The 554,265-nt window shown below is 36.3% G+C and overlaps 1 protein-coding gene and 1 non-coding gene across 2 annotated transcripts; one reads left to right on the forward strand and one right to left on the reverse strand.

Annotated features, from left to right (window-relative positions):
- Nucleotides 1–52,293: 52,293 nt before the first annotated feature.
- On the reverse strand, nt 52,294–483,254 carry brp (ELKS/RAB6-interacting/CAST family member bruchpilot). The gene is made up of 11 exons (XM_090402027.1): nt 482,361–483,254; nt 283,983–284,135; nt 221,542–221,638; nt 195,414–195,547; nt 188,769–188,936; nt 180,898–181,065; nt 160,365–163,802; nt 115,436–115,609; nt 88,728–88,948; nt 67,385–67,508; nt 52,294–52,410 (listed from the first exon to the last, which is right to left on the reverse strand). The coding sequence occupies exons 1-11, from the start codon at nt 483,252–483,254 to the stop codon at nt 52,372–52,374; spliced, it is 5,610 nt and encodes a 1,869-aa protein (XP_090258153.1). The 3' UTR covers nt 52,294–52,371.
- On the forward strand, nt 152,567–152,688 carry LOC150109281 (U6atac minor spliceosomal RNA). Its single transcript, XR_016550572.1, has one exon. It is a non-coding gene; the product is annotated as a U6atac minor spliceosomal RNA (small nuclear RNA).
- Nucleotides 483,255–554,265: the final 71,011 nt, after the last annotated feature.

The following is a 554,265-nucleotide window of genomic DNA, read 5'->3' on the forward strand; positions in this document are numbered from 1 at the left end:
AGGTTGTACTTTTGTAGTACTCTGTTTATTTTGTCTGATATTCCTTTAATGTAGGGAATGGTTATAGTTTTACTGTAGTCTGGTTTGTCTTTGTTTTTTATTGTGGTTTTGTAGAGAATTTTGTTAATAGTGTTTTAGCTGTATCCGTTTTATTGTAAGTTATTACTGATAATTTTAAATTCGTCTTTCAGTGCCTGTTCACTGGAACAGATTGTCTGAGCTCTGTTTTTTAGCATGTTGATGACACCTAGTTTTTGTGTTGGGTGGTGGTAGGAGTTTATGTGTATATATTGTCCCGTATGTGTCAGTTTTCAGTAAACAGTGAAGGAAAGATTGCCCGAGGGAAGACGTGTGACAAGTATATCTAGAAATGGAAGTGTGTTGTGTTTTTCAATTTCAATTGTGAACTGTATGCGTTTGTGTTGTTTGTTTAGGTGGCTAAGGAATGTGTCTAATGTCTGGCAGCCATGGGACCAGATTGCGAAAACATCGTCAACGTATCTAAGCCAGACTGGGTTTTAGAGGGGAGGAATCTAGGGCAAGTTGCTCAAAATGTTCCATGTAAGAGTTAGCAATGGGGGGAGGGAATATGGCGAGCCCATGGCTGTGCCTTCTTTTTGTAAGTAGAAGCTGTTTTGCCACATACAAAATAACCCGACCGTAATACATGCGCAAAAAGCGCTGTGATATCTGGAGGGAATTTGTTCTGTAGGAGAAGGATTGTGTCGTTGATTGGGACATTTGTAAAGAAGACAGAGATGTCAAAACTGACTAATAAATCATGTGTTTCTGGAAAAAAAAAAAAAAAGGAAACATGGTTTAGTGAAGGGTAGGTCTTGGCTTAGTAACTTGCTTATATTTTTTAATAAAATGACAGTTGAGTTGGATAATGGAAATGGCTATTCAGTGATGAGACGACTTTGCAAAGATATTTGACAGGATTCCACATTTATACCAGTCTTCTTTATTTAATCTACATGTCATCATGCTTTGACTGCTTCTTCACATATGATTACAGATTGCTGATGATGTAATTTTTGTGTTCTTCCAGATGAATATTTACTGATATACCAGTCTGTCCAAAGAAGGCTGAACTGCAGGCACAAGGACCTTTATGCACTCCATGATGTGCAAAAGGATGACGTTGATCTATAGGAGAATGGATGGATTCGGCTAGCTGAATAAATGGTTTGAAAGTGGCATGGAGATCATATTTAATCTCCATGCCTGGTACATCAGAAAAGATATTCTTTTCTGATGTACCAGGGATGGGAATCGTTTTGCTGTGATCTTGTATATCATTTGCAGAAGGAATGGAGTGCATGTAGCCATTTATTTAAAAAAGTGTTGTGAAGGTACCAAAGTAGTTCAGTTTCAAGAGTTATGTTATTTGAACATACAGCTCTGGCAGTGTGTAAGTTTTGAATATGCCACAATGCTGGTGTGATTGCTTATGTAAATATACTGTATTGAAAATTCCGATATTTAAATAGGCTGTGTTAACTGATCTACAAGAAATGAAGACTTTATTTGCAAATTAAAAATAATTAGCTTGAACTACATTTCTTATCAATTTAGGACTTTATTTTGCATAAAAACTATCTACTTTGGTTATTTCTTACAATTACAGTTGCTAATGCACACACAATGAGTGAGTTTTTGTTTTATTTATTTATGTTTTATTTTTTTGTATTTTTTATTTCTTAATATATATATTTCCCTATCCACTCATATATATATATATATATACTTATGTAATCTGATGGTGATATTCATGATACTAATTAAGCATAAGAAAGATTTTATGGGTTTATTTAAGTCAGCATGCAAAGGAACTTTTCAAAGCCTTTTTTTTTCCTTTTTTCAGTCAGGTGGTCACTAAATTATTTAATCTCTAGTATATAGGCAAATTTTTATGAGATTTTTGATTCCACAATCCAGTGAGGCAAGCGTAGCGGTGGTGTGTAGGAAGAGTTCCGGATTCAGATAAGTATTCTTGAAATAATTAATTGTATATGAGTGTTTGTTTGAGTAAGAACTGCTATAAAGGTTGTGCGCTACTATTATTAGCGTGTGGGATATTTTGCTTAAACTTAATTACAAATTCGTTGTTATTAGACCTTAGAGTAGTAACCGGCAGAGGAAAGATAGCGGCAACTTTGTCATTGCATCACTTTAATTTAGACTTCAGTAATTTCGTAAAGTGTGAAGTGTGCTACATGTATTTTTGATTACATAGATGATTTGTGGATATGTAGGGTGGATGGAAGGAGGGTGTGTGCGAAGTGTGAGCTAAACGAGGATTTGAGGAATGCTAATATGAATTTGAAGACAGAAAGCGTTAGTAGCGAGAATATCACAGGGAGAATGAGTGCTCGTTTGAAAGAAAAGGATGGTGTGAAAGAAAGGTGAAAAATTGTTAAAAAATCATTGAAAAAGAAATCAAGTGATTTGAAAACCATAATGGACGGTAAAAAGGACGAAAGTGAGGTGAATGTGGTGGAAGGCAATGAAATTGAGAAAATGAATGAAACCAAAAATAGTGTGATGCAAGGTTCGAAAGTTGGAAAAATTGAAAGAATGAATGAAACCAAAATAGCGTGATGCAAAGTTTGAAAGTGAGAAAAATCGAAAGAATGAATGATGGTGAAAGTTGGATGCATGGACAGAAAGTACGGAAACTCAAAAGAATGAATGAGTGTGAAGTGGGGGTCGAGAGTTTGAAAATTAGAAAGATTGAATGATAGAGAGAATGTGATACGAGATTCGAAAGTTGAATTGGGTTAGATGAGGCAAGAGATGAAATGGATGTGGAACGAAATTAAGAAAATTCAGGTGAAAATGATTAAAACAAATCATGTTGGAATGAGAGACGAGTGAGTGGCATTGTATGGCGACTACATTATCAAAGGTGTGCTGGATGAGAGGATGCACAAGGTATGTTTTCCAGGCAATAAAATGAGTAGAGTGATTGAGGCATTGATTGAGGAGGGAGCGAGCAAAGGAGTTGATGGTTTTAATAGGTACGAATGATTGACAGAGGCCAAAGAGTACAGAGCATGTCAGAATGGATATCAAGAGGCAGCTTAGATGGATAAAAGAGAATAGTGTGATAGGAAGGGTAGTAAGTATGTTGCCTAGGTATGACTGTGGTGAGATGAGGCAGAGAGCAAGAATTATTATTATTATTATTATGGGCGACTCCACGGAGTCCCTAAACTCATCGAGGGAGGCCCTAAACATCAATATATACGACATTCTCACAGTAACTATAATACCTTGCCTTCAACTCACTCACCGTCATAGCACCCACAACAGACTCTGGCAGCTTATTCCACTCATTTACCACTCTAAAAGTAAAGAACCCAGCTCTAACACCCTTGATAACCACACTCTCCCAGCTTCCACAGGTGTCCCCTAGTTCTCCCACCACCATTCCTGATATCAAAAATATCCTCTGAATTAATCCTATAGAAACCCTTTAGCAATTTGAATGTCTCAATCATATCTCCCCTTTTCCGCCTATCAACTAATTTCTGCAAACCACAAATCTTCAACCTGTTCTCATAAGGTTCATTCCATAGATCTGCTATCATCTTGGTCACTCGCCTCTGGATCCTCTCCACCTCCTCCCCATCAAGAAGAAACCTAGGTGATCAAATCTGGGCACAGTAGTCGAGATGAGGTCTTATCAAAGCTCGGTACAGAGGTACAATAACTTGCTTGTCTCTGCTCGTCAAAGTATTTTTCAATATCCAAGTGAGTTGATGAGCTGATTTAGCCACTTTTGTAATGTACCCCCTAAACTTCATCTCCCAATCCACCAACACTCCCAAGTCCCTGGCCTCATCAATCTCCTGGAGTACAGTTCCACCAATGTAGTATACTGCTGCTAATCTTTTTACCCCAAAATGCATAACCTTACATTTTGTCACATTAAATTGACATCCATTCTCCTTAGCCCAGAACTCCAATCTATCCAAGTCTTCCTGCAAGATTTTGACATCTTCTACATTCACTATTGCCCTACCTAACTTGGCATCATCAGTGAACAAACGAACTGTTCCTCTTAGATCCTTCCCTATATCGTTAATGAACAAATTAAACAGTAGTGGTCCAAGAACAGAACCCTGTGGCACACCACTATTCACAGGCCATCTTTTGGACTCTACTCCTGAATAAACTACTCTATGATATCTCTCCATCAACCACCCACCCACCTATCCATCCCACCAACCCTATATCCATTCCCATATGTTGTAGTTTATGGATTAGAATTCCATGTGGTATCCTGTCAAATGTCTTAGCCAGGTGCAGCAGTATCACTGTAAACCCATTACCCTTATCCAGTTCAGCTGTCACCGTGTTATAAAACTTGAGCAAGTTACTGAGGCATGATCTACCCTTCACAAAGCCATGCTGTCCCCAGCACAGTATCTCATTTTCATCAATCCATTCCTGTATTTTCCCCTTGACTACTTTCTCCAAGACCTTGACAATGACTCCTGATATGCTGATCGGTCGGTAATTTGCAACAGTAGTCTTGGATCCTCCTTTATGCAGTGGAATTTTTTCCCCTCTTTCAACACCTTCAGGACTAAACCAGACCCAAGACTCAGATTAAACAACATGGTCAAGGGCACTGATAATTCTTTAGCCGCTTCACATAAGACCTGTCCCGGTATACCATCCAATCCCACAGATGTATTCACATTAAGGTTCTGTAATTGACTATTCATCTCCACTTCATTCATCACAATTCCCGTATAAACTAATGGTTCCTTCATTGTAATAGGTTTCACGGTATAATAAGAACACAGATGGTTAAGAAAATAACCATCTTAGCTTTTAAGTTAATAAATAGTTATTTTCATAACCATCTGTGTTCTTTTTATACCGTGAAACCTATTACAACATGTCTGACGAACACATAAGCCTATCCACGCGTATAATGGTTCCTTCATTTTTTCAATGTCACCACCTGGATGATATACTTTTGCAAAGTGCTCGCTCAGTAATTCCACTATATCGACTGATTCAGGGACCTCCTTACCATCGTCATTCCTTAAAATCATTCTGCCATGTACAGTTTTTTTTTTGCTTGCAGTATATTGAAAGAACTGTTTGGGATTCTCTTTAGCTTGCATAGCTAGTTTCCTTTCATAATCCGCTTTTGCTTTTTTTACCACACTCGTTACCCTTCTGGCCTGCGGTTTATACTGTTCGTGTGCCTGCAGGTCACCTTTCTCTTGAAACTCCCTACACAGTTGTTTCTTTTTTTGCAGCTCAAGCTTAATGGTGTTATTCATCAATTTAACCCCTACTTGTTTTACTATTCGGACCTTAGGTATACAATCAGCCATAACCTGCCGGCAAAAGTTGGTCGATTGGTAGAGCCTCTGCTACTAATGGCTCGATTAAGTAAGTGTGAGCGAAGTTAGTAGTTGGAAGGAGACCAATCGTTCGATGCTGTTGGCACACTCTCCCTCGATGAGTCTTTGGACTCCCTGGAGGTGTCAAGTAATAATAATAAAAAAAAAACATCCTGTAAATGCTCCTTGACCATTTCCCATGCTCTATCGACATCCAGCCCTTGCAGTTTTATATGCCATGGCACTGATCCAAACAATCTCCTAAGCTTGTCATACTTGCCAGCACGGTAATTCCACATATACCCTGTCTTAATCGAAATTTCCACAACTTTAGTCACCTCCCAGGTCAAGACCTTATGATCACTCTCACCAATAGGTGGCAACATGGTCATATTCATTACAGTCAAATTCTCAGATGCTATTACCAGGTCAAGCACTCTCAAACCCCTAGTATTTTCAATTACATGCTGTCTTAGATAGTTATCCCGTAATAAATAAAATCCATTTCCTTCCTCACATGTGTCCTCTCCTCCTTCAAATCAATGTTACCATAGTTGAAATCTTCCATAATAATTACCCTCCTTCCAATCATTTCATCAATTTGTTTATGCATACTATCTCCAACATCTATTCCATCACCTGGTCTATAGCATCACCCAACTATATATTTTGTTCTGGCAGTCTCAATCTCACACCAAATAGCCTCAAATGAGCTCTTTTCACTATCCTTCAATACAACTTCAATTCTCCTTGGCTGCAGTTTATCAGCTATCATCAATAACACTCCTCCCCCCATTTTATTCTCTCTGTCCCTCCTAAACACACTATAACCTACACATTCTATCCCACTAACTATATCATCTTCTGTCAACCATGTTTTACTACTGCCAATAACCTGTGGCCAGGAAAAGCCAATCAAGGCCAAAAATTCTTCCTTCTTGTTCGTAATACTCCTGGCATTAGTATACATGAAATGCAGAGGTTCCCTTTGTCCCACCCCTATCTTGATGCATTATTCTAACTATCCCGTTCCGATTTCTTGTCCTTAGTACTGGCTTGGGTACATTATATGCATTCTTACACTCAACTGTCTCACTGATGTCCGCATATCCACTTCCCATCCTCCTTGGTAGTTCTAGTTTCCCTGGTTCTGCACATCCATTTTCACTTCATTCAGCAACACTTTTTCCAGTCTCTGCACACCAAATCCATTCAAATGCAGGCCATCCATCTTGTATAAATCCTTTCATCCATCAAACTCATTTCACACGTCCACGAATTCCACATCACACCGTCTGCATAACCTGTGCAAGTCATTTGCGATTATGACCCTCTTTCTAAACTCCTCTCTCTGTTGTACCGTGGCAACAGACTGACCATCCTAACTCTGTCACTCTTTTCTTTCGCTACCTTTAACAATACTTTAAAGTCCTCTCTCATAAACAATTTATCTCCTTTCAATTCATTCGTACCTGCCACAACTATCAATTCTTTCACCCTCTGTTTTTGCGCTCTAATAATCTCACTTACATCCTTAAATTTCGCACCTGGTAAGTACGATTTATTTAAACTCCCATCTATCACTCCTCTTAATAACGAGTCACCATACAATACTCTTTCCTTCATTTCAGAAACTCTCCCACTCTTACGCTTATTTTTCCTTTCAAACACTTGTTTATTTCCGTTAGTTGAGGCACTCTGGAAAGAGTTTTGCAGGTGCTCCAACTCTCGCTGTGCACTGTGTATCACTGCACGCAACCTAGCGATCTCATTCCCTACAAATAATTCCTCATTTTTTTTCATCATTTAAACCATTTTCTCTCTCTATATAGTTGCTTTCACTCTCTCTTTGATCACCGCTCTCATTGCCATCTTGTACAACATCACAATTCCCTATCAAGCCACTATTTTCACTCACATTCTGGCTTTCTTCAACCATAACTATCTGACGACCTGACATATACTTCAATTCCTCACTTTGCTTACACTTTCTGCACAGTCTCCCACCACTATCACTTTCCATCCAAACTCCAGCCTCCTTCGGGAATGCATACATCCCACACACACACATCACATTGGACAAACTCCCTCGCATTACAGTTTTAGAACAAAAGCGTCGTATTTTTGGACGCCATTATCTTACGTCGCATTGCCACCATTTGCTATTCTATGAAACGTATCGTTAAAATACTAAGCTAAATAAAACGGAATTCACACCAAAATCTCACAGAGACACAACAAGCTACCAAAAATGAACAATACTACGTTACAATTTAAACCAATATTCCAATTTTCACTCAAAATTATACTTAGATTTCGGGAGCTCTCTGAAAACACAAATTATGAATGATATTTTAGCAGAAATGTGTGAGGAGAAAGGAATACAGTTTGTTAATGTGTGTGGAATGAGTTTGAAAGAAGAAGTGAACTATATAAGAGAGAGAGAGAGAGATGGACTCCTTTGAGTGGTTATGGTGTGTCGCTTGGAGAGATTGCTACTGCTGAAAGGTAGAGAAGTGAGTGCAGAGAATGAATCAGATCAAGTGGGAAGTGATTTGGAAGAGAAGGAGAGTAAGACAGGAGAGAGATTGAAGAGGTGGTTATGAATGAGGAAATGAGTGGCATGAGTATGGAAAATGAGAGAATGGGTGTGCAAGAGGAACAGGGAAATGGGGAGGCTCAGGGTGGACAGGAGTACATAGCATGAGAAAGGTGGATGCTCCAAGAGGATGTGAGAGCATGTGTAGACAGGAAAGGAATGGGATGACCTGGGATGAAGAGGATACAGTTGGAATTGAAGAGTGTTCTAAAATGAATAAGCAGAAAGGGAAATGGCCCCAGTTGAGCATGGAGAGATCACATCGAATGAGTGGTATCAGTGGAACTAGCTGTAGATCCAAGAATGAGCTATTGTGTTTGTATACAAATTCTAGAAGTGTAAGAAACAAGGCAGATGAACTGGTTGCACTAATTGAGTCTGTTCATTAAAAAATTGTTAGATAAATGAGACATGGTTAGATGAGGATGACATCCTGACAGGAATAGAGATGAAAGGGTATGATATGTTTCATGAGGATAGAAGGGGTAAAAAAAAAAGGGAGGAGGAATGTTATTGATGACAGAGAAAGAGTAATGTTCATACAAAGTAGAGATGCAAGAGGGAAATATTGCCAGTGGTTTTGAGGCAGAGGTGAATGGAATGAAATACTTGGTTGGATGTTGTTATAGACCAGGTAATGTGGATGATAGTGATAATGAAATGTATGATCAAATTAGCCAAGCAAATAAGAAAAGAGTGATCATTATGGGTGATTTTAATTATGGCAATATAGTCTGGAATGATGACATAGCAACTGGAATAAAGAAAATGAGTTTCTTGAGTTTTTGAGGGATAACTATCTCAGACAGCATGTAGCACAGGGCACGTGAGGATTGAGGGTCTTGGATTTGGCCATCTCATCAGAGGATGTAATTATAAATGAGGTATCAAATCGCCCACCAATAGGTGAGAGTGACCATGAGGTGATTACCTGGGTGGTTGCCAGCAGTGTGAGGACCTCTATAAGAAATGGGTATATGTGGAACTACAAGGGGGGGGGGGTGATTATGAAGAGCTCAGGAGACAGCTTGCGGGTATAACATGGAGTGAGGCGTTAGCTGGAAAAGAGATCAATGCAACTTGGGGATATTCAAGAACTATCTAGTAGATGCAATGTCAAAATGTATTCCAAGGGTGAGAAGATTAAATAACATTAGTGTGAAATGAATGAATAAAGAGATTAACATGTGATACAGAGAAAAAGGGCATTATGGAGGCAGCATAAGACAAGTGGAAATAACCAATTCCATGAGGACTACAAAGACGAGGCAAGGCAGGTGACTTCGTTGGTGAGAGTAGCTAAAGTGAGGTATGAGCAGCACTTAGATAATGAAGCCAAAAAAGAATCCTAAGGAGTTCTTTGTTATGTAGCCAGCAAAAGAAAGAATGATCATGGAAGGATGACAGTGATTGGAAAATATGGTATAAACATTGCTGTTGTGGAAGGTGTGGTGGAGATACTTAACACGTTCGCTGCCAACTACGAGTATATTCGTAGTTCGTATATGAGCTTCACAAGCCAACTACGAGTATACTTGTATGTCGATTTGCTGACCTCCTATGCCAAACACGAGTTAACCCTTAGTATAATTACCTTAATTTGGACCCTTGGATTCTGAATAAAGTGGAGAGCACATCTGGGGGCTTGATTGAAGGGAAATAATTTCAACTAAAATATAGTATATTATGTATGTGCCTCAGAAGCCAACTACGAGTATACTCGTAGTTCGTATATGAGCTTCACGAGCCAACTACGAGTATACTCGTATGTCGATTACCAACCTTCTATGCCAAGAGCGAGCTAATCTGTAGTATAACACGTAATTTGTAAATCAATTTAAAACTGATAAAAATGAATGAAAATAATAAAATGAAATCAATAAAATAAAAACCAATTTAATCAAATTATGAATGATACACCTTTAAAACAGTTCTTCATGCACAATGGTGGTTTTTCCTGGCAAACAGGACAATAATAACGCATTTCGCGTCATTGTTTGTTTCGTGTACATACTTGGCATGGCTTTGTCGGCGAATATTTTTTTCTGTAGGTGGTAAAATTTCCAAATAATGAAGATCCCGAATCCTGATGATAATCTGTGATGCTGTAAGCTTATCCATTCCAACAAAAACTGTGATAAATTGATCTCAAAATTTTAACGCAGTCATTGCATTTCCAGTAATTATATTATAAAATTTATGCGCATTTTGAATGTATATATCAAGAATGCATATTGCCAATTTCTTTGGCCATCTAATTGTGTTTCGTAAGGGGGAATAGTAAGAAAGCATTTGATCAGAAAGATCGATGCCTGGCATACCCAAATTATAGTCCCTAATGATATTTGGTTTTAATTGAATTTTACCATTCCGATTTTTTGCTTGAACCATTTAAAATTTGTGCTTATTTGAAATGGAAGGAACTTTCCTCTTATCCTTCCATTTACAATGATGAATCCATTAAATTCAGCATCGCTCATATTAGCGTAAACTTTTAATTCTTTATCAGTAAGTTTTCTTTTACTGGTCATGGCGAAACTCAAGATTTTTTGAGACTAGACACAATAAACACATTCGTCAGCACATGTAATATATGGGTGGGGGTGATACGAGATTACTCGTAGTTGGCATATGAAACAAAATTCTGTCTGATACGCCGGCTACGAGATTACTCATAGTGACCTTGAAGACGTGAAAGGGCTTGGCATGTGGGAACAAACTATGCCCGAGGAATGTGGCAGCAAACGTGTTAATGAGCTTCATAAAGATCTTTCAATCTTGTGAATGTGACTTCATGGATATATTGAGAGCAGTTGATGATGGGGAGGAGAGACTGACTGTAAGTGAGCAAGAGGTGTATGGGGAGTTGAGCAAACTAGATGTTAATAAGGCTGTGGGACTTGATAATATATCACCATGTATTCTGAAGGAAATGTGCCAGGGGGTTGACGCTAGCCTTGACATATTTTTTTAATATGAGTCTTACACTGGGTAAAGTTTCTAAGTAGTGGGACGAGGGCAAGATTGTGCCACTTCATAAAGCAGGTGATTGAACTCCAGCATCAAACTATAGGCCTATTTGTATGTCAGATTTTGAGGTTAAGTTGGAGAAACTTGTGAGAACAAGGATTCAGAATTGGGTCGACAACAATGGTATTATCTTTGATGGACAGCATGGATTTGCTAAAGATAGGTCATGTTTTAGTAATCTTGGACAGAGGAGAAGGATACACAGTGATATACTTAGATTTCACAAAGGCTTCTGATAGATTACTGCATTATAAGTTGATAGTCAAACTAGAGCAGATGGAGTTGGATATTAGATTAGTGCATTGGATTGGAGACTGGCTAGCTGATAGGTATCAACCAGTTGTTTATGGGAGAGCAATATCCAGGAAAAGGAAAGTCACTAGTGGTGTGCCTCAGGGGTGTGTTTTGGGGCAATTACTGTTTAACTTGTATATTAATGACATTGGTGAAGATTTGGATGGAGATGATGCAAAGTTGGGACAAACCATGAAGAGTAGAGAAGATGTTGTGGTCTTACAAGAAGACTTGAATAAATTGAGTGATTGGGCATGGTTATGGGGATGTGAGTTCAATGTTGCAAAATATAAGGTTTTAAAATTTTGAAAACAAAGATGGGATGCAGAATTTATGCTTGGTGAGGATATATTGTCGGAGGTGGAGGAAATAAGAGATCTGGGGGTGATACTGGATAAGGATCTGAAATTTAGTTCACACATAGCAAAAATTCTGAGGACAACACAAAGGCCTCTGGGAATGATGGGGAGGACACTCACTTGTAGAAGTAGGGAGATTCTTGTTCCATTGTATAAGGCTTTGATTAGGCCACACATGGACTATTGTGTCCAGATTTGGTCACCTGGTTTTCAGAAGGACAAAGAGATGTTGGAAAGGGTACAGAAGGGACTGACTAAGGTTTACTCTGACCTCTTTACTCATACATTTTATTACGTATGAGGAAAGATTGAGAAAATGCAATTAGCAGGGTCTGGTGGACAGGAGGAAGAGGGGAGATATGGTAGAGACCTACAAGTTAGTAAGGGGTTGTTATAGGATCAATGCTGGAGAGGTTCTAGAGAAAATAGTGCTAGATCAGGGGAGAACCAGAGGTCATACCTGGAAACTGTATAAAGAGGGTGTGAGTAGGGGGGGGGTGAGAAGCAGGTTTTTTTCATGCAGAGTTGTGAATGATTGGAATGCCTTGCTTGAGAGTGTAGTGTTTGCACAGAGAATGTGAGTGTATTTAAAGTATGGTATGATGAGCTGTGTATGTGATAAAAGGACCTCCCAGATGAGTCTTTGACTCCATTGGTCTTGGGTAATAATAATAATAATAATAATATACTAGTTAGGATCAGGACCATAGCAGTTGTCTGCTTTGTTCTAGTGTCATGTCTTTAGCTAAACACAGACATGCTAGTGATAACAGAAGTGGACACTGACTGCTAACCAAAAAAAATTAACACTAAAGAGTGTTGCCTATTCTCCTTTTGGGGATGGAAAGACACAGGGAATTAATTTTATATATGTGTTTTTATATGTATATTGTTCCTTATTCATTTTTTTCCTGTTAATTAATGTAAGGAATCAGAAACCATAATCCCATCTTTAAGACTATAACATATTAAGGTTAATAGTGTTCTTGTCTATATAGTGATGCTAATAACTTGAGTTCAGCATTTTTTAATTTTTTAACACCTAATTGTGTCTCCTCAACATGAATAATAGAGTGTCAAGTGAAATTAATCTTGCTCAAGCATTATTAAGCTCCAAAAATTTAAGAAATAATTTGTCTGTTCATTGCAAGTGTATTCTTCAGAACAACTTGGAAACACCCGAGTTTCTATGAGGAAAAACTCTGCCACCTCTGTGTGAGACCAACAAATTCAGTGTCAAATGAACCATCTTTATAATTTAATGCTACTCATACCATAGATAGGATTCAAACCCAGATCATGTCTCATTCATCTATATCTATATTTGTAAAGGCATCTGAGCATGCATTAACATGAAATATAGAATGGCTGACCAACAGGCATCAAAGAGAAGGGCAATAAGCTTTCTGTTACCTGGAACAAAAAAGAATTCAGTACATTTTAATTGATTTTTTGTAATCTAGTATGTTTTTTAAATCTGAGCACAAGACCTGCTATGTCCTGCTTATTCAATACTAGTGCCATCCCAGTCAACAAGTAGAGCAAATCAGCATTTCCTGAGAGATAAAGCATGATGAAGTAGTGAAGGGCTAGAGATTTTGTTTTGAATGTTTCTGAATTTGGTAAGTTAAAGATACTATAAAAGGTTTGCAAGGGATATTTGCTATTCCTTGGTTGTTCACATGATCATTATTTGATTGTAGTTCAAATTATTGGTTGTTCACATTATTGCATGGGCAACTCCATGAAGTCTGTAAGCTCATCGATGGAGACCCTAAACATTATGCCAACATGAATAATAAAATGTCAAGTGAAATATTATTTTAATAATTATATTAATCTTGCTTGAGCATTATTAAGCTCCAAAATTCAAGAAATCTGTCTGTTCATTACAAAACCATGCTTAGAGAAAGCTACTACTGTTATGGATAAGGAAGATATATATATATATATATACACAGTAGACTCTCGACTATCCGGAGCCCGGATTTTATCACGGAGAATTATAATAATACACTAATTCTCTGTGATAAAATGAGGAATACGTACTGTAATTTACTTTGCCAAGGCATTGCGCGCCGTCTGCTACAATCCTCCTACATGCCGCGTGCATAACACAAGTTGAGACACGCAAAGTGCGGATTTCCCCACTTCGTCAGTTGTGTATCAGATGTCCACAAGTGCGGAATACGTTTGCCACTGTTCCTGGTTACGTTAGTAAATTGTTGTTTGGTGTGCTTCGTTCTTTTTTTTTATTAAAGATTCCGAAATGGCTGATAAACAAAACAAGGTTGTAGTGACTGTGAAGGAGAAACTATGCGCTATAAAGCGACTAGATTCTAGGGTAACGGCAAAATCTATTGCTTTGGAGGTAGGAGTCAGGAAAAGTACAGTTGGAGACTGGAAGAAAAATCGAGCAGAAATTGAAAAGTGGTGTGCTGCCCAAGCTAGTGGAAGTGGAATGAAAGTAAGAAAAACAATGCTGAAAGGTAAGCATAAAGAAGTTGAGTAAGCTTTATTTTTGTGGCATGAACACTTAAGAGGAAAAGGCTTGTCTGTTACTGGGCCGATATTGCAGGAAAAAGCATTGCAATTTAAGCGACAAATACAATTCTGAATCTTCTCCTTCTACAAATAGATGTAGAAGGAGAAGATTCAGAATTTAATGTCAGTGATGGATGGTTAGCTCGGTGGAAAGGCTTAGACATTGGTTATGCATTTCTTATTAATAATTTAAGGAAATTACAATGTAAACTAGGATATACATTAAAATAAATTTTAATATACTTCAATATTTCGGCAATGTCACGTTGCCATTTTCAAGGAACTTAAGAACAAGACACGTGCATGCAGGCACAACAAACAGTAAGTGAGGAAGAAGCAGGAAGCTATTATTTCTCCTAAAGTCCTGATGGTGCCCCCTAGTGGGCAATGTTGGTATTCTTGGGCGATTGGGTTGAAAGTCTTCTGATGTAGGTTTCCCAAATTTGAGGCAGTCTCATGCAGCCAAATTTGTTGAGGTTTGGATTGTTTTATAGGACTGAAGCTGATTCCATGAAAAGCCTTTCATATTTGAATTTACTATGGTGTATTATCGTGGCTTTCTTTCACCGTATTCTATGGCAGGTATCCAGCGCATGGTCAGCAAGACCAGAGTGGCTGTATTGGTGAAACTGGATGTAGTCCTTGTGTTCTGAAATTCTGATATCTGCTGTCCTGCCTGTTTGGCCAAAGTAGGACAGCTTACAGCTGCAAGGGACCTGGTATCACCAGGTAGGTCTAAGGGGGGGGGTCTTTAGTAGAGCGGATAAGGGATGCCAATTTTTTATATGGTCTGTAACAAGAAGTTATGTTTTTTTAGGATTTTTGTAATTTTTTCCGAGGTGCCTTGGATATAGGGTATGGTGATGGATTTAGAGTAATCCTTGTTGTGAGGGGGGGGGGGGAGTTTACTGGATTCAATATTTTTTGGATTTTTTTTTTTTTTTTGGGGGGGGGGTAGCCATTGGCTGAGAAAGTGTTGAGAATGTGGTTTAGTTCTGTGGTTAGGGCATTATCATTTGAACAGATAAGTTTTGCCCTGTTGTGTAGTGTCTTAATGACTCCATATTGTTGCGAGAAGGGGTTGTGGGATTGTTGGTGAATGTATCTGCTTGTATGGGTGGGTTTTCTATAGACTGAGAAAACCAAGGTTCCATCAGGCTGGCAGGCGACTAGTGTGTCTAAGAAAGGAAGGCAGTTGTTTTTTTCCTCTTCCAGGGTGAATTTGATTCTGGGTTGTTGGCTGTTTAAGTGTGTTAGGACGGAGAGGAGTGCATCGGAGCCATGTGGCCAAATAGCGAACACATCATCAACCTTGCAGCTGTAAGCTGTCCTACTTTGGCAAAACAGGCAGGACAGCAAATATCTGAATTTCAGAACACAAGGACTACATCCGGTTTCACCAATACAGCCACTCTGGTCTTGCTGACCATGCGCTGGATACCTGCCATAGAATACGATTGAAGAAAGCCACGATAATACACCATAGTAAATACAAATATGAAAGGCTTTTCATGGAATAAGCTTCAGCCCTAAGAAACAATCCAAACTTCAACAAATTTGGCTGCACGAGACTGCCTCAAATTTGGGAAACCTACATCAGAAGACCTTCAGCCCAATCGCCCAAGAATACCAATATTGCTTGCTAGGGGGCACCATCAGAACTTTAGGAGAAATAATAGCTCTGCTTCTTCCTCATTTACTGTTTGTTGTGCCTGCGTGCACGTGTCTTGTTCTTAAGTTCCTTGAAAATGGCAATGTGACATTGCCGAAATATTGAAGTATATTAAAATTTATTTTAATGTATACCTTAGTTGACGTTGTAATTTCCTTAAATTATTTAGTAAAGAATGCATAACCAACGTCTAAACTTTTCCACGAGAATCACGATAATCCACGGAGATGATATCGCATGTAAAGCACGCCATTACGGTAAAATGAAGTTAAAACTATCAAGACAACTGAATCGTCTCGCCTTCCTAAAATTCTGCTGGGATAACCAGGTAATTCCTAACTGTGTCAAATTCCAGCACCGTTTCTCTTCGCAAAAGGCTCTTCATATTTATAACCGCGCCAGCCAAGCCTTGCTCAGGGAACAAATCGCCACGACTCGCTGTTTCCTGAATGATGCTAACTTAGCTATCCAGGCAATCGAAGATGACCTTTCAAGCACCTTAAGCCACGAAATTTGATCTATTTTATACGACATCTTGTGCACTGCAGTGGAGAAAGAATTTAAAAAAGTACGAGATCAACACATCAAAAAATTTTAAAATTTTAAAAAAGAACTCGATCTCGAAACCACAACTTCCTACAGAAACGGTAGTCAACCTTTAGTCATTTAGTGTGAAACCTGAAGCACTCCATGCCCTTGCACATGGCCACAACTTCCCCATTGCGCCCAGAAGAATACCTGCCGAAGATATTATGATACGAATTGAACGCGGGATACGACATCTTCCAAACCACGTTGCCAACGATATTAGACTGGATGTGGCTTGTGTTCTGACCAAAGCTAAATCACCAAAAGCCAACATGCCAAGTAAGGAAATTAAATCTCTACTAGAATTAAAGAAAAACAAGAAAATAATAATCACCAAAGCTGATAAAGGGAACGCCACAGTATTGATTAACAAAAAGGATTACAAAGGTAAGCTAAAAGCTCTATTGTTAGATCGGGCTACTTACCTCCCTATCGAGTACAATCCCACGAACTCACAAATTAGAAAACTTCACAGCCTCCTTAAGAAGGTCACTTCTTGGCCTGTGGATATCACTAACAAATTAAAACCATTTAACTCCATACTCCGCTGTATTTATGGACTCCCAAATATACATAAGGAAAATGTGCCATTATGTCCCATAGTGGATGGCATTGAAATCCCCCCACATACAAACTTGCTAAACATTTGGCCAAAGCTCTCTCATACTATACTGGCAACACACCTTCACACATAAAAAACTCAGCCCACTTCAAAGCCAGCATAGAAAACCTTACACTCAAACACACTGACATAATGGTCAGTTTTGATGTCTCCTCCTTATTCACAAATGTCCCACTCAAAGAATCATTAGAGCTATTCAAGCTAAATTTCCTCCCGATATCAGAGCCCTATTTCAGTTCACAATGAACTCAGGCTATTTTGTTTGGCAAGGAAAATTCTACAAACAAATAGAGGGGACAGCCATGGGTTCTCCACTCTCCCTACCCTTGGCCAACTTTTATATGGAGACTTTTGAAGAGAAAGCCTTAAACTCTGCCCCAAAAAACCAACCATTTGGCTTCCCTATGTTGATGATGTGTTCGCTATTTGGCCACATGGCTCCGATGCACTGCTCTCCTTCCTAACACACTTAAACAATCAACACCCCAGGATCAAATTCACCCTGGAAGAGGAAAAAAACAACTGCCTTCCTTTCTTAGATACACTAGTCACCTGTCAGCTTGATGGAACCTTGGTTTTCTCAGTCTATAGAAAACCGACCCATACAGGCAGATACATTCACCAACAATTCCCACAACCCCTCCTCACAACAATATGGAGTCATTAAGACACTACATAACAGGGCTAAACTTATCTGTTCAATTGACGATGCCCTAACCACAGAACTAAACCACATTCTCAACACTTTCTCAGCCAATGGCCACCCCCCCCCAAAAAAAAAATCCAAAAAATATTGAAACCAGTATACCACAACCATCCCCCCCCCTCCTCACAACAAGGATTACTCTAAATCCATCACCATATCCTATATCCGAGGCACCTTGGAAAAAATTACAAAAATCCTAAAAAAAAAACAAATTAATTTCTTGTTATAGACCATATTAAAAATTGGCATCCCTTATCCACTCTACTAAAGACCAACCTCCCCCTCCCCCTAGACCTACCTGGTGTATACCAGGTCCCTTGCAGCTGTAAACGTCCTACTTTGGCCAAACAAGCAGCACAACAAATATCAGAATTTCAGAACACAAGGACTACATCTGGTTTCACCAATACAGCCACTCTGGTCTTGCTGACCATGCGCTGGATACCTGCCATAGAATACGGTGGAAGAAAGCCATGATAATACACCATAGTAAATACAAATATGAAAGGATTTTCATAGAATCAGCTTCAGCCCTATGAAACAATCCAAACCTCAACAAATTTGGCTCCATGAGACTGCCTCAAATTTGGGAAACCTACATCAGAAGACCTTCAGCCCAATCGCCCAAGAATACCAACATTGCCTGCTAGGGGGCACCATCAGGACTTTAGGAGAAATAATAGCTTCCTGCTTCTTTCTCATTTACTGTTTGTTGTGCCTGCGTGCATGTGTCTTGTTCTTAAGTTCCTTGAAAATTGCAACGTGACATTGCTGAAATATTGAAGTATATTAAAATTTATTTTAATGTATATCCTACTTTACGTTGTAATTTCTTAAATTATTTAGTAAAAAAATACCATATGTGGGGAGGCTTTATCCGCTGATAAAGAGGCTGTACCTTTGCTCAAAGACTATCTTTTTAAGCTTGTTGAAAAGGAGGGAATTTCTGGGGAACAGTTGTACAACTGCGATGAGACCGATTTAAATTATAAGATGCTCCGTACAAAAATACTTGCATCAAAAAAAGAAGCCACTGCACCATGATACAAGAAAAGCAAGGAACGAGTCATCATCTTGGCTTGCAGTAATGCAACTGGCAACCACAAGCTTAGTCTTACATTAGTAGGAAAATCAAAGAAACCTAGAGCTTTTAAAAAACTGAAAAATTAGGAATCACTACCCCTATATTACACACATCAAAAGAAAGCATGGATGAATTGAGAAATCTTTAAAACCTGGTTCCAAAATGAATTCGTAATGACTGTAGAAAAACATCTGAAAGACAACAATTTGCCGAGAAAAGCTGTGCTACTTCTTGACAATGCACCTTCGCATCCTGCCAATGACAAACTCACAGATGGAGACATCAATGCTTTATTTTTACCACCCAATGTGACTGCTGTTTGTCAGCCGTCACATTGGACCAGGGCATCCTTGAAATGCTAAAGAAAAAGTATCGTCAGCGTCTTCTCAGTTCGTTGATATCAGCGATTGATAATAATGAAGACTGCATAACCACTCTGAAAAAGATTGACTTGCTAGATGTCATAAGGTGGTTGGCCAAAGAATGGGAAGAGATTCGAAACATATCACTTGTAAAGTCTTGGAAAATTCTTTTGGACCATTAAGGTGGACATTTCAACCTTGAACCCGTGTGTGAAACAGAAGTGGAAGATGAAAATGATAAACTTGTTTCGTTGCTCAAAAATATACTGAACTGTGATGATGTCAATGCAGAGGACATTACAGAATGGATGTCAAATGACGAAGTTGATGAAATAACTGACAACGATATTGTGGAAATGGTGACACAGGGGGAAGAAGAAGAGGAGGCATCCTTAGATGACAGGAAAAATCTCATCCCACATTCGTAAGGGTTCAAGACGATTGAGACAGCGCTGCAGTACATTAGTGAGCAGGAGGATGCGATGCCAGCTGATATCATCTGGTTGCATAAGGAGGGACATTGCATCACGGAAGAGGGCTGAAAGGGTGAAGCAGTCATCTATCAAGGATTTTTTCAAAAACTAAAAACTGTAAGTTTTGACTCTTTCGTCTTAGGCCTACCTTTTCACATCTGTGTGAAAAGGTAGGCCTAGAACTCCGGCTTTTGTGTTATCCGGCCTGCCCTTCCACCACATTAGGCCAGATAGTCAAGAGTCTACTGTGTACATATATAGATATATATATATATATATATATTTTTATTTTTTTTTTGTTATTTATATATACAGGGTGTTCGGGATAAATTTGACAGTTTCGTAAGGAAAAAGAAAATCTTCTTTGTATCTATTAAATTTAATGAATTGACAAAAAAACATTACAGCCAGAGTTAATTACAATACTATCAACAAGATTTACTCAAAATAACCACCATTAGCATCGATCACAGCTTCAATTCTGCTTCGGAACCTCGAACAAGCTGATGCTACAGTCTCCCTGGGAAGGGCCGCAAAAACTGTTTTAATTTTATCCATTAACTGGGCTTTTGTATTACTGGAAGTGCGATTGGTGTCTTTTTCAACTGCGCCCCATACAAAATAATCCATGGGGTTAAGGTCTGGGGAGTTTGGAGGCCAAACATTTGGACTGGTGAAGTCGTAGAAATTTTCAGACAACCATTTTTGACTTTTCCCAGAGGTGTGGCAAGGGGCCGAATCCTGCTGCCATACATACGGCCTACCATTGGCTACCCTTGTTATCCAGGGCTTGACTACAGTTAGCAACTCCACGAACAAAGCCCGAATTCCAATGCCAGGGTTCTTCAACACCTGTTCCTGCAGATTTGCGAGGAATTCTGCTGTACGAACGCAATCAGATCGTCTGCTAGGGATCTTTCTTCTTGCTACATCCTCGTAGTCACCATTGCAAGTCTCTAGTTCATGCCTGATTGTTTTTACTGTATTCAGGGAGCATTGGGCAGCAGTCGTAATATCCTTATTTTGATGGCGGGCACGAATCATCATGATACAAGTTATTCTCTTCCATGATTCAGGTAGGTTCCAGCTATCCATCCTTTCTGACATCTTGTATGTGAATGAAGAAGGGTCCAAACTTTTAAATGAAGAGAAGTGTGTGTTAATACATGTAACTTACGGAAAAATATAATTAATTATAAATATGTCAAATTTATCCCGAACAACCTGTATATATGTATATATATATATATACCCTAACATTCTATATAAATACACCCTGATATACCCCGCTCTCCATTCACTATCATACTTTGCTTTGAGCTTATTCACAGTCATGGCATCCACAACAGACTCTGGCAACCTATTTCTCTCGTTCACCATTATCCAGCAAAAATCTAGTCTAACACTCTTGCTCAATTTCCAATGATGATTCCTAGTTCTTCTATTACTAGAATTGTTATGAAAAGTTTCTTCTGTATTGGCGGGGGGGGGGGGTTCTGTGCCACTATTATAATGAGAGTTGGTGGAATCACTGAAGCAAAGATAGGTTTTCGTTTTCGAATATGCTGTTTAATTTGTTCATTAACGATATACGGAAGGATCTAAGAGGAACAGTTCATTTGTTCGCTGGTGATGCAAAGTTGGGTAGGGCGATAGTGAATGTAGAAGATGTCAAAATCTTGCAGGACAACTTGGATAGATTGGAGTTCTGTGCTAAGGAGAATGGATGTCAATTTAATGTGACAAAATGTAAGGTTATGCATTTTGGGGTGAAAAGATTAGTAGTATACCACATTGGTGGAACAGTACTGCAGGAGATTGATAAGGCCAGGGACTTGGGAGTGTTGGTGGATAGGGAGATGAAGTTTAGGGGGCACATTGCAAAAGTAGCTAAATCAGCTCATCAACTCACTTGGTTGTTGAAAAATACCTTGACGAGCAGAGACAAGCAAGTTATTGTACCTCTGTACCGAGCCTTGATAAGACCTCATCTCGACTATTGTGCCCAGATTTGGTCACCTAGGTTCCTTTTGGATGGGGAGGAGGTGGAGAGGATCCAGAGGCGAGTGACTAAGATGATAGCGGGTCTATGGAATGAACCATATGAGAGCAGGTTGAAGATTTGTGGTTGCAGAAATTAGTTGATAGGCAGAAAAGGGGAGATATGATTGAGACATTCAAATTGCTAAAGGGTTTCTATAGGATTGATTCAGAGGATATTTTTGAGATCAGGACTGGTGGTGGGAGAACTAGGGGACACCTATGGAAGCTGGGCAAGAGTATGGTTAGCAGGGGTATTAGAGCTGGGTTCTTTACTTTTAGAGTGGTAAATGAGCGGAATAAGCTGCTAGATTCTGTTGTGGGTGCTATGACGGTGAGTGAGTTCAAGGCAAGGTATGATGGATACTGCGAGAATGTCATATAGTTGTGTGGACATGATGTTTAGGGCCTCCCTCGATGAGTCTAAGGACTCCCTGGAGTCGCCCATAATAATAATATTTTTGAAAAATTATATGCATTTCACCGAAAATTTATTTAATTAAACAATACTGATATGCATATTATTGAGGTTGTCAGTAAGTTTTGTAGTGTATTTTGTGTATAACAGTTTACAGTTGATGCAGATGTAAGAACTAGAACAACTGGATGGTGGCATAAAAATCGGGCATATCCACCATATGAATAGACCTATGGTGGATATGAGTGCAAAAGAATAAAATGCAATTTAGTGGAGCAAAAGAAATAGCAAATGACTCAAGAGTAGCAGTATACAGAGGATTCTATTATAAAAGGTGTGGTGGATGAATGGGTGCATAAGGTCTGTTTTCAAGAAGGAAGGATGAACAGGGTGATTGAGGTACTGATATGAGAAGTAAGCATTCAAGGCAGTAAGTGGTTGTAGTTGGAATAAATGATTTGGTTGAGCATAGTGAGAATGCGAGGCTGGATATCAGAAGATTATTGAGGAGAGTGAAAGACAACAATGTGGTAGGAAGAGTAATTTGTATGTTGCTCAGGTATGACCATGATAAATTGTGGTGGAGAGCAAAAACTTTGGGTGGAATTTTAGCAGAAATGTGTGAAGAGAAAAGAGTGCAGTTTGTGAATGTGTGTGATGAGTATGGAGAGACAAATGGAACTGCATAAGAGTGATGGAATGTATCTAAATGGTTTTGGAGTCATCTGGAAGGGCTGCTTTTGGAAGGAAGTGTAATGACTGATGCAAACAAGGTATCAGCAGAATTGAAATATGACGTAAAGGATCAGGAGAGTGGACCAGGTGAAACTGATGTGATTGTGAATACAGATGAGAATGTGAGAACAGGAATGCAGTTTGGACAGGAAAACAGGGTGAGTCAGGGACATACAGTATAAGGAGAGTGGATTCTGAAAGCAGTAATGAATGCATACATGGCAAGAAGGGAGACGGAGTGCCACTGATGATAGTGGGGGTATTATTTCCATATAAGGTTGAGATACAAGAAGAAAAAGTGGCAGTAGCTTTGAAGCAGTATGGTGTGAGGTAGAGGTTGATAGAATGATATATTTGGTTGGGTGCTGCAACAGGCTGAGAAATGTACAACTTGGCACATTTTTCAACCTGTAGTTGCATATAGGCTTAGTGAGCAAGTGAAGAATGATCATTATGGGTGATTTCAATTATGACAATATTGATTGGAATGAAGAGATACTAGAATCAGGGAATAACTATTACTATTATATGATACCTCCAAGGAGTTCAAAGATTCATCAAGGGAGGGCACCTACTCTACAACTCTTCGTCTCCACCACTTAATCAACAACACTGAACCGCTACTACCATGATCATCTATACCAATGCCATCTACTGCCCATCACCACTAGTATTTTTTGTCTGTAAATTGTGTGTGTGTCTGAAGGCCGATTTTGTCTGTATGCGAGATCAAACCCCCGAGTTTCTGGGAGAATAATCCCTGCTATCTCCGTATGAGATTGGCTAACTTACCTTCAATTGAAAAAAAACATATAAAATTCCTCTTGTCATGACAAGAATCGAACTTAAGGAGAATGAATTTCTTGAGTTCTTAAGAGATAACAATCTTAGGCAATATGAAAAGAAGAGCACATGGAGTCTTACATCTGGTTATATCGTAACCACATTCATAATCACATCAGAGGATGTGATTATGAATGGAGTGTCTAATCTTCCCCATGGCTGGCGAGAGTGACCATAAAGTGATCACCTGGATTGTAGCCAGTCATATGGGAACTTCTGTGAAGAAGGGATATATGTGGAACTACAAGGCTGATCATTATGAGAAGTTTTAGGAGATAGCAGGGGAGCTATAGTATAGAAAGAGGAGTTGAGTGAAAAGGAGACAGGTACTGCTTGAACATTGATCAAGAGCTATTTAACAGCAACAATGGCTGACTGTATACCAAAATGAAAAGGCTAAATAAGGTAGCAGTAAAATGAATGACTGAAGAGATTAAGTGTGCAATCAGAAGGAAGAAGAAGGCACTGTGGAGTTGCATGAAGAATACAAAGAGCATGCTAGGAAGGTGACTTGGTTTGTAAAGATAGCAAAAGTGAGTATGAGCAGAAATCAGCCAGTCAAGCTAAGAACATTCCTAGTGAGTTTTTTTTTATATGTGGCAAATAGAATCAAAAATGACTGTGGAAGAATGATGCTAGTTTATGACACTGGCTATATTGGTAACTGATGCAGAAAATATTGCTGAAGTATTCAATGAACAGTTTATCAGTGTATTTCCTCTTTATGAAGGCAACATCATGAGAAGTTGAGGAGGGAGTAATAGGGAATGAGCAGGAGGTATATGAGGAATTAAGTAAACTTGATATTAATAAGACAGTAGGACACTGGCTATATTATATATCACTACGTCTTTGAAGGAATGCTCATGGGAATTAATGCACCTCTGACACACCTGTTTAATACGAGTCTCATAAGTCTAGCAACAGGGCAAGTCCTAAAGGAGTGGAAGGTGGGAAAAAATTGTTCCACTTCACAAAGTGAGGAGGATAAGACTGAGGCTACAAATTATAGAACAAGGAGTTGGTGAGGAGTAGGATACATAAATGTGTTGTTCAGAGCAGTATACAGAAATGTGTTGTTAAGAGCAGTATACTTTATGATGGTCAGTATGAGTTTGTTACAGTGAGGTCATGCTTCAGCAATCTTCTTATGGATTACAACAAGATGACAAATTGACTGGATAAGGGAGATGCATATACAATGGTGACCTTGGATTTTTCAAAGTCTTTTGATACACTGCTGCAAGACAGGATAGTATCTAAATTGAATCAGAGAGGATCAGATTACAGATCTGATTGAGGTGGTTAACAGACTGACTGTCAGCTAGTTGCAAATGGAGATGTGGTATCCCAAAAGAGAAAAGTCACTAGTCGAACGTCACGTGGATCTGTTTTGAGATCCTTGTAGTTAATGACATTGAGACCAGCTTAACTGGAGATATGCTGTTTTCCCATGGTACAAAGCTGGGAAGAATTATGAGAAATAAAGCAGATGCTGTATCCTTGCAGGAGAATCTGTACAGACCATATGGGTGGGCAAGTGAGTGGAGCTATCAGTTGAATGTAGCAAACTACAAGGTCTTGAAATTTGGTAGACAAGGTTGAGATGCAGAGTATGCAATTTTGTAGGAATGGAAGAGATGAAAGAGCTGGGGATGATGGTGGAAAGAGACTTCAAGTTTAGGGTTTACATGGCTAAAATTGTAAGAATATTGCAATAGATTCTGGCAATAATGAGGGGAACACTTACATACAGAAGCAAAGAGATTAAGCCACATATAGACTACTGTGTATCAGATTTGGTAATGTGGTTTTCAAAGGGATGGGGATGTACTGGAAAGGGTCCAGAGAAGGTTCACTAAGTCAGTGTCCGGTCTATGGAAGATCAGATACAAGGAGAGATTCAGGGTGTGCAACTTGCAGAAAACCTTGTGAATAGAAAAGGAAAGGAGATATGATTAACATGTATAAGTTAGTGATAGGGTGTTACCAGATTAATGTGGAGGAAATTTTTCATTGGGTAGAGGGAGACAAGGATAGAACAAGAGACCATTCCTGGAAGCTGTATAAGAAAATATAAGAAAATGCATGAGCAGGGGAGTGAGAAGTGGGTTCTTTGCATGGAGAGTGATTGGTGAGTGAATTCAGAAGTTGTGAACGGGTTTAAGGCATCGTTGGATGATCTGTTTGGATAAGAGAGTGTGGCCATAATGGGTCCTTTTACTCCATTGAGGTCACATGTTAATAGTGATTAGTCTTTTAAAACCTTTCTGTAATTTTGTATGTCTTAATCATATCACTCCTTTACTGTTTATCAGCCAATTTCTCTAACTCACAAATCTTTAACCTATCCTTAAGGTTGATTCCATAGACCTGTCAAATTGCTGATCACTTGCATCTAAATCAGTTACACCTCTTCCAAATCTCCAAGAAACCCAGGCAACCAGATCTGTGTGTAATAATCCAGATTGGCTGTATCAAAGTCTTCTAAAGAGGCACAATGACTTATTTCTGCTTATCAGGGTGTTATTCAATAACCAGGTAAGCCTATGTACAGTTTTAGCCACTGTTGCAGCATGCCCTCTGAACTCCAACTTCCTATCGACCAGCAACCCCAAATCCTTGGCTTCATCAATTTCCTGGAGTACAGGTTCATCTATACTGCACACACTGGTAATCTTTTTGCCTCAAAATGTATAATCTTTCACCTGATCACATTCAAATGACATACATTCTCCCCTCGCCATAATGCCAGTCTGTTTATTCTGCAAAATGTTAAAATAATCTTTATTGACTAATGCACTCCCCAATTTTGTATCATTGGGAAACAACTCAAAATTCCCCTCAGATTATTTCTTATATCATAAGCACCTCCGTAGCGCAATTGGAAGAACGACGGTACATTGCGCCATTCGATTGGAAAAGGCCTAAGTTCGATTCTCGTCACGACGGGAGGAATCTTTATATGGACTTTTTCAATAGAAGGTGAGTTAGTCGATCTCATTTGGAGGTAGCAGGGCTTTTTCTCCTGGAAACTCAGGTTTTTCATCCCGTATACACACAAATCGACCCTTCAGAACACACACAATTTACAGACAAAAAATACTAGCTGTGGTGGTAGTGTGGGCAGTAGATGGCACTGATGTAGATGATTGGTAGTAGAGGATCGGTGTAGTTGTGGAGACGGATAGTTGTACAGTGGGTGGGTGTCCTCCAGTGATGAGTCTTCGAACTCCTCGGAGGTGTCACGAATAAAAATAATAATAATAATAAATGCACAAATTAAACAGTAGTGGCCCAAGTACTGGCAAATCCCAACTTATGAATGTAATGCATTCATGGAAATGTGTTTATAGAAAGATTTTTTTGCTTATAAATTATAACTTATATTTTATTTATAAGTTATAAATAAAATTAATCTTACCAAGAAATTATATTCTTGTTTAATCCTTTATTCAAGTTAAGCAAGTGAAATTAGCATGTGAAGTATCTTCATGACTAGGGTTACTCATATACAGTACAGAGGTGTCTTTTAATTGTAAGCAAACAAAGTTTGTTTACACTTGGATAAAGAATAAACAAGAATATAATTTTTTGGCAAGTTTAATGGAAATGTGTTTGTAAGTTGAATTTATTCTTTTCATAAGATATATTGTTAATTTTTTAAAATGTGTTCCCAGAATAAATTACCATAATGTATTACAATAAATTACTTTAATGTATTAATTATAGGATACTCTACAGTAGGCAGCATAACTTCTTGTAAAGGATAGGTCCTGTGTTAGTAATTTATTCACATTTTATAATAAAGTAACAGCAGAATTGGATAAAGGAAATGGCTATGATACTGCTGAACTTTGCAAAGGTATCTGATGGGATATCACATGGAAAACTATTACAAAAGTTGAAGCAAATGGGAATGGATATGAAGCTAGTTACATGGATGGGGAGGGAGGTGGCTGACAGACAGTCGCCAGAGGGTAGTAAATATATGATAGAGTGGAATGTCTGAGAATGAGGATAACTAGTGGAATACCTCAGGGTTCTGTACTAGGGCCACTACTCTATAATTTGTATGTAAATGATATAGGGAAAGATTTAAGGGGGGGGGGGTATTCAGTTGTTTGCTTATGATGCAAGACTGGCAGAGCAATGATCGATAAAGGTGATGTAGATATCCTGCAAGATGACTTAAATAAATTGGCATTTTGAGAGAAGGATGATGATTACTATTATTATTATACTGGTACCCAGTGGCGCACCCTGAGGGGAGGTCCAAGGGGCTCGGGCATCCCCAAAGAAAAGGAAAAAAAAACAAGAAAATTTTCCAAAAAAAACTTTTCCTAGTTAAAATTAATTTTTTTTTATTTATGTTGTGTCGTGTCTTCTATTTCTATATTACTTATGAATTAGCGATCACCGCAGATGTTCAGTCATAGGTCGTATGCGATGCATAGTGTGTATTCGTAAATCGTCTACTCAACTCCCCCCCCCCCAAGGTTAAATCCTAAGCGCTCGGCCCATTAAATCCTGAGTGCACCACTGCTGGTACCTCCATGGAATCCAAAGACTCATTGCAGTAGACCCAAACTATTCACACAATCTATCATACCTCTCCTTGAACCCATTAACAGACAAAGAATTCACAACTGATGCTGGCAACCTATTCCATTCATTTACCACTCTCGAAGCAAAAAATCTAGTCCTCATACCCTACTAACCTTTACTCATCTTGCCAGAAATATCTTCTGGGAAATCAATTCACCAACAGCCCACTACAAGAAACTCTTCAGTTTTTGCAATCTGATTTCCCATAAGGACATTGTTAGCTTATGTAAATTCACCATCATTGCAGGCTGTTTTACATGGCAGAATAAGTTATTCATCAAATCGAGGGAAAAGCAATGGATGGCCCTATCTCACCAGCTTTAGCTGAATAGTTTACGGAGCATCTGGAAAATAAATTGTTCACATTATTTTCCACTCAGAATCAGATTTACTTCAGTTCCTTGAAAAAATAAACTCTTTGTACTCCCATATCAAGTTCACTATTGAAAGTGAATCAACAACCATTTACCCTTTTTTGGACACTAATAATTCGAAATCCTTCAGGTCATGTTGAATTTTCATGGATATGAAAAGTTTATCGAAACTAAACCTTACTGGTAGATATATTCTCTCATCATCACACCATCATTTATCACAGAAGATAGCTATTATCAAGTCTTGTATATAGAGCTCATACAGTCTGGTCTTCTAATTCCCTTTTGTTAGACGAACTGAATAAAATTAAAAGTGATCTAATGTTTAATGGATACAACAAAACTACCATTCAAAAAAAAGTATTCCATCTGCCAGACTACAATCTGATGTGAAAAGAATTTCAATACCCTACCTTAACAGAACCTTTGAACAAATAGCATGAATTCTTTGCAAAGTTAATCTATACACTTCCATCATACCAGCTCAGAAACTGTCTTCCTTTTTACCATCTACAAAGGATACAATATCACTTCTCTTCTTACCAGGTGTCTATCAAGTACCCTTCTCATGTCATCTATTTTGGACAGACTGGCTATTCTTCTTTGATTTGGAATCCAAGTCTAGCTTTGCTTCTCATGATATTGAAAAGTGATCATGAATTTGATCACTTTTCCTTGCAACACTATGAACTCATTTGAACCTCAACCACTCTGTATGCCAAACTCTGCATTTTGGGAAGTGATTACTATTAATTGTTCATAATGTGTTTTTATTTTATTTTATTATTTTTATTTAGACTTTTACAACTGTTCCTTTGAACTCTAATGGTGTAATCCTATCAACTCAGCACTGAGACACAAGCTAGTAAGCACATGCTTCATGACTCATTCTTGAGTCATTTTGAATGTAGTTATCTGTCTCTTTCCCTGATGATGTCCTTGTTACATTGGATAAAATATACTGGAGTTTTTGTATAAAATTATATATTTTGTTTTACACATGCAAGCTGTGAAACTTTCTATAAATATGTCTAGCACACATGTTCTGTTAATCATATTTGTAAATTTAGGGACACAAAAACACACGTGTTGAACAGATTATTTTATTAATTACTAATAAAATAAAACTTGATGTTTCGACCCCTATATCGAGGTCATCATCGGAAGAATACAACTGCATAAGGAACCAAGCTACATGCTCATGTCCTGTATACCGGTAAACTAAATCTACATGGTAATAAATCCTATTTCCAAGCCTGACCTCTAGTGATAAAAAAAATAAAATAAAATAAAATAAATTAATTTAAAAAAAAAAAAATATATATATATATATATATATAAATAAATAAATACAACTACAATAAACTGCTAAAGTCCTCATGTATTAATATTCTTCTGGATAGTTCTGATTGTTATAAAATGATTTCTTTCAGTTGCTGTTGAATGTTACAAACACTTCACCAGGTTGTCTTCTTGTAGTGGGATTTTTTCTAAGGCTAGTTTAGGTTGTTATACAGGTTGCAGATGGGTCCTCCACATTCTTGAAATGGTCAGGCCATCATTTTTGTTGAGATTTGGGTTGTGTTTGAGCATTTCACGACTCTTTAAATTTTCTCTCATACCAGGTTTTGGTGCGGTGTAGGGACTTGGTATTTTTCCAGTCAATTCTGTGGTATGTTTGGAGTGCGTGGTCAGAAAGGCCGGTTTTACCAAAATGGAAGTATTTAATGTGTCGTTTGTGTTCGTCTTGTCTGATTGGGATAGTTCGCCCTGTTTCCCCTATGTATGGTATGTTACAGGTGCATTGTATTTTGTATACCCCTGGGTGTGCTAGGTGTGGAAGAGGATCTTTAGAAGAACTGAGTAGGTGTCTTAACTTATTTGGGGGTTTAAAGGTGGTTTTAATGTTGTATTTGCAAAGTGTTCTGTCTATTTTTTCAGAAATGCCTCTAACATAAGGAATGGCAATAGCATTCTTGAAATCTTTTTTGTTCTTACTGGTATCTTTATGGAGGATCTTGTGAATAGTTTTTTTACTGTATCCATTTTTGATAAATGTTTGGTTGATGATCTTGTATTCCTGGTTTAGAGCCTGTTCATTAGAACAAATAGTTAGGGCTCTGTGTTTAAGGGTGCTTATGACACCTAGTTTTTGTGTTGGGTGGTGGTAAGAATTTTTGTGTATGTTGCCTGTGTGTGTAGGTTTGCGGTAAATTGAGAGGGAGAGACAGCCAGAGGGAAGACATGTGACAAGTGTGTCTAGGAAAGGAAGAGAGTTGTTTTTTTCCATTTCAATGGTGAATTGGATACATTTGTGTTTGTTTAAGTGGCTAAGGAATGTATTTAGAGCTTCGCGGCTGTGGGGCCAAATGGCAAAAATATCATCGATGTATCTGAGCCAAATTTTGGGCTTTAGACGTGCTGTCTCTAGAGCACATTGCTCAAAGTCTTCCATATAAAAGTTAGCTATTGGGGGAGAAAGTGGCGAGCCCATGGCTGTACCTTCTTTTTGAAGGTAAAAATTGTTTTGCCACATGAAATATCCGGAGCGGAGTACGTGGGCAAAGAGGGCCGTGATGTCATGTGGAAATATGTTCTGTAGGAGCAAGATTGTGTCATTGATCGAGACATTGGTGAAAAGGGAAGTTATGTCAAAGCTGACTAATAAATCTTCGTCGTTGAGTGTAATGTTTTTAATTTTATTAATGAAATGTTGTGTATTTTTTATGTAGGAAGGGGACTGACCTTCCAATTCCTTGAGTGTGGCAGCTAATTTTTTGGCTAAGTGATAATTTGGGCTGTCAATTTCTTCAACAATCGGATGAAGCGGTGTGCCCGATTTGTGTATTTTTGGCAGGCCATAAATTCTCGGTGCACGGGCATACTGAGGTATTAATTTTTTTATTGTTTCTTCGGGCCATGTGTGGACGGATTTGATTAATTCAGTTGTTTTCTTTTTGTTACGTTTTGTGGGGTTGTAGTTTACCATTTGGTAGGTGTTGTGGTCCGATATTAAATGGTTCATTTTTTCAATGTATATTGTACAGTCTAAAAGGACAGTGGCATTGCCTTTATCTGCTCTCATGATTATAATGTCGTGGTTATTTTTTAAGGATTTAAGGGCTAGATTTTCGGTATTGTTTAAGTTGGTGCTTAGTTTTTTGTTTGAATTTAGTATACACGATGTTTCCATTCGTATTTTATCAGCCAGAATGGTGGGGAGGGATCTTAAACCTCTCTCGATATGATACACAATATCAAGTTTGTTTACTGATCTCGGAGCAATGGCGTAGTTCAAACCTTTCTTGAGCAGCGAGAGTTCACCTTGGGTGAGATTCTGGTTTGATTGGTTGATAACCAAGCAGTGATCCGATGGTGGTTGGTTGCTCCTAACATTGTTTGTGGGTGACTGGCTGCTCCTTATGATGTCGGTTTGTGATTGGCTGCTCCTTTCGTAATGGCGTCTTGATGGTCTTGTGCTTTTCTGTTGTTGTAGGGCTTGAAATTTCATTACTAATTTTTCTTTGTTTTTCAGTAATGAGTGCTTGGCCGAGTTGTCAGTGATCCTGTTATTAACTATGTAGATTTAGTTTACTGGTATACAGGGCATGAGCATGTAGCTTGGTTCCTTATACAGTTGTATTCTTCCGATGATGACCTCGATATAGGGGTTGAAAGGTCAAGTTTTATTTTATTAGTAATTAATAAAATAATCTGTTCAACACGTGTGTTTGTCCCTAAATTTACAAATATGAGTGCTGATCACCGTGTAACCTTAAAAGAAAGAATGTTCTATTAAAACTATTCATTACAAAGTTGATACTATTATAAGAATAATTTACCTGAGACTCATAAACCAGCAAGACCAAGTGCCATAAATTTAACTAAAATATCACATTCAGAAAAGGCATAGGAGATTCTGGTAACAAAAATGCAGTGGAAAATCACTTAAAAAAATAATAAAAGTGAAAATGTGAATATTTTGAAATAATTCAGTCATTCTTAAAATACTGTGAAAATGTTTACATATCAAATAGAAAATTTTTGCAAATATATTGATGGTACTATATTTAAAATTAACATCAACAAATGTTACTTAACATCTTAGGGACTACTTGTAATTATGCATGGAAGCTAATTGAACATTTGAAAAGACATGCCAAGTGACCTAACACACTCTTGACTATCACTGTCTGCAAGAAACCTATACACAGATACATAAGGCTATAATTTCACATTTTACTACCATGCACAGATTTAGTCACCTGGGTTTCTTGGGGAACAGGATGTTCAAAAAGATTCAGAGACAAGTGACCAAAATGGTGACAGGTCTGTGAAAAACTCCCTATGAGGACAGGTTGAAGGTTTGTGGGTTACAAAGTTTAGCTGATAAGAGGGGACATGATAGAAACTTTTAAGATATTAAAGAGGTTTTATAAAATAAATGTAAGTGAAAATTTTCAATATATGACAAATAGTCACAGAACTAGGAGCCATCTGTGGAAGTTGTGTAAGAGTGTGGTTAGTAGGGCTGTGCAGACCATATTTTTTGCATGGAGAGTGGAATGGATTGCCAGAATTGGTTGTGAGTTCCTTGACAGTGAATGGATTCAAGGAGAGGTATGATAGGATTTGTGTGTATGATGGTTGATTTGGGCCTTCCACAATGAGTTTTCGGACTCCATGGAGATGCCGTAAATAATAATAATAATAATAATAATAAAAGAAGATGTATCATTCATATCACCATCCATCATAACAAAATGGCATTTTAAAAACATTAGTGAACAAGATAAAAATTGTTTACTCTCATAATGATGTCCTCACTACTGAGCTGAACTGCACGCACAACATTTTTTTGGCAAATGACTGCAACTTTTATTACTCCCCCCCCCCCCCCTCCTTAAACAACAGAGAATCCAGAACTATTTCATATATCCAGAGATCTTTGGAAAAGGTAGCTAAAGATTTTTAAAAATACCTTATTACTACCTTTAGACAATGTAAAAAAATAGCATCCCTTGTGCACTCATTCAAAGATTAACTCCAACTCTTAGATCTTCCAAATGTTTAATACGTGCCCTGTGACTATAAAGTTGCTTGTTATAGGCAGACTAGTAGGAGTGCCAGCATCAGGATCTCAGAACATATGGATTACAACCAGTTTCACTACTGTGACTACTGAGACTTTGGACCATGCTGTGGGTATCTACAGCATTGCCTAAGTGTATTATTAACATCTGATCTCCATGGAGTCAGAGACTCATAGTGGAAGGTACTCACTATTGCATACAATGCTCATCCAACCGCATCTTAAACTGATTCAATGTGTCCACATCCACAACACACTTAGGCAATGCACTCCACTCACCAACCACCCTCAATGCAAAAAAAACTGCTTCTCACTCCTTTGCTCACACCCTCCTAATACAGTTTCCAGCAATGACCTCTTGTTCTACTCCCCTCTCCCGTTCTATGAAAAATCTCTTCTATGTCTACCTGATAACAACTTCTGACCAGCTTATATGTCTAAATCATATCTCCCCTCTTCCTCCTATTCACGAGGCTCTGCAACTTACATTCTCTCAATCTGGCCTCATACTCCACATTCCATAGACCACATTCCTGACTACCTTTGTGAATCTTCTCTGTACCCTTTCCAACATATCCTCGTCACCATGAAAACCCAGCAACCAAATCTGTGCACAATAATCTATATGAAGCCTGATCAAGGTCTTATACAATGGAATCATAACCTCTCTATTTCTGCATGTCAGGGCTCTCCACATCGTTGCCATTATTCGATGTAATGTCTTCACAACTTGTGGATGTCACCCCTGAATTTCAGGTCCTTGTCCACCATCACTCCTAGATCTCCCATCTTCTCTACTTCTGTTAAAGTTTCCCCACCAAGTATGTACTTGGTATCCCATCGTTGCTTACCAAATCTCAAAACCTTACACTTGGCAACATTGAACTGACAGTTCCACTTACCTGTCCATTTGTGCAATCTATTCAAGTCCTCTTGTAAGGCATTAACATTCTGTGAATGTTCTGTGAAGTCATTTTACTTTGTGAAATTATCACCTATCCTCAACAAATTTGGTTGAATGAAAGTGACACTGAAGAATCATTTTGAGACATCTGTTCAAAAAATAGATGAGCAGTAGGAGGCTTCTTCTTCTTTTCTTCCACTTTTTTATTTTTTTAACAGAGTGGCTATTATATACATAATACATTGTTCACTGACAATGCCTTAAACTCTAGCAAAATGATGAAAATTGTAATTAAAAGAAATTTAGTTGTTATATCTTATATGCTGTCATCTCTTTCCTAATGTAGCTTCTACCTATGAAACGCTGTAAATCTCTTGTACACTAGTAATGAGTGAAGTAGAGGTTAAATATACTCTGAAAATCTTGATCTGGTGACCAAAATAAAACTTCTTAAAGTCATTTCTGACCTCCAATAAGTTGGCAACCTAGCCTTAGTTGCTTCGGCTGTAATTCCAAACAATAGCCTCGAATAAGCAGTATAGTGGTCACTAGAGATATTCACCCCTAGTGATATTCAAACTTATGCCTTATAGTTTGGAAGAGTAGATACACCATTCATTCTGCCAAGAAGGCTACCAGTTTCTATTACACTCTCATGTCTTTGTGTAAGTCTTATAAAGTTTGTATGACTCAATGAATAATCAGGGAAAAGACTGATCTTTCTTTATTAACATCAGATCTTCATGGAGTCAAAAGACTCATTGCAGGAAGTTTCTCTCTCTCTCTCTCTCACTCACACACACACACACACACACACACACACACACACACACACACACACACACACACACACACACACACACACACACACACAGCTCATTATACCATGACTTAAATGTATTTACTTGTCTTCACACTCATCACACTTTTGGGCAATATATTCCAATCATCTAACACTCTACACACTAAACATCTACTCCTCATTCCCTTGCTCACAACTTCCTTATACAGCTTACAAGGATGACATCTTGTTTTTCTCCAGTCTACACTCATTCTATCAAAAATCTCATCCACATTAATCTGGTAATAACTCTAATAACTGCATACCAACTTATATGTCTTGATTATGCCTCTAGCCTTCTTCCTTCTATCCAGTAGACTCTGCAAATTTCATTCCCTCACTGTTTTCATACTCAACATTCCACAGACCAGAAGCCATCTTAGCCAATTGTCTCTGAACCTTTTTCAACACCTCCTCATCCTAATCAAAGCCTTATACAATGGAATCATAACATTCTTATTTCTACATGTCAGTTTCCAGAATTTACTATGCTGCCCTCACAGTTTTAGCAAAATGTCCCTGAATTTCAGACCTCTCTCCATCAACACCCCTCTCTAGATCACTCATCTCATCAACCTCCTCTAAGTCTTCACCATGCTCTGCCTCCCATCTTTGATTCACAAATTTCAAAGCCTTACACTTTGCTACATTAAACCGATAACCACACTCACTCACCCAGCCTATTCAAGTCTTCTTGCAAGGTAACATCAATTCTACTTCTCATAGTTCTTCACAACTTTGCACCGCCTGCAAGAACTGTAATCTGTAATTCACTAGTCAAGCTCTTTCCAATGTCATTTACATACAAATTAAATGGCAACATCCCTGAAACAGACACTTGGAGCATACCACTAGTGACTTCCCTCTTCTGGGATATCACTCACCCATATACAACTTGTTGATACCTATCAGACAGTCAATCTCCAATATAGTGCACTAATCTGTTAACCAATGACATCTGTTACAGCTTGTCATGTGGCAATCAAAAGCTTTTTCAAATTCTAAATATGCTACTATGTATGCATCATCCTTGTCCAATGAAATGTTAAAACACAATATTCCTTTAACAAACCCATGCTATCCATCAGAGAGAATGCTGCTATTGTTCTCAATCCAATTCTAAATCTTGGTCCTCACTACTCCTCTAGCATTTTGGCTACAGCTCTAGACAGACAGATTGAACTATTATTCAAAGCCTCAGTTTTTATCACTTTCCTTATGAATCAAGAACAATTCTGCCTTTTTTCCACTCCTTTAAAACATGGTACACTCATGTTAAAAAGGTACATTATAGCTGTAGCCTTACTGACATTAAGCTCACTCAATTCCTCGTATACCTCCTGCATTCATCCTCATGATGTTAGATCATGAGGATGAATATCTTTATGAATTGCCCATTTAACATCTCCTTTTTCAAATTCTAAATATGCTACTATGTATGTATCACCCTTGTCCAATACGTATCATGTTAACCACGCTACCGGCCAGGACGTATATATACGTCCAAGTTACCATGGATGCGAAGTGCATATCAAAACTGTAATACCATTGACATTACATTGAAATATATGATGGATACGAAGCATATGAGGATGCATATTTGATCCATAATAGCCGGTAAGGTGGTTAAAACACAATATTCCTTTAGCAAACCCATGCTACCCATCAGAGAGAATGCTGCTATTGTTCCAATCCAATTCTAAATCTTGGTCCTCACTACTGCTCTAGCATTTTGGCTACAGCTCTAAACAGACAGATTGAACTATTATTCAAAGCCTTCTACATTCTACTATTTTCACTAGACGACATCATTTATTCATACTCATTCTTTCTTCTTCTGGAGATGTATCAAAAGAACTCTAGGATTTCATTTGGCTTCATCAGCTGAATGCTGCTCATACTGTACTTTTGCTACACTTACCAAGTGAGTCATCTTTCTCGCCTGCTATTCTACTCCTCATGCAGCTGACTATTACCACTCATCTTGTGCTTCCTCCATAATGTCTTCTTCCAAATTGCATGCCTCACCTCTTCATTTATCCATTTCACACCTCCTTATTTGACCTCCTTATTCTGGAATGCATTCAGACATTGCCTCTGCCAAACAGTTCCTGAGCAGGGCCAAGCAGCATTAATCTCCTTCCATTCAATAGCTCATTTGAAATTGCTGAAAGCAATCTCCTGAGATTATCATAATCACTAGTCTTCTAGTTTCACATATATCCATTTCTTGCAGAAGTTCTGATATGGATGGTCACCACCAAAGTAATCACATCATGATCGTTTTTACCAGTTGGAAGAAGATTTGACACATTGTTTACAATAACATCCTCTAGCAAGATAATAAAATCCAAGACCTGTGATCGTTGTATACCCTGTGCTATGTACTGCCTAAGGAAACTATTCCGACATAGCAGTAATATTACAGTAGTGCAGGGTGATCAAAATTAAAGTATCCTGTATAAGGTCTTATGGAATGCCATTCCAGTGACCCAAATGCTGCAAAACTTTCCAGGAATACACTGTGTGTCATGCAGAATCATTATCTGAGAATACAAAAGAAGTTCCAAATTCACCACCAGGGGGTGATGCAAAGAGAAAATGCACGGAATTTGCATATCATACAACTCAGCAGCTACCAGGAGGATTTAAAAAGATGAACAGGATTTTTTTCCTTCATTCTGGTTGTTAATACCATTCACAGTAATGACACTAACCTTGCCCTAATATGTTTTGCTCGTAAAGCACTACATAAACAATTCTGACACTGTTGCTGCACTCCACGAACTTTGTTGTCTGAACAAATGTCAATGAGGTCCACTATTTCCATGTGCTCTGCAATGAATGATTAGTTGTTTTGAAGAAACGGAATTGTTGAGAGTTAGACCCAGAACTCGCAAACCAATCAGTTCACAACAAATGAATGAAGTTGCTACTGCTGTTATGGAGCAAGCCATGAATAACAGCATTGGTTTCTACAGTGCACATGCTGCACCACATGGATGTGCCTTACAGAACTGTCTGAAAAATTCTACGGAAAATTCTGCATTTCTACCCATTCAAGATAACTCTGACACAGGAATTATGGCTGCAAATGTCAGTCGAAAGTTGACTGACATTTGCTTTAACATTCCTTGCTGAAATGGAGTTGGACAGTATGCGGCCGTAAATGATTTTTGTGGAGAGATGAGGCTCGTTTTCAGTTGTGAATATCCACAATTGCCAGATATGGGATACATAAAACCAGCATGCAATCCAACAGATTCCTTTGCATTCACCCTAAGTTACTGGCTATGTTTATCATTCAACCATCTTCTTTGAGGATATTCACCAGTTGGATCCTGTGATCTGCTCAGTTACTGCTGAGAGGTATATCGTGATATGATAAAAATTTTGTTGCCATAGGTACAACAGTGCTTGTGCATGGATTCAGTCATTTTCATGCAAGACGGGGCCCCACCACACATCAGTCAATCTGTACATTAGGTTCTTTAAGAACATTTCATGGAAGCCAGAGTGAGCCATGCATTTCCCACTGCATGGCTGATTTGTTCATCTGATCTGACCCCTGTAACTTCTGGCTCTGGGGGATTTCTCAAAAATGGGATTTATTGGATCAATTGGATGATAAACCTTTATAAAGTGATCACTCAGCAACTCAACTATGTATGCATCACAGTTATTTCTGTTGTTTTTATAACCTGTCTACCACCAGTATTCATTAAGGTCATCCTTTCATAGACTCATTAAAGAAAGAAGCAGGTCATCTAAAGTAATTATAATGTCCAAGTGAACAAACAAGAAAAACAAGTTAAGGAGAAAATTATATATGGAGACTCAATGATCACGGCAGTACTTAATGAAAGTGTAACAAAATTGTGTTTCCTTGGTGCAAAAATTCATGATATTAGTCACGCCATCCAGATGTAAAAAGGTAAGGTGAAAGAACTGATTATCTTGGTTGGCACAAATCATTTGAAAGGTGAGAAGTAGTCTATGAGGGAGGATATAAACAATTTGTTAGAAGAAGCAAAACTGAAGAGCAAAAAGGTGAAGATTGTAAGTCTGATCTCATGCTGCAATAGAGGCAAACTGAGGAGGAGGAGGGCATTAGTAGCAAATGATTCAATACATAGGTTGTGCAGCAGGAATGATGTAAGATTTGTGGATCTGTAGTTTGATGGAAAGAAGGATTTGTATAATGCTGATTAATTGCACATAAATAGTTTTGGTATTAGGTATCTAGAGAGAGAGAGAGCTTTGTTCACCAAGCATTCTGAAGCACAAATTCAGATAAACTTAAGCAATTAGGGTGGAAGTGTGTGAAGGTATCCATGAGGTGAGCGAGTGTGAGAATGACCAGGTGCAGAATCTAGTCTCTCAAGCAAAAATATTGAATAGGTAGTCAATTCAGGAAGTAAAGGTGAGTAGGGACCTAAAGGGATGTTGCAGTTTCTATATACTAATGCCAGAAATACCAGGAACAAGAGGGAGGAGTTTTTGGCATTGGTTAGTGCAACCTCACCAAAAGTTATAGGCATTAGTCAGATGTGGCTAACAGTAGATGATGTAGTTATAGCAATAGAATGTGAAGGGTTTAGATTTTCTGGGAAGATAGAGAAGATAGGATGGAGAGGGATACTGCTGATGATAGCAGATGAATTGCAGCCAAAAATAATAGGAGATAGGGCAGAGGATAGTTGTTCATTTGAAGCAGTCTGGTGTGAGATCAAGGCCAGTAAGACACAGTACAGCAATTCCTCGATTAATGTGCCAAATGCGTTCTTTAAAACAGGCGCATTAATCGAAAATGCACTAATCAAATATAATAACCTATGGAAAAATGTATAATTCGTTCCTCAGATTTCTTTTTTGACCCTTAATTTTTTTTATAAAAGAATTAGGGTATGTCTCAGGGCCTAGTTAAAGAAAACCATGAAGCTGAAAGACAATAAAACATATTCAGAATATAAATTTTTTATTCTGCTTAACATAGAATTGAGCTAACGTAGTTTGGCAGGCATTCTGTTTCTTTTTTTCATACAACTGACGGTATGGCCCTATTGCCTCTTCTGCAAATTTTACTGGTTCTCTCTTCACCAGGGTCAGTCTCTAAGAATTGCTGCTTAAAAAACTTCGATTGTACGAAAACTATTTTCAAATTGTTTCTGTGAAACTTCTTTGGGCTTGTCAGTGATTAAATTTTCTTTATATTCTTCAGGATCTTCCCACTGTGCATCTAAATTTAGCAGATCGGAATCACTGAACTTCTCAGAATGAGATTTGATTAACTTACATTCATTTGAAAAGCCTCTAAAATCATTTGCACAATGTGGAGAATGTGCTTCCAAACAACTCGCAGATTGCTAGCAGTAATTTTATTCGACTTTGCGACTTTATAAACAGGCTGAGATTTCTCTGATTTGGCTAGAAAAGTCATGGAAGGCATTCACTTCCAAAAAAATCTGGTTTCATCGACATTAAATATTTGTTGATCACAACAGTCCCCTTCTTACACAATTGTCTTCAAAATCTCTGGATATCGCCTTATCTGCACTTACAGCTTCACCTGTGATTAGAACATTATGTAGACTATTTCTGTTTTTGAAACGCTCAAATCACCCAGCACTAACGTGAAAATCTTCTTCTTTTCCATCATTTTCAATGATGGAAGAAGAAGAAGAAAACAATGCTTTTGATTTAATAAGGCCAGTGTTTAGCAGGATCCGTTTTTGGTTACAATCTTTGATCCATGTAAAAAGAAGTCTCTAATTCAATCATTATAATACTTTGATTTCGAGTGCATGCATGATGAACTTGAAGCAGTCTTACCTTTCTCTTTGTATTCAGCTGCTTTGCTTAAAATTGCTCTTATAGCTGATTCACCCATTTTTGTGTTCTTGTTCTATCTTTGCTCTGGACTCACCTTGTTCATTTTTCTTTATTATTTCAAGTTTTTCTTCCAATAAGATTACTTTTTGAATCATTTTCACACTTCTATTTTTTGCTCACTAATTCTTTTACTCATGATTACAGGTTAGCAAAATAATTTAAAATAAAAAAGTAAGGAAAACAATTGCATGAGATATGATCAGCAAAATGCTATGTAAAGCAGATGACATAAATTTTGGGTAAATTTGGAACATAGTGTACATGGAAATAGTGTAGTATGCCATTAAAAAATAACTTTGTATAAATAAATAAAATAAATCAGCTAACGCCTTTTTATTCCCGTATACGGGGAGTAGGCGAGGCCATTTAGCCCTATCTAACTTTTGGAGACTTAATGGGCAGTTCAATCTCCACTGGTACCAATCAGAGATAGATGGCCCAAGGCTATCACTAATTAAGCGGTACACAGTGAAGATAGACGGCTCAAATGTGCCGCCATCTCGTGGTCCTTAACCCTAACACAATATATTTAATGTCTGAAATAATGTGGGTTCTACGGTCGATTTTCTTGAGTTTACAGGACGAAAAACCCGAGTTTCCGGGAGGAAAAACCTGCTTGCCCATGGCAGAGATCGACTAACTCAGGAACCGGTCGAAAAAAGACTTAGAAAAATTTCCTCTAGTAGCCGACTAGACTCGAAACCAAGTCTTCCTTCGTGCGGTCAAGTGCCGTGGTGTGCAAACGCTACATCCACTGAGCTACACAGGCTCTCTTTGTAAAATGTTTCAAATCAGTAACTAAATTATTTCATCCTGGTGAGTGATTTTTTAAAATAGTTGGCCATAAAAATGTACAGAGAGAAAAATGTTTAAAAACTGTGACATTTATTTTTAAGATGTATATAGGCGCAGTAATCGAATTTGGGTATCGAAAAAAAAATGATGCACTAATTGAAAACTCACTAATCGGGAGCGCATTAATCGAGGGATTGCTGTATATAGTTAGTTGTTGCTATAGGCCGGGTATTCCACGGATGATCTGGAAGACATTCATTGGCAAATTAGTACAATAAGTATACGTTGAGTGATTATTATGGAGGACTTCATCAGAGTACAGACTGAAAGGAAGAAAGATTGCATGGCAGGAAGGAAATGTAATTAATTCACCTACTGAGAGATAATTATTTGAGTCAACTTGCGATGGAATGGTGTACTGGTCAAAGGATCAGAAGAGCTAGAAGAGCCTTCACTTGGGAGACAGTAAAACATAAGGAATATTGTATCAAGAAGGGATGGATGTGGAACTACAAGGCCCGTGATTATGACAAGCTTAGGAGGAAGCTTAAATCTGTGCCATGGCAACACTTCAAGGGAAAAATGTTAGTAGTGAGATACTTAAGAGACATCTAGAGGAAACAAGTAAATTGTATACCTAAGGTAAGGAGCGGTTAATCAGGCAGGAGTTGGATGAGTAATATCATTAAGCATGAGCTGCAGAAAAGGAAAATGCTGTGGATAGTATATAAGTAGAAAGGTGACCAGCAAACTCATGAACAGTACAAGGCTCAGACAAAAAGGTGAACAGCATGGCAAGGAAGGCAAAATCAGATTATGAGAAAAATCTAGCCAAGTAGGCCAAAGGAAATCCCAAAGAGTTCATTTTATAATTACTAAGGGATAACTACTTAAAACAGCATGTGAAGGAGGGGGGGGGGACAGGAGTTTGATTGTGTTGGATCTAGCAATAGCGTCACAAGATCTATCCAAAACTACAATTGCTGCAACTCTACCTCTAATCAGCAAAGGTGACCATGTCTGCTCAACATGTGTGGAATTCTAAGTCAAGAAAGGGTTTAAGTGGAACCACAGAGTTGATGAATATGACAAACTTAGGTGTAAGTTTTTTGCAGTGCCATTGTATAAGAAGCTAGAAGTAAAGAATATCTGTAATAGTGGTCACGAGAAGAAGTGGTCAGTGATTGTTTGAGAGAGGCAGTATTGGAATGCATATTCCAGGGTCAGAAAGATAAAATGAGTAGGGATTAAATGGATCAGTTTTTCATTTAAATTTTATGTGCATCCTACACATGAAATTGTGTTAGCCTGTAACACAATACAAATAGTACTGGAAATGAGATGAAGGTTATATAATCTATATTTACTTGCCTCCAATAAACAGGATAACAATCTTACCTAAGGTGATGAAATTAATTGCCTTGTATGCCTCAACCAACTGGGTTGAGGTTTGAAATGGAGAGTGGATAAGCGAACCACGTAAACAACCATGGTAGCAAAAAACTTGTATGTAGTGGGATTTGTTCATGCACTACACTCTTGTGTTATGCTTTATGTTCTCTCATGTGCAGGGCTACACGCGCGCGCGCACACACACACACGCGCACACACACACACACACACACACACACACACACACACACACACACACACACACACACACACAGCAGGTTATGAAATAGATGTTGCATTGGTTGGAAGTTTTTTTATTTAGTTATACTATAAATTAAAGATACCAAGAAATCATATACTTGGTTTAATCCTTTATCCAAGTGTAAGCAAACAAAGTTTGTGCCTGACTGGGGCAACTCATGGTACGACTTCATATCACTTGCCTCAGCATCCCATAATGCAAAGCACATCTCCTTGCAGACATGTATAATGCTAAGCATTATGGGAAGAGTCACTACTCAGACTGGTTCGACCTTTATTGAGATCTCTTCAGTGGGAGCCAGACCCATAGGTCATACCAAGGTTGAAGTAATGCAGAAATCATATTTTCCTATACCAGTTGCCAAAAGGTGTCACACCTTATTATTAAATTACTCTGGATTAGAGAAAGGTTGTTGGAAGGCTTTGCATTATGGAATACTAAGGCAAGTGATGTGAAGTCATACCACCTTTACCAAGAGTTTCCCCAGTCCTGAAAATACATCAGGTGCAAACACTGATTGCTTACACTTGGATAAAGGATTAAACCAAGTATATAATTTCTTGGTATCTTTAATTTATAGTATAACCAGGTGAAAAAACTTCCCACAACCTTTCTCTAATCCAGAGTAATTTAAAAATAAGGTGTGACACCTTTTGGCAACTGGTATAGGAAAATATGACTTCTGCATTACTTCCACCTTGGTATCACCTCTGGGTCTGGCTCCCACTGAAGTGCTTTTGTGCAGAAGTGGTTGTGGCAAGGATGTAGTTTTAACTGAGCCTTGCTATTGCTGTTTCTACAAACCACAGATGTGCTTTGTGCAGAAGGGGGTGGTCCTTTCCCTGAGATATAAGCTGCTCTGCTTGGGGGTAGGGATCTGAGTTGTGTCACTGCTGAGATTATGGCTCTGGTTGGGGGAAGCCAACGCTGAGTTAACGATCGCTCATTGTTGGGTGATCTGGCTGGTCGCATGAGTTTTTGGAGAGGTAACCCCGTACTTAAACAGGAAAGCCGGTCTGGGTAGTGACCCTTCCCATAATGCATAGCATTATACATGTCTGCAAGGAGATGTGCTTTGCATTATGGGATGCTAAGGGAAGTGATGTGAAGTTATACCACCTTTACCATGAGTTTCCCCAGTGGATAATCTTTTATCCACTTGGATAAAAGATTAAACCAAGAAAATAATTTCTTGGTATCTTTAATTTAAATGTCACATTTATTGATGCTCTATTTCTTCTCCTTCCCCTCTATTTTTGTAAGACCTCCATGGGTCAGCAGACTCATTTTGGGAGTAATTCAACTGACAACATACTTATCATACTACATCTTAAAATCCTTAACACAATACATTTATTATGCATTAATAACATACAGTCATACCCCGAAGTTACGCTGGTGGGACCAACAAAAAGCGCGTAAGTCGAATTGGCGTAACTTGGGGTATAATTTTCCATGTAATTTATATATACAAACCTACAAAATATTAGTTAATTGGGACCAAAGGTTTACAAAAACACCTATATTTTTTAAGAAATATAATCATAATTGTAGTTTTTCGTACATAAAGAAAGAAAGTTATTTTGATGTCGGTAGTTTATAAAATCTAATAGATTCATCTGACGGCAGAATTTTTTTTTCTTCTCACGCAAAATTTCTTCATAGCAAGCTAATGATTTTTTTATTCCTTGCCTTGTGGCTACAATTCGTTCCTCGTTAGAATCTATGTCCTCCAAAATCTGTAAACCTTTCTTTTATGATTGTTCTTACTGTGGATTCCTGTAGATTGAACTTCTTTGCTAGCTCACAAATTTTCATTCTGCCTTCAAAATCCTTAATAATGTTGAGTTTTGTTTCCAAAGTCGATGTTTTTCTTTTCTTGCTAGCTGTAGAAGAATCGGACTTGCTTCTTTTTGGACGACATTGTTATTTTTTATGTGATAAAATTTTTATCAAGAACATAACATTAAACAATCGCAAGATTTGTAGACTATAAAAATCGTGTATGAATGGAGACCATGTGAAACACATCAGTGCTTGTTCACAGCGTGTGTGACACTGGCGAATGTGGCAGGCGCAGGAAAGATACGACTAGTGGTGAAGCAGGATGGGAATACGTACATATAAGAAACCACGTAACTCCGGATTTGCGTAAGTCGGGGTATGACTATTCTGGTATTGAGTTCCATTCACCCACAATTCTCCATGTAAAAACCTACTCTTCACACCCCTATTCACCACACTATTACATAACTTCCAAGGATAGCCTCAGAGTCTTTCCCTCTTGCCTTCTACTCTTTTTTATAATCTCCTCTGGATTAATCTCATAAAATTCCCTCATCAGCTTAAACATCCATGTCATATCACCTCTTTTTCTCCTCTACCAAATCAACATTTTTTTTAACCTCTCTCCATAACCAACATTCCAAATCCCTGGTATTGTCTTAGTCATTCATCTCTGGAACCTCTCCAATGCTTACACATCATAATGAAAACCTGGTAATCAAATCTGAGCACAATAGTCCAAGTGTGGTCCAACCAGTGCTAAACAGTGGTACAACCAGCTACATGTTACCTGCATGTTAGTGTACTTCCGATCATAGTGGCAATATGATGTTCAGTATTTGCAACACTTGCAACATGCCCACTAGACTTTAGTCTGCTGTCAACCATCACTCTCAGATATCAAATCTCATCCACTTTCTGCAGTACACTACCATCAATGTAGTACACAGCGTTACACCCCAAAATGCAACATCATGCATTTAATAATATTAAAACTGCCACCACAATCCTTTGTCTGAGCCAAAAGTCTATCCAAATCTTCCTGAAGGAAATTAACATAAGCAGAGCTACTTATAATTCTTTGCATTGTCACCAAACAACTGAAGTTCCCCAGTCAATCCACATAATATATCATTTACAAACAAGTTAAACAGTAAGGGGGGTCCAAGAACAAAACCCTGGGCATGCCACTGGTTACCCTCATTTTTGGGAAACTGCTTTATCATACACAACTTGTTGGTATCATTCAGAGAGCCAATCTCCAATCCATCTGACCAATATACTATCCATTCCCATTCTCTGCAATTTCTACACCAACTTATCATGCAGTAATCTATTAAACATTTTTTCAAACTCCAATATCACTGTATTTGATTCTCCTTTATCCAATATACTTGTTATGTTATCGTAAGATGCGAGTAAATTGTTAAAACAAGACACCTATCCTTTACAAATCCATGCAGACCATCATATCCTATGTCCATCAATCCAATCTTGTATTCTATTCTTAGGAATAAGTCCAACACCTAGACTACAACTGCAGTTATATGGTGGTCTATGACTCGAAACCTCCATCCAAAAATCATTCTTGTGGAGTGGTACTATTTTACCTTCTTTCTACTCCTTAGAACCTTACTCACTGCAAGAATTTTGTTAAATAATCAGAGCAAGGGCATAGCTAACTGTTTGCTGCAGATTCCTTAAAAATACTTGGTGATATGTCATTCATTCCCACAGCCATATTAACATCTAACCAAGTCAATGCCTGATTCACCTCTGATACTTTCACTTCCAATTCTCCAATACTTGCCTCCCTTCTGCATATTGCACAGCATCATTTACACCAGCATGATATACACTGATGTGCTCATTCATAATTCCACTATATCCTTTGCATTGGTCAATCTGCTGCCATGACTATCCACTAGTCTCGACCTGCCATAATTATTCTCACTTTTGTTTGCTATATAATGAAAGAATTCCCTTGAATTAAACTTGATCCTACTAGTCAATATCCTCCCATATTCTTTCTTTCTTTACCATTCTTTTCCATCATCTTCCTAGCCTGCATTTTATACTCCTCATGGATGTGATCAGTACCAACTGGCTTGTACCTGTTCCATAACATTTTTTTTCCACCACAGCTTGTTTGAATTCACTGCTTATCCATTTCACCTTCTAGTCTATTTACTTGCTTAACCCCTTGGCATGCAGTTATACATTGCTTGTGTCAGATACCACATTATGAATTCCCATGTAATGTCAACATCATTTTTGCACAGCTCATCTAACCAATGTATTGATGCTAGTTGACTATAGAGCTTCCTGTAATCACCCACCTTATAAAGTCACATATATCATTTTTTGGTAGTAACCTGTTCTTGTTTCACCACTTTCCACACAAGAACCTCATGATCAATCTCTCCAAATGGTTGCAGTGTTAATACTTCATTAACACTGTCACCAGTGTTAATGAGGTATTGCATCTTGTGAAGTTACCACCAATCCAACACACTAAAACCTCTAGTTGCTCCAGTCATGTGCTGCTTAAAATATTTATTGCTCAGAAAATCAACAAATTCATTCTCCTTGTTCCCTTACACTGTTTCATCCTTCCATTCTATATTCCTGTTAAAGTCTTCCATCAGGGTCACGAGGTTTTAGTTCTTTTACATGCCCAATCAATTTGCCTAAACATTTCATTATCAGCATTCACTATATTCCCTGATCTATGACAGAAACCTATCAGATATACTAGTCTGTCAATTTCACACTACACAGATTCAAAAATCAGCACATGTACTTATCAACTTCCACACTTTTCAGCACATCCCCTTCTCTCTTCACTGTCTTATCCTTCCAGAAAATGTATATCCTTCCATTTGTTTTCCTGACAATACATTATCCTCAAATAACCATTTGGCTGTGCTATCCTCCTTCACAAGTACCCTCTGATCATTAGCTACACTAACTTTTTGATTCTGTGCCTTCTCAGCAAATAATAGCTTTTCTATAAGGCTCAAACTATTCAAATGCAATCCTTTATATGCAAAACTTTAACCATTCCAACTTCACTTCAAATTCACAAACTGAACCCCTTTTGCCTGACATAACTCAGCCACTTGCTACTCATTACCTCTGCTCTCCTTCTCAATTCACTATTGTCATATCTGGCCAACATACTAATGCCCAATTCCAACACTTTTATCCTTTAACTCCAACAACAACTTCCTCAAGTTTCTACCACATTTCTTTTTTCACCAATTATGTCATTTGTCCCACAACTACCAATAATTCTTGACATATTCTTGACATTTTTAAACATGAGCCTTGCACTGGGTCAAGTTCCAAAGGAGTGGAAGACAAGATTGTGCCACTTCATAAGGGAGGTGATAGAATTCAAGCATCAAATTATAGGCCTATGTGTGTCAGATGTTGTGGTTAAGGTGGTGGAGATGCTGGCGAGAACTAGGATCCAGAATTCGGATGACAACAATGGTATTATCTTTGATTGACAGCATGGCTTTGCCAAAGGGAGGTAATGTTTTAGTAATCTACTTACTTATTACAATAAGGTGATGGCTTCCTTGGACAGAGAAGAGAGAGAGATACACAGTAACATACTTAGATTTTGCGAAGGCTTTTGATAGATTACCGCATGATAAGTTGACAGTCAAACTATAGCTGATGGGGTTGGATATTAAATTAGTGCATTGGATGGAAGACTGGCTATCTGATAGGTATCAGCAAGTCGTATATGGAGGAGCAATATACCAGAAGTGGAAAATCACTAGTAGTGTGCCTCAGAGGTCTGTTTTAGGGCCATTGCTGTTTAACTTGTATGGTAATAATTTGGATGGAGATATTCAGTTGTTTACAGATGATGCAAAATTGGGATGAACTATGAAGAGGATTACAAGGAGACTTGAATAGATTGAGTGAATGGGAATGGGATGCCAGCTCAATGTTGCAAAATGTAAGGTTTTAAAATTTGGGAAACAAAGATGGGATGTAGAATTTATGTTTGCTGGGGATATATTGTTGGAGGTGGAGGAAATAAGAGATCTTTGGGTGATAGTGGATAAGGATCTAAAATTTAGAGGACACATTGTCAAAATTGTTAGGACAACACAATGAATTCTGGGAATTTTGTGGAGGACACTAACTTGTAAGAAGTAAGGAGATTCTTGTTCCATTGTATAAGGCTCTGATTAGGCCACACATGGACTTCTGTGCACATATTTGGTCACCTGGTTTTCAAATGGATGAAAAGATGTTGGAAAGAGTCCAGAGGTGTCTGACTAAGGTAGTTTCTGATCTCTGGAATGTCAAATATGAGGAAAGGTTGAGATGATGTAATTTGCAGATTCTAGTGGATAGGAGGAAGAGGGGGTGATATGATAGAGATGTACAAGTTAGCAAGGGGTTGTTATAGGATCAATATTGAAGAATTTTTACAGAAAACAGTCGGAGATTAGTGGAGAACCAGAGGTCATCCCTGGAAGCTGTATAAGGAGGGTGTGAGCAGGGTAGTAAGAAGCAGATTTTTTGCATGCAGAGTTGTGGATGATTGGAATGCCTTGCCTGAGAGGATGGTGTCTGAAGAAAATTTGAGTGTATTTAAAGCACATGATGAGCTGCGTGTATGAAAAAACGACCTTCTAGATGAGTCTTTGATTCTATGGGGTCTTAGGGTAATAATAATAATAGTAATTCAGATGCCTGCTCTTTCCTTCTCTGCAAAGTGTCAGTTATTTGTTTCAATGTTCCATCAGGAAAGCATGTTTTGTGTACTTTATTTGTCATTGTACCTCTGATGATTGAGTCCCTATATAATGATATGTAATTATCTTTTGAATCTTTCTTCATAAAAAGTTTACTAAGTTAGTGTCAGTTTTATAGGATGCCAGATATGAGAAGAGATTGGGGAATGCAATTTTCAGTGGCTTGTGAATAGAAGAAGATGAGGGAGATATGATTGAGACATATAAGTTGGCGAAGGGTTGTTACCAGATTGATGTGGAGAAAATACTGTATAGAATAGAAGGACAGAAGGATAGAACTAGAGGTTATCCATGGAAGTTGTATAAGTAGGGTGTGAGCAAGGGAGTGAGAAGAAGGTTCTTTGCATGGAGAGTGTATATATACTGTATAGAATAGAAGGACAGAAGGATAGAACTAGAGGTTATCCATGGAAGTTGTATAAGTAGGGTGTGAGCAAGGGAGTGAGAAGAAGGTTCTTTGCATGGAGAGTGATTCTTGCTAGAGCTCTTCCACTCTGTTCCCTTTGTAACATTATTATTTTTATTACCCTAAGACCTCATGGAGTCACAGACTCATCTATGAGGTCCCTTTTATCACATAGCTCATCATGCCATGCCTTAAATGCATTCAAATTCTATGCAGACACTAAGCTCTCAGGCCAATCATTCACAACTCTTTATGCAAAAAACCAGCTTCTCCCTCCCCTGCTCACACCCTCCTTATACAGCTTCTGGGAATGACCTCTTGTTCTCACCCAATCTCCTACCATTTTATGAAAAACCACTTCAATGTTAATCCTATAACAACCCCTTGCTAACTTGTACATCTCTATCATATCACCCCCTCTTCCTCCTATCCACTAGAATCTGCAAATTACATCATCTCAACCCTTCTTCATATTCAACATTCCAGAGATCAGAAACTATTTTGGTCAACTCCTCTGGTTCTTCTTCAACATCTATTCATCCTTTTGAAAACCAGGTGACCAAATCTATGCACAGTATTCCATATGAAGCCTACATGACTAAACACTTCCATGCAATTTTGTGTACTACAAGCGAAGCTAGTTTCCATTTCGAAGTGCTTTAACCTAGCATTACACTTTTCACATACATTAATGTTTTCCTTCTTTTCATTTCCTCTAACAGTCCACAAATTTTTAACATTTTTCAGTGCATACATGAAACAATTCTTGCAATGCATCCATTGGGACAAATCCAAGGAAGATCTTAATTTTCATGCCAAAGTTTTCCTTGCTGCAGCCTGGTGGCTTGCAAAGCTTCGTCACAAAATTGATGTTATCATTTATCATAATAAAACTTCAATCAATGACGTTTCAGTACTAATAAAAATAACACTTACCAACCACACATTGTCTGAATCCAGCTACAACAGTCATCTACACTGATACTACAGCTATATAGCATTTCTGAAGATGAATGAATGTGTCCTCCATTCATCGTTGTACATGGTCCACTTCTTCACCTGCAGCAATTGGAAACAGGAGACATACGAGGAGAAAGGTGAAGTGTGCAGGAAGGAAGGGGGAAGTTAGGGAAAGAGAGGATTTTTGGCATAGTAAGCCAGTGAACAATAGTTCAGAGTAAAAAAAACAAAATGAACTTTAAAGGTTCATTCAAAAAATAAATACTATTCTATCAAAATAAAGTTGATGCTATGGTAGCAAGGAAAAGGAATGTTACTTGTAATATACTCATACAGAAGGCACAGAATTTATAATGTCAACATGCTTATTTATTTGATGTAAACATATGACAGAAAATATAAATTAGAACAAGGGGCATAGCTCATATGCTGCTTGCCTTCTTGGCAGTGTACAAAAGTTGATCATTGCTTTAAACAAACAAACATCCACCAAAACTAAATCTCCATCACATACACACAGAGCGGAACAGAAAGTTCAGAAAAAACTGGAAAAAAAGCTGGCAGGTCCAGTAGACTATAAAGGTAAGGAGGGAAAGCAGTTAGGAGGAGAAAAAGAGAGAAAAACAAAATTCCATTTAATATACTGGTTACAACAACAACTCAAACACTGATTGAATTTAATAAATGATATAACAAACTTTCTAAAAAGACTAAAACTAAATAAATTATTCATATGCTAATAAATATATTATTATTGCACTTAATTTTTATTTCTGAGTTATTTTTTATCTTTCAGAGAAATTATGTATACTGGAAAAGAAAATAATAAATAAATAAATAATAAAAGCAACATTACTGCATTTTGTTATGTTCAGTGTAGAAAGAATGCTAAATACATTTCATTAGAATAATTAGACCTGTTTTTTAAAAACATATTGTTTACATATTCACATAAAAAAAGAATAATAACCCTAATCATTCTCATATATCAAATTTTAAGTATTTTTATAAGTTTGTTAATATTATAAAATACAAACGTGCAAAATTATTTTCATCATCATCAGACCTTCATGGAGTCAAAAGACTCAGTGGAAGGTAATGTCTGTAGGTAATTGCATTCCACTCACCAATCTCCAAGTAAAAAACCTGTTGCTCACACTATCCTAATAAAACTTATAAGGATGGTGTTTTGTTCTGCATGTCTTTCTCCACTCTATGAAAAATCCTCTTCTGCATTAAGCTAGTTCAAACTTACATAACTTACTGATAGCAATCATATCAACTTTTCTGCACACTAATCTATTATTCAACCCAATCTTCTTTAGCTTTCTGAACCCCTAATATTCTTTGCTGCCAGTTATTGCCAACTAGAGCCTCCATAGCTCAGTTGGTATAGACGAAGCCCTATGGTCGTAAAGACCTGGGTTCGATTTCCATCCATGATGTGAGGAACCTTTATTGGTCTCTTTTAAGTAAAGGTGAGGTAGCCAGTTTGATATGGAGGTAGAGGATTTTTTCACTGGAAACTCAGGTTTTTCATCCCTCAGAACAGGCAAACTGGCCCTTGAACACACGCACGGATTTATAGTCACAAAAACATACTTCATCTCTCATTAGGAGGGCCCAACCAGTCATAACTGGATGGATGAGGGAATAGGGGGGAACCCCATATGAATAAATAAATAAAGTGCCAACTTTTTCCACTCTTTTCTGTTTTGAGCCCTTCCAGTCTGGTCCAGAATTCCCATCTCAGCTATGATTTTTTTTGGAACTTACTGCTGTAGTCATCCTCTAGGTCACTTTCCACCAGGCCTCATCTTCAATGCTTGTTTAGCCATTCTCTCCTAACCCATTTTTTACACAAGTCCATGCCATCTCAATCTGCAAGCAACAGAGTTCATATGTTCTTGATTATGTCTTCTTCTCCATTCAATTGTTATGCTATTTCTTACATGCTCAATGACCTTCTCACACCATAACCACTCAAATGCAGTCCATCTCTGTCTTATACAGTTCACTTCGTCCTTCAAATTCATTCCAGACATTAACAAATTGTACTCCCCTCTCCTCACTCATTTCAGCCAAAATGCCATTCACAATCCTTGCTCTCTGCCTCATCTCACCACAGTCATATCTAGGCAACACGCTTACTACCCTTCCTGTCACACAATTCACTTTTATCAGTCTATGCAGCCTCTTGATATCCATTCTGATGTGCTCTTTGTCTTCTGTCAAATCATTTGTACCTATTAAAACCATCAACTCCTTTGCTCGCTCCCTCCTCATATCCAATGCTTCAATCACTCTACTCATTTTACTGCCTGGAAAATATACCTTGTGCATCCTCTCATTCATCACACCCTTAATAATGGAGTTGCCATACAACGCTGCTCACTCGTCTTTCATCAACTCTTTTGTACCTACTTGATTTGTTTTAATCGTTTTCACCTGAATTTTCTTAATGTCACTCCATATCCATTTCATCTCTTGCTCATCCAACCCAATTCAACTATCAAATCTCACGTCACGTTCTCTCTATCATTCAATCTTTCTAATTTTCGAACTCTCGACTCCTGCTTCACACACTTTCACTCTTATTCACCCTTTTGAGTTTCTGTACTTTCAGTCCATGCCTCCAACTTTCGCTTTCATTCATTCTTCCATTTTTCCTACTTTCAATCTTTTCGGCACCCTATTTCTGGTTTCTTTCATTCTCTCAATTTTGTTTCCTTCTGCCACATTCGCCTCACTTTCATTCTTTTTACCATCCATTACAGTTTTCAAATCACTCGTTTTCTTTTTCAATGCTTTCTTAACAATTTTTCGCCTTTCTTTCACACCATGGTTCTCTTTCAAATGAGCACTCATTCTTCCCATGACATTCTCGATCAAATTCATATTAGCACTCATCAAATCCTCGTTTAGCTCACACTTCGCCTATACCCCTCCTTCCATCAGCCCCAAATGTCCATAAACCATCTATGTAATCAAAAGAATATATGTAGTACACCTCGCACTTCATGAAACGACCGAAGTCTAAGTTGAAGTCATGCACTGACAAAGCCACCGCAATCTTTCCTCTGCTGGTTACTAGTCTAAGGGCCAAAAACAATGAATTTGTAATTAAGTTTAAGCAAAATATCCCACACACTAATAATACTAGTAGTGCACAACTTTTGTAGCAGCTATTACTCAAACAATCACTCATATACAATTAATTATTTCAAGACTAACTTATCTGAATCCGTTGCTCTTCTTACACACCACCACTACAACCCTATCCTGCCACCACCACTGTCTTAATAGCAAAAGGTTCAGATCTAATTCCATTAGCCAATATCATGCTTTAGATATCAGTAGTGCAAATTTTGATGAAATTTATTGGCCATTATGGATCAAATACTCATCTTCATACGCTTCGTATCAGCCACTTGTTTTGATAACCTTTTATCTCTCATTCTGTTTAAGTACCGATACCAGCTGAAATTTGCCCTGCTCACACATTCCTGAATGCTAAGAATGTCAAGGTCCTTCTGAACTTATTCATTTCACCACTAATCTGTTTACTTCTCTAATTTTTCTCAGAATTCTCATATCTGTAGTCTCTAGTCTTTGGTCAGCTGTTTAATTTCTAATTGGTTGAATTAGAAAATTAAACTGATTTTAACTCTTGGATCCATAAGTTAAAAAGCACTTTAAATACCATCTTTTATGCTGCTAGTTTAGTGTTTTGGCTAGTTTCTCTCTTGTTCCATATAAATTCTTCATTTTGTTTTCTAATTATTTGCTATTTAGTATAGTTAAATATAGCTTGCAATAATGTAGGCAATGGGAGGAATTCAGTGAGTTAGATACTATGATATCCGACCTCATTGTGTCAGGAGCAGGAGACTTTTGAGAGACGAGTAGTGTGATAGGTGAGAATAATGAGCAGCAAAATCTGAATGAAGAAATAAGAGTGGGGAGTGTGGAAGGCTTGAACGATTGTGAAGTTTTCGGAGATGGTCATGATTGGGAGGATGAATGGTGAGTAAGAGTGGCTAACTTGCACAGAGAGAGAGAGAGATGAACTGAAAGAGATGGTGGAATATCTTGGGAAAGAGATGAGGTATGAAAGATGAGATTAGGCAAATGGAAGAGATGAATGCAAGGCGAATCAGAGTAAGAGTGAGAGAGAATTATGGGAATGATAGAAGAGGAGAGAATAGAAACAGTAGAAGAGAGCGAATAAGAGAGAGGTATGGGAATGATAGAAGAGGAGAGAATAGGAGCAGTAAAAGAGAGGGAATGAGAGAGTTATGGTAATGATAGAAGAGTAGAGATTGGAAACAGGCAGAGAAAGAGAGAAGGAATGGGAAGAATGCGAGGGAGTGTTGGAACCAGGGATGGAGTGATGCCAGGACAGCAGGTAAGTAGGGGAACACAGAGTGAAAGAGTTAGAGGAGAGAGATAGTGAGGGATACAGGCGAGCAATCAAGGGACAATGTGGTAAGAGCTGTGATGTATGGAGACTCGATGATGCCAGAAGAGCGTTTGCCCATAGGAATGATAGAGAGTGGCTATAGCAATTAAGTGAAGTGAAAGGGTGGATGAGATGATTGTGATGGTGGGCACAAATGACTTGAGGGGCATTGTAAATCGAGTGGTGAGAGATCTGAGATTCTTGCTTGAGGTTGTACGAAAGAAAACACAGAGAGGAAAGACTGTGTGTGTGTTGCCCAGGTATGATAGTGACAAGCTGAGCAGAAGAGCAGTAATAATGAATAGCATAATAGTCAGAATTTGTCAGAGGAGAGGATTGGAATATGTGGATGCCTGGAGGGCATTTGAGGACAGAAAGAAACTGTATGAAAGAGACCGCGCTTACATTTGAATGAGGAAGGACATAGGCCTCTGGAGAGATTGCTGTTTTCTGAATGAGTTAGTGTCAATGCAGGGAAACTAGAATGCCTAGGGTGGATGGTAGCAAGGATGGCCTCTTATGGGAATGGGTGCTTGGGGAAAGGGGGGGAACGACATCAGGTAACACTGAGTCCAGTGGGTTCCAGAGGAGATAATGATAGGTATAGAAGCAGTGACTTTTTATGCTTTATACTAATGCCAGGAGTATCCAGAAAAAAGGAGATGAATTGGTGGCACTGATAGCATCAGCCAGGCCAAAGGTTATTGGGATCTCTGAGATGTGGTGATGGAAAATGATATAATAACAGGAATAGAAGTAGCAGGGTACAGCATTTTTCGTCAGGATAGGAAGGGAAAACACAGTGGTGGAGTAGTGCTTATGATAAGTGACGATGTAGGTCCTCTTAGAGTAGAGGCTTTGGAAGGCAGGGACACTAATGGTTTTGAAAGCATATGGACAAGACAGGATATTTAGTGGGGTGTTGCTGCAAGCCAAGGAATATAGAGGGTGGGGAGCAGGAGATATTTAGGCAGCTGAGCTTGGCAAATGCAAAAAGAATGATTGTTATGGTAGATTTTAACTACAGCAGTATAAGCTGGGAAGAGGAAAATGCATGTAGTAATAATGGAATGGAATTTCTAGAATTCTTGAGGGACAAATGTCTTAGGCAACATGTAATAGAGGGAACAAGAGGTTCAACAGTTTTGGATTTGGTCAGAGCTGATAATAACTGAGATGCCATCTCTCCCTTCAGTTGGAGAGAGTGATCATGATGTTTTGACTTGGAAGATGAATAGACATGGGAGTATCAAAGAAAAGGGAATGTATGTGGAATTATAAGGCGGGTGATTATAATAGTCTTAGATATCAACTTGGGACAGTACCATGGAGATAGGAATTGGAAGTTGTTAAGATCTTGGAGAAATTAGTGAGGGACCATATACAGCATTGGGCAGATGATGGTAATGTTATATGTGAGAATCAACATGAATTTTTTTAAGGGGTGTTCTTGCTTTAGTAATATGATTATCTTTTATAATAAAGTGACAAGAGCAGTTGATGAGGGAAAGGCATATACTGCAATTTTTTTTGGATTTAGCAAAGGCATTTGATAGGGTTCCACATGATAAGCTGATAGTTAAGTTGCAGCACATGGGTTTAGATGTCGGTTTACTCAACTGGATTCAGGATTGGCTGTCTGATAGGTATCAGAGAGAGAGTTGTGTGTATTACATTGTCAATAGATTGCAAGGGGATATTCAGCTGTTTGCAGATGATGTGAAGCTGGGCAGGGTTATTAGTAATAGTGCAGATGTGGCAGCCCTTCAAGAGGATTTGAAGAAACTAAACAGATTGGCAAATGAATGGGGAGTATCGGTTTAATGCAGCAAAATGTAAAGTCTTGAAGTTTGGGATACATCGATGGGAAGTGGCATACTCAATTGGAGGAGCTGTACTGGAGGAAGTAGGGGAGATAAGAGATCTGGTGGTGATGATTGATAGAAAACTGAAATTCAGGAAGCATATTGAAAAGGTGGTGAAGGTAAACCAGAGGATTGCTGCAATACCGAGATGGACGCTGACCAGCAGAGATAAAAGAGTTATCATTCCGTTGTATAAGACTCTGATCAGACCCCACTCAGACTACTGTTCTCAGATTTGGTCCCCACGATTTGAAGGGGATAAATTAACTGAAAGATGGTTTCAGGACTATACAATGTTAGTTATGAGGATCGGCAAAAGGAATGTGGACTGCAGAGTTTGGTGGATAGAAGAGGAGAGGTGATATGATCGAGACTTTTAAACTGTTGAGAGGCAGTCACAGGGTTAACACTGGGGAGTTCTTTCACTTGGTGGAACAGCGGGAAGGAGCGATGACAACAGACCATCCCTGGAAGTTATGAAAGGAAACTGTGAACAAGAGGGGTGAGGAGTGGTTTCTTTGCGTGGAGGGTGGTTGAACCGTGGAATGCATTGCCTGATAGAGTGGTGAGAGCAAGAATGGTCAGAGGTATGAACTCTCAATGAGTTCAAGGAGAGGTATGATAGACTTTGTGTTTCCTAGGCAGGTCCTCCCACGATGAGTCTCTTGACTCCATGGAGGTCTGCATGATAATAAGAATTACTGTATTTGTTTAGTAACTAAATATTTTCCAACGTTTATACAATTTTTTAATTATTATTACACTGAACCACAGCCTTTCCTTTGTTTGGATGTTGTCAAAAGGATTAGTTATTCAACCAGCTCCCCATCATACTAGCTTTGTTTATTCTCTTATCCATTTCTAAATTTAATATTATCATCATCACTAAAAATTACAGCAGTTTATTTAATTTAGTTAAAAGTAGCTGATGACTTGTAATGGATTTATTTTGGAATACATCATCTGCAAAATGTACAGAGAAGTGAGTAATATTTTCAACATTGACATCAAGTTTAATTCCACCTTCTTAACAATATGATCCATATAAATTATGGATCACACCATAAAGGAAGTAGTGATAGCAAATCCTTCAATTCCAGTTGCTGATTTACTTCTTAAGCAGGAGCTATAGTTATATGTTTGAAGTGTTTAAAATTTTAAGTAAAGTTCCTGTTAATTGCATATCATACATAATTAAGGGAACATGCAGGAGAGCTGTGAACACTCTCAATTTGGTTATTCAACAAGGGTTTAGCATAGGGACAGTCTCGGAGGAGTTGAGTAAGGACAAAATAATTGTGCTGTTCTATAAGAGAGAATCCAAATCAGTGGTGTCAAACTCTACATAGTTTGTATATCAGGGGTAGGGATAAAGGTGATAGAGAAGCTGGTCAGAGATAAAATACAAACTTGGATTGATGAGAATGGCAATCTTCTAAGAAAGCAGCATAGGATTGTTAAGGGAGACCTTTCTTCAATAAGTTGGTTAAATTTTATTACAGAGCAACATGTGTATTGGACAGAGGAGATGATCATAAGGTTAACTTTCTGGCTTTTGCAAAGGCAACTGACAGAATACCACATGATAAACTACTGTTGAATTGAGCAGAGTGGGGGCAGATATTGGTAATCTGGTTATAGGAGTGTTAGGTGGAGAAAGCTAGCAAGTTTGTATGAGGTGAAATGTGTCTAAAGGAAAATAAGATAAGCTCTGTTATCACAGGATTCTGTTCTAGGACTGCTATTTTTTTTTATCTAGATCACAGTTTTTCACCTGGTCTGAAAATGGTGCTCTAGATACCAAACATGGAACTTGTTCAAGCCACTTCAGGCTTCCATTATGCAAGGCGATAGTTTCACACTAGGTGATGGAATTCATCTATGTCCATGGAAGGATCCAAATCCACAGCCTGTTTATTCTATATATCATTGATACAGTTCAAGGTTTGAGAGGAGATATGAAGTTGTTTGATCATGTTATTACACTGGAAAGAATAATTTCAAGAACTTCAGTTCTTTATCCTCCAACACACTTAGATCATTGCTGTCATAATAAGGACACTGTGAAGTAGGGACAATTCATGGTTTCACTGTATACAACATATAAGGCATTAATTAGGTTACATCTGAATTTCCATGCACAGTTTAGTTGATAATATATCAACATGTATTCTGAAGGAATGTGCCAGGGAGTTGGCAACTGTCTTGACATATTTCATTAACATGAATCTTGAACTGGGTTGGGTTCCAAACAAGTGGAAGGAGGGAAAGACTAGGCCACTCCATAAGGGAGGTGATAGAACTCAAGCATCAAATTATAGGCCTATCTGAGTGTCAAGTGTTGTGGTTAAGTTGTTGGAGAAGCTGGTGATAAATAGGATCCATAATTGGGTTGACAGCAACATTATCTTTGATGGACAGCATGGATTTCCTAAATGGCGGTCATGTTTTAGTAATCTACTTACTTATAACAATAAACTGACAGCTTCCTTGGACAGATGAGAGGGATACACAGTAGTATATCCCTTGATTTTGCAGAGGTTTTTGATAGATTACTGCATGATAAGTTGATAGTCAAACTAGACGGATGGGGTTGAATATTAGATTAGTGCATTGGATCAGAGACTGGCTATCTGATAGGTATCAGCAAGTTGTGTACGGGATAGCAATATCAAAGAAGCAGAAAGTCACTAGTGGTGTGCCGCAGAGGTCTGTTTTAGGGCCATTGCTGTTTAATCTTTATGCTAATGATATTGGCAAAGATTTGGATGGGAATATTCAGTTGTTTGCAGATGATGCAAAGCTGGGATGAACCATGAAGAACAGAGAAAATGTTGTGGCCTTACAAAAGACTTGAATAGATTGAGTGAATGGGAATGGGATGCCAGCTCAATGTTGCAAAATGTAAAGTTTTAAAATTTGATAAACAAAGATGGGAATTAGAATTTATGCTTGGTGGGGATATATTGTTGGAGGTGGAGGAAATAAGAGGTCTTGGGGTGCATAGTGGATAAGGATCAGAAATTTAGGGGATGCATTGCCAAAATTGTGAGGACAACAGAAAGAATTCTGAGAATGATATGGAGGGCACTGACTTGTAGAAGTAAGGAGGTTCGATTATATAAGGCTTTGATTAGGCCACACATGGACTTCTGTGCACAGATTTGGTCACCTGGTTTTCAAAAGGACAAAGAGATGTTGGAAAGGGTTCAGAGGCAGCTGACCAGTTTCTGATCTCTGGAATGTCGAATATGAGGAAAGGTTTAGAAGATGTAATTTAAAGAGTCTAGTGGATAGGAGAAAGAGGGGAATAAAATGATAGTGACCTACAAGTTAGTAAGGGGTTGTTATAGGATCAACGTTGGAGAGGTTAGGTTAGGAGGGTTAGATGAGGAGGGGAGTGAGAAGCAGGTTTTGTAAGCAGAGCTGCGAATAATTAAAATGCCTTATCTGAGAAGGCAATGTCTGCAGCGAATTTGAGTGTGTTTAAGGTGCAGTATAATGAGCTGTCTGTATGAAAATAGGATCTCCTAGATGAGTCTTTGACTCCATGGGGTCTTGGGATAATAATAATAATAATAATAATGAAATTTTAGTGGAGAGAGAGAGATTTTTATGCTTGTGGTTGTATAGTAGAAGAGTATGAGAGAGTAGATAGTAAGCATGTTACCTATATATGAAAATGCAGAAATAAGGAGAAGAGCATCAATAATGAGTGGCATGATGTCAAAAGAGAAGCATAGATTATTGGATGATTGGAGTGTATTTGCGGATAGAAGAGAGCTGTATGTGAGAGATAGACTGCTCTTAAATCAGGAAAGATATAGGTATTTCGAGAGAATGTTGTTCTTGAGTAAGTGGGAGTATTAATACAGGGAAACCAGAGTTGTCAGGGTGGATGAAAGCAGAGGTGGAAGTTATGGAAATAGACACTCAGCAGATGGGAGAACATATGGTGTTATGCAGATACAAATGGAGTAGGGAATAATAACAGTTATAGAAATATTGACAATTCATTGATGTTTCCTAATACAAATGCCAATAATCAACGATTTCGAAGTTCTATAAAGAGTACAAAAACCTATCCTAGTGCAGATATTGCTTCTGATCATAACCTACTGGTGGCAGAGTTACAACTTAGACTGAAAGCTATACTTACGAAACATCAACAAAAAAGTTTGATTTGGGAAAATTAAAAAACACAGAGATAAGAAGCAAATTGAGTCAAGATCTGAATCAAGAGCTAGCACTTATCAAGAATGATGACATCATGAGGGTTGATGAATCGTGGGACAAATTGAAATCTGTCTTCATAGAGAAATGTACCAATACCTTATGTCCTAATAGAGCACTAAAAAAGAAAGATTGGATGACTGATGAAATTCTTTCTCTCGTGGATCAACGCAGATCATATAAAAATCATAATCCAACAAAATATACAGAGGTTCAGAAAATTATTAAACACAACATCAAAGAAGCAAAAGAAATCTGGATGAATGAAAAATGTAAAGAAATGGAAATTCTACAGAAAAGCATGACAATTTTAATCTACACAAAAAGATGAAAGAGACCTCAGGTATATGTAAGAAAAAACAATTCTGTATCCTTCGAAACAAAAAGGGAGAAATTATATCCAAAAAGGATGACAAAATACAAGAATGGGTGAAATATATAGAAGAACTCTTTACTGATAACAGACAGAACCCAGAAAATACTTATGAACATATGGAAGGTCCATGCATTCTAAAACCAGAGGTAGAATGTGCACTAAACTCAGGTAAAAATGGTAAAGCCCTAGGACCAGATAGAATACCAGCAGAAATAGTAAAGTTAGAAGGTGACAACATTAACATATTAGTAAAGCTATTTAATAAGATCTACGATACAGGCATAATCCCTCAAGACTGGTTACAGTCGACCTTCATCATGCTACCTAAAAAAGTAAATGCGAAAACTTGTAATGACTATAGAATGATCAGCCTAATGAGTCACGTTCTCAAAATGTTTCTGAAAATAATTCAAAAAAGAATATACAGAAAATGTGAAGACACCATCAGTGATACCCAATTCGGCTTTAGAAACAGCTTGGGAGGACCTTTTCTGTTCTCAGATCTTATTTCAAAAATGTATTGACTAAAACAGGGTAATATTCATTTGCTTCATCGACTTCGAGAAAGCATTTGACAAAGTCCAACATGCTAAAATGATTGTACTATTAAAAAAGAATTGGATTAGATGGTAAAGACATCAGGATCATTGAAAACTTATATTGGAACCAAAAGGCATCTGTTCAAGTTGATGACATTATTACAGACTCCATTAACATCAAACGAGGAGTAAGGCAAGGATGTGTGCTGTCACCTCTTCTTTTTAACATCTACTCAGAAGCCATATTTCAAAAAGTCTTGGAAGGAAGAAAGGAAGGGATTAGTGTAAATGGTGAAATCATCAGTAACATCCGATATGCCGATGATACAGCTCTTCTGGCTGACAATATTCAGGATCTTCAAAATCTTTTGGAACTAATAAATGAAGAGAGTGAAAAAATGGGATTAAAAATAAATATCACCAAAACTAAATTCATGGTCATAAGTAAGAAACCAATTCTTAATTTAGCACTTTCTTTAAATAGGAAATGAATAGAAAGAGTGGCAAAGTTTAAATATCTCGGATGCTGGTTAAATGAAGATTGCAATCCAGAAATGGAAATAAAAGTTAGAATTGAAATGGCAAGAAAAAATTTTCTCTTGATGAAATCAACACTGTGTAACTGCAGTTTAAACTTAGAGCACACATGGTTAAATGCTATGTATGGTCTGTACTGCTGTACGGTGCAGAAACTTGGACCTTAAAAACAACATCAATAAAAAGACTTGAAGCCTTTGAGATGTGGTTATACAGACGAATGTTAAAAATCCCATGGACAGCAAAAATGTCCAATCAGGAAGTACTGGAACAAATGGGGAAATCACGTGAACTTTTAGATACCATAAAAAGAAGGAAAACTGCATATCTTGGTCACCTACTTCGTAATGAAAAATATAAGATACTTCAACTGATTATAAAAGGGAAGATAAATGGAAGAAGAGGACAAGGAAGACGAAGAAAATCTTGGCTGGCAGACATCAGACAGTGGACTGGTATGAACTCTGAGAGACTGCTCAGAGTAGCTGAGAATCGCTCAAAATTTGCCAAGGTGGTTGCCGACCTCCGATAGGAGATGGCACTCAAAGAAGAAGAATACAAATGCCAGGAGTATCAGGAATACAGAAGATGAATTAGTGGCATTGATAGCCTAGCGAGTTAAATGATTATTGGGATCAGTGAAACATGGTTGATGGAAGATGATATATTGACAGGAATAAAAAAATGGGTATAGCATATTTTGGTAGGATAGGAAGGGCAAATACAGTGGTGGAGTATTGCTTATGATAAATGATGGGCTATATCCTCTCAGAGTAGAGGATTTGGAGAGAAATGGCACTAATGGTTTATTAGTGCCATTTCTGCTGACCCCCACCTCACCTCACACCATGTGAGGTGGCGTGGGCAGGACAGGATAGTGGGATGTTGCTATAGGCTAGGAATACAGAGTTTGAGGAGCAAAAAATGTTTAAGTAGTTGAGATTGGCAAGTGCAAAACAAATGATCATTATGGGAGATTTTAACAAGAGCAGCATAAATTGGGAAGAGGAAACAGCCTGTAGTAGTAGTAAGAGAATAGAATTTCTGGATTTATTTCTTGAGGGACAAATGCCTCAGGCAACATTTAGTAGAAGAAACAAGATATTCAAGAGTTTTGGATTAGGTCATAGCTTTCATCAGAGGACCTGAATGTAACAAAAATGTCATCCCTACCCCCAGTTGGAGAGAGAGAGTGACCATGTGATCTTGACTTGGGGGATTAGTAGACAGGCAGAAGTTTTGAGAAGAATGGAATTTATGTGGAATTATAAGGCAGGTGATTTTAATAATCTTATAAATGAACTTGGGGTATTTCCATGGGATGTAGAATTGGAAGGGCAAGATATCACCAGTGCATGGAAACTAGTGAAATAATATTTATTTGCAGCAATGGCGAGTTGTATACCTCCATTAAAAGAGAGAACATGATTTGGTGCAAAGTGGACGACTAATGATATCAAATGGGAACTGCAGATGAAAAGCAGGTCATGGATAAAAGTAAAAGGAGAGGGGTGGAGAAAACGTTACATGAGAAATATAAGATTCCCTCTCAGAAAGTGACTGGCATAATGGTAAAGAACACAAAACTTGAATATAAGAAGAGAATAACCCTGAGATCTAAGGAGAATCAGAAGGAATTATTTCATTATGTGACCAGTGGGAGAAGAAATGATTGCAAAAGAATGGAATTGTTAGACAAAAATGGAAGTAGAGTGACTGATGCAGAAGACAGTGGAGTTGTTTAATGATGACTTTATTGAGGTATTTCATCCTAGAAAAGAAGATTTTATAACTAGAAGGATGGTGATGTTTTAAGGTTTGGAAGTGCAAGAAGAGAGTGTGCCACAAATACCAAGTTCTCTAGATATCAATAAGGCAGTGGCAATGAATGAGATTTCACCATGTGCTTTTAGAGAATGTGCTAGGAACTGACAGCTGTATTGACTTGGCTTTTCAGTGAGAGCTTGGCTATTGAAAAGGTGCTCATAAGTAGAAAGAGGGTAAGATAGTCCAATTGCATAAGAGTGATGGTAGAATTGAAGTGTCCAACTATAGGCCAGTTTTTATTTCTTCTCTAGTTGTTAAGATTTTGGAAAAATCAATGAGTGATTGTATACAGCATTGGGCAAATAAGAATAATATTATCTGTGAGGGTAAGGATGGATTTGTTAAGGGGTGGTTTTGTTTTAGTAATCTAATTGCCTTTTATAATAAAATGACAAGAGCAGATGATGAGGGGAAAAGCTTATACTGCCATTTTTTGATTTTGCAAAGGCATTTAAGAGGGTGCCACATAATAAGCTGATATTTAAGTTACAGCATATAGATATGGATATCAGGTTAGTGAATTGGACTGGGGATTGACTGATAGATAACAGAGAGTTGTGTATGAGGGAGCAGGATCAAGGAGGCAGAATGTTACAAGTAGGGTCCCTCAGGACTCATTATTGGGATCTCTATTATTTAACTTTATATCAATGATATAAGAAGCTTATACTGCCAATGGTATATGAAACTTATATAAGAAGCTTGTAGTCAAGGAATGCAGGAAGCTATTCAGTTGTTTGCAGATGATGTCAAGATGGGAATGGTTATTAATAATAGTACTGATGTGGTAGCCCTTCAGGAGGATATGAATAAGTTGCACAGGTGGGAAAATTAATGGAGGTATCAATTTATGTGACTTAATGTAAGGTCTTGGGGTTTGTGATCCCTTGATTGAAAGGAGCATATTCTGTTGGAGGAACTATAGTAGAGGAGGTTGAAGAGGCAAGGGACCTTTTAGTGATGATTGATAGAAACTTGAAGCTTAGGAGATATATCGCAAAGGTGATGAAGGTAACCCAGAGTTTATTGCAGTACTGAGAGGGATGCTGACCATTAGAAATAGAAAGTTGCAGTTTCATTGTATAATGCCTTGATCAGAACACATCTGGATTATTTGATCAAATTTGATTACTGTGAAGGGAATAAATTAACTCTGGAATGGATGTAAAGACAGATAACAAAAATGATATCAGGATTATATAATGTTAGCTATGAGGAAAACTAGTTCCAAGATTACATGATTAACCAATGTACAGGGTCTGCCACTTTCAGCTTAATGATTAGCAGCAAGAATCAGATAAAGAGAATACATTTTGTTTTATCTTATATTAATGTATAAATTCCATTAGATTTTTGTGAACAAGTAATATGGTTTTTATAAATCCAAGAGAAAAAAATGTGCCAGCTCTTTTTGAAAATGGCTAAAATCTTCAGCTGAAAAGTCCTCACAGAAGTTTCCTTGTGTTCTGGATAGGATTTGAATTCGTCTTTCCAAGCAATGAGTTTGGAAAATATTTTTGTTCTTACAACAGTTCTGCAGAGTTATTAATAAAAAATATATGTAATTTAAAGAATTTAAAACTATTTAATGATTTTTTCCACCCTTCCTTCCTTTGAAGTGTAATGTTTTGCTTTTCTCTTTTGAAAATATGGCTACTCTAGGAAATAACAGTATTCTTATAACAAACAGTAGTAGATAAAATATATACTTGAGCTTTGGGAGGCTCTTTGCTAGCTTCCTCTCTACGTACGGCTTGTGGTACCATTTGGGAAGTACCAGCTTGTTGACTTTTGCGAAGACTACCAAGTTGAGCTTCTTTTTCTTTCAGTGACCTAGAAAAAATCAGGACAGATGCAGGTTAATTCTGTACTATAAATTTATAAATATAAAATTCTGTACTGGAAGTTGTGTAAGAATGTGGTTAGTATGGGTATGCAGTTTAGAATTTTTGTTACTCTTTTTGTGAGTGTCTGCAGGGATAGGAAAGTGAAAATTTGCATGGGGATAGCTGTTGGCTTGCAACCACATGAAATTTCAAAATGGGAAATTTGTATTAATACCCTAAAATATTTATGAATTACAATAGGAGCATGAGATACCTTTATCATGAGTTTCTTCAATAAATCTTACTTTAATGCACAGTATGTTGAATCACTGTGGCAAATCTGGTTGAAGCCTCCCAATATAGCACTGTTTTGACAGATTGAAATACTATCCTTTATTCTCTCACCAAAAAAAAACGATATATATATATATATATATACATGCATGCTATCTACCAATAATTGTCCAGACACCCTTGTTATTTGATGTTATGGAACATTCCAGGTTTGTCAATAACATAAAAACCAGTATACAGATAGTAGGAAGCAGTATTTCATCATAGCGGTTGAATACAGGTAGTATGGCAATACGACGTGAACTTAGTGACTTTGAGAGAAGTGTCATTGTGGGCTGTCACATTGATGGCATGTTCATATGTGCCATTGCCACTCAACTGGAGCATCCAAAATCAACAGTTGGAGATGTGATCAAAAAATGGAGATGTTCTGGCATCACTATTGCAGAAAAACACCCAAGGCAGCTGGCAAAAATAACTGACAGGGACAGGAGGGTGTTAAAACAGGTGGCATGAAAAAACCGGTTACAATTGGCACAGACCATCCATGGTGAATTCCAGAGCACCAGTAATAATAATACCATGGTTAGCACTAATACTGTATGAAAAGAACTCCATTTACTGGGTTTCCAGGAAAGAGCTGTGGCAAACAAGCCAAACATCACAACAATGAATAGGGTGGTTCATCTGGCCTGGTGCAAAGGGTGTATGTGAACTGGACAATTGACTAGTGAAAAATGTGGTACTCTGGAGCAATGAATCAAACTTCACCTGTTTCCAGTCTGATGGCAGGGTGTGGAGGCAGCCTGGCAAACACTTATTACCACAGTGTGTTGTACCCACAGTAAAGTTTTGTGGTGGAGGAGTAATGATGTGGGGTGCATTCAGTTGGTTTGGAGTGGGACCACTGGTCATTGTCCATGGTTCCATGAAGAGAGCTCAGTACCTTGATATTCTGGATAATCAGGTGCTGCCTACACTGTGGAGTTTTCATGGAACAGACCTGTGTTACTATCAAGACAAAAATGCCCCATACCACAAAGCTGCAGCTGTTATGGAATGATATTAAGAGATGGGTGTTAAACAAATGCCCTGGCCTGTGCAGAGTCCTGACCTCAACCCCATCGAACACCTGTGGGATGAATTGGGACAATACCTATCATACCACTCTTCAAACTCATTCACATTGGTGCCCTCACAATTATTACTGGCAATCCATTCCGCTCATTTGCCACTCTCCAAGTAAAAGAATCCTGTTCACAAACCTTACTAACTACACTCTCTTAAAATTTCGGGGTGATACTCTGTCCTCTCCGTACTCATTACATATTGAAAATTTCTTTTGTCAGTCTTATAAAACTCCTTTAGTAAATTATAAGCTTCTATCATGTGTCCCCTCCTTTCAGTCTATCTAAAATCTGCAACCCACACATCATCACTCAACCTATCCTCAGAGTGAGCAACCTGTCACCAACTTGGTCACTCCTCTCTGAATCCTGTCCACCATCTGCTGATCCTCAATCAACCCAGGTGACCAAGTCTGCACAGTACTCATGATACAGCAGAATCATAGCCTTATAAAGAGGAATAATAACTCCCCTATCTTTACTGTTAGCATGTTTTTCAACATCCAAGTAATCCTTTGAGCTATTTTGACAACTTCTTCATGCCCTATGAACTTCAATTCTCTGTCCTCCATTATCTCCAAGTCCCTAGCCACAATATCATCATCCTCATGCTTTTTCAAGGATTTAGGTATAGAGTGGTCTGTTCTGGCCTTAGAATTCATTGTTAAATCTCTTTAGAGGATGTCCTGTTTTCCTTTTCCTAATAATTTGTAATTTAAGGCTTGTTTTGATAATCTTTCTGTTTTCATTCTTTCAACATGTTCCATTATTTATGTTTTTATTTTTTAATTTTTTCTATTACTGATTTACTGATTCTTGGTTTAATTCTTTTGTAATTTCTTTATTTCTTTTGTGATCAAATAGAGCATACTTTGCAGTTTTTCTCATAAACTTCATGCGATTAATCTTTGTTTGTCTTTTTGTTTTACTGTCCAGATTTCACTTCCATACAATAGGACTGGTAAGGCTAATATATTGTATACTATTAGTGTGGTTTGTTTTTGAACTAGGTTAGATTTAAATATAGAGTTAATTACACTTGTTATTTTTAAATATTTTACAATTTTTAGGTTTATATCTTTTTTCATTTTCATATGTAATCATACATTCTAGGTAGTTAAATAAATTCAGAACTAACCACATAAATTTCCTACAATCCAATACCATCAATGTGATACATAGTATTGCAACCTTTTCAACCCAAAGTGCATAACCTTATATTTTGCAACAATGAATTGATAACAATTATCCTTTGCCAACAATGTCAATTTATTTAAATCATCCTACATCTCTTTTATAAACTATTGTCCTCCCCAGTTTTGCATCATCAGTAAACAACTGAATATCCCCATATTTCCCTACATCATTAATAAACATATTAAACATAAGTGGCCCTAATACAGAACCCCAAGTCACTCTTCTAGTCACATCATTCTCCTAGATTCCACTCCACCATATACTACTCTCTGCCATTCATGCCATCAGCTTCATATCCATTTGCATTAAATCTTTCTCTATATCTTCTTCTTATGGTGCTATCTTCTATCAAAGATCAGCAACCATCTTGGCGAACAAGTTGCGTTCTTGCATTAATTAGAAGAGTTGTGCACTGCTCTTTCCTGTCCACGTCTTGATATTGTCAACCCATGATATTCTTTTTCTTCCTCTAGTTCCTTTTCCTACAAGTTAGCAAATACCAACTTGTAGAAGTTGGTATTTGCTGTTTCTCATGATGTGGCCAAGATATGATGTTTTTCGTTTCTTGATTATTTGTACAAGATCTTTAGCTTTGCCAATGGATTTTAAGACATCTTCATTGGGAATTTTTTCTGTCCATGATATCTTTAGCATTCTTCTGTATAGCCACATCTCAAAGACTTCAATTTTCTTGGTGGTTGTCGCCTTCAATGTCCATGTTTCAACTCTAGAGAGCAGAATAGACCACATGTAGCATTTCAGCATTTGGCATCTGACCTCCATGTTTAGGTCTTTATTGCAGAATAATCTTCTCATTTTCATGAAGGACTGTGTGCAACTTCAATCCTTGTCTTTATAAGCTGGCCTGGTTGGGAGAGTGGTTAGCATATCCACTTTCCAGCCAAAAGGCTGCGGGGTTTGAATCTCGCCGTGGGCATGGATGTTTGTGATTGTCTGTGAAAGCACTAGTGGTGGTAGTCAGCTGTAGATGGCATTGGGGTTAAATGATGAAGGTTGGTGGAGTAGTGAGATGAGGAGTTGTAGAGTTGATGCCCTCCCTCAATGAGTCTTTGGACACCTTGGAGATGTGATATAATAATGATAATAATAATATCTATTTCAGGATCCCACCTTTCATTAAGCCAGCAACCAAGATATTTATATCTTGACACTTGATCGATATTTTTCCCATTGAGTGTCAGTTTCATTGATGAGGTTGGATGTTTGCTGATGAATATGTATTTTGTCTTGTTGATGTTTATATTTATTTCCATTCTCTGGCTTTCTATGTATACTCTGTCAATGAGTTTTTGGAGATCCATAATGTTATCTGTAATTAGCACAGTGTCATCGCATATCGTAGGTTGTTAACAATCTTTCCATTTATTGTGATTCCCTGTGGACATTCTTCCAATGCCTTTTTAATGATTACCTCTGCGTATATGTTGAACAAGAGTGCTGAGAGCAAGCATCCTTGTCTCACTCCTCTTTTGATGTTAATATCACTAGTGGTAATGTTGTCTAATTGAATGGTAGCTGACTGATTCCAATACAGATTTCTTATTAGTCTTATGTCTTGTTCATCTAGCCCTATTTGTTGAAGGACTTCTATTAAGTTAGTGTGTGTGTGACTTTGTTGAATGCTTTTTCAAAATCTATGAAACACATAAAGACAGATTTCTGTTTATCTATGTATTTTTGTATAAATATTTGGGCATGGAAAAGGGCCTCTCTAGTACCGAAACCATTCCGAAAACCGAATTGCATTTCACTTAGAGTTTCTTCACTTTTCAATAAATACGATTCTGAATTACTTTCAAAAATATTTTTAGTGTTTGGCTCATTAGACCAATAAGCCAGAAATCGCCACTGGAATTCACTTTGGGTTTCTTTGGGATAGTGATAAATGTAGATTTGAGCTAATCTGATGGAAATTCATCACTTTCATATATTTTATTAAATAGTTTTTCAAGAAGCTTTGACCATCTGATCCACTGGCTTTTCCTCTTTTACTTGATCTTATAGCATTTTCTATTTTCCATTTCATAATATTGCTGGTCCTTGAACGTTATCTTTTATATTTCTAGGCTTCTGTCTAGTATCACTGAAAAATTCTGTTACATATTTTATCCAAATCTGTGCTTTATTCTCTTCTTCTAGAACTATTTTTCCACTTTCGTCTCGTACAGACACTGTTTGCTTTTTTCTGAGTTTTCTGGAAATTTCGTTGATTTTCTTATACAGATTGAAATTATCATGTTTCTTCTGAAGCAGTTCAATCTCAGTACATACATTTTTCATCCAATTTTCCTTCTTCTTCATGTAGCTTCCTCAGTGAGAGGGTGCAGCACCATGTCCTTCCAGTTCTCTCTGTTGATGGCTTTCCTTTTTGTTTCTGCATAGCCATGTGATCCTGTCCATGATCTTATATCTTCAAGCCATGTCCATCGTTTTTTGCCTCATGATCCTTTTCCCATAATTTTCCTTGGCTTCTTTTATTTTTTTCTTGATGATGTTATGTGTTTCTGTATATCTGACTAGGTCTTTGTTTTTGTACTTTCTTCTTGTATCAATAAGAGAAAGAATTTCATTTATCATCCATTCCTGTTGTTTTACATTATTTACATAACCTACTTCTTCAATACTTGTTATGATGGTATTCTTTAAGCTATTCCAAAGAGATTCCACTCTTTTATTTTCTTCTATGTTAATCTGTTGTAATCGCAGGTTAAGCTTTGTCTTGGCACTTTTATTTATCTTTGGGTCTTTTAGTTTTTCTACATCAATTTTCTTTTTCTTTTGTGATTTTTTAGCTGATTTTAATCTAAGACGTATTTCTGCAACTATGGAATTTTGGTCTGATGAGATATCTGCTCCAGGATAAGTCTTTGCACTCTTTATACTACTGTGGAATCTTTTATTTATCAGTATGTAATCAATTTGATTTCTGACAATGTTATGTCAGTTATCTTGAGGCAATTTCCAAGTGTACAGTCTTCTGGGTGGAAGTTTAAACCAGGTATTTGCTCTTGTTAGATCTTCTTCCTCCTGACAGAACTGAACAAGGCGATCTCTTCTATCATTTCTGGTACCTAAGCCATGTTCTCTAACAATTTCTCCATCACCCCTCTGCCCACTTTTGCATTGAAGTCACCCATCACTATGTTTATATCATGTTTCTTTGTTAGGTTTTTAATCTCTTTTAGGTGATCATAAAACTCTTCAACATCTTCTTCACTTTTGTCAGCTGTGGGTGCATAAGCTTGGATGATATTTATATTAACGGGGTTTCCCTTAAGTTGCAACAGCATTATCCTTTCAGAAAATGGGATCCAATTTATTACTAATTTATTGATTTCTTCATCTACTATTACAGCTACACCATGTCGATGTTTGTTCTCATCATTCCCAGAGTAATACATTGTCATATTATCATGTTGACACTTTCCAGATCCTGGCCATCTTGTCTCACAAATTCCCAAAATCCGGACGCCCAGCCTCTTCATTTCTCTTGTGGCATTTCTTAATTTGCCAATTTCATATAGAGTTCTGACATTCCGAGTTGCAATTTTAAAAGTGGACACCATTTTGAACCAGGAGATTCTTCACACCCCTGTCCCATTTAAGGGCTCTGGGAACTCGGGGACAATTGTAAGAGTTTGCTCGCCATGGTAGTTATTCTGGAGATAAGGTAGAGCAGTAGTTTCTCCATTTGCTTTCTGCTTCACAGTACTACAGATGTACACAACATAATCATATTGCATTTTCTGCAAATCTCTGATCACAAGCTTTTCCGTCATCATTCGGCTTCAACCACATATCAGTACTGATAATGCTGCTTCCCACTGTCAGGGGCAGTGGCCCCAGCAGGTGCTTATTTAATGGCGGCACTACTCGCCATGTCACCAAGTTGTCATTGGGCTTTATGAGGTTTTAAGTGAGACAGAGTTGCCACTTCTGCTCCCCCACACCCTGATAGCTCAGCCACAGTTGGTCCATGGCTGCTTATTTGCCAGATTGCTCTGCTTATATCGCAGCTAGCCTCCATATCTGAAGGCTATTCTCTGATCCGCCACCTGTGGACACACCCGGTGTAGTCAGCTCTACCCCAGGGCAGAACTGACTACTACGGGGTTGCATATATATCATTAGTAACATCTCTATATCATTAGTATGCAAATTAAAGATAAGTGGCCCTAATACAAAACCCTGAGGCACTGCACTAGTCATCTTCATTCTCCTAGACTTTAATATAAGAGACTTATCCATAAGCCACATGCAAAACCACTATTACTATGCTGTGTGGAAGTACCATCTCCACATAAAGAGAAAAAAAATCTAAGCATTGAGAAACTGAACAGCATAATCCTGCTTAAGCTTGATTTAAATTTGTCAACATCCTAAAGAGAACCTTTAGGATTACCATAACATTTTCCACATGCAGCATGCATGCTTTTGTCAATTTAAAACAGCATACTTTTAATAACAGCTAAAAATAGTTTTCTCTTATAATTTTACAAAGAAGCTACTACTATTATTACTATTCTTCTTCTTCTTCTTGTTCTTTTTTTTTTCATAGTAACCCTATCCATAAAAGGTTGTTCAATACATTGTGCATTAGTACTGGGGAAAGGTAGAAAGGTGAGAAAAAATTAAAACTTGTAGATTGTACTCTTCAGGAAATACATAAAAGAAAAGATTGTTCCAAAAGGGCAGCATCAACAGATATGCATCAACAGAATGCACAAAAGATGAAGAAAAATTTGTGTTGCAAGTTTGGAGTTTAACTGTGAAGAGGTGTTGAATAACTTTCATCTAAATCTCTTAAGATTAAGAACAGAGGCAGCTGGGGTTAATTATCAATGCTAATTATGATAAACAGAAGCCAAAGAAATAGCTTCAGAAAATGTATATATCAGAAACTGAATGCCTGTGTGAAAGAGAATGAAGTGAATGGGCAAGAGATGGGTCATTAATTAAACTTCTAAGAGGCATCATCCCAAATGTGAGAAATATACTTAAAGACTAGATGGATTTATTATTTATTTCAAAACAGCTGCTTTCTAAGATCGTGTAATGCTTTGAATGAAAGAAAAAAACCAAACTGTTTGGATGCTAAGGAGGTAGTATTTGTAATTTGTATTTGCAACATGTTAATTCCAAGAGAAAGAGAGAGAGAGAGAGAGAGAGGGGGGGTGAGTAAATATCCATGTGTTCCATTGCTGTTTCACTCCACTAACATGAGACAGATAGATAGAGAGAGTGATTGGAAGATAACATTATCCCAAGAAGAGAAACCTCATCTAGTGCAGAGATTTGGGTAGTCTCAAAAGTAAGTGTTGAAGAAAAGGGTTATTTTTTGTGAGAAATAAAAATAAAATTTTGTTTTGCTAGCACTGAAAATAACACAAGGTTATGCACTCATTGAAAACTGGTTTGGAGATCCAAATTAGGGTTATCAAAGAAATTTTGATGATTTGTGTAGTGCATAGCTGGTCAAATGAGAAAGAAGAGTGTATTGTAATGTGTTCAACAAAACTGTATATTGGATTTGCAAATAACTGGAGAAGATCATTGATATACAGACAGAAGAAGACATTAGATGAAAAAACATGTGGAACACCAGCATTAGTTTCAAAGTTTGAGGATAAAGGTTTCCACAATCACACATAATCTGCATCTTTTTTAGCTATGCGGCCAGTAGGAGGAGAAATGACTGTGGAAGAATGTGATTGTGGGATAAAAATGGGAATAGAGTGACTGATGCAGATGACATAGTGGAATTGTTCAATGAACACTTTATTGGAGTATTTCATCCTGGAGGAGTAAATTTTAATACTAGCGGGATAGGGCAGGTTTGAGGTTTAGAGGTGCAGGAGGAGAGTGTGTTCCAAATAGTGAGTACTCTGGATGTCAGTAAAGAAGTGGGACTGGATGGTATTTCAAAGTTTTAAGAGAATGTGCTAAAGAACTGACAGCGCCTCTGACCTGGCTTTTCAATGAAAATCTAGCTGCAGGAAAGCTGCCCACGGAATGGAAGGAAGGTAAGATAGTGCCATTGCATAAGGGTGGTAGCAGACTAGAAGTGTCTAATTATAGGCCAGTTTGTGTGTCATCAGTAGTTGTTAAGATCTTGGAGAAATTTGTGAAGGACTGTATACAGCAGTATGCAGATGAGGGTAAAGTTGTCTGTGAGAGTCAACATGGATTTGCGAAGGGGCACTCTTGTTTTAGCAATATGCTGGATTCAGGATTGGCTGTCCAATAGATATCAGAGAGTTGTGTAAGGTGGGGCAGTTTCAAGGAGGCAGAGGGTTACAAGTGGGGTCCCATAGGGTTCAGTACTGGGACCTATATTGTTTAACCTTTATATCAATCACATTGTCAGTGGATTGCAGGGGGATATTCAGTTGTTTGCAGATAATGCAAAGCTGGGATGGATTATTAGTAATAGTGCATGTGGTAGTCCTGCAAGAGGATTTGAATAAGCTAGACAGATGGGCAAATGAATGGAGATATTGGTTTAATGCAGCAAAATGTAAGGTCTAGAAGTTTGGGACACATCGATGGGACGCTGCATACTCTATGGGAGGAGCTATACTGGAGGAAGTAGGGGAGACAAGAGATCTGGGGTTGATGATTGACAGACACCTGAAATTTAGGGGACATATTGCAAAGGTGGTGAAGGTAACACAGAGGATTGCTGCAATAATGAGAAGGACACTGACATGCAGAGATAAAAGAGTTATCATTCCATTGTATAAGACCCGATCAGACCCCACTTAGACTACTGTTCTCAGATTTGGTCCCTAGGATTTGAAGGGGATAAATTAACTGCGGAAAGGGTACAAAGGCAGACAAAACAAAGATGGTTTCAGGACTGTACAATGTTAGTTATGAGGATCAGCTGAGGGAATGTGGACTGCAGAATTTGGTGAATAGAAGAAGGAGAGGTTATATGATTGAGACTTTTAAACTGTTGAGAGGTGGTTACAGGATTGACACTGTGGAGTTCTTTCACTTGTTGAACATTGGGAAGGAGTGATGACAAGGGGCCATCCCTGGAAGTTATGGAAAGAAACTGTGAGCAAGAGGGTATGAGTGGTTTCTTTGCATGGAGGGTGGTTGAACCATGGAATGCACTACCTGATAGAGTGGTGAGAGCGAGAACGGTCAATGAGTTTAAGGAGTGGTATGACAGACTTTGTGTTTCCTAGAAGGGACCTCCCCATGATGAGTCTTTTGACTCCATGGAGGCCTGAATAATAATAATACAACTCAGTTACAGAAGTCAGAAGACAGACCATATGTTGGGAGCTTACTTAATAGGCTTTGGCGTCAAACCCAATCAAATACCTTAGAAATATCCAGAGTAACAACTTGAGATTCTCAAGCGTTTTCATGGATTTTGTGCAAAGCTGGATAATGTAATCTAGAAGATCCTCAGATGATTGGCATTGGTGAAATCCATAGTGGTGATTGCTTATTAAGTGAGAGATGTCAAGGTAATATAGAAGTCGAGTGTGTTTATTTAATGGTTTCATCCATTATTAAAAAAAAATAATAAACAAAAGAAACTGAAGTTGGAGAGTAATTAGATGGTGAAAACTTGTTGCCCTTCTTAGAAATGGTTTGAATATGGAATAATTTCTGAGTTCTAGGAGAGATGTGCCGCTGGAAAGAGGGAAAATAAATAATAGAAATAGAAGGGGTCAATTCTAGAGCTACACCTTCAGAACAAGTCGAGAAAATCTATTAGGACAATGAAATATTTTGGCATCTAGCTTGGGCTGGATTCTTCTGATCTGAACAAAAAAAAACAAACAAACAGGATATTTAATATTGTGTTTGGAATAGGAGACATACCAATACTGTCTATGTGAAAATTAGAAGAAAAGTAAGGAGCCAGGAAATGGGCTCCTTACTTTTGAGCTAACAAGGCAAAAGGATTGTCTAAGTGCAGAAATAGAAATGAATGAAAGTTATGGTCAGTAACTCTGACAAGAGAGTAGAGAATGCCTGATATTTGGTCATAATGCAAATTTCCTGCTTTTAGCTCGATAAAATTAGCTTTGGAAGGATTGATAGTTTGTTTGCTACTGTTTCAGGTTTTGATATAAACAGAAAAGGAAGATGGAAATTTTGATGAAAGCCCATTGCAATATGCACATCTCTTCTTTTGTACAGCCTGACCACATTTCTTGTAAAACTAGGACTTAGGTATGAGAAGAATTTAAAAGGGAATATGAAATGAGTAGCAGCAGTGTGTAAGAAGTGCTCCAGATTCAGATAAGTTATTCTTGAAATAATTAATTGTATATGAGTGATTGTTTGAGTAAGAGCTGCTATAAAAGTTGAGCGCTACTACTATTATTAGTGGTTAGGATATTTTGCTTAAACTTAATTACAAATTTGTTGTTTTTAGCCCTTAGAGTAGTAACCGTTCGAGGAAAGATGGTAGCGACTTTGTCAGTGCATGACTTTAACTTGAACGTCAGTAGTTTCATGAAGTGCAAGGTGTGCTACATGTATTCTTTGATTACATAGATGGTTTGTGGACATTTAAGGCTGATGGAAGGAGGGTATGTGCGAAGTGTGAGCTAAACAAGGATTTGATGAGTGCTAATATGAATTTGATGACAGAAAGTGTTAGTAGCGAGAATGTCATGGGAAGAATGAGTGCTCATTCAAAAGAGAAGCATGGTGTGAAAGAAAAGCAAAAAATTGTTAAGAAAGTATTAAAAAAGAAAACGAGGATTTGAAAACCATAATGGATGGTAAAAAGAATGAAAGTGAGGCGAATGTGGCAGAAGGAAACAAAATTGAGAGAACAAAAGCGACCGGAAATAGCTTGACCGAAAGTGGAACAAATGGAAAGAATGAATGAAAGCAAAAGTTTGAGGCATGGACTGAATGTACAGAAACTCAAAAGGATGAATGAGAGTGAAAGTGTGAAGCGGGAGTCGAGAGTTCGAAAATTGGAAAGATTGAATGATGGAGAGAATGTGACACGAGATTCGATAGTTGAATTGGGTTGGATGAGGCAAGAGATGAAATGGGTGCAGAGTAAAATTAAGAAAATTCGGGTAAAAACGATTAAAACAAATCAATTAGGTACAAAAGAGTTAACGAAAGACGAGCAAGTGGCGTTGTATGGTGACTCCATTATTAAAGGTGTGAGGATGCACAAGGTATGTTTTCCAGGCAGTAAAACGAGTAGAGTGATTGAGGCATTGGATATGAGGAGCGAGCGATCAAAGGAGTCGAAGGTTTTAATAGGTACAAATGATTTGACAGAAGACAAAGAGCACGTCAGAATGGATATCAAGAGGCTGCTTAGGTGGATAAAAGAGATTAGTGTGACAGGAAGGGTAGTAAGTGTGTTGCCTAGGTATGACTGTGGTGAGATGAGGCGAAGAGCAAGGATTACAAATGATATGTTGGCTGAAATTAATGAGGACAGGGAAGTACAATTTGTTGATGTCTGGAATGAGTTTGAAGGAAGAAGTGAACTGGATGGGAGCAATGGGCTGCATTTGAGTGGTTATGGTGCAAGTCACTTGGAGAGACTGTTGCTGGAAGGTAGAGCAGTCAGTATAGAGAATGAATCAGATCAAGTGGCAAGTGATGTGGAAGAGCAGGAGAGTATGACAGGAGAGATTAAAGAGGTGGTTATGAATGAGGAAGTAAGTGGCATGAGTATAGAAAATGAGAGAATGGGCGTGCAAGATGAACAGGGAAATAGGGAGGCTCAGGGTGGACAGGAGTGCACAGCGTGAGAAAGGTGAATGCTCCAAGAGGATGTGAGAGCATGTGTAGACAGGAAAGGAATGGGATGACCTGGAATCAGGAGGAAACAGTTGGAATTGAAGATGGTTCTAAAATGAATAAGCAGAAAGAGAAATGGCCCCAATTGAGCATGGAGAGATCACATCAAATGAGTGGTATCAGTGGAACTAGCAGTAGATCCAGGAATGAGGTGCTGTGTTTATATACAAATGCTAGAAGTGTAAGAAAGACGGCAGATGAAATGGTTGCACTAATTGAGTCTGTTCACCCAAACTGTTGAAATAAATGAGACATGGTTAGATGAGGACGACATAGTGACAGGAATAGAGATGGAAGGATATGATGTGTTTTGTGAGGATAGAGGGGGTAAAAATGGAGGGGGGAGTGTTATTGATTATAGAGAAAGTGGTCCATACAAAGTAGAGATAAAAATAGTGCCAGTGGTTTTTAAGGCAGTATGGTGTGAGATAGAAGTGAATGAAATGAAATACTTGGTTGGATGTTGCAGGAAATGTGGATGGTAGTGACTATGAAATGTATAATCAAATTAGCCAAGCAAAAAAGAAAAGAGTGATCATTACGGGTGATTTTAATTAAGGTAATATAGACTGGAATAATGAGATAGCAACTGGAAGTAAAGAAAATGAGTTTCTTGAGTTTTTGAGGGATAACTACCTCAGACAGTATGTAACAGAGGGCACACAAGGATTGAGGGTCTTGGATTTGTTCACCTCATAAGATGATGTAATTATAAATGGTGTCAAATCAACGACCGATTGGTGAGAGTGAACATGAGGTGATTATCTGGATAGTTGCCAGCAGTGTGAGGACCTCTGTAAGAAAAGGATATATGTGGAACTACAAGTGGGGGGTGATTATGAAGAGCTCAGGAGACAGCTTGCAGGTGTAGCATGGAATGAGGAGTTAGCTGGAAAAGAGATCAATGCAGTTTGGGGGATTTTCAAAATTATCTAGTAGATGCAATGTCTAAATGTATTCCAAGGGTGAGAAGGTTAAATAAGGTAGGTGTGAAATGGATGAATAAAGAGATTAAGCATGTGATACAGAGAAAAAGGGCATTATGGAGGCAGCATAAGAGAAGTGGAAATAACCAATTCTGTGAGGACTACAAAGACCAGGCAATACAGGTGACTTGGTTGGTGAGGATAGCTAAAGAGAGGTATGAACAGCAGTTAGCTAATGAAGCTAAAAAGAATCCCTTAAGGAGTTCTTTTGTTATGTAGCCAGCAAAAGAAAGAATGACTATGGAAGGATGAAATCGATTGGAGAAAATGGTATAAAGACAGCTGTTGTGGAATGTGTGGTGGAGATACTTAATGAGCAATTCATAAAGATCTTTCAATCTTGTGAATGTGACTTCATGGAGAGATTGAGAGCTGTTGATGATGGGGAGGAGAGACTGACTGTAAGTGAGCAAGAGGTGTATGGGGAGTTGAGCAAACTAGATGTAAATAAGGTTGTGGGACTTGATAATATATCACCACATATTCTGAAGGAATGTGCCAGGGAGTTGACACCAGCCATGACATATTTTTTTAATATGAGTCTTGTTTTGGGTGAAGTTCCTAAGGAGTGGAAGGAGGGCAAGATTGTGCTACTTCATAAAGGAGGTGATAGATCTCAAGCATCAAACTATAGGCCTATCTGTGTGTCAGCTGTTGGAGAAGCTTGTGAGAACTAGAATCCAGAATTGGGTTGACAGCAATGGTATTATCTTTTATTAGATATGTGAAGAGCCAAAGGCTTCAATTCGGTGACATATAACTTGTTTAAGTTAAGGGATATTACATCCCATATAGTTTCTTAGTCGAATAAGAAACTCAAAGAGTTTCATGCCGAATATAGTAGAAACTATATAAAGTTCGGCGATTCCAAGCGTAAGCAAATACCTGGATACTGCAGCACTGATCCCAAAGGGTAGTGCAAGCTGGGGAAACTCGTGGTAGAAGTGGAGCGAGCTCCGATCACTATTCTTGATATTTGCCCATAATGTGAACTTAGCTCCTAGGAACTGTATTTTTGTTCACATTATGAGAGAAGGTCACTACCCAGACCGGTTTCGACCTTTATTGAGGTCTCATCAGTGAGTAGCCAGACCTAGTTAGTATCAAGTTTGTAGCGAACAGAACTTGTACCCCTTCTACGAGTATTGCCGTGAGGTGCTCTAATAAATTATTAGATATGTGAAGAGCCAAAGGCTTCAATTCGGCGACATATAACTTGTTTAAGTTAAGGGATATTACATCCCATATAGTTTCTTAGTCGAATAAGAAACTCAAAGAGTTTCATGCCGAATATAGTAGAAACTATATAAAGTTCGGCGAGATATAAAGATCCCAAAGGGTAGTGCAGCTTGCACTACCCTTTGGGATCAGTGCTGCAGTATCCATGTATTGCTTATGCTTGGAATCGCCGAACTTTATATAGTTTCTACTATATTCGGCATGAAACTCTTTGAGTTTCTTATTCGGCTAAGAAACTATATGGGATGTAATATCCCTTAACTTAAACAAGTTATATGTCGCCGAATTAAAGCCTTTGGCTCTTCACATATCTAATAATTTATTAGAGCACCTCACGGCAATACTCGTAGAAGGGGTACAAGTTCTGTTCGCTACAAACTTGATATTAACTAGGTCTGGCTACTCACTGATGAGACCTCAATAAAGGTCGAAACCGGTCTGGGTAGTGACCTTCTCTCATAATGTGAACAAAAATACAGTTCCTAGCAGCTAAGTTCACATTATGGGCAAATATCAAGAATAGTGATCGGAGCTCGCTCCACTTCTATCACGAGTTTCCCCAGCTTGCACTACCCTTTGGGATCAGTGCTGCAGTATCCAGGTATTTGCTTACGCTTGGAATCGCCAAACTTTATATAGTTTCTACTATATTCAGCATGAAACTCTTTGAGTTTCTTATTTGGCTAAGAAACTATATGGGATGTAATATCCCTTAACTTAAACATGGTATTATCTTTGATGGATTTGCTAAAGGGAGGTCATGTTTTAGTAATCTACTTACTTATTACAATAAGGTGACTGCTTTCATGGACAGAGGAGAAGGAGACACAGTAATATACTTAGATTTTGCAAAGGTTTTTGATAGAGTACCACATGATAAGTTGATAGTCAAACTGGAGTGGATGGGGTTGGATATTAGATTGGTGCATTGAATTGGAGACTGGCAATATGATAGGTATCATCAAGTTGTGTATGGGGTAGCGATATCCAGGAAAAGGAAAGTTACTAGTGGTGTGCCTCAGGGTCTGCATTAGAGCCATTGCTGTTTGTATATTAACTTGTATATTAATGATATTGGTGAAGATTTGGATGGAGATATTCAGTAGTTTGCAGATGATGCAAAGTTGGGATGAACCATGAAAAGCAGAGATGATGTTGTGGCATTACAAGAAGACTTGAATAAATTGAGTGATTGGGCATGGGAATAGGGATATGAGTTTAATGTTGCAAAATGTAAGGTTTTAAAATTTGGAAAACAAAAATGGGATGCAGAATTTATGTTTGGTGAGGATATATTGTTGGGGGTGGAGGAAATAAGAGATCTAGGGGTGATAGTGGATAAGGATCTGAAATTTAGGGGACACATAGCCAAAATTAGCGCCTCCATAGTGCAATTGAAAGAATGACGTTACATTGTGCCCTTCCAATGGAAAAGGCCTAAGTTCGAGTGTCGTTATGATGGGAGGAATATGAGCTTTTTTTAGTTGAAGGTGAGTTAGCTGATCTCATACGTAGGTATCAGGGTTTTTTCTCCCAGATACTTGGGTTTTTCATCCCATGTACAGACAAATCGGCCTTTCAGAACACACACAATTTACAGACAAAAAATATACTAGCTGTGGAGGTGGTCGGTGGATGGCGCTGATGTAGATGATTGGTAGTAGAGATTCAATGTAGTGGTGGAGACGGAGAGTTGTATAATAGGTGTCCTCCCACGATGAGTCTTCGGACTCCTTGGAGGTGTCATGAATAATAATAATAATAATAATAAATTGTGAAGACAACACAAAGGCTTCTGGGAATGATGCAGAGGACCCTGACTTGTAAAAATAGGGAGATTCTTGTTCCATTGTATAAGGCTTTGATTAGGCTACACATAGACTATTGTGGCCAGATTTGGTCACCTGGTTTTCAGAAGGATTAAGATATGTTGGAGAGGGTCCAGAGGTGACTGACTAAGGTAGTTTCTAACCTCTGGAATATCGAGTATGAGGAAAGATTGAGAAGATACAACTTGCAGAGTCTGGTTGACAGGAGGAAGAGGGGAGATATGATAGAGACCTACAAGTTATTAAGGGTTTGTTATAGGATCAATGCTGGAGAGGTTCTATAGAAAATAGTGGGAGATCAGGGGAGAACCAGAGGTCATCCCTGGAAGCTGTATAAGGAGGGTGTGAGTAGGGGAGTGAGAAGCAGGTTTTTTCATGCAGAGTTGCGAATGATTGGAATGCCTTGACTGAGGGGTGTGGTGTCTACAGAGAATTTGAGTGTGTTTAAAGCATGGTATAATGAGCTGTATGTTTGGTAATAGGACCTCCTAGGTGAATCTTTGACTCCATGGGGTCTTGGGTAATAATAATAATAATAATAATAATAATAATATAAATGTTTAAATATTAGGAATTGCTTCAATAATACAATATGTTCAGTGCAAATGTGTGGATCAGAAGGCTGAAAACTATTTTCTAATCAAGAGAATGAGGAATAATGATCATGAAGCTCATCTCACTTGGAATTCTTATAATGCCAGACAACGCATAGATGTGTGAATATGCTTCATGGGAGAAGAAATCAATACTAGACTGAAATCAGAAATGCTCTTATGCATTAGAAGAGTCAATATTGACGAAAAGATATAGTGTCTGGGGAGTGGTCAGGGTTATATAGTACTCTGGTAGGCATGGTAACAATTTATGTAAGATCACTAATGACAAAAAATCTACCTATTTGATTTCTGCTTTTTGGAAGAGGAAAGCCAGTTGGAGTTGCAAACATTTATTTCTAGTGCAGAAGACTTCAGCATTAGAAAAGCTGGATAGGAGAAAATCATTTAAAGAGAGAAAATCAAAACATTCAGAATGGTTTATGGCATTAGGAGAGTAATAGAAACAATGATTAAATTTGATAGAATGGGAAAAGATATTTTTATTCAAAGAAAGTAAAAAAAAGAGGAGATTCCAAGTTGGAAACTCTGGCCTGGTATATGAGAGTACATATACACAAATTCCACCTTCAAATGAGAAGAATCAGAGAGAGAGAGAGAGAGAGAGTAATTAGGAACATTAGGTGTGGTTTTGCAGATTGGAGATGGAAATTACCGTATATTATCGCGTATAATGCGATCCACGTATAATGCGAACTAGAAATTTTGTTTGAAAACTAACCCTAAAATACCATGTCCACGTATAATGCGATCTGTTAATCTTGTTCCATAACATTATAAATAATACAATAGGAATTAACGAAAGAAATATTTATTTAAAAACAAAATGTCAAAATACAAGACGAATTAACGAAAGAAATATTTATTTTAAAACAAAATGTCAAAATCCTTTAAATTCTTAATATTTTGAGTCGTCAAACATTTCATTTATAAATTCATCTGTAGGGATTGCATCATCAGTGTAGAAGTTGTTGTCATTGTCTTCATGCTCTCCAATTTGTTGTGCGTCATCCTCGCTTTCGTATATGACTTGATCTTCGGATCCATCCATTGAATTACTTATTCCACATTTAAGAAATGAGCGTTGAATCATTTCAGATGGTATCGAATCCCATGCTTCTTTAACCCAGCTGGTGACTAGGGTGATCTCAGGCTTCTGAAAATTCCCACCCTTTGTCATCTTCACCAAACCAGATGACATCCATTCTCCCCATTTTTCACGTAAGTGATCTTTAAATGGCTTATTCAAGCTGACATCAAGTGGCTGCAAAACGGAAGTTAGACCACCCAGTATGACTGCTAGGTCTGTACGTAGCTCACGTGCTTTCTCTTTGCTTGCCTCTGTTAAATGCGCCCGGAACATATCCCAGACTAGCATGCTTTATTGACGTAACAAGCTACCTGGACGTATGTTCCATACTTGATCCAGCCACAATTGTACACTTTCTTCATCCATCCAACCTTTCTGATTGGCACAAACAATTACACCTGGTGGAAATTTCACATGCTTTGGAATTTTCTTCCTTTTAAATATCACTGTTGGCTTTAATTTGGTTCCGTCTGCCATGCATGCTGGAACAACGGTAAAATGTGTTTTTTCATGTCCCACTGTTTTTATGAAGACACCTTTTTCACCAAATGAGTTTACTGTTCGATTCCCAGACATATCAAAGTACATGGGCGTCTCATCCATATTGCCAATTTGGGAAAGTTCATATCCATGACACTTCCGTAATTTTATGATAAATTTATGGAAGGACTGCACTTTTTCCTCAAGCTGCTTTGGTAACTTCTGCATAATTTTTCTTCGGTGTCGTAATGTTAATGCTTTGCCATAAATCTGTTGCACCACCCAGGCAAAGCAAGAAAAGATGAAATACCTGGTGTGTCCTTGAATTTACCATTCTTGAGTTATAGAGCTCGAAAAAGAATTGCATTTCTTGTTACTATAATGCCATCTTGTCGTTGCATCAAAATCCATTGATTTAGCTCTTCTTCGAGTTCTGGAAAGGATGCTACATCTCCATGACAGACACGTTTCGTTTTGGGGATTTTTTCAAGACTGTCTTTTTGCTTATGCCAAAGCCTAATATTACTCTCTGCTACACCAAATTCTCTCATAGCAACACTGTTATTATGTTCTTCTGCAAACTGCACGACACGCAATTTAAATCCTGCTTCAAAAGATGAACGTTTACGTTTCTGTTGGCTCATTTTCAGGCTAGGTTTGTTTAACGAATAATATTTAAAATGAACTGTGGTTAAACCGATATACCTAATTGTGCTCTATCTATCTCGCTGTGCTCTATCATTCGGCAACGGACAGCACATGCGCAGATACAATGCGCGCTCGGTCGCCGAATGCGAGTGGGTCAAGTAGATTTGGTTGCATAGGCATTAGGTAGTATATATTGTGTGTGCAAGTCTAATAAGATGTTATATTTTTTAGGATCTGCATATAATGCGAACCCCTAACTTTAAGGAGTATTTTTTACCATAAATTTTTTGCATTATACACGATAATATATGGTAATATCATTGAGGTTAGAACTAAGATTACAAATATGTATAGAATGATTTAGGTATTGGTAGTTATTCATGACACCAGAAGAAGAAACAATACTTAATTAATTTATTGAACTTGCTGGAACTTCACTGGTTTTCTAGCCAGCATCATTAGAGCTGGCTAGAAAACTTTTCATTTATTATAGCATCAATTTGTAATAACTGAAAAGTTTTAACAGAACACCCTCTAGTGGGGGGGCCTCTAGAGAATTTGTGATTTCTCATATATAGTGCCTGCTCAATCACTGTCCTTCAAAAAAACTTTCAATTATTTTGAACCTTGAATTGTTTCAAATGTGTCAGTTGATATTTCATATACAGCACCATGCAACCATGCATTGTTAACACTCACTGTTCAATTATCTATCAACAAACTGATTTCCTGCTGTAGTTGAATAACTCAGAGATATTACTGTATATGTGTTCTCCATTGTGATGTTCATCAACGAAAGGTTATGCACCTATGTACTCTCATTAATACACTTTGCTCACTTTCACACAGGTGTTCAGTTTCTGCTGCTTGCAACTTCTATGACATTGTTCAGCATTAGCATCAATATATCTCCACTCTCTATCAAATCCATTCAATCACATGCAGCAAACAAATCAATACTCACTCACAGAAGAAATTTCTCTTCCACTGCTGCCCTCTAGAACAGTCTACCATCTTGTGTTTCTCAAGGAATACAATCCACAACTCTTCAAGGTAAATGTAAACAAGTTTCTTCTTGCCCATTCACAGTGCAAGTGTACTATATAGGTTGATCAACCTCTCATGGATGGGTTATCATTAAAAAAAAATATTTTCATTGAATGGTTAAGGGTTAAATACCCTGGAAATCCTGCACTAGAAATTACTAGGAGAAGTTTTTATATACGGAACTTAGCCCTTCAAAAAGCAGGGTGGCAGTCACACACCAGATGATGAAATTCATCTCCCATATAAAGATATTCACAGACATCATTTCCTATAGCGAGATCTGAACCTGCAACCTATTGTTGGAGCAAAGCTGCTATCCATTTGGCTAACCAGACTAACTGCTGTATTCCTAAAACACCAATTTTCTCAATTAATCCTGATGGATTTCAAGATGATGTTGAGAATATTGACCCATATGGAAAAACTTTCTTGCAACTAAAATCTGTCCCATTTAACACTTCACTAGCAACCATTTGCATAAAAAAAAACTAAAAAAAAAAACTATACAAAGTCTCAAATGTGTAACATTTCAACTTTAGTTACTGATTTTTCCCCCCAAAAAAGTTACTGTTTTGTTTATCCTATAAGCAGGAGCAACAATATATTATTCAAAATTTGCAATGAACACTGTATAACAATCATTCAATTAAAAATATGCTACAGTGCTACCAAATTTTCAATTGTATCACTGCCAACCATCATGATATTCTGGTACAAGTGAAAAACTGTACAGTTGCTGAATTAAACAACATGCACGCACACACAATTGATATTATCCAGCTGAAGCTTATGCAGAACAAATAAGCAAACACAATTCTACAAAAACAAAGAAATAGCTTTTACTAACTCTTGTAAATCTCTGATTTGCTTATTTAAGGCAAATTTTTCTTCTTCAGATGTGGACATAATCTGTAGTAGTCTTTCCATCTCAGATTGAGCCCTGCTTGCATCTTCCTTTGCTTGTGATAATATTTTCTCTTTTGCAGTTCTTTCTTTTTCCATTTCGGAGAAGCGATGACGTAGTTCAGAAAGTTGACGTGCCACTGCATCACTCTGACCTCCTTCAACCTAAAATGAAATTTTTATCATAAATAAATAAATAAAAATCTGTTTGGGAATTTTTATCCAGATAAAATCTTTAATACCAGATATAAATCTTTAATATAAATGCATAACTATTTAATGATCATGTGTGTTCTTCCTTTGAAATCTTGAAGTGATGGATGAAAAAATACTGGGTGAACAGGCAGTGTTCTTTCAAAAATCACAGCAGCATCTGTGATGAAAGAAAATATACCCTGCTCAAGATTCATAATTATTTCTAATGACATATGGATTATCAAGTGAAGTTAATATCACTTCAAACTTGAAATATATTTCAATTATAATTTAAATCAAATATAATAAATTTTATGATAATTTAGTTATATATATATATATATATATTACTAAATAATGATCTCGCGGATCCACACATGCACAGGTGTACAACAACAGAACTTTAACACGGACTATAGCTCAAGTTCATAATAACTGTAATTTACAGTCGAATTCATAGCTTTAGAATTTTATAGCTTTAGAATGTCTCAATGTCTTTTAATAGCTTTCTATGTTCTTAACGCCTGATGAAGTTGATCCCGACGAAACATGTTGCATATCAAATATATCTCAATTTGTTATAATTCTCGGATTTTTACTCAGTTTATATAAAAAATGAACACACACACACACACATATATATATATATATTTAAATCAAGTAACTTCATCCAGATTTTTAATGGATGTCTAGAAAATCAAGAATATTCAGGTATGACTAACTAAGTGTGTAGAGAGATTGTATCGTAACAGTTATAAGAATGGTTGGTTAGTTGTAATGAATATATCTAAAGAGAGACAGAGAGAAGATTTAATTCAGGAACAAGAGTTATACACTGCTGAATGAGGCTCTGTTAGAGGGAATAATAAAAAGATAGTTAAGAAAAGAGTGAAAACAAATAAACATAGTTCATTTTTTCAGAGTGGGTGCATTTCTTCCAAGTTGCATAAATTCACCACTTACAGAAGTGGTAAATTTATGCAATTTGGATGAAAGAATTTTAAAGAATTGGATGGTTGTTGTGGCTGGAGGAGAGATAGATCAAAATTTGTTATAATGATTATTATTTAATTTTAGCAGTTATGTATTTAGGTTTGTATACTGGGTGAAGCACATGTTATTGTTTGATAGAATGAAGACAGAGAAGGAGTAAATTAACCAGAAGTTTAATGGTTGCACTATTTTGTCTTCATTGCAGAGACATCATCAGGGATACATTATAAGAATAGTCACACCCACACACCCACCCACCCACACACACACCACACCACATCACATCACATGAAGAATAAGGGAAAGATAGACTGATAGCATAAGAGAGGCATGTTCTATGTGTTGCTAATAGGCAGCCTTGTCATTTGGATTTAAAATTTACTGTCTTCCAAATCATGGAAAGTTTCATACAACCATATTTATTGAAGTTTAATTGATTTCTAAATCTACTTTTAAATCTATGGGGGAAAGCAACTAGAGAGAGAGGTCATTGATTAAGCAGATTGCTCTCTTCTGAATACAACCAAGTATTCTGAGGGAGGTCATAGGTGCACAACATCAAATGTGGGAACAATATTTTATGGTCAAGTGGATTTGAGCTTTGCAAGTGTCAGGAGTCAAGAGGTACTGTTTGGAACAAAAAAGAATACCAAGCTTTTTGGGAGGCAGAAAAGGATGTGGACCTGATGTGCTCGTGCCAGGAAAGGCCAGATGTGAAAGTCAATCCAAGAAGAGAAAACTGATCTTGGTTGGTAAGCAAGATATTGTCAAAAGTGAGGGAAAGTGAAATATGGTCTTCCTTCTGGGAAATGAGATGGGACTGTTCTTTGGTGCATTAAAATTCACAACATTTTGAGAATGTGGAGAATCATCATCCCACTTGAGAATGGCAAAGGAGATCAGTATTTAAGGCATTGGTTAAAGAAGATCTTGAAACATGAATTACCTGAGCACTACAAGGTTTTGAAAATGAGAAAGAAAGTGGAGAGTACTGTCATTGGCAAAGCTGTGAATAGGATTGGATGTGAGAGAGGAGATTGTTAATGTATAGGTGGAAGAGTGTAGGTGAAAGCACCAAACCCTGAGGTACACCAGCACTGACTTAAAAATCTGATGAAAGGAAACCATACACCATGAGCTGCAATGAACAACTGGTGAGGAATCTGGCAATCGATTCTCAAAGGGAAGAAGGAATACTATAATATGGTAGCTTGATAAGAAGAACACAATGCCAGACTTGATCAAATGCCTTAGAAATATCGGGCAACCACCTGAGTTTCTCCATACTTTTTCATGGCTTGTGTCCAAAGGTCATTGAGGTTGGCTAAGAGATTTGCCTGTGAATGAGAATGATGGAATCCATATTCATGATCACTAACTAATTGGTCTCCAAGTAGTGAAGTAGTTGGCTGTTGATGACTTTTTTCCAAATTTTTGAGAGTATTGAAGGAGAGCAATAGTTTGATGGTTGACTTTTATCTCCTTTTTTTGGGAACCAGCTGGATAAATGTTTGCTTCCAAGCTGTAGGACAGATGCCATTTGAGCATGAAACTTGAAGATATGGTACAATATGGGTGTAAATTCTGAAAGCACAGGGTTTTAATACAACTGAAAGAATACCATCAGAGCCAAGAGACTTATTGGTATGAAGGAAATTGAGTATTTTTCTAATGTCCTGGTGAAATTCAGAGGAGGCATACTATGAATAATTCTTGGAATCATGGGAGGAGATTTGCATTAGTCATTTATACAAGAGATGGAGGAAAGAAAAAGAAACTGATGCAGAGAGATCTGCTTTATCTTTCAGAGAGTTTACCATTGTGCAGGATGTAAGAGAAGTGGTAATATGGAAAGAAAGAAGTTGTTGTCCAGAGCCTTGGCAAGGACTTGACTGTCATATGAACAAGCTTAGTGAATTTGGTCCTTACAATGTCATTAGATTTTCTGATGGTTTTTTTTTTTTTTTGCAGATGTTAGGACCTGTACTGTAAACTGAGTAAAAGGTTGGAATTTTTGAGTGAGCCATTGGGTACATGCTGAATTTTTGCTTGGAGTGCTTTGGCCAATAGCTGGAGAACCATGGTTTGGATAAGGGTTGAGGGTTTTGAGTGGTGTGAGAGATAAAAGCACCCATCCATATGAAATGGGTGCTTTTATCTCTCACACCGAATAATTTCTGTTTTTGGCACCATTGTAGTACCACAGGATGCAAAGCTGAGAATGACTAGGAGAAAGACGAAGTAGAAAATGAAACATGAAACATCAACAGTATTGCAAGCTAATCATAACATTCAGAATGATGTAATTGTGAGAGTCATACATTTTGGTTAGATAGTCATACATGTTAGAGGATCCTTTGACACTGCATAAGAGGATTTACCACTAGGTGTTGTTGCTACTATTCTGATATATTTCTGCTTTATTTCCGGATATGGGATGTTCTGCTTGGTCTGAATTTTTTGAATATATTTTGAATATATTTTCATCCTTATACCTCTGACACAGTACAGAGCAGGTTAAATATCCATCCTCAAAATGTGGGCATTTTGATGTTTGTACCTACAGTTTTTGTTCTCATGCACTTTACTGCCAAATCAGGCAAAGCTAACAGAACTGCGACAAACAGTTTAAGAATTACCATATTTCTTACCTTGGTTAAATTCATTTTCTGCATACTTTATAAGTTCTGTTGAGATTTTATCTTCTCCTGGTAATTTTGCATTTTTCATTTCTTTTAATGTTTCATTTAATTCTTTTGATGTAAAGTTATTTGAGAAAATGTTATCAGTTAAATTTTGTAAAAGTCTTTTCAATAATAATGATGATGACTGTTTATTTCCTTGCCAGAATTTATAATAATAATAATTTATCTCTCCAATATCTATTTTGTTTCTTTTCTTTCTTTCTTTCTTTCTGTAAGAATTTTATTGCCTTATAGATTTTGGGTTGCAATTTAAGATTTCTTACTTTAATAAACAAAATGTATAACACTGGAAGAATACCCAATGATTAGAATCATGCAACTTTGATCCATCATTAAAAAAAAAAAAGGACGTAAGAATAACTGTGACAATTAGAGAGGAATTTTATTGAACACAGTTTATATGAGAAAATACTGAAGAAGAGAATCAATCCTATACTAAAAATATTATTATTTGGTAACCTTCATGGATGGATGTCAACAGATTCATCATGGGAGGCCCACTCAACCAGCAACATATCTATCATAATGAGCTTCGAAGTTATTTGCACATCTCTATACAACTTCCAGGGATATGACCTTTTGTTCTTCCCATCTTAACATCCACTCTTTTTATAATTTCTTCTGTATTAATCTAATAGAATCCCTTAACTAACTTGAAGGACTCTATCATATCTCCTCTTTTCCTCCTATTCTCCAACCTCTGGATTCCACATTCTCTCAAATGCTCTTCATAGCCAACACTCCAAAGTCCTGACATCACTTTGGAAATTCATCTTTGGACCCCTCTCTAGTGTTTCCATATCACATTGAAAACTAGGTGACCAAATCTGAGCACAATAGTCCATATGTGGTCTGACCTATGCCTTATATAGAGGCACCATCACCACTTCCTATCCCTACATGTCAATGTACTTTTTATCATAGCAGCTATATAATGTGCAGTCTTTGCAACATGTGCAATGTACCCTCGGAACTTCAGTCCACTGTCAATCACTCTAAGATGTTGAATCTCATCCACTTCCTGAAGCACAGTTCCACCAATACTATACATAGCCTCATATTTCTGTATCACAAAGTGTAACACCTTGCATTTATTAACATTAAAACTGCAACTCCACTCATTTGATTAAGCTAAAGTTCTATTAAATCTTCCTATAGACAATTAACATCAGCACTACTCCTGATAATTCAACCTAACTTTGCATCATCGGCAGCCATTTGAAGATCCCCAGTCAATCCAAATGACATAGCATTAACAACAAATTAAAGAGTAGGGGCTCAAGAACACAATGAGACCTGGCTCCATCATACAGAACTTGCTAGTATCGTTCAGAGAGCCAATCTCTGATCCATCTAACCAATATACTATCTATCCTAACCTCTGCAGCTTGTACCAACTTATCATGTGGTAATCTATCAAATGTTTTTTCATTTGACAACAAAGTTTAATAATATCACTGTATATGATTCTCCCTTATCCAACACATTAGTCACCTTATCATAAAACATATGCAGATTGCAAAAACAAGATCTGCTCTTCACAAATCCATGTTGACCATCAGAGAATCTTATGTTCATCAACCCAATCCTGTATTTTATTTTAACCAATTTTTCCAGCACTTTGACCACAAATGCAGATATACAGACCAGTCTGTAATTGGAAACCTCTGTTCTCGAACCATGCTTGTGGAAAGGTATTATTTTGACTTCTTTCCACTCGTTAGGAACCTTCACCACTGCAAGACTTTCATTCTTTTGCACATTCTTTAAAAATACATGGTAATATGTCATCCATTCCCACAGCCTTATTAACATTTAACTCAAGAAAAACTTGATACATCTCTGATTCTTTCACCTTTTCTTGCCTTCCTTCTAGATGTTGCACAATATCATTCACACTGCTATGATATACAGGAAAACCTCACTTAACGCAAATTCGATATGTGCGACTGAATGGAATGACACTATTTCCCACTTTAAGCAAGTGATTAATCAGTTAATGAGATATTTTTTTACGTTATGCAAAATTTTTGTCATTAATCTGCAGTGAGTGGAAAAGTTGAAAGTCATTAAGAGACATTGGCGCTAGTAACACAATTGTGTGAGACCTAAGATATAGCGAGTCTATAGTTTGGACTATATTAAATAAGAGCAAAGAATACAAAGAACAAAGAAAATTTGCTACTGCTTCTTTAAGCATGCAGATCACCCGAAATAGAAGCCATTTAGTGATCGAGTTGGAGTGTCTTCTGTCACTCTGGATTGTAATCAAAAAAGAATACCTCTTAGTACAGGGAATATTCAGGCAAAAGCTCTCAATATTTTTACTCATCAAAAGAGACCAAATTTCAAGAGGAATGTGAAAGCTTTACTGCGAGATTAGGATGGTTTGACCATTTTAAAAATCGAGCTGGACTGCATAACGTAAGAATAACTGGTGAATCTGTTAGTGCTGATAAAGATTCTGTGGCCAAGTTTCCTGAAGAATTGCAAAGGATAATTCAGGAGGATGATTATAATGCTCAGCGAATATGCAATGTCGATGAAACTGAGCTCTTTTGGAAGCATATGCCAACAAAAAATGAAGCATCTCAACCAGGATACAAAGTATTTAAAGATCGTCTTAAGCTTTTATTAGGAGGCAATACAGAAGGTGACTTTAAACTCAAGCCTATGTTAGTTTCCCATGTGCAAAAATCCAAGATCGAACATTATTGAAGAAATAAGCCCAATTGGAAAAGAACTTGGATTTAATGAACTGTATAATGAAGATGTGAGAAACTTGCTTGATTCCCATTCAGAACAGGTAAGCAAGAATGATTTCCTACAACTAGAAGAATAGCATGCATATGAAGAAGAAGAAGATAAGGAATGCGAACAAGAAGAGAATGTTCGAACTAAGAAGCTAGCTAACTGCAAAAGAACTTGAAGTAGTTTTCAATCACATTGAGTATGCTAAGGAAATTTTGTTTGATGCTGATCCTGATATGGAACGAAGCTTTGAAGTCCACAGAAATCTATCGCAAATTGCATCACAAGATGAAGTAGTTGAGAATGATTCAAACATCTTTACTTAATTTTTTTGTAAAAAATAGCTCATTCAAATAATTCAAAAATAGAGAGATTATGATTCCATTGTATAAGGCCTTGATCAGGCCTCATATGAATTATTGTGCACAGATTTGGTCGCCAGGTTTTCATGGTGACAAGGATATGTTGGAAAGGGTACAGAAAAGATTCACAAAGGTAGTCAGTGGTCTTTGGAATGTGGAGTACGAGGACAAATTGAGAGAATGTAAGTTGCAGAGCTTCACGAATAGGAGGAAGGGGGGAGATATGATTGAGACATAGAAGCTGGTCAGGGGTTGTTATCAGGTAGACATGGAAGAGATTTTTCATAGAATGGGAGAGGGGAGTAAAACAAGAGGACATTGTTGGAAACTGTATAAGGAGAGTGTGAGCAAAGGAGTGAGAAGATGATTTTTTGCATGGAGGGTGGTTGGTGAATGGAATGCATTGCCTGCGTGTGTTGTGGATGTGGACACATTGAATCAGTTTAAGATGCGGTTGGATGAGCATTGTATGAAATAGTGAGTACCTCCCACGATGAGTCTCTGACTCCATGGAGGTCAAATGTTGATAATAATAATAATAATAAAATGTTTAGACATTAAATAAAAATTTAAGCAATTGATTTTTATTAACTTTGATGATTTTATCCTCTAATATAGCTTACACTCTATTTTTTGTTCCAAATTAGACTAACTGGTGGATGAATTATAATTATTCCGATTATTTATTGTATCGCTTAACACGATTTTGCTTAGCACACATTAATTGATGGATTAATGAACTGTGTTCAGTGAGGTTTTCCTGTACTCTGATGAATTGTTCATTAAATAATTCCACTATGTCATTTGCTATGGTTACTCTGCTACCAGAACTATCCACCAGCCTCCGTAGCGCAACTGGAAGATCGACGGTACATTGCGCCCTTCGATTGGAATAGGCCTAAGTTCGATTCTTGTCATGATGGGAGGAATCTTTATGTGGACTCTTTCAATCGAAGGTGAGTTAGCCAATCTCATATGGAGGTAGCAGGGTTTTTCCCTACCGGAAACTCGGGTTTTTCATCCTGCATACAGACAAATCGGTCCTTCAGAACACACGCAATTTACAGACAAAAAATATTTGTTGTGGTGGTTGTGGGCAGTAGATGGCGTCGATGGAGATGATTGGTAGAGATCCGGTGTAGTGGTGGAAACAGTTGTATAGTAGGTGTCCTCCCGCGATGAGTCTTCGGACTCCTTGGAGGTGTCACGAATAATAATAATAATAATATTTTTTTTTTTTTGTCTTGCTTGCCACCACATGGCAGAAAAATTCCTTTGGATCTGATTGCCCAATCTCCTCTCATATTCTACTCTTTTTTTTTAAACCATACTTGTCACTTTTCTGGACTGAACTTTATGTTCTTCATGCATCTGTTTACTGAAAACTGTCTTGTAGTTCCTCCATAACAACTTCTTTTGTAACATTGCTTGATTTAACTGTTCATCCATCTCACTCCAACTCTATTTATTTGCTTAACACTTGGTATGCAGTCATGCATTGCTTGCATTAGATACTGCCTTATTATTTCCCATGCACTGTCAATGGGGAACAGGAAAGTAGAAAGGTAGTATCTCATGATGACTTTTACCAACAGGTTATCAGTGTTGATACTTTATTCACAACCACATCCTATGAGGTTATCACCAAATCTAACACTGATATATCTCGTGTTGCTTCAATCACATGTTGCTGCTTCAGATAGTTATCCCACAGAACCTCAACAAATTCACTCTCCTTGTTACTATACACATTCTCTTCTTTCCCATCCGCATTCCTATAATTAAAATCTCCCATTAAGATCACTTTCCTGTTACTTGCCAAACTAATTTGTCTAAACATTTCACAATCAATACTTTGCACATTTCCTGGTCTATCAGCATCCTATTAGATATACTATTCTACTGATCTCAACTTCACACTAAACAGCTTCAAAATCTTCACACACATGTACCACTATTTTCCACTTCGACTCTTGAAGGACACAATTCCTCTGCTACCATTAACAATACTGCTCTTCCTCTCTTCATCTTCCTATCCTTTTGGAAAATTCTATATCCCACCATTTCAAGTTCTGATAGTATATCATCCTCAGTCAACTAAGTTTCACTTATGCAAATTATCTTGTAATGTGTTAGTTAGTTAAGTTAGGGCATACTAATTCAATCAATGCTACATACTCAGTTCTTTTATTTCTGATACTTGGCACATCTCATCAACACAATCACTTTTTACTCTTTCTGCTATAGTGCACTTCTCTCTTTGTCCTGACTATCCCTGTTTCCCTGATCCTGACTCTAATTTTCATAATCTTATCATTCCCACCATTTTGCACTGCATCACATTGCTCTGCTATAATCACTTCCTCATCTTTGTAATCATTCTCTTCATGCCCCTTCTACAACTTGCTTCTCAACTCTTTCTCACTCTTAGTAGTGCTAATTTCATACGTTCCGAATTCAATTGCTCCAAACCCATTCAAATGCATTCTATCAGCTTTGAGCTATTCTAACTTCCCTTCAAATTCATTCCATACATTCACAAATTGAACAGTTTCTGGCTGACACAATTCAGCCATCCTGTATTCAGTATCATTGCTCTCATTCTCAGTTTACTACTGTCATATCTGGACAACAAACTAACTGCTTTCCCAATGACACCATTATCCTTCACTTCCTTCAACAATTTCTTCAAATTCTTTTTTGCATTCTTTGTCTCACTATTCAAGTCATTTGTGTCCACCACCACTAATTCAGATGCCTGTTCCTTCCTTCTATGAAGCATCTGATATTCGTTTCATTGTACCACTTTCTATTATTACAATCGCAGCAATTTCATCTGATTATTCCTGGTAACAGCATTCTCATTTTTGGAATGTCCTAGCCTTTCATTGCACTTCTCGCATACTATAATAAATTACCTTTTATTGTTCGATCTAACACTCCATAAATCTTTAATGTTTTTGGATGCATACATAAACCAATTGTCACATCTTATCCACTGTGAAAAGTCCAGGGGAAATTCATTCTCTGAGATGAGATCTTCCACACTGCTGGCATAAGCTTTTTTGCTGGCACTGCAACTATTTTTGTAATGTTAACTAACACTTTCATGTTAATCAAGATAACAGCCAAAGGGAAACACTTTTAAAATCACAGTACAATGATTATTTTCAGTCTGACTATCATGCAAAAGCACTATTATTATAATCTACACAACATAATTTAGGAAAATTTGAACACTTTTCATAACACTGTTCAAATATGCTGCTAATGGAATTAGCAGCATATTTGAACAGTGTTATGAAAAGTGTTCAAACATGCTGCTAATTCCATTCATAATATATAATACACATGTATAATAATAATAATCTATCTATCTAAAGTATAGTAATAATCTATCTTTCCAATATCTATTGTTTCTTTTTCTTTCTTTCTTTCTGTAAGAACTTTATTGTCATATAGATTTTGAGTTGCAATTTAAGATTTCTTACTTTAATAAACAAAATATACAACAGTGAAGAATATTCATCCATCATTGAAAAAAAAAGGATGAAAGGATGTATGAATAATTTTGGAAAATTATGGAGACAACTACCATGTTTGAGTAAAACTTTGATTTAATATAAACCAAAATCTACACTCGACATTTCAACCTTCATATCAAGGTCATCTTCTGGAGCATATAGACCATATACAGAGAAACAAGCTGCACTACAATCTACATGGTTTGTAGATTGTAGTGCTAACGTTACTGACTAACCGTTACAACACTTATTGGGCTGACTTCTGGTGAAAAAAAAAGAAAGGACGTAAGAATAACTGTGACAATTAGAGAGGAATTTACAATTAAACACAATTTATATGCCAAAATACTGAAGAAAACCCTATACTAAAAAATTATAAATGAAGAAAAGAATGGCTTTAGAAAAGGAAGATCTTGTACAGATCCTATATTAATCCTCAAACTATTAATTGAGAAAAGTAGGAATTCGACTCAGAAACTCATCTCGCATTCACAGATTATAAAAAAACTTTTTACAAGATAAACAAATATAAACTCTCTGATATATTAAAAATCCACTTTCCTATAAATGTATTAAAACCACTCAATGGCCTATATGAAAAATAAAGAGCAATAAGCATAAAAAGAGGCAAGAACAGACCAAAACATTTGAAATAACAGGAGGTCTTAAAAAGGATGACCATTTTTTCTAATATTATTTGGAATATATATATATAATGATAGGTATAAAAACAGTATCAGAGCCTTGATTCTTTATATTAATGCCAGGAGAATCTGGAATAAAGGAGATGAATAGGTTGCACTGATAGCATCAGCCTGTCCAAAGATTATTGTAATCTCTAAGACATGTTTAACAGAAGATGGTATACTTACAGGAATAGAAGTAGCAAGGTATAACATTTTTCGACAGATTAGTGGACAAACACAGTGGAGACGTACTATTTATGATAAGTGATGATTAATGTCCTCTCAGAGTGGAAGATTTGCAGGACAATGGCACAGGATTTTTAGTGGGGTGTTGCTATAACAGGGAGCATAGAGGATGAAGAGCAGGAGATGTTTAGGCAGCTGAGTTTGGTGAGTGCGTTATGGGAGATTTTAACTACAGCAGTATAAACTGTGAAGAGGAAACTGCAATAAGGGAATGGAATTTCTGGAATTCTTGAGGGACAAATGTCTTAGACAACATGTAGTAGAAGGAACACGAAGTTTAAGAGCTTTAGATTTGGGCATAGCATCAGAAGATCTGATTATAACTTATAGGGTATTTCTGTGCCCATTTTAGAGAGAGAGATTTTGACTTGGAAGATGAGTAGACATGGAGAAGTATCAAAGGGAAAGGAATGTATGTGGAATTATAAGGCAGGTAATTATAACAGTCTTAGATATCAGCTTGGAGCAGTTCTGTGGATGGAGGAATTGGAAGGGTAAGATATCATCAGTGCTTGGGAACTTGTGAAGGAATATATACTAGCATCAATAGCAAGTTCTATATACTGCAAGTGAAGAAGAGAACACAATTTTGTGTAAAGTAGATGACAAAGAATATAAAATGGGAACTGCAGGTAAAAAAGAGGTTATGGAAGAGATATAAGGAGAGGAGTGAAGAGCAGATGCATGAAGAATATAAGACACACAGGCCAGGGGCATGAGTAGTATGGTAAGGAAGACAAAACCAGAATATGAGAAGAGATTGTTCCTGAGATAAAAAGAAAATTCTAAAGAATTCTTTTGTTATTTTGCCAGTAGGAGGAGAAATGAGTGTGGAAGAATGACATTGTTGGACAAAAATGGGAATAGAGTGACTGATGCAAAGGATATACTGGAGTTGTTCGATGAACACTTTATTGAGGAATTTCATCCTGGAAAAGTAGCTTTTAATATTTGTTGAAAGTGTTTTCACTTGGTTATACTTTTTTCACTTTCATTGAAAAGCCAGGTCAATGGAGTTGTCAGTTCTTTAGCACATTCTCTCAAAACCTGTGGTGAAATCCCATCCAATACTAGAGGGATGAGGCAGGTTTGAGGTTTAGAAGTGTAAGAAGAGAATGTGTTTCATATACTGAGCACTCTGGATGTCAATAAAGCAATGAAATGGATGGGATTTCACCACAGGTTTTGATAGAGTGTGCTAGAGAACTGAATCTCCATTGACCTGGGTTTTCAGTGAAAGTCTGGCCATAAGAAAGGTTCCCAATGAGTGGAAGGAATTTTTTTATATGTCTAGTTTACTACCACTCATATGCAATAGCACACTGGACATATCAAACTATAGATTAGTTTGTATATCATCAGTAGTTGTAAGATTTTGGAGATTTTAGTGTGGGATCATTTACAGAATCAGGAAGATGAGGGTAATGCTGTTTATGAGAGTCAGCATGGATTTGTTAAAGGGTGCTCTTGTTTTAATAATCTGATTGCCTTTTATAATAAAGTGACAAGAGCAGTTGATAAGGGAAAGGCATATTCTGCCTTTTTTTTTTTTTTTTGGATTTTACAAAGGCATTTGACAGGGTACCACATAAGTTGATAATTAAGTTGTTGCAGCACATAAGTTTAGATGTCAGGTTAGTGTATCAAGGAAGCAGAAGATTAAAAATGGGATCTCACAGAGCTCACTGTATTGTTAAATCTTTTTTTAACTGTATTGTTAAACCTTCATATCAATGATATTATCAATGGATTGCAGGAGGATATTCAGTTATTTGCAGATGATGTGAAGCTGAAAAGAGTTACTAGCAATAGTGCAGATGTGGTAGTCCTGCAAGAGGATTTGAATAAACTGGACAGATGGGCAAATGAATGGGGATTTAGTTTAATTCAGCTAAATGTAAAAGTCCTGAAGTTTGAGATGCATTAATGGGAGGATGCATACTCTGTTGGAGGAACTCTACTTGAGGAATAGAGAATAAAATAATTAAACAGATAATAATTTTAATTATTTTGGCTATAAATTAAGTTACAATGAAGAATTAGAAGCATTGCCTACTTCCTGTATGGGAATAAATGCTTTTTTTTTTTTGAAGAATTAGACATTTCTTACAGAAAATTAACAAATTTTCCAAAGTAAATGGAATAATAAACAAAACATTGATACTTAAGGCAATTAATAGTCATAAAAAAAAGACTATAATAGTTTATCAAAACCAACATCATTATATGGCAGGGAAACATTTGCAATAAAAGAAAGAGATATGAAAAGAATTACTGTAGCAGAAATGAAGACATGCTGAAAGACAAGGAAGAAAATGAAGAACTTTATACCATTACTGAAATTAAAAAAATAGCCTAAATGAATTAACAGTAAATATGAGTTTTTTCAGTTCTGTAATATCCAAATGACAAAAATCAGTAGGCTAATGAAGCCAAAAAGAATCCTAGGGAGTTCTTTCGATATGTAGCCAGCAAAAGAAAGAATGATTATGGAAGGATGACATTGATTGGAGGAAATGGTATAAAGACAGCTGTTGCAGAATGTGTTGTGGAGATACTTAATGAGCAATTCATAAAGATCTTTCAGTCTTGTGAATGTGACTTCATGGAGAGATTAAGAGCAGTTGATGATGGGGAGGAGAGACTGACTGTAAGTGAGCAAGAGGTGTTTGGGGAGTTGAGTAAACTAGATGTAAATAAGGCTGTGGGACTTGATAATATATCACCACGTATTCTGAAGGAGTGTGCTAGAGAGTTGACACCTGCCTTGACATATTTTTTTAATACGAGTCTTGCACTTGGTTGAGTTCCTAAAGAGTGGAAGGAGGGCAAGATTGTGCCACTTTATAAAGGAGGTGATCGAACTCAAGCATCAAACTATAGGCCTATCTGTGTGTCAGGTGTTGTGGTTAAGTTGTTGGAGAAGCTTGTGAGAACTAGGATCCAGAGTTGGGTTGACAACAATGGTATAATTTTTGATGGACAGCATGGATTTGCTAAAGGGAGGTCATGTTTTAGTAATCTACTTACTTATTACAATAAAGTGACTGCTTCCTTGGACAGAGGAGAAGGATACACAGTAATATACTTGGATTTTGCAAAAGCTTTTGATAGAGTACCTCATGATAAGTTGACAGTCAAACTAGAGCAGATGGGGTTGGATATTAGATTAGTGCATTGGATTGGAGACTGGCTATCTGATAGGTATCAACAAGTTGTGTATCGGGGTGCAATATCCAGGAAAAGGAAAGTCACTAGTGGAGTGCCTCAGGGGTCTATTTTAGGGCCATTACTATTTAACTTATATATTAATGATATTGGTGAAGATTTGGATGGAGATATTCAGTTGTTTGCAGATGATGCAAAGTTGGGACGAACCATAAAGAGTAGTGAAGATGTTGTGGCCTTGCAAGAAGACTTGAATAAATTGAGTGATTGGGCAAGCAAATGGGGATGTGAGTTCAATGTTGCAAAATGTAAGGTTTTAAAATTTGGAAAACAAAGATGGGATGCAGAATTTATGCTTGGTGAGAATATATTGTTGGAAGTAGAGGAAATAAGAGATCTGGGGGTGATAGTGGATAAGGATCTAAAATTTAGGGGACACATCGCCAAAATTGTGAAGACAACACAAAGACTTCTGGGAATGATGCGGAGGACACTGACATGTAGAAGTAGGGAGATACTTGTTCCAATGTATAAGGCTTTGATTAGGCCACACTTGAACTATTGTGCCCAGATTTGGTCACCGGGTTTTCAGAAGGATGAAGAGATGTTGGAAAGGGTCCAAAGGCGAATGACTAAGGTAGTTTCTGACCTCTGGAATGTTGAGTATGAGGAAAGATTGAAAAGATGTAATTTGCAGAGTCTCGTGGAGAGAAGGAAGAGGGGAGATATGATAGAGACCTACAAGTTGGTAAGGGGTTGTTATAGGATCAATGGTGGAGAAGTTCTACAGAGAATAGTGGGAGATCAGGGGAGAACCAGAGGTCATCCCTGGAAACTGTATAAGGAGGGTGTGAGTAAGGGAGTGAGAGGCAGGTTTTTTTCGTGCAGAGTTGTGAGTGATTGGAATGCCCTGCCTGAGAGCGTGGTGTCTGCAAGTAGTTTGAATGTGTTTAAGACACGGTATGATGAGATGTGTGTATAAGATAAAAGGACCTCCTAGATGAGTCTTTGACTCCATGAGGTCTTGTTTTAATAATAATAATAATAATAATAATAATGTATGCATGTGTTTATGCCATAATTTGAACAATTACTGAAATTGTTTAAAAATATAAGGATAAAGATCCATAAAGAGTGTTAGAAAAGAGTTCTGTAAAAGATAAGTGCTATTCTGAGTAATAATTGGCAATATTGCTTGAATTTTAGTGTAGGACTGTACACTTTTGACACCTCAGTGTGTCTGTATTATTTTTGTTATAATTTATGTGTGATTTTTTAATTGAAATTGCCTTCTTTAAATGGAACATAACGGCAGTACTTGTGAGGTCAACCACATGGACAGTGACTGTTGCGGCACAAAAATTAATTAGCATTAGTGAAATAGACTTTTCAAAAATGGTTCGATGTCATGAGTATAATATATGCATGGCAGAATGTAAGAGATGTGACTGTGGAGAAATTGAATGGCAGATGAGAGAAAGTATAAATTTATAGGAAATGTGATATATTATTAGACCATGATTTAACAAATGTGAAACAGACTAAAGAAATAAAAGATGATGTAAATGAAAGAAAAAAAAATGGAATGAAAGCTAGTGAAACTGAAGGAATGAAAGAATGTAGAAGCATTAGTTAGTGAAAAGGGAGTGAAAGGAAATATGAAGGAGGAAACAGAAATAAGATGCTGCAGAACGAGAGGTGCAATTATTATGGAAGTAACAGAGAGTGAAATGGTCAGAATGCATGATTTGATGAAAAACAAAATGGGGAATATGCAGCATGATAACACACATTTAGTGGAAACAATGAAAGAAAAAAAGGATGAAAGAGGTGACGAGTGATTCCAGGATAGCAGTGTATGGAGATTCCATAGTTAGAGGATTAATTAATTTAGCTAATAAGAGAGTACATAAGGTCTGCTATCCAGGAGAGAGAATGAACAAGATAATTCATGCTTTGAACATGATGAGCAAGAGAATTAGTCATGGTTGTGGGGGTCAAATGATTTAAGTGGACATAAGGAGAATGTAAGGGCGAATATCAGGATGTTATACAGAAGAGTGAAAGATAACAGTATATTGGGAAAGTCAGTCTACTGCCGAGGTATAGCAGTGATGAGTTGAGACGGAGAGCTAGAATCATGAATGATATGCTAGCCGAGCTGTGAAAAAAAGAAGAAAAAAAAAAAAAAAGGAGTACACCTTGTGGATGTGTGGCATGTGTTTGAGGGAAGAATGGAATTATACAAGCATGATGGGTTACATTTGAATTGCTTTTGAGTTAATTCACCGGAGAAAGTGTTGCTAGATGGAAGTGCAGTGTGTGTGTGTGTGTGTGTGTGTGTGTGTGTGTGAGATGCAAGCATGGGATCAGAATTAAGAGATGAAGTGAAAGATCAGGAGAATTGTATTGAAGAGACGGAAGTGCTAGGCAGTGGAATCAATAGCAGTGTGAGAGAGTAACAGGCTGTATGGAGATGATTGGCATGAAAATGGAGTATATTGTGATGTAGGTGGGTAAGTTGAGTGCAAACAGATATATGTAGTAAGTGATATTAAAACTGATTGGGCAAAGGTATGTGTGGTAGAGAAATCACCACCAACAAGTGACTTGGATAGGACTGGTTATAGATCTAAAAATGAACTGCTATGCTTGTTTACAAATGCCAGAAGTATCAGAAATAAGGGGGATGAAATCTTTTCACTAACTGAGTTTATTTGCCCCAAAATCATTGGAATAAGTGAGACATGGTTAAATGAAGATGATATCCTAAAAGCAGGAATATGTGAAGACGTATACAAAAAACATGACTCCAAGACCATTTATGAGAGTTAAAGAGATAAAGATAGCATCCATAAAGAAAAGTACGTCAACAGCATGGAAGGCTTCTGTACGAAAGTCTGACTTTGCCTTGGACTTTATGCATTGGATGCATCGCGAAAACTGCTATATGTATGCACCAAAAAATGTGAACTATTTGGGTAAACAAGAAGAAGGAAAGCGTTAAGAAAAAGCAAACATCAGGACTGTAGTAAAAGAGCTTCGGCAGGAGTTAATGAAAATGAAAAGTGAAATGAAACATCCAGAAGAGGATATTAAACAGCTAAAGGAGAGATTGGCTGATGATAAGGAGAAGGAGGAAGTTAATGTTATAAAGAAAGAATCAAAGGACAGTCATATATCAGTGTATGGCAACTTGATCATTAGAGGTGTGACTACTAATAAAGTACACAAAATATGCTTTCCTGGTGGAACAATAAAGCAAATAACTGATGCGCTGAAGAAAAGGAAATACCGGACATCAAAATTAGTAGTAGTCGTGGGCACAAATGACTTAGTTGGGGAGAAGAAGAATGTTGATAGAAACTTGAGGAAGTTGTTGCAGCAGGTAAAGAAGAATAGTGTTGTTGGGAAAGTCATAGGCATGTTGCCCAGATATGATAACAGTGAACTGAGAAGGAGAGCAGAGATAATGAATAGTAAAATGGTTGAGCTGTGTGAGGCAAAGGGGATTCAATTTGTAAATCTGTGGAGTGAATTTAAAGGGAAGTTCAAATGGTATAAACCTGATGGATTACATTTAATGCGTTTGATGTTGGGCATTTGCCGGCCTGGTTGGCCGAGTGGTTAGCGTATCCGCTCTCCAGCCAAAAGGCTGCAGGTTCGAATCCCACTGTGGGCATGGATGTTTGTGATTGTCTGTGAAAATACTAATGGTGGTAGTCGGCCGTAGATGGCGTTGGTATGGATGATGAAGGTAGTTGCGGTTGGTGGAGATGGAGTTGTAGAGTAGGTGTCCTCCCTCGATGAGTCTTTAGACTCCCTGGAGGTGTTATGTAATAATAATAATAATAAGGATAGAAAAGACAAGAAGGAGGGGGTGCTGCTGATGATGGCAGGGGAATAATATCCACATAAGGTAGACATGAAAGAGAGAAATAGTGGCAAGGGTTATGAGACAGTGTGGTGTATAGTGGAGGTTGACAGAAAAACATATTTACTCGAATGTTGCTATAAGCCAAGGAATGTGGAAGGTAGTGATGAAGAAATATATAAACAACTTGGATTAGTGAACAAAGGAAGAATAATTATTATGAATGATTTTAATCATGGCAGTATAGATTGGAATAAAGAAATAGCATTTGGGAATAAGGAAAATGAGTTGCTCGAGTTTTGTGAGATAACTACCTGAGCAGCATGTAAAGGAGGGAACGTGATGATTGAGAGTTTTAGATCTGATTTTTTCATCAGAGAATTTAATTGTGAGAGTGGGGTTTTCCAGTTTCCTCCAATTGGAGTTTCCTCCAATAAGAGTGATCATGAATGATCACTTGGATTGTGGCTAGCCATATGCAGATTTCTGTGAGGAAAGGATATATGTGGAAGTACAAGGCTGGTGATAATGACAAGCTTAGGAGTCAGCTTGGAGCTACAGCATGGAATGAGGAGTTGAGCAGTAAGGGAATAAATTCTGCATGGGAAATTACAAAGAAATAAATAACAGCATCAATGTGGAAATGTATTCTGAAGGCCAAAGGGCTAAATAAAGTAGGTGAAAAAATGGATGAATAAGGGGCTTAAGCATGAAATCTGGAAGAAGAAGACAATAGAAGATGAATAATGGTAAATAATCAGTTACATGAAGAGTATAAACAGCTTTTACAACCATAGAGGACTTGAATAGATTGCATGAATGGGTAGGTAAGTGGAGCTATCAGTTTAATGTTGCAAAGTGTAAGGTTTTGAAATTTGGTAAGCAATGATGGGATGCAAAGTAAACTGATTCAGTGTGTCTACATTCACAACACACCCAGACAATGCATTCCACTCGGCAACCACTCTCCATGCAAAGAACCTCACTCCTCTGTTCATATCCTCCATATCCTCTGTTCATATCATACAGTTCCCAGCAATGATCTCTTGTTCTACTCCCCTCTCCCCATTCAATGAAAAATTTCTTCCATGTCAACCTGATAACAACCCCTGATTAGCTTATATGAAGGGGAGGGCTGAAAAGTTCTGTAAACACCTAGAACAAAAATGATATTAAAGCAACTGATATAACCACAAGAAAGAACATACAAGCATATAAGAATATAAGAAAATAAGTTACCTTCATAACTATACTACTAGTAACTCCACATTCCAAAGATCACTGACCACCTTTGTGAATCTTCTCTGGATTCTTTCTAACATATCCTCATCACCATGAAAATACGGTGACCAAATCTGTGCACAATAATCCATATGAGGCCTGATCAAGGCCTTATACAATGCCATCATAACCTCTCTATTTCTGCATGTTAGGGTCCTCTGCCTCATTGCCATTATTTGATGTGATGTCTTCACAACTTGTGCGATGTGGCCCCTGAATTTCAGGTCCTTCTCCACCCCCCCCCCCCAGATCTCTAATCTCCTCTACCTCCTTTAAAGTTTCCTTTCCCCCCACCAAGTATATCGTGGGAGGTACACGCTATTGCACACAATGCCCATCCAACCATGCTTTAAACTGCATTCACAACACACTCAGGCAATGTATACCACTCGCCAACCACTCTCCATGCAAAGAACCTGCTCCTCACTCCTCTGTTCACACCCTCTTTATACAGTTTCCAGCAATGGCCTCTTGTTCTACCCTCCCCTCCCATTCTATGAAAAATCTCTTCCATGTCAACCTGATAACAACCCCCAACTAGCTTATATATGTCTCAATCATATCCATCCCCTCTTCTTCCTATTCACGAGGCTCTGTAACTTACATTCTCTCAATCTGTCCTCATACACATTCCGAAGACCACTGTACATGTTTGTGAATCTTCTCTGGACCTTTCCAACTTATCCTCGTCACCATGAAAACCCAGGGACCAAATCTGTGCACAATAATCCATATGAGGCCTGATAGCAACTAGAGTGAGCAAATGATTCTTATGGGATGGCACAAAACTACAGTTCTAAGAAGATTGATGTCACGATGGATTGATGAGGCAGTGTAAGGAAATAATGATATGAGCATAACTTATAGGACTTCACATGAATTGTTATGTTTGTATACTAATTTAAGGAGTATCAGAAATAAGGCAGCTGAGTTGATGACATTGACTGAGTCATTGGGCCCAAAGATAATAGTTTAAGTGAAATTTGAGGATCCACACAAGAAGAACAGAAATTTGAGGTATATACAGAATATTTTGGACTGTGCCTATGAAAGGTAGGAGTGGAAATAGAAGTACATGTGATTGGTTTTGAGGGTATTTAGTGTGCGAGTAAAATGATAGAATAGGGCAGCGATTCTCAAACGTTTTGGTCTCAGGATGGACTCCAAAAGAGATTTTCTCCATGTGGATTATATCTATTGATATTTATGGCATTAGAAATTAAAATGGAGAAATATTTTAAATATATATTTATTTATTCATTTAAAAATAAGAATAATAAACTCATTACATGTTAACATAAATAATGTATTCTTTATGAAAAATAGCTATATTTTCTAAAAAAAAAAAGAAATTAGTGAGAAGAGTGGCTCTATGTTACATTTTGCAAACCTTTTTAATTTCTAGCTTAATAGAAGAGAGCTGGATTCTTATATCTGTTTCTGGATTCAATCTGTTGCAAACAATTGTGCCCTCAGATTGGAAAAGTCCTGGGTTCGATTCTCATCATGATGAGGGTAATCCTTATATGGGTTTTTTTTCAATTGAAGGTGAGTTAGCCAATCTCATACAGTGGTATCAGGGTTTTTTCTCCTGAAACTTGAGTTTTTCATCCTGCATTCAGACAGGTCGGCCTTCAGAACACACACAATTTACAGATAAAAAAAATACTGTTGATGGTGAGTAGTAGATGTTAGATGTTAATGGTAGTAGTAGTAGTAGTGTCATAGTAGGAGAATTAAATAGTAGTGGAGAGGGTGAGATGTATTCAGCAAGGCAGAGTAGAGTGCCCTCTTGTAATGAGTCCTCGGACTCCTTGGAGGAGTCACATAATAATAATAATAATCTGTTGTTTTGGTTGAAGTATATAAAGAAAACTTCACTATACACTTGTGAGAGTGAAAAAGGCAAAAAAGAATCTTGGTATTATTATAAAAATAGTTCTGACCTCACAGCCCCAGGTTTTGGGGACCCCCCATGAAACTTTAGACCACTATTTAAGAAATGCTGGAATAGGGTATTTAATCAGAAGTTATTATAGACATGGGAATGTAGAGGCCATTGACCTTGAAATGTTTAGGCAAATTACTTAGACATATAAAAGGAGAGTGATCCTAATGAAGGATTTTAATTACTGCAGTGTTTCCCAAAGTGTGGTTCGCATATCCCTAGAGATACGAGACATATTTTTTTTAATAATTTCAATTCCTTTTATATATATATATATATATATATATATATTTATAAAAATAAATTTAACTGACTAGAACCCGAGAAAGTATAACAAAAACCTTTAATACATCACAACTAGTTTCATCGGTGATCCGACTTCTTCAGGTGAGAAATAAAAACATAAGACATAAAATAACACGGTAAAAAATGAACTTTACAGCTTAATAAAAAGCAGAATAATAACAGTCATATTTGAATAGGTGACCGCGTGCTACCGTTGGCATGAGTAGAATGTGTGCGACAGCTAATTTTTGAGCGCCAGTACTGGATTACTGCGCTATGGGAATCGGGTAAATTGTAGCTAAGATTATTGTTTAAATGTGAAGGGTCCAGAACTATTTCTTTTGATTCGATGATTCTTCTTTCGAATTCATCCTTGCAAATATATAAATTAGTAGTGCGTTCCCAATCAACTTGATGTGGCTGTTCTTCAAGGTTAGAGTTTGCCGAGAAAAGGACATGACTGGAAAGGGCGCTCGCTCGTGCTCTACTGTAGGAGATGTCACGTCTATGTTCCTCAAGACGAAGTGAAACAGATTTGTCTGTCTGGCCAAAATAAGGTCGACCACAGTTGCACAAAACTTTATAAACACCAGGAAAATGCAGATGGTTGTGTTTTGGTTTTGGTCGACTCAGAAAAGAACGAAGTTTTGGCAGCGTAGTATAGTCGGTCTTTATGTTGAATTTTTTCAGAATCTTAGCTAGTTTTGGGGTAAGAGTGCTGATAAAAGGCAACTGTATATGAGTGATTGGGTTGGAGTCATCTTCTTGTCGAGGATGTTGGCGTGGTCTCAAGCGTTTAGTGATGTTACGAGACGAATATCCATTATTTAAGAAGGTGTTTTTCAGGAAGTTAAGCTCTGTTTGAAGGTCTTCTTCTGTGGAAATGAGACATCTTGCTCGATGGGCGAGGGTGGAGATGATGCCCAGTTTCTGAGGTGGGAAGTGATGAGAAGAACCATGTAAATATCTATCAGTGTGGGTGGTTTTTCGAAAAATTGAAAATTTAAGACAGTCAGGAAATCTACTGATCTTTAGATCCAAGAAGGGGAGAACGCCGTTAACCTCTAGTTCAGATGTGAATTTAATGTTTTGATGTTGGTTATTTAAATGGTTCAGGAAGTTTTGCAGTTCCTCTAAACTATGTCCCCAAATAAGGAAGACGTCATCGATGTAACGTAACCACAGTTTAGGTTTCAAAGTAGCTGAGGAAATAGCTTTCTCTTCAAAATCTTCTAGAAAAATACATACATATATATATATATATATATGTATGTATTTTTTTCCCCACTGTATTGTTGCAGATAAGTGCTGCTCTATTCTATAATTAACTTTTCAATAACTAAAAATTCTAAAGGAATTTTAAACAAAATGTGTCTCTTAGCATGCATTGATTAACCTCCATTACTGCCATCTCTGGTTGATGACACAATCGAATTACATCCACGTGGTTCGAACTGTTTGTATTAAAAGTTTAAATTCAAACATTTTGAACCATGTAGTTGGAACTCTTTGATAAATTTTGGAATCATTCATATCTTAAACTGTAACAGTCCCCAGTGATTGTTTCACCACCTGTGCATGCATTTACACTTGTTTAATCATGTTTAAATCAAAAGTTGTCTTCTTGATGTGGAGCCCCATCTATGGCTAAAAATAACAAGTATAGAACCATATTTCACCAAACTAAATTCTTTCCACAACAGAAACAAGTTCATTCCTTTCATAACTTTTTTTTTTATTATTGAAAATTTAAATTTCATAATCTTTGTTTCCATTGTGAGTATATTGGATTTGAATAACTAAAAAGATATTTAATAAAAAATGCTTCACATGTTTGTAATTTACTATAATTCAAATGTTAAAAAAAACAAATACTTTATAATTATTCATGTTTGAATGAAATATCATTATGACTTCTCCCAAATTGCCTTTGTTTGAGAGGGGGTAAGCTGGTATTACTCAAATTTTAAAAGGGATACATGAGTACTGAAAGTTTGGAAAACACTGAATTACAACGAAGTTGATTGAAAGGAAGGGATAGTATGTGGAAAGAAAGATGGTGAAGTTACAGTGTTGGATTAAAGTTAGAATTATTAAAATTGGATAAGGGTTGAAGTTATAGAGTGTTAGTCATATCTTCACAGGATAACTTCACCAGCTGACAATAGTGTTGAATCAGGTATCAATGCTACCTGCCAGCTGGTGACAGTGATCATGAGGTACACTTTGGGTGGCTCTAGCTCAGTATCGATAATGCCCTTTGTTGTCAAGTGTCGGGTTCAAATCTCATTTAAGATGTGAAAAACCTTACCTTCATAATGGCATTATTATTATTATTATTACCCCAAGACCTCATAGAGTCAAAGACTCATCTGGGAGATCCTTTTATCACACACACATCTCATCATACTGAGCCTTAAACACACTCAAACTCCTTGCAGACACCACACTCTCAGGCAAGACATTCCAATCATTCACAACTCTGCACGAATAAAACCTGCCTCTCACTCCCCTACTCACACCCTCTTTATACAGTTTCCAGGGATGACCTCTGGTTCTTCCCTGATCTCCCATTATTCTCTGTAGAACTTCTCCACCATTGATCTTATAACAACCCCTTACCAACTTGTAGGTCTCTATCATATCTCCCCCTCTTCCTCCTCTCCACCAGACTCTGCAAATTACATCTTCTCAATCTTTCCTCATACTCAACATTCCAGAGGTCAGAAACTATCTTAGTCAGTCGCTTTTGGACCTTTTCCAACATCTTCTGAAATTTATCCTTCTGAAAACCCTTTATTAATGATAGTAAGCTAAATGCTCACTATCATTCATAAAGTGAATGGTAGTGGAGGTGGCAGGGTTGTTCTTTCTGAAAATTCAGGTTTCTCATTCCACAAAAATAGGCAAATTGACCAGAAGAACACACACACACACACACACACACACACACACACACACACACACACACACACACACACACACACACACACACACACACACACACACACACACACACACACACACACAACAGAGTTAACTTTTCAATAGGGAGGTACCTAATGAAAGGAGAAGAAACAAAATAGTGCTGTTGCAAAACTAGTATCAGAAGAGATAATTCCAGTTATAGGGTGTAATTCCAATTCAAGGTAATAAAGTTGCTGGACAAAGAGAAAATACAGGAATGGGTTCACAGACATAGGATTCTGTACAGTGTTGTTCAGCATGACTTGGTACAATGCATGCTCTTGCTCTATCAATTAATTTGTATTTTACGATACAACGGCAAATGTGTTCGACAGTGGCTTGTAAATGGCAATATTTATGGGATCACAAAGGTATTTGACAGTTCACTGAATAGCAAGTTGATGAATGTATTGGGGGAGATCGGAATAGATAATAGATTGGTGAGATTGATAGGATCAGTTGTCTAAACGATACCAGTAAATAGTGTAGTGGGTGGAGGAGATGGCAGAATTACAAAAAAGGAAGGTAATCAGTGACTACTGCAAGATTCTGTTCTTGAGTGGTTGGGCTCAACTACTAATATCCTTAAATAAGGTTCAGTCTGAGGATATTTCATGTGTAGATTGGTAGAGGATATGTTTTTGGTAGAGAGTTGTTTACTCATGATGATGCTAAGCTGAGGAGAGTTAAAAAACTTGATTTAATAAAGGGTTGGATTTGATGACATATCACCACGTGTTTTGAGGAAATGTTAAGAGAGAGATTAGTTGCCTTGATGTACTATTTAACATGAGAATTACAAGGACCAAGTTTCAAATGAGTAAGTATAGAGAGTGCAAATGTCCTGCTTCATAAAGGAGGTGATAAGATTGAGGCATCAAATCATTTCAGTTTGTGTGTGTCTGGAGTTGTGGGTAAAGTGTTGGAGAGATTATTGAGAGCCAAGATTTAGAATTGAGTTAATAGCAGCTACATTCTCTTTGTTGACAAGGGTTATTACCAGATTAATATGGAAGAGGTTTTACCTATAAGTGAGGAGGAGACAGCAAATCAAAAAGTGGTCATCTGTGGAGGCTGAGTAATAGGAGAGTGAGTAAACGTTTTTATGCTAGGAGAGTGGTGGGTGATTGGACTGCACTGCCTCAGAGTGTGGTGAGTGCTGAGATGGTGAATGAGTTTAAGGAAGGGTTTGATGAGTTGTGTGTGACAGTAACCTCTCACAATGAGTCTTTTGACTTCATAGAGATGTGATAATAATGATAATAATAATAATAATAATTCTATGAATTACATAAATGATGAAGTGTACACATCAAAAGACAAAATTAGAGATGCTACAGATAGATTTACTCCAGAATGTAGACACATGTATGGCAAGATCTGATTTACAGGTTGGATAAATGCTCAGCTACACATAAAGCTGCCATTCACAATATCTGTTACTGCTGTATCTTAATTTAATGTGTTCAATAAATATTTGCATTTAAAACTTATCATTCTGTATTCCTGTCTTCTCAAAGTAATATTAAAAAAGCTTGCAAAAGATCTGGCTAATGTAGACAGCTTAAATATTACTATGAATATAAATTCTTAATCACTAAAAATATTATCACGAATAACAAATCCAAATCAAGTTAATGGAAGATATAAAAAATTTGCCTTTTAACCTGCTTCAGTTGGGACTCCATCTGATCTAGTCGTTCTTTCCTTTTCTTTAGCTTTTTCTCTAGATCCTCCAAAGAACGCTGCTTTTCTTCTAACTGTTTACGTAGCATTGACAGCTCTGCTTCTTGTTGTGATTCTCGTTTTCCTTTTTGTGTGTGAAGAGTCTGAATGTCTGCCTACAGTTTGTTACCAAGAAACAATTCTTAAGAGAAAAAATAAAGCAAAATTTTTGCTGCAGATTTCATTAAAACAGTATAGTAATTGTTACATATAAATATAAAATATTCATAAATTGCGTTTACAATGTCAAGCCACACTAAAACTGAATGACATGGGATAAATGATGTTTTCTGCATATAGAAACAACATTTTTGAAAGTTTCATTGAAGAAGTCAGTACAGTTTTGTGCCAGGGTTAGCAGGCACTTGAAGTCATAAGCTGCAGTTAACATTATTTGTCTCTGCAGTAGATGCCAGAATGCTAGCAACTGTAATACTTTTTTTTAATACTACATATAGTGACCAAACAATCACCTGCTAAATTAATCATGTAAAAAGATACTACTTGAAAAAATCACATTACTTTGGCCAAGTAGGAGATCTTTTTATAAATATACCTGGTTAAAGATCAGGATACAATATTTATTAAACTGTATTGTATAATGGAAATTATACAATACACTCAGACTGGTTTTGACCTTTGTCAAGATCTCATCAGTGGAAGCTAGACTTATAGGAGAGTTAGGAAGGAGTCACATTTCCATATGTAAGCTATATGGAATGATATACCACTTTAGTAATATGCTGTATCATCACATTATTAAAATCCTCTGATGAGAGATAGTTATAGTTGTTCACTTAGGTTACAAAGCAAATTATACTTAACACAAAATTATATTATTATTATTATGGGCTACTCCAAAGAGTCCTTAGACTCATTGAGGAAGGCCCCTAAGCATCATGTCAAGAACTATCCAACATTTGTGCAGTATCAATCAAATCATACTTTGCTTTGAACTCATTCACAGGCATGGCACCCACAACAGATTTTGGCAACCACTCATTCACTACTCTCCTAGCAAAAAAAAAAAAAAAAAAAAAAAAAAAAAAAAAAAAAAAAGTTTTAACACCCTTGATAACTACACTATAATAAATTTAGTTTAATCCTTAATCCAAGTGTGAGCAAACAAAGTTTGCAACTGAAAGTATTTTCAGTACTGGGGTAAGGTGGTACAACACTGGGAAACTCGTTGCAAAGGTGGAGCAAGCTAACATCACTCCTATCTCAGTATCTCCCATAATGCAAAACACATCTCCTTGCGGATATGTATAATGTTATGCATTAAGGGAAGGGCCACTACCCAGACTAGTTTTGACCTTTATTGAGGTCTCTTCAGTGGGAGCCAGGGCCCAAGTGGAGATATGAGGCAGAAGCATTAGCAAGGTCATCTCTACCTATCCCTGCCTCATATCTCCACTTGGGCCTGGCTCCCACTGAAGAGACCTCAATAAAGGTCGAAACTAGTCTGGGTAGTGGCCCTTCCCTTAATGCATAACATTATACATATCCGCAAGGAGATGTGTTTTGTATTATGGGAGATATTGAGATAGGAGTGATGTTAGCTTGCTCCACCTTTGCAACGAGTTGCCCGGTGTTGTACCACCTTACCCCAGTCCTGAAGATACTTTCAGGCGCAAACTTTGTTTGCTCACACTTGGATAAAGGATTAAACTAAATTTATTATAGCCTAACCAAGTGAAAAATAAACTGATAACTACACTCTTACTCAGTTTCCATGGATTGCCCCTAGCTCTCCCAAAACCAGACCTGTTCTGAAAAATTTCCTCTGAATTAATCTTATAAAAACTCCTCAGTAATTTGTATGTCTCAATCATATCACCTCCTTTCCATGTATTAACCAGTTTTTGTACCCTACAAATCTTCAACCTGTTCTCATAAGGTTCGTTCCATAGACCTGCTACCATTTTGGTCACTCGCCTCCACCTCCTAATCTGTGTGCAGTAGTCAAGATGGGCCTTATCAAGGCTCAATAAAGAGGAACAATAACCTGCTTGTCTCTGCTCATCAAAATATTCTTCAACCAAGTAACCAAGTAATCTGATGATCTGCTTTAACCACTTTTGCTCACTATCCACTAACACTCCCAAGTCTCAGGCTTTGTCAGTTTTCTGAAGTACAGTTCCACCAATGTGGTATACAGCTGGTAATTTTTGCACCCCAAAATGCATAACGTTACACTTTGTCATGTTAAACTGACATCCTTTGTCCACTCTGCTAATCTATCCAAATCATCCTGCAAATTTTCACACCATCTGTATTAACTATAGCTCTACCCAACTTTGCGTCATTGGAAAACAACTGAACAGTTCCTCTCAGATCCTTTCCTATATCATTAATGTACAAATTAAACAACAGTGGTCCAAGAACATAACCCTGTGGCATGCCACTAATCACCCGGCATCCTTTTTGACTCTACTCCTGAATAAACTACTCTCTGATATCTCTCCATTAACCACCTTCCTATCCACCTCACCAACCCTATATCCATCAACATGAGCTGCAGTTTACTGATTGGAATTCCATGTGGTATCCTGTCAGAGGCTTTTGCAAAGTCCAGAAGTATCACTGTAAACCCATTGTGTCATGAATAATCAAAAATTGGGACAAAAGAGTAATTCTATTCAGGAACAACTATCTTCAATTGTAGGCAGAGAATGTTGTGCTTTGGCAAGGAAATAAAAATGTACATTATAACTTTAAGGCAAAACTGAAGAAATGTTTAGCATAAGAAATGTGAGACTTAACCTGTTTGTACAGAGTCAAATAGAGGAATTTATATAAGATTATAATTTAATTAGAGTATCCCATTCTATATATTGTATGAAAGCAAGTTGAGTGTAAGCTAAAGTCCAAGGGTCACACTTTAGCCATCCAGTATAACGTATGGCCTAAGGGAAAGAGAAATGATAAGGAAAACGAAGTGAGAACGCATTCTCGGAAGAATGTCACACGTACGTGGATGAGTGCCGTGCAGTAAAAAACGTAGCTAAGCATGAGAATCTCCAAGAAAAAAGGGGAAGAATATAAGGGTCAAGCTCCCCCCACATGAGGCTTTTTGGTTTTCCTGTTTCCTGCGCTCGTGGATGTTGCCTCGCACTCTCCGCCAATGTGAAGATTCCGGGTTGGCCGTAGAAGTCGTGAGAGGCCTATCGATGTTTGCGAGGCAAGGTTAGCTACCTCTTCATAACAGAGTAGCTAAGCTGTATCAAGTGACCGGTAATACAGATGTGTGCCTGCAGTACCAGAGAAAGTCCAGAGCGGCATATCGCCTTATCGACTCGGGGAACCAGGCCGTGCTGTTATCGTAAGTGATCTGGAGAATCGCAGAATAACGGTGCCTTGATGTCCAGACAAGGCTGATGATAGAACAGAAAGTCATTCAATGGGACGGTAACGTAGAATGTTAAAGTATCTGATTTCCAATTAAAGATTTGAGTGAACTCTTAATTTGTGTATGGACATGCTGTAGAGAACTTTAGAGATTATCCCAAGTTGGCAGTGACCTGTCTCTGTTTTGAAAATTGTCTCCCTAGAAGGGATCTGTGTGTGAGATAACTGAGACATATTGTGAGATATGAGTAGTGATTGAGGATAATGTTAAATTAAGCCTGAAGTTTGTATGTTTATAGAAAACTCTGTGGATCTAGTTATTATGCATGTATTCTTGTGTTCGTAATGATATCAGAATTTTACTAAGAAAGTGATTATGTTAACCATGTACTTTAATTTTCTCATGTATATCTTTTAAACCTAAATAAATATGTTTTATAGCATTCGCCTGAATCTAGCCCATCTTATGAATTCAAATAGCCACTCATAAAATTATTATCAAATCTAGCGGGAGGGATATATGAACATAGTTTGATCCTCCAGACCACGACTGCATGCAAAGACAAAGATTAGTTGAATTAGTGTTAGAAAGTTCATCACTGTGTAATACTCTGAGAGAGCCACCTTGGATAAGAGTCTCATCTATCCTATGTATTGGCTGGCACAGCAAAATATAAATTCGTCAATATTTAACAGGCAGACTGTCTCAGAGGTTATATTTTAAGGCCTTGTCCTATACTTAGACAAAGCCCTTATGAATGAAAGAATTACATGTGACTAAACTTAAGAGTGGCCTGAATTTTAGTTTGTTTAAGGATAGAAAGGCGTTAGCTAATTTGCTAGATTTATTGGAAAAACTATTACAGAAGCTAGAAAGGAAATAACTGTGTATGAATGAGTAGTGAAGCATACAAATATACATAGATATAGCAAAGGTAATAAAAAAGGTATATAACACAACTCAATTGTCACTGGATTATAAAATGTGAGCAAGTTACTGAGGCATGATCTACCTTTCACAAAACCATGTTGCCTCCCATACAGTATTCCATTTCCATCTATCCAATTTTGTATTTTGCTCTTGACAAACTTCTCCAATACTTTGACAACAACTCCTGATATGCTGATCAGTCGGTAATTTGCTACATCAGTCTTGGAGCCTCCTTTATGCAATGAAACTATTTTCTCCTCTTTCATCCTCTTGGGGGTAACCTAGAGCCTAGCCTTAGATTAAACAATACGGTCAAAGGCACTGACAATTCCTTCACCAGCTTCACATAAAACTTGAGTTGGTATACCATCCAATCCCACAGCTGTATTCACATTAAGGTTCTGTAATGTGCTATGTGCCTCCATTTCATTTACCTCAGTTCCCATATAAGCCTTTGCCTCTCTTGTTCAAGATGATATACTCTTGCAAAGTGTTCACTTAGTAATTCTACTATTTCGACTGATTCGGTTACCTCCTGCCATTGGCATTCATTAAAATTATATTACGGGGGGGGGGGGGGTACTGAAAGTTCTGATAAACACATGTGATGATATAATTACAAGAAAGAACATACTAGTAGCAAAGTTAAGAAGATAACTTATGTTCTTATACTCTTATATCCTTGTGTGTTCTTTCTTACTTTCTTATGGTTATATCAGTTGCTTTAATATCATTTTTGTTCTAAGTGTTTATCAGAACTATCCAGCACAGGAATGAAGTTTCAGAAGAGGAGTGAAAGAAGTTTGGATGTTGTATTTTTTAAGAACTTTGGCTAATTTTGGTGAAATGGAAATGATATATGGTAGGGATATGTAGCCTTTTCACTACTTCAGTATGGTGAGGAGGTGAATTAAAAAGTAGCTTATTAAATGTTTGTTTTTATATTTTTATCCATTATCCAAGCATAAGCATGTGAATGCATAAGAAAATAATACTTATTTTGCTGATATTTCACTGGTATTCTATCCAGCATCTTCAGAGCAGTGTGTGTGTGGGGGGGGAGCATTTAGTATTTTGTCTATCTTATGGGGATTATAGCCATTGGCCAAGAAGGTGTGACATGAGTGAGTGAGTTCAGCAGCGAGAGCAATATCAATGGAACAATTCACTCCAGCTCTGTGGGTTAGTGTTTTTAGGATATCATATTGTTGAGATGGGTGATGGTGTGATTGTTTGTGTAAATATCTCCCTGTATGTGTGGGTTTTCTATAAACTGAGAATGATAAGGAACCATCTGGAAGATGTATGATTAGTGTACAGCCAGGAAGGGCAGGCAGTCATTAGCTTCCAGTTCCATTGTAAAGTGGATTTTTGGGTATTCGCTATTTAAATACACTAAGAATGTATCCAATGTCTGGGCCATGTGGCCAAATAGCAAGCACATGATCAACATAGCATAGCCAAAGCATTGGCTCAAAGCCCAAGCCATGCTCAAACCAAGGCTATGGCTACACTATTGATGATGTGCTTACTATTTGGCCATATGTCCCAGACACATTGGATACATTCTTGGTGCATTTAAATAACCAACACCCAAAAATCCACTTTACAATGGAACTGAAAGCTAATGACTGTCTGTTCTAGCTGGATAGGTCAAGGTAAAGATGCCAAACAAAGAGACCTTATTTGTTGATGATGGGGTAAAGCAAGAGGCTGGTAACCTCTTCTTGCAAAATATAGATAAATTCAGAATAATCTTAAGGATAAAGAGAGTGGATTCAAAGAAAATAAAGACAATGATGATGATGGTAAATGATGAGAATAATGGTGAATGATTTGGAATTACAGATATACAAAATGTTGCCACATGGAATATCAGAGATATAGCTAGGAAAGAAAGAAAGAATTAAAAAAGAAAAAAAAGAGAAAAATATAATAGTAGTAGTAACACAAACTAAGAAAAAAAATTAAAGGGAACAATAGAAATGGAAGATTATATAATGACTGATATACAGTGGTGCAGAGCAGCATAAAAGAGTAAGCTGTTGTGTAGCTGTAATGAGAGATCACAAATGGAAGACTAGAATTAATATTTTATTATTATAGAGGGCACTGTGTAGGCAGACGGATTCATGCATGCTGTTATCGCTGCTCCCGTTTTTTATCGGTTTAAAGTGGTTTTAACTCATATTTTTAATTTGAAAGTGCTGCTATTTAATTCTTCTAGTCACGCTGAAGACAGGGACGTTTAAATCATTAAATTCGACTAAGTAATATCCAAATTTTCAGTGCTGAAAGTCATAGAGTGAACTGCCGTCACCAACCAACAAAGGACGTTGCCATTTTAAAAGTCGCACTACAGTTGCTAATGGGAAGAAAGTCTAAAGGTCACAGAGACAGCGAAGGTCAAGCACAATGAACTGTAACAAGTGCAATAAGCCATTAAGCAATGAAGGGGACGGGCCACATTGTTCTGTATGTAGCAAAAGACAACACTACCAATGCTCTGGGATCTCAGAAAGCACGTGGAAAGCAAAAGGAGCCATGAAACAGCGAATGGCGCTGTCTACAATGCCATGAGAAAATGAAGAACAAAGAACAGACACCAAAGAAAAGCAACAATGCACAAACCTAAAATTACAGATAACTCTGATTCATTCAAACTCATGGTTAAATGAGTTTGAATGAATGAGTTAAATAAAGAGGAAAGAGGTAAACACACTCAAGTTTCAAATGGAGCACATGCTACAAAAAAGAAAGAAAAAAAAGAATTTCAAATTGAGGGAATAACAAAAGAAAAGACAGAAGATTTAAGCAACATAATGCAACTGATTGGCAGCAAAATTGGTATTCAAGTTGCAACCACAGACATCGCCTCTATTAACCGAGGCCCACAAAAAAAAAAAAAAAAGAGAGAGAGACTGCCATTAATCATTGCTCGTTTTACCAGCAGAAGTCTGAGAGACTCCATTCTTGCAGCAAGCAAGAAAACAAGGCCGACAACATCGATCCTAACTGACAAGAAACTCCCAACACCAATCCATATAACTGAACACTGGACTCCATACTTTAAAAATTTTTATACCAAGCAAGGAAGACAAAAACAGAGAAAAACTACACGTTCCTGTGGACTAAGGATTCACAGATATTTATGAGAAAGAATGAAAACACTCTGAGATGAAATGAAGGCTGAGAGACTCCATTCTTGCAGCAAGCAAGAAAACAAGGCTGACAACATCGATCCTAACTGACAAGAAACTCCCAACACCAATCTATATAACTGAACACTGGACACCATACTTTAAAAATTTTTATACCAAGCAAGGAAGACAAAAACAAAGAAAAACTACAAGTTCCTGTGGACTAAGGACTCACAGATATTTATGAGAAAGAATGAAAACACTCGCGTTTATATAATTGCAAGAGAATCTGACCTACACAGCCTACCAATATAAAACACTATCTCTTCACATCCTTAAGAACAAGAATAGAATTCACTTAAAACTATATAATGGAGATCTCAAATATACGCAAACATATCCAGTCAGACAATATAAACTTCAAGGTCTTTGACTCTTTGAAGAAATGGTCAGACGATATTTCCAGAATACTGACTTCACTATCGTACACACAAACATAAGAAGTATAAAAAAACACTGGGCCTGGTTGGTCGAGTGGTTTGCGTATCCGCTCTCTAGCCAAAGGGCTGTGGGTTTGAATCCCGACATAGGCATAGATGTTTGTGATCGTCTAGTGGTGATAGTCGGCAGTACATGGCGTTGATGTTAGATGATGATTGGTGGAGTAGTGAGACGAGGAGTTGTAGAGTTGATGCCCTCACTCGACGAGTCTCTAGACTCCCTAGAGGTGTGATATAATAATATTAACTACACCATGAAAAACATAGATGCGCTAATATTGACCGAAGTTGCAATAAACAACACAGAAATTTACGCATACAACATTAATAATTACCAAAATTACAACTTTGGTTTAACTTTTGGTTTAAACCTACTACAAAAAATGGGAATAGAGTGACTGATGCAGAGGACATAGTGGAATTGTTCAATGAACACTTTATTGGAGTATTTCATCCTGGATAAGTCAGTTTTAATACTAGAGGGATAGGGCAGGTTCGAGGTTTAGAGGTACAGGAGGAGAATGTGTTTCAAATACTGAGTACTCTGGGTGTCAGTAAAGCTGTGGGACTGGATGGTATTTTGCCACGAGTTGTGAGAGAACGTGCTAGGGAACTGACAGTGCCTTTGACCTGGCTTTTCAATGAAAATCTAGCTGCAGGAAAGGTGTCCAGGGAATGGAAGGAAGGAAGGTAAGATAGTGCCATTGCATAAGGGTGGTAGCAGACTGGAAGTGTCTAATTATAAGCCAGTTTGTGTGTCATCGGTAGTTGTTAAGATCTTAGAGAAAGTAGTGAGGGACAGTATACAGCATTGGGCAGATGAGGGTGGTATCATGCGTGCGAGTCAACATGGATTTGTGAAGGGGCGCTCTTGTTTTAGCAATATGCTAGCCTTTTATAATCAAGTTACAAGAGCATTAGATGAGGGAAAGGCATATACTGCCATTTTCTTAAACTTAGCGAAAGGATTTGACAGGGTGCCACATGATAAGCTGATATTTAAGTTGCAGCACATGGGTCTGGGTATCAGATTGGTCAACTGGATTCAGGATTGGCTGTCCGATAGATATCAGCGAGTTGTGTATGGTGAGACAGTTTCAAGGAGGCAGAGGGTTACAAGTGGGGTCACACAGGGCTCAGTACTGGGACCTATATTGTTTAACCTTTCCATCAATGACATTGTCAGTGGATTGCAAGGGGATATTCAGTTGTTTGCAGATGATGCGAAACTGGGACGGATTATTAGAAATAGTGCAGATGTGGTAGCCCTGCAAGAGGATTGGAATAACCTAAATAGATGAGCAAATGAATGGGGATGTCAGTTTAATGCAGCAAAATGTAACATCTTGATGTTTGGGAAACATCGATGGGACGCTGCATACTCTATGGGAGGAGTTATACTGGAGGAAGTAGGGGAGACAAGAGATCTGGGGTTGATGACTGAAATTTAGGGGACATATTGCAAAGGTGGTAAAGGTAACACAGTGGATTGCTGCAATAATGAGAAGGACACTGACCTGCAGAGATAGAAGGGTTATCATTCCATTGTATAAGACTCTGATTAAACCACACTTAGACTATTGTTCTCAGATTTGGTCCCCAGGATTTGAAGGGGATAAATTAACTGTGAAAAGGGTACAAAGGTGGATAACAAAGATGCTTTCAGGACTGTACCATGTTAGTTATGAGGATTGGCTGAGGGAATGTGGACTGCAGGGTTTGGTGGATAGAAGAAGGAGAGGTGATATGGTTGAGACTTTTAAACTGTTGAGAGGTGGTTACAGGGTTGACAGTGGGGAGTTCTTTCGCTTGGTTGAACAGCGGGAAGGGAAGGAGTGATGATAAGAGGCCATCCCTGGAAGTTACGAAAGGAAACTGTTTGCAAGAGGGTGAGGAGTGGCTTCTTTGCATGGAGGGCGGTTGAACCATTGAATGCATTGCCTGATGGAGTGGTGAGAGCGAGAATAGTCAATGAGTTTAAGGAGTGGTATGATAGGCTTTGTGTTTCTCAGGGGAGACCTCCCCTCGATGAGTCTTGATAGACTTTGTGTTTCTTAGGAAGGACCTTCCGCGATGAGTCTTTTGACTTCATGGAGGCCAGAATAATAATAACAATAAAAAAGAAACTTATGTAGACCAAACAAAAGAGAAGCTGGCATCGTGTCATTTATCAAAGAAAAATACAACTCATTTCGAACATGCAGAAACACTAATTTTGGAAATCACAAATAGCCACAAACATAGTATCAAATACACAATAAACATAATATACATACCACCGGATAATAATCCACTCAGCTTTCTTCATGAGTTAGAAGCATGGCTAAGTGGCATCAAACCCCATACAACACAAAGGCTCATCCTAATAGGAGGCATTAATATAAATACTCTTGGCTATGCTTCTTCAACCACTAACACATACCTTGATGTACTAAGTCAGTACAACATAAACCCTACCATTAATTTCCCAACAAGAAAAGAAACGCTCAATATTTCACTAACACAATCATGCATTGATCATCTCCACATATGGGCTCCCATCCATACATATACATCATCAGTAATTAACGTCAAAATTGCTGATCACTACTTTGTCTCAACTTCGTTTCATTACGTTACCCCCCCCCTCCCACCACCACCACCACCACCACAAAAGTCGACAAAACTCGATCATATTAAAGAGCTCGATAACCATGTAAACAATACAGACTGGAATTGTTTACTTAAAATAAATGATCCTGTAACATTATATGAGAATTTCCAACTAAAGTTCAAAGAAACATACAAAAAACAACAACAAAGCCTAGACAAACGAGGCAACAAACAGACAACAATCCATGGATAAATGGCGATATACTAAATAGTATTGCTGTAAAATGAAATCTATGGAAAAAACTAAAAAAGTCACCCAATAATACACATTTACAAACCTTATACAAAAACACAAGAAATCAACTAACAACAAAAATTCATAGGGCAAAAAGACACTACTACTACTTCCAAAAATTTATGGAATATAACGACAATATCAAGCAAACATGGGCTACACTCAATGAAGTAGTAACTCGAAAAAAGAAGTCTTCAGCACAAGATTTTATTGCAAAAAGTTTCGGTCAGGACACAAACCAAGAGGAATTAGCAGACTCATTCAATCATGCCTTCACAAACAATATCACACAACTCAAAAAAGACAATCTACCAATGATCAACAAAAAACTACTGACACAAAGTCAACAACAAACTATGTGTTTTCCACCCATAACAAAACAGGAACTGAAAGAAGCACTCTTACAACTAAAAACCAAAGACTACTCCAAGAATAGACAAAATAAGACTCACAGAATTTATAACACACTTTGAACAAATAAATCCAATACTTTTGAGACTCGTGAACATAATATTCGACACTGGCATTATTCCACAACAACTAAAAACTGCAATAATTATGCCATTTTACAAACATGGTAAAAGAAACGATACTCAGAACTACAGACCAATAGCTAACCTACCAGTCATTTCAAAAAATGCTAGAAAAAATAACACACACCAGACTACAAAACTATTTACAGACGTACACATCATCTCACAAAACCAAAATTCTCGTGGTGCAACCTGTTGGGTATACCATCAGATTTTTTTTTTTTATTTAGAGATTATTTTTGTGTCAGTAGTTTTCTGGACACTGAACAAATGAGGATGGGCTGGCAATTTGGGATTTAGCCGACCAAATTATATTCTTATTGGTTAAACCAAAATATAAAATGATGGTACAACATGACAAAATTTCATGCCGGCTGGGGTGTCGCCCGGTTAAATAAGGTCCCCGTTTACCCTTGGTTCGCCTTGGTCCCCCCACTGTTCACCAGGGAACCAAGGCGAACAGCAAAAAGTCAGCTACCGGAACAAATCTGAAAACACACCCCAACTCAACATCACCAGAGTTAAAAGATCGGTACTATCAACATAAGAAGCCTGAATGGCAAAGAAATGGAGCTAGCTGAAGAATTAGATAAGTACCAGATCGACATAATAAGGGTGACTGAAACAAAAAAGACAAAAACTGGTGGGATCTTTCTGAGCAATAAATACAAAATATTATATTCAAGCAATGACAATCAAGGAAAAGAAGGAGTAGCCATAGTATTCAACACAAAATATGAGGTTAATCTTCTTGAATGGCAGGCAGTCTCAAGTAGAGTATTATGGGCAAATATGAGAATGGGGAACTGGACAATGAGACGTATTTGTGCCTATGGTCCCACAGAAAGTTCTACTAAGGTAGAAGTGGAGGGATTTTTTGAGGCTTTAGAAAAAGCAACTGACACAATGAAAAAGAAAAAGTTGGTCCTTGTTGGGGATATAAATAGCAGAGTAGGAAATGATTGTGAGACATACAACAATATTTTAGGAAAATTCGGAGAAAAGAGCAAAGCTAATAATAATGGAAAATATCTGTTGGTTTTCTGCTCAGGACATGGACTGGTTATTACTAACACCATGTTCCAACATAAAAATGTGCACAAATTCACATGGAGAGAGAAGAGGCAAGGAATAAGAAAAGTCTCATTGACTATGTTATTGTTGATAGTGATGTTTTCTCCCTGGTGCAGGACACCAGAGTGTACAGAGGATTTGAAATTGGAAGTGATCACTATTTAGTCATGAGCAGGATAAAATTGAACTTCATATTCAAAAGAATAACATGTAAGAAAGTTTTAAAGCGAATGGAAGTTGAGCAGCCCTCAGATGTGAACTGTAGACTAAAATAGTACACAAATATTATTGAAGAAAAAATGAAAGGGTTTGAGAATAGGATCCAAACCTTGGAGATTCAGTTGCAAGCCTTGAAGAACACTCTGATTGATTCAGCTAGAGAGGGATGTGGTGAAGTTGTCTGCAAGGATAGAAAAATTAGAACTTCATGGTGGACACAGGAAGTTAAAGAGGCAGTGAAGGAAAAGAAGAAAGCATATCAAAAGTTCCTGGCAAATAAGTCAGCTTGTGCTGTTAGAGAATACAGAGACAAATGTAAGAAAGCTAAACACTGTGTAAAGCTAGCTAAACAAAAGTCATGGGAGGACTTTGGCAAGAACATAGAAAATAAATATATAGAGGACAAGAATAGTGGCAAAATATTCTGTAGGTTGTTGAAGAAGCTTAGGAATCGAGGAAAGAGTGCTGTAAAAGGAGTTAGAGATGATAAAGGTGACATGAAAAATGGGAGAAAAAGATATCCTTGAAGTATGGAGTAATTACTCTGAAAAACTGCTAAATGAAACAAGCAGTGATGACAGCACAGTGGTAAAAAACACTGACCAAGCATGAAGTCAGAAATACATATCCATACTTGAAGTAGAAAAAGCCATCAAAGGCTTGACATGTGGAAAGGCAGCAGGAATAGATGATATTCGACCAGAAATGATGAAGTATGATGGTATAAAAGTCTTACAGTGGCTGCACTGCATAGTTCAGAATGCCTGGACAGAGGAACAAATTCCCAATGATTGGAGTAGAGCTCTCATAGTCTATCTATCCCAATGGCTTTAACAGGCCTTTAAGGCCCACAACCTTCCAAGCATGCCTGGATTTCATAACCTAAATACGAGGATAGAATGGTCACTCCTATGCCTCAGGGTATTCTTGGCTGTATCCCTGTGTGTTCACGGGGCCGGTTTGGCTGCTTGCAGGATGAAAAACACCAGATAAACTGGCGGGAAAAAACCCTACTGCCCGCGCCGAAGACCGGCTAACTTGGCTATGGCTGAGGAAGATCCTTCAGCTCCTCACGTCTCCGACAGGAATCGAACCTAGGACTCTCCTTCCCCAGGCATATGGTTGCGAAGCGCAAAGCCACTAGGCTAACCGCGCGGACGCTCTCATAGTAGCCGTATATAAAAAAGGAAATAAAACGGAATGTGAGAATTACAGAGATATATCCCTAGTGAGTGTTCCTGGTATGATATATGCAAGTATACTTGAGAAACGGTTGAGAAGAATTGTGGAAGAAAAGCTTGGTGAAGAACAAGCTGGATTCAGGTCAAATAGAGGCTGTCAGGATCAGATCTTCACTTTACAACAAATAGTGGAGAAATCATGGGAATATAACAAAGATCTGTATTTAAGTTTTGTTGATTTGGAAAAGGCATATGACAAGGTGCCAAGAGAGAAGCTATTCAATACGCTACAGTTATATGGTGTCAATGGGGCATTATATCAAGCAATACTTAGTCTTTATTTGAGTTGTAAGTCAGTAGTTAATATTGAAGGAAGTACAGGAAGATGGTTTAATGCTAAATTTGGTGTGAGACAAGGATGTACATTATCCCCTCTGTTATTCATTATCTATATGGATCACATTATGAAGGAAAGAGGTATTAAACATGATATTAAAATTGGAGATGTTAATGCTTTATGCGGACAATGTTATACTTCTAAATAAATCCGCTACAAGTCTGCAAGATTCTCTGACTAAATTGAATAACTGTTGTAATAGATATGGTATGAAGGTCAGCAATAAAAAGACAAAGACAATGAAAATAGGCAGAATCATTGAAAATGTCAACTGTGTTGTGAATGGAGAACCTGTGGGACAAGTAAAACATTTCAGCTACTTAGGCACGATTTTTAGTGAAGATGGTAAATTAAATATAGAAATAGACAACAGAATCAGCAAAGCTGGTATGGTAGGAAGTCAATTGATTAAATTCATATGGAATAAGAAAGAAATTAGTCGGAACACTAAATTAGCTGTATACAAGACAGTGTTCAAACCAGTTTTAACTTAAGGATCTGAGAGCTGGGTCAGAAGTAAAACACTTGACCAAAGACTAAAGACTGCAGATATGAGAGTCCTGAGAAAGATTAGGGGCATGAACAGATGGCATTAATGGCAATATCATATTAAAAACGAGGATATTAGGAAAGAACTTGACATTGTCAGCATCCAGGAATGCGTTAGCAGAGCTAATCTTAGGTGGTATGGTCACTTAAACAGAATGGAAGAGGAAAGATTAGGAAAACAAGTGTTCTCTGCCAGGTTGGCAGCAAAACGACCCAGAGGAAGACCAAGATATAGTTGGAGTGATACGGTACAGAGTGCCTTAGATGATAGAAATATAAGATCTGATAATGTTGGAGTCTTGACAAGTAACAGACTGATTTGGAGGAAAATTGTAGATAGGATGTTAGTAATGATGTAAATTTTAATGTAGTACTATCATATCCAGTATACCCCTTGAGGGTACATGGCAGGAATTTGATGATGATGATGAGATAAATAGATAATTGTGTAATCTATCCTGTGTAACTGAACTATAACTGATTATAAACTATTACTAAAATTGTTATTATTACTAATAACACACGAATTGTTGAACTATATGACTTGCGCACTGTACAAAGTATGTGCTAAATTGGAATCTGAATTGAACCACAAGTGAAAAATAGTAGTATTATCTTTTAAATTGTATGTAATTATATTAAATTACATGTATTATATAAATATTTGTATTATATGTATTATATAAATTGTATGTATAATTTAAAAAATATTATTATTATTATTATAAAATAATTACAATTAATTATTAACTGATGAAGACATGCCAGTCTCTTCATTGGCTACCGCTTATAATAAGTGACAGTCTTGGGTCAGCTATGTCTGGTTGGCTACTGGTGGAGACTGAACTGCCCACTTAGTCTGCAAAAGTTAGATAAGGCTAAAATTGCCTCGCTTATTCACTATAAGGAATAATAATAATAATAATTATTATTATAATTATATTATTATTATTATTATTATATGACAGCAAAACAGTTATGTCACTATGCAGTTTTGCTAAAACATTATTCCAATGCCAACTACAGGACAGTCAGAAATACATACCGTATAACGAGACCTCAGAGAAATAATTATATCACATATAGATACAATAATCACTACGGAAAGGCTATGAAACTTCTACATCCCTGACATGATAAACAAATTACCTTATGAATACAGAAACCTTATAAACTACAATAGCCCAGCGATTTTTAACCATTGTGCTGCGAGTGGTCTTCAGGTGTACCGCGAGATTTATGAAAACAAATTATTGAAAGAAATAATGTCATAATTTGCACATTTATTTATTAGTGCCTGATCTTCCCTCTTCTTGTGTGTGTGTGTAAATCAATCAAAATTATGCCTATTTTTTGCCAGATCATCAAAAAAATTAAGACTATATTTTTAGTGTGCAGAATTTCAATAACTAGTCTAGGTGTGTCTTATTATGGAAAAGGTTGAAAATCACTGCAATAGCCTGAAAAGAGCTCTAAGGACATATGAACAAGAAACATGCACCCTAAATACCATACAAACTTAATGAAACACAATATATTCGTTCAGGCTTCCAGTTCGGCGACGCATCAAGACATTCCAAGTTATCGTGTATGTGAGTGCACGAATTTCTCAATCAACGGCTGCAGTGGAAATCAAACATATTAAAGATCAGTCTACTTCCCAACACAGCAAACAAACCAATAAATAATAACTAACTGGTGTCATCCTCATATAAGCTTAACAAATAAGCTTCGAGGATGAAAGCTGAGAAATTACATCTCATTGAAGATCAATAAAAAAAAAGGGGAAAAAATCCAAATCCATATTTCACATTTAAGCGCTGTAGTTACAGCGTTAGTTATAGCTTAAATATACCAAAAAAAATCAAAATTGTAAATATATATAACTCATAAATAAATGCTGTATTATTATTATTAATACAAAAAAAAGGAAAAGAAAGATAAAACATCTGTATGAATTTCATTGTTACAAAAAAACAAACAAACAATTAAACTTGTTGTAAATATGTAATCATAATTTTAATAATAAAAAAAAGGATTGAATTTTTAAAAGAAAAATATGTAATCAAGCAGTATGTATCATATGTAATCAAATGTATGTAATGCATGTATCATACGTAATCAAATGTATGTAATGTATGTATTGTATGCAATCAAATGAATGTTATATATGTATCATATGTAAAATGTAAGTAATGTATGTATCATATGAAATCAAATGTATGTAATGTATGTATCATATGTAATCAAATGCATGTAGTGTATGTAAACAAATGTAAACATCATATGTATCATATGTAAACAAATGTAAACATCATATGATGATGCATATGCAATGATATTCGCTTAATAGTGAATCTTCATCCAAGGCTGCTGTTGAAAATTACCGGCCAATCAGCATAACAGGAATCATTATCAAGGTCTTGGAGAAAATACAAGATTGGATAGATGAAAATGGGATACTATATTGGAGACAGCATGGTTTTGTGAAGGGTAGGTCATGCCTCAGTAACTTGCTCACGTATTATAACACAGCGACGGCTGAACTGGATAAGTGTAATGGGTCTACAGTGATTCTAAGGGACCTTACTAAGGTCTTTGACAGGATACCACATGGAATTCTAATCAGTAAATTGCAGCATATGGGGATGGATATAGGGTTGGTGAGATGGATAGGAGGGTGGTTGATGGAGAGATATCAGAGAGTAGTTTATTCAGGAGTAGAGTCCAAAAGACGGCCTTGACTAGTGGTGTGCCGCAGAGTTCTGATCTTTGACCACTACTGTTTAATTTGTTCATTAACGATATAGGAAAGGATCTGAGAGGTACTGTTCATTTGTTTGCTGATGATACAAAGTTGGGTAGAGCCATAGTGAATGCAGATGATGTCAAAATTTTGCAAGATGATTTGGATAGATTGGAGGTCTGGGCTAAGGGGAATGGATGTCAATTTAATGTGGCAAAATGTAAGGTTATACATTTTGGGGTGAAAAGATTAGCAGCAGTTTACTACACCGGTGGAACTGTACTCCAGGAAATTGATGAGGCATGAGATTTAGGAGTGTTGGTGGATAAGGAGTTGAAGTTTAGGGGGCACATTGCAAAAGTAGCCAAATCAGCTCATCAAATCACTTGGTTGCTGAAGAATACGTTGACAAGCAGAGACAAGCAGGTTATTGTTCCTCTGTATCGAGCCTTGATAAGACCCCCATCTCGACTACTGTGTCCAGATTTGGTCACCTGGGTTTCTTCTTGATGGGGAGGAGGTTGAGAGGATCCAGAGGCGAGTGACCAAGATGATAGCAGGTCTGTGGAATGAACCTTATGAGAACAGGTTGAGGATTTGTGGGTTGCAAAAATTGGTTGATAGGCGGAGGAGGGGAGATATGATTGAGACATTCAAATTACTGAAGGGTTTCTATAAAATTAATTCAGAAGATATTTTTGAGAACAGGGCTAGTTGTGGGAGGACTAGGGGACATCCATGGAAACTGGGCAAAAGTGTGGTTAGTAAGGGTGTTAGAGCTGGGTTCTTTACTTTTAGAGTGGTGAATGAGTGGAATCGGCTGCCAGAGTCTGTGGTGGATGCTGTGACAGTGAATGAGTTTAAGGCGAGGTATGATAGATACTGTATGAATGTCGAATAGTTGTGATGAACATGATTTGGGGCCTCCCTCGATGAGTCTAAGGACTCCCTGGAGTTGCCCGTAATAATAATAATAATAATATGCAAACAAAAAAAAATTAACATCTGACCTCCATGGAGTCAGAGATTCATTGTGGGAGGTACACACACTATTGTACACAATACTCATTCAACCATGCTTTAAACTTATTCAATGTGTCTACAACAACAACAACAACAACCCACTCAGGCAATGCAGTCCACTCACTAACCACTCTACATGCAAATAACCTTCTCCTTATTCCTCTGCTCGCACCCTCCTTATACAGTTTCCGGTGTTGGCCTCTTGTTATAGCCCCCCCCCCCCCCCTTTCTATGAAAAATCTCTTCCATGTCAACCTGATAGCAATCCCTGCCTTGCTTATATGTCTCAATCATATCCCCTCTCTTCCTCCTATTCACAAGGTTTTGCAACTTACATTCTCTCAATCTGTCCTTGTACTCCAAAGACCACAAAGACTGCATTCCAAAGATCATTGACCACCTTTGTGAATCTTCTCTGAAATCCTTTCCAACATATTCTCATCACCATGAAAACCCAGTGATCAAATCTATGCATAATCCATATGAGGTGGAGAAGGACCTGAATTTCAGGTCCTTCTCCACAACCCCCCCCCCAGATCTCTAATCTCCTCTATCTCCTTAGAGGAGATTAAAAACTGATTCAATGTGTCTAAAAGCGTGCTTTAAACTGATTCAATTTGGTCCCGGTGATCAAATCTGTGCACAATAATCCATATGAGACCTGATCCATATGAGGTGGAGAAGGACCTGAATTTCAGGTCCTTCTCCGCCACCACTCTCAGATCTCTCATTTCCTTTACCTCATTTAAAGTTTCCCCACCAAGAGTATATCCCATCGTTGCTTACCAAATATCAAACCTTATACTTTGCCACATTGAACTGATAGTTCCACTTACCTGTCCATTCATGCAATCTATTCAAGTCCTCTTGTAAGGCCATAACATCTGCTTGACTTTGCATTGCTCTTCCCAGTATTCTCCCCATCCTGATATCATTAATATACAAACTGAACAACAATGGTCCCAAAACTGATCCCTGCACTACACCACTAGTAACCTTTCCCTTTTGGGATACTGCCCCCCCATATACAACTTTTTGATACCTATCTGACAGCCAGTCACTGATCCAACTCAGAAGTCTGTTATCCAGTGCCATCTGTTTTAATTTATTTACCAGCTTGTTGTGTGACAGTCTATTAAAAGCTTTTGTAAAATTCACACCACTGTATATGCATCTCTCCTGTCCAAGGCATTTGTCACCTTGTTATATTCTGTTGCTGAGAATACTGATGTTATATACTGCAAAATAAATGGAGTTTGGTTTTGGTTTATAGTTTATTTGGCATAAAAACTACAAAGGTCATACTGTGCCATACTCAAGGTTACAACATTAGCATTTACAGAAAATTTAAAGACAATATGTCTGTACAAGAAGCTAGTTTGCAGAAGTAGGATGATTTTTATTATCATTATTATTATTTGGATATCTTCATGGAGTCAGAAGACTCATCATGGGAAACCCTTACTAACCACAATCTTCCATACCTTCTAGCAGTGACCCCTAGCTCTCTCTCTATTTGTCTTGTACCAAAAAATTTCCTCTGTGTCAATCTTATAGAACACCTTTAATAACTTGTAAGTTTCTATCATGTCCCCTCTTTTCTGACTATTAATTAAACTTTGCAACCCACACAACCTCAACCTGTCCTCACAGGAAGCATTCCACAGACTTGTAACCAACTTAATTACTTGTCTCTGAATCCTCTCCACACTTCCTGATCCTAAAGAAACCCAGGTGGCCAAATCTGTGGACAGAAGTCAAGTCAAGAGTTTGAGTTACATTTTTATTAATGAAAGAATAGCAACTGTAAGACTGAAATTTGAAAGAGGCCATCTAATAGTAATGGGAATATATGCTTCAGAAGAAGAAAAATTGGTGAAAGGGAAATGTTTTACAGTGATTTCGAGATTTCACATCGTTTTAATTTAAAAAAATGATGAGAAATCTCTCAGTTTTTTGCAAGACACATTTTTCTGGGAAAAACGCATCTCCATAAAATATATCTGGCATGTCAGAGGGCTATTATCAATAACTGACAATATAATTGATTAAAACAAAACAACAACAACAAAAAAACATCACAAGTAAGAGACACAGCAGTTTGTACACGTAATGCTATGTATCCATTTTCTGGTAATCTCAAAAACTGAAATACAAGCAACATGACAGTCACAATAATCATGAAAATACTAGTGAAAAGAAAAATGTTGAAACTACAAAACTTAACTCCAAGAAGACAGTATTAGAATTCTGCTCCTGTATTAAAACTGAAGCATATATTCCCATTACTATTAGATGGCCTCTTTCAAATTTCAATCTTACAGTTGCTATTCTTTCATTAATAAAAGTGTCTATAACAGCAAATGGTGTGATATCAGGGGAGAGCCAGAGAACATCCCTGGAAGCTGTATCAGGAGGGTATGAGCAGGGGAGTGAGAAGCAGGTTTTTCGCATGCAGAGTTGTGAATGATTGGAATGCCTTGATTGAGAGTGTGGTGTCTGCAGAGAATTGGAGTGTGTTTAAGGTGTGGTATGATGAGCTGTGTGTATGACGAAAGGACCTCCTAGATGAGTCTTTGACTCCATGGAGTCTTGGGATAGTAATAATAATAATAATAAAGAGGAAGTAGAAACTGAAAATATACTGCAATATAGGAATAGCTTTATTGGAGATGGTGGAAATGAAAGAAACTTTATTTAGAAAAGTAGCAGTAGCAGGAACAGATGGGCTGATGATGTGCAGTATAATAGCCTCTCCCAGTCTATGACCTGTTTCCACATACAGGGCTCCAGCAAGGCAAGTATTACTGCCTTATAAGCATATCTTCTCTAGCTGAAAGAAATAACAACTAGACCTACTGGTGGTATATATCTTCCATCACTCAGTATAACACCACCATTTGGCTTATTGGAGGGGAGAAGTGGTATCGCTAGAACCAGCACCTTTTGAGGGTATAGCAGTAACTCTCATGAGAGAGTTAGGTGAACATGTCCTTCATCTCAGCTGCATGCTCCTGCTCTAAATCTTTCCAGTACCAACTCTATCAAGGAAGATAACTAGTGTTACAGCAGGTAAGAAGGTGTAAAAAAATCTCTCGCAAAAAATAACAAAACACAAAAAACATATTAAACAATATTTTTTTCTTGACCACAGAAGTTATGTGAATTGTCTATTTGGGAAATGTTGATCAAGTATCTGAGAAAAAACTGTTTTAATACCAACTAGTTTCACCAACTAAATCTGCTGGCATCTTCAGGGTACAGGACTGATGATACGAACTAAAGCTAACAAAACATGTTACAGACATTAACAGAATTCTAATTATAAATTACAAAACAACACTGAACGTGTGCAATACACGTGTGGCACGTACATGATTTCACTTGTTGTTGTTGTTTAGGAACATTTTATAGTTGTTACTAAAGTTCATTTCTTGTGTGTTTATAGATCTAATTAGGGTCTTCCAGATCTCAGATAAAATTAAACCTTGGTTCCTATTAAGATTTTCTACAGAACGGGCGACTGTTGTGGCTTCTTTAAAAATACAAGCATGGTAATCCTCTTCTATGTAAGGAGTACAGTTTTTATCCCACTCAATGACATGGTTGGTTGTGGAGAAATGGGAAGATAAGCCTGATACATCTTGTCTGTTGTTTTTGACATATCCGATGTGTTCTCTCTGTCTTATCTCAAGGCTTCTTGAAGTTTGGCCGATGTAAAACTGCACGAGCATGGGGACAGCCTCTAACAAGGTTGCTAAACTCTTCAAACCACATAGAATAAGAGTGACCTTTAAACTTAAAGATAGAATTTGACAATTCTTAAGATCTCCAAAAGACTTTCATCCTTTAAATATGCTGGAGTCTATATCATCCCATGCACGTGCGGTTTAAGTTACATTGGCCAAACTTCAAGAAGCCTTGAGATAAGACAGAGAGAACAATTCCAATTCAACATGTGCGATGAACACATAAGCCTTTCCACACACATAACTGAAATATCTTACTAATATTCATTCCTCATTCCACTGCAGTCCCTTCACTTCTCTCAAATCCTAGGTTCTCTAAAAAATGTGTCTTTTCAGTCCACAATAGAAATAAAACCAAAATAGCCAATATCATATTATATTATTATTATTACACCCTCCAAGGAGCAGGGAGGCTCATCATGGGAGGTTCATTCAACTGGCAACAAATCTATCATACCAAATCTTAAAATCCTTAACACTCCCTGCATTAGCAACATATTTTGGTAATGCATTCCGTTCACTAACAATTCTCCATGAAAAAATCTGTTCCTCATACTCCTCTTCATATTACTCTTACACAACTTCCAGGAATGGCTTTTAGTTCTTCCCCTCCTGCCATCTACTCTTTTTTTTATAATCTCATCTGGATAAATCTCATAAAATCCCCTGACTAACTTAAACATCTCTATCATATAATCTCTTGTCCTCTATATATAAAACTCTGCAATCCACATTTCTTCAACCTCTCCCTAAGCCAGCATTCCAGAATCCTGATATTGTCTTAGTCACTCTTCTCTGGGCTCTCTCCAATGTTTACACATCGCACTGAAAACCAGGTGCCCAAATCTGAGCACAATAGTCCAAGCGTGGTCTAACTAGTGCTTGCTTTACTTGCTTTATACAGTGGCACAAACACCTCTTATCCCTACGTGCTACTTCTTATCATGGTGGCACTATGATGTGCAGTCTTAGTAACACTTGCAACGTGTCCTCTAAACTTCAGATCTGGGAGTGATGGTTGACAGTAGATCTTGAATCTCATCTACTTCCTGCAGTACACAGTCATATTTCTGCACTCCAAAATGCAAAATCTTGTTCTTATAAATATTAAAACTACAACCCCACTCCTTTGTCCAAATCAAAAGTCTATTCAAATCTTCCTGACGGGAATTAACATTAGCAGTGCCACTTATAATTCTTTGCATTATCAGCAAACAACTGATCTAGTCAATCCACATGATATATCATTTACAAACAAGTTAAACAGCAAGGACCCAAGATCAGAACATTGGAGAATGCCACTGGTTACCATCCTTTTTTGAGACACTGCTTCATCATACACAACTTGCTGGTATTGGTCAGAGAGTCAATCTCCAATCCTTCTATCTATTCCCATCATCAGCAGCTTGTACACCAACTTATCATGTGGCTTTTGGAAAGTCCAAGAACATCACCGTATATGATTCTTTCTTATCTAACACACTCGTCACTGTATCATAAAATGCAGCAAATTATTAAAACATGACAAAGCCTTTACAAATCCATGCTGACCCACATAAAGAATAGTATGTCCATCAACTAAACTTGTATTCTATTCTTAACCAATCTCTCCAATATCTTGACTACGACTACAGACTGGTCTATAATTGGAAACTTATGTCCTAGAACCATGCATGTGTAGTGATACAATTTTATCTTCTTTCCACTCCTTATGAATCATACCCACTGCATGACTTTTATTAAATAACCACATCAAGGGCATAGCTAACTGGTGTGCACATTCCCTAAGAATATGTGGCACACTATGTCATCCATTCCACAGCCTTATTAACATCTAACCCAGTCAACTTCTGATACATCTCTGATTCTTTCACTTACAATTCTCCTAATACTGTCTCCCTTCTATGTATATTGCACAACATCATTTATAGTAGTATGTTATACTTTGATAAAGTGCTCTTTCAATAATTCCACTATATCCTTTGCAAGTGTTATTATATCCTTTGCACTTGCAAAGGATATAATTCCACTATATCCTTTGCAAGTGCTGCCATGATTATCCACCAGTGTCAACCCACCATAATTATTCTTTCTCTTGCTTGCCATATAACAGAATTCCCTGGAATTAACCTTGGCAAAACCACTCTCTTCTCATACCATACCTTTCTTACTTTATCATGCTCATCACCTTCCTGCCTGCACTTTTATACACTTCATGGATCTGATCACCATCAACTGTCTAGTACCTCCTCATTGCATTTTGTTTTCCAACACAGTTTGCTTGATTTCACCATTCATACATTTCACTCCTACTCTGTTTACTTGCTTAACCTTTAGTATGCAGTTATACATTGCTTGTGTTAGATACTGCCTTACGAATTTCCATGCACTATCAACATCTTTTCTGTACAGCTCATCTATTTGTATAGATGCTGGTTGACTACAGAGCTTTCCATAATCACCCACTTTATACTTCCATATATATCCATTTTTGGCAGTAACCTTTTCTTGTTTCACCACTTCCCAAATAAGTACCTCATGATCACTTTCACCAACTTGTTGGCAGTGTTATCACCAAATCCAAAACACTAAAATCTTAAGCTGCTTCAGTCATATACTGCTTAAGATATTTATTACCATTAATATTACTACGGGCAACTCCAGGGAGTCATTAGACTCATCAAGGGAGGCCCCAAATCATATTCATCACAACTATTCGACATTCATACAGTATCTATCATACCTCGCCTTAAACTCATTCACTGTCACAGCATCCACCACAGACTCAGGGAGCGCGTTCCACTCATTCACTACTCTAAAAGTAAAGAACCCAGCTCTAACACCTTTACTAACCACACTTTTGCCCAGTTTCCATTGATGTCCCCTAGTCCTCCCACAACCAGCCCTGTTCTCAAAAATATCTTCTGAATTAATTTTATAGAAACCCTTCAGTAATTTGAATGTCTCAATCATATCTCCCCTCCTCCGCCTATCAACCAATTTTTGCAACCCACAAATCCTCAACCTGTTCTCATACGGTTCATTCCACAGACCTGCTATCATCTTGGTCACTCGCCTCTGGATCCTCTCCACCTCCTCCCCATCAAGAAGAAACCTAGGTGACCAAATCTGAGCACAGTAGTCGAGATGGGGTCTTATCAAGGCTCTCGATACAGAGGAACAATAACCTGCTTGTCTCTGCTTGTCAATGTATTCTTCAACCACCAAGTGATTTGATGAGCTGATTTGGCCACTTTTGCAATGTGTCCCCTAAATTTCAATTCCTTATCCACCAACACTCCTAAATCTCGTGCCTCATCAATTTCCTGGAGCACGGTTCCACCAATGCAGTAAACTGCCTCCAATCTTTTCACCCCAAAATGCATAACCTTACATTTTGCCACATTAAATTGACATCCATTCTCCCTAGCCCAGACCTCCAATCTATCCAAATCATCCTGCAAAATTTTGACGTCATCTGCATTCACTATTGCCCTACCCAACTTCGCATCATCCGCAAACAAATGAACTGTTCCTCTCAGATCCTTTCCTATATCATTTATGAACAAATTAAACAGCAGTGGTCCAAGAACAGATCCTTGTGGCACACCACTAGTCACAGGCCATCTTGTGGACTCTACTCCTGAGTAAACCACTCTCTGATATCTCTCCGTCAACCACCCTCCTATCCATCTCACCACCCCTATGTCCATTCCCATATGCTGCAATTTACTGATTAGAATTCCATGTGGTATCCTGTCAAAGGCCTTAGCAAGGTCCAGTAGAATCACTGTAAACCCATTACCCTTATCCAGTTCAGCCGTCACTGTGTTATAATACGTGAGCAAGTTACTGAGGCATGACCTACCCTTCACAAAACCATGCTGTCCCCAATACAGTATCCCATTTTCTTCTATCCAATCTTGTATTTTCCTCTTGACTATTTTCTCTAAGACCTTGATAATGATTCCTGTTATGCTGATTGGCCGGTAATTTTCAATAGCAGCCTTGGAACCACCTTTGTGCAGTGGAACTATTTTCCCCTCTTTCCGCCCCCTTGGGACTGACCCAGTCCTGAGGCTCAAATTAAACAAAATGGTCAAGGGCACTGACAATTCTTTGGCCGCTTCACGTACGACACGAGCTGGTATACCATCCAATCCCACAGATGTATTGACATTGAGGTTCTGTAATAGACTAGTTACCTCTACTTCATTCATCACAATTCCAGTATAAGCTGTTGGTTCTTCCATTTCTGCAAAGTCACCACCTGGATGATATACTCTTGCAAAGTGCTCGCTCAGTAATTCCACAACATCGACTGATTCGGTTACCTCCCTACCCTCAGCATTTTTTAAGATCATTCTACCATGAGCATTTTTCCTTTTACTTGCAACATATTGAAAAAACTGTTTGGGATTCTCTTTAGCCTGCATGGCCAATTTCCTGTCGTAATCTGCTTTTGCTTTTCTTACCACCCTTGTTACCATCCTGGCCTGAGCTTTATACTGTTCCTGCACCTGATGGTCACCCTTCTCCTTAAATTCCCTCCACAATTGTTTCTTTTTTTGCAGCTCAAGCTTAATAGTGTTATTCATCCATTTAACCCCTACTTGATTTATTATTCGGACTCTTGGTATACAGTCAACCATTGCCTCCTGCAAACAGTTCTTAACCACCTCCCATGCACTATCAACATCCAGCCCTTGCAGTTTTACATGCCATGGCATTGAGCCAAGCACACACCTAAGCTTGTCATACTTACCAGCCCGGTAATTCCACATGTACCCTGTCTTAATTGTAAATTCGACTCCTTTAGCCACCTCCCAAGTCATGACCTTATGGTCACTCTCACCAATTGGTGGCAACATGGTCATGTTCGTTACAGCTACATTCTCAGTTGCAATTACTAGGTCCAGCACTCTCTGCTCCCTGGTATTTTCCAATACATGTTGCCGTAGATAGTTGTCCCTTAATAACTGCATAAAATCCAATTCCTTCCTCCCATGTGCCCTCTCCTCTTTCCAGTCAATGTTACCATAATTGAAATCACCCATAATAATTATCCTCCTTCCACTCATTTCTTCTATTTGCTTATGCATACTATCCCCACCATCCACTCCATCACCCAGTCTATAGCAGCACCCAATTGTATATTTTGTTCTGCTAGATTCTATCTCACACCAAACAGCCTCAAATGTGCTTTTTTCCCCATCCTGCAGTTCAACTTCTATACTCCTTGGCTGAAGCTCATCAGCTATCATCAATAACACTCCTCCCCCCTTTTTATTCACCCTGTCACTCCTGAACATGCTATACCCATCGCATTCAATCCCACTAGCTTTATCATCTTCTGTCAGCCATGTTTCACTAATACCGACAACCTGTGGCCTGGAAGTGCCAACCATGGCCAAAAACTCTTCCTTCTTGTTCCTAATACTCCTGGCATTAGTGTACATGAATCGCAGAAGCCCATTTGTCCCATCCCTACTTTGATGCCTTATACTAGCTATCCCATTCTGATTTGTTGTCCGTCGTACTCGCCCAGGCATAATATACTCATTCATACACTTAACTGCCCCCCCCCCCTAAAGTCTGCATATCTACTCCCCCCCTCTTAATAAATCCAGTTTCCCTGAGTTTGTACATCCACTTCCACATCATTCATCAACACTCTTTCAAGTCTCCGTACACCAACTCCATTCAAATGTAATCCATCCATCTTATATAAGTCCTTTCGCCCATCGAACTCATTCCACACATCCACAAATTCCACACCACTCTCCATGCATAACCCACGCATAAAGTCATTGGCAATTATGGCCCTCCTTCTAAACACTTCGCTGTCATACCGCGGTAAGATACTTACCATCCTAACTCTCTCACTCTTCTCTTTTGCTACCTCAAACAACTCCCTCACATCCTCTATCATTTCCATTTTGTCCTCTTTCAAATCATTCGTTCCTGCCACGATTATCATCTCTTTCACCCTCTGTTTTTGCAGTTGAATAGATTCGCTGACGTCCTTTATGTTTGCACCCGGCTGGTACGACTTCGTTAAACTCTCAATTATTACGTCTCTTAATAGCGAATCCCCATACAGCACTCGCTCCTTCATTTTATTGACGTTTACGAACATTCTATTATTTGCCGTCACAGACTTCCGCCGGTAATTTGTCGGTACGTTCAACACACATTTTTCCATATGCTCCAGTTGTCTTTTGGCTCCGTGTATCGCGCCATTCAAAGGCAATTTCGCTACTCGCATTTATCTCACCATTTTCATTATCGATCAAATCATCCATTCTTTCTGTGTTTCTACCTTCATTTACACTTTCAGCAACGCTCTCACACCTATCTGGCACTACCACGCAATTCTCTAGCACACCGCCATTTTCTACATTCTGACTATCGTTAACGATATCAGTCTCGACACACGAAACACGCTTGAAGTCCTCATTCTCTTCATGCTTTCTACACATATTAACTCCACTATCACTTTCTAATCAGACTCCCACCGCTCTTCGCAAGGCATACATCTCACAGACAGCACATTGCATAAATTCGTTTACATCAAAACTCTTAAACAAACATGGCGACCTGGCCGCCATTTTTTTTCTTTATCGGTGCCATGTGTACGCTATCTTTTCTTAAATATTTATCCCTCAGAAATTCAACAAACTCACCCTCCTTGTTACTGAATAGTATCTCCTACTTCCATTCTATATTCATATAATTAAAGTCTCCCATCAGGATCACCTTCTTTTTACATGCCCAACCAATTTGCCAAAACATTTCACAAACAGTATTCTCTACATTCCCTGGAGAATCCTACGAGATACACTAGCCTGTTAATTTCAACTTCACACCACACAGATTCAAAATCAGTAAATGTACTATCACTTCCACACGTTATGGACACAATTCCTCTGTAATCATTAACAGCACTCCCTCCTCTTTTTGCCTTCCTATCCTTACATTTCTATTCCTGATGTTACATCATCCTCAGGCAACCAAGTTTCATTTATATCAGTTATCTTTTTGCATACTGACTCACTCAATGTGACATACTCAGCTTTCTTATTTTGAATACTCCCTACATGTGTATACAAACATAACATTCCCGGTCTTTGAGGCCATTCTATCAGTAGCAACATTCTCTACTCCAGCTGCTATATCACACCTCTCTCTCTCTCTCTTCAGTCTGACAACTCCTGTTTCCATGATCCTGACTGTGATTGCTGTTCATATCTGTCTCATCCCACATTATGCAACACTTTGTGCTACAACCACATCTTCAACTTCATATCCATCTTCCTCCTGTCGTACAACCAGTTTAGCTGTGCATGTGCATCCTGCTTCACTAGTACCCTTTGACTAACTTTTGAATTTTGTGCCTTCTCGGCAAACCACATCCTTTCTAAATGCCCAACACCAAACTCATTCAAATGAAATCCATCAACTTTAAACCACTGTAACTTTCCTTCAAATTCACTCCTCCAAAGATTTATAAACCAAACCCCCCTTTGCTTCACACAACTCAGCCATCTTGCTATTATTATCTCTGCTCTCCTTCTCAATTCACTATTGTCATATCTAGATGCTAACAACTTTTCCAACAACATATCTATGCAACAACTTGAAAGACTTTATCTGTGCATCAATCAGAGACTTGAGGAAGTTGTTGTAAACAACTTCCTCAAGTCTCTGTCAAACATTTTTTTTTTCACCAACAAAGCATCTGTACCCACAGCTATCATTAATTCTGATGCTTGCTCTTTTCTTCTCTACAAAGCATCAGTTATTCATTTCATTGTTCCACCATAAGAGCATGTTCTGTTTACTTTATTAGTCATGGCATTTATGATGATCGAATCCCCACACAGTGATATACAATTATCCTTTGACTCTTTCAAATTGGTGGGATACTGGTGGGATTACGCTAGAAAAAACTGATCTGGTTAGGGATCTTGGCATTTTAGTATATAGGAAGTTGAAGCTTAAGGCCATATAGCAAAGATTGCAGATGAAACTCAGAGAATAATTGCAATGCTGAAATAAACCTTGAGATGTAATGATAAAGAAGTTATTTTTCCTCTTTACAGGGCCTTGATACGAGCTCATTTGGAATATTGTCCCTCATATTACCCTGTTTTCTCTAGGTATTAAATGAGTAATTATTATGGATGATTTCAATTATATTAACATTGACTGGATAGATGGAAACTTTCATGCTAAGAAGAATGAGAATTTATTGAGTTGTTGCAAGACCCTCAACCAGCATGTGAAGGAAGGAATACAAGGTCAAAGAGTGTTGAATTTGTTCATAGAATCAGAATGGGTCTCAGTTAAGAATGTGACTATTTTACCACAAACTGGTGATAGCATTATGCCATACGTTCCTGGCCATGATACACTGGTTTTCATAAAATAAGGAACACACAGAAAAATCACAATAACTCAAAAACTGTATGATGAATTTTTCTGTAATTGGGTGAAAAGAAGCATGATGTGAGATGTGAAATAATACCTATAAAAACTGTAAATGAATAGTTTAATAAATGGGTATATGAAGAAAACAGTCCAAAACAAGAGGTCCAAATGGGACTGTTCAAGTGCCTCAACAAGGAATGTGGTCAGCCCTCACAGCAGTACAACATGGATGCAAAGACAGGCAAGGCAATCAGGGATGCTATTGATATCCTGCACTTGTGTAATCTTGTGTAATCCATTTCTTCTTGATCTTCTCTTCTTCTGGTACTGTTTCTTCAACTGCATCTTCTATCGCCTTCATTCTCTTTTCACTCTTAAATTCGAGTTTTTTTCTTTCTCCACACTTTTAAGTTTCTCTTCTAACACTGTTCTGTACCTTCTTCCTATTTCTGCTTCACTTATTTGTGCTGTATCTCTTCTATTCTGATGTTGGGGTTTATATTTCTTTTTTAATTTCATCTTGATGTTTGCAATCACTAAACTATGGTTCGAGTCTATATCTGCTCCTTGAAAAGTTCGACATTGCTGTACTGATGTTATCCATCTTCTTTTAATCATAATCATATCAATCATGTTTTTGGTTTTCCCATCATTTGATCGCCATGTCCATTTTCTACACTCCTTTTAGAAATATAATGCTAAAGAAATAATGCTATTATACATAAGAAGATTACTAAAGCATAACCTCCCCTTAATGAACCCATGCTGAGTATCATAAAGTATACTGCTATTATCAACCCATTTCTGAATCCTAGTCCTCATTGACTTCTCTAACACCTTAACAACAACTCCAAACAACACACAGATTGGCCTATAATTTGTAGCCTAATCTTATCTCCCCCCCATCTTGACTTTGTGAAGTGGAAGAATTTTCCCAACCTTCCATTTCTTTCTGACTTCCTCTGTTCCAATACTGAAGTTAAACAGCTGTGCCAGAGGTGCCATCCCCTGGCCTAGAGTATTCCTTCAAGACATGTGGCAACATATTATCAAGTACTACTGTCTTATTAAGATCAAGTTTACTTAATTCCTCATATATCTCCTGCTCATTCACTATCACTCCACCATACGCCATATTCCATCTTCTCAAGATATTACCTTCACAAGGATTAAATACACATAAACTGCTTATTGAATATGTCAACTATTATTATTATTGTCCAGGCACCAACATGGAGTCCAAAGGCTCATCAGAGGAGACCCAAACTATCCACCTAAGCTATAGTACCTCTCCTTGAACCCATTAACAGACAAAGCAATCACAACTGGCAACCCATTCTACTAATTCACAACTCTCCAAGCCAAAACATCTAGCCCTTACACCTACTAACCACACCTTTATTCAACTTCCAGGGATGACCTCTTGTTGTGACATCTTTAGCCAAATGCTGAAACATTTCCCTTGCAGCAATCCTATAAAACCCTTTAAGTAACGTAAATGTTTCTATTATATCTCCTTTTATCTCCTATCAACTAACTTCTGCAATCCACATACTCTCAATCTAACCTCATAGGGAATATCCCATAGACCGCTTACCATCTTGGATGCATGCTTCTGAATCTTCTTCACCACTTCCTCATTCAACAAAAATTCCAGGTGACTAGACCTGAGCACAGTAATCCAGATGTGGACGGCCTGTATCATGGCCTTATAAAGTGGAAAAACAACTTCCTTATCTGTACTTGTTAGTGTGTTCTTCAATAGCCAAGTAATCATATGATCTACCTTAGCAACTGTAGCAATATGTCCTCTAAACTTTAACTCTGTCTACCATGTCTACCATGACCGCTAAATCTCTAGCTTCATCTATTTCCTGAAGTACCATCAATGTAGGACACAGCTTGTAATCTGTTTATCCCAAAATGCAAAACTACATTTCTCCACATTAAACTGATATCCAGTATCTTTTGCCCATACTGACAGCCCATTAAAAACATCCTGCAAGCTCTCCTCCACATTGCCTTGATTATCTATTACTCTACCAATTTTGAATCATCAACAAAAAACTGAATATTTCTTTCAGGTTATTTCCTATATCATCTATGTACAAATTAAACAATAGTGCTCATAGCACTGAACCTTGCAGCACATCACTAGTCATCTGCTTTCGCCTGGATTCTGCTCCTCCACATACCACTCTTTGCTATCTGTACAGCAACCACCCTTTTATCCACATAACCAGTGTCATATCAATTCCTATTTGTTCTAATTTGCTTAACAGAGTTCAATGTGGTATATTCTGTCAAATGGTGCAAAATCCAGAAGAATCAGCAAGCAACCATTTCCTTTATCCAGCTCAGCATTCACTCTATTATAAGCATGTAGTAAATTACTAAGGCATGACCAACCCTTAATAAAGCCATGTTGTCCCTCATACTGAATCATATTCTTATCCACCCATTCTTGAATTCTCTTTCTGACCAATTTTTCCAGTATTTTTACTACCACTTTTGAGATACTGATTGGTCTCATAATAATTTGCTACTCCAGTCTTAGGACTTTCCTTATGCAAGAGACTTATTTTGCAGTCTTTCCACTCCTTTCGAACTTTACCAGAGCTGAGATATAAATTCAAGAGTCTAGTCAGAGGCATATCAGTTTACTTGCACATTCTTGCAAAACCCAAGCTGATATCCATCTAATCTCACAGCTCTATTTACATTGAAATTCTGAAATATCCCAAGAATCTACAAATCATCCACCTCTGTTTCCATATCAGTCTGTCACAGTAGGAACCTTGCTTGGATGATATACCCTTGCAAAGCAATCACTGAGTAACTCAACTATTTTATCTGCTTCTGGAAGCACTCATTAAGGATAATTTTCCATAGCATTCTTCCTCTTCTTTGCAACACAATGAAAGAACTCTGTGATTTCCTTTGCCCTGCTTGGCTAGATTCTTCTTGTAATCTTAATTTGCTTTTTCCTTACTATGCTAGTCACCTTTATTGCCTGACATTTGTACTGTTCATGAGTTTGCTGGTCATCTTTCTCCTTATAAGTGGACATAAGGAGATATTTGTCTTCACATAATGTGAGGGCAAATATCAGGAAATTATTGAGAAGAGTGAAAAATCACAGTGTAGTGAGAAAGGTTGTGAGTGTATTCTTGAGATATGACAATAATGAGTTGTGATGGAGAGCCAAATTCATGAATGGTATGCTAGCAGAACTGTGTGAGGAGAAGGGAGTACAGTTTGTGGATGTATGGAATTCAGTTGAGGTATTTAGTGATCAATTTATAAGGATGTTTCATCCTGATCAGGGTGGTATCAGGATGAAACGCTCTTATAATTGATCACTGAATACCTCAGCTGAATGCTATACAACTTTATTCAGCCTTTTGATGTTAGGAATACATTCACACATTGATGCTGTTATTTATTTCTTTGTCAGTTTCCAAGCAGCATTTATTTACTTAATGCTGAACACCTCATTCCATGTTATAGCTCCAAGCTGTCTATTGAGCTTGTTATAATTACCAACCTTTTGCTTCCAAATATATCCTTTCCTCACAGAGGAAAGTCTGTATATGGTAACCACAACCGAGGTGATCACTTTATGATTACTCTCACCAACTGGAAGTACGTGTGATATGCCACTCATGAGAGAGTTTTCTGCCAAGAAGTCAAGCAATTCATTTTCCTTATTCCTAAATGCTATCTCTTCATTCCAATCTATACTACCATAATTAAATCACCCATAATAATGAAATTTCCTTTGTTCACTAACCCAAGTTGTTTATACATCCTCTGCATTCCCTGGCCTATAACACCATCCAATATGCCTTCCTGTCATCCACCATATCACACCACACCGCCTCATAACCATTGCCACTATTTCCCCTCTTTGAGGTCTACTTTATGTGAACATAATTCCCATGCTATTATCAGCCACACTTTCCTTCCCTTCTTGTCCTTTCTATCCTTGTGAAAAACATTGCACCCTTCCATTTCTATTCACATTAGAATATCATCTTCATTCAACCATGTTCCACTTATTCCAATGATTTTGGGATGAAGAAACTCAATTAGCAAAACTATTTCATATCCCTTATCACATCACAGCATTACTTTTAGGTTCAGAACCAGTTCTACTCAAACCACTTGTTGGTTGTGATTTCCCCACCATACCTGCCCTTGCCCAAGCACTTTTATCACCACTTACCACATAAATTTGGTTTGTCTCAAATTTCCCACTCACATCCCGATTTATTCCATTTCTACGATGATCATCCTCATATATATATATATGCCATTAGTCCTTGTCTCCTCTGTTTTTCTGTTTCTCTTGCATTCCATTCTCTTTCAGCTCTCACACTACTACTGCTGTTTCCATTGCCAAGTCCTTCTGTCTGTTCAATACCACTCTTCTGATCTTTCATTTCATCTCTTACTTCTGATCTCTTGCTTGCATCACACACACACACACACACACACACACACACACACACACACACACACACACACACACACACACACACACACACACACACACACACACACACACACAGCACTTCCATCTAGCAACAGTTTCTCCAGCCCCCTCACTCCAAACCCATTCGAATGCAACCCATCATGCCTGTATAATTTCATTCTTCCCTCAAACACATGCCATACATCCACAAACCATACTCCCTTCTTCTCACACAGCTTTGCTAACATACCATTCATGATTTTGGCTCTCCATCGCAACTTATCATTTTCATATCTCAGGAACACAACACAATGACAACCTTTCCCACTACACTGTTATCTTTCACTCTCCTCAACAAGCTCCAGATATTCAATTAAAAAAATATTACATTCTCCTTATGTCCACTTAAATTACTTTTTCCCAGAACTGCTATTTGTCCCACAACTCTTGCTCATTTCCTCCCCATGTCCAAAGCATGAATTATCTTGCTCATTCTCTTTCCTGGTTAGCAGGAAAGAGAATGAGCTTTTAGTACTGTGTTATGGAATATTTACAGCAGTAGGAAAGGATTAAAAACTAATTTTAATGCTGAGCCCACTTGTCACTTCTTTTACCTTTTTCTTTCATTCTATTCTTTTGTACACTTTCATTTGTTTTCACTAAACATTTAATATCACTCCACATATTTCCTTCACTATATATAGAAAACCCACTCACACAGGTAGATACATTCACAAATTTTCCCACCACCTCTCTCAACAATATGGTATTATTAAAACTCCAATTAATAGAGCCTATAATCTTTGTTTCAGTGGAACGTCTCTTTCAACTGAACTCAACCACATACACAACACTTTCCTTTCCAATGGCTGGAGAGTGATTACAGAATTAAAAAAATAATCAGTTCCTCCCCCATCGATTCAGAAGTATTTCTGAAATGACATCACCATCTCCTACACCCATGGCACATCAGAAAAAATAGCTAGGTCTTTAAAAAAATACAACCTCTACACAGCTTTTAAGCTCCACTGGAAACTTTCTACCCTTATCCACTCTACCAAAGATCAGCTCCCTCCTGTCTCAGTGCCTGGGGATATAAAGTATCCTGTTTCTGCAAGTTGGCTTACTTTGGGCAGACAGGTAGATCAGTGACCATCCGTTTAGAAGAACACAAATTATACATCTGCAATCACGAGTATGGTCAATCTGGTCTTGCAGACCATGTATCGGATACAACCCACAGGCTCTCCTCGAAGAAAACCACCATGCTTCACTGTAGTAAATTCAAAAAGGCAAGACTGTTTTTAGAATCTGCAGTGGCACTCAGAAATCAACTGAATTTTTTAATTAAATAAAAATACAGATGCATAAAATTTCCCAAAATTTTGGAAACAATAATTGTCAGAGGTTTCACATTATATCCTAGGCCACCTACAAATGTCCATAGAGGGCGTACCACCTAGATAGGCCTTTAGAGTCACCCACATGTTTCATTTGGTACTGTGTTATTTTTGTGTATGAGTTATTTGTAATCCATGAAGATGTCTCAGTGACTGAGACGAAATATTGGAAGCATTAAAATTAGGTTTTAATCCTTTCCTACTGCTGTAAATATTCCATTAAACCTCCAACATGATGTCCACATTTGTTAAGCCTTAACAAACAGAGAAAAGTGACAAGCATAAGTGGGATGCCATTGAACACACTGTGTTCAATGGCATCCCACTTATGCTTGTCACTTTGAACGTGTGTTCAATGGCATCCCACCAGTGGAGCTTAAAAGCTGTGTAGATCCCAGTTATCAGGGTGATCCCAATAAACCCTATCTTTGAGAAATAGAAATCCCTGGGACAGATCAGGTAATCAGGGCAGCCAAATTGTATGTATTGTATGAAAGGAGAGAAGGTTAGCACTCCCCTTGATAAGGACGGACCGGCCTCTGGGCATAATACATATAATGTTAAGGCACTGCCGCTTACTTCGCGGCACTTAACCAATTTTTCTCTAGGAGATTGATGAGGCCAGGGACTTGGGAGTGTTGGTGGATAGGGAGATGAAGTTTAGGGGGCACATTGCAAAAGTAGCTAAATCAGCTCATCAACTCACTTGGTTGTTGAAAAATACCTTGACGAGCAGAGACAAGCAAGTTATTGTACCTCTGTACCGAGCCTTGATAAGACCTCATCTCGACTACTGTGCCCAGATTTGGTCACCTCGGTTCCTTCTTGATGGGGGAGGAGGTGAAGAGGATCCAGAGGCAAGTGACTAAGATGATAGCAGGTCTATGGAATGAACCATATAAGAACAGGTTGAAGATTTGTGGGTTGCAGAAACTAGTTGATAGGCAGAAAAGGGGAGATATGATTGAGACATTCAAATTGCTAAAGGGATTCTATAGGATTAATTCAGAGGATATTTTTGAGATCAGGACTGGTGGTGGGAGAACTAGGGGACACCTATGGAAGCTGGGCAAGAGTGTTGTTAGCAGGGGTGTTAGAGCTGGGTTCTTTACTTTTAGAGTGGTAAATGAGTGGAATAAGCTGCCAGAGTCTGTTGTGGGCGCTATGACGGTGAGCAAGTTCAAGGCAAGGTATGATAGATACTGTGAGAATGTCATATAGTTGTGTGGACATGATGTTTAGGGCCTCCCTCGATGAGTCTAAGGACTCCCTGGAGTCGCCCAAAATAATAATAATAATAATAATAATAAATAGTGTGAAACGCAGGGCTGATCACTCTGGCTTCCACGATATGTTCTCAGAGAACATCCTATACAGATCAGTTGATGTGTGAAGGGGTAGCATCCTGTATGACAATGACCAAATCCATGCATGCATGGATGTTGCTGTAGTTGTGGCGCAACAAAATTGTTTATCATATCATGCTACCTCTCATCAGTAACTGAGCAGGTCACAGGATGCAATTGGCAAATATCCTCAAAGAAGAAGAATGGTCCAATTAAAAACAAAGCTATAAACCTGCATCAGACAGTAACTTTGGGTGAAGCAGAGGAATCTGTTGGATTGCATGCAGGTTTTACATAGCCCATACTCAGCAATTCTGGGTATTCACAACTCCATTCAGGTGAAAGTGAGCCTCATCTCCCCACAAAATCATCCACGACCAGGCATCATCCAACTCCACTCGAGCAAGGAATTTAAAGTAAATGTTAGTCAACTTTCAAAGTCCTGTGGGTGCAACTTCTGTGTCAAGGTTATCTTAAAAGGGTAGAAATACAGAATTTTCCAGACAGTTCTGTAAGGCCATCCATGTATCTTGATACACCAAATGCAGGAACCAATTCTGTTATTCATGGTCTACTCCAGTGGTGCACCCAGATGGTGGGGTGGGGCAAGGGGCCCTGGCTCACTCCAAAGAAAAAGGAAAAAAAAACACTAGAAAATTTTCCAAAAATCTTTTCCAATTAAAATTCATTTGTTTTTTTTAAATTTATGTTGTGTTGTGTCTTCTATTTCTATACTTCTTATGAATTAGCAATCATTTCAGATGCTCAGTCATAGCTTGTATGCGGTGCATAGTGTGTATTCTCAAATCATCTACTCAACCTGAGCCTCCCACCCCCCAAAGATTAAATCCTGAGTGCACTACTGGTCGTCTACTCCACATTGGCAGTAGCTATTTCATTCACTTGTTGTGAACTGATTGGTTTGCAATTTCTGCCAGGTCAAACTTTCAATGATCCCATTCCTTCTAAATGACTAATCATTAGTCACAGAGCACATGGAGATAGTGGACTTCGGTGACATTTCTTCAGCTGACAAAATTCGCAGAATGCCGCAACAGCATTGCAGTTGTTGTTCGCACGGTTAGCCTAGTGGCTGTGCGCTTCGCAACCATATGACTGGGGAAGGAGTGTCCCAGGTTCGATTCTCGTCAAAGATGTGAGGAATTTGAGGATCTTCCTCAGCCATAGCCAAGTTAGCCGGTCTTGGGTGCGGGCAGTAGGTTTCTTTCCGCCAGTTTATCTAGTGTTTTTCATCCCGTAAGCAGACAACCCGGCCCCGTGAACACACATGGATCTACAGCCATAAATATCTACTCCCCCATGAGGGGGCTCAACTTACCCCAATAGGGATGGGGGGAGGAAACTCCATACGAATAAATAAATAAATTGCAGTTGTTTAGGCGAGCAAAGCACATTGGAGCAAGGCTAGTGCCATCACTGTGGATGGTATTAAGAACCAGAATAAAGAAAAAAATCCCATATCCATCTTTTTAAACCCTGATGGCACCTGCCAAGTTGCATGATATGCAAATTCCATGCACCTGGTGTTTACAATGACCCTGGTGGTGAAATTTGTAACTACCTTTTTTTTTCTCAGATATCGCTTCTATGTGATGTACAATGTATTCATGTTTTTTAGTATTTGGATCACTTGATGGCATTCCACAAGGCCTTAACCCAGCATTAGTAAGGTGGTGGTGGTGTCACAGTTATTTCTTTCTATATCTTTGGGGTCTGTGACACCCCCACCTTACTAATGCTGGGTTAAACATGGATATTTTAATTTTGATCACCTTTTAGATATCCTGTAGGATGATTTAAATAAGTTAGCATTGTAATGAAGGATAATGATTGTTAATTTAATGTTGCAAAATGTAAGGTTATGCACTCTAGGTTTAAATGGTTACATACTGTGTATCACATTGGTGGTACTGGATTGCAGGATTTTGATGAGGCTAGCTACATGGGGATAATGATGAACAGAGATATGAAGTTCAGAGGACATATAGCAAATGTTAGTAAAATAGCTCAAAGGGTTACTTAAATGTTGAAAAACATGCTAACAATAAATATGGGTAAGTTATTATCTTAAGTAAGTTGGAAAAGTTAGGTAAGTTATTATACTGCTATAATTCATCTGTCTTGACAACTGTGCATAGATTTGATTACCTGGGTTTTTTGGAGATGAGGAGGTGGTAGAGAGGATTCAGAGATGAGTAACCAAGTTTGTGAAAGTTCTGTGGAATGCTCCCTATGAGGATAGATTGAAGGCATGGTGGTTACAAAGTTTAGTTGATAGGCAGAAAAGAGGGGACATGATAGAAACTTATAAGATATTAAAGGATTTTTTATAAAATTGGTGCAGAAAGTTTTCAATGCCTGACAAATAGTGGAGAACTTGGGTCGTCTGTGGAAGTTGTGTAAGAGTGTGGTGAGTAAGGATATGCAGACTAGATTATTTCTATGATGAGCAGAATGGATTGCCAGAATTGACAAGGAGTGCCCTGATGCTGAATGAACTTAAGCAGAGGTGTGATAGGTTTTGTGTAAATAAATGTTAGTGTGGATCTCCCACGATTAGTCTTCAGGCTTCATGGAGATACTGTATTATAATAATAATAATAATAATAATATCCTATACTTAAGTTGTACACAATTTGCTGATGATATTGTTCTTTGAGGAAACTCTGCAGAAGAACTTCAACAAATGATCACTGAAATGAATGCAGAAAGTCAAAAGAAAGGATTAAACATAAACAAAGACAGAACAAAAATAATGTATAATAAATCATCATCATCATGTGTATCAAGGATTTAGGCCTAGCATGGCCTGTTCTGGCCTTAAAAGTCATCGTTGAATCGTTTAAGAGGACGTCCTGATTTTCTTTTTTTTTCCCTAATGGCTTGTTTAGGTAATCTTTCTGTTTTCTATTAATGTATAATAAATACATTACCAAAAACTTGTACAAATGGAACACGAGGAAATTGATACAGTAACCTCCTATGTTTACCTAGAACAAAAGATCACAGCAGAGGGTGACTGTAAAGAAGAAATTGTACATTAGAATTCAGCTTAGTTGGATAGTCTTTGGAAAACACAGTGAAGCACTCAAAGGAAACATACCAATCTGTCTTAAAAGAAAAATATTCAACAGTTGTATACTTCTGGTCATGAAGTAAGGAAGTGAAACATGGAGACAAAAAAATTGACCAACAAGTCGAGGATTATCCAGATAAAAATGGAAAGATCATTACTCAGTATTGCCCTTCTGGATAGAAAGTGCAATACTTGGCTCAGAGACTAGGGTGAGCGACATTATAACAGCCATTAAAATGGCAATCAGCAGGTCACTATCAGGTGTAAGACAAGCATGCATATTATTTCTGCTGTTATTCAGTCGGCCTGATTGGCCGAGTGGTTAGCATATTCACTCTCCAGCCAAAAGGCTGCAAGTTTGAATCCCACCATGTGCATAGATGTTTGTGATTGTCTGTGAAAATACTAGTGGTGGTCTATCAGGTGTAAGACAAGCATGCATATTATTTCTGCTGTTACTCACTCGGCCTGGTTGGCTGAGTGGTTAGCGTATCCGCTCTCCAGCCAAAAGGCTGTGGGTTTGAATACTGCCATGGGCACAAATGTTTGCTATTGTCTGTGAAAATATTAGTGGTGGTGATGGTGGGCAGTAGATGGCATTGTTGTTAGATGATAATTGTAGTTGGTTGGTGAATTGAGTGGTGGAGGCAGAGAGTTGTAGAGTAAGTGCCCTCCCTTGATGAGTCATTGGACTCCTTGGAGGTGTCATGTAATAATAATAATAATAATAATATTGCAAGAAGTAACACTCAAAAATTGAAAAAGTTGATATCAGAATGGAATCCTAGAGATGGAAAGAAAGCTACAGGAAGATCATAGAGATGGTGGGAGGATAAGATTAAAGAGATGGCAGGAGGATAAGATTAAAGAGATGGCAGGACCTCAGTGGCATAGAAAGGCTCGAGATAGGAATGAATGGAGAACTTTGTGGGAGGTCTTCATCCAGCAGTGGACAGAAAATCCTGATGATGACTATGTACACCATTAGTTAGAACTGAATGATATATAGGAAGATAATGTGATGCACTATCAGCCGTAAGACAAGCATGCATATTATTTCTGCTGTTACTCTTCGTCCATGTGAATTACATTACAAATGAAACTAGCATTAAACATGATATGAAAATTAGAGATATTAAAAATAGATCTTCAGTTCATGCAGGTGTTATTATATTCTGAAATATATCCACTGCATCTCTGTAAGCTATTGGAAGAATGACAATACATTGTGTCCTTCGATTTGAAAAGGACTAAGTTTGATTTTTTCTCCCTTTCTGGGAGAAAAAATCGAACCGAGCAGGATTTTTTTTCCCAGAAAGTCAGGTTTTTCATCCTGCATATCGACAAAACAGCCTTGTGAACACATGCAATTTACAGACAAAATATGCTAGTGGTGGTGGGCAGTAGATGGCATTGGTGTAGGTGATAATGGTAGTAGTAAGTAGATGGCATTTGTGTAGATGGAGAGTTGTAGAGAAGGTGCTCTCCCTCAATGAGTTCTTGGAGGTGTCATGTAATAATAATAATAAACTGTTTTATTTAACTATTTACAGCAATTAAACATCAACGAAGTGATCCCATATGATCTACAAAAAACAGCATTACTTGGAACAGTCCATATTTTATGATGCTACCTGACAGGCTATTCTTAGATTCTTTGGTAGAATCTGAATTGTTCTGTATCACCAGTCAAATTGTTGTTTAAATGATATCTTGTTTTGACTGTGTATCAATTATGTAAATAAACTGTTTAACTACTGTAATCAATCTGATGTGAAAATAGGCAGGAACATTGAAGGCATCAACTTCATTTTCAATGGTGAACTTACAGAATAAGTAAAACATTTCAGTAACTTGGCACAGTTTTTACTGAAAATGCAAACTAAGCATGAAAATAGATAACTGAATAAGAAAAGCTGATATAGTAGAGAGTCAAATGAATCAATGTTTTTGAATAAGAGAGAAATTAGCCAAAACACCAAACTAACAGGATGTAAGATGGTGTTTAAAACATGTTTAAACTTATGGATCTGAGAGACAATTTAGAAATCACCCGTGGCATACAGACTAGGCTAAGTTAGTTTTGATTTATGGCCTAAGCAATTAAGGCTATAAGGCAAATTTATTGTGACTGTTAACTGTGTGTGAATGAAAATCCCATATTTCCAAGAGTGAAACTCTACTACCTTCAAATTTATTGTGACTGTTAACTGTGTGTGAATGAAAATCCCATACTTCCAAGAGTGAAGCTCTACTACCTTCACATGAGACTATCCATCCAAATGCATCCGAAAATGTATTTGAATCAAGTCTTTTCTACATCAATCTGCCTGGATCTTGGTTTGCCTTATTACTTTTTCTTACTATCTAGCATCAGACATGTATTTTGTTAACTTATCTATTGCCATACTGTTGAAGTAAATGCCACCTACAATTAGTTCTGTTCACATATTGCTGAATGCTAATAATGGAAACTTAATATTCTTTCATTATTATAATTATTTGTGACACCCCCAAGGAGTCCGATGACTCATCGCAGGAGGATACCCACTGTACAACTCTCCATCTCCGCTACTACCAATCAACTAAATCAGTGCCATCTACCGCCCATAACCACCACAAGTATTTTTTGTCTGAAAATTGCATGTGTTCTGATGGGCCAATTTGTCTGTATGCGGGATGAAAAACCTGAGTTTCAAAAAACCCTGCTACTTCTGTATGAGATTGGCTAACTCACCTTCAATTGAAAAAGTCCATATAAAGATTCCTCCTGTCATGACGGGAATCGAACTCAGGCCTTTTCCAATCGAAGGGCACAATGTACCATCGTTCTTCCAATTGCGCTACGGAGGCAATATCTTATATTTTTCCATTATCTTCATATTTAATATGATTCTGCCATTGATGTCACCTGTTTTTAAGTCCATAATATTACTCCTTGGAACTCTCTTAAGAGCTGTGGTTTCTAGCATACAAGTGAGCCTTCATAGCTCATAATATTTAAGAATGCTTCTTTTTTCTTTTTTTTTTTTAAATTATTATCCATTTATTTATTTATTTGCTTTTATACTTGACTAGAATTATATTCTTATTTTACTCAAGCATGAACAAAGAATATCGTGCTTGGACATAACACATAAAAATAAGTATTAAAACAAGAATATAATATCTTGTGAAGTATTGCAACTTACTTGCAAAAAGTGATGTCCAATTGCCATTGGAAGCAGGAGACTGAAGTTATCCATGGAAAAACTAAACAATAAAACCACTGAGAAAGGGCATTACATTAAAATTCCATTGTTACATGAAGAGGGAATTTTGATTATAGTGGAAGTAAATACACTGAATATATTTAGTACACGATTAAAAAGGAATGGTGTAGTTGGCCATGTAGATAGTATCTCTGTTTTCTAACATAAGTTACAGGATTAGATTGCATGGATATTTGTGAATATCCACGAATTTTGTGGATTTAGATCTTTAGATGGTACATGACATACTGCAAGCGAGACATCTAACTTTCTTATTTGATGCCTGAGGCATCATCTAAACTGGGAACTCAGTTTCTCTAACTGAGTTCCCAGTTTAGTCTCTCTCTCTCTCTCTCTCTCTCTTTCTCTAGAGTAGGCTTTTCAAATTCTTTAACCTTAGCATACATCACAGTATTAAACGTGTTAGAAATTTACAACTTTTTATGCATGTGAGTGACATAAAAATTGGAAGGGTAGATTTTGATTCTCAGTGTTGTTTGACACCATTAGAAATATTGCAATAATGAACATAATATCTTATTATACTTTTTAAGCTTTTAGGCCATTACAAAACAAAACAATCTAACCTCTTTTCGTTCCAGTTCTTGAACTAACATTTCAAGTTGTCCTTGGAATCTTTCTCGTTCAACAGCAAAACCTTTTACTTCATCTTGCGCTTTCTCTAACTGTTTTCTTAACTGATGGGCCTCTTGAGTCATTTTCTGTGTCTCAGTTTTTTGCTTCTCTAATTCTGCTCTAAGTTTTTCAATTTCTTTTTCACTTTGTGAAATCTTTCCTGTCATCTTTTGTGATCTGCTTTGCTCTGCTTTGAACTGTTTATTCTGTTCTTTGGTTCTATTTAATTCTATATTAGCATCTTCTAATTGTTTATGTAAGGTTGCCAGAGCATCCAAGGACTGTTCTAATTCTGTGCGTAGATGTTTGTTTTCACCTAGAGTCTTTTGCAGTTGTTGCTCCATTTTCTGCAACTCTTTTTGTAAATGTTGAATTTCTTGCTGCGATCTTTCTATTTCACTTCTGGACATCTGGTGAACCTCCTGAGCTTTTCCCTGAGACATCTGTATACGTTCGAGTTCAGCCTGATATTCCTGGACCTCGCTTTGCATTAAATCTCGTTCTTCCAGTGTTCTGTGAAGTTCAGCTTGTGATCTGTCCAATTTTTCCTGCAGTTTTGATATTTCTGTTAGCATTTTGTCATATTCACCTTTAAATTTTTCTTGATTCTCTCTATAATGACTAACATACGTTTCAGCATTTTCCATAGTTTGTTTCAATCTATCTACTTCCAATTGAAGACGTCCATTTTCTGCTATACTCTGTTGCAGTTCTTTTTCTGATTTGCTTAGAAGTTGTTTTAAACGTGCCACTTCACTATCTGCCCATTGTAAATCTGTTTGGGATTGTTTCACATTGTCTAATTGATTCTGTGCTTGATTTAAAGCAGACTGAACTGACTGCACTTCATTTTGTAATGCATCACGTTCATCTCGTGTTTTTAATAACTCGACCTGAACTCGCTCTAGTCGATCTCGCATTCTTTCTATATCCTTCAATTCTCGTTCAACTTCATGTTTTGGTCGTTCATCAGCAATAACTATTTTTTCAATTTTCCCATGTGATATTTCCACTTCTTTCTTTAGACCTTCAACTTCAACTTGCTGTTTTACTTTTTCCTCTTGCAGTCTCTGTAATTCTGACACTGCTGTTTCATATTTATCCTTCACTTTTTCAATTTCAATATGCAGTCTTTCAATTTCAGCACTGTGCTTCTCTCTTTCCTGTATTGTTACACCTTTGTCACTCCTCAATCTGTCCAGCTCAGACTGTAATTTATTTATTTCACTGCCCATTATATCTTTCTGATGGTTGGACTTTTCTAAATCGGCTTGAGACTTTTCATATTTATCCTTAACCTTTTCCATATCAATACGTATCCGTTCAAATTCAATTTGTGATTTTTCTTGCACATTGTGATATTTTGACATCTGAGCTTGATATCTTTCTAGCTCTAATTGAACATTTTCTTTTTCTGACTGAATTCTATCTTTTTCGTTCTGAGTTCTTCGCAATTCTGACTGAGATCTGTCCAGTTTTTCATAAACTTTTTCAAGTTCTACCTGAAGACGAGCCAATTCTTCTTGTGATTTTTCATGGCTTGTCTGAGTTTTACCCACCTGTGTTTGTATCCGATCTAATTCTATAGACATATGATCTACATCTGCTTGAAGTTTATCCCTTTCTGATTGTATTCTTCTTAATTCTACCTGCGATTTCTCATATCGATCACGTATAACTTCCAGTTCCATTTGGCAACGATCTAAGTCAACCCTCATCTTCTCGTCTCCTTCTTTTGTTTTCGTGAGTTGGGAATATGTTCTTGCATAAAGGTCTTTCAGACCATCAAATTCTTCCTGAGATTTCCTTTGTTCATCTTTTGTTTTATTTGCTATAATTTGGTTCTTTTCTAATTCTAAAGTTAACCTGTCCACTTCTGCTTGAGATTGATCTAATCTAGATTGAAGTTTATACATTTCGCCTTGTGATCGATCAAGCTTTTCAAGAAGTTTTTCATATTCTACTCTGGATATTTCTCGATCCTCTTGTGCTTTCTGAACTTGCTGCTGTAATTTTTCCTGTTTCTCTCTAAGAACTCTAAGTTCAGCTTGAGAGGTATCATAATCAACATGATACTTTTCCAGCTGATTATGAGTTTTTTCTAGCCTGTCTCTAACCACTTCAAATTCTGCTTGTGCATTTTCCTTGTCCTTCTGAACTTTATTGAGCTGTGCTTGAAGAAGATCAACTCTTTCTTGTAGCTTCTCTACTTCATTATGGAAGACATCTTTTTCTTTCTGAAGTCGTGAGAGCTGAGTTTGTGACCGCTCATACTTTTCTCTCATTTTATCTGCATCTTGTTGGAATGATTCTTTATCTTTCTGCAATCTTTGAGATTGGGTCTGTAGCTGGTTTAATTGCATCTGCAGGCTTTCTACCTCACACTGTGCTCTTTCTCGTTCTGACTGCAATCTCCTTATTTCAGCATTTGCCTTATCCAATTTCTCTTGAATGCGATCAGCATCAAGCTGAGCTTTATCTAGGGAAGCCTGTGTTTTATCATGCTGTAGCTGAGCTTTGCTCAGAGTTGCTTGCACACGCTCCAATTCACTCCTCAATTTCTCTGCTTCTGTCAGAGCTGCATCTCGTTCAGAGTGAGAGCGTGCAACTGCTGCTTGTACACGATCATATTCTTCTTGTAAACTCTCTTTTTCTACTTGTGCATTTTCTAACTTGGCTTTTAGCCGATATATTTCTCCTTGTGAACGCTCTACTTTTTCCTGAAGCTGTTCCACCTCTCCACGAGCTCTATCTTGTTCTGCTTGATTCATTCTTAGTTCTGCTTGTGCCCTTCTCAATTCTGATTGGACTTTTTCAAGTTTTTCTTGTAGCCTTTCTGTTTCTTCTGACTGGAAAAATTGTGATTTACCATAAGATGTCTGTGATCGTTCCAAATCAGCTTTTAATCTTTCTGTTTGTTCACGAAGCCGTTCATTTTCCATGGCAAGCCATGAATTTTCATTTTTAGTCCTTTCCCATTCTCCCTGAAATTTGTTCATTTCACTTTGTATTTTATCTAATTCAGCTCTTGCTTGGCCTAATTCTGACTGAGAATTTTCTAATTTCACTTCAACACGATCCTTTTCTGCAGCAGCTTTTTCTAATCTTACTTGCAACTTTTCCATTTCACTTTCTAATGCATGCATTTTCATTTTGTATTCAGCAATTTCTCGTTCATGTAGCTCTCGTTCTTCATTCCTTTCTTGTTCAGCTCTGTCTCTCTGCTCTCGTAACTGTAAAATTTGCTTATCCTTATCAGTAATTGCCTCCTCCAAGCTGGAAAGTGCACCTTCAGAAGAAGAGTGATGAGCCTGCATAGCTGTAAGGCGAGCTCGTGCCATATCAACTTGGTTATCTTTCTCTTTTAAGAGGTCTTCTAAGTTTTCAATCTGAAACAGAATATTAAGAATAACATGAGTTGTTTTTAATTTTTATTAAATTTTCAGTCTTGTTTATCATTTTTAAATGTACATTTTGCAATATTTATTTTTTTATTGAAAAATTAAAATAATTAGGCATATAATAATTAAAATAAAATAATTAAAATTAGGCATATTCCAATCTACAGCATTAAAAGTAATATAATGGCATGTTGATACGAAATACCTCGACCATAGATGGCAACACTATCAGCAAGTTTTTTTTTTTCTAAGTTGGTACATCTGTCATAAGCATCGATGTGAAATTGCAAGTCATTCTATCAAGTAGTTTGTTTTATACAATTGTTGGAAGCCAAAGTGTTGTCTGTATCCCTTGAAATGGATAAAAGTGAGTATCGTGCGGTTATAAAATTCTTTGTAAAAGAAGGTTTAACGCCAAAAGAAATTCATTCGAAGTCAATAAAGGTCACAAGCAGTCTGGGTAGTGAACCTTCCCTTAATGCATAGCATTATACATGTCTGCAAGGAGATGTGCTTTGCATTATGGGATACTAAGGCAAGTGATGTGAAGTCATACCACCTTTACCACAAGTTGCCCCAGTCCTGAAAATACTTCAGGCACAAACTTTGTTTGCTTACACTTGGATGCTGGTAATTTATAGTATTACCAAGTGGAAAAAACTTTCAAGAATTATCTATCTCTAATCCAGAGTATTTTAATAATAAAGTGTGACATCTTTTGGCAACTCGTATAAGAAAAATATGACTTCTGCATTACTTCAACTTTGGTATCACCTCTGGATCTGGCTTCCCGTGAAGTGCTTTTGTGTGGAAGTGGTTGTGGCAAGGCTGTAGCTAATGAAGTTTTAACTGAGGCAAAGCTATTGCTGTTTCTGGGTCTGGTTCTCACGGATGTGCTTTGCGCAGAAGGGTACGGTCCTTTCCCTGAGATATGAGCAGCAGGGGCTAATGCTGGTCTTGAAATTCACGCTTGCTCTTGTTATCATTCAGGACGTGAGAGGTGTGATTGAAGCCTGATTAGCGGAATAATGAATTACTGACCATTTAAAACTATATATTTAGAAATTTATGTACATTTAATCATGCAAATACAACATTTATTTTACAAATGATATTCTATCTTTTTCAATTTAGCTACTTGAATACAAATTCTACCCTACGGTTCTTCTTTATGAACTGGTCAATCTTTTATGAACATCATCATAAAAAGTTGGTTGTAACTTAATTTTCCCAAGCAACATGCACACTTGTAAAGGCTGGCTGAAGCTCACTGGCTAGAGCTACTTTGACTGCATATGGCCTTATGTTTAAGACTATGTGAAGGGAGCGGAAATGGCCATGCATGCCCATGAAATCACAGTGCTGAAGCGAGGACTTGGAAGCTCCTACAACCAAGCAGGCCAAGATAGCTTTGACTAGACGAGCAAGCATCGGCCTTCGATACACAATGCAAAGCTCAATTATTGCCACGCAAGCTTAAGACGTCTCCTGTCTACAAAATAAAAGCCTAAATGGAATGCTTACGAATACATGCATTTATTAATAAATATTCTTTCTCAATTAATGAGCTTGCACAGCAGTAATAGCAAGCATGGAGAATTCGCCACTGATGAGCAGCTCTGCTTGGGGGTAGGGTTTTGCTTGTCTCTGAGTGGGGCTACCACAGAGATTATGGTTCTGCTTGGTGGTGGGGTGAGCCTGCCACTAGGGGCAATGACAGGTCTGGGTAGTGACCCTTCCCTTAATGCATAGCATTATACATGTCTGCAAGGAGATGTGCTTTGCATTATGGAATACTAAGGCAAGTGATATGAAGTCATACCACCTTTACCATGAGTTGCTCCAGTTCTGAAAATACTTCAGGCTCAAACTTTATTTGCTTACACTTCAATAAAGGATTAAACCAAGTTTATAATTCTTGGTATCTTTAATTTATAATATAACCAAGTGGAAAAATTTTCATCAAAAAAAAAAACAGAATAGTATAAGTTGTTTTTATTGACCTATCAAAAAGTGACTGACACACAACACATAAAACCTTGATGAACAAATTATCACATATTAGAATTGGAGGACATGTACTCTTGTGTTTCAAAGCATATGTGAAAAGCAGAAAGCACATCATACTCATATCTATATATATATGATCAGTGCATAGGAAAGAGTTACCACAAGGAGAAACACAAGAGTACCACAAGGAGCTGTTCTTTCTCCAATTCTGTTTGACACATGCAGGCACAACATTAACCAACTTCCCTTAATCAGTGATATCTTTCTATATGCAAATAAGATGGCCATAGTATCCACTGACAATTACACAACAGATTACACAAATATGCAACATGACATTAATCTGGTCTCCAGAATAGGAGAGGAGTGGGTGTTCGAATGATTTGAATCCAGTTAGAAATGACACCTATGACTGCAATACTAGCAGGAGTTTTCCATGCGGCAGTGAATCTGAAGCTATTTGGTGTAAAGAGGATTCTAACAAGATCTGACATATACTCACACAACATTAACCAACTTCCCTGAAAAAAGGAATATCTTTCAAAATGCAAATGAAATGGCCATATAGTTTCCATTCACAATGACATGACAGACTATAAATATGCAACATGAGATTAATTTGGTCACAAGAATAGGTGACCAGATTAATCCTTAATGATATTGGATGATTTGAATACAGATAGAGTTGATACCTATGATTGCACTGAATTTAAAGAAATCTGTTGTAGGCAGGATTTTAACAAGATCTAATACATAGTTGGAATTTGTTATAAATCAAGTGGATTGGTTGCTAGTTGTGAAGAAATGCATTACCAAATAAAGATGATGTGTCGTGACGTGTTCTCTTGACGTTCAAATCCGCCATCTTGCTAAAAGTCACTTTCATAAAATAAAGGAAAATTAGTTGCAAATTAATCACTGATCTAAGGGTAGAGAAATTTCTATTATACTGCGCCACTCTATCCTTAGATTAGTCTATATAAAATAGCAGGATCAATTCATAGTTAGTTAGCAGTCTCCTCATTCATTCTGGCCGAGGTATTTTATTTTCCACTTGGGATTCCCGCAAGATTCGAATTTTTGTGAATGGTGCAGTAAAAAGAATTTCAGGCAAACACAATAAGTAAATTAACAAACAAAACATTTAATATATGGTTATATAACAATTACATAAATTCCACTTCTAAATATGACAAACAAGTCAAGTTAGCATATCAAGTCAAGTCATTCATATTAATCCAATCTTCCAAACTTTCACATACAAATTCACAGTTTCAGAATCACCAAGTTTCTTTACTCAAATTATTACAATAGAATTTCTTATTTATTCAGTTTCCATGTATCTCTCAGCTATACTCTACGATTAACTCATAACAGGCACTAACCACGGTAGATATCACTTCAATGTCTATATTTTCAACTCTCAGCCTCGATGGTAAGCTACAGTTAATGTTAGAAACAGCGCAACGGAACTAATACTTAAATCTGCATACACTGAAATAAACTAATATGACTGTCCTTACCAGAAATAATCTTCAGTACTTCCAATATTTTGTGAGCACACTTTCAAATTGTATTTATCACACTTGCGAGACACTAAATAACTAAAACATTACTAATCGCGCTTCAAAAACTCCAGATAACAACTATAAGGTACATTAATTATTCTTATTTTTCATTCATCAACTAGTTTAACTCCGTACAATTCCTTTTTTCGTAGTATAGAAATAAGTCGTAATTGTAGACTGACTGGATTTATTCAGAATTCTTCGTTGAATGTCCAGTTCTCTAATTATCCGATTACGGCAATAATTTTCTTTTATTACTACGGCTGATTTTGCTTTCAGCCAACTATAAGATTCACTTATAAAAAAAATATCTACTCAACTCCTATCCTTAGGAATCTTTTAATTACTTCTACTTCTTTAGTTTACTTCCTTGCTACCTTATAGTTCCAAAGTTCCGTTCCGACTCCCTACTTACTACTACGTATCTATTTTCTCTTCTCCTCTACAAACGCTCTCTTCACACGCGCTCGTTTATTTCCACGCGTCTCTATGACAACCGATAGACGTAAACATTCTCGCGAATGTTACATTAGGTTATATAACTACATTCAGTTATTACATAATGTTAACGTTCATGAAAAGAATAAATAGAATATTTGCATTCCAATAAATGCGTAGTTAAATTACAAATATAAGTTCTTACAATATTGACAAAATAATAAATAAAACAGCTTAATAATATTTAATACAGAATCTATTTACCATTAAAACATTTCTTTGATTAAGCAATTAAATATTTGACATAATTAAGGTAGTATATGATATCAATTACAATTTATGTTATTTACATCAAATAATATTTACAAATATAGTTCTTGTGATGGAAAGTCATGTTGGATTCTGAATCAAACAACATTTATTCTATTTTCTACATAATTAGAATCCAACAGATGGATGCAAAATGAGTAATCATAAAAGGAGACTTTAATTATCTGAACATTGAAATGAATTGAAACTGAACTTAATGAGCTGTTGCGAGGCACTTTTCTCAAGAAGAATATGACAGAAGGAACTTGAAATCAAAGAGTGTTTGATCTGATTAATGTGAAGAGTGGGTTTCCGATAAAGACAAAACTATTCTGCCTGCAGTTGGTGACATAAATCATGCATTTTCTGAATGTTCCATTCAGAACAGCTACATGCTGAATTACATAGTAGGAAATTATGACCAAGTAACGTGTATACTAGGTTCGGCACCATGGTACTGGTTGTTGGATGGGAAAGATATCAGCAGTATATAGGATGCATTTAAAACATAATTAAATTATACAATATCAGAATGTGTCCCGAGAGTTCGAAGAATAAATAGGGTAGTAGTTAAATGGATGGGTAATTTTATCAAGCAAGAGATTTATAAGAAAAAGATGATGTGGAAGGAATAACACGTGTATAAGAATGATGTCGTTATGATAATTATAAGGAACAGATCAGAAGAGTTAAAACTGTTGTACAGAAAGGAAAGTTCAAGTATGGAAAGAGACTGGCTCTGCAAGCTGAAACAATCTATAAGAATTCTATTGTAATGCTGCAAGTAAAAGAGAGAATGAATATGAAAACATAACTCTACTGAATTCAAATGGTATGTAGGTGACAGATGCAGAAAACATTGTTCAATTAATGTGTGTCCATTTTGCTAATTACCAACTTGGTGTACGCAACATTGAGCTCACTGCTACCTCTTCACTGGATGAATAAACTCAGGTGTATGAGGAGGTACAAGGGCAATTGCATAATCTGAATAAGAATTTAGCAATAGGAACTGATGGGAAATTGGCACAGATGCTAAAAGAGTGTTCAGCAGAACTAGCTAGTCATTTGACCAGGCTATCTAATTTGTGTCTTAGAACAGAGAAAATTCCTCAACAGTGGAAGGAATATATATGATAAATCCATTGCACAAGGTTAGTGCAAAGATTGATGTATCCAGCTATCAACCTATCAGTATCTCTGGAATGGTGATAAAGATTTTGGAAAAGTTAGTTATGGGTTGCATACAAAAATTTGTTGACAGAGAATCTATACTTTGCAATGAACAGCATGGGTTAACTAAGGGAAGATCAATCATGTCTGGGCAACTTGCTCAAATTCTATAATAATGTTCCCATTGAATTAGAAAAGGGGAATGGATATGATATGATAATCCTCCCAGATGAGTCTTTGACTCCATGAATTCTTGAGGTAATAATAATAATAATAATTTTTGGATTTTGCTAAGTCTTGTAACAGAATACAGCATGAAAGACATACATAAATTTGAGAATGTGAATGGATTGGTTGGCTGAGTGGATAGCGTATCCGCTCTCCAGCTAAAAGGCTGCAGGTTCGATTCCCACCATGGGCATGGATGTTTGTGATTGTCTGTGGAAATACCAGTGGTGGTTGGCAGTAGATGGCATTGGTGTAGTTGCAGTCAGCTGGTGATTGAATGGTGGAGACGGAGTTGTAGAGCAGGTTATATCCCATGATGAGTCCTTGAACTCCCTGGAGGTGTCAAATAATAATAAATAATAATAATAAAATATTTGCATGGATAAGAGGATGGCTGATTGATAGATATCAAAAAGTGGTATACAGAGAATGTAAGTCTGCAAGATTTCTTCACCCTCTTCCTAGCCATATAGGCTACTCTCTAGGTGCTTCTTCCTTTAATGCTATGGCCTTTGTGGACAATCTTATTCTTGTAGCCTCTATTAAGGTAGGCTTGCAGGAATTTCTTGACCAGCCAGTTGACTTTTTCTCTATTTGAGGCCTTTCTATTAATGCAGAGAAGTCCTGCTCTTTAGCTCTTGTCCCCTCTGATCGTGACAAGAAGCTTAAGGTCGAGACTATAGGGTATTCTCTGCACAGGAGGCCGTTGCATGCTTTGACCATCCTGGTGGAGATACCTCAGTATCATGTTCACCCCAGAGGGAAAGTCTTCTGTCCATTCTATCCTAGAAGCTGGGATCACTTCTTTGAGGAAAGGAGCTCCTCTCACCCAGCAAAGACTGTTTTTCCTTTCCCACTATCTCCTACCTCACTTTTACCACAAGTTGGTGCTTGGTAGGACATATATCTTGGTACTGTCTCGAATGGACAGGGCTATCTGTTCAGCCATGAGATCATGGCTCCAACTGCCGCCTGACACCCCTACTGCTTATTTCCACGTGAAGGATGGCAGGCTCGGGGTTCCATCACTTAGATGGCTGATCCTATGCCTGCGGCTGTCCAGAATCACGAACTTAGAACCATCTTCTTCCCCTATCTGCAGAGAGGCTTTCTATAACCCATTAATACAAGAAGACTTTAGGTGGGCTAAAGGCTGGTCCCATTATCAAGGTACCTTAATTGAGTCAGCACCTGCAGAACACAAGAGATGCCCATCTCTGCTACACTGTTCTGTAGATGGTGCTCCTTTAAAAAAGTCATATCTGGTGCCTCCCCAGCATGATTGGGTAAGGGATAACACCAGACTCCTCCCTGGGTTTGAGTATATTGACCTTTTCAGGACAAGGAGGTCTTGGATTTGATTATCTAATCAGAAGATATTGTTGTAAATGAAGTGTCACATCTTCCTCCAATTAATGAAAGTGACCATGAAGTGATCTCTTGGGTGGTGGCCAGCCATATCAGGACTTTTGTGAGAAAGGTTTATGTGTGGAACTATAAGGCAGGTGATTATAATGAACTCAAGGTGCAGTTTTCAGAAATATCATGGAATTATGAATTGGGTGGGAAGGACATCAATGCTACTTGGTTCCTACTCAGGAACTATCTGGCAGATGAAATGACTGAGTGTATTCCAAAGGTTAGAAAAAGGTTAAGCTCTTTGTACAGCTCAGTTACATAAGATGTACAAAGAGCTTACCAAGTGACTCACTTGGTAAGGAAAGTGCAGTATGAGCAGCAGTTTATAAATGAGACTAAAAGAAATCCGAGGTATGGATCTGTTTTTTCGATATTATTATTATTATTATTATTATTATTATACAGGTATCTCCATGGAGTCAGAAGACTCATCATGAGAGATCCATTTATTCACACACACTAGCCATCATTCACACAATACCTATCATAGTTCTTAAACTTGTCCACTGATGAAGTACCTGCAACCACTTCTAGCAACTTATTCCACCTTCAAAACCCTTCAAGCAAAAATTCATACAACTTTATCTCCCCCCTTTCTGCCATGTACTGAAAAAATGTCTTCAGTGTGAATCCCATAAAATCCCTTTAATAAGTTAAATGCTTCTATCATGCATCCTCTTTTTATTATTATTATTATTCAGGCCTCCATGGAGTCAAGAGACTCATCGTGAAAGGTCCTTCTTAGGAAACACAAATTCTATTATACCACTCCTGGAACTCATTGACCGTTCTTGCTCTCACCAATCAATCAGGCAATGCATTCCATGGTTCAACCACCCTCCACAAAAAGAAACCACTCCTCACCTCTTGCTCACAGTTTCGGAAGGAAGCCATGAGAGGGTTTTTTGAACTATCTTTTTCGTCATTCAATCTATTCTCATAGGGAACATTCCACAGACTTGCTACAATCTTTATCACTTGCCTCTGGATCCTCTTCACAACTTCATCACCATGGAATCTGAGAGTCCAGATCCATGCACAGTAGTCCAGATGTGGCCTTATTAAAGCTTTATATAGGGAATAATAACCTTTCTATCTCTGTTTGTTAGAGTGTTCTTCAACAAAGTAATCCGTTTTGTCCTTTGCAACATGCATTCAACTCCCTAAACTTCTAAACTATACAACTCCCTCTCCACAATCACACCCAAGTCTCTGGCCTGATCTGTTTCCTTTAGTTCAGTTCCATCAATATAGTATACACTTCTGATTTCTTCCCAAAATGCATCACCTTACACTTGACAACGTTAAACTGGCAGCCATTTACCTTTTCTCGTACTGCTAGTCTTTTAAATCTTTCTGCAGGATATCTGCATTATTGCCTTCATTTACCATTGTTCTTCCCAGTTTAGCATCATCAGCAAACAAATGAATATTTTTTGTCAAATCATTTCCTATATCACTAATATATACAAATTAAACAACAGAGGATCAAGTACTGAGGAGTGTGGTACACTACCAGTCATTTGCCTTCTACTGGACTCATTTTCTCCATAAACCAGTCTTTGATATCTGTCCATCAGTCAACATCTAATCCAAATAACCAGATTCATATCTCTTCCCATTTGCTCCAATTTATGCAATAGAGTTCTATGTGGGATCTTGTCAAATGCTTTTGCATAGTTAGTCTAAAAATATCACTGAGTAGCCATTTCATTTATCCAATTCCATTGTCACTTGATTATAAAAAGTAAACAAATTACTAAGGCAAGACCTATCCTTCACAAAACCATGTTGTCCCTTATAGAGTATCATATACCTATCCACCTAGTCCTGAATTCTGTCTTTCACCAATTTCTCCAATACCATAACCACCACTTCTAAGATGCTGATTGGCCTATAATTTGCTACTTCTGTTTTCTAGCCTCCTTTATACAATGGGAATATTTTAACCTCTTTCCACTCCACTGGCCCCTTCCCACTACTGAGGCTTACATTAAACAGGTTAGTCAAAGGAGCTGATAATTCCCTTGCATATTCTCGTGTAATACACATGCCATCTAATCTCATGACTGTGTTCATATTGTAGTTCTGCAATATTTTAAGCACCTTCATTTCTTCAATCTTTATTCTGCTATCAGTCAGTGTCACATCTGGCACTGCAATGTCACCACCTAGATGGTACACCCCTGCAAAATGCTCACTCAGTAATTCAACTATTTGGTTTGGTTCTGTTACCTCCCCACTATCAGCACCTTTTAAAGTCATCCTTCCATAGTCGTTGCTCCTTTTACTTGCCACACAGTGAAAGAACTCCTTAGGGTTTCTTTTGGCCTGATCATTTAGCTTTCTCTCATAATTAGCTTTGGCCTCCCTTACTATACTGGCACCCTTCTTGCTTGCACCTTACACTGCTCATGGGCATGCTGATCACCTTTTTTCTTCATAATCCCTCTATGACCGTTTCTTTGTGTGCAACTCTTAATGAAGCTATTCGTCTATCTAACTCTATCTTATTTAATCCTTCTGATTCTAGGTATACATTCGGATACTGCCTTCTTCAAATATCCCTTGACCACCTCCTGCACCAACATCTTTCCCCTCCAAATTCTTATGCCATTGTTCTGCTGAAAGCTGTCTCCTCAGTTTGTCATAATCACCTACTTTGTAGTTCTAATATATCCATTCTAAATAGAAACTGCATGTGTGTGGCAATCTCATAGGTCAAAACTATATGATCACTTTCTCCAAGCAGAGCAGAGTAGCTAAATTGGTTAATATTAAGTTCTCTGATGCAAAGATGTCCTCTCCATTGAATATTACCTCAGGTAATTATCTCTCACAGCTGTATAAATTCCATTTCCTTCCCAGCCTATGACCATTTCTCCTCTCAATCTATGTCCCTATAGGTGAAATTCCCCATAATAATAATTACTTGATCATGCTAATTTGCAAGTGAATTACATCATCTATGTTCACCTGTATAACTATTTCCACAATTATAACAGCATCCAATTACATAATTAGTCCTGTTGGCCTCCGTCTTACACCAGACAGCCTCAAATGAATTACTCTCTGAATCCCTGTTCTCTGATGTACTTCTACCCTTTTTGGCTTTCATTCCTCTGCTATCATTAGCATACCCATCTTCCTATCCAGCTTCTTCTGTCCTGTCTGAAGACATTACATCCCTTGCATTCTATTTCAATGACCATATCATCCTCAGTCAACCACATCTCACTAATGCCTATAACTTTTGACCAAGTTGTGCTAACTGATGCCAAAAACTCCTCAATATTACTTCGAATACTTCTGGCATTAGTATACAAAAACTACCATACCCCTCCCCCCTTCATCTCACAACATCCCTTACACCTTATGTTACTTAGCTGACTAAATTTAACCTGGAGTGCCATTTTGTATCATATGATCACTCTCCCACTTATTAACATCTAGGCTGCCTGGACCCACGCTCCCTGCATCTCTCCCTAAATATTCTAGTTTCTCTGACTTTGTACTTCTGAACTCTTGCTGAACAACGCTTTCTCAAGACTCCTGACTACCAGTCCATTTAGGTGCAATGACAAATGCTGAGGAAGATACAGTAGAGGTGTTAAATGAGCAGTTTATCAAAGTATTCCATCCTTCTTATTATAACATGATGCATAATTTGAGAGCAGTGTGAATAGGGGGAGGAACCACTGATGGTGGGTGAGCAGGAGGTATATGAGGAATTGAGTAAATTGATGTCAATAAGACAACGAAGTTGATGGTATATCACAGCACGTCTTGAGGGAACTATAAGGTGGGTGATTATATCAAACACAGGAGGCAGCTTTCAGCGATATCGTGGAATTGGATTGGAAGGAAATCAGTGCTGCTTGGTCCCTACTCAGGAAGTATCTGGCAGAGGAAATGACTGAGTGTATTCCAAAGGACAGGAGATTAAATAAGGTAGATGTAAAATCAATGATTGAAGAGGTGAAGCAAGCACAGAGTTAACAACAGCTTTAACTTACTGTTTAACATGATTCTTAGATTGGCCAAAGAGGAGGGGAAAGAGGGCAAAACTGTTCTGCTTCATAAATGCAAATTAAACAATAATGGCCCCAAAAACAAACCTGCTGGGGCACACCTCTAGTGAATTTCCACTTCTGGGATTATCCCCCCCCTCCCCTATACACAACCTGCTGGTACCTATCAGGCAGCCAACCTCCAATCCAGCACATTAATCTGCCATCCAATTGTTCCAACACAATTACTAGCTTGTGTCGTGTCTACTTTCCTAAAAATACCTCTTTCTTATCTCTAAATACTCTACTGGCCATATCTCTGATAAGAGTGAAACTGAGGTCTTGTGAGACAAAGAATTGCAAATGGTGGATGCCAATTCCTTTGTCTCAGCTCTGGTTCTATCTCCCACTTCAGACTCAAAGAAAATTTATTTGTATGAGCTGCGCCACTCTGAATCCTAGGATATACTAAAGTTAAAACCAAGGAGTTAGAAACCAGTCAGCATTTACTCTTCTCAGCACAATTTTTTTATAACTCACAATCGTGACCTTAAATTAAACTGTTTCCCGCCTTTGTGTGGTTCGTCGTACTTTATGATCAAGTGCAGTAGTTCTAGACAAAAGCAAGACATCTTTCTTTAGCAAACTTATGCTGTCCATCAAAGAGAATTCTGCTTCTGTAAATGCAGTTCTGAATCCTTGTTTTCACTAGCTTCTCCAATACCTTGACCACAACTCCAGACATTGGCATATAATCCAAAGCCTTAGTCTTATCATCCCCTTTATGAAGCAGAACAGTTTTGCTCTCTTTCCCCTCCTTTGGAACTTCGGCCAATCTAAGAATCACGTTAAACAGTGAGTTAAAGCTGTTGTTAACTCTGTGCTTGCTTCACCTCTTCAATCATTGATTTTACATCTACCTTATTCAATCTTCTTCCTTTGGAATACACTCAGTCAATTCCTCATTCCATGATATCACTGAAAGCTGCCTCCTGTGTTTGATATAATCACCCACCTTATAGTTCCCTCAAGACGTGTGGTGATATACTATCAACTGCAGTGTCTTGTTGACATCAAGTTACTCAATTCCTCATATACCTCCTGCTCACCCACCATCAGTGGTTCCTCCCCCCATTCACACTGCTCTTTAAATGACACTGGAAGTGGCACAAATGGTAATATGCAGTTGTTTGCAGATGATACAAAGTTGGGGAAAGTTATGAGAAGTAGAGCAGATGTTGTAGCCTTGCAAGAGAATTTGAATAAATGTCTGATTGAGCAAGTGTGTGTGTGGGGGGGGGGGACATCACTTTAATGTAGCAAAGTGTAAGGTTTTAAAATTTGGGAAGTGAAGATGAGATGCAGAGCATAGGATTTGTGGGCATTATCTTAGAGGAGGTGGAGGAGATGAAAGATCTGGTGTGATGGTGGATAGGAAGTTAAAATTTCCAGGGCATTTTGCAACAATTGTAAGGACAACATAGCAGATGCAATTGTGCAGACAACACTGACATGTAGAAGTGAGGATGTTATAATTCCATTGTACAAGGCTTTGATCAGGCTGCATATGGATTACTGTTGTCTGGTTTTCAAACAGACAATAGTAATCTTTTGATTTCTGATCTCTGGAATGTGAAGTATGAGGATAGATTGTGAGAATGCAAATTGCAGAGCCTAGTGGATAGGAGGAGGACAAGTGACATGATTGAGACATATATGTTGGTAAAGGATAATTTCCAGAATAATGCAGAAGAGATTTTTCATAGAAATGTCTGGAGGCAGTAAGAAAACAAGAGGCCATCATTGGAAGAAGGAAGGTGTGAGAAAGGGGGTAAGGAGTAGATTTTTTGGATGGAGTGTAGTGGGCGATTGGAATGCATTGCTTGAAAGTGTGGTGAGTGAAGACACAGTGAATACATTTAAATTTAGGTACAATGAACTGTGCATGAGAGAGAAAGCAGGATGGATTTCACCAGGCAATGAAAGACACCTACCACCTAGGATGAAAGATTATTTAAAATATGTTCACAAAAAAAATTAGCTTCAGTAAGTTCTATAAGCCAAGTATGTTCTAGCCTTGTAATGCAGCAAAGGAAAAGCATGAAGTTATATGACAACTAATGGTTATATTTGCAAGTTTAAAGGAGTTGTAGAAATGATCCATTGTCTAGCTCAATACAATTTGCACTGTGCTGCATGCCAGGAGTTGAAAGAATTTATATATTTGACAGTATTATATTACTTTTTGCAGAATGAAACTTGGAAGTGAATATTTACTTGAAAGTGAAGCTCCTACTACTATGAACTAATACTCTAGAAGTATCATTTTGGACAAGTATTTTATTTATTTAGAGGGAAAAAAAATGAGTATCAAGAAGTGTATTGTGTTACAACACCTCATGATTGAAGAGACTACATTCCTCTCACTCCATTTATAAGATACACCATGTATATTTGTATATATACAATATGTTATGCATTTTTTAAAGCAATAGTCTAACTAGTAGAGTAGTATTTTTCCCCCCCACTTAATAATACAGTAATATTTTATCTGCTTCATATTTGCTATGGTTGGTAATAAAGTCCACATTAAAAAAATGTAAATAAAGTGTTAATAATCTACTGGGCAAGTGTACCTTCATGGTTCAGCAACATATGTTAACTGAAAAGACCTTCTTGGTATGGATGAATCTTATTTAGACATGAAGAACATTTTTTAGCTGCGTGATCTCATACAACAGTCGGAAGAGAAGAGAAGAGAAGGAAAGTTAAATCTTCAGGAATCTTTGACATTAATCATTCTGGGACTTAGTACTAACCATCTGTAGTCTCCCTGCAATCTTAACATGTAAAAATCACAACTAAGAGCATCCCTTCAAACCACTTGAATTCAGTTCTCTTACTACTACCTTAACATGTTCATTGCCGATCACGCGATATCACGTGATGCAAGTTCTCACCGTCTGGCCGATCACGCGTTATCACGTGGCCGTCACTAACTAAATAAAAAAATTAAAAAAATTTGGCCACCACGCAAAATTCCAATTTTCAGCTTGGCAATGAAAGTGTTAAATCCAATAACATTATTAAGAGAAAGGTAAAATTTTTAAATTCTTTGTACAGTGCAGTAGCCAAAATATAGACATTTCCTTGCAAAAGAGTATATGTGAGTTTATGAATTCTTTATAAAAAGTAAAGATTAGTTAGTCATAAAATGTGCTTTTGTAAAGAATATGTAAAAACATTTCTACACATTTATCAAATAAACAGAAATAGGGAATATTAAAAATCCATCCTTATTTCATAGTCCAGCGTTTCCCAAATGGTGGGTCACGACCCGCCACCGGGTCATGAAAGCTAAATGCCGGGTTGCCTAAAAAAACTCTTGAAAACCTAGGTGTTTCGTTTTTGGGTTTTCTTTTTTTCACAAAACTCCAAACTACAAGTAAATAGCATTTAATTGGGACTAATGAATAAATAATTTAATTAACAGAGATGAAAAATGTGCTCCGTCTACATCTGTGTCGCCATTTCACAGTCTCTTTGTTCGAGGTAAAGTAGTTCATCTAATGGCGAGGCTGCGTGGTGGCAACTGCCCCACCAGCCAAATTTTTTGGCGGTCTGGCATTTGCTTTACTCGCTCGCCACGTACTCACTCTCTTGTTCAGTTTGAGTTAAGCATCGAGAGAGCATATTTTTTGGTATTTACTGATTGCGTGTGCGTTGCCCGGTGGGTTCGGCTGAACAATCGTAATTATTATAATTGTTTCTAAATAATTTATTTCATTCTTTCTTCATCTCGCTTGCCATTACCCATTTAACGATGGATAAATGGGTAATAAAACAACAAACAAACAATGTGCCGGTTACAAACTTTTCGATTAGCACCAATGAACAATCGAGTGATGTACAGCCGGGCACGAGTTCTGAGAAAGAACAGCACTAACAAACGGCCACACTATGTATTGTCTACTACTCTTACAAAAAAGAAGAAGATGTACTGGACCCAACAGTATTCTGAGGATTACATACAATTCAGTTTCATCAAGGGTGCTGATGACAAACCATTATGTGTTATTTGTTATGCAGCACTTTCAAATGAGTCCATGAGACCTTCAAAGTTGAAGCGACATTTGGAATTGAAACATCCGAACTACAGTAATAAGCCAATAGATTTCTTTATAAATAAAAAGAGAGAAGTAATAGCTATCAAGAAGACTATGTCTTCAAATTTTTCTCAGGGAACTCAGTCTGAAAACCTTGTCATGGCTTCTTATGAAATATCAAAAGTAATTGCTGAAACTGGTTATCTTCACACAGTTGCCGAGAAATTAATAGTTCCAGCAATGAAAATGTTAGCATCTCGAATATGTGATAAAAAAACAGGAGAACCAAGTAAATATGCTGACGCTATCAAATAACACAGTGAAGTGTAGAATCATGGAGATGGCAGATAATATCGAAGAAACTATCGCAGGTTCACTTAAAAGAGTGCAATTTTTTTTCCTTGCAAGTCGATGAAAGTACAGACATATCGGACAATGCCAATTTAATGTGTTTTGTGAGATACAATTGTGACAATACAACTCATGCAGAATTTCTTTTTTGTAAACTTCCTCCAAACTTGAAGTTTCTAGTTAACAAACAATAGCATCACACATCTCATTAATAAATTACTTGGCTTTAGTTTAATTTCTTTATATTTTTGTAAGAGTAAATGCTTCTTTATTATAATAATAATAAATGAAAACTCTATGAACATTCAAATCTGTTTTATTTTACTTATTGGCCATAAAAATTTTAGTGGGTCACGAAGATGAAGTATTAAAATAACCGGGCCACGGGAAAAAAAAATTGGGAAACCTTGTCATAGTCAAATATATTTAAATGTAGAAGAACATTTTGAAAAATATAAATCAGAGAGCCTATGAGAATATAACCCTTGGCATCAGAGTTGTTTTGAATTGTATTACTTAAAAGAGAAGTGTTGCCCAGGAGCCAACTCCCCTGAGATCTGTTTCAAACTTTTGGTTCTCATCAGAGACCAACCAGAAATTGAAAGAGAACTCTGGTCTCTGATGAAAACCAACAGTTCAAAATAGTTATCAGGCCAGTGAAAAAAAAAAAAAAAAAAAAAAAAAAAAGCACTAATGAAAAGTGCATATACAGACTTTTGAGCAGAACTCATTGTCTTTTTAAGTAGTGCAATCTGAGGAAACTCTGATGCTGAGGGTTGTATTCTCATAAGCTCTCTGGTCTATATTTTTTGAGATGCTCTATATTTCATTATACTCAGTTATGAAATAAGGATGGATTTATAATATCTCATATTTCTGTTAATTTACTTTGCTGAAATGAAGTCTTTTTGGTTCTCTTTTTGAAAACATATACAGAAATCTATGAGAATAAAACCCTTAGCATCAGAGTTGCCTTGGACTGAACTACTTAAAAGATAATGGGCTCTGCCCAGGAACTCATATATTGATCTTTTATTAGTGGTTTTTTGATTTCATTGTCTTGACAGCTGTTTCCAACTGTTTGTTCTCATCGAGACCAAGAAGAAACCTTAAGATAGCAAAAACTCTCTGTTTAATACCATATCAATCATATATATCAGAGACTTGTATTTTTCTAAGTGAACTCTTGGTTGGTTGGTGCATAATTGTAATTATGCACTGACTGAGAGCTCCTGGGCAGATCTTGTTATCTTTTAAGTAGCACAATCCAAGGCAACTCTGATGCTGAGGGCTGTATTTTCATAAGCTCTTTGGTCTATATCTTTTCAAAACAGTCTATGTTTCAATACATTCAGCTATGAAATTTACTTCTAAACATTGTATATTCATATTTTATATATTCTTTTGCTGAAATGAAGCTTTTTTGGCTCTGTTTTTCAATAATTACATTAATCAAATATTTGGTTTTTACCTTTCGCTGAAGTACATTAATCTTTCTATCTTTAATATCCATGTGGTCTCTCAATTCTTGGACTTCTTGTGCAAGCCGATTACGTTCTTGAGTTGCTGTCATAGCCTGCTGTGTCTTTTTTTCTATCATCTTATTCTTTTCTTCTAGTCTTTGTCGAAGCTCTTCAACCTGGAAAAAGAAAACAATTCAGAGTCCATATGCAGAGGAGTGTTTGTGTGTGTGTGGGGGGGGGGATACTGTTACTTTATGCAGCTGCTATAGATTATGATGATAATGGCTGATGTGGTGACTCTTCAGGAGTATGAACTGATCTGTAATGTAGAGAGATGATTGGGGATTTAATGTGAGGTTTTGCACGCAGAATTTAGAAATGTAAGAAGACTAGAGTGATAAGTGAACTTGAAATAATTGCAAATAGGTGTGCTTTGAAGAAACATTAAAAAGGCAGTGAAAACAACTTGTAGTTTTAATAATACTAAACATTTGTTATTAGGCCTTGATCAGACCCTAGACTGTGCAAATTTAGTGGCCTAGTTTAAAACATGATACAGAAATTCTGAAAACAGTGCTGAGGCAGATAAGAAGATTAATTCAGGACTGTGGAATTTAGATGGCAGACTGAGAAAACATAAACTACAAACTTGGTAAACAGTTTATAAGAAAAGGTTATATAATACAGAGATTTGATTTCATAATGGAAAAAATTCAGGAGATGGAAAATAAAAATTACTGTAAAAGTTCCAGAGGCAGGTGTCAGGCTCAGAAAATGTTAGGTATGATGAATGCATTCTAAAAGAATATGTCAATGACAGGCAAGGAGAAGAAGCAAGATGAGAATAGAAAACGAAGGCATGAGATGACCTCTGGAATGTCAAGTATGAGGAAAGATTGAGAAGATGTAATTTGCAGAGTCTGATGGACAGGAGGAAGAGGGGAGATATGATAGAGACCTACAAGTTGGTAAGGGGTTGTTATAGGGTCAATGGTGGAGAAGTTCTACAGAGAATAGTGGGAGATCAAGGGAGAACCAGAGGTCATCCCTGGAAACTGTATAAAGAGGGTGTGAGTAGGGGAGTGAGAGGCAGGTTTTTTTCGTGCAGAGTTGTGAATGATTGGAATGCCTTGCCTGAGAATGTGGTGTCTGCAAAGAGTTTGAATGTGTTGAAAACATGGTATGATAAGCTGTGTGTGTGAGATAAAAGGACCTCCTAGATGAGTCTTTGACTCCATGAGGTCTTGGGGTGGTAATAATAATAATAATAATTATATCTATTAAATGTATCCTCCAGCCAGTTTGTCTGATTTGTAAGAATAAAATCTTGGAACCTTCATAAAAGTGAAAATATCACATACCTGTTAATGTGTTATGCAGATACTGGAAAAGAAGAAATGGAAAAGGGAAACTGATAAGAATGTATTATTAGTGAGAAGCATTTCAGAAAATATACAGGAAAAAGTTTTCATAGGATAACTAAAAAAAAATAATGAGCTATTTCTGAAGTTTAGGAAAGTTGTCATAAGCAAGGAGAAAGGATAATAAGGAGATAGTCATCATGGATAGTAGGTTATCATTATTATTATTAACATGAAATCACCACAAAGTCAGACTCATCATAGGAAGTATATACTATCATACACAAAACTCATTGAACCATGTCTTAAACTCATTCAATGTGTCTGCAATCATAACATTCTCAGACAATACATTCGACTCACCAGTCACTCTCTGTGCAAAGAACCTACAACTCACTCTTTTGCTGACACGCTCTTTATAGTTTCCAGGTATGGCCTATTGTTCTATCCCCCCCCCCTCTGCCATTCTATGGAAAATGACTTCCATATTAACCTGGTAACAACCCCTGACCAACTTATGTGTCACAATCACATCCCCTCTTCTCCTATTTACGAAGATGCGCAAATTGCATTCCCTCCATTTGTCTTTATAACCTACATTCCAAAGACTAGACACTGCCTCATGAACTTTCTCGGAATCCTTTCTAACATATTCTCATCATCATGAAAACTGGGTAATGAAACCTGCAATAATCAGTATGAGGATTATTCAAGGCCTTATACAATTGAACCATAAACTACTTTTGCAAGTCAAGGTCTGTATCAGTGCCATTTCCAATGTGATGACTTCACAACTTGTGCAGCATGGCCCCTGAACTTCAGGTCTTTGTACTCCATCACTTCCAGATATCTCATCTCCCCTACCTCCTTTAAAATTTCCTGACCCAGAGTACACTTGGCACCTTATCATTGCTTACCAAATTTCAGAACTTTAAACTTTGCAACAATGAATCGACAGCTCAACTTAGCTGCTCACTGATACAATCTATTCAAGTCCTTCTGTAATGCAACATCTGCTTGAGTCTGCAATATTTTCCCTAATTTTGCATTATCTGCAAATACAGGAATACCTCGATTATTATTGCGGTTATTGTTGCGATGAAAAATACTGCAATAATCGAATTCGGATAAATAATGCCAAGGATTTTTCAAATCTATTAATTAAATTTTATATATCAAGTAAAAAAGAAATGTGTTAAACGTGTTAAGTAAAAAATGAAGATTCATTAAGAAAAACAAGATTATTCTTTAATCTTTATTTATATATAAGAAGTACATACAGTACATACAATTATTCTTTCTTGGATAAAAATTGGTGTAGAGTTGTCTGGCGGAATTTTTTCTTTCTTTTTTCTTTGTATAAAACTTGATAGCAACGGATGGAATTTTCAATTTCCTGACGAACTTTCAGTGATCGCTCGAGATTAGGATCGCCATTCAAGATTTTTTCTTTAAAATTTTCAGCAATTCTAAACATTTCATCCATTTCTTTGAGGGTAAATTCCTTCGGTGGCAAGTCAATTTGTTCGTCATTATCATCGATTTGAGCATCATAAGCACGTTCTCTTTCGAGGTTAATGAGGTCTTCATCATCCAGCTCCTTATCATGTGACTGAAGCAGGTCCTGAACATCACCTTTTTCAATTTCTTTTAGTCCTAGATTGATGCCCTGGAGTTTGCAGCGTGGTCTAAAATATGGTGAACAGTTGATTCATTTAGACAGTACTCTCTTGCAATTTTGGCTTTGGTTATGCCGGCTTCATACTTATTTATCATATGCAACTTATCTTCTAAGCTGATCACTCTACGTTTCTTTTTGATAGCTGTAGACTTGAAATCATCCTTGTCTCTTTTAGCATTCATTGTAGGGGTAAATAACAAGAGAAATAAATATTCACATGTACTTCAGGCAAGGGCAGATAGTTACTGGTAAGTGGTGAGAAGACATCGTCGGATAAAAACGAAGTGCTACAAGAGAGCGATACCTGGAGAGTGGCGACTCAAACTGGTTGCATATGTAGTGGGCTACATCTCGCGGCTGCGATAATTCGAATTTGGAGTGCAATAATTGGAATTTTGGTATCAAATTATAAACTGCAATAAATTGAGAATCATAGTAATCGAGGTATTCCTGTAGTAGCACATCTACAGTTAAACCCACCCCAAAATTATAAATATAAAAGTTAAATAAAATGGGCCCTAAAGCAGACCCCTGCAGCATACCACTAGTGACTTTCCTCCTCTGGGATACTGCACCTCCCTACACAACCTGCTGATACCTATCTGAGAGCCAGTCACCTCTCCAACTAGTCTGTTATCCAATACCATCTGCTTCAGTTTATCAAAAGCTTATCAAGCAATCTATCAAATGATTTTGCTAAATCTAATTTAAAATCAAAAGATTTTGCAAAATTTAATTATACCACTCTGTGTGCATCTCCCATGTCTAATGCGTTCATTAACTTGTTATAGTACATAAGCAAATTTGTAAAACATGACTTCCCTTTAACAAACCCATGCTGACAATTACAGAATATACTTCCGTTGTCAACCCATTTCTGAATCCTAGTTCTCACATATCTCTTCAATTCCTTAAACATAACTCCAGGTGTACAGACTGGCCAATGCAGTGACACAATTTTATCATCTTTCCACTCCCTTGAGACTTGTGCAAGTTTCAGACTCTTATTTAACAGTTATTCCAATGGTAAGGTGAACTCCCTGGAACATTACCTTAACACATATGGTGATATGTCATCAAATCCTATTGCCTTATTGACAGGTTAGTGTATATGCAATTAATAAAATTATGTTACAGCAGAATAGAGAAAGTTCAAGTACATCTTATACAGAAGTGCGATGATGATAATACTAATAATAGACTTCCCCCCCCTCATATTGGAGGCTTAATGAACTTGAAAAATTAAAACCAATGGAATTGCAAAGGGTTCTAAAATGAAGAAGCAGAAAGGGAAATGGCCCCAGTCCAGCATGGAGAAATCACATCGAGTGAGTGGTATCAGTGGAACTAGCTGTAGATCCAGAAATTAGTTGTTGTGTTTGTATACCAATGCTAGAAGTATAAGAAACAAGGCGGATGAAATGGATGCACTAATTGCTTCTGTGCACCCAGAGATTGTCGGAATAAGTGAGACATGGATAGATGAGGACAACATCCTGACAGGAATAGAGATGGAAAGGTAGGTATGATGAGTTTTGAGAGGATAGAAGGGGTAAAAAGGGAGGGGGAGTGCTATTGATGATAGAGAAAGAGTTATGTCCATACAAGGATAGAGATGCAAGAGGGAAATAGGGCCAGTGGTTTTGAGGCAGTATGGTGTGAGATAGAGGTGAATAGAATCAAATACTTGGTGGGATGTTGTTATAGACCTGGTAATGTGGATGATGGTGATAGTGAAATGTATAGTCAAATAAGCCAAGCAAATAAGAAAAGGGTGATCATTATGGGTGATTTCAATTATGGCAATATAGACTGGAATGATGAGATAGCAACTGGAAGTAAAGAAAATGAGGACTGCTGTGAAAAAAGGGTATATGTGGAACTACAAGGGGGGGGGGGTGATTATGAAGAGTGCAGGAGACAGCTTGCAGGTGTAGCATGGAATGAGGAGTTAGCTGGAAAAGAGATCAATGCAGCTTGGGGGATTTTCAAAAACTACTTAGTAGATGCAATCTCTAAATGTATACCATGGGTGAGAAGGTTAAATAAGGTAGGTGTGAGATGGATGAATAAAGAGATTAAGCATGCAATACAGAGAAAAAGGGCAATGTGGAGGCAGCATAAGAGAAGTGGAAGTAACCAATTTCATGAGGTCTACAAAGACCAGGCAAGGAGGGTGACTTGGTTGGTGAGAGTAGCTAAAGAGAGGTATGAACAGCAGTTAGCTAATGAAGTCAAAAAGAATCCTAGGGAGTTCTTTTGATATGTAGCCAGCAAAAGAAAGAATGATTATGGAAGGATGACATTGATTGGAGAAAATGGTATAAAGACAGCTGTTGCAGAATGTGTGGTGGAGATACTTAATGAGCAGTTCATAAAGTTCTTTCAATCTTGTGAATGTGACTTCATGGAGAGATTAAGAGCAGTTGATGACGGGGAGGAGAGACTGACTGTAAGTGAGCAAGAGGTGTTTGGGGAGTTGAGTAAACTAGATGTAAATAAGGCTGTGGGACTTGATAATATATCACCGCGTATTCTGAAGGAATGTGCCAGAGAGTTGACACCTGCCTTGACATTTTTTAATACGAGTCTTGCACTTGGTCAAGTTCCTAAAGAGTGGAAGGAGGGCAAGATTGTGCCACTTCATAAAGGAGGTGATCGAACTCAAGCATCAAACTATAGGCCTATCTGTGTCAGATGTTGTGGTTAAGTTGTTGGAGAGGCTTGTGAGAACAACTAGGATCCAGAGTTGGGTTGACAACAATGGTATAATCTTTGATGGACAGCATGGATTTGCTAAAGGGAGGTCATGTTTTAGTAATCTACTTACTTATTACAATAAAGTGACTGCTTCCTTGGACAGAGGAGAAGGATACACAGTAATATACTTGGATTTCGCAAAAGCTTTTGATAGAGTACCTCATGATAAGTTGACAGTCAAACTAGAGCAGATGGGGTTGGATATTAGATTAGTGCATTGGATTGGAGACTGGCTATCTGATAGGTATCAACAAGTTGTGTATGGGGGTGTAATATCCAGGAAAAGGAAAGTCACTAGTGGAGTGCTTCAGGGGTCTGTTTTAGGGCCATTACTATTTAGCTTGTATATTAATGATATTGGCGAAGAATTGGATGGAGATATTCAGTGGTTTGCAGATGATGCAAAGTTGGGACGAACTATAAAGAGTAGTGAAGATGTTGTGGCCTTGCAAGAAGACTTGAATAAATTGAGTGATTGTGCAAGCAAATGGGGATGTGAGTTCAATGTTGCAAAATGTAAGGTTATAAATTTTGGAAAACAAAGATGGGATGCAGAATTTATGCTTGGTAATATATTGTTGGAGGTGGAAGAAATAAGAGATCTGGGGGTGATAGTGGATAAGACTGATATTTAGAGGAAGCATAGCCAAAATTGTGAAGAGAACACAAAGGCTTCTGGGAATGATGCGGAGGACACTGATGTGTAGAAGTAGGGAGATTCTGGTTCCATTGTATAAGGCTTTGATTAGGCCACACATGGACTATTGTGCCCAGATTTGGTGACCTGGTTTTCAGAAGGATGAAGAGATGTTGGAAAGGGTCCAAAGGCGACTGACTAAGGTAGTTTCTGACCTCTGGAATGTCGAGTATGAGGAAAGATTGAAAAGATGTAAGTTGCAGAGTCTAGTGGAGAGAAGGAAGAGGGGAGATATGATAGAGACCTACAAGTTGGTAAGGGGTTGTTATAGGATCAATGGTGGAGAAGTTCTACAGAGAATAGTGGGAGATCAGGGGAGAACCAGAGGTCATCCCTGGAAACTGTATAAAGAGGGTGTGAGTAGGGGAGTGAGAGGCAGGTTTTTTTCGTGCAAAGTTGTGAATGATTGGAATGCCTTGCCTGAGAGTGTGGTGTCTGCAAGGAGTTTGAGTGTGTTTAAGACACGGTATGATGAGATGTGTGATAAAAGGACCTCCCAGATGAGTCTTTGACTCCATGAGGTCTTGTTTAATAATAGTAATAATAATAAAACCAATATTTAATTCTTCCAATATTTTGTCACATGGATATCTTCAGAGAGCACAATACAAAACTGTAACACACGCACACAAATAAACACAAAACTAAGTGAAATCCTTGATCGACAGAAGACTCGAGTGGTAACTAGGTAATGAATATTCTGTGGATGCCTGCCTGAGACCTCCGTCGTAATATTTTTTTTTTTAAATGTTCCTCAGACATAGTAATGGTGATAGTATTACTAAATCCTGAAAAGGATCTCCTCTCACAAAAAGAAATGGCTGTGAGAGGAGACCTGAAATAACCAATACTCTAACAAGAAGACCAAAGCAGAGAAAGATAATGCTACTGTTAATGAATCAAGCAGAATACAATAAAAATGCATAATATTCTAAAAAATCATTCTACTTGTCATGTTATAGATCAAGATTTCACTAAGGTCAAAAGAACAAAGTTTTTAAAGTACTGAAAAAAGTTACAGCTTAGCACAAAGATTTGTTAACAAGTTTAAACCATATTATATAAACCTACCAGAATATATGAAGCACCAAACTTTCACAAATCTGATACTTACTCTCAAACTCCACTGATATGAGACCCTGACTTCCAGGAGGACTCTTGCAATAATAATAATAATAATAATGACAAAATCTTAGGTCTCCTCTCAGTTATCTATTTTTACCTTCAAGCAACACCATTCTAGAAGTTTTGTTTTAGAATAAATTTACAACTTATATGTTAATTCTTCAAAATTACTTAAGGGGGGAAAATATTACAATCACTTACTGAAAGCTCGAGTCCAAAATAAATAATAATTATCGTTCAAAACAAAACACTTACATCAGCCTGCAGCATGCTATAGTGTTCTTCCTTTGCACACAAGGATTCTTTTAACACTGCTATATGTCGCTGATAATCTTGATGCTGCTCTTCTAGTGTTTTCATCTTTGCTCCCATTGCAAGTATTTCTTGGTCTCTTTTATTCAATTCTATCCGTAGTTCATCTAGCTATTAAAAAATGGTAGTGCTTAGTTTTAATAAGTTGGATCTAATAATTTGTTTTCTCTAATATAATTTTATATAAAACAGATTTTGCATATGAAATATTAATAAACCTAAAGTATTCAAAAACACAGATTAATACTGATGTCAAAAAAGAGGGGGGGAGAGAGAGAGGGAGAGAGAGAGAGATCTGATTAATATTATATTTTACTTTTCAATCTATTGTAATTATCAAAAAATTTAAATTTAAAGGGAGAAAAACTGTTCCAAAATTACTGAAGGAAAGTGAGAAAAGGTTAATATTCAGCTGGAAGGTCAATAATACAGAACATTGGCTGTTATATATTTAATAGATTGAATTATACAGGAAATGCACTTATTAAAGTGAGTTCTGATATAAAATCTGGCCTTCCAGTTAAATTTATCCTCCCAGACTATAAAATAACGTCCAAAAATTAATCACTGAGTCCATTATTTTCAAATTTTACCTATTATCTGAACATCATACCTAACATCAGGGAGTAAAAAAAAAAAAAAAAAAAAAAAAAAATAATAATAATAATAATAATAATAATTGTGTGTTATTTGCAATTTTAATCAATCTCGTTCCTGAAACCTCTACCCAGCAGAAAAGTGTGAAAATAAATCATTCTAATGTATATATTTTTAGTGTATTATCCAAATATTAAACCCTCATGCTAATATACTACCTTCCACAGAATCAAAGTGGATATGTTCAGCAGAATGAGTATTATGTAAAGGTTACCGATTATTTTACAAAGTTTGCATTTTAGAAACAGATCCTAATCATATTAAGGACTAGTATATGCTTCTGAAATTTTGTTTTTAATAAAGGTTTATTCCAAGGTATGTCAAACAGGATGTCAATGGTTATTCAAATTCTAACATCCTACCCTCAGTCAAAATCAAGGTGAGTTGTTGCTACATAACTCAATGTAGCTCAGATGAATGAGATGTTTGAAAACCTATATTCTTCCTTTATATTTCCTTAGTGTTTGTTATCAAAAGTACATTGTGTGATAAGAAAGATTAAAGTAAGAGTTGCAGCGGAAAGGATGATTATTGATTACGTGTGTTTTCAATTGCATTTGTAACTAACATGTCAAATACCCTATGTCACTGTTGCTCATATATTCACTGAAATCTTTTCAAACAATGGCCAAAAATATGTATGAATTCATTAGGAGGTTGACTGACAACTTCCTAAAGAATATTCAGAAGACAGATTGATCAATCAGTGCTCAATACCAAATCAATAATCCTGTTTTTTTTTTTTAACCCAAGACAAGCACCCTTAAAGAAATGGCTATGCTTTCTGTTAACAGAAATATTGCCTTAGTATTATTATTATTATTATTATTTGACACCTCCAGGGAGTCCGAAGACTCATCAAGGGAGAACACCTGCTCTACAACTCTGTCTCCACAATCAATTCTGACCGCAACTACACCAACGCCATCTACCGCCGACCACCACCACTAGCATTTCCACACACCCCAAACATCCATGTCCATGGCAGATTCGAACCCACAGCCATTTGGCTGGAGAGCGGATACACTAACCACTTGGCCAGCTAGGCTGGCATCCTACAACATCCTAGTATCTACAATGCAAAGTACATACCCTTACAGACATGTATAATGCTATGCATTATGGGCTACTCATATATGAAAACATGACTTCTGCATTACTTCGACCTTAGTATCACCTCTGGGTCTGTCTGGCTCCCACCGATGAGACCTCAATAAAGGTTGAAACTGGCAGGATATGTGCTTTGCATTATGGAATACTAAGGCAAGTGATATGAGGTCATTATCTTCTATATATGAGTTGCCCTAGTCCTGAAAATACTTCAGGCACAAAGTTTGTTTGCTTACACTTGGATAAAGGATTAAACCGAGTATATAATTTTTTGGTATCTTTAATTTATAATATAACCAAGTGGAAAAACTTCCAAACAACATGACAGAATCAATATGTGAATGCATTCTGAAGGCCAAAAGGCTGAATCAGGTAGGTATAAAATGGATGAATGAGGAGTTAAGCATGAAATCTGGAAAAAGAAGGTACTTTGGAGGCAGTACAAGATGAATAATGGTAATAATCAGTTACATGAAGAGTATGAGGAACAAGCTATGAGAATGATTCAGTTAGTAAGGAAAACAAAAGTGCAGTATGAGCAGAAATTGGCAAAGCAGATGAAGAAACCCTAGAGAATATTTTAGATATGTAACAAGTAGAAGGAAGAATGATTATGGTAAAATGATGTTAATGGATGAAAATGATAGAATGGTAACTGCTGCAGAAAACATTGCTGAGGTATTTAGTGATCAATTTATAAGGGTGTTTGATCCTCATCTGGGTGACATCAGAAAAGTAAGGGTATAGGGCATAGGAGAGGATCACTTAATTGTGAGTGAGCAGGAGGTATTTGAAAAAATAAGCAAACTTGATGTCAATAAGGCGATAGGATTTTATGACATATCGCTATGCATCTTAAGGGAATGTTCCAGGGAATTAGCAGTAGCATCAGCATGCCTATTTAATAAGAGTCTTAAGGTAAAATTGTTCCACTGCATAAAGCTGGTGATAAGGCTGTGGCTATAAATTATAGGGCAATCTGTATATGGAAAGTACCAGAGAGATTTGTGAGAACTAGTATATAGAAATGAGTTGATAGCAGCAGAATTCTCTGTGGTTGTCAGCATGGGTTTGTTAAAGGGAGATCATGTTTTACTAACTTATGTATTATAAAAAGTGACAAAGATCTTGGACAAGAGAGATGAATATACAGTGGTATAGATTTTGCAAAAACGTTTGATAGATTGCCGCATGACAAGCTGTTAAATAATTTAAAATGAATATGATTGGATAACAGACTTCTGAGCTGGATCAGTGACTGGTTGTCAGGTATCAGAATGTTGTATATGGGGATGCAGTATCCCAAAAGAGGCGTACTACTAGTGGTGTGCCACAGGGGTCAGTTTTGGGACCACTGTTTTGCAGTTTGTATATTAATGATATTGAGATGGGTTTAACTGGTGATATGAAGCTGTGTGCAGATCATGCAAAATTGGATAGAGCAATACAGAGTCAAGCAGATGTTATGGCCTTACAGGAGAACTTGAATAGATTTCATGAATTGGAAGGTAAGTGGAACTCTCAGTTCAATGTTACAAAGTGTACGGTTTTGAAATTTGGTAAGCAACGATGGGATGCAAAGTATACAGTTGGTGGGAAAACTTTAAGGGATGTAGAGATGAGAGATCTGGGATCTCTCATCAAGACCAAGTACCTGAAATTCAGGAGCCACATTGCACAAGTTGTGAAGATGTCACATCGGATAATGGCAATGATGCAGAGGACCCTGACATGCCAAAATAAAGAGGTTATGATGTCATTGTATAAGGACTTGATCAGGCCAAATATAGATTATTGTGCAAAGATTTGGTCACCAGGTTTTCATGGTAATGAGGATATATTAGATAGGGTCCAGAGAAGATTCACAAAGGTGGTCAGTGGTCTTTGGAATGTGGAATACGAGGACATATTGAAAGAATGTAAATTGCAAAGCTTTGTGAATAGGAGGTGGGAGAATATGAGTGAGATATCTGTTCATTAGCTATTGTTATTAGGTTGACATGGAAGAGATTTTTCATAGAATGGGAAAGGGGGTAGAACAAGAGGCCATCCCTGGAAACTTTATAAGGAGGGTGTGAGCAGAGGAGTGAGTAAAGGTTCTTCACATGGAGAGTAGTTGTGAGTGGAATGCATTGCATGATGAGTGTGTGTCAGTTGAATCAGTTTAAGCACAATTGGATGAGCTTTGTGTGATAGTTTGTAACTCCCAAGATGAGTCTCTGACTCCATGGAGGTCAGATGTTAATAATAATAAATGGAACATTATACAGAGCAATAGATAGTCTAAATTTAAGTTGTAAGCAATTAGAATCGAAGGAAATACAAGAATATGGCTTAATGTAACATCAGTGGTAAGACGAGGACGCACATTATCGTCAATCTTATTCATCATCTATGTTGATCACATTATGAAAGAAAGTTGCATCAGGCTTGATATTAGAATTGGAGAGTCAAATTTAGCTCTTTTCTTTATGCAGATGATGTAGTATTCTAAACACATTCAGTACAAGTCTCCTGGATTCTCTCACTAAATTGAATTACAACTGTAACAAATTTGGCATGAAAATCAGCAATAAAAAGATAAAAACTATGAAAATTAACAGAAATATAGAAAATTTCAGAGCTGCATTTTGAATGGACATCCTATAGAAGAAGTAAAATATTTCAGCTATTTAGAGTGTTTTGTGATAATGACAGATTAAATTTGGAAATAGACAAGAGAATAAGCAAAGCTGGCATGGTGGGTAGCCAGCTGAATAAATTTATATGAAATAAGAGAGAAATTAGCCAAAACAACAAACTAGCAGTATACAATACAGTGTTCAAACCAGTTTTAAGTTATGGATCTGAGAGTTGGGTTAAAAATAAAGCACTTGATCAAAGACTAGAGACCACAGTTATGAAGGTTTTAAGAAAAATTAAGAGCACAAATCCATGGCATCAGTTGCAGAATCATATTTAAAATTAAGAATTAGAAAGGAACATAATTAGCATTCAAGAATGTGTCAGCAGAGATAATCTAAGGTGGTATAGCCACTTAAATAGAATGAGTGAGGAAAAGTTAGCAAAACAGGTGTTTGATGCCAAGATGGCAGGAAAGAGATCTAGAGGAAGACCAAGGTCTAGATGGATTGATTCAGTCAGAAGTGTCTTAGAAGCATGAAATGTTAGATATGACAATATTGGAGTGCTGACAAGTAATTGACTGATTTGGAGGAAAATTGCAGATAGGAAGTTAATAATAATGTAAACTTAATCATGTAGGGCTGTCAAGCAGCCTGAACACCACTTGAGGGTACATATCAGGAAATAATGATGGTGATGAGTATTAATACTATATTTTTCTTTTAGAATAAAAATTTTATATTTTTATGTCATGTTCGTGTTTCAATAAAACTTTTGTTTATTAACATTTACTGATTTTCTTTCAATATAGGGAGATCATATCTTAATGATTTACCAATTTCCTTGAACAAAGTGACAGCTTAATTGGATATAAGAAATGGCCACACCATGATAATGCTAGACTTTACAAAAGCATATTTCATTACATATAATATATGTTGAAACAAATGGCAGTGGACATGAAGCTTTTGACATGGAAAAGAAAATGGCTGATGGAATGACATCAGCAAATGGTATATGGTGGAGATGAATCAGAGAGAGAGAGAGGGCACCACTGAACTTGGGTCGGATTTATATAATGGGTCAGATTTATATAATGATTTTGGCAATATATTTGAGAGGGAATATTCAGTTGTTCTGCCAGTTATGCTAAACTAAGGAGAGCAGTAGTTAATAAAGGTGACACAGAGATCGTGGAGGATGATCTAAATAGCCTGTCAGTTTAGACAAAGGATGATAGATGGAAAAACGATGTGTGAAGTTGATGAGTTAAAGTGTTTGGGATCATAAGCTACAGGTGGTTATTTCATAGATGGAAATGCAATGCAAGAAACTGATGAAGTTAGGGATTTAGGAGTACCAGTGAACAGAAAGTCCCAGTTCAAAGGACATATTGAAAAATTTGGAAGAGAACAATATAGGATAACCTGGATGTTAAGAAACAACAAGCAGAGATAAGAAGTTATTATCCAATTTGATATGACAACATCTGTACCATTGTACAGATGTTTTATCAAAGAGTTGGTTGAATAAGGTTTCTTGGGGATGTTAAAATTGTGGAGAGGAATCAGACATTTGTAACCAAAATGATGGCTGTTTGTAAATACTCCCAATGAGTCTTCACAATCCACAAAACTATCTAATAGATGGAAAAGAGGAGGGGGGTTTTATACAGTAAGTACTAAAGAACTTTTCCAATTCATGATTAGATGGGAAGGAACAAGAGGTCACCTCTGAAAGTTGTGTAGTGTTGTTAACAGGTGTAAAGACTACATATTTTTCCTTGGAAAGCAGTAAATAAGTGGGAATAGGATGCCAGAAGCAGCCATGAGTGCTTCATTGGTGAATGACTTCAGGTGGGAGATGAATTTCACTGCCCAGTGTAAGACCATGCCCTGCTTACTGGAGGATTGAAGTGGCTTGAAAAAATTTCATGTTGGTCTCTAGAAAAGTGTTTCTGGACTATGTAAAAAAATAAATAAAAAATACAAAATAATACATAAAATTGATAAAAATTTAAAAAAAATTCCTTAGTTCATGCATAGTACAAATGTGCTATAGATTTGAAATTAACTTTTCACAGGCAGGAACCACATAAAAAAAAAATAAAAAAAAAGCAATGTGATAGGCATTGTGTAAATAACAGTCTCCCACAGAGATGTCTGTATAATAATAACAATAGTAATAAAATCATACCTCTTTTAGTTTTTCTAAATCTTTGTCTTTAGCCTCCAGCATGTTTTCAAGGTGACGTGATCTAGATTCTATATCTATTAACTTTGTCTTCAACCTATCCATATCCTTCCTTTCTTCTTCAATTAGCTTGTTTCCTATCATTTAAATTCTGTTTAGCTGAGTATCCAGTAAAATTATATTTCACATATTTTAAACAGAAATGAAAGTGATATTATTATTATTATTATTGGAAACAAGAAACAAAACAGTTGATTAAATACTGCAGATGCAGATATATGAGAGTTCTAAGAAAAATTAGAAAAGTAATCAGGTGATAGCAATCGCAGAATTATAATAAAAATGAAGATATTAGAAAAAAACTTGACATTAGTGTGCTATTAGATTATTGGAGGAACATTATAACTGAATTAATGGAATTGTATAAATTTGATGAATTACATTTGAATGAATTTTGTGAGTCAAGCAGTGTGCAATAAGTGATGTGAACAAAAAATTAGGAGTAATAAGCAGAGGTGTAGTGAGGCTATGGCCAATGTGGCCCCGGCCATAGGCGCTAATTTTACACAGCCGCAAAAATTAAAAATTTTTAAAAGTTTTTTTTTTAGAACGGCGGAATTTTCTTTCCTGGCCATAGGTGCCAAAATTCCTCACAACGTCTCTGGTAATAAGTGATGTGAAAGAGCAGAAAAAAAGGGAAAGGTGAGACTAAAGTATTTGGGAATGAAGAGGAGCATAGTGTGAGAGAGATGAGAACGAGAACACAGAAATGCAGGTTGCACAAGGAATGGTGAAATGTAGTATAAAGCAAGTGGATAATGTTAGAAGCAGTAGCAATGTGTGTATGGGATGGCCAGCAGGAGTGGCTTGGGACAATAAATGTGAGCGTGTGGAGGGAAATATGTGGTAGATGGTATAAAGGAAAGCAGATAGGAGTAGGAGTAGAGAAGTGGTTGGATAAGGATGATATCATGATGTAAACAGAAATGAAAGATATGATGTTTTTCCTGAGGACAGGAAAAAAAGATAGGTGGGGTAGTGCTGTTGATGAAGGATAATCATGTTCACACAAGGTGGAAATGCAAGGGCAAAATAATGCCAACAGTTTCAAGGCAATATTTAGTTGGATAATGCTATGTCTAGGAATGTGTAGTGAAGTGATAAATGTATAGAAAAATTGGCTAAGGAAATAAGAAAAAGTGATGATTATGGATGATTGTGATTATGGTAGCGCAGATTGGAATGGAGAAGTAACATCTCTGATGTCACCTCTCCATTCTACAAGTTCTCTGCATCGTTGCCAGAATTCATTGTGTTGTCCTCACAATTTTGGTAATATGTCCTCTAAATTGTATATCCTTATCCTACCATCACCACAAGATCTCTTATTTTCTCCATCTCTAATGATATATCCCCACCAAGAGTAAATTCTACATCCCATCTTTGTTTTCCAAATTTTAAAATCTTACATTTTGCAACATTGAACTGGTATCCCCACTCTCATGCCTATTCACTCAGTTTATTCATGTCTTCTTAGGGTTGAAGGATAAGTGAAAAACAGAGATAATCTGAACTTTACATTTCATTCTGTTTGACAAATATATGAACTTATTATAACTATAGTGGATCTTAATATATATTCATACACATTATCTAATAATAAAGATACATTATTAGATGATATGCAAAATTTGCTCATTTTGGAGAATCCTGGGATGTTTCTTAATGTCAGTAAAAAATTTTCCTCACAGATATGGTGTTATTATATTATATTTAATTTATTATATTTATATATAATATTTATATATGATATATATATTATTATATGTATATATTATATTTAAATGAATGCAAATATTCAGTTACATCATTATATAACTAAAATTTTTTGTTTGACAGGGAGCATAATTTTCTTTTCTTTTTTTTTCCTGATATTTTACTGGAGTGTATAATCCGAAAAGTTACATCTAACAAGCAATTACATTGCTAATTTCTTGCAAAGACAATAAGCACATTAATAAAATGTGTAGAATACACAGTTGTTTGCAGATGATGCAAAGTTGGGACAAACTATGGGGAGTAGAGCAGATGTGGGTTGTCATAGACTCCTGTAGGTGTTTGGGAAAAAATATGTAAATGAGCAAAAAAAAAAAAAGGCTGGGAAAGGAAGAATTGGGGAAGAAGGTTAGAAGGTAATGTGAGGAGACTAGAGAAAGGAAGAAGCAAGAAAACACAATGGGTCGAAGTCGGCAGTAATCAGAATCTCACTAAAGTTTAAAACTCCTTATAATAATAATCAGGATGTGAACTTTGTTTTCCTTCCAATTTTGTTCACAATATTGAGCAGTTCAGACCCTTCTAAAGGGTCATAAGTTTAAAGCATAGTTCAGTGATCTTTTTGCATGAAAGAGAGAGAGAGAGAGACAGAGAGAGAGTGGACCTCCTGCGATTAGTCCTTTGACTCCATGTAGGTCTGATATTAATAACGATAATTTTTCAGATGAAAACCTATGTCACTGTGAGAAAAAAACCTCTATTTAGTTTCAACTGACAAAAAGCAAATATAAAATTTTCTCCTATCATGATGAGAATCAAACCTAGATTTTTGTAATTCAAGGAGGGCATGTCCTGTCATTCTTCCATATAATTCTTCTGTAAATTCATAGTGCATAATTTTATTAATCAAATACTCAATTTGCATACACGGATAATCTGCAAACTGTTTAATTAGCACCTGGATAATCAATATTAAAATGGTATTTGGAACTACAAGCCCAGTGATAATGAAAGCCTAAGAGACAGCTTGGAATTATAGCATGGAATGAGGAAATACATGGAAAGTAAATCAATGGTTCTTGAATAGTGATCAAGAGCTATTTACAGCACTGATGTCTGAATGCATTCTGAAGGTCAGGAGGCTAAACGAAGTAAATATAAAATGAATAATTGAAGAGATTAAGCATATAATCTCAAAGACGAAAGCATTATGGAGGCAGAATAAAGTGAGTACAATAATTAAAAATGTTATGTTAAAAATGTTATTAAAAATGGTAGCAGACTGCAAGTGTCTAATTATAGGCCAGTTTGTGTGTCCTAAGTAGTTGTTAAGATCTTGGAGAAATTAGCGAGGACCGTATACAGCTTTTTGCAGATGAGGGTAATGTTATCTGTGAGAGTCAACACAGATTTGTGAAGGGGCGGGGGGGGGGGGCTCTTGTTTTAATAATATGCTAGCCTTTTATAATAAAGTTACAAGAGCAGCAGATGAGGGAAAGGCATATACTGCCCTTTTCTTGGATTTAGCGAAGGCATTTGACAGGGTGCCACATGATAAGCTGATATTTAAGTTGCAGAACATGGGTTTGGATGTCAGGTTGGTCAACTGGATTCAGGATTGGCTGTCCGATAGGTATCAGAGAGTTGTGTATGGTGAGGCAGTTTCAAGGAGGCAGAGGGTTACAAGTGGGGTCCCACAGGGCTCAGTACTTGGACCTATATTGTTTAATCTTTATATCAATCACATTGTCAGCAGATTGCAGGGGGATGTTCAGTTGTTTGCAGATGATGTGAAGCTGTGAAGGGTTATTAGTAATAGTGCAGATGTGGTAGCCCTGTAAGAGGATTTGAATAATCTAGACAGATTGGCAAATGAATAAGGGTGTCAGTTTAATGCAGCAAAATGTAAGGTCTGGAGGTTTGGGATACATCAATGGGACACTGCATACTTTATTGGAGGAGCTATACTGGAGGAAGTAGGGAGAAAAATCTGGGGTTGATGATTGATAGAAACCTGAAATTTAGGGGACATATTGCAAAGGTGGTGAAGGTAACACAGAGGATTGCTGCAATAATGAGAAGGACTCTGACCTGCAGAGATAAAAGAGTTATCATTCCATTGTATAAGACCCTGATCAGACCACACTTAGACTATTGTTCTCAGATTTAGTCCTCAGGATTTGAAATTAACTGTGGAAAGGGTACAAAGCCAGATAACAAAGATGGTTTCAGGACTGTACAATGTTAGTTATGAGGATTGGCTGAGAGAATGTGGACTGCAGAGTTTGGTGGATAGAAGGAGGAGAGGTGATATGATTGAGACTTTTAAACTGTTGAGAGGTGGTTACAGGGTTGACACTGGGGAGTTCTTTCACTTGGTTGAACAGTGGGAAGGAGTAATGACAAGGGACCATCACCGGAAGTTACGAAAGGAAACTGTGAGCAAGAGGGTGAGGAGTGGTTTCTTTGATGAGTCTTTTGACTCCATGGAGGCCTGAATAATAATAATAATAATAATAATTAATAATAATTATAAACAGCAGGTTAGGAAGGTGACTCAGCTGGTAAGAAAAGCCAAAGTACAATATGAAACAACTGGCCAATTAGGCCACAAATATCCAAGAGAGCTCTTTTAACATGTGACAAGCAGAAGAAAAATTATCATGGGAGAATAATGTTAGTGGATAAAAATGGTAGATGGGTAACCACCGTACAGGATATAGTTGATGAGCAATTCATCAAGTTATTGCATCCTGATAAGTGTAACATCATGAAAAGTTTAAAAGGAATTGTAGTACAGGGCATGATGGTCAATGAGCAGGAGATATATATGAGGATTCAAGTAAACTTGATGCTAATTAAGTAGTATCACCATGTGTCATAAGGAATGGTCAAATAAGTTACCAATAGCTTTGACATACATGTTTAACAAGAGTGTTGCAATGAGGTATGTCCTAAAGGAGTGGGTAAAAAGAGAGTAAAACTGTTCCACTTCACAAAGGAGTAATAAGACTGAAGCTTCAAATTATTTGGCCAATTTATGTGTGTCTGGAAGTGTGAGAGGTGTTGGAGAACATGATGCGTGCTAGATTACCAAACTGAGTTTATACAGTTGACTCTTGTTATAGCAAACACTGCTATAACAAACTACTCACTTTAACAATCCCTGTGAGTTTGCTATAATAAGAGTTGACTGTAACAGTAAGTTTTTCATGATCAGCCTTGATTTATTAAAGTAGGAGATTGTGATTTAACAATTTACTTATAAACTACAAGGTGATAGAAACCATGGACTAGGAAGATACATATGCAGTGCATTAGTTAGATTTTGCTAATACCTTTGACAGATTAGCACACCATTAACAAGCTGGTAACTAACTGGAATGGATAAAGTTAGATAAGGGACTGGTGAGCCAGTTAAGTCAATAGCTGCCAGACAGGCATCAGCAAGTGATTTATGGGGAGGCGGGGCAGGCAGAGCAGTATCTTATAAGAGTAAAGTCACTAGTAGTGTGCTTCAGGAATTTCTTTTGGAACCACTTATGTTAATGATAATGGTATAAGATTAATACTAGAAATGCAGTTATTTATAAATGACACAAAGTTGGGAAGAACTATTGGCTTATACAGAAGGATTGAATAAACTGTGTGTCTAGCAAGTGTGGTGGAAGGCTGCCATTCGTAAGTTAGTGAGATTTCTTAGGTAAGGATGGAATAAAGAATATACAACTGATGGTGTGAAATTTTTAAGGAAGTAGAGAAGATGAGAAATCTGGGACTGGTCATGGAAAGGAACCTGAAGTTCAGCGATCACAGTGATACAACTGTAAGGACATTACAACAAATGACAGCATTGATAAGGAACACCTTCAAAAGTAGAAGGAAAGTGATTATGATTCTATTGTATAGGGTCTTGTTCAGGTAATATATCAATTACTGTGCACTGATATATTGGAGAGGGTCCAGATATGATTGACTAAGGTGATTTCTTGTCTTTGGAATGTTTGGTATGAAAAAAAGATTGAGAAAATGCAATTTGCAGAGACTTGTGAATGGAAGAAGGAAGAGAGGAAATGATAAGTTAGTAAATAAATGTCACAGAGACTGTAAACAAAATGGAGAGCGACTGGGGTAGAACAAAGGGCCATCTCCCAAAGCATAAGGAAAATGTGAGCATGGGAGAGGGAGAGAAGGTTATTTGCATGTACAGTGGTTAAGTAGAATGCAATGCCTGAGTATGAAAAGAACAGCAACAGCAAATGAGTTTACAGTATAATCTGATTGGTTTTATGTGTGAACATCTGCAATTATTTATTCTTATTTTTATTTTAATTTCTGATTTCTATTTTTTTGAGTTAACAATAAGTATTAACATTCAAGAATGTGTAGGCAGAGCTAACTTATCAGGTATATATATATATACCTGTGATAAAAGAGTAGATGTGGAACTACAAGGGGGGGGGGGTGATTATGAAGAGCTCAGGAGACAGCTTGCAGGTGTAACATGGAATGAGGAGTTAGCTGGAAAAGAGATCAATGCAGCTTGGTGGATTTTCAAAAACTATCTAGTAGATGCAATGTCTAAATGTATTCCAAGGGTGAGAAGGTTAAATAACGTAGGTGTGAAATGGATGAATAAAGAGATTAAACATGCGATACAGAGAAAAAGGGCATTATGGAGGCAGCATAAGAGAAATGGAAATAACCAATTCCATGAGGACTACAAAGACCAGGCAAAGCAGGTGACTGACTTGGTTGGTGAGGGCAGCTAAAGAGAGGTATGAACAGCAGTTAGCTAATGAAGCCAAAAAGAATCCTAAGGAGTTCTTTCGATATGTAGCCAGCAAAAGAAAGAATGATTATGGAAGGATGATATTGATTGGAGAAAATGGTATAAAGACAGCTGTTGCAGAATGTGTGGTGGAGATACTTAATGAGCAGTTCATAAAGATCTTTCAATCTTGTGAATGTGACTTCATGGAGAGAGAGAGAGCAGTTGATGATGGGGAGGAGAGACTGACTGTACGTGAGCAAGAGGTGTTTGGGGAGTTGAGAAAACTAGATGTAAATAAGGCTGTGGGAACTTGATAATATATCACCGCGTATTCTGAAGGAATGTGCCAGGGAGTTGACACCTGCCTTGACATATTTTTTTAATATGAGTCTTGCACTTGGTCAAGTTCTTAGAGTGGAAGGAGGGAAAGATTGTGCCACTTCATAAAGGAAGTGATCGAACTCAAGCATCAAACTATAGGCTTATCTGTGTGTCAGGTGTTGTGGTTAAGTTGTTGGAGAAGTTTGTGGGAACTAGGTTCAAGAATTGGGTTGACAACAATGATATTATCTTTGATGGACAGCATGGATTTGCTAAAGGGAAGTCATGTTTTAGTAATCTACTTACTTATTACAATAAAGTGACTGCTTCGTTGGACAGAGGAGAAGGATACACAGTAATATACTTGGATTTTGCAAAGGCTTTTGATAGAGTACCTCATGATAAGTTGACAGTCAAACTAGAGCAGATGGGGTTAGATAACAGATTAGTGCACTGGATTGAAGACTGGCTATCTGATAGCTAACAACAAGTTGTGTATGGGGGTGCGATATCTAGGAAAAGGAAAGTCACTAGTGGAGTGCCTCAGGGGTCTGTTTTAGGACCATTACAGTTTAACTTGTATATTAATAATATTGGCGAAGATTTGGATGAAGATATTCAGTTGTTTGCAGATGATGCAAAGTTGGGACGAACCATAAAGAGTAGTGAAGATGTTATGGCCTTACAAGAAGACTTGAATAAACTGAGTGATTGGGCATCGAAATGGGGATGTGAGTTCAATGTTGCAAAAGGTAAGGTTTTAAAATTTGGAAAACAAAGATGGGATGCAGAATTTATGCTTGGTGAGAATATATTGTTGGAAGTAGAGGAAATAAGAGATCTGGGGGTGATAGTGGATAAGGATCTAAAATTTAGGGGACACATCATCAAAATTGTGAAGACAACACAAAGGCTTCTGGGAATGATGCAGAGGACACTGACGTGTAGAAGTGGGGAGATTCTTGTTCCATTGTATAAGGCTTTGATTAGGCCACACATATACTATTGTGCTCAGATTAGGTCACCGGGTTTTCAGAAGGGTGAATAGATGTTGGAAAGGGTCGAGAGGCAATTGACTAAGGTAGTTTCTGACCTCTGGAATATCGAGTATGAGGAAAGATTGAGAAGATATAATTTGCAGTGTCTGGTGATAGAGACCTACAAGTTGGTAAGGGGTTGTTATAGGATCAATGGTGGAGAAGTTCTACAGAGAATAGTGGGAGATCAGGTGAGAACCAAAGGTCATCCCTGGAAACTGTATAAAGAGGGTGTGAGGAGGGGAGTGAGAGGCAGGTTTTTTCGTGCAGAGTTGTGAATGATTGGAATGCCTTGCCTGAGAGTGTGGTGTCTGCAAGGAGTTTGAGTGTGTTTAAGACATGATATGATGAGATGTGTGTGTGATAAAAGGACCTCCCAGATGAGTCTTTGACTCCATGAGGTCTTGGGGTAATAATAATGGTAATAATAATATATATATATCAGCAGAATAGGTGATCATGATTAACAAAACATGTTCAGAAGTGAAAATAGCACACACAAAAGACACACAACAAGAAGATTAAAGTATAGATTGCTATATGTTTATATAGTTTTAGTTTCTATAATTTATATAAAGTTTATACTGTTTATATATTTTACATAGTTTATGTACACTGCTTGGAAAGAAGTCAATGGACACCATAATGTGAGGAACAAACAACCAATTTTGTCTGTTAATTGTGTGTTTTCTGGCCAATTTGTCAGTTTTGTGGAACAAAAAAATCCACATATCTTGAAGTACAAGTCCTACAACCAAAGGATGAGATCACTTAACTCAACTTCCATTGAAAAAGGCCAAAGATTCCTATTGTCATGACGAGAATCGAACTTGGATGTTTTCCAATCGAATGCCACATGTCCAGCAATTTAAGAGTTTTTCATCCCTCAATTTTTGTTAAATATAGGTGGATTTTATGAATAATGATGGCCACTTAAAAAAACTTTGCTTTTATGTTGTTTATTTGCCAAAATAAAAATAAATAAATAAATAACTCCTTTCACTATGATGACTGCTGCAATCCTACTGGGCATACTTTCAACAAGTGTATACAATAGCAATCAATGGGAATTTTGGACCATTCTTCCTGTAGGCATGTAAATGAGTTTCCAGACTATTCTGGGATGAACATCCCTTGATCTTATCCACGACTCCAGTTCATCCCACAGATATTCAACAGGTCAGGGCTCTGTGAAGGCTAATCAAGCGTAGTGACATTCATTTCCACAAACTGCACAGTTACAGCAGCAGCCTTATGGCATGGTGTATTGTCTTGCTGAAAGAGACAATGGACTCTTTTTCCATAGAAATTCCACAGAGTAGGAAGCATTGCATTGTCCAGAATGTTCAGATATCTCTTGGTGTTCAATGTTCATGGCATCATAAACAGAAGTCTGAGGCCAAACCAGGAAAATAGGATCATACCATAACACACCACTACAAATTTTATAGTTGGAGTTACACACTCTGATAAGAGATGTTCACCATTCATCTTCCACATCCACACCTGTCTATCTGCTCAGTATAGAGTGCAGTGTGATGCATTGTTCCATAACACAACTTTCCAAGCTTCCACGTCCCACTGTACATGCTCTTCACACAATCAAAGATGATGCTGCATGTTGGTTCAAGCAATATGGGGCTTGCATATTGCAGTCCTACCAATGAAACCCATGCTGTGAGCCTAGATTAAGACAACTTTCAACATTTGCTCCCTTTGCTCTTGTGCAATTAATTTGGTACCTTTATAAATGTCCTAGCATTTTCATGTATGCTTCGTTTGTGAACTTTACTGATGTGTTACTAATGACTAGATTTATTTGTTTGCAACGTCTACTAATTTTGGTATCTCTTTCGTTTTCCATACTAATTCTATTTTGTTGTCTTTCCCTTATCCAACTACTCAAGCACCTTTGCAACTACTCAATAGGATTGAGATCAGGGCTCTGTGGTGACATTCATGTCCACAAACCAGGCTGTTACAGCAACAGCAGCCTTGACACAAAGGCAACAATGATCAGTTCTGTAGAATTGACACAAAATAGGAAGCATTGCATTGTCTAGAATATTTGGATACATCTCAAAGTTCAATGCTCATGGCACCATAAACAGAGGAAAAAACAGCACCATATCATCACACTGACACTTTTGAATTTCATAGTTGGGGTTAGGCATTCTGGTAAGAGATGTTCATCGAGCATCCACCACACCCATCCATCTGCTCGGCAGAGGGTGTAGCATGATTTATCATTCCATAGCACAGCTTTCCAAGTTTCCACTTTCCAACTCATGTTCCACTTGACGCCCAGAACTTTGCATTCATCATGTTGGCCGACGAATGGCAATTTTTACAGATTATCCTTCATAGCACCCTATGGTCATGTCTGGTGAGTGTGGTGGGTTGTCCACTGTGGGTAGCCCTTGCAGCTGACACCCTGCACTTCCATCTCAATGTGGTATCATTGATTATTAATCTGGGATGGCCTAATTTTTCAACAATTTGCCTAACAGACAGGCCTGCAACATGGCATCCTATCACAATGTATCTTTCAAACTCAGTCAGTTCCCTTCTTGTACTCATTTCACCTAAAAACAGTTGTACTGACTTGGGAGCATCATATTCCTCCAATTTATACTGCTTACAAACACGTGACTCATTACTTGGCATGATGCACCTTGCCCATGAGGGTGTTCACTGACTTCATTCCAAGCAGTTAATTTTAATGACTTAGAAGATAGTAAAGTAGGAGTTCAGAGACTTGACAAATAATCAGTAAATGCAGACAGGAGACTAGTAATGATATCAATATATTTAGTATATTGCTAGAGATATATACCAAAAATGCTGGTGATTATTATTAGGAGGGTTTTGCAAAATGCACAAGCACCTATTATTTATTCTCTAGCCCATGATGAGTCTTAGGACTTCATGGAGGTGTCTGTGCAATAATAATAATAATAAATGTAAATGTAGCTGGCCTGGTTGGCTGAGTGGTTAGCATATCCACTCTCCAGCCAAAAGGCTGCACGTTCAAATTCCACCCTGGGCATGAATGTTTGTGATTGTCTGTGAAAATACTAGTGGTGGTGGGGAGTAGATGTGAATCGTTTATATTAGTGAAAGTTAGCAAACAGATTCGAACTGATTTGATCTTGACTAGATGGAATTTAGTGAAGTTTCATCATCTTTCTGTCTTTCTGCTTTTCTGTTTTTGAGAATTTGTCGAAGTCTGTCAATAAGCATTCTTATACATATCCTCATACCATTGTAATTGCTTTTTTTTTTATTCTTGCTGTTACTATAATAAGGTAAATTAACTTTTTAGACTTCCTTATTAGTTTTCCAGTATAAATACTGTAGAATAATTTTATTTAGTCTAATTTTGTCATTAAAATAATGTGAATGAAATGACATGACAAACATTAGTATTGATTATAAGTACTTGATTTCAATTAATCCAAGGAGGAATTATTAATATCATTTCAAATCATTTCTAATAAAAATCATCATCATCAACCACAACACATATTAATATTATTATCCTTTTGAACTGTTTTGCAAATGAAAATGGTATTAAAATGTAGTAAAAAACATCATCATCAACCGACCTTAATTCTAAAACTGGTTTGGCTCACAACAGCTATCAGGTTGATAGCTAACTTGTACAGTAAGAAAGAAGCCGATAAGAACAGTTTTTGGATTAGCTGATTGGCTTCTTGTTGGCAATGAAGTTATGCTGAGGGTCATCATGCATGAGCTCAAGACTAGAATTAGGATAGGTGATAGATTGATCACAAATATGAGGTAAACTGATAATACAGTTCTCACTCCTTTTTAATGACAAGGAAGTAGGTCAAATCAGACCAGATCAAGGTCACAGCTAACTCTTCTGCATATTCCTTAAAAATATGTGATATTTCATATTTGCTGTACTTCATTCCCACAACCTAATTAACATCTAGCTCAACAACACTTAGTGTGAAGCAAATGATCAGACACTTGATCATTTGCTTCACAGCTAGGTATTGCATAGCAACATTTATACTAGTATGATATGCTGACAAAGTGCTCATTAAGTAATTCAAATTCCATTGCCATAATCATTCTGCAGACTTAATAACCATACATAAGTGTCACCTATCCATAATCATTTGTCTCATAATTGCTAAAGAGTGGAAGAATTCCCTCAAATTTTCTTTGGAATGACTGGCCAATCTCCTCTCATACTACACTTTTTTCCTTCCCATACAAATCCCACTTCTGTAAGAGTGAAAACTTATTGTATATTAAAACCATTGATAGGCTAAGAGTAGATAATTCAGAAATCCTGCTCTAGAGACCAAAAATGGAGCTTAACTGGAGATGTGCAGCTGTTTGCTGATAATTGCTGATAAAGCCACCATAACACTTCTCCATTAATTGCTATACACAATTAATGGAGAAGTGTTATGGTGGCTTTTACTTTGTTATATTATTACTCCTCTTACTTTTTGGTTCCCTTTTTGTATTATCTTTATTGTACTCCTATGTTGACTGCGCTATTGTTATATCTCTTATCTAGTCATTGTTATATCTGATACTTTTTTTTCTTATTTTGCTTTACTACTATTATTATCCTATATTCCTGTATATCAGAATTTCGTTTCCGACAAATTTATTTATGGTTGACTGTGTCAGCCGGTAACTAGTTCCTGATACTTAATTAACTATCTTGGTAACATTAGTTAACATAGGGATCACGTGATGTGCAGTCGTGGCTCCCCTTTCTACCTTGCATAAAATGTCCCCCCTCACTCACACAGGTCCGAACTTTTTTATAAGTGGTAGGTCAGTCTCAAACAACAGAACTTATAAACTTTGGTTTAAAATAATACATTTATTATAGCACAAGAAAAGATACATTTCAATTAGACATTCTAAGTATACATGAAATAATAACTTCATTACTAAATTATCCGCTTGTTTCAGAATTGAAACTCTAAATCTCCCCCTTTCTAAGATTAAGTGATCCAAAATTTCATCTACTAAGCTTAAGTATTTCAACTAGATATCTCTGCATTACAATTAAGCTCAAACTCAATCCATCTTTACAGAATTAATCAATATTCATTCTCTATGTACAATTATAAGTAAGGTTTACACATGGCATATCAAATTCACACTAATTCAAACTCTAACATGGAGGACGAAGTTCAACTCTGTAAAGTTTCTATGCCCCACACTTTAAGTGTAAGTCAGGCTTACATTCAATACTATAACTATCAGCTTCTTCCAAGCAAACTGTTCAAAAGTCATGTTTCCCTTTTGGTACAATTTTAGAATAGCACAAGTCATCTAACACAGACAATTAGTCCAACATAGTCACTGAGGCACTAAGAGCAAACATATGCATGGAATTCTTCAATCCTTTGTTCCCCTTTTCTTCTTTATGTTTTATAATTATATAAGATAGATAAAAATATTGTACTTTACCATCTTGTCTTTACTAGTGAGGGTTCCGTGACTTCCCCACGCGTTCACTTCGGATATGGTAAAACTTCCGTATTCATCAGTCACTCGCTTCCCTGGCTGCTGCGACTTACTTATTTTTTCTTCGAAAGTTGTCCTTCACACATTAGTGTGGTTTACCAATGGCTCCTTATTGGAAATCTGGCTTCATTCCACAGGTAGCTTTGTTCGTCTTGGTTATAACAGCAACAGGAGATAGTTGCTGGTCACCGGCGACAAGCTTCCTCAGTCATCCAGGCTCGAACGGGAACACAGGAACAGAAAAACAAGAGAGCATTTGAACCATGCGCCGCTCCTTATATCTTCCACATGAGCGCCCTCTCTCGCTGTCTACGTCTCCTACACTTAGCTATAGCCGATTGGTTAGGTACCGATGGGGTAACATTCTTCTCTGGGCATCTATCTTTATGGAACTATCGTGGCAGGGATTACCAGGTGACTTTGTGGTTTTTCTGCTGTGTCATTGACTATCACGCTGTTGATTGGTTACTTTAACTCTGAATTGTTTAACATAATTTTCCCTGTATTAGGCATGATTCTAAAACACAGTTTTTAGCTTATTTTTCAACAATATTTTTAATCGAGTTGACATACCTTTGGATCACAATATGTTCAGTACTTCCTCACCCCTGTTCTTGGAAGTATAAGCATGTCCTTTCCTTAAGTTTCTATTCTCTCATATTGGGTCCAAAACAAATGGCCTACGGATAGTGGGCCAGTTATTTCCTACACAACAGAAGTTTTGAAGGAGGTGGAGGAGATGAGGAATCTGGGAGTGATGGTGGGCAGAAACTTGAAGTTTACAGTCATACTGCTAAAACCGTAAGAACATCCCAATGGATTATGGCAATACTTGCATTTTATGATAAAGTAAAGAGTGTGTTAGATAAGGGAGAATCACATACAGTGATATTCTTAGACTTTGTAAAAGCATTTGATAGATTATCACATAATAAGTTGGTGTAAAATCTGCAGAGGATGGGAATAGATAGTAAATTTGTTAAGTGGATTGGTGATTCTCTCTCTGAACGATACCAGCAAGTTGTGTAAGAAGATGGAGCAATATCTCAAAAAAGGGAAGATAACCAGTGGTATTCCCCAGGGTTCTGTTCCTGTGCCCTTGCCATTTAACTTGTTTATAAATGATATATCATGTGGACTGACTGGCGACTTTCAGTTGTTTGCTGGCAATGCAAAGTTTGTGAGAATTATAAGTAGCACTGCTGATGTTAATTTACTTCAGGGAGATTTCATAGACTTTAGACTTGGACAAAAGAATGGGGGTTGTAGTTTTAATATTAATAAATGCAAGGTGTTGCGTTTTGGAGTTCAGAAATATAAGGCCATACACTGTATTTATGGTGCTGTACTGCAGGAAGTGGATGAGATTTGAGATTTTGGAGTGATGGTTTGGACAAATGAAGTTTAGAGGGCATATTGCAACTGTTGCAAAAACTGCATATTGTAGTGATGCTATGATAAGAAGTACACTATCATGTAGTGAGAAGTGATTGTGTCACTGTACAAAGCACTGGTCAGATCACACCTGGACTATTGTGCTCAGATTTGGTTACCTGGTTTTCAATGTGATGTGGAGACATTGGAGAGGGTTCAGAGATGAGTGACTAAGACTTTATCAGGAGTCTAGAATGCTGACTATGAAGAGAGGTTGAAGAAATGTGGACTGCAGAGTTTGCTGGACAGGAGGAAAAGAAATGCTATGATAGAGATGTTTAAGTTAGTGAGGGGACTTTATTGGATTAATCCAGAGGGAATTATAAAAAGAATAGAAGGCAAGAGGGGAAGAACCAGAAGCGATCACTGGAAGTTATGTAAGAATGTAGTATGAGGAGTAGATTTTTTACATGAAGAATTGTCAATGAATGGAATGCATTACCGGAATATGTTGTTAATGCAGGAAGTGTTAAATATTTCAAAATTCAGTGGTGTCCTCCCATGATGAGTCTTTTGACTCCATGGAGGCCTGGATAATAATAACAATAATAATAAATATGTTGTCAGTTAAATTAACCTCCCATGATGAGTCTGCCGACTCCATGGAGAGTGTAATAATAATAATAATAATAATAACATATGCCATTATATATATCATTATTATTATTAGTCATATTATCAGAAATCAGAAGTATCATAACCATTCTATCCACTACTGCACAATTTCCAGGGATGGGATGATTTTTTGTTCACTCTCTTCTATCACGTATGGAAAAATTTCTTCTATCAATCCTAAAAAATCCCTTTAATAACCTTTAATACTTAAATATATTTCTACCATATCTGCTCTTTTTCTGTCTATCAACTAGAATTTTAACCACAAATCTTTAATCTATCCTCATAAGGAGTAATTCATAGACCTGACACTGCCTTGGTTATTTGCCTCAGGATCCTCTCCACTTCATTATCCAAGGAACCCACACAATCAAATCTGTGTACAATAGTCCAGACATGGAATATTACTGATGATTTCAGAAGAGTGGTGTCCTCTCAACATGGAACTTGAAAGAAGTAATGATAATGGCTTTGAGGTCATCTGGTGCAAGGTTGAAGTAAGCACAAATTTTAGACATTTAGTGGGCTACAAACAGGGAATGCAAAGGCAGATATTTCTGAAATATTTAGGCAAGACTGATGAGCAACAGGAGAGTGATAATAACAGATGACTTTAACTATGGAAGCACAGACTGGAAACAGGAAATAACATGTGATTAAGGAGATTCAATTCCTTGAGCTACTTAGAGACAGTGACAAATGTCTTATGCTACATGTAGCTGAAGCAAAACATGAGACATGAGTGTTAGATTTAATAATATTGTAACAGAAGATGTCACATAATGACACCAACTGGGAAGAGTGATCATGTGGTTTTAGCATGTGTGGTGCTAGTCAGATATGAGCTTCACAGAACAAGGGTACGTTGCGCCCTTCGATTAGAAAAGGCCTAAGTTCGATTCTCGTCATGACGAGAGGAATCTTCATATGGACTTTTTCAATCAAAGGTGAGTTAGCCGATCTCATACGAAGGTAGCAGGGCTTTTTCTCCTGGAAACTCGGGTTTTTCATCCTGCATACTGACAAATCGGCCCTTCGGAACACATGCAATTTACAGACAAAAAAAAATACTAGCTGTGGTGGTAGTGGGCAGTAGATGCCGTTGATGTGGGTGATTGGTAGTAGAGGTTCTGTGTAGTAGTGGAGACAGAGAGTTGTATAGTAGGTGTCCTCCTGTGATGAGTCTTCGGACTCCTTGGAGGTGTCACGAATAATAATAATAATAATAAATTAAGGAAACAATTGCTGATGTACAATGGCTTCATCAGTTGAAGAAGAGAGAAATCAGCAGTCTGGAATCAGGTACTTATGGCAATGTCAGATTATATTCCAAAGGATAAAAGTATAAATAAAATAGGAATGAAATGGATGAATCATGGAATTATGCAGGAGCTTCTAAAAAAGAGAATGCTATGGAGTTTTCTCCATAGCATTCTCTTTTTTATAAAGAGAATGTTATAAAAAATATAAAGAACAGGATACTCTTAGGCATAACGAGTAAGTGGTGCAGACTGCGAAGGTGACAAGTGTAATAAGAAAATAGAAATTGTAAAAGGAGATTGCTGAAGCAGTGAAGCAAAACCCTAGATAATTCTAAAAGCATGTTGCTAGTAGAAGAAAGGATGAATATGAAAAAAATTTCCATATACTTCTTGAATATGGAAGTTGCTAGAGATGGAGTGTTAGTCACATCTGCTGAAGATATAGTGGAAATGTTTAATGAGTGTCATGTAGGGGAATTTGGAGTAGTATTGAATAACAATAGGAAGGAGGATAGAGAATGAAAGTTCAAGAATGGGAAGTGTTGAGAATATTAAGTGCCCTACTGGTAGGAAGGAAAAATCCGTCAGTTGTGTTCAACTATTGAAGTGGTGAAGGTGTTAGAGACAATATAAAACTGGATTGATGAGAATGGATATTTTTCAAGAGACAGAGGGCAAAAGCATGACCTCCCCTTAACCAACCCATGTTTGTTAAGGAGAGGTCATGCTTTAGTAACTTGGTTGCATTTTATACTAAGGTGACTAGTATACTGGACAGAGGAGATACTTATACAGTGATTTATCTGGATAAAGTGCTGTGGACATGTCTGAGAAGAGCTCCTGATTGAGATAAGTTATTCTAGAAATAATTAAGTATATATGCGTAATTGTTTGAGTAAGAGTGGCTGTAAACGTTGTGCGCTACTGGTATTATTAGTGTGGGGGGATTTTTCTTTCCTAAACTTAACTACGAAATCGTTATTATTAGACCTAGTAACCTGCAGTGAAAAAAAAAAAAAAAAAGGCGGCGGCATTGTCATTCCATGATTTTAATTTAGATTTCAGTCATTTCGTTAAGTGTGAGGTCTGTTATATGTATTCCTTCGATTACATAAATGATTTGTGGATGTTTAGTGCAAATGGAAGAAGGGTATGTACGAAGTGTGACCTGAATGAGGAACTGATGAATGCAAATATGAAATTGATGACAGAAAGTGTTAGTAACGAGAATGTCGCAGGGAACATGTGTGCATGTGTGAAAGAAGGCGAAAAAATGTTAAAAAATCAGTAAAAAAGAAAAAGAGCAATTTGAAAACTGTACCGAATGTTAAAAGGGACAAAAGTGAGGCAAGAGTGGCGAAGGAAATGAAATTGAGAGAACAAATGAAACAAGAAATGGCGTAATGCAGAAATCGAAAGTGAAGAAAGTCGAAAGAATGAATGATAGCGAAAAAAGAATGAATGATGGCGAAAGTTGGATGCATGTTGGACTGAAAGTACTGAAACAAAGAAGATGAATGAGAGTGAAAATGAGAAGAATGATAGCAAAAGTTGGACTCATGTTAGACCGAAAGTACGGAAACAAAGAAAGATAAATGAGAGTGAAAGTGAGAAGAATGATAGCGAAAGTTGGAAGTATGTTGGACTGAAAGTACGGAAACAAAGAAGGATGAATGAGAGGGGAAAGTGAGAAGAGTGGGCCGAGAGTTAGAAAGTTCGAAAGATTTAATGATACAGAGAATGTGTTGTGGGATTCGAAAGTTGAATTGGATGGATGAGGTAAGAAATGAAATGGATGCAGAATGAAATTAAGAGAATTCAGGTCAAAACTATTAAAATAAATCATGATGGCATGAAAGAGTTAACGAAAGATGAGCAAGTGGCGTTGTATGGCGACTCCATTATTAAAGGTGTGCTAGAGGATAGAATGCACAAGGTATGTTTTCAAGGTGGTAAAATGAGTAGAGTGATTGAGGCATTGGATATGAGGCGGGAGCGAGCAAAAGAGTTAATAGTATTAATTGGTACAAATGATTTGAGAGAACAAAGAGCATGTCAGAATGTATATCAGGAGGCTGCTTGGAAGGATAAAAGAAAATAGTGTGACAGGAAGGGTAGTCAGTGTGTTGCCTAACCTATGACTGTGGTGAAATGAGGTGGGGAGCAAGGATTATGAATGATATGCTGGCTGAAATGTGTGAGGAGATGGGAGTACAGTTTAATAATGTGTGGAAAGTTTAAGGGACGAAGTGAGCTGTACGGGAGCGATTGACTGCATTTGAGTGGTTATGGTGTGAGTCGCTTGGAGAGACTGCTGCTGGAAGGTAGAGAAATGAATAGAGAGAATGAATTAGATCGAGAGGGGAGTGATGTTGAAGAGCAGGAGAGTAAGACAGGAGATATTGAAGAAGTGGTTATGAATGGGGAAGTGAGTGGTATGAGTATAGAAAATGAGAGAGAATGGGTGTGCAAGAGGAGTAGGGAAACGGGGAGGCTCAGGGTGGACAGGGGTACACAGCGTGAGAAAGGTGGATGCACCAAGAGGAGGTGAGAGCATGTGTAGGCAGGACAGGAATGCGATGACCAGGGATCAAGAGGAAATAACTGGAATGAAAAAGGGTTTCAAAATGAATAAGCAGAAAGGGAAATGGCCCCAGTCGAGCATGGAGAGATCACATCGAGTGAGTTGTATCAGTGGAACTAGCTGTAGATCCAGAAATGAGCTGTTGTGTTTGTATACCAATGCTAGAAGTATAAGGAACAAGGCAGATGAAATAGTTGCATTAATTGCAGCTGTTCACCCAAAGATTGTCGGAATAAGTGAGATATGGTTGGATGAAGACGACATCATGACAGGAATAGAGATGGAAGGGGTAAAAAGGGAGGGGGAGTGCTATTGATGATAGAGAAAGAGTTATGTCCATACAAGGTAGAGATGCAAGAGCGAAATAGGGCCAGTGGTTTTGAGGCAGTATGGTGTGAGATAGAGGTGAATAGAATCAAATATTTGGATGGATGTTTTTATAGACCAGGTAATGTGGATGATGGTGATAGTGAAATGTATAATCAAATTAGTCAAGCAAATAAGAAAAGGGTGATTATTATCTGCAATTTTAATCATGGCAATATAGACTGGAATGATGAGATAGCGACTGGAAGTAAAGAATATGAGTTTCTTCAGTTTTTGAGGGATAACTATATCAGACAGTATGTAACAGAGGGCAAACCAGGATTAAGGGTCTTGGATTTGGTCATCTCATCAGAGGATGTAATTATAAATGAGGTGTCAAATTATCCACCAATTGGTGAGAGTGACCATGAGATGATTACCTGGGTGGTTGCCAGCAGTGCAAGGACCTTTGTGAGAAAAGGGTATATGTGGAACTACAAGGGGGGGGGGTTGATTATGAAGAGCTTAGAGGACAGCTTGCAGGTGTAGTATGGAATGAGGAGTTAGCTGGAAAAGAGATCAATGTAGCTTGGGGAATTTTCAAAAACTATCTAGTAGATGCAATGTCTAAATGTATTCCAAGGGTGAGAAGGTTAAATAAGGTAGGTGAGATGGATGAATAAAGAGATTAAGCATGCAATACAGAGAAAAAGGGCAATGTGGAGGCAGCATAAGAGAAGTGGAAGTAACCAATTTCATAAAGGTCTACAAAGACCAGGCAAAGAGGGTGACTTGGTTGGTGAGAGTAGCTAAAGAGAGGTATGAACAGCAGTTAGCTAATGAAGCCAAAAAGAATCCTAGGGAGTTCTTTCGATATGTAGCCAGCAAAAGAAAGAATGATTATGGAAGGATGACATTATTGGAGAAAATGGTATAAAGACAGCTGTTGCAGAATGTGTGGTGGAGATACTTAATGAGCAGTTCATAAAGATCTTTCAATCTTGTGAATGTGACTTCATGGAGAGATTGAGAGCAGTTGATGATGGGGAGGAGAGACTGACTGTAAGTGAGCAAGAGGTGTTTGGGGAGTTGAGTAAACTAGATGTAAATAAGGCTGTGGGACTTGATAATATATCACGTATTCTGAAGGAATGTGCCAGAGAGTTGACACCTGCCTTGACATATTTTTTTAATACGAGTCTTGCACTTTGTCGAGTTCCTAAAGAGTGGAAGGAGGGCAAGATTGTGCCACTACATAAAGGAGGTGATCGAACTCAAGCATCAAACTATAGGCCTATCTGTGTTTCAGGTGTTGTGGTTAAGTTGTTGGAGAAGTTTGTGGGAACTAGGATCCAGAGTTGGGTTGACAACAATGGTATAATCTTTGATGGACAACATGGATTTGCTAAAGGGAGGTCATGTTTTAGTAATATACTTACTTATTACAATAAAGTGACTGCTTCCTTGGACATAGGAGAAGGATACACAGTAATATACTTGGATTTCGCAAAAGCTTTTGATAGAGTACCTCATGATAAGTTGACAGTCAAACTAGAGCAGATGGGGTTGGATATTAGATTAGTGCATTGGATTGGAGACTGGCTATCTGATAGGTATCAACAAGTTGTGTATGGGGGTGTAATATCCAGGAAAAGGAAAGTCACTAGTGGAATGCTTTAGGGGGTCTGTTTTAGGGCCATTACTATTTAACTTGTATATTAATGATATTGGCGAAGATTTGGATGGAGATATTCAGTTGCTTGCAGATGATGCGAAGTTGTGATGAACCATAAAGGGTAGTGACGATGTTGTGGCCTTGCAAGAAGACTTGAATAAATTGAGTGATTGGGCACGGAAATGGGGATGCGAGTTTAATGTTGCAAAATGTAAGGTTTTAAAATTTGGAAAACAAAGATGGGATGCAGAATTTATGCTTGGTGAGAATATATTGTTGGAAGGAGAGGAAATAAGAGATCTGGGGGTGATAGTGGATAAGGATCTAAAATTTAGGGAACACATTGCCAAAATTGTGAAGACAACACAAAGGCTTCTGGGAATGATGCAGAGGACGTGTAGAAGTAGGGAGATTCTGGTTCCATTGTATAAGGCTTTGATAAGGCCACACATGGACTATTGTGCCCAGATTTGGTCAATGGGTTTTCAGAAGGATGAAGAGATGTTGGAAAGGGTCCAAAGGCAACTGCCTAAGGTAGTTTCTGACCTCTGGAATGTTGAGTTTGGGGAAAGATTGAGAAGATGTAATTTGCAGAGTCTGGTGGAGAGGAGGAAGAGGGGAGATATGACAGAGACCTACAAGTTGGTAAGGTGTTATTATAAGATCAATGGTGGAGAAGTTCTACAGAGAATAGTGGGAGATCAGGGGAAAATCAGAGGTCATCCCTGGAAACTGTATAAAGAGGGTATGAGTAGGGGAGTGAGAGGCAGGTTTTTTTCGTGCAAAGTTGTGAATGATTGGAATGCCTTGCCTGAGAGTGTGGTGTCTGCAAGGAGTTTGAGTGTGTTTAAGACACGGTATGATGAGATGTATGTGTGATAAAAGGACCTCCCAGATGAGTCTTTGACTCCATGAGGTCTTGGGGTAATAATAATAATAATAATAATATGTTGGAGAGAGAGGAGCCTATCAAGTAGATATAGATAAATTATTGCATAGGATAATGGGTGATGTGAGAACAAGATTTCATCCTGGAAAGTGTAGAAATTTCATTTAAGTAAGACACTGAAAAGGAGATTTCTTTTGATCTGCACTGCCAGAATATGTAGTGAGTGCTTTGACACTGAATGGATTCAAAGCAAGGTATAATGGTTATTGTGGTATGGAATGTTAATCATTACAATGAGTCTTCTGATACCATGGAGTAGAAAGGCTTATCTGTTGGCAGTACATGCTAGTTTATTTAATGGTATTGACTCACAACACAGAATAATAATGAAACAGCATGCTAATGACTGTCTGCCCTTCCTAGATACCCTAATCATATGGCTTCCTGATGGTTTTTATTATCATTTGCAGTTTATAGAATGCTTATAGGTGGTATGAATGCATAAACATTCATACCATCAGCTCAACAATATGTTATCCTAAACCAGTGATGGCGAGCCTTTTTACCCAGGTGTGTCAAACATCTTTTTTTTTTTAAATATTGACGTTGTTGATGTGCCACTTGCATACATGCATTATAAATTTAACTACTTAATCATAGATGGTGACTTATACGTATCATATTAGGCTATTTATTTAATAGGACATTGATATACAATCTATGAATTCATATTATACAATTAATTTAATAAACTGAAATTATTGAAATTAGTTTTTTCATCATATATACCAATATTTTTCAACATCCAAGGTGTGTCACCTGAAATCCTCAAGTGCGTCAGTGCTGACACGTGTGTCATAGGTTCGCCATCACTGTCCTAAACACACTAACTCATAGAGCAAGAACTATCTGTTCCAATGACAATGCTCTTACCACTGAACTCACTTACTTGCATCACACTTTCTTAGTCAATGGCTATAATCCCTATAGAATAGAAAAAAATACTTAATTCTTCCTGGAAATCCCCCTTAATTGCCTATTACAGTAAAACTGTTACCATCACATACATTCAAAGCATATCCAAAAAGATATCCAGAATGCTTAATAAAGATCAGCTATACACTACATTTAAACCATATGTCAAATTGACAACTCTCATCTGTTCACCTAAGGACAAACTCTCTTCTTTGTCATATCCAGGAGTATATGAAGAGCCTGTTCTTGTGACCTGGTTTACCATGAACAGACAGGAAGAGCTGTTGACATCCGCCTTGGAGAACATAAAAAATACATTCAGCACTATTGTTATAGCAAGTTGGGTCTAGCAGACCATGCTTTTGGATAACCTTTCACACAGGATCAAATGGAAGAAAACAAAAGTACTACACATAAATCATTATAAGTCAGAGAGATTTTTTTTTGGAATCAGCAGCTTTAAAACATATTCCAAACCTCAAAGTACAGCTATATCAATTTATCAAAAATCTGAGGGACACTCATTTTAATATAAAATTAATACTTGTTTTCTCTCTCTTTATTCAACAATAGATGTCATCAATTAGGACTTTAGTTCCTTGTGTTCGTCCATTACAATTTTTTCTTTAAGCTAGTCCCACTGTTATACCAAATTGTTGTTGTTTCATGTATGATGACAAACTGTTCTTAGTGATATCTTGTCCTCTTGCATCTGTAAGTGACCTTTCACTTTGCCACAGTAAACTGGTAATGCCATTATCCTTTGCCCATACTGTCAGTTTATTTAAATCATTCTGCAGGATCTCAACATCATCTCTATTAATAATATTATATTAATAATGATACCATTAACATTAATATTAATAATATTGCTCTATCCAGATTTGTGTAATCAACAAATGATATTGGATATTTTCCTAAATTTAAGAGAAATAATAACAACAACAACAACAACAACAACAATAATAATAATAATAAAATTGTAGTTTTTTTTGACAAATACTGTTTCTGAGAAAATTACATAATTACCATCATTATACCAATTAGATCCATAATGAACTTGACCTGTCCGAAGTTGAAAAAAAAACATTGAAACATCAACTATGCTGCTATCTTTTCAATATGTTATTTAATTTGATGGCAGGAAAAACTACAAGCAGTTTAAAAGTAATTTGTTAAAAGTTAATAACTTTTTAAATTTGCTTAGATCATCGGACATACAACAGTTTAAAAAAATAAAAAAATAAAACAAAATAAAGTTAAAAATATAACTGAATGAAAAATTTTGCAACAATACAAAAAGGGGGAAAATACTTTTTTTCCCCTTGAGAAATGCAATATTTAATAAATTTGCTTAAATATAATAAATTACATTTACCAAGCACTATATTAATCTCACAGCCTAGTTTGTTTAGGTGACTGTGCAAAAAGGCTGCATGAAAGTGAAAAGTTTAGTGGTAAATGAGTGGCAGCCAACTAGGCAACAGGTTTACTAGCAGACAATCCAGTTAAGTCAAAGTTTAAAATGACTTTCTTACACATAAAATAATATATGATAAAAAAAAAGATAAAATAACTATATGCTATCCATGTACAAATTTTGGTACAAATTTTAAAAGTCTTTATTACATGTAAAATGAAATTCTCCTGAAGGAAAAAGATAAGCAATTATTGTAATTGTTTATCTTTATCTGGGTTTGGTCCAAGTTTAAGAAGACCTTCTCGCACACAAAATAAAATATTATATGATAAAAAGAAGATTAAATAACTATAAAAGGTCCAAGTTAAAACACATAAAAATGAAATAAACCTGGAAAAAATATTATAAGCCTTTATGGTGACTTTTTCCATATCCATCTTAACTAATGATTGTTATCTTTACCTGTTTAAAATTTGCATTTCTCTTGCTGTCTCTTGAAGACTTTGTAAAATATCCAAATAATTCTCATCTCATTTATCTCTAAGTCTGTGATATGAACCATCTCTAAGTCTGTAATGTGAATTATCTCCACATCTATGATGTTCTGAGGGTTACTTAGCCAAACTGAGGCTTGTTTACTACTAGTTGGTGTAGAGACAGACATTCGTGTAAAACTGATATTGCAGCACCAGATCTGCCCTCAAGCAGCACATCCAGAGGCCTCACATGAGGCCTCTGGATGTACTGCCAGTTGTCCAACAGGTTTGTGCTTCAAGTTTGCTTTCACCCCCCCCCCCCCTGTACTACAGCTTCTTTGCACTGTGGCACTCTGAAATTACATATTTTCCTTTGATCACATTTCCAATAGGTGTTATTCCCTCTTCTATCCCTTGTATGCATAAATCCTGTGTGAACAAGGCTTCTTTGTGAGGTCACAAGCTACTCAGCCATGGCTAGGGTTCACAAAGTAAATTTTAACTGAGTTTTAATTTGAAATATGATACAAAAAAGTATAATATACAAGATACCAGATAAGATACCACATGTACCAAATACCAAACTGGGGGTATCAGCTGGTGGTCATGTCTGCGGTTTGAAATGAAGGGTGAGCATTGTTGCATGCCACCTGGGAGCATCAGCTGTTGTTACATGATGGGTATGAGATTAAGAACTGATGACATCACCAATATTCCTCTGATGATTCGAATGGTTTATTATGGGTAATTTGGATTCCATTTTGGTTTAAGAGTAGAATTCCGGGAAGGGCAGTGAGGAACCTATGAGACGGGGGGGGGGGGGGGGGGGAAGGACCAGCTGTTTGGCTTGGGACTAAGTGTTCCCTTGTTTTCGATCCAGTAGCTCAATCTGTTGGTCATCAAGTTTTGAATGCAGGTTAGTAGATGTAATGGAAGGGGAGGGGGTGCATGTAATTGGCTGTCACTCAGTTGTTTGTGAACTAGTTCCTCATCCTTGCTATTGAGTAATATTACTTGATAATTTGTGTGTTTGGATGTGTATGTGATGAAAAACTTACCTACACCTTTGTTTTGCAGCATTTCCATCAATTTTTTAATACTTTCTTCCCTTGCAGCAAGAGTCTGCTTTTGAGTTTCTATCCTCATTTCTAGTTCCTGTAGAATAAAAATATATTAATAAATGCCACTTTCTGAATATCTTAGAAAATAAAAATTATTTGTAATTATGACTAGAAAATAATAATTATGATGTGTGTGTGTGTGCGTGTGCGCGCGCACGTGCGTGTGTGAACGTGAGCAAGAGAGTGTGGCCTTGTGGGAATGTTTTTGGCTCTTTAATGATTGACTACTAGAAGAAAAACTGTTATAGATTCAATTCTATTCACTCTCTACAAGAACAATTTGTTCTTGTAAAGAGTGAACCCCCCCCCCCCTTTTTTTTCCCTGCCAGTTCCAAGTTAGCTGATCACAAGTAGGCACATAGGTTTTCATTCCAGCAACTGTGGGTTTTTAACTGTGCAACTCAGAAAATTTACTGTAGAGTTCGCACTACTTCAGACAGTAATAGCATTTAGGGTATCATTCTATTAAAGTATAATTATACAATTGTTGTCACAACTTTATAGCAGTAATCTGTGTTCTTGCGCTGAAGGCTTCAAATTCAGTGATGACTACAGATGGAAACTAGCAGCTCACCAATTTCTGAAAGTAGTTAGGACTAAAGGAGTTCACTGTACAGCCTTTAGGGGAAAACAGGCATTAAAGGATAGTAATTATATTAAGGGAATAAAAATTCCTTATTATTTTACAGCCAGTATGCGAAACTCTAAGATCGAAAACTACGATCTAAGAGTTTCATGCCGACGAACTATCGGCGAATCCAAGCGTAAGTGACCACCTGGTAGTACTACACCAAGGCAACTCGAATATTACATCTCCTAGGAGCTGTGTGTTGTTACAATATGAGAAAATATCAAGGATAGTGAAGGAACTTGCTCCACCTTTGCTTCGAGTTGCCTTGGTGTGGTACTACCAGGTGGTCACTTACGCTTGGATTCGCCGATAGTTCGTCGGCATGAAACTCTTAGATCATAGTTTTTGATCTTAGAGTTTTGCATACTGGCTGTAAAATAATAAGGGATTTTTATCCCCTTAATTTAATTAACTTCGCCAGAAAAAAATAGCCGTTTGGCTTTTCATCGGATAGTCCTATTTTTCATTATCATTTCTTTATTAAAAGTATTATTTCACTTTCTGAATTAGAATGTAAAGTGTGTGTGTGGGGGGGGGGGAGTTGAGAATGATATTTTTTCTGCTGATGTAGCTTTAGCAGCACTATCTGTTGCAGAAATAAGTAATAATTTTTACTTATTTTTTTGATAATATCAATCCAAAACCCAAAAGGTTTTTCAACCTATAGTACACTAGTGCCATGGATTTGATTTGAGTACAAGTGATTGGGCACTGTGGAAGCATGAAATGGGAATACCAAAGGTCACTGGTTCAGGTGCTGACTGACAGAATTTTTCAGAAAGTAGTTTACTGACTTGCATTAAAAAAGTAGTGAATGAAGTACAGGAGTTTAAGAGATTGAAGCTGACTAGTGGAGTACCATAGGACTTCATTTTTGGAACTTTCCTTTTTTTTATTTGTATATTAATGATATTGGCAAAGGCTAAGAGAAATATTCAATTGTTTGCTGATAATACTAAGCTGAGTAGAATGGCAAGGGAGGGGGGTGCTTAAGGGTCAAAGCTGTATAACTTAGAGGTGACCTTTAAAGGAATGCAGAGAACCGACCAGGGCTTCTGACCTAATGTCCAATCCTCACCTTCCCGTGGTGCACTCTGTTAGGTATCTACCTGGATATTGAACAAATGAGGATGGGCTGGCAATTTGGGATTTAGCCGACCAAATTGTATTCTTATTAGCTTAAATCAAAATACAAAATGATGGTACAACATTACAAAAAATTTCATGTCGGCCGGGGCAACGCCCGGTTAAACAAAGCCCCCGTTGTTTTTGCCAGGGAACCAGGGAAAACAATGGGGGCGAAAAGTCAGCTATTGGAACAAATCTGAAAACACACCCTAACTCAATATCACCAGAGTTAAAGATCGGTACTATCAACATAAGAAGCTTGAATGGCAAAAAAAGGAGCTAGTTGAGGAATTAGATAAGTACCAGATCGACATAATAGGGGTGACTGAAACAAAAAAGACAAAAACTGGTGAGATCTTTCTGATGTTTTGTATTTACCAAAAATTAACATTTTGATAAATACAAAATGTTATATTCAAGCAATGACAATCAAGGAAAAGAAGGAGTAGCCATAGTATTCAACACTACATACGAGGCTAATCTTGAATGGCAGGCAGTCTCAAGTAGAGTGATGTGGGCAAATATCAGAATGGGGAACTGGACAATGAGGACTTGTAATGACTTGAACCTTCTGTGGGACCATGGGCGCATGGTCCCACAGAAGGTTCTTCTACTAAAGTAGAAGTGGAGGAATTTTTTTAGGCTTTAGAGAAAGCAACTGACACAATGAAAAAGGAAAAGTTGGTCTCCTTGTTGGGGATCTAAATAGCAGAGTAGGAAATGATTGTCAGACATACAAAAATATTTTGAGAAAATTTGGAATAATGGCAAATACCTGATGGATTTCTGCTCAGGACATGGACTGGTTATTATTAACACCATGTTCCAACATAAAAATGTGCACAAATTCACATGGAGAGAAGAGGCAAGAAATAAGAAAAGTCTCATTGACTATGTTATTGTTGATAGTGATGTTTTCTCCCTAGTGCTGGACACCAGAGTGTACAGTGAATTTGAAATTGGAAGTCACTATTTAGTCTTGAGCAGGTTAAAATTGATTTTCATATTGAAAAGAATGACATGTAAGAAAATTTTAAAGCAAATAAAAGTTGAGGAGCTCTCAGATGTGAACTGTAGACTAAAATACACAAAGATTATTGAAGAAAAAATGAAAGACTTTGAGAACAGGAACCTTGGAGATTCAGTGGCAAGCCTTGAAGAAAATCTTGATTGATTCAGCCAGAGAGAGGCATGTGGTGAGGTTGTCTGCAAGGATAGAAAAAACAGAAATCCATGGTGGACACAGGAAGTTAAAGAGGCAGTGAAGGAAAAGAAGAAAGCATATCAAAAGTTCCTGGCAAATAAGCCAGCTTGTACTCTTAGAGAATACAGAGACAAATGTAAGAAAGCTAAACAGTGTAAAACTAGCTAAACAAAAGTAATGGGAGGACTTTGGCAAGAACATAGAAAATAAATTTTTTTATTAGGCTAAAAGCACAATAAAATAAATAAAATCGACAAGTTTCATAAGTCGTTTGACTTAAATCTTCAGGGGTAAAAGGTAACCGAAAGTTAAAACAACAAAAAAGAGAAATTAATAGTTCATACTATACAGTTGTAGCCATCTGACTGTTTATAAAATTAAAAAATCAGAATGCAGATTCAAAGCAGTGCTGTTTAAACAATGCTGGATGATGCCACGTTCTGTTGTTCACGATCATAATGTCCGAAGTCTGAGGCATATTTTTTATCAAAGCTGACCAAACTTGGTGTAGAATTAAGCCTTGGTCTTTATTGCATTGTGTTGGAATTCTAAGCATGTTTGCAGCTTCTTTAAATTTCCTTATGTAACAGTTTTTTTCTATATAAGATATGTTTGTTTTCATGAGTACATTGTGGCCGGTGGAAGTGGTATGGAGAGCCAGACCTGATTTGTGTTCTTTTCTGTTTTGTACATCCTTTTGGTGTTCATTTATGCATATTTCCCCAGATCTTCCTGTCTGTCCTACGTAGCAGATGCCACAAGAACAATCAGTTTTATAAACACCTGGTTTTTTAAAAATATGATGTGGAGGTTTTGGGGGATATAGAAATAATGAAATTTTTTCCAGTGGCAGAAAGGCTACTTTGATGTTATGTTTTTTTAGTAATTTAGCCATCTTTCTATAACATTTTTGATATATGGAAGCATGATGGCATTTTTGAAATGTTGTTTCTGTGGGATGCTTGTAGGAGGTGTGTGGAGAATTACGAACCCAAGATTTTTGATAGTCTTGGGTCCGTAAATTTTTTTTTGAGGATCTGTGTTAAATATTCCAATTCTTTATTTCTGTTTTTCTGTGCTAGAAATATTATAAGCTCTGTCCCTCAGGGTTTTCACTAGACCTATTTTTTGCGAAGGGTGGTGGTGTGAGGCCGCATTAAGAAATCTTCCTATGTTAGTGGGTTTTCTGTATATTGAGAAAAAAAGTTTATCATCTTTTTCATTGACTTCTAATAGGATGTCAAGAAAAGGAAGTTTTCTAAGTTCTTCTTGTTCTAAAGTAAATTTTGTATTCTTATGTAAATTATTCAGGTAATTTTTGAAAGCAATGAGTTCATCTGTTGTTCCTGGCCAAATGATGAAAATGTCATCTACATAGCGTAGCCAAATTTTTGGTTTTTTATGATAAACGATTTAAGCATTATTTTCAAAATGTTCTATAAATAGGTTAGCTAAAGCCAGAGAGAGGGAAGAGCCCATAGCCAATCCTTCTTTTTGTTCCCAAAATTTGTCTTGATACATGAAAAAAAGTATTATTTATACAATGTTTATAAAAATCTAAGATATCCGGAGGAAAGAGGTCTTCAAGGAGATTCACAGTTTCATTTCTTGGAACATTTGTAAATAGGCTGATAACGTCCAAACTTGCCAAGAAAATCATGTTAATAAGATGTTTTGCTAAATTAGAAGTCGGAGAGTCTCTTCCATCCACTATCGGTCTTAAGGGAATACCTATCTTGTGTATTTTTGGTACAGCATAAATTCTTGAACTAATGGGTGTTTTGATTGTAGAGTTCTTCAGTCCAATTAGGCATCTTTTTAATTAGATCATTGGTTTTATTGTGAGCATGCCATGTGGGATCTCTGTCTAAAGCTCTATAGGTATTAGAATCTTCAAGAAGAGTTTTCATTTTATTGTTATAATCTTCAGAGTACAAAACTACTGTTGCATTCCCTTTATCTGCTTTGATTATAACGATATTTTTGTCCGATTTTAGTTCTTTGAGGGTTTCCTATTCCGTGTAAGGAAGGTTCCTTTGAGGTAATTTCCTTTGCAATAGTAAAGCTGTGCTCTGTATGCGGATGAGATCTGATGTATCACCAGGTAAATTTCTTATTACTTTTTCTATTTGAGCGATTATGTCAATTTTTGGTAGGAAACATGGCATTAAGGCAAAGTTGAAACCTTTCATGAGTAGATTTTTTTCGGTTCTTGATAGGACTGGATATGAAGAATTGGAATATTTAACACACATCCTCAAAAAAAAATGGTTATGAACCCAAGACTATCAAAAAAATCCTCCACACACCTCCTACAAACATCCCACAGAAACAAGATTTCAAAAACGCCATCACGCTTCCATATATCAAGAATGTTACAGACAAGATGACTAAATTACTAAACAAACATAACATCAAAGTAGCCTTTCTGCCGCTAGAAAAAATTTCATGATTTCTATATCCCCCAAAACCTCCACATCATACTTGTAAAAAATCAGGTGTTTATAAAATTTATTGTTCTTGCAGCATCTGCTAGACAGGAAGATCTGGGGAATTACGCATGAACGAACACTTAAAGGATGTACAAAACAGAAGAGAACACAAATCAGGTCTAGCTTTCCATACCACTTCCACCGGCCACAATGTACTCTGGCAGAAAACAAACATGTCCTATATAGAAAAAAAACTGTTACATAAGAAATTTAAAGAGGCTGCAGACATGCTTAGAATTCCAACACAATGCAATAAAAACCAAGGCTTAATTCTACACCAAGTTTGGTCAGCTTTGATAAAAAAAAATATACCTCATTCAGACCTCGGACATTATGATTGTGAACAACAGATCGTGCCATCATCCAACATTGTTTAAACTTAACACTGCTTTGAATCTGCATTCTGATTTTTTAATTTTATAAACAGTCAGATGGCTACAACTGTATAGTATGACCTATTAATTTCTCTTTTTTGTTGTTTTAACTTTCAGTTACCTTTTACCCCTGAAGATGTAAGTCAAACAACTTACGAAACTTGTTGGGTTTTATTTCTTTATTGTGCTTTTAGCTTAATAAAAAAAAAATGTGATCCAATTACAGAATATGCCTTATGAACTTCTAAACCACAGAAACCTCCACTTACAATAGAAAATAAATATCAGGAAGGTGGCAAAATATTCTGGAGGTTGTTGAAGAAGCTTAGAAATGGAGGAAAGAGTGCTGTAAAAGGAGTTAGAGTAAAGGTGACATGAAAACGGGAGAAAAAGATATCCTTGAAGTATGGAGTACTTCGAAAAATTGCTAAATGAAACAAGCAGTGATAGCACAGTGGTAAAAAACACTCAACAGGCAACAGGCATATTTCCCCAGATCAAGTCTTCAAAGGCTTGAAATGTGGAAAGGCAGCAGGAGTAGATGATATTCGACCAGGACTGGTCCGAGAGTATCTGATGCCTCTGGGCAAAGAAAATTTAGGTGCCCCTATATATTGTCTCTCTCTATATATTTTGTAATACTCACACAAGCACATGCACACTATATGTATGCGCTCCTAGGCGATTGCCTACTTTCGCCTAATGATAAAACTGGTCCTGTATTCGACCAAAAATGCTGAAGTATGGTGGTATAAAAGTCTTGACAGTGGCTGCACTGCATAGTTCAGAAGGCCTGGACAGAAGGACGAATTCCCGATGATTGGAGTAGAGCTCTTATAGTAGCCATATATAAAAAGGGAAATAAAACTGAATGTGAGAATTACAGAAGTATTTCCCTACTGAGTGTCCCTGGTAAGAATTATGCAAGTATACTTGAGAAATGGTTGAAAAATATTGTGGAAGAAAAGCTTGGTGAAGAACAAGCCTCTATTTGGCCTGGATTCAGGCCAAATAGAGGCTGCCAGGATGATCCTGGCAGCCTCTATTTGGTCTTCACTTTACGACAAATAGTTGAGAAATCATAGGAAGATAACAAAGATCTGTATTTAAGTTTTGTCAATCTGGAAAAGGCATATGACAAGTTGCCAAGAGAAAAGCTATTCAATACGCTACAGTTATATGGTGTCAATGAAGCATTATCTCAAGCAATACTTAGTCTTTATTTATTATTATTATTATTATTATTATTATTACTATTATTATTATTATGGGTGACTCCAGGGAGTCCTTAGACTCCTCGAGGGAAGCCCTAAACATCATGTCCACACAACTATACGACATTCTCACAGAATCCACCTTGCCTTGAACTCACTCATCGTCATAGCACCCACAACAGACTCTGGCAGCTTATTCCACTCATTTACCACTCTAAAAGTAAAGAACCCAGCTCTAACACCCCTGCTAACCACACTCTTGCCCAGCTTCCACAGGTGTTTCCTAGTTCTCCCACCACCAGTCCTGATCTCAAAAATATCCTCTGAATTAATTCTATAGAAACACTTTAGCAATTTGAATGTCTCAATCATATCTCCCCTTTTTTGCCTATTAACTAATTTCTGCAACCCACAAATCTTCAATATGTTATCATATGGTTCATTCCATAGACCTGCTATCATCTTAGTCACTTGCCTCTGGATCCTCTCCACCTCCTCCCCATCAAGAAGGAACCTAGGTGACCAAATCTGGACACAGTAGTCGAGATGAGGCCTTATCAAGGCTCGGTACAGAGGTACAATAACTTGCTTGTCTCTGCTCGTCAAGGTATTTTTCAACAACCAAGTGAGTTGATGAGCTGATTTAGCTACTTTTGCAATGTGTCCAATAAAATTCATCTCCCTATCCACCAACACTCCCAAAGTCCCTGGCCTCATCAATCTCCTGGAGTACAGTTCCACCAATGTGGTATACTGCTGCTAATCTTTTCACCCCAAAATGCATAACCTTACATTTTGTCACAATAAATTGACATCCATTCTCCTTAGCCCAGAACTCCAATCTATCCAAGTCGTCCTGCAAGATTTTGACATCATCTGCATTCATTATTGCCCTACCCAACTTTGCATCATCAGCGAACAAATGAACTGTTCCTCTTAGATCCTTCCCTATATCGTTAATGAATGAATTAAACAGCAGTGGTTCAAGAACAAAACCCTGCGGTACACCAGTAGTCACAGGCCGTCTTTCGGACTCTACTCCTGAATAAACTACTCTTTGATATCTCTCCATCAACCACCCACCTATCCATCTCACCAACCCTATATCCATTCCCATATGTTGTAGTTTATGGATTAGAATTCCATGTGGTATCCTGTCAAATGTCTTAGCCAGGTGCAGCAGTATCACTGTAAACCCATTACCCTTATCCAGTTCAGCTGTCACCGTGTTATAAAACTTGAGCAAGTTACTGAGGCATGATCTACCCTTCACAAAGCCATGCTGTCCCCAGCACAGTATCTCATTTTCATCAATCCATTCCTGTATTTTCCCCTTGACTACTTTCTCCAAGACCTTGACAATGACTCCTGATATGCTGATCGGTCGGTAATTTGCAACAGTAGTCTTGGATCCTCCTTTATGCAGTGGAATTTTTTCCCCTCTTTCAACACCTTCAGGACTAAACCAGACCCAAGACTCAGATTAAACAACATGGTCAAGGGCACTGATAATTCTTTAGCCGCTTCACATAAGACCTGTCCCGGTATACCATCCAATCCCACAGATGTATTCACATTAGGGTTCTGTAATAGACTATTCACCTCCACTTCATTCATCACAATTCCCATATAAACTAATGGTTCCTTCATTTTTTCAATGTCACCACCTGGATGATATACTTTTGCAAAGTGCTCGCTCAGTAACTCCACTATATCGACTGATTCAGTGACCTCCTTACCATTGTCATTCCTTAAAATCATTTTGCCGTGTACAGTATTTTTTTGCTTGCAGCATATTGAAAGAACTGTTTTGGATTCTCTTTAGCTTGCATAGCTAGTTTTCTTTCATAATCCGTTTTTGCTTTTTTTACCACACTCGTCACCCTTCTGGCCTGCACTTTATACCGTTCGTGTGCCTGCAGGTCACCTATTTCTTTAAATTTCCTCCATAATTGTTTCTTTTTTTGCAGCTCAAGCTTAATGGTGTTATTCATCCATTTAACCCCTACTTGTTCTACTATTCGGACCCTAGGTATACAATCAGCCATAACCTCCTGAAATGCTCCTTGACCACTTCCCATGCTCTATCGACATCCAGCCCTTGCAGTTGTACATGCCATGGCACTGATCCAAGCAATCTCCTAAGCTTGTCATACTTGCCAAACTGGTAATTCCACACATACCCTGTCTTAATCGAAAATTCCACACCTTTAGCCACCTCCCAGGTCAAGACCTTATGATCACTCTCACCAATAGGTGGCAACATGGTCATATTACAGTCAAATTCTCAGATGTTATTACCCAGTCAAGGACTTTCATACCCCTAGTATTTTCAATTACATGCTGTCTCAGATAGTTATCCCTTAATAATAGAATAAAATCCATTTCCTTCCTCACATGTGTTCTCTCCTCCTTCCAATCAATGTTACCATAGATTGAACTCCCCCATAATAATTACCCACCTTCCACTCATTTCATCAATTTGTTTATGCATACTATAATTATGCATACTATAATATTATTTGAGTTGTAAGTCAGCAGTTAGAATTGAAGGAAGATGGTTTAATGTTAAATCTGGTGTGAGACAAGGATGTACATTATCCTCTCTGTTATTCATTATCTATATGGATCACATTATGAAGGAAAGCGGCATTAAACATGATATCAAAATTGGAGATGTTAATGTCAGCTCTTTCCTTTATGCGGACAATGTTATACTTCTAAATAAATCCGCTACAAGTCTGCAAGATTCCCTGACTAAATTCAATAACTGTTGTAATAGATATGGTATGAAGGTCAGCAATAAAAAGACAAATACGATGAAAATAGGCAGAACCATTGAAAATGTCAACTGCAATGTGAACAGAGAACCTGTGGAACAAGTAAAACATTTTAGCTACTTAGGCACGATTTTTAGTGAAGATGATAAATTAAATATGGAAATAGACAACAGAATCAATAAAGCCGGTATGGTAGGAAGTCAATTAAAAAAATTCATATGGAATAAGAAAGAAATTAGTCAGAACACTAAATTTGCTGTATACAAAACAGTGTTCAAACCAGTTTTAATTTATGGATCTGAGAGCTGGGTCAGAAGTAAAACACTTGACCAGAGACTTAGAGACTGCAGATATGATAGTCCTGAGAAAGATTAGAGACATGAACAGATGGCATTAATGGCAATATCATATTAAAAACTAGGATATTAGAAAAGAACTTGACATTGTCAGCATCCAGGAATGCGTTAGCAGAGCTAATCTCAGGTAGTATGGTCACTTAAACAGAATGGGGAAGGAAAGATTAGCAAAACAAGTGTTCTCTGCCAGGTTGGCAGGAAAACGATCCAGAGGAAGACCAAGATATAGATGGATTGATACGGTACAAAGTGACTTAAATGATAGAAATATAAGATCTGATAATGTTGGAGTCTTGACAAGCAACAGACTGATTTGAAAGAAAATTGCAGATAGTAAGTTAGAAATGATGTAAATTTTTCATGTAGTACTATCATATCCTGTACACCTCTTGAGGGTACATGGCAGGAATTTGATGATGATGATGATGAGTGGCAAGAAATGATTACGATGTGGGGTTCCAGCAAGACTATCTGAACAGATCAGTGATATGAACAAATGATAATGGACATTTCAGCATTACCAAATGCAAAGGTATGCATTCTGGTTTAGAGATTCAAGAAGGCTTACAATGACAGCTTCTGGTTGCTTCAAGAACTTCAAGAGATTAGGGATCTTGGAGTGATGGTAAATAGGAGCTGAACTTCAGAAGGCACATTTTAAAGATGGTAAAACTGGTACAGAGGATAATAGCAATATTGAGAAGGGCAGCAGTAAGCAAGGATAAGGATGTTTATCTTTATCCATATTTATGAATATCTTTATCCTTGTATGTCATGTTATGAGAATAGTTTATGAACCTAAACTTATGGACAAAAGGGACTAAGCTTGGGACCAAAATGGGAAAGCCTAAAAAAAAAAGTAATTTTGACATGATGTAAGTTTACTGCCTTGATCTTTTTAAAATCAGTTTTCAATATTCTGCAACTTTCTTTTCTCAAATAGGAAGAAACAAGCATGATGGGCAGCCAGTTTTAATATGCTTATTTCTCATCTTGAACAGCCTATGCACACTTCTTGAAAAACAGAGGCTTCATTAAAGCGATGAATTTTAACTCAGAATGGAAATCACACTCACATGATTCTTATCACTGTCACTATGCATCATCAGTAAACAACTAAATATCCCTTGTTGAATTGGATTTAAACAGTATTGATGCGAACACAAATTGATAAGAAAATAACTATTTATGAACTTAAAAGCCAATATTTTGCTGGTATTATATCCAGCATCTTCAGAGCACACAAACAAAGTTTGGTACAAATGCGAGACAACCACAATTCGGTGTAACAGCAGGGCTAGTATAAGTAATTGCAGTGTGCAACACAAGACTGAAGTCCTAATACGGCAGCACCGAAGTTAAAAAAAAAACAGTAGTCCAAAGTTTTGAAAAAATATAGTAGTCCTTGAAAGTTTTGAAAAACAGTAGTCCAAAGTTTTGAAAAAAATAAAATTAAAATAAATAAATATTAATTTGATCTTAGGATGACTGTTTCCCAAATCTTTGGTAGATTTATACAGCCATACTTGTTAAAGTTTGGAGTATGTTTTAAGGCTTCTGTTGATTCCAGGAACAACCTCTCTGACTTGTAGAAGCTTCTGTGCAGTACTTTTGTTTTTTACCAATTGATCCTGTGTGCTGGAGTATCCAAAGCATGGTCTGTCAGACCTGACTTGCCATAGCGAAAGTGCCGGATATATTTTTTGTGTTCACTGAAGCGGATGTCCACATTTTTTTTTTTTTTTTTTTTTAACTTAGATACTGCCGTATTAGGACTTTAGTCTTGTGTTACACACTGCAATTACTTATACTAGCTCCACTGTTACACCGAATTGTGGTTGTCTTGCATTTGTAACAAACTTTGTTTGTGTGCTCTGAAGATGCTGGATATAATACCAGTGAAATATTAGCTTTTAAGTTAATAAATTGTTATTTTCTTATCAATCTGTGTTTGCCTCAATACTGTTTAAATCCAATTCAACATATGTGATGAAAACACATAAGTCTATCCATGTGTTTAAATATCCCTAAACAATGATTTATCATAAATATCATGAATCAACAAGCTAAACAGTAGTGGACCAAGAACAGAACGCTGTGATCAACTTTGTCCTGGGGTACTATTTCCCTTTCCCCATATTCAACTGGATGGCATCTTTCATATAATTTTCCTCAACATGACATCTGGCAATATTCCTAATGCCTTTGATTGATAAATTCAAAAATAGCCATATGTGAGTCATGCTTATCCAGCGTATGCCTCTTTTTTTCAAAAAAATATAAGCAGCTACTAAAACAGGCTTATCTCTTTATAAATCCATGCTGGACTTCAAAGAGAATCTTGTGCCTATCAACTCAGTCTTATATTCCAATTGTACTTAATCTCTACACCACCTTAATCACTACTGTAGATAGACAGACTGATCTGTAACAGGAAACCACTATCTTCGTATTACTTTTTGTAGTGGCACTATTTTGCCTTCTTTCCTCTACCTCAGGATCCTCCATATTGCAAGAATCTCATTCAGCAATCGAAGGCATGGTCAACTGCTTCTCACATTCCCTAAAAATACATAGCAGTATATTATCCAAATCCAGAACCTTATTAACATCCAGCATATTCAAAGAGGCACTGATTTTTTCTACTTCCACTTCTAATCTCGCTAGTATTCCTTTTCCTTCCTTCTAGGAGTTATATTGTTACACCCCCTGATAACTTAAGAATGTGGAAATTTTAGTTATCATGATGTAATAAGAGAAGCAATAAAAATCCTGTATAGATAACTAAGTAAGCAAGCTTGTTCCTAAGCAGATATTGTTAAGAGCCTTTGAAAGTAAAGAATACAAAAAATTAAAAGAAAGAAAAATATGCTTGCATCCAAGTGAAAAATATAGCTGAAATTGTTTGTTGAACTAAAAAAAAAAAAAGAAGGGAATTTCATTCCAGTTGTGATATGATAAATTAAGGTTAAGTAAAGCAAAGAAGATTAGTCATAGGATTTTGCATGTGAGAGGCTAGTTTTTACATTTGAAATAAGAGATTAAAGATTTGAGTTAATTCTTAGAAAATTTTGGAAAGGGGATTAATTTAGTATAGATGACATAGAGGTTAGCTTAAACAAAAACTAAAGCTCAAGGTCATAATTCCCAAATTGAGACTTCTTCATGTGTCAGTCGCATGCACACGGACCGCATGATGTTTTGGCAGAAAAACGCCACTGTAATTGATCGGTGAAATCGACTCCAGTAAGGGGTGAAGAAAGAAATTGAAGAAGGTGCCGGTAGGGGTCATCGTATAAAAGGGTTAGGAAACCCCCCCCACACGGGGATTTTTTTCCTCAGAGTTTTCTTCACGAGTCTTCGTATAAGTCTCACGCGGTTTTCCTGAGTGACGGGTTAGGAGTTTTCTCTGTCCGAGCGAGCGGGATTTCGATTCTGTGTTCCTATCGTAAGAAATGAGGGACGCCGTTTAGTTAAAAAGAAAGAAGATAATGTCAGTGTGTTTCATCATCCAGTGATCGTAATGAGAGAAGGAAAAATCTATAAAGAAGTCAGTGCATACGTGGTGAGTTTCACAGCTATAGAATAGATGATCCTATGTATATCCTTAATTAAAGCATGTAAGGTAAAGATTGTGAAAGCCAATCTTAGTGCCAAAAGAACTTAGGAGTGATAAGTTATAGAAGAGTTTGTCCTAGGAAGGTACAATCGGAAAAAGGTAGAGACCAGAATAGAAGACCCAAGTCAAAAGGTATTGTAAAAACTCGTGTCAATTTAAATCATATGTAACTGTAATCATTGTTCAATTACTGAACAGTTGAAGGGATTAATGAGAATTATACTAGGACTTTAGTACATGTCAGACTAGAATGAAAATGAGCTTGTTACTATACATTAATAAGTATTCATGTGCCTAGAGATTTATGCATGTACATTGTATTTTATTTAAGAGAGTTTTAAAGGTCAAAAGTATGTATTAGCTCAGCGAAAGAATAAATTTAACCCATATTGTTTCAGTAAGAAAATTAGAGTAACTGAATATATATGTCCTAGAAAATACAGAATTATAGCATGATCAGATCAGTAAAGGGTTAGACAAAAAAAGTCAACTAGTTCTGGATTATACATGTTTGTATGTATAAAATCTGTTATGGTGATATGATAACAATTCTCATACAGGATCTTAACCTAATACTTGTGTTTAGCTAGCGTTAATTTGAATTATATATTCTTAGTATTGAATTGAGTTTTATTTGATAAAGAATGAATTGTATCATGTTTAAGAGTTCAATAAACTTTTGTTCCTTCAAAATACAGTTGTCTGAGATTGCCGCTCAATACACTACTTGTAACAATGTATGAATCTAATCATGCGGGGGGCGAAATTTTGTTAAGTTACAAGATAAAGGTCACGACTGCATATTAGTTTCACTCAGACATATTTTGGTAATTGCTCCTTGTTTTTGAATTTTATATCTTAAAATAAATGGCCTGAAAGGCACAGTATAAAATAAATATTTAGGGACACTAAGGGGAGAAGAAGCTTGAATATTTGTATTTGGGTGATATCTCATATATAGATAAGATTTGGATAAAGACAAGTAGAGTTTCACATGTAAGATACTTGAAAGCCTAATAATCGTAAATTGGGACCCAACAATATGACATCGCTTTGAATGACTTTTCATGAATAGTTTAAAATGCTGACAAAGACATTATTATTATTAACATTTGACCTCTATGGAGTCAGAGATTCATCATGGGAGGAATCCACTATTGCACATAATGTTCATCCAACTGCAGTTTAAACTGATTCAATGTATCCAAAGTCGCAACACACTCTGGCAATGGATTCCACTCACCAACCACTCTCCATGCAAAGAACCTACTCCTCACTCCTCTGCACACACCCTCTTTATACAGTTTCCAGCAATGGCCTCTTTTTCTACCCTCTTTTCCATTCTATGAAAAATCTCTTCCATGACCCGATAACAACCCCTGACTAGCTTATATGTCTCAATCATATTCCCCCCCCCCTTCATTCCTCCTATTCATGCAGCTCTACAACTTACATTCTCTCAATCTGTCCTCGTACTCCACGTTCCCTGACCACCTTTGTAAATCTTCTCTGGATCCTTTACAACATATCCTTGTCACCATGAAAACCAAGCAACCAAATCTGTGCACAATAATTCATGACCTCCTTTTAGCAAATCCATGCTGTCCATCAAAGCTAACACCATTGTTGTCAACCCAAATCTGGATCCTAGTTTTCACAAGCTTATCCAACAACTTAACTACAACACCTGACACACAGATAGGCCTATAGTTTGATGCTTGAGTTCGATCGCCTCTTTTATGAAGTGACACAACCTTGTCCTCCTTAGGAACTCGACCGAGTGCAAGACTCGTATTAAAAAAATATGTCAAGACAGGTGTCAACTCCCTGGCACATTCCATCAGAATATGTGGTTATATATTATCAAGTCCCAACCTTATTAACATCTAGTTTACTCAACTCCCCCATACACCTCTTGCTCACTTACAGTCAGTCTCTCCTCCCCATCATCAGTTGCTCTCAATCTCTCCATTAAGTCACATTCCCAAGATTGAAAGATCTTTATGAACTGCTCATTAAGTATCTCCACCACACATTCTGCAACAGCTGTCTTTATACCATTTCCTCCAATCAGTGTCATCCTTCCATAATCATTCTTTCTTTTGCTGGCTACATATCGAAAGAACTCCCTAGGATTCTTTTTAGCTTCATTAGCTAACTGCTGTTCATACCTCTCTTTAGCTACTCTCACTAACCAAGTCACCCTCCTTGCCTGGTCTTTGTAGACCTCATGAAATTGGTTACTTCCACTTCTCTTATGCTGCCTCCACAATGCCCTTTTTCTCTGTATTGCATGCTTAATCTCTTTATTCATCCATCTCACACCTACCTTATTTAACCTTCTCATCCATGGTATACATTTAGACATTGCATCTACTAAATATTTTTTGAAAATCCCCCAAGCTGCATTGATCTCTTTTCCAGCTAACTCCTCATTCCATGCTACACCCGCAAGCTGTCCTCTAAGCTCTTCATAATCACCCCCCTTGTAGTTCCACATATACCCTTTTCTCACAAGGGTCCTTGCACTGCTGGCAACCACCCAGGTAATCATCTCATGGTCACTCTCACCAATTGGTGGATGATTTGACACCTCATTTATAATTACATCCAAATCCAAGACCCTTAATCCTGGTGTGCCCTCTGTTACATACTGTCTGAGATAGTTATCCCTCAAAAACTGAAGAAACTCATTTTCTTTACTTCCGGTCGCCATCTCATCATTCCAGTCTATATTGCCATAATTAAAATCGCAGATAATAATCACCCTTTTCTTATTTTCTTGACTAATTTGATTATACATTTCATTATCACCACCATCCACATTATCTGGTGTATAACAACATCCAGCTAAGAATTTGATTCCATTCCCCTCTATCTCACACCATACTGACTCAAAACCACTGGCACTGTTTCCCTCTTGCATCTCTACTTTGTATGGACATAACTCTTTCTCTATCATCAATAGCACTCCCCCCTCCCTTTTTACTCCTTCTATCCTCACGAAAGACATCGTAACCTTCCATCTCTATTCCTGTCAGGATGTCGTCCTCTTCCAACCATGTCTCATTTATTACGACAATCTTTGGGTGAACAGCCACAATTAATGCAACCATTTCATCTGCCTTGTTTCTTATACTTTTAGCATTTGTATACAAACACAACAGCTCATTTCTCGATCTACAGCTAGTTCCACTGATACAACTCACTCAATGTGATCTCTCCATGACTGGGGCCATTTCCCTTTCTGCTTCTTCATTTTGAAACCTTTTTTAATTCCAATTATTTCCTCTTGATCCCAGGTCATCCCATTTCATTCCTGTCTACACATGGTCTCACCTACTCTCAGAGCATCCACCTTTCTCACGCTGCGTACCCCCTGTCCACCCTGAGACTCCTGGTTTCCCTGCTCTTCTTGCACACCCATTCACTCATTTTCTATACTCATACCACTCACTTCCTCATTCATAACCACCTCTTCAATCTCCCTTGTCTTACTCTCCTACTCTTCCGCATCACTTCCCACTTGATCTGATTCATTCTCTCTCAGTCTACTTATTTCTCTATCTTCCAGCAGCAGTCATTCCAAGCAACTCACACCATGACCACTCAAATGCAGCCCATCGCTCCCATATAGTTCACTTCTTCTTTCAAACTCATTCCACACATTAACAAACTGTAGTCCCATCTCCTTACACATTTCAGCCAGCATATAATTCATAATCCTTGCTCTCCACCTCATCTCACCACAGTCATACCTAGGCAACACGCTGACTACCCTTCCTGTTACACTAATCTCTTTTATCCACCTAAGCAGCCTCCTGACATACATTCTGATTTGCTCTTTGCCCTCTATCAAATCATTCATGCCAATTAAAACCATCACCTCCTTTGCTTGCTCCCTCCTCATATCCAATGCCTCAATTACTCTACTCATTTTACCACCTGGAAAACATACCTTGTGCATCCTATCATCCAGCACACCAGCACACCTTTAATAACGGAGTCACCATATAACGCCACTCGCTCATCTTTCGTTAACACTTTTGTGCCATCATGATTAGTTTTGATAGTTTTTACCCGAATTTTCTTAATTTCATTCCGCATCCATTTCATCTCTTTCCTCATCCAATCCAATTCAACTTCCGAATCTCACATCACATTCTCACTATCATTCATTCTTTCTAATTTTCTAACTCTCAACACCCTCTTCTCACTTTCACTCTCATTCATCCTTCTGTGCTTCCATACTTTTGTTCCGACATGCGTCTGACTTTCGCTATCATTCATTCTTTCAATTTTTTCCACTTTCAATTCCTGCGTCACGGCATTTCTAGTGTCATTCGTTCTCTCAATTTCATTTCCTTCTGCCACTCTTGCCTCACTTTCGTCCTTATTAACATCCTTTACAGTTTTTAAATCACTTGTTTTCTTTTTTACTGATTTTTTAATATTCTTTTGCCTCTCTTTCACACAATCCTTCTCTTCCAAACGTGCACTCATTTTCCCCGCAACAGTCTCGCTACTAACACTTTCTGTCATCAATTTCATATTTGCATTCATCAATTTCTCGTTCAGGTCACACTTCGCACACACCTTCCTTCCATCTGCCCAATACATCCAAAGATGTAAGTTAAAGTCGTGGAATGACAAAGCCGCCGCCATGTTTAATCTGCCAGTTACCACTCTAAAGTCTAATAATAACAACGAATTCGTAATTAAGTTTAAGCAAAACAAAATCCCCCACACTAATAATAATGGTAGCACACAACTTTTATAGCAGCTCTTACTCAAACACTCATATATACTTAATTATTCCAAGAATACTTATCTCAATCTGGAGCTCTTCTTACAAATGTGTGCCACGAGGGTGCTTGACTTAATATTTAATTATTTAATTACATAATTTAATTATATTTAATTATAATTAATTTAAACCTTTCTTTTTACTTTCTGCTTTCAATTCAGTGATCATTTATTGATTGGTCGATTGGTAGAGCCTCTGCTACTAATGGCTCAGTTAAGTAAGTTTGAGCATGGTTAGTAGTTGGAAGGGAAAAATCGTTCGATGCTGTTGGCACACTCTCCCTCGATGAGTCTTTGGACTCCCTGGAGGTGTCTAATAATAATAATAATAACAATATTATTATTCTGCAGAGTTTCCTAAAAGAACAATATCATCAGCAAATCAGCAATATAGTCAGTAGGTGTCGCACTGATATGATCGTCGGCTTGTCGAATGCTCCTGAAAAGATCAGTAGTATTTTATGTTATCATTGGCAATTTTACTAGAATTTTACATAGTATTGTTTGCTTTTCGTATCTTAGTGTGTCTGTCCGATTTTCGTATGATTTCTGTGTTATTTCAATTATTATTTTTAAGATACGATAGCATCCACATGGGACCAATTTTAAAAAAAAATGGCTTCCAGGTCGCCATGTTTGTTTAAGAGTTTGGATATAAAAGAGTTTATGCAATGCACTGTCTGTGAGATGTATGCTTTACGGAGAGCAGTTGGAGTCTGGTTAGATGGTGATAGTGGAGTGAATATGTGCAGAAAGTGTAAGGAGAATGAGGATCTAAAGTGTGTTTTGGGTGGCAAGAGTGATATCGTTAAAGAAAGTCAGACTATAGAAAATAGTGATGTGATAAGAAATTGCGAGGTAGTACCAGATAGGTGTGAGAGCGACACTGAAAGTGTAATTGAAGGTAAAAATATAGAACGAATCGATGATTTAAATGATAATGAAAATGGTGAAATAGATGCAAGTAGTGAGATCGCATGGTTGAGCGGAGCAATACATAGAGCAAAGCGGCAGCTGGAGCATATGCAAAAATGTGTATCAAACGTACCAACTAATAAACGGTGAAAGTCTGATAAGAAAAATAAGAGAATGTTCGTAAACGTAAACAAAATGAAGGAGCGTGTGCTGTAAGGAGATTCATTATTAAGAGGCGTGATAGTTGAGAGTTTGACAAAATCATACCAACCGGGTGCAAACATTAAGGACGTCAGCGAGTCTATTAGAGCGCAAAAACAGAGGGTGAAAGAAATGATAGTCGTGGCAAGAACAAATGATTTGAAAGAAGACAAAATGGAAATGATAGAGGATGTGAGGGAATTACTAGAGGTAGCAAAAAAGAAGAGTGAGAGAGTTAGGATGGTGAGTATTTTGCCACGGTTTGATAATGAAGTGTTTAGAAGGAGGGCCATAATTGCCAATGACTTTATGCGTGGGTTATGCATGGAGAGTGGTGTGGAATTTGTGGATGTGTGGAGTGAGTTTGATGGGCAAAAGGATTTATATAAGATGGATGGTTTACATTTGAATGAATTTGGTGTACGGAGGCGTGAAAGAGTGTTGATGAATGACGTGGAAGTGGATGTACAGACTCAGGGAAACTAGATTCATTAAAGGGAGAGGAAGTAGATATGCAGACTTTAGGGAGGCAGTTGAGTGTATGAATGAGTATAATATGCCTGAGCAAGTATGAAGGACAACAAATCAGAATGGGATAGTTAATATAAGGCATCAAAGTAGAGATGGGACTAATGGGCTTCTGCAATTCATGTACACTAATGCCAGGAGTATTAGGAACAAGAAGGAGGAGTTTTTGGCCTTGGTTGGCACTTCCAGGCTACAGGTTGTTGGTATTAGTGAAACATGGCTGACAGAAGATGATAAAGCTAGTGGGATTGAATGTGATGGGTATAGCATGTTTAGGAGTGACAGGGAGAATAAAAAGGGGGAGGAGTGTTATATAGGGAAATAGAAGAAATGAGTGGAAGGAGGGTAATTATTAAGGGGGGATTTCAATTATGGTAACATTGACTGGAAAGAGGAGAGGGCACATGGGAGGAAGGATTTGGATTTTATGCAGTTATTAAGGGACAACTATCTGTGACAGCATGTAATGGAAAATACTAGGGGGCAGAGAGTGCTTGACCCAGTGGTCGCATCTGAGAATGTGGCTGTAACGAACATGACCATGTTGCCACCAATTGGTGAGAGAGTGATCATAAGGGCATGACTTTGGAGGTGGCTACATGAGTGGAATTTACAATTAAGACGGGTACATGGGGAATTACTGGGCTGGTAATTATGACAAGCTTAGGAGTGTGCTTGGCTCAGTGCCATGGCATGTAAAACTGCAAGGGCTGGATGCTGATAATGCATGGGAGGTGGTTAAGAAGTGTTTGCAGGAGGCAATGGTTGACTGTATACCAAGAGTCCGAATAATAAATCAAGTAGGGGTTAAATGGATGAATAACACCATTAAGCGTGAGCTGCAAAAAAAGAAACAATTGTGGAGGGAATTTAAGGAGAAAGGTGACCTACAGGTGCAGGAACAGTATAAAGCTCAGGCCAGAAAGGTAACAAGGGTGGTAAGAAAAGCAAAAGCGGATTATGAAAGAATATTGGCCATGCAGGCTAAAGAGAATCCCAAACAGTTTTTTCAATATGTTGCAAGTAAAAGGGAAAATGTTCATGGCAGAATGATTTTAAAAAATGCTGAGGGTAGGGAGGTAACCGAATCAGTCGATATAGTGGAATTACTAAGCGAGCACTTTGCAAGAGTATATCATCCAGGTGGTGACATTGCAGGAATGGAAGAACCAACAGCTTATACTGGAATTGTGATGAATGAAGTAGAGGTAAATAGTCTATTACAGAACCTCAATGTCGATACATCTGTGGGATTGGATGGCATACCAGCTCGTGTTGTATGCAAAGCAGCTAAAGAATTGTCAGTGCCCTTGACCATTTCGTTTAATTTGAGCCTCGGGTCTGGGTCAGTCCCAAGGGGGTGGAAAGAGGGGAAAAGAGTTCCGCTGCATAAAGGTGGTTCCAAGGCTGCTGTTGAAAATTACTGGCCAATCAGCATAACAGGAATCGTTATCAAGGTCTTGGAGAAAATAGTCAAGAGGAAAATACAAGATTGGATAGATGAAAATGTGATTCTGTATCGGGACAGCATGGTTTTGTGAAGGGTAGGTTAGGTTAGGTTAGTATGCCGCAGTAACTTGCTCACATATTATAACACAGCGATGGCTGAATTGGATAAGGGTAATGGGTTTACAGTGATTCTATTGGACCTTGCTAAGGCCTTTGACAGGATACCACATGGAATTCTAATCAGTAAAATGCAGCATATGGGGATGGATAGGAGGGTGGTTGATGGAGAGATATCAGAGAGTGGTTCATTCAGGAGTAGAGTCCAAAAAACGGCCTGTGACTAGTGGTGTGCCACAAGGATCTGTTCTTGGACCATTGCTGTTTAGTTTGTTCATTAATGATATAGGAGAGGATCGAGAGGAACAGTTCATTTGTTCGTGGATGATGCAAAGTTGGGTAGGGCAATAGTGAATGTAGACGATGTCAAAATTTTGCAGGATGATTTGGATAGAGTGGAGGTCTGGGCTAAGGAGAATGGATGTCAATTTAATTGGCAAAATGTATGGTTATACATTTTGGGGTGAAAACATTAGCAGCAGTTTACTACATTGGTGGAACTGTAAGGCAGGAAATTGATGAGGCGACAGATTTAGGAGTGTTGGTGGATAAGGAGTTGAAGTTTAGGGGGCACATTGCAAAAGTGGCCAAATCAGTTCATCAAATCACTTGGTTGCTGAAGAATACTTTGACGAGCAGAGATAAGCATGTTATTGTTCCTCTGTATCGAGCCTTGATAAGACCCCATCTCGACTGCTGTGCCCAGATTTGGTCACCTAGGTTTCTTCTTGATGGGGAGGAGGTTGAGAGGATCCAGAGGCAAGTGACCAAGATAATAGCAGGTCTATGGAATGAACCTTATGAGAACAAGTTGAGGATTTGTGGGTTGCAGAAATTGGTTGATAGGCAGAGGAGGAGAGATATGATTGAGACATTCAAATTACTGAAGGGTTTCTATAAGATTAATTCAGAAGATATTTTTGAGAACAGGGCTGGTGGTGGGAGGACTAGGGAACATCCATTAACATCCATTAGAGATGCCATTTAGGTAAAATGGCATCTCTCTCTCTCTCTCCCTTTTTCATAGAAAATTTCATATCTGTTCATGATTTTAAAGATGCAATTGATTTTATATATATATATATATATATGTATATTTTTAATATCTTATTAAAAATAAAAACACCTTGCAACAACTTCTATAGGTAAAGTTGATAAGGCTCTGTATTACTAAAACTTTGGTATTTAGGGTCTAGTTACTCACTGAGGAGACCTCAAAAATGGTTGAAACCGGTCTGGGTAGTGACCCCACCCATAATGCATTGCAGTATACATCTTTTAGTGAGATGTGCTTTACATTATGGGAAAATACTAAGAATAGTGATCAGATCTTTACCCACCTTTACAATGAGTTGCCCTGGTGTTGTACCATCTTTAGACTTGAACTATGTTTCAGGCGTAAACTTAATTGTTTGCATACTTGGGATTAGGAGTTAAATAACCAAGCTTATAAAATTACTTGGTAACCCTAATATACAGTATCCCCAAGTTAAAAAAATTAATTACATATAAATATATATATATATACAGTCATACTCCAACTTACGCGAATCCGGAGTTACGCGGTTTCATATATGTACGTATTCCCGGCTGCATTCGCCAGTGTCACACATGCTGTGAACAAGCACTGACGTGTTTCACGCGGTCTCCATTCATACACGATTTTTAGTCTACAAACCTTGCGATTGTTTAATGTTATGTTCTCGATAAACATTTTATCATATAAAAAATAATAATGTCATCCGAAGGAAGCAAGTCTGATTCTTCTACAGCTAGCAAGAAAAGAAAAACTTTGACTTTGGAAACAAAACTCTACATTATTAAGGATTTTGAAGGCAGAATGAAAATTTGTGAGTTAGCAAAGAAGTTTGATCCATAGTAAGAACAATCATAAAAGAAGGGTTGTAGATTTTGGAGGACATAGATTCTAACGAGGAACGAACTGTAGCCACAAGGTAAGGAATAAAAAAATCATTAGCTTGCTATGAAGAAATTTTGCGTGACAAGAAAAAGACATTATGCCGTCAGACGAATCTATTAGATTTTATGAAACCATTGACATCGAAATAACTTTCTTTTTTTTATGTACGAAAAACCACAATTATGATTATATTTCTTAAAAAATATAGGTGTTTTTGTAAACCTTTGGTCCCAATTAACTAATATTTTGTATGTTTGTATGCAAAATTATACCCGAGTATAATTTTGCATACAAACATAAGCGAATTCGACTTAAGCGCTTTTTTGTTGGTGCCACCTACCGCGTAAGTTCGGGGTATGACTGTATATATATATATATATATATATATATATATATATATATATATATATATAGATATACTTCATCATATATATATATATGATGAAGTATATCAATGCAAGTTTTTTTTTGATTCCTTGATTTTTAAGAGCTTCTAAAATAGCTAATTTTGATATTGAATCAAATGCATTTTCAAAATCAATTAATACCAGATCTTTTTTTTTTAGTTTTCATTTCTCTTTTCAATTATTTGTCTTATTACATATATATGATCGATAGTGTGGTAATTTTTCTGAATCCTGCTTGTTCTGGAGGTTGACAAAATGTAATCTGTTTTGTATTCTATTGGTAATGATTTCTGTAAAAATTTTGTATGTTTGAAAGGAATTAATGATATTGCAATAATTATTAATATCTTCTCTGTCTCCCTTTGAAAAAAATATAATAAGGATAACATTGTTCCAACTTTTTGGTATTCTCTTCATCTTAAGCATGATATATAAATTTTACTTAACATAGTTGTAGGTAATATATTCACTGATTAAAAATATACAGCTATTTTTATCATGTTTTATATGTCATCCAATAGGAACAAGAAAATTGCTAGCCTTACAGAGTCTTAAATTTTGTTTGGGAGCAATTAGAAAAAAATTGACTGAAAAAAAAGAAGTCCTTTGGGAGCATTTATTAAAGTCTGAGAAACACTGGACTACACTGATCATGACATGTAATACAGATGAATCTTGTTATGAGAGATACGCTATATTAAACTTACCAGCAATATATGTTGCTACAAGCCAAGGAGAAGAGAGGTGAGGAGCAGGAGATGTTTAGGCAATTGTGCTTGGCAAGTTCAAGAAGAATTATTGTTATGGGATATTTTAACTATGACAGTATAAAAATGGGAAGAGAAAACTGAATGTTGTAATAAGGGAATGGAATTTCTATAATCTTGAGGGACAAATGTGGTTAAGTTGTTGGAGAAGCTTGTGAGAACTAGGATACAGAGTGGGGTTGACAACAATGGTATTATCTTTGATGGACAGCATGGATTTGCTAAAGGGAGGTCATGTTTTAGTAATCTACTGACTTATTACAATAAAGTGACTGCTTCCTTGGACAGAGGAGAAGGATACATATTGTTATATATTTAGATTTCGCAAAGGCTTTTGATAGAGTACCTCATGATAAATTGACAGTCAAACTAGAGCAGATGGGGTTGGATATTAGATTAGTGCATTGGATTGGAGACTGGCTATTTGATAGATATCAACAAGTTGTGTATGGGGGTGCGATATCCAGGAAAAGGAAAGTCGCTAGTGGAGTGCCTCAAGGGTCTGTTTTAGGGCCATTACTGTTTAACTTGTATATTAACAATATAGGTGAAGATTTGGATGGAGATATTCAGTTGTTTGCAGATGATGCGAAGTTGGGACGAACCATAAAGAGTAGTGAGAATGTTGTGGCATTGCAAGAAGACTTGAATAAATTGAGTGATTGGGCACGAAAATGGAGATGTGAGTTCAATTTTGCAAAATGTATGGTTATAAATTCTGGAAAACAAAGATGGGATGCAGAATTTATGCTTGGTGATACATTGTTGGAGGTGGAACAAATAAGAGATCTGGCGGTGATAGTGGATAAGACTGATATTTAGAGGAAGCATAGCCAAAATTGTGAAGAGAACACAAAGGCTTCTGGGAATGATGCAGAGGACACTGACGTGTAGAAGTAGGGAGATTCTTGTTCCATTGTATAAGGCTTTGATTAGGCCACACATGGACTATTGTGCCCAGATTTGGTCACATGGTTTTCAGAAGGATGAATAGATGTTGGAAAGGGTCCAAAGGTGATTGAAGGTAGTTTCTGACCTCTGGAATGTCGAGTATGAGGAAAGATTGAGAAGATGTAATTTGCAGAGTCTGGTGGACAGGAGGAAGAGGGGAGATATGATAGAGACCTACAAGTTGGTAAGGAGTTGTTATAGGACAATGCTGGAGAAGTTCTACAGAAAATAGTGGGGGATTGGGGGAGAACCAGAGGTCATCCCTGGAAACTGTATAAAGAGGGTGTGAGAGGCAGGTTTTTTTTTTGCAGAGTTGTGAATGATTGGAATGCCTTGCCTGAGTGTGTGGTGTCTGCAAGGAGTTTGAATGTGTTCAAGGCATGGTATGATGAGCTGTGTGTGTATGCGTGTGTGTGCGTGCGTGCGTGTGTGTATGTGTGTGTGTGTGTGATAAAAGGACCTCCCAGATGAGTCTTTGACTGTGAGGTCTGGGGGTAATAATAATAATAGTAATAAATGTCTTCTTAGGCAACATGTAGTAGAAGGAACAGCAACAGAGGACTGATTATAACTGAGATGGCATCTCTGTCCCCAGTTGTAGAGAGAGAGTTACCATGTGATTTTGATATGAAAGATGAATAGGCATGCAGGAGTATCAAAGAGAAAAGAATGTATGTGAAATTATAAGGCAGGTGATTAAAACAGTCTTAGATATCAACTTGGGGCAGTTCCATGGAGGGAGGAATTGGAAGTGAGAGATATCATTAGTGCTTGGGAAATTGTGAAAGAATATTTGTTAGCAGCAATAGTAAACTGTAATCCATGAGTGAAGAATAAGACACAATTTGGTATAAAGTGGATGACAAACAATATCAAACAGGAACTGAAGGTAAAAAAGAGGTTATGAAAGAAATATAATGAGAGGAGTGGAGAGCAGATGCATGAAGAATATAAGACTCAGGCGAGGAGAGTGACTAGGATGATAAGGAAGGCAAAACTGAAATATGAGAAGAGATTTTGTAATAGGTTTCACGGTATGATAAGAACACAAATGGTTAAGAAAATAACTATTTATTAACTTAAAAGCTAATATGTCGCTGGTATTATATCCAGCATCTTCAGAGCACACAACACAAAGTTTGTTACAAATGCAAGACAACCACAATCCGGTATAACAGTGGGGCTAGTATAAGTGATTGCAGCATGCAACACAAGATGGCGTCGTTGTGAACCTATCATCGACAACCTTATCCAAAGAGGCCACGAGTGCATTAAGTCTTGGACACAATTTTGCCATTACTCCTAAAGAAGTTCCAAAAACAAAAATAATGGCTTCTGTTGAACGTGGGATATACGACCTGCCTCCAGCAATAGTCAATAATATTAGGTTAGACGTGGCCAATATCCTTATCCATTCTAAGCTTCCCAAAAATAATATCCCACGTAAAGAAATAATAGCTCTAAAAGAACTACGCAATAATAACCACATTACAATAACCAAATCAGACAAAGGAAACGCCACTGTAGTAATGGATACAGCAGAATATGAAAGCAAAATGCATGCACTGCTCCAAGACCGGTCTACATATCAAATCATAGATTGAGATCCCACCAACTCACAAAAGAATAAGATGTGCAAGTTACTGAACAAAATCACTTCCTGGCCTAAAGAAATTGTCAAAAAACTCAAACCCATGCACGTTAAAGCACCCAGAATATATGGTGCTCCTAAAATACACAAACAAGGTACACCCATGCATCCTATTGTAGATAGTATAAACAGTCCTACATATAAACTACCTAAACATTTAGCAAAATTACTAACCACTTACACAAACAATTCTCCCTCTTTTGTTAAAAATTCTACCCACCTAAAAGTATTTTAGAAAACCACACCTTAAATAGTTCGGACCTAATGGTGAGTTTTGATATCACCTCATTATTCACTAATGTACCACTGATTGAAACACTTAACTTACTAAATTCACAATTTCCCCCAGATATATTTTAGCTATTTAAATTCACAGTACAGGTTGTTATTTCCTTTCCATGTATATTTTACATGGAAAGGAAAAATATACAAACAATTAGATGGGACAGCTATGGGTTCACCCCTTTCTCCCCCCTTAGCCAACTTCTACATAGAACATCTGGAAAAATTAGCTATCAACACAGCCACTCTCAAACCTAGTCTCTGGCTACGCTATGTTGACGATGTGTTTGCTATTTGGCCACATGGCCCAGACACATTGAATACATTTTTAGTGCATCTAAATAGCCAGCACCCTAAAATCCACTTTACAATGGAACTGGAAGCCAATGACTGCCTGCCCTTCTTGGACACACTGATCACACATCTTACAGAAGGTTCCTTATCATTTTCGGTTTATAGAAAACCCACACATACAGGGAGATACTTACACAAACAATCACACCATCACCCTTCTCAACAATATGGTATCTTAAAAACACTAACCCATAGAGCTAGAGCAATCTGTTCCAATGACATTGCTCTCACTGCTGAACTTTCTGACCTACGTCAAACCTTCTTAATCAATGGTTATAATCTCCAGAAAATAGATAACATACTAAATGCTACCCATAAATATCCTCTATCTACCACAGAAGACTACAACAAAATCATCACCATCCCATACATTAAAGGCACATCTGAAAAGATATCTAGGGTGCTTAACAAACACCAACTACGCACAGTATTTAAACCTTGTATAAAATTTGCAACTCTCATCCATTCACCTAAGGACAAATGCACTCCTTTATCACATCCAGGTGTCTATGAAGTGCCCTGTTCTTGCCATCAAGCCTACTATGGGCAGACAGGAAGAAATGTGGACATCCGCCTCAGTGAACACAAAAAATATATCCATATCCAGCACTTTCGCTATGGTAAGTCGGGTCTGGCAGACCATGCTTTGGATACCCCTGCACACAGGATCAATTGGAAATAAACAAAAGTAATGCATAGAAGCTTCTACAAGTCAGAGAGGTTGTTCCTGGAATCAACAGAAGCCTTAAAACATACTCCAAACCTTAACAAGTATGGCTGTATAAATCTACCAAAGATTTGGGAGATAGTCATCCCAAGACCAAATTAATATTTATTACTTTTATTTTTTAATTTATATTTTTTCAAACTTTCTAAGACTATCATTTGGACTACTATTTCAAAACTTGAATTTTTTTTTTTTTTTCCCTAGATGGCGCCATATTAGGACTTTAGTCTTGTGTTGCATTCTGCAATCACTTATACTAGCCCCACTGTTACACCGGATTGTGGTTGTCTTGCATTTGTAACAAACTTTGTGTTGTGTGCTCTGAAGATGCTGGATATAATACCAGCGAAATATTAGCTTTTAAGTTAATAAATGGTTATTTTCTTAACCATCTCTGTTCTTATCATACCGTGAAACCTATTACAACATGTCTGACGAACACATAAGCCTATCCACGCATATGAGAAGAGATTGGCCCTAAGATCCAAAGAAAATCCTTGGGAAGTTTTTTTAGCTATGTGGTCAGTAGGAAGAGAAATGATTGTAGAAGAATAACATTACGGGAAAAAAATGGGAATAGAGTGACTGATGCAGAGGACATAGTGAAGTTGTTCAATGAACACTTTATTGGAGTATTTCATCCTGGAGAAGTAAGTTTTAATACTAGAGAGATAGGGCAGGTTCGAGGGTTAGAGGTGCAAGAGGAGAGTGTGTGTGTGTGTTTCAAATACAGAGTACTCTGGATGTCAATAAAGCAGTGGGACTAGATGGAATTTTGCCACCAGTTTTGAGAGAATATGCTAAAGAACTGACAGCTCTGTTGACCTGGCTTTTCAATGAAAGTCTGCCCACAGGAAAGGTACCCAAGGAGTGGAAGGAGAGTAAGATAATGCCATTCCATAAGGGTGGTAGCAGATGAAGTGTCAAATTATAGACCAGTTTGTGTTTCATCAGTAGTTGTTAAGATCCTGAAAAAGTTAGTGAGGGACGACATACAGCATTGGGTAGATGAGGGTAATGTTATCTATGAGAGTCAACACAGATTTGTTAAGGGGCACTCTTGCTTTAGTAATATGATTGTTATAATAGCGTGCCAAGAGCGGTTTATGAGGGAAAGGCATATTCTGCCATTTTTTTGGATTTTGTAAAGGTATATTTGACAGGGTGCTACATGATAAACTGATATTTAAGTTGCAGCACATGGGTTTGGATCTCAGGTTAGTCAACTGGATTCAGGATTGGCTATCTGAGAAGTATCAGAGAGTTGTGTATGGTGAGGCAATATCAAGGAGGCAGAAGGTTATAAGCCCTAGTACTGAGCCCTGTGGGGCTCAGTACTGGGACTTGTATTGTTTGATCTTTATATCAATGACTTTGTCAGTAGATTGCAGGAGTATATTCAGTTGTCTGCAGATGATGTGAAGCTAGGAAGGGGTATTAGTAATAGTGCAGATGTGGCATCCCTACAAGACGATTTGAATAAACTGGACAGATGGGAAAATGAATGGGGTTATCCATTTAATGCAGCAAAATGTAAAGTCTTTAAGTTTGGGATACATCGATGGGAGGCTACATAGTCTGTTGTAGGAGCAGTACTGGAAGAAGTAGGGGAGACAAGAGATCTGAGGATGATGACTGATAGAAACCTGAAATTCAGGGAACATATTGCAAAGGTGCAGCAATATTGAGAAGGATGCTGACTACAGAGATAAAAGAATTGTCATGCCATTGTATAAAGTCCTGATCAGACAACTTGGACTATTGTTCTCAAATTTTCTCCCCAAGATTTGAAGGGGATAAATTAACTGCGGAAAGGGTACAGAGGCAGATAACAAAGTTGATTTCAGGACTGTACAATGTTAGTTATGAGGATCGGCTGAGGGAATGTGGACTGAAGAGTTTGGTAGATAGAAGAAGGAGGTGATATGATTGAGACTCTTAAACTGTTGAGAGGTAGTTACTGGGTTGACTCTGGGGAGTTCTTTCTCTTGGTGGAATAGGGGGAAGGAACAAGGACAAGGGGCCATCCCTGGAAGTTGCAAAAGGAAGCTGTGAGCAAGAGGATGAGGAGTGGTTGAACGATGGAATGCACTGCCTGATAGAGTGGTGAGAGCATGAACGGTCAGTGAGTTCAAGGAGTGGTATGATAGATTTTGTGTTTTCTAGAAGGGGCCTCCCACAATGAGTCTCTTGACTCCATGGAGGTCTGCATCATCATCATCATCATAATAATATACATATGTGAATTGCATGTTTTTTTAGATATTAATTCTCGAATCATTCGTTACCTATCAAACATTTAGTGTGTGTGTGTGTGTGCATGCATATGCACGAGCTCTTTAATCCAGATTATAAAGAAGCCATTCACTGTAAAGAAACCTGAAGTTATTAAAAAAAAAAAAAAAAAAAAGAGATGTTAAACAGTCAGTAATACTGCCACATCTAGCAGTATTAATGTCTTATGCTATACAGAGATTTGGTCCATTGAATTTTTCTAGAATAAGGAAGCATTGTATTTATTATTCATGAAGCGGTGGATAGGTTATTCAAAGAATCTGTGGGTGCTCTATATGAAGATAGACTGAAGATTTATGGTTACAGACTGGTTGATAAGTACAAAAGCTAACTGGAAAAGAGGAGATATTGTAGAAACATATGTTACTAAAAGAGTTTTACAAAATCGACAAAGAAAAAAATTTTCAATACATGACAAGACAGGATAGGGCTATGGCTGTGAGAGCCTCCCATGATCAGTTTTTGGATTCCATGTATGCCTGGATAACAATAATATAATAATAGTGTTTCTGTAAGTATACTCAGATATGTTTGATTCAGAAAGTTTCCTCCATCCCTTTGGTAGAGTTGAAAATTAATCTAAGTATGTAAATAAAAAATAACTTCAAAATCTTAAAAAAATCTTAACAAAATGCAATATACAAAAATATTTAATTTTACATAAATATTTTTTAATAAAAATCATAATTATTTATAATTTTCCATGTAAATTTTTATGTCCAGAGTAATAAAAGTAGCATAAAGCATAAGTTTGAGAGACAGGATAAATGTATAGCAAATAATGCACCAGAGAACAGAAAGCAAGGAGAAGTGAGTGGGGAAAAAAGGAAAAGGAGAATATGAAAGAGAAAGAGAGATAGAGAGAGAGAAAGGAAATGATATTATTATATGATCATGCCATGATAATCAGTATATCTGATGACAGTTACAAAATTTTGCTTTCAGGAGAGAGGATTCAAGATCTGAGTGATATACTTATAGAATGAGAAAAGGGAATGCTTTCCCAAGTGTGAATGATTGGAAAGATGATAAGTATGGAATGAGAAATGACACAAAAGAGTTACTGAAAGAAATGAAAAACAAGGGCAAGAGAAGTGAAAGAGAGAGAGAGAGAGAGAGAGAGAGAGAGTAAAAACTGTGTGATGCATCATCAGTATGATAAGACAGAACTGAGAAGGGCTGTAATGATAACTGAGTCCATGTAGAGGTTGTATAGGAAAAACAGAGTATAACTTGTAAGCATATGTAGTGATTTTATGAGCAAAAGCACTTATATATAATGACAGTCTGCACCTGAAATGGATTTGTATTACAGTGTTAGCCAGCGAGAGAGAGAGAGAGAGTGAATGGATGTTCGTAATCCAGAAAATAAGGGTGAAAAGGGGTGAGTTTTGCAGAAATTCCATTTCTTTCTGCCATATGGCTTTCCTCTCTCTCTCTGATCTATGTCCCCTAAAATCAAAAAAGAAAAAAAAAAGAAAAGAAAGAGAACAATTAAATGATGAATATATTTTTTCAAGTCGCAATAGAATAGGGTGGTATATCTGTAGGCTTAAGGGAATATTGCAATTCATGTATTCTAATAGTAGAAGCATAAGGGAGAGGAGTTTTTTTTTTGGAAGTGGTTAATTCAGCTTGGTCAAAAATTGGAGACATTACTAAGACTGGACAGACAAAGGGAGATATAGAAGTTAATGAGAGAGAGAGAGAGAGAGAGAGAGAATATATGGGATACTGTATTTTCAGGTTGGGATGGATTTTCAAGAAGGCAAAGAGAATAGGCTTGGTGACAACAGAAGAATTGTACCCAAAAGGAGTAGAAGTTTTGCAGGAGCAAGGCAACAGCTAAGAGAGAGAGAGAGTTTTGCATTTGATACTCTCTTGTATGATATAGTTGCTAAGAGGACAAAATATATAGTCATTTATTTCAGTAAAAATTTTGGAGACTACAACCATGTTAGGAATAATTACTTTAATTTCCAGATGTTTTGACCTTCGTATTAAGGTCATAATCTGGAGTACACACAAACATATATATATACAGGGTGTTCGGGATAAATTTGACAGTTTCGTAAGGAAAAAGAAAATCTTCTTTGTATCTATTAAATTTAATGAATTGACAAAAAAACATTACAGGCAGAGTTAATTACAATACTATCAACAAGATTTACTCAAAATAACCACCATTAGCATCGATCACAGCTTCAATTCTGCTTCGGAACCTCGAACAAGCTGATGCTACAGTCTCCCTGGGAAGGGCCGCAAAAACTGTTTTAATTTTATCCATTAACTGGGCTTTTGTATTACTGGAAGTGCGATTGGTGTCTTTTTCAACTGCGCCCCATACAAAATAATCCATGGGGTTAAGGTCTGGGGAGTTTGGAGGCCAAACATTTGGACTGGTGAAGTCGTAGAAATTTTCAGACAACCATTTTTGACTTTTCCCAGAGGTGTGGCAAGGGGCCGAATCCTGCTGCCATACATACGGCCTACCACTGGCTACCCTTGTTATCCAGGGCTTGACTACAGTTAGCAACTCCACGAACAAAGCCCGAATTCCAATGCCAGGGTTCTTCAACACCTGTTCCTGCAGATTTGCGAGGAATTCTGCTGTACGAACGCAATCAGATCGTCTGCTAGGGATCTTTCTTCTTGCTACATCCTCGTAGTCACCATTGCAAGTCTCTAGTTCATGCCTGATTGTTTTTACTGTATTCAGGGAGCATTGGGCAGCAGTCGTAATATCCTTATTTTGATGGCGGGCACGAATCATCATGATACAAGTTATTCTCTTCCATGATTCAGGTGGGTTCCAGCTATCCATCCTTTCTGACATCTTGTATATGAATGAAGAAGGGTCCAAACTTTTAAATGAAGAGAAGTGTGTGTTAATACATGTAACTTACGGAAAAATATAATTAATTATAAATATGTCAAATTTATCCCGAACACCCTGTATATTGTTAGACATGACATCTCCCACAGCAGAACATGAGCGAGTGCCCTTTTCAGTGATATTCTCTTCTCCGCAAACTCTAACCTCGAAGAACGGCCACACCAAGTTGATTGGGACCGCACTACCAATTTATAATATATATGCAAGGATGAATTTGAAAGACGAATTATCGAATCAAAAGAAATAGTTCTGGACCCTTCACACTTGAACAACAATCTAAGCTACAATTTGCCTGATTCCCGTAGTGCAGTAATCCAATACCGGCACTCTAAAATTAGCTGTCACATACATTCAACTCATGCCAATAGTAGCATGCGGTCACCTATTCAAATATGACTGTTACTATTCTGCTTCTTTTTATTAAGCTGGAAAGTCCATGTTTTTTACCTTGTTATTTTCTTATGTTTTTTCTTTCTCACCTGAAGAAGTCGAAACACCGATGAAACTAGTCGTGATTTATTAAAGGTTTTTGTTATACTTTCTCGGGTTCTAGTCAGTTAAATTTTAATTTTATAAATAAATATATATATATACTATTTATATATACAAAGACAAACTATTATTATATTTCAAATGTAATATAGTCATTTGCTAATGTAGGAACAATGCAAAAGAATATGCAGGTGACATTCATCAGCAAATTAGATCAATAAGAATAAGGTAAGTAATTATTAAGGTTGACTTTAAATGGGGACAATGATTAGAGAGAGAGAGAGAGAGAGAGAGAGGAGTCAGAGACTCATCCTGAGAGGTACTCGTCCAACTGCACTTTAAACTCATTCAATGTGGCTTCATTCACAACACACACACACACACGCACAGGCAATGCATTCCACTCATCAAAGACTTTCCATGTGAAGAACCTTCTGCTCACACTCTCCTTATACAGTTTCCATGGATGGCCTCTTGTTCTATCCCCCTTTCCCATTCTATGAGAAACCACTTCCACATCAATCTGGTAATAAACCCCAAATAGCTTATATGTCACAATCATATCTCCCCCCCCTTCCTCCTACTATTCGTGAGGCTTTGCAATTTACATTCTCTCAATCTGTCCTTGTACTCCACATTCCAAAGACCACTGACCACCTTTGTGAATCTTTTCTGGATGCTTCTAACATATCTTCATCACCATGAAAACCCAGTGACCAAATCTGTACACAATACCCCCAATATGAGGATTGATCATGGCCTTATACAATGGCATCATAACCTCTTTATTTCTGCATGTCAGGATCCTCAGCATCATTGCATTGTCTGATGTGATGCCTTCAGAACTTGTGCAATGTGGCCCATGAATTTTAAGTCCTTGTCCACCACCACTCTCAGATCTCTCATCTCCTCTACCTCCTTTAAAGTTTCCCCATCAAGTGTATACTTTGCATCCCGTCGTTGCTTACCAAATTTCAAAATCTTAGACTTTGCAATACTGAACTGAGAGTTCCAATTACCTGCCCATTCGTGCAATCTATTCAAGATTGACTCTGCATTGCTCTCCCCAATTTTGCATCACCTGCAAATAGCTGCATATAACCAGTTAAAGCCACCCCAATATCAATTATATACAAATTGTACAACAATGTCCCAAATCCGACCCTTGTGGCATACCACTAGTGACCTTCCTCTTTCGGGATACTGCCACCCTGTATACAACTTTCTGATACCTATCTGAGAGCCAGTGACTGATTCAACTCAGAAGTCTATTATCCACTCCCATTGATTTCAATTTATTTAACAACTATCATGTGGAAATCTATCAAAAGCCTTTGCAAAATCTAAGTATATTACTGTGTACCCTTCACGTCTGTCCAAGGAAGCAGTCATCTTATTGTAATAAGACTTCCCTTTAGCAAATCCATGCTGTCCAACAAAGATAATACCATTGTTGTCGACCCAATTCTGGATCCTAGTTCTCACAAGCTTCTCCAACAACTTAACCACAACACCTGACACACAGATAGGCCTATAATTTGATGCTTGAGTTCTATCACCTCCTTTATGAAGTGTCACAATCTTGCCCTCCTTCCACTCCTTAGGAACTTGACCCAGTGCAAGAGTCGTATTAAAAAAATATGTCAAGGCCAGCATCAACTCCCTGGCACATTCCTTCAGAATACGTGGTGATATATTATCAAGTCCCACAACCTTATTAAGATCAAGTTTGCTAAACTCCCCATACACCTCTTGCTCACTTACAGTCAGTCTCTCCCTCCATCATCAACTGCTCTCAATCTCTCCATGAAGTCACATTTGCAAGATTGAAAGACCTTTATGAACTGCTCATTAAGTATCTCCACTACATCTTCCACAACAGCTGTCTTTATACCATTTTCTTCAATCAATGTCATCCTTCCATAATCATTCTTTCTTTTGCTGGTTACATATCGAAAGAATTCCTTAGGATTCTTTTTGGGTTCATTAGCTAACTGCTGTTCATACCTCACTTTGCCCTTATCAACCAAGTCACTCACCTTGCCTGGTCTTTGTAATCATCATGGAATTGGTTATTACCATTACTCTTATGCTGCCTCCATAATTCCCTCTTTCTCTGTATCACATGCTTAATCTCTTTATTCATCCATTTCACACCTACCTTATTTAACCTTCTGACCCATGGAATATATTTAGACATTGCATCTACTAGATAGTTCTTGAAAATCCCCCAAGCTGCATTGATCTCTTTTCCAGCTAACTCCTCATTCCATGCTACATCTATAGTTTGTTATGTTAATTATGGATAATTGTTTTCTTATTTCTTCATTTCTTATCTTGTCTATTCTTTTATAGCCTGCGAGCAGTCTTAGGAACTTCATTTCTGCAGCTTCCACTTGTCTTTTATCTCGTTCTCCCCAAGTCCATGTTTCACTGCCATATTTCAGAATTGGTTTGGCTATTATTTTATATAGTTTTATTTGGGTTGTTCTAGACATCTTTTTGTTGAAGTGTCTGTTTCAAAGTTCCAATGAAAATAAAATGAAATGCTATTGATTTCATTTTATTTAATGAGATTTTTATGTCATACTGTTCTATTGTTTTGTTTAATACGTGTAGATTTTTCTGGTCTTCATTTTCAGCAAAAAATCATACAAAAGACTGGTTAATTCTTTATTTCCTATTATTTTGTAGATAATCCTTTGTTTCTTGAGTCATTTTTCAAATGATTTTATAGCTCTTTAGTTGAGTTCCATTTATGTCATGCTCTAATCTTGATACAAATTTTTCCCAGTCCTGTCTTCTTATTTTCCTGGTTTCTCTTCTTATTATTGCTTTAATTCTTTTATATTCTATTTTATTTCCTATGGTTACTATTGTTTAACCATTTAAGATACATTTCTTTTTTCTTTCTTATTAAAGATTCTAGTTCTGGGTTCCAGGTTCTGAGTCCTTTCCTTTTTCTTTGCAGTTTTGTTCCTATGGCTTCATATGCTGCTTGTTTTACTATTTGTTTAATGTTTTGCCATTCATTTTCTATATCTGTATGTTCATTTATTCTCAATCACCATTAATCTTATTCACAACTTTGCTGATAATAGTACTCTTCATTCATTCTGTTCATTTAACAAGCCATGCAGTGCTCAGACATACCAAGCTTCCAAATCATATTCAACCAGTACCTTAAACACTGATCTTTCATCTTTCAATGGAGAGGGTCATGATGGTGATCTTCAATATCACCAAAATATAGTCTTGACTATTGTCTTTCAAAAGGAATCTCAGCTCACCTACCATTACTCTCAGTAATACACAAAGTCATTAGACAGGTCAGATCTTTCTGTCCCACATTGGACTTCAGGTATAGCGTGTTTTGCGACAACATTTCTCTGACAGAAGAATCATTAGTCGTGCATTTCCCATGCCATGGCCACCGAGATTGCCTGATCTCAATTCTTGTGACTTTTGGCTGTGGGGATTTCTAAAAAGCATTGTGTATCAAGGACATGTACCCAATATTCCAACTTTGAAAGATCGAATAACGTTACACATGAGACAAATCAATTCCGATATGTTGCGAGCCACTGTGGAAAATGTCGTGCACTGTATGCAGTTCCTGGAATATCAGAATGGTAGTCATATTGAACCTCATTTGTAATTAACAATAAATGTCATGAAATTGATGTGCGCTGTCTCTCATTTGCCATTTAGTCATTCATTAGTCACACCTACAAAAATTAATTTGGCAGCGCCAATATTTCCCCTGTTGGCGACTTTTGGTACTATTTTTTTTTCATTAAATCGAATCCCCATGTTCCACTGTGTACGTCTACAGAATATTGGTGTGTTTCGTCCAATACGTTACTCGCTAGAGGGCTCTGAACACTTAACGTTATTTTATGTTGCTCCCACCCACGAAAGGTTATTTTGCAAACCTATAGTACACTTTGTACAGTGAGTGGGCTAAACATTTTACCCCCTATTTTTATCAATTTTTATATATTTTTCTTTCTTTCTTTTTTTTCAGTCTGGAAACCTTGCTCGGCCTGGTTGGCCGAGTGGTTAGCGTATATGCTCTCCAGCCAAGAGGCTGCGGGTTCGAATCCCAGCGTGGGCATGGATGTTTGTGATTGTCCTATGAACATTGTGTGGAAAGGGAATCTGCAACCCTACCACTTATTCTAGCAGAAGACATCATTGCCAAAACCATGTGAGGTATGGCAGTGATCATATGGCATCTACGGACGTCAAATGTGAAAGTTTTATTATTTTTATAACCTTGGTCTAGAGACCAACCATGGAACTTTTTCAAGCCATTTATTGAGTGGTGATCATGTGTGAGATCCTGATGTGAGACCACTGCCTCCAATATGCAGGCAGTGGTCTCACACCAGGTGATGACATTCATCTTCCACCTAAAGACAATCACAAACATCCACACCATGGACATGGATGTTTGTGATTCTTAAAACAGTCTATCTCTTCTAAATTTACTGTGATGGAGCATTGCAGTCTTTTTCCGAGTAATTCTATGAGCTGTAGTCAAAACATAGTCTGCAAGGCCCAATTGCCCATAGTCATAACTGCAGATATATTTTTTATGTTCTTCCTGTCTGTCCATATTAGGACAACTTGCAGGAACTTAGTGGAGAGGATAAGGATAGCTAGTTTTAAGTTTTAAGATTCTACCTAGTTTTTTGATGGGCTGGGCCTCAGAAAAAAGGGGATGGTAATAGCATTACTAAAATCATTCTGAAGAGAAGGTCATGAATTGGGAAAGGATTGATTATTTTTTGCTACTGTGGAAACTGTAGCCATTAGATAAAAGGTGTAGTGTACATGACTGAATTTTGCTGTAAGAGTGTCTTCACTGGAACAAAGGTTATAGGTTCTTTTGATTAGTGCTTTGATAATACCATATTGTTGAGAGGGAGTGAGGTGATGGAAAAGTTTGTGAATGTATCTGCTTGTGTGAGTCCTTTATGCCATAAAGGACAGGTTACCATTAGGTAGGTGGTATGTTACCAAGGTGTCTAGAAAGGCTGGACTATTATTAGTTTCCTTTACCATTGTAAATTGGATTCTAGGATGAACAAGACTATTGGGGTGATAGAGAAAAGCATTTAATGCATCTGGGCCATGAGACCAAATAGAAAACACATCATCCACATATCTTAGCCAGATAAGAAGTTTGAGAGAGGTTGAATTTGTTTTCAAAATCTTCCATGAAAACATGGGCAAGGGAGTTGAGAGAGGGAAATCCAATAGAGGAACCCTCTATTTGTTTATACATTTTGTTCTTCCAAGAGAAATATCCAGAATGGCTAGCAAAGAGAAAGAGATCTGTGATATCATGAGGAAAAAACTTTTTGAAAAGTAATAAGTTGTCATTTAAGGGAATGTTGATGAAAAATGAAGTGATATCAACATTCACTAGGATACAAGTATTATTAACAATTAGATTTTTAACATAAGTTTCAAAATAAGAATAGCTTTTTTATGTATCATGCAGTATGACCAGTAATGGGTGAAGAGATTTGTTTGTTTTGTATGACACTGTATAACCTTACCTGTCATACTACAATGGAATACAACGGAAAAGGAACTTAATAACAGTCTAGCCTTTCCAAACACCTCAGTACAGAAATGTAGCTATGTAGCTGTGGGGGGGGGGGAGTCCGCCCTGGGCAGCACTTTGAACCTTTTTGAACTTTTGCAGTTAATTCTGAAATACAGTCTTGAGAACTCACTTCCAAATATTGTAATATTACTGCGAAGTTTCCTCACAATTGCTTTGCAAATGCCATCGACGATTTTGCTAACAGAAAAGTAAGAAAAATAACATTTTAGAATGTTGAAATTAAAGTTTTACTTCGAAAATAAACATAGTGTTTTAATTTATTTCCCTATACATCGTTTTGACTTTTTGTAGTATTTTTGGTGTGTACTGAGAGGGGCGGCAAAAGCTCTAGCTACACTACTGCCTCAGTAACATGCCTGCCTAATGATAACTTGTCCTCTTCAGTGTACAGGAAATGCACTCATACAGATACATTCAAAACCTTCCCATCACTCCTACCTACTCTAAACAATAAACACTAACCAATAGAATTTATAACCTTTGTTTTAGTGAAGTCTCTCTTACAGCAAAATTCATGACACCTTTCTATCTAATGGCTACAGTTTCCACAGCAGCAAAATATAATCACTCCTTCTCCTAGTCCACGACCTTCTCTTCAGAAAGATTTTAGTAATGCTATTACCATCCCTTATGTCTGAGACACATCAAAAAACTAGCTAGAATCTTAAAGAAATACAACCTTTGCACAACTTTCAAGTTCCATTTAAAACTTGATATACTTATCCATTCCATTAAGGACAAATTCCCTACTCTCTCAGTTCCTGGTGTATAAAGAGTTACTTGTTTTTTGGAAAATTTGGGAAGCAAAAATGGGATGCAGAGTATAGGATTGGTGGGGATATTTTGGAGGAGGTGGAGGAGATGAAGGATTTGGGGGTAGTGATGGAGAGAGACTTAAAATTTCATGGACATTTTGCTAAAATTGCGAGGACAACACAGCGGAATATGAGAATGATGTAGAGAACACTGACATATAGAATGTTTTTATTCCTTTGTATAAGACTTTGATCAGGCTGCATATGGATTACTGCACAGATTGGGTTGCTAGGTTTTCAAAAGGATGATGAGATGTTGGAGAGGGTCCAGAGATGATTCACCACGTTGGTATCTGATCTTTGGAAGGTGCAATATGAGGACAGATTGAGAGAATGTAAATTACAGAGCCTAGTGGGTAGAAGGAAGATAAGTTTTAAGGGGTAATTATCAGATTAGCATGGATGAGATTTTTCATTGAATATCCTGAATAACTTGAGATAGGGGAGGAGAATGAGGGATTATCCATGGAAGCTGTATAACGTGGGTATGAGCAAGTGGGTGAGGAGTAGATTGTTTGCATGGGAATTGGAATGTATTGCCTGAGAGTGTGGTGAGTATAGGGACAGTAAATGCATTTAAGTCAAGGTACAATGAGCTGTGCATGTGAAAGTGAGATCTCCAACAATGAATCTCTTGACTCCATGGAGGTCTGTTAATAATGATGATAATTGGCCTACTATGGACAGACAGGAAGAATAGCTACAATCTGTATAGAAGAACACAAAAATATATCTGTAGTCATGACTATGGTAAATCAGGACTTGGAGAATATGTTTTGCATATACCTGATAGAGTCAATAGGAGAAAGACCACCATGCTCCTTCACAGTAAATTTAGAAGAAAAAGTTTGTTTTTAGAATCTGCTGATGCTCTCAAAAATGAGACTAATTTGAATAAATATGGTTACATTAAATTTCCCGAAATATGGGAAACAATAATGAGTGCCGATGGTAGAGAGATAATGGAGGCAGATGAAAGTGTTGAGCTACTGAGTGATCATTTTGCAAGGGTATATCATCCAAGTGAAGAGTTGTAACACAGGAGTAACATGGACCGGTGCGAGAACAGAGGTTGAAGAATTGGTGGTACTTATTATATCGCAGAATCCAAATGCAAATACAGCTGTGGGGTTTGTTGGAATATGGGCTTGCGTTTTATGAGAATATGTAGGCGAACTGGTGACACCTTTGACCAGGTTGTTTAATTTAAGTATATGCTCTGGCAAAATCCCAAGAGAGTGGAAGGAGGGCAAAATAATTCCTTTGCATAAAGAGATACCTAAATCTGTGGTAGCAAATTATAGAACAATTAGTATCTTAGGAGTGGTGGTAAAGTACTGGATAAGTTGGTTAAAAAGAGAATTCAGAAATGGGTGAATAAGAATATGATATTCTATGTGGCATGACTTTGTGGAGGGGTCAGTTATATCTTAGTAATTTACTAAATTTTTATAATAGGGTTTCAAATGAGTTGGATAAATTGAAGTGAAATATCCAGGTTGTTTGCTAATGATGGAAAGTTGAGTAGGTAATAATTAATCAAGGTGATGTGGAGAACTTGCAGGATAATTTAAATAGGCTGACAGTATGGGCAAAACATAATAGATGTCAATTTAATGTGGAAAAGTGTAAAGTTATGGATTTTGGGATACAAAAATTACAAGCTGTGTATCAGATTGAGGGAAATGTACTCCAGGAAATTGATAACGCCAAGGATTTTGGTGTAGTAGTAGATACACAGCTTAATTTTAGAGGGCATATTGCTAAAGCAGCCAGGGTTACTTGGTTATTGAAGAACACACTAACAAGCAGAGATAAAGGAGTTATCATTCCTCTTTATAAAGCTTTGATATGACTACATCTGGAGTACTGTGCTCAGGTCTGGTCAACTGGGTTTCTTGGGGATGAGGAAGTGGCGGAGAGGATCCAGGGGTGAGTAATCACGATGGTGAGTGGTCTGTGGAATGCTCCCTATAAGGATAGATTGAGGGTTTGTGGAATGCTCCCTATAAGGATAGATTGAGGGTTTGTGGAATACAAAAGTTAGTTGATTTCTGAAAATGGGGTATATGACAGAAACATTTAAGTTACTTAAATGGTTATTATTATTATTATTATCATTTGACATCCATGGAGTCAGAGACTCATCATGGGAGGTACACACTATGTCACACAATGCTCTCCAAGTGTTCCTTAAACTGATTCCATGTGTCTACACCCACAACACACTCAGGCAATGCATCCACTCTCCATGCAAAGAACCTACTCCTCACTCCTCTGCTTATACAATTTCCACCGATGACCTCTTGTCCTACCCTCCTTTCTCATTCTATGAAAAATCTCCTCCATGTTGGCGCAATAACAACCCCTGACTAGCTTATACATCTGAATCATATCTCCCCCCTTCTTCCTATTCACGAGACTCTGCAACTTACATTCTCTCGATCTGTCCTCATACTCCACATTCCAAAGACCACTGACCACCTTTGTGAATCTTCTGTGGACCCTTTCCACCATATCCTCATCACCATGAGTTTTATAGGACTGATGCAGGGGAAATGCTTCAGCACTTGGCTAGAGGGGGCAGAACAAGAGGTCATTCCTGGAAGTGTTGGGTAAGAGTGTGGTAGCAAGGTCAGGAGGACTAGATTTTTTGCTTGGAGAGTGATGAATGAATGGAATGTGTTGCCTGAGTCAGTTGTGAGTGCTATGTCTGTTAATGGTTTCAATGGGAGGTATGACAGATTTTGTGTTGATAGTTTGAATGTCTCTCATGATGAGTGTTAGGAATCCATGGAGGTGTCCATGCAATAATAATAATAATAACGATACTTTGAGATTCCAGTTTACATCCTAGGCTGCCCATAGAGAACATCCCACCTAGTTAAGACTGAAGTCTTTCACTTAGTTTTGTGTTGCCTTTGTGTGTGCGTGTGTGTGTGTGTGCGCGCGTATGTCACAAGTCTCACATTAGAGAAAATTTTTGAAGAAAGTGCTGTTTCACTCCATTTAACTTTTATCAAGTTTCTACCAGCAGTTAAGACTTAATACACAAAACAAATGATTTAGTTGGACAGAAGGAAAAAGTGAGGATGGATATCAGGAAATGATTGAGGAGAGTAAAAGACAACAGTGTTTGCAAGAAAGGCAGTCAGCATGTTGCCCAGGTACAATAGTGATGAATTAAGAGTGTGGGAAAAAATCTGGAATGTCAAACTGGAAGATTTGTATAGGATGAATTCAATGAAAGGATGGAACTGTATAAAAGTGATAGATTACATTAAATGGTCTTAATGAGAGTCAAATGGAGAGACATTTGCTGGATGGGACAGTAATGAACTAAATGAGAAAGAGATCAGAAAAAAGTAACAGATAAAATGTAACAGCTGGCTTGATTAGCCGAGTGGTTAGCATATCTGCTCTCCAGCTAAAACGCTGTGGGTTCGAATTCCACCAGGAGCATGGATGATTTTGATTCTCTGTGAAAATAATAGTGGTGGTGGGCGGTAGATGGCGCTGGTGATGATGATGATGGTGGTGGTGGTCGTTGAGGTTTGTTGTAGTTGGCAGAGTGAACGGTGGAGATGGAGAGTTGTAGAGTGCCTCCCCCTCAATGAGTCTTTGGACTCCCTGGAGGTATCATGTAAAAAAATAAATAAATAAAAATAAAAATCAGCTAACGCCTTTTTATTCCCGTATACGGGAGTAGGCGAGGCCATTTAGCCCTATCTAACTTTTTGGAGACTGAGTGGGCAGTTCAATCTCCACTGGTACCCAATCAGAGACAGATGGCCCAAGGCTATCACTAATTAAGCGGTACGCAGTGAAGAGAGACGGCTCAAATGTGCCGCCATCTCGTGGTCCCTAACCCTAACACAAATATATTTAATGTCTGAAATAATGTGGGTTCTACGGTCGATTTTCTTGAGTTTACAGGACGAAAAACCCGAGTTTCCGGGAGGAAAAACCTGCTTGCCCGTGCCAGAGATCGACTAACTCGGGAACCGGTCGAAAAAAGGCTTAGAAAAATTTCCTCTAGTCGCCGACTAGACTCGAAACCAAGACTTCCTTCGTGCGGCCAAGCGCGGTGGTGTGCAAACGCCACATCCACTGAGCTACACAGGCTGTAGGTATCATGTAATAATAATAATAATATGAAAGAGCAGGGAAGTGGAATAGATGAGGCTGAAGAGTTGTGAATAAGAGAAGAATAAGACAGGGTAATAGTACAGCATAAGTAGAAGACAATACAAGAATCAGTAGTGAATGTATGTGTGAGGATGGACAGCATCAGAATGAGATGGCTTGTGATGTAAGGGGTGTGGCTGAGTCTGAGGAAAAATATGGAGTAACTGACAGCAAATGTATGCGGGTAGGGACTCCTGTTGTATGCTTTTCTGAAGGCTTTAACTCTCTGAAATGCAGTCACTCCACACACACACACACACACACCATCCATCTCACTGACGAGTTACCACTTCCTCTTTTTCCAGGAACTTACCTTCTATTACTGTTCTGTGAGGTCCCTCCATCCTTTCAATGTGTCCAAATTTTAACTTTCTTCTGTCAATATTCTTAAGGAGCCTTAAAGTTCTACTGATCTTTTCTAACACCCATTCATTTGTATGTCTTTCAGTATATGATATCCTCAATAGCCTCCTGTAATACTACATTTCAAAAGCAGCTATCCTTTTTTATCTGATGGTTCCAAGTCTCACATCCATAAGTCGCTGTTGGAAAAAAAAAACAAGCTGCTTAATCTGTTTAATATATTAGAAATAGAATAAATATATTAAATAGATTGCTCTTTCCAAGGTATGCTGATGATACCATACCCCTCTGTGATGACAAGGAAGAACTAGGACAAATTCTAGATAAAGTTAAGATATCAGTAATAACAGAGGACTTCAACTCAATCCTATCAAGACAAAGATTATTGTTCTCAAAGGAAATACAAACAGGGAAGCTCCTGAGAAACAAGTGTACCTTAATGGAGAAAGAATTGAGGAAGTCAGCAAGTTTGAGTACCTGGGATCCATTATTAATGTGGAGAATTGCTGTTCAGAAGACATCAGAAGAAGATTAGAAATGGCTGAAACAATAGTCAGAAACTTGTCTAAATTCTTGAAGGGATGGATCTATCTCCATGGGAACAAAATTGAGGAATGTGGATGCAGCTGGGTTTTTTTTTTTTTCCAACAGCGACTTATGGATGTGAGACTTGGAACCATCAGATAAAAAAGGATAGCTGCTTTTGAAATGTAGTATTACAGGAGGCTATTGAGGATATCATATACTGAACGGCGTACAAATTAATGGCTGTTAGAAAAGATCAGTAAAACTTTAAGGCTCCTAAAGAATATTGACAGAAGAAAGTTAAAATTTGGATACTGGTTATAGATCCAAAACTGAATTGCTGTGTTTATTTATGACTTCCAAGGTTATATGAAAGAAGGCAGATGAAATTCACACCAAATGACTTTAATCACCTGAAAACTACTTCAATAATCGAAGTATGACTGGATGAGGGTGATATTCAGGACAGAACAGAAATGAAAGAGAACAATCTTTTTCACAAGGATAACAAGAGAAAAAAGAAAGAGACTGTCCTTGATAACTGGAGAGTTATGGCCACATACATGGAAATTAAAGTGAAAACAGTCAGAGTAATATTATTATTATAAGGGTATTTCCATGAAGTCAGAAGATTCAGCATGGGTAGACCCATTATTCACACAATACCCATCATACCTCTCATTCATTCCAAGTCTTTGGTATGAAAAGAATTATAAAATTATATTATATAATTCTTTTCATTATGCCAACTCACAGTATTTTATTCTTGAAACAAGTCTTCAGTAGCAATCCTATAAAATTCCTTTCCTAACATACATGCTTCTATCATGTCTCCTCTTTTACACCTATTAGCTAATTTTTGAAGCCCACAGACCTCGAATCTATTCTACTAGAGAGCATTCTATAGGCCTGCCACAATCTTTGTCACTTATCTCTGGATACTCTCCACCACTTCATCCCACAGAATCCTGGTGACCACATCTGTGCACAGTAGTTCAAATGTGGCCTTATAAAGGGAAAAATAACTTCCTATCCCTGCTTGTCAGTGTGTTCTTCAACAACCATGTAATCTGATGTGCAACTTTTGCAATATGTACTCTAAACATCAACTCCCTCTCTGCAGACATCCCCAAGTCTCTGGTCTCATCAATTTCCTGCACTTCAGCTCCATTAATATTGTACAGTCTGTGATCACTTCTTCCCAAAGTGTATCACCTTACACTTGGTTACATTAAACTGCCAGTCTATTTAAGTCATTCTGCAGGAGCACTACATCATCTTCTTGACTATCGTTCCTAGTTTTGGATCATCGGCAAACAACTGAATAACTCCAGTAAATCATTTCCTATATCATTGATATATAAATTAAACTGAGGACCAAGCAGCGAACTGAGCAGCACACCACTAGTAGCTGCCTTCTCCTGGACACAACTCCTCCACAAACCATTCTTTGATACTGTTATTATTATTATTGTATAACACCTCCAGGGAGTCCAAAGACTCATTGAGGAAGGGCACCTACTCTACAACTCTCGGTATCCACCAACTGCAACTACCTTCACCATCTACACCAATGCCATCTACCACTGACCACCACCATTAGTATTTTCACAGACAATCACAAACATCCATGCCCACGGCGGGATTAGAACCTGTAACCTTTTGGCTGGAGAGTGGATACACTAATCACTCGGCCAACCAGGTCGGCCATCCAGGCTGAATGATAGACAGATATGTCCATCATTCACCCTGCAACCAATTTTAATTGGTAAACTGATTGTTTGATTGTTGTATGTGACTTGTATTTCTGTTCTTTGATTTGCTTGTTTCTACACTGATAATGTGATGTTATGTTCCGTATGAAATATCTGTACTTTCATTAAGTTCATTAGTGTGGTTATTGTGTAATTTTGTTGTTTATAGTTATGCCACAAGTAAGGATAATGATCATTTATCATTCACTCAAGCAAGTGAAAAACTTCAAGTACAGCCTACAAAAAAAAACTGGACAGAAGACTATTCCCCGAGTATCATTACCACAGAAAATAAGTAACACTATTTCAGTTTACTGAAGAATGGAACTGAACTCTCATTCTTTTCAACGATGAAGAAGGCAATATGACACTACAAACAAACACAACGAAAAGCACTGAAAAATGTTCTCCACCTTCTCTTTCAAGCAGGACATGAAAACTTCATAGTTCTTATGAAAATTCTATTCATTAATACACATATTCAAAGTTTATTTTTCACTTGGTTAGAGTATAATAAAATTAGTTTAATCCTTTATTCAAGTGTGAGCAAACAAAGTTTGCGCCTGAAAGAATCTTCAGGACTGGGTTAAGGTGGTACAACACCAGGGCAACTCGTTGCAAAGGTGGAGCGAGCTACCAACACTCCTATCTCAGTATCTCCTATAATGCAAAACACATCTCCTTGTGGATATGTCTATTGTTATGCATTAAGGGAAGGGCCACTACCCAGACTAGTTTCGACCTTTATTGAGGTCTCTTCAATGGTATCTCTACTTAGACCTGGCTCCCACTGAAGAGACCTCGATAAAGGTCGAAACTAGTCTGGGTAGTGGCCCTTCCCTTAATGCATAACAATAGACATATCTGCAAGGAAATGTGTTTTGCATTATAGGAGATACTGAGATAGGAGTGTTGGTAGCTCGCTCCACCTTTGCAACGAGTTGCCCTGGTGTTGTACCACCTTAACCCAGTCCTGAAGATACTTTCAGGCGCAAACTTTGTTTGCTCACACTTGGATAAAGGATTAAACTAATTTTATTATAATACACATATTCATAATTAAAATTAGAATTTAAAAAATAATATTCAAAAATATATGTATATTTTTGAATACTAGTTTACAGACAGAAGTAGAAGTAGACAGAAAGTTCCAATATTTCTCAGAAGAAAGCCATCATATCAGTCTTTGCTTCAGACCATACAAGCACCGACCTGGAATGAACAGCTAAATGAGTCCTGCTCATATCACAGCACACAAATATAAACTTATCAGATGCTGCCACCAAAAGTTCTCTCCTTAAGCAAAATGCCATGGTTCAACCATCATTTTAACTATCCATCTGCAAGATGGCAGCATAACAGAAGGACAAATGAAATCATATTTGAAAAACTAGAACAGAACCTATTCTCCAATCAAATGCAACTGACAAGCAAAAATACCTGGGGGGCAACCTAGTGAGTAATGATTCATTGGCAGTCCTCTAGGCATGAAGAAGCTGATTGCTGGTGGTCTTCTCCATTAGTTCCATGGGAAGTGACGTGAAAGCAGTTGAACAATAACTTGGCTCACTTTTATCTCTCTTCTTGGGATAGGGTTGATAGGTTGTCTTTTTGTGCTGCAGGATAGATATTAGATGAATATGAAAGAATATAAAGATGATATAGGAAGGTTGTTAATTCCAGCACATAAATTTTAACTATAACAGAGGAGAAGGACACCAATGGGTGCAGAAGAGGTATGGAGAAGATTGATGCCAAGATCATTATCTTTGGGTGATGTTTTGATAGCAATATCTAAATGCAAGTATTTCTTTTGCAAATGAATGAAGGATAAGAAAAAATGAACCTTTTTTTTTTTTACTTTGAACATTAAGAACACAGTTTTCAATATCTCAGGTCTTCTTCCTCCGAATAACAAAAAAGTTTCTGTTTTAGATTATCATGATGTAACATCTATGCATCTACATTACATCTATGTAACATCTATGCATCTACATTATGTCTATGTAACATCTCCTGCAATGTACAGTCTAAGAAAAAAAGATAAGTTTAGATAATTATTATTATTATTATTAATAATAGAGACTCCCAGGGAGTCAGGGACACATCAAGGGAGGCCACATGCTACACACCAGTTATCATACTTCTTCTTGAATTCATTCACACTGCTTGCACACACACAGCATTCAATTGCAATCCATTCCAATCACATACCACTCCATGAGAGAAAAATCTAGATCTTCCCCCCCCCCCCTTCTTGGCAGCATTCATTCTCAGCTTCCAAGGATGCGCTCATATCCTTTGCTCACCCTCCATAGATTGAAAAATTCCATCAACTGAAGTAATATATGACCCTTTCTGGGGTTTGTATGTCTCAATCATATTGCCCCACTTTCTCCTGCTTGCTTCTGCAGTATACAAATTCTCAATCTGTCTTCATAATCAGTATTCCACTATCCTGATATCATTTTTAACACTTTTGCACTCTCTGCAATATATCAGAATCACAACGGAAACCAGGAGTCCAGACCTGCACATAATAGTCCAAGTGAGGTCTTATAAAGGCCTTGTAAAGAGGCAAAATGACATCCTTATACATGTGAACATTCATTTCAGCATTGCAATTATCTTTTGAGTTGTATTTGCAATCTTTGCTACATGGTCCCTAAACTTCAACCTCCTATCTATTAACAACCCAAGATCCCTAGCCTGATCAGTTTCTTCTAGCATAATCCCCAAAATATAATATGACACTTGATATCTAATCACACCAAAGTGCATGATGTTTACTGACACTGAACTCCCAGCCATTTTCTGATGCCCACAATTCCAACCTATTCAAATCATTTTGCAAGTGCTGCATATCAGCCGCATTCCTGATGACCCTACCTATCTTTGCATCATCAGCAAATAGCTGTATGTCACTTGTCAAATCCTTCCCAATGTCATTAATGTACATATTGAATAACAGTGGACCAAGGACTCATCCTTGTTTTACACTACTGATTACCTTAAATCTTGCAGATTCACATCCCCCATATACCACTTTTCGATATCTGTCGATCAGCCATCCTCTTATTCATGCTAATATTTTATAATCTAATCCCATATTCTCCAATTTATGTAACAGTCTTCCATTCTGTATTCTGTCAAGAGCCTTAGCAAAATCCAAAAATATCATGGTGCATCCATTCTCCTTGTCTAGCTCAATTATTATAGAATGTGCGTAGGTTCCTAAAACATTACTTTCCCTTAGTAAACCCATGCTGTTCATTGCAAAGTAGAGATTCTTTGTCAACCCATTTCTGAATGCGAGCCCTAAACAGTTTTTTTTAAATCTTCTCCACCAACACCACTCCTGAGATACTGATTGGTCAATAGTCTTTGCAGTACCCTTATGCAATGGGATTACATACATTCTTTCCATTCCTGCAGAATCTTTCCTGTTCTGTGGCTCAAATTATATAGCCTGGTCAAAGGACTAGCCAGTTCAGCTGAATACTTATTTAGCATCTGTGCTGACATCCCATCATTCCCTATTGCTGAATTCTTATTCAGTTTGTGAAACAGCTCTAATAATTTCTCCTCACACACCTGGGTTTCCACATCCAGTGAAGAGGTAGCAGTGAGTTCAATGTTGTATAAACCAGGTGGATAAACCATGTGCAGGTGGAGCGCAACAACTGAGTGCCCATTTAGAAAAATGGGCACTCAGTTGTTGAACCTCTTCTGCACATGTCATGTACACCATCTGCATTCAGCAGCATTATTCTTTCATATTCATTCTTTCTTATACTTGCAGCATAATTGACAGATTTCTTTGGTGTGATTTTTAGTTTCCAGAGCTAGTTTCTTTTGGTACTCAGACTAGCTTCTGTACAACAGTTGTGACTTTTCTGGTTTGATGCTTATAATTTTCATAAAGAACATCATGCTATGCAAATGGTATTCCTTCCCCATCATCCTTTTCTTAAAAATCTCTTGCTTGATAAGATCACACATCCATTATATTCTACCCTATTTGCTGAATAAATAATTTCGTGACACCTCCATGGAGTCCAAAGACTCATTAAGGTATCAAGGTAGGGCACCTACTATACACCTCTCTGTCTCCGTCATCTACACAAACGTCATCTACTGCCCACTACCACCACCACCACTAGTATTTTTTTGTCTGTAAATTGCATGTCCTGAAAGCTGAAGGCCTTTTCCAATCCAAGGAGGCAATGTACCATTGTTCTTCCAGTTGCACTATGAAGGCACTTAGCTTATTCTTCAAACTCTTCAGGCACATTCTGATATTGCATCATTTAAGTATTTTTTTAAATGCTTCCCAAGCGCTGTTGATATTCTTCCCATCCAGCAACTGATACCATTGCACTGAATCCAGAATACTCCTCAATTGGTCATAATTTCCTGCTTTGTAGTTCGACATTTAACCTTTTCTAAATAGAACATCCTATAAAACTTAGCCAAACTCCAAGTGAGTACTGCATGGTCACTGTGAGCAACCAGAGGTGAATAGTTACATCTTTAACTGAAACACCCTCTGACACCATAATAAAATCTAACACTCTTTGACCTTGAGTTCCTTCTGTTACATGCTGCTTGAGGAAGTTGTCTTGCAACAGCTCAATAAATTCAGTTTCATTCTTCTCATGAAATTTAACTGCTACCCAATCACTTGGATAATTAAATTCCCATCATGATTACTCCTTTTTGCACCATCTTCTTTATTTGGTGATGCATTTCTTCATCACTAGCAACCAATCCACCAGGTCTGTAACAACACCCTATTATATATTTGACCTTGTTAGATTCTGCCTCACACTACATGGCATTAAACTCACTCCCACACGAAAAACAGTTATTATTATTATTACATCATACGTTTCAAACTCTAACTGGATTCAAATCACTGATATCATTAGCAGCATCCTGCTAATTATTATTATTATTATTATTATTATTCTAAGACATTCATGGAGTCAATGACTCATCTAGGAGATCCCTTTGTCATACACAGACACACACAGCTCATCATTCCCTTAAACACATTCAAATTCTCTGCAGACACCATAGACTCAGGCAAAGCATTCTGATCATTCACAACTCTGCATGCAAAAAAATCTACTTCTCACTCCCTTGGAATTTTTTTTTCCACTTGGTTTGACTGTAAATTATATATTTAGTTTAATCCTTTATCCAAGTGTAAGCAAACAAAGTTTGCTCCTGAAGTATCTTCAGGACTGGGGCAACTCATGGCAAAGGTGGAGTGAGTTCTGATCACATTCCTTAGTATCCCATGATGCAGACATGTATAATGCTATGCATTATGGGAAGCGTCACTGCCCAGACCAGTTTTCCCTGTTTAAGTGCAGGGTTACCTCTCCAAAATCTCGTGAGATCCCCCAGATCACCCAACAAAACAATGAGCAACCTGAAGGATCAAAACTCAGCATAGTTCCCCTCAGTAACAGGCTCACCCCACCACCGAGCAGATCCCTCTCATATTTCATCTGAGGGGTAACAGCAACACCCATGCCTCAGTTAATTTCATGGGTTACAGCATTGCCATCCATTACCCTTATATATCTGGGTAACAGCAACAGCCAAGCCTCAGTTAGAACTTCATTGGCTACAGCATAGCTATCCATTACCCAAGCTTCCAACCAGTTTCGAATCTTAGAGATCTCGTCAATAGGAGCCAGACCCAGAGGTGACACCAAGGTTGAAGCAATGCAGAAGTCATATTTTCATAGGCCAGTTGCCAAAAGAGTCACACCTTATTATTAAATTACTCTGGATTACAGAAAGGATGTTGGAAGTTGTTTTTTTCCACTTAGTTAGACTATAAATTATATATTTAGTTTAATCCTTTACCCAAGTGTAAGCAAACAAAGTTTGTGCCTGAAGTACCTTCAGGCTGGGGCAACTTGTGGCAAAGGTTGACTGAGCTCTGATCACTTTCCTTAGTATCCCATAATTATTATTATTATTATTTATTATTATTATTAAACAAGACCTCATGGAGTCAAAGACTCATCTAGGAGGTCCTTTTATCTCACACACATCTTATCATACCGCGTCTTAAACACATTCAAACTCCTTGCAGACACCACACTCTGAGGCAAGGCATTCCAATCATTCACAACTCTGCACGAAAAAAACCTGCCTCTCACTCCCCTACTCACACCCTCTTTATACAGTTTCCAGGGATGACCTCTGGTTCTCCCCTGATCTCCCACTATTCTCGGTAGAAATTCTCCACCATTGATCCTATAACAACCCCTTACCAACTTGTAGGTCTCTATCATATCTCCCCTCTTCCTTCTCTCCACTAGACTCTGCAAATTACATCTTTTCAATCTTTCCTCATACTTGACATTCCAGAGGTCAGAAACTACCTTAGTCAGTCACCTTTGGACCCTTTCCAACATCTCTTCATCCTTCTGAAAACCAGGTGACCAAATCTGAGCACAATAGTCCATGTGTGGCCTAATCAGAGCCTTATACAATGGAACAAGAATCTCCCTACTTCTACACGTCAGTGTCCTCTGCATCATTCCAAGAAGTCTTTGTGTTGTCTTCACAATTTTGGCGATGTGTCCCCTAAATTTTAGATCCTTATCCACTATCACCGCCAAGATCTCTTATTTCCTCCACTTCCAACAATATATCCTCACCAAGTGTAAATTCTACATCCTATCTTTGTTTCCCAAATTTTAAAACCTTACATTTTGCAAGATTGAACTGGCATCCCCACTCCTGCTCATTCACTCAATCTATTCAAGTCTTCTTGTAAGGCCAGAACATCTGCTCTACTCCTCATAGTTCGTCCCAACTTTGCATCATCTGAAAACAACTGAATATCCTCATCCAGATCTTCCCCCATATCAGTCTGAGAAAGATCCTAAGCACCTCACATTAGCAAGAGGAATTGAAGCCAGGACATTCCTTTCCCTGGCATATGGTTACGAAATGCATAGCCACTCAGCTAACCTCACAGACGTTATTTGTGTATTGTACATATTTGTTTTATTTACTGATTTGTTATTGCCCAGCCTGCCAAAATTTAAAAATAACAATTTGCAAAATATAATATAGGATTTTGTGGCATGGTCTGGCTGCTGCATTTGAATTTTCTACCATTTAAAAATGTGGCAGGTAAGATGAGGTGTGTGTGGGGGGGGGGTGGATGCAAGCTTGCATGAAATGTAGACAGTGGGAGGAGTTGGGCAATATCAATATAAGTGTCTCAGATATCTCAGGTTTCAATGACAGCAAGTGATAGCATGTTCTTGTTAGGAGAGAGTTATGAATAGCATGATTGAGAGGGAAGGAAGGCAGGTGAAAGTCAGGTGGTGGACTTGTGGAAATATCAAAGATCTGAAGGATGGTGCTGACTGTGTCAATGAATCTCAAGTGAAGATAGGATGTGTGGAGAGGGAGACAGAGGTATTGAAAAATGAAGTGCAGGGTCTGAAAAATGAGTTGACTAGAAAGGTTGATGAATGTGAGACAGACAAGAAGTTCAAGAGAAAGTTATGGGAATGAGAGAAAGTCTCTTATTTCCATAGGGAATTTGAGATAACAGGAAGGCAGATGATAAGCACAAGAGCAAGAAGGAAGAATGTTGAAGGAGAGTGAGTGAGGGATGCAGATAAGAAAGGAATGAATGATCTGTGAGGGGAGTAATGTATGAAGATTTGATGATTTGTAGAGAATAGAATGCTAGAGGAGTGCTTGTCTGGAGGAATAATAGAGAGTGTGTGTATACAATAATAAAGCAAGATGAGAATGTGGATGATATAATAGTGATGGTTGGTATAAATGACTGAGAGGTAGTGTGAATAGGATGGTGAGAGAATTTAGGTTATTGTTAGGATATGTGCAGCAGAAAAGTGTAAGAGAGGGAAGATAGTGAGTGTTTTACCCAGGTAATGATGATGCAGAAATGAGGAGAAGAGCAGAAATAATTAATGGCATAATGGCAAGGATGTGTTGAAAGAGAGTCTGGAACATGTGGATGCTTGGAGTATATTTGAGGATAGAAGAGAGCAGTACAGTATACAAAAGTACAATATACAAAATGTACAAATATATAATATACAAAAGTACAGTATGCATAGAAGGCCATAGGCATCTGGTGAGTGTTGTTCTCGGGTGAAGTGAGAGTGTTAGGACAGGGAAACTAGAGATCCCACGGTGTATGGTAGTAGGTGTGGCCTTTCGTGGGGATAGTCACATGGGAGATGGGAGAATATATGGTATTTTGCAGAATTAAGTGAAGCCTAAGGGGAATAATAACATGTATATAAATGGTGACAATGGATTTGTGTATCTTTATACAAATCCAGGAGTATCAGGAATAAAGGAAGTGAATCTGGTTGCATTGATAGCCTCAGCCTACCTAAGATTATTAAGTAATGATCTGTGAATCTATAGTCTATATTATAATCTCTAGATTCTATTTTCTAGTATTGCCGGCCTATTTGGCCAAGTGGTAAGTGTATCTGTTCTCTAGCCAAAAGGCTGTGGGTTCAAATCCCACTGTGAGCATGGATGTTTGTGATTGTCTGTGAAAATACTAGTGGCAGTGATGGTGGATGGTAGATGCTGTTGGTGGTGTTGTTGCAGTTCATTGTAGCTGGTGGATTGAACAGAGGAGGCAGAGAGCTGTAGAGTGGGTGCCCTCCCTGGAGGTGTCACGTAATAATAACAATAGTAGTAGTAGTAGTACAGAATCCATACCCTCCTACTTCTTTTCCTCTCAGGAAAAGAAGTAGGAGAGTATGGTATATTTTGGCAAGATAGGAAAGGCAAATGGATTGATGAGTTGAAAGTGTATGGTGTGAGGTGGTAGCAGAGATGGGCAGGACAAGATATTTGGTGGGATGTTGCTATAGGCTATGGAACATAGAGGATGACAAGCAGGAAATTTTTCAGCAGATCAGTTTAGTGAATGCAAAGCAAGTGATCATCATTGAAGATTTTAACTATAGCAGTATAAATTGGGCAGAAAAAGCATCACACAGTAGCAAGGGAATGGAATTTCTGAAATTCTTGAGGGGACAGGTATCTCAGGCAACATGTAGTAGAGAGAACACAAGGATCAAGATTTGGTTCTTCAGATTAATGTAGTTTCTAAACCACATAATATTTCTAAATTAAAATGGAGGCTACATGTTTGTTAATGAGAATTAAATTTTATTAAACTAAAAAAAACACCCCAATAAGTTTCGTAAGTCATAATACTTATATCATGAAATAAGTTTTTTGAAATAATTAATAGTATATTAATTATTTCAAAATTTATTTAATAATGTATTTACAAATTCGATGATATTAGAGCTTAGCGTAATAACTAGCAAAGGAAAGATAGTGGCAACTTTGTCCATGCAGGAATTTAACTTCGACTTTGGTCATTTCGTGAAATGTCAGATGTACTCGTTTGATTACCTAGATAAATTGTGGATATTTAAGGCAGATGAAAGGAGGGTGTGTGCAAAGTGTGAGCTGAATGAGTACTTGATGAGTGCTAATATGTTGATGACTGAAAGTGTTAGCAGCAAGAATACCACAAGGAGAATGAGTGTTTGTCTGATAGAGAAGGACGGTGTAAAAGGGCAGAGAAAAAATGTTAAAGCAGTTTTGAAAAAGAAAACAAGCGATCTGGGAAACATAATTGATGGTAAGAAAGACGAAAGTGATGCGAATACGGCAGAAGGCAATGAAATTGAGAGAATGAATGAAACTGAAAGTGTGATGCAAGGTTCGAAAGCTCGAAAATTTGAAAGAATGAATGAAAGCAAAAGTTCGATGCAAAGTTTGAAAGTATGAAAACTCGAAAGAATGAATGAGAATGAAAGTGTGATGCAGGGTTCGAAAGTTCAAAAATTCGGAAGAATGAATGACTGAAAATTTAATGCAAGATTCGAAAGTTGAGTTGGTTAGGATGAGGTAAGAGATGAAATAGATGCAGAATGAAGTTAAGAAAATTCGAGAATTGTATGGGAGAGTGAAAATGATGAAAACAAATAATGTTAGTATAAAGGAGGTAACGAAAGACCCACGAGTAATGTTGTAGGGTGATTCAATTATTAAAGGTGTATTTTACTGGAGGTAGAATGAGTAGAGTGGTTGAGGCATTGGATATGAGAAGTAAGCGAGCAAAATAGTAGATACAAATGACTCGACTGCGAACAAAGAACATGTCAGATTGGATATCAGGAGGTTGCTTAGATGGATAAAACAAAATAATATGATAACAATGGTAATAAGCATGTTGCCTAGGTATGACTGTGGTGAGATGAGGCAGAAAATAAGGATTATGAATATGTTTGCAGAAATGTGTGAGGAGAAAGGAGTGTAATTTGTTAAAGTGGAGAATGAGTTTGAAGGATGAAGTGAACTGTATAAGAGTGATGGACTGCATTTGAGTGATTTTGGTGTGAGTTGCTTGGAGAGACTGCTGCTGGAAGGTAGAGAAGTGAGTCCAGAGAATGAATCTGATCAAGTGGGAAGTGATGTCGAAGAGCAAGAGAGTATGACAGGAGAGATTGAAGAGGTGGTTATGAATAAAGAAGTGAGCGGCATGAGTATGGAGAACGAGAGAACGGGTGTGCAAGACGGACAAGGAAATAGGAAGGCTCAGGTTCAACAGGGGAACACAGCGTGAGAAAGGTGGATGCTCCAAGTGGATGTGAATGCATGTGTAGACATGAAGGGAAGGGGGATGACCTGGGATCGAGAGGAAACAGTTGAAGTTGAAGAGGGTTCTAAGATGAACAAGGAGAAAGGGAAATGGCTTGCGTTCAGCATGGAGAAATCACATCGAATGAGTGGTATCAGTGGAACTAGCTATAGATCCAGGAAAGAGCTACTGTGTTTGTATACAAATGATAGAAGTGTAAGAAACAAGGCAAATGAAATGGTTGCATTAATTGGGTCTGTTCACCCAAAAATTGTTGAAATAAGTGAGATATGGTTGGATTAGGACAACATCCTGAGAGGAATAGAGATGGAAGGGTATGATGTGTTTCATGAGGACAGAAAGGGTAAAAAGGGAAGAAGAATGCTCTTGATGACAGAGAAAGAATTAAGTCCATACAAAATAGAGATGCAAAAGGGAAATAGTGCCAGTGGTTTTGAGGCAGCATGATGTGAGATAGAGGTGAATAGAATGAAATACTTGGTTGAATGGTGTTATAGACCGGGAAATGTGGATGGTAGTGCCTATGAAATGTATAATCAAATTAGCCAAGCAAATAAGAAAAAGGGTGATTTTAATTATGACAATATAGACTGGGAGGATGAGATAATACAACTGGAAATAAAGAAAATGAGTTTCTTCAGTTTTGCGGGACAACTACCTCAGACAGTATGTAACAGAGGGCATGCGAGGATTGAGGGTCTTGGATTTGATCATCTAATCAGAGGATATAATTATAAATGAGGTGTCCAATCACCCTCCAATTGGTGAGAGTGACCATGAACTGATTATTTGGGTGGTTGCCAGCAGTGTAAGGATCTCTGTGAGAAAAGGTTATATGTGGAACTAAAAGGGTGGTGATTATGAATAGCTCAGGAGACAGCTTGCAGGTGTAGCATTCAATAAGGAGTTAGTTGATGGCAAGAACTGTCTAGTAGAAGCAATGTCTAAATGCATTCTAAGGGTCAGAATGTTAAATAAGATAGGTGTGAAATGGATGAATGAAGAGATTAAGGATTCGATACAAAGAAAAAGGGCATTATGGAGGCAGCATAAGGGAAGTGGTAATAACCTATTCCATGAGGATTACAAATACCAGGAAAGGTGGGTGACTTGGTCGGTAAGGGTATCAAAACTGACGTATGAGCAGCAGTTAGCCAGTGAAGCCAAAAGGAATCCTAGGCAGTTCTTTCGATATGTAGCCAGCAAAAAAAAAGAATGATTATTGAAGGATAGCATTGATTGGAGAAAATGGTATAAGGATAACTGTTGCAGAAGATATAGTGGATATGCTTAATGAGCAGTTCAAAAAGGTCTTTCATTCTTGTGAATGTGACATCATGGAGAGATAAAGAGCAGTTGATGATGGGGAAGACAGACTGACTGTAAGTGAGCTAGAGGTGTATAGGGAGTTTAGCAAACTTGATGTTATTAAGGCTGTGGAACTTGATAATATATCACCACATATTCTGAAGGAATGTGCCAGGGAGTTGAAATCTGCCTTGAAATATTTTTTTTTAAGATGAGTCTTGCACTGGGTCTAATTCCAAAGGAGTGGAAGGAGGACAAGATTGTGCTGCTTCATAAGGGAGATTATAGAACTCAAGCATTCAATTATAGGCTTATCTGTGTGCCAGGTGTTGTGGTTAAGTAGTTGGAGAAGCTTGTGAGAACTAAGATCCAAAATTGGGTTGATAACAATGATATTATCTTTGGTGGACAGTATGGATTTGCTAAAGGAAGGTCATGTTTTAGTAATGTACTTACTTATTACAATAAGGTGACGGCTTCCTTGGACAGAGGAGAGAGAGATACACAGTAATATACTTACATTTCTCAAAGGCTTTTGATAGATGACTGAATGATAAGTTGATAGTCAGATATTTGTTGGATATTAGATTAGTGCATTGGATTGGAGACTGGCTATCTGATAGCTATCACAAGTTGTGTATGGGGGAGCAATATCCCGGAAGAAGAAAGTCACTAGTTGTGTACCTCAGGGGTCTGTTTTAGGGCCATTACTGTTTAATTTGTATGTTAATGATATTGGCAAAGATTTGGATGGAGATTTTCAGTTGTTTGCAGATGATGCAAAGTTGAGACGAACTATGAAGAGTAGAGATGATGTTGTGGCCTTACAAGAAGAGTTAAAATAAATTGGTGCGAATGGGCACGGGAATGGGGATGCGAGTTCAATGTTGCAAAATGTAAGGTTTTAAAATTTGGTAAACAAAGATGGGATGTAGAATTTATGCTTGGTGGAATATATTGTCAGAGGTGGAGGAAATCAGAGATGGATAAGGATCTGAAATTTAGGGGACATATTGCCAAAATTGTGAGCACAACACAAAGACTTCTGGACTGGGAATGATGTGTAGGAAACTGACTTGTAGAAGTAGGGATATTCTTGTTCCACTGTATAAGGCTTTGATTAGTCCACACATTGACTACTGTGCACAGATTTGGTCACCCAGTTTTCAAAAGGACAAAGAGATGTTGGAAAGGGTCTAGAGGTGATTGACTAAGGTAGTTTCTGGCCTCTGGAATGTCGAATATGAGGAAAGGTTGAAAAGGTGGAATTTACAGAATCTCGTGGATAGGAGGAAGGGGGGGAGATATGATAGAGACCTACAAGTTAGTAAGGGTTGTTATAGGATCGATGTTGGAGAGGTTCTGCAGAAAACAATGGGAGATCGGGGGAGAACCAGAGGTCATCCCTGGAAGCTGTATAAGGGGGATGTGAGGATAACAAGGGGAGTGAGAAGCAGGTTTTTTGCATGCAGAGTTGTGATGACTGGAATGCCTTGCCTGAGAGTGTGGTGTCTGCAGAGAATTTGAGTATGTTTAATGCACAGTATGATGAGCTGTATGATAAAAGGACTTCCTAGATGAGTCTTTGACTGTATGGGGTCTTGGGGGTAATAATAATAATAATAATGATCCATATAAAATATTTTCCAAAAATCACAAAATTCAACTCTACAATTTTCCTCATTTTTTCTTTCTCTCTCTCTCTCTCTCTCTCTAGCTTTACATTATGCTTCATACATTTTATCTTATTCACTTTGGTATTTTTTTTTCTGTCTGATGAGTGTGTGAGGTATAATTAGAGATGATTATATAATAATGAACTTTTAATATTTTTGAAACATAAATGATAAATAGAGGGTGGCCCATAAATCCTGAGGGAGATTTAAAATCTGAATAATTTTTTTGATTACTAATATTTTCATTGTATTTTTTTTTTTCAGGAATATTCTAAGCAACATTTGAGAAATTAATCATGGAAAATTTCACAACCCAACAATGAACCAAAATCACTGTTGAGTCATGAATTTCTAAGCCACATTTTTGGTGAGCGAATAATTTTGCAAAGATCTGCAATTAATTGGTTATCGCTTTTCTCCAGATCTAACAGCTCCTGACTTCTTCCTATTGGGTTACCTGAAGGAAAAGGTGTATGGGAACAAGCACCTCAAACAATCCGACAGCTGAAGGAGAACATTTGTGCAGAAATTATGGCGGTGCAGTCAGAAACATTAATTAATAAATCACAGAACATGACATAGAAAGAGCCTATCTTTGTGAAGCTGAAAATGAAAGGCATTTACGTTATGTAGTTTTCATAACTATTAAAAAAAATCTCCAGGATCTGTATTGCATCATAAAAAAGGGATTATAATTAATAAATAAAAAAGCTATTAAATGTTTAAAACCCTTTATGACTAATGGGCAATCCTGTATAATAAGGAAATTCTTTTAACAGTATGGGAACAGTGATAACAGCAAGTATTTCAACTTAAAAAAAATTATTGAATTACCTTAATGGTTTCCCTGAGAAGATAAATTTCTTTAGTCATATGTTCCTTCTCTGTATAAAGAGCTTCTAGATGTTGCTGAATTTCAGCATCTGGATTTCGCATGTGTGCAAGACGAAGTTCTTCTTCTAGTTGCTGTATTAATACTGCCTGCTTCTGAAGAAAAACGAACAACTTTTAGGGAATATTACTGGTAATGAGGAATTTTGAATAAGTAAATATATATATAGATAGATAGATTGATGGTAAGTACAGAATTTTTGTTCAACATAAGAATAAAACATTATTTTTTCTACCATAACATAATATTTTGAGGTTATACATTCTGTTAATTATTTTTCCCCCTTTCCTTCATGCTTACACAGTGATCAGAATACATCATGAAAATTATGGAAACCACTACTACATTAGAGTAAAACTTTAGTTTAATATAAGCCAAAATAAACACTCAACGTTTTGACCTATAGATTAAGGATATCTGTTGCAAAATGTGAAAAACAAAGATGGGATGCAGAATTTATGCTTGGTGAGGATATATTGTTGGAGGTGGAGGAAATAAGGTTTCTGGGGGTGATAGTGGATAAAGATCTGAAATTTAGTTAACACATAGTCAAAATTGTGAGGACAACACAAAGGCTTCTGGGAATGATGGGCAGGACACTGACTTGTAGAAATAGGGAGATTTTTGTTCCGTTGTATAAGGCTTTGATTAGGCTGCATATGGACTATTGTGCCCAGATTTGTTCACCTGGTTTTCAGCAGGACGAAGAGATGTTGGAAAGGGTCCAGAGGTGACTGACTAAGGTAGCTTCTAACCTCTGGAATGTTGAGTATGAGGAAAGATTGAGAAAATGCAACTTGCAGAGTCTGGGGGACAGGAGGAAGAGGGAAGATATGATAGAGACCTACAAGTTAGTAAAGGGTTGTTACAGGATCAATGCTGGAGTGGTTCTACAGAAAATAGTGGGAGATCAGGGGAGAACAAGAGGTCATCCTTAGAAACTGTATAAAGAGGGCGTGAATAGGGGAATGATTGGAATGCCTTGCCCGAAAGTGTGGTGTCTGCAGAGAATTTGAGTGTGTTTAAAGCACAGTATGACGAGCTGTGTGTATGATAAAAAGACCTCCCAGATGATTCTTTGACTCCATGGGGTCTTGGGTAATAATAATAATAATAATAATATGGAGTATACACATATATATACAAAGAAACAAGCTGCACTGCAGTCTACATGATATGATAAAGTTACTGATCAACCGCTAAAACTATTGGATTGACTTCTGGTGAAAAAAAAAAAACTACATCAAAGCTAGAATCGTGTTATTATTATTATCTATATTATTTATTATTAGGTTACAAAATTTAATTAATTAAATTAAAGTAATTAAATTACCCAAAAGTAATTGGAATAAGTGAAATTTGGTTGTCTGAGGAGGATGTGATGTTGGGAATAGAATTTGAAGGATATAATTTTTTGTAACGATAGAGATGTGAAAAGAGGAGGGGGTAGTGCTGTTAATGATTGCAGAGCAATTGTGTCTGCAAAGTGTGGAAATTGATGGTGCATGCACAGATTTTGAATCTGTGTGGTGCAAAGTTGAAATAAACAGGTTAGTATATTTGATAGGATACTGTTATAGGCTAGGGAATGCAGAGAATACTGATTGTGAAATGTTTAGGCAAATTATAATAAATTTAGTTTAATATTTTATCCAAGTGTATGCAAACAAAGTTTGCGCCTGAAGTATCCTTCAGGACTGAGGCAACTAGCAGTAAAGGTGGACCAAGCTCTCATCACTCCTTGTCTCAGTATCTCCCATAATGCAAAGCACATCTCCTTGCAGACATGCATAATACTATGCATTAAGGGAAGGGCCACTACCCAGACCGGTTTCAAACTTTATTGAGGTCTCGTCAATGGGAGCCAGACCCAGAAGTGGTGATACTAAGGCAGAAGCAATGGAGAGGTCATATTAACCTATATGAGTTGCCAAAAGGTGTACTATCTTATTATTAAATTACTCTGGATTTAGAGAAAGATGCTAGAAGTTTATTTTCCACTTGGTTACATTATAATAAATTTAGTTTAATCCTTTATCCAAGTGTATGCAAACAAAGTTTGCGCCTGAAGTATCTTCAGGACTGAGGCAATGCGTAGTAAAGATGGACCAAGCTCTCATAATTAGTTGGACATGTAAAAAGAAGGTAATTCTGATGGGAGACTTTAATTACAGGAATATAGACTGGAAGGAGGAGATAGTGTATGGGAACAAGGAGAGTGAGTTTGTGGAATTTCTGAGAGATAAATATCTTAAGCAGCATGTGATTGAAGCAACTACGGGCTTTAATGTTTTGGATTTGGTGATAACTTCACAAGATTAGTTGTTAATGAGGTGTTGACACTGCTATCAGTTGATGAGAGTGATCATGAGGTACTTGTTTGGGAAGTGATGAAACAAGAAAAGGTCACTGCCAAAAATGGATACATATGGAAGTATAAAGCAGGTGATTATAGGAAGCTCTATAGTCAGTTAGCATCAGTATGTTGGGTAGATGAGCTGAGCAGAAAAAGATGTTGACAATGCATGGAAACTCAGTATCTAACAAAAGCAATGTATGACTGAATATCTAGAGTTAAGCAAGTAAATAGAGTGGGAGTGAAATGGATGCAAAATCAAGCAAGCTGTGCTGGAAAAGAAAATGTTATGGAGGAGGTACAAGACAGCTGGTGGTGATCAGATCCATGAAGAGTATGAAGTGCAGGCTAGAAAGGTGATGAGCATGGTAAAGAAAGAAAAGATGCAGTATGAGAGGAGATTGGCTGGTCAGGCCAAGGTTAACTCAAGAGAATTTTTCCGCTACATGGCAAGCAAGAGGAAGAATAATTATGACAGACTAACACTGGTGGATAGTCATGGCAGCAGATTAACAGCTGCAAAAGATATAGTAGAATTACTAAACGAGCACTTTATCAGCATATATCACATTGGTAGAAATTATCTGGTACAATATATAGAAGAGAGGCAAGTATTAGGAGAACTGGAAGTGAAAGAAACAGAAGTGTATCAGATGTTGGTTGGGTTAGATGTGAATAAGGCTGTGGGAATGGATGACATATCACCACATATGCTTGAGGAATGTGCACCACAGTTGGTTATGCCCTTGACCTGGTTATTTAATGAATGTCTTGCAGTGGGTAGGGGATCCTAAGGAGTGGAAAGAAGGTAAAATATCACTCCACAAGCACTGTTCTAAGACAGAAGTCTCCAACTATAGGGTATAACTGCATTTGTGGTCAAGGTTAGAGAGATTGGTTGGGTTAATGGACATGGCATTCTTTATGATGGTCAGTATGGATTTGTAAAAGGTAGGTCCTGTTTCAGTAATTTACTTGCATTTTATGATAAGGTGACGAGTGTGTGTGTGTGTTAGATAAGGGGGAATCATATACAGTGATATTCTTAGACTTTGCAAAAGTGTTTGATAGATTATGACATGATAAGTTGGTGTACAAGCTGTAGAGGATGGGAATAGATAGTATATTGGTTAGATCAGGGGTCTTCAACCTTTCAGATAGTGCGGGCCACATTAAAAATTTCAATGAAGCCTATGGGCCACTAAGCTATACTGCGATATTTAGAATTGTAAGATGCTTTACAGATTCACAAGGAATGCTGTGCATCTGATACTTTACATAAAATTCTATAAAAATAAACAAACTCAGCTATAAGAGCATTGGTAGGAGTCAGGTTCATGGTAAGTAAATACAATCAATACTTGAAAAAAGATAATTTAATGAAGAAAATATTCATTTTTTACAATGTCAATGGGCAACTTGGCAATGTTTTTCCCTGACCAGCTTGTCGATGTTGGCATCAATGTTGGAAGAGGCTATGCGCAGAGTATTCTCGAGATGATGGTCAGTAATCTGAGTTTTTGTCTTGGACTTCACATGCTTCTTCCTGGAGAAGTATGTGCTTCCAAACAGGGGCGTCTCATGCATAGGCACTGCGGAACTGCAGCACCGCCAATTTTTCTCGTTATATAAATATATTTATTAATTTATTTATATTTGGATTATCAGCCTTATTATAATGCACGAAGCCACTCTTGAAGCTGATCGAAATTGGACGCATGCTTTGTCTCATAGTGTCGTTTTATATTGTATTCTTTTGATACTGAGACTGACTCACGACAAATTAAGCACACTGGCTTATCGTCGATCGGCACAAAAAAGTAAAAATTAGTCCACTTTTCATTAAAAATCCCGACAAGAATCACTTGATTTACGCTTTTTACTCGTAGACGTCATAGTGATGGAAGGTGAACCCAAAAAATGATCCACAATGGCCGTGTAACGGTCATTATCCATTGAATACGTCTCACACTAATGAAAGAAGTCTGGCAATATAAAACCACAATAGGCTATGGCTGACACAGCGAACCTGCGTGCTCTTATACATGAATATCTGTTCACGACTGATTGACTGGCTATGGATGAGATTCTCTTGTATTTATATGAAAATAACGCAGTATCGAGAACCTTCGAGATGTACTGGAAGGCATTAGACAGCACACTCGAACGAACTACTGCCTCAGCCATCTAGCTGCGACGTTAGTACTAGTACTTAAGTACCGCTTGGCGCTGGTAGATGGCTGAAGAAGCATGTCTATTTAATATTTATTTTTATAGGATTTTATGTAAAGTATCAAATGCACAGCGTTCCTTGTGAATCTGGAAAGCATCTTACAATTCTAAATACTGCAATATAGTCTTAGTGGTCCACGGGCTTCATTGAAATTATTTTTTTATTTAATCGCGTTTTAAGGTTAAGTAGTTATTTTTTCTAAATGGATGGCGGGCCACGGCAAAGAGTTCCGCGGGCAATGTGTTGAAGACCCCTGGGTTAGATGGATCGCAGATTGGCGCTCTGAACGATACCAGCAGGTTGTGTATGATGGAGCAGTGTCTCAAAAAAGAAGGTTAACCAGTGGCATGCAAACGGATTCTGTTCTTGGGCCCCTGCTGTTTAATTGGTTTGTAAACGATATATCATGTGGATTGACTGGGGATCTTCAGTTATTTGCTGATAATGCAAAGTTGGGAAGAATTATAAGTAGCACTGATGCTGAAGGGATTCAGCATCAGTGCTATGAAGAGGTTGAAGATTTGAATAGACTTTTTATTTGGACAAAAGAGTGGGGTTGTAGATTTAATATCAATAAGGGCAATTTTGGAGTGCAGAAATATAAGGCTGTGTACTATATCGATGGTGCTGTACTGCATGAAGAGATTAGAGATTTGGGAGTGATAGTTGACAGTAGACTGAAGTTTAGAGGATATATTACTAGTGTAGCAAAGGTTGCACATTGTAGTGCTGCTATGATAAGAAATACACTGACATGCAAGGATAAGGAAGTGGTTGTGCCACAGTATAAGGCACTGGTCAGACCACACTTGGACTATTGTTCACAGATCTGGTCACCTGGTTTTCAATGTGATGTGGAGACATTGAAGAGGGTCCAGAGACGAGTGACTAAGACAATATCAGGAGTTAGGAATGCTGACTATGAAGAGAGGTTGAAGAAATGTGGATTGGAGAGTTTGCTGGACAGGAAGGAAGAAAAGAAATGTCATGATAGAAACGTTTAAGTTAGTGAGGGGACTTTATTGGATTAATCTAGAGGAGATTGTAAAAATAGTGGAGGGTGAGAGGGGAAGAACCAGAGGTCATTCCTGGAAGTTATGTAAAAGTCTGGTGAAGAAGGGTGTGAGTAGTAAATATTTTACATGAAGAATTGTCAGTGAATGGAATGCATTACCAGAATGTGTTGCTAATGCAAGGAGAGTTAAAGAGTTTAAGATTCTATATGAAAAATATGGTTTCAGTTGAATGAACCCCCACAATGAGTCTGTTGACTCCATGGACCATGTAATAATAGATTGTTTAAAGTCTAAAGTCAGGGTTTGCCAGAAAACTAAGAAGGCTGAATGTGTGCCATACAAATTCTTCAGATTTTTATGCGACCATTATTGTTAAGATTAGGGTGGTTAACCAAACTTTCACAGGCTTCTTTTTCTAATCTTGCTCTCCAGCTTAATTTACTTCCATAACCTAGTAGATAATAATAATAACAGGAATCTAGCTTTGATGTAGTAAATTTTTTTTTCACCAGAGGTCAGGCCAATAGTTTTAATGGTTGATCAGTAACTTTAGCATACCTTAAATTGCAGTGCAGCTTGTTTCGTTGTATATATGTGTATACTCCCGATGATACCCTTAATGTGAAGTTCGAAATGTCATGTTTATTTTGGTTTATATTAAACTAAAGCTTTACTCTAATGTGGTAGTTGTTTCCATAATTTTCATGATGTATTGTTATTATTATTATCATTACATGACATCTCCATGGAGTTCAAAAACTTATTGTGGAAATTCATTCTACACCATGCACCAATACACTAGATAATCTGCCATTTCCCATACACCAACACTCTACATAATTCGCCAAACACCAATACATCGTACACCAGTATGCTACATAATCTACTATCTAGATACCCATCTACATCATCCCACTTATACCTTTGCCTGTCAACTGCATTTGTTCTTGGCTGATTTGTCCATATGTGGGTTGAAAAGAATCATACTCAAATCTATTCTAAACAAACGATAAACTGTCCAATTGTTCTTCCAACTGTACTATGATTACTAACATTTCATTGGCCTTAAAATGCAGATTACATTTAAAAATATGTCATAAAAAGCAGAATCACGAGCCTCATCTTTCATTATGAACTTACTACACATGTGAAATACAAAAATGCAATGGTGAAGTTTAATATAAAACACTCTATTTCTTAATGCTCATCTTTCATCGTGAATGCATTCGCAGGACTCCATGGAGGTGTAGTGTAATAATAATAATACATAAATACAGAAAATCAAAACAGTATATCTCTGAGACAGAGGTCGAAGTGAATCTGCAAGAGAAAGGTCATCTATGAGTGAATCGCAGAACCACTTCAGCCTTTGTCTCATAGTTGCATTGTTTAAGCTCTGTGTCTCTTCTACAGGTACTTCCATGGTTACTAATACATTGTACTGGCAACCTTCGTTCTTCCACTTTCTGTTTGCCCTGTTAAAACAAGCTCAGTAACTGTCCAACATCCCTTTTCAGGAGAACTGCAAACACCAAACTTGCTTCTCCTATTTCTCTTTTATGATGTGAAAGAGGAATAACAGTTTTAAATAATTTATAAATAAATAATTAAATCAGCTAACGCCTTTTATTCCATAATAGGGAGTAGGCGAGGCCTTTGAACCCTATCTAGCTTTTGTAGACTTAATGGGCAGTTCAATCTCCACAGATAGCCAATCAGGAGATAGCTGGTCCATGTCTATCACTAATTATAGGCAGTCACCGATGAAGAGGCTGGCAAACAAGTGCTGCCATCTCTTGGTGCCTAATCCTAACAGAATATGTTACCGTCTGAAATAAAGTGGATACTACGGTCGATTTTCTTGATTTTACGGGGTTAAAAACCCGAGTTTTCGGGAGGAAAAACCCGCTTTCCCGTGCCAAAGATCGACTAACTCGGGAACTGGTCGAAGATAGGCTCAGAAAAAGTTCCTCCAGTCGGCGACTAGACTTGAACATAGGTCTAACTTCGAGCGGCCTAGCGCAGAGGACGCAAGCGCTACTTACACTGAGCTACATACATAATTTTAACATGGAAAAAAATCTAATTGAAAAAAAAAAAAGATAACAATAAATTATCTTTATAAAGTTTGCTATTTTGAGTTTTGACTTTTTAAAATACCATCCATAATGCAGTTCACATCAGCAGCATAAAAATGGTTCCACTTAAAGATTGCGTTTTGTGTTACTGAATTTTTTCCTAGTGTACAAGCTGCAACAACTCTTTTTATGTATTCATCAAAAAATGTGAAAGTGCATACTGTGAAGGTGAATGTACGGAATGTGAGAATTAGGACATATGAGAAGTGTGATTACATCTACTACAGCATTCCAAAAATGAGAACAGTATAAACAAAAGTAATAATCAAATAACAGATGAAAAAGCTGGCAATAATGGCAGGCGAGAAGAAGTCAGGCAAGAGCTGATTCAAATGAAGAGTATCATGAAACGTGAAGGAAGAAACTAAATGATATGAATGAGAGGGAGGAAGTTATATCCTATCAAAGGGTCACTCAGTAACTCAACTATTTTATCTACTTCTGCCACCTTGTCACCATCAACACTCATTAAGGATAATCTTCAATAGTGATTCTTCCTCTTACCTGCCATAACAAAATAACTCTTTTAGATTTGGTTTGGCCTGCTAAGCTAGATTCTTCTCATAATTTGATTTTGTGTCCCTTACTATGCTGATCACCTTTCTTGTCTGAGCCTTGTATTGTTCATGAGTTCTGGTCACTTTTCTCCATACATGTACCTTCCATAGCATTTTCTTCTTCTGCAGCTCATACTTAATGATATTACTCATCCATCTAACTCCTATCTGATTGACTCTCCTTACCTTAGGTATATAATTTAATATTGCTTCCTCTAGATGCCCCTTAACTATCTTCCATGCACTACTAACGTCCTTCTCTTGCAGTGTTTTATACCATGGTGCATATTTAAGCTTCCTCCTGAGCTTGTCATAATCACCTACCTTGTAGTTCCACATATACCCCTTCATGATAGAATATTCCTCATGCTTTGCAATCTCCAAAGTCAAGCTTGCATGGCCACTTTTGCGAATTGGAGGCAATGTGCCACCTTGGTTATCTATAGCTCTTCTGATCCTATGACAGGGTTCAATACTCTTACACCCGTAGTCCCCTCCATCACACCTTCCTCAAGTAATCAGTAAGTGTACAAATTCCATTTCCTTTCTACGAGCTTTCTTCCTTCTAGTCTTTGCATAGTTGAAGTCCCCCATAATAATCGCTCGCCCTCCGCTCATTGTGGTAATTTGTCGATGCATGTCTTCCAGATAATCCATGGAACTCCTTGGCCTATAGCAACAACCATCTGATATTTTGTCTTACTGGCCTTGATCTCACACCAGACTGCTTCAAATGAACAGCCACCTTCCCTCCTATCTCCTCTTTTTTTTGGCTGCAATTCATCCACCATCATCTGCTATCCCTCCTTCCCCATCCTATCTTCTCTATCATTCCTGAAAATACTAAATGCTTCACATTTTATCCCTGTAACTGCATTATCTGCTGTAAGCCAAGTCTAACTAATGCCTATAACTTTTGACAAGGTTGCACAAACAAATGCCAAAAACTCCTCCCTCTTGGTCCTGATACTTCTGGCATTAGTATATAGAAACTGAAGCCTTTAGACCTCCCTCCACTCATCTTTGCTTCATTAGTTGACTACCTTATTCAATATATGTGCTTGAGAGACTAAATTCTGCACTTGGTTATTCTCACACTCACTTGCCTCATGTTTGCAGTTGAATTTGTGTCTTCACACAAACTCACCTGCTTCCACCCAATTGCTTAAGTTTTCCCAAATGTGTGGTTCAGCATGCTCAGTGAATAACTCTCTTTGGACATCTAAACCCATTTAGATGCAGTCCATCTGGATTGTGATTAAGGGAATTACTAGTGAGTCTCTTTAACCAGCATCATGAAACAGAATAAGTTCCAAAATAATGGACAGATGGTGAAATTGTTCTAATTCACAAAGGGTATAAAACTGATACTTTGAATTACAGATAAATCAGTGTGTTGGCAATTGTGGTAAAAGTGTTACAGAGGTTGGTAACGACTAGAAACTAGAAATGAGTTTATAACATCAGTGTTTTCTTGTGATACTCAACATAGATTTTTTAAAAGAGAGATCATGTTTAGCAATCTACTTATGTATTACAATAGCATAAACTGTATTACTGGACAAAGGTCAAGAAATCACAAAACTCATAACACAACACTACCATGTATGAGCCCCAAAGTGATTGAGGAAAGAGAAGAAATCTGTTCTTGTATCGATGAGGACTACATTCATTGTGGAAAACAGTGAAGGGAAGCATTGCCCAAATAACAGGGGTAGATGGAATGAAAGAAAATGATGAAAAGTTAGTACCAGGAGCTTAGAGTTGAATTACATAAGGACCAGCAGCTTATTATGTTCTTCATAGAGCAACATCATTGAAAAATATATAAAAATATATATAATAAATAAATAATTTCTAATTACAAAAGAATAGTTACATAATAATAATAGTAATTATATTCTTGGTTATATTCAGTTAAAGCTGCCAAGAAATTGTATTCTTGGTTTATCCCTTATCCAAGTGTAAGCAAACAAAGTTTTTTTCTGTGAACTATATCCACGACTAAGCTGCTTGTATACAGAGGCTAATAACTTCACTTACAGTTTTGTACACTTATTAAATTTGTTTTACTTTTATTAATAATATAAACTGTATTATATAGGCAGAGTGGACAGTAAATCCGACATTATTTCAAAGCCGATTGTTTGTTGAAACTATGAAAGTTTCATAAGTTGACCTCAGTGCCGAATTACCAAATAGGCAAAGTAGCCTATTTGGTAATCGGCCTATGGACCCCACACCGTTTAGGGTTCCCGCGACAATTATTGGTTAATTACATCATATGTTTATTTGTTTAATAACATTAATAATTGTTAATGTTTGTTTCGTGTAATAAAATTCTTTTATTAAAATTGTTGGTTAAAAAAAATTGTTTATTAAAATTGTTGGCTGGTAAAATTAAAAACGTATTAGGAGATAATTTGCGAGGGACTGTCTCGAGATTTCCACTGCCTAGGGGCCTCCACAGAGTTTAATCTAGCACTGGTTGACCTGAGAACTTACGAGAATACAATCCTCGGCATCCTCGAGTTGCCTTAGCTTGGACTACTTAAAAGACATGGGCGCTGCCTACTGGTATTACTACTATTACTACTGGTAATTTAGGTTCCGTTTTCCAGTCATCAGTTATCATACAGTAATAGTCTTTGATTAGCAAAGATTATTACTGTATGATAACTGATGAGGTTTAACTTAGGATCGCAGCCATTCCGAAGGAATCCAATATGCTCATTGTGAAAAATTCATGGAAGTAACTTCCATGGATTTTTCACTTTTTTAGGATGAGTGTTATATCATTGCTGGAAACTATCATTTTTTCTTCACGTTCTCTACGAATATCGGTTCCTTGAAATGATTTATTAGTGTTCATTGCCCTACATAGAGGTTCAAGTACTAATATGAAGAGGGACATAGAGAGTGGATCAATTTATTGTACAGAAGAGTTGATTTGGAAAGACTCAGAGAGGTTCCATTTATGATTACACGGCTTTCTGCATTATAATAAAAACTTCACCCATCTATTGAAATTTGATGTGATTACTGTGTATATAAAGTCTTCGACTTATGACCACTCGTACTTTATTTATTTATTTAGATTATTTATTATGTTTGCCATACGAGAGGTTAGTTAGTCAACCTATAGTACGTTAGTACCATGTATATCAAGAGAATTGAGAAACGAGGAACTTTTTCACATTGAATTTGAAGGCCTGTGTGTTTCCCAAGGAATACAATGCAGATAGAAACAGCAGCAGTAGGGATGGAGGATAAAGAGAAATTTGTTCTATGAGTATGAAGTTGGACTGTGAAAAGATGTTGGATGGTAACTACATGTGTTTCAATGGATTTGGTAGAGAAGAGAGAGAGAGAGAGAGAAAAGGGAGAATTATTGATGATAGTTCTGATGAACATTAGCCATGGAAATATTTATAGAAAATGCATGCAGTAGACATTAGATGCTTGTGCAAGGGTGTGTGGAGAGAGTTGGTAACAGATGATTTGTTAATCAGTCTGACTGCTCTCTTCTGTATTGCATCGTGTATTTTTAGTTAGCTCTTAGGGGGACACCTCCTAAGCAGTACTCAATGCTCGATGGATAGGGGGAGGTTTGATTTGTACAGAGTTCATAGCCGTTAGGGAGGTAAAGTAATTCCTTGAACGAAAGAGGAATCCTAATTTTTTGGCTGCTGAGGAGTCAATGGTATAATGTGTTTATGTTAAGTCTTGATGTTAGGGTAATCTCAAGAACAACAAGAAGAAGAAGATGAAGGAAAGTGAGAAGATGGAGAGGAGACTTTGGCCAGCCTGGCTGGCCGAGTGGTTAGCGTATCCACTCCCCCAGTCAAAAGGCTGCGGGTTCGAATCCCGCTGTGGGCATGGATGTTTGTGATTGTCCGTAAAAATGCTAGTGGTGGTGGTCGGCTATGGATGGCATTGGTGTAGTTTCGGTTAGTTGGTGGATTGGATTGTGAGTGGTGGAGACAGAGTTGTAGAGCAGATGCCCTCCCTCGATGAGTCTTTGGACTCCCAGGAGGTGACTAATAATCATCATCATCATCATCATCATCATACGTATCAAGGATTTAGGCCTAGTATGGCCTGTTCCGGCCTTAGAAGTCATCGTTGAATCGTTTAAGAGGACGTCCTGGTTTTCTTTTTCCTAATGGCTTGTACTTTAAGCTATAATAATATGGTTCGTTTTTAATAATAATAATGTGGTTCGTTTTTGTGGGAATCGAAATAAGGCAGAACTGTATGTTACAGAGGTTGAAATTGATAAGGTTAATCCAAGCCGCATTTAAGAATAGTTTAGAGATCAGAATTTAGGCTTGCTGTTGTTCTGTGAGTCGTGGGGGTTGTTTGGTGCAAGGTTTGTCAAGTGAGAAGCATGAATGTTGCGTGCTATCATCGGCAAAACTGTGTATTAGATTGGTGGTCAACTGGAGGTCAATGATATTTAGAAGAAACATGGTAGGAGAAAGGAAAGAAAGAACCTTGTTTAACCTCAGCATTACTTGAATAATTAGAAGATAGGGAGCCATCAACTATAACATTCAACGTGTGTCCAGTGAGCAAACTGTCAACCCTCTTGCAGACGTCATGGAACAGACCAAATGATGGAAGCTAACTTAATAAGCCATTATGCCAGCCCTGGTCGAAATCATTGGAGATATCTAGTGCAACCATTTGGAGTTTGCAAAACTTTTCCATTGTGCTTATTAAAAGATGTGTGACATAAGTGAGCAGATTACCTGTTGGTGGAATACATACTGGCAATAGTTTATTAGGTTTGTATTTTCAAGATAGCATAGAAGATGGTTATTGATGGTTTATCTCCATTACTTTGGAGAGGACTGAGGTGAGAGAGACTAGGAGATAGTTTGATGGTAAGGATTTGTCACTCTTCTTAGAAATGGGTTGGACATTGGGTAATTTCCAGGGCATAAGGTAGATGGAAGTGGAGTAAGAGAACATAAAAAGGTGACACAGTATAGGAGTCACCACAAATCTTCAGGACAATTGGACGAATGCCGTTAAGGTCAGGGGACTTTTTCATATTTAATTTGGATTGCATTTTTCTGATCACTTGGTGAAAGGTCAGGAGCTGGTATTGGGCGTTGGTTATTTGGAATGGTTTGGAGACAATTAACAAAATCAGCTATGTAGGCACTTGAGGAAAAGTATGATGCAAAAAGATTTGCTTTCTCTGTGGATGATGATGCAATAGACCCATATGGGTGCAGGATCAGTTTGAGCAGTTAAATAAAAGTTGTGACCAAATGCTTTGGCTACAAACCAGTATGAGTGGCTGCCATTTGGGAACGATACAAAATTCCTGCTTGGGGGTTCTTTGGAAATCCATTTTTAATGCATTGATGATTTTCTTGCAGTAGTTTTGGGCTTTGGTGTAAGTAGTGAGAGAAGGTTGAGTTCTTTATGATGACCAATTGTAGTATTCTTGATTCTTCATTTGTATATACTTGGCGCATCTTTTGGAAAAGCAGGGCTTACTAAGGGAAGAGTAATTCTGCATGGTATAGAGAATATGTGCTTTCCTTCTGGAGCGGATTACTTCAGTGATACGTTCAGTGCATATGCTTGGGTTAGAAGACCAAAAACATGAACCCAACAATGGGAACGAGGCATAGAAATCTTGAAGGTCATCCCACGTGGCTTATAACGACAGACAATTCTTGGTTGAGAATCGGTGTGTAGGTGTTCCTCGGTGGTGGAAGAGATAAGCACTTGGCTGTCGTCTGAGTTATGTAAAAGAGTTACAGCCTTCACAGTATTTTTGGAAGGATCATTAGTGAGGAAGAAGTCTACAGTGTTTGGAGATGGTTGTGATTATCTGGCACTCTGGGCATGTGAACAATTTGCATAACGGCATTTGTGATGGAAAATGTCTTAGCATCTGTATCTGTTTGGTCGGTGGAGTTTGAGAAGGAAAGTCAGTTGATATTGTTGGAATTCATGTTTTTCAGTTGATGTCCAATGTTTCTTCGCCTCTTTGTCATTTTTCGTCCAGTTGTTTGTGAAGTCGTCGGCCTTATCCGCGCTGGGTCGAGCCGGGCTCGTATACGTGATTGGCGAGAACTGACTTTGAGGTTGTTCACAGCCGCCATTAATTGTGATGCACTCGCCAATGTGTCACAAGGTTCATTCACCAGTTACGGAAATGTTGTCCCGTCACTTTTTTGTTCGAAACGGTGGCCTGAGCAAATGTGGCATTCTGGATTTTCCTACAGTCGAAACCGGATTTTTCCGTTATCTTGGGGATGTCTTGCTTCAGTGTATCGTCGCATTCAGTGTGGAAATTGAGGCGAATGATGTTATACTTTTTGCTTTCGGCCTCGATCTAGTCGTGCACCGTTGATGAGATGAGGCTATGTAGCTGGCTGATATCAGTGGCAGGTGAATTTCCGTCTATGCGTTGGCCGTGGATCTGTTCTAGCTTGGTTCAATAAATTTAATTTTTTTGAAAGAACGTTTGGTCGATAATAGTGAGGCGCTGCTTTAACCTTTCAATGCAGTTTTCTAGGTTGAGGCCATTCGATTAACCAGTTCACCGAACTCACTCCTGTAACCTATGAACCAGGGTGTTATTGCTGTCTTTAGGGCATATTATTTAAGAAATACTTTTACTCTGGTTATTAAGTGTACTTCTGTGTGCTTTCCAGCTGATTATTTTACTAGAAAAACGACATGGAACAAGAATAAGTCTTCCAAGCTACTGTTTATTAATTGGACGATTCATCGGAGAGAAAGAGCCAATGGCAGGTAGTTCATCAACAACAAATTCTTCAAATTCAGGAAATGCAACAAAATGTTCTGAGGATGGTTCAATAGATGCCTAAAGTGTGAAAGATCTAGGCTCATTGTCAGAGGTTGAGGTGCCAGCGAAAGTAGAGTTTCTTTAAAAATATGTACGTTTTTACTAAGTCTGTTCACTTTGCGTTTCCTTTTGGGTGTAAATTTATACAACAAATTCAGCTTGAATTATTCTGCCTACTTTGCTAAATCTCTCCATATTGGAGTCCATTTTCTGAAACAATCGGATTGCTTTATTAATAGTGGCAAATGCCTCTAGAAAGTTTTTTTTTTACAGTAAACTTTTTTGGAGGGGGACTCGGCTTCCAATTACGCTTTTCTTTCCCTTTCTTCTTGTTCTGAAACTTTCTGTACTTCGAACTCTGAAAAATCTTCATCTGAGAGCTACTTGAAGAGCTCCATCAGCTACTCTACGTCTCCATTGAGCTCTAACTGCAACACTTTAGCAAACATCACTGTCTTGTCAATACTTTCTTTTGTAAGGTTTTGTCTATGTTGAATCTTTTGCCTTTGTGAATGTATTAAGATGTATTTTCAGCAGTCTCTGTCTCTGCCAAAAACAATATTCATACGCTTTGCTGTCACCTTACTCCAGCTGCATCTACATTCTTGTTTAATGCGTGATATTATACAAGTATTCCTTCCAAACGTCTCAAAGAGTTTCCTCAGTGCAAAAGCATTTCTTAATATTGCTTATTAAAATACAGAACTGTATACAGTAATTTTGTGTTATGATTTCTAGACTATATTATTTTCTATGAAAAAAGAGTCAAATAAGAATAACAGAACAGACCTATATGCAGTTTAGCTTTCATGCATCAGAATTGTTAACATATGAGTATTTTTATCGTTTATGTAATGATATCTGATTTACGACGGGATCGTCGGATCGGAACCACGCCGTAAGTCGAAGACTGACTGTAAAACTGATTACCTCACCTTACTGTAGACGTAATTAGGAAGTATATAATTCTCTCTCCCTCTCTCTCTCTCTCGATGGATGGAATTATTAATTATTAACTAGCAAAAAGTTATCCTTTTTCTTTCTCACGTCTATAATTTTATAAGCATTCATTTTTAGGTTTTGTTCATGTTTCTGTATATATTTCATTGACGGAACGTTGAATGCAAGCATTGTAATGTTAGATGCTATCCTGGAGAATAATCAAACTTATGGGCATCTATACACTTGGCATGGTAGTCAAGGAATGGAGGCAGTCCTTGAATGAACTTCTTAAATGTATGACTAAATTATAACCATGTACATTTCCAGATCCATGATTAGTTATTTTAGTAGGTCAGTCAGTAATGAAGACCATAATTATTTCTACTACTAGCAAATGCAAGCATTATAGTTCCAGCTAATCATCATTAGAGTCAACGGTAACCTATGTGATGACTTAAATGGTTAATTTATTCTCTAAATGTGTCGCGAGATATGAAGATAGGTTATTCGATTAGTGTCCGCTGAGTAAAGCAAGTAACTATTGAAGAGCCGCTGCTTAACTAAGCGAATTTAATCAAGTATTCACATCAGATAGAGCCATAAATTGATATTGAACGAAAATTTCCTGTATCTTGGTCAGATCTGACAACGAGTTGCAGTGAATGAAATAACCAAAAAGCTTCTCAAAAAGTATTAGATATGAATTGAAAGTGCTGTTTCATACAGAGAAATGTGTTATTGTTTGTTTATTTATCCAGTACACACGTACAAATTATGGCCGTCCGATTTCTCATTACAACGCAAGTTACATTTCGTATTTGACCATGGAAGATAATACCACCTATAGTCAAAATTCCGACCACTCTCTACTGTAAGTTTTTATCTTTCAGTTTTCTGTAGGTATGGATGTTTTTTTTTTTTTTTTTTCCTGTTGACTTTTTTTTTTTAAATCAAAACGTCAGTTATTTCAAGAAAATCAACTTCTCAGAGTAGAAAAATATTTTTTTACTATGTTAAAAGCTTATTGTATTTTAAAAAAGTACCTAACAATCTTAAAGTTACAAAAATAACCGTTCTTTATAGCACTTTTATAAGTGCTATAAAATGGGAGTAGTAAGCAACTAAGGCAATGTCTGTGAGCGGCAATTTTAGGCTGCAAAAACCGGTAAAATCGTATCTTAATAAAAGCATCGTTTTTTTGTTTTTAATTTAGCATATTTTCTTGAATTTAGGGGTGAAAATATAGTGCTTGTCTAGGCGCGGCATATACCATAACAACGGTCCTGCGCAAGTTGTAATTCTCTTTGTTCCATACTACGTTTATAAAGTGGTAAAGGAATATCTATTGGTCCATTGTGTGTGTGTGTGTGTGTGTGTGTTCTGCATTTTCCTCCTAATAGTAACCCTACCAGGAGGTTCATTCATTCATTTCGTATGGTGATGCAAGTCGCGAGTCCCCTTTTACGGGGTGGTACCCCTATTTTTATACGGGCTCGGGACCGGCATAGCTGACAATTCAGACCTATGATTAAAGGGATTGTCTTAAGTATTCCTGACTGTATCCATGTGTGTTCACGGAGGCGGTTTGTCTACTTGCGGGATGAAAAACCCCAGATAAACTGAGGGAAAAACCCTGCTGTCCATGTCGAAGACCGCTAACTTGGGTATGGCTGAAGAAGATTCTTAAGCTCCTCACGTCGTCGACGGGAATCGAACCTAAGACACTCCTTCCCCAGGCATATGGTTGTGAAGCGCATAGCCACTAAGCTAACCGCGCGAACTACCAGGAGGTAATTTATTCCTACATGCTCCATTGCATACAATGCATATATTGCATGCAGCTTACAAGTACTGATTAACATTAACATTTCTAATTTTGTATTGATATTCATATTACATTTATATTTTTACATCTATATTCTATATGTACATATTCCGACCTTTATATATTACTTTACAATGACTGGTAGTTGATCTTATTGGCAAATTTAATTAATTCTGAGTAATACTTTTCGATAAGTCTCTGTTTTGACACTGGCCACTTGTCTCCCAGAAGTAATGACGTGTTGCATTAAGGGCATCCCGATGGAGTCCAGTAGCTGACAGTCGTAAAGTATGTGGTCAACAGTCTGTTGAAGGTGTGAACTACAAATACACGATGGTGATTCCAGAATATGGAATCTGTGTAAGTAGTGTCTTAGTTTCCCATGTCCCGTTGGTAGCGTCTTTAAACCCGGAGAAATGACGTGGTTTTTCACGGAAGTGCCACACCGTGGGTAGGAGGCGCCCTTGTGCAAAACGTTTTCAGTGCTCTATAAAATAAGTTTTCATAAAAAAATTTTACCAAAAATTTTACTTTGTTAAAAGTACAAAACAGTTTATACGCATACATAAAAATAAATTTTATTTAACGATAGTAAAACATTGTAATCACTAAAATTCATTAATGAGGAATTTTTAATGATTAAAATTTTCAAAAATGTTTATTTAGTTAATATATAAACAAAAATTACTTTTATTTTAATATAAAAAGAAATATTATTACATAACAAAGATAATTTGGAGATATGCTTTTTACTATATAACAATTAGGATAAATGTAGATTTATTTTACATATTTATCTATCTTGCTATAGCCGCCACAAAATTTTTCATAATATCTTTAATGTCTAATGAATCGATAATATTATTTTCAATTGATATAGGTAATTGATAAATCCGTTAGACACTCTCCAGACATTGTTGACCGCAAATAATTTTTTATTAGTTTCAGTTTTGAAAAACTTCTTTCCCCTGATGTTACGGATATTGGTAATGTTAAATAAATACGCATTACAATCGCAGTATTCGGAAAGGTATCGGAACCTGTGTAGCTCGGTGGAAGTGGTGTTAGCACTCCTCAGTGCTAAACCGCCCGAAGATAGACTTCGAGTTCAAGTCGAGGCGCAGACTAGATGAACTTTTAAAGGCGCCTGTATAGCTCAGTGGAAATAAGTTCATAACATAATAATAACCCAAAATGTTAATAGGATATATTATCCATTTATAGATTGTAACTAATTCTGCAATTCAGAAAACTTTGTATATAAGAAATTACAGATTTACTTCTTAAGTTAAGCAAACAATATAATGTTAAAGCAAGATGGAATTCTTTTTTGTAAAAATAAGAATGCCTACAAAAAAAATAAGATCTGCATGAGATATAGAGATACTACCAAAATATATGCATATATAAATGTAAATAAAAACATAAGCAATGTATGCGTTTTAAGAATAAGATGTGCATTTAAATTAAGTTAATAAAATAGTTATCCAAAATATGTGAACAAAGATATAAAATGAAGATATATGTAAAACGAATTGTACATATGGAAAATGTCAATGCTACCATATATATGTATGTATATGTATGTATATGTGTGTGTGTGTGGGTGTGGACGTATATGTATATATGTATGTATATGTGTGTGTATGTATATATGTATATATATATGTGTATATATATATATATGTGTATGTATATATATATATATATATATATAAACGAGAATAGACTGATCTCATAATGGAACTTATAAATAGACTGAAATCACTATGTAACATATACCAACAAAAATAACAGCTCAAACAATTCAATAGGACAATAAGGAAAATAGAAATTGAGCATGTGATGTTGTATCTTATTTAAACAGTGATTGTAAAACAGGTGTCATAAGTATATTGTAACGAGTAAATGAAAATGCCTAATAGAATTAGCAGCCTATGTACAAATTGTAAATAGCTGTATATATATTTATTTTTAAATGTACACAGCTGCTGTTGTTGATACAAATAACCTCAGTAGAACTAGCCTCAAGAAATGTAAATCAAAATGTCAATTAAAATAAGCATTTTATGTACAAATGTATATATTGTAAATAGTTGTATATATATTTATTTTGATTGTACATAGATGCTTTAGTGTTAATAAAAATATACTCAGTGGAAGCGGCGCTTGCATTTTCTGCGCATGGTCGCTCGAAGTTTGACTTAAGTTCAAGTCTAGTCGCCGACTCGAGGAATTTTCTAAGCATTTCTTCGACCGGTTCCCGAGTTAGTCGAGCTCTAGCACGGGAAAGCACATTTTTCCTCTCGGAAACTCGGGTTTTTCATCCCGTAAACTCAAGAAAATTTACCATAAGTACCCACATTATTTCAGACATTAAATATATTGTGTTAGGGTTAGGGACCACGAGATGGCGGCACTTGTTTGCCAGCCTCTTCATCGGTGGCTGCTATGATTAGTGATAGACATGGACCAGCTTTCTCTGATTGGCTACCGGTGGAGATTGAATTGCCCACTCAGTCTCCAAATGCTAGATAGAGTATAAAGGCCTCAGCTACTTCCTATAACGGGAATAAAAGGCGTTAGCTGATTTATTTATTTTTTTTATATATATAATTTAAAACATCCCGAGGAGCCGACTCTTTTTTAATAAAACATTGCAGTTTTTAATTCCTCAAATAAAGTCATACCATCAATATCGCGATTGTCGGAATCTTGATTTTCGCTCATTTTTAAGTGCAAATCTTTACAATGTTTCATTAAATCTTCATTGCTCCAATCTTTTAATTTGCTAATGTCTCTTATAACTTTAAAGTCCTCGCTATGTTGTTTTAAGAGTATGAATCTTTCCGTGACTGATGTTATTGTCTTGTCTAAAATCGCGAAGAAAAAATTTATTTTAAAATAACAATACAGTGTATATATATTATTATTTCCCGTTGTAAAATGGCCCCTCATCTTCAAGCGCCCTTGCACAATTGCATGGCGCAGCCCTGTCAGCAGGAGTCTGCTTCTGATGCTAGGAAAGAAAATTTTTGTTGTTGATCCGTTTTTTTTGATGTTTTCCAATCTTTGTGTGTGTGTGTGTGTGTGTGTGTGTGTGTGTGTGTGTGTGTGTGTGTGTGTGTGTGTGTGTGTGTGTGTGTGTGTGTGTGTGTGTGTGAACAATTACTTAATCTACCCTATAAACCGAGTTAATATTCTCAGCTCAAACGACACGATATTCACGATCGATTCTTAGTTTATTACGTTTTACCTACAGTTTTTCGGTCTTGTGAAGAGATGAGAGCATCATCTCAACAGAAGATCTTGGTGAAACAATGATCGATTTTTGGAGTGAGTAAGTTATAAGTGTTAACATTATTTTTTTATATTATTATTAAATCAAATTATAATAACCTAATGAGAAACTATAGAGCCGCACCAAAAAAAAAAAAAAAAAAAGGTAAAATAAAATAAAAGAATAAAAAAAAAAATACACGTGATAGCAGAAGAGAGTAAGCAGATCATCCCTTCTCAACGATTAGGTATTTAGTAATTTACGGTATATATCGTGCCACACGGTTTACTTCTTGCACGACAACAGGTTAGCGTGGAGTTAAACAGTTGTCTTGGCAACGTAATTAGATATCAAACTATTTTATACTGCGACCAGCCACTACGATAAGAGTTTACAGAGATAATTTTCTTTTGTTTTTCTCTCCGCATGGAAGTCGTGTGTGGGGAAAGCTGGTATTCAGACGCTCTAATCATAAAGATGCTAGAAAATTTATAAGATTAGAAAATATACAATCACAATGGCAATAACATTTGTGAACGGAGAGGAACTTATCATAGAAAGTAAAAAGAGAAAAGCATATACTTTTTTTTTTTAATATTTCCTAGCAAATTATTTTATTAGTTTTTTTTTGATGTTTTCCATAATGTTATTTTGCATTACTCACAGGCTTTATTTGAGGCTTTTTTTGCGCACTTCAAAAGTCAGTAGCAATATTTGAAGCAGTAGTCAGATACCTACGTATAATTGCAATAAATGAAATTTATTCATAGGGCCATCATATTAATTTAATTTCCCCCGCATTATTGGAGGCCTGAAGTGGCTTGAAAAAGTTCTATGCCTGGTTGCAAGAGCAGAGTTTCTGGACCATGTAAAACTTAATAAAAATACAAAAAATATAAAATTTATAAAAAAAATAGAAGAGAGATTTAAAAAAAAATCTTTCGTGGGTGAGTACTGAATGAAATATAAATAAATAAACCAATGGAAATTATAAAATATGTCTATTTTTTTTTTTTTTTGGTTTAACGAATATGTTATGTCTGTAAACTGTGCGCATTCTGAAAGCGTTTGACTATAAAAAGAAATAAAGGATATTAAATATCCATCCTCTAAATAAATATAGAAAGTTTCAAGTTGACCAGAGAGCATGTGAGAATATAATTCTGGCCATAGGAGTTGTCTTAGATGCATTACTTAAAAGACACGAACGCTGCCCAGGCTTCCGTATATTCGTTCTTTGTTAGTGTTTTTTTGATTAAGGTTTCACTGTGCAAATAGCTGTGTCAAATTGTTGGTTCTCATCAGAGACAGGACGGAACCCTTAAGCGGACAAACCTCTTAGTCAGTACCAAAGAAATCCTATGTCAGAGAGCTGTATTTTTCACAAGTGAACTCTCGGTCGGTAATTAATTGTAATTATCAAACGAAGAGCCAAGCGGCTTCATTTCAGTGATGTAAAATAAATAGAAATAGGGATATTAAAATAAGGCTGAATATTAAAGATCCAGCTTTATTTCATTTTTAGGAGGGTTGGAATGTTTTGAATTACGGCTGAAGCAACTAATCATACGACACTATTTCCGTAGGAGGGAAAACCCTTCGGACTCGTATAAAACCGGCTAACTCGCTATCAGTTGAAAAGCTTTTATGATGCCGTCCTATGAGGGATTCAAACGCAATTTTTTTAATTTATTTACCCCCCCCCCCCCACTCCCAACTGTATAGAACGTGTAGGCTAATACCAGGAAAAAAGTCCTTCATAGAAACTTGTCCCACTCAACAGTAGGTTCGAATCTTAGCCTTCTCCGCTTAGAGGATTTAGTCGCTACTTTAAGCCATGGTGACACTAATGTCTTGTCGACTCATATAATTATTGGAAAGTCCAGTGTAGTTTTAGGCTAGTCACTGCCTACCGAGAATAAATTCAATCGATTTTTGTAAATTACATCACGCGAGCTACAAAGTTAAGCTTAAAATCTCTAGTAACCGATTTTTTTTTCTTTTCCCCTCGTTAATATGTTTCAACAAAAAATACATCAACCATTCTAGTCGTCTGGCATTATATTTCATTCATAAAATGAATCCTGATAGGAATGTGGATTATGATGAAACAGAATAGAATGAAAATATTCATGCATACTTAAAAAAAAAAAATTATAAAATGAAGGAGCCATACAAGTTCACTCAGAGCATACTTTTACAAACATCAGTGCCTTGTTAAGTTGTAGTTAACTATTGAAATTTAAACTGTCAAACTCTGATATATCCTACTTCGCTGTGTAGACAACTTCTCCGCTTTCCAACTTACAGGCTGTGGGTTCGAAACCCAACGTGGCATGGATATTTGTAAAGGTTTTCAAGTAGGAGATGACTTTAACCAGGTAGTAGACCCTTACCCTGCTTACTGGAGACATTAACTGGATTGGAAAAAACAACAAACGACTAAATATAGTATATGGAGCCGGGTTTCTGAATTATCTAACCCTAACACCGCTTGGTACTAATGAGCTTCAAGTTTATAATCTTTCGTGATTGGACTCTCATAAAAATTAAAAAGCTTTCGCTTTTTGCTCAAACAATAACATATTTTCCACAGAAACAAGCCTAGATGGCTTCCAACATAAGCATGATAAATTGCAAAGCGATTTAGCCGTTTGTTCGAGATATCGTTTACTTTTATTATTAAATTAAAATGATGAGTCACCGTTAAGGAGTGGTCTCATGTGCAGCGTGACATGGGTGGATTTTACCTTTACGTTAAAAAACGATACTACGACGTATAAAGTTGCTTAGATGATTTTCAAAGAGCATTTAGAACTTATACTGCTTACAGGTCACACCATGTAAAACTATACGAAATCTGAGAAAACAGTGGTAAGACCGAGGCAAAAAGGCCAATTTTCCTTCACTGAAGAAGCTACAAAATATTCGATCAAATCACACCGTGGATTTCATCTCTACTAATTGTGGTATTTTTTTTTCTTGTTTTCAGAACAGAAGAACGGTATAATAAATTTATCCGTCAACACCACACTGTACTGGTATAGCATGTATTCCGTGTTTGAAAGTTTCAAGCGTTGAAAGTTTCAAGGATCTTCTTCTTCTAGTTTTATCAAAAACTGCAATGCAATATCAAGATGCGTATTTATATCTGCTTGCCGGACGGATACAGCTTGCACAGAAACTTGAGGTTCATCAAAAAACAATCATCTCCTTTCTTCTTACCTAAACGAAGTAAGCAGAAGGCCTATTTCTAAACCAAATTTTGATAGGACAGTTCACTTAAATGTATCTGTACAGTCTCTGTCTGCATGTGTTCTCCGGCTGATTTTTCGTTTTCAAGAGTAAAGCCACTTCCACTTCTGTATGAGAACGACTAATTCACATTCACGTTTGAATTGAAAAACTCAATCTTTTTAACTGCGAGATACGTTTGTTCTTCCACCTGCAATTTCTGTGAGGGTGAGGAAAAAAAAAAACATCATAAATGGCATAACAGTTGAAACTGTTAAGGCAATATACTAAAAAAAAAAAAAAAAATAGTGTGCATTGCATTTTCGCCATAGGATCTTGAGATGATGATGATGATGCACCCTCTCATGCATTGCTTAATCTTAGTAATCAGTAGGTTTACAAGCGTTGCATTTTTCTCCAAACTCACTGGAATCATGCTAGGCAGCTCTTTATGCAAGAAAATGTGGTGCAGTTCTTCGTAGTAATTAAAAATAAATCCCCTCTTTTGGTGCAGCTTCCTGATTTTATGTTACCTGCGTGGCTGCTTTCTGTGATCGATAAATCCAGTTAGTCGTGAAACTCATGGGCAATCTGCATAAGATGCAAAAATGACACTCTGTATAATGTCGTGAAATCTACATATGTAACAGACTACAATATCATCCTCTCAGCAACTGGTGGTATCTATGACATATTATTGCGATGTCCGACTCATTTTATAGTCGTCGAATATCATTATCAGTGACACGTTTCGAGATCAATTTTTGAATTTATTCACTATACATTCTAAGAGCCACATTAAAATTAAAAAAAAACAAAAAAACTACTGCTCATCTTTTACTTTGCTTTTCTGAAACTACAGCTTCAGAATAGCTCTGTATTTTGATTTTGCTTTCTTGACAATTATTCTGTACTTTGTAATTGAACCAGATTACGTGTTGACTGGACTTTGACTTTGAACTCGATCTTTCAGATCACGAAAGGAGCTTTGATGAACTTCTATTTAAATAGAAGTTAAATATCTGGAAATTTAATACTGTTTAAATAGTTGTCGCAATTATTTTAATGCCTGTTTTAATATTTTCTCTAAGCACATTTTGAAAAAAAAAAAAGTGAATTATAATTACACGGTTATGAAGTGAGTATATACTTGATGGTTGGAATTACAGCCGAACCAACTAAGGCTATGAGACCGGTGTATTTATGTCTGTTAACCGCATGTATTCTTCTGAACATTTTTCTGTTTCTCTGGATGAAAAGCTCGATTTTCCAGGAGAAAATGTTGCTAACTCTCTTTCAATTGAAAAGTCCTTATAATGATTCTTTGCGTCTACACAGGATTTGAAAACAGTCTTTCAGACCAAAGGACATCGTTGATAAAGACTGATCTAAGGAGGCTTCATTATGTCTGTTTATTGTGCGTGTTTTTCTGATATTTTCTTATATCGTGGGATGAAAAACTCAAATTTCGATTTTTTTTTGTCTGTACTAACTCTATATCAGACCAGCTAACTCATCTTCAGTTGAAAATACTTTATAAAGGTTCCTTGCGTCCTAAACAAGTCTTTCCAAATGGAGAACAAATGTCGAATCGTCTTTCCTCGCGACTGCACTATGGAGTTGCACAGATGGTCGATTACATCATCTTCAATCCAATCTCGACAGTTAGAAACTGCGAGTGTTGAGTGTAGGCGGAAGCAGTAGTAACAGAAGTATGATTCGTATCAGTTTATACTGCACTGGGATATTTATATCTGTAGCATTAAGATAAAGACTTAGGATGACTAATGATTGTTGCCTGTTCAAGAATATCACAAGGTACTTAAAGCTTATGAGGTGAATATATAATTGATGTCAATTACACATTTTCTTCAGTCGGCTTTCTGTTTTGCATAATAATAATAATAATAAATCCCGAGTTTTCAAAAAGGAAAAGCATTTTTATATCAGACTGGCTAATTAGCTTTCGGTTGAAAACTCTTAAAGCTCCAGTCTTATAAGGGATATGACGTTGCTAGCATATTTTATTTCCCATAAGCACGGGAGTTATCAAATTATTCTTAATTGTTGGGGACGTGGAAAATTGTCCTAAGCTACGACTTCGACGTCCTGACTAGAAGGGATTACAATCTAGGTTTTTTTCAATCAAAGTATGTAATTTCTTCAGACTTCTCTGCAAAGAGGGAGGGAAGTTAGTTTCAGAACTTCTTTCGAGCTATTTAGTAGCTTGGACTATAATAGTTTCTCTATCTGCCTGAAAGATGCGAAGATATATTAAGGATTAACCTCTCATTTTTATATTCTGACATGTTTATATAATAACAATACCTCAAAAATTTTTGAGAAAAGCATTTTAATTAACGCCGGTGTCCGAATGGTTTGTTATTGCATCATCAAAACTGCTGTGTAATATCGTGAAATATCAAAAGTATTCACTTTCATGCCAAACCTTTTATATAATCGCAAAAATCATAGTTTAAACTCAAACAGGGTTATTATCTCTTTGTCAGACAAGAAGATTTATGGCATCTCGATGATATACCAAACGATTACTTAAATTTTTCATTAAAAATGATAATGTTATGGAAGTGGTTACCAACTGTTCATACTTTTATCCAGTGGCGTAGCTAGAGCTTTTGCCGTCCTGGGCAGTCCCTGAGTTTACCGCCTCTCTCAATACACATCAAAAATAGTACAAAAAGTCAAACCGATGTATAGCGAAATAAATTAAAATGCTATGTTTATTTCTGAAGAAAAAGTTTAATTCCAACATTCAAATGTTATTTTTCTTGCTTTTCTGTTAGCAAAATTTTCTGCCATCCTTGTTTGCCGAGTGGTTCGCTTATCCGCTCTCCAGCCGAAAGGCTGCGTGTTCGAATCCCGCCATGGGCATGGATGTTTGTACTTATCTGTGGAAATACTAGTGGTGGTGGTGGTTGGCGGTAGATGACGGTGGTGCAGTTGCGGTGTCAGTTGGTGGATTGAGTGGTTGAGACAGAGTTTGAAGATCAGGTGTCCTCCCTCGATGAGTCTTTGGACTCCCTGGAGGTGTCAAATAATAATAATAATTAAGATCATCGATGACATTGTCGAAGTCTATTTCATCACTCAGTTGCTGTTCTATAGACAGTATGGCAAGATTTCTTAAATGCAAAGTGCCGCCCGGGAAGGACCTTCCCCTTCCCCACACTGCTACGCCACTTCTTTTATCCCAGAAGAGGAATGTTTGGTAGTGGTGAAAGTTCGAAAACAAGATTCCAGTGCGTTTTGCCACTTTTGAGAAGAACGTGCGGAAAGGATGACTCCATAGGATACAAAATTCGAAGATATCGTTAAAGGAAGGAAGAAAACAAAAGTTTCGAATTATTTTCGCTAAGCTACCAATTTTTCTACACAGGAGCTCGACCGCAGTGGTTGTAACGAAGTGCGATTTTAATACTAATTTTATTCGCAACCACACGTGGAAGTTGATCATGATTTGTGGAATTTATAAGTGAACATGTTCATAGATTCATAGGCAATAACTAATATTAAGGTGCATTATAATTGTTTATTATATGGCTCCACCCCAGGAAAGGTTGCAAACTTATAGTAAATCAATGCCGTGGGTGGCTAACGACTTTTTAAAATCATTTTTCATTATATTTTATTTATGTTTATATATATTTTTAATACGCATTTTTACATATCTCGGAAACTCGCTTTAGGGATAAACATTGAACTATTTTAGGCACTCCTTCAGCCCCCCCCCCCATTAAGTGTGGGGTGTAACATGATAAACTTTTCAAACAAAGAATTTAAAAGCAAGATGGAATTGAATATCTTAGAACGAAAAAGTCCAAACTAGAAGTAAGAATTTGCATTTTTCCTTCAAAATATAATTTAATTGTTCTTCCCAACTATTAAAACAACAGGCTCTATATATTTCAAAGATATGCATAACGACCGCCAAAATGCGGAGGTGTGTATGCTTTGGAAAATATGGGAAAGTTGCGACATCAGTTTTTGTTTGAGAATAGGATGATGATGCAGCAATATTAGGCTAATTGAAAAGGCACGAACTTTGAACTCGACTAGAAAAGATCTCAGTTGGATTCTCGTCATGATGATAATTTATACTTTTCAACTGAAGGTAAGTTAGCCGATGATCTCATGCGAGGCAATAAGGTGTTCCTATCGAAATTAGGGATTTTCAGGCAAAATATATATATATATATATATATATATATATATATATATATATATATATATATATATATATATATATATATATCAGGAGCGATATTCCCAGTGTGCGGTCAACCACCGAATAATAATATCACCGATATTACACTTTTACATTTATTCCCGTTAAAGACTTTCCTAATTGTTTCCAGACTTCGTGTTATTCCTAAAAGTAAACACAATATACTAATGCATCATGGAGCGGGCACTTTTCAACGCGTAAACATTGCATCCCATTCGCGTTAATAGCCCGGGTGTGCGTTCAAAATACATACATCTTTGATCCCTTTGAAAAGATGTACAGATGGCGCAGCGGGTCAAATTCTTAGCGTTGTAGTAGTCTTAAACTACTCAGAAGGAGAGGCAGAGTGAGCTTGGAGATAATAGCACCTAGAGGCTGTGACTAGTTATTGTGTCAACCAATCCAACTGAACGTTGTCATTTGTCATTATTATTATTATTATTATTACGGGCAGCTCCAAGAAGTCCTTAGACTCATCGAGGGAGGCCCTAAACATCTTGTCAAGAAAAATTATTCAACATCCACACAGTATCTATCATACTTCGCCTTGAACTCATTCACAGTCATGGCACCCACAACAGGCTCTGGCAACTTATTCCACTCGTTCATCACTCTCCAAGTAAAAACCTAGCTCTAACATCATTGCTAACCACGCTGTTGTACAGTTTCTATGGGTGGCCCCTAGTCCTCCCACCACCAGTCCTGTTCTCAAAAATATCTTCTGAATTAATCTTATAGAAACCCTTCAGTAATTTGAACGTCTCAATCATATCACCCCTCTTCCGCCTATCAACCAATTTCAGCAACCCACAAATCTTCAACCTGTTCTCATAAGGTTCATTCCACAGACCTGTTATCATCTTGGTCACTCGTTTCTGGATCCTCTCCACCTCCTCTCCATCAAGAAGAAACGTTGGCGCCCAAATTTGGGCACAATAGTCTAGATGGGGTCTTATCAAGACTCGATACAGAGGAACAATAACTTCCTTGTCTCTGCTCGTCAAAGTATTCTTCGGTAACCGAGTGATTTGATGAGCTGATTTAGCCACTTTTGCAATGTGCTTCCTAAACTTCAACTCCCTATCCACCAACACTCCCAAATCAACAGACTCGTCAATCTCCTGGAGTACAGTTCCACCAATGTGGTTTACTGCTGCTAATCTTTTCACCCCAAAATGCACAACCTTACATTTTGTCACATTAAATTGACATCCATTCTCCTTAGCCCAGAACTCCAATCTATCCAATTCTTCCTGCAAAATTTTGATATCCTGTGCATTCACTATTGCTCTATCCAATTTGGCATCACCATCAAACAAATGAATAATTCCTCTTAGATCCTTTCCTATATCATTAATGAACAAATTGAACAGTAGTGGTCCAAGAACAGAACCCTGCGGCACACCATTAGTCACAGGCCGTCTTTTGGACTCTACTCCTGAATAAACTACTCTCTGATATCTCTCCATCAACCACCCTCCTGTCCATCTCACCAACCCTATATCCATATGCTGCAGTTTACTGATTAGAATTCCATGTGGTATCCTGTCAAATGCCTTAACAAGGTCCAGCACTATCACTGTAAACCCATTACCCTTATCCAGTTCAGCAGTCACTGTGTTATAAAACGTGAGCAATTTACTGAGACATGATCTACCCTTCACAAAACCATGCTGTTCCCCATACAGTATCCAATTTTCGTCTATCCATTCCTGTATTTTTCTCTTGACTACTTTCTCCAAAACCTTCACAACGACTCGTGATATGCTGATCGGTCGGTAATTTGCAACAGCAGTCTTGGAACCTCCTTTATCCAGTGGAACTATTTTCCCCTCTTTCCAAGCTCCTCGGAACTAACCCAGACCCGAGACTTAAATTAAACAAAATGGTCAAGGGCACTGACAATTCGATAGCCGCTTCGCGTAAGACCCGAGCTGGTATGGTTTACCAGCTCGGGTATACCAATCCCACAGATGTATTCAAATTCAATAATTCCCGTATAAGCTATTGGTTCCTTCATTCCTGCAGTATCACCCTGGATGATATATACTCTTGCAAAGTGCTCACTCAGTAATTCCACTATATGAACTGATTCAGTTTCCTCCCTACCATCGGCATTTTGCCGTGCACATTTTTTCTTTTACTTGCAGCATATCGAAAAAACTGTTTGGGATTTTCTTTAGCCTGCGTGACTAATTTCCTTTCAGAATCCGCTTTTTTACCTTTCTGGCCTGTGCTTTATACTGTTCATGGGCCTGCAGGTCATCTTTGTCCTTAAATTCCCTCCGCACTTGTTTCTTTTTTTACAGCTCAAGCTTAATGGTGTTATTCATCCATTTAACCCCTGCTTGATTTACTTGTCTTGAGTTGTTATTTTTGTTTTCTGAGTCCCATCTGTTTTGCTTTTGTGGAGTGTGAACTGAGGTGGTAGGCAAGTTTGTATATATAATATAGACAAATTTTTTTTAATATATAATTTTCGATAAATTTATAACTTTTTTGCCCATATTTACAATATTTATTATTATTAGTGAACGTGGATAGCTTAGATTTACAACATCTGTGGAAGAAATTTTAAAGTATCTGGATTGGAAAAATAGAGGAATTATAGCAAATGGGAAAAAAATAAATCTGCTGCGTTTTTGCTAATAACATTGTCTTTTTAAGAAGCTCTGCATAAGAACTTCAACAAATGACAAAGATAAAACAAAGGTAATGTATAATAAATACATCACCAAAAAGCTACTACAAATGGAACGGAAATTAATATAAAAATCTCCTGTGTTTACCAAGGACTAAAGATTACAGTATAGGGGGAGGCTGTGAAGAAGAAATTATACATAGAATTCAACTTGTTCAATAGCCTTTGGAAAAAATCCTGAAGTACTTCAAGTAAGCCTTCCGATCTGCGTTAAAATAAAAATATTCGACTGTTGTATACTTCCAATCATGACATAGGGAAGTAAAACATGGACTTTGATTACAAAAATTGCCCAACAAGTTAATGATTACTCATAAGAAAATGGAAAGGTATTACTTTAATACTTGGGTCACTGATCAGACTGGGGTAAGAGACATAATCTCAGCCATTAAAAGATCCAAATGGCAATGAGCAAGTCATACTGCAAGGAGTAACGCTAAAAAATGAACAATGTTGTCTCTGAAAGGTATCCTAAAGAAGAAAAGAGAGCTATAGATAGACTAAAGAAACGGTGGGAGGATGAGATTAAAGAGACGGCTGGAACCCTGTGGCATAGGAAGGCTAATGGAGGAGATTCGTCGGGGCCTTTGTCCATCAGTGGACAGAAAATGGATGATGAATAAGAAGATAACATAATATGTATATTGTGAATAGTGATGCAGTCTGTCGATGGAGGATTAAATAGTGTGGCTGAAATGTGTAATGTGGAATGCACTCCAGCGATATGAGTCTTATTCTTTGGAGGGGTCACGTAATAATAATAATAATAATAATAATAATAATAATAATAATAATAATAATAATAATAATTCTCTGATTAAAATGAGGCAGAATCTTACAGGAAATAGTTTCGCATATAAACTTTAATCGTTTGTGCTACCCGATAAGTATTATCAAAACATTATATCAGATCATAAGTAACTTATAGAAGACAGATAAAGAGAGAAACTTTTAGAACCATCGTTTAGTTTAGATTGGAGCAATAAGATGCAGGCTGGATTGCGGCTGTTTATCGATTAATGGCGTTGAAAGCGAAGTTAATACGTTTTAACATTTCGCTGGTTATCATCTTTACGAACATATTTGAAAAATGTATGACTAGCTAGCTATTTTATCGCATTTTTCAAAACAGACTAAACGTTTCGCTTTAAGAACTTTTCCGATACTATGAGAAAATTAAATATCACCGTGTTTCATTTCATATGTATCATAAAAAAGTTATCGCTTTGGAAAAACCATTACAAAACTGACGAGAAAGAAATATTTTATAACATTAATGGATTTTTTTATCTACTTTCAATAAGGAATACTAGCTTGAAAAACTCATTACTGCTTGCCTTCTATTTCTGTTGAAACTGTCATCTAAATTTTAGCGAATGCATAAAACTACTGTATATAGAACGGGGGATCGCTACCCCAAAATATTAACTAATTTGAGCACTCGCTGAAAAAGGGTCAAATAAACTCAAACCTGTAAGAAGTTTCGTCTGCCTTTTATTCTCCAAACGGAGTAAATGAGGCCATAGCCCTATTAACTTTCGGAGCCTAAGGGGAAAGTCAAATTCCACCGTTAGCTAATCAGACGTAGAAGGACCAATACTATCAATAATTTTAAACGGCATCTGGTGAAGAGACGGCAGATAATTGCCGCCATCTCGCTTTCATAATGAAGTATATTATTGTCTGAAATAGTGTCGGTTCTACGCAGATTTTTTTTAATAGTTTTAGTAATGAAAATACGGTGCTTTTGGGAGTTAAAAACCGCGCTTGATCGTTCCAGATATTGTTAAATCGGGAATCACAAGAAAATAGCCTTATAAAATGTTCCTCTTGTCGGTGACTAGAATAGAATGTAAAACGGTCTTTCTTCAGGCTGTCTAGTGTAGTTGATACAAACGCCACTTCCACAGGGCTACACAGGTATTATTATTATTATTATTATTATTATTACTACTACTACTACTACTACCAAGCTCACTTCATAAATTTTCCCATTCTTTCACTTTATTTTACTCTATAATTATAATATTATAGAGTAAAATAATTCGATTATTGCATTTCGTCGTTACATGCTCGTGAGTTTTTTTTCTGTTCTTAGTTTTCTTCCCCCTTTCTGTACCATTCTATTAGTAATAATAATATATTAATTCTGCTATTATGTGAGTTACTTTAATACTCTCAATGAAATATGCCACTTATAATAACATTCACTGTGATTTTTACTGAACAACTTGTAACCAAATGTACTGCTGCCTAAATTTTACAGCATTGTATGTAATTTTACTTCAAAGATAATAAAATGTTGTTTTAAAAATTATTGTTACTATTATATGTGCCTGAGTATCCGAGTAGTAACTCGACAGCTTCCATAGTTAAATTACCATAAGAATAACTAGAATCGGCACAAACTCGATTCTAATCGCTGATTAGAGAAACTTATTTTCGTTTCTTTTTCAGCCAGATCCAAAGTCAGTCTATCTCTATTGCAACCATGGGATTTTTATCTCCAGAAATTTCGGATTTTAATTTGACAACTCAGAAAAGTGCTGATATCGAGTTCACACATTTTACCACTAGGGGTTAAGGTTGGCAATAGCAAATGGCGGCAGTTATCCGTGACATTCTCGTCCGAATGTATTCAAATCACTAATAGCTCTGAGATCAAGTATACCGTCTGTGGTCAAGAATAGAGACTGGCTTCTCACCGATTTCCAAAAATCATTTAATGCTAAAAGAGTTCTGTCTACTTCCTTTGGTATTAAAAGCCATTAGTGGATTTTATTATTAGTGGTATTTCGTACTTTTTGTATAATGCGTTAAGCACTTGATCTGCAAAACTTTCGTGTAAGTGACAATTATATAATTTTATTCAGTATTCATACTTTGGCAAATTATAAGAGTGCAATTTTCAATTTGTTTTATTTTTCTTACACAGTCTATGCACGCAAGACCAAAAGCATCTTCTACTTTTCAATGATAGAACCTACTCCAAGCCAAAGGTGGATATACTCGATATTAGGGTTTGCCTGCTGGTATCAATTGTAAATTGCTAAAGTGTCCGGACAATTATTGGTAGATAGTGTAGCGTCCTCTGCTTCTAAAAAACTAGATACTCTCTTCCGCTTAAGATGCTATTTTTCACTCTTTTTCTGAGAACTTTTCTAACACTTTCATGGTCACTGCTCCAATGAACTGACAACCAACATTCTTCCAATTTCCGTTGAGTCTGTTAAAACAAGAGCAGCGGCTGTTCAACATTCCTTTTGAGAACAACTGCAAGCACACCGAACTTGCATTTCTTTTTCATGTTTCATTGCATCTACCTCTGTGTTCTGGAACATTCTTCCTCATGACGTATTCTCAAATAACTAAAGTATGCTACTCTTCAAGATAAATGACGATACACTTCTTTCCCAGCACTCATCTGTACTATAGCCCTGATGAGCTCATGCATGGAATCAATATATATAAAAAATTCTACATTGGTAATTTGTATCAAATAATCAAGGATGACATTTGCATATGCTCGTAATAATATATGCAAACAATCTATGCCTACTTAAGATTTGAATGGCCAAGTGGAGGAGAATTTATCCAGAAGAGGAATTTGATAGAAGAGCTAAAGAGAAATTATAAATTCCTGATAAAGGGAGAAATTTAAAGGGCACAAAAATACCTAAATCTGACCTTACGCATTAGTCCGTACGTTAATCCTTAAAAATTTTGAAAATAATATAGACTATAATTGCATGCGCATCCTATTTCATCAATATCATTTGGAATTGGGTCTGAAATCTGATACACAGAAAAATGGCGGGTAAAAAAGAATAGCAATATTAAAATCTTAGGAAAAAAAACTGCATCGTGGGAAATGAAAGGGAGAAGGTAAGTAAGTTTATGAAATGGTGACATATATCTTTATTTATATATATATAAAGAATTATTTGTATTTGAAAGAAAGTATCTAGGTAACTTTGCATGGTGTGTAATCTCTTTAGAGTCAGTGTTACTGAAAATATGATACCCAGCTGTTAAATCTAAATAATTAGTAAAAAAACAAACATAACTTTTGAAGTAAAACCGTGGTAGTTCTTAGGCAGGTAGAGCTCACAAATATAGGAACCTTTCTCAAGTTTTGACTGGAATAATATACTAGTTTTTATCAATATTTAGTATTAGTTGTTTTTTTTTAATTAGGTTGACAAAGGTGCCTGTATGGAAATGACATTTCGATCCATAGCTCTGAGCCACCAAACGAAAGACTTCTACGTTCAATTTTCCTAGCTAGTCATCCAAGATGGAACGGGCAAGTAGGAATTTTTATCGGGGAACTCAGGATTTTAACGACTTATCTCCAGAAAAATCAACCATAGAACTCACACTATTAGAGACAATACTCTTACAGATAACGAGTGTAAAGTAGTCTCATTATCAGTCAATGCTTGAAGAATGGAACTGGCTGCTTTCTAGTTATTAAAAAATATTAGTTAGGGCTAATGTACCTCCACCTACAACCTTTGGAGAATAAAAGCAGTTAGAGAATTATTTATGATTTTTTCAAGTCAACTTTCAGAACTGCATTCTAATAGCTGAAAGCGAAACTCGAAACTCGAAACTCGAAACGCGTCAGTTGCTTTCATTGATTCTGTCTTAGGATGAAATTCCTTGCTAAAAAATAGTTTTTTCAATCAAAAATCTAATCTTTTCAAAAATATGCAGTCTTACCCTTTGCATTACATGGAAAGGGTACGACTGCATGTTTTTTTATTAAAAAAAACAAGAATTATACTTTTGTTGTTCTGAATGCTTTAAGGTCTTTACTTTATTACATAGTTATTGAAAACAGCTGCCCTTTTAATGAACGCGATGAGAGAAGCATGAAATGTTAATCAGGAGAGAACAGTATGCAGCAGATGAAGCCATTTATTTGGAAAGGCAACGCCTCTGCTAGCATCTCAATTTCCGTGTAGAGGGAATAAACTTCCAACCAAAATATCCGTCTCTAGACCTCATGCCATCCGATGTTCATTATAGAGATAACGTGAAAGAACAAGTCACAGTTAATTTCAAGTAATTACCAAGTGTGTTCTTGGAACACACACACACACACACACACACACACACACACACACACACACACACACACACACACACACACACACACACACACACACACACACACACACACACACACACACACACACACACACACACAGAAAGAGAGAGAACTGTTATTGAAATAAATTCTTTTTGCTCAAATTGAATAATAGTTGTCTTAATTGTTCGTGGTGTATTTAAAAAAAAAGAAACTAAACTAATTTGAGTCTCTTTAATAAAGCATAGTACGAAATATGCAGTTGTTTTTCTTTCCGTTTATTCATTTATATTCTTTCGATTTTATTTACCGCTGCAGTGTCATTCCCTGTGATTGCATCGAGAGCATTCCGTGCTATGTTATTCTAAGCAGTCAAATTCGAAGTTTTCCTTTAGAAAAGCCTATGACTTTCGACATGAAATGAACTAAAATTCCTTTTATATCTAAAGTCTTCAGGAAATGTTCCTATCATCGGAAGTTCCAAGTTGAAACCTTTCCTGCCATAAATAAAAGGATGTTTCCTCCAGTTAACCCATCGCAATCAGGACTAATGATCTACTCTTTGTTTTCGTTTAGGTTTTTAACTGCAATATTACTTTGAAAGTAGTGTCTACAGAATGTTCCTATATGGTCAGTTCTAGTTTCCAGTTCTAGTAAGTAATAATACGCCGTGAAAAAACAATTGCCACCTCAGAATCCTAATTCAGAATCTGAAAAAGGTATTTTTACACACTCTCTCTCTCTCTCTCTCTCTCCTTCCGTCTGTAAATACGTGCTTAGGCTACCAAAAAATAACAGATTTAGTTCGTTCTGTAATGTGTTCATAAGACGTTGTCTATGATTTTACTTGTAATTAGTTTCGCATAGTTGATTTATGTTTAAATGAATAAAGCAACTAACAAAAGCATAAAAATAAATAAAATAGTGCGTCATCGAGAAAGAACGAGTTCTTTTTATGGAAAGCGACCATGAACTGGTTTTAATATTTAATATTTAACATCCCTTCTTAATTTCCTATATCTAATATTCACGTCCTGCTTTACTTGGATTTTATAAGCTCCGCTAGTGGTGAACCTCAACAGTGAGTTTTCAATAAACAGTGAAGGTTGCATGTTGCCCTTGTCATCATGCTTGTTTAATTAGGAATTCCTTCCGACCTAGATCTGCCGAAGGGTGGGTGAAGGCTGCTCCTAAAAAATGTCAACTAGAATCACGCACTCTGTAATTAATATACACAAGTTTTGGTTGGAATTCGGTTTTGTTTGGTTTTTCAGATTTCCGACTATATTTATCTTGAACGTGACATTATGTGACATTAAATTCTAACCGTACCTGTTCTCAGAGTTGCGCGTGATAAAAAGAAAAAGTGATAGACAGCAGTAGCAGACACATTTACACAACACAGCTGGATTCCATAACTGATGTTGTGCTTCACACTATAATGTACCACATAATTCCAATTAATAAGTATAACCCGAATTTCTTTAATATTTCGAAAAGTAACATAATCTTAAAATTATGAAAGATGAGTAAAGATGAGTACTGTGAATTATTAATCTTACTTGCGTAATATTACTAATGATTTGGCTAAATTAGAACAGTTTTGTCTACAGTGATATAATCGACGTCAGAGTGCGCTTCAAAAGTCAAAGTCAGATGACCAGAACTTAATTCCACTGGATCTGAATGTATGTGCCATAGAAAAATAAGAAATCTTTACATGTTGTGGTACGCATGCATGAGAGCAAACTGTCCGGTGGTCTAGTCATGGCAAATGGTGTAATTTAAGTTCACTCTATTCGAGGATGTTCACGTACGTTTTAGTTTGTTTTAAATTTAATTTCCTCTATTTCCTAAAATAAAGTAGAGGGTCATTAATTTGGGATTGTTTAGCTTTACATTACAACTTAACTATGCATAAATGTGTAGCTCCTTTCTCTCCAACGTACACTTGAGAATTTTTGAATTCCGTTGTTTTATGGAAATTTGGGATATTTTTAGATTGTGGATGGTTTTCAATGCCCAGTGTAAGACCATCATCATGTTATATGGAAACCTGAAGTGACTTGATAAAATAATGCTTAATCTCTGGATGGAAAAAAAAAATTCTGGAACTAACGAAAACTGGACACAGTTTTCGAGTTTTAGTTGGTTCTACTGAACCATACTTCTACGATTCGGAGGTAGTGATCTTAGGTGGAAACTCAAATTAGACGCAAAACCGCCAGTTAAAATTTTATCAGACGATATAAATGAAGAATTTGTAACTTGGGATTGACAAAAAAACGAAATAGCTCTTCATGAGTTTCGATCTTTTTATTTCAGTAATTTTAATTAATTTATTTTGTTACTAGAGCAAAGAATTGGATGAAGGCTGAGAGGCGATCAACATGAAGAAGAGTTGTAACTTGGCTGTGTTAACAGTTACGACAGAAAAGGTTGAGGCAGTTTTGAAAACAATGAAACATGGAAGGGCTGCCGGAAAAGATGGGATTCAAGCGGAATTATTGAAATACGGAGGGAAGACAGTGACTGATTACTTGACAAGACTCTTCACACTCTGTTCTAAAATAGAGAAAAATCTCAGAAGCATGGAACAAAGCATCAATAATAATTAATTACGAAAAAGGTGAAAATAATGAAAATATCAAAACCTACAAGTGTCTTGGTTACTTATCTGCAGTATATGTGTGTGTGTGTGTGTGTGTGTGTGTGTACAAAATATTTACAAAAGTAATAAACTTCAGATCGAGTATATGCAATCAGAGGAACAGGCAGGAATTAGATGTATTTCTGGTACCAATGATGACATTTATACTCGTAGGCAAATTACAGAAAAGACAAATGAATATAATAAACCTTTCTGTTTGGCCTTTGTGAACCATTAAAAAGCATTTGACTGCATCGAAACTTCCTAGAATCACTTTTAAAACTCAGAACATCAGTAGAAACATACATAGAAACCTTGATATATATATATATATATACATGTCCATGTCTTATTCCTGTATTTACCTCGAAAAAGTTTACTATATATATATATATATATATATATATATATATATATATATATATATATATATATATATAGTAAACTTTTTCAACATCTACAACATCTACAAAACTCTTTACATTCGCCTTAGAAGTTTTCCATGTATTGAACAATGAAGAATGGAGGAGTTAAAATTGATGGAAAGATTCAGACTCATCATTCATACTGATGTTTTGTTGATGATATAGTTCTCTTGACAGAGTTGACAGAATGAACGAGTTGGGTATGGAAATGACTGCGAACAGCTGAGTGCAGTTTTCTATGTTTCGAATCTAAATGGGCTGGTAATAAAATTTTGCAAGGGTGATGATGGCACAAAGAGATGTTAAAATGCATGTACACGAATGTCAGAAGTATTAGATATAGAGGAGAGAAGTTTCTGGCATCAGTCATCTCGACGTGGCTAAAAACATTATTGGCATCAGAGAGCTCTGGTTGACAGAGATGTAGTTGCAAGGATAGGATATGGAGGGTATTGTATTTTCAAACAAGATACAGGGAACGGGGCAGGAGGAGGGATATTATTAATGACAAAAATAGAAGTTAACAGCACTGTAGATCTGAGGGAAACAGTTCATTTGAGGGTGTCCGGGTTGAGATAGAGGGCAATAAGAAAATATATTGTCCGTTACTGCTATAGACCTGGAGGTCTAGAGGAAGATGTGGATGCCATGCATCGGCAGATTAGAACAACGAGTGCAGGTTCAGCAGTTATCATTGGAGACTTCAATTCTATTCTGAGGATATAGATTTAAAGGAGGAATGAATACACTGAAATATGGAAATAGAATTTATACAGTTATTAAAGGGATAATTACCTGAAACAGAACGTGATGGAGGATGGGGGGGAGGGACAAGGAATTTGAGAGCGTTAGATCTGGTAATAGTATCAGAAGATCTATCCATAAACATAGTAGCAACTCCTCCTGCGATCAGAGAAAGTAACCACACAGTCTTGTTCTTGGAGGTTTCTCAACATGTGGAATTCTCAGCCAAAAGAGAAATTATGCAGAACTACAAGGAATAAATATCAGTAGTGGATGGAAAGTGGTCAGGGAGTGTTTGAGAGAAGGCGGTATCAGACTGCATGACCCAAGATCAGGAGGATAAACCCAGTAGGGATTAAGTGGATGAATAGCGGTATAAAGCAAGGGCTACAAAAAAAAGACGTTGTGGAAGGAATATGAACAAAGGCAAGAAGGGAAACTACTATGGTCAGGAAGACTAAATGGATTTTGAGAGAAAGTTGGATAATAAGGCCAAGAAAGAATGAAGGTGGTGGAGAGGATTAAGAGACCAGTGACCGAAGTGATGACAAATATGTGGAATTCTCCCCTATGAGAATAGATTGAAGGTGTGTTGTTGTAGAGTTTAGTTTAGAGGCGGAGGAAAGGTGACATTAAAAAAACTTATAAATTATTGAACAGAAGAAACAGTTGAGTTACTAAGGGATCACTTGCCAAGGGTGTATCATCCAGATGGAAATATTGCAGTTAATGAGGTAACAAGCTGACGTTAGAATTGAGGTGGGTGAATGGAGGTATTCAGCATATTGAAAACATCAGTGTCAAATTGCAATGGGACAGGACGGTATGTCATTCGTGTACTATGAGAATGTGCAAGAGAACTGTCATTGCCCCTAACGTAGTTCTTTAATCCAATCTACAGTAGGCTCTAGCAAAGTTCAAAGTTAAGAGGATAAGATAGTGCCATTACATAAAGGTGGTTCCATGACAGAAGTAGCAAATTACAGAATCTCTGGAGTGGGTTCAAGTATTGGTAAAGTTAGTTAAAGGTAAAAACAGAAATGATTGGATGGGAATATAATATTCTTATTGGAGGAGCACCGTTTTGTAAACGGTAGGTCCTGCTTTAATAATTTATTTATATTTTATAATAAAGTGGCATCGGAAGTGGATAACGGATATGGTGCATAATGATACTGCTAAACTTTGCAAAGGCATTTGACAAAATGCTGCACTGTAAACTATTACTTAAGTTGAAGTAAGTGGGAATCTGTGGGATATGAGACTAGTATCATGAATAAACCGGTGGGACATTAGAAAATGGTTTATGATGGAATGGAATCAAGGTGAATGATAGTGACCAGTGGAGTGTCTAGTACTCTGTGCTAGTGTCACCACTCTTTTTTCCAAGTCATTCGTTTTATTATTAATATGTACTGTTCACATTATGCACATATATACTAATGAGAGTGCAGTACATGCATATACAGGTTACATGCATCTTTGCAGTACAGTAACAACGGTATGAAGCGCCTTTGGCAAGTGTCTAACTTGCGCCCCCTAACCCAAAAACGACAAAAATTTTGAAAAATTTAAATGTAACAAGTTAAATTTTACTAAATGCAATATGTTAAATACTTGCTATTAACCCATCAAAATGAGTTGCAGTGTGTTGCAGAATTTGTGTGTCTAAAGCGGCGTATTGCCGAAATTTAAAAATACAATATAAAATAGCGTACTTTTATATCTATTTATTTATTTTTATTTTTTACATTTTTTACGTTTTGCGCCCCAAACCTAGTTATGCTCGTGGCGGGCGTACCGTGGCACTCTCGTTACGGCACTGCATCTTTGTTTCACTAAAGTACAATGAAATTTAGATAAAATTCTAATATAGTATTATTGTTTTACACATTCTGTACTACTTACGTTAAATTTTTTTACATTACGTTTACGTATACTATTTACACACACACACACACACACACACACACACATTGTTTTTTTTCCTACAGAATTCTATTACTGATTAGAGTTGAGTAGAGTGCATCTTGGTGTGTGTACTCTACTGTGAATCAAATGATCTGTCTAAGTTTTTCATGTGTATATGTATGTATATACTCGTACTGCATATACATATATATATATGCATTACGAGTACATTAGTACATATATACTAATTATATATATACTAATTATAACAATACATATATATATATATATATTGCACAATACATATAATATATATGTGTGTGTGTGTGTGTGTGTGTGTGTGTGTGTGTGTGTGTGTGTGTGTGTGTGTGTGTGACTTTTCTTGAGTATTATTTAATTTGATAATAATAATTTTAATTATACAATTTAATTTGTAAATTAATGAGGGTATTCTGTTGTTTGCTGACTATGCAAAACTTGGGCGGCGAATAGTTGATAAAGATGATGTGATTATCTTGCAGGATGATTTAAATCAATTGGCAGTGTAAGAAAAGGACAATTATTGATGGTGAATTTCAGGAAATCTGACGAAGATAAGGATCTGAGGATGATGACCGATAAAAGTTTGAAGTTCAGAGGACATATTGCAAAAGTTGGCAAAATAGCGCAAAGGCTTATTTGGATACTGAAGAATACATTCAAAAGTAAAGATAGGAATGATATTATTCTTCTTTATATGGTTATGATTCGGCAGCATCTTGTACAGATTTGATCACCAAAGTTTCTTTGAGATTAAGAGGTGGTTTAGAGGATTCAGAGAAGAGTGATTAAGATGGTGACAAGTCTGCGGAATGCTCCCTATGAGGATAGATTAAAAGTGTGTTGGTTACAGTTTAGTTGACAGGCGGAGGATAGGGGACATGATAGTAACTTATAAGTTATTAAAGGAATTCTATAAGAAACATTTCACTACCGGAGTAGGAATAGAACAAGGGTCACCCCTGAAAGTTGTGTCACAGTGTGGTTAATAAGGATATGCGGACTAGAATTTTTTCTTGGAGAGTGGTGAATGAATGGAATGAATTACCAGAAGTAGCTGTGAGTGCACCAAGAGTGGGCAAATTCAAGGAGACGTATGATAAATTTTGTGTATATAGTAATTAGTTTGGTCTCTCACAATGAGTCTTTTGAATCCATGGCGATATCCGTATAATTAAAACAACATCTAAGGGGGATGGCTTTTGGAAGGATGAAAGATATCTTTAAAGGTAAAGTTCCCTTTCATTCGAAGAGGAAATCTTTCGATCAGTGTCTCTTACCTGTAATTACATATGGCAGAGAAATCTGAATTTAGCTCACGATATGATTCTCAAATTGAAAATTACTCAGAGAAGAATGGAAAGAAATATTCTCGATGTGAGCGTATACCATTTGATTAGGTCGATAACAGGTGTATACAGGACATCATTAAATATGTTATGGATTGAAAATGGAGATGGGCTACGCACACTGCAAAGTATAGCAACACAGGATGACCTAAATTATGAAAAGAATAGAGGCCTATGGATGGTAGTAGGCAAAGGGAAATATCAAGAGAGATAAAGCAGGATAAAATTGTTAGATTTGCTGTAATACAACCGAAAAGAGCAGAAAAAGAGTGAAACATGGAAAAATAAACTAAGAGACCTTTGTCCAGTAATAAACTGATTCAGGTTGAAAAAGAAGGGACAGAGGAGCAGCTGCCCCTACACACAGTTTTATATAATTTTATCGAACTGGGTTTAGGGTTTAATTTATTATTATTATTATTATTATTATTATTATTATTATTATTATTATTATTATTATTATTATTATTATTATATCACATCTGACAATACACATATATGAATATCTTAAGTATAGTTAAATTGGAACAAATCTATGATTACGAGTCTTTTAGAATAGACAAACCATACAAAACATAACTGAGTAAATAATAAAAAAAAGATAATAAAATAGAACTTTATGGCATAACTGCTATAATGTATTCTATTCTATTATATTCTAATAGGTTCCGTAAAAATAAAATGAGAAGTGAGGGAATATCTAATCTGGTTTGAATTCTGAAGGCTTTATAACGGAAGAGGGCAATTTATTGCAAGATATAAAAACTTTACCGACAGCTGTTTCATCCTGCTTTCAATAAACAAAGGTGGTTTCATGTTTAATTTATTTTCCATCAAAGAAGCCTTAAGAATTAATTTACATCATAGTACTGGTGACGGTTTTATCCTCCCATCTAAGTATTACATAATAGGAAGCGAATTTGTATACATCCAAAAGAGAAGTTGAATTATTTTCGGTAGAATAGTTATGAAGCAACTTCTACTTTACTTCAGCGTTTCCCTAATTGCCCACCTACCAATTATTAAATTAACTAATTAATTAAATAATAAATATCTATGTTTTTTGGAGATAAATATAAGAGTAATTACAAATGTGAGTAAGGAAACTGATAATAGATTTTTTTTTATTTGCTGTTATTTAGTGACGTAATTTATATTCGGTTTAAATTCGGATATTTTCTCCCGCAGCTCATCTATACACATAATTCCCACAATAATAATGGAACCGTCATGGAAGACTACTACCTATTTTCACCGATTCGACCGCGTGAATAATATTCCAATAGTAAGAGGTTATAGCGTTACTGCAACAGTCATGTGATCCAAGGCAATACCCATTGTTGTGAACGTAACTCTCCACACCAAATTGCGTTGTTTTAAAAGTGGCAACATAAAGCAGGGAAAACTGAACTACGCATACTATAGCCATAAAGTGCTAGCCAACGGGGTCGAATAATAAGTTATGTTGGCCATCCTTCTTTTTCTACATTAAAGTAAGGGATGTTCTGCGAATAGCAACTAGAGGCAATTTACATACTTATATTGAAGCGGCGTCACCACTCGACGTGCAGTTTTAGCTTCAGAATAGTTTTCATGGCGACTATCTCTAATAAATGCGAGTGCAGCGAAAGGTTAAAGAGTACTTTAAAAGTGGCATGTCTCCTGAAAACCCCTCTCTTATCTAGCTATAGCACCCGTGCAATGCTTGTTGCGAGGCAACAACAATTCTTACTATACGTGCGGGAGAGACCAGAAATTTTGCACAGATAGCAATAATGACTATAGAACATTCAGGTTAACCTGTAAATCTACGCCATCTATAGGTAGAAAATGCAGTTTGACAGAAATATATTAGCCAATTAAACTGTTATAGAATACTAATTATATGAAGAGCCAAAGGCTTCAATTCGGCGACTTGAACTTATTTAAGTTAAGGGATATTACATCCCATATTGTTTCATAGCCGAATAAGAAACTCAAAGAGTTTCATGCCGAATATAGAAACTATATAAAGTTCGGCGAGTCCAAGCGTAATCAAATACCTGGATAGTGCAACAACACATAACCCATTTGGTAGTGCAACACTGGGCAACTCAACTGTTATAGAATAATAGTTGAGAGTTTCAGAACGGTGATTTTGTTAGAGTGAAGGAAAGATGAAATGGGAGCTTACGGTGATTGCAATCTGCTGTAATTAATTTAATTCGTATTTTTTGTTTTTATATGGTATTCATTGGGCAGTGCAATTAAAGAACTCATTGTTTCCGAAATCATACTGCATTCTCTTGCAGACAATGCTTCTGCCGCATTCATCTCTATTCAGTGCTGTCGTTTTGTGTGGGCGTAGCTGTGTCACTGGGATTTTCTAATCGCTTGTTCGCGAAATTTCTGCCTTGGCCTTCCATACTTCTCTTATCCATCCCCTTTCTTACAAAAAATATGGTCGAGAAATTTCTTGAATTTTTAAGAAATGTGCCGCAGAAGATGTTTTATCAATTTATCTCTTCTAATTTCCACTGGCCCGAGTGGTTAGCTTATCTACTCTCCAGCCGAAAGGCTGCGGGTTCGAATCCAGTCAGGGGAATGGATGTTTGTGATTATCAGTGAAAATACTAGTGATGGCAGTGGACAGTAGATGGCGTTGATGTAGATGATGCGATTCGCTGTAGTTGGTGGATTAAGTGGGGAGATGGAGAGCTGCAGAGTAAGTATCCTCCCTCCCTCGATGAGTCCAAGGACTCCTTGCAGGTGTCACGTAATAATAGTATTTCTATTCTCTCTTATTCGTCGGAATGCTTTATTGTTGGTCATTTTTTTTTCATTTCAATTTACTCTTCGCCAATATCCTAACTCAAATGCTTCCATTCTTCTAATGTCTTGTTTATACAACGTTCATATCACTTGCATAAACAGTAATACACCAAACATGTCTTTACGAATCTTTTTTTGTTCTAAATTTCACTAACTAAAAATTTAAAACATAAATTGAAATTTTGTACGATTATAGGGTCGTATTATATTTCTTTACAAAATTCTCTCCATAACCGAAACATTTTTCAGGTTTTGGAATCACCAATCATTGCAATGACATCTGCAAATCTAATCCAGGATACTTTTATGTATCCTGGGAATTTATGAGTACGTTAGATATTATTTTAATTTTATTTCATTTATAGTTTCCCCCATGTATAAATTAAACGGTAATGAACCCTGTTTTCCCTTCTTTTATAACTAGTTTTTTTGTTCAGAATACAAACCACATATGACTTTCCTGTCTCTCCAGTCCATCTTAGCTCTTTCAACACTTATCAACAATTTTCTCCAATGTTCTTGGTGTTCTCAAAATCCAAATAAGCAACATCTGTGTCCCTCCCTGCCTTAGTTATCTTTCTATGATGTGTCTCAGGGAAAGGATTGATTGCTTCTCTGGTCTCAGATTGTTTTTCCTAGATCCAAACTGCCCTTCATTATGTTTTAAATTCTGTTTTGGATTGTTGAGAAGAATTTCTGAAGCACACAACAAGATCTGTAGCATTAGCTTTTTTTAATATTGGAATCGTTATGCTTTGTTTGAAATCTCTCGCTCTGCTTCCCGTTTTTGGTAATTTTCTTTAATGAGGTCAAATTAATGTTTTTAATGTCCTTAACGTTCTTACATTCTAATCGGTGCGTTACCATTGTTTATCTGCCAAACTGCACTTTTCATCTAGTCTCTTAGAATATGACCTTTGTTTAAATCAGCGTTTCCCAAATGGTGGGTCAACACCCGGCACCTGGTCACGAAAGTTAAATGGCGAGTCGCCTAAAAAAACTCTCGAAAACCTAGGTGTTTCGTTTTTGGGTTTTCTTTTTTTCACGAAACTCTAAAATTCAAGTAAATAGCATTTATTCGGAACTAATGAATAAATAACTTAATTAATAGAGACGAAAAACGCGCTCCGTCCGCGTCCACGTCGCCATTTCACAGTCTCTACTATGTTCGCTGTAAAGTAACTCTATGAACATTCAAATCTGTTTTATTTTACCTATTGACCATAAAAATTTTAGTGGGTCCATCGGTGATTTTATTTTTTCTGTCCTTCGGTGATTTTATCCTTACTCCCTGACCATTTTTTCAGCTGTTTTTTGTTCTTGAAGTTTATTGTTCCATTTATTCATCTCTAAAAGTTTTATATTCATTTCTGTAGTTATGATTCCAGCCTTTTTTTAAAAAATCAGAAACTCTCATTTTGAGGTTTTAGTTAACTAGGTGAATCGGAGATTACATTTAGCCATGATCAGATTAAGACAGCTTACAATATTTACTCATGGGTAAGCCTTACAAGATTCAACTTGGTTTCGGAATATTTGCTTTGTTTTTGTGTAGTCAATTTGGTACCTTTATAAATCTCCTGGAATTTTCCTGTATATTTCGTTTGTGAACTTCACTGACGGGTGTTACTAATGATTAGATTTCTCTGTTTGCAAAGTCTACTAATTTTCACCTCTTTCATTTTATATATGAATTCTGTTTTGCTTTCATTCCCTTCTCCAACTACTCTTAAAATCTCCCATTAATATCACTTGATCTGTCATTTTTGTCTGTTATCTCAGATACACATTTCCTCCTCATCTTATAAGACGTTGGTGTATAGACTTGTAACATAACAGTGTTCACTGACGCTACTTTAACCACGATTATTCTGTCATTAATACCTAAAGTATTCACTGTCCTATTATCTCGTCTTATTAAGTGTTATAGCTATTCTATTTCTTCCTTCTTTTTCTCTAGAACATATAACACGATATTTATTACTCCAGAGATCGTTATTTCCTTTCGATCTTAATTCAGATACACCTATCATGGTCAATCTTCAATCTTCTAAGCTTGCTTTTCAGTTCATTCAATTTTCCTTTCCTTAATCTTCTTAGATCCTGTGTTACAATTCTGATATAAGGATTTTACCTGATGATGGATGAAGGGGCCTTGCTGCCTTTTCTGCCAGACACAACACCTCTTATCGAAGCTTCTTCTTCTTTTTTTTTTTTTTTTTGTTGGATTGATTTTTTTTTGTTAATACTTTCCATCACAACTTATCTTGCAAATATAATGCAGTAGTATTTGTTGCTTTCTGCGCTGCAGTACCTACACTAAATGGTTGTTATCCTGACACTGCTAAATGCAATCTTCATTACAACTGTTCCATTCAACTAAAATTCAGCAACATTGAATAATTTTAAATTGTTACTGTTTTAATACGTAACTGCTGTCTTAGACTGAGACTTCCGAGATATAAGATGCACCACCTTACCCTGAGGTCTATGAAGACCAGTAATCAGTCAAACTGGTAAAGTGCTACTTTTACCGAACCTCTTGCTCCCATATAACTTTCAAGAAATTTATCATACCTACCGGTATATACCGACATATTAACCGGGCAGTGGTAAATCCACTTTATTTTTTGCAAGCGAGATTGCGATATTAGGTGAAAAATTTAGAATCATTACGATTATTATTTATTTTTCACGTTTCGGTTTTATTAATAAAATTTACTTTATTATTTTTGTTGTCGATAAAAAAGTAAAAACCAGTTACCTAATTCGCCAACAATCGTATTCTTAAGACATAATAATTTCCAAGCGTTGCATAGTTAATGGAATGCTCGATAGAGGGCAGCAGGAATAACGCTTAAAATTACTCACTTTGTTGTGCAAGAGCAAATTTTGTAGTTTTTTTTTTTTTTTTTTTTTTTGGAATTCGGTCCATTTTATACACGAGTCACTAATATTTCAAATACGATTTCAGTATATACTGAATTATTTATTAAAATCATTCCGATATATTTTAGAAATCTGAATAGTAATAGAAATAAAAACAATTCACTCATTGAACTAATATGAGAGAGGACTTGAAAGAATTACTAGAAGTAGCAAAAGAAAAGAGTGAGAAAGTTAAGATAGTGATTCTGTTGCCGCGATGTGACAGAGTAGAGTTGGGAAGGAGGGCCATAATAGCGAATGACTCTATGGGTAGGTTGTGCAGGAGGGGTGGTGTGGAGTTTGTGGATGTGTGGAGTGGGTTTGACGGGCAAAAGGACTTGTACGAGGATGGATTTCATCTGAATGGATTTAGTGTTCGGAGACTGGAAAAATTGTTGCTGAATGAAGCGCAAGTGGATGTGCGGAATCAGGGAAACTAGAGCTTTTAGGGAGGGGGAAGCTGTTGAGTGGATATGCAGACATCAGTGAGGCAGTTGAGTGTAAGAATGTGTATAATATGCCTGCATTAATACCAAGGGTAACAAACCAGAATGGAATAGTTAGTATAAGGCGTCAAGATAGGAGTGGGACTATGGGGATTTCGCAGTTTATCTACACTAATGCCAGGACTATTAGGACAAACAGGTGGAATTTTTGGTCTTAGTTGGCTCATCCCGGCCAAAGGTTATTGGCATTAGTGAGACATGGCTAACAGAAGATGATATAGTTAGTGGGATAGAATGTGAAGAGTATAGTGTGTGTTCAGGAAAGATAGAGAGAAAAAAATGGGGAAGGAGTGTTACTGATGATAGTCGATGAACTGCAGTCAAAGAGAATAGAAGTTCGACTGCAGGATAGTGAAAATGGCACATTTGAGGCTATGTGGTGTGAGATTGAGGCCAGCAGAACAAAATATACAGTTGGGTGCTGATATAGACCAGACAATGGAATAGAATTCCTAAATGGCGAACCTATGGCACGTCCGAGAATTTTGCTGGCACGTCGACTATTTACAGGTGATATCCTTTTATACGCTTATAAATTATTCAACCTTTTTTTAATTGTTATAATACGTACAAGTTAAATTTTGTTTTACACAAGAGAGAAGCTATGAAGGCGAGCATATGATTGGTGCGGTATTAAGAAAAGATCGCGCGACCCAAAGACAAAGGCAACCGACAATTGTTGAGTTGAAACGATAATTCTCTTCAACCGAATTCCATAACATCTGAAACTCATAACAACATTCACTATATATATCTTAGTTTTAACAGATTCACGAAGGGTGTCGTTATCGTTCCGATGGAACTCAACTCTTTGTGTGAGTTGAGTCCCCCGGTCATGTAATTTGAAAAATTTGACAATAGTTTTTAGTAAAATGCTGTGTTTTCTGTGCAACATATGGTTTTGCTTGAGTCTAAACAGCATGGTAATGTGGGAAGGGGACACGTGATTCATTAGTTTTTATTCCAGCTGTCTGTAACTGCACTATTTGATGAGAAATATATTACACTGACTGCAACAGGCTCTGTACCTTATTTAGGGATACAATAAAACTACTTGTTTTTCTTGCATGTTGCAGAAGGAGTGTTGTTAACTGCGGAGAGAGAGTTACTATCGCCTCGACGTGAACATGTTTAAACATTTTCCGTGTGCGAGGTATATGCAAAACTTTTTAATGCCTTTGTTTTTATTCGTAAAGTAAAACCAGGGGTGCAAGTTATACGCGAGGGCAAGTTATATCCGAGTAAATACGGTAATCATTTTGCCAACAAGTTGACATCTTTCTGCTGATTTCCCTGCTCAGTTGACTTCTATGGTGAGTTACAATTCATAAATATATGTCTCACTACCGTTTTTTCTCAAATCATCATTAAAATCAATTTAATAATTTAATAATACAATAATCAATTTTACGCTGAATAATATTAAAAATTTATATATAAATAAATATTATAAATAAAATAAAATAAAATATTATTCATAAAATTATAAATATATATAAAAAAATCAGCTACCGCCTTTTTATTTCCGTACAGGGAGTAGGCGAGACCGTTTTAGCTCTATTTAACTTTTGGAGACTGAGTGGGCAGTTCAATCTCCACTGGTAGCCAATCAGAGATAGCTGGCCCAAGGCTATCTCTGTGGCACCAAGGCTATTTCTGTTGAGCCGTCACGAAGAGTGACGGCTCAACAAGTGCCACCATCTCGTGGTCCCTGACCCTAACACAATATATTTATTGTGTGTATGCGGATTATATTATACGGTGTATGTGGAATTACCGGGCTGGTAAGTATGATAAGCTTAAGAGATTGCTTGGATTAGTGCCATGGCATGTAAAACTGCATGGGCTGGATGTTGATAGTGCATGGGAAGTGGTAAAGGAGTGTTTGAGGGAGGTAATGGCAGACTGGATACCTAACGTTAGGAGAGTAAATAGAGTTAAATGGATGAAAAACACCATTAAGCTTGAGCTGCAAAAAAAAAGACACAATTGTAAAGGGAATTTAAGGAGAAAAGTGACCAGCAGACACATGAACAGTACAAGGCACAAAGAAAGGCAACTGGTGTGGTAAGAAAAGCAAAAGCAGATTATTAAAGGAAGTTAGTAACGCAGGCTAAAGAGAATCCTCAACAGTTCTTTCGATATGCTGCAAGTAAAAGAAAAAAATTATACGGCAGAATGATTTTAAGGAATGCTGATGGTAGGGAGGTGACTGAATCAGTCGAAATAATAGAATTACTGAGTGAACACTTTGCAAGAGTATATAATCCAGGGCTGTGATATTGCAGGAATGAAGGAACCGATGGCTTATACAGGAACTGAGGTGAATGCAATGGAAGTGAAAAAAATAACGAATAATCGTATCTTTGGCAGTGGTTTTTAACGAGAGGTGCGACTGATTACATGACTTTTAATTTGGGAGACACTGCGAGTCAAGGCGGAAACTTTATAGTTGGGAATTTAAGAATTGCGACTTTCGAATTTTAATGCCTGTGAAGACTTTTTTATATGCTGTTCCCAACCACGATAGGTTATGTTCAAACATATAGCACATTTGTTTGTACCGCAGATGGGCTAAGGATATGATTTTGTTTATGGAATGGTATCTTATCTTGATAGCTGAGAGAGAGAGAGAGAGAGAGAGAGAGAGAGAGAGAGAGAGAGAGAGAGAGAGAGAGAGAGAGAGAGAGAAAGAGAGAGAGAGAGAGAGACGAATTCAGCTGAAAAGGTTTCGAACCACTGATCTGTAACGTGTATAGGTTAAGTAATTTTCTGTTGCAAAAGCATAAAGCCTTTCTTAAGAATTTAGACAAGGGCTATTACATACAAAGAAGAAAAGAGGAAAGTCTGTCCAGCATTAGATATAATACAGAACATTTAAGGCTCGCAAAATTATGAACAAACATTTGAAATACTCTGGATTTTGTAGACCTTGGTAACGCAGCGCATATCCAAATGCCATGATTCATCAGAAAAGCAAACAGTGCTTATCGAAAAACCTCCGAAACTTTCCAAACAGAATTTTGCTAACCTCATTTTTTTGCGGAGATAACTGTTGCGTAAATCCGCTAGGCGTGATACCACATTTCCGAAGAATCTGTTCGAGAAGAAATTCCGAACATGTTGCAGGAATTGAGAGTTTCTGATAATCTCGTAGTGTTGTTATATAGCTTTCATAAAGCCGGAATGTATTCCGGAATAGCGATGCTAACCAAAATCAATTTCACTATTGATCCAAACAAGTAATATCGTAGTCTGAGGGTAATCGAGTTAGCATTTCGACTACCCTTCAGCGGTTTCAAACGGTTTCTAAATCCAAGTAACAGGTGACGTAGAAATAAGCGAAAACCATATTTCGTCTTCAGCATGCTAGGTTATCGACGATAACACTTAGGTGGTGCTACCAGATTAGTTTTGACAATATAAGACAGTAATAATAAAAAAAAAACCTCATAATGCGCAACAGAACTAAAGAATTGTACATAAGAAATGTGTATAAAGAGAAAAGTAATGTAATGCTAGGTTAGATATTTTTTTAAATTAAAATAACGCAATGCAGTATTACCAACAACAGACCAGAGTGTAATAAAAAGTGAACTAAACCCAAGTAATTTTCGTCCGACATACATCGACAAGCACTTTCTTATTCTCCAACTGCTAAGATATTAATTTCCTAACATGGAAATTAATATCTTAAATAGCAAGCTTAAATAATGTCCGTGCTCCTAACATGGACATTATTTAAGCTTGCTATTTAAGCACCTCAAATGAAACGTAGTTATGCATCGCGACAGAACTTTCACAGAAGTAGGTTAAGACACAACAGATTATTTCTCAAATACAGGGTTGTCAGGGCGCCTAACAATTAACTCCATATTTAGGAAATATTACATTATATTAATGCATCTTAATTTAAGCCTTAAAAAATTTGGTATCGTATAATGAATAATGGAAATTATTTACACAATTTCTACGCGTATCGCTTCAAAAGAATAAACTCCTCTCTTCAAAACAGATACACATTAACAGCAGCGTTTTTTCTAACTTCTCTACATTGATGACACTGACGACACTTTTTTGAAAACTAATTAGCTTATGTGTACTCTCCCCCCCCCCAAGCAACACACACACCATTTCTTAAGGCTGCCATTTTTTTTTTTTTTTTTTGCAAATGTGGGAACAAATCTCATTAGCAGTTGTAGGTTGCTTAAAAATAAAATAGAATGCATACAAACGGACGAATCCTTTAATGGACGAACAATATTGATTTAAACAGTTTTTAGAATTTGTATTTGTGTTCAGTTCATGTTATCGCTGGCGTATGCAAGAGAGCTTGGTCGATTAATTTAAGGGGTTAACACATTATGCCAGGACATTACTGTTTCCAGCTTGGGTAGGGGAATAAAAAGAATATGCTATCGCAAATCAAGTTTTTATCGGCAATATAAGAATTAGATCATCAATTTTAGCTAAATATCGTGATTAAAAGTGATTAAAACATCACTTATAAATCCCGCACTCAAAGATGCAGCGCATCTTCAAAAGAGAAGATAAAAAAACATTTATGTTCGCACATGAACATAAATTTATTCACACATAAAATTTGGTCGCATTTTTCCTTTATCTTTCAGATAACCAGATCGATTTTGTTTTATTTTTTATGTCCTTCTCATTGAAGAAAGGTGGAAAACTATAGCACATCTTATTACCATTGGTAAGCTAAGTATGAGACATTTTGATGAAGCTATTTCTGGCCTGCAATAAGTAGGGTGGTAATCTCACAATAGGCAATGAACGTCATTTACCGCTTTCACCAATTCAATATATAATTGGGTTTGAATCCACATATTACTGATTGGAGAGTGGATATACTAATCCAGCTACCAGCCAGGCCAGCAGTGAATCAAAGTGGAAAATATAACAAGAAGAGCATTTATGTTGTGCATGCAAATTACAATGAATATGCTTAACTATGAAAATTTTGCAATGCTATGTCGAAAGACATGAAAAGGTAGCATATTTGAAGCATTAATTTTAATGAATACTAATCCAAAAGTATTTCTTTATCTGCAAACAATATTGGCAAAGATGGCTTCTAAGAAAAAAATAATAAGTTTTGCAAGAAAAGCAGACCATATCAATCTTAATCCGAAACTCCAAATATCTAAAAAATTCTTATTCCGAAATTCAAGATAATTCTAAAAACAGCTATGACATTATCTGCGAAATGCAGGAACTAATACAATATTGCAACTTTATTAAATTTAAGTAGTAAATTTCGATCAGATATTTGTGGACTGCTTAGTTTTAAAAGTGATATTATCATTATTATGTAGGCATCCCCAGAGAGTCAGGGCGAAGGTGCAATTTCTTGATACCTTATCATACCTCCTTCGTAAAACATTCACCGGTGACACTGCCAGCTTATTCCATTCACTCTGCATGCCATGAAAAGAACTTGGTCTTCGCATTGTTCCTGGCCAGACCCTTGCCCAGCTTCCAGGGATGACCTCGAGTTCTCTTCCCACTTCCCATGAGCTGCAAGATTTCCTCTGTATCTATGGTATAAAGAACTTCTTGCTAACCAGTATGTTTTTATCATATCCTCCCCTCCTTCTATACCTCAAACGTTGAAGACCAAAGTTCTACCAGCCAGATTAGCCAGTGCCGGACCTTTTTCACTGTTTCCTCAGCTTCCTGCAACCCATGTGATCATATCTGAGCAGTAGTCCAGATGTTTTTACAAGGCTTGAAAAGTAGGAGAATAACTACCTTATTTATACAAATTAGCATTCCTCTTAACATAGTAGTTATCCGATGTGATGAAAATGCGATATCTCATAAAAAATCTTATACATAACAAAAATGAGTACGAAAACTGAGTAAATAGGAGGAGGATGGAATTAGATAGCCTAATTGATTGAGATTATTGTTTTAATTGTTGAAAACGTAAAATTAGAGCAGTTTCACATCTGCAGTAATATCACCACTAATTATTAAAAATAACGTCAGTAAAGTTCTCGCTTCTAAACTGTAGTTAACCTTCTGCTTCCTCAGTAACTGATTCATTGTTTTTACATATGACATTTTTGCCCCCTTTTTTAATGTAATTCTAATTACAGTGTGTGGTTTGAAAAGAATGCAAATTTAGTGAAATGACTTTTAGAGATAAATTGAAAATGAAAATATTGCAGAGGAGATAAAGAATGAAAGATAAGTCAGTAGATGGAGAAAAAAAGAGAGAAAAACTCCAGCCATAAAGTGGAAATCAATGCTAATAGATGGTCATCTTATATTTTGCAGAGTCAAAACATTTGGTAAATGTACTAAATTACATCGTAAATCTGATAGCAGGAAAAACGAAGTTAAAAAAACAACGGAAGCAGCGGCTATTAAAACGCCTATGAAAAAAATTGTGTGAATTTTAAGCAACACTTCATTTCTGCATCGTGTCGAATGGCTTAATTGTAACTTTATCGTAATTCTATTAACCCGATTAACGTCTCGATAGAATGGTTTTCTATCTACATTTCTGCTATGTCAGTCAAAACGAGAATTCTTCAGCACGTTGGTCTGTCTGTTGTGTGGAATGAAAGCATCCACTTCCGCACGAGACCACTCACTCACTCACCTTCGGCTTAAAGGTATTCATAAAGGTCTCTAGAATTCTAGACAGGATTCGAATCCAATTCTCTCTAACGTAAAGGCAAAAACGTTGCGTTCTCCGTCGCTATTGGATTACAAGACACTCACACGAAAACGAGGTAACTAGAATGCGTATACTTATATTTAATATTTCCTCCCTCCTTTTTTAACACTGTTATTTTCAGTTGGTAATATCGTAATGAGAGTCTCTGTGGATCAGTTAGTTTGTACAGAGTCCATTGGGCGGAAAGACCGTGGAAAGGTTGGGATCCAATCTATGACGAGAAGAACCTTAATTGGGGATTTTCAGTCAAAGGTGGAACTTTTAAAACTCAAGTTTCTTGGAAACTTGAGGTTTTCTTCCCTCATAACAGACAAATCGGCCTCGCAAACACACTCATCTACAGACATATTTGCTTTTGGAAAGGAAGGCAACGGGAAACCACCTTGTTCTATAATCACTTTTCCTTAGTAAGATAGCATTGCTCAATGAACATCACTAAATTGTGCTTCACCTTAAATAAGTGATGCAAAATATTGATTTTCTATAATACTTACCAAAGCATAAAGTAATAGCTTCGCATATCAAGATAAATAATGTCACACAGACACGTTAGAGAAATAAAAAACCGTAATTTATATATTTTTATGATGATGCACTTTTACAGAGGGAAGACAGATTACTGGAGAGAGAGAGAGAGAGAGAGAGAGAGAGAGAGAGAGAGAGAGAGAGAGTGTTGAAACCTAACTGAAAAGTAGAGAGGACGGAAAAATAAAATGAATGTCTAGAGATTTTACTGACATTGATGCGTTAAACATGAAGAAAGAAAGAATGAATGAATCACTGGGAAAGAGAAGTATCCGTAATTAAGACAAAGATTCTTAAAGGTAGGAAAGACATAAGGAAACCAGAGCGTTTTTTTTTTTATTTTTTAGCATATATATACGCCGATTAATTCACACTGAGCCAGGACAATCATTTAAGTTCTCGGAGACTCCAATGAACAACACGGAATAAAAAGAAAAACGAGTGCATGTTAAAAGGAAATGCCTTTGACTTAATTTCCACGTTATTATGATCTCAGCTGGCAGTTAATGTACTTTTAGTGTTGCCGAAGCATTAAACGAATGCGAGCTACTTGCTGCACAACATTCGTCATCGATCTGGCCATTTCAGCACTTCTTTTATGCATTTAGTAAGCGGTAAAAGAGAAAAACGTAGCAAAGCAGAAAAATTTGTTAGTAGCTTGATAATCCACGGATTTTTGAATTAGGTGGAAAGGAAACTCTGCTTATATGATTTTGATAATTTCAAAATTTAAGATTCTTTTCAGAGAAATAAATGAAATTGATTTTTAGATTCGTGAAAGGGCGTGCAAGAAAACCATGACTTAAGTGTTTCTGTGAATTGCCCGAGGTCTGAAAGACAGCTTCTTCTCAGGAGTCAAAAAAAAAAAAAAATCACCGCTCATCTCATCTCAGAACGATTAACTTGAGTACAGAGTAAAAAATACAGAAAATATTTTTACGTTAATCAACCCGAAGCGATGCAATTTTAAATACATAATTTACAACCGTGTGTATTATGTGAGTCCCTAGATGAAGAATCATGGCACATGCCCTCCAATATGAAACAACCACCAGCGTATTTGACAACCAGCTCTTATTAAGCTACACACAAAAATTCGATCCATTTAACAGTTATATGAAAGCCCAACGTAGGATAAATAATTAGGAATGTAAAATCTGAATAATATAAAAGTGGTACTACTTCTCATATCTGGCAGGATAAGATTATCTCTTGAATACTGTATTTTTGAAGGCGAAATTTTCGAATATTTTTTTAAAATCCAAATTTGCTTGAGATGTTATAAAGGAGCGATTAAAAATTCTGTGCTGATTCTTAAAAAATAAAAAAACGGTGCTTTTTCATCGACAGAATTTACTGGTTGGTAACAACAGATTCTTGTGTCCAACCAATAAGTCATTCCAAGTACATTAATCATTAGATAATGATGGCACTTCTTTTCTACCGAGATTGATCATTCCCTGGAGAAAGGATAAGTGGCACACTAAAAGTCGATATTTTTCCAGTAAAATTTTATTATATTTTGTCCTTTATTCGAAACCTATGGGTGGCATGATGACTCTTTTCAAGCAATCCAAAGATCATTCTCAGACACAAAAGACAACAAGGATTACCGAAAGTACTTGTGGAGGAAGATATAAATGCTTTTCGAGAAGCAAAAGAGTGCACATTAATTTCAAAACGGTTTACTGGTCGCCCCTCTTATGCAAGTAATTCCGAACCACTTGTTTTCAGAATGCTCGCAAAACGAAAGCTGGCGACAGTACTGAGGCCATGATCCAGGTCACTGGCCGAGTCATGACATCGACCGTTACTTATGGCTTCAACTCTGTGAATAAAAATAATAAATTCGGCTAGCTATCAAGCACTCTACTAATAATAGTTAAACGAAAAGCAACAGCACGCAGTTTCTCTACTCTCAGAGCAAATATATTTGTCAAGCGCAATATCATATTACATTAAGAAGTCAGTAAAGATCTTCTATTACTAGCAAATTTGATTTATCTCTTACGTATTTCTTGTAAACATGCATACAAGGTGCAGGCAAAATTAGCGAATACCTGTCATTTTCTTCAATAAAGTATCGTTCTTGTCCGATCTGACCATCAAGACTCGTCGCAAGCATTTTCAAGACTTCATAACATTTTATTCTTTTCGTGCGATTGAATTTGAAACACATGTTAAATGTTATCAATACTCAGCTGCACTGCTCTTTACGTATGGATAAGCGAAAATATACGGACCTGAATGTCGGAGTTAAAAGAACGGTAATAGCGAAAACGATTCATCATAATGTACACATACCTGCCACTGAATTAGAAACCTTTATGCAGATATGCGCAAACGTCATTTACACAGCGTATAGACAAAACACTTGGTTGTTCACGTGCGTCACCACCTGTTCTAGGCAACTATTTAAGATTGCTGCTTGTTAGTAATCGTCAATAGCGTTGATCATAATGGGAAAAAACAAGGGATCTTTCGGAGTTCGATAAAGGGTTATTGTGGATACATGTCTGGCTGGAGCTACGATTTTGAAAACAGCAGAGCTGAATGGTTTCTCAAAAGCTGAGATATCCCAGGTTTAATCAGTGGGAAAATAACCCGCATTGCTTGTCTAAGAGGCGTAATGGTATACTAAAACTGTCAGGAACGGATCGCCATCGTATTAGAAGGCTTGTGCGAACAGAGCTTCCTGTGTGCAGCAAACTGAAGATGATTGGTATTAGCAGTCGCATGCCTATACGGAAACCACTGATTTCTGCGAAGTTTCTAATTCAGTGTCCAGTATGTATATTATTACAACGAATATGTCAAGGCATTGTAGTATATCCGCATAAAATGACGTAGTTTTCCCGGAATCTTTGAGATGGCACCACACTCAGATGCGATCTACCTAAACTAAGCAGTTGGCCATCGGATTACAGTGGTAGCAAAATACTAATTTATCATACTGACCTCATATTTTTCATGTTCTCAATTACTGCTGCAGTAAATATTAAAAACTGGATTTTTTCTGCTACTATTGAAATAAAACAATTAAGATTGTTCTACACTTTTTTCCTATAGACTACAACTGCAAAATCTTGATAAAATTCTCCACCTGAGTCCACGAATAACTTGCATAGGGGCAAATGAATAAACAAATTTATTTGGTGATTACGCATTTTGTGAAATTCTTCTAAAAATTCTTTAATTTAGAAGGATTAATGTAATGTTATTTTATAGTAAACTATGTATAAACGTTAGGCGACTTGAAAAATCAATGAATGAATATTGAAAATCCATTGGAAATTTTAATGCTGTAATTGATATATGGAAGCGATAAACTCTCTCCTCCTTATTTTTATATATACATATGAATGATATATTACTCTACAAAAATTTCCAAAGAAGCAGTTATTCGGTTTTAAGATATTTTCACTTTTCTGATACTAAAATACTGTTTCTGGGACGAAGGGTTCTCTCGTAATTGACAGAACGAAGGAAATGGCTATTTTTGAATTGCTAAATGGACGATATATATATTGTTGTCTGTGTTTTTATTCTAGGCATTCTGTCTTATAAAATGCAGACAATTCATCATTGTTAAATTAAACAGAACGAGGCTGAATTTCTCTGATGCTTTACTAAGAAAAGGAAAGGGAAGGTCTTGAAATATAGGCAATTCTTATGAAATCTGACAATACGCGACTGATTTTTATTACGGAGCACGTGGCAACTGGATCGATAGCCAGGTTCGGATATATTGTCACGCACTTGACTTCTGTCCACTACTAAAATTGTTTTGATAGTTCCTATATCTTTGGATTGTTGCTTTGATAGCTGTCCTACAGCGATACGTAGCAAATGGCACTGCTTTTTACTGAGGTAGTATTTGATGTGTTCGCCATTTAAATGAGTGACAAATATCTGAAATTGTTAATCGATAATCGATTTGAAATTATTACAGAAACTTGAAAAAAATTACGAAATTACTGTAATGTTTAGAATAAGTGTTAAGACAACGAAAGCTAATTAAATTCATGTTATCATGTTTCATAACTGAAGAAATCGATGGGCGCATTTATATTTTCGTGTATTCAGGGAATGTATTTTAAGGAAGAGAAAAACGGAACTTTCATGAATACAAAAATAAATAAATAAAAATACTAATAATAATCTGCCATTATTAAATAATCCATTTTTTTTTTAAATCAAGAGTCTAACCAAAAAAGACTGACAAGTGGCATACTTGAAGCATCGTAGCCAGACGTCGATGCTTAAGTATAAGGTGGAGGTCACTGCCTCCTGCAGAAGACGTCACCATTGAAGTGGGTGAATATATTTTCCATTCCCTTTCAAGTCAAATGCGGACAAATTCACAGACAGCTTTCCTACTACCACAAAGCAATCGATATCTTCAATGGAGTTATTTGGCATTGAAGAGATTGACGAACAAGTAGCATTATTCGATATTGATTTCTTCTTACAATAAGTAATTATCCGTATTAATCATAATGGCCAATTTCATGATTAACTATTAATGATTATGAATAACGCAAGAAGTGCTATAGTGGATAGTTAGGAGCACAGAAAGGTACGCTTACCACAACCGAGAGCTGAAAAGATGCAGAAAAAAGTGAATGTAGTAAAGAAAAGATCCTCGTAGAAAGGTAAACTATAATACTTGTGAAAAACAACTCTAACAAGAGAAGACAATTGCTAAAGTAGTAGAATAAAAAATAAAAACTGGGAACTGGAAACTAACTTAAGAACATGAGAAAAGATTTCTTATGCACGTCTTTAATCCACTTTATCTTCCTAATGATGGTGCTGACGACAGTCTTTGATAACGACACTAAGATTCGTATGAAATTAAATAAAACAATAAATACAGGAAATAATACCAGTTGATTTTATTTTCGGAAACAAAAGCTACCATTCTTTTCTAAAAAAATAAAAATATAAATTAATAAATGGGATGTCTTATTCTAAATTTGCAGTCTCTAAAAGAAATAAACAAGCGATGAGAATTGCAGTTTCATGGGAATTACTACGCAAAACGAACGCGATTGGTTATAGAATAGCAAAAGATTTACACAAATATGATTTAAATGTCCTCCAAGAAGATAAGAACGAAATTGACAAAAGTAAAAAGGAAAAAGAAAGAAACATCAGTAGTAATCATGTAAAAGATCAGAATTTGAACTGTAAACAGATCTTAATATATCGACGTATACGTCTGGGAGATATGTCAGCATTTCAATTATAATCCTATTTGTTAGAAAAAATGTACATATCAGTACACTACAGATCACACACACACACACACACACACACACACACACACACACACACACACACACACACACACACACACACACACACACACACACACACACACACACACACACACACACACACACACACACACACACAGAGAGAGAGAGAGAGAGAGAGAGAGAGAGAGAGGGAGAGAGAGAGAAAGAGAGAGATGGGAATTATGACAGGTCTATTATTAATTGGTTAAGGAGCGACACAGAATATTATATGTCGGAGGGCGAGAAGACTGACTTTTAGATAATTAAATTAAATTAAAATTAATTTAATGCAATATAATTAAAAATAGTAAACGCATATCATCAAACAGAATACCAGAAGTTAAAATAATACTTTCCGATATCTGGTTAATTATTTCAGTCAACAAGAAATGTCATTATTAGGAAGGGCTTTACGTCACAGGTGAAACAAAGTAATCGGCGACGAGGCCTTAAGAAAGTAAAACCTTGTCGAAAATGCCTGAGAAACGGTTTATGGATAACTAGCGAACATAGAACAATTAAAAGAAAAGGGGTACTATTCTGGAGTTTAAAGGAGGAAAGGTGTAAAAATAAAGGTTGCACAGTATCAGCCCTTTTCACACAGGAACTTTACAGATCATAAAATGATACATTGTCTGATCAAAAACATCGAGATACCCATTCTTAGTAGTGCATATGGCTATATATACATTGTAACTATGGCTCATTCAGATATAAAGGAAGCACATGGTCTTGCAGTCTCCATAGATAAATATTAATAGTAAAATGGGCCGTGCTGAAAACCTCAGTGACTTTCGCCGTTGTACTATTGTAGGATGCCACCTTTGCAACAACTCACCAACTCGGTTTGGAAATTTCTGCCTTGCTGCAGCTGCCACAATCAACTGCAACTGATAATTGTGAAATGAAAACGCCTAGAAGTAACAACAAAACGCGAACCGATAGGCCATGTAGTCAAGCGCGTGACTGCTGAGTGCTGATGCACGTGGAGAGAAAAAATCACCTGTCCTAGGTTGAAACATTCGTTATCGAATGCCAAAATGCTTCTGTAAGCATGCTCTTCTGGAGCAGAAGAACATGCGTGTCCATGGCCGCCTAAAAGCACACAAGCCTAACATCAGCAAAGGAAACGCCAAGTCGAGTGTAAAATGGTGTGAAATTCGCACGATTATGTCACAACTCTGGAGCATGCAAACGCTTTTCTGGGGTAACAAATCCCGTTTCGCTAATCTGGCATTCCACAGGACGAGACTTAGTTTGGGGGATGTTAGGAGGATGCTACTTACCCGAATGTGTTGTGTCAACTGTGAATTTTGGTGGAGGAGGCATCGTGGTCTGGAGGCGTTTTTCATTTTTCATGGTTAGGCTGGTTCCCCTAGTTTCATTGACGAGGAATCTTAACGCTGCTGCCTATAATATCGTTCTAGAAAATTCCGTGGTGCTATCTTTATGGAAAAAGTTCAGTGAAGGCCCTTCACTATATCAACACGACAATGTCCCCCTTCCACAAAGCGAAGTTTATGCAGGAATGGTTTGATAAGATGGAGTGTTGTAGAACTTCGCTAGCTTGCACAGAGTTCTTATCTCAACCCCATCGAATACCCATGGAATGAATTTTAACACAGATTGCGAGTTAGGTCGAATCTCCCGTTATCAGTGAACGACCTCACTAATGCTCTTCTAGAAAAAGGGAATTATGGTAAAAACATACCAAAATCTAGTGGAAAGCCTTCCCAGAAGACTGAACGCTGTTACAGCAGCAAAAGATGGACCAATTCCATATTAATACCTTTCATATTAGAGTAAAGCTGGGATGAGCAAGAGTCTTGATATTATGATCATGTAGTGTGCAAATAATATCTTAAAACGACTGCTGCAGGGAACGGAGGACTTTTAGATACTCTGGATACTTCAGTACCCAAAAACACGCGGGTGATAAATCTAGAAAAAACGTAAAGAATCATAATAAAAACAAATTAAAGGTTAGAATTATAATGGAGCCAATAAAAATTTCGTTATAATGTGAGGAAGAAGAACTGAAAGGGAAATACGATGGAGGAAACCGGATATTGAAGTAAGAAATAACTACTAAAAAGGGTGGTTATACTGATTTGTAAGGAATGCAGGGAGAAGAGTTATTTAAAGAAATAATTCTCGGTAGTTTGTCAAACAAGGGTGAAAGAAAAGGAAGACCTAACCGGGCATCCTTTTATGAAAATGTTCGGCTGACTTACACTAAGGCTTCTAAGAAAGAGCCATGCCTTTTGTCACAAGTCTGTTAAATGTGTGAATGTGTTTTCGGGTTGGTTTATGTTTGCTGAGGGAAAACCGAAGCTTCTCGTGCATATCAGATTATTACTCGCTGTTGAAAAGACGTAATAAAAGCTTTTCTCGTTTGTGGTGGGTTCGAACTCGATGTGTTCCAATGGAAAATCCAATTTAAGTTAATGCAAAATGGAAAGGAAAAGTCCCGATGCTAATTAAATGAAGGAGAATATGTTTCATTTTTTTTTTAAATTACCAAGAGAGACACTTGGCTTTTCCTATTCTACTTCTTCAGAATCTATTTGCGCATTCCTCTAAGTCATGGCTGGGCGATTATTTTACTGTAAGGCCAGATTTTACCAAGTGAACGATGCTGTGTATAAATACATATAATTAACATACATATGTGACATAGACATACAATTACAAAATATTACAAGCATAGGAAGTATTATAACTGGGGTTTGTTAAATAAACAGTCACACTAAAATAACACGATCTTCAGAATAAATTACTTTGTGAGAGATTACCATTTATTTTCTCCATATATTTCTCGTTAGATTTTCCTTTTAAATAAAAATTCTAAAAATTTGCTAAATTAAAAAAAAAAACTTCATAAGAGCTGAGTGTTTATTGATGCAAATTTTATATTATCAATTCACAAAAACAAATTCCTAAATTAGATTAAATTAAAAACAAAGATATTAACCAAACGAATGAAGCTTTATTTATTTTAAACGATTATCAACATTCTAGAGCAATTTCGTAAGTAAGATGTAGTTTTTTTATACAACTCTAACTGCTTTTCCTAAATCTAAGATTTTTCTGGACGATATATTTTGTTCACCATAGCAAGGCATTAATTTTTTCATAAAAGGAGACACGCCAGTTCTTTACTTTACTTTTTTTTATTTAAATTTTATTTTTAATAATGTTTAAAAACTTGAGGAGCTATATATAAGCCGGTAAGAACCTCACATCCATCCATTACTTTGGACTCGAAACTGCATCATTTGTGATTAAACAGGCAGCGATATTTCAGCTATGTGCGCTATTGGAGACGTACAAGTCTGTACAATTGTGTGTTTTGACTGCTTGCGGGAGGAAAACCCAAAGACAAACTGGGGAGAAAAACCCTACAGTCAACGCCTAAGACTGGCTAACTTGACTATGTCTGAGAAAGATCCTAAGCTCCTCACGTCAGCGACGGGAATCGAACCCAGGACACTCTTTCCCCAGTCATATGGTTGCGAAGCGCATGGCCACTAAGCTAACCGCGCTGACTACGAAAGTGGGTAATATATTTATACTTTGCAATGAGATGAAATGTTTTATAATTTCCCAATAGAGAAGGGAGGATATTTTACTAACGCAAAGAAAGAAAGAAGGAGAAATCGTTTTGTTTTATTCACTCTTAGTTAAATGTTTGAACCAATATTTTACCTTTTATTGCAGAAAACCACCAAACAGCTTGAAATTCATTATAATTTCACATCCTTATGACAACATATTTTCGATTATTCAACTACAGCAAGGCAAGAATTTTTTTTCAAATGTATTCTTTGCAGCTTTATATAATAATTGAAACTCGTTTGATATAACTCAGTAGAAGCGAGATTGCCGCCTACCTCTACCTTGTATTAGTTAGCATACATGGAAAGGAAGCTATATTGCAGTCAAGAAATGAAACATGACGCCATTCCAGGAAAGGAATTATCTTCTGACATGAAGAAATGTGTAGAAAGAAAAACCTTTTTTCAGTTGTAATCACGCCAAGAATGGATTGACTTCTCGGCATTTGGCAGTTGGCCATCATATGATAAAGGATCAACAAGAGTTAGGAAAACAGTAGTGGGAAGGAAGAAGAAGAAAATACAGTTATTACTGCTTTCATTGTGACATTTTTAGTTGTTAGTGTCTGACCAAAGGAGACATTTACAAACTCAAAGAGAAGATTTTCAAAGTGAGCTTCGGAATCGGAAAGACAGACAGAGAGAGAGAGAGAGAGAGAGAGAGAGAGAGAGAGTTGTTGTATAAATTAACATGCTTGAATAATATACAGAATGGTTTGAATTTCTATGATATTTTAATATAATTCACGAACCGTCTTCGCTTCTTAGAACAACTAATTTACATTATTCTGTGTTTTGGAATTATTCACTCTATGGCAGTCTTAACAATTTCAAACCAATCATCGAGAATATATATCGAAAAAATATTTTAGAAACATCTGTTGATATAAGTCAATATCATAGAAATTGAATATCATCGAACATTCCCAATAGTATTAAAAACGCATTGTAGCTTGTTTGTTTCTTTCATGTTAGTTTAATCTCTAGCGCACTGCAGTAATAAATTCAAGCAAACCTCTTGTGATATGGAAAAAGAATATCAGACAAACATCTAAGAATTAGTGCACCATTTTCAAAATTCCATTTTTTTAACTATCACAATATTCCATTAATGAATGCATTTGTTGTAATACAATGTAATCATTAATTATTGCTGGGTTAAATTTTGAAGGCTTTTAATAAAATATTTCCCTCCCTCCCCTCACATAATGTTTGTGTTAGTTTTCTTCAGCTACGCTTTTCACTTTCTTCCAATTTTGGTTGTGGTGATTTACATTTTTTTCCCTCTCGAGACCCATTTTACTGATCGATTTTCGTTTGTTATTCGGCACCCGTGACTGACAGAAAAGCAACCAAACTGTTGTATATCATGGTCTGTTTTACTGAAAGTTACTCAAGGTGATATCGCATAGTCCAGTCATGTTTCCTTGATCACCATCAAGGAAACATGATCTTGATCACCATCTATCACCATAGAGATAATCTTCTTCATTTCTTTTTATCTTCCTACTTTTATCCCTTAGAAGGCGACAATTAAGGCTCAAGTATCCTTATTCTTAGCAACTGAACAAAGTCCAAGACGAATACAAAGTTTCAAAAGTTTGTTTCATGTAGTTACACGTATACACAGAATGATCATTCCTTAACTGCTTCCTTTCAAGATATTGGATATTAAAAAATTCCTTAGAATTTTCGTTGTTTCCGACAACAGCTTACAAAACACGCATGGATCACTTGCTGAGTCGAAACTTCTGGACAAAATAACCTGATCGAGAAAGCAACTGCATCGAGATTTCTCGAAATCTGGTCCAAATATCATCAGCCTTACTAAACCAACGTAGGGCTAGATATATATATATATACCGATATCGACTTAAATCGCTGCGGGAAAAGCGACAGCTGTTTGTCGCTATCTTATGCATAGCTCAGCAGATGTGAATAGGAGAAATAGCGTAGCCAGGAAATATATAATGACTACTTTCCACGAAAGACCTCTTCTCATACTAATGAACCGTATACTTTTTTACTACCCGAAACCATCAATGTGTTTTATATTAAGTAAGATTATCGATCCAGTTTTTTGTCAAGTCAAAGTTGCGATGGCAATTTTTATGTTGCGATGAAAATCAATAATGCTGACTTTCGAATGATGTGAGAATCACCATAGCCATTTAATAATTATAAATCGCTCTTTTCATAACTGAAATAAATGCAGATTAATATAAAATTTATTCGAATTAAAAAATAAAATAAAAATACATTGCTTTTTCCAACGGTTCAAATTTTCTAATGTGAACGTCAGCCGAAGAAACATACTGTAATTCAATAAGCAAAAAGCAATTTATAACTAATGTAAAAAAAAAGTTACAAATAAGAATAGAGAATCAATTAATATATTTTAATAAAACAAAAGTAAATTTGCTTCTCACATTATTGAGATGTTAAGCGTTGATGGAGATGATGCGTTGTTATCTTGAATGAATGGAAGAATCAATCTTTTCTAGCAGAGATGTTAATGACTACAAACAATCTAGCAACCCGGATTAATCTTATTGTGATGAAAATTCTGCAAAAGTGAAAATATATGGTTTAAACGACAAGTAGTTAGCTGTAAAAATGATAACCAAGGAACCAAATACCAGAAGAGAAATTGAAGAACGATTTTTGTCCCCAAAAAATTATCATAATCCTAAAATACTACATAGCCACTAGACCCACCTGGCTCGAATGAATTTCTTTACTCATCCTAAGATTTATTTAAAGAGAGAGAGAGAGAGAGAGAGAGAGAGAGAGAGAGAGAGAGAGAGAGAGAGAGAGAGAGAGAAATGCTGCTTCACTCACAGCAAGCTGGAATTCACAAAATCTACAGAAGGGGACTGATGCGCAGGTAATTAAAAGTTTCGCTGTAATTAATTTAGATTCTTTTGAACAACCTCATTACTTTATAGTCCGATCCGATCTCATATAACTAAATCTATCACTAATACGTGAATAAAATCGTTAAAAGATTTTAAAACTTCCCATGGGTAGTAGTGCCATCTCATTTCCCTTTAACACGTTAGGTTCAATGACCTGTTACGGCTTGAAGTAAGTTGCTTCAAATTTAATATTATGAAAGGGTAATTAATTCTATGAGCAGTCTGCCTACATCTGGAGACTGTGTGAATCCTCCCACTTTTTGGCCTGTTTTTGAGGAATGAAATACATTAATTTCCCGTAGGATAATATTGCCACTTCCGCATAAGACCGGTTAGATCATTTTTATTTGCTTATATAAAGTTTTCTTCGCATCCTAGACTGGATTCGAACCCATGTATTTTCAAGTGAAGGATAACGTTATAATTGCCTAAGCAAGGGACTTTAGAGGTGATAACGAAATATTATTTTGCGTGGTAAAACATATACCTGTACCCATTAAGATTTGCTTCTTTTCTTATGAATATTCTATCGTTTGGATGAACAATAATGATTTATAATGAAATTTGACTGTTTTATTATAATTCATTACAATGTTTATTATTATTATTATTATCTTTTTATTCTCAGGTGTGAGTATTCGAAATGTGCGTGCTATATCCCCCATGCTTTTATGATCTAACTTTCAAAAAAAAAAAATTAAGAACTGGCAAAACGAACTTTTATTTTAAGTTATTACACATTGCATCCACCTTCTGTTATGGAAATAATTAACTGCACACTTCTTCCATTTCAAAGTAACGAAATTTTTCCTTCGCCGAGATAACAGCTTTTGAAGAAGATATTTGTAATTTACGACGTTCTCATAAAATGAATGCTTGACTGACACGCATTCTTGAAAATGTCAGGCAGTTTTAAGCAATTTCACAGAGGCAGAAATAACTTTCCATCTCTGAAAATTGGATTTTATCTGTTTAAAGAAACATATATATATATATATATATATATATATATATATATATATATATATATATATATATATAATTTCAGCATAGTAACAACAAAAAGGAAGACGTAATAGAAATCTGCAATATTAGAAATATGAAGCACGTGAAAATCATAAAAAAATGAAATTGTATGAATAAAATGAAGTTGTATCCATATTTTCCTACAAAAGTCGAGGAGGATTAAGACATTGATGTCAAGAATGCTATAAATATGGAATGCGTCTTCATAAAGTTTTAAATGTGCACAATTTCTTCGAAATCATTTTAAGTGTTTCGTGAGTAATACACACTGGGAAACAAATAAATCAGTGATGCATTCAAAGCAAATGCCTCCTGTTTGATTCGCACTCGGATCAAGAATGTGAAAGATAGCCAACAGTAAATCTTTTGAGAAGGAGCAGTCAATTATTTCTACTTAGTTTTGGCAAGAGTATATAATCCTACCGGAAAACATGTCATTTGTGATGGATATCATTTCCTATCTCCTATTTCCCCGAACCTGTCCAACGCGTCGTATTCACGAAATGTTCCTTTTTAGATAACACGGTTTAAAAGTTTTTGTAAAAAAAAAAAAAAAAAATGGACAGTTGCAATATCCAAGAAAACCCATACGAGAAATAGCAAACAATAAAGGCAGGACAGCGAATCTAATCGAGCTGTGAAACGACAGGACGGCAAGAAATCGGGAAAAAATGAAAGGAGTTACCAATAATAAGAGAACCAACGTAAATTACATCAAGAAAAAACGCAAATGGATATAAATATAAAGAACTTTAAACATTTAATGAATCATGAAAAAAGTGACGAGAGTATGCGTGTTCATGCAAGCACATATACGTAAGGTATAAAGGAACCAAAACCATGCCAATATCATTTTTAGAACTATCCATCCTAGATTAAAAACTATCTTTTCAGCCGTGAATTACATAAACAATGAATGACATATGAGTTCTAGAAGCGCGATTGTCGAGCTTGTTTAATTAATATGCTAATCTATTTGGCAAATTTCACTAAAACTCGTTGGCAGAGGCCAACGTCCCATCTTTAAGTCTAATTCAGGTCGCACGAAAATACCCAGAAAGAAGCGAAATTTGTCTTACGAAGTGGTACACTAGAAGTTGTATGAGTCTCACTTGAGGGTCTGATGATTGGAGGGAGGAATTGTTTTTAGAAAAATTATAATAAACAACTATGGCAAAAATGTACTTTTAGTTGCCGTTTTATAATTCAACAAGGGGGGTTCAAATAGATGTCCTGTTTTTAGAACTTGGTGTTTTTAGCTTTCATAACTCCGCCAGTTCCTAACAGAGGTGTAGCGATTGGAAGTGAGTAATGCAGACCGGGTTGGCTGCGTGGATAGAATCTTCGCTTTCCAACAGCAGCTGTATGTTTCAATCCCACTGTGGCATGTACGTTTGTCAAAAGATCATCCTTCTTCCTCTGGAGAGCAAAGTAGCTTGAAAAAAATTCCCATCTCATAGTTAGTTTATTATTATTATTATTATTATTATTATTATTATTTTAGTGCACGATATCTGGATGATCAAACTCTTAGATTAAGTCATTATAAATAATTTCTTGGATAGAATTCACTTAAAAACTATTTCGCTGTTAGTTATTTTCATAATTTTGGGTTTCAAAAGTTTGTCTATGATCTAATTTCACTACTAGCTGTTCATCTACCCATTTAATAAAAAAAAATTTGTCTTTGTTCACATCAGGTGTTTATTACCTGCACGGGAATGAATAGAGAAGGTGCATACAAGTTCTCGGAGGAGAGAACCATGCAGTATTATTCTTCCAAAAGAGCCCCCCACTAAAGCATGGGGAAATGAAACAAAAAAGCATCGGCAAATGGACAGTATATGTATAGGTATATATATTCAGTGACCCTTGAGGAACCTGACAAGACCAGGCTTTATCCACTGCTTCGAGACTAAACTAATTTCAAAACTAATTGCTACAACATATAAAAAACTGTTGTACAAACTTTGGACAATTGTTTAAAGATATTTTCGAATGATATAAACTCTGACTTAATATATTTTGAAAAGTTCGTTGATTGTGATCTCTCCTCTTCCTCTCCTAGAATATGTTGAATTTTATTTAAGTCCTGAGCAGGGACTCATCGTGATTTTTTTCGAACAACATAAAAACCTATATGATATAAAGAGTGTGTTGAGATCGGATTAATAACCAATCTTGCTATGAATGTTCTGCATTTCATTAATTATCTGAATTTTAATTAAGATGACGGAAACTGAAAATGAAGTACACGTGATGTCTTTTTTTTTAAAAAAAGAAAAATCAAAAAGAAACGAAAACATTTCTATTTAAACGAACTTATCGGCATTTAAATATGAAAGAATGGTGACAATAAGCCATCACCGACTTTCATTCTGTGCAGTATGCTTTTATAAATGAATGCTCAAGTATATAAGAATAGTGTGTCTAAGAAAATCCAACGTTGTTGTTGTCCAACTTCAAAAATCTCATGTCTCACAATCCGATGCCTTTTTATACGAATGGACGTCATTACCTCGAATCACTACCGAAGCTGAATATGTGCTTGAAGAATATTACGAAAAATATATTAACTCCAGCTCCATAGCAGAGCACCGCTACAAGTAAAAAGGTCACACACCCCACACTCTGTAACAACTACTTGTCTTTCATTCCAAAGCCTTCGTCTAGACTTAGAGAACTACATAAACTTTCTAAAACAAAGAACTCTATCGATTGGAATGTAAGTTGCATACACGTGATCACAGGTAGCCCTGTATTGACAGGTAAAAAAAAAAAATTCCATGCATGTGAGTAAAAGAAATTAAAACTTTTCTGGAGTTAGTAGACAGCTGTTTAGTCTGAAAATCTAAACCAAACTTCAAAACAGATATTGAAAAGAAACATGTCAATCTTTTGAGAAAAGTGTATTTGGCAAACTATGGATAACCGGAAAAACAATTGTTGCATTTATAAAATTAACAAAAAAAAAAACAACAAAAAAAAAAGGTGTGTGGGGGGGGGTGAAGACAGGTTACGCTGTAGAAATGCAAACTTGAAATTACAGGTTTCATTTAGTTAATTTAAATAAATAAATAAAAATTAATATAAAATGCTGATTAAAATATGTACTGAGAACTTAAAGACTACACATTTTGTTTATCAACACATTTTTTGACGTTTCAAGAAACTAATGTAAGTTATTTTGTATACATTTTTGCATCTTTGTGCTGTTTAGCCTTTCGTAAAAGAGATTTCCTACAGCACGTGAGAAGCTTGATTGAGAAGTAAATGCTTTACTGCGTATTAAGTGAACGGCTTTTCTTAAAGCCTGATCCATTCACCCGTCCATTTCTTTCACGCTGGGTGCTTCACCATATGTTAACTAGTGCGCGAGAGGTTACCTTGGCAACGCTCAGTTGGTAGCTAAGTGACCACGCGTTTTTCGAAAGTTGTTCACTTAAAGTTATATATATACAGTATATACAATAATAATAATAAAAAAAAGAATAAATAAAACAAACATTCATAAAAAATACTTGGTGTTTCTGACGTATTTCAGAGGCATTTTTTCTGCTTTCATTTTAATAGGCATTGCGCATAAAAAAGAAATACAAGAAAACGTAAAAATCCCTCTATTTAGCCATCGTAAACCTATAAAGGTTTACGATGGCTAAATAGAGGGATTTTTACGATGACTGCTTGTAAAGTACACAAATGTAGCGGCAATTTAGGAAGGGACAATTGAATCACAATCTTTTCTGATTCAAAACAAAGCTATTAAATAAATAAGGTTCTTCAAGTAACAGTCAATTTGCATCTAAAGGCAGAAGATAAATAATAATGAAAAAAAAAAATAAATTGCAGCAAGGATCTGAGCCTTTTTTATTATTACTGTGCTCTTTCTTTTTAGCACACGTACTGAAATCAAGGAATATGTAGATCTTTTTCTTAATAATATAAGTATTTCAAAGTAGATAAACTAAACTGCCTTTTGGCTAATATTAGTCATCAATATATTAATGAGCGATCTTAAACACTAACTTTATTTATAATGAATAGTACTCAACGCGGCTCATTTTAAATATCTTTTAATATTTTCATTTATCCGTTTCCTCACTTTTCGTCATTTATGTAAATAGGAAAATATTCGATGATTCGCTGGCGGACTTACAGATAAAGTCTGTAGTATTTAGAACAATTTAAATTTTGTATTGATACAAAATGACAAAGGAAGCAGACGACGACAATTAGACGGCAGTAACGAGAGCAGCGATGTCATAAAACATGACGTCACATACATTGGTCTCAAACTCTGAAACAACACTATAAGTTAAACTAGAACATTATATATATATAGTAGAAAATGCATACTCACTGTTAGAGTAAAAAATTATTCTAGGGTTTTAAGGCACTTATTTCATTTTTGTATTCTAGAGCGGAGAGACAATAATTAGAACAAAATTAAATCACTGCAAACTTAATTACTGTGTTAAAGTTCGACTTTCAAAAAATAATTATTGAAACTTTCCTCTTCTGTACAACAAACAGAAAACAGTTGTAAACATATTTTAGTGGTCAACGCGTTAAGTTTTGATAGCAGAATTATAATATATTTCCAGGATAAGTGAAATGGTGATAAGACAGTGATAATAATAAAAATTTTAATAAAAATGCTAATAATAAAAATTTCTTCTATTTGTTCTTTAAGAACAAATAGAAGAAATAAATAATTTTCCTTGAGTCTAGGCCTTCAAAGCTGCCACTAGATATAAATGAGAAAATTCTCTTTCTGTTTTGAACATCCGATTAGAATGTATTAAGACGCTATTACTTGTAATCCATCCAATCGTTCCAATATAGGAAATTACCATTTATTGAGGTATCAGGTATAAAGCGTAATTTCAGTAAACATACTTATGTTTTGTTCTTTTATTGGCATTGAAATTTAAGCAGTTTGACTATCGTTTGAAATCCATTTTTACATTACTATCGGCATGGAAACAATAGTTGATGTAGCTAAGTAATGATCAGATTAAAGATGAATTTAGTTTTTATGCAAGAGCGATGTGTGTGTGTGCGTGTGTGTGTGTGTGTGTGTGTGTGTGTGTGTGTGTGTGTGTGTGTGTGTGTGTGTGTGTGTGTGTGTGTGTGTGTGTGTGTGTGTGTGTGTGTGTGTGTGTGAGAGAGAGAGAGAGAGAGATGACATAGAAAAAAGAGATGACAGCTGTAGACGAGACTGACATGTATTCGGGAGGAAGATAACAGACTAGAGCAGACGGTCGTCGATCGATGCTGAGAAGAAACGGTTTGACACCATTTGTCCTTCCTCTCACTTTTGGAGAGAAAAAATAAATTCAGTTTTTTTTTAATTTTTTTATTTATTTATTTCTTTTTAGAGGAGGGGGATAGGAGAAGAGTGAACAGTCATGAAATAAGGAAATGATTTAAATAGCTCAAAATGCATGAGTTGATTTTTAAATTTAAATTATTCTAAAAATTTCAGATTATATTTTCAAAATTATAATAAAGCCATCATATGTGTAATAGAAGAGCAAGGGCTACTTCCAAGTCTGATTATTTACAGAAGTGATAATATATGCAAAAAATAGCATAAAGAGGTACATAGAGGTAGTTTTATTTAAAAAAAAAAAACACGGGATAAAAATATGTACACATAAAAGGAGCAAAATGAGCAAGCACATTAGCTAATTTTTTATTATGACATTAGTTAATTTCTAAAAATATACTACTTATTCTGAACAAACTATCGATATGCTTATAAAAGTTCAAATATTATCTAGCCCGGCTATACTTGTTTTCAACTGCTTCGTTCATTAACGCTGTGCAAGTCATAAAGATTTTAGGACCAAATAAGTGTATAATGTTATTTTCCAATCATATAGGAATATGAGGTTGAAAAAAAAAGGTTTTGCTAATTGGTTTGCTTTCTTGCAGAACAGTAAGTAATATGTATTAAGATCTCTTTCCACCAAGATCTTTGCATATGTCACCAGTAAAACAGCATTTAGTCTTAAAAAAATTTAAATTATTTAATAACTTGAAAGAATGCTCTGACAGTTTTAAAATACAATTATTTCATCTACATTTAAAGTATTTTGGAGATACTGTTAAATTCCCATGGATTAAATCAGGTGAATTTCAACATGTTTTATTTTATTTAATTATAATTTATATAAACTAAGACAAATGTCATCAGTAGTCAAAATATTAAACCCAATTTAGGAAAACTGCATGGAGCAGTAATGATAAGAACGATGATACGATCGTTTTTTCTTTCTTTTTTTTTCAAAAAGAAAGAATAAATCCAGATTTGCGCTTATAAGGAATTTTAAATACAACATATAAAACGAACTTAAAAAAAACACCTTATATTTTTTCGATGTGTAGACGCATGAACCAGCTTAGAATTTTAAACTAGCAGACTTTCCTGAGATTAATTTTTTTTTATGTATTTCTTTTAATGCAAATAACTTTGGTCTAAAAACTGGAGTCTGGAATGAAGAATCACCTAACCTCTTCAATCTAGATATAACGTCCTAAGAATGGCCTCTGAGACATCCAGAAAAGGCTGAAAGATTCCAGACGGTCTGTTTTCGATGTCCACATCAAGGTTAGGTTCAATGGTGTGAATATGATGTCTCAATAATGTCACAGAGCACAACATATCTAGGAAAGGCATCATTAACATCTGTGTTGAGAATTCTCTTATTTCTCGTATTACGTTCAGTAATGTCTGTGGAACGTTGGTAATGGAGAACTTGAAATATGTAGTTGGCCTGTTTCAGTGGAATAACCATCTCTAGCTCTTCGGAAAACTAAACTGTATAAATGATGATCCGACACTTCAGTAGCTGCAGTCTGTAATTTGGATACTGCAATTTGTCATCCGAATAACAGATGTCGTCTCATAATCGGATTTCTTTCTAACAAAATACCATTGATGCCCTTTCCAGAACACTAAATCGATTGCCTTTGGCATTTCTGGATTCGTGTATAAAAAATAATGGCCAAGACAATGCCTAATTTCTAACTTGGAACTCACAAATTTGGTACTGCCTAACAGCAGTATTGTTTGTCATAAGGAAGTAACAATGGCTGGCTTCACAGGTATGTACAGTATATCATTAGGGAAAGAAAACGTTTCACATAGGGGTAAAAAATAGGCAAAAAATCAATTACTTTCTGTAATCAGAAGGCGAAATAAACAGTAACATATATATGCTCCTTGTAATACCATAAAAAGTTTTAGTAAAACGAAGAAATCCGTGAAATATAATCATAAATACGAAATGTAAGGGATATACATTTCATATTTCCGATAACAATAACAATACGATAAAAATAGTAACTACGGATTTTGCCAAAATACATGGCAAAAATTTTAGCACGTTAACGGGAAATAATTTCTTAATCTTTAAATTTGGAAGAGAGATAGAACATAGGGAGAAAGAAGAGATATAAGAATGAAGCCGAGAGCAGAAGTGGGATTTATAAGATAGTTATCTACACACACACACACACACACACACACACACACACACACACACACACACACACACACACACACACACACACACACACACACACACACACACACACACACACACACACACACACACACACACACACACACACACACACACACACACACACACACACACACACACACACACACACACACACACATTTATATATACCAGAGAGCCCTAAATTGCATATATATTACAAGCATCGGGGCCTTGCTTTTACTCTGATCGCATTATTCAATTTTCTAGGCATACTCTCCACTACTTTGCCATAATCCGAGTCAGATATTGCCTACTATTCTTCCTTCAACACATTCAGTCCAATGTACCGTTATTGAATGTACCAGTTTGGACTACGTTCTCGTTTCTCCCAAAGGCAGAATGCTAGGCTGAGATAGAGATGCTGCAGACTAATGAAGTTTTCACAAATAATTTCACTTTAGTCATATTATAATAGTAAAATTGAATGAGACACGGATCTGTTGTGCAAAACAGTCACGATGTAGTAAGTGTTGAATGGTGATTTAGATATATCGCTTTATCCCTCGGCGTTTCTCTTTGCAAGTGTTCTGCAATGAAAGGTACGATTCAGTAGCAGAAACAGCTTCGCAAGAATCTTCAGAGTTAGAAAATGCACACGAACATAAAAACGTTTCCTAAGTATCCGCTATGCTCGCACGCGTCCATCTGAATATGGTGCGCAATGCCGACCAATCATAATATTCTTTACTGCAGTGCAGGGAGTACTCTAATTGTCATGGTCAGAGCTTGACAAATTATGCGAAAACTTAGAAGCACGCCAAAAAAAATTGACTCAAGACGTCTTCTTCCCCCAATATTAATGATATGTCCCAATAATGTAATAGAAGTTACATAAACCATTATTTTTGGTTATTAGAGTGACCTTTATATGATGCATATTTTCAAAAAAATACCAATTATCAGCACATTCTGATACAAAGAAATTAATTGACGGCCAATTGACCGGAACTAGCTGAAGACTGGCTAAAGCTTAGTTCTATTCTTATATTTTATTATCATCATAATAAAATTCCTTTCACTGGATGATGTGAAACATTTTGGATTTTCGATGGAACATTCTGAATCTGAATATCTAGTCACCGAAAAGTATCTTTTCGGTGACTACAGGAAGGTTCAAGGATTACTTGTCCCTTGCTAATTGCGTAGGTTTATAAACTTTCGTAAGTGAAGTTGATATAAAAATTGCAAGCGCAAAATATAAATAAATATTGGGTAATTGAGTTTAATCAAAATACAAGGGGATTTCATGTTTTTTTTTAAATTTGAGAAATTCCTAATATGAAACCAAAAGGCTGTGAAACAGTTCCACCTTCAGTTTTATTTCTTAGTGTTACATATGATATGAAGTGGATTGTAAGGGTTCCATATTTGATCACAAGAGCAGACGTTTCCGGATTATCGAATTCTTAGTTCCCTCCACAGTACTGATGTAGTACAGATTTGCAATTTTTCTGGGACGATTCACATAAAAAATTGAAATTCTAAAATTCTGACTAGTTGAATCCATTGTTGGGAGAAGGTAAAATTTATTATCGCAGTTTCCATATGAATGAATGAATGTAGTATGCCAAAACACATTCGCAACGCCTTTTAAATAAGTTACGAATGCATGCTTGCCTTTCGACATTCCCATATTTGCATGCCAATGCGGAATTTAATGTTAAACTTGGAAAATTATATACAATTTTGTGAAATTCTGAAAAAAAAATAGAACACACGAATGCCATTCCAATAAGGGTGATTATTTTCGCATACAAGAACCGTTTCAAAAAGGATAGGAATATTATGAAAGAGAATATTAAAGGTTTTTTCCATCTTTCAGGAAATTATTCCTTTAAACGAAAGCCAGCAATGTTCCCTTTCGTTATTCTGCTTTCTCTCTTTAACGATTTACATTATTATACTTAGCAAAGTCTATTCACTTTTAAAAAGACCTTGTTCATTACTTCTTTTAGTGTTCGGCACGCTGATCTGGTTTTAGGCAGAATCGTTTCTGAAATTCACTATTAGTTTCCTCAGTAAGAGTATTAGACTTACTGTACTACTTTATTCTTAACAGCATTAGTATTTAAATGATGTAAGAAAGCCATTATTATGCAAACATCAAGATCGAAGGAACACAACACGTTGCGCACTATACTCTTAATATCAATGACTTCTCATCTCTAAGAGTGATACGTAAAATAATATTAAAATAACGCTAAAATAATCATTTTTAAAATATTAATTATTATATTATACGGATTATTATGAAACCAGAAATTATTTCTTATTGGTGGATTTAAAATAGTTTAACTATGCTTGGTACTCGACGTGGTTCCCAGATTATAAGTTTATCACCTTTCGTTGGTGGGATTCACGAGTTCATATCTTTTCTATTTTTAGTTTTTCTCACTTCTATGTTTGCTGCTTAAACTTAAAATTCACCGCGTTTCCTTTTAATTAGCATGTTTATTACTGACTTTATATCGAACTAGAACTCAATAACTACCATGCTTTTAGATGGTATCGAGGATAACATGTAAAGGTCTTATATAAATGGTTTAACTGAGTAAGAGAGAGAGAGAGAGAGAGAGAGAGCAAAAGTAAAGCCTAGAAGAAAATGAATCAAAAACAGAAAGCAAGTGAATCCTCGGAATATTGAATGAAATCCAATGGATGGTTGCGTGTTCAATGGACACATGTATATATCTCCATAGCTGTTTATTGATCTCAACAAAGAAAGCAACGTAAATTCAATCAGTCTGGAAGCGATTCATTCCAAAGTATGAGTGAAAGTAAACACAGGGGAAAAGAAGATTGAGTAAAAATAAATCGACTTACTTTCTCCTTCATTTGTACTCCTTGTGGTGTGCGCAGTTTCTTGATCAGCAGAATCGATAAGAAACAATCGAGGACGCAGAAGTGGTCTAGAAAGCAAACATGCTTCGAGAAAACGGAACAGGAAGATGGACATAGATATTAGCAAATGTCATTCGGAAATTGATTACAGTGCATGAGCAAGCCGTTATGGACAGTTAGTCGCCTTTATGGCCCAGCATCTTCCTCCTTTATCACTTATTATCACCTAATAAATGGTTAATCGCAACCATTTCAGATTAACCAGGAGCCATATTAACGTACCGCATTGTTATCATTAAGTCCTATTTTAAAGTCTTTAATTGCTCTAAACAAGACATGCGAATCGTTTAGGAAAATTCATTGGGAAAAAAAAGTAATTTATTTTAGGCACTTACGAGCCTTACGTTTGGAGAATGTTTTATTTTGTATTATATTTTATAATTTGCAATTTATTTGTATTATAACATTCATTATAAACATTTGCTCCGATTTCATGAAGGGCCAATTATCCCTTCTCCCTTCCAGATCGTCCACCGGTTACATATCACCTAGATAGAACTCCACAAAGAACTAGAAAGAACTTAATTAGCACTTTTGACTTCTTCAAAGAAAAATGTAAATAAGTGTTTTCAATGGTTGAAAGAAAGGAAAGATAGAAAAGACGTTTTCCTCACTACAACATATTTTCTGTTCCTCGGTTCTGAGCGAATTTCTGAGTAATTTGTGAAATGAAAATATTGCGAATTTATTTCAAATATTCATCCCTGGAAATTATTTTCATTATATTAGTATTGTAATTACAATATTTCGGTTTAATTTGTGTATTTGATTCTGCATGCGTCATGTGCTGGTAAACAAACCGCACAGGTAATTTGAAATGCAAGAGGAAATGTTAACTACATTTTGTAGCTCATCTTGAAGAAGAATAACTGAGATTAACGCGAAACCTTTCCAACCAGACGGCACTCTCAGAAGTGTACGAAAATATTATTATATATTATTAAACTTTTCAGTTATGATAAGATATCAGTTCTCTATTAGGAAACGTACACTCGTGAAACAAAACATTATAACCGCCTACTTAACAGGGTATTGTCTCCTTTGGAAGTCCTTTGGTCTAGGGAATAGCTTGCACTCGTCACTTCGCACTGATTCCACTAGACCACAGAAATTGTCCTGAGGTATTTTGGACTGACTAGACAGAAAAACGTTGTGGGGATCAGCGATCGAGAGAATTACTGGCCGTCGACCGGCCGATGCCGCTTCCACATGATCCCAAAAAAACGGTCGATGTGAGCACACGGAATGTTTGGATATGTTCATCGAACCATGCTTTCACAATGCCAGCCATATGACAGGAGAGTTGTCTTGCTGGAAGAGTGTCCAGATCTATCGGACCACACAGGGCAATACCTAATCAGTCTAGTGGTGGTGTTCAATGGGAAGGAGAGGATTACGGACCGATCTCATGGACGTGTAAACAATCCCTGGTCCTGAGAACAATTCATATACCAGAATACTGTCACCGGACAACCGTGCAGTCAAGCTGACCGGAAAGGATGGGAGGTCATAATGTGTTGGCTTATGAGTGTATAAACTTAACTCAAACCAATTCAATTAAAAGATTATGTGAAGATTGAAAATTAAATATATCATCGTATCTTACGATGCTACGATTGTCTTAATAGCCAGAAAAAATGTTTTGATCTTCATTTAATCTTTTCGATTCCATTAGCCTGGAATAAATTTTCTAATGACAAATTAATGATATTAGATAATTAAAATAATTATCAAAGGCAGAGAAAAACACTTTCATTAGTTTCAACTGAAATAATTTTTATCGCTATTGCTTTAAGATTCATCGCGGGAGGGTGGTTCACACTCAATCGACATATCCCCATGAAACATATTTTTGCTGCTATGTGAGTAGTAATATACACATAACAATATGAACTTCACGTTTCATGATAGTTGTGGCTTGTGCTGAATAAGAATGCACACGTTGTATTTATTTAGAGCCTCACAGGAAGCAACTGAAGACGGCTGTTAACAACGCAAACTACCTTCAATTTGGAGAATGCTAGTGCTGCCACAAATATAAGCGCTTCCTGAAAATATGCCCTCCTTCTCCAATCAAACAAATGATTTTCAAATAGTCTTGGATATCTTTACCAGCGGGAATCATCAGTACTGAAGAGAATAACGTTCCTGGATATTTGGAATCACCCATCAGAATACAATTGGATACTCCTTTTGTTCTTATCTCCTAGATTCGAAAGTACTTTGTGTGAACTTTTGTGTCAATTTTCCAATGAAATTGACATTTTTAACAAAGATTTAACCAACTACCAACAGGGGGGAAAACTTTCTTCACTCTACTGTTGCTACATTGCTAGTGCAAAAGATGCGATACTTGTGGTTGTCTTCCATTGCCACCTATAAGCATCAATGGAAGACAACCACAAGTATCGCATCTTTTGCACTAGATCTCCTCGTAATCGTCTGCTTATCACGAGAGATAGCGGAAGAGACTAAAAATGCACTTCCAGTACATGTCCTCGAACATCATATGAACTTTCAATGTACACTAGTGAAGGTGGCTTCAATGTCCTTAGGCTGACATAAGGATCATTAATCACGAAGATACCTTTCCTATCATATCAATACCTATCAATTAATAGCGAAATTCTTCTAGCACGCCGTGTACCCTAAGTCCAAAATGCCATGCGAAACTTTTTATCGCCTTATTATATTACTGACCTAAAGAGGAGCTGATTAAAGCAGTTGGGAGTAACTCACGAGCTGATCTTTGTTAGGTTTACCTACAAAGTAGTGCGTGAATGAATTGCCTGTTCCTTTTCCTGACCGCTTCCGTCGGCAAGACCTCCAGGTCGAGGCAAATACTATCACGCGACATGTAAAGGTGACGACGCTGTGTTCAACTGTGATCAATAATACAGTGCAGAAGCGCGACAAAGGTCTTTGAAAACAATGGTGTGCGGAGTTGAAAATATAATTGCCAAGACTGAATTAAGCTTTGTAGAAATGGATAGCGTCACTAAGCCGAATATATTTCTGAATTGCTTCAGACTTTTAAATTGAGAATATTCTCATAAAATAATTATAAAAACTGATCAGATAACATTGCTCTGAGGCACACAACTTGTTTCGACCTATAAATAGATTCCACAACTTTAGTGATACCTTGCTTAAAAAACATGAACTATTGTCGGGATCGATGAAAGGTGTGCCTTTGTTTTTATTCAAATGACTGCGTTTATATTATAGGTACGATCGCCTTTTATGCTTTCTGATAATCCACATTTTAAAGCCTTTAAGACCACAAATGAGAAAAATATCATCGTCCATAAAATAGTGTTCATTATATATTCATTGCCGTCCTGGTTGGCCGAGTAGTTAGCGTGTCCTCTCTCCAGCCAAGAGGCTGCGTGTTCGAATCCCGCCGTGAACATGGATGTTTGTGATTGTCCTACAAACTTTGTGTGGAAAGGGATTCTGTGACCCTACCACCATTATTCTAGCAGAAGACATCATTGCCAAAACCATGTGATATACGGCAGTTACCATACGACGTCTACGGACATCAAATGTCAAAGAAAAAAATATATTCATTAGATTCATCGCAAATTTAGTTTACGCAAACTGAGATTTATTAGCCGTATTAATGGAATATTTATTTTTATGTGCGTTATTTTATATATGTTGCTGAGCAGCCAAGATGACATAGACCAAGTATTTTCTCATTTTTCATTGAATAAAAGTTTAATTTACAGTAATTGTATCCCTTGATTTTGTTGTCACATACCCAAACGAAATACAAGTTTGTAGTATCTGATTTACCTTTGAAATAAAAGTATTCTTAGCTCCTAAATCCCTGAAGAACATTGATTTTATATGCATTTTGCCTCTTGCCCCACCTTTACCTTCAATAATGCTGAGATATCTGAACACGATCAGATTTCTCTTCTTGGACTCACCTGCACCTCCAATCTTTCACGGCACAACCACATTTCAACTATAAATTCTGCAGTACTTTTTTTGCACAAGACACTACTTCACACCTTCTCAGCTGCTAACTCTATACGAAACCCAAATCCTCCCAGTCATGGAATATTCCTCCCATATTTGGGGTGCTGCACCAAAATCTTCTCTAAGATTGCTCGATTCTATTGAGAAAAGGGCAATCCTGCTCATTAATAATCCCTCTCACAGAGACACACTTCAGTCCCTCTCTTATACATTCAGTTTTTGCCTCGTGCCTCTTCTACAGATACTTTCATGGACGGTGCTCTGCTGAATTGGCCACTATTATTCCTCCACTCTCCTCCAAAATCATTAAAACAAGAGCCACTGCTGACAACGCACTTTTACCATCCATCTTAAAACTCACCGAACCAACTTCACTGCCTTCTCTTTTCTTCCATCTACTTCTGGTCTTCGGAACAGTCCCCCCCCCCACACACACACTCTGTTTCCTCCGAAGAGTATAACCCTTAGCTGTTCAAGCAAAATGTGAACAGACTCCTCTCTTCTACTTCTGTTATCCACACACACACACGGCACTAGTGTGCTATAGGTCTTGTGACCTTTCGTGTGTGGACCATACATATATATATATATATATATATATAATTCCCCCTCCCCTTAACTTGGAATAATGCATGTACCAGAAAATATTATATAAAACAACAATTCACATCTTTATGATACATAATTAATGCGTAATAAAGAATTATTAAATAAATAATTCGAAAACGAAACGAATTCACAAAAAAAATGGGAAAACTTTTTTTGCTATTTGCAAAAAAAAAAAAAAACCCATAAAATCTTAGTTTCTTTGGAAGAAAAAAATTACATTTTTTTCTATAGAAAATTATAATTCTTTTAGAAATTGCACTAGGAAAAAATTGTCTGCTGCCAGTCCTGTACTATACTATCGGAAACATAGTCATGAACGAATCGAAGAAAAGAGCGGATATATCACGCGCATCCTTTTTTCTTTATCGTGCCAGTTTGCCAAATATATCGGACGTAGGCAGATATCGGAAATGGATGAAATGTTTGAAAAGTAGCTATGGTTTACATTTTAGATAATACTTCTCGGAGGCAAAAAAAAATCATAAAACAAACAGTGATAATACAATAAAAACATTTCTCGTATATCTTAGGTAGGGGCTTCCGTTAGTCAAAACGCTTCAATGTTGAATTCGTGTAAAAATACTCAATACCCAATTTCTCTTCCTCCTTTGAAACTTATCGCGGATAAGAAGAAACTCTAAAGTGAGCAGTCGTCACTGCTCCTATACTTTTCTATTTTATAGAATAATAGGAAGGGATCAATTCCTGTCCATCTTCTTGTACAACTGGCACAGTAGACAGTTTTGGCCAATTAATCAACTAACATAAATCGTATCTGTAATGATAAGGTGGTTGATCGATCCTATTTTCATAGTCTGGCAATTTATGTTTCCGACTATGGTTTTTGTGCTTTAAAAAATAAAAATAAATTAAAAATAAATAAATAAAAACTCGAGTTTCCGGGAAACCTTTCCACCTCCTTATGAGAACAGTTAACTAATTTTCAGTTGAAATCTCCTTCTTCTTGCTTCTTCGAAAGGGTCACTATCGACTCCGCAATACAAGTGCTTATTGAATTCCTTTTACTTTTAATTTACTCTAGATTTTACTCTAATTTCTATCACTTTGCCGAAAGCTATCAAAATATTCAATAAGGATTTGAGATACCAATTAAAAAGGTGTGTTTCTTAATAGCGTTCTTGTAAAGTAAAAACCATTAAAAAGTTAACATAATTTTTCTTAATTAATTTTGCTATAAAATGGTCCAACCAGGCGACAAATTTTACTAGTGATCTCAAATATTGATTTTCAATCCATTTGGCATTGTAAAATTTATCGTCAATTTTTCTAAACGTTTCTGCCACTGAAACGATCCAGTTACAACGAAAAATATATTGTAATTTTAATTTTTGTTTAATTAATGTGAATCCTACTACAAAAGGTTGTAAATCTAGAAAACAGTGGGTTGGAAAAGGATTGGGTAATCCGATTTCCCTGCTCTATAGACAAACCAGTGAACTATTTCAAGCTATTTTCAGCGTCCAATGAAGCAACGTAGTTCTTTCACACAGGTATAAAATCATCTTTCCCCCTCTTTTTAAAGACATTAACAAGCATTTCATGTCGACGGTGGCATTCGTACAATGCGTTGGTCTGAAAGCAAAGAAACTATCCATAAACAGGTTAAATTTCATAAACTACGCTTGAATGCTGTGCCATAGCCATCTTTGAATAGTGTACATTTTGTTACATACTTCACGTGATAGTTCTCCCGAAAACGAGAGAAATTTCGATAATCCTAATTTCAACTCAGAACCATTTCAAACTATATTACTGTATATGTCAACAATTATAACAGCTAGAAATGGTTCTGAGTTGAAATTAGGATTATCGAAATTTCTCTCGTTTTTGGGAGAACTATCACGTTAAGTCTGTGAGAAAATGTACACTATTCAAAGATGGCTATAGCACAGCATTGAAGCGTGGTTTATGATATTTAACTCGTTTATGGGTTACATAATTTTAATTTGTCGCTACAAAGAGTCCATTTGAAATCAAAACTGAAATTTAAATCTTACTTCATGATTTACGCTTATGCGTAGACCCACATTTTACCGAAAGCGTTTGAATCCAAATCCGACAAAATATTATGCTTCATTTTTATTCCCGCGATGTGCTATGTCTGTATAATATGTGTTCTTCTGCCCGGAATGCCTGTTTTGAGAGAAACAGGCATTCCTGTTTTGAGAGAAACGCGAGTTTCCGGGAGTACCCCCTCCACTCCACCTCGTATGAGACACTGGCTAACTCGCCATTTAATTGAAAACACTTGTAAAAGTTTCTCACGTCACAGAGAGGATTCGAATCCAGGTCCATTCAACCAAAGGAGTCGTGTAAACCAACTGAGCTAAGTAGGCTTGAAATTTTAATACAGATTCCAAAATACGAAGTTTTATTAAACTCCAAAAGGGTACTGCAGAATTATTAATATGACTCAAACCGATTGACAAAATTGCCAATAAAATCATTTGGTTGAATCCCAAATTTGTGTCAATTTGAAATTCTAAATTTTAATCCATTCAGAGTGAAGCCAGTGAAATATACAATTTCGACACGTGGCTCTTCAAATGGTCTGACTAAGAAAATAATAAAGGAATGAAATGGTTCGACAATTTTTGATAGATGCCAAAATACTGAATTTCAATAAAGCCATCCATTAGACTCTCAAAATAATTTTCGTGCTCAGGTATGGTCGGAGACGAGGATATGTTTTATTTATCGCTTAAGCATAGACCAGCACCATACTCTTTCTTTCGAAACAGATTCGACGAAATAGAGTGGTTAATACTTATTCCCATAATTCCTATGTCTATATTGGGTGTGTGTGATTGTGTGTGTATCTTCTGGCCAGTTGATCTATTTGCGGGATGAAAAACTCAAGTTTCTTGGAGATAAAAAGCTCCTCAATCCCCTTATGATATCCACTAACTTACCTTGAACTGGATTCAAATCAAGGTCTTTCCAACCACAGGGCATTGTCGAAACGCACTGAGCTACGGAGACTGGAGACTAAAGGTATCTAAATTAATTGAAACCTAAAACTGATTGATATCATATCAGGAGCATTTCTCTGAGTTAATGACAAACACATAAATTCATAAATTTAAACTCACAAATAATAAAGCAACATTTTTATGTCAGCTACATTTATTATTCTTTAATAATTCACAAAATATTATAAACATTAGTCTAATCATTTTTTGTTAGTTTCCGACCACGGATGAGGTCAGAAATTAACTAAAATTGCTCGCATTGTATATATTTATATATTTATTTATTTTTATTACATCGGTAGACCCAAGTCATTATATATTAGTGATATTCACTATTTTCGATAATTGTTTCATTAATGTCAAAGAATGTTAAATTAGTTAACATACTCAAGGAGTAGGAAGTATTCCTTAATACTTCCTCTTCCCTGAGTATGTTATATGTCAAGTGTCCAAGATAAATTTTTAAACACATAATTAATAATTTTATTTGAGAGAATATTTGATTTATGTTTTATTCCTCACCAAATATTTGTCTTCGAGATTGCGTTTTTAAGAAGACGTTTGCTACGTTACAATGACGATACAGGGTATTTCCGCAGCTGAAGAACGAAGACAATAACCCCCCCAATCAGTCTTAAACAATATTCATTATAACTTCACTTTTACGGAATAACAATACTGGTCAACGAATAAGCAGAAAACATTTACAAGTAGTAGTTTTAACCATTTGGACGGTTCGCCTTATTTCATTCTTGATGACGTAATATGCTATCATGGAAACCCGAAAGCCTTATGCCACACCGCTTCAGTCAACAAGTGAAACTTTTATGATATATACTGAGAGATTAGTTCGGTGAAAGGATCTGCTCTGCGATGCTCTGACGAGAATCTTATTATGGAGTAAGTGCAAAGCTAGGTGGTTCCATATCAGACAATCGTATTTTTTTTTTTTGAAATTACTATAATAAGTTATCCAAAGTTGGAAAAGTTTAACGAATGTTTCTGTCACAGTGGGATTCGAACCCACGGTCTGTTGGCGATAAATCAAGGCTTTATCCACCTATCCCTTCGAAGCTACCACTGCCCAACAACATTCTACGCTAGTAGAATTTCACAGATAAGATGATGCAAGTTGAATTAAAGATCGATCAAAGATTAGCCTTTAAGCAACTGAAGTCTTTTTCTTGGAAAAAAAAAAGTCGATAATGGCGATATTTTATTTTTCTTCATAGAAACTTCCTTTATTACATTTTACCGGAAATTGTTTCCAAGACATTCTCAAGAGGAAGGATTTGTCTTTCTGGAGATTTTATTATCTGGATTTTATTCATCATATATCTTCCATTATCTTTAAGAGTTCCATATTTCTTTTCTTTTTTTTTTTTTTGTTCTTCCTGTTGCCATGACTTCATTTTCTTTCTGAACTTTAGGTCTATTCTTGTTTTATTTGTCCTAGTTTCAGAGAAAATTCGCCTGACTGTCTTTCACTAATCATCTCTGAAGAGTTCTACTGTTTCGTATTACAACCAGGACACGGCGATTGCCGTTATCGAATTACTAATACATGCTCCAAGTAACTTTTTTACACTTTAAAACACTGACGCATCATATTCCCTTCTGTAATTTTTACCTTGTCTATTAAATCGTTTATATAAAGTGAAAGCAATGATTGATGACAAGTCAGTGAATGACAGAACATTCTGGATGCTACGCTATCGTTATTAATTACATTCACTACGTTATCATTTTCTACCAGGTATGACTCAAGCTATTTTAGCGCTATGAATCATGGGAAATAACAGGCTAGCAATGCGATTCGGAAGCAAAAGAGACGTGGCTGAAATCAGCTTCGACTAATTAAATTCTGTAAAACACAGTCATAAAATTACTAAAATAGTTTTAGTAATTATATATATATATATATATTAGGTGCTCAATCTTTATATTTTGAGCAATTTGAGCCAGTATAAGCATTGAAAAAAATATATCCAATTTAAAAATTAAAATTACGTGACAAATTAATGATTTTATGAATTAATAAAATTAATTTTTAAATGTAGCTAAGAATAGCTACATGAATGAGCAAACAATTTAAAAACTAATACAAGGAAACCTTATCATTAAGGGGATCAGTTTAGCAGTCCTGGATAGCGACACCAAATTATTAAAAGCCACTTTCACTTCAAAACTTCCCAGGAAATTTGAACATTTTTAAAATAATTCAAATTCATTCCATTCAGTCAATTGTCTGGAGAAAAAATATGAATTTACGATATGGCTCACTTAATGAAAACAGATTTGCATAGCGGAAAATTATACAAAGAAATGAATTTTTATTTCAACAGGTTTCTGAAAATATTGACCACTGTTTCGGAGAATGCGATGGAATTTCATAAACATTCATAACAAATTTAGCTACAAGAACTTTGTGAACTTGATCTTCCAATAAAGTATACAATTTCGAAGAACTGAAATATCTTCTATATCTTGAAGCGAATTCTTGAAATTAATGAAGAACGAGTACACTGAGTTGTTCTTCAGCGTACTCATTACATAGAAATATATAGAGTATTGTCGTTTCATATAAAGATGGATTTTCCCATCCTTCCATCTCACATATATTCAATTTCAATCTCTCTCTCTCTCTCTCTCTCTCTGAGTTGTGTAACTAATTCAAACGTCTAACGGGCCTTCTCTCACTGTGACATTTTCAGTGGCTTGGAAAAAAAGAAATCAACTTCCTTCTTTTCAAATCAGCTGCGTCTGTTTGATTAAAAGTAAACTGTTTCTTTCTTGTAGCTGAATGACTTTTTCGCTCAATTGGATCGCATTTTGTAAAAATAACTAAACTAAGACAGAATCAGTACACAAACCTGAAACCAAAGCGAAGAATTTCTTCCAAATGTAAAGGATTTACGTGTCAGAATTTTATTTTAGAGAGAGAGAGAGAGACAGAGAGAGAGAGATGAAAGCAACTTTGTCTGCTTTACTGCTTTTTGTTTCCTTTTCTTTCTTTTTTTTTTTCCTTTTAAGTCTAAAAGCTACTGCAACACAGCTTTTAAAGGTAGTGACCGAAATGCATTATTCACTCTGTCAGGCACCTGTTAAATTGTTTTGTTTCATTTTTTAGGATTTTTTAGCTGTTTTTTTTTTAACCATTGTCGTGATTTGTTCTCGACAACCAGAATTTCAGGAAATTGCTTTTTCTAGAAGAGTGAGTAGACGTAAGTGACTTGGTCTTTACTTTTTTTATATAGTTAGCGCAATGTTCAGCTCACATTTCTCAAGAGTTAGTGAAAAATGAGAAATGGGAAAATAGAAAATAGGAAGAAAGACATAGATAGACAAACATTTATTGCATTGAGTCACTTGCGAATGTAATAAAAGTTTGAGTACATGTTGATACAATTATGCAGATATGAAATTTGCCTTTGGCATAGGACACATTCCGTGACCGAATTAAAATAAAAACTAATAATTTTATATAATATTCATGTTTGGATTTATGTGATCTACTTGTTTAGGTATGTAATTTAAAATCTTTGATGATGGAAACTTATGAAAAATCCGATTTGTTTTGTTCTTTATTATCATCATGGAAGTACTCATTTTAATTAAGAACACTCACTCTGTTTTATTCTTTCCATTTTGCTCGTTGTATCAGGATTATTTGCAGCAAGAGCATTGAAAATTACTTTAAGGCGTCTTAATTACTGCTCAAAAGCAAATGTTTTAACTTATAAACAGCTTATTGAAACTTAAGTTCCCAACACTGTTAGAGATATTTCATTTATCAATTGCTTAATAATAAAACAAAACAAACATTAATGTAAGTAAACTAGCAGAGGGCAAATTGAATATTTTTTCGAGACGTTAAATTCATAACGATCCAAATTCCAAAAGTTAATAATAACAAATAAATAAAAACTAAATTAAATAAAATAGCACAAAATCAAATAAACAATTTTGTTTTGTCTTTAAAATCAGATAATTAAACGAGTATTATTGTCACAATGAATCTATAATAATTATTTAATGTATGTTTGAAAATATAAAATATAAAAATAAAACATATTGTGTACTTCATACATATTATATAATAAATTATGCACAGTACACACACACACACACACACACACACATACACACACATACACATAACATGTTATAAAGTATGGGCCAGTTAATTACGACTACATCGTGCTGACATCAAACGTGTAATCTTACTCGTTATTATTATCATTGCTATTATTACTCTTTTCAATTAATATAATAACTTATGCGCACAGCTTTCCTCTTCTTGATTTCGTCAGCTGAATTGTTTCCACTGATGAAAGCTACATTTAATTCACAAACATCATCTGTCAGAAAGAAAAAAAAAAGAAAAACATTGCTTTTTAAGTCCATTACGAATAATCAGAGTGAAATCTGTCGGGAAAAGATGAGATCTGGAAGTCTTAAGGAGTTCGCCTGAGATGCATAGAATATCCTCAAGCGTCATCAAAGGCCACTCATTAAAAGTTACACGTATTAACAATAAAAACTACTGTAAGTTAATTGTCAGTATTAAATAAAATGATATTTCTTTACTTCTCTCTGAAAATGGTACTTCTTTCTGACAACCTTTGTGAGATATATTTTCTAATTATAACTCAGACATGGCTTATAAAAGGAAAATGGAGCTTCTAGACGAAGCTGTCAGTTTTTGCATAATTTATCATTTGTATCATTTTTTTTTTGTAAGCGGATCTCCCGTGATGAGTCTACGGACTCCATGCAGGTGCCTGTATAATAATAATAATAATAATAATCATTCGTTACCAACTTAATTCCTGTTTGCTTATATGGAAGGCATTGATAACAATGACAATTTTTTGTCTGGTCTGTGTTTTTAATCAGTTTGATTAAAAATAAGGATGTATGTCTTACTCTGATTAAAACTATCAGATAGATATGAAAATTAAAAAGTATTCTCTTCTTCTTCTGCATGGATCAGCATAAATCCAGGAAGCATACAAACAGAAGGAAAGACACTCGGTCTACTAACATTAAATGTTAGTATACGCGTTGCTGCCGACCTGGTTGGCCTAATGGTTAGCGTATCCGCTCTCCAGCTAATAGGTTGCGGGTTCGAATCCCGCGTAGGCATGGATGTTTGTGATTGTCTTCCACTTTCATACATTCCTTCACCCAAGTATAGATATACTCTCCCAATATGGAGTGGGTCACCAGGTGAGTAGTAGACCCAAACCTCCTGCAATGGGAGAGGCTTTCACCCTGCAGTGGGTAGAAAAATAGGCTGTTCATCATCATCATACGCGTTGCTAATGTTTTATATCAAAAGCGAGCAACACGATACAGAGAACTAATTGGTAGACACCTAGAAAGAACTCGCCAACGAGCAATAACAAATAGCATTTCAGATGTCATAAAGTTATTTGTTTATTTTTTATTTTTTTCTTCTTCGTGTAGTAGTTTGAAGTTGTCGTTAAACGCATATCTATCGAAAAACACCGGTGACTGCAATTACACGCATCGCAGATTTGAACATGATACGCAAATACACACACATGCATGCATGAAACGATATGGAAAGGCAATGCCATCAACGATCTCGGCATCTATTCAATAAACGTCGGTATCAAAGATTCCTTCAGAGACCTGGTATTCAGAAAACCAGAATTCCTTCATATCCGTCATAGAGAAGCAACAGCTCTGAAACTCGGATGAACTTCTATTTTTTTTTTTTTTTAATTTTTCATAGTCTATTCATTTAAAGGTTCTTTATGTACTTCGTCTAATTTATTTTACAATTTAAGGTGGTACATTAAGAGGAGCATTTAATATTGTTTGGTGCTCCTGGGAACATAACAAAAACCGATCTAAAGGTGTTATAATCCATTTCCCCATTTCAATTACAAAACATATTACGTTAAAAACGCAACAAAAAGCTGCTATTAATATTGCATAGGGCTCAAAAGACCTGAACTAAGTAACTTGAAGGCAAAAAAAAAATTGTATTTAGTGACACCAATGGAAACTAAATTTTCCCCTCGAATAGGATAATTATTTTAATTTGGCCGGAATTATTACAAAGAGCAACTCATGTAAGCGAGTCAAAAGAGAGTGATGATAAAAAAAATTGACTGAAAGGAGAAAATCCCAAACTAATTATCACACTAATTAATTATCCACGACTCTCCAAGGCGGGGCAATTCGATGCGATAAAGACGGAGCCTGATGGTGGTGGTGGTTGTGGCATAGAAGAAGTAGAGAATAACTAATCAGTTATGTTTGCCGTTATTATTAAGGAAAAACGATGGCAAAAAATAACCCAGTAATCGGTGCATTAAAAATGTACCTCATGTATCAGTGTCCTGATGCATCGATACATTTTTAATGGCTTAATGGATTTATCAAGTGAAACATAACGATTAAATATTTGTGAGATACGAGATAACTTACGTTGATAGAAGTCAGGGGAGTATTCATTCAAGTCACTCAGGAAACGTTTCATATCTCCGATACTTCGAGAGTTCTTCCAAAAAAAAAAAAAAAGAAAAGCGATAGTATTATCTGAACTTCAGAGCTTCTATTTCAAACCGTTCTTTTTCTAGTACATTTCAGTAATAATTTAGTGAATCATATTTTACATAGATTTATATATCAGTGTGTGTGTCCTATTTCGGAGCGCTAAATGATTGATTTTTTTTTCCTTTGAGCTTAAAAATGTCCCAATTTTTTAATATAATTATTCGAAATCGGCTCCACAAAGCTACTCATATTTCTATTATAGAATAAATCAACTTTAAAGCCTTAATTAACATTTAATGTTATGCAATGTAATGTAGAGGATGATACGATTTAAAGAAATTTTGATTTGGCGTCTTACCAATGTCAGCCCTATAAAACTAACTTAAATAACAAAGAACAACAAAACTTTTTCGAGAGAAAAAATCTCATTATTGAGATTTACTTTGAAGTAAACAATTTTTGTAAAAACTGACAGCTCTAAAAACTCTCCAGACATTAAAGAAATCGAGCATAATCCATTCGTAAATGATACTACACTACTGATTAGGTGGAAATGACAGACTATAATAGAAATGAACGGAAAATATATCTAGCATGACAACGTCGAAATATTTATTAGGGAATTATGAATATTTCAGATATAAATACACTGCATCTTGTTCTAAATGTCATGACAATCATTTACATGTCAACAACTGCTCAGTAAGCGGAATCCAATATTAATTGTAACAATTACAGTTTTCAAATAAAAAAAGGAATACTTTATTTATTGTACGTATTTTATTTCATTAACCAAAATATAATCTCACACACACACACACACACACACACACACACACACACACACACACACACACACACACACACACACACACACACACACACACACACACACACACACACACACACACCCCGAGAATAAGCTAGCGGTACTACCAAAATAATCAAATATATCGTTAAATATATTGTATAACATCCACTAGTAACTTTTATAGCAATTTCAATGTTACTGTGCAACTTCTGTTAAAAATAGAACTGTAGATTCACGGATAACAATATAGAATATTTCCTTGGATTTTGCTGAATGCTACGGGCATCGAAACATTCGCACCAGTTTCAAAACTACGCATGCAATATCTCACAGACACTGTGAACGCCGAAACCCACAGCCATATCCCGTGTCTAAAACTGGAGCATGACATTTATTACTGTAATCTTCAGGGATCACAGGAAATGGAACGTATTTTAACGGCACTAAATATTTTGGAGCAAATATGAAACAGAACGAGAGAGAGAGAGAGAGAGAGAGAGAGAGTCATTCTTAACCGTTATTCAGGTCGCTTACTTCAGTCAGCATGGTACCGATATTGCGATTATAGATCAGGCTTTAATATCATCGCTACTCAGTAAATGCACAGTGAATCATACTTCCATGCTTGCGTATGCGTAGACGAGAACACTCTTCGTATATTTGGACAGAACTCGATGCAGTTAATAACTTTTACTTTAAGATACGTGTTCCATAACATGCCAATTCTAAAGAACAAGGAAGTTCTAGGAAATATATTACCACAACAGAATCGATTTTAACTGTTGTGGTCCATATTCCAATAAAAGAAGTATAAAAAAGTTATGGCTTAACAATGTAATTTCTTATCCATCAAATCGATATTCCTAAACATAAATATTTGTACTAACTAGATATCAGTTACAAGGATATCAAAGTGAATCTTCTGGAAAGCTGAATATACGAAGAATATAAATGCAAATCACAATCCTCAATATAACACAATCCAATTATTTATTTGTTCTCTGAGTATTCTAGAAAGAAGTAATTAAATGGATGCTTTAAACAACAATAAAATATGATAGAAGTTTCAAAATTCTTTTTGAATCATGAGATAATACTGGTGAATTTATGTTAACATCACCATTCATATCAGATTTTAATTATTATTATTATTATTATTTTGAACGCCGCCTGCTTTCCAAATTCCAGGCTTCCAACAACATAGATCATGCCGCCAAACAAAAAGATGGGGTGGAATATTAATATTTATCAAACAAAAATTAACAGCAAAAGAAACGGCCTATCAGTTTGAGCATGCTGAAACCCTTTGTCCCGAAATCATTAATACCACCAATAGACAGCATCCCATAATACTAAATGCTATTTACAGGCCACCAAACCTAAAGATGATAAAATTCTTGCACGAACTCAATTACTGGCTTTCAAGCCAAGAAATATGCTCAACCGAATACCTAATGATAATTGACGACATAAACATAAATATTGCAAACGAAAACCAGAACAACACTGTACAATACCTAGACACCCTATCCATGTATAATCTAATACGAACAATAACATCATGTACTAGAGAAGAAATATTCGGAAATACTATCACTGCCTCCTGTCTAGATCATATAAACGTCCGAGCACCACCAAATAGTTACACTGCATCAGTCATAAAGTGCAAAGTAGCAGACCATTACTTCACCGCTCTAAACCTGCACACCAAGACAATATCAATGCAATGTCCCACAGAAGAAAAGCGACAGAAAACAATAATAAATGAATAAATAGTCAACCACGAAATAAGAAAAACAGACTGGGAACACCTGGCATCAGATTCAGCAGATATCTTATACAATAACATTAAACTCACACTGGAGGAAATATATAAGAAAGCTACAAAGAAAGTCAGAATTCGTTCAAAAACAACACAAAATCCTTGGATAACACAAAACTTAATCCTAGAAATACACAGAAAGGATGCTTTATGGAAAGAATTAAAGCGTATATCCAAATAACACAGCGTCAAAAACTGAATATAAGATAACAAGGAATCGCCTAACAACACAAATCAGAAATGCAAAAAGAAGCTACTACAAAGACAAACTAACCTCCGCACAAAACAACATGAAACAAACCTGGCATCTGATCAATGAGATGCTAGATTGTATTCCCAACACTACCGCCTCCGAAACCATAAAACACAGCTCCATGAAAGACGCAAAACCTATCCAATAACTAGCAAATGACTTTAACCAATACTTTGCAGACTCCATCCAAGAACTGCACAGAAATATTCCCCCAATCACAAAACGTGACCCTCCATTTAGACCACAATCAAAACAGACATTATGGTTCCCAACCATAAAAGAAACAGAACTTCTCTCTGCAATACATCAAATCAAACCAAACAAAGGCCCAGGAATTGATGGAAAAAAAAAACCTAAAGATATAAAGCAACATGCAACTCGTTTAAGTCCTATCCTACTAAAATTAATAAATAAAATATTTAAAACAAGACAGATACCATGTATGCTAAAGACCACCATAATCACACCCATATACTGTACAAACATGGAAAAATAAATTTAATCAGCAATTACAGACCCACAGCAACATTACCAATTATCAATCAAATTATGGAGCGCATCATACTGAAGAAACTCACAGCATACACAGAGACCTTTCATATTATCCCCAAAACACAATATGGTTTTCAGAAAAATAAGGGAACAACATCTCTCTTGGAAGACTTTACAGACGTAATTAATACCACCTTTGACAAAAACAAAATTGCCATGGTAGTCTTTATTGATCAAATTAAAGCATTCGATACACTTACACATCAAACCTTGCTAGAAAAGCTGATGCATGTTGGAATAGACGGGCCTCTTTACAGGTGGTTTACAAACTACCTTCAAAATAGAAAGCATATCACACGTATCGGATCAAACCGAAGCAGAGAGCTACCAGTAACCTGCGGAGTACCACAGGGAGCTGTACTCTCCCCAGCTCTATTCAACATTTACACGCACGATATTAATCATTACCACTCAAAGGTAAGATATTCCAATACGCAGACGATACAGCAATAATATCCATCCATTATAACGCATCCATTCATGTTGGTCCAACCTAGGTTGGACCAACATGAATAAACTAAACAAAATATGGAAAAATAAAAAAATCCCAACGAGTCTAAAATTAAAATTATATAAAACAATTATTATCCCAACGGCCACTTATGCTTCAGAAGCCTAAAGATTAACTCAACAACCAATCAAGAAAAACTTCAAGCATTTGAAATTCCTCAGAAAAATTAATAACACCCACTGGATGCAACACAAGACTAATGATCAAGTCAGAACAGATTTAGACTTCCCAGATAATATAATAGACACAATCATTAAACATTAACTGAGATGGTTTGGTCATATTCAGAGAATGGATCCTCATAGACTCCCATATTTAGCTCTGAATGGATATATCGGAAGAAAAAGACCTACAGACAGACCAAGAAGTACTTCGATAAAGTTACTGAAAGAACATTCACATCTACCCAGCTATAGAGCCATGACTGAGATGGCTAAAGATCGCGATAAGTGGAGAACCTTTCTTCTTAGTGGACTCAACCCGTTACCAATCGGATGACATGAGATGATGAATAACGCAAGCATAGCCCAAACAAATATCCAACACGACATAAATCTGATCATAGACAAAATTAATGATATTTAGAAATCCACTGACACGACCAGTTGATAACAAATATATAACCATACAACATCCACTTTCCAACATAAAAAAAAACACAGAGAACAGCAAAACCACTACAATCACTCAGGTTGAAACAATACGATACCTTGAAATTTACTTCGATGCAGATATGAACTGGAATAGCCACATTAACCATCTACACAGCAAACTCCGAACAATAAGTGGCAAACTCTACAGGTTAAAAGACATAGTTCCCATACGCCTGAAAATACTAATATACAAAGCACTATGCCAAAATATACTAAGATACGCTATAACAACGTATGCTTTCTGTGCACCCTACAAATTAAATAGATTAATGTCACTACAGTACAAAATGATAATACTGATCTTTTGGGAACAAAGAAAAAATAACGACCTTATATACATTGCAATGTCAGAACACAAAATACTGACAGCAAAACATTTATGTCGCTATGCAGCTTTGCTAAAACCTTATTTCGATGCCAACTACAGGACAGTCAGAAATAAATACCGTAAAACAAGACCTCAGACTACTAATTATATCACATATAAATACAATAATCACTACGGAAAGGCCACGCGAAACTTCTACATCCCAGACATGATAAACAAATTATCTTTTGAATACAGAAAGAAACCTTACAAACTACAATAGCCTGAAAAGAGTTCTAAGGATATGCTATGAACAAGAAACACGCACCCAAAATACCATACAAACTTAACGAAACACAATATATTCGTTCAGGCTTCCAGTTCAGCGACGCATCAATACATTCCAAGTTATTGTGTGTGTGTGTGTGTGTGTGTGTGTGTGTGTGTGTGTGTGTGTGTGTGTGTGTGTGTGTGTGTGTGTGTGTGTGTGTGTGTGTGTGTGTGTGTGTGTGTGTGTGTGTGCGTGTGTGTGCGTGCGCGCGTGCGTGCGTGCGTGCGTGCGTGTCTGTGTGCGTGCATGTGTGTGTGTCTATGTGCGTGCGTGTGTGTGTGTGTGCGCTCAAATTTCTCAATGATAGATTTCGTAGCTTCCCAACACAGCAAAAAAAACCAATAAATAATAACCAACTGGTGTCATCCTCAGATAAGCTTACATATAAGCTTCGAGGATGAAAGCAGAGAAATTATTCTCATCCAAGATGTATCATATGTAACCAAATACATGTAATGTACGTATCACAAGAAAACCAATGTATGTATTATATGTAAACCAATGTATGTAATGTAAGTATCATATGTAAACAAATGCAAGTAATGTATCATATGTAATCAAATGTATGTAATGTATGTAATAACTGTAACAAAAGTATGCAATATAGAGTGATTATATCCATTGATATTGTATATATAGAGTGTAAAATTGCAAAGAAACATCTGTAATAATCATCATTATGAATATTATAATAATATACGTTGTAAACAGTTATTGTTATTATTATTATTAAAAAAAAACTTTATGTATGAGAAAGTATTTTTTATGCATAATTGTGTTCATATAATGTATGTAATTTATCTGAAAAATAATAAGATGTTAAAAATATTATTATTATTATTATTATTATTATTACTTCAGTCAGCATGGTACCGATATTGTGATTATAGATCAGGCTTTAACATCATCGCTACTCGGTAAATGGACACTGAATCATACTTCCATGCTTGCTTATGCGTAGACGAGAACACTCTTCTCTTTAACTCATGTTTTTAATTCGAAAGTGCTGCTGTTTAATTCCACTAGTCACGCTGAAGACAGGGAGGTTTAAATAATCAAAATCGGCTAAGTAATATCCAAATTTTGTGTGCTGAAAGTCATAGAGTGAACTGCTATCACCAACCAACAACGATCAAAGGACGTCGCCATTTTAAAAGTCGTACTACTGCCGCTAAAGGGAAGAAAGTCCAAAGGTCACTGAGACAGCAAAGGTCAAGCATAATGAGCTGAAACGAGTACAATAAGCCATTAAGCGACGAAAGGGACGGACCGCATTGTTCTGGATGTAGCCTAAAACAACACTTCCAATGTTCTGCGATCTCAGAAAGAACATGGAAAGCAAAAGGAGCCGCGAAACGGACCGAATGGTGCTGTCTACAATGCCGTGAGAAAATGAAGAACAAAGAACAGACACCAAACAAAAGCAACGACACATCAAAGTAAGTCTCTTCCTGATTCTAAAATTACAGCCAACTTAGACTCTTCAAACTTATAGTTAAAGATTTGCTAAATACACACATGGAACAAATTAACAAAAAATTAGAGCAGTATGAAAAGTATATACAATACAATAACATGGCTGTTGAAGAAATGTTAGGAACCGTGCGAGAAAGAAAGACAAAATTAACGGTAGCGATAGAAACACAAGAAACACTCAAGTGAGAAAACGAAGAATTGCGGAAAGAGGTAAACACACTCAAGTGTCAAATAGAGCACATGCTACAAAAAGAAAGAAAAAAAGAACTTCAAATTGAGGGAATCCCAAAAGAAAAGACTTAAGATTTAAGCAACATAGTGCAACTGATTGGCAGAAAAATTAGCATTCAAGTCGCAACCACAGACATGGCCTCTATTAAACGAGGCCCACAAAAAAAAACAAAGAGAGACCGCCACCAATCATCGCTCGTTTTACCAGCAGAAGTCTGAGAGACTCCATTCTTGCTGCAAGCAGGAAAACAAGGCCGACAGCATCGATCCTAACTGACAAGAATCTCCCAACACCAATCTATATATCTGAACACTGGACTCCATACTTTAAAAATCTTTTATACCAAGCAAGGAAGATATAAACAGAGAAAACTACAAGTTCCTGTGGACTAAGGATTCACAGATATTTATGTGAAAGAATGAAACACTCTAGTCTATATAATTGCAAAAGAATTCGACCTACACAGCCTATCAATATAAAACACTAACTCTTAACATCCTTAAGAACAAGATTAGAAATCACTTTAAAACTATATAATGGAGACCTCAAATATAGGCGAACATATCCAGTCAGACAATATAAACTTCAAGGTCTTTGACTCTTTGAAGAAATGGCCAGACAACATTTTCACCAATACCAACTTCACTATCGTACACACGAACATAAAAAGTATAAAAAAACACTGGCTTACACTGACAACACTGCTCAACTACACTTTGACAAACATAGATGCGCTAATACTGATCAAAGTTGCAATAAACGACACAGAAATTTACGCATACAACATTAATAATTACCAAACCTAGAACTTATGTAGACAAACAAAAGAGGGTGTTGTATCGTGGCATTTATCAAAGAAAAATACAATGTGACTGAAAAACTAACTCATTACGAACACGCGAAAACACTAATTTTGGAAATCACGAATAGTGACAAACATAGTATCAAATACACAATAAACATAACATACAGACATCTAGATAATAATATCCAGTCAACTTTTTGCATGAGTTAGAAGCATGGCTAAGCGGCATCGAACCCTGTACAACACATAGGTTCACCCTAATAGGAAACATTAATATAAATACTCTTGACTACGCTTCTTCAACCACTAACACATACCTTGATATACTAAGTCAGTACAACATAAACCCTACCATTAACTCCCCAACAAGAGAAGAAATACTCAATAACTCACTAACACAATTGTGCATTGATCATGTCAACATATGGGCTTCCGTCCATACACATACATCATCAGTAATTAACATCAAAATTGCAGATTACTATTTTGTCTCAACTTCGTTTTATTATGTTACCAACCCCTCCCCCCCCGCTCTCACCACCACAAAAGTCAACAAAACTCGATCATACTAAAGAGCATTGTCGATAACCAAGTAAAAAATACAGCTGGAATTGCCTACTTAAAATAAATGATCCTGTAACATTACATGAGAATTTCCAACTAATGTTCACAGAAATATACAAAAAAGCAACAAAGCCTACACAAACGAGGCGACAGACAGACAATGATCCATGGATAAATGGCGATATACTAAATAGTATTACTGTAAAAGAAAATCTATGGAAAAAACTAAAACAGTCACCCAGTAACACACATTTACAAACATTATACAAAAACAACTGGAAATCAACTAAGAGCAAAAATTCGTAATGCAAAAAGACATCCAAAAATTCAGGAAATATAATGACAACATGAAACTTTTATTGCAAAACGTTTCGGTCAGGATACAAACCAAAAGGAACTAGCAGATTCATTCAACCATGAATTCAAAAAACAATATCACACAACTCAAAAAGACGATCTACCAACGATCAACAAACAACTACTGACACAGAGTCACAACAAACTATATATTTTCCACACCTAACAAAACAGGAACTGAAAGAAGCACTCTTACAACTAAAACCAAAGACCATTCCAGGAATAAACAAAATAAGACTCACAGACCTTAGACACATCATATACCTGATGTACATGCAATATATACAGTTGTTTCTCATCATTCATACAACAGTGAAAAGCCAATAAAAATAAAATAAATAACACACTTTGAACAAATAAATCCAATACTTTTGAAACTTGTGAACACAATATTCGACATTGGCATTATTCAACAACAACTAAAAACTGCAATAATTACTCCAATTTACAAACATGGTAAAAGAAACGATACTCAGAACTACAGACCAATAGCTACCCTACCAGTCATTTCAAAAATTCTAGAAAAAATAACACACACACACACACACACACACCAGACTACAGAACTATCTACAGAAGTACAACATCATCTCACAAAACCAATACGGCTTCCAGAAAACAATAAGCACCATCACTTTATTAGAAGACATCGCCGACGCAATAAACAAAGCTCTCGACAAAAACAAGTACGCCGTCCTTATACTGCTTGACTTAACCAAAGCATTTGATACACTCGAACATGACATACTACTCGACAAACTATACTCAATAGGCATAAGAGGAACACGGCATACCTGGTTCACGAACTATCTCTCAAACAGAACACAAGTAACAAAAATAAGTACATGTCACAGCCAGGGTATACACATAAAACACAGTGTCTCTCAAGGCGCCGTATTATCACCCACTCTGTTCAACGTATACATTAACGATGTTCATAACATGGCCATAAGAAGTCAAATATTTCAGTACGCAGATGACACCGCAGTACTAGCAATCCACACAGACATCAACACGGCTCCAAAGCACAACAAGACCTAAATGAAATCACAACATACTTCTACCAAAACACAATTGTAATCAACGCGTCAAAACACAGATGTTAATAATACACAACCCAAGAATTATGCGCCCCTCACCACTACCGATACACTGTCACACATACCTCTGCATTAACAACAAAAAAAACCTGCCACTGTCCAGAAATCAAGTCTGTAACACATGCAAAAGACCTTTGTCTTTACATAGGTTGCCATCTTAAATGTAAAACATATAGAATACCTACATACCAAACTCTGCATCATCGCAACGAAACTCTTCCAAGTAAAAGATATTATTCCATCTAACATAAAAAAAAAAAACTCCAATATCACAGTATCTGCGAATCCCTACTCAGATACGGTATAACAGTCTATGCAAACACATTAAACAGCTACCTAACAAAATTAGAAATATTACATAGGAAAATTGTGTCAACAGTGATTTGGACACCTTATACACAACAGCCAATATCTGACCAGCACATGGCGATACACAGAATCATGGGCATTAAAAATCTGAAACACTACATAATACTACTAAGGAATTACTTCAACATCACCTATCGAAAGAACAGAAACACATATCGTATAACACGAGCCACAACAGCTCTCTACAACCCTAAACCCTTCAACAATTCATACGGTTCTTTTGTGAGATCTCATCAGATACCCACGCAACTCAACAACCTACCAAGAAATTTAAAACAAATAGATAACTACAGAACATTAAAACACAAACTCTGGAAAATATACCAAGAACGTTAATATGCCACCTACACTAATATACACATCACAAATCACCAGCATCCAATGCCTACATCCCATCCATAAACAGTATCAGCAACATAAATAGTGGAGGCTAATCCAACTCTTTTCATAAAAGCTAACCCAAGCTTCGAAGTAGGTGGGATTAAAATGCCTCACTCATCCACACGTAATCCTCATAATCAAAGACTGCAAATTATGTAACAAAACAGTCAGTACTGTGTATAATAATAATGAAGATACAGATATAAAAAAAGTATATGAATTTGTATGCAAAAAAAGATATTGAAAAGAAATAATGTGGCTTAAACTGCATACAGTATAATGTACAGAGCATCAAGTATAATATACATTAATTGTAAATATGTAAATACACTGTTCGATGAAAATAGAAAAATTTGTTACTTTATACATAATGTGTAAACATGCAAAATATGTCTGTAATAATTATCTGTAATAATCACATGTAATTTATCTGAGACATTATCATATTATTATTATTATTATCCATTATTCAAAAATTTCGTGTAATCTTCATTGTTAATATCAGAAGAACGCGTGTTGTTCTTCTGATATTAAAACCACCTTACCGGCCATTATGGATCAAATACACATCCTCATACGCTTCGTATCCATCATATATTTCAATGTAATATCAAAGGTATTACAATTATAATATGCACTTCGCATTCATGGAAATGTGGATATATATATATATATATATATATATATATATACGTCCTGCTGGCCGGTATCGTGGTTAACCGATGAAACGCTACACAATTATTTCAGATATCAATAAAAAAATTATAGGGTCGGGAAAAAAATTATTATTATTGTTATTATTATTATTGAGGTCCTTATTTAGGATGAAGATTAAAGTTCCAAGTACAGCAATTCACGTAGACTGATGTTTTGTGATAAAAGTTTCGATGCATGAAAGTAAAAGAAAGAAAAAAAAAGTTAATTGAAAGTCTTTCATAATTCATTACTAATGGATTACCAATGTTGCATAACTCTGGAATATGCGTAATTAGAAATTTTGAATCATTCGTTATTCGGTTTACAGGGGTGTCGTTAGCAGGCTACAGCAAGAGAAAAGGAAAGCTAAATATTAGAGAATAGAATAGAAAGGCTTCAATTTGGACTAAGTAAGAAATTAAATGGAGGATTTTATGGATCCAACCATGTTTTAAAGCCAAATATCGAGAGAAATTTAAAAACTTCGAAAATTTATCAGTGAGCTTATGAGAATATAACCTTCACCATCGAAATTGCCTAAGCATGCACTACTTAAAAGACACGAGCTCTTCACAGGAGTCCATATGTTCGCATTTTGTTAGTGCTTAAAATTATGTTTCGCTGAAAACTATGCAAACTATGCCGTTTCATTATTATACTTGGCTATAAAATTTGCTTGAATCCATAATATCCTCCACTTTAACATCTACGAGTAAATAATTCATTAACTTTATATTATTATTATTATTATTATTATTATTATTACGCAATACTTCCAAAAAGGCCAAGAACTACTCAATCCTCGATCTACACACAACGACACTATTGACAATTTACATGTTACGTCACTATCCTCCATCTACTTCCACAACGCTAGTTACTGTCCACTAATTGTATTTTTTGTCTGTGAATTGCGTATGTTCTCTGGCCGATTTCTCTATATATGCGATGAAAAATCCGAGCTTCTGAAAAAAAAAAAACTGCTACATGATATTATTATTATTATTATACTTTCACGAAGATAATATTACGTGCTGGCTGAAATAATGAGTCAAAATCATTTTATAAGCATTACGGCTTAATAATATATATTTCTTTCTTTAAACTTCCAATAGTCAGAAATGAAAAGATTTCTTGGAATGCATGTATAAGGTATTTGACTCTATTATAGTATAACAACAAATAATCCCACCAAACTCCAAGAGCTTTCAATCCGGAAGCTCTTGGAGAGTTTCCGATTGGAAGTGTCGATCATACAGTGTGAATACGCAAACCTTATTTTAAAGAATCTATAATTTTAAAATGAAATAATTCCCGTTTTGGAATTAAATGCAATAATTTTAAATAGTTATAATTTTATAATATTTTCTATGATCCTGAAATATATATAATATGCACTAAATTAATAATAATTTTACTGAATATTACGTTTTAAGTCATAATTATTATATTTGCAATCGGAGAACGACGATTACAAAATACAAAAAATAGTGCCTGTGGTTCCTCAAATATTATTATTCCGCCTGAGTGTTAATATTAATGATTCTATCAGTTTGAAAATTAAAAACTGCGTTGCAGTTACATTTCCAAAATCGACCAAGAGATGGCAGCACAATATACTTTTTTTTTCTCTATCTGTCTATCTATATTCTTAAGTACTGAGATCGAGTTTCTCCTGTGGGAGAAATATGTTGAGCAAACAAGAGGCTGCAGATAAATGCAGGTGTAATGTTACATAAGATGCCAGCCGCCAGAGGAAGATGAGACGACAAACACAAAAGTAATGTGATGAAACAGAGTAGCAGCAGTACAATGTCATATACATGACGCCATGTGCATTCTGCATTAAGGAAAAGTCAATAAGAGGAAATGGTTACAAGGCGTCACATTTTGAAGAGAGTACCACAAATAACGAATTATTTGCTGAAAACATTTCGTTAAACAATGGAAAGAAGAAAACGTTGTTTTTAAACGTCATGGAATTACCTGTACAAAATATCGAAATAAGCGAAATGATAAAACAAAACAACAACAACAATTTGTTTTTAGAGAGGGATGGAGACCGCACCTCCATCTCTCTCTAGTCCACTCATCTCTATAGATAATGATTCAGCTAGAGAGGAATGGAGGTTCTTCTCCTTTGAAAAACAAAACAAACATAAGCATCTAATTATGAAATAATAACAATAATGAAAGTTGATGCCAACTGAAATATACTAATACCGGATCGAAAGCTGCAGATCTCCGTTCCCTCTCATTTCCCCCTGCCCTCGATGATGAAAGAAAGATGCGCACTGAGGGTGACCGAACGCTATCAGAAGATCATTAACGAATTAAATAATTTTTAAATAATTCGATACTTCTCAGTTGTTGTTTGCAATTGTAGCCAAAAAAGCTAAGGCCATGAGGCAGTATATTAGTTAGTTTGGCGTATTTGTCAGAATACACAATTTATACCTTGACCAGAACCACCACCTTATGAAACCGACTAATTTACCTTCGATTTAGAAAATAGATTAAAAAATAACACTTCATAAACGTTCTTCGCGTCCTAGATGGTTTCGAAAGCAAATTTTCTTTTCATCTGAAGAGGAGCGTTTATACTGACTGAGCTATTACGGGAGTTACTTCTCAGTTAAAATACGCTTGAAAGTATAAGTGAACATTCCAAGAGATCCTTCTTACATCTTAGCTAAGAACACTTCAGTTTCTTTTATCCTTGATATTGATCCAGAATAAAAGTAGGTCTGTACGGAGACCGCACCACTTCTCTTTCTTTTAAAGTTACGCCTGCTTTTGCTTAAAAACCAGGCGTAACTCTTTATTCGCCGAGCTTAATGGCGAATTAGAAGTTAACTTTAGATCCACAGCTTTTAAACGATCCTTCAGGAAATATAAGGGAGTTGCAAAGGCTGTTATCATGAGATAAAAGAGATTACTATCAGAATAAGGTATATTAAACTGCTCATTTAGGACCTAATATCGAGTAATGTTTCGAATATGGGATTTCTGGGAAATGCCCCCATACTAAATGGAATACGTAACGCATGTCTAATTTCCTTCCTGTGACTGCGTTTTACTTGCGAAATGGACAAAGCTTGTGAGCCTCTCATAGTAACTTCGAATGTTAAAGGAAAGCTGAGAAAACACAGATCAGAAAGAGAATTTCAGAAATTGTCACGTGCTGAAATGCCCACAAGCAATAGTATCTTAGGCAGAGGCGGATCAAGAGGGTGTGAGACCCGAGGGCCGCTAGGAGTCCCGAGCTATGTGAACAAATTAAAAGAAATCTCTAAGAACAATAGAGATATTATGCATTACCTATTATTATTTTTTCTATATTTCTATATAGTTTATATTATTTTTAAAGAAGATAAAGACAAATCCAATACTACCACACAAGTATATCAGGCTGCAGAGAAATGTTGTCGTTTCCAAATGTAGAAAATTTTTAGGGCCCGTAAATTTTACTGCCAGGACCCCAGCCGGCTTACTCTGCCCCTGATCTTAGGCATATTAAGAAACTATCTAGTTAATGTTTAACATATGGCAGGAAAGAACTGTTTGTTGTGAGGGGGGAAGTCGAAGGATCGACCGTGTCGTAGAGTTCATGTAAGATGCGAAACCAGTCAAATAACTACGTTGTGAAACCAGAATTGCCGAGGGTGGATGTTGATCTGAATGCATCATGGATCACATCTTCTCCCCAATGGGATATACGAAAAGACAGACAGACGACCGTTGAGGTACCGCCTTCTAATAAACAAAATAAACAATTACGACTAAGACGGGTGAACATTGGTCCCAGAGCATTAAAGTGCTCTGGTGGAAGATCGCATTCAGAGATCAATTCTCGTTCCTAAGATCAGTCATTGAACGACAAGAGTATGATGAATCGAAATAGCCATGGACAAACATGTTTACTTTCCGACCGCAGAAGTGAGAGCCGTCATTGGCAGACTGCCAAGAAGAGTCAATTCATGTTGAAGAGGAGAAAGAAATAAGGAGATGTACGAATTGGTCACCAAACACCCGAAATCACGTGCTTTATACATTTTCCGACATGAAATAATAAACAACTCATCCCACAAGACCGATTGATTACCCTATTATCGGAATGGATTCTCCTTCTTTTGACATGCGCAGAAGTGTCGAAGGGTATCGCATCTGCGGGCGTACAGTACTCATAAAATCACGAGGAGAGACGGTGGAATGTGAGATATGTTTTTCTGGCACCCCTTTGATATAGAATTGTGCAATCCACTAAGTACACCCATTCATATTGATAATATATCCTTCTTATGATATACGCTTTGTTAACTTAATCTGTTGGAAGTGCTCAAGAACATGATAGTGAATTTATCTTAATGTGTTGTTTCTTCTTCTCCACTCAACCATCGGATCTTAATCTCATTGAACATCTTTGGGATGCAGTGGATGAAATATTCACAACGACAGATACTTACTGTCAAATGGAAACTCAATCATTCATGTTCACATGAGGTAGGATATCAGTGAAGTGTTCACGCATAGTCGATGCTCTGAAGTATCGAAATCGAGATTGTTCTGTAGGCTCACAGTTGTCCAACATTATTAAGTTAGTGTTTTAAATAAATTAGTCACTCAGAGCATACATAAGATAAATTAGTTACTACAAATAATACCAGCCAAACACATTTTGTACTGTGCATACAAAATGTGTTTGGCTGGTATTATTTGTCACATTGTTAACTTTTATTCACTGCATTTTCTTTCTTTTTCCTTTCATGAAGTTAGGCCAGCAGGTCTAGGGTTAGAGTTTCATTCGTCGATCTCTGTTTCTTCCTTTGGTCTGTAATTCATCACGTGTCATTCGTTATAGATATTCTTCCCTTTTATTTCTGTATTTTTATGTTGCTTTCATTATTGGTGTTCAGTTTAGTTTTTTTTTAATGTCTAGATTTCGTTTTGTTTCCTTTGTATAACGTGCAATGTGAAATAAGTACACAAAGAATGAGAAATAAAAAATATTATCAAATACAAAATAAAATGCATTTTTAAATATGGGAAAGAAAATCAATTATTTTTTAATTCAAAATATCATTGCATTTTTGTGTATCATAAATATCTTATCATCTTTAAAAACATTATGTTTTAAATAAATTTTGGTGGAGTTGAATGTAGGAAGTTCTGCATGTTCAAAACAGCCACATTTCACATGTCGATTTTAAGAGGTTTACTATAATAATATCATGCGTAATATGTAAAGTGGATAACATTTTAATTAAACCTTTAGTAGTAATGCAAATTCTGATATTAAACATATGTAGATTAGAAAAATCTTTTTTAATTCTGATAAGGAAGATATGGTTTGTTGAATTTATGTAATAACATTGTAAGGCCTGAACCATAAAATCGGAAACAGTGGTGTTTGTTCGTTGCACGTTACCTCGGAGAGTTATCTGAGTGACGGGTAATGAAAAAGTGTACGCTAAAGTTCACCTTTTGTGAAAGACATTTATCAAGTTAGCTGCGGAACAAGACGACCATTAATAAACCACTATAAAAGAACAAGTTACGAGTTGATCAGAAAAAGTGAGCTTCGTAAAGTGTTAGCGAAACACTCACTCATCATCATCATCACAGCTTGGGAATCACCCTTCCTCTGCAACAGGAAATTGGAAGGGACATGAAAGGAATGAAGTAAACACGAGTCCTTTTTTCCCCCATCTCCTTTATAAAAATAGCATTCTCAGAAGGCGACAAGCTCCTTTACAATGAAACATATATTAACCTTAATGCCAAAACTTTCATTCATCCTACCTCAAAATAGCACACCTGCTTTTGGAACATGAACGAAAATATCTTACAGTTGGAAAAAAAAAGAAAAACTAAAAGTAAACAGCGTACCCCACCTGATAAGCTAATTCTTCCCCTCTACATACACATATGGGGCAGGCTAACTCAGCATTTATCTTCAGAAGTTGAAACCGCCTTAAAGCAAGCCTCGTTGAATAAGCTAATACGTCTCTGCTTTCTACCCAACAGGTTGTGAGTTTGAATCCCACTGTGGCATAGATGGTTGTGAATATCTGGAGATGGTGGATGCTTACCAGTATGAGACTACCATGCTACCAACCGAAAGACTAAAGTGGCTTGAAAATCCATGTCTGTCATTCCGTCTCTAGAGAGAAAGTTCCCAGATTATCTAACGCTTACTCTACCTATGGTGCTAATATGTACGATCCATATTCAAGACCTTTTTTTAAAGTTTTTATTAGTGGAATTCACATAAAATACGGTTCCTTGCATCCTAGACAGGATTCAAAGGGGAGTTTTTTTTTTCGTCTGAAAGGCAAATGTCTCGTCATCCGCGCAAATGCAGAATGGTGGGAATCATTGCCAGTATAGATGTAGAAGCGTGTTCGATTAAAATATCCGTCTTCACATAGAGAAGATAAAAGCTGATAATTTCTTACTCTCTCTGTTACTAACTCTTTAAGCATGTAAGAAAAAGCAAAGAAGAATATTTTCCTGCTGACATGCTAATATATTGTGAAGATGAACTATTATTCAGTTTGTTTGCGCTTTGTCTACTTCTTTGAACTTACTTACCAAAAAAAGTTCAGTTTAATTATCAATAATAATTAAAATCCAATTCACATGATGATCGAGCTCAAAAACACATATTTTTGAATTGATCAGAAATATTATGCTCTTGCTACTATGAGACAAAAAAGAACACAAGTTTAGTTATCTTCATAGATTATGTTAAATTTGACTCATGCTTAGGCATGTAATCTAGTTGGAATCGTTTTCAATGCTTACATACATGCACAGAGCTGTTTTAACTGACTAGAACTAACTAGAATTTAACCTACTAATTAAATTTGCCAATAAGATCAACTACCAGTCGTTGTAAAGTAACATAGATTACTGATATTCTATGAACTATATAGTGTAAATATATGTATGTATATAAAAATAAATATAAATATGGATGTAAAGATCGGAATATGTACATATAGATGTAAAAATATAAATGTAATATGAATATTGATACACCGAGTTAGTCGATCTCTGGCACAGGCAAACGGGTTTTTCCTCCCGGAAACTCGGGTTTTTCATCCCGTAAACTCAAGAAAATCGACCGTAGTACCCACATCATATCAGACAGTAACATATCTTGTTAGGGTTAGGTACCAAGAGATGGCAGCACTTGTTTGCCAGCCTCTTCATCGGTGGCAGCTATAATTAGTGATAGACATGGGCCAGATATCTCTGATTGGCTACCGGTGGAGATTGAACTGCCCACTCAGTCTCCAAAAGCTAGATAGGGTTAAAAGGCCTCGCCTACTCCCTATAAGGGAATAAAATGTGTTAGCTGATTTATTTATTATTTATTTATTTATATTGATAATCAGTACTTGGAAGCTACATGTAATATATACATTGTATGCAATGGAGCATGTAGGGTTACTATTAGGAGGGATTAGGATTAGGATTACCTCCTGGTAGGGTTACTATTAGGAGGAAAACGTGAAACACACACACACGCACGCACGTGCGCGCTCGTGTGTGTGTGTGATTCTGTAGCATTATTCAATATATGCAGCTTGATATCCGCATCCAAAATCAACAGTGCAAATTCCAGACATTCTGCAATATACATGGTTTCCAAAAGTAGTGGATATTTGAAAAGAATTACGCTATAAACAAATGTAGACTGCTCTAATGAAGTAGAGGGAGATGTAGTGACACAAGTCTAAATGACATCGCACAGCACACCTCGCTGATTTGCATTCAAAATGACTCTGAGAAGAGCTCGGCATGTTAGAATTAGAAGTGGTTGGACGCTGCAAGCAGGTCTAAGAGTTTAATAGATTTCGGATACTCTTAATTTTCCCAAGCGGAAGGCAAAGGTCAATACCGATGTGAACTGATGGCCGGACGAATACATATTTTGACAGAAAGAGACCAAAAGCGTATACGTTGGCAAAGAAAATCTCACCTACAGGCGTTAGTAAAAACATTTAAAATTATAAAATCGTATAGGACATAAGATTAGTAGAGTGTATTTATATTTGTTATCGTATTGCACTAAGATTAGTGCGATACATTAATCGTGATGAATATGAACTGTGGTTTGAGAGTCAATCTAAAAGTAAATTTCTGTTTGGACACAGCAACACAATCGAAAAATAACTAATAATTTCCAGTAAAATAACTTTTTTTTTAAAAAAAATTAGAGAATAATTTAATTCAGTATATACTACGTCAGCTTAAAACAATGCAGTATTTCTATAATCTTATGGAGGAGTTACGAAAATTTCAAAAGGTGTCATTTTTGATCGAATTATCAAGTGGTCACAAAAATAATTTTATTTATCATTTCGTTAATTTAATTTTCTTAACTTTTTCAGGTTTGCGGATAGAAGGTCAACGCTGTACTCTGGCTGGAAGGACTTAGGTTCGAAAGCGGACGGCAATTTTTGTTTTTTTCTTCTGAAAACTTGGGTTTTTCCTTCAGCATAACAGACAGAGCAGCTCATAAGAAGTGTTTTTAACAAATACAGTGCAGTCGCTTCATTAATTTTGCTTCTTAGGCGTTAACTCTAATTAATTTCACACCCATCTGGCATTAGTAATTTTCTAGGAATTGCATTTTGCTTTTAATTATTCATATTAAATTTAAAATTTCAATTTATGCAAATTAGGGAATGGAATTATTATTATTTTTTTTATTTTTTTGAGTTAAAAATGAAAACAGATACGAGAATAGATCATGAAACCTACTTTCGCTACTGTATTTTTCCACTTAACGAGTTTGCTGCTCACATGATTGTTTTTTAAAACAGTAAATTATGAAATACGTATAGTAGGGGGAAGTTACACACCTGACACAGATACGATGATCTGATAAACCAATCTGTCTCAAAAATATGCTTAAAAAGGAAACACTACATGATCTTTCCTTTTCGTGTTTAATGACAATATAGTATTTTTCTAAATCTAAGCATTTAAATACAAATATAATAAAACTATTTCTCAAAATAAATGACAACGATAATTATCGATTATATCAACTGATAAACCTATGAATACGTTATTCTAAAAAGGTTAATCAGATCTTTTGATTATGGTAATTTCGGTGAGTAATTTAAAAATGATAGCCATATTAAAGAGACAATGGCATCACACTTAGATGTATTCATTTGCTCTTCAATGAAATAGCAGAGAAATGATTAAGGTTTTCATTAGCAGCGAGTCTGGTGACGGTGGAATGCTGATGGTGAAGCAATTAATTTTCAAAAGGGCGCTAATTAGACATTACTTTGTCAAGAAGTTATTTCTAGGAAGTTACAGAACAATAGAAAGTCTGTGAAAGCTTGTAGTGTCTGATTCTCTTCTTGTACTGATATTCTCCCACTCAGCGACTTATTTCAAGCCTTGTTCAATAAGCGTGATAAAAATAACTATTATAATTTTAAAAAATCGCAGACCATCAGGGTAGCAATATACAGACGCCTCATTCTGAACAGGTTTTAATGTCATGGAGCACGAATTAGAGTCTTAAAATTGCTGTTGTCGATGACACTTGGCCCTCCCATTACACGTCTCTGTGACACTAATAAACACGAAGTTTACCCACGTTGAAAATAAACATTGGTTTGGGTAAGGATAATGAGAGTGGGTCAATGCAAGCGAAATTTGCATAACGTATCGATTTTATAATAATAACGTTTTAAACGGGTGATATTTCTAATATACGATTTTATAAAAGCACAGTTGAGTAATTCATTGATGAACCTGTGACCTACCTGAGATAAAATTTCGCTATATAATTGAGTTCTCACTGTGTTATGGATATTTAATAATACAGACAATGGAGATATTTCTCGAATTCAGTAAATTCGTGTCTTATGGCTTTTTAACTGCTTCGTGTTTATCCATTAGTAATGTCGTTATTCTTTGGCAGGCTTGACATTGACAATTGACAATAGACTTAGGAGTCAAAACAGCTTTTATTCGTTCGTTGTATGAGAAAATTTATTGATGAAACATTAGCAAAAGAAGTTTACAATGAAAGTAGTTACGCTGAACATGTTTAGTGCAATTAATGTAATATAAATGAGGAAATCAAACTGGTGGCTTGTTTGTTTATTCACCATTATAACCCCTTTCAATAGAAAAATCGCGTTTCTGATAAATATGTTTACAATCAAGAAGTTTCCAGTCAGAACGAATCAGATCTTCTACAAGGTAAACTCTACTTGACATCTTTCAAGAATAACATTTCTGCCTATGCTTACTTTGATAATACATGGTACTTTATTTAATGCTGCGTTTCTTTTCTTATAATAACCTTTATCTCTAATCTTTCCTGGTCAAAGCATACTAACTTTGCCATATTATTTACTGTTATTATATTTCGGAAGACTATTCAATACCAATTCCGCTTTGTACAAAGAAAAATAAAAGAAATATTATATAGATTATCACAGTAAGCGTAGGCAGTAATCATGTTTTATTCAGACGCAGTTATCTATAAAGATTAATTTGTTTAGATATACCAACCATAAAGATTTTCCATAGATTTTTTCCCCAACAAAGAAACTGACATTGTAAATGAAAGTTGCAACAAAATAGAGCATTCGGTATTACCTCCACGTTCGATTAACGTAACTCTAGCGTTGGCACGCTGCCAAGAATGCTGCTGGCAACGTTCCAATTTGTTTTTTAAAAATTCTAAGCTAAAAATTCGCGACTTCTGTTTGAGGTTTTTTTTTTGCTGATAAAACTGATTACAACCACTGTTGTAGTAGAACTTGAAAGGAAACTGGAACTTTTCGAATCGAATGAAATAGTTAAAGACGAATACAAATAAGCGCTGGATATTCTTTTTAAATTAAAAAAAAAATGAAACGACAAATGTTGTATTGAAATATAACAAAATAAAGTGGTTTGTGAAAGATTCAAAATAAAATATAACAATACGCATGCATAACATAATAAAACTACATCTGCTATCATCAATGCAACAATTCTTCCAGATCACAAAGAAAAACCCTTCTCATTCTTCTCTATTAATTTAAAAAATTTCAGCGATATCAGAACCAATCTATGACCTGAGGGAAAAGGCCAGGTGACCTATCTGCGAAGTATTTTTCAACTTACATATTTTGATGCTCGGAGAGGTGGAATGGTGCGAAGTGTTGCATAAAGGAATGCGATGATATGAATGAAAATTAGGCATTTATATAAAAAGCAACATAAAGTATTATTTTAAAAATAATGCGGCAAATTTACGGGATGAAAGTACACTGAATGGTTAGTTGATTGCAGTAACCAACTTAACAGATGACCTGAGCCTTTAGAACGGCACCAGTAGGTCGAGGCATCGACTCAGTTATCGTTACTTGAAACATTCCACAGGTATCCTACCTATGATGAATACCTGAGATTCCATCAGATTTGCTGGTTCCCTACATGCAACAAATTTGTCATGTAAATTTGTTACGGACAGGAACATCAGTGAATCCGAGATCTGATGACTGGTGTATATGTGTGTGAAGATATTGTGAAGTATTATGACCAAAAGGTATCCATTACATGCAGGGTAAACAGTCAATCTGAATGAGTTTAATTCGTCCATCGATGACACCTACCTTAGACTAACTATCTGGATATCAGTAGAATAAGGGTTCAATGGTATAACGGATATCAAGATACCTTCCTTGTTTCTGAACAGAAACCTTTATAACTGATTTTCATCAGAAGGTAAGTTATTTGACTTCAAGGAAATATGACCCACATTTACGCTACCGCTTTGTATTATTATGATTTCGTATTCTTGCTATTGTTGCTGCTGTCGCCATACCCTCTTTGTCGCATGAAATAATAGAAACCATGATTTATCACTTCATACTGTTCTCGATTCCTGTGTGTGTGCAATGCTGATATCCCCTTCCCCCCATCTTATCTTCAGTTGCTTGGTAAGACAGGAATGGCGGCCGCGGTGGCCATCTGTTGCTATACTCCATTCCGAAATTTGTCTCAGAAACGTGCCAATTTGTATAGTGTCTAGTAGGTTTTATGATCCTGTTGATCTTTCGTCTTCCTCTAGCATCGATCAACTGTTGCCAACCACATGCGAAACGTAAACTTGATATTTTATGTTTATGACTTGAGAGACTTCGAACAGAGTTCGAAGTCTCTCAAGTCATGGGTTTTGTTCACCGTCACCAGCACACATTTGAACTCAGAATCTATCTACCGCAGAGTCTGTTTATGATAATTAATCTACGGTTTATTTATAGCCAGAAGTCACGTGTAGTTAGTTATGCAAACGTTTCTGGAGATTCTGATTCTATGATAAGGGTTATACATGACAAAAAGGAAGATATCATGTCTTCTAGAAGTAAGATTAAAGAGAAATTATTATAAAGAAAAATGAAGTGATGTTTTTCTACATAATCCGGAAGCTCTGCTCTATAGACTATATATGGAACTTTATCAAACCACTTCAGACCTTCAATAAGCATTAGCACCACGCCGAATAATTTCATTATTCGGCGTGGTCCATATCACAAACATCCATATCACATGTTTGTCCATATCACAAACATCCCTTCCCACAGTTTTGATTCGAACTCATGGCCTATTAGTTGGAAAGTGGAGAAGCTATTCACTCGGCTAATCAAGCCTGCAGATTGATATCAATAAGGTGATAATTTTAGTAAGTATAAATGAGCGAGAGATGTGGAGGAATGAGAGCATGTGAAAGCACTACTAGAGAAGATCCTAAAAAGAAGAGCGAGATAGTTAAGATTGTAAGTTTCTTACTACGTTGTGAGAGTAATGGATCATCATAGCGAATGGGTGTGTGTGTGTGTGTGTGTGTGTGTGTGTGTGTGTGTGTGTGTGTGTGTGTGTGTGTGTGTGTGTGTGTGTGTGTGTGTGTGTGTGTTGTGCTTTTCATGAGTCCATGAGGGAGTGAATGAGAAAAAGAAAGATCAAGGAATTTATGCAGTTTCACAGGTCTCAAATGTGAATGAAGGAGTAATTAAAAGACGCAGACGTGTTTGTGAGTCCCTGGGGTTATTAACATTTATGTATACCAATGCCAGAAGCGAGGAATTTTTAGCATTAGCATTTTTAGCATTTGACAACAACATGACCAAATGTAGGACAGGAAGAATATGGGGGGGGGGATAGTGGTATTATTAAAGATAGCAGAAGATAATGGAAAATAACAAGTTTATCAAGAAGACTGCAGCGGGATCGTGGAAAACAGGGGGGGAAATATATAGTCGATAAGTCAATTGCCATTACAGACCTGGGGACATAAAGAAAGATTTACAGTAGATAATATGAATTGGCAGATAAATTCAACGATCACAAGAAGGTAATTAGCATGGGAGACGTTAATTATGAAGATACAAATTGGAAGCAGAAGGGAAGAATAAATGGGGGGAATAGAATTTATGCAGCTACAGAGAGCAAATTACCAAAACAGCATGTAATGGAGGAAACTAGGGATTTGAGAATGTTCTAATTAGTGATAGTATAAGAGAATTGGTCCATATCCAAGATAGCCATTTTACTACCGACTGGAGAGACTGATCATTTAGTAGTGACCTGAGAGATCACCAAGCATGTGGAATTTTCATTATATATATATATATATATATATATATATATGTTAAGAAAGAATATATGGGGAACTACAGAGCCAATGATTATGAGAAACTTAAGAGAAAGCTTGAAGCAATGTTTTGGCATAAGAAACTATAAGAGTGTTAGCGGTATCTGGCAATAGGTCAAGGATTATTTGAAGGAAGCAGCTTTAGACTACATACCCATAGTTAGCAGGATAAAGCAACAATAAATCACAATAAAGGATATGCATGAGAAGAATCATTAATCAGGAGCTGCAAAAGAAGTAAATGTTGCAAGGAATAAGGTGAAATGCGATTAGCAATTTCATGAACTTCACAGCGAACAGGAATGAAAGATACCTAGCATGGTTAGGAAGACCAAATCAAATTATGAAACTAAAATTAGTCGAGCAGGCCAAAGAAAAACCCAAAGTGATTTATTTCACAACATGGCGAAAAAATGAATAATGAATATGAAAGGATATTTTTAATAAATGTAAATAGTATGAAGATGACAGAACCAGAAGAAATAGCTAAATTACTATTATTGAGTGATCATTTTGCGAAAGCGTATTATCCAGATAGAAATCATTCTGTGATTGATATGACAGGAACTAAGTAAAGCAAGAGCAACTAAAGTTGATTCGAATATTACAAAATCTCAGTGAGAATATAATAACATAACTTTGAATCTTTGGATTTAAGAGATTCAAAGCTATGGAATTATAGTCCAATTTCGGTTTGCTCTGCCAGATATTGTTGAGAAATTGAACTTCATAGAACATATTGAAAAAGCGGACAAAAAGCATATTGCATTTGAATGTTGAAAAACACACTGGCAAACAGGGAAAAGAAAGTTGTCCCTCTTTATAGGACTTTTATAAGTCCATATCTGAACTATTCTGCTCACACTCGGTCGCTTGGATTTCTTGGAAATGAGAAAGAGTGGAAAAGATTCAGAAGCAGGTCAAGAGATTACGCATAAGGAATACTCCTCATGAGGACAGACGAAACTTCGTGGTTACAAATATTAGCTGATAGAAAAGAGGGAACATCACAGGAACGTCACTTTGCTAAAAAGGCTCTAAAACTCGATGCAAGTGACAGTTTTCAATACACGACTGGAAAGGAAAGGACAAGGGGTTACCATTGGAGGTTGAGTGGAAGTGCAGTTAACAGGGAAGTAATGACTAGATTTTTCGCTTGGAAGATAGTGAACAAGTGCAATGGAAAAATCAGGGTGCATACCAACAAATAATTTACGTTATCTGTACTAATAGAACAATTGCGCGTGCTCAATGAAATATTAATTGGCTGGGCAAACGATAGAGTTCTCATAATAAACAGAATTTTATTTCTGCTTTTTTTTTCGAAATGCCATCATAATATACTGGAGTCTCTATGTTACTTTTGCGTAGAATAAAAGTAGCGAGAAGAACTGACGCTCCCACTTGCCTTCACTTCTCTTAACTTTATAGGTTTCGACTCTATTTCAAGATTTTAAAAGCATTACCCTGTAGAGTAGTCGCAGTAGCGACCGACTTAGGTGGTTTTCTGTCAATCGTTCGGTTTCATCCATTTTGTCAACAGCAAGAGCGCTTACTGTTGACAAAATGCAAATATCCCTTACATTTTCTGTGGAGCAACTTTTATTTTTCACTAAAATGAAATTCTTGTTGTCTTTATTTACACATCGGATGACGATATTTTGAGCAATTTATTTCCGGCTTAACTTTAGGACAACTTTATACAGCCGGTTCTAATGGCCACAGAAACTTAAAGGCAATAAGTTTAGAATTCTTTGGAATTTATTACATCGGCAATAGATAAAATATACTTTTAGTGAATTGTGGAATGGAATCGAAGTAAGTAATTCAAAACGGTGCAATGAAATTTAACTTTACCGGTTCGAGTAAACTTCTGCAGTTCTATAGCAACCAGTAAACACAACCCTATATTACTCAATCTAATGTAAACAAAAGCTGTATGTATGGAATTTACTTCAATCCTACATAAAGGATGGATTCACTGTGAGCTCTAAGTTTATATACTGTATGTGCCATAACTACAAACCGCTGAACCTACTAGACGCTCATGTTGCCTCCTTACGGAAGACGCAACTAAGGCCGTGAGACCAGTGTGTATCAAAAGAAGCTGCTTCGTAGCTTTTAATATGAAGGTCAGTTAGTCGGTCTCATTACGTAGGTAGACGATGAATTACGAATTTCTTGGTTGGAAAAAAAATCTCTTCCACCTACGTAATGAGACCGACTAACTGACCTTCATATTAAAAGCTACGAAGCAGCTTATTTGAATCCTTGATGGAATTCGAATGCGAACCAAAGTTTTTTTTTTTCAGCCAGAAGGCATCGTCGATTTACAGCGTCTGAACAATGGAAGCTAAACGAGCAAATATCCTTAACTGAATTTATGGCATTCATGACAAACACATGCACAACTTGAATAGAGTTTCGACACAGAATTTAGAACTTGAGCAAATATACAATACGTAGGAAGATGAACAGTTTCTGCATGCTAAAGAGTAGCATTGGCTACTCTTTAGCATTTAAAGTTACTCTTTAGTCACCTTGTTGTTTTTAACTTCTGGTTAAAAAAAAAAAAACTTGTGTTCTAGTTTGAACCAAGATTTTATTTTCTACCAGAAAGAAACACAGTATATAATTCCCTACTGAACTACGGAGGAGTTGCTAGTCTCATCATGTAAGATCTTTCTATAACGAAAGGCAAATATAGCCTCAAACATTGGAGTGCGTTTGAATTATAATTTATACTTGCACTTGTTAGAACCTATAGCGAATGACGCTACCGCTGAGAAATGAATTTCTTATGCAAATTACTGTTTATTTTAATTTGCCTTACATATGGATAAGCATAAACAAAGATAGAAATCGTAGTCTACTGTAGTGCATTACGGAAGTGAGTTTGATATTTAATCTTTCTAATTATAATTAGTTCACGATTATAAGTAATTAATTATAATAATTTATTACTACTACTACTACTACTAATAATAATAATGATAATTGATGTCAGAGATATTATAAAGTGGATTAATAATGAGTCGAGGTCACCCTGAATATTAACAATGGCTTAAGAGGACTGTTGCATCGCCATACTGTGGTATAGTAAGTTTTCATTATCCTTCAGGTAACGAAATAAAATTCGACTTCAAGGACATTTATCTGTCCCCAGGACCGGCTCTACTGACGGTGGAAGACGTGCATTTGCACGGGGCGGCAAGTGTTTTTTGCGGAAAAATTTGCATAAACTATACGAAAAATAAAGGGTCAGGGGCGGCACAATTCCTAGGGGCGACCCTGTCTGTCCCTCAATAAAAGTAAAATGCCAACTAGTTCGTCGTTACAAACTTAACCATCCTTGATTCGCTATATAACGAAAACTGCATGGAAATAACCTTACTCTTCATACTCGAAATTACTCTCTAAATAATGCACATCAAAGGATTATAACAAATACTGCAAAGTACGCCTAGATACGCATATTTTAAAAGATTTAATTTGTTCAGATTGGGAAGCGTATGCAGACAACGAAGTTTACTGCCGAAATTTTGCTGCAGTAAGCCTAAGCACCTAATATTATACGAAGTGTACAAAAATAGAGTGCTGGAGTGAGAGAGAGAGAGAGAGAGAGAGAGAGATAATGTTATTTCCATCAATGATTAAACGAGATTTCTCGTGCGGCCCACACGTGTTGTGCAAGTCTCTATGCGTTTATAATGTTTGCACAGATTCTCGTTTCTCGTGTCTTATTGCACGCATTCACTCTTTAACAATCCACTTACCTGTCTTGGCCGCTTCGAGCCAAGCCAGTTAACCATTTTTGCGCGGTGGGCATTTCACGTGTTTCCGTATAAAGAATAGCATAAAGCATACAAACTCGAGAAGGGGGAGTCGGATTAACGAGTGTCATTAAGCTAGTGAAATGTCATTAAAGAAATGGCTGTTTCATGGCGCGTTTTGATTCAGAATTCGGGAAAACACTTTTAAAGGACAAAACCATTACTCGAAATGATTAACATTTAATGATGCTTACTTCTTGAATATGATTTAATACAAATGGATCTCCAGTAAGCAGTGGGAATTATTCTTTTCTAATTCGTTGCTAATCGAACATTATCAGCAATTCACTTCTGAATGCCCGCATGATTAGGTTACATTTCCGCTCTTTGCTAAATATCAGAAAGCATTATGTATTTAGAATGGTTCTTCCTTATAAATCACTAATTACAAAACCATTATAATTAGACAATTACAATTGCTGTTATTATTAGGTCAAACCATGGAAAGCAGCAATCTTAGCAGTTTCGAACACTTAAAAATCTCAAAGTTTATACAGAATTCTATTTGATGAACGACGTTAGGCTCTCTTTCGAATAGCTTGTTCGAAGTATGAAAATATAAAAAAGTTCCTCCATCCAACATAATGGATGTGCATCAACCGACTTAAATAACTTAGACTGGTCACTGAAATGCTAATAAAAGAGAATGGTGAATAAAATTTGTTTTAGTCAATGACATTTTGATATTGTTATTGAAGTTTCAGTGCGTACACGGAGTTCTGAAATATTGCTTGCTTTGTTTTATATAGAGTGCTTTTTAGAAGAAATTTGAAGGCACAACTAGGTTCATCTTCTTAGAAGATTTCTTCGAATACATAACATGAAAAGAGAAATACAAAAATACACATTACAAGAGAAACAACAGCTGTTGATTAATTTGCAAATGTATTGCTGACAATTGAAGATGGATGCCATAGCATTACTGGGCACGTTCATGCGGTGTTCTTGTTAATGCCAAAGTTGGATATCTGAAGAGTGACAATCAAATAGGTTATGGCTGAGTATTAAGATGGATCGGATTGAGGATAATTTCTGTTGATTCTCAATTCTTCTCTCCAGTTCATCGTAGCATCTAAAAATGTTTTTTGATTTGTTCGAGATCACTGGATGAGTGACAGAATCTTCATCATCAATGTTAGCTATATATATATATATATCCTCCTATCCTAATTTACGCTCAATCGTAGACCTACACATTTTACCGTGTATAGGTATTCGAAACCGAAAAACCCATGGAATAGGTCTGTCAATCTTTAATTCTCGGAGTGTCCTATGTCTGTAGAAGCGTGTATTCAAGAGGACGGTTTGCCTGTTCTGGGGTAGAAAAAGCCGAGTTTCCGGGTGGAAAAGACCCCTACCTCCGTATGAGACCGACTAACTCACCTTTAGTCGAAAGAGACCAGATCATCAGTTCCTCACTAATTCTCGGTGATCTGGAATCGAACCCAGGTCACCAAAACTCTTCGTCTATACTGACTGAGCTACGGAGGCTCATATATATATATATATATATATATATATATATATATATGTGTGTGTGTGTGTGTGTGTGTGTGTGTGTGTGTGTGTGTGTGTGTGTGTGTGTGTGTGTGTGTGTGTGTGTGTGCTCTCAGTGAATTGTGTTTGAAAGAAGCTCTTTTGGTGAAGGAATAAAGTTTCAAACTTGGACGTCTTGTAATGTCTCAAAAACATCGCATAGATGTTTCACGTGAGTAAGAATTATTGGAAAGCTTGAAGAATTGAATAAGGTCGCAGAATTATTATACTTATATTGCCAAGAGTTTGGAATATCACATAGCGTTGTATCCAGGCTCTGTGCAGCATTTCAAACCAATGGAATGTGTTCCAGACCTTTGCTAACAGGTTGCCCTTGTCCTGCAACGTCAATACTCTATCAGTTATGAAGACAGGTTTTTGGTTATAACAGCAAAATGTAATCGACGCACCACGGTAGGACAGCTTTCAAATCTACTCCATTTAAAAACAGGTAAGTGAATATCTCGACAGACTGTGGCAAGACGTCTGCGAAAGTGTGCCTGAAGGTTTGATATCCACAGCTCAACGTTGAGCACGTTTTCAGTGATGTATCCATAAAAATTGGAAAAGACACCATGGGCTAATGTATCCTTTATAGATGAGAGTCATTTTAGTCTTTCTTCCGATTCTAGACACTTGATCTGGCGTGAAATTAGTACTGCTTACCATCACTACAATGTTCTTGAGAGGGTTACATACAGCGGTGCTAGTGTCATGGTGCGGAGAGGCATTATGCTTAATGGACGTACCAAGCTACAAGAGCTGAAAAAAGCGCCATGACTGGTATACGATATTACAACGAAGTTCTTTAACGTCATGTTCGATTGTTCCGTGATGCTGTAGGCGAAGAATTCATTTTTATGGATGACAGTGCCACAGCACGTCGTACACGAGCAGTAGAGATACTTCTAGAGACCGAGGATGTTAATCGAATCGAGTGGCCTGCATGCTCTCCAGGTCTCATCCCACAGAACACGTTTGGAACGCAATAGGGAGACACATTGCTCGAAATTCCCATCCAGAAAAAAAGACAAACAAACAAGTCCTTATCCTTGCTCTGAAGGAGAAAGTGGGCCAGTTTTCCTCAAGAATTCCTGAATTACTTGGTGCTAAGCATGGTCGAGGTTGTAAGAGCTGCATCGCATTTCGGATGGTGGATATATTCCCTACTGAAATGTCTCTGTACATAGTTTTTTGTAAGCACTGTACATTAATTACTTAACTATGTCCTTAGGAAATCTGTAACTTTTGCCAAAAACTATTGCAATTTAGTTTGTCCGAAATCAATATACGTTGCTTGGTAATATAATTTATTAGTATGCTATCAATAAATTATGTTCACATTTGGCTATGCTCATGAAAATTGTTTCATATACATGTAAAATGTAGTTTGTCCTTAGCTTTTGGACACTGGGGATTGATATGAACAAAACTTAATGAAATGAAAATATTTATAGTTGCATATGAGGGCTAGATGTTTCTCTCAGAGGGTGGTACGTGGTGAAATGGATTGTCTTTGGGTGTTGTGAGTGCAAGTAGTGTGAATGAATTCAAGAATAAGTATGATAGCTAGCATGTGTAGTATGTGGCCTATCTCGATGAGTCTCTGACTCCCTGGAGGTCTCTCTTAATAATAATAATAATAATAATAATAATAATAATAATAATAGTTAAAGGATATCCGCCATCGTAAAAACCAGAAGCCCATTCTGAAGTTAAATTTCAAAACCGAGAACAACAGTTATAAGATAATGGCATCTTACATGCTTTTAGTCACAATGTTAAAGAAATTTGAAGATAAGTTAACATGAAAGTGAAAAATTAATTCTATTAGTCTATATCTGTTGCGATAATCGCAGAGAGCTTTGTGATAAAAACGGATAAAGCGAAATGATAATTTCTCTTTATGCGTTTTTCTTTAAATAATAAATACTAACTTAATTTGTCAATCTGCGTATCAGACCTACTAAACCAATTCCTTACCATATAAAGCACCTAGCCACTATATATTCCATATATAAGGTCACATAATTAAAAAGATGGATCGACCTGAGAATCTGTAACAAAAATATCGATGTTAATACAGTATTCCATTGAAATTGCATAAGAACAAAGCGGTCAACATGAATTGACCAGAAACGCAAACAATGTCAGAATTCTAATGAGCAAATGTTATAGAGATCTCCAATTGATTACATTCGATTTTTTAAAGAGAGGAAGCTTTTTTATGTGTGTCAACTAAAGAAGTATCATTTCTAAATCTAAAATACACCAGCGTTATCGGACTTTTTTTCTTATTCACCCGCTCAATCTAGGAATAGAGAAAGTAAAAGTATTCTTTCAATTTTAAATACAGAATTTAAAAAAATTAACTAATTTTTAAATGTTTTGAATTTATTTAAATCTATTTACTCAATATTATTATATCGCGTATGGAAAACGAGTATTGAATATAAGTCAATCTTACTAGAGGTGGGGAAGAGTTTAAAACACTTGAGGAGAACAAACTAGTACCTCTTCTAATTTCTATTTGTATTTATTGAACACGTTATTCCTCCTATTTATTAATTAATTCAAACCTTCGTTTTATAACGTAACGTTGGATCCAAAGTCACATTATAGTATGCATAATCTTGGAGTTAATCACTATAGGGGAAGAGGGATATGCTGTCACGATATAGGTGAATGCACAAGTATAAAGGAAATGAAATTCGGAGTACTTCTATTATAATACACATAAAAGTTTTATGAAGTTTTGCAATTTTCTATATATAAATTTCCTTCCACGAATGTCGCGCTTGTTAAGCACTACAAAAATGTGCACCACACGGGGGGGGGGGGGAGTTATGACACTTGAACGGTTTAAGACTAGAGTTGCGTGTTCTTTGAGGACTGCCCCGCATACCAATTGCATGATAGTCAATAACAAGAGAACATTCAGCTAAAGACAGATAAAAACATTGTTAACGACTTTTCAGTGGTAGAAAATTTACGGAAATTATATTTTTGTTACTATTTCGATGAGTGTTAAAAGAATGTAATGAGAATTTTACAGTAAATATTTATTCTACTATTTTTTTATTTCTAGTATAATTTCGATGAAAATATTCTTATATCTTATTAATGCAAAGATTGCAAAGTTTTATTTTAGAATAAAACGATAAATTCATAATCGTTTGGTAGATTTAACACTGAATAAAAAGCCGGCTGCCTGGTTGGCCGAGTGGTTAGCATATCCGCTTTCCAGCCAAAAGGTTGCGGGTTCGTATCCCGCCGTGGACATGGATGTTCGTGATTGTCTGTGAAAATAATAGTGGTGGTGGGTAGATGGCGTTGGTGTTGTTGTGGTTCGTTGCAGTTGATGGACTGAGTGATGGAGAGTTATAGAGTAAGTGCCTTCCCTCGATGAGTCTTTGGACTCCTCGGAGAGTCACGTAATAATAAATAAAAAAGGTTTACTATGCACCAATTTAAAAAGTGCAATTTTAATCCACTGTTAGTTCGATTTAATAGGTTTAAAATCAATTAAAAACTAATTACTAGTATGGGATAAAATGCAAATTTTACTTTCAAATGGCGTACTTTTTTGAATTTCAATTTAGAAAAGATTTCGGTACGACGTCCATTAGTAAATAAATAAACATAGAAAAGAAAACATTTCAAAACTCTTGAGAACAGTATGAAATATACCCTCAAGAATATTTCTTAAAAATAAAAAAATAAATAAACGCATTTATTTTCTTAGAACGAACATTTTGAAGATGATTTTCATTTGACCACATCTACCTCTCACGGTTAATCCAAAGAGCAGGTAAGTGTGCTGTTACACATCAGAATGCCAATCTCACAAACAGCCGTAACAAATCTTTATTACTGCAGGTGACGGCTATGAACGATACGTTAGCTGTTATCAGGATGCCCATACAGAGTGACACTATACTGCACGTGCTGAAATTATCTTCGCCTGTTAAAGCACAAGTCCGGCATACTCCCCCCCCCCCCTCTTTCGATGACATGGGTGGAGACGACGGGGGGGGGGTGACTCTCGACGGCTTTTATCAGAGCCGATGATTTACTGAACGCGGCAGTGGAAGCTTCAAGCTTCCTATGCGTCCTATTTACTCCCCTCCCTTTTTTTTTTTTTTGTACTTTCCTTGTCAAAGAGTTTTTATCGAACGTTGATGTCTGGAGTATTGAGAGAGTCCCTTAGCTTTCAAGACTTAAGGCGTTTTTCTGTTAGCTCGTATTAGATTTTGTTTACGGAAGCGAGTTTCTTGCATTTTGAAAAATTGTTGGCAAATTTTAGCTGTCAAGTTTAAGTAGAAGCAGGTGTTAGAAGTTTGTGAAGATCGCAAGGTGAATGCAGGGAGTTGGGCATTTCAAAAGGCGCTCACTCACATGTAAATAAGACCAATTCTATTAAAGCATCTGCTTTTAAAACTAAGTCCATTAATACAGATCTAAGCCTAGAGATTAAAATGGATCAGTAATTCACTTGCGTCATGTTCAAGGGTGCGTTGCATTTGATTTTATATTTACGCAGCGCTTGCACCATTGTCTTCCTGGGACCTTTTAATTAAAAACCAAAAATAAAATTCCATTTCAGTTGTTCTACGCATAGTTGATTTGAGAGAAATGTATGCACCGTAATTCATTTAAACTTCGCTGTAAAACACTTTTGTAAGTATTAAAGGGAATTTTAAATAAGTAAAAACAGAAGGAGATATTTCAGGTTTAAAGAACATTTAAAACTTCTACTTCATTATTTTGAGTAAGTGAATAGTTATTTATTTAAAGATTAAATCACATACATGTATTATATAATATATCTCAAAATGTAGTTTAAAGGAAAGAAATATTTCGAATAAGCATTGAAATGTTGATATTTTTACAAAATATTTTGAACAACTTATTTAATAATCTGAAGCAAATATCGATCTTTCCTAGCTTGCATCTGTATTGTCTTTTTTATTCATTAATATGTACAACCCTTTCGTTTCTTGTAATTTTTCTGCATACATAAGTGAGTATTTGCTGATCTACTATATATTTGAATAACTGAACTTATGACCACTAAATTTTCCATGGCTACTTGACTATATAAGAGACCATAGACTATGTTGGAAAGATAAAATTTAAAACTGTATAGATTTTTCCCGATAAATCATGAAATTAGTTAGCCACGAAAGAGTTCTATTTTAGGTGTGTTTCGTAAAATGTGTAAGCATTTATAAGAACCTTTTGTCATCCGTTCGTTAGTCCTCTGGAATAATCGTCACGTTATTCCACAACTCTGCTAGATAGATTATACGGAAATTTTGTATTTGGATCCTTCATTAATATTCTTAACTCTGAGCTCAAGAATCGGCGAGCTTTAGATTACTTTTAGTTTGTAAAATTTCACCTTAAAGAATCATAAAAGCACATCCTTGTACATTGGATGTACAAGGATGTGCTTTGTACATCCAATGTACAATTTCTGCCGTTCCTTTAACTGTAACATCGATTTTCTTTCTATGTTTGGTGAAGCATCAGATACACATAGAATACCAAGAAAATTATTATGGAAAGGTACGGAAGACAGAAGCATTGATGGCGTTGATCAATTCCTGTTAAGTCCATATTCAAAGATATTAAGTATCGTAAAAATTAGGTGCGGATTATGAAGAATTTTTTGCTATGAAGGGAGTACTGCAAGAATCGTGTATGTCATTGACATTGTAGAATGTGCTGTGGACGCGAAACAAATAAAGAAATCTGTAATGGGATACATTCTTGTGTAGGCATGTCGTCGATCTCATGAAATCATATTGAAGAATAAGAAATATCAAGGATCAAGATAAACTAAAAAAAAAAAAAAACACAGAGTACTTCCATCAAACCAGAAATGCTTATTGGTAACAGGAAAAGAACATGAAGACGATAGAGTTTGTAAAGATTTTGGTTCAATGGTTCAGAAACATGGATCGTTGTAACTGGAGATTCCAATGAACAGTGAGCGAAGAGGGGAAACGAACAGTTTTTTTTAGAGAGGTAACATCACCTCACTCACAAAGAAACTCATTTATGATAGAGAAATGAAAGGAATTTTGACGCAGATCAAGAAGAGAAAGGATAAGAAATAATCTAATTGCAGAAAAGTTGAAAGTAAATAAACATTTTTACTGATTGTTTAGTGGAGAAGACATTGAAATGTTTGTGTGATGTGATCATGCCAAAAGAATGCTCGGTTACTCCAAAATCATGAAGCGCATGGATGGATGGAGTGAAAAGTGACATGGCTTTGAAGACTAATAAGAGAAGAACGCTGGGGGGAGCATGCAGTCGTGAAGATATTTTTCACCATTAGGCTCAGGAAACCTATAGAAAAGGAGGATTTAAAATTACCGATAAAAAGATTTCATCTTTCATGGAATACCAACATATGTTAAACAAAAAAAAACACACATCGACAAAATGTTTTTTGATTATAAACTACATGTTCATAAAACTTTGAATGAAATAAAAAGCTAAGTATAGTTTTATTGCAAAAAAAGGAAGTTTAACCTACATAAAAACAGATAGACGCGAATTAGCAATTACAGTAAAAGTTCCGCACAATGATTGCAAAACTGTTATAACGCGAGTTCACAACCAACTTAAAAGTGCCATTATAGCGAGAGCTCATCATTGCCAATTAAATCTGGAAGGACCAAATTTTCCCCACAGTTTCATGTGCAAAGCAATCAAGTTTATTTCACATTACTATTTCTAACATTTATAATTTAATAAAATCATCGTATTTAACTTATTGACAATTACAGAATTCAGTCTTCAGAAGAAGGAGAGGTAGTATGAATCCCGGACAAAAAAAAAGTTTTATTTATATCAAACAGAACTTACCACTCTCCAATTCAAATGCTTACTTCTTATAATTATTTTGAAACGTTTTGAATAACGAGAAAATCATCAACGTTGTTGTTGTTGTTGTTATCTGGAAACCTCATTTAAAAATTTATACAATTATACAATATGCCAAGTAATAATTTATCGTATATTTCTGGCTTTTTCCACCCCTCATACTTGTAGTTGATACTGAATGCTAAAGTTTTGTAGAGTTCAGCAAAATTTCAGATAAGATTTCCCTATGTTCATGTTGTAGGTTCCCTTGTCAGTTCTCTTATGTTCAAATCGCTCAAGCTTCAAGATTCGGTATCATAAATAATGTTCTTACTTAATATCTTACTTAATTCGCATTCGCTTTTCTCTGCTAATATTCAAGATCTCTGTCGAATATTAAACTTCGCTTCTTTGGCTGACTTATACTTGCAGCTTTCTATGACTGAAAAGCACACACCATGTTCAAATACTTCTGAGCCTCCAAAAACTTGGTGTCCTCTTTCGTTCAAGATATTGAACCTTTTCACCTGTATTACTCCTAACACTAAATAAATCCCAAATACTTTATCATAATGTTCTTACATTTCTGCTGGTACACCAAAAATTCACTAAAAGTGCAAAAATGCTTGTTGCTATTCAGAGGAGGACAGTCCACGCACCAAACAATCCCTCTTTCACAGACTCATTCGAATTACTTTCTTATAGATGATCAGTTTTTGCATTCTACCTTTTCTATATGTATTTTTGGGGTGTTATTACACTGAAATGATCACTACCACTCATTCTCCTTCTCCTCTTTGAAACATCCTTCCGCGCGTCGATTTCTCCAAGGACTACGAACTCCAGCTATTTCAGACATACACACTAGCAGATCCCTTCTTTCTCCACAACCACCTTTCCACATACAGCAATGGTGTACTGTAAGTACCGAAATCTTATATATAATAAGAGTTATTTTTCAAAGAAAATCAAATTGAGGAAAAATGGAAAACTCAATCTATTACGGGAATACCTGTTGCATATTATTAACTCGACAGCACCTAATGAATAAACCACGCCAAACCTATAATAAACATTCTTTAATTAATGAGACATGAATGATGCAATCTTATTGGCTTTAACAATTGTCAGACAACATATACGTTTAATTTTAATTATCTATTTGGAACTTTTATAGACACTTCAGGTCTCTCCTGAAACTATTCTTATATTATTAACAATTCTTCTGATTATATGCAGTACTCATTACACCTAACTTTTACGAAATTATTTTCAATATTTTTTATCTGAAATCAGCCTTCAAGCTGAAGTGAAGAATTACTATCCACTATAATTCTTTCCATGACTTTCACAAACCTTATTACTTTCACAAAACCTCTTGCAAACCTACCTATCTTTTTGTTTCATTTTTCGATTCAAAGCAATGGGTAAAACAAGGAATTTAATTATTACTCCATTATTACCCCAAAAGTTTTAAGCAGGATATTTATGTTCTTAAGATGTGGCTATACAGAAGAATGCTAAAGATATCATGGACAGAAAAAATTACCAATCAAGATGTCTTAAAATCCATTGGCAAAGCTAAACATCTTGTACAAATAATCAAGAAACGAAAAACATCATATCTTGGACACATCATGAGAAACAGCAAATACCAACTTCTACAAACTATTTTGGTAGGAAGAATTGATGGCAAAGGAACTAGAGGAAGAAAAAGAATATCATGGTTTGACAACATCAAGACGTGGACAGGAAAGAGCAGTGCACAACTGCTCAGATTAGCACAAGAGCGCAGTTTGTTCGCCAAGATGGTCGCTGACCTTCGATAGAAGATAGCACAATAAGAAGAAGAAGGTGTGTGTATGAATATTTTTGATACACGTTTTCCACGTTCGTGAATATAATAATTATACGTAATCCTGATATAATGGTTAACGAAATGTATACTGAAGTTCTGTGTATAATATTATGATATAAACTTATAGTATATATCATTATATGTTTATAATTAAATCATAATTAATTCATAAAGTTTATGAAATATACAGTATAAAATGTCTTAAAATTATACAACGTATAATTTTAAGACATAATAAGTGAATAATTTAAGGAGTTTTTAATAATATTGTTAATAATATTTAAATAAGAATACAGTTAATGAGAAAGGATAAGAGACTCACCCTTGACAAAAGTGGTACTTTTGAGATAACTGAAGGAAAAACAACTTTTCGTGCTGCTTCGTTCAAATGTTAGATATTTGCGTGATCACTATGACTAATTCTGTTTACAATTACGCTTACCTTGCTTATAGCAAGTGGAAATCGATATCTTCATTTTGAACAAATGAGTAAACCTATGGCTCAGTAGTTAATTTCGCGCATAGTGCCGGCCAAGGTTGGGCGATTGGTAGAGCTTCTGCTACTAATGGCTCAGTTAAGTAAGTTTGAGCGCGGTTAGTAGTTGGAAGGGAACAAATCGTTCGATGCTGTTGGCACACTCTCCCTCGATGAGTCTTTGGACTCCCTGGAGGTGTCAAATAATAATAATAATAATAATAATAATAGTTTGTGATCTCACAACGAAATTAAAGAATATGAGCGCCACCTACAAAAATTGCTGGAAAACAAGAAACAACCAATCTGTTATATCTGTTAAAACATTTTAGCAATAAATCACAAACGCTTAAATCTTTGTTTCTACTGCCAATTATTTCATTTTCGCAGCACTAGATACCGTCACTTGATGCTAGAAATTTAACTAAGGGGGTATTCTCTGTTTTCAACGAAAAACACATTTTTCAGCTTATTTATTAGAATACATAATTCCAAACATTTAATTTTAGATTGCTTTTTAATCAAAATAAAATAAAAACAAATCTTCTGATGCCTTTTATTCCCAGGGAAGTAGGCGAAACTCTTGCCATAACCAATCTGATTGTTTGACTGCCGATAGCTATCCCGAATTGTCATCGGTAGTTGCGTTCATGGCAGCTACCAACGATTTGGGGACTTCAAGGATAATATATAATTGTCTGAAACAGCGCGCGATTTATCTGAGTTGCATGGATAAAAACGGGGTCTTCTAGTAGAAAAAAAAACCACTTGCTAAAGCAAACATGGAGACAATTTTGAACTAGCTGAAAAGTTTTCTTCAGTCGTCGACTTGAATCAAACTCATAACAGTCTTTCATCTTGCAGTCTAGCATCGTGGACACGGAAGCATTATCGCAGCTGAAAAAAAAAAAAAAAAAACGCGTATTTTTATTTTATTTTACTATGCACAAGTAACTCGAGTGGTTAACCGGCAAGATTATTTAGGTATGACTATTTTATGTCATCGAGCCCAGAAAAGGAGCAAGTATAAAAAAGCGACTTACGAAGCCGACCATTTGCATCACAATGACAACCTATTAGATTCCAAAAACTCCGTGTCAGTTGTTCAAAATTTATGACCTTGTCATTTTACCCTGTTGTGTAGTATATAGTTAAGAAAAATTCAGGAACTTTTTTTATATAACAAACTCAAGCTAATTAATAGTTTCGTTTTAGTTGCTGATTTCGAACCTTTCAGAAGTTTTATTTATATTACGAATAGCCAACAGAAGGAATTTTTCGCAGTTCAAAATATTAAATATTTACGGAGGCTTAAGTAGCACCTACGCATATTAACTCAACAACAAGTCGTTATACCCGTGTTTATACAGCGTTTCTTTTATTGGCTTTTCACTGAGAATATTTATCGACGGTCTACCGTTGCTCGTTGATGCATGTTTTCATTTAAACTACAACAGGCACTTGGGAGGCCGCGCTGTTCCCTTCGTGCACTGCACTGCACTGAACTTGAGTAGGAGTACCTCGAAATTCTCTCACGTGTAGCATTTTTGTTTCGCGGTTCTATGCCCACCAAACCGCTAAGATTGCCTGGAAGACAAGAAGGTGATAATTCAAACTGTTTGCTTCAGTCAGCAGCTAAAAGTTATCCTCGCCCCATTTTTTTCTCTTAATTGGTTATGCTATTCTAATTTATGCTTGTTATTCACAACATATTTTAGTATTGCGATCACCTAACTTAAAAAAAAAAACGTACTATAAAAGAATTTGGATAATAATTCAATCTTCATGGATTATTCTGAAATTTTTTCTTGATTAAACTGCATAACGACACCATTACTTCTGCTGATTTCCTGCTTTCAATAACATTTACGACTGAATATGGCCAGCAAATTTTAGTTGGTAGGTCTAATGAATTGGTCTGTTGGCAAAGTGGGTTCTTTGAACATATTGTTCATAGGATATCCTGAATTTTTTCTTGCTTAAAAACGAAAGACATATCACTTCCGACAGGCGTTGTGCTATTTTTGCTGACATTTTTACGAACAGATACGATGGGCGAATTTTAATCAGAAAACTAATGAATTTAATTTCCTTCTTGACAAACTGTAATTTCGCGGGTCTCGCTGAAGCATTTGATGAAAGCGTTAAACAAACAACAAACAAAAAACCCTGCTTGAACTCGTCGAGAAAAAAGAAAACTGCAAATTATAAAAAGCACGTTGTTTCTTTTTTCTAAAATCGTACTTTGTATGTGAATCCTAGAACGAAAGGCCAAACTTATAGTATTAGTATAAGTATTGTATCATGGGTAGGTTAAATATAATATAATCCGGAAGCTGAGTTCTAGAGACCAAACATGGAGGTTTTTGAAAACCACTTCAGAACTTTGGTAAGCAGGATAGTGATCTCACATCGAACGATGACATTCATCTACCACCTAAAGATATATACAAAAATCCTTACCCATTTTGGTATTCGAATCCACAGCTTGTTTGTTGGAGAGTGGGCAAGCTATTCATTGGCTCACCAGCCCAATAGATGTTATTTAAAAGATACTAAACTTTTAGGTTCATGGCATTCGAACTACATCATCAAAGCTAGCAAGAACAATTATCAATATCTTGCTATTCCAACAAGTGTTTTTCCTATATAATTTTTCCTATCTCCTATATTTAAACTTAAAAAAAAAAGGTTGCCCGTTATGCTAGAAACTTACTATCGTTATGATCTTCTTACATATATATATATATATATATATACTGTATATATATATATAGTAGTAAATATAGTAAATATAGTAAATATAGTTGAATGTAGTAAATACTTATATACATATAAGTATTTACTACATTCAACTAATAAGTTATTCAAGATATTCGATCTGATAACTAGAGATATTGTTCGCATGCTGAGTAGTTAAGAACTCAGTAGAGAAAAGATTAATTTATTATTAATTCTTAGTTCTTCAGTGTTTTCTCTTTCAACAGATATTTTCATCAATAATGACTCTGCTTCTGAATTACTATGAGAGAGAAAGAACTTTGGTAATCAGATTTCAAATTCAAAAAATAAACCATTATGAGGTTTTTTCTTTATGGAAGTGCAGTGATATAGGATATAACGATTGTCATGAATGACTTATGATTCGAGAATTTCACGATCTAAACCTGAGTAATAAGAGGAGAGTTTCATTACTAATGAATTTAATTAGAACAAGCTTCCGTATTTTCTAAGTAGGTGAAATACGCTTAATTATTTTTTGATTCGAAGAGCGACTTGGTAGCTGTTCTTTAGCGCTTCTTTGTTGTCTCGATGGGAAGAATAAAACTAATAGTCAGAGAAAAAAAAATTCTGATTAATACTGTCATTCTCAACCATTCTAGTTTCGATTAACGTGATGTGAATTCCAGCTTATAAAAAGATAAAAAATAAAACATCCCAATGGTAAAATGTACGCTGGCATCTGATTAGTTGGTCAAAGTATCTTCTCTCCAACTAATCTCCTGTGAGTTCGAATCTTACTTTGGGAAAAAAAGTTTTGTGAATGCCTTTAGGTGGTACGGGAATTTCATCATCCTGTGTAATACCCCCCGCTCTGCTCATTGGAGGAGCTTTGAAAAGTTTCATGTTTGGTCTATAGATCAAACAGTTCAGGTATTAGCTACCGTTACCCCATAAACGGTACTAATACTAATGTGTCACATAGATTTGCAGTCATTGGTGCGTGGTGTTCACAAGAAAAAAAAAGCCAAGAGGGTCACTAAAATTTAGAAGCGGCTACTTTACTGGTATTATTATTAATGATCAGTGGCATAGTTCTCGCTCCTCTTATGGTAGAACTAGAATTCATAGTAAGAGCAGAGTAAGAGTCTTAGACTTACTCTTAGACTTAGACTTGCTCGTACGAGATATGATTTGTTTCTTATTTATTTTTAGATGAAGTAGATAAAACATTCGACAAAATAACTAATCTAAAATATGTTAGACTAAGGCGACCTGTAGCAATGCTTGTAGGAAATTTACTTTCTGTTCCTCCCTTCTTTCACGACCCGCCTTCCATTTCGATCCAGCTGTAAGGAAGTTTTCTAATGATCTTAAGCAATACAAGAAACAATAACGAAAAAGAAAAAAAAAACGTTGAACGATGCGACTTGTAGAGGATTTGTAGGGAAAGCTACTTCCTCTAGAACAGTGTTTCCCAAACTTCTGGATGTTAGGGTCCCCTTTGAAAAAATTAAAATATTTCACAGGCCCCCCCCCCCTCGAAAAAAAATTGCAATATAGACATATTATTATAATATTTATTGTATATATATTCAATACAAAACATACACAGTGAATATTGCAAAAATTAAATCAAATGCAAATATTAAATTTTTAGCATCTTACATACACATTTGACATGGCACATGATCTCACATTTTTATATAGATAGATAGATATATTGTTATTGTACATTTGCAGTACAAGCATTTGAAACATAAAACGATTAGTAATAAAGAAAGAATGAAAAACATAAAAGACGTTTAATAACAATTTAATGTGATGGATGTGTTTCAATACTGCTACACCAATATCAAGTGAAACTGCAATTCTTACATTTCAACTTTATAATGAAATTTATATGAATAAGCATATATTTACTAATATTCATTAAGCGCCGAAATAAGCAGGAAGCAAAATTTGTGAGCCCGCACCAATGTGTGATTTTTTTTCTATTAAAATAACAAAAAAATAAATAATAAATAATAAATATTAAACACGTTTCTTTTAAGGTAAAAAAAATCTACTTTGTCTTAAAAGATTTTCAATTTGTTTTCATTATTTCACGGCCCCACCTCAAACAAAACCTACGGTCCCCAAGCGGGCCTCGACCCATAGTTTGAGAAGCGCTGCTCTAGAAAACCACCTTCATCTATTTTGAGTGCAGCGAATTTTTCAGTGGAAATTAATCAATCTAGAAATGGTTGTATTCCATATTGGGTCAAAATTAGTTGAACGATGCAACCTGTAAAGAATGTCTGCGAAGGCTTCTAGTTCGTTATCGTCTTCTACCGTAAAATTCTTTTCATTTTTCACAAATTAGTTGAAATTCTCAGAAGAGTATATGCGTAAGTTTACGATCTTCTGAAAACGTAAGCATAAATCTGGAAGAAATCAGTCACATATCCCTTGCCTCACCACAATTCTTCCACATTGCTCTACCCCTACCTTTCTTTCAATCATACTCTCGTCAAACAGTAGATGGATGTATATCGCCCCACACCAGGATGCCGCTGAATAAGAAGCCAGCAACATTCTAAAAAGGTATGTCCGAATTTTCCCTCTTGTATTCTTCATATATTTATCTATATAAAACTTCAGTAATGCCCTAAAACTGAGTAAAAAGCCAATGACATTATAAAAAAGGGGCACTCCTAAACAAAAATAGGCTAAATAGCCATAAAATTAATAGTATAAACAGAGTACTTTGCGAAGTATAGGGCGATATTTTTCCATTAATTATTATTATTATTATTATTATTATTATTATTATTATTATTAATATTGAATAATAAATTAATTATTAATATATATATGCTATTATTAACATATTATTAACATATATATGCTATTATTAACATATTATTAACATTAACATTTTATTATTAACATAATAAAATAAATAAATTAACAGTTGCAAGCACGCTATTTCGATGCACCCATATTTTAAGTTGCAAAGTAGATCTTTTCTTGTGAATTAAAATTTAAAGTACATCAGTGAACTCCGTTCTTCAAGACGAACATATAGATGTAAAAACTGTAAGTATCTGTTAAATAATAAGTAAAATATAACTATTCAAAGTACGAAGTATACGTTGGTCAACTACGCGAGAAGAGAACAAAGGAGGACGCCATATTAGAAAATACAGCAAGATCGTCAAACAAGAAATATGAAGTGCTACAAATGCCAAGAAGACCTAACGGGGGAAGAAAACCACGTAACATGTAGGAACTGCCAAAGAAACATGCATTTTTTATGTTCAGGATTGTCCGAGACTACTTGGCAGCGAAAATCAAACAAGAATCGTGACGAGTGGAAGTGTCCCCATTGCAGAGATAACAAAGGAACGTTGCCTTCGACCGCAGGCGGAAAACAGCCAACGCAGAAAACAACCGCAGGCAGTAAACAGCTATCAACAACAGAGGGGATTAAAAACAAAGAAAACAACAACGGAAACCCAGGTGAGCCATCTTTAAATGCATTACTTGAAAATAGATTACAAAACCTAAAAGACTGTTTAATCGATTTTGTTGGAGAACTATTTAAAAAACATACCGCACAAATTACAGAAAAATTTAATCAATACGAGGCATTTATTAAATTTAATAATAACTCGATAGAAGATATGTTACAGACCGTTAGAGAAATTAAAAACTGCGTCAAAGAGCTAACTGAAAGACAGAATAATTTAATTAAAGAGACAACGGACCTACGGCAAGAACTAAACTCTCTAAAGCAACAGTACGAGTTCTCAAACCAACAGCAGCACAAAAATGACCTCCTCATAAATGGTCTCCCAGAAATAGCTACGGAACCTCTAAGAGACACTGTAATACAACTAAGCCAAAAAATCGGCTCCCGCATTGAACCAAGAGACATCCAGTCAGTGCATCGGTTACCACAAAAAAGGAAAAGAGAAAATAATACCCGTCCTTCTCCCGTCGTAGTTCGACTCACCAACAGCCTAACAAAAACTACACTTATAAAAGCTAGCAGGATTAAAAATCCAGTAGTAAAGGATCTGAAAGGAGACCACGACAACACCCCAATATACTTGTCTGAATACCTTACTCCACACTATCAGAAAATATTCTACCAAGCAAGGAAAGTAAAAACAGAAAACAATTACCAGTTTATATGGATAAGAGACAGCAAAATATTCCTTAGAAAAACACAAGACTCAAAACCAATCGAAATAAAATCCGTAGATGACCTCAACAGGCTGACACATTGAAAGGAATATTGACAACCCGTAAAGAAGGACCAGCACCCCAACCAACATGAACGCACACCATCAAGCAGACGTAATCACCCCGGAACATGATAATTGCCACATTCTGAAATCAATATCAGAATGGAAACAACTGACAATCCCCAAAAAAGGACTATCTATTCTCCACATCAACATCAGAAGCATTCAAAAATACTGGCTGACCCTGCAAGCTTATCTGAAGGAAGATATAGATGAAATAGATATTTTAATACTGACTGAAGTATCTACAACAAACGAAGAGGCATCCTCCTACCAAATGCCACACTTCCAACAACACAAACACTGCAGACAAACAAAACGAGGCGGTGGTATAATAATATTTACCAAACATATGCATCGAAATTAAAAACATCAAACAAGAAAACTCCCTGATATTAAACGCAATATACAGACCACCCAACTTAAGCACCACAAAATTCCCAGAAGAACTAAACAGATGGCTTTCAGCCACGAAAGTAGGCACCTCAAAATACTTGATAATAATAGGAGACATTAATATAAACATTAGAAACATAAATAACAACACAGAACAATACCTAGACCTATTATCGGCATATAACATAACCCCATCCATACAGTCGTATACACGAGAAGAGATAGTCGGAAACACAACAACCTCAACCTGCATTGATCATATAAATATAAGGGCCCCTCCTAACAGCCACACAGCAGCCGTCATAACATGCAAACTAGCAGACCATTATTTCACAGCATTGCTGTTACACACTGAACCAGAACCCATAAAAATCACTGAGACTACAAAACAGTATCATAGCATTGTAAACGAAGCAATAGTGAACGATGAAATCAGAAAAACAGACTGGATGCAGATGGCATCTTTAGACTCTGCTGAAGCTGTATATAATAATCTTAAACTTACATTTAACAAAATATACAACAAAGCATTAACAAAAATAAAAATACGCCCCCAAACGAAACAAAATCCATGGATAACAGACAACATACTAACAGACATACAAAGAAAAGATGCCCTATGGAAACAACTTAAGAAGTCACCGAACAATATCGCTTTAAAAGCTGAATACAAAAGAAAACGGAATCTCCTAACAACCCAGATTCGAACGGCAAAAAGAAACTATTACAGCAACAAATTAACAACAGCACAGAATGACATAAAGGAAACCTGGCACCTGATTAATGAAATGCTGGACAATATACACAGAACCACTGCCACAGAAACAATAAAACACAGCTTTGCCTGCGACCCCAAATCCCTCAAACAGTTGGCAAACAACTTTAATCTGCACTTCGTGAACTCTGTCCAAAAGCTACAAGAAACAACCTTTCCTCACACATACGAACATTCTCCACTAGGTCCACGAGCAACCCAGTCGATGTGGTTCCCCACAGTAACAAAAGAAGAACTATCACTGGCAATCCAACAAATAAATCCTAACAAAGGACCGGGGATAGACGGAATCAGACCAAAAGACATCAAGAAACACTCAACCGACCTACTTCCAGTTATACAAAAACTGTTAAATAAAATCTTCGAAACGGGACACATATCTGAAACACTGAAGACTGCATTAATCACACCCATACACAAACAGGGAAAAAGAAACATAATAAGTAATTACAGACCTATCGCCACGCTGCCTGTAATCAACCAAATCATGGAGCGCATTGTACATCAGAAACTCTCCACATACGTTGAAAAATTTCAAATCATACCCAAAACACAATATGGCTTTCAAAAAAATAAAGGAACAGCAACACTCCTGGAAGATTTCACAGATCTAATAAACGCTGCATTGGATAAAAACAATAACATTAGTGGTATTCATTGACCTAACAAAAGCATTTGACACACTAACACATAAAACCTTGTTAACAAAACTTACCCATATCGGAAATGGAGGTCGTCTACTCCAGTGGTTTAAAGCATACACGAAAAACAGAAAGCACATCACACGTATAGGATCAGCACAGAGCCAAGAGGTACATGTAACCTGTGGAGTACCGCAAGGAGCTGTCCTATCTCCCATTCTATTTGACATATACACACACGACATAAGCCAACTCCCCCTAAAAAGTAAAATCTTCCAGTATGCAGACGACACTGCCATAGTATCCATTCACAACACTGCAAAAATTGCTTACAAAAATATGCAACACGACATCAATCAAATCACTAACTGGTTAACCGAAAACGGCATATATATAAACCCTGGAAAAACAAAGCTAATGATATTCAAAAACCCCCAAACCCTGCCCATAGAAACTAAATATCTCACTATCAAACATTCATCCTCCTATACACAAAGTGCAGAACCTAAAATCACAACCATCACACAGGTGAAAACAACACGCTACCTTGGAGTTCACTTCGATGCAGATCAAAGTTGGAATAGCCATACAAACTACCTACATACTAAGCTTAGGATAATAGCAAGCAAACTATACAGATTAAAAGATATTGCCCCAACCCACATAAAAATACTAATCTATAAAGCATTATGTGAAAACATTTTTAGATATGCAATCACATCATACGCATTCTGCGCAGACTACAGACTTAACAGGCTACAATGGTTACAAGATAAAATGATGAAACTGATATTCTGGGAACAACCCACTCTTATGCAGGAAGCATGGACAAAACACAAAATATTTAAGGTGAAACACTTACGCCACTACACAGTCATGTTAAAACACTACTACAACCCAACATATAGAGTAACCAGAACAACATATCAAATAACAAGACCACAGTCAACAAACTACATAACATATAAGTACAACAATCAGCACGGCAAAGCCACCCGAAACTTCTACGTACCTGACATGATAAACAAACTGCCGTTCGACAACAGAAACCTAGGAACATACAGAGAGCTGAAACAGGCACTATATAAATATTATAGCGAGAATGAAAATTAGAGCAATTCCTGTTTCTCTCTCCCCCACCACACACACACACACAAACTTACGACAACCCCCCCCCTCCCAAAAAACTATCACTACAAGAACACAAAGAAACAAACACACCATGTCTAAATCCAACCCTATTTGCACAAAAAAAAAAAAGTTAAACTGTAATAGCAGTCGAAGTCTTTCAAGCACGTACCAACAAACAGTAAAATCAACACCTGGCTTGTGACCACTATAGGAACACAACCATGAAACCACCACCCTCTGTCATCTATTATCTTCCTCAGATAAGCTCTGCTAAGCTTCGAGGAAGAAAATGACTAACTTGCAAGTATCTGTTATACACACTTATAATGCGTTATAAATATTATATACATATAATTACTACAGCAACTATGTATGCAATTCATCTGAGACATAAAAAAAAAAATTATGTATAATCCTTATTGTAAATACTGTAAATATTATTATTGTATGTAACTTATACTGACACATAATAAAATGTAAAAAAAAAAAAAATTATTATTATTATTATTGAATTGTGTGTGTATGTTGCATTACTGCATTGTATCGTGAATTGTGTGCAGATTGGTGCCAATCCATATTTAGCTAGTTTAAAAAAAATGTATATTCATATTTATAAAATGTACTCTGCATTTTGTATATCGAATTTTCGTACTGTACAGGAAAGATAATATGGTTTTCATTGTGTGTGTGCAGATACTCTGTGTGATAGTAAACCTTATCATTTTCATTGTAAAAATAAATAAGTCGTTTATAAAAAAAAAAAAAAATATTATTATTATTATTATTATTATTATTATTATTATATTCTAAATTCAAAAATTCTGTATAAACCTTATTGTAAATATTGTAAATATTATTATTGTATGTAATTTATACTGGAGCCTGTGTAGCTCAGCGGATGTGGCGTTTGCACACCGCCGCGCTTGGCCGCACGAAGGAAGTCTTGGTTTCGAGTCTAGTCGATGACTAGAGGAAATTTTTCTAAGCCTTTTTTCGACCGGTTCCCGAGTTAGTCGATCTCTGGCACGGGCTAGCAGGTTTTTCCTCCCTGAAACTCGGGTTTTTCGTCCTGTAAACTCAAGAAAATCGACCGTAGAACCCACATTATTTCAGACATTAAATATATTGTGTTAGGGTTAGGGACCACGAGATGGCGGCACATTTGAGCCGTCTCTCTTCGCTGCTTACCGCTTAATTAGTGATAGCCTTGGGCCATCTGTCTCTGATTGGGTACCAGTGGAGATTGAACTGCCCACTCAGTCTCCAAAAGTTAGATAGGGCTAAATGGCCTCGCCTACTCCCGTATACGGGAATAAAATGGCGTTAGCTAGCTGTAATTTATACTGAAACATAATAAAATGTTATAAAAAAAAATAAAAAAAAATTATTATTATTATTATTATTATTATTAGTTGGATTAAACGCTTGAAATTTGGAAGGTTCTGTTCGGTTAAATCTTTCTGTCGAATAAACGTGGCAGTCCTTCAATATTTAAAGTAGAATAGGAATTTTTGCCAAAATGATTTTTTGGCAAAACCTAGTCACTGACTTGCTACAGTACTTGAATTAATGGTCATCATGATTCTAGCTGATGGCATTTAAACTTGAATAACTATCTTGAGGAGGAATAGTCATTCGGGTTTAAATGCAAAAAAAGTGTTTATGCTGCTAGAATCATGATGACTATTAATATTAATAAAATATTAATGGTCATTAATATTTTACATTCCCCCTCATCTACTTGGATGAGGAGGAATGGCTTATGTTTGTCGACTTTGCAAAGACATTTGACAGGTTGCCATATGGGACTTTGTTACATAAACTGGAGCAAATTAGTTTGGATATAAAGTTGGTAATGTGGATAAGAACGTAGCTGAGAGATGCACACCAGAGAACAGTTTATGGAGGAGAAGAATAGAGTATAGGACGATGAGTCAGTCTTCTGACATCATGGAGATAATAATAATAAGTCACTCAGCTTCATTTTCTCGAAAAATATAACATGACATTTATAAAATTTTAATAAAATATTTACTTTATTAAAATTTCATAAATGTCTTAATAAAATTTCATTCTATTTCTTGAAAAATAAAAATATCCGATATTTTGCAGATTTTAACTGATGATATATTAAATTAAAACAGGAATGGCTGAAGGAAAATAATTATTTCGAGAACAAAATTTAACCTCCCCCCACTTAATTCCATAAATAATTTACCCCATACATTATCACAAGTAAATTTTAAGCCATCAGACTTAATGAAATCGTTTTTTTTTTATTGCTTGAAATCCAGACAGGTTTTTCTGAATTGGTGTGCTTCTTGTAATGAGTTGGTTCCAAGAATTACCTCATTGCAGTACAATTTCGCGAATTTGTATTTGTGTGCTTTCTTGCGACCAAGAATTATCAATCCACAGACATTTTAAGTATGGCAGTTTTTTACATTAAAGATAATTACTTCGAATGATTAAATTCTACTCCTTTCAGAAAAATTTAATAGGAGATATTTAGCCTTCCTTGGATTGGAATGGAATACCTAATTCAGCCCTGAACAAACTGGTTGAAATTGATTGCATAATGCATTGTATTAAGAGAGCATAGAACATCTCAGAGATGAAATCACATCAAGACTAGTGACACTTTTAATGTAATATGCCTAAAATTACTTCTCAGATTTTGACAAATAGTAGAAATAAGTAAATATGTTCAAGGAACTATCGACAGAACACTTTTACCAAGACGAAGAAAAACAATCCAGATAAACATATTCAAAATACAAAAAGGAGGTAATTTCGTCTCTTTTATTCAAGCCTACTTTAAAATGTATGAGCTTCTTTGCTGATGATTTCAATGCGAAATTTAAAGAAGAGAATCAACCAATTATTCCTTGCTAAACAATATTGGCTGAATTTTTTTGCATCTTGGAAATGCAGGTTTATTTTCCCGTCACATAGCCTCGAATTTATTTTACATTTTACTACATAACTACTGTTATTGATTTCTAAACTAGCGCCATTAGTGTAGTACATAGTTGGAGAGTGGATGTGCTATCCGCTCGGCCAGCATACTGTAAATAAATACTTTCATGCTCTGCATACTTATATGCTCTTTTGTTGATATATAATAATAAATAAATAATATATCACATATAAAATAAATAAATAATATATCACATATAAAATAAATAAATAACAGAATTTGAAACAAAGCAAGTATTTCATTTTGTAATTAGAAATTCATTTCCGTGATACGCAAATTTGTTAATTTTGTATTTATTTATTTATTCAGTAAAAAGAATATTTCACATGCGTATACTTGCATAGGATAATAGGCTGTTATACAGAGGAGATTATACTATGTGTGATAACATTATGCAACAATATTATAAAGAAAATATCTACCTATGATTCAACACCAAGGATAAAAGTCCTTTTAGCTGCGAAATGTTTCGTTCAATAATTAAAATGAAATTTAAGTTGCACTGTAATTGGTGCGTATCCCTAGCTAAATTGATTTTTGTTTCTGCCGAAATTTACTTTTTTTTTTTGAATTTATGCAGGCAATTATAGGAATTGTTTGCAAGTATAATCATTCGCAGAAAATACCTGTAATTCTATAGTAAACTATAAAAGAACTATAAAAAGTCATTTGATCGTCAATTCCATAAGGCACTCTAAATGTCTACGAGAAATAAAATGGTATCTTGTCTAGCAAGAGTTCATTGACTTAGCGTTGATGTAAAATTCCACAGCATCGCTTCTAGACATACCATGAGCTGTGTCCATCCAGTAGAAACTGTCTGATGCGCAAACCATGTAAGCAAATATCACTGCACCACATTCCATAAGCATTTTTCTGAAGAGATGACCTAGTTGTTGGTGATGTTCACACTGCCGCATGCAGAAAGGAGAGACAGTTTCTTTATCTTTTTTTTTTTTTCGTCTTTTTTTCTTTGGTTCGGCGTTAAATTTCATTGTAGAATAAAACGCAGGAAAAATAAAATTAAGTAATATGAAAGGGTTCTAAGTTTGTTGAAAATAAAATAAAAAATGAAATGTATACTCATTTCATTTTGGAAAAGACCTGAGTTCGATTCTTTCCTGAAGAAGAATTCATAACTTTTCAATTAAAGATGAGTTGGCCGATCTCTTATAGAGATGTTAGGGTTTCTCTCCAGGAAATTGGAGTTTTTCATTATGCATATACAAGCAAATCGGCCCGATACATTTAAGGAACAGGTAAAAATTGCTATTAATGGGAGATAAATGGCATAATGTGTAAATGGTGATTAGTTTAGTAGTGTTTAAATGGCGGATCAAGTAGTGTAGACGGGGGCACATTGATAGAACAATGAAAATGTCATTCTGTTCATTCATTGTACCGATTAATATCCTTTCCCATGACCTGGACATGAAGGCAAATGTGATGGGCTTAATATTGAATGATGGAAATGATGAAGGCAAACTAGTTTACCGATTCTCAGTTGTTTTATCCGCGATTCAAATATCACTGATTATAAGAATCTCTCTCTCTCTCTCTCTCTCACACACACACGCACACACACACACACACACACACACACACACACACACACACACACACACACACACACACACACACACACACACACACACACACACACACACACACACACACACACACACACACACACACACACACACACACACACACACAGTACATAATGCAACAAATTATTTCCGGTCTGGTTGGCCAAGGTCCAACAGGTTGCGGGTTCGGGTTCGTATCCGTTATTACTATGGAAATTTGTAAAAACATACCCTGGACGAGCTTTTATAGCTCCTTGAATTTGTAAAGCTTTTATTAAACATATTACATTATATTATATTATACACGAGAGCTGGAAAGGTATTCAGAATTTCCAATTACCTTTCATCAAGTGTTTTAAGGACATTATGCAAATAAAAAACTAGAGATAATTAACTGCTACCCAATGTTTTTTACACTTTGTTCATTGTTCAAAAAAAAAAGACAACTTCCAATTGTGAAATTGGGCAAACCGTCCAAACATCATAAAGGACGATAGCTACATGTGCAAAAGAATAATACGCCTGTCCGTTGCGACAGTTTTATCATAGTTTGAAGACCATAAGAGTGAAATGAAATCATCATTGATGTCCCCCCATGGTGAAGTTAACAGCGAATCTGTGGGAACCATCACTCTCGTACCCTTTTCATCATGCGTTGTCATCACGTCAGTCGTGATCTGCCGCAACGTATGAAGTAATTCTTAATTAGTGAGGGAAGCAAGAGTGGTGATTTGGAGGATGTTTTAGCGAGTCTGCCATAAAAAGGGTAAGTCATGGTATGTTCACGTGATCTGGGGAGATAAAAGTAGTGCAGTGTTCGCGTGATAGCAGACGCTATAAAGTGGAATATCTCTACCATCCATTCATGTTACGCTTCATTCAAGTTATTATTAATGCAAACGTAGGGCCCATACAATGTGGGAATTATTTTTAATTTTTGGGAAAGGCAGTGCGATTTATTATGTTACAGTACCTTGGAACTAGAAAACACACTTCATGATTTTAATGATTATTGCAAGAAAACTGTTTAAATTCTTTATTTCAAAGATGAGAGCAAACCTCCATGAGTTAATGAATTGTATTCGGGAATGGATTCGATTTGCTAAGCTAAGAAAGTTTGCATATTTACAGACACTACACGAATAAGAATCAGTCTCCTAATTCCGTCAGCTCGGGTTGGAAAGCCTGCATGGTCTGCATACAAACATAAAACAGGAAGGAATACATTCATAAGTTGGGTAACGAAGTTTTAACATTTCCTTAATTTTGAAGCAGAGACAGACTGTTTATGATTAATGAAACTACGATCTCAATATTATTGAGCTAATTTCAAGCGTTCATCTTCTCGTGCAGATCTTGTTTTAAAACTGATATACTAGAATGATTACTGAGCATCAATTATCATCTTGGAATAATCGGAAATTTACAAATCAGATCGTGTCTGCATTCACCTGTTGTGTGTGTACGCGGATGCACTTTCCGTAAATGAATTTCCAAGCATAAAATTCAAATCTTAAACTTTTAGTTACATCTGTTTACGGTAGTTTCAGGAAATGTCGTACATTGCTGCTTGTAAAATGGAATCTGTACACTAATATAAATATTTTATTAATGAATCATGTAAATGTTTTCTTAGGAGGCAGGCAAAATAATGAGCAAACATGAAAATAATTAAAATGCATAAATTTTATTCATTATTTCAAAACCACAGCCATCCCCATACATTCATCTTAAAAGATGTTTGCTCAAATTTCACTTAACAGCAGTCCATGAGGAATATTTGTAACCATGTAAGATAATTTATAGGAAGTCATCATCTTACTGCTGTTATTTAGACCATTTGAGAGAGTTGTGAATTAACCTTTAAGGAGAAAACCACATTTCCTTATTTTAATGAACCTCATTATATTATAACATTTTGTAAGTTCTCTCTAAGCATTCGTGTCGTGTCATATATTGGGGAGGAATAAACTATAGAAGTGCTAAGATTACAAGCATAAAATCAATAAATGCAAATAAATTAATGACGAAGATACTCATATATATTGATCCATAAGTATAAATTATTGTTCACTATCTCTTAAGGATGAGATGATATGATTTTATTTATTTATTTATTTATTTAGAGAGAGAGAGAGAGAGAGAGAGAGAATCCAAACGTCTTGCAGTCTGTAAGACATACTTCGACAAACTCGAAATCAGCAGAGCAGTTCTCTCAATAACATGGGCGTGTTTCGACTTTGTCCAAATGCCGTGAATAGGATGATAACTCATCTCCTGACGTGTACAAACCAAAAGGTCTAATTATTCTCATCTGCGTCTATTTCCGAGTTCCATCATTTCCCTTTCCTTACATTGACAACGAACTACAGTTCATTAGCAGATATGCATTCAGTCTATAAGAGCTTCTGCTTTTCTAGACTGAAATCTTAAATGTTATAACGATTTCTTCCATAGCATGCACATAACAAGAGAATTGCAAATTCAACATAAAGCATGCTGCACTAGCACTCTTTATGGAAATGAACTGGGGTAATTCCATTAAAATGATTAGTACTTGCTTGAGCAGTAGGCTGAAACCACTGTGCGTATCCCTTATAAACGACTTTCCACACACTTTCACACATCTCCTGGTTACTGTAGCTTAGCAATGGTATTCTGTTTATCGAGACACTCAAGGACGTTAAGGTATGGTTGTTTGGACGTTCCATGAAAGAATAAAAATTGATTAGCGCAATGTGTAACCATTGCTTTATTAAGAGACGTCGCAATTACAAACTTCGTTCGCGAGGGAATTAATAGTTCAATTGCTTGAACACTCCTTGAGAGTTAGCAGACATTAACTTACATTTATTCATTGATGTGTAAGAGAAATAAAAATGATCATTTCTAAAGTATCGTTGCTTGGTGTTGGTGCAATCAATATCCTGATGTTGGTCACGCCATAGATGGGAGAGCAGGTAGAGGGGGAAGACTACAATAAGCCACCCATAACTTATGATTATAACTTCTCTTGGCTCACTACAGAGACGTGATCTATAATCCATTGTGTTCTTTATCCAACTACGCCTCTGAGCTCTCTCAGGAGCACTGCAACTCTGGACTTATCGTCCTGATCGATATTGCACATTTTCTATGACTTCACTTGAGAATATTTTATCGTATTTAATACCACACAGAAGCTTTAATCGTTCGTCATTTACTTTTATTTCAAGAAAGATTATATCAAATGCAACAGTCATAAGTTCTAACTTTACAAATTCTTTTAAGCTACGACATAAATTTCATTCCAAAATAGACTGCCCAAGAACCGGAAGGTGGCAGCTCATTTTCATAAATAAGCATCGTGTGGCTTTCTCCAAATAATCAAAAGAGAAACACTGCCATTCAGAACGAAAATATAGATATTCAACTGTTATGCATACAAAGGAACAATAACATGTAAGATTAAAATTTTAGTTTATTTACTTCCCTGGGAACGAATAATTACATTTATTTAATCATCTAAATTTTTGTTGCTCGTTTGAATATCGTAGTCTCATATAGAGTGAAAGGAAAATCATTCTGTACGGGATTCGAACCCACGTCCTGTTGGTGACATACATTATATCCACTCGACTAACCAAGCTAGCAAATGAATATTAAATGTGAACTTGGTAAAAATTCAGCAAGATAAAATCAATGGTCAATAGATACCGTAGTTTGAACAAAGTATTGCAGAAAGAGATAGTTATATTAGCACTAGACAAATTATTGATTAATAAAAATAGTTGCACATTAACCTAAAACAAGAGACTCTTGCTTAAGCGGTACTGCTTTTTTTAATCATAAATGCTTTCATTACCTATAAAGTATTTATTCTTTCATAAATGTATCAGACATCAATCAATAATCTTCTAAGAAAGAAGTGCTCATCATATAATGATAAACCTCACCATGATTGAATGCAACAATAGAGAGTTAAAAAAGAAAACCAATCAAGAAGAAAGAGTGTAGTCGATTTTCGTTTTTGAACAGTAATGGGACTATTTTGTCCTAAAGCTTGTTGAAACAGCAGTATCTTCATCTTATTTCATTAGGTATTTGACAAAAACGAACTAGTTTATTTTGCTATTTTATTCATCCCATATTTCGCCAGAAGCGACTTAATAAAATGCTTATTTAGAATGAAGTGTATACAAATTGAGACTACGATCAGTCGAAGTGATAAACATTATGAAAAACTGGCACCGTTGAAGTCAAGTCGTTATTAATATTTGCAGTACTCTGCGTGAGGATATAAAGAAGAATTGCAAACATGTTCCACTACTACACAATGAATTATCTTATGGATGGAAAGACAAAAACAAGAAATAAATATTCTAAAGATTTTTACCAAAGTAAGATGCTAAAAGACTTATTCAACTGAGATGTAAAGGAAAAGGAGGAGAAGATGAATGTTTATTTACCAGATTTGGTGTATTTTCTAAATTTAGAACAAAATTCAACTTATCAATTGATATCTTTATGCCCATAGTCTGGCACGAGATCTAAATATCTAAACTTTTTCGAAGAATTTTAATCTCTTCTTGGAAAGAAGAATGCATTACGTTAATGTTCAGTTACATGTAGAGAAATTAAATTTCGCGAGGAAATAAAGTTCATGAGTATTTCCCATTAATCAACAGTCTTATCGAAAAGTGGCAGCTTATATTATAAAAGTGCCCTTCTCTTATCAGCCGGTGGTTTCTTGCCTTTAAAAAAATAAGAAGCACGTTTAGCTATTTATGGATATTATAAAAAGAGAGACAAAGAAACAGACAATATGAAATGTTTTTCGACAACCAGTTTTTTACGTACGGATTTGTAAATATTCTTGGTCTATACTTCCATTAAAGAATTGATTTTTTCCTCTTCTTCCTATCAAGAGTAAGACCTTCAATGACCTGTACACACTTCGGCTGAGAACAACGTCCTATTCATGTTTCTTATTCATAATTAATCTCGAGATTTAATTGCTCATCATTATATTCAGAATATGTTAAAAAAGGCATCGTTTTTATGCCTTGGAATTTTTTTTAAATTTTTTCTACAGAACATTTAGAAGGAAGTGTGAAATGAATCCTTCTCCAACCACAAACATTCATTTCCAAAATTAATATATATATATATATATATATATTAATTTTGGAAAACAAAAGGTTTGTCTATGTCTATTCACAAACACAAATACGCACACACTTTCTTTTTTTCTTTTTAGTGTGTGTGTTTCAAGAAGAATATATATGGGAGGTATCAATATAAAGATAATTGAAATCTGAATGAATTCATTGACTGAATGGTATATTATGTAAAATATACATAATATACCATTAAATCAATGGTATATTATGTAAAATATTTGTGAGTTGTTAAATTATACCTATTATGTAATTTTATCATAATATTTGTTATTAATTAATCATTAACTATTTCATTTGAATTAATAAATATTCTCTGGCAGAGTATAAGCTTCGATTCAAACGTGAAGAAGATCAGGAGATTATCAAAGACTTACAATTACTTCAATTGTTTAAAGCGCATTATTTGACTACAAACGTTTGCGTAGAAAAAATTTAAAAAAAAAATCAAAAGGTGATGCATGATGATTACATTAATTTTTTTTCAAATAAAATATTTACATGGTCTCGGAAAAAAATTATTCAGAGAGAATTTTGGGGAAAACTAATTCATACTAATTAATGATAAAGGTTTTTTTTAATTAGTGTGGGTTAATAGTATTTATTTCTTTACTAACTAATTGAAGAAAAATGTTGAAACCATGAATTTTTTGATCGACTTGCAAAAAAACACGAGATCCACCATAATTAGGAAGACTTTTTTTCTTTCAAAACCTTTGATTAATTCCAAGTTTTCTTAAAAATGACAACTCAAGAGAAATATTTTTTGAAGAGAAGTTTCGTTTTAAAATGATTGCAAATTATTTCCTCCTCCCTCATCACTCAAGTATGCGCATTATTGCAACTGCCAAGCAAATAATTAAAAGCCATCAATCATCATCGTCTCCGACCTTAGAGATTTGTATTAAATGTCAGTTTAAAATTCATAAATCATAGTGCTTCATAAGGATTAAATATTGCCATCTTGGATTAGTTGATCGTCATTTAATAAGCCACAAACAGGCAGTAATATTCTAAGGAATTTCACAAACTGTTATTGACATCAAAATCGCCCAACCATTAGTGAACAATATTCTCATCTTTAATAAATTAAGTTATTTATTCGGCTATGAGTATTTCTTGGTCACATGTTATTGGTAACGAAATAAAAATCGATTCTGATGGAATGTACAATATATGCTTATTATAAATGATCTTGATAATTTGAAGCATTTGTTTCAGAAACACAGAAAGACGTACCAGATGCGAAGCGAGTCCTGCTTCAAATCTTATTTGCCAATGTTAAATGTGAACACTTTAGCCACTCTAAAGAGCAAATGTTTTTTTTTCTTTCTTTTCTCTTTCTTCTTAGTAGACATTTTGATTCCTTTCTTCAGTTCATGCAGATCGATTGACATCAGTTGGGCACAAACATAAACTTTAATGTAGTTTTACCCAAAAGAAATCTAAAGTCCGTAGTGTAGTTTGTACCAAATTCACTGATCGCGTGGATTTTCCTCCCCTTTGATGATGATGATGATAATGAGAACAACGCATCATCCAGGAAGAACAGTGCTTTTTTTTAATATTTTATCCAAAAATGAGCTGTATACTCTAAAGACAGTACAAAAACTATATTAATTTTCAGACTGTTCCAAGCTTACTCATAGATTTTCCTATATGCTCTTATGCCACATTATTTTCTATTTCCAACAAACGAAAATGATGTCCACAAACTTTCATCTTCGTAGATGGAAAGAAAAATCTGAAACTACGTTATCTTGGGCTTGATTTTTTGAAGCAGTTGTAACTTCAGCATATTATTTTCAGTCACTTTCATAAGATATTCCACACAACTGGTTGAGATGTACAATTCTCAATTTGCGTATACATCACAGTACGTCTGTCTAAAGAATGCCTGACAAATTTTACTCATAGTTGCCGTCTAGAGATTTTACCTTTCCATTGGCAAGTTTTCTCGGGTAGTGCTAGTATTAGGAGTAAATGGAAAGTTTAGATGGTAGTAACATATTGATCTCTTAGAAACCATCTCTGAACAAGTCGGGCAGATATTGATTCACTAAATCAAAAAACGACGTACTTTCTGCAGCTGAATCCATCATCTATTTATGCAAACATTTTCGTTTGATATTCAAAATTGGAGTTACGTCAACTCTCACGAATGCATTACAATTTACAAAGTTCCAAATTTTTGTAATAAATCTACCAAAGTATAATGACTCTTTGTAAAGTTATTGTGAGTTTTCAAAGCTTTTTTATTCCTAGCATTTGTTGATAAACAGCAATAATATTTCAGTGTTCGCATTTATGGCCCTACAAATTTTATCACAATTAAATAATTTGATTATACACAAATTTATCTAAACTTATCTAAAATTGTATTATTATTATTATTTTACAGACTGAAAGTTGACTAATGTCTCCTGAAATTAAGTAACTCAGAACTGACAAAAATGCTCAAGCAATCTAATATTTGGCAATTATAAGCCAATGCTTCGGATAAGAGAAATGTTGTATTATTAAACTAACGCATTAATAACTTCAAAATAATAAAGATGCAGTATTTTTAAATGTTTGTAATAATTCTACCTGGAAAGAGAGTCTCAATGAAAAGTCCTTACAATTGATTTAGAAAGAATGATAAAAGTGTGCTAGAAATAGGAAGTGGCAGTTTCTATAGGGATGCAGGATATGTTATGAAAGTAGGAGTACAAATACGAGTAAATGGCAATCTAGTTCAACGGATTTCCAGAAATTGGAATCAAGTGTCCAATTATAATCGAACGCTTGACTCTAATTCTCTGATATATGTATTTAGAACTGCCACAAAGTACCGAACATTATCTATTTAAATATTGTATGTAACGCAACCATCACATAAGTTTAAATCACAGTCCTTGCTGCTCGTGTGTTGGATATTCAGTTCATTTCTACAGAGAATGACTTAGGTGATTTATATCTCTGGGAAGCGTTTTCGATATTAATCATGGTCAATTTCAATTCTCCGTTTACTGCGAAACTTGGTGTAATATAATTAAAAGAAACGCACGTATTAACCACAGTGAAAATTATTTAATTGTAAATATTTCATCCTAAGTATCTTAGGACATCATCATCAGTACATTAGTTTAAAACATTAATAGGAATAACATACAGTTACGGCGCATGATTACAATAGAATCTCATTAAACGTGCGTAACGTGGTACAGAAGTAAAAAAAAAAAAAAATATATATATATATATATATATATATATATTATAATAATAATAATTTAACACAATTTTGTATGACAATTTCCCATACTTTAGGAATAGTAAGAAAGTATGGGAACTTGTCATACAAAATAAAATAATTATTTTATTTATTTATTTATTTATTTATTTTTACTTCTGTAACACGTTACGTACGTTTAATGAGATTCTATTATAATCATGCGCCCTAACTGTATGTTATTCCTATTATTGTTTTAAACTACTGTACTGATGATGTCCTAAGATACATAGGATGAAATATTTACAATTAAATAATTTTCACTGTGGTTAATACGTGTGTTTCTTTTAATTATGATCGCACCACAGGTTTCGTTATTAAAAAAAAAATGGTGTTATATGCTTTTATAAAATTTAATGACAATAATGCATAACTCACTCTCTCTCTCTCTCTCTCTCTCTCTCGCGCGCGCGCGTGTGTGTGTGTGTGTGTGTGTGTGTGTGTGTGTGTGTGTGTGTGTGTGTGTGTGTGTGCATGCGTGCGTGCGTGCGTGCGTGCAGCTGTTACTAAAGAGAAATGAAAGCATCCAATCAGTGGGAGTTTTCTGAAGCGTTTCTATAATATCTTTCCAGAACTTCACTTTCAGAAGAATAAATCAAAACTGCACGAAATGAAGATAACTCATAAAACTAAAACTCCTTCAAATTAAGCCGATGTTTTCTAAAATACTGTACCAATAACAAGGATAATATTTTGCCATCATTTCTTTGTGTAAAACTTCAAGAAAAAGACGAAATTTAATGATGTGAACGCTTCCTTGTTATTTGACGTCGTAGCTATCAACCATCAGTAACTGGAACGCCGACACCGGTCACGAATACCCCTACCATCAAAGACGTAACTGCTAGTTCAAACCACGGACCGATCGATCGTTTAGCACGGGTGGTAATAAAAAGAAGTAAAAAAAAAAAAAAGATAAATAAAACAACAAGAAAAAAAAGTTGTTGGCAGCTGCGACTTGCACCTCGCACGGTAACGAGGGTTATCTCCTTTTCTGACTTTTAATATACGGAAACATCTAATGCAAGGAACCAACTGTTTGCATGCATGCATGAGGCTGTTCCAAGTCTGATACAACACCCCACATTTTGGCAACATTCCTGCATCTGTTCAACTTATTCCGATAGATGGTGTGAGTTTTTTAGAAGCCAGAGCGTCTCGGATAAGGATGCAAATCACTTTGTGGACGAACATTAAAAGGAAGAGGAGAGAGAAATGCGAAGGTTGTTACTTTAGAAAGAGATCGTTTCAATCTTCTTGAAAATGTTCCGTGTTTATTTGTCCTCTTAGATGAACTCAAAGATTTGATTGCAATCTGCTTACATAAATCAGAAACTTGTTTTTATGAAAAATTAAGCAACTGACTTTTTTTACTATTAGTATTTTAATCAAACGTTAGACTACTTTTCTTCGCTGTTTTATGAACAAAAATATAGCTTGCTAGGCGCCCTCTATTATGAAACTGTGCTGCACCCTTGTGATTGTTCTCTGTATGAAATATTATATTTTCTTAGAGGTTTTTTTTAATCTCTATATCTTGCACTATTCTTTAATCAAACATTTTTTTTCTTTAGTAATAATTCCTTTTGATTAAATAAAGAGTTTTAAAAATATTTTAAAACAATACTGTTTTTAAAAATCCCTAATTAAAAGTACGATTTTATATTTGTATAGTAAAAAATGCAACGTACCAGGTATTATTACAGAAATGTATTTTTGAAACACAAGTGGAATATAATAATAATAATAATAATAATAATAATAATAATAATAATAATAATAATAATAATAATAATAATAATAATAATAATAATAATAATAATTATTATTATTATTATTATTATTATTATTATTATTATTATTATTGTTGTTGTTGTTGTTGATAGTTCTACAATCATGTAGAACTATATCCATTATGTTAATCCATCATATCGTGTTATATCCATTGGAACACTGTATCGTGATGATGATATTAAATAAAATAATGAATTTTAAGCATATTAACCTTTATCAAGACAATGATGTTATTAATTTTTCCCCATATAGAAAATTTTGAAAAAAGTTTTAGAATGAATAAATGCTCGCGTTTTCGGGGGGGAAAAATATAAGCAAAAGCCCTTGAGGAATTTCCTCTAGTATGATCATTACCATTATTGTGATATGTTAAGGATTTTTTTAAACAATATAATTAGCTCATGTCACTTTCTCCTATCTCATTACTCTGTACAAGTCTGGTAGAATTACTGTCCGCTCACTCATCTGCAGCCTCCGCTCATAGCGAATGAAGCAGAAGCTAATATTATCGTTCATTATGTTGAAACACTCTCAGCCAACAGTTTTGGAGCTCTCGTATAATTTGATGGTTAAGAATACAAGAATATTACACACGGCATGAAGTTGTAAGACATGCTACTGGAGAATAACAACATTAAATTTGCATAAGGACTCCCAAAATAGTATCGTCCGCATTAGTATTCATTGTACAGAGAAATGAGTATTCATGCAAGGATAATAGTTTTTCTTCGAAACATCTGGAATATTTAAAAGACAAAAGAGAACACGAACACCTTTCAGAATGTGAAAAGAGTTATTAAATATGATCCCGTAGACTGGGCCAGGAAGATTTATGAAGATACTCTGTAGAGATGTCGGATGGGAAAACGAAAACCGATATGCAAACCATTCCCAAGAAAACATTTCAAAGTGATGCATAGAGGAAGCAGTTACATAGTTCTTCATCTATATCCATTAAGCGAAAGTGTTTATGAATATCACAGCCAAAATGCTTTTCCAAGAAACTCAACTTTATTTTTACTCAACTTAGATAGCAGGGTATCGCAATCCGCTACTATTTGTCCGTTTTACTCATTATAAATAATTTATATTTGATGCAGCTTTTTTCAATGGTTTCTTCAGGATATATTGAAGGTAATGATGGTTATTAATATATCCTGACCATCAACATGATGGTTATGGTACCCAAGAAAAAAATACTATCATCATTAACTTTGAAAACCACCTTTCTTCAGAAAGTTAGGGTTGAGGGAACTCTGAATATTTTCTTTGTGGAATAAAAGCGTTATAGGAATTATTATTATTATTATTATTATATAAAATTAACAACGACATGTGAATAAGAATAATCCGTAAAATAAATACATTGCATAATAATTCCAGTCTAATTGGCTGAGTGAGTGAGTCGCTTTTTCTGCTTTCCAAACCATACCACGGATTCCTCATTCACTGGAATATTGAAATGTATGCGACATTAAGTAATAGTATTTCATCACATGGATTATCAAATTCTTAATCTACGCAAAGTATTAATGAGATATAGTGTGGTTTATAGTGTGTGCATAGGATGAATTCTCATAATTTTTTCACCAGTTTTGTATATTCTTTATGCAAATTCCAAATCTGATCAGCCATCGAATTATGTTACATATTTGGGCTACCCAGAAGAGCGACATTCAATTAATTGACTAGTTCCCTTTCCAAGCTCTAACTCGAGTTACTTTCGCACGCATATTCTGTTTCTACTCGATGGATTTCTATACGCACTTCTATGAATGCTGTTCTACGAAACTGGCTTTCACCATTTCCCCACTTTTCCATAAGCCTCTGAACTTTTGATCATCTACAATCCAGCTTCAAAACGATCGAGCTAATTATCCTCTTTTTCCTCCTCTTTTATTCCATGTGTCTTTGTTCTCTGGAGACTCCATTCTTTCTTTCTCTAGGATTATCACTTTTAGCTGTTGAAACACCAATACCGTCCTTCTATGTTCATCAAAACTTTGCACACGTAGTCAATAATATATTTATAACTTCTACAACCTCCATATGTGGGATTAATATAAAACATTTACACCTCACACCATTTAACCCTGGATATGATCTCAGCTCTTCTGGAACACTTGAAACAGGTATCTTTCTTTCCCCCCCTCCTCCTCTTCTTTCACTTGCCCACACTGACGATGTACTATAATATTACCTTCCGAGAGTTGATATCTAAACATATCTTGGGCAATATTTCGCGCTCCCCTTGTTAGAGAATCACACCAAAGAGACAGTGTACATTTTGGAAACTGTTGCGTTCACCAGCTTCAAATGTCCTTTGCTTCTGCAACAATACAGACGCTCAGAGCTCGTATATGCTGTTAATTCTTCTCTCGCATCATCCTTTACCTCTTACAACGAAGCATGGTAATTTCTACTTTTTTTCAACACATTCCAATTTTTTTAAAAAAAAATAGATCAAATATTTTATTTCATACTAATCTTGGCTTTTATTTTGAAGGAACTGAATTTGCTGCTGAAATGCAAAGCACTCATTTAATCTCCAATATTTTACTTGAACGTGGGGAAAAAATTATAAGTTCTACACAGCAAGAATATCTCTCTTTATCGTCGAACTTGTTTAATGGTCCCTATAAAGTGCTGAACAATCCGATGTTCCTTAAGCTAAAAGCTGTTTTTCTTTTTAAGTCCACCCCATTTAGACAGAGAGAGGAACCTCGTTATCTCTATTTCACTGCGTTACGCCATACTTTTAGCAAAAGTTCCCTCACTCTCCGTTGCTTGCGCTGCCATCGTTTCTCTACATAAGGTAGTTTACGAGGTTTACGTCCAGTGAGTTTCATTAAAAGTCATTGACGAAGCTGTTATCTTGTTGATGTTCATTCATGCAGGAGCATCGTTTCTATTTTTATAGTAGCTGATCATTTAAGCCCATTTTGTAGCTAAGATGTTAGCTACAAAATGGGCTTAAATGATGGCATTTATAAACATTCAGTTTATAAATGCCATTCAGATAAACACTGTTCAACGATCATCTGGGGCTGTGAACAAAAGACAACATTAGGATAGGAAAGGCGTCTTGGCGAAATGGTCAAACTCGTTATTATAACTGTAATCAGATTTTTAGCTTTTGAAATTATATTTCCTCTGAATAAGGAGGAAATGTAATTTTAAAGTGTAATTGTGTATCTTATAATTTCAAGCGTTATTATTCAAAATTTTTAAAATATAATTATAAAATGATATTTTTATAGAGTATTCATGTCTTAGATATTTTATAAACTTAAATATAATTATTAAAAATTTCGATTAAATTTGATTTACACCGAGAGAAGGCGCAAAGGGTTATATGAAAATCTGATCCCTTTCGTTACATATTATTATTATTATTATTATTATTATTATTTCGTGCCAATTTTACGAAGTCCAAAGACTCATCTTTGGAGGTCATTCTACCCCACACCACCCACGGTCTATACTATTTGAGCTGACTTCACCTTTCGTCACTCGTCAAAGAGCATTAGCAAACTAGAATGTTCATCTTTTGCTTCATTCATTTGAAATGCAGTCATGACCCCGTCCATACCTTATGTCATCTACCTCCCACTAATAGTATTTTTGTTTGTAAACTGAACAAATATTAAATCCGAAGTTTAATATTTGTTCAGTAATGTCTTGTGAATAATAGCTGGCCTGATTGGTATAGTGGTTAGAGTATACGCTCTCCAGCCAAAATGCTGCGGGTTGAATCCGCCGTGGGCATGGATGTTTTTGATTGTCTGTGAAAGTATACTAGTGGTGGGCGGTAGATGGCGTTGGTGTAGTTGCAGTTCGTTGTAGTTGGTGGTGGATTGAGTGGTGGAGACAGAGAGTTGTAGAGCAGGTGCCCTCTCTTGACGAGTCTTTGGACTCCCTGCAGATGTCACGTAATAATAATAATAACGTGTAATAATTTTCAGTTAACTAAATTTCTTAACAGATTTCGAAACTAAATAATAATAAAAATAATAAAATTTTGATGCTATACGAAGAATGAAACAATATGAGCTGATTTTATATGAAATCAGTAGTATGCAATCCCAAACTCCCATCTTAAATATCAGTATCACAACAACTTCCTATGTCTGCATCAGAAGTATTAGGAACTCGTAAATTATTGTTACTACGTGACACCTCTTAGAAGTCCGAAGAACTTATCGCTAGAGAGGAGTCCATACCACATAATCCACCATCCAATCGACTTAATCTTCCATATACACAGAACGCCACTATCCGCACACAATGCCACTTCACTTCTCCAGGCTTCCTTGTAATGCTTCACTCGGTTTCCTCAAATAATTCAGGAAACTATTTGGTTCATTCAAATAGCACAAAGCGATAAAGCGCAAAACTTGATCGTGTTGTAGTGAAGTCACATTGCATTAGCCAAATAGAACGCCGCCTTTTCCTTACATTTGAACGGCAGTCACAACTAAGTTTTTCACGACTTCCTATTCCATCAAAAGCAGGTTAGGTGCTTTTTTTTAAGTCAAAAAGTAACTCGTTTTCCAAAATTCCCATTCGGTCATCAAATGTATTTTAATATTTAGTATGATGAATAATATTAAATGAAGGATTCGGTTTATAAAGTTATAGAAATGGTGGATATTATAAAGCCATCATTATTGCATAGCTAAAACGTCGAATTTAAAATTAAAAAATTTGCCCAGGGAGCTTAGCAAAAATAGAACCATCAGCATCATAGTTGCCTTGCTATTGGACTACTTAAAATACTCGAACCATAATCTGTAGGTACTCCTTTGATGCATTTGATTTAAGAACTTCACCACCATGACAACTGTTTAGTGCTATTGGTTCTCATAAGAGATAAGTAAGAAAACCTTAGGAGGATAAAATCTTCTTCGCAATACTGGAGTGTTGAAAAGTTATATTTATTAAGTAAATTTTGAACCATTGGTAAATTGCAATAATTGAAGAAAGAGTCAAATATGAAATGCTTCAATTTGGAATTGTATGCTCGTGAGTTTTGTGGACCTTTGAAGCTTTTTAAGTCTGAAATTAAACGATTTGGTTAGGAACTAATGATGTTTTTATAATCCCCTCTATTTCTATAATTATGTTTGTCCATTGCTTCATTAATATCTGATAGAAAGCGTTCAATGGTAAGTGCCCAACACCAAAAACTGTTTATTAAGGACATTTGGATTTAATGTATTTTTAAAGTCACCGCCTGTTTTTAGGTAAAACATTTTAAATCCTTATAAAAAAGTAAATATTTATTATTTTTAATCATTAGTCAGTGAGTTGTCTGAGGCTTAAATTCGGAAAAAAAAAAAAAAACACTGCGTTACCTTTGTCCAAAATGTATTCGATTATAAACGTCTAGGCATTTAGAAAACAGCAGGAGGAGGTTCATGGTTGTACATTGAGAATACAATAAGCAGATATTAACATTAATCTTGCATTCAAACGATTACAATTGAATCTAATTGTATTCGTATGGAATCCAAAATTAATTTTTGATAACGACGCAACAGTGCGACAAGTACTATTCTCCTCTATTATCCAAATCATCATAAAAATAGAGTAGCATTAAAACGCCATCTGCTTTGAATTATATCTTTCTATTACAACATATTCAAGTACGTGAAATATTAAACATCAGTGAAACATCGTGGAGCTAAGTTGCGTTTCGAAAACGATGAAGACAACGAAGTTCCTGAATAGTTTATATTCAGGTTCTTCGCTAAGTTAGAATTATTCTAGTCATCTAAAGTGAACAAACAGTAATATATCATCATTAATATTTTTCTAGTCTTATATGAAAACTATAATGTTGATCTATCTATCTGTTCCTTATAAATTACGACTCTGAAGAAGCTAGTGCGGCGATTAAAGAAATAGGCGTCGGTAGCCTAGGAAAAAGATCAAAACCAATATGAATGCATCCACCTATCAATCACTGCCTTACGTTGTAAGCATAAAAGATTTAATACAAAAAGGATAAAAGTTATTGTCGGGGAAAAATATTACCCGCATGTAATGGCGTTGCGAGGAAGATTCATCTCCGCGTCACACCATTCAGAAGTAACCACTTCTTTCTTCCACTCCTATTCGTAGATTACCCGCATGTACGAAGTGAGTAACATGTAACAACCCATTGTGTGAATTTAAATCTCCTCAATAAACATTAATCATATTATACTAGTTATAAAATTATATTTCAAGTATTGATCTACTTAAAAAGAAGGCCAACAACTGAAATATTTGCAAATTTATTTATTTGCAAATGTTGTAACTTTTTCTGAAGTTTTACAATGACATTTCTAAATGAATGGCTGTAGCATAATTTTTATTAGGCAAATTAATTGAATGTTAATATCACATTCTCCTACTAGCCCACTGAAATACCTGAGTGTTCCAAAGGTGTCATATTAGCAGGGGCGAATGCTGGTCTTGAAATACACACTTGCTCTTGTTATCATTCAGGGAGTGAGAGGTGTGATTGAAGTCTGATTAGCGGAACAATGAATTACTGACCATTTAAAACTATATATTTAGAAATTTATGTGCATTTAATCATACAAATACAACATTTATTTTACAAATGATATTCTATCTTTTTCAATTTAGCTATTTGAATACAAATTCTACCCTACGGTTATTCTTTATGAACTGGTCAATAACATCGTCATAAAAAGTTGGTTGTAACTTTTTCCCAAGCCACACGCACACTTGGAAAGGCTGGCTGAAGCTCACTGGCTAGATTTACTTTCACTACGTATGGCCTGTTTAAGATGACGTCAAGGGAGCGGAAATAGCTATGCTCACGCATGAAATCAGAGTGTTGTAGTGAGGACCTGGAAGCTCCGACAACCGAGCAAGCCATAGTAGCTTTAACTAGACGAGCAAGCATTGACCTACCTTCGATACACAATGCAAAACTCAATTATTGCCGCGCAAGCTTAAGACGTCTTCTGTCTACAAAAATAACAGCCTAAATGGAATGCTTATAAATGCATTCATTGATTAACAAATAAATATTTCTTCTTTCTGACCTTACGCAGCAAGCATAGCAAGCATGAAGAATTCTCCCCTGCATATTATCTCTACATATATTAAGAATTCGTTGCACTGCATTGAATCTCTTATAATTACACATACTGATTAAAGAGCATAATATATTTATTTGTATTTGGAAATAATTAAATGATGTGAGAATTTTACATTTATTATATCATTCCTTCAAAATATTAAACATGCTCTGACTTTGCTCATCGTGATAAGAACTCAGAAAAACTCCAGTTTCGAGTATTCTCTTCCTCAATAAGGACTCCGTATTTTCATTTATTCGATAAACAATGATTTGTCGCAATAGCATGCAAATTTTCATTGCTTTCGTTATCCACCTGACGATTAAATAAGCACTTATCATTTTCAGGAAACAGTTCTAAAATATTTCACTTGTTGGCGATCCACGATAAAGCAGTCACATGCTGCTAATAGTGGGACCATTAAAATTCGCTTAGCATTTGGCTCACGTAGAGGCTCAAGTGTTTAGGATGCGTGGTTACAGTGGGCATACACGTTAAATTATACACTATTAAAATGGACTAAACTATTATCATTACTATCTGTGCAGTGAAATATTTATTTATTATACATTATGATGCGCGCGCCGTTCTTTAAATTTTACTATTTCGTCCCGTTCCCACTCCTCCCATCTCAGTTTCAAACGAATATTTGTGACAGAAATTGGATCCAAAAACATCTCAACTAGTAGTGGTAGAGCGCATGACTATTAGATACGTAACCAGTTTGTTGTCATGCATACAATACATCACGTCCGTTTGTTTTTTCAAAGGGACGTGACGTAATTATTATTATTATTATACGCAGAGATTAGGTTAGGAGATTCTTAAATAGCCAAATGCGGAATGATTTTTAACGGTTGCAAGTGATTTCAGCGCAACTCAATAATTCATATGTAGAGTAAGTAGTTATTTTAATTTCTCTATGTTTTATTATTTTTGCAAGTCTTCTGCGACGTACTGGTCACAGGCTTAAGTAGGCATGACGTCACTTCCGTCTCGAATATACACTCTCAAAAGCAAAATGGTTTTGTAAAGGTACACACACAGAGAGAGAGAGAGAGAGAGAGAGAGGTCACTCCCATATAAACACAGTATTTCTATGAAATGATTAGGTACAAACAAATGTAAGTTTATTTCTAATTACAGTTAGAATTTCCAGTGTTAAAACTGAATCAATGGACAGTTGAGTGTATTTTGTGTGTTCACCAATAGTTTACATGTCTGGAAGGAAAAAAAAAACAGTGTCTACAGAAAAAAATCCACCTGCAAACACATCTTTATTTGAAAAGGCCTTCTGTTCCTAGCTTCGTAGACGGGATTCGAACTTCTCAAGTAGAATACGAAGAACGTTTTAAATTCATTTCAAATATAGACTACGCAATTTTTTCTTTAGACCCGGGTTTTATCATAGAGTGTACATAGCCAACGCAAGATTGCACTATGATCGACTGTGAAAAGGCATTAGATAATTACCAGAAATTCGTATTTTGTTTGAAATACGAAGAGAAATTAATTATCGTATAACTAACACCATTTTCCCGAAACATTAAACCGGTTATTAAGATTTGATTTGCACAAGGTTTCAGAAAATGCATTTTGCTTGATAAGCCAGTGAAGATAATAGGAGACAGTTAATATTAAAAAATAAGGATAATCTAGATAGAAACAGACAGGCGTTCTGTAGAAATCCAGAAAAAATAAAGTTCAAGATTAACGCTTTCTTGACCAATTGTATTATATTTTTAAATTTATTTCTTTCATTTCAAAGGACGTTGCGTTATACACCCTGAATAAATAAATATTTTAAATACAATAAAGATGATAAAGTTAAAACCAAGGATGGAGAAATGAGTGTTGGAGGATTTTATCGTCATAAATAGGTGGCTTATCAGAAATTATAAATCACTAAACGAGCTACAGTTTCTCAATCTTGTCGTGAATATCAAAGCACCAGGTGGTGGTTTTATCGGATTAAAATAATCGCTTCTTTAAAGTTATTATAAAGAAATTTTCTTAACGTGCTCAGACAAGAATTTTCTGCTGGTTGGCAGATTAGGTGAGATGATCATCGATCTATGCAAAATTACATTAGGAACATCGGTGTTACGAATGCGGGTTGTTCGTTCGAACTGCCCGTATTCGTAATGTTGTTTGGCAGCCAATATTGATGAATAAGGGAAAGTTGAAAGCGAGACTACGTGCTGCCGCTGGTGCTGTGTAATATCTTTCAAGTGGCTGTCAGAGATTGCGATGATCGTTCGGTGCGTATCAGGATTTCTTAGTCAAAGGTGATTAAAATGCTGAGGATCGACTTTTGCAACTTTTATCCTGCAGAAAAAGAATTTCGAATTCTAATATGATATCGTTTATGCTGAAAATATATCGCTTAAATCGTTTAATTGATAATTAATTATTAAATTGTAAATGCTTCCTTAAAAATTCATTCAGTATTTTCCTTTATATATTTGTTTAAGCTTTCTTTTTCAACCACACAACGTCTTCCACGGCATTTTTGCGAATTATTTGAAGCTCTTCTTAATGATGATACGGGAACCAAGTTATCCATTTTACAAAGATTTTACTACTTTATATAAATTTGCGAAAATGGAATAAAAAGTCCCGCCTACGATCTGAGAGAAATCACTTGGTGGACACAACGCGCTTGCACATATTGAGTGAAAGCAAGTGGTTATGACAATGCTTAGATGCCATCCGCAGGAGTATTCACTACGTTGATCGAATAGTTTTCTCAGCTACGAAGCATCACTCCGCACTCCTTTTTAAGTCATATTCTTCCAATAACATAAAATAAATAGTGGTATCCTAAGCAAGATTGTCTGTGCTATTCGATATCATGTAAAATTATTAAGGCGGAAGTCCAATAAAACTCATTCAAATAAAAATACTAAAAACCCAAAATTTATACAAACACGTTCTCTAAACTTGCTCTAGATATTTAACAACCTTCTGGGCATTGTCCTCTGTTCTCAATCTGAGTGCTTAATAATAATGATTCGTTTGAGTGAAATAACACATTAAACCAACAACTCACTAAACCTAATGTACTTAAGTTTTTTTTTTGTTGTTGTTGTTTGTTTGTTTGTTTTTGAACAGCTATTGTGTTTCTCAAAGCTTTGTACAGTTTTAATTTTCAAGTGCACTCTAGAAAACTACTGATAAAATTGGATCATCCGAGCAATATTATTTTATTCTTGGAGAAAGCGATATAAGAAGCCGTTAGCACATGAACAATATCAACGATAAAAAAACTACCTAGCAAGCTGATCGATCTGAAGCAGCGACATGATATGATTTCAAAATGGACGTCAGACATTAATAATCAACTGTATTGTTTTTTTTTTTTTTTTTGAGCAGGTAACTGTTACTAATCAATCTTAAATCCAATGGTAGTCAGTTTTGGTTAGTTTGGTTAAACATCGAGGTGACTAATGTCATAATATATAGATATTATCTATGAGAACTAGGTGAGTTCTTGGGCTGGTTTAATTTTTGGAACGCAAAAACTAGAACTAGCTGTTCTAGTTTTTACCTCCAACTCAGCTTTCTCTCTAGGATCGATTTGGGTCGTCCTTGAAAAGACATGCATAAATCCCCTGGCTATGACAGAGTCAAAATGAGATCTTCCTAAGTAGTGTATGTCCTTCAACTAAATGATAACAGAAGACTGCATATAATGATGAACTAAGGCAGAAAACATTACTCGATGAACTGTAACTAGAAATCGTTACGACTGGAATTTTAAAGAGCAAGAGTTAATCTTTTGGTTATGCATACTAATGTCAGAAAAAAATTACTTTCCTAAGAACAAGGGCTGAATTAATAAGAATACTGGACGGAAATTGTTTCAAGATCCAAACAGTCAATATTTAAATATGCAAAACTGTTAAGCATTGCCCAGATGCCAGTTTGTCTAAGAAAAATAAAAAATAAATGTTAGGATTATCTTAAAGATCAGAATTAAGCCTTTGAAGGCCATGAACAAATGAAAAGATTAGTAGAACACGCATAAAAATTGTTATGCAAATTGACTCATTTTTTTCTCATTACACAGAATTAAATCAGAGAACCAAAGAATTAACAGGATTATTAATGAAGTGATGACTTGTATATAATAAATGACGGGATATGTAAAGTAATTCAGATAATGATGACTCAGTAGTGGTTTCGGAATTGTCCTTGTCTTTGTCAACTGAATAAGAAGAACAGCGAAATAAGAGAGGATTATTCAAATGATAAACATCTGCATAATCTTTGTACGAAAGAGCAGTGCGTAGGTAGGCTTGTCTACGCATGACATTTTTGAATATTTTGGACAACTATTGAAAGAACAGAGTTGATTTTAAGTCTAAAATATGGAACAAAGCTTTATTTCTAGAATATTCTAAATATGCTAGTAATTAAGAAATCAAAGAACGGGGATTAAGCTATCAGATCAGAAAATGAAATATCTATGTGCAGATGAGGACCAGAAATGCATAATGAAACTGCTAGAGGCGGATTGACAATATTTCTTTTACTAGTGGGCTATTTCGGATTTATAAATTCCTTCCAGTTTTAGCATCCATCCATTTTTTGATACTGTAATGCCAGAAAACATCAACTCGAAATTAAATCTGTCGTATTTCTGTTCGATAAATTTCTTTCCTGTCTGCTATTCTAACTTTTTTTTGTTACTAAAGCTAAAAAAAATTTTCTACAGAGAAGATTCATCATTTCACAAAAATTCATAACATATCAACCTGTTTTGGCGTAATGCTATGGATCAGCACAGAAAGCAAAAAGTTTCATACAATTCTATTCTATATTGTTGTTAGCTGCGGAAGATGGAGTTCATAGCTAGCTCTATCATCAGGCGACGATTTCTGATCACTAAGAAAAAGCTTTTGTTTTTGTATTACATTATCAACTGTTTTTTCACGTTGCTTTCCCGTATGACTGAAGTTCTCCACCCCCACCCCCCGCAGATACAGTCATTATCTTGAAATCATCCGTACCATCTCTCATTTACGTTTGCAAATACACACGAAATTTATCTATCGAGAATTTGAATAAGGCACAACAGCAGAATAAGTATAACAAACGTTAAGAAAGAAATCAGAGAGAGAGAGAGAGAAGCATTAATTTCCCTCTCTCATCTGCCCACATAACCAACGAACAACTTCAATTATTGCTTGGCAAATCTTAAGGTAAATTAATGACATATTTATTTAAATTTATTAGTACAGTACTTCAAAACCATTTGTACTTTGTTTTTGTTTTTTTGGTTTTGCATTTATTGTTTTTGTAAAATTCTCTCAGATCATTTGCATTCAACCTGTAGATGTTCACTCCAAAAGTTAAAACAAAAGTCAAAAATCAAAATGAAAAAATAAATACATAATGGATAGATAATGGATAGAAAGGGTATATAAATAAAAACTGACAACATTATTGCTAATTCTATCTGTTAATAGTTGATTAAGAGTGCTATTTGTTGACATCTGATTTATTAATTACTCTGAAAAGGATACTTATATATTTATGGTTAAGTTGGATTTTGAGGACAAAAGATTCTACATTGGCCAGCCTGGTTAGCCCAGTGGAACAGCGACTCCTTCAACTATTGATTTTCGAATGAATCCCCCGTGCACGAGTGTTTCGTGAATGTTCTCAGATGAGAAATGAATTTCACTGCTCGGTCCTCCATACTTATTGGAGGCATGAATTGTCTTGAAAATGTCCCGTGTTTGGTTTATATGGCAGGTTTTCTGGATTAGCTCTCGAATTCATAAGCAACACATGGTTCGAAATGTAAGATACCTTTTGCGGGTAGAATTCACATAAGGAATGTGATGATTTGAAATTTACAACAACAACAACAACAAAAAAGGAGAGGAAACTAATGTCTGCGTTACACTCTTCACAGGTCAACCTGATCATAAATACAATATTGTGTTTTGAGTTAATGATCCGTAACGATATCAACTAAACTTATTTCTTCGTCCTTCGAGTTTATTATGGCTTACATAGAAAAAAAACTTTTTTCTATGTAAGTCAGAATGATTATGCACGAACACATCATGAACGGTCCAAACAGATGATCAACACTATACACCCATTGAATGTTATTATCGTAGCATTACCCGAAATACTCTTGAGTCATATAGCCGTTCATTTGTTAATTATTTTCTGAAATAATCCGAAATTCCATAATCACGACCTGTAACTACTAGCTCATTATTTCAGTTTTAAGCTTTATGAAAAAATTCGATTCTTTGCGATAAAGAAGTGACGGCAGCAATACTAATCCTCTGCACTATTCACCTCACCAGATAATTACTATTTCCCTCCCATGAAATACAACATCAAAGAAGAACGGCAATACTGATTACACTCCGATGGAAAGCAATATAAAATCAAAGCAAAGAGTTCTGAGTGAGTGACATTAAGAAAGTGCAATAAACTCATTAGTGGCTAAAGAGGAAGCCGCAGGCGATAACTAAAATATCGCCATTTGTGCTGCCTCAGTTTTACCCTTGATGCCATTCTTGGCTTTCACCTTCTTTAATTATTAGTCTATTATGATTAAACTAGAGTAGTTCTCTTACTGAAACATGTCTTCGAGATTCTTATCAGCCCCCTCTTCACTAATCATTTCTACTATTTACTTCAACTGAGGATTCTAAATCTTATAAACGGTGGGCTAATGTGCTTTATACAGTATTAGCCTTAGAGAATGATAATGTTCTGACCACAAAAGAATTCTCCTTTTAACAGAAGGACAACCCTATTGAATCTAGTGTTTTGGACTATTTAGGTTCATCTCACCAATATAATTACGTATATTGGGAATCTGGCTTTTTTATTTAATTTTTTTATTTTATTTAAAGATACCTGCGTGTTTTTGATAACTCCGACTGACTCTTGATCGGTAGAAGGGAAATAGCTATAAGTTCGATTCTGGTAGCCGACTAGAGAATTTTTCTATGACTTTATTCAACTGTTTCGCGAATTAGTTGACAAGCAAGTTGGTATTCTTTTTTTCAAGGAAACTTGGATTTTAATCCCCACAACTCTGAAAATATCGACTTTAGTACTCATTATTTCAAACAATAATATGGTTAAGACATGAGAGGACTTTTGTGTTTTGTCATGTTCTCGTTACTTGTTAGTCTACAAATCGTAATTCGAGTTGAATTCCAGTGCTGATGATGACTTAGGAAGGTGAACGGCTGCCTACTGAATTTCAAAAGTCAAGAGTAAATATGTTCCTCCTATTCCGCCTTGTGGAATGAAAAGACATTAGAGGATATTTTATTTATTAAAATCTCTAAACGCTCTAAACTTCTTACCTCGTTCAATGCTATTATTGCTGATAGAATATACTGCTTTAATTCAGTGATGGCCAACTGATTACCCTCAGAAAGATTGACGCATTTGGTACAACTCTTTTTCTGCATGTTTCAACGTTTTTCTAATTCAAACATTACAGATTGTTGATTGAATGATTTGTTAATGACCGATTTATACGTGTGTCATTGGAACGAAAACATCGTGCAATAAATAATTTTTTTGCATAAAAAGAAAAATCTTATATTTAAAAACTCTTTAATATTTAAAAAATTCACTTAATTTGTTGCTTTCTATTTTGAAATACTGTAGTCTATTTCAACATATTTTTAGAATTATTCAATAGACTCTTGGAAATACTGCACTAAATTTCTATTTTGAAATATCGTAAAACTTTCAAGGAAGTTCAGTGAACTACTCCTTCTTTTCTTCCAATCAATTTCCTTTCTTTTCCTCTTCCAGTAAAATCGAATAAGTCAATGACTGGACATTGGGAATTGCAAGGACGTGGAAAAAGTGTAGAGAACAAAAAGATGAGGAAGAGGGGCATGGATAGAATTCTTTAAAAATTGTACACGTGATAAGTGAGTGTGGATATTATCTTTACGTTCTGAAGATAATATCTGACAAACAAAAAAGAAGAAAAATACGAAAGAATCGAAGAAATATTACCCATCGAGAAGAAATAGAACCCAAGAGAAATCTCAAGGAACACTAACTCCACAACGAGAGGCAATTACCAACGAATGTCAAGAATTATTACTCAGAGTTTATCTGAAAACGTTTAAAAAAGAAACTTTATTTCTTAAAAGCAAATGAAACGAGCACAATAATAGTTTCTATTTCTATTTCTCCTTGCTTGAGTGAAGAATGTTAAGAAACAGAACATGAAAAGTAAGACTACAAATGCTCGAGAAAAGAAAAGGAACACAATGAGGGAATTTCACAGATAAATGGAAACCATCCTTCCATGTAGCTGTCAGGACAGAGAAACAGGAACTATCCAAAGCAATACCAGCAAAACTGCAAGCAAGAAATTACAGAAATAAAGTGAACCTAAAAAAAGTCCTTGCTCCATGTGAGCAGATGAAAGGAAATAACAAGCATAAAAAAACCAAATAAAAATGCATCCGAATCAGGCAACTAAGACCCAAGGGACTCTTGGAAATTATTTTTCCTCTAACGGTAATAAAATTCGCTACCAGTGCTGACTATTTTGGCAGTAAGGAAGAAATTAAGTTCTAAGAAAAGACACCAAAACTCCAAGTAGCCTTGATAAACCAAAGGAGAGATAAAGAGAAATGTCAGCCCTTACATACTGAACTGCTCAATGAAGACACCAGTAAGGAGAATCCACATGACGCTAAACAAAAAAACACGCAAAAAGTCTGAAATTGCCGAATGAAAATAATGCGATGTATTGGAAATGAGAATGGAACTACTCATATAAAAGTGGCCTTAAGGAATCACCTTTCGGAGATAAATTTACAACTGCAAGGAAGTGAATTTAAAAAATGAGCAGAAAGAAGAAAAATGTAGCGAAGAACCAGATGCATTATTTAAACAGATGGTATCTTGGAGACATGAACAAACTTACCATAACATATCGAGTTCCTACATACTACTTTAGGAATCTAAATTCCTTGTGCATAACGAAGGACTGAACACAATAATGATCAAAAGAGACGACCAGATATTAATGATTAGATCCAAAGCTTGCTCATTCTAGAGAGAAATACTTCAACTATTTCTCGGTCTATAGAGTACTAAGTAAAATCGCTCTGAATAAACATATCGTAGAATTCTTCCAATACAAAACAGTCTGTCATACAATGGCATTTGTGCTTATTATTTTGATCACAAAGCTGGGAACTAATCAATTCCCACATCACACATAATGGAACTTTATGGTAGGTCTCGTAACAAGAATCGTATCTTTCAAAAGGGTTGTCTTTTACTATCCCATGAAAGTAGTTTTATAGAGGTCAGGAAGTGATCTGAGAAATTTAGAGACGTTACTTCTATCTAAATAAGCTAATCATCATTAAAAATAACTTCTAGTAGTAAAAGAAATGCTGGAAAAGATTTTTTTATTACTGTACTAAATATTCAGATCTAAGGAAATCGAAGACAGCAATAGTTTTTTTTGATTCATTTAAAATTATAATACTTTAGTGATGTATGATATAAAGGGGAGAAGTACGTATATCCCTGAGATATTTTGCCCATATATAACAAGTCAGCAAAATTAATCTACATGTTGCTCATCATCATTATAATAATGATGAATCGGGTATAATTTGTTGTCCTGTCCTGTGTGGCATCTTTCTCAGCGTGGCAAGTTGTAACCGATACAAATACGTCTCAGCGAGACTCTTGAGTGGTAGGGCAGTTTTAGATTCTCTACCAATCCACCATTCATGAAATGCATTGTTTAAGACATCTCTCTCTCTCTCTCTCTCACTCACACACACACACACACACACACACACACACACACACACACACACACACACACACACACACACACACACACACACACACACACACACACACACACACACACACACACACACACACACACACACACACACAACATTGTCATAATGTGGTGATTAATTTTCTACATCAGATCATGTGTTCAGAGTAAAAAACTGAAAAGCAAACCATTTGGCCTATATGTGCTAATTTACCAAACCAGAAAAGAAGGATAGGTACAAAGCAGTGCCTACTGATTATTATCTACCACTTGCATCATTATATAAGGCTGGTTGTATTGAAACGCCTTCGCATAATGTGGATTTTCTTTGGATTAGGAAAAGATGTTTCGCAAATGCCTGCGATATATTACACATTCATAATTGAAGAAAACGTTGCAATGTATCACGAACTTTTTAAGTATTTTTCTACCAATGTATTCTGATGTTCTGATGTCTATGGACTATCTGTGAATTAGGTTACGAATTGTGGAAGTCTCAGTTTGCAAAATTTCTTTGTCATGGTAGCATATAGTGGTCTATGGAATCCGAGTTCTGTAGATGTTCAAACTTCCTTGTTTCTTTTGTTAATTGATTCCAATGAAAATAGGCGACACGCAATTAATTGTTCCTATCGTTGTTTTACAAGGAACAGATCATTCATTGGACAAATATACTTATTATATATCATCCTTCAATAAGTTTCGTGTATCAGTCATCTCATCTCAGTGGAAACAAAAGGACAATAGAAAGCAAACAAAGAATGTAGTAAAAGAAAATCAATTTCTATAAATAAAAAAAAATTCAGATCATTTGAGGAAAAAAAGAATAATCGACAAATAGTCTTATGTAAATAAAACGAAGCTGTTTGTTGATTGCTTTCTTTCTTGTAAAAATTAAGACCTTATATAACTCTATTTGACAGTATCTTTGCCACTATTCTGACATTCCAATTTTTATTTTTGTTTTGAAGTAGAGATATCATGTTTTCTCTGAGTGCATGCATCTCTCAAACTAAGTTGTGGTTTTTGGTTAATAGAAAAAAAAATCAAACACGGCAAAAAAAGTCATGTGATATAATAATTTCCAGTGAACCTTGTTTTATTCTGATTTCTATAGATGCGAACAGAAGAAGAAAAAAAATCAAAGCTCCCTCATCAACACATGCAAGGTTCAAGTCTGCGCAATTCAAGATGAAGTATTACGTTTTGCTGTTGTTATTGGTGGTGGTAGTGTGTGTGTGTGTGTGTGTGTGTGTGTGTGTGTGTGTGTGTGTGTGTGTGTGTGTGTGTGTGTGTGTGTGTGTGTGTGTGTGTGTGTGTGTGTGCGTGTGTGTGTGTGTGTCGTTTAATATAGATACAACTAACACACTGACAGCCGATTTGAGAATGAATATTTTCAGTACCGACGCTGTTTGGAATATTTTTAAATGCCTTGGGGGCCATCTACAGTCATCCTGTAACTACGGATAAGGCGATTGTTTTAAACAAGAATGAATGTTAATACGATTCTGTTTTCAAATATAAATATGCAACTGCAAAAACGTATGTAACATAAAAGGAAACAATTCACTATCTATCATAACATGTTATTTCCTTAACTTTACCTGGTCCATTAGCAGGTGCAGTAAAGATGCCCCTATAATGAATGACCCTTTACTCCATACTTGGAACACCAAAAGACTAATAATATGGGTTTCCTCACTTTTTGCTGTGCATATAATGAAGCGGCAAGGGAACTTCGATTGTTTCACAGCAGAGTTTACTGCTTCTGAAAATCGGTGGTTTTGGGAGTGTGAGGACAACACTTAGCTTACTAAAAGAGTATTAAAACGATAAAAAAAGCCCTTGTAATAATTCATTTTAAGAGTAATTAAATTTTGTTTGCTAAATTGGTTGATTCATTGCAATATCAATAATTTATTTCGCTGTACAGCGAAAATAGTCCCAATGAGATATTCTGTTCCTTAATGTATTTCGGTACAGTCAACGATGACGTAGACATGACGTCATTGCTGTCAGACATGTTTAAGTGCAAAATGACTTGGGTATAAAACACGGTTAAGTGCAAAACAGCTTGGACGTTATACAAATAATTGCAGTTGATGGTAATACTGTTATTTTTCCCACACGAGCTATAGGAGAGAATAAATGACTGCTATTTGCGTTTGTTTTGGTCAAATTTATTTTAAAACAAAGTTATACCAATTAGTTTCACCAACTGTGACTGCTGGCTTCATCAGGGTAAAAGATGTATAAAAATAGTAAGAACACTTAAATGCTTAAAACTGTTAACACTAAAACTATAAAATAAACAGAATACAATTGTATTTTGTATAAAAGCAAAATAACGCGTACATCACATGCATAGCGCGTGTATGATCTGCTAGTTCTTGTGTAGGAACGATTTATAGTTGGCGGCAAAATTCAGTTCTGGCATGTTGATAGATCTAATAAGGGTCTTCCAAATCTCCGGCAAAATCAGTCCTTGGTTTCTATTAAGGTTTTGTTCTGAGAGGAGAACAGTTGTCGCTTCTTTTATAATTCGGGAGCAGAAGTCCTCCTCTAAGTAGGGCATTGAGCTTTTATCCCATTCTATAATGTGATTAGTCCTAGCAAAATGAAAGGCTAACCCCGATTTGTCTTCTCTATTATTATTGACATCTCCTATGTGCTCCTTCTTCCCGATTTCAAAACTTGAAGTCTGGCCAATATAGTTCAAGCCGCAAGAGCAGGGGATGTTGTAAATAATAATAATTGTCTAATATTATATGTTGTAAATAATAATAATGTTGGCTAATAATAATTGCAGTTATTTTTATAACAATAAACGCGAGATAAATTAGTATAACTATCATTAATATTTATTAATAATTAAATACACCTTAACTGAAAACGGAAAAAAAAATTCCATTACGAATAAATAAATAAAACATTAGTTATTATTTCTGTTTGGTGGTAACTTCAAATAACTAATTATTTATTAACAGCGAATATAAATATTTCCCGAATATTTTACAAGTTCCTTTAAAATATATTTGAGAAGCCGCATTAGCTGAATGGTTTTACTAATTCCTCAAGAAATCCTACAGGCAAGCCAGACGCACTTAAGTTGTCTGTTTTGCAGAACTGCTTTCTCCTTAACAGTAGAATTAGTAACTCTGAAGTTTGGAATTAATGGGTAAGGATAATTGAAGGAAGAAGACGGAGATTGCCAAATCTATAACTGGCTGTTTACGCTTACAGAATCAAGGCAATTATCGAAAGAAAACCCTGAAAACAGCAATTTGAAGTTCTTTGACTAATGAGTCATCTACAGTATACCATTTATGAATATTTTAACGCTGATTGTGTAGATCATTAACGAACTTACCGCCATCCCGCCCATCTAGGAGTCATCTATTATTTACATGCGTTCTAACTAACTGCTGGTTTCATTTAATTTCATAGCAATACACAAAGGATAATAAATGCTCAACTTGTCCGAAGTGTCTAATTTGTCCAAGTTGACAGGGAAGGTAGTGAACAAAACCAAAAACCTTTGCAATAAGTTTCTACTTATAGAATATTTTTTCTAACTCAAATTCGTGACTTGGTAAATTGTCTTCCACTACATCGGGCTGAAAATACATAAATATTTCATAGGGAATATTTCTCGAAATATCCATTTCGCTGATTTCTTTGCTATCCTCAGTGTCTTATTATCATTTCCATGAATCAGGTATAAGCCTATCGACCAATCTTTCTGCAGAAAGAAAACACAAATCCACAGAATAAAAAAAGTATTATACATGAGAAAAAACAAAGACACTTTAAGGGGAATTTTATAATCAGTTTACCGTCTCAAATATTTCTGAATTTTTTAAGAATACATTTTAACTTTCTTTTGAAGAACCAACTTTAAAATGTTTGGTTAAAAGCAGCTAAGAAACAGAAGCCAGGATTTTTTTTTATATAATAGTGTTTTTCTGCCTCGAAAATACAAAGCTAAAATTGTTGTTATTATTCGATGCTCGGTAGGTCAGAAGAAATTCTAGATTGAAATTTTACGGTATTTTTCTGATGTTTTTTTATTTACTCTTTACTAAAAGTCATAACGTATTATGTTCTGAAGTTTTCAAGCGATATATCGTATCGATTTTTGAACACTCAGTGTGTGTCCTCTCGTGATATCTGATTTTATCGATTGCACGAAAGGAGGGGAAAAAGTAGTGGATATTTAAGGGAAAAAATGGAGTAGAAACAAAATCGGGAATGGTTTTTCAACTGTTTTTTCCCCTGAAAGTTAAAAGGCTATGGACGTTTCGTATTATTCATATCAGTATTGGATAATTATTTATGTATCAAATAAAATCTAAGAAATCTATCGCCATTAATGACATTAATTATTAATAAAAAATGGCGAATATTTTCTTCATAAATATATAATAGTCATTATTTTAGCAGAAATCGTATTCTCAAAAACAGAAGTAACACTGAACTAAATGCATTTTTAAAGTGATATAATTAAATTTGTTATAAATAAATTTTATCTAGTTTTCTATAAATATTTAAATATATTTAATACCAAACTTCAGAACTGACGGTTCTGTCAAAGTTATCAAATCGTAGTATTTGACAAGGAAATACTACATGTGTAGAGTTCTGGTTGTAACGATTGAATTGTCCATTGCCACTAAGTGATCAATGGAGACCTTTCTACATGTTATTTGTCGGCTTAAAGCTAAGGAGGAAAGCTATTGTGACGCACACGAGGGACTTGGCAGAGTGCCAAATGTTGAGCCAGTTGTTCTTTCGTGCTAGCGATTCTAATGATTCACCACACTGTTTGACGTGTGTGTGTGTGTGTGTGTGTGTGTGTGTGTGTGTGTGTGTGTGTGTGTGTGTGTGTGTGTGTGTGTGTGTGTGTCGTGCTGCTTGTTTCAACGGTGCTGTATATTGATAGGCACTTTTTAGAGCTATTTTTAGCTAGATTACTATGATCGGTATGTGGAGATTGATATCTTCCTGATGTAAGTCAAGAATATCAAGAAATATAGAATTTGTTTCACAAAATTGGTTAGATAGCATTACCATTTCACTTTTATGGAACTATTATCATAGTTACCATGGTGATTGTACTACAACTAGTATTCTTTAAAATGTAACTTGAGATACGATTGGTAATATTTTATATATGGTAATACTTCGATATATCTGCTCTTTTGTGGTAGGTAAAGGCTGTTCTTTTTAATAGTCTAATCGCGAGACATGTTTACCGAAGTGTACGTGATATCCTTTCTGACTGAATTCAGGTCATGATCTTAACCCGGTTTTTCACGATCAGTAATATTTCTATTAATGAAATTGAGTAATGTCAAGTTACCATGGCGATAAAAAAAAACAGGAAAGAAAGGTTGTCATGAGAACCTTTCTTTCTGTTTTATTTGTCTGAGAAGTCTGTTCAAGATGTTTTTCGTTTGCCGAAATAAAGCTTTCGCTGCCAGCATTTCACCCAGATTCGATTACCTCTGTGACCAAATCCTTTCTTAGCTTTCTCCCAGCCGTCACCGGGTTCTAATTGCGTGCCTTCGGGTCATCAGAGTGTTTACGTTTTCACCAGAAGTTCGAGAACCCACCTGCTAACAGGCACTGTTTCATTAAAGTATTTTAAGCATTTAGTTCTCGGAGGAAAACAAAGAGACGAAAAAAAAAAAAAACTCTCTAAAGTATTAATAAAAGTCTGAAAGAACTCGGGAATAACGCTTCTCAACTTCGCCTCTTAAAAGGCTCAGTTACTATTTTAAAGTGTGTGACATTACGCTGGTTGCACTGCTGTAGTCAACGCTTGTAACTGTGCAATCAAATACAGAGAATGGAGAATGTACGGAATGTTGGTATGCGTTAGAATACAATGGAGTATCCTGAAAATTGTAGCAGGTCCATATAAAAGAAGATTGAATTTATTTATCTGGAAAACGCAGCAGAAGAATTCTTTTAGTAGGAAACCCCGGCTAACTTCGCAATCCAAATAACATTTCCTTCATTTAACGAATCGACTAGAATAATAATCCTATTTTTATTTATGCTACTCCTATTCCAGTTTTTAAACCTTATTATTGTTTCTGTATGAAGGGGGAAAAAACAACAAACTAAGAAGGAAAACTCACTAAAGGGATCTGAATAGAAAGCGCTGAGTTGGGATGCTGTGAACAACACAATATAATTGGGTGCGTTTTCCGTATACATTTTGGTACTTTAGCTTATTTAATTAAAGGTTTATAAACCAGCTCGTTTTTCATTTCTTAAAGAACTGATGCTATTTTTTTTCAGTTAATTTCTTTGTTGTTTCTTTTTCTCGTAAATAAACGCACTTTAAATATGGCCTGTGGGAGCAATGTTTCACTTTCATCGCAATATACCAGTCCAGCATCTGAAATATCATTTCTAAAAAGGAAAATTGCGACCTCCTGTACATTAAATTAATGCACCCTCAATGACCAACTTAGTTTTAATTTTTTAAAAAAATAAATAAAATTATTATCCCATGAAATTAATAGTACGCATTTGCCTATGTGGTGTTATTTATTATATGCAAAGTGCTAAAGCTGATGGAAAATATTTCTGTGAATACAAATTCCACCACCGAATTAGAAAGTACTTAGAACTTAAAAATGGTTTCGATTAATCCTACCAACTTCATCATGGTAATAATTTCTCTCAAGTAAATCTCGGGTAAAGTGTAAAATTTCATCTAGTTCTGTGCGTGCATATGTAGTAAGCAATTAATTTTACATCAAGATAGAGATTATTTTTTAAAAAAATATATCAAAACAGACTTTCAGAATGTGTAATATACTAAAATATCATCTATTTTGTTTTGTTTGTTTCATTAATCAAAAAAAAAGTTCAAATTCCACAGGAATGCAATAAATCTCTAATGTCCATTTTTTCAAGTTGCGATGTAACTAATATTCAAACACAGAACGTTTTGAAGAAGTCAGAAGTATCTTTTCACTGATCTCCGAATTCCTCGCTTATTTCATTCGTTCTTGGCGACAGACTACATACGGATTACTCTGTTTTCTATACTCGTTTCTAAACAAGTGTAGAAACTTTACATTTCTTTACTTACACTAGAAGTGTTTTGTTGTTGGCGAATGACACCAGATGGAAGGCGCAGTTTTTGATTGTTTGCAAGATAATCGAATTAAACAACACTTCTGGTGTTTGCATCCTCACACATCCTTAAAGTGTTATTGCAACTCGGTAACCTACGTTTAATTAAGAAATTAATTTACAACCGTTGGTGGATATTTGCACCGCTTCTATAGGTCTGCGATGTGTTCTTCCAACAAGTTTCCTCTTAGCGCAAATTGAAGGGAGTTACTTTGACAGTGCACTAAATCAGTGAGTTAGCCAGCGGGAGAATGAGAACCAATACTTTCACTGCCATCTTCTGCTGAGGAAAATCAATTCTGTTGGTATTAGAGCGATAATTTAATGTCCTTTAATGTGCTCTCATTTCACATTGCCGATAATTACTTTGTGTCGGAGCAAAGGTTCTAATACATTTTAAGGAACGGGTTCAGATACCTGTTTCAGTGCTTCCCGAAGAAATTGTTTCATAATGCAGTTAAGTTGGTTTATATGTTTGGCTCCAGACGCTTCCTTCTGTTTCACTTATCTGCTTTACCAGGGAATGCCACTGATCTTAATATATACAAAGTCTACTATGATAGCAAATTTAATTTCACAGAAACGAAATACCAAATGAAAGTTTTATGCAGCTTACAGTTTCTAGTGTGGCACTCGAAGCGATTCTAAAAAGTATCGGATTAGACACAGAAGAGCGTTTTCTAAGATATCAAAATGTTCTTCAGCAAAACTGAAAAGTAGTGAGCTTGTTGGAAAATGTTGTGATATTTGGAACAAGGTTTATTGTGGACTATAAAGACGACGTTATTTTGTATTACTTTGAAAAAAAAACTTCGTATAAAAAGGTTGCTGTTCTATATTTATACACGAAGAAATTAACTTGCCTTCAGATTAAATCTCTTATAAAAATTCTTCAAGTCCCAGAATGGATTTTAACCCAGAGATTTCTAACAAAAGGGGATGTGATATAAAAAAAAAATCCGACAAGATACAAAACATGTTCAGCGCCAAGTGGAAGTGAAGACAGAAAATTTTATCAATGTTTAGGAAGAAAACATTTTTTTTCCTAAAGAACACCATTTTCACAGGAAGTACTAACGGTTTTCTTTGGTCGAAAAGATCTAGAATCTGATCATGCCTAGGAAGTGAAGAACTTTTATAAGAATTTTCAGCTTAAGGTGAGTTAACTAGTCTCATACGGAGGCAGTAAAGTTTTTCCTCCCGAAAGCGAGTTTTTTATCATCTAAAATAGCCAAAATGGCCAGGCTAGCAAAACACTCATCATTTACAGGCATAGTATGTAGATTTCACAGTTGTAGTGGTACTGCCATAATTCAAAACAATTCAACCCAAGCCAAATCGAATGGTTTATAAATTTGCACATTTGATGAAATTTGTAAAACTCTTATTGGTATAAGAAGTCTACTTTATATTTAAATGTGCTTAAAAAACTCTTGTTAATGGTTTCTTTCTTTTCTTGGTGTGTGTGTGTGTGTGTGTGTGTGTGTGTGTGTGTGTGTGTGTGTGTGTGTGTGTGTGTGTGTGTGTGTGTGTGTGTGTGTGTGTGTGTGTGTGTTCTATTCAATTGTTTCTAAATGTTATCTTTGCCTCAATAGAAATTCTAAACGTACGTTCGTTCCAATTTTGAATGAACTGTCTACAGTTTGTTTCAACAACATATTGAACATAAAAGTTCTGACTAAAGAGTTGATCGTACGTAAAGGAAGTCCTGTGGCTCTTCTAAACCGTACACATTTTATAGAGTTTCTTCAAAAAACGTATCCAGCAACATTCTTATTCCAGATTTCATATCTTTCCAAGCCACATGAAGTTTTCCAGGGATTTTAAAATCGTAAGAAGCGAATCTTATGAACCATAACGACACAATCAAAAATGTTTAAAAATGAATACATTTATTTATTTAAAATAAGAATCGCAGCTTCCTGAAGCTGCGATTCCTGAAGAAAAACCTGGAATCCTAGTTTTCAAGTACAGATATTCGAATCATGTTTATCGCATAAATATGTTTGGAGATATGATTGAGTAGTGGAAACTGCAGACTGAGTGCCCGAATTAGTTGTAAACACATCAAATACCAAATATTCCCTGATTATTCTGTTCGCGCTCTATTTTAACTTGACATTAAAACATAACTCTATGGGCTCAATATTTCTTATTACATAGCCTTTCAGTAACTTTCGGTTTCATCATTACTTGCATCTTCTTTCTTTCGGTCATAACTTTTCTGTTTTGTGACTTCCGTTTCGCCATCTCGCTATAACTTCCTTCTGATTCGCCAATATTTTACACCTTTTCCAATTATTCTCATCTCTATCAATTCTTTTTTTTTTTTCTGTTCAGCGTAATTCTCCAACTTATCTGCATTTCCACTGGTTTCGGAACATTCTAAAGCACTTTTACCACACATGCAAATGAGTCCGTCTAGACGAAAGCCATTTTTCTAGCTGTGACCGCAGTTTCCATGGTTTCATGCCGCTGATGACACATGCATTAGATGTTTTATGGTCCAAAACTCTCCCATGAGTCGCGATTACAGACAGGAATTATACTCATACGCTTACAAAAGTTTACTCCGACGTTACGAAATAAAGAAATCCCAACTGCTATCGTCCGGTATTAGTTTAATTAACTTTTCTATTTCCTACCTGCGATCACGTGATGCTCTTACCTTGCTGTTTAATTACCTTCCTGACAGAGATAATTCCACCGGACGTTATCTTATCGCATGACCCTCATGACATTTCTAGAAGGAAATTTCATCGACGGTAGACATGCGACTAAACCATCCCCTCTCACTGTCAGGTTAACAATATTAGGGTAAAAAAAAAGGTACCGCTATTAATAAAAATGCCACACGATATAGATATACTAAGATACGGGAAAAATTAGCAAACATGGTTTCTTAATCTATTAGATCTATTCATTAAGAACGCGCGGTTCTCCTTCCCCAGTCGATTTTTCTTTATGTGAATCACACCCACTACTCTAGAGACCAAACAAGATATTTTCTTTAAAGTCAGTTCAGGCTTTCAATAAGTGGGGGTGGCGGTCTCACACCCTGCTATTCATCATTAATTCATCTCCCACTTAGAGATATTGACAAGCATCCATACTTATGGTGGAATTCAAACCCACAGCCAATATGCTAACTAAGCCAACAAAATTATATTCTCACAGTACCACCAAGAATTGCATTCAGCACATAAAGGCATTCCATATGTGATCTTTTAACACTCATCAGTATGAAACGAAAGATTCATGTGTCTTCATACAACTTTTATACACAAAATATTAACCTTCAAGGCGCGAAGACTTAAGATCTTTATTCTTTAAGGCTAAAATTATAAGATTTACGTTAACTTTAAAGATCTAAGTTTAAAGGTTTAAGTGTTTATGATTAAGTTCTTAAAAGCCGAAAGCTGAAGTGTATTAGATTTTTTTTGTATACGGGGGGGGGGGGCTCAAAGTCTTTAACCTTACTTTTTGAAAGGGAAAATTTCTTCAGACTAAACATCTTACGTTATGATGTCGCTTTCTTTCAGTTAGTGAATGTTTGGACGTCTTCCAATTGCATAGATTGCTAAGCGGCTCATTAATATTATGAATGACTAGCGGACTTGAATTAATCATAAGCAACTATGCAGGAGTTTGTTTATCAAATCTAAAGACTGCAGCGAATAGTTTACGGTGCACTCTTAATCACTTATCAGGTTGGAATCTCAGCCGTGACGATAGTGGCATATCACCTTGTTCTTGATATGGTATCGCTTTATAGAATGCTGTTGCGGGAGAGATAAGAGGATTGAGTGAGCCGAGGATTTAATCGCGAACTTGCTAAGAGCGGGATTACAATAATATACTTTGAGTCAAGTCCTCTGCCTGTAGTCGATGTACATGTAAGTACATGAAGTCTATTTACATGTCAAAAAAAATGAGATCGTTGGCACAGCACCGTTAAAAATAATGTTTTTACTTTTAGGAGATTATTTACTTACCCAGTGAAATTGTTGCTGCCTTCAGATATGCAGATGAGGGTTAACTGAAAGTCACCAACACAGCTTGTTCATCTTATATGGTTGTGTATTACAATAAAATTCTCAAAGTATGGTTCCAGTGATATCTCAATTCTCAAATTTTTCTTTGTTGCAGACATTTGTTTTTACTAAAATTGCATAATTTTACATTAACTGGTATTGGTCAGTATATATATATATATATATATAATTTAGGGAAAACATTAAAAAATCTTGAAAAAATATTTTCTTATATAATTCCATGAATAGAATTATAAAAATTCCACAATCCTCTGATATTAACTAAAATTAATTAATTAAAATTATTCTTTAAAACATTCTAGTGAATACCTCCTTCCTCTCGCAATTTTTGGAAGTGATCGGTTGTTTTTATCCCATAATCACTGTTCAGTCACAGCTGCCGTCTGTTTCATTGTGGGGCTTAATAAAAATGTTTCATCTAAATTTAATCCAAGCTTGAACGTCAAGTGACGTGATCATCTCGCCGGTATCACTCTAACAATTACGTTCTAACAATGCTCAGGTTTTTTCTTTGGGGGGGGGGGGGTTAGCAACCGAAATCTTTGAAAAGATTATTTGCATAATACTATAACACATGGATTATGGTGTTTCTGATTGAATCGTACACACACTTTTTAAAGGCAATTAGACTTCAAAATCCTCCATGTGGTTTATTTCTTGCTTTTCTTCCATCTGCTCTTAGCCGCTTTATCTCATATGAGAGTTTTCCAGATGTCTTCGTATTTATTATTACAACAGTAGCCAATGAGCGTGTATATGATGTACTGGCTGATAATACTTTGAGATTTTATATGGAAGAATTTATAATTAAAAAGTATTTTATCATCCCTACCACAATAGATAGAATGTATAGCGTGCCTTAAGAGATTCAACTGTCTGTTGGGAGCGCCAATGTTTAGAATACTTAATCCCATTGATAGCCTTTTTTTTTTAGCAACCGTCTTTTCGAGCGAGTTTGATTCGGAATACATCTTTTAAATTTTTCGCTGGAAGTTCCGACTTTATTCTCTTTAATTTATAGCGAGCTTTTGCATCACTATTGGATACATCTATTGTTTTAAAGAAAGCGATAATTCAATCCTAATGTATAGGTTAAAGACAAAGATCCAATAACCTTCAAGTACAAGAGCCCCTGCACTAACTTGTAAACCAGCTACTGTAGACTTACATACTAATATTACAAGAATCACTGGAATCCAAAATTAAATTTGCTGTAACTCCGGTAGAGCTTGAATATTATTAATTTCTCCCTTTCTAATTGGGTATTGAAAAATATATAGCTTGTATATCCTGATATGCAAGCTCTCACTGAGCTTGCATATGCAACTATGCAAGGAAAACTAGAACAAAAATGTTCTAGTTTTATTTTTGTTCTAGGAAAACTAGAACAAAATGAACGAAAACTGACCATTTCGTCTTCTTTCCCCTCCTCTTTCAGTGACTTCTACAGGTTGCATCGTTCAACAACGAATTAGTTTACTTATTTCACATTTAACAAACGGCATTCTCTAAAGAAATATGTAGAACATGAGCAATATACTGAGAAAGTACAAGGGATACTTGCAGCTTAGATGAATCTATTCAGCTTACAGTATTGTTTTATTTTTCTTAAGACTTTCATATCGTTCAGTGAATACTCTCAACTACAAAAACAATGATGTCAGCCAAGTTATCCTCTCTAAATTTCAGACAATTGCTTTGTTTCTTTAATATTTGTCTCTTTGTTTTACACATTTTAGGCGATTTGTTTAGAAAATATATAATCACTAATCACAGCTTGCTTTTTATTAAAGCATTATGTTTTAATATTGATTTAATCAACAGGTTACACCTTGCTTATTGGAGGCGTGAAATGGTTTTAAACATTTCCATATTTAGTCTTTAGAGCAGGATTTTCCAAATTTCTAACTCTTAGCTCACTCACGACATTAATATTTTATAGATATATAACCAAATTATGCCTTGAATTATCATCAAAAAAATTAAAACTAAGTGCATTCTAGTTGTCCTGAGTTAGTCCAATAAACAATTATAATTGAATTATTTAGTTAGTTACTTTAACTCGATTACACAATAAAGAGAACACTAAGCCTCCTTCTGTCTTGCATTAATTATGATTACGATTCATCTTTCACTCTTCTAGAAACCGCATTTTGTAAGCAAAACAAAATGACCATGCAATTACTGCTATTGCCTTCTATATATTTACACGTGTAAGTTAATAAAGAAGAATGCAAAAACTTAACAAAAAATAGAGAAAGAAAGAAAAGGTGGTTTGTTAATTCCTAAATAGTATGCAGGAGAAACTTGCTAATAACATAAAATGATGTTCTTCCATCTAACAGTGTCATTAAGTTTTAACAATGGTTTGTACCATAATAAGCAGACGAAAGTAGTTAGTGAGAGTTATTAAAATGGTGAAATTAGCGATCCCTTCGTACTTCCTCCCTTCGTTTTCCCCTACCTGTTTGTAGTTATAAACCCCTTCTAACAGACCGATTAGAACTAAACGCTAATTACTTCCTATAATTTATTTTTACAGTAAGAGTACTGTGTTAGTCAGTTATCTCAGCTAACAGCTTTCTTCTTGCTTTTTTACTAAAACACTACCTTGCATCTAATTTATGTCCTTACTGTCCACTTTAAGTTTCATATATCAGAAATCCAAATCCGTCAGAAGTTAACGAACAAATTCACTTTGCCTCAATAATAATTTAAATAAAAAATACAAAAAAGTTTTAGTTTTAGTTTTTTTTTTTTTTTGCTAAAAATCAAAGGTAATTAATACTTTTCATAATTAATTATCATTTTTTAAAATACTTTTATTCCCAAGAAGTAATAATTTTTATTTATATAATTACACGGGAAAGTAACATAGTATGAAGGAAATTGCAATGAGGTTCCCATTTGAATACTGTCTTACTGGGATCATCTTTTAATTTTTTTTCCCAATGCAATCATCTCATTATTTGTGTAATGAAATTATTCTGAAGTTATTAACTGTCTATAATATTCCCTTGAACACTGTTCATCACAAGTTACAAACAGTTAGCATTGTTGTGTATTCAAACATTAGCATTGTTCGACTACGTAACAATGATTGCATCTGTGTTGAAACATTCGATTATGTAAAGTGAGTAATTCGTTTACAACTCTTATTTGTAATTTAAGAGTGTGTGATCTACGCTCATCTGACTTTTAATACTCTTCTGTAACATTAGGAAACTAAAGGAAGAAGAGTTTTAACTGCAGTTTACTAAAAATCAATCGTATTTGTAATTGACGCTAGACGAAGATTTCCATTGTGTGCCTTCCTACAAGATCTTTTCTTGAGCCAGCGAGTGAACTTTAACAGAGTTTAGGTAAGCTTTTCACACTTGTCTGATAATTGCTTGCTAGCTACAGACCTGAAACAAACTCGTTGTTTCTCTTTAAGAGCTTTCGCTTGGGGGAATTGCCAGTGAAATAAAATAGATCATTGCACACGTTACAAATGACAATAAGTTAACGGACTATTGTTTCGCGATCGGTTTAGCGACAGATAGAGAAATAAATGGGAGGGCGCTATATAAAGCTCGGAGGAAAAGATCTAACGGTTTCTTCCGGTGGTATTGATGTGATTATTCCTGGGAGACCCCTCGGCACAAAGAGAAAGAATCCTTGAGACTAATAATAATATGTACTGCATCAAATTTTCTATAACACTGGTAGATATGTAAGGAAAACTATTACTTTGACAGTGCCTCTCACTCTCTCTCTCTCTCTCTCAATATTTCAAGACTTTGCTTGTAGTTTCAATGGCAGAAACATTGGTAAACTTTATTCTTTCGTTACTAATATATAATTTAAGGTTTTACTTCCGACATCGCATTAAGATGAGAAGGATGCGATATGTGGGAAACGATTCCAGATGCATTTTTTAAATAATGACGTCATCAAGCAAGCGGATCTCTTAGTCGCTATCGGGTGTAGTGGAACGAAGATAGTTTATCAATTTGGGTGTTTTATCAAATCAGAGCCGCTTAATATATTCCTATTTCTAGCTCTGACAATCAGCCACATTCAACTGCTCTGAGCTCATTGGACAACTTCTAGCTTGCGAGTCCCCTAGTAGATATCTCTAAGAACTGGTTTTTCCGATATCTATTTGTTGATTATTAACTGTCATTTGTATAGTAATCGTTGAAAGTAATATAATTCGACATAGAATTGCTATTTTTACAAATAGATTTCTTAAGTGAAGTTACCATAGCAACCAACGGAAATGAGAGCAATATTAAATCTTTAACGATAACCTTCATAAGTACTGTTTATAAGTTTTAATCTCTTTCCAAGAAATGAGTTTGTGAATTTTTTTTTCTGAATTATGCATACGTTCTCAAATTATTAGATAAAGACCAGAAATATTTATCTTCTTCTTTTTTTTTATTTTTATTGAAACCCGTATGATGTTTACTTTCTGCAACATTAAGATAGGAGAGAACAAGCAAACAAGAACATAATAATTGTATTGATTTACTTGCACTATTCCCACGCGTAAACCAGGAGAAATGTTACGATGGCATTTAAGTCAATTTTCTACACCCATTAAATTATGGAAAGCCATATAGCAAGCTGACATTTCGCTTTTATTATACGCTTTCTATAAAAGTAAGAATTTTCTCGTGCTTTTTACCGAACCCTATTAACTTCACAAAATTAAAGTCGCTTCAAAAATATTATAAACGCATTTCTTGTTGAATTATTAAAAGACAGAATGGATTTATTAAGGACCTTTACGATGAACTTGCTCACGTCATATGAAAAGCAAGCACGAAAAGACCGTTGCCTGTTATAGCACTGACTAACAGCGCGTGAACTAACGCGAGATTGCGTACTATATTTTAGTTAAAGTTGGAAGATGCGCGATGAGAAGTACAATATATAAAGTGTCATCCGTTCTGGTCAGAGACAAATTGTGCACGTCTTTTAAATGAACGGTCTCTGCTGTATCTGTTTCGTTTCGCTCACATTATTGGACTCGGTAACAATGTTCTTTTTCCCCTAGTTCAGATCCAGTCTTTCTAATATGCAATTTTTTTTTCTCATCATTACTCTTATAGGATTTCGCTCTTAATAATTTTCCTCATCAGAAAATCTTTTTGTTAATAATAACATTCCGAAAATATTCATTAATCTTGTAGAAGATTCCACTACCTTTCTATGCTTAAAATTAATCAACTTTGAATTTATTTATTTAATCTGAACTCTTATGAATAGCAAACCTGATGTCGAGCAGGTAGCGGTATAATGGATCTAGGATAATAATAAAAAAGACAGAAGAAAGATTATTGTAAGATGCAGAGTGTAGATTATAATCACTATGCATAATAGGTTATTTTGATGCATATTTGTTGACCAATGAGACTGAAGTATTTCTGGGCGAGGGGCATCAATTATACCATGTATACGTATATCGCTTATAAATGACATTTATCATCTTTTTTTTAAAACAAAAAAAAACGAGTAAAAATGAGGAATATTTCAAAGGCAGACGTAAAGCAAATCTCGTTATCAAAGACTTGCTGGTTTCACCAAGAAGATTCTGATTACGAAACAAATCACGGATTTTTGTCTGCCCCAGTTGTAACACAGAGAAAATGAGCTGACAAAACACGTGCCCTTGTGTGGGTCGATGGCGATTTCAATGAATAGTTAATGACGGACAGAATTCAGCGCAGGCAACACTTGACGATGGAGCATCGTCAAATGTTACGCCTGATATTTAATTAGCCAATGAATGAATCAAAAGGATCTTAACTGGAACAAGCGCTGTGAAGGAGGGAATTACAGCATCGGTGAAGTCACAAAGATCGAAAGGAGCGATTGTATAAAGTGCTCATTAAGGAATTTACAGTTTGGATAATTTCCTTATTCTTATATTCAAAATTTCTTCCAAATAAATAGCTAAGCGGTTATACGTTTAAATAATGGTTAAATCTCTGAAAGTGGCATGGATGTCTTGGAAATTCTTCCCAGATTAGAAACTTATAATGGATGTCCAAACACAAGATCCTTAGGTGATAACCGAGGTTTATTTGTTGATGGCACATCTCGTTTATTAGAAAAGGGAAGGTGAAGTCATGAACTCCAAAGTAAAACTCCATCTGTATAGTCCTCACTCATTTTCCACCATTCCTGGGTGGGGAATCCTATAAAATAAGGAACGGACTTTTATCTGACAAACGTTTGGTTTGAAAGACCTTGGTTTGAATCCCTTCAAGGAGATAGACGAAAGCATGGAACATTTTTCAGAGATTTTTTAGCTAAAGCCGAGGTAATATATCCGGTGGCGGTGTGGTAGTCAAAGTGGAAGGATTGAATTCCAATAAAATGGATATGTTGACTGTCAAATCACGCAAGTTGAGAGAAATAATACCCTCACCTAGCTGTGTTAGTATCTTGGGTGATGATTTAGTAAACAAATTTGACTAATAAAGAAATTAGAGGAATGGGGATGAAGAAAAGGAACTCCACCAACGCATACACACACTCGCACACTTCATTGGTTGACTTCAGTGTATGCTAAGGTGGGTGAACTGTTTTAAAAAGACAGTGCTTATTTCCTTTATACAATGCATCAAGTTGAAATACAAAAACGATAAACTAAGTGTTCAGGTTTGGAACCATTTCAAACAGAACATTAATAGAACGACGACAAATTTCTATTCCTAACTCAACTTGTTAAACAATGTCCATATTTCTAAAATAAGTGTAAGAGTATTAAAAATTAATTATAATTTTATATATAAATATACCAAAACATTAAATATAATTCTAGAATTCTGGAATTCTATATATATTAAATAAGTCAATATAATTAGCTAATGCTATAAGGGGGTTTAGTTTAATTAATATAGTTTTATTTATTTACATATATTAATTAGAAAGAATATTAATATATTATTTAGAAAAAAAAACTAATCATTTTTTACCAGCATTGACACACATATCGACTTTAGACTGATGGTCTGGTAAAAAGAAAGCGATTCTGCTTTCCACAGATCTTCGATATATTTCAGTTATTTCGAGGATGCATTAAGAACAAAATGATACCGTCGTTCAGTTGATCCTCATGTTTATTAATAAAAGTTTTAAAGTAACATCGTTATCCCTCACCGAATAGCATTTACACTACTAATGGTTCTATCTAGGGATTGTTTTCTGATAACTTCTCCATGTTCAAATCCAAAAACGATAAACTAAGCCCAAAGATGGATTAAGCTTAACTGAAATGGATTGAGCAGAACGCAATACGTATTTTTTAAACTTCAAATATATATTTATATTCAGATCTCTATCGACTGTATTTTTAAAGCGATCATTTTGTTGTTTTGGAGTAGTGACCCACATTTTATTCTTTAAGGGCAGCCATGCAGTCTGCTTCTAGAGAATTAAGTCAGTTTGCATTCACAAAAGCATCCCTGGCGAAGACATATGAGAAATTATCCTTTCTGAACTAATGACTGTTGTAACATCTGGTATTAACTGCACACACAAGATTATGTTTTAATTTTTTTTTCATTTTTTTCTTGTAATGATCGCGCTTTGTGTTGTGAGTTCATTTTAATTGCAATGACGACATCGTTAGTCGAGTTCTAAGTAAAAATGATTTGCTATCGAACGCTAATAATTTCAATTATTAAAACGTAATAATTGAAAACTGGGAATAGGTGGGGGAGCTTTCTAAATTCTATATGAAATATAGAATTTAGAAAGAATTTAGAATTCCATACCTGTTTCAAATTTTGTTAATTTGAAACAGGTATGGAATTCTAGTGACTTTTTTCATATAAATTTAAATTTAAATTTCTCTATGCCGAAAAAGTTTCGTCTATATCCAAAATGACACGAAAATGAATGCGTCAGGATGGAATATTTTTGTTGTTACATGTATACAGAGAGAAAGAGAGAGAGAGATAGATAGATAGAGAGAGAGAGAGAGAGAGAGAGAGAGAGAGAGACGCTGGATTTTACAGAATGCACCTTAAACTGAAAACGAAATGTCACAGAACTGACATGTTGATGAAAGAAAATAAAACGAACGATAAAATACTATAATACAAAAATTATTTCTCCATTTCAGTATTAATTCTATCAAAAAAAATTAAGTATACGAATAATATTGTGAGATTCAGAAATTAATATCAGCAGATTAATCTAATTAGTCTATTAATATATAATAAATGCAATTAACAAAAAATCATTTTTTAAATTATCACAATATTATTATTATCATTCTTCTTCTTCTTCTTCTTCTTATTATTATTATTATTATTATTAGTAGTAGTAGTAGTAGTAGTAGAGATTCCTCGGAGTCAAGGATTCTCATCAAGGGAGGCCACATACTACATGCACCAGCTGTCACACTTGTTCTTAAATTCATTCACGCTCCTTGCACACACACCATCCAAAGCAATCCATTCCAAGCACTCACCACTCTATGACAGAAAAATCTAGCTCTCATCTCTTTCTTGATCGCATTGGTTCTCAGCTTCCAATGATGCCCCCTCGTCCTTTTTCCACCCTCCATAAAAAAAATCCATCTACTGAAAACCTGTATGATTATTTCAAAAGTTTTGAGTCTCGATCATATCATCTTTTTTCTCCTGTTTGCTAGTGTATTCAGTCTCAAATTCTCAGTCTGTCTTCATAATCCGTATCCTATAATCCTGATATTATTTGCGACACTCTCCACTGTATCAGAATCACCACGGAAACTAGGAGACCATACCTGTGTCCAATAGTCAAAGTGAGGTCTTATCAAGTCCTTGTAAAGAGACAAAGTGATTTCCTTATTTTTACATGTCAAAGTTCGTTTCAGCATTGCAGTTATCATATGAGATGTATTTGCAATCTATGCTATATGGCCCTTGAACTTCAACTTCTTATCTACTAAAACTCCAAGAACCTTAGCCTGATCAATTTCTTTTAACATAATCCCACCAATATAATACAACATTGGATAGCTAATCATGACAAAGTGAATTGCTTTACATTTACTGACATTGAATTGATATCCATTTTCCAATGCCCACAATTCCAGCCCATTCAAATCATTCTGCAAGTACTGCATAGCGATATGCACTACTTGCACAATGGTAATCGGCATTCCTGATTACCTTACCTATCTTTGCATCATCAGCAAATAGCTTTATGTCGCATGCCAAATCCTTCCCAATGTCATTAATGTATAGATTGAATAACAATGGACAAAGGACTGATCCTTGTGATACACCACTGGCTAGCTTAAATCTTGCAGACTCACATCCCCCATGTATCACTTTTTTTTATATGTCATTTGATATCTTTTTGATATCTGATTATATAAAAACAATAAAATTGTCTAATTCATCGCTGTGATGATATTCAATAATTTCAACGTAGTTGAGTTCGTAATGCTCAATAATATTGCTCAATAATAATGTTTTAATCTATTAATATTTGTTTATAGTTAATTCTTTTATACATCAGTGAATCTAATTATCCGGATAACTTCATACTCGAAGAATGAGATTATTCTTAGGAACAATATACAAGATTTTTTCTATTTTTTTCTCTCTTAAGCTATTCATTGGAAAAGGTTACTAAAATATGAATGGACGAGGTCACTGAACTCAAATATTGACAAAAAAATCGCATAACTGCTGCTATTCGTGAAGGGGCACGCGATCCGTCAATGTTTCGATACATATGCTAGTTATTTTATGGGAACGCTATCATATCATACTAACTCTATTCGGAAATGGCTTTTGCAGATTAGACCATCGTCAGATATAACATGGGTTCTCGGGGGTAATATAAAATAATCTGGAACAATTTATCATACACAGTTCTTCTTAATGGAGATAGATAAAGATCTCTCTCTTTCTCTCTATTCCTTTCTCCCGGTTACATATCGGTCTAAAGGGCGTCATTATATTCCGGTCTTGTTGACTGAAATAGCAAATGGGGTTCCGTACACCACGATCGTCAATAAAATGAGAGCCCTTCTGGCATAAACCTGTAAGGCAAGAGTCTGTTGGGAATAGGTGATGCCATGAGTCTCTCCAAGTAGATAACCCACACACACAGATGACACAGCAAAGGATATTACTGCATCAGATGACTGTTATGAACACTGCTAACACGGACCTGTCAACATGAGTTGTGTTACATTCCCTCTTAACCTCGGGCAACTACTAATTCTATCACTCCGAATAGTATTCTATTGATATATATATATATCATACTCTCTATTGAATATATTGGAGTTCACATGAAAATGACATTCGGTTTGTTATTTAGTGCATTCGCAATGGTCTAAGTTAAGTTATATTCCTATAATTTAGTTTGACAGAGAAATTTGCTTGTGCGACTGAGAATAATTCATTCAATAGAACTGTATGTTTATATAAAGCATACTTATGGGGTACTAGTAATTAGGCAAATGAAACAAAAACATGTTTGTGAAAATATATCGATCAAAATTTTTTTTTAAAATTCACAGAAACCTTCAAGTCAAGCACACTAGCCTATGAAAATCTATCCTGTAAATGTAGTTTCACTGCATAGATTGTGCGAAGCACAGGAAGTGGTAAATTTGTAAAACGTTCAATGAATAGATCGCGCGTGTGTGTGTGGGTGTGTAAATGATAAGCAAAACTTATTAAGAAATCTTGAACTTGATGTACTTAAAAATTAACTCTTCAGAAAAAAATAATTTATATACCAATATAATAAATTTATACAGTTTTTGGTTTAATCTATTATAATTTTGTTTATAGTGATTAAATTTCCTTAAATCATAAACCGTATAAACTTAAAAAATTAACTCTCAACGAACAGTGAATAGAATAGAACCTATGTAATTTTATTAGTTCAGAGTATAGTTTGGACTGGAAAGGATTTCTCTAAAGAAAACAATTTCTCTACGATGCAATGTCTTATTAGCGGTGTTGTGAAGACAAAATTTAACGGAAAACAGATAACATCTCATTAATGTATAGAATATTTTAAGAAGAATGCTCAACTTTATAATAAATTATGACGAAGCTTTGCAAGGGTTTCTTTCCACGTCATGCCTTAATAGCCAATAGGAAGCCGCTACCTTAAGGCGGGATAAAAATATATATCTCGTTCATTTCAGTTAATAAAATATAGTAGTGACCTACATTTACTCAAGTGTCTATAATACTGTGGAGTTTTTTTTTTAAATCAAATTTTTAAATATATGTTTTAAGACGGGTTTAATATGTATAAATATCCTGCAAAAAATATTTTTTTTTATTTATGAATTAATGCATAAATGTGATTAAGCGTTAAAATGACTAAAGAATGAAATGATAAATATAACAACGAGCTTATTTCTGTATTTATCTACTAAGGAAATGCATTTACCTGACTCTCAGAACGCAGGATCTTCAGTTGGTCATTGATGAGGGCATATTTAGCTGCCTCTTCTTTTCGTAGGGCACGCTCTTTCTTTAACTCCGGGCTCCAAAAAGTTCGAATACTGTGCATACTGGAGCCCAGCTTCTGAGTGGTCGCATCGAGCTCTCTCTTCACACTTCCGTAATGGCTCTGCAACTCGTTGAGTCTGGACTGAAGCTCTACGACAAAGCTTTCTTTGCTGTAGTTGTGACGGTTGTCAGGGTTGTGTGCGGGGGAGGTGTGCGTGCCGCGAGGTAGATGATTTGTCCGATACTGATCACCATCTAAGAAAGTTTCTCGTGTCCGATACATGTCGTATTCGCGCTCATCGCGAGGCCGATACAGTGCCCGATCCAAAGAACGGTCCCGAGTCCTGGAATGACGCGTTCCTCCGTCTCCGCGTTCCAAGGAACGGTCGCGTGGTTCACGAATGACCATTGGGTCTCGCTCTTGATCCCGGTCGAGAGAGTGGTAGCTACGGAGGGGAGCTCGGGTGGCGGAACGACTACGGTGAGCTGAACCGGTTCTAGGATCCATGATGTAAGTGGGTTCTTCTGTGTAGTAAACGTCGGCGAAACCCCCGCTGTAAGAGTGCGGCACGTGGATATCGGCGGGGAGAGTCAGCGGACTACTGTTACTCGAACGACTGATACCGTAATGGCGTCCTTTACGCGTTTGAGAGGGAGATGATAAAGAGCGAGTGGCAATAGGACTTCCTCTGACCGAAGGCGGCTGAGATATGGAGGCGATAGTGTGAATCTTAGAAGGAGATCCTTGAGTATAAGAGGTCATCTCTAGTCGTCGGGATGGCTTTGGAGAACGTTGCGTTTGACTTACATTGCTGTACATATCTCTTGACATAGTGGGCTTCCGTTACTAGCAGCAACGATTTCCACACTTCCACTGCGGTCCTCTTTCTCGCGCACATTCGTCACACTCGTGGAGAAGGTGGCTTAGGGGTCATGATGAAGACTACGGTGTAGTATCCCATTCATTCAGCCACGGACAGCTCCTCACACCTCATTGCGCAGAGCGAACGGGGGAAGACACAGAACTCGAGATGAGTACACAGACGCCTTATACTGCAATTGCCTGGAAAACCTGGTACTGGGTTAACAGTTAATGGCATAAGACATAGAAATGGCTGCAGGTTAAATTTAAGAATTTTCTGTAAACAAATGATGCTCAAATAATACCCAATTCTGTCCACAGCGTATTGCTTAACCACTCTGGTTAATAACTAAATATTTGCTTCCGTTTACTGCAGTTTCTCATTTTCTTTCGATCGATATTCGCTATTCATTGACCGTTAGAGGTCGCTGGCTTATAGAAGAAACGCGATAAAATACACATTAACGATAAAACAAAACAAAATCTTTTACTATTCCTAAAAAAAGGCATTTTACTAAAAATTAGTCGTACCTCTTATTGCATAGAATGCTAGAAATGTAGATGGATTAAGAGCAGTTTTTTAAAATGTATATGCATAATGTCAGTTTTTTTTAAAACGTCGTTTGCTTGATTAATCAGAACTGTAAAAAAATGGTTGCTATTTTAATATAATAGTTCTCCTTGATTTACTTACAGATTAATATACAGAAATTTTAATTTTAATCCAAACAATTAAATTATTTTGTACTAGCTATGTGTATTTTACTGTGTAGTTGGTCTTTAATAAGTAAAGAATATACATAAGTAGGCTATACAATGAAAATAAAAGAAAGATTGTAATATTGTAAAAGAAAACATAAACTTTAATATAAAACATTATGACATAATTTACATCTATAGTTGAATAATAAATTTAAGTAAATTAATGCATACCTCTCTCTCTCTCTCTCTCCACACACACACACACAAAGTGGCCAATTTATTACAGATACCTACTTTTCTAATTGTGTATTGGTCGCAGAGAGTCTTCAGAACAGTCTCGATATTTTGTATCCGTCAACACAAAATTCTAGGAAACTACTGAGGACATTCTCCAGACCTTCGGTTTCCATTGCTGACGTTAGTTCTTCCACTAAATAGCTGTTCGTTTTGATGGACTGCGGTGGTATTCTCTATGGTTATCAGCTCCATATTTCATCCCTTCGAACACTGATCAGGTCTCTTGGGCATACATTTTCTGGAGTCCCTAGAGACCATAACATGTTGCCATCCTTAGAGCTCAATAACTTTAATAACAAGCGCAATAACAACAGGCACAATAAGCTTAAGGTACGCTTACCATCCCTTGTGTCTCCTACTGCCATCATCCATTTCAAAATTCGAAGTCAATCAATTACGACATTTGCAGATTATCACACATAGTGAATCTGGAGTGCACAATTTACAAGTGATGCCTGTTATATTTTGTTATTGGTATGATTTGGTTGGTGATTTAGTAACACAATATCCTATTACTTTAGCAACAAGATGTCATTGTTCATGTGTGTGTGGGGGGGGCCCTCGGGAGATCATTATATGGTGTGAGTATCCCATCCCATGATGTAGCCCATCCTGGGTTAACTGTTTAACTGAATGTTCATCTTCTGAAAGGACACAAGATATGAATATTTATTATTATCATTATTATTAGTTTAGACTTTCTGCCAGGAGTCACAATTCTATTTACTGTTGCAGCAACATAAGCGTAACGAATTACCGAAATTCATATTTATTCCTAAGTGTACATGTTATTGTTATCAAATTTATTCGATCCAAATGTTATGCTTCGGAAGAAAATGTCTGCACCCAGTGTGGATCTTTTTTTTAGTGCAAAGGTCCAAGTCATGCGCACGCTCCAATAGTTTCAAATTTCATATGGTGCATTTCTCATTCCCTATTGATGGCACAATCACTACAAGACGAACTAAATTTAGTGTCATTACTTCATCTGAAGTTTTCATCCATCACCAACATAACAAAACGTACTCTTTCGATTTCACGCAAACCGCATGAACACTTAGATTTTAGATTACAGTTAGATTTTACAAAAGCCTTTGAAAGATTGCCACATAACAAGCTGGTATTAAATTGGAACAGATGGGAATGAATAGTAGATTAGTGCACTAGATTTGAGATTTGCTGTCTGATAGGTATCAGCAAGTTATGTTTGTGGGCGGGGGATATCCCATAAGAGGAAAATCACTAGTAGTGCGCCCCAGAGATGTACGTAAATGATATTGGGGTGGCCTTATATAATGATATACAGTTATTTGCAGGTATTGCGAAGTCGGAAAGCACTATTAAGAGTAGAATGGATGTTGTACTTTTGCAAGTGGATTTGAATATGTAGTAAATGAGAGAATGAGTGAGCTGCCAGTTCAATGTAGCAGAGTATAACGTTTTAAAATTCGGGAAGCACAGATGAAATGCAAAGTATAAGATTGGCGAGAATATAATAGGAGATGATAGATAGGGACCTGAAATGATGCGGAGGACACTGACATGGAGAAGTAAAGATGTTATGATTCAATTGTGTAAGGATTTGATCAGACATTATATGGATTATTGTGCAAAGATTTGGTCACCAAAAGTTTTCAAAAGGCTCAAGAGATGCTGTAGAGCAGGGGTTCTTAAACGTTTTAAATTTTGTAAATAAGAATCAAAAAATATATGTACCACCATATATGTACCACTATTTGCTTTGCTTTATATTTTCGATTAGTGTTTGTTTTACTTGAGCTGCCATTTCGTTAATTCGTCGCGAAACAGTGTCATCTGACAAAGAAACTGTTTATTATAATATTTTTACATACAAAAATACTGTTTCAAAATAAATATTAAATAGGAAAACCCTTATGACACGCTAATGAGACTTCGCATCCGAAAATTCATATAAAACTGCAATAAAATTTATTTGTTCGTTTTATTCGATTCGCCAAGCTAAATTCTTGGAACAGTCTACTCGTTACAATATTAAGATACATTTTTCTGAACAGTTATTTAAATATTTTATGTAAAAATTGTACCACCCAAAATAACGTAATGTACCATTTGTGGTACATATACCACATTTTTAAAACGATGCTGTAGAGGATTCAAAGGCGATTGTCTCTGTGATTTTTGATCTCTAGAATATTAAGTATGAAGAGAGAGATTGAGAGATTGAGGGAGTGCTATTTGCAGAGTCTAGTGGATAGAATGAAGGTTTTTTACCATGACAAGTTGGTAAAGGATAATTACCGGATTAATGTCGGTGAGTGTTTCATGGAATGGGTTGAGGCAAGCGGAGAACGAGAGGCAATCCCTATAAGTTATAGAAAGAGAGCGTGATTAAGAGGGTAAGAAGTACTTTTTTTGCGTGTAGAGTGGTAGGTTGTTGGAATACATTGCTTGAAAGTCTGATGAGTGTGGAGACAGTGAATGCATTTTAGTTACGCTATGATGAGCTGTGGCTGTATGTGATAGTGGACCTCTCGCGATGAGTCTTTTGATTCCATGGCTGTCTAATAATAATAATAATAATAATTTAAAATTTTTTATTGATTTCTGAAATATTTACACAATTACAATAATCATCTTTAGTGACCTTCCAACTTGTAATTTTTACAAAATTCAGCACCTGCATATGTGATTCATTTCCAACATTGCATTTCAATTAAAATTTTGATGATAATACTTTTTTGCATCTATATTTAAAACACGTGTTCTTCTAATATTAACAATGAAGATTGCACGGAATTTTTGAATGGATTTTGTTTAATTGCTAAAAAATATTTTATTGATTGCTAAAATATTTATACATACAATAAACATCTTGTGTAACATTGCACCTTATAATTTTACAGAGTTCAGCACTAAGTGCTGCAATTCCTACATTGGATTTCAATTAAAATTTTTAATAATACTTTTTTTGCCTTTATATTATGTATTTACAACACACGTTCTTCTAATATTAACAATGAAGATTATACAGAATTTTTTGTATAATTTTTTATTTTTTATTTTATTTATTTATTTTTTTAAGCTTGAGAAAGAGTGATTATACATACAAATTTCTGCATTTGCTTATAAGGATTACTTGTAGATGAGTGAGGCAAGTTAATCCCACCTACTTCGAAGCTTGGGTTAGCTCTTAAAGAGAGTGGGATTTAGCCTTCACTATTTGTGTTGTTGCTACTGTTTATGTATGGGATGTAGGAATTGGATGATGCGATGTGTTAATAGTGTTAATGGTTTCTTAACTCTGTTGGTATATTTTCCAGAGTTCGTTTTTTAATGTTCTGTAGTTATCTACGTGTTTTAACTTTATTGGTAGGTTGTTGAGTTGCGTGGGTATCTGATGTGATCTCACAAAAGAACCGTATGAGTTGTTGATGGGTGTGGAGATGTACAGCGTTGTAGTAGGTCGTATTATACGATATGTGTCTCTGTTGTTTCGATAGGTGATGTTGAAGTAATTCCTTGTTAATGTCATGTAGTGTTTCAGGTTTTTAATGCTCAGAATTCTGTGTAATGCCATGTGCTTGTGGGATATTGGTTGTTGCGTGTAAGGTGTTCAGATCACTGTTGACACGATTTTCTGCGTAGTGTTTCTAATTTTGTTAGGTGGCTGTTTGATGTATTTGCATAGACTGTTATTCCGTATCTGAGTAGGGATTCGCAGATACCGTGATAGAGGAGTTTTTTTTATTTTGGATGGAATAATGTCTTTAACTTGGAAGAGTTTTGCTGCGATGATCCGGAGTTTGGTGTGTAAGTATTCTATATGTTTTGTCCATTTAAGGTGGCAAACTCTATAGAGACCGAGATATTTTGCGTGTCTTACAGGTTTGATTTCGGAACATTGGCAGGTATTTTTGTTGTTAATGAAGCGGTATGTGTGAGACAATGTATCGATAGTGATGCGAGGCGTATGATTTTAATAATAATAATAATAATATGATAATAGCTCAGATAAATTACATACATATGATTATTACAGACATTTTTTGCATTTTTACACATTATGTATAAAATAACAATTTTTCTATTTTCATCGTATAGAGTATTTACAATTAATGCATATTACACTTGATGCTCTGTATCTTATGCTGTACGCAGTTTTATGCACATTATTTCTTTTCAATATTTTTTTCTTTCGATACAAATTCATATACTTTTTTATATCTGTATCTTCATTATTATTATTATACACCCTACTGACTGTTTTGTTACATAATTTGCAGTCTTTGATTATGAGGATTACGTGTGGATGAGTGAGGCGTTTTAATCCCACCTACTTCGAAGCTTGGGTTAGCTTTCATGAAGAGAGTGGGATTAGCCTTCACTATTTATGTTGTTGTTACTGTTTATAGATGGGATGTAGGCATTAGATGCTAGTGATTTGTGATGTGTATATTAGTGTTTCTTAACTTTGTTGGTATATTTTCCAGAGTTCGTTTTTTAATGTTCTGTAGTTGTCTATTTGTTTTAAATTACTTGGTAGGTTGTTGAGTAGCTTGGGTATCTGATGTGATCTCACCAAAGAATCATATGAGTTGTTGAAGGGTGTAGGGATGTAGAGAGTTGTTATGGGTCGTGTTATCCGATATGTGTTTCTGTTGTTTCAATTGGTGATGTTGAAGTAATTCCTTAGTAGTATTATGTAGTGTTTCAGATTTTTAATGCTCAGGATTCTGTGTATCACCATGCGCTGCTCGGATATTGGCTGTTGTGTATAAGGTGTTCAAATCACTGTTGACACAATTTTCCTATGTAATATTTCTAATTTTGTTAGGTGGCTGTTTGATGTATTTGCATAGACTGTTATACCGTATCTGAGTAGGGATTCGCAGATACCGTGATATAGGAGTTTTTTTTTTATGTTGGATGGAATAATGTCTTTCATTTGGAAGAGTTTCACTGCGATGATTCGGAATTTGGTATGTAGGTATTCTATGTGTTTTGTCCACTTTTTTGTGTTACAGGTTTGATTTCGGGACATTGCCCGGTTTTTTTGTTGTTAATGCAGTGGTGTGTGTGACAGTGTATCGATAGTGGTGCGGGGCGCAGGATTCTCAGGTTGTGTATTATTAACATCTGTGTTTTGGTGCAGTTGATTACAATTGCGTTTTGATATAAGCATGTCGTGATTTCATTTAGGTCTTGTGTGTGCAGGTCTTTGCAGAGAGCCATGTTGATGTCTGTGTGGATTGCTAGTACTGCGGTGTCATCTGCGTACTGAAATATTTCACTTCTTATGACCAGGTTATGAATATCATTAATGTATATGTTGAACAGAGTCGGTGATAATATGGCGCTTTGAGGGACACCGTGTTTTATTTGTATACCCCGGCTGTGACATGTACCTATTTTTGTTACTTGTGTTCTGTTTGAGAGATAGCTCCTGAATCAGGTATGCAGTGTTCTTCTTATTCAGAGTGAGTATAGTTTGGTGAGTAGTATGTCATGTTCAAGTGTGTCAAATGCTTTGGTTAGGTCCAGCATTATAAGGACGGCGTACTTGTTTTTGTCGAGAGCTTTGTTTATTGCGTCGGCGATGTCTTCTAATAAAGTGATGGTGCTTTTTGTTTTCTAAAAGCCGTATTGATTTTGTGAGATGATGTTGTACTTCTGTAGATAGTTTTGTAGTCTGGTGTGTGTGTTATTTTTTTGTAGAATTTTTGAAATGACTGATAGGATAGCTATTAGTCTATAGTTCTGAGTATCGTTTCTTTTACCATGTTTGTAAATTGGCGTAATTATTGCAGTTTTTAATTGTTGTGGAATAATGCCAGTGTGGAATATTGTGTTCTCGAGTTTCAAAAGTATTGGATTTATTTGTTCAAAGTGTGTTAAAAGGTCTGTGAGTCTTATTTTGTCTATTCCTGGAGTGGTCTTCGGTTTTAGTTGTAGGATTGCTTCTTTCAGTTCCTGTTTTGTTATGGGTGGAAAATACACAGTTTGTTGTTGACTTTGTGTCGTTGTTGATCGTTGGTAGATTGTCTTTTTTTTTTTTTTTTGAGTTGTGTGATATTGTTTGTGAATTCATTGTTGAATGAGTCTGCAAGTTCCTCTTGGTTTGTATCCTGACCGAAATGTTTTGCAATAAAATCTTGTGCTGAAGTTTTCTTTTTTTCGAGTTACTAATTCGTTGAGTGTAGCCTATGTTTGCTTCGGGTTGTCGTTATATTCCATGAATTTTTAGAAGAATTTTTTTTATTGGAAGTAGTAATTTTTGGAATAATAATAATAATATTCTTCAGTAGAAATTAAGGGGATAAAAAATCCCTTGTTGTTTTTTAGCCAGTAAACGAAACTTAAGATCGAGAATACGATCTATGAGTTTCATGCCGAAAAACTATCGGCGAAGGCAATATATATATATATATATATTTAGCTAAAATGAAATATTCTTCAGTGTTACGCCTTAGCGAGATGTCATTCTGACATCTGTCATTACTAAAACTAGAATTGTTCCAGTTTTATAAACATTTTCTCTACCACCAAATAGTCACTTGCAGCTCGTGTGTGCTGTTCTAAAACATGCTCACAGGTGTCGACTATGTTTTATTACAGCGGTCACAAGTCGTTGTACGAGATTATCAATGCAATCCACAATCACTTATTCACTAGCCGCCACACAAAAAAATCAAACGCAAATTAATGCACTCCCATAAATCAAAGCATTAGGATCACCCAGCATGTTTCTTGTCGTGGCTGGCTGGATAGTGGTGACGGTATGGGAATTGTTCTCATGGACATCAGGTCCTCTCATCTCCATGGATACCACCACCACTGTCCTGCCAGCCACGACAAGAAACATGCTGGGTAATTCTAATGCTCCATTAGGATCCCCCAGGATCGGTTATGGTGACAATGTTACCATAATCGATCATTATTAGTTTCGGATGGTTTCGGATTAGGTATTGTCCTACATGGCGACAATGTGGCTGGCGGATCTGAACTCTTCCAGTAAGACAACGTTCTGTGTCACAAGGCCACCAATTTTTTTCATTTAAATTCCATCAAACATTTTTGGGATTATGTGGAAGGGATTATCGGTCGCTGACTTCTGGGATGTAATTCTATCTCTAGTTGGTCCAGAATACTATCCAGTCTATCAGTGACTCTAACAGGCACATAACCGCCCATAGCCTTCCAAGTATGCTTGGATTTCCTAACCTTAATACAAGGATAAGGGGGTTATCCCCTATGCCTATAAGTTTTTATGTCTGTACATATGTGTGCTCACGCGACCGGTTTACCTATTCTGAGGGACGAAAAACCCGAGTTTTCGGAAGGAAACCCCCCACTTCCGAATGAAACCGGTTAACTCACCTTTCGTCGGAAGAGACCAGATAAAGATTCCTCACGTCATGGACGGGAATCCAACCCAGGTCTTTGCGACCATAGGGCTTCGTGTATACCGACTGAGCTATGGTGGCTTCCAGAATACTCCAGGACACTTTTCTCATCCGACGGATGCCCAACACATTGTTAGGTAACTTCCCATAATGTTTTAGCTTATGAGTGTAGCATGACTGATTTACAACAGTGAACTATATTTTCATTCCACTTCAGACTGTGTTGTTTCATCCATATCATATTATTGCAGAAAATCTATCATTTTAACGTGCTCCACCACTTCGCCAATCCTCATTTCAAAACGCGCTGGTGAAACTATAAAATATGTTTAATAGAATTTTTTCAAAGCACAATATGGCACAGTTTAATTACAGTGGATGAGCTAAGGGTTAGATAATCCAGAAACTTTGATCTAGAGGCCAAACATGGAATGCTTTAGGCAACTTCAGGCCTTCAGTATGCACGATATTATACCTGAACGGTGAAATTCACCTTTCCCCTAAATAAAATCTCAAACATATCTACACGGTCTGTCCAAAAAGAAACCGAACTTTTCGAAAATAGAAGAAACTAGTGGCGCCACTCGTGGTATGTTTTTGTTGTCCAACCTTCGTTAGTGTTGTGTCAACTCTTTATGACATTTGTTTCATTAGAAGTCGAGTTATAATACCAAGAGTGAACAGTGTGTTTCGAAGAACGGTCGGAAAATGAGTTTCAAACAGAGAGCTGCGATTGACTTTTGTGTTAAACTTAGTAAAAGTTTTACCGAAACGCATCAAATGCTTCAAAAAGCATGCAGTTATGAATGCTTATCCCATACTAAAGTTTACGATTTGTTACGATTTATGATTTAAGCGATTTCAAAGTGGTCGTGAGACGCTTGAGGATGACTAAAAGCCGGGCCGTCCAAAAACTGGACTGAGCGAAGTTAACATCTAAAAAGTGGTGATTTCATCAAAGAAAACTCGAAATGGTTAGTGAGATTGATTGAAGATGAATTTGGATTCCAAAATCAGCTGTGCATAACATTTTAACCTAGAGTTCGGGCCTTCGTAAATTGAATTCGCGATTTGCTCCCAAGTTGACCGACGACCAAAAAATGTATCGAATTGAACACTGAACGACTTATGAAAACCGCTCACAAGGACTCAGACTTCCTTGAAACGATCGTTACTGGTGACGAAACGTGGTGTTTTGAGTATTAGCTCGAAACAAAGCGCCAGAGTGCTGAGTGGAGACCACGACAATAGGGGCATCCGAAAAAAAGTCGCTTGGAGAAGTCAAAAGTAAAGACAATGCTGATTTGTTTGTACAATTCCAAGGGCATTATCCACAAGGAATTTGTTCCGCCTAGCCAAACGGTCAATGGTAAATTTTATCTCGAAGTTTTGAAGCGATTGATAGCGAGAATTCGTCACGTACGGAATGAATATCGTGACGACCGACCGTTCGTCAAAACACACTGCCACTCTTGGCACTATAACTTGACTTCTAATGAAGCAAATGTCATAAACAGTTGAAACAACACTAATGAAGGTTGCCGCTTTCGACAACAAAAGATAAAACGAGTGGTATCATTGGTTTCTTCTATTTTCGAAAAGTTCGGTTTCTTTTTGGACAGAGAGTGTATACTGCAGTGGGATTCCTATAGGTTGTTAGTTTGAGAACGGATGCCAACTACTGAGCTAACCAGATCAGCAAATTAGCAATAAGTAATAATAAGATAATTAAAAATGACATTCATGTAAAAAATATTCATTAAAAAATATTCATAAAAAATATTAATGAAAAATTTTCTACTGGTTTTGTTAAACATACCAACATGTTAAACAAAACCAGTAGAAAAATAAGCCTTTATCATCCTAAAACCGCAAACTCAGTTTGTGGGTGGAGTTAAAAATTAAGTTCCTCCATAAACTGTTTTGCTTTAGCTTATTTCTGAATATACATATATTACAATGCAAATACATGTGCTGTAGGTTAATCTATTACAAAGGCGAAAACCTTTGCTGGATGGAAATGGTTATAAATTCTGCAAAGTGTTTTTTAAGGCTGTTTATTCTTTCCCTTTTCGTCTAGATTCATTCTCCAAATCCTTTACAAAACACTCGGGAGAATTTTTTGTCAAAATTTGTAATTCTAAGTTGTTTCTTAATATAACATGCATATCGGTTTTCTTTAACCAAACCTTCAAGTCCCCCCAGGTCATAGCTTATGTAAAGTGAATAATTATTCCTTATCCAAAATGATAGAGATCGGAAAAATAATCGCTTCACTTTTATTCCAAGTTTATTTATTTCAAAGATTGTCATAGCCTTAGAAGTTGATTAAAAGTGTAGCCATTGCTTTTTCTATTTAAACTTTTGTCTGATGAAATTTGACCTGCGCCCTTTGGTTGAAAAAAAAAAGGGACTATATTATTTCGAAATAGTGACGATTTTTCAACATTTTCGTCCATAAATGATTAAACAGTGTTATCTTTACGCTTATTTCTAAACAAACCGAACCAAAACTCTTTTTCGAAGAACAACATCTGAGAAAATTCTCGAATTAGAAAGTTGTAAAATTCCTAATAATGGCGTTTTCTATTTGATTTTACGTTCGTTATATTATTCACAATTTTATATTTAGCAAACTCATAAGAAGTGGTCAGAAAGTTAATTTCATTTGTCCGGATAAATGAAATTTATCCACACAGTGTGCGAGTGTTTCTTAAGAAAAGATTATTCCTCACTAATATTATAAATTTATGTTAAATTTAATGATAAATACCCACCTTATAATATAGTGGGAAATAGGGGGAAACCGATTACCTACTTCTTCTTCTTCGCTATGTTTGCTAATAAGCTGAGTTTCTTCTCGCTCCAGTTCATATTTCTCTGTCATGTACATTTTTACGATGTAAAGCGAAGAAATATTATTATAGCTGTTAAAAGCTAGGAGGCAATCTGTAATAGATTGTGTGCTTTGCATTAAGAGAATCTACATGTGTTGCGTATCTTTTGTTCTATAAATTGCAAGCTGTTTTCAAAATATTACTGTATACACTGAAGTACAATTTTCATTTAAGTTTTGAAAAGACAGCAGAGTTATTTGAAACAGTTGGGTAAAATTTGCATCTCCGAGGTTCATAATAGGACAATAAGACTCCAACCGTCCGTGCTGCTGTCTTTCTAGATATTAGAAGTTTTTTAAAAAATGGAGCTGGTCTTTTTTTGCTATTTCAGGCGATGTAGAATATTCAGTATTCAAATTGACCTAAATTTTTCTTCCTTTTTACAGAGTTGTGAGGTGTGAGTGTATTATCCTGTAAATACCCAGGATCTTCCCTCCAACTACAAACACAGTAATGAATGAATAAAACAATTCAGAAGGAGGAGGAGGGATCTGTATTATTTTACTCACGCTTCGCTGCCTTCTCATTAGCTAAATCCCACGCCATCATTATTGCAGTCTTGTACATCTCCCGTCACTTTCCACCATTTTCATTACTCTACGTCCAAGTTAGACTATAATTAACGTGGTTATTTTCTATTTAAGTGCGTAATTTGAAGAGGAAACACTTTGAAAAGATTTTTATTTTTGCTTACGTTTGACCTATAAAATCTGTCAAGCCAACTCGTTCCTATGTTGCTATGGAATTATAAAAACTTGTTGCGAGATTGTAGGGAATGCTTACTCACGTTACGTGAGCAAGCATGAAGTTTGGAGATCATACAGCAGCCACTATCAGGTTCTCCTTATCAGCAACCCGTCTTTTTTTGAAGTCATCAGGTTTTAGGGTTGCATTGCATCACAAACATCGTTATTATTCATTCTTTCAAAATCAAGAAACTTAAACAGTACATGCTATGTAATGTACAGATGTATTAGTGAAGCTCTTTGTTCAAAATTACGGAAATTTATTTTAATTCTATAATTTTAAATTAAAACTCAACAAATGTAAACGCATAAAAACAGAGAAAGATATACATGGCAGTTTTTATTGCAAAGAATATTAAAAGCTGAACACGTCAATATCAAATAGAAAATCTTTATAAATGAATTCATTTTAAAAGTTAATGCGGTATTTGCTCCGCTTTCTCAATATGCTAACACACATCGCTACTACTATGGCAGCGACGTGCGTTACCCATTAGCGCATTGTGTATGTATCCGTCATCCACATCTAACCTTTCTGTGATCTAGCTAAAATTCATTTGCTGATAGCAAAATAGTGTTTCGGTTAACGGACACTCGATTAAACTGGAGTGTCGGTAATCATTAAATGGCGACTGCATGCATTAAAGTCCCTTAAATACATCCATTTATTAGATTTTTGTTTCGATATTTATTTTATAGTTGTTATTTTTCAAACACTACCTTTCTATACGATAAAAAAATCGTTTGTTTACTTGAACAAAAATGGAAGTAACGTTATGTTTTCCATCCATGATCATTTATTCTTCTCGTGTCTATCATGTGACACGTGACGCAACATGTCAACGAAGCGAAACGGATGATCGTAACCAAGTGGTCGTATGCTCGACACTACTTAATGCATTCTCATTGGAATTGAACTTGCACTACGAATATGCAGGCTGTAAGTTTTAGAACATAGTATAGCCACTCTTCTCAATAGTGCTTAATTTTCCTAGTTTGCGATTATATTTTACAGTTAAAACGATATCTGGATTGGCTCATTTTCTTTATTTTATTTTCGATATCAATTCCACGCAAGAAAGGTCAAAAAACCTAAGAGTAATGTGGGCGAAACACTACGGGTTAGTTAATTTGGGAAACCTGCCCTAAAGTCCAAACCCGGAACTTTCCGAGTCACTTCAAGCCTGAAATTAAGTAGAGTAATTTACACAGGGTAGTCAAATTCATCTACCACCTATTCTTCTTCATCACTATCTAAGAATGACGAAAAGGACTTGAAAGGCTTAAACTTCAAAATGAACTTTCTTTAAAAAATTGAGGTGTAAATATCTTTGCATTCTTCATTGAGATAACATACAGGTTTTACAGCAAGAAATCTAATTTTTGGAGATGCTGGTTGGTTTAAAGGACGAACACTGTTTTTGTATTCAGTTTTGTAACAATCATCCAGATACTTTACAACACATCTACAATCTAATATACATCACTTTAATTGCTTTTCAATTTGAAGATTAGAAAACCAGTGTCGAATAACAAATTAATTAACCAATCGGATAAACTCGAGTCTTACGTCAATTATTGCTGTTATCATAACAGCTAAATAGGGCCTCTGTGGTAGAGTGAGTTTCAACGATACCCTTTGGTTGGAAAGACTCGGGTTCAAATCCCGTCTAAGATGCGAAGAAACTTCTTTATCGGGAGTTTCAACTGAAGGTGAGTTAGTAGATCTCATATAGAGTTTTTTCCCCTCTCGTAAACTCGGGTTTTTCGTCCCATAGTTATAATATCGGTAACATTATAACCAATAGTTTTATATTAGTTTCATAACATGATGTCATTCCTGCTATTTACCTTACGGCTGTTGTATCATCATAAGCTAACTAACTAATAGCTGACTAGAACATAATGTATACTCTTCCATGAAGTTAACATCCCTTCTCGGAGGAGGAGGAGAAGGAGAAGGAAACGTTATCTTCAGGGAGGAATATACCAGAATTTAACTTTTATTCTTCTTGTTTTCAAATGAAAACGTTCAGTCTTCGGAATGCTGATTCATAATTACCATTGTGTTATCTATTTTTTGTGATTCATTAGCATAATTCATTGACCATATGAATAAGACGCAAGAAATTTAACTACAGTAGCAGCACCTGAAAATGCTTCTAGAGAGAGTTTCATTAAGAGTTTCAAAGAAATATATTATTTTAGCATCCATAGCCTTAACTGAGCCGATTGTAATTCCAGCACACCAAATGAAGTTTGCATTTTTTTTATGTAGTCCCACAGTCAAAATAATGTATCGGCCCCTTGTAGAAAGTTTATTCTTCGGAGTCAAGACTGACTCTGAACCAACACATTTCACATGGTGATTTTCATTTATGCGTCACACACACACACACACACACACACACACACACACACACACACACACACACACACACACACACACACACACACACACACACACACACACACACACACACACACACACACACACACACACAGATATATATATATATATATTTTTTTTTTTATTGTGAACATAACAATCTTATATACAGGATTAACCGGTTTTTGGTTCTCTGCAGTCAGGCAGAGAGGTTACATGCTCATACTCTTGATGAGGTATGTTACATTGAAGTCACTTATAAGGCAAATTACATTTTTTTTTTAGATTAAAGCCATTAAGAGTTATTTTAACATGATACTGTATAAGAACATAAATGTAGAAGAACATAGGAGTTACTATAGCACAATATTATCTATTACATGAGAGTGCCAGCTGATTAATTTTCGCACTGTTAAGCACAACAATCCTTCATCCCCCTTTCTTTTGGGGGGGGAGATGATGTCACTTTTATGCTGGAAAGTGGATTATGATGCAGTCTCCCTGCTCAGCCAGGAGTTGATTCCGTGGATTCCAGTCTTGGTGGAAAAAATCTAAGGTGTTGTTTTGCCTATGGTGGTGATGCTCGTGTAGGATCCGACTTCTCACCTTTTGTTGGAAGGCTGCAATGAGTTGGTCACTTGCCTCTCTCTGTGAAGTTGCTGTGCTGTCTGGTCTTGTATGTCTGAGGTAGAAGCTGTATATTACCGCTTTAGCAGTGATTAAGAGGTAATTGCAGAATGAATGGTTATTTGACTCCGCATGGACTAGATTGAAATACTCCTCTTCTGTATGAAGACTACCACAGGTGAGAGCTGCCGTTTCCGGAGACAATCTGAATTTAGTGCTGTCTGGGCATTCCAAGTAGATATGCCGGACTGTTCCTAATTGGTAGCAGAACAGGCAGTTATCTGAGACGTTTGAGTTAAATTTTCGTAATATAGTTGGAGTGGGCAGTACGTTGCTACATTCTCTACTGAATATCTGCATCAGATTTGATGGCTCTTGTGCGATATGGTAGGTACCATTGAAATAGTGTTTGATCAGATGATGCAGGATTTTCCAGTAAAGTGCTTTGGTTCGACTGTTGTGTTAGAGAGCTGTAGATTTTGTTGGTGTTGCTGGGTGTTTCTCCCATGAGTTATTGGTTTTTATCAGAAAGATAGGCGCCGGATCTTCTGAGTTGGGAGGGCTAAGCCCCACTTCTGTTATGCTCTCAGGCATAGCGGCTTGAAAAGCGGCCTTTACAGTGTGTATCTGCTCAGACTGATTCCCATATTCCAGGTTTTCGAGCGATTTTGGAAAGCGCCAGGTGAGATTTGGAGAAAGAATGTCACCCAAGATCCTCACGCTTCGCCAGCTCGATGGAGGAAAGAAAATCTCTTTCTGAGTGATCGGGCTTCTTATCATCGTGTTGTGGAAGATAGGTTCCATGAGGATTTCAGTTGTAGAAGTTTGTTAAATTTACTGGCACTTGAGCTGGCGAAGCGTGAGGAGCTTGGGTAGAGAGAGAGACCTCTAGTGGCAGAAGTGAAAATATATTCAGTGGTGCATTTGTGTGATATTTCCTGTTGTAGGGTATTAAGAAGAAATCGAGCGCGGAACGTTGTTATCTTGTTGTCAATGGAGATCAAATTTTGTCCTCCATCTTTGAGATAAGTACATAGCTTAGAGTATGAAATCCAGTTTGTTTTGTTCCATATGAATCGATAGATGGTTGACTTTATTTGTTTGATGAATTGCACTGGTGGCGTGAAAATCTTTAGTGTATACCAAAGGACACTGGTGGCTATTTGGTTAACGATTATTGTTCTCCCTCTTGTGGAGGCTCGTATTGCTGCCCATTTGAAACGTTTGTTTAGTGTTTCCCAGTTCTTATCCACATAAGAGGGTGTGTTTCCTATGTAAATCCCCAGGTATTTGTTTCCCTCTGCGGACCAGGTACCAGACATTGGAGAATCAGTTCGGTTTTTCCATTTGACACACCAAAATCCTGTGGTTTTATGCGTGTTTAGTTTGGCTCCTGAGGCTGCCTGATATTGTTGGTATGCCATTTGTATGTTATGGAAGTCCTCTTCTTTGCGGGCTATGATTGTAACATCATCGACATATGCTGTCAGGGTTACGGTTTGGTAGGGAAGTTTAGGGCGAGATGCCCTAAGCAGCATGCTGAGTCTACACAAAAAGGGTTCAATGGCAATTCTGTATAGAGGACCGGAGAGTGGACAGCCTTGTTTAATACCTCTGCTGTATGGTACAGTTATGGTAAGCCTGTTCTTTATTTTCATGCAAAACTGTGCCTTGGCATACAACATCTTAATAGAATGAATGATGCCTGAACCAAAGCCAAATGCTTTCAAGCAGCTGAAGAGGTATAGGTGTTCAACGCGGTCGAAAGCTTTTTCTTGGTCTACTGTTACAAGACCCATTGTTTCACTGTTGTTGTTCGCTATGTTTATGAGATCCCTTATGAGGTGTAAGTTTTCGTGGATAGATCTTCCAGGGATGGAACAGCTCTGATGCTTATTTATTATTTCGCTCAGAGCGGGTTTAAGTTTGTTGGCAATGGCTTTTGATATAATTTTACAGTCGGTGTTTGTGATAGAGATGGGTCTCTAGTTTCCTAATTTCGTCGCGTCTCCTCTCTTTGGAATGAGTTTAATAACTGATGTTGTCATATTGAGTGGAAAGCCATTGGCATTCGCGTCGACAAATACTCTGTAGAGGATAGGTCCAAGCTGTTTCCATAAGGACTGGTAAAATTCAGTGGTGAGCCAAATCTATGCCAGGAGATTTATCTTGAGGGAAGGAGGTGCAGGCAGTTGTCAGATCGTGTAACGTGATGGGGAGTTCTGTGTTACACCTTGTTGGTGAGAGTCTTTTCACATCGGAGAGAATTATATTCGTGGCCTCCATCGATGTCGAGTTGGCTTGGTATAAATTTTTGTAGTACTGCAAGGTATATAAGAGGATTTCGGCATGATTTTCTATGATGTTTCCACTATCTGTTTTAATAGCAGATATAGTGGTGCTCTCTTGTTGGTGTTTTTTCTAGTGAGAAGAAATACTTTGTGGGTGCATCTGTGAAGTTAATGTGTTTGTGTCGTGCTCTTATTAGTGCTCCTCTTGCAGAGTGCTCTAGGTGTGAGCGTATGGTGACCTCTCCCACACAGATAGATATTTTTTATTTATTTTTATTTTTTTTTATTTTTATTTAACTTGTTAAAATAAACATTACACGATAGGCAACATGGACTATTTACATATTATAAGTATATATTTACAGAGAAAGAAAAACATTTTCCTTTCGGGTGTACAATAGAGATATAAATGAATATTCAAACTTAACAGTTCAGTTTCAGTCTGAGTTATCATTCAGATGAAGCACATTGTCGTCGTCAATCCAGAAGAGGGTACCAGTTGGATTCCACTCCTCTAGGAATTTCGCGACAGTTCTTGTTTCTTTGAAGTGCTCAAGTTCCAATAGAAGCCTGCTTTTTAGTTTCCGACGGAGGATGTGCATGAGGGTTTGTGCAGTTTCAGTGATGGATGGGTGCTGGTTACTTCTTGTCTGTTTTAGGTAAAAGCTGTAGATGACGGCCTTAGCGCAGATGAAGATGAAATTGCATGTTCTGTGTCTGTTTTCTTCTGTGTGGACTAAATTCCAGTAGTCTTCTTGGCTGTGTGTGTAGTTACAGGTGCCAGAGGCGGTATTCAGGGCATAGGTGATTATCACTTTGTTTGCAGGGCAGGTCAGATATATGTGTTCCAAGGTGCCTGAAACGTCACAGAATGGACACAGATCCGTTTCTCTTAGCTTAAATTTGTAGAGCTTTGAAGGAGTTGGCAAGATGTTATGCCATAGTCTCCACTGTATTTCGGAATCTGGTTTGGTACATTTTGATTTATATGGCAGATCCCACTGAAAACTGTGTGGTATATGCGGCCTTGTAGATGAGAGTGTTAAGGCTGAATATAAGAATGGTGAGGATGGGGACACTGACATGAGGAAGTGGTATATTTTCTTGTAGTTGAAAGGAAGAATTGGAAGTGAGGCTTCAGATTGTACAAGATGAAATATTGGCCCCGAGCAGTTTCTATGAGGAATACGGATTTCCTGAGGTGTAGCGATATCTGGATAGGCTTTTATAATGGAGGCTTGCAACTGTTGATATTGCTTTTCAGTTTTTGGGTTATTCATTGGTAGGCTTGTGAATGCTTTCCACTTTAGGGTGTGGGTTAGGAGGTCTCCTATGACTCTTATTCCTGCCCAGTTCCATGTAGGGAAAAGAAAAGGCTGGCCAGTTGTGAGACTTGTGATGTTTTTGTTTGAAAATAGTGGTTCTGTAAGTACAGCTGACTCTGTTGATCCTGTGAGTGTGTGATGAAGTCCTGTGTTTTTCCATCGCTGTAGAGCATCTTTGTAAAAAGGAGGTAGTTTAGGAGTAGATGGTGCAGGACTGGCCATTCGGAGGATTGTGGAAAGTGTAAGTCCTCTGGTGGATGCTTTCGTGATGTAATCGAAGGTGGTTACAAAAGTGTGATTGCATTGAAGTGTCTTTAGGAGGAGGATTATCCTGAAGGATCGAATCTTGTTTTCAAGGGAAATCAGGCCTTGACCTCCTTTGCTGAGTGGCTTGCAGAGTTGAGGGTATGTTGTCCAGTGAGTTCTGTTCCAGAGGAAGCGTTTGATTTCCTTTTGAATGTGGTAGAGAAATTCTTCAGGAGGTGTGAGTACTTTGAGGGTATGCCATAAGACACTCGCAGCCATCTAGTTAACTATTAGTACTCTTCCTCTAAGTGAAGACATGGAACGAACGCTGTTCCATTTACCTAGCACCTGTTTAAAACGATTGTGCAGCTGCGTCCAGTTCAGTGTGTTATATATTTTGGTGTTGCCAAGGTGCACACCTAAGTATCTTTGTCCTTCGCTTGACCAGGTACATTCGATCGGAGAATCATTTCTAGACGTCCATCTGCCTGACCACAAGCCCGTGGTTTTGGCAGGATTTAATTTGGCCCCTGAGGCTTGTGCATATAGTCTGTGTGCTTCCTCGGTTACTGTCATTTCTTCTTCATTTCGTACTATTACAGTGACGTCATCGGCATATGCTGATAAGGTAATTTTTTGATGTGGTTCTATTATTCTGGTTCGTTTGGAGATGATGGTGTCGTGTATTCTTTTTAAGAAGGGTTCTATGGCCAGTGTGTATAATTGACCAGAGAGGGGGACATCCTTGCTTGATCCCTCGAGAGTATGACAAAGTGCGAGTGAGCCTGTTGTTGATTTTTAAACAGAAGTGTGCATCTCTGTAAAGCAATTGCACTGTTTCAATGATGAGAGGACCATAGCCAAATGCCTTTAGAACTTCATAAAGGTATTCGTGCTCTACCCTGTCGAAAGCCTTCTCCTGATCAAGGCTGACGAGTGCTAGGTCTTCATGTTGGCTGTTTGCGATGTGGATGAGGTCTCTTATTAAATGGAGGTTATCATGTATTGATCTTCCTGGGACAGAGTACGTTTGATGTTGGCCAATAACTTCAGGCAGTGTTGGCTTTATTCGGTTTGCTATAACTTTGGAAATTATTTTGCAATCGGTATTAATTAGGGAGATTAGACGCCAGTTTCGGATATCTGTGTGGTCTCCCTTCTTTGGTATCAATCGTGCTACTGAAGTCGTGACGGATTGTGGGAGGCCATTGATGTAGGCTTCTTGCAGTGTTTCGAGGAGAAGTGGTCCGAGTTGATTCTAGAAGACTTGGAAAAACTCTGACGTGAGACCATCAAGGCCAGGAGATTTGTTCTTTGGCAAGGATGTGCATGCGGTTTTCAGTTCATGTAGCGTGATTTTCTTTTCTAAGTGGTTCCGATCTGTTGCAGAGATTTTTTTTGTTTCTTTCAGTATTTCGTGAATGGTATGATGGGATGTTCCTGCAGTGCTGTATGCATTCTTGTAGTATTGTAGGATTTCAGAGGTGATTTTTCTTGGATCTTCTGTGATGCTGTCATCTTGAAGTCTGATAGCAGAGATGGAATTTGCTGCCTGGCATTTTTTTCCAAAGAGAAAAAATATTTTGTGGGGGCGTCTGAAAGATTTATTTGTGTATGCCGCGATCTAAGTAGGGCACCTTTTGCCGATAATTCTGCCTGTCTTTGCATGGCTTGCAAGGCAGAATAATGTTCAGGGCTTTCTTCTGGGAGATACTTGAGCTGTTCTTCAAGTTGTCTGATTCTAATGTTCTTCTGTTGATTCTTCTGGTGACTGTAGATCTGCGTAAAGGATTTTATTCGTGATTTTAGGTGGGGCCACCATGTTTTCATTGGTTCTGTATCCACTTTCGAGTGAGTGAGGTTGGTTATTAAAGCCTGAGTGTTTATTATATAATCTGGATCTTTCAGGAGAGTATTGTTGAAGATCCAGTAGGCACTTCCTGATTTGGATGCTTCCAAGGATAATGAAAGTTGCAGCTTGACGAAACAATGATCTGAAATGTAGGAAGGGATGTGTGAGATGTTTCTGACTAGAGGCAAGGTATGTTTGGAAATGTAGTATCTGTCCAGTCGTGCTTGGTAGAGTGGCCTATTTGTCGCTGTGATTGCTGACCTCCATGTGTAGGATTTCTTATCAGGATGTTGATGCCGGAAGACGTCGATGAGTTCATTATCGTTTACCAGTGTTTGAAGTTTGTTTATTAATTGGCTACGATGTTCAGCACACTGAAGTCTGTCTTTTTCTTGGTCAAGAGTGCAATTAAAGTCTCCCGCTATTATGACATGTTCTTGGTCTATACTAGACAGATGGTTTTGAACGAAATCCAGGATTTGTGATGCCAGAGCATCCTGCTGTGGTATGTAGATGTTGAACACATGCAGGGTATTATGGTTGGGTGCTATTATGTGAGCATACAAGGCATATCCTGGTATATCAGCAATCACTTTTAGTTTGTAGGGAGATCTATGATGTACACCTAAGCTAACTCCTGCTCCATGATGTTGTTGGGTTGCAGAGTGCTGTAAGTCATAAGGCCACTCTGCCCATCTTCTGGATAAATTGGATGAGGAGTTGATGTTTGTTTCTTGCATTAGTATTAGGTCTATATGATATTTTTGTACCTGGTCAAAGACTATTCTGTTGCATAGAGCAGAGGCACATCCTCTTGCATTGAGAGAGAAAAGGCTTATAGACATTATGATTTATGAAAGTTTGATTGTAAGTTTAATCTAATATTGGTCCTGGTACTGTGTTTGTAGACCATTAATTAGGTAGTAGATTCGCTTACTCCTGTTAACCTCTGCTCTGCTCTTTTTACATTTCAGTTTCGAGTGTAGGTCCTGAAGTTGAGATATTAGTTCCGGGATTCTTGTGGTGTATTTAAGGGCTATAGTTAGTTTGTGAGGAGAACCTCGCACTTTCTGTATGAAGGATGACAGCTGCTTCATGGTTAGGGGACCCTCAGTGTGAGGAAGTTCGCCCTCAGCTTCCTCTTCTTCTAGGTCGTCATGTGGAAATACAGTTTCCTCATCGTCTGGGAACTCTGTTTCTCCTTGGCTGGCTGCAGGTGGAGAAAGGCCATTTTGAGTAGTTTCTTCTATAGGGTGAGGTTTTGAATTAGTGGGAGGCTGAGTTAGTGATTCTGGTTGCTGGGTCTGGGGATTGCTTTTAATTAGTTCGTCCTTGTCATCTCTGTTGGGAGGATCAGTGTTTTCGTGTTGTGAGACTTCGTTTTCTGAGCCTTGGATCTCATTACTTGGCAGGCGTTCAAGAGCGACGTGAGCGTTGTCTTTTTCAGTTCGGGATTTTCTTTCCTCTGAAGTTTGTGATGAGGAGAGAATTTTTGGTTTGCTTTTTCCTATGCTTTGATTTTCTTCATGTGCGATGTTATTCTGTTCAACTGGTTTACTATTCTGAGCTGGGATGTTTGTTGATGAACTGTTGGTAATATAGGGGCATTGTTTCCTAATGTGACCATCTTCATGACAGAAGAAGCACTGTGATGAGGAAGATAAGTAGAAAGTATAGGTTATTCCGTTTATGTCCGTGTTGATTAATTTTGGGAGGTCGTGTAGTGCGTCGTTGTTTGGAAAATGCGTTAATGCCTGCCTTCAAAAGCTTTTGACATGGGCAAATTCGGGCTTCTTCGTGGCTGCTGACAATGTGCGTATTTTTCCTGTGACCGAACCGTATCTTGATAACATGGATCTGATGAGTTGATGAGGAATTTCAGGGGGAACATTTGATACTGTTACTTTTGTTGGGGCTGCTTCGAAGTGATAATCGCCAATATCGACTCCTTTTTGCAGTACCGTTTGTGCCCATGAGATATGGCTAAAATATACCTGCACAGTTCCAGCTACGCGGGAAGCGTCAGTAATGTTTTTTGCGGGCACAATTTTGGCGATCGCCGTCAGATAATCTTCTAATGGGATGTTTTCTTTGGTGGCGAAAATAACAATCCCATTTTCTCGGGAAATGACGTTCGTAACAGTGGTAGTTATTTTTGCGTTAATCGGTTTATTGCTGGCTGATGAGGGGTTCGTGTGTGAGATCAGTGTTTTGGGGGACGATAGGATATTTCCATTAGATACAACATTAGCATAAGATTTTGAATTGACTGACCTGTTTTCCATGTACATAGCTCCGGTGAACTTTGCTCTTCCTTCCGGGTCCGAAGTCGTAGGGGGTTTTTGAATTGCTAAATCCTTGGTAGTACATGAATGTGCAGTTGCCATGGCGATTAATCCTTCGCCGGCTATAGCCTCAGGTGAGGGGTGCAGGTGTCCGAGAAGAAATTATGGCGTCCAAGTTGAAGATATATACGAACTCGTACAGCAGGAGAAGAAAACTGTCATAAATCACTTATCACTACACTTACGCGTACACGACTAGTATGAGTAGATAGCTCTCGGCTTGGAGAATATACCTATATAAAAAAATAAGTCCTTCCTTTCGGATAAACGTATAAAAGGTGGGGGAAGGCAGGAGCGGTATGAACGCACGTGCAACACCTTGGCCACCTAGATATTTATTTTTTTTTTTTTTATTGTAAACATAACAATCTTATATACAGGATTAACCGGTTTTTGGTTCTCTGCAGTCAGACAGAGAGGTTACATGCTCATACTCTTGTTGAGGTATGTTACATCGAAGTCACTTATAAGGCTAATTACATTTTTTTTTTTTTTTTTAAATTAAAGCCATTAAGAATTATTTTAACTTGATAACATAAGATCTTATTTTAACATAAGAACATAAATAAATGTGGAAGAACATAGAAGTTACTATTGCACAATATTATCTATTAACATGAGAGTGCCAGCTGATTAACTGATTGGCTGGGCCACCTAGATAGATAGATAGATAGATAGATAGATATAGTCTGCAGTCTAATCAGTTATTTCACTAAATTGAGGGCCTGAACATGACCCACCTAGCCACATTAACCTAAAAGAAAAGAACAGCGCGTTCAGCGAATCGATTTTTGATTTTTAATTACGTTGTCATTGACAATAGGCTCACTTCCATAACGTTTGGGCACAACGAGCTGACAAAGTACTTCTGGATGAGCAAAACCGGCTGAGGGGAAAAAGTTTAATCTTGCTCATTGGCAATGGTAAGGAATCAGAGAGTAAAAGGCCACGCTTGGACTGAAAACGCACTTCGATTAGTATTCAAGAAAACACACACACACCTAATTCTTCGGCAGGAACAGCGATGATCTCACCTTTAACCGATTCCCTAGAACCTATTCTTGAATATTTCACTAAGATGCCACTTGATATTCTAAAGCTGGTGATCGTAAGTAAACCTGGAGGACGACTTTCTCGTGGCTTCGTGTTTACGCATACGACACCAATTCCTGTAGTGGGTTCAACCTGTCGATACTATGCAGGTGTGGTGAGATCCTATTGACATCTATCATGGGGGGTCAGACCTTGCTCGAAGTACACTTGTGAGATCTATTCAAAATTTCTTTTAAACGTAGCCAGGCCACAAATTTTGACATCAAGTCGTTTTTTTCCTGCTTTTATACGAAAGCTTGTACACAATTGAATCAAGGGTATTCTAAACCAAGAGGATGAAATAATTTCTGATCTGCCATGCGTGCTATATAGGCCAATTGCGTAGACAGTACACACCTGCTTTCATTGCGAAAATTTAAAGAAACTATTTTAATGAACGTCAGATTTTCTAAATAATTTCTCTTTAACTCACTCTAAAAGTAAAACAAATCTAAATCCTCTAATTTGTTGGATGTAACAATTTTTGATCTTTCTCCTCCATTATTTTCTAAATGGAGAACGCTTTGCATTACTCTAAGCAGCCATATATACGTGTATTGATAAATAATAGCCAAATTTAGTTGCAATGCATGCAGTTTTTCTTATTTGTTTTCAATCACAGAAGCATTGTACATAAGAATATATCACAAACAGCATTTGATTTCATGCTACGATTTCGAGAAATGCATCCGTATTTCTCAAAACGCTAGCATCAAATCAAACCTGAAATCAGTATTACAATTTTAAGATATGTAAAGTGCATATCGTATTTTTATATAATTTATTAGATTACATTCTGATATTCTTATCTGTAGTAATACGAACTTGAAATATGATGTGATATTTATTTGATTGTAATATTTATTTGAAGAGTCATAACTTCCATAATATCTATGAATCAAAAGAGCCTTTATAAGGAGTTTTCAATCGAGTTGACCTGTATTAACATTTTCTCTTGAAACCTCAAGATATTACATCCTTTTCCATCCTGCAAACTAGGCAAACTAACCGGAGAACACACGCAATTAAGAGAAATTATATACTAGCCCCTCGTAGTCTCACTTGATAATGCCAATTACCTCAACCGATAACGTCATACGCACTTTTCTAGAATATTGCAACTTACTGTGAATTACAATTCCTCGCCTTAACAAACTTTACTCAATAAGGGCAGAAAAATAATCCACGAAACGTGTCTAGCAGTACTTATATTTGTGGATATTTATTCGCATGAATATTTATATGCATGCACGAGCGCTAGATGGATAGAGGAGCATGTATGATGTATGTGTGTATATATATATATAGCACAACTAAGGTTGTTTATCTTTCTACAAATAAAATTTTTACTTAGGGCACTCAGAATGGAGCTTTCAAATTTCGTCGTTGTTGTGTTCTGCTCTTTGATGATCGGCAGTTTGATTTTCATCGTGCAGTCCCAAACCACTTCTCAGGGTTGGGAACAGGCTCCGAATGTAGTTACAAAAGGCACTACTGATAGCGAAGCAACCGGCCAAGATTATTACGAAGAGCAAGATGCCATCGATGATGTCGGGATTGAGTACCTACTGGTCTGCGGTAAGTGCTATAGTATTTGTTTCTCTCTCTCTCTCTCTCTCTCTCTCTCTCTCTCTCTCTCTCTCTCTCTCTCTCTCTCATATAGATATAAAAGACGTTTTTCTATTATTTAGTTATTATTTAGTGGGGTTTGTTTCATGTGAATCGTAGTAAACTGGAAACAATTGACTGAATATCCCGCAAATAGGCCAGATTGGTATGGGTTATTACTCTAGTGAAATGTTTCTCGTTCCAACGTACCAAATGTTCAATGTCTAATTACTAGGAAGCTCCTGAAATCCTGCTAGCTTCATGCATTATTTTATAGTTCATTTCTAAAGTTTGAGATCCCATCCCATCTTCCCTTTCGTGTTAGGCTGAATGGTCTCTTATGACGAAGTTTAAGTTTAATATTTGCATTTGAAATTCGTTATATATACAAACACAAACGCGTAATTTTGTATTGCTTAATTATGCCACTACAAATGGTTTATCTGAAATAAACACTGAAGGAATTGAAAGATTTTAACAGAGATGCTAAGTATCAAACATCATTAAATTTCGTCCATTCAGAGCTAGATTAATATTGTTATTTCGAATCATTTTGCCAAATTCTTCCTGCAAAAATGTTTTCAGAATAAACTTGTGTTTATTTTGAAAACATTTACAATATATAATTTCCGTACATGCTGCTCCTTTGTTTACCATGTAAATGATCTGAATGAAGCAAGAAATGTAATGGCTCCTCAACTTTTAATAAGGATTCGAGTACCAAATTTGAGTGAAATCCATTAAGTCAGAGTTCGTATAACTTTTGTATAGGAACAAACAGCCGGATGGACGGATAAAGTGGTAGGTGAACATTTGCAAACTGTACTGCACTAACAAAATATTTCTGTTTAATGTTTACGCATTTTATGAAACACTTATAATACATTAGTTATATGGGTGAGCTGAATAATATTAAACATGTGCTCTGCAGACCAAACACGGAATTGTTTTTCAAGTCTTCAGGTCTCCAAAAAAGCAGCATGGCGATCTCACATCGGTCGATCAAATTCATCTATCGCCTAAAGACGTTCATAAAACATTCATGCCTACAGTGAGATTTGAGCCCATGGCATTTTGGTTTGATAACGAAGAAGCTCAGACAACTTGACTAGCACTTAGGAAAGAGGCAAATAGTAATTACTCTTTAAAACATAAGAATTGCATTTAATAATCAAAGAATAGAACAAGTGAACAACAACATTGATTTGAAAGTTAGTTATTGGAACAATAAAACATAGAACTGAAGTCGAATGAAAAAATATGAACATACTCAATACAGTTTAGCAAAATAACAAAATTCCCATAAACTTTCGAATAAAACTGTTCGATATCTATTCCTACCAGTTTTATGAAGATAAGAGGTAAACGTTTTTTGTCAAATTTTGAAATGAAATATCTCCAATAGAGAGAATATAAATAGACTGAGCATGAAAGACATCCGCAGATAATTCAGTTTGAATTATTTGAATTATAGCCCTATAGGACTGATTATAATTATCCACGAATCACACAGTTACGAGTTCGTTTGGATAAGTTGCGAGTATACAATCTGCAAGACTGTTGTCTCTTATTATAGATTGTAAAAGACTTACAGGCAGGACAGGATTGACAATAGCTCCATACCCTGAAGACAGGAATCATTTTATGAGTTAATAAAAGCCTGGTAAAACTGTTGTTCACAGAGGATTTAGCGGTCATAAGATGGAAGCGAAAGAAGCAGAAGAATTCATATATTTATCTAAAATCTCTCGTGGACTGATTACTTAAGTTCATCACTTAAATTTTGAGTGTAATAACAGTCTAATGATTTAGATAAGTAACTGTCTTCTTTGAAGTAGATAGATGCACTTCTATTTATCATTTCCGTTTTCAGACTGATAGAATCAAATGAAAGGAAAGAAGGATGAAATATAATTATGTTAACAGCTGAACAATATTGAATCCAAGCTCATTCATTCATTCAAACAGCCAGGAGTTTTACAACTGAGAATGAGAGAGGTTTCAGATGTTGTATTAATCGGTTGTATTATTATTATTATTATTATTATTATTATTATTATTATTATTATTATTATTATTATTATTATTATTATTCAGCCTCCATGGAGTCAAAAGACTCATCGTGGGAGGTCCTTTCTAGGAAACACGGTCTATCTTACCACTCCCTGAACTCATTGACCATTCTTGCTCTCACCACTCTATCAGGCAATGCACACCACTGCTCAACCACCCTCCATGCAAAGAAACCCCCTCCTCATCCTCACAGCTTCCTTTCGTAACTTCCAGGGATGGCCTCTTGTCATCACTCCTTTCCGCTGTTCACAAAGCGAAAGAACTCCTCAGTGTCAACCCTGTAGCCAGCTCTCAACTGTTTAAAAGTCTCAATCATATCACCTCTAATTCTTCTATCTACCAAACTCTGCAGTCCACATTCCCTCAGCCAATCCTCATAACCAACATTGTACAGTCCTGAAACCATCTTTGTTATCCGTCTCTGTACCCTTTTCACAATAAATTTATCCCCTTGAAATCCTAGGGACCAACTTTGAGAACAATTTAACTGAAAGAATTGGACAATTCTCATCAAAATGGAATCAGGTGTAGTGTTTAGAGATATAGAAAGCATTGTTCAAAAACAAGTTTAGTTTTCAAGATAGAAAAATTTGCTAACATTCAGATTTGTATAGATATGAAAGGTCAGTTCTCAAGTATTTATTGCATGATTTTCACCAGTATTTATATGAAATCAACAAAAATGAAACAATGTACTCTAAGGCAACTGAACACAAATTAAAAATATCTTTAAATATCAGTTAAGTTCAAAAACACAAAATGAATTAAAAAAGGACATGGGCACAGGCATTATAAATGTTTCAGCATCAGCATCAAATTAGTGATATGTACAGATGGACAGGATATTATTATTAGCTGAGACCTCCAAGGAGTCAAGGACTCATGAAAAGCTCTATAAATCACCCAAACCAGGTGTCATGTCATGCCTTCCCTTAAATTCATTCACAATAGATGTACTCCTAAAGGCAAACTATTCCACTCACTTACTGCTCTGTGAGAGAAAAACCTAGATCTTACCCCTTCCTTGACTGCAAACAAACTTAACTTCCATGGATGACCTGGGTACTTTCCCCAACTTCCATATAACGGAACATTTCAAAAAATAATCAAAGTTAATGATATAAAGAAGGAAAGGATGAACATTTAGAATGAACAAAAACAAACTTTTGGTTGAGTTCGTTTTGGCTACAAACAATTACGTTCCATTTCTTCACTGAACATACAAACTCAGAACAGAAATTAGAAAATCTCCATACCCTGAAGTAAAATCTAATAATCATGAATAGATTAAATAAGAAAAATATAAGATATTACCTTTATTATTATTTAATAATGTTTCTTATCCTCTTAATTTATAGTTTAATATTTTAAAAAATGCTGCCATATTTTCACTCTAAGATGGGGTATTACATCAAGAAAGTTATATCATGAACTTTGTTCGGATTTTTCTACATAGATAATCTAGCGAAGTTGTGTGTGTGTGTATGTGTGTGTGTGTGTGTGTGTAATAATGATAATGTATAATAATGTAATTGGCTAAACAGTTAATTAATCACACTATTTTTGGATTACCTCGTGCTCTATTATGTTAATGGGATATCCAAAACGTATCATATTAAATTATTCACAACTATATGCACTAAAGTAATCCAAAACATTGGGCGCGTGTGCACACACACACACACGCACGCACACGCACACGCACACCTGTACTCACTGTAGCATGATTACCAAATTTAAAGCAGTTCTAGTATTTGTGTTTCGTAATAAATGTTGTTTGAGGACCGTTATTGCAATAAGATCCCAGAATAATAATATGAGAACAGTCGTATAAGATCTAAAAAGAATACGTAAGAAAATGATTGCAGACAGTCATAAAAATGTAATTTCATCGTAAGTGCATTCTTCTTGTAAAGTGACACCAGTCATTATTACAACAACAACAATAACTGAACCAGGGAGTAAGGCTATTTTTGTCATGTCAACTGTAGATATAATTTCGTTTTTCGTACCATTTGAAATGAAATATTTTAATAATGATCTCAAATATCAAATTAATTTCATTAAACGCTATCGAGCCATAAGACAGTATCATTTTAAATTCGATGACCCAATAAAAACAAAATTGTAGCGAATTAAAAAAAAATAATGATTATTGTTGTACGAAAATTCTGAACAAATTATGATCAAATTAACATTAGCAGACTTAGAAGCCTACTAATACGATGAAAAAAAGGAAAAAAAAAACTCTCCCCTAGTTATATAGAGCTTAAGCTTAATGCAATGTCCTTTATTGCGTTGTTTGATTTACAAACAATTGAAATTGCTGATTACGAAAATTTCATTTTGGATCATGAAGATAAGAAAACATTAATAAAAACGTACACATCATAAGGAAATGCATTTTAAGTGATGTCCTAAATATCATATTTCATTAAATTCCTAAATCCATAAAATCTAAACTGCGGAATTATTAAAATAATTTCTATTTTTTTCTCGAAAGCTTGCCAATAAAATAATCTGCTTTAAACTAAAATAGACTTTTATTAAATCCATTCATCCATCCAAAGTGAAGTAATTGAAATAAATAATTTCAAAATATTGTGCCGCTTTGTTCTCCTCAAATGGTTTAAGTGAAACCATTTGAAACACTTAAAAATTTTTGTAAGTGTTGCAAATACCCTATTTCAACAACATTCATCCAATAAGATTCCCAGAATGCCTTGCTTAATCTAATAGGCGTTTGCGCATTTTCGCAACATGCAGCTATAAATCGATTGTATTTAAAATAATTCGCCTCTTTCCACCCCTTCGGGACTAAACCAGACCCGAGACTCAGATTAAACAATATGGTCAAGGGTACTGACAATTCTTTAGCCGCTTCACGTAAGACCCGTGCTGGCATTCCATTAAGGTTACAGAACCTTAATGTATTCACATTAAGGTTCTGTAACAGACTATTCACCTCCACTTCATTCATCACAATTCCCGTATAAACTAATGGTTCCTTCATTCCTTCAATGTCACCACCTGGATGATATACTCTTGCAAAGTGCTCACTCAGTAATTCCACTATATCGTCTGATTCAGTGACCTCCCTACCATCGGCATTCCTTAAAATCATCCTGTCGTGTACAGTTTTTCTTTTACTTGCAGCATATTGAAAAAACTGTTAGAGATTTTCTTTAGCTTGCATGCCTAATTTCCTTTCATAATCCGCTTTTGCTTTTCTTACCACACTCATTACCCTTCTAGCCTGCGCATTACACCGATCGTGTGCCGCAGGTCACCTTTTTCCTTAAATTCCCTCCATAGTTGTTTCTTTTTTTTTTTTGCAACTCAAGCTTAATGGTGTTATTCATCCATTTAACCCCTACTTGATTTACTATTCGGACTCTACGTATACAGTCAGCCATAACCTCCTGCAAATGCTCCTTGACCACTTCCAATGCACTATCAACATCCGGCCCTTGCAGTTTTACATGCATTACATGCACTGAGCCAAGCAATCTCCTAAGCTTGTCATACTTGCCAGCATGGTAATTCCACATGTACCCTGTCTTAATCGAAAATTTCATACAATTAGCCACCTCCCAGGTCAAATTATTGATCTTATGATCATAAGGTCTTGATCATAAGATCAAGACCTTATGATCACTCTCACCAATAGGTGGCAACATGGTCATATTCATTACAGTCAAATTCTCAGATGCTATTACTAGGTCAAGGCACTCTCGAACCCCCTAGTATTTTCCATTACATGCTGTCTCAGATAGTTATCCCTTAATAACTGAATAAAACCCAGTTCCTTCCTCACATGTGTCCTCTCCTCATTCCAATCAACATGACCATAGTTGAAATCCCCCATAATAATTACCCTCCTTCCACTCATTTCATCAATCTGTTTATGCATACTATCTCCACCATCTATTCTATCACCTGGTCTATAGCAGCACCCAACTGTATATTTTGTTCTGCTAGTCGCAATCGCACACCATATAGCCTCAAATGAGCTCTTTTCACTATCCTGCAATACAACTTCTATCCTCCTTGGCTGCAGTTCGTCAGCTATCATCAATAACACTCCTCCCCCCCCCCATTTTATTCTCTCTGTCCCTCTATGTCTCTCTGTCTCTGTTCCTGAACACACTATACCCTACACATTCTATCCCACTAATTATATCATCTTCTGTCAGCCATGTTTCACTAATGCCAATAACCTGCGGCCAGAAAGAGCCGACCAAGGCCAAAACTTCTTCCTTCTTGTTCCTAATACTCCTGGCATTACTATACATGAAATGCAGAGGTCCATTTGTCCCACCCCTATCTTAATGCGTTATACTAACTATCCCATTCTGATTTCTTGTCCTTCGTACTGGCTCGGGCACATTATATACATTCTTAAACTCAACTCCCTTACTGATGTCTGCATGTCCACTTTCCCCCCCTCCTTAATAGTTCTAGTTTCCCTGATTTTGCACATCCACTTTCACTTCATTCAGCAACACTTTTTCCAGTCTTCGCACACCAAATCCATTCAAATGCAAGCCATCCATCTTGTACAAATCCTTTCGCCCATCAAACTCACTACACACATCCACAAACTCCACACCACACCGTTTGCATAGCCTGCGCATAAAGTCATTTGGGATTATGGCCCTCCTTCTAAACTGTTCTCTGCCACACCGCGGAAACAGACTCATTATCCTAACTCTGTCACTGTTTTCTTTCGCTACCTCTAATAATTCCTTCAACTCCTCTCTCTCATATCAAATTCCCGCCACGACTATCATTTCTTTCACTCTCTGTTTTATTATTATTATTATTATTATTATTATTATTATTATTATTATTATTATTATTATTATTATTATCATTATTATTATTCAGGCCTCCATGGAGTCAGAAGATTCATCGTGGGAGGTCATTCCTAAGAAACACAAAATCTATCAAGACTCATCAAGGGGGGAGCCCCCCCCACTGAGAAACACAATGTCTATCATACCAATCCTTAAACTCATTGACCGTTCTCGCTCTCACCACTCCATCAGGCAATGCATTCCATGGTTCAACCACCCTCCATGCAAAGAAACCACTTCTCATCCTCTTCCAAACAGTTTCCTTTCGTAACTTTCAGGGATGGACTCTTGTCATCACTCCTTTGAGCTGTTCAACCAAGCAAAAGAACTCCCTGGTGGCAATCCTGTAACCACCTCTCAACAGTTTAAAAGTCTCAATCATATCACCTCTCCGTCTTCTATCCACCAAACTCTGCAGTCCACATTCTCTCAGCCAATCCTCATAACTAACATCGTACAGTCCTGAAACCATCTTTGTTATCTGGCTTTGTACCCTTTCCACAGTTAATTTATCCTCTTCAAATCCTGGGGACTAAATCTGAGAACAATAGTCTAAGTGTGGTGTCCTCATTATTGCAGCAATCCTCTGTGTTCCCTTCACCACCTTTGCAATATTACCCCTAAATTTCAGGTTTCTATCAGTCATCAACCCCAGTTTTTCCCCTACTTACTCCAGTATGGCTCCTCCAATAAAGTATGCAGCGTCCCATCGATGTGTCCCAAACCTCAAGACCTTACATTTTGCTGCATTAAACCGACACCCTTATTCATTTGCCAATCTGTCTAGCTTATTCAAATCCTCTTGTAGGGCTGCTGCATCTGCACTATTACTAATAATCCTTCCCAGCTTCGCATCATCCGCAAACAACTGAATATCCCTTTGCAATCCACTGACAATGTCATTGATATAAAGGTTAAACAATATAGGTCCCAGTACTGAGCCCTGTGTGACCTCACTTGTAACCCTCTGGTCCTTGAAACTGCTCCACCATACACAACTCTCTGATACCTATCAGACAGCCAATCCTGAATCCAGTTGACCAATCTGACACCCCGTCCCATGTGCGGCAACTTAATCATGTGGCACCCTGTCAAATACTTTCGCCAAGTTTAAGAAAATGTCAGTATATGCCTTTCCCTCATCTAATGCTCTTGTAACTTTATTATAAAAGGCTAGCATATTGCTAAAACAAGAGCGCCCCTTCACAAATCCATGTTGACGCGCACGCATTTCACCACCCTCGTCTGCCCAATGCTGTATACTGTCCCTCACTACTTTCTCTAAGATCTTAATAACTACTGATGACACGCAAACTGGCGTATAATTAGACACTTCCAGTCTGCTACCACCCTTATGCAATGGAACTATCTTACCTTCCTTCCATTCCATGGGCACCTTTCCCACAGCCAGACTTTCATTGAAAAGCCAGGTCAAAGGCACTGTCAGTTCCCTAGCACATTCTCTCGAAACTCGTGATGAAATACTATCCAGTCCCACAGCTTTACTGACATCCAGAGTACCCAGTATTTGAAACCTGGATCTCTTTTATGTACTAATATTCCTTCTCCGCTTAAAATTATAAATCAAAACTAGAGACTGAATATTTGGGAAATTTCAAATAAAAAGCACTCGGTACATTCTGTTAAATAATAATAAATACTACACACACACATGAATGTTAATAAATTAAAGAAATAATTAAAAATGATTTCTTTAATTTATATTTTAATGATCTAAATTATCATACTAAATAGTCAAATTGACAAATATTAGAGATCTTCACGCCAAACGATCCACTGTAATCTAAAATGCTAATGAGAATCATACGAGCCAGTAAGAGTATTTCAGAAGTAATTTCCCCAATAGGATTGATTTGGTAGAATAGGATATTAGGATATGTTACTGCTAAAATCTAAGGCTATGAGCACAGTATATGACGTATGTTCTCTGACCGGTCTTCCTGTTTTTCGAGATAAAAACCACTTTTCTAGAATTCTTACGGATGATTGCGTATCACTGTCTTCCTCTTCCATCTCTCTCTCTCTCTCTCTCTCTCTCTATTTCTCTGTCTCTGGGTATTCCGAGAATAGAGTAATCAAACGAAAATATCATATCATATCAAAAATATCAAACGAAATAATTGATAACTCTCGCTCTCAAAAATCATTTCATATATAAAAATATGAGCCATGTACTGAGAAAGTAGGAAAACATTTGCAATATAAAATCGACTCTTTGGCTGATTCTCTCACACAACCCGAATAATAATGTTCGGGTTGTGTGAGAGATATAAATGCTTGCTATGTGTCTTGGAAGAAGCCTCAGGCAATATAGTTTTCTTCTTAATTCTCTCCCCAAACTTTCTTTTCTGTTTAAATCCAATCTTGTTCAGGTTCACCTTTTTTTTTTTTTTTTTTTTTCAGGATCAAGTAGTGATATGGTTCCCATCTAATAATTCTAATATTAATAAAATACCGATCAAATCATCAATCAAAGTATATATTAGTGATTATGTTAAGTTGTTAGCAAGATCCTTACTAAAATCACTGTTTAAAAGAAGAATATATACGGACTTCTGGACAACATTACGAAGGCAAATGTTTTTTAATTCAAACATTGTGTTTCAATTATTTGATTATTATTATAAAATAACAAACATTTTTTTGTTATTTATTTCTTACTTATTTTATTATTTTTCAGGTAATAATTTTTATTTGAAAAATAATAAATTTTTTCTTCATTTTTTGTTAACTTATTATCCTGCTCATCATAATGTTATCATAACGTTATCATAACAACGAACTGTTACGTCTATTTTCAGCTGAGACTATAGATATCAACTATCTTCGTCTTAAATGTATCGAACAAAACGCACCTCCACAGGTAGGTACGCTACAAATCAAATTAAAGATTTTACCAAATTATTTTTAGACTATAAGGATTTTTTTTTTTAACTTTTAGAGCTTCGTCTTCAAATACGAGAATATTCTTCATAATAGATCGGTAATAAAATAAATAGGTACTGTTATAAAATTCATTAAGAAAGTCTGTTCAAAAGTTAGCAAATTAATCGCCATTTATTTTGTTTTAGGTGCAGAAAGCAAGAAAGATTTGCCGAAAAATAATCACGCAAAGTGAAGAAGTAGACGAAAAGTACCTGCAACGTTGGTGTGTGAATAATACTTTTCAAAACGAGGTAAATATTCTAACACGCATTATTTTTATATCGTCTAGAAACTGTGCAAAATAAAACTGAGCAGAATTACTCTTGTCAGACTGAAAAGAAAACCAATAAATGTATCAATAATACAAGTCTATGCACCTACATCGTTATACGATGAAGAGTATCAATGACTTCTACGGGAAAATTAACTCAGTGATAAAACAAATTCCAAATGAAAACTATCTCATTGTCCAAGGAGTCTGGAATACAAGAATTTGTTAGATACTGGAAGGAATATTTTCCCCCCATTGTGGTGTATTCGGTTTTGGTGAAACCAATGACAGAGAATATAAACTTTTTGATTTTGCCATTCAAAATAATTTTACAATTACTAATACTTTATATCCTCATAAGCCATCAAGAAAGTGCATTCACCTAGTGGATCTGAGCACAATTTAATTGATTATATACTTGTTAGGAAAACACATAAAACATTACTTAACCTTCATAAAACTAGATCTCTCCGAGGAGCCGATATTGGCAGTGACCACAACATGGTCATTGCTACCTTGAATCTAAAATTAAAATAAATAAAAGATAATCAAAAATAAAGAAATAGATATAGTGTTAAGAAGTTGGAATCACCTCATATCAGAGAACAATATGAATCCAACATTACTAATTCCTTGAATACCTTCCTACAAGAATTCATAAGTATTGATAATGAATACAAACTATTTTCCAAAGCTAATTTGGAAGCAGCTGATACTATAATAGGAAAATCTCGCAGGATAATAGAACCCTTTATTACAGAAGACATTTTGCAGCTATGTGATCAAAGAACTTTAAAAACCGCTATAAACAAGGATAATGATATCAGGGAAACGTATAAAGCACTAAACAAAATAATAAGAAACAAAATTAAAACAATTAAAAGCCAATTGGATTCTGAATGGATGTGAAAAGCTTAAGAAAAAGAAAAACTAGAAAGGCTTTCCAAATGATAGGGAGATTAATAAACCCTTCACTAAACAAATTAGTCAGTTGAGGATGAAAATAGCAAGCTTTGACTGGAAAGGATGAAATCTTGCAGCTTTAGCATGATTGCTCAGCCAACCTTTACTCAGGAGACAGTAGTCTCACTAATCAAAACTTGGAAGACATAATACAAATGACATTGGATGAAGTAGACTTCCCTATTTTAAGAATAAGAAGCAGAAATCATTTCTTTGAAGATAGGAAAATCACCAGGCATAGATGGAAAAACTTCAAAACTACTGAAAGCTGAGAGGGAGGGGCGGAGAATCTATCATCATAGATAACCAGCTCAAAATTTGTCAAGATGTGTAGAACAATGAAATGTGCCCTAAAGACTGGTGCACCTCTGTTCTGATTCCTAGTTCTAAACAGGGAACAGTACAAAATGTAGCCAGTATAGAACTATCAGTTTACTCCGTCATCCAAGCAAACTTTTCTAAAAAAAATCTTACTTGATAAGAAAATAGAAAGTACACTTTCAGAGGACCAAGCAGGATTCCGCAATAACAGTAGATCAATAGATCATTTATTTACAATACATCTCATTGGAGAAAAATATATTGAACATAATAAAATACTATCTATATTTTATAGGTATACAGAAGGCTTTCAGTATGGCATGAGACATTGTGGAGAATACTAAACTAATATGAAATAGATAATAAATAGTACGCCAAATTAAATATTTTACCGTTCCTCAGCATTTCTGAGGATCGGTAAAGAAACCAATGGCAACTACAGCAAGCCTTTCAAAATGGAAAGAGCTGCATGCATTCGCCGATGCTTTTTAATTTTTATTTGGCATATAATAAACTTAGCATTGAAAAACAGTTCAGTAATTAAAGTTGAATAAAAGCAGGAATAATGTTAATATACTAATAATTTTTATTTCATTTTGTTTCAGATGGCGGAATGTGTTGTCTCAGCTACCGTATGTAATGTTTTATACAACTATATCTATATGCTTGTAATGTCTGTGGAATTCTTATCCATATACAGGGTGTCCCAAAATTCACGCAAGAAGTAATTTTGATAGAAAACACAGGTTTTTAATTAAAAATTGTAATTTCTTATTGATTCATAAAGTATACAGTATAGGGTTATGCATGGAATAGCATATCGGGTAAATGTCCTCCACAGCTTTGCTGGCGCATACGCACGCTTTTGTCGAAATTTTCCATGACCGTTTTGCATAAATGTGGCTGAATTTCGTTGATACAGTGCTCAATTTCCTCCTTCAATGCGTGGGTGGTCGTGGGCTTGTTGGCATAAACCTTAGACTTCAAAAAACCCCAAAGAAAAAAGTCCAACGGCGTTAAGTCACATGATATGAGCGTCCAATTCTGATCACCAAAACGGGAAATTACACGACCAGGAAATGACTCATGCAGTAATTGAATTGTTTCTCGGGCTGTATGGCATGTGGCACCGTCTTGTTGAAACCACGTCGTCCACATCCATATCTTGCAATTTAGGCACAAAAAAAAACTGGATTATCATGTCGCGATAGCGAGCACCATTAACTGTTATTGCCTTACCAGCCGCATTTTCGAAGAAGAATGGACCGATGATGCCTCCAGCTCAAAATCAGCACCAAACAGTGACACGTTGTGGATGCATTTGTTTCTCCACAATCACTCGTGGATTTTCTGAACCCCAAATGTGACAATTTTGTCGATTAACGAAGCCATCAAGATGAAAATGAGCCTCATCGCTGAAGATGATTTTGTTCGAAAAATAAGCATCCACTTGTTGTTGTTCCATAATCCATTCAACGAACTCTCTTCGCTGTGTGTGGTCAGTAGGCTTCAGTTCTTGAGTCAATTGAACTTTGTAAGCATAAAGATGCAAATCTTTCGTGAGAATACGCTGTAGAGAGCTTCTCGAAATGCCCAATTCAAGACCACGGTGCCGAATTGATGTTCCTGGACTCTCAGCAACACTCTCACGAACTGCTTCGATGTTTTCTGTTGAACGACTTGTTGAAGGACGGCCAGAGTGTATAACATCACTAATTGATCCAGTTTCCTTGAATTTTTTAATTAATCTTTTCACAGTTGATGAAGTTAAATCACTAATCCGACCATATTTTGTACGAAAATTGCGAACTGTAGCTGCCAAACCTTCATCATTTTTAAAATATTGCTCACCAATGAAAATGCGTTGTTCTTTCGTGTAGTGTTCCATTTTATTAACCCTGAACTGTCAGCTGTCAAGCTGTCTTTTTTTTTTCTCGTTGGCAACACTTTACCGCACAAATGGCGCTAAATTTAAATCTTGCGTGAATATTGGGACACCCTGTAGTTTATGAGGTTTCTTTACTCGATGTATATATGAAAATCTGGGCGAAATATTTGCACATAGTACGGGAACATAATTTAGACCAAGAATATGCTCTAACTAGTGCGTCTCTATAATTACCAATAAGTAATTATACATGATAGAAAAATAAAGACATTGATAATTGGACTTAACATCTGTAGGGTCTAATTTATGGAAGTACTGAAGAGGAACGCTTTTTTGTGAACACAACTCAGAAAGAAGGAATGAAAGAAGAATAAAAGCTAGAGAGCTGGGTTGAAAGTAAGACTATGCAGATTGTGAATTGATGCAGCGTAGTTTTCTGGTTTGAAAACTAGTAATGTCTAGTGGCGTAGTTTTCTGGTTTGAAGACAGTAAAGGAATTGTCAGTTCAGATGAAAAGCGTTGAAGGAGAAATATTTATATAAAAAATAAAAAAGGTACCAAGCTAAGACAAACCCACTATGGGATGAAAGAAAGGGAGTAGATGGGGTTAACTGCATTTATGGCTACGTCGTTTGTTTTTATGGCCGAAATGCAAACCTCTGCAACCGTTGTATTAGCGGTAAAAAGGCTTATAAATATTCTTACCTTCTGCGTATGATTAGATCCTTCCAACCCAAACTGAATCAGAGTGAGAGAGAGAGAGAGAGAGAGAGAGCGGGTAATCAAATAGACAAATTACTCTTTTTATTTGCGTTATTTATTTAAATAGAGAGTATTTACATGGAATAAGCTGTTCACCTGGAGCATCATTAGAAGTGGAACCAATATTTCTAAAGGTAGTTGCAACTGTAACTTCATTGTGCTAAGAATGGCTAAAGGCAAATTTTATTCCTAAAAAGGATATTTCATATTTACTATTTTCAATTTTTAAAGGTGCGACAGGATTTATTTTTAGTATTTTATTTTTGATGAAAGACTGTATACTTTATTTTCATGGAGGGCAAAAGTTCATCTCACTGAAAAATGACAACGAAATCCTCTTTAAGACACTTCAATGTCAGAGGTCTTTGATGCTTTAATTACGGAATGTTACATCCGTCAAATAATAAAGGAATGATACTCACATCAGCAAAACTGTGGGTAGGATTCTGATTTAATGACGTGAAGATCTCAAAATACATTTTATTACTCTTGACTATGTCAAAAAATAAATAATTAGTTTGATTGCGGCACTCTTAGAGCATCGAGGGCAACTGTGGTTGGTGTTTTTTTTAACAAATAATAAAAGGTTGGTTTAAAAGGAACCCAAGGAACAGAAGGAACACAAACTGATGGTTAGAGATAGGTAGTGCCAAAATAGCTGTTGTTTTCCTTCTTACGCACAGATAATTCTGTCAACCAGTATATCAAGCCTTTAACAGATGTGGAGGTTTGTGCTAGAATTACGTGCTGAATTTATAGCCTCACTCATCACAAAATATCTCCAATTTCAAAACATTGATTGCACCTTCATTGCAAAATATTCAAAATATTCTACACTACGAAAGTCGTAGTGTAGAATTCAATTCAACGTGATTCTAACGTAGACCATTAGAAAACTATAGAATAGAGTGATGAATCATACATTACACATATACGTGCCTTTAAAATTACATACAACTTCCTGACGCGCTGGGTACCAGGAGAAAGTTATCCATCGAAGGTTATCATCTCTTAATACTGAGATGTGTTTGTGATACTTCTTATGTCGCCCAAGATTTTACTCACAATGCTCAGAAAAATGAACTGAAGATGTTATATTGATATTATGAACATTTTTAAGTTCTGCATGCTATGATGAATCTGTGGAAATTCAAACAGTTTAAGAGGAATTGCAGACCACGAAGACCAGACTTGGATGAAGTTCCAACAGTGGTAGAGAAATGGGACAAAATAGCTATGGCTATTTATTTATTGGACATTATATTTACCCTGGAAAGGTATTTCTAACTATGAACAAGGGTAGGTCAACATTATATTTAGGTTTGGAAATGAAGAATTAGTGAGACACTCGTGTTCTAATATTTCTTGCAACATCCTGTGCTTTACTTTTGCTCTAAGAGCAAGGTCTGCTGTTAGCGCATTAGTCAAGTGATAAACGAAGGAAAATTTTTCTCACCCACCTTTTTTTTTTTTTCGAGTTACTGAAATTAGTGCTGTTTCAGCAACTTGACTGAATCAGCTGTTTGAATCAGAAAAATAAAGATAATAATTCAATGAGGGGAAAATATAAAAACAAATTATGACACTCTTGTGGTGGGTGATGACTGGTGGCAGAGAGTAACAGTAGAAAGGATATTCCAGGAATGAAAATCTGACCCAGATCAATTATGATAATGGTCTCAGTTATACGATGGAGAACCAAACTACAGCATAGTCGAGGATGATTATATTAGTGATGAAAAGATCATGTTCATTAAGAGCATGGAGAATTTGTCTAGAAGTTTGGCGAATAAATTATAGTTATGGAAAAATTGTTGCTGACACCAGACTTCGGTGTATCTCAGAAGGTTTATGGAGGTTTGTAGATTGACGAGCATTACAAGCAAAAAATAATAATTTATGAGCAAATGAAATTTTAGGAAAAAATAAAATAAAATAAAATAAATAATAAAATAAATAAATAAATAATAATTAAAAATAGGAGACTTGAGATTGGATATTCGCGAACATATTTAAAAATATGCAATATTATATATGATAATATATAATCACTATGTGTGTGTGTGTGTGTAAGTGTGTGTGTGGCAATGGTCAATCAGTTCAATCAATTTTTTCAATAATAATAATTCAAATACAATTTTCGTCCTTCATAACACAGTGTACTAAATTACATAAAAATTCTAGTTGGCTTACTTGCTGTGTTTATCTTACAGGGAGAAAATAGCAGTTTTACTCAAGAACTGGTTGGAGTAAGTCGAAATTCTAATTTTCTTTTTATTGACCATAATAACGTTTATTGCTTTTAATATCGTCATTATATAACCTAACAGTATAAGCGCACGATGACTTACTTTAATGTTGATAGATCCGCATGAATTCACTGAGCAAGAATACACACAATGGATCGTAATTAAATGGTGTCACTCACCCTTCCTTTCGGAAATTTGGAATCGCTTTCTCTCATCCAAAGCCACATTTTTTTAAAGGATACTTTTTCTATAAATGCATCAGGTTTGATTTTAATATTTCGAGATAAATTTCCATTTTTACAACTTTAATCATCTCAACGCACGCACGCACGCACACACACGCGCGCACGCACGCACACACACACACACACACACACACACACACACACACACACACACACACACACACACACACACACACACACACACACACACACACACACACACACACAACAACAAAAAAACATTTCGTATGGAAATGTTTCTGGTCTAGACACGAAAGGTTCCTTATTTCTGGTTCCTTATGCAGTAAACCAATCGAATTCAAACTAGCAGCCAATTGCTTTTCAACTGACAGGTTGTAGGTTTAATAATTGATCTTGTGAAAGTCTTTAGGCGGTAGATAATTATATTATTTGGTGTTGAGATTGTCATTGTGCTTAGTAAAGGCTGAAGTGACTTGAAAAAAAATTCAATGTTTGTTTTTCTCTTGGGGGATATTCTGATTATCTAACACTAAACCACCAACAGAACTATTGTACAAATAGGTTCAGAAGGTTTCGTGGGTGACAGTGATATAAAAAATGAAATAAAACTAGATTCTGAATACCGAGTAGGCTGGAATTTAGCTGCAGTTTAAAAGCGGCTGCTTAAGTGATACATACATACATACATCTTCAAGGCCCACTCTTTCTAATTGGGTTGTGGGGGCAACAGCTGCAAGAGGAACTTCCAATGGCCACGATCCTCTACCACCAAGCTCAGGTGTTCTGGTGGGATTCCCAAACGTGTCCACCCAAGGTTTTGGATATAATCTATCCAGCGAGTCCTTGGCCTTCCACGTGGCCTCCCACCCTCTGGCTTAGCAAAGAGGGCCTGCTGAGGGAGCCTCTCTTGTGGCATTCTGAAAAGGTGCCCGTAGCAACGTAACTGTGATCTCTCAACACGGAGAAGCAGCGGTTGAGTATTGAGAGTTTCCCGAATTGCAGAGCTTCTGACTGTCGAGTTTTGTCAGCCCCGCAACCTCTCGAAGGAAGCTCATTTCAGCCGCTTGGATTCGTGTCCGCATTTTTTTGTCATTACCCAACTCTCATGACCATAGGTGAGAATGAGGGACATAGACTGTATTGAAGACAGCCGGCTTTGCATTCTGGCTTAACTCCCGCTTCAATACTACCGAACGGCCAAGCTCCCGCAATATTGAGCTTGCTAAGCCAATTCGAGTATCTAGCTCTACGTCCCATTTTCCATCATTAGTGAATATGGACCCAAGGTATTTAAACTTCTCTACCTGCCTCATTGGGACTGCACTTACATTTAGAGTGCACTAGGATGGTTGTCTTGAGATCTATCCAGGGTCCGCTGGATCATCTGTGGAAAAGCTAAGCAGAACTAGGTCATCTTCAAAAAGACGTCCAATGGTACATTTTCCAATTCTGACACACTCACTTCCCCGGCTGTGCCTATCAATCCAGTCCATAAATATTATGAAAAGGAGGGGTGACAGAACACACCCTTGGCGGAGGCCAACGGAGACTATGAAAGGTTCAGACTTTGTGCTGTTTACCCTGACACAAAACTCTGGGCATTCATACAGGGACTTGATGGCAGCTAATAGTTGGCCATCCACTCCATACTCCTGTACTACTTGCCAAAGCTTATCCCGAGGAACCCGGTCATATGCCTTCTCCAAGTCCAAAAAACATGTGTAGACATTCTTGGCATATTACCAAGATTTCTCAAAGACTTGCCTTAAAGTGAAGATTTGGTCAGTTGTGCTTCTACCAGGACGAAAGCCACATTGTTCTTCCTGGAACTTTGACTCAACTATGTTCCTGCACCGTCTTTCCAAGCACTTAGCATACACTTTCCCAGGCAGGCTGAGCAAAGAGATGTCACGATAGTTACTGCAATCCTTCTGGTCTCCCTTCTTAAAGACTGATATTATTATGCCTGTCTGCCATTGCTTTGGTGCTCGCCCAGATATCCAAGCAGCCTGACACACTCGAGTCAGCCATAGAACACCGTCTCGATTTAAGGCTTTTAGCATTTCGGGCCGAATTTCATCATCGCCAGCAGCCTTGCCCGATTTTAGCGATTTTATTACTAAATGGACCTCTTCTGCTGTGAGACTAGTTATTGCCCCGATCTGCACCGTTTGGATGTCCACAACTGCTGGGCCACCCGGGTTAAGAAGGCTCTCAAAGTATTCCCTCCATCTGTGGAGGATATCCTTGTCGGTTGTTAAAAGTGCACCATCAGAGGCCTTAATTGCCCTTGCTGTGCACGATTTCCTCCCTCGAAGGCGGCGGATGGTCTGCCAGAATACTTTGTTTGCATTTGCATAGGATGAGTCTAATCTTTCTCCAAAGGATTCCCAAGCCTTCTGCTTTGCTGTCTTTACTGCCTTAGCAGCAGCTTTTCGTGCCTCAGCATACTGCAAACGCATATCAGGTGACCTGACTCTAAGTCATGTTAGGTAGGACTCCTTTTTTGCCCGGACAGTTTTTCGGACTTCTTGGTTCCACCAAGGTGTCCTTTTCTCACTGTCCGTTGCAATGCCGAGCGGCTTTCTGCCACACCATGAGAGTGCAGAGGCAGTGACAGCTGTTCTGAACAGCTTCCATTCCTCCTCAACATCTGCAGTATTCTTGGGGATCTCTTTGAACCTGGAGGAAATGTCATCTGCAAAATTCTTCCTCACAGCCTCATTTTCCAATGTCTCCCATTTCACGTGGTATAGCTGCTTAGGCCTACCAGCGTTGATGGTAGCATCTGGTTTCTGAAGCCATAGAGTGCACACAACAAGGTGGTGGTCAGTTGACAGTTCTTCCCCTCTTCTCACACGAACGTCCAACACTGAGGAAAATAGGTCTGCCGCGACTATAAAGAAGTCAATCAGAGACCTTTGTTCTAGTGTATCCCTGTACCAGGTATACTTATGGACTTCTCGGTGCTGGAAGAAGGTATTCATTATGGACAAGCTGTTTGTACATCAAAAGTCCAATAATTTCAACCCATTCGCGTTAAGGTCAGGGGCACCGTTCCTTCCAACCACACCCCTCCATGTCTGGTCATCTGTTCCAACGTGTGCATTGAAGTCACCCATTAGCAGGACTGATTCCATGTCTGCCACCCTGTCAAAAGCAGCATCCACTTCCTCTAGGAAGGTAGAGTATTCTGACTCCAGATTAGGTGCATAGGCTTGCACCACAGCCAAATCATGGTTTTTCATCTGAAGCCTTAACACACATACCCGTCCCCCCAATGGGATCCACTCAGCAACACAGTCTGACAGCTGGGGGCTTGTGAGTATCCCCACACCCACCTGAGCAGACATTGTCGGGCTCACACTAGAGTAGTAGAGCTTCCACCCCTTATCCAGGTCAACAGTTCCAGAGCCTCTCCTCTTGGTTGAAGAAAGCCCGACTAAGTCTAGCCGGTAGCGCTTGGCTTCCTCAACCAGTTCCAACTCCTTCCCTGTCAGAGAGAAGATGTTCCAGTTGCCTAAAGCTATAGTCTGGTGCCGTTGTCGTTGCCATTTCCGTCCTTTTGCAGAACCATTTCTTTGCGCTGCCCCTAAACACCTCCCCAAACGGGTAGCGGGCCCATTGATGAAGTTTCCTCTAGCAGAGTGCTAAGGAGTGGTGTCTAAGGGAGACTGTAACATATTTCTCGAACGGGTCCCTCTGCCTAAAACCCGAACGCGTCCCTTGGTAAACCGCGCGACGGACGATGCGGTATGAACATTTTTTGATGGCCTCATCATGTTACAGTGTTTGATAATGTCCTGTTAGCACAAGACGAAATGACATAGAAAGATAGGAAAGATTCCCCTCGAATACTCTAATAGCATTCGGGGGAAGGAGAAAGAAGTGATACTTAGTGATATTATTTTATTTTCATCAGTGACGTTATTGTTGTTGCTGCTTTTACGCCTTTTTTTCTGATTGCATTTTCTACAAATATGCTTTCACAATTTTCAACTTCAAACTCAGATAACAATTTTCTTCTTCTTCTTCCATTATTCCTTCTATTGTTGTCATTTGGAACAGTCTTTATGCTTGTATATTTTCTAAAGAGTTTTTAAATGTGCCTATCGAATGCAGTTTATAAGAATCTTAGGAAGAGGGCTTGAATATATTTATCTAATCTTTTAGGCGAACTGTACTATTAATGTAATTGCATGTTGTATTGCATTGCCATTTCAATTATTGTATGATACTATGTTCTGAAGAGTTATTAAATACATACCACATGATGATAAAAGATAAATTAATGTTCATAAAATGATAAAAGATAGAATAATGAAAAAATAGAATGATAAGAAAAACATGACTATCAACTGTAACCGAAAAAGCAATTTAAAAGAATTCGTAGAGAGGATCAGAGTGACAAGTAGAGTTTTGTTGTGCGTGTGTGTGTGTGTGTGTGTGTGTTTGTCTTTTAAAAACAGAGCTGATTCGATGATCAAAAAACATCGATAATTAGTTGTTTTGAATTATGGAAAAAAGCATCTAAGGTTATGAGACCAATGTATTATGTCTATTAATATGTCTATTATCTTCTGGCTAGAATGCATGTTCGGGATGAAAAATTCTAGTTTTCGGAGGGTAAACCCTTCCAGTCTCATGTGAGACTGGTTAATTCACCTTCAGTCAAGAAGTCTTTATAAAGGTTCTTCGTATCTTAGTATTCAAAACCAGGTCTTTCTCTTTCCAACCAAAAGGTATTATCTTTACTAACTGAGCTATGAAAGCTCCCCCAAATAATCGAGAAAGAAAGCTTCATAAGTGGTTTATTTAATTTAGACATATTTCTTAAACTTCCTAGATGCTAAGTTTAGAAAATGATGACTTATAGCTGCTATTCTAATTTGCAAAGTAGAGAAGCTTTCTCTCGGCTTTTTTTTTTTTTTTTTGAATTGGTTAATCTTCAGCACATGTAAGTCGGATTTTTTCCTCCACGATGAAACTCAAGTATTCAAGTGTATAATTCGGCAAAAATAATTGATTTTTGTTGAATACACAGAGTATATACAAATAAATGCAAGTGAGAATGAAGAACAGCTTTTCGTCAAGTACACCACATATGGGCACCCAGTTGCAGTTTTGGTAAAAGGTGGGGCATGGCTGAACGTAACTAACAACAAAACATGGCATTGTTAATTATGGAACATTATTATTAATAATGGAACAAAATAAAAGTTAGGTTTATGTGGGTAAAAAGAGCACAAAAGAGCACACTCGAGTGTATGATTTGAGAATAACTTGTTTTGTCTAAATAATTGTTCCATAACCGTAGAAAACAAATTAAGTGAAAATGCAAATTTTAATTCTAGGCGACCAAAATGGCATTTATTTGTGAATCACATTAGATTCATGAAAATATGAAAACAGAAACTTTTATAGTTTCTGTATTCGGCTTTGAAATAATGCTGGATTTAATATCCAGTTGATTTATATAATTTAATTTTGAGTTTTCATTGTCAAGTATGAAAGGAGGAGAAAAAGAGGCTGAATATTGTATTTGGCTAAATTGAAATAATGATCAAGTTAGCCACTAATATTTTGTCGTTCTTTCTCTTTCTTTCAAGTGGTGTAATGAATTAAAAGAAGGGCATAACACATTACAGACTGAAACTAGTCAGAGTGAATCAACATGCATGTAAGTATAATTTAATTTAGGGTAGAAAACTCTTTCAGTTATGTACTGAGAAAATAATAACTGGAATGAATAGTATGTAATACTTCTCGTATCATACATTAGATTTCAGCTAAATAAGCAAACAACCTCCTTTACACTAGATTACTTGTACAGTTAGTTAGCAATTTTGCAAAATATGACCTCCATTGCGAATAGTCAATTCAGGTAATTTAGAATTGCAAATCGCTTTGGGTATTAATTTTCACAAAAACATAAATAGAATTGAATAGAATATAGTTCTCGTGCAGTCCATTTGGTTTTTCAGCTAATATGTCATTCAGTCTGTGCGTTTCTTTGAGAATCTCTCTTTCTATTCATCAATCATGTTATGATTTTGTACCATGGAATAATTAACGTCTTAGCAAAAGAACATTGTGGAGTTTACGAGTCAAAACGGAAGATCACATGAGTTGATACGCAATAGGAATATTAGTAGGCACTATCTTGGTAGTTTTAGTATGTATAGTATGTATTTGTGAACATATGTTTATTTTTCCTTTGTGCATTCCCATCAAGAGCTAGTAAATAGTCAAAACGTATTTTGTTATATCTACGACAGTTTCGTAGAGGAAAAAAGAAAAAGAGGAAGAGGAAAACATAAATGAATTTGTTTAAAAAAATGTGAATTAGACATACTTGTAGATGAAACTAGATTAGCGTGAACCGTGAGAACTACACATCACGAGCGATTGTTCAGTGCCACATTTATTGAACAAGCAAGAAAGGACTCAAGAAGTTTTTTTTTTTTTTGTGTAATCAATAAATAGCAAAGTGGAAGATGATATTCTCTGCATTTTTCATTTAGTTGGTTTGTTGCTTGTCTTGTTTGTTCTTTGCTATCTTCATATAGTGTTTTCGATTTTTTTAGTATGGTTCTTTTGAATATTTTATATTCTATAGAGATGGGACAGACATAATGGTCTATAGCTGTCGATATTCTTTCTCCTTTTTATATGTATAAGGATGGTTTTAGATCTGATGAGATGACTTCTTCAAAAATAAACTATTGCATTATTATAAGATAGCAAAGTAAGGTGCTGAATGATTTTCATTGTGTGGTTTGAGACCATCAATATGTTTACTGCAGAACTTAAAAGTGACATGAAAATGATACATGTGTGGTCGGCAGAAAATAATTTACACATTGTCGTTTAGAGCTTCTACTGATAAATTTCAAAACTATCAATGTATAAAAGGTTTAAATGGCAGAATATTGGTATTTTAAATGTAGATAGTTTTCAAACCAAATGGTTAGTTATCTAAGGTTGTCGCTTACTCAAGATGTATGTATGCAGAATGGTGCCGACCTTATGCCAGTCAGTAGGTATCTAGATGCCAACAGTTATTAAAATAAACTGGCAATGTTGAGGAACAAGCTATACTGTAATATTCTTCTTACTTGTAGCTATTCAATAATAGTAACTGATTAGTTATAAAATCAGAATGGGATTATCCTCATGTGCATTGCATGGATAATGCTACAAATCCCTTGTTCCTCAACATTGAAATATATACGTGCTGTGGTTATATATATATAACCACAGCGCTTGACCGCACGAAGGTAGATTTGCATTCGAATCTAGTCGGCGACTAGAGGAAATTTTTCTAAGCATTTTCCGACGGTTCCTGAATTAGTCGATCTCTGGTACGGCAAAGCGGGTTTTTTTCTCCCGGAAACTCGGGTTTTTCGTCCCGTAAACTCAAGTAAATCGACCGGAGAACCCACATTATTTCAGACATTAAATATATATTCCCCACCCTCCATAAATTGAAAAATTTATGGAGGGGTGGGGAAGAGCATCCTGGGGGCTGAGAATGAAGACCGTAAAGAAGAGTGTGAAAGCTAGATTTTTCTCTCAGAGGGTGGTGCATGATTGGAATGGATTGCCATTGAATGTTGTGAGTGCAAGCAGTGTGAATAAATTCAAGAATAAGTATGACAGCTGGTGTGTGTAGTATGTGGCCTCGCTTGATGAGTTTCTGACTCCTTGGAGGTCTCTCTTAATAATAATGTGTTAGGGTCAGGGACCACAAGATGGCAGACTTGTTGAGCCGTCTCTTTACTGTGTGCTGCTTAATTAGTGATGGCTTTGGGCCAGCTATTTGTCACTGGGTACCAGTGGAGATTGAACTGGCCAGATAGGGCTAAAACGACCTCGCCTACTCTCTAAACGGGAATAAAAAGGGTTAGCCGATTATAGATAATGCTAGATGATTAAATAATGAATGTTTCCTGGCTTTGTCATACTTCTGACCTTTCTCTCCCTCCTTATGGGGACACGTTTTTAATTCTTGGCAATACTACAAGAATTAAAAGATAAACTTAAAGATGTTGCAGTTACATGAGAAACTATGTGTTGGCAACATATGCTTCTGGGAATCTTCATTACCTGACATATTAAGAGATCATATATACATCTTTGCTTTGGTGAATATATGAGGTGGTCTGAAAAGTTCTTAGCTTAACAATGAAAAAACAAATTTATAATTCCAAAATTATTATTTTTCAACATAATCTCCATTAAGCCTAGTACATTTATTCCAGCGCCATTATCCTGTCCATGTAGTGGTTCTCAGTAAGATCTGCAAAATACCCTCTACAGCTGCAATCACCTCTTGATTAAAAAAAAAAAAAAAACGCTGACCAGTGAGGAAGAGTTTTAACCAAAACTAAATACATAGAAGTCAGAGGGAGCCACATCTGGGGAATAGAGTGGATGTTCCAACAACTCATAATGCAGATCCCTTAACTTTCCCATTGCCAAAATACCTTTGTGGACAGGTGCATTGTCCTGATGAAAGATGATTTTTTTTCTTCTGCAAACTGGGTCTTTTCTAAGTATTTTTTCTAGTCTGGTTAAAAGATCGGAATAATATTCCCCGGTTACTTTACCCTTTTCAAGATAATTCAAAAACAAAATGCCTTTAGCATCCCAAAACACCAATGCTATGACCTTTCAGCTGATGGAACCGACTTTGTCTTCTTTGGCACTGAACAAACGACTTTTGTCCACTGTTTTGATTGCTGTTTGGATTCTGGTGTGTAATGGTAAATCCACGTGTCATCCATAGTAATAAATCGATGCAAAATCAGTTTTGTTAAAACGCTCCAAGCACTCAGATTTTCATGCAAGTGCGTTTTTGATCTGCTGTGAGCAAGCGCAGCACCCATCTTGTGCAAAGCTTTTTCATTTGCAAATCTTCGTGCAAAATATATCCTACACGTTTTGAAATGCCTAGTCTCAGCAATTTCACGCACTTTGATTCGCCAGTCATCCAATACCAAATCACGCACTTGATGAATGATTTCTGGTGTTGTTACACTTTTTTGGACGTCCTTCTCATGGATCATCAAGGCTAGTACAGTCACGTTTAAACTCGGCATTCCATTTCTTAATTGTCGAAAATCGAAAACGAAGGAGAAGAGTTCCCATAAACTTTTATGAAATTCGAATGAATTTCTTTTGGCGTTAAACCTTCTTTTACAAAGTATTTTATAATTGCATGATACTCAATTTTATCCATTTCAAGGGGTTATGCTTCAGACAGCTGTATAAAACAAATTACTTGACTTGCAATTTCACATGGATGCTTATGATAGATATATATATCAACTTAGAAAAAAAATCTTGCCGATAGTGTCGCCATCTATGGTCGAGAACTTTTCAGACCACCCTCGTATGGAATGAAATATTTTAACAGAATATCAATGTGATGCCTAAAGTAATTATAATCCATCCAGATTGATTCGCTGTAGTATGGAATGTGTATATATATAATTACATATGCAATTTATTCAATGTATATATTGTGTGTGTGTGTGTGTATATATATATATATATATGATTACATATGCAATTTATTCAATACAGTATGTAAAAAAGGATAAAAATAAATGTTTCTTAGATGATTTTTTTCAATGTTTATTTTTTTAATCTACAGAAATGTGAAGTTGATGAAAAATAATAGTGAAATAATCCAAGCCTCCTTGGGGTAAGCATCTTGAATGGAAGGTTGCATTAAGGCAATAAACTGCTTATTAATTGTGTATTTTTCTTTCAAATATTTTTCTTCATGCAATTCTGTCCAAATGGGCACATGAATAAATATCAAATAATTTATGCTTCACGTCCACATTATTTCAATCTCAACACACTTTGCATCTACATATCTATTGATGTGTAAAACATGTCTAGGCTGGCATGATGGTTAATGCTTATACAAAGTTATGGGAGAAACATTTGCTGTTTTAAAAATAAAACAATGTTTTGTGACAGAAAACAAGAAATGCATTTTAAATACAGACTAGCCTGAATGGCAGAGTGGCGAGCATTTATGTTCTACCACATTATGCGTTCAAATCTTACTGTGGGCATGGATGTCTGTGAATGTCTTTACAGAGAAGATGAATTTCACCCTTCAGTAAGGTACCACCACATTTCTTACTGCAATGTTTTCTGGAGTATTTAATCCTTAGTCCATTTATGATAATGTACAATAAACTGATAGGTTTGGACCATTTTGTGGGTAGGTTCACATATTTGATATAATTTTATGACTAATTAAGCTGAAAGAAATAAAAAACAATTTATTATTATAAAGCACAACTAGTTTCATCTTGCCCTATAGGACTTCATTTGGTGAAAAAAAAAAAGATTCAGACATGCAAATCAACTCTATAAATTAAGGGCAAAGCTATAAATAAAGTTCCTTATTACAACCACCCCATTTTTACCTAACTTGTACTTTGAACACTATAGCAAAAACCTATCAGACATTCCCATGAGAGGCAGACAGTTAATGTGTTATTCAATGGACACAGAACTGATACAAATATTCACTTGCAATTTGCCACATGAAGAGAATGAGTTCAGCTCAGTGTTTTTTTTTTTTAAATCTCCGATTGTCTTTATACCATTTTGACATTCAATCAGATTCACCAGAGTTGAACTGATGTTGTGAGAGAGAGTTCTCTAATGAACTATGAGTTTTACAACCTCTCACGGCTTATGAGATTGCTATTAAACTACATTTGTTTCCGATTTAGACTCAATAATCATGGAGAAAGAAAAAAAAAGTACATGAATTTAAATCCATACATTCATAAATCTAGATTAAGAATTCATGTAACATGAGTTCCCAATATGACTATGTTAATTAATTTGATAAGCAGCGACTGATTAGTTGCTATGAGTTTTCACTGTGATTTCAACAAATCACTGAAAAACAAAAATCTTCCAGTTTTTCAGTGATTTCAAGTGACTCAGTATTAAAGCCAATTTCTGCTGAAACATAAGATGTTCAATGTCTAAGTGTTTCCATCTTCTTATGGAACCAAATCTCTTAATCAGAGTATTCAGTAGTATTTACCACCCCATTTTACAAATTGTCTCGTGAAACAGTAACTTGCTTCTCTTACTTCCATAGACAATTTCAGTTTTATTTCATCGCATGTAATTTGATGTTTTCCAATGGAAATAGAAGCTATTCAATCTCAAGAGACACTTTGTATCCACATATCTATTAATGTGCAAACATGTCTAGACTGCATGGATAGGCTTATGTGTTCGTCACACACGTTGAATTGGATTTAAACGGTTGATAAGAAAATAACTATTTATTAACTTAAAAGCTAATATTTCACTGGTATTATACCCAGCATCTTCAGAGCACACAAACAGAGTTTGTTACAAATGCGAGACAACCACAATCCGGTGTAACAGTAGGGCTAGTATGTAATTGCAGCATGCAACACAAGACTAAAGTCCTAATAAGGCACCATCTAAGTTAAAAAAAAAAAAAAAAAAAAAAACTTAGATGTGTGCTCTGAAGATGTTAGATATTATACCAGTGAAATATTAGCTTTTAAGTTAATAGTTATTTTCTTATCAATCTGTGTTCGCATCAATACCATTTAAATCCAATTCAACATGTCTAGACTGGTACGATGGTTAATGCTTATAATAGTTATTTTCTTATCAATCTGTGTTCGCATCAATACCATTTAAATCCAATTCAACATATCTAGACTGGTACGATAGTTAATGCTTATACAAGATTATGGAAGAAGCATCTGTTGTTTCAGAAATAAAACAATTTTTTGTGAGGGAAAACAAAAAATATCTTCTGGCATCCAATCATAATCACAACAGTTGAACTGATGTTGAATAACATAATATGTTTTTATAAAGCACCGTCTAGTTCTTAGTAAGTTACAAACAGTAAATAGTAATACACAATAATAATTAAAATTTTTGGAGTAATATTTTTTGATTTATACTTGGAATTTATATTTAGAACAGTTTTCCATTCCTAATAGTAGGAATGGAAAACTGTTCTACAAGTGATTTATTAAATTATATAAAATTACAAGATGGAAAGAAATTATTTTGGAATTTTAATTACTGAATAGTTTTCACACTGATAAACACAAATTTTGTAACAGAAGTCAAAAGAGTCCTCATTGCTCATTTCTCAAGATGATATGATCAATTTCGTATAGGGCAGAAGGGATTTTTCAACAGACAGTGCACATATATATATGTATAGTTTCCACCCACAAAAGGTTATTAGTAAACCTATAGTACATTTTTACCATGGGTGGGTTAAGGATTTTTTCTCCCATTTTTATCAATTTTATATATATATTTCTTTTGTAATTTTTTATTTATATTTACATAGTCTGGAAACTCTGCTCTAGAGACCAAACATGGAACTTTTCCATGCCACTTCAGGCCTCCAATAAATGTGGTGGTGGTCTAACATCGAGCAATGAAATTAATTTTCCACCTAAGGGCAATCTCAAGCATTCATGCCCAAAGCGGGATTTGAACCTACTACCTATTGGTTGGAGAGCAGGTACACTAACCACTCGGCCAACCTGGCTGACAATATCACAGCACTAATTAGGTTTATATGAAGCCAAGTTACTTGGTCATAACATGCTGTTGAGCCTAACATGCTATGAAGAAAACTGGATTACTCCACCCTAGCATATCAGGTTATAAGCATGCTAGACATGAGGACATTGTTCGATGAAAAAAATGTCATTTAAGAAAAAAAGTTTGTAGAATGAACATAAACAGCCAAAATTCAAGTAATGGCATATTTTACTATATTTACTATACACATAAATTTGTAAGTGCTTATAGGCATCTTTACATGTCTCTCTTTGAGGAAACTAACATTATTCCAGTATCAGGATGTAACGTCATGGTTGAACTGAACCTATAATGATATAATGGCCTCCATCTTATAGCACTTTATGCTGATCAAATGTTCTTCATAATTTTCAACTTCACTTTGTCTTCAAACTCTCTAACACTATCCCTGAGTGATTTACATGCTTCTAGTTCTTTTTTTTAATGGGAATCTTTTCAAGCTGTTCATTTTTTTTTAATAGTATCACAATTTGTGGACCAACAAATACACTTTCCCTAAGTTTCTGTTTTCAACATCTTACAGTTAGGCACTGGAATGTAGGTCCAGTGTCTTAAAGTTTATAAGAAGACAGTTTAATGCGCCATGTGGTAGAAAATTAGGTATCCAGAAGAGATTTTTGTTTCATACTTTCTCTCTCTGTAGTGCAAAACCTTTCAGAGAGCATGTTGTCTTCCTTTTATAAATGAAATAAACCCTTATTGCACATTTAGAAGTAGTGCAATTACTTTTAAATCACTACAAATATTCCAATGGTAGTCTCTGGTTCTTATTACTTCTATCAGCTTGAACATTTTCAAAAGACTTCATACACATTGCATGTGTGTGAGATGTATGGAAGGCAATCTCTTTAGTATTATGTTGCAACAATTTCATTTAATTTTTTTAGAAGGTCCACAAAGACAAGTGACAATATTTTAATTCAGGATTCAGCTCTCCAAAAAGGCCACTATCATTGTGATAATAGCATGATTTCATTCTCTGTCTCAAAGTAAGTATGTTTCTATTTTTAAAGACATAAATTTTTGTTCCTGTAGACAATAAATTGAAGATGAGATCCAAGCCATTCATCTAAATTCAAATCTTCAACAAAGTTGTTAAATTCCTTCTGTCCAATCAAACAAGATTTGTTGATAACGTAAGTATTTTCATTCAATGACAAAGAATTCCTGAAACAATCTGTAATATGATCTTTCTGGCTCTTATCCAAATAAATGGTGTCTCAAAAGCCATAGACTGGTCTTTTCCCAGATTCACTGAGTTAGGTTAACTTAACAAAATCTGCAGCAATAACAAGGAGCCTACTTTTTGTTCTCCCTATTTCACACTCAAAGTAATGAAAGTATACAAAATATACTTTACTTTGTGTATGATGTGTCACTGCTTAACATTTATAAATCAACCATACACACAAATTGCACTCTATGATTTTTAAACTGATGTATCTAAAGAAACAAAGGTTTCAAAGGCATCTGTACAAAAATGAGAGCTTAAAAATATTGAGTTTGTATTTTAGTATCCTCTAGTAAATTTTCAACTATTACTTCTTCTTCTTATTGTGCTATCGTCTATTGAAGGTCAGCGACCATCTTGGCGAACAAACTGCGCTCTTGTGCTAATCTGAGCAGTTGTGCACTGCTCTTTCCTGTCCACGTCTTGATGTTGTCAAACCATGATATTCTTTTTCTTCCTCTAGTTCCTTTGCCATCAATTCTTCCTACCAAAATAGTTTGTAGAAGTTGGTATTTGCTGTTTCTCATGATGTGTCCAAGATATGATGTTTTTCGTTTCTTGATTATTTGTACAAGATGTTTAGCTTTGCCAATGGATTTTAAGACATCTTCATTGGTAATTTTTTTTGTCCATGATATCTTTAGCATTCTTCTGTATAGCCACATCTAACTATTACTAAATTCTTTGAAATGTAAGAATTAAATGACAACTTAATTTTAGTATTATTATTATTGACTAATTCATGATGAAATATTTTAAAACCTACAAAGACAAAGCATACATAACTGTAAAAATATATACACATAATTTATGTAATGAAATTTTTTTTGCATTGCAGGTATAGATCTAACAAAATACACTGCATCAGTTAAATTAACATCAGTTACAAAGACATTAATTTGCTGATCCATGTTAATTACTACCAAAAATTTAAATAATTGTAGGAAATCTTTATTTAAGTTATATTTTAATGGTGATGTATTATTTTTTCAGATTCTGGATCATAATCAGTTTAATGGTGCTGCAGTCAGTTAGAATAATTTGCTAAATCATTGGAAAATATTTGTATTTCTTGATGAAAAAACCTGAAGGACAATAAAGAATATTGAATCTTATAAGTTATAATTGTGGAAATGTGTTTATATGGTGTATTCTGGCTTGATTTTGTGATAACTGTATTACATCAATGTGAGGTTTATGCCAGCCACAATACTCATCAGCAAAGCTATCATTGCAAGTGCAGTTTTGTGACTGGCTGCAAAAAGCCAAACTTCACACATTGTACCATTTTGGTTTGGCTGTGGATTTTAAAATTGAAAAGTGAGGAATGCTATCTAAGGTTCCACCAATAGTTTGCGAGGACTAATCAAGGAATGATGATAACATTTTTTTAAAGCTGTCTAGATGTTGCAGCACAACAGAATATGTTTAACTAGTTAAGAAAAAGTTATTTTAAACTCAAGCATGCATTTTGTGCATGTTATGTAGTCTAGAATCAGATACTCTATCTGAGCTCTGTAGCTTTCTGGAATTATTACTTTGATTTAATGAATAGCACAGTACTTATAACAAAACAGCGTTTACTTATTCTGTTTGCCTTAATCATGAATGTAGAATAAAAAAATAAATAGATAAACATACCATATGTATGTCTGGTATTCACATCTACAAGAACATACATGATTTTGAGTGACTGCTGAGTAGTAGCTATGACATATCATTTTTGATTATAATTATTATTTTATTCCTTTTCTTCTTGATAGTTCCATTTAGTTGATTATAAAACGTTAAGTAAACTCATGAGTCTTTTTTTTTTTTTTTTTAATCAACTGCAGAAGAGTCCTGGACCTCTTTCCTGCTATATTTGCTTGAAAAACCATGTTCTGCTATTTCACTTCGCATTTGTTTAATGCCATGCTACCTGCAATCAGTTCTTTTTTTACACACACATTTCTTAACATTAATAATGTCAAGTTGTAATATGGTTCTGAAACTGATGTCGTCTCTTCACTCCCCTAATTTTAATGACAAGTTTCTAGTCTGGATTGACTGTTTCTAACCCAGCTCTCATATCCATATATTAAAAACTGGTTTGAATACTGTTCTGTAATATATCCATCCTGTTGCAGTCTAGGGATTCAGCTGATTCTCTCTCTTTCATTCCATCAACAGCTGACACCAGAACAAACTAGTAGATTACCCAAAGGAATAATTTATTAAAGGGAGCCTTCTGGCCTGGTTTGCCGAATAGTTAGCATATCCACTCTCCAACCAACAGGCTGTGGGATCAAATCCTGCTGTGGGCATGGATGTTTGTGATTGTGTTTAGGTGGGAGATGAAATTCATCATCCAGTATGAAACCACCACCACCCGCCTTATTGAAATTCGTGTATAGAGGCTTAAGTGCTGTGAGGACATCATGTTGGAGGCTTAATGGATTTTTTACAACACTCAAAAAGAATTAAAGTAGAATTTAATAGTTCCTATATTTCGTCCAAGTCACTAGGACATCTACGGGGATTACAAAAACAATTAATGTAACATACACACAAATAACAAACAATACTAAGCCCAACCACGTGGGTGACACTAAAGTCCTATCTAGGTGAAGCGCCCTCTAAGGGCAGTAGTAGGTGGCCTGGAATGGAAGGTGGGACCTCTGGTGATGAGTGTTTCCCAAATCTTCAAAAGCTTAATGCAACTGTATTTATTAAGATTTCGTTGGTTTCTGAGAGCTGCTGCTGCTTCTAAGACAAGTCTCTCTTTCTTGAATTTGCTGTGGTGGAGCATGGTGGTTTTCTTCCAAGATACCCTGTGGGTGGTGTCCAAAACATGGTCAGCCAAGCCTGAATGGCCATAGTTGTGTTTGTAGATGTAAGACTTGTGTTCCTCTAGGTAGATGGATGCTGATCTGCCTGTCTGTCCAAAGTATGCCAGCTTACAGGAACAGGGTACTTTGTAAACTCCAGGCAGAGAGAGAGGAGGGAGCTGATCTTTCGTAGAACGGATAAGGGTAGCAAGTTTGCGGTGGGGCTTATATGCTGTGTGTAGGTTGTACTTTTTTAGTATCTTGGCTATTTTTTCGGATGTGCCAAGGATGTAGGGTATGGTGATCGCATTTTTAAAATCTTGTTGACGAGAAGGACGGGGAATGGGGGAGGAGTTGATTATTTTTTTGATACTGTGATCGCTGTAGCCATTGGAGAGGAAAGTGCTGTGTATGTGGTTAAGCTCAGTCGTGAGGGAGGTTCCACTGGAACAAAGATTGTGGGCTCTCTTGGTAAGAGTTTTAATAATGCCATATTGTTGAGAGGGATGGTGGTGGGAGAGTTTGTGAATGTATCTGCCTGTGTGTGTGTGTGTGGGTTTTCTGTATACAGTGAAGGCAAGTGTATCATTAGGCAGGAGTGTGACTAAGGTGTCTAGGAAGGGTAAACAATTGTTCTTTTCCTTTTCCATAGTAAACTGGATTCTTGGATGTAGGCTATTGAGATGACTGGGGAAGGAGTCTAACGTGTCTGGGCCATGAGGCGAAATAGAGAACACATCATCTACATATCTTAGCCAGATAGAAGGATTGAGTGGGGCTGAGTCTATGGCTCGTTTTTCGAAATCTTCCATATAGAAATTGGCAAGGGGGGGGTGAGAGGGGGGAACCCATGGCAGTTCCCTCTATCTGCTTGTAGATTTTGTTCTTCCAAGAGAAATACCCAGAGTTAATGGCAAAGGAAAAGAGATCTAAGATGTCAGAGGGAAAAACGTTTTCTAAGAGAGATAAGGTGTCAGTTAAGGGAATATTGGCAAACAAAGAGGAGATATCAAAGCTTACCAATATGTCTGCCTTATTCAAGGTTAAATTTTCTGTGAGGGCTTTGAAGCCCTCACAGAAAATTTAACCTTGAATACACATACACAAGCCTCCATCATACACAGCACTTTCCTCTCCAATGGCTATAGCGATCACAGTATAAAAAAAATAATCAACTCCTCCCCCATTCCCCTTCCTTCTCGTCAACAAGATTTTAAAAATGCCATCACCATACCCTACATCCGTGGCACATCTGAAAAAATAGCCAAGATACTAAAACAGTACAATCTACACACAGCATATAAGCCCCACCGCAAACTGGCTACCCTTATCCGTTCTACGAAAGATCAGCTCCCTCGTCTCTCTCTCTGCCTGGAGTTTACAAAGTACCCTGTTCCTGTAAGCTGGCGTACTTTGGACAGACAGGCAGATCAGCATCCATCCGCCTAGAGGAACACAAGTCTTACATCTGCAAACACAACTATGGCCATTCAGGCTTGGCTGACCATGTTTTGGACACCACCCACAGGGTATCTTGGAAGAAAACCACCATGCTCCACCACAGCAAATTCAAGAAAGAGAGACTTTTCTTAGAAGCAGCAGCAGCTCTCGGAAACCAACGAAATCATAATAAATACAGTTGCATTAAGCTTCCGAAGATTTGGGAAACACTCATCACCAGAGGTCCCACCTTCCATTCCAGGCCACCTACTACTGCCCTTAGAGGGCGCTCCACCTAGATAGGGCTTTAGTGTCACCCACGTGGTTGGGCTTAGTATTGTTTGTTATTTGTGTATATGTTACATTAATTGTTTTTGTAATCCAAGGAGATGTCCTAGTGACTAGGACGAAATATAGGAAGTATTAAATTCTATTTTAATTCTTTTTGAGTGTTGTAAAAAATCCATTAAGCCTCCAACATGAACCCCTTATTGAAAGCCTGAAGTGACTCGAAAAAGTTCCATATTTGGTCTCTAGAGCAGGGTTTCCAGACTATGTAAAAAAAAAAAAAAAAATATATATATATATATATATATATATATATATATATAAAATCAATCAAGAAAATAAATAATAATAAAAATCTTTAGTCAGCCCACAGTACGAATGTACTTAGGTTTACAAATAAACCTTTCATGAGCAGGAGCTAAATAAAAGGGAAGTGTATTATTCATAACTAGCTTCTCACAATTCTGCTTTTGCTTATTCTATTATCTATTTTCATATGATGTTTGCCATTTTCACTAAGAAATTGTGCCTAAATTATTGAAATCTGTTCTACAGATTACTGAGTTTATGATTTCTCTTACCCTATCTGTTTATATAGTTTTTTGGTTGATTTTCAAACTTTCAAACATGAATTTCTTATAGCAATTATGTTACTCAGCTTGAGAATCTTGGTGACCTTCATGATGCAGTGGGGGGAGGGTCTCCACTCCCCATCTTGCAGGTTACATGTCTGAATTACATAATGGCATGGGCTATACATGTGAATGTCTTTTGTTGGTAGATGACTTTACCTGAATAACATGAATGTTCTCTTGTGTTTCAAGCTATATACTTGACCAAGTGATTACCTCGAAAAATTAAAGACCAAAATAGCAGTGTACTTGAAAGAAATGTCACAATTTCTACAAGAGAATTCTCAGATTATTTAAACCTTATCCCATCTGTAGTGCTAAATCTGCTACAGGTTTAGTCTTCTGTGAGTGGGAATGACATAAAAAAAAGGAGCTGAGCTTAACATCTCCCAGTCATACTGGATTTAATATCACATTCATTTATAATATGGTAGCAACTGCTATTTGATTTTAACTCAGCATATTCTTCAACTTTCCCTTTGATGATTTTTCCTTATACTTTTCTCAACTATGCTGCAAAAGTTGTTCCAGGAACACATCAGAATCATCATTTTCTGAAGCATATATCCCCCCCCCCCGCCAAAAAAAAAAAAAAAAAAAAACTTGCTGTCGCGTGCAAATGCACGTCTTGCACCGTCGGTAGAGCCGGCCCTCCCTTGCGGGGGGGGGGGGGGGGGGGGGTGTGTGGGGGGGGGGAGATATGCAAGACCATCACAATATTTCAGGGTACTGGTCCTTATTCACAGCTCTCTCCAAGTTCACTTACACAATACCATACAATTTAGGATTCAAATATTTTAGTCTTGAGTCCAATTATTGTATTCTCAACATCAGCCCTCAGCTTAGGTTAAATTTCTAATACTTTTTGGCACTACCTTATGCATACATATACAAAGTTTTGTCACTTGGTTATGAATTAAATTAAACTGTCCAAAATGAATTAAGAAGAAGGGCTATGATGGCAAACAATTCAATGTATATGATGTCTAGAAGGAGTGGATGTGAGTTTGAGGGAAGATTGGATTTGTATAAGAGGGATGGCCTACACTTGCATTTGCTATCAGGAGTTTTGAAAAACTAATAGCTGTGATGAGACCTTACAGAGTCAGGAAAACTAAAGTATAATAGCAGAAATATTGAGAATGTGTGTAAGAGCAATAATATTATGTAACGTTGTTAAAAGCAGGAATGAGTATTATCGTGGAAATGATTATGAGGAGAGAACAATTGTGACGTTGTGTTCATCCAGTTCGAACCCATCAAAACGTGTGCAAAGATGTCTGCATATATAAGGCATTAGAGAAGAACAGAGATCTGCAAGTTGTCCAACTGTGTCACACAGACTACAGACAAGAGTGTACAAAAAAACATGCAGGTAGCTTACTATGTCTGTACATGAATGCTAGGAGTATCAGAAACAAATGGGTAGTTTGTTGTTGTTGGTCAGTACATTGGGAACCTCCGATAGTATGCATTAGTGAGACCTGTGAGAATCAGACATACTAACTGGTATCAAGTGTAAAGGGTAAAGTATTTTTAGGAAGGATAGATAGAATAGGAGAGGAGGGGATCATCCTGCTAATGATATTGGATAACTTGAATCCAGTTAGTGTTGAGACCTATGTTTGTAATACAAGTAACAACTTTTCATGTGGTAGTGATTTTGAAGCCATCTAGTGTGAGGTGGAATCTAACATCATCAAATATATACTAACTGGTATCAGTGGGGTGTTGTTATAGACCTGGTGGATTGTTTGGTAGTGATGAAGAAATGCGTCACCAAATAAAGATGATGGGCAAAAAAAGAGTAATCATAATAGTGGATTTTAATTATCCAAACACTGATTGAGTAGCAGTAAAATCTCATGAAAAGAATAAAAATGGATTTATCGAGCTGTTACGAGGCAACTTCCTCAAGCAGCATGACAGAACTCGAGGTCAAAGAGCGAGATTTGATTTGATTTGAATTAGATTTGATTATAGTGTCAGAGGAGTGAGAGCGAACATGCAGTACTCACTTGGGAAGTGGCTAACTTTATGAATGTACCATTCAGAAAAGGTTGCATGCTGAACTACAAACCAGGAAATTATGACCAACTGAAGAGTATACCGAGTCCAGCTCAATGGTATCAGTTGCTGGATGGAAAGCATTTAAAAAATACTTAAATGATGAAATATCAGAATGTGTCCCAAAAGACTGAAGAATAAATAGGATAAGAATCAAATGGATGTGTAATCTTATCGAGCACAAGATTTGTAAGAAAAGAATGATGTGGAAGGAATACCATGTGCATAAGGAAGATGTCTGTTATGAAAATTATAAGCAGCAGGCCAGAGAGGTCACAACTGTTGTATGGAAAGCTAAATCAGAGTATGAAAGGAAACTGGCCCTGAAAGCTAAAGATAGCCTCAAAGAATTCTATCGATATGCTGCAAGTAAAAGAAAGAATAACTCTTTTAAATGCAGATGATGTGAAGGTGACAGATGTAAAAGAGGTTGTGTTGTATAACTAATGAGCATTCATTTTACTAAAAGCTATCAGCCTGGTGTATCGCAACATTGAGTTCACTGCTACCTCATTACTGGATGAAGAAACTGAGGTGTATGAGGAGGTATTAGAGCTGTTGCACAAACTGAATAAGAATTATTTATTTTTCATGTGGCATTCTTATAGGGACTAATGGGATATCAGCATGGGTGCTAAAAGTGCTAAGCTGAACCAGGCTATATAATCTGAATCTCAGAATAAGGAAGATTGCGCGCGAGTGGAAAGAACATATGGTACTGCCATTTGATATCTGACTGACAGAAATCAAAAAGTGGTATATGGGGAATGTGAGTCTGCAAGATTTAAGGTAATCAGTGGTGTACCATAAGGATCAGTTCTTGGTCCACTGTTATTCAATCTTTACATTAATGACATTGGGTAGGATCTGACAGGCAACATACAGTTTTGCTGATAATGCAAAGATAGGTAAGGTAATCAGTAATGCTGCTGTTATACTGTACTTGCAGAATAATTTGAATAGGCTGGAGTTGTGGGAATGGGAAAATGGATGTCAGTACATGTAAAGTTATGCATTTTGGTGAGATTAATTATCCGATGTTGTGTTATATTGGTGGGACTATGCTAGTGGAAACTGATCAGGCTAGGGATCTTGGAGTCTTAGTAGACAGGAAGTTAAAGTTCAGGAGCCATGTAGCAAAGATTATAAATACAACTCAAGAGATTATTGCAATGCTGAAATGAACTTTCACATGTAAAGATACGGATGTCATTTTTCTTCCTTACAAGGCCTTGATGAGAGCTTACTTGGACTGTTGTCTCCTGGTTTCCATTGTAATTCTGATAGTGGAGAGAGAGAGAGTGCAAAAATGATATCAGGATTGTGGAATTCTGATAATGAAGACAGATTGAGAATTTGTACAATGCAGATACCAACAAATAGGAGTGATATGATTGAGACTTACAGAACTTCTGAAGGGGTCATACAGGATTTCATTTGATGGAATTTTTTATTTTGTGGAGGAAAGAGGGCCTCCTTGTAAGCTGAGAATGAATGCTGCTAAGAAGAGGAGAGATCTAGATTTTTCTCTCATAGAGTGGTGCGTGAGTGGAATGGACTGCCATTGGATGTTGTGTATAGAAGTAGTGAATGAATTCAAGATCAAGTATGATAGCTTGTAGTATGTGGCCTCCCTCAATGACTCTCTGGAGGTCTATCTTAACAATAATGATAATAATAATATCCTTGTTTAATCCTTTATCCAAGTGCAAGCAAACAAAGTTTACATGTGTAGTATCTACACGACAAGGCTACTTGTATACAGAGGCTGATGACTCTGCATAATTTGCATTTGTGCCTGGCAGAAAAATATTAGATCCATAGCCTCTTCACTCTCCAAAATCTTATATTCTTTTTATTTTATATAATCCTTCTTCTCTGCTGAACTCTTAACACTTTATAAATCTAAAATCTCTTCAACTTTAGAATACTGTAATCATGCTTGGGGGGACAGACTTAAAAAAGTTCTCTCAGAATGCTGGATTGTTTCCCTAAGAGTTACTTTGCTTAACTGATGATCCTTCTCTCCCGAATCACTATGTCCACTTTCTGCATTATGTCTTTTCTATAGGTATTTCCCCAAAAGTGCTACTCCACTATGGAGGCTACAACCATTCGCCCTTACAATCTTAAACATGTATGAATGTGTTCATGGTGAAGAATTTATGAAGACAACACACATGTTAGAATAATTACTTTACTTAACATTAAGCAAGTAACAATCGATGTTTCGACCTCTGTATTGAAGTCATCATCAGGAAAACATACTTATGTGCAAGATACAACTACACGACTCTGCACTATACAAAAGTAAGATAAATCTAATCATCATTATCATCAAATTCCTGACATGTACCCTCAAGGGGTGTACAGGTTATGATAGTATTACATGAAAAATTTACATCATTACTAACTTCCTATCTACAATTTTCCTCCAAATCAGTCTGTTACTTGTCAAGACTCAAACATTATCAGATCTTATATTTCTATCGTCTAAGCACTTTGTACCGTATCAATCCACCTATATCTTGGTCTTCCTCTGGGTCGTTTTCCTGCCAACCTGGCTCAGAACACTTGTTTTGCTAATCTTTCCTCGCTCATTCTGTTTAAGTGACCATACCACCTGAGATTAGCTCTGCTAATGCATTCCTGGATGCTGACAATGTCAAGTTCTTTCCTAATATGATATTGCCATTGATACCATCTGTTCACACCTCTAATCTTTCTCAGGACTCTCATATCTGCGGTCTCTAGTCTTTGGTCAAGTCTTTTACTTCTGACCCAGCTCTCAGATCCATAAGTTAAAACTGGTTTGAACACTGTCTTGTATACAGCTAATTTAGTGTTCTGACTAATTTCTCTCTTATTCCATATGAATTTATTCAAATGACTGCCTACCATACCAGCTTTGTTGATTCTGTTGGCTATTTCCATATTTAATTTCCCATCTTCAGAAAAATCGGGACTAAGTAGCTGAAATGTTTTACTTGTTTTACAGGTTCCCCGTTCACAACACAGTTGATATTTTCAACAATTCTACCTATTTTAATTGTCTTTGTCTTTTTAATGCTGACCTTCATACCATATCAATTACAACAGTTATTCAATTTAGTCAGGGAATCTTGCAAACTTTTAGCGGATTTATTTAGAAGTATAACATTGTCTGCATAAAGCAAAGAGCTGACATTAACATGTCGAATTTTGATATCATGTTCAAAACTACTTTCCTTCATAATGTGATCCATATAGATAATGAATAACAGAGGGTATAACGTACATCCTTGTCTCACACCAGATTTAACATTAAACCATCTTCATGTACTTCCTTCAATTCTAACTGCTGACTTACAACTCAAATAAAGACTAAGTATTGCTTGATATAATGTCACATTGATACCATATAACTGTAGCGTATTGAATAGCTTCTCTCTTGGCACCTTATCATATCCCTTTTCCAGATCGACAAAACTTAAATACAGATCTTTGTTATATTCCCATGCTTTCTCAACTATTTGTCGTAAAATGAAGATCTGATCCTCACAGCCTCTATATGGTCTGAATCCAGCTTGTTCTTCACCAAGCTTTTCTTCCACAATTCTTCTCAACCGTTTCTCAAGTATATTTGCATAGATCTTGCCAGGAGCACTCAGTAGGGAGATACCTCTGTAATTCTCACATTCAGTTTTATTTCTCTTTTTATATATGAGTACTATTAGAGTTCTACTCCAATCATCGAGAATTCGTCCCTCTGTCCAGGCTTTCTGAACTATGCAGTGCAGCCACTGTAAGACTTTAATACCATCATACATATTTCAGCATTTCTGGTCGAATATCATCTACTCCTGCTGCCTTTCCACATTTGAAGCCTTTGATGGCTTTTTGTACTTCAAGTATGGATATGTATTCCTGACTGTATGCCTGTGGAGTGTTTTTTACCACTGTGCTATCACTACTTGTTTCATTTAGCAATTTTTCGAAGTAATTACTCCATACTTCAAGGATATCTTTTTCTCCTGTTTTCAAGTCACCTTTATCATCTCTAACTCCTTTTACAGCACTCTTTCCTCCATTTCTAAGCTTCTTCAACACCTTCCAGAACCTTCTTGATATTTATTTTCTATATTCTTGCCAAAGTCCTCCCATTACTTTTGTTTAGCTAGTTTTACACAGTGTTTATCATTCTTGAATTTGTCTCTGTATTCTCTAAGAACACAAGCTGACTTATTTGCCAGGAACTTTTGAAATGCTTTCTTCTTTTCCTTCACTGCCTCTTTAACTTCCCATGTCCACCATGGAGTTCTGATTTTTCTATCCTTGCAGACAACCTCACCACATGCCTCTCTGGCTGAATCAATCAGAGTTTTCTTCAAGGCTTGCCACGGAATCTCCAAGGTTTGGTTCCTGTTCTCAAACTCTTTCATTTTTTCTTCAATAATCTTTGTGTATTTTAGTCTACAGTTCACATCTGAGAGCTGCTCAACTTTTATTCGCTTTAAAACTTTCTTACATGTTGAAATTCAATTTTATCCTGCTCAAGACTAAATAGTGATCACTTCCAATTTCAAATCCTCTGTACACTTTGGTGTCCTGCACCAGGGAGAAAACATCACTATCAACAATAACATAGTCAATGAGACTTTTCTTATTCCTTGCCTCTTCTCTCCATGTGAATCTGTGCACATTTTTATGTTGGAACATGGTGTTAGTAATAACCAGTCCCTGTCCTGAGCAGAAATCTAACAGGTATTTGCCATTATTATTAGTATGTTTGACAATCCAGAAATCCACTAAACATGAGAATAATCTTCTTGAATGGCAGGCAATATCAAGTAGAGTGATGTGGACAACATTAAAATAGGAAATTGGACATAAAGACTTTTGTGCTAAGATCCCACAGAAATTCTATTGAAGAAGAAGTGGAGGAATTTTTAAAGTCATCAGAAAAGGCAGGTGAGAAAGAAAAAAAGGAAAAATTGGTCATCTGAACGACAAAGCAAGAAATGAGATCATGACTCACTGATGGGCATCTTGATGATTGTTTAAGAATTGGAATATCATCATATTCTCCTAATTATGAAGCACTGGCCAATGAAATGAAATGCAATGCCAAAGATCGCACTAACTTACATATATATATTTAAATTTTTATATAATGTAAACTTTTCATGTATTCATTTAACAAAAGAATTCAAAATATTTGCTTGAAAAAATAGATGGTGCCCGTCACCCTACCGGTATTTTAGAATGTGCTCTAGGAAACAAAAAGGTTGGGAACCCCTGTACTAGACAATAACAAAGTGAGAAGTGTTTTGAGACATAGGTTATGGAAGATCGGATCATTTGATCACTACAAGTTTTGTCAAATGAAGTGTACTTATTCATTCAGATGCCATCTCTAAAAGATTTGGGTGATACTTTCATCTATGTTTTGGATCTTTTGTACAGTGATATTTCAGTTGATTTCTTCCTTGTAGTTTTCTTACAATGATTACATTGGTTATTAGTCCATCTCACAGAGTATCTCCTAAAAATTTAATTTCCCTCTTCCTGCTTCATCATTCAGTAAGCTTTTTTTAGACTGTTTTCTCTAAAGTATGGTTAGTAACTTTTCTGTTCAGCTAATCTCATTACTGTTTTTCATAACCACACTCTAGAGTCATCTGTATTTTCCCATTGCTTTTTTCTAAACAGGTCATGTTTTTGAGGATTATATTACATAAATAGACACGTTATCAGTTAATGCATTCTTGTATTTCTATCATGACCATTCTGTTATCATCAGATAACACTGGATAATATTTCAGGTTAGTGAGAAGGTTATTTATGTAATGAAGGAAGCCTTCATTACATAAATAGTACTAGGGTACTCCAAAAGTAGAAGGAAAATCTGAGAAAAGAATGCTTACCACAATAACATGTAGTGACCAAAATTGTAGGAGCCAGACCATATGATAGTGATTTGTGAGCAGGACTCTATGGCAGACTTGATCAAATACACTTAAAATATTAAGAGAACCAACATACATTTCTTCAAACATAGACGGGGGGGGGGGGGGGGTCAGCTGTAGATTCTCATGTCTTTCTGGGAAAAAAATTGGAAGTGAGCTGTTGTTGTGCAATGGAAGGGGATTTGCTTAGGTTTTCTTTACAAGAGTTTGAGAAGACCGATACCAAGACATCAGCCTTATTTCTGGATGATATTACAATGGTACTATATGGATATGAGAGATAAGGAAATTTAAGTGAAGTTGTGTTCAAATATCTCTGGCAAGGAACAGAAAGTTCAATGGTTATTTGAGCAAGAGGTAGATTTTCAGCATTTGACTCTTTCAGTCAGATATTTTAAATTGATTTTTTTACATTATTTTTTTTTGTTTGCACCTATTGCACACTGTTGTACAGGAAAATTAAAGCTTGGGTAATGGTCAGTCAGAGGTATTGGGGATAATCTATCCATGGAAAATAAGAGAAAAATCACATAGATTATCTAACTGGATACCAGTGCAATTCAAAGGGCACATCAAAATTATTTTAATTATTAAAAAAAAAAAGAAAAAACCGAAATAAAAACATATATTAAAGAAAATTTTCCTATATTACCTACAACTTACCTATTATCAAATGAAATCCTGAACAAAAAAAATGTAACACTAATATTACCACTCATAGTCGATCAAATGACCAGAGACTGTAGCTGTCACGACGAATTTATCGATAGTGCAACAATATTGCATTTCCAAGTACTTAATGTTGCAAGTTCTTGGAAATTCGCCGAAAAATAAGACATTATTGTTTATTCAAATACCCAGTTCGGAAGTTTTGATAACGTGTTTGTGTTTTAATGAATACAGACATTATTTAGTAAATAAAATCGTTTCCAAATTCCCATTCATAAATTGAGTTTGTGTTTTGTGAATTCTCTTTTATGCATTTATTTTTGATAATAATAATATGTAAGCGTTTATTATACAATTTTACGAGAAAAAGTATATATCTACCATTCATCATCCTTTCATAAAGAATTTTAATAACAGGCTCGCCCGACTTAAAAAACATTAACAACTGGCTCGCTAAATCTGAAAAATTTTAACAACCGGCTCGCATGAGCCGGTCCCAACACACCACTGTATGTATCCAAACCCTTAAGAAACTGTGTCGTGTGATCCAGAATAAACGACATGGCATTGTTTTGATTCATGATAACGCCTGCTGACACATGGGCGGCGTAACACAACTTCTCACCATCTTCGGATGGGAACAATTCCATCATTCCCTGTATAGTCCTGACCTTGCGCCAAGCGACTTTCACCTGTTCAAACATCTGAAATCTTTCCTTGGTGGCTGGCTGTTTCAAGATGATGAGGTCAAAGAAGCAGTCAATATGTGGTTTGCATCATAGGCAGCAATCTTACGGCATAGGTATACAAACTCTTGCTGCCCTGTAATGATAAGTGCCTGAACAATGGCGGAAATTATGTAGAAAAGTAGTGAAAGATGTCTACTTTAATTTCCA

This window comes from Typopeltis vanoorti, chromosome 2 (assembly GCF_054136105.1).
Source record: "Typopeltis vanoorti isolate ZY-2024b chromosome 2, IOZ_Tvanoo_1.0, whole genome shotgun sequence".
In the NCBI taxonomy this organism is placed as follows: Eukaryota; Metazoa; Arthropoda; class Arachnida; order Uropygi; family Thelyphonidae; genus Typopeltis; species Typopeltis vanoorti.

Excerpts from the sequence above, each read along its gene's own strand:
- brp (XM_090402027.1), bottom strand. The coding sequence starts at position 483,254 with ATGTCAAGAGATATGTACAGCAATGTAAGTCAAACGCAACGTTCTCCA. Across the intron at positions 221,639-283,982 it reads TTCTCAGGGAAACCATTAAG|GAACTAGAAATGAGGATAGA; the intron begins GTAATTCAATAA and ends TTTATTCTACAG. Across the intron at positions 88,949-115,435 it reads TGGAGTCCCAACTGAAGCAG|GTTGAAGGAGGTCAGAGTGA; the intron begins GTTAAAAGGCAA and ends ATTTCATTTTAG.